The 465,740-nt window shown below is 44.0% G+C and overlaps 4 protein-coding genes and 1 non-coding gene across 10 annotated transcripts; 2 read left to right on the top strand and 3 right to left on the bottom strand.

Moving 5' to 3' along the window:
* Positions 1-15,216: 15,216 nt before the first annotated feature.
* On the bottom strand, positions 15,217-60,810 carry SLC7A5 (solute carrier family 7 member 5). The gene is made up of 10 exons (XM_033157021.1): positions 60,173-60,810; positions 45,192-45,317; positions 29,618-29,723; positions 28,366-28,410; positions 25,172-25,295; positions 24,116-24,219; positions 23,420-23,516; positions 19,711-19,860; positions 18,253-18,430; positions 15,217-16,121 (listed from the first exon to the last, which is right to left on the bottom strand). Exons 1-10 carry the CDS (start codon positions 60,768-60,770, stop codon positions 16,066-16,068), a joined length of 1,584 nt encoding a protein of 527 aa, XP_033012912.1. The 5' UTR covers positions 60,771-60,810; the 3' UTR covers positions 15,217-16,065.
* An 8,896-nt stretch (positions 60,811-69,706) lies between these two features.
* CA5A (carbonic anhydrase 5A) lies at positions 69,707-99,750 on the bottom strand. Of its 2 annotated transcripts, none has more exons than XM_033157018.1 (7): positions 99,539-99,750; positions 80,883-81,080; positions 74,219-74,337; positions 73,771-73,866; positions 72,523-72,585; positions 71,640-71,795; positions 69,707-69,940 (listed from the first exon to the last, which is right to left on the bottom strand). In XM_033157018.1, exons 1-7 carry the CDS (start codon positions 99,681-99,683, stop codon positions 69,731-69,733), a joined length of 987 nt encoding a protein of 328 aa, XP_033012909.1. In that variant the 5' UTR covers positions 99,684-99,750; the 3' UTR covers positions 69,707-69,730. The 2 variants fall into 2 exon arrangements, with proteins under 2 accessions (XP_033012909.1, XP_033012908.1); XM_033157017.1 differs by lacking the exon at positions 99,539-99,750 and adding an exon at positions 83,107-83,268.
* TRNAA-UGC lies at positions 72,142-72,212 on the bottom strand. The gene has a single exon. It is a non-coding gene; the product is annotated as a tRNA-Ala (tRNA).
* LOC117051007 (zinc finger protein RFP-like) lies at positions 84,402-89,418 on the top strand. 2 transcript variants are annotated; one of them, XM_033157019.1, is made up of 4 exons: positions 84,402-84,606; positions 85,262-85,684; positions 86,353-86,448; positions 88,602-89,418. In XM_033157019.1, exons 1-4 carry the CDS (start codon positions 84,553-84,555, stop codon positions 88,608-88,610), a joined length of 582 nt encoding a protein of 193 aa, XP_033012910.1. In that variant the 5' UTR covers positions 84,402-84,552; the 3' UTR covers positions 88,611-89,418. The 2 variants fall into 2 exon arrangements, with proteins under 2 accessions (XP_033012910.1, XP_033012911.1); XM_033157020.1 differs by lacking the exon at positions 84,402-84,606 and having other exon boundaries at positions 85,041-85,684.
* A 3,410-nt stretch (positions 99,751-103,160) lies between the features above and the next one.
* On the top strand, positions 103,161-255,933 carry BANP (BTG3 associated nuclear protein). 4 transcript variants are annotated; one of them, XM_033157013.1, is made up of 13 exons: positions 103,161-103,302; positions 117,100-117,228; positions 117,943-118,037; positions 120,300-120,499; positions 139,087-139,209; positions 141,072-141,247; positions 158,915-159,154; positions 173,770-173,937; positions 182,226-182,356; positions 186,499-186,561; positions 188,689-188,733; positions 245,656-245,802; positions 255,056-255,933. In XM_033157013.1, the coding sequence occupies exons 2-13, from the start codon at positions 117,159-117,161 to the stop codon at positions 255,125-255,127; spliced, it is 1,530 nt and encodes a 509-aa protein (XP_033012904.1). In that variant the 5' UTR covers positions 103,161-103,302; positions 117,100-117,158; the 3' UTR covers positions 255,128-255,933. The 4 variants fall into 4 exon arrangements, with proteins under 4 accessions (XP_033012904.1, XP_033012903.1, XP_033012905.1 ...); XM_033157012.1 differs by having other exon boundaries at positions 186,490-186,561; XM_033157014.1 differs by lacking the exon at positions 255,056-255,933 and adding an exon at positions 184,777-184,837 and having other exon boundaries at positions 245,656-245,751.
* The last annotated feature ends 209,807 nt before the right edge of the window (positions 255,934-465,740 follow it).

Genomic DNA, 465,740 nt, shown 5'->3' with positions numbered 1-465,740 from the left:
GTGTTCTTGCCGCTGAGTCTCTCTCACACCCTTGCCTTTGAGGATCAAGGGCTGCTCTTCCTCCTCCTTCTCATAAAACCAGCTTTCATCTGCCCTTTTATAGTGAGGGGGCAAAGGAGTCCCCCCCAGCTGTGTGTGGTTTCCCTTTCAGCTCCCTGACATGTTGTTGCCTTTCTACACCACTGTAATTAAAAGGCTGGTGGCCTGGCAGAGGTTTCTGATGCAATGCCACAGCCACAGAGATGGCTCAAGCAGTTTATTGTGTTCCCTGGCACAACTGGGCTCCAGTAATAACGAAAAGTCTTGCATCATTAGATCTTTGGCCTCAGTTTGCGATGGGGCAGCCGTCAGGATTGGGGCAAGGCTTTCATGTTGCCCCAGGGAGGCAACAACACACACACGGTCCTGAGAAAGGCACAGCAAAAGGTTTTTCAATTAGAGGCAACAAGCCTATCCATTCTTAAGGAAATCAGGCCTGAGTGCTCACTGGAAGGACAGGTCCTGAAGCTGAGCCTCCAATACTTTGGCCAACTCATGAGAAGAGGAGACTCCCTGGAAAAGACCCTGATGTTGGGAAAGATGGAGGGCACAAGGAGAAGGGGACGACAGAGGATGAGGTGGTTGGACAGTGTTCTCAAAGCGACTAACATGAGTTTGGCCAAACTGCAGGAGGCAGTGGAAGACAGGAGTGCCTGTCGTGCTCTGGTCCATGGGGTCATGAAGAGTTGGACACGAGTAAACGACTAAACAACCACAACACAAAACATCATCCCAACTTTTCTTATCCTAATCCAAATCCAGATTCACAGTTAAGTAATGCCTTTATTATAAACAGCCAAAATGTCATAAACATGTCACAAGCTTTTAAGTTCTCCAGAATTCTTCATCAGGCAAAATGTTACACAAAGCTGTTGGGGGTGGGGGAAGGAATACCCTCTGCCTCAAGAAAACTTCTAAAATATTGGCTCTAGTGGCCATAAAGTAAGACTGCGAGGATACAAGAAGAGCTCTGCTGGATCCGGCCAATGCTGTCTAGCATCCTGTTCTCACATTTGGTCAGCCAGGTGTGAATGGGAAACCAACAAGCAGGATCTGAGCACAACAGCAGCCCACCACTTGTGATTCCCCACAACTGGCATTCGGAGGCCTCCTGTCCCTGGAGGTGGAATCCTCCCAGGTGCTACAGATATCAGGGTATGTGCTGAAGATTCTGGGACAAGAAGCAATGGCTGCTCCCCATTTCTGAGAATGTCTGGCTAGTAACCCTGATCTTATCTAACCAGGATCCTGGAATCACAAGGCGCTCACCACCACCACCACCCCACACACTTACACAACTCTTTCCCTCTCTATTTCTGATGTTAGTGAACCTTTTGCGCTCTCTTTTTCTAAGAAAAGAAAACCAGAACCATTCACAATAGCAGCAGCAGCAGCAGCAGCAGTAATAATAATAATAATAATAATAATAATAATAATAATAATAATACGCCATCCATTCTCTGCAAGTAGGAGTTAGCTTGCTGAAATTCCTGGCTGTGCTTTAGTTATCACACACTGGCTCAAATGCATCTTTTGTGATTCAGCTGAAGTTGTAAGACTAGCACCAAGTTCCTTATTCTGGAAAGCAAAGAATTTTTTGAACCTGTGTGATGAATTTCCCTCCAGCCACAAAAAAGCTGCCCGCCCCCCTGCTTCCCTCTCCCCCACCCCTCGCTCAAACACAAATATCTATGGCACGGGTGGTGTCATAAAACTGAGGCACAGCTACCCAAAGGAGAGGGGGAATAAATAGGGAGATAAATGGGGAGAGGGGCTTCCTCATGTTCATACCCTACAATTCTCTGCGTCTACTGCGGGAATTGCGGAAGGTGTGAAATTCTGGGTATGCCAGCTGGGAATGAATTTCCTTCTGGCTTGGGATGACTGGGGGTACTCATTCAGCAAAACCCAAAGGGGAAAAGGCATCCTATGCAACCCATAACAAGCAAGACAAGACTATCTGTAAGCTAGAACAAACCATCAGCATGTCTTCTAAAGGCTTTTGGCTGGCTGCTGTGAGAACGACTACGTGGGTCGTGGCTTGATCCCACAGCCCAGGCTCTTCTTCTATACTTATGTTTATATATAAAAAGTACCTAATATAACATGCTAGGTCCATGCCTGTAAACCCACAGTCAAAAGGCCAAATTCCATGCGACATCAGAGACACACAATTGCATCCCGCAGCCTGCCTTCTTGAAGCTGCTGTTAGCAGTGGCATGCATCCCAATCTCCAAGCTGCGAAATACTGTAGGGGTCCCCAGTGTGTACCAGGATTTGGTTTCCTTGGAATGAAGGTCAGTGGAGACTGTGGTGTCCTTAGGATATATTGTTTTACTTACAAATATATACACAACCTGAGCACAGTATGGATGGGGTCCATAGCACTAGCACCCCCATAGATCTTGTTAGCCCTTTAGGTTCCAGAGGAGCCCCGAAGACCAGCACAGAGCAAGATATGTCTCTGTGTCCCGTCCCCCCACACCACAACTCTGGCTATTGTTCTTCCACATGGGATCATGCAGCCTCCAGTTGGACCTTCCCCTCTTCCTGGAGAGCACCATTGCTTAGCTTGGTGGTTTTCAACTAGTATTCCGTGGCACCCTGGGATGCCTTGAATGGTGGTCAGGGGCAACACTGGCCTCTGTCCCTCTTTCCTACCCTTCCTCCTCCGATGCCCTCTCGAGTCTCTGCCTCCCAAAGGCTTGCAAAGCTGTCTATTGCAGCAGCCCTGGCTATAAGCTCCACAGGTATATGCTTCTCTGGGAGGCATCTCTCTTGAGGGGGGTGGGGGCAGTTCAGAGACCAGGGGTGGCAGCTTCAGCTACCCAGAGGACTCCCAAGGAGAGGGGAGAGGAGAGGAGGCTGAGGGAACACTCCACACGGGAGGGTGTTCAAAAAAGGGTGAGAGGCTGCCAGCTCTGCAGGCAAGGGGTGATATAACTGGGCTCCTGAGCCCCACAGGGGTGCCACAGAAAGAATGCAGTTGGTTAAGGGAGCCGAAGACTCAAAAAGGTTGAAAACCTCTGGCTTAGCTCATCCTTTGAGACGCTGATGAGCACTTAACTGCGCAGCTTGACAAAGGGACTAGTCTGACTAGGCTCTCTCTGATACATTATAGCCCCACAGAATCAGGATCAATCTGAAGGGACCCGGAACGTCATCCAGACTGACCCCCCCCCCCTCAATTCACTTAAATAATACTTTCTTTTTAAAACATAGTGCAGCAAAGAGCACGAACTGGATGCACCCTCCCCCCACCCTAGGCAGCTGAAAGGGCATTTTCCTGGGAACAGGAATACTGTGCAGAAAGGAGACGTGGCTTTGGGAAGCAGGAGGAAGTCGACAGGACGGCATCTCCAGGGGGGTTACAGAAACATCTGGAGTCACAAGACTCAGGAAAATAAAGACTCCCTAAATATTTGTGATGCTTGTTCAATATAACAGCTGCAGGGGGTAGGAAATGCAGGATAAACAACCAAGGCTAATTGAGGAGGAGGAGGAAATGCCCCAAGATCCTAGTTCTGCCTTGCCTTGTTATCTAGATGCACTTTTTTGATGGATGGGGTTTTGATAACATGCACACAGTCCCTTTTATCTCCAACATTTGTGTTTTCCTTGGCTCCCAGAGAAAGGGACCGTTTGTGATGACAGCGGATGCAATTAACTGATCTGCGGGGAGCACAATATGCATGCGGGCCAAGCGAAACACACTCCCGGGACCTGGGCGACAAACAGTGGTGACCTCAAAGCTTGCCTCAGCCCTTGTCCAACAACAGGTTGCTGGGTTTTGAAAAATAAAATGTAATCTTATCTCTAAACTCAGACAATCATCTTTACGTGGGGAGATCCAGGTGAGTAAACAGAGTTCGAACTGGGCATGCAGAAGGACACAGAATCAAAGAGTCGTTTGGGGTCTGAAAGGCTTTCTAAGGTGGGCCCCAAGGGTAGCTGCCTACCAGCCATCTCCCACATTATTCCTGCTAATACCAAAGTCATATGGTTGAGTGACAACAAGACTGCAGCCCAAATGGAACTGCTGAGAAACAACTGGGAATTAGCAATATTCTCAGATGAACGCTGGGGTTTGCAAAAGCACAAAACACTGAAACGGAAAAAAACCCAAAGGAGTCGACTCTTACCCTGTGTTGCACTTAGTAGTTTTAAGCTCTGTACTTAAATGGGTGTGGGTGGGTGGGTGTGCTTGCTTTAGATGGCTCTCTGTGTTACCTGAAAAGATGGTCAGCAAAACCTGCTCATTCTACTGAGACTTCTTTCGGCACCGCGGGACCTCCAGGAAGGTGTGAGTGTGCTCTGTGGCCACCAGGAGCCATAGAATGTCAAGCATCTGGCTGTGCAGATGTTGCCGGCTTAAAACACAGCTAGGCGGTTCTTTTTCTCAGTTCAGATTGAAGCTGGTTTTGGGGAAAACACAGCAGAGTGCAGTAATTCAGAAGAAACAACAAGATATATATGGAGCTTGTCCACACTTCCTCTTATCTCGCTGCTTTCCGCTGAGGAAAACCGCTCTTTAGCACTCAATCCGAGTAAAAGGCAATTCTGGTTTTGCCTAATTTCCTAATGTATCACTAAAGAGCAGGTTTCCCCTTGGAATAGAGTGGGGCAAGGGGAAAACCTCTTGGAGTCATGCTTTCCAGGCACGGGACAAACAAGTGTGGATGAGTCCACGGATGGTGGTCAATGTAGTGTACGCACTGCTTCGCAAACAGCAATGGGAGCACATTGGACACAGAGTGAACAGGAACGTGCACACAGCCTCCAATGAAAAGAAAAACAGGACAAGGAGAGGGAACTTGCCTGTACAAGCAACTCTCAGCTCATAGCTTCCTGGAAGAGGTCGTGGCTGGCTGGATTGTTACTATTATGATAAAATTTATTACCTTACCATCAGGTCCTAGGGCAGGTTATGACAATTTAAAATTCAAAATTAAAACAGGAGCACTTATGTTCAGAGGTAATAGAAGAATCAGAGACCCAGCATGTACATTTTGATTTAATTATGTCTCATATATTAATGGCATTTAACCTTTAGAAAGATAGAACACATCACTGAATAGTTTTTATGCATGGTTGCTGTGCGCCTACATTTTAAAACATCTTATAACCCAGGTGCTCTATAGGCCATAAACAAGAAATCCTATCTAACTCTGAAAGTGGTGTCATCAGGGCATTGGTGAGTTTGAATCCCAAAATGCAGAATGACCTCCCCAGTGGCTTTGCATTAAATAGCATGGGGGATAAGACTGAACGCCAAGCGACACCATAGGCCAGAGTCCCCCGACCCCACAGGAGTTGTTAGAAAAAGGTAATCGATGACAAGGCAGACCCTCCCAGCTTCACCCAGCTGGGAGGGGAAAGTGGCATTCAGCGTCTTTTAAAGTGTGCAGCAGGTCCAGGCACTCCAAGCACAGTTTTTTGGCAGTTTCTTTGGAAATACTTTACTTCCACTCTCAACGCTACCTCGCCTTGTCCTCCTCTCCCTGAGGGCTTTTTAATAATAGGCAAACTGGGTCACGTATGCAGCCCCTAAGTGGGCACCACTCCCTTCCCCCAGTCAGCCACCCAAACATTGCTCCATCTCATCCATTTGCCAGCACCTGGGGCTTGGAAAAAAAGGGCAGAGTTGATTGTTTCGGTAAGCAAAGCGTGGGCTGGGATGGCAAAGAAACAAAGAGCACCTGTTCAAACCTGTGTCCATTCATCTTCCTCCACTCCTGGCAGCGGGATTGCATTAGCCCCATGCCCCCCCTCTCTCTTTCTCCCTCGATCTCCGCACAGCCACTTTTCCATTCCTCTGCTGCAAGTGCAAAGTGATATATGTTGGGGCAACCCCCGTCCCATCGTTTCACATATATGCTCCTGGGGTTTGAACTGATAGAACGAGACCTTGGGGTCCTAGTTGATAGCTGAAGAAAGACATTGACCCAGTGCGTGTGGCAGCTGTGAAAAAGGCAAGCTCCATACTAAGGATCGTTAGGAAAGGAACTGAAAGCATGGCTTCCAATATCATAGAATCTATGGTGTGACCACATTTGGAACGCTGCGTACGGTTCTAGTCACCTCAACTCAAAAAGGATATTGTGGAACTGGAGATGGTGAGTCCCCTATGAAGAAAGGTTGCAATGTTTGGGGCATTTTTGGTTAGAAAAAAAGAGAGTCAGAAGAAGAAGAGTTTGGATTTGATATCCCGCTTTTCACTACCCGAAGGAGTCTCAAAGCGGCTAACATTCTCCTTTCCCTTCCTCCCCCACAACAAACACTCTGTGAGGTGAGTGGGGCTGAGAGACTTCCAAGAAGTGTGACTAGCAGCTACATGTGGAGGAGCGGGGAAGCGAACCCGGTTCACCAGATTACGAGTCTACCGCTCTTAACCACTACACCACACTGGCTCTCAGGATCCAAGTTTGCAACATATGCATGGCACCGGGGGGGGGGGAGGGGGGAATTGTGCTTGGATGCTGCTTAAGGGCTTCTCATAAGCATCTTGGCCACTGTGAGAACATGGTGCTGGACCCAGTGGTTCCTCTTTGGCCCGATCCAGCAGGCTGTCATTATGTTCTTAGGAGAGGTGTTGCCTGGCATTATCTGAGCCTTTGCAGATCTGTCTGTCTAGGAAAGCAGAGCTGACTAGCAGCTACAAGTAATCCTAATAGAAATAACAACAGTAAACCACACAAAATCAACTCTTGGTGCTGGCTGCTCCATTCTGCCTAATGGTAGGACTGGGCCTGAATTGCAGGAGCTGCAGGGCCATTGGTCAGCTGGCGTCTTTTATAATGGCAGTCAGCTGTTCCAAGCCAACAAGGCTACAGGCCAATCTGTGTTCCTCTTCATCACTCCTCACATCCCTAAACAGCGAGGCTTCCACCTCACTGAAAGCCTTCTGCATCTTCCCTTGGCAGCACGTGCCAAGTCTCTGATGCCCATGGACCTGTTTCTTGTAAAAGAAGACTGTGGGCAAGGTGCTATTAGATTTAACATAATAATTAAGCTATTTGGAAGTGTACAGGCACAACTCTCTTAACAGCTTTGCTAAGACATGTCAGAAAGGTTCGGCCAAATATACCCTATTATGAGTAATAATAGCTGCTGTTCATTTGCTTCCATTCAAAAATATTTTGCCTGAAAGCATTTCCCTCACTAAAACAAATTATTTTAGAGCCAAAGCATTATTTTATGATTTACACACATACACACAAAAGTGTGAAAGAGCCCTTAAGATAATGGTACTCATTTCTGACTAAACTGAAGAGGGATCTGGCTGAGAAGCTCAGGGTTTGCTGTCTCAGGTTCTTGTTTTTTTCAGTGCCCCCGAATTCCCTCCCGTCTGGAGGGCTTGTCAAGAAGGCTGGTGGCAGCAGTGATTACTGGATAGTTAAGACACAGCCGGTCTATCCTACAAGGCAGTGGTGCAAAAGAAGGGCATAAGCTGGCTCTCCTAGCCTTTCTGTTCCGATACAAGAACAGAATCCTCTTGAGAAGTTTTAAGCTCGGCCCAGTTCCTGCCACATGTAAGCATGAGAGTCAAATCACTCGAACAGGTGGTGTGCATCTCCCCTGCTTCTTCCTTATGCAGTCAGTAACTTGCAGCGAGGAGCAAGAAAGGTGTGCTGATCTGAACAAGATCCCGATTTGTCACTGGCAGGTGGAGTCTCAAAACAGTGATTAAGGAGCAAATCCAGGATTTTGCGAATTGCCAAGTAAGCACAAGGCAGAATTAATTTCAGTTTTGAAATGTGTCAGAAACTATGTTCACCTGAAACTGCCTGGCCACTCTCCACCAACACAAAAAAAATAATCATGGTTTGATGCGAGAACTACTACTCTGGCTTAAACAAACAGCAAGTAGCTGGGGCTGTCAAGGGCTGTTTGCCATTGCAATTAAAGGAGACCATTACAGAGGGGAAACTAAGTGGCACTGACCTGCAAAAGAACAAATGGTTCGCTCTGGCTCACTTCTCTTGCTATTATGAAAGCCTTCAGTGTTTGAGGAGTCGTTTGTTCTCGCACCCACTTCTCCCCCCCTTGTTTAAAACTGGAATGTCCAGTATTTGGCCAGGAACACACCACAATCTTGAGAAAGGGCAAAGTGACACCGAAGTGAAATCTTCACAGTCTAATGGGAAAGGACACGTTTTCCTCACAACCCGTGCTACAAATTCTACCAGCTCAGCAAATTCACACACCATCTTTAGATTCAGGGAGAGGCCCCACCCACCCTGGGAAGAAAATGCTCCTCCCCACACCAGTTTCACATGATGAAAAGGAAGTCTCAGGCACAATTTTTTTTTCCTTCTTTCAATCAACATGGTCTTGCTTTTCAGCAGGGAAGTCAATAACACTTGAAGCAGCCTCCAGAGTCTGGAGCCCTTTCAGATTACACAGGAACACTGCTGGGTTTGCCTCTCCACGTAGCACAGAAGAGGTCCATAGAGTTCAGTATTGCCTCCACTGGCTGCTGCTCCCTGTAAAAATAAATGCAAGTTTCCAGTCCTCATGGTTCCGGAGGGATGATTTAAATAGGAACGTAGGGAGCTGCCTTACACAAAAAGTTCAGACCCTTGGACCCTCCAGCTCAGCATCATCTTTACTTTCACTCTTGCCTCTACTTTTTATTGACATATTGAATATTTTATTTTTATTGTAGTTTTTCACATTTCATACTGAAAAATTGGGACGAGGAGATGGCTCTCCAGTGTTTCAAGCAAGATCCTTAACCTGGAGATGCTGAACCAAGGAAACCTTTGCACACCGCATGGACAATCTTGCCTCTGACAAGTGTGCCTGTGGTGCACGTTTTTAAACATCAGTCATATTTTAAGGGACGTACATTTTTATTTTTATTTTGGTATGAAGCACCTGTGGTAATGGGATCCAGTGTTTTGATTTGCAGTTACCGGTACCTTAATGTCCTTGTTTGAAAGCCAAATCAGCAGCCCCCAAAGGCAAGAGTTGTAACCTTTTGAAAGAGGGTCACAGCAGTTTTGTATAGAGATGGAGGATGTGCATGCAAAAAGGTCCTTTCCACCAGCCCTTATGACCCAGCTGCTACCACCCAGTAGCACTGAGAGGAAAGCAGCAGCCAGTCACTTTGCAAGGAAGGTTTCTGGGATGGGCGGAGGGAAGAGAAACCTTCCATGATCTTTGCTTTATCAGTAGTTACCCTAGTCAGCTTGATTCTCCACTGCCCTGGTGGAAAAGTCACGTGGAATACAAATATAAATAATAAACTTAATCAGAAAAGCAAGACTTGCGTTGTGAAAGTGTTGGGATTTAAAAATATAAAATAAAGAGGCTCCAAGACAAAAGACCAGCAACAGCAGTGTTATAATTCAGAGCACTTCGTTCAATTTTAAAATGAAACACATTCAAAAGGTAACAGAAATTGCTAATTATGAACAGCAAAAAGAGACCCCAAAGGGGGAGGGGAGACACTCAACCAAGAGATTATACATCTTTTTACAAGGCGGAATTGACCGAGTTTACTACAGAACTGATAATAAAATAAGAAGGGAAAACCAACAGCACAAATATTGGAACAAAGATATACCGACAAATGCAAACGTCATAATAAAAACGGCACTTTTTGAATAAGATATTTATTATTTAAGCCATTTAAAATCTAGCATAATCACTAAATTAGTAAAAAATACTTTTCAAGTGTAACCAAAAAAAAAAAAAAAACTTTTAAAGTTAGGTTTACATTTTTCCTACTTTTAAAAAAAAAACTATGTTAAAAGAAAGAGGGGAAGATTTGTAAGGGAGTCAATATTATATACTCCGGGGGGGGGGGCATAAAGATAATCCCCTTGGCTGAGAGAGCCTCTGTGCAAGGTCCGTGCAATGGATTGCACTTCCCCATGTTGAGGATTAATTAGAAGGGGCAGCGGCAGAGAAAATACTGCTCCTTCCATGCTGAACTGCAGGAAAGAGGAAGGGCTTGCTCTCCTACTCCAGGGAAAGCTCATATAAGATGAAGACTCTTTGGAGTGGGACACACTCATGAAACGCCATGCGCACGGGGGCTTCATGCTCAAGACAGAAATGTTCTATCTGCACGTACGGGGATTCCAAACTACATGCGTGAGGCACCCTCGCTTCACAGAACAGGGCAGTTGTCATGCTCTGGTTAAGTCCCAGAGAAGCTAGCAGCCATACGGACTCCAATAAGGCTAAGCCAGCATGAAGAGCCATTCAGCAGCCTCTTCGCATAACGCCTTTGTCAGGGGCGATGCCAATTTCAAGACCCGGCATGTCTGCAAACTTCTATATAAGGTGAAACTGACATTTAATAAGATTCATTTTGCGAGGCACAACTCAGCTAGTTATGCACAAAGCGTTCCCACAAGCCCGATGTATTAATATTCTTCTGGAAAGTGATTTTAGTGGGAGTCTTCCTGTTTTTTGAAACCAGAAGCAGCTCTCAACCTACGCCATTCAGGGGCAGCCTATTTTAGACGAGCAGCAACAAAGTGCATTTCACCCACACTAGGAATAAATGGATATAAAGCCGCCCAGCTTTAATCATTAATTTGTTTGTGCCCCTTTAGAAGTCCTTAAAAATTAAGAAGATTACAGCAAAATTAACACAGGAGGCATGAAAGAGAGAGCTCTTTGGGGGGAAGCCATGACTGGCTTGTGCTATCGCTGTGCTTTAAATGTATGGTGGCCTTAGGTAGCATTACTCAATGAAAACAAAACAAAACAAAAACCAACATCATTAAAAGCAACCAATGGCTTTAGTCATCAACTTCAGCTCAGCTCTTTTGAGGAAAGTGTTTGGGTACATTCCTTTATTAAAACTTAAGGACCCAAAGAGACATTGCCCAATTAGGATGGCCCCACAATTTGTTAGCCATGTGTTTCATGCTTCGTGCAGAAAGAAAAGGGAGCCTCTTACCCAAGACCTTTCGTTAGGAACAATAATTTAAGAAACAAAGTTAAGGAACCACAAAACATTTCATTACAAGTCCAGAAACAGCTGTAGTGGTTTGCAAAATAAAATAGAGTACATTATGAGCGTCATTGGAATTATTGTTGTATTCTGCAATAAAAAGGGGGTGGGGGGTTCAGTCCAACTTAAAAAAAGAGAAAAGACATCCCAGTGGCATTTAATTACTGCTAGGGCAAATCTTGATCTGTTACCTTCTTTTTAAAATATATTCAAATACATATATTTTCAAACTGGGTATCTCTTACCTTCTTTCAAGTAAATACTTAAGAAAGATTTTAGCTGCCCACAAAAGGAATTGGAATATTTTGGATTCTACTTGCATGTGGCAGACGCAAGCAATGAACGGGACTAAAACTAGCACATTTTCTCAAATCTAAATTTCCAGTAAAGCATGAGGGGAAGCAAGAAAACCACAAAAGCATGCTAGTCTGCCTGCAACTTAACATCCTCAGATCTGGCTTCCCTGCATTCTTGGTTTTACACCACATCTTGCTCTCAAAACCAACTTTTCAACGAGGTGCTTGTATTAGGCTCTTGCCCAGTACAGTAGTTAGCAGAGTTCATCCAATATATACTTACGATAAACATGCCACGGGTCACAATAAACACTGTAAAAAGGTGACCTGTTCTCCGAAAAGGGTGATCATCCACAGGGCCCTTCATATCTTGTACATGACTTGCCCCATTCATAAAAAGTAACTTCAGTGTCAACTTACTTCCTTGAAGTTCGTATTTGGGGGGCAGGGGAATGCAAGCAGTTTTACAGCACAAAGCTCTGAAGACAGACAGCGTGTTTGGTACACAGCCACCCATAGAGCTCTAAAAACCATTCACAGCAGTCATGAAGACTTAGAAATGTATCCCTTGGTAATATTCTGAGCCCTCCAGTCATTTGCCTGCCATTCTTGGCACCACAACAGACGACAAAGTCAACCCTCAATTGCCTGCCTGTTCTGCTTTTACAAAACTACTTTGCCTATTTGGAAAGAACAGTTGCCACATTTCAACAATACATGTTAACAACAAACAGCAACTGCATTATTCTGGTACACATATGCAAAGAGAACAATAGGGAGGTTAAGGCCAACTTCTGTGTTGACAGGGTGGGGTGTTCTTAACTGCTAAGAAGTAGGGTTCGTTAGGCACTTTTTCCACAGAACCCAACTCTCAAAAAAGATAAGAGACACAAATATGCCTAACATACGCACATCTTGGTCACCTCTACTTTGGGCCACAGGAGGTAACTGACCCCAAAGAATTCTGGGAGCTCTAAGCTTGTTTGTTAAAGGTGTTGAGAGTTGTTAGGAGACCATGATTGCCCTCACAGGGCTACAATTCCCAGCAGAGGTGGATCTACTATGAAACAAATGAAGCTTAAGCTTCAGGGCCCCTCATCACGGATTATTATTAATTTTTTTGTATATATTTTTAAAATCCCAAAGTTTGAGAGTCAGGAGCACAGATGTTGAAACGGTGTGGAGATGTTGAAATGGTGTGGTGATCTGTCATGGAATAACTCCACTGAAGAAGATAACAGGGGCTACCCAGACTTCATTGCTGGTTGCAAAGGGGCCCCATAACAGGTCAAGATTCAGGGCCCCCAAAATGTAGGCTTGCCACTGATTCTCAGAGTGGATAAATACTTGACCCCTCTTTACACAGAGCTCTGGGAGAGGACTATAGGGGTCTCTTAACAACTCTCAGCACCCGCAACAAACTGCAGCTCCTAGAATTCTTTGGCAGAAGCCACAGCTGATTAAAGTGGTATCATGGTATTTTAAATGTATGGTGTGAATGTGGCCCCACAAGAGGCGGCATCTATGCTCCCTATTCCTGTTCTGACATATACATGTACCACTTAAAGCAGAAGAGGCTAACCTGCGGCCCCTCCAGCATTGCTGGACTAGGACTCCCATCACTCCTGAACCCCTGGGGGCCTTGCTAGCTGCTGGTTGGAGTTGGAAGCCTGATCTCTGAAGGGCCACAAGCCTCCCACATCTTCAAAACAATAAGTTGATCATATGCAAACTTAATTAATTGCTTCAAACTAATTTGATCAACCAATTAATATATATATTGATTAGTTGACTCCTGGGGGGGATTTCTACGATGCAAAAACAGGGTCTCCTAACTCATGTTCTCCAGGATTAGGATGACATCATTATTAAAAACATTTAACTGATGGCTAAATACATGCATATCATTAATTACTCAAATTGCTTGGTCCTCCTCTAAAAGGTCCCCTTGCACAAAGTGGGTAATCAACAGCAAAACCTGCAGCTTTAGCAGCACTGATACTGGTACATGGTGTCTTGGACATTGTAAATGCCACTATAAAAAGGCAGGCATTTTATTCCTCTTTTGTAACAAAAAGTGGGCCAAAACCATAAAGTAAGTCTCATCCAAGAGAAGTAATACATTCTTCCTTTTGGTTTCCCAGGGAAGGAATTGATTGTTGGTCCCCCTTTGCCTGCTGGTTTAGCTAAGAAAATTCAGTTTCTCAGCAAAAACGTTTGCACGGCTCCCCTGCTGGCTTTATACGTGAGGTATGCCTCTTGGATAGCACAAACTGCTGGGATCACGAGGAGGACAATTGTGCTCATGCCATGCTTGCGGACTCCCCACGTGGGCATCTGGTTGGCCACTGTAAGAAGAGGGGGTGGCTATGTTCCCCCTCCACTGTTGGAGGCAGTATATGCATCTAAATACCAGTTGCTGGGAATCGCAAGAGGAGAGAGAGCAGCACTGCTGTTGGACTCAGGTCCCACTTGCAGGCTTCCCATTGGGGCATCAGGTTGGCCACAGTGAGAACAGGATCCTGGACTAGGTCTTTGGCCTGATCCAGCAGCTAGGCTCTCCTTAAGTCTGTTTGTATTATGAAAGCATAGGGAGGGGAGGGATAATATCTGCTTCAATTGGTGCTAACATTCATGACTCTTAATCAAATGAATTAATGCAGCAGACTAATTTCGTGAAAGGAAACCTTGCCAACAGGCGTTGCGGTCCAAAAACACCTGGAGGGCACAGGACTGGGCTACGGTTGCTGTCAAAGCATTCCTGGTAACCCCTCCAAACGATGAATTTCTCAGGGTTTGTTTTCGAGTGTGAAAGGCACAACACTGGATTGAAATGGTTGAGGGCAGCTCAGACACAGGCAGCCCGACAGAAAACACAACTGCCATGCCTGAGTGGCTGTGCGGTTAAACGGCCTTTTGAAAAGGACAACCCCAACCCTCAAACACCCCAACTTCTTTAGGGTTGCCAGTGTGGTGCCCTCTGAATGATGCTGGACTCATCATCTCTCTCCATTGGCTTTGCTGCCTGGGGCTGATGAGAGTCCAACCAAAACTGGAAGGCAGCTACCCCTGTTGTAAAACATTTGCTACACTCCTCATATGCCTCAAAAATGGGCCTCTCAGCTTGGACCATAGCACTGCCCTAGTGTGACTGTACTACCTCCTGTGTTGACGGATGCTGGAAATTCTGTGGTGCTGGAAGGCGGGACTTCCAGGGGTCAAGTTTAATTCCCAACAATTAGCACAGGGAGAGAGGAGAAAACCTTTAAATAAAAATAAAAGAGGGCTTGCTTTGAAAGACATCCTGTTTCACCCAGGAACAACGGAAGCAAAACATTAACATTGAAATGTCCCTCTTGCCTGCTTGGTCCCCTAAGACGTGAAGTCACAAGACCACTGCCAGGGGGGCAGTGGATCAGATGGCAGCAGACACTCCAAGCTTGGCCAGTTACAAAGCCTCCACACAGGCTGAACTAGAGCCAGGCACACAAAACTGCTACAGGCCGTCGCTGCCCACCCAGAGCTTCTGCTGTTTGCAAACTTTTGTTCCAAGTCTTCCAGGTTCGGCATCACATGGAACTGTCATTCCCGCCCCTTCCCCCTACCAGCCCCAAGAAGAGCAAATGGATGTCACTGGAGCATATGACACTCTGTGCAGAATAGGAAAGCGGCAGGGATTGGTGTAACCGTCGGTGCAGCCAGAAGTCGCCGATCAATCCTGCAGAAGGTACCGAGTGAAGGCTGATCATGGAGAGCAAGCTGGATTTCTCCTGGCAGCGTTTCAATTCTGGCCGCAGAGATCGCCGCACCACATCATCACGGATTCAGAGGCCCCGGAGGGAGCTTTTAACTTGGGTGCCCAAGAGGTGTCAACTTAAGAGCTGCCCGGAAGGAACGTCGCAAGGGTGACCATATACAAAACGTTTATTGCAAGTCAAATACAAAGCGGAACTACATAGGAATCTTAAAAGGGAAAAAGGGGGAGAAAATAAAAAGCAGATCCCTAAAAAAAAAATAATTAACAACAATAATAATTAAAAAAAAAAAGAGTTCATGTTGGGGCAGCCAAGTCTTTTTGCGAGTGGAATTAAGTTGATATCTGTGCAAGTCCACAATTTCAGCGTCACAGTTTTCCTTGTTTTTGCCTGTGTGTGTGTGTCCATCTGTTTTAAGGAGTGTAAAGATCGGGGTGGGAGGGGCACAGACATTTTTTTGTACCCCAGGAAAACCCTCCGCCGGCAAGAGAATCAGTTGCGTTGGATTCTTTGTTCTTTCTGGACATGTGGAGGGGGCAGTTGTGGGCCTGCTGGTGATTCTTGGCAACTCTCATTTTCCTTTTGTAAAGGAACTCAGGGTGGAGAAACTTAGGCCGCTAATGAAAGAGAGGACCAAGCAAAGGACAGACCAAAGAGTCCAGCCCACAGCTGCACATGTAAACATTGCCATCCTGTTGGCTTCCCTGTTGGTGGGTCTACTGAGGCCTCTTGAGGTTCCCAGCAGAAGCTTCTCTTCCTGCATTAAATTTGCACCTGGGACTCTTTGCCTCCTGCCTCTGGTCAGCTGCCTGGCTTGGGGGGAAGGGGAGGGAGGGAGGGAAGAGGGGAGGGCCATGCAGGCAGCAGGGGTCTAGGGACTTGTCACTGTCAGGCCCCTGGCTTCGAGGTTTACTTTCTTGCTGAACGAAGAGTCCGACGTACTTGTGGTTTTCAAAATAATATTGTGCGTTGGTTTGGACCGAATGCCTTTCCTCTAGTTTTAAGATTCCTGTGGGACAACCTCCATCACCTTCTGGCACAGGACTGTCGTGGAATCTGTTTTGAGGTAGGGTGGGGTGGGGATGGACAAAAAACAAAAATTACCAAGCTGCATTGTGAAATGCTTGCAAACCGTAAACACTGAAGGGAGTTTTAAGGACACTCTAACAAATCGTCATTCTGCTCAGAATCAGCAGGAGTGTGTGGCTCTCTCGAATGTGCACCTGTCCCCTGCCCGATGCACAGTCTAGGTGTCGGTGTGTAGACAAGACCACAATAGGTTTGCTTGGTTGTAAGTTGCTTTGGGTTGCCTCGGATAAGATAAAGCGACCAGCAACGTTGTCGTCGTCATCATCATTAATAATAATAATAATAATAATAAACATATGAAAGGTGGTTTGAGCAAGGGATCATGGTGAGTGGTGTGTATGCTCGCATCGCTTTTGTGAAAGAGAAACACAGCTGCACCCTGAAGAATGTGAAGCCTTTCTCAAAATATTCCCCATCCAACTTCTGCCTGCTTCCAGCAAAAGGGCTGGACACTTGGCTTGCACCAACACTTTCTGGCTACAAGGAGATTTTCTTGGGCAGGAGGGTGGTAAACAACACAAGGCACTAAGAGCATTAGCTTTGTATTAAGACACTTGCAAGATATTCCTTCCATCCGCCCTGGAATATTCCATATGCCTCCCCCCTCCCTGGCCACCCCGCTATTCTCTGGAAGGAAGGAAGGAAGGCCTGCAGTGCAAAACCCAATTAATATGCTGATTTGTCACCCAACAGCTTTAAAAATTGGCTTCTCTAAGAGCAGAGATTGATACTTGGAAGAAGAAGAAAGTGGGTGTGTAAAGGGAGAGAGTCCAAGAGAGGAACCACTGAAAAGCTCTTGCGTTCTCCACCCGAAAGTGCAGCATTAAACCCTTGGCGCTTCTGCTAGTCTGCATTTCTAGGTCAGCCTGTTTGTTGTTGTCGTCTCGAGCCCCCAGAGAGACAGATGGCGGTGTTTAGTTACATGGACACCATCCAGTGAGACTTCTCATGATTCAGCTGTTCAAACAGAACTTTGTTTCTGGGGCTGAAAAAGAAGGAGAGCAGGCCAGGAGCACCAAATGGCCCCCAACACTTGCTCTGTGGAGTGGACATATACAAGCTGGCTGCCCTCAAGTTGTTGTTGTTGTTGTTGTTGTTGTTGTTGAATATATTTTTATATCCCACCTTTTTCCTCAAGTTGGAATTCAAGATGGCTTGCAGCATTTTTAAAACATCTTCATAAAATGCAAAATAGTGAAGATAAACTAGTTAAAAGCAATAGCTAAAAGACAACAAATCACATTTAGACACCAGCATGAAAATACTGATTGCCCTGAGAGCATCCCAGTGGTCAAAATCATTTGCACCTAGTTTTCAAAGGCCCATCTGAATAGGAAGGTCTTAGCCTGAAGGGAAAGATAACAACAGGGAGGGTATTTTTTCAGTTGCCATGATGCAACCTACCTGCAGAGTTCAGGCTTCCTGGTTACAAAGACTGGGGTGGGGTTGAGTGTGTGTGGAGGGTTAGGGTTGGAGGATGCAAAGAGGCAATGTAGCAGAAATACTAGTTCCTAGAACCTAGAATTCCAGCTGCTCCCACAAAACCTGACTGGTCCTTCTCAGTCAGGCAGGAAAAAAGTGTGCCTGGGGGTAGTATGCCAGTATTCTTCTTGGTGCTGCTTGGATAAATGCATGAATCTAACCTTTGGAACATTTTGTAAGTAAAGCATTTTAAACTTACTTAACAGTGTGTTGTCTGTTCATTGCAAGAGGAATAGAAAGAGGGGAACACTTTGCAAGCTGACTTAACAGGATACGCAAAAAGTTTAATGGTTTACATTCCTAATGCTGCTTGACTTTGTGAGTTCAAACTCTGCTACTAGTGACTCTCTCCTGCTGGAGAGTGAATTTAGTCCCACACTTTGAAACCAGGCATCCAGCTGATTCTTTTGTTATTTATCCCACACAAGTGGGTCAAAGGATAATATATTTTTCCTCCCATACTTTTAACAATTTATCGAAAGGGAATTAAAAAAACTCCCACACAGATCGATTTAATACCATTATGCTGAGATCAAGAGTATGGAGTACTGCTCTCGCACCCATTTCTAACGCACACAATGTCCCCAACACCCTGCAAGCCAGGAAAGGGACTCACATATGAGCTGGAGAAGCCACTTTGGTTTGTTTTTCCACCAAACCCCAAAGTAGTAAACGGGGACCCCGCTGAGAATGATGGTGAAGCCAATGCCACACTCCTTTGGGGTCATCCAGAAAGAGACAACAATCAGGAATATGCAGGCCAGGATGAAGAAGATGGGCAAAATGAGGTTCACCTGTACATGGGAAAGGGCCGGGGGGACGGGACACAAAAGAGCAGCGAAATCAGACAATTTCTATACTATAACAACAAAAACCCATTGGACTGGATTAACCACTCACAGCTTCAGTTTTGTTTAATTCAATTAAAAACATTTCTAGACCACTTGGAGATCAAGGTGGCACATGTAGTTCTCTCCCCCCCCCCCCCGCAACACCCTGTGAGGTTGGCAGGCTGAGAGGCAGTGACTGGCCCAAGGTCCATCCAGCGAGCTTCATGGGCAATTGAGGATCTGAACCCTGGTCTCCCAAATCAAAACACTCTAACTACCACGCCACACTGGCTCCCACACTTCCCCCCACATTTACAACCCCCAAGAAGTCCATTTAAAAAATAAAGCTAATTTATTATACGCTAGCGTGACAAGAGAGCTTCTCTCCACTTAACTATGTAAACTTAAAATTTCTGGTACGTGCTTAAATCCCTTCAAGAAGATTGGGGTAATGTGCAGGAACCTTTGAAGCAGGAACACAAGCAAGGGAAGATCAGTCTGTCCCCAGCTGAATGTAAAAGCCCTCTTGCAGCTCACTACTTGGTTCTGGCCTTGAAGTAATGGCCCAGCTGTCCTCTTTCCCTCCTCCCCCGCTTGCCTCGGGTGCCTTTTTTAGTTTGTAAATCTGAGGGTGAAGCTTCTCTCACTTTTTAATTGATATGAGTCAATTTAGGAAACAATAACTGACTGAAAAGCAGGATGGGAGTATAGTAAATTAATACAGTGGTGCCTCGCAAGACGAAATTAATTCTTTCCGCGAGTGTTGTCATATAGTGGAAATTTCGTCTTGCGAAGCACAGTCGGAGGAAGCCGCGGTTTTACGGAAAAAAACAACAACTGCAAAACGTTTTCATTTTGCGAGTCGCGGCCATAGGAAAATTCGTCTTGTGAGTCACCCTTTCGTTAGCGAATGCCTTTTGTCTAGCGAGTTTTTCGTCTAGCGAGGCATTCGTCTTGCGAGGGTACCACTGTAAACAGAGCCACAAAAAAGCCCCTGCTGGATCAAGCCAATGACCCATCTAGTCCAGCATCCTGTTCTCACAGTGGGCAACCAGTTGCCTGTCGGAATCTCAAAAGCGGGACCCTGAGCACAACATCAGAAGTCTGCCCAGCTGCAATTCCCAGCACCCGCCTCTGACCGTGGAGGCAGAGCATGGCCATCGCGCTGGCAGCCATTGACAGCCTTATCCCCCCATGAAAACTCCCACACTTCTGCTGCCACCGCCACCACATCCCACTCTCACCTTTATAGGCCTCTCCAGCTCTGGCTTCTTGTATCTCAACCACAACATGCCGATGATAGCCAGGGCCACGCAGAGCCAGTTGAAGAAGCTGAAGAAGTTGATGACCGAGAATATGTCGTTGGAGAAGGCGTAGAGCAAAGTCATGAGGCACTGCAGATTTGGAAGGGGGGGAACGGGGAGAGGAGAGGAAGCAGGTCGATAAAATTAAGGAGTGACCGAAATGACAATCATTGCCTTTTAATGCCTGCGCTTTTGCCATTTGAATGGCAGCCACTAGAAAACAAACGTGGCTCTTGCACTTTCGAGTTTTAAACCTTTGAAATGTGTGCAGTGGAGGTAGGCATAGAACCAGCAGACAGAAGCAGGGAATTCAGAGCGCAAGCTCAAACAAGCAAGGCGGTTAGTCCTTCTCAGTTTCCCCCAAAACTTAAAAAAAAAAAACAAACCTACGACGCCCCTCTCAGTTCTCCATTAAATGGAAGCTGCTCTCTGGAACAACTTACCAGACCTCAGCCAGGGGTCCAAACTCTAATCTCTCAAGCAAAAGATTTGCTCAACATGCAGTGGTGAGTTGGTCCCCCTCCAGATGTTGCTAGATTGTAAGTCCATCGCACACACACCTCTGCAACCATGAGCCATGCTGGCTGCTAGGGTGGATGGGGCTTGGAGTTCACAGTCCCTCCAAGTGTCCCCATTTCCCAGGGACAGTCCCGGATTTACAAAAGCCGTCCCAGCTTCTGATCTGATCCCAGAATGTCCTGCTTTTCCTTAGGATGTTCTGATTTTCATCAGAGAAATGTTGGAGGGTATAGAGTTATCTGACCTCCATCTGAAGGCAGCCCTGTATTTGGAGGGTTTTTTAAAAAAATGTTTTATTATGTTTTTATATGTGTTGGAAGCTGCCCAGAGTGGTTGAGGCAACCCAGTCAGATGGGTGGGGTATTATTAGGAGATTATTATTATTATTATTATTTGGGACGCCCCTATTTTCATCAGAGAAATGTTGGGAGGGTATGAGCCCAGTGACATCCGCAGGGCTACAGATGTTTCCTATCCATGGCTTAATCCCACACACACCCTTCCTGAGTGGTCAGTGGGAAGCCATCTCTGATGGACCAGAGTGTCACCCTCTCCGAAAATTGCCGCAGCCTTCTGCATTGCCAGGGGAAAGTGAATTCTGCCTAGACGCCGCCCGCCCTGGTCAAAACTGAGTGCAATTCAGCAGGGTGATCCAATCCAGTGTCCGTGACTGCTGTCCACACCACGCTCCCCACTGCCAGGCCAAACCCACTGGTGTTGATGACAATGCACTGCTGTTCTCAAGAGAAGCAGCTGGCTTAAGCTGGGTGAGAACAGCTTTGCTGTCCTTGTCACCACAGGCTCTGGCATGAAGATCCTGGCACACTCTCAGCCTGTGCCGCAGGGAGTTCTTCGAGCGGCGAGGCAGCCAGGAATGCTGCAGAGTGCCCCCCCCCCCGCCAAAGCTGGGACCTCTCTTCTGCTCTCTCTCTCTCTCTCTCAGTGAGGCAGCTGTCCGCGTTGCCTCTCCCGGCTCTATCTAACACTGCCTCGTCCACTGCTGCATCCCCAAAAGCTATAAAGAACGGTCCATGAGGAAAAGAGAATACAAGAGCAGCCCTGCTCCATCTGACCAAAGGCTCATCTATCTTAGCACCTGGCTTCTCTACGTGGAAGCTGGCAAGTGGGGGACAAAGCCACCCCTCTCTGACAGACTTCTCCTCCTGCTGCTACTGCTCCCCAGCAGCTGGTATTCTGTGACAAAACCTCCAGGTAGAGAGGCAGTGTGGGGCCATAGCTCAATGGCAGAGCATCTGCCTTGCAACCAGAGGGTTCTGGGTTCAATCCCTGGCATCTTCAGGTAGGGTTGGGAGAGACTCCTGCCTGAAACCCTGGAGAGACACAGGCATCCGATGCCCTTTTAAAATGTGTTGGGGAGGGGAGGGATTATTGGGTTGCTCTTGTTTTCGTTTTTATTACATATTTTGTGTTTTTATATCGTGATTTTATGCTGTGAGCCTCTGAGATCTGCTGGTATAGGGTGGTATACCAATTTAAATAGTAGTAGTCGTAGTGAAGGGACGCGGGTGGCACTGTGGTTTAAACCACAGAGCCTAGGGCTTGCTGATCAGAAGGTCTGCAGTTCAAATCCCTGCGATGGGATGAGCTCCCATTGTTCTGCCCCAGCTCCTGCCAACCTAGCAGTTCGAAAGCACGTCAAGTGCAAGTAGATAAATAGGTACCGCTCTGGTGGGAAGGTAAACGGCATTTCCATGCGCTGCTCTGGTTTGCCAGAAGTGGCTTAGTCATACTGGCTCCCTCAGCCAGTAAAGCAAGATGAGCGCCGCAACCCCAGTCGTCCACGACTGGACCTAATGGTCAGGGGTCCCTTTACCTTTACTAGTCGTAGTAGTTGTCATAATAATAATAATAATGATAATAATAATAATAATAAAAAAATAATAATCCAAACAGCAAGATGGACCAAATATAAGGAAGCATCCTATGTTCCTAAAGAAGGAGCATATTTAGCCATAATGACAGAAATTGCCACTGCCCATGAATTTGCTCAATCCACTTTTAAAGGTCATCTCAAAATTCCTGCAGGAGTGAACAAGCCCCAAACATTTTGGGGAAGCTGCTCTAATCCTCCTGATCGTTTTGGATGAACCTTTCTCCAGCTTCACAATGTCCTGCCCCCAGCCCTAGATGAGGCAAGGAGGAATATAGACCACTAGCCCAAAGGTGGTACAAAGTGCCACAGCATAAATCAGGGCAGATCTTCCCCTGCTTTAAGGGACCCAAGTGATGCAGCTGTAATAAGCAGACTGGAGAAGGTGGGCTGGAAGCAAGCAAGGATAGAGGCAGCCCTGGCTAGTTGCATATGTTCAACAGGTGCTGCTTGGGCACTGCAAACGAAAGGCACACCAATTCGAAAGCAAGACGCAGGCAGTCTTTTGCGAATGGCATCAGCCTCCTGCTGTGGCCTGGGATTCAAAAGGCGATGCCTGCAAGACTAACTCTTCCTAAACCATCTCCGCATGACGCGGTTGCTTCTCAATTCTGGACGGACGTCACTGCCTGTATAAACTTGGTCCTGAGAACAGATCAAAAATCCACCGACAAAACAGCACTGCTGCTGTTTAGGGAACTCTATTCCAAGGGCAGCGGAACTGGTTTGTAAGTCATGGCCTGCAGGTTGCCAAACCTATCATTTTACATCACTGGAAGAGTAAACACCATCCCAACAATCCAGCAGCAGACGGAAGAGCTGTCCTCACTCGCCAAACATAGCGATGTATCGTTGGGAACAGAAATTGGATGCTTACCAAGCTGCAAGGGAAGCGGACAGCTAGCTCTCTGCCTAATGAATGTAGAAGATAATTTTGCTTATAATACACGCCCCTCCAAACTGAAACTGAATGAGCAGAACTGTTGAAGGTGGACCTGCATCCTCCCCCCACATCCTGACACCACCAGCTGTTTTGTTATAATGGCTGTGCCAACAGAACTATCATTTTTTAAAAATAAAATAACAAATCCACTTAAGAAAGTAAGATGTAGCCATTGATATCCCTCTCCTCTATGAATTTGTCTAATCCTCTTGTAAAGCCATCTAGGCTGGTGGTCATCACTGCCTATACCGCCTCTCAAATGGAAAGGATCGGGGTTTTCCTGTGGGCATCCTTACTGTGAAGACGAGTGAAGGCACTGGCGTGAGGAGCCTGGGATGGATCATAGACAGAACAGAAGGCAAGTGTCCCTCACGAGCACCAACAAAGAACAGCCTAAGAGAGAGAGGAAAGAACAACACTGCGGTTAATTCACACTGCCTGAAATTACTTTAAGAGGGCCGTGCAGCTAGAAGGAGCTCCTTGTGAGGTTTGGGGAGCCAAATTACTGTGCCTCAGAGGATTCTGTCTGGAGCTGCACCAGTTTCATACAGACAAGGAGGAAGCTAATCCTCCAGGACTCACCAGGGTGCCTCTGTCCTATGCAGGCGTGAAAGGGAAGGGGCACTCAGATATTCTCCAATGGGATTGAGGGGTTGTAGGTCAGGGGCAGAACACTCGCCTGGCATGCAGAAGGCTCCCAGTTCAATCCCTGGCATCTCCAGCTACACATGAGGTGATGGGGAAAGACCCTGCTCTGCCTGAGACCCCAGGAAGCCACTGCCATCCAGAGATTGCAGTGCTGGACGCTAGATGCACAAGTCTGACCTGATACAAGGCACAGCCAATAAATACGGAAGAAGTGTGGAAGGTATTGTACAACAAAAAATGGAAAACGTGATGCAAGTTGTTTGGTCCCTGCACCAAGCTCCCATTTCCACCCTCCAGTCACCACAGGAGACTCTCCCACTCCACCAGAGGGGCAAGACACGTACCTGGATGAAGTAAAGAGTGACCCATTGACTGAGCCAAAGCACGACAGGCCAACAAAGACGGGGATGATCCAAGCCATGACGCCCAGGTGATAGTTCCCAAAATCCTAATGGCAAACAGGGAGGAGGAAAGAAGAGGAGAGTTAGAGTTTGCCCAGGAGGTGCCAACAGCTGAGCACGTGAAGAAGTGGGAAGGTGACATTGCCCAGGTGGGCTAAACTGGATTTGCAAGATCATATGATCCACAGACCGACTTGAACCCAGGAAACCCTCAGCCCAGTGAGGCACACGGGGGGTTGGTTCTCCTCTTCCTGCCAACTGAAAATTGATCTCTTTTGCAGGGTCGTTGCGCTGGCAATCGTTAAGAACAAGGAGCAAGTTACCGGTCACATTTCCCCCCTTCCTCTTCCTTCTAGGGGACTCAAGAGAACAGGCATGGTTCTTCCACACTGCCTTCCGTTTGAGCATCAACAACCAGCCTGTGAGATCGGGAAGGCTGAGAGACAGAGGCTTCCCCTACAGGGGCTTTATGGGCGAGCTCCCATTTGACCCAAGGTCTCCCCAACCCTCTAGCCAAGGCACCATCACGCTGGCTGCATGAATCAGTAGCAGATGCATGCTCTAAGCGTTTAAAATTACAAGCGACAAAACAACAGCTGGCGTCAAAAGAAAAAAGAAAAGAAAAAAAGAAGAGGACATTTCACGTCAGTACTGACACAGTACTTCCCCCTGTGAGCTGTCACTTTGGAAACTGATCACGAGACCACACAGGCTCTGATTTGCTCTTATAGCCAGTGGTGATGGTTTCTCAGACAGATGCATATCCTTGGCCACCGTTCCACTTATCCCAGCTCATCACCATGTGAGCCACGATGGCATCCTCCAACACAGAGCGGGTGGCAGTGGGGAAAGATCAGCGCTGGCTGAATGGCAAAGATGGAACTCCAAGATAGCACGAGGCAGCCAGGTCCAGATTGCACACAGGGAAATGTCAAAAAGCCAGAGAAGCGAGCTAGCTAAAAGCACAGCCATTTCCGGGTGAATCATTCCGTATTTTACCACAGCAACGGCTTCCGACACCAACATCTGATCCACAGACAACGTTGTGAAGTAAGCCAGGTTGGTCAAGACGTAAACCAAGGTGACGATGGGCAGGGAGATGATGATGGCCAGAGGCAGGTTTCTGAGGGGAAACGTTGGGAGAGGGTTAGAGTGCTTTGCAAGCGGTTCTAAGATCACCTCTTGGGGGATGACCCAGGGCACCAACGATGCCCGTCACAACTGCAGCATTAGCAGAAGAGACATTATTCTTTAGTCATGCACACATGTTGGATCACCAAGTTACAAAGGAGGGAAAAATCTGAATATAGCGGCAGAGCCCCACCATGTTTAGGATTAAAAGGCCATACGCAAGGCAGCAGAAAATCCATCTCCTCCCCTCTCCCCCAGGATCAGAGCAGCTTGCTACAAAAAGCTATTTTCTAAGCATCTATTGAAAGCAGCCTCCTGCTTATCGTAAGACCCTTAGGAGAGCCTGGATGGATCAAACCAAAGGCCAATCTAGCTCCACATCCTGTTTCCCACAGTGGTGAATCAGATGCCTGAGAGAAGCCCACTTGTTCTCCACACCACCCCCAGCCACACCAGAGTAGTAACTGCCCAGTTCAAAATCTTCCATTGCTTCCTGCGTTGCTCCTCGCAAAACTGGAGCCACATGCACCTTCTTGCTGGCTTAGTTAGCAGGGACCACGCTGACTAGGGCAGAGATTCACAGCTGCCTCCATGCCAGCTTGTGGAATTAAACCCCACAAAGCCACCTGGCTGTGGATTAGGAACATGTCCTAGTCTGGGCAGAAAACACTTTTTTAAACTCCAAGTGCATGGCCAGGCTGGGCTGTAGCAGGCAAGGGAGGAAATAAGGCAAACAAATCTAAGGAGATAGACCAGCCTATCCCCCAGTATCTGGTGCCCTCCAGGTATTTTGGACCTCAGCTCTCATTGGCCCCAGTCAGCCCTGACATCAAACAGCTGCGCTGGCTAGAGCTGATGGGAGTTGTAGTCCAAAACATCTGGAAAGCACCAGGCTGGGTTAGGCTGAGCTGGCCCACAGGCCTACCTGCCTCAGTCTAATCATTAGAAGAACCAAGGAAGTTTCTTAAAAATGAAGACCTCCTCGATGTTACATGTAACCAACCAGCAGACCAGAAAGCCAGGAGAGGCCAGTGGACATGCTGCGTTTGACAATCTAATTGCAGCCACGACAAACATACTTTAGAAGGTATAAAGCATCCAGGTCAGATGAACTGAGCCTCTACAAACCTTTGTAGTTTGAGCCAAGCATCGCAGGGAGTTGGGAGAGGGGGCTCAGCCTCCGGGAAAGAACAATAACACAGACCCCACCCCACACGCTGCAGGCGGTTTGTACCTTCTTAGGGCTGTGTGTGAATCTGAACAGGCATATCCCATTCCAACACACTTTGCTGCAAAATCCTGATTGCACATGTGAATTAGAAGATTTCATGGAAGACAAGGTTCTTGGTGGCTACTAGTCAGGATGGCAATGCTGTCCCTCACTGCTGGATGTTGCATGCCTATGAATACTGGGGGATGTGAGCAGGGAGAGATGCTGCTCTTGCACTCAGGTCCTGCTTGTGGGCTTCCTATTGGGGCACCAGGTTCAATGCTGCAGGCAACAGGATGCTTAGTTGGGTTCAGCAAAGCTTTTCTTCAAAAAAAAACACCAACACTCCACCAGATTTCTGATTACGAAGCCTGCTATCTGAATTCTCCCTGAACTGCCTGAATCATAAGGCTTCCATATTCGGTGTCTGGTGAAACAGGGCAGCTCCTCCCATGGTATATAACATGGTACAGAATGACTTGTGGGGAAAAGGGAGTTCATAACGGCATTGCCAAGCGACAGCGCTCTTCAACAGCTACATGACTGAGAAGCAAGAAGAGCTTTGCCAGCCAGGCTTCTCTGCATGCCACAAAGCTGTCAAGAGGCACAGGAGCACTGCCAGAAAAGAAAGCTGGTGACTCTTATTATGCTCATACCAAGAACAAACTTAGTTGGTCTCTAAGGTGCTACTGGAAGGAATTTTTTATTTTATTAAGTTCTGGAGAAACGCTGAAAATCTATAAATACAAGTCAATCACACCTCCCGCCCCAGATGAAGCCTGATTTTAGGATTCTGAAAGCAAGGCCTGCTACAAATCCTCCCTTAGCTTTATTTTGAACTTCTGCAAAATTTGGGGTCCCCCACCCAAGCTGCCTGATTTTCCTATAGTTTGTGTGGCTGCTTTGGCTTCATAAGGACAGGCATCTGGAGAACAGAGATCAATAAATATTGATCTATGAGAGCTGGGTAAGGACACTAAAAAAAACATTTTCAGGTTTAAATCATATTTTTAAACGGGCTTTCCAATTAAGGAATTAGTTTTAATTGTCTTGCGCTGCACTTTTTCTTGGAACTTGGGGATCTGTGTACAGGCACACAAACACACACCCAGCACAGGGTGTCCAAGGCTTAGGACAGCCATAGCAAGTACGGGTTGGTTTGTACAATTGCTGTAAACCGCTCTGGCGGTGTTGTTTTTATGAACAAGGGTATATAAAGATTTTTTTAATAATATATGAAACTGTTGACAGGAGGAGCTTTGCCTAGAGACAGTGATGGAGGAAGCTTTACCTGTTGAGTTTTCAACCTGCCATTCAGCTGTTGGAAGCCTCTTTCCTAGAACACCAAGAGGCAATCCAACCAACTGACGGCAGTAAAAGCATTGAAGTGGTGGCAAGTATCTGTACAGCAATATCTGATCACCAGGGAGGCTGTTTCACGGGCAAACGCAGCGCACAAAAGTGCAAGAAAGCTGTGCTGCAACCACCACCCACAAACGCCATATTGAACCCGATACCAACACCCCCTCCCAGCAGCCATTTTGTTGTTCTCTTTGCAAGGCACCTGGTGGGGCAGTTTGTGGCAGGCGAGTTAGGGGACTTTTGGCGAGCAAGGATAAGAGGCAAATGCTCAGCTCCTTCCTTCATCAATGAGTTGCCCAGAGGCAAAAGAAGAGCAAAAGAAACAGAACAGAACTAATAGCTCAGTTGCTAGAGCATGAGACTCTTCATCTCAGGGTCGGAGGTTCAAGTCCCACGTCGGGCTAGAAGAGTCCTGCATTGGAGGGAGTTGGAGTAGGTGACCCCCACAGTCCCTTCCAACCCTACAATTCTATGAAAAGAAACCCCTTACCTGTAAGGGTTGATCATCTCTTCCGTGACAAAATTCAAGTAATTCCTGCAAAGGACAAAGATTTAAAAAGTAATTCAGCTTGCTGAGGGAGAGAAGAGGCATCCTGCCCTTGATTATAGGGTTGTATCCAACTAAATCAAATTAGAGTAGACTCACTGAAATGAATAAGCCCAAGTTAGCCATGTTCATTGACTTCAGTGGGTCTACTCTAAGAGTAAGTCTAGATTTGATAAGAAGTAATAAAAAATAATAATAATTTATTATTTATACCCCGCCCATCTGGCTGAGTTTCCCCAGCCACTCTGGGCGGCTCCCAATCAAGTGTTAAAAACAATACAGCGTTAAATATTAAAAACTTCCCTAAGCAGGGCTGCCTTCCGATGTCTTTTAAAAATAGGATAGCTGCTTATTTCCTTGACATCTGATGGGAGGGTGTTCCACAGGGCGGGCGCCACTACCAAGAAGGCCCTCTGCCTGGTTCCCTGTAACCTCACCTCGCAATGAGGGAACCACCAGAAGGCCCTCAGCCCTGGATCTCAGTTTCCAGGCTGAAGTGTCAAGGTTGCAGCTTAGGAAAGATTTATCTCTCTCTCTCTCTCTCTCTCTCTCCCTCCCTCCCTCCCTCCCTCCCTCCCTCTCCCACACACTGGTCTCACTTGCGTGGCACAGGAAGCCACAGGTAATTGTTTTATCACGAATGCACAGATTGCTCCTCCCCTGGAGCATTACTCTCTATTCAAACCACAACTGAGGAAACAAGAGCAGAACATAGTCTTCTGATTGTGATTTGTTTGGAGCAAAACTGCAGTGCCCTTTTCAGATGAGGGGCTGAGCCACGGATTGTGATCTGCTGCTCCTGCTAGAAGAGGAGTTATGAGGGAGCTGTCCACAGTAACCCATTACCTGTGACTTACTGTGTCAGGCAAGCCTGCCATGCATGTGCCAAAAATCCACAAACCTCCGCGTTCATTAATATGTAGATGGGAGGCCCTGGTCTGAGTGCCAACCCATGCAGAAGGGATATTGAGAGCAACAGAAGGCAGGGCCTTTTCAGTAAATCTGTATTCCCAGGGAATTCTGGGAATTGTAGCTCTGCAAGGGAAACGGGGTCTCCTAGCAACTCTCAGCACCCATAGCAAACTACACTTCCCAGGATTCTTGGGGGGGGAAGCTGTTGCTGTTAAAGTGGTATAAGAGTGCTTCAAATGTCAAGTGCGGATGTGCGCTTAGGATGCTTGAACATAGAACTCACCAGCCTCCATATGCGAAGAGACCGCTATACAAGGCCAAGACAATGTTCCCAACCTCCAATTTCGTGCCATCAAAGGAGTGTTCAGGGCTCAGGATTCCAGGACCGTCTTCACAGGTAAAAACACGGGGGGGGGGGGAGAGACAAAAACCACAAGGTGTTCAAATACAGTGTCTCCAATTCAGTGAGCCCTTTTCATGGCTGAAGCTGTAAGAATACATTTCTTCTGAATGGGTGATCAGCTTTATGCTGGACGCTATACAAAAAAGGAAAGGGCCTTATACAGAATCATCACCTAGCTCAGTTTTATCTCTACACTGACTGCAGGCAGAGGGTTCAGGTAGGAGTTTATCCTAGCCTTACCTTCAGATACGAGGGACTGAACCAAGGATCTTCTGCTTGACTGCTTAGTGCTTTTGCTTGCCAGGATAGAGGGGGATGCTTGTGTGTGGAAACCAGCCTACTGTAGAAAGGTGAAGTTCACCATTGTTGCCCCACCCACTTTATCTCTGGCCCTGCCCACCACCGGCATGTGGCCCTCAGAAGGTTGTCAAAGAAGGGAATGTGGCCCTCAGGCTGAAAAATGATTCCCCAACCCTGGTCCACATCCAAGGAAGGAGGGGGTCCAAACAACAAGAAATTAGCTAGCAAGACGGTTTTGACCTAAAGCAGCCCTTCCGTTTCCTTTTTATGTTCTCTCCCCAATACAAAAAGGAACAAAGTTAGGCTACTGGTTCATCCAGCACAGTACTGCCCACACTGACCGGCAGCAGCTCTCCGACATTTTCAGACTGGCAACATTCCCAGTCCTGCCTGGAGATGCCTATGACTGAACCAAGGACATTCTGCATGCAAAGCAGATGCTCTACCCCTGAGCTCTGCCCTTCAGTGCTGGGATTTGCCGGAAAGGGAACCCGAGGCCTTCTGCATGCAAACTGGATCATGTCCGCAAAGGCGCCCCGAGCAACTGATCCCAAGTGCTCAAGCGTCCCGTGCCACCCAGAATGCCAGCTACAATCTTAGCCAAGCAGCAACTCTGTCGTTTCTTATCTTAAGCTCCTAGGAAGCAATTGCAAAGACGGCTTCTGGCAGAGTGACAGAGGCTACAGTGCAGCCCCAGAGGCCAGCCCCACAAGGATTTCCAAGGCTAGAGGAGCACAAAGTTTCAACCAAAGCGCCACAAAGCAACCCCCCCACCACCACCTTGGTGAGGACATAAAGGATTCCTCCGGTTCCTGAGGCGCCCAAGAAAACCCTCAATTGCTCACGTCCCTGTCAACTGTGGGAAGGGTCCAAGTATTTGGAGTTCCTGTTATTCATCCGTTCTTGAATAGAAACAGCCCAGGAAAAAATATATATAAGGGGAGGGGGTGGTCTTCAATTGTTGAAGACACTTCCAGCACGTTTGCTGCGTTTATTTTAGTTCTAAAGACGTCTCGGTGGGCGTTTCGCTTCATGCCTTTTGATCTGGAGGCCAAACCCAGGCTCCTCCAGGACAGGGAGGCTGAGAACACAGGAGTTCCCGTTTCCTGGCTCCCTTCTGAAGACGGAGCCCCCAGGTGCGCCTGGAGGGGTGGAAAAGGGATCCGGGAAGGTCACTGTTGGCCACCTGACCTCCCTGCTGCCTCACATGTGATTTGTCTTAGGGCGCTAAGAGCCCAGAGAGCCCAGTCACATGGGAACTTGGGGTTTAACTCTTTGCCCTTTTCTCAAACTCCACATTCCAGCGATTCACAATGAGGTGAGGGGGGAAAGGAGGGGAAGACAATTTTTGCAACAAAAGCAGCTTTCTTCCATGAACCACACAGAACAGTTCACTAGGCTTTTTACTTGCTGGGCGGCCTGCTGCCAGCATCACTAGCTAGAACAAGGCGGCAGAGGAGAGAGGCACGAGAGCCCAACAGAAGGGCAAGGCGAGTGCGTTTCCAAAGAAAGCTTTGTTGAGGGAGATCTCAGGGATCCTGCCCTCTGGAGGCTTTCCACCACAGGCCCTGCTAACTGCAGAGTTCTCAGGCTTGCTCATCCCCACGTGGCAACATGACTCACAGGTGCGGGGGAGAGACATGCCACCAATGACTCAACCGTGCACCGTGAGTTCAATCCTGTTGCATTTAGTCTGGATATGTCTTGATGAATTTTGCACATAAGGAGCTAAGAGCCTGCCTGGACCAGGGCAATGGCCCATCTAGTCCTGCATCCTGTCTTCACAGTGGCCAACCACTGTGGGGAACCAGCAAGCAGGATTCGAGCACAAGAGCCCTCTCACCTCCTGCAGTTTCCAGTAACACTTATTCAGAAGTATCGCTGCCTCCAGTGTGGAGGCAGGGCAGAGCCACCATGGCAAGTAGCCACCAATAGTCCTCTCCTCCACGAATAGGTCTGATGTTCTTTTAAAGCCATACAAGTTGGTGCCCAGCACTGCCTCTTGTGGGAGTGAGTTCCACAAATTGACTATGTGCTGCGTGCAGAAGTACTTTCTTTATCAGTCCTGAAAAGATCTCAGGACCAGCCCCTAATCTCCCCAAGTAGTAGGGCTAGTTTTTTTGTGTTTTTTGTGTTGTTGTTTTTAAAGCTTCTTCCTTCACCCTGGTATGGCTCCCCTTCATCACACACACAGCCCAACAAGACAATGTTGTTGTCTACCGGCAGCATACAAATCAATATGGCTAACCTGATCAAAAACACTCACCCACCCCACTCACAAAGGAAACCAAAGACCACCACAGCTAACCACAAATGAACAATCACACCCTACGCCAACCCCGACCTCTCTCACCACCAAAGGAGCACAAGCGAACGACAGAGAACCTGCACAAACAACGCTGACACCAAACCCTAAATATATTAAGTAAAATAGAAACATCATCACCCCACCCACCCATCCCCCATCCCCCCACCTCTTTCCCCCTTTTCTTCCTAACGTCTCAACAAACGAAACTGATTTGTAAAAATGTTACATGGAAAAAATACGAGAGAGACATTGCACTACCTTTGTAAATCCAGAATATATTAAGTATTAAATACTTTTAAAAAAAAACTTCTTCCTGATGCTCTCAAGGTTATAAGCTATGTAGCCATTTTGGCCCATGGGCACAACACAGGTCTTCTAACTGCAGGCAAACTATTAAATCATTGAAGGAGGATGGCAAGAGATAGGTGGTGCTTACATTACTATAAAATATGATGCCACCAGGTTGGTGCCACCCCCTTCTAAGCACCTGCTGCAGTCCAAAATGGCATCCTCCATTTACAGGCATCCTTGCTAGCCTTCCCTTCTTCCCCAGCAACCTCCAACCCCCTCTTCTTAATTCAACCGGTTAACCATATATGCCCTCGCAACACAGCAACAGCTGCTGGGACAAGCCAAGGTTCCCCCACCACGGCGCCAAGCTCAGATGCCTCTCCAACCACACTCAGCTCTAAAATTAACCAAATTAAAATTAACGAGCTCCAACAACAGCCTTCCATCCGCAGTTCTTAAAAGGGCAGAACTGCTGGAAATGGTGGCCTGTCCTTTTTAATTACCAGCCAAGGGCTCTTTTGTGAGAGGATGAGGGGAGAAAGAAAGAGAAAATTTGAGTTGTTTCATGCTCAGAATGCTTAATTTTCATGCCATGGATGCATAGTCCTAACAGGGCTGGATAGCTGGCATAAAGGGGCTATTAACTGCAATTATTTAAGATGAGTACAGGTAGGCCTAAATGGGGGAAGGAAGGAAAGTTGATATAATGGACAAGATAAAAGGCAAAGAAGGTGATACCTCAAAGGCCCCCACAATGGTCCGAAGGCACCTTAAGCCTTCTGATCTCCAACACTAGGTGGGTTTGAGATGGAGCCAAGAGTCCCATGGGTGCTGGTCTTGGGTCCTGGTGGAATGCTAATTATGTATGTAGACAAAATGCCCCAAGCTACCCCAACTTAAGAACTCAGTGTTGTATACACTGACTGGCAGTGGCTTCTCCAAAGTTTCTGACAGGGGACAATCCTGATCCTGCCAGTGAGTGAACCCAGGATCTTCTGCATGTTCTGTCACTGAGCTACACCCCTTCCTCTTGCGACTTGTGAAATGTCCAGTCGGAGAACTGAAATGAGCTTGCAGTCCAAGAGCCCTCTCCTTGTTAGCTGTTTTAATTTCAGCAGCCCACTTTAGATGAAAAGCATCCTTTGGTTGCTGCTCTTGTTAAACAAGGAGTCAACCACTTGTGACCAAGTGAAGATGCCTGGGTGCCAGGATGGTGCCTCACATTTCCACCACCTGGAGGTGCATGCCTGCGATCAATGGATCTGGACTGTTTTCACACGCTAATACCACCACATCCTGTAGAATTCCATCAGTTATATTTATCTGCCACAATCAGAATGAATTTCTGGAACCAAAATGCTTTTCTGTGCAGCCAGAGCAGGAGCAGAGTTACCATCAAGAAAGAGAGGTTGGATAGCCCAGATATGTGTGGACTATCCCTGGATCAAGTGACTTTTTATTCTTTAAGTTCTCAAAGCTCTTAACCTAGCTCAAGGTTGTCAGCTGAACTAGCCAGATGTCACAGTCAGTCCATCATTTGAAAAATAAGACTGTCTTGCCCACAAATGGCAACTAGATATTCCGTTTTGGTGACTGTAACCTTGGTTTAGGGAGCCATTGGCACCTAGCTTATATATCTGAGTTTCTAGCACTGGTTCAAAAACTCTTAGTCACGTCTAGTTCAAGTCTACCGATAGACTGGGCTCTACTTTCTGCCCAGCCCCTGCTCTGCATGGAGTGGTAGCAGCTCCCCAGATTTTGAGATCCTGGAATTCCAAGACCTTCTGTGTGTGAAGCATGTGCTATGAGCTGCAGAGCTTCAAAGAGGGTCCCCAACATCTACTTCACCCTGTGCTGTCCAAACTAAAAAAGTGGGGTGAGATTCGGGACCAAAATCCAAGAGTGCCCTAACCGCTAATGTGAATTCAGGGCAAAACAAGAGTGCACTTTCCTTCTCCTCTCCTTGTTACAAAAGGAAGACTTAATTCTTCTTTGCTGCACATTAGTAGTACAAAGTTTGTAGGCAAAACACTCATGAAGTGCTATTATTAAAATGTACTGAGACGAGCACACACACAAATGGGGCCTTGGCTGCCAGATTTCCTCCTCCCCTGCTGGGCTAAAAGCACATTATTAACTCAAGTTGAAGAGCCCCTGGTGTTCGCACAAGGCCAGCGTCTGGGAACGAACACCAGGCATCCTGTACCATCCTGCTCCCCACTTGTCTGGAAGGCTTCGCACAAACAAGGTGGGGCTCGTCCTGCCTGAGCCCAACCTCTTCAGCTGCCACATCAAACCCCCAAAGCGAGATTCTTCCTCATCTGATAACCTTTGCCCCAACAGGAGGCCCAAATCAGGGCATTCCCATCTCGACCAGACCCCGTTGCATCATTCTGCCTGCTTGCAAAACACAACAGCCTTTGCCTGTCTGCTGCCCTCCAGTTTTTTGGGATGCCAACTTCACAACGTGCCCCAGCCGGCATGGCTGTGTAATGCAGGGCTGATGGGAGCCTGGCCATGCTGGCTGAGGCCGACAGACAATGCTGTGGAAAGCAACTCCTGGGAAGTAAGAAGAGCTGCTGGATCAGGCCAATAGCCCATGTAGTCCAGCAGCCTGTTCTCACAGTGGCCAACCGATGCCTGCAGGAAACTCACAACAGCACTCTCCCCAGTTGTGATTTCCCAGCAATTGGTCTTCAGATGCATTACTGCTTCTACCTCTGGAGGCAGAGCATAGCCATCAGGGTAGTTGCCGTTGATAGCTCCTCCGTGAAGTTGTCCTCTTTTAAAGTTGTCCAAGTTGGCCATCACTGTCTTCTGTGGCAGCAAGTTCCGTAGTTTCACTATGTGCTGCATGAAGAAATACTTTCTTCTATCTGTCCTGAATCTTCCAACATTCATGTGCAAGAGTTCTAGTATTACGAGGGGGGGGGGGACTGTTCTCCACCCACTTTCTCCATGCCATGCACCATTTATAAACGTCCATCGTATCACTTCTTTCTTGTCTTTTCTCTAAACCAAAAGTCCCAAACACTGCAGCTTTTCTCATGGCACGTCCTCTTCCTGGCTTTCAAGACAGAATGCCCTGCAGTAGTCTGACTTGCTTCTCCCTAAGCCTATTTCCTCTGGCTTTTGAGCCGCTCAGAAGATTCGGATCAGAGGCCACAAAAGGATGAAGAAATAAGAAGCCGGCCAACTAGGCTTCCAGGCCAACGGAACACTAGCTAATTAAGGGTCTTTGCTTGGCTCACAACACAGCCAGGAACAAAACACCTTCATCTGTGGTGCAGATTTGCCCAAGGGAAGCTTGCTGGCTGTTCTTGGTTTCAGCAAGAGGCCACGAGAGATGGAGCAACTCAGAGTGCAGAGAATAGCAACTTTGCTGCAGACATGGAGAGGGGCAGCACCAGGGAGGGATTAAGACCTTTAAAGGTCCTAAGCACTGAGAAGATTATGATGCCCTCACATACAGTTAAATAAAAACAATACTGAACCGCAAAGTTTATTTCTGAAATGGCACAAAACTACATGCATGCTAAAACGTCCTGTGCAATTCATGGCCGGATCTGATTTTCCTCGCATTATTTCAGTCTATGTTTGTAGGGGATAAATAATAAAAAGAGAACAGAGAGATTCAGAGGGTGGCAAACACAAGAATGGGCCTTTTCTGTGGTGGCTCCCCATTTATGGAATGTTTCCCTGAGGAGGCTCACCTGGTGCCTTCATTACATATCTTTAGGCGCCAAGTGAAAACATTCCTCTTCACCCAGGACCTTGGCTGTTAAACAATCAACCGCCTTTTAAACAAGGGAGGGGGGTATTGTTTTGTTTGTTCTTATGTTACGTATTTTTGTGTTTTAAAATGTTAAACTGCCCTGTGATCCTCAGATGAAGGGCGGTATATTAACATTAACATTAATATATAATATTAATAATGATGATAGGTAAGAAAGTCTACAAAGTTATTATTTTCCCCATGATGACTACCTCAATGTTGTTGTTTTTTGAAAAGTCCAATTGTTTCCAACAAAATTCTCATTTTCGTTTTGTGCTCCTGCTTTACTGGTGCCTCAAGGATGTTCCTAGTCTGCCTACTGAGTAATCCAGCACAGGGCAGTGCCAGTTTGAAGGGGGGAGGACACGAGTATGTGCACATTTATGTAGAAAAGGAAATCATGTTAGATGTGATGTGATGCAAACTCTGCTTAATTCTCCCCCAAATGTAATTTCAGCTGCCACACTGAGCTTCTGGAAGAAACACCAAAGTTGCAAGTCTGGCTTTGTACTTCCGTTAAGACAGGTGCGTTTTCATCGCAAAAGACTTTACATGGCGGCAAGGCAAAAGTACTAGAGGAGAGGGTGTCTGGTGGGTGTCCCAAGGGTTAAGCAGAGAGGCCTAGAGGGGCTGCATTTGGCCCCCCGTTCTCACCCCTTGGTCTAAGGCCACAAGCTGCCTACACAGCCCTCAACACTGCCAGAGAAGCTGAACAGTAAAACTTAACCATGTCTTGCACTGTAGGGTCAGGAGCATAACTGCACAGGTAAGCGTGCACGTGTCATATGGCCTGCCTACTTTTTAATCCACAGGTTTCAAGCATCCTATCCAAGGTGAAAGAGGGCCCTGCGGGGCCAGGCGTGCCCAGCTGGCAAAGGCGGGTGCCCATGGTGCCTGAAGCCAGGCGGGCACAGCAGAGAGAGCGCGACGCAACATGTTGCCAGCTCAACTTTGCAAATCAGGAGTGATTTAGGGTTTGGGCATTGCCAACTCCACTTTGCCTTTTGCTCTGGGGCTTTTCATCACAAGCAGAATCTGGGATTTTAGCATCACCTAAATAGGTGAGCTTGAGTTTCCAAAAAGCTTTTCAATGCAAGTTCCTCCCCAAAGCCTCCCGAGTTTGCTTAGCAGTCATGGGAATGAGAGGAATGGACCTCTTCTGGATCAGAAAACTGGAAGCAGAGAGAGTTGGAACAAATGGGACAGTCCCACAATATGGAGGGATGTAAAGAAGTCCCTCCATTCTATGGGAAGGGCTGCAGCTCAGGGCTAGAGAATCTACCCTCCCAGGTTTAATCCTCGGCATCTCCAGATAAGAATGTGATTGTTCCCTGTCCAAAATCTGGGGAGCTGCTGCCTGTCATTGTAGACAATGATGGTCTAGAGGACCAATGATCGACTCTGTATATGGCAGCTTCCTATGTTCCGGGCTCCTCCCTAAAGACTTGTGCTAGAACTTTAATTAACTGGGATATCCCAAGTGGAACAGAACCCAGCGCAGCTTGCATCGGGTGCTGGATTTAAACAGCACTTACTACAAGCCACTTGCCAAGGAACCCACAGAAGTGCATTGTAAGGTTCCTGAATGATCACCTGATAATACTAATAAGATCACAGGGCAGATATGGATGAGCAACAAGCTCAAAAGCTTCAATTCTTTCTGGCAGCCCCGTCTACAAGCCCCATGTAATTCCTGAATGTTATTTCTGCTTTTGAAGATCACCACTGCTTTTCCTTGGGAAGGACCCAGAAGCAGAGCTCCGGTGCTTTCTAGTTTGCCCTTGCCATGTGTTTTGCTGCAGCATCATGTTCAGGCATAAATAGAGGTATACAATTTAGAAAAGCACCAGATTCTGCACTCTGGTGCCTGTGCTCAAGTCCATCCAGGAGGAGAAAAGAAGGCTGTTCTCATCTCTTTCAGGTCTGGTTCTAATAAGAAAATCTGAGACAATCCCCTCTTCCCCAACGTTGGTGCCAAGCCAAGGAATTAGTCGGATAAGCCTCGCTGGAAGAAGTGGGGAAGGGGCGATGTCCACCAATAAAGGGAATCTGAGTACAATAAAGATGCCAGCCTCCCCTGGAAGAAGCATCACAAGCCAAACGAATTAGACAAGGCACACTTTCTTCTGGAGGTAAATATTTCTCTCACAAGAGTGAACAAGGTAATAAGGTTCCTTAGACGGTCAAGAGTGGCCCAACTGCACAAGCTTCTGCTAGAAATTATATATATGATCTGCCTCGGAATCCTTTGCAAACACTGCAACAGATCCTTCTTACAAGTGTAAAGGGCACACTTTATTCCTAGTCCAATTTCCCACTCCCCAAAATTTATAAACCACTTAAATCCTCGAATTGTAGATATTATTACTATCATCGGCTTTTCTCTCTCTACCTCTCTTTGCTGATTTCCTGTGTGTGTCTTTTGTATTTGATTATACTAATATAATCTCTAATGGATGGGGTAAAGTAATTAAGTATGTAATCACACCTAATGAAATCTGTTATTTTTCTCCTCATTTACTTTCAACTTTTCATTATTTAGGCACCTCTCTCTCTCTCTCGCAAAAAAAGCAATGCTGAGATAATGCGAAGATGTCTGAACCACATGACAATTACAAAAGTGTTTATCCGGGCTTGAAAGAAAACTATCAAAGAGGTCGACATAAAACAGTGTAACACAGCTATCCAAAATAGGATAAAATCAAACTTTAAAACACAAGGGTGTGTACTGACTCCCAGCATCTCCAGCCAGCGACCCAAGGATGAAGGGAGTTGGTGAGGGCGACATGTGGAAGGCTGGCTACTTCCCCATCTGTGTGACAGATGTGTAAAACACCATTTTAAAAAATAAGACATTCAGCCAAAGTCACACACCTAAGCTTCCCATGAAGAGCGACCAAAGCTAAGCACACTTGCAGCGTCCTTAAATGACCCTGCATCTGTTTCAGCAGGAGCTCAGGAGAAGAGCCCCAGAAGACAGGGGGAAATGGCTTTACTGCAAAGCTGGGTCTGACAGCTGACCTGAAATATTATTTAGTTCAAAGACATGCAACAGCAGCCAGAACTTAATTTTTTTCTGTATTAACAATTTAAATACCTACAGTTGTCTCTAAGCAGTGTACAAAAAATACAACATAGAAAAGATAAAATTCATTGAAACTGTAACGTCAATTAAAATGCCAGTGCTGAATAAAACGTTTTCAGTTGATGCCAGAGGTTCAACAAGGAGCTGTCCTGTCTGAACTCAACTGGAAGAGAGATCCGCAAAATCAGGCCCATGATACTGAGCACACAGCTTCTGGTGGATATGAGCCGTACGTCTGAGCCATGGAGGACCACTAACAGACCTCAACGATCACACAGGGATGTAAGGGCTTGGGCTGCCCTTGAAATATCCAGGACTCAAGCTGTTAAGGGGCCTGTAGCTGAACAGAAGTACAATGAAGCTGGCTCAACAGCATGCAGACAGCCTGTGCAAGCTTTTGAGCACCAGAGTTATGTGCTGGCAAGAGTGCGTCCCCATCAACTGTCTGGCCAAAGCATTTTCCACCAGCTGGAACCTCTGGACCAGGCCCAAGCTTAGCCCCGCATATAGCACATTGAAGTTACCAATGCATGAACTGCTGTGGCCAGGCCATCCCTGTCCAAGCCAACTTAGTAGAAGAAGAGGTGGGTTTTTATGCATCTCTGCCATTACAAATTTTGATGCTAATGCTTCCTTTAGCGCTTACTCACTGGGCCACTGAAACACGAAGGGTGCACATTTTACTGGAAAGATCTCTGTTCCCAAAGGCAGATGGGAATAGGTTATTGCCCCCAGCCCCCCTACCCCAATCATCTAGAGCTGCACAAGGCCTTTGGGTACCCCTTCCCCTTCGTAAGTGGTGATCAGAGAAAAGAGTCCTGCTATGGAATGCTCCCCACAGAGCCAATTTCTGAACTTCAGCATCATTTTGTCAGCGGATCAAAGCTATTCCATTTACTGGGGTCAGGGCTAGGGAACTTGCAGCCCTCCCATTGTTTCTGGACTCCAGCTCCCATCAGCATGCAGAAGGGAGGGTGGAAATTGTAGCCCAGGGTCATGTGGCTCTTCTGGCTGGGGCTGATGGGAATTGTACTCCAAAGCATTTGGAGAGCACCAGGGTTGGCAAAGGCTGTTTTGCAAGCAGGAAAAATGGTGCAATGCAGATCCAGAGAAGATGGGAGTGCCCTGATATAGGGCTTCTGTTGAGGCACAGTGAGAGAAAAGCCATGAGGTGAGGAAGAATCTCATTTTGGGGGTTTGATGTGGTGGCTGAGAAAGCTGGGCTGGGGCAGGACAAACATCTGGAGGGAAGGAGGCTGGCAAAAGTTGGATTAGGATCTGCCTGCATACTGGTTTTTCTGTTCTCGCTACTTGGTTATTAATTTATAGCTCCTCTTTGATGCTGTATTATTATATCCGATAGTTTCAAGGTTGTTTTAATGGCTATTTTGTGCCATTAAAACCTGTGAACCACCTCACCAAAGGTTTTTTTTAATATAAAATGCATTAAATGCCCATTAAAAACAAAAAATCAAAACTGTGAATCGCTTCTGGGAACTGTGAAGTGCAGCATATTAAGGAGTGAGATTGTAAACCCAACAATCACACCAAAGGGTTCTTGACCAGACAACACAGTTTTCGCATCATTATCTATGCACAGCATGTGCAGGGTACATTTTTTGGGTTGCATCCTGTGCACAAAGCGAGAGTTCTGTGACGGCAGAGCACAAGAACGCAGAACCTGACATCACGTGCAGAATTCAGAAGCTGAGTGCCTCAGGGTGTTGATCTTGTTAGAAAAAAGGAACCAATTCCCTAGTTCTTATAGATGCACACAGGTAATGGTGTGGGGGGGGGGAGTGTGATAGAAACACAAATGTCAACTATTTCAAAATCTACAATCGGTTTACAGCTGTGAGTCTGCAGATTTCTTGCTTGCATAACCATGACCCTGAGATGCAGAGAAGACCTTTGAGGCAGATTCCTGTGGGTGAGAAAGGAATCTCTGGATTATATTAAAGGAGGGTTATTATTAGCATAGAGCCCAAAAGGTGATGCTGGCATCCCACGGCCATTAATGACAGCCCTCCTTAAAGGAGGAAATAAGTTGAGCAAAGCACCCTATGCAATATGGAAGGGGCAGGAAGAAGAAAAAAGTGTGTTTTGCAAGCACAGAGGCCCCCCAGCATGACTTGTGCATGGAGATCACCACTGAAAAACTGCCTAAAGGTCATAAGCAATTACAGGGGGAGGCAGTAACGGAGAAGAAGGAAAGGAGGAAATAATATCTTGCAAGTTCCGAAGAGGGCAAAGAGAAGTGGAGAATTCCTTCAGAATCCTTTGTTGTTAAACAAGTGCCCCTTATATTGCTCCAGAATGGAGGGGCTCCCCTCCCCCCAACAACCTTCTGTTTTGTTTTACAGAAGGAGGAATTCCTCCCTCAAAAGTTCCCATCCGCTTCTTATCCGTTTATCAAAAACACTGGAAAATGCTGAGCAGAGAGATCTGTGCTGACACCAACCAGGTCCGGGTTGCAAGACATTTTGAGAGTCTGTGTCACGAGGCTCTGCCATTTAGAAGGAAACAAACACAATTAACAAAGTTAGCTTTTATTCTTTTAAAATGCTGAGATGTAAGAAAGGAAGGAAGAAAATCTTTCAACTTAAGAGACGGGCTCTCGTGAGGAGTGAACGAATGTGCCGCCCACCTCTATCAAAAAATTTTTTTATCCCTTTGCGTCTTCATTGGATAGAACTGCTTCACTAAGCTCCATTTATTTGTTTGCATTTCTAGACCGTTTGTAAGCTGCAAGATGCTTGAAAGCAGCTTGTGAAGTTAAGCACGCACAAAAATGGAATGGAAATAAACAAGAGTGTGAAGATAGAGAGAGCAGCAAAACAAATCTCCATTTGTAAACACACACACACACCAAAAAACTTGAAGACCAGGGCTGTAACTAAAACAAAATCCATTTAGACCTTCCAGTCCCCAACAAAATAAAAACAGAACAGCCATGATTATGGCTACCAATGCCTACTAACCCCCCGGTTAGTGTGTGTGTGATCCAATTAAGCTGAAAGCCGGAAGATCCAGGAGACACAAAATGCAGGACTTCTTCAGATATAGGTCAGCTATGGCATTTGCTCCCACAAGATGTAGCAATGGCTACCAACTTGGGTGGCTTTAAGAAGACAAATTCATGGGAGGTGAGGCTATCCGCTAACCCTGATAGCTTCCGTCCCACCTCCACTGTCAGAGAAAAGAGAGCTCCTGAACACTAGTTGCTAGAAATCTTAAGCTGCACTCTGGGTCCCACTAGTGGATTCCCCATGGGGGTAATCTGGTTGGTTACTGTGAGATCAGGATGCTGGACTGCATGGGCCTCTCATCTGATCCAGCAGAGCTCTTCCAATGTTCGTTTTTGACAGGAAACATAAACACATGCACCATACAAGGTCATACAAGGGCCCGGGACTCACCTAGGCGTCAGTAGGGAAAAGTCGAAAGGTGGCAAGATATGAAGCAAGGCTTCTGCTGATGGCTACTGACAAGCTTCTAGGTTTGTACAGAAGAAAGAAAGCCCTTGAGATAACCCCAGGCGCAAACTGTGTGCCTGAATTCCTGGAAACCTACATAACTCCTATTTTACCCACACAGAAAGCTGCCTTGTACAGTGGTACCTCGCTAGACGAATGCCTCGCTAGACAAAAAACTCACTAGACAAAAGGCATTCGCTAGCGAAAGGATGCTTCACAAGATGAAGTTTCCTATGGCCGCAACTCGCAAAACGAAAACGTTTGCGGTTGTTGTTTTTTCCGTAAAGCCGTGGTTCCTCCGACCGTGCTTCGCAAGACAAAATTTCCGCTATACGACAGCACTCGCGGAACGAATTAATTTCGTCTTGCAAGGCACCACTGTATTGAGTCATACCATCAGTTCAGCTAGCCCAGCATAAACTTCTACATTGATTGACAGGAGCTTCCAGGATTTGGGCAGGAGGAGTTTCTTAGAACTTCCTGAAGACAGACACCAGCACTGAACATGTGCATGCAAAGCAAGAGTTGTTAAAATTACAAGCACCGATTTCCTGACTTCTAGCATCCTGTGACAATCAATCCTCTATATGTATCTCTTTGGATGGGGGTGTGGAGCGACAGCCCCCTGCTTGCTTTCTAGATTTCCCCAAAAGGACAGGAGGGGGCGCAGTTTCCTTGTGAAGACTATCCTGCACTGACAGCCCACAGATGTCATTCCTCTGCCTGCATCCCTCTTCTAGGAGTCAAATATCCAGCAAGTGGGAGTGGAAGGGGTGTGCGCGTGAGTGTGTGCTATTTGCACCAAGCAAGCCCCACCGGCTGGCGAAAACACACAGAAGGGAAACAACACCCCAGCATTTGATCTCCTCTCCTAGACAAGCAGTGAAAGCAGAAACAGGCTGCCACAAGCCATGTGACCAGCCTGCCTGGATCCCTGTTGAATGAGGGGTTGGCTCAGGTGCCCACCATGTCCTGCCATGCTAAAAACAACAGTGATACAGGGAGGAAGGGCAGAGGGTACATGCAGTCAAGAGGACAAGATCTGAGCCAGGGAAGGTCGGACAGGATCAAGGGGAAAACTTGTCTCTTCCCAAGCGACTCTTGAATCATAAAAGGCTGATTGTGGGGCAGAGACCACAGCAATGTGGAAGGAAGATAAAGGCTGTCAAGGGTCGCTCATTGTTAGGGATGCGGGAGACATTTGATGCCGTTTGCATTTTAATGAGCTAATACCTAATTTGCACACCTTGAACCAATATGCAAACCAGAACACACCACACTTTTGACATTTGTACTCTGAATTTTTTGCAGTGCAGTCCGGCAATCATAAAATGTGTACAAAAATGTGTGTGCCATGGGGAAATGTGAGTAAAAATGCATGCACTTTGTGAGTGTAACAGACAAGAATGCCTGATGTTAGAGGAAATTGCTTCCAAAAATCTGTATATTAGTCAAAACTGTATACAAAAATTGTCTCTATTCAGAGAAATCCGCACTAAAAATGCTAACTTTCCTGAGTGGTTTAACCGGGTTGGGGGGGGGGATGAAATCCACAAATGAAGGTGACAATACAGGGAACTTAATTTTAAGATTAGAAAAATGAGAAACAGAGACCAAATGTGCCATGGACATCTCTGTGCAAATGAAGCTTTCACTAGCACTTCATATCCATGAAGGCTAGGAATAGCTGTAGCTGCTGAAATTTTTCTTTCTGAAAGCTTGACCTGAGCATCTGGACAGATTTCAGAACTACCACATTGCCCAAGTGAAAGATGTGCTGTTACAAGGCGTTTTCTGGAACGTTTCTCCTATTTTTGCAAGTACCTGAGAAAATGCAGTTTTGTTTTCCCTGGACCATAATGAAGGCAATCAAGTCTAGTCTCAAATAGAAGAAACCGGGGGGCTGCCTGCAGTGGCAGGCCTAGGGGTCCCAAATTTCAGCAGTGCCGTACGTGACGCCAAAATCTGGTTCCCCCACCTCTTTGTCTTCCATTCTACATCATAGTTGCTCCATGCCAACTGCAACTAAAGTGGCTGCGCTCCCCTAAATCTGCCTCCCTTTCCTGGAGCGTTTGGAGCTGCGGACAGCGAAATCAGGTACAATATTTAAAGCTGTTCTGCCTCTGCTGCTAGAGCCAGAATTTGGGGGAAGCCCTCCCTAACCACCTTTTCATCCACCTCCATCCTGTTTTTTGAAGAAGCAAAACACACACACTCACGTTTTCCCAGCTGAACGAAGCCCAGGATGATGATCAAGGCAAGAGCCAAGAGCTTGGCGGCCGCGAAGCCGTCTTGGACACGGGTGGCGGCCTTCACACTGTAGCAGTTGACGGCTGTGAGCAGCACTGAAAAGGAACAGATCAAAGTGGGTTAGTTCACTGTTGGGCTTAAGAGCTTCGCAAGCCACCCTCTTTTTTTACAAACAGGAAAAGAAATACACCAATCTAAAGATTGAGGGCAAGGCACAGCTGTTTTCTTGCAGAGTTTGGCCCTTTAAGGAATGCCACATTCATCACAACTCTCCCCCCCCCCAATCATCTGCTGGAGTTGCACCTGCAAAGCACAGTGTAGGATCTGTGCAAATGGATCCAGGCCAATGAATATCCCCTTGCCCACACCAGGAAAAAAACCACACACATACAAAATAAATGAGACCTGCACTACTCTCGCCAATGCACTTCTGCGGCCAAACTTTTTGGAAGCTTGTGGTTGCTAGGACTCCACTTGGCAGACTGCTTCCTCTGAAACGGTCTCCACTATAAATGCATCCATGCCGCCGGCACCCGCACACAAACACACGGGCACGCTCCTTCCAATTCTATTTTCCTCTAGAGTGCAGTCTGGTGAGAGAGGGTGAGCTTCTCCACCTGAAGGCTGGAGCCAACCAGAGGTTAGCTCTTTTTCCCTCCCAAAGGGAAAGCCTAGAGAGCTCAGCCTCTTCTCCAGCTGGGGAGCTCTGGAGGGAGACTCTAGAGAAGCAGCAGACATTGCACTGGTTCCGTTTCAGAATATTCTGACTGAGGATGCAAGAAGAGCCTGGCTGCTAGATCAGCATCCCATCTAGCCCAGCATCCTGTTCTCACCAGGTGCCTCCGAGATGCCCACAAGCAGGACCAGAGCACAAGAGCACTCTCCCCACCTTATTTTTGGTTTCATTGTTTTGCACTGAAGTTAAGCTGGTAACTGTTTTAAAAACAACAACACACAAGGCAACTGAGAGCCACTTCGGGGGCTCTTCAGGGCTCATCCTGCAGCATATAAACGTGAGAAAGAAGACTGAGGACTTTTCTCCAAACTATGCCTGTATCTCTCTGCTGCCACCCATCTCCACCCCAGTCTCCCTCATATCACACCCTGGCCTCTAATACAGACTTGAAAACGCTCTCTGCAAGGACAGGGCCACATGGATGATCTATGAGCAGCGATGCCTAGCACAGTTCCGGGTACAAAAAAAACCCCTAACACTTCCCTACAAGCAGATGTTCACATCCTAAGGCAGAAGCAACTGTGTCACTCAAAACGTATGCTCACAGCTGCAGATTCTGAAACACAGGGGAAGATGCTACCTCCTTCCTAGCCGGGGTGTTTTCCCAGTCAAGTAAGGTTAGGAAGAAAACAGCATCTTTTTGATGCAGTAACACATGGTGAGTAGGGGAAACTCACGCAACACTCAAAATGCTTGCTATCCAGGAAGTCCTAGTGTGTGTGGGGGGGGGAGGGTTTCCCTAGTGAATGAATGAATGAATCAACTTCCTTGCAGATGATTCAAAGCTAGGACAAGCAAGAGAGGAGGACAGTTGCATCATTCACACACCTAACAGTTCCTTCGCCCATTTCAGTAGGTGCCACCTCCAGAGCCACCGATTGGCCCTGCAGCAAGGAAGAGGCAGCAACCCGAGAAGCCGGAAGCTCCTTTGCATAATCCCCTCTCCACCCCCATATTTTATTTGCCTGCAAAGCTGCTGTCGCCTCCTTCGGCAGGGTGGGGGCACCCAGCACCCCCTTGCAGAGAGTCAGTCACTGCCTTATCTAGAGGACGCTGGCTATCTTTGCATCACACTTTTATTAAAATGTTTGCACACTATGAGAATGCAAGCGCACAGGAGTGTGAGAAAGACCATCCCCCCTTGAGGCTAGAGCAGTGCGGTTTTAAAACGTACACTGCAATCCCGTCCAGTGGCACTCCTGCCTGAAAGTTTCATGCAACATCTGCGCAACCTCCTCCCTACAGAACACTCTACTGCCCTGTTTAACCTGCCCGTTAAAAAAACCTCCAGGGCTTAAGGCGCACCAAGGTATAGCCCTGGAACCTTTCCCAAGAACTCAGGGGGGGGGGAGAGGGCTTTAAGCAAGTCATTCTCTCTCGGCTTAGCCTCAGTGCTCCTATCTGCAAACTGGGCAATGCCAATACTGTCCCTGCTTTACAGGGCTGTTGGTGAGGACTGCAAGCGAGGCAACACACATCACTTTGAAACACTCATTGAGTGATACATCAGTGCCAAGAGGACCCTGGAGCATGTGCAGAGTGCATGTTTTCCTCGCCCCTGAATAAACACAGATTTGAACTGTGTGCTTCCACTTTTAACGTAGCATCCCTCCCAGGCTGGTCAGAACACCTGCACGTCTAAGTATAGAAATGAACCGCAGCCAGCCAGAAGCTCTCAAGGCTCATATACGCAGCAACAAGTAAACAGATACGTATGTCCAGCAGGAGCTGATCTCAAAACTCCCTACAAGACCACAGATGCAGGAAGCCAGATCTGCTGACTCAACATTTGAAGATGGCACTGCAAGATCCAGCAGGGCACCCGACACTTTGAACTCAGACGTGCTAAGCTGGCAACGCACCTTTATCACAGGCACCCTTGCCACTTTGGCACACTTTTAATGGCTAGCTGTGGCATGCGTAAAAGCAGCAGAAAGGAAGGGTGCCAAGAGGAGGCATCCTCAGCGGCTGCTTAAGCCTCCCCCCTATGGGAGCGGCAAGCAGCCCAAAGGTTTTTGCTTTGCTTCTCCAGCCTTCTCCAACCTGGTGCCCTCCAGATGTGTTGGACTACAACTCCCAGCAGCCACAGGATCACACACTCATGCTGGCTGGAGCTGGTGGGAAGCGTAGTCCCAACACATATGGAGGGTACTGGGTTGGGATGGCTGCACTACTCCATTTGTTTTGCAAGGTGACATTCATAGAACCACAGAACTGTAGAGTTGGAAGGGTCCCCAAGGGTCATCTAGATCAACCCCCTGCAATGCAGGAATCTCAACTAGATCATACATGACAGGTGCTTTAAAACCTCCAAGGAAGGAGAGTCCACTACCTCTCGTGGAAGTCTGTTCCACTGTCGAACAGCTCTTACTTGTCAGAAAGTCAAAGTTTGTTTGGACTTATCGGCAGGTAAATGTGCAAAGGAATGCAGCCTTAAAAGGTGCTCTTTGTGTAAGGAAGTGTCTCTGCACTTTGATAAATAATAAAAGTATATTTTATAAATAATCCTCGTTCTCCATGCTGTGCATTTCGAAAACAAACTTCTATTATGTCACCTAACGCAGCAACTTTTAAAAAGTTTACAGAACCTTACTGGGGCAGCGGGGGAGGTTTTAGTTACAAAACTTTGCTGATAATGAGTGGCTCCTTCATTCCCTAAATTTCAGAAGTTCCCACTATGAACAGATAAAGCGAGTCCAAGTCACTGTACACACAAGCCATTTAAGATGAGAGAGAGAGAGAGAGACTCGTTATCTTCCATAAACTGTAGTAACTTCTTTGTGTATCTCTCTTTCTAGGCCTGCACAGGACCCAAATTTGTCACTTTCAAGACACATAAGTAGTTTGTTTTTTTAAAAAAAGACTGCTTGGGAAGAAGAGAAGACGGTGGCACTATCAGAACTCACTAGCAGGATTCTGAGTGAAAGATAGGGGTTATCAGCACAGAACAAAGCAGTACCAAAAAACACGCGTCAAGGAAAGGAGTGTGTTTGTGTGCAATGCGTAAGTGACTTGACTCCACCTCCCTCCCTCAAATTAGCAAAACAGAAATCTTCCTACAGTCAGAAGTCCACTCAGAAACAGAGTTTCCCCCCTAAATACACAAAAGCATGATGTTGCCTTGCACGGAGTCAAAGAACATTGGTCCAAACAGCTTGGTATTGCCTACTCTGACGGGCAGCAGCTTCCCAAGGTTTCAGGCAGAGGGAGGTATTCGCCTGCCACACCACCCTCACATAACAGGCCAGGGGCAGAGCACAGCGTTATAAGAAAACAAGATCACATGTGCTTGCAAAGCAGGAACTCTGCAGGAGCCTCTGTTACAGCCCCTCCAGGAGGAAGGAAGCCACTCATTTCTTGCTTGCTTTCACACATGTGAGTAACATGTAAGCAAGCCAGAAGCTCACACAGCTCTTAGTTTCAGCAACCTCCCGTTAAAAAAATAAATAATTGTTTTGCCATATTCAGCACTGAGCATTTAACGATTGTTGGGCAAGGTGGCCAGTCCAGCGTAGTCAAACAATGCAAGAAACATGTTTCCTAAAACCACAAAAGGAACTGGGGGGGGGGGTATTAAGCCAAAGCAGCCCCCCCATCTGCCTCCCAAAGGATTTTTTTTTAAAAAAAAAAACAATAGAATAACTGCTTCCTACTGGTTATAGTCTTCTGCAATATGGCCGTTTGTAGATGGGACAGTGGAAGAATCTACCTTTGAATATGGTGGCCTCTCCTCCCTTAACTTTGATTCAACAGAAATTGGTCAGATCTGCAAGCTGTCAAACAACTGCTTCTTACACGTGATCCTCTTTCAGGAGCTTCCCCCACATAGGGACCCACATCCTTTCCAAGGCGCCACGAATGAAGAACCAAAACAGTACCAGAGCCGGGTGAAAGAAGTGATGCAATGCAGGGTTCTGAAACCAGGAACGTAAGCCAGAGATGAATCCCAACAGCCAGGAAACCAAGGAGTGGAAAATACGGCATACTAGATAGGTGTAAAAAAAAAAATCAAAATCAAATGGAAGAGCAAGCAAGGAGGCTGGTTGCAGTGATAGTACACCATAAAGTAAGGTGATGCTGCAGAATAGCAGAAAAGCTGAAGGCCTCAGCAAAAGATTAGCATACTAAGAGGATTTGCATCTACCACAACAGACAACAGGAAACTGAACTTGTGCAGTGGGTGCAGTTGCTGTTTTGGGGTCGTTGTTTTTTATGAAGACAGGTTGTCTGGCTTTCCAAGAAATGCAAGAACAGGTTTTGCAGGCAGTGGGTTCTGGAAGCCCACTCATTTATAGGTATTGATCAACGGTGGAAATCTGCATGGAAAAATGGAAATGAGAAAGCCCAATAGTTCTCCAGGAAAAATGTACGCCATGGCTCAGGGGTAGGGCATCTGCTTTGTACCCAGAAGGTCGCAGGATGAAGCCCTAGCATCTCAAAACGGGCCCGAGAATGTCACAGACCCTGCAGAACACTTTCCAGGCAGTGCCACTGATCCTAAGCTAGGTAGATTAATTGACTTGACTCTGCATGATGCACCTTCCTATGTTGCTTCTTTTCACGTAAGAGGCTTGATCCCTTTTGCATGGTCAACGTCAGGGGCCTCTCAACTCCCCCACCCCCAAGACCAGCAGAAAATGGCAGACCAACACGGCTACCTACCTGTAACTGGAGCTTACCGTAGTTTATGAACATCTTGGATTAAGAACGCTGCAAACCCAGAAGCAGGTGTTTTGGTTTGTGAACTTTGCCTTGGAAACAGAACATGTTCCGCTTCCTGTTGAGTGTGTTCCATTTGTAAACTGAGTCCCCCGCTGCTATGGGAAAGCACGCCTTGCTTTAAGAACGCTTTGGTTTAAGAACGGACTTCCGGAATGGATTAAGTTCGTAAACCAAGGTACCACTGTATAGTAACTGTAATGTGCTATGCTAAAATGCTGCCTGCTTTTTAACTGCATTTTTATACACGCCATATGAATGAAGCTCACGTGATGGTCCACGGATCACATTATGAGAATCGCTGGTCTGCACCATGTGGCAGAGAAGCAAACACTATGAGCTACCAGGAGGTGTCAGTTACTTCTGAAATTCGGTCAGACTTGCCACAGTCTTCACCACCTTTGTAGCACCTTATGGGTGTTTGCTCAGAGTACTGTTTACATCCCGGATATGGAGCTGGCTTCTGCTCTTAAATGGCTGCTGAACAGCTCTTACTGCTATGCTTCTTTTAAAATATGAACACATCCCTCTCTCGCAGGGCACAATATCAGAAGAGGTATTGATTCTCATCTCTCATACACATATGAGTGAATGCTTATTTGAAGCTGGCACATGCCATTTGGAGTTTTTAGTAAGTATTTCCATTTCCAAATAAAAATCTGCTGCCTTGTTTAGATTGCAGAGTAATCTTTTAGTTGGTTTAAAGTGTTTTGTTTTGTTTTTGAGCGATTTGAATTGATTTATGAACTAAACACTTCAGTTGTGGCGTTAGAGAGAAAACCTCCCAATGTCAGGAAGCACACCAGAGATTAAAAGGTTGGACTTTCCATCCCAGCAAATACAAGTTCCAGGAAGCTGCAAGACCCCACACTCTGCTTTGCTGTACAACTGTCTCAATATATTAAATTTGTTTTCATCCCTTGTGACCCAGTTTATAAATGAAGGAATATGCAGCTGTCCCATATGGGGATTGAACCTGCAACCTTGGCGTTATTGGCACCATGCTCTAACCAACTGAGCTATCAATGAAGGTGACTGAATCTCATTAGCCAGCTTGCCTTGCAAAGCTAAAACATCCGCATTGCACTTTGCTAGCCTCACCTTGGTAACTTTGCCAAAAGGAGAGGCTTCTTCATCCCAGGCCCAGCTTTATTCATTATCTATCATTTAGAATAGATAGCAAGGGATGCTTCCTACACTGTAAACATACCCAGGAAACAACTGGAGCAAAAGCATTCCCTACAGGCACCAGTGTTAGCGTCAGGTGATCCTGGAAACAGCAAATCTTTTCACAGCCACACAGTGAATGAGAGGAGCCTGTATCCCTATGATCTGAAGCTCCACTTCCGAAAGCACAAAAAAATAACCCACCAGGATGAGTAGTTATGGTGCTTTTGCAAACACAGTGCAGCTGTAATTGAGCGAGGGCACTGAACAATATCTGCAAGCCAGAAAACAAAGGCGATGAAGTATGATGACACTTCATCGCTTGGAGTAATTGCAACAGACAAATCTGGTTAAGTTTGGTGGCCAAAGGGATTAAGAAGCTTGAGCCAGACGCCTGAAGTTGAAAAAGCAAGGAGAGTTGAAAGCAGGTTATGCATTTCCACAAGATCCAGGCAGGAAGAAAAATGTGCTGCTACCAAGAGGCACTCAGTGAAACAGTAAACTAGACCCCTCTTGGGGCATGGAGCAAGATTATCTGACTTGCAGCTTGATGAGGAAGGTCTATCCTGCATCCCTACGCTCCACACATTACTGGGCTGCAGACTGAGGCACAACGGGGGTTCCCCAGATGACTGCAGCTTGGTTGATGCAGGGAGAGATGGTCCTTCAGGCAGCATAGTAACAAGCCAAAAAGATTGTGGCAAGGTAAGCTCTTCTAGGAGAGGAGGTGAGAAGCCAAGGCAGCATCACACAAAGAAAGATAAATGCAAGACAAACTTGAGTCAGGCACCTACAGCATCAAAAAGCATTCTTAGAGTGGAGGTCGGCAACTGGCAGACCTCAAAGCAAAACTGTTCTTGGACTGGAACCATTTGGCCCCCAAACCTCTAACTTTTATTTCTGGCCTGCTTAACCATATTTCTTGAAAGGGTAGGAAGAATCCACTTCTCACATGTTCCTCTCTTCCTCCCCGTTTGTGGCAAGAGGGTGGCAGGGAGACAACAAGGTGGTAGGAACTATGGCTAGACCAAACACACATAAATAACCTAGTTAAAAACCAGGACCCTGGGAGGTTACTGGCTTGCAGTGGGAAAGCTCACATCTTCAAGGCATCAGTAGCAAATGGGCACTGCTGCAGGTAGTTATGTTGATGCAAAACCTTTCAGGATCTGGAGGGCAGCTCTCAATCAGGGGACGCCTAGTCCGGCCAAGCAGCTAAAGGATCAATGCTCAGAGTCAACCGAGCCCCTAATATGGTCAAAGCAGCATCATTGCTTGCTCCCTGGAAACGCACAAATATTTATGATCCTCAGTGTAGCGGAGCAAGCACTGAGCCACCACACAAACCCTGAATTGTGCAAACCGGGGAGATTACGGGTGTAAATTGGATCCTGCTTTTGCAGAGAGGCATGAAAAGCACATTAAAAGAGTCAGATTGAAAAAGTACAAGAAAGGGGACTGTTTGAGGAGTTGCTCCCAAGCACAAACTTTGAATGCAGGTAGGCAATGCTGGGGAGGGGGAAAAGAGAGAAAAACAGAAAGAGCCCAGCTTACACTACATTTATTGGGGAGCCCAGGGCTTTCAAGAAACCAACGAACACAGAAGCACATAAGTTCTTTTGCAATAAAACTAAATGGTATCATCCCACCTTTCCTCCAAAGAGCTCAGGGGTATCCCATTTTATCCTCACAGCAACCCTGCAAAGTAGGCTAGGAGCTGAGGGAGACATACTCAAGGACATCCAGAGAGCTTCATGGGTGAATGGAGATTTGAACTCAGCTCTCCCCTGCTGAATCAACAGTTTTGAGAGCACTGAAAAACTTTAATAATAAATAACTCAAATCCAAATTCCATCCAAACTCCATCCACTGCCACTTGGTCAGATGTGTTCTGGTATTCAAGTTACAAGCTACTTCAGTCCACTCTCACTTTTGCACAGATATGATAAAGGCAATTAAACTCAAAATAACAACACTTAATTGTATGCCCCCCCCCACAAAAATTTGCAATTAAAACTATTTAGTTTAATTAATTCAATGAAATTGATGATGCGCTGATACAAGCTTTTCGATGTCTGATAGTCATTTGCACTTCCAGTGCCCCCTACCTTAGTGCTCCCCCCAGGTAATCCCATTGCCCCCCCAGGGAGCAGTTCCTAGCCACTGGTCTAGATCCCCTTTTTAAAGCCATCCAAGCTGGTGGCCACAGCTACATCTCAGGGGAGCGAGCTGCATGACTTAATTATGGCACTGTGTGATGAAGCTCCTCTTAACTTTGATTTAGAACCCTGAAGTCATTTCTGTTTTGCTCCTTGGAAAGGGAAGGTCTGGGCAAACGGACTTGTGACGGATGTATTTACCAGCATCGCCGAGAGCTCTGGAAGAATGTCCTGGACTTCGAAAGTATAAACAGTGCAATCTTTAGCGTTTGCCATTTATCACCGTCTGCTCATCCAATTGGAGCGAGGAAAAGATATACTGCAATTATAACGGAGCCAATTCTAAGCAAGCTGGAGCAAACATTTCTCAAGCGAGCCAAACCCTCTGGATCAAAACTGTTTCCCTCAAGCGCTTTGAACCCTTTGCCCTAGATTTGCTCCCACCCTGGGCAAAAAGCTGGCTTTGTTGCAGGCAAGGAAGCAGATTTCAAAGGTGCGTTCACACGAAATCATCCAGAGCACAGATCAAAACATTTCTGAAGCCCAGTTTTGCAAAATTCTCCTCTCCCTCCCGATGACATGTCAGAGCTGGGTCAGCAACTGGCAGCCCCTGGGCACAATCCTTCCCAAGTAAAAGCCACCAGCTAGCCTCCCTAAAGACATAAAACACTCTCATTCCTGTGTAGCCAGCGGTGAGCCAATTCTCCCACCCAGGCAGCTGTCTGCCATCTTTATTATTGTTCAGCCAAGCCACCAAGCGGCCAGGGGAGGGGGAGGGGGGAAGTGAAGTAAGCCTTGAACTGGAAAGGGGGGGGGGGGGGAACCGGAGAAGTCACGTGCCTAGTTGCTGGGCAACCACACAATTGTCTCCCATTGATTCCCGTTAGAATCCAGCAGCAATGTGGTACCATGAGAGGTTGCCTGGCAACAGCACGTGACACCCCTCCTCCCCTACGTGCGTCTCTCCCCCCACCCCACCCCGTCTCCATTTTCGCTTTAAGGCTTGCCGTGCTCAGCCATGCCTGCCTCCGAAGTACCTGATGCTAAAATGGCAGAAGTCAAAAGAGAGCCTCCGCCACCATGTCACATGGTCCAGTGCGAGGCTGGCCCCTGCTTCCAACATGGCAGGCAGCACCTGCAGAATCCCCAATGGAGGCAAGCTTCCCTGAATGAGACTTGGGAATGAGAAACAAGCTGATCGCTCCCACAAAGCTCTGTGCAGGCACAGAGTTTAGAAATGCCCGGCGAGAGATTGGGAATCTGATTGACCCCAGCGACAAAAGCTGGGGCTGCTGAAGAGGCCATCTTGGCTGAGAGTCCTGGAAGACTTGCTCCCTTCTCCTGTAGGCGTTTTCCACCTGGCCTGGGAGGGTGGGGCCAGGACTGACTCCAGCTACAAAAGCTGAGCCTGATGAACAGACTCTTGGGCTGGGGGGGTTGTTGCTGCTGGTTTTTACGTCTTTGTTTTAGATCTTGTGATTTATGTGGAGATGGTTCGGTTGTGCATTTTTAATGTTTTATTTACCTTTTATGATTCCTTTTGTTAGGTTGTAAGTTATGCATTTTTGCCATGCTGCAAGCTGCCTTGAGAATATTTTGAACAGCGGAAAGGCGGCACACAAATAAAACGATGTATGTAATTTTCTAGAGGGATTCAAATATTGCTTGCTGCCGCTTTGGACAGCGCTGACAGGTGTGGGTGGCTTTAAACGGAGAGAGAGCAGAACTCATGGCAGACAAAAGAAGCTATACATAGCTACTAGCTGGATTAGGACCTGAGAGACCACGGTTCAAATCCCCACTAGGCCATGAAGCTTGCTGGGTGTCTTAGGGCCAGTCACTGCCTCTCACCCTAACCTACCTTGCAGGGTTGTTGTGAGGACTAAATGAGGAGGATTAAAAGATGGTATATGAATGCAATAAATAAATAAATGCAAACGGGCATGTCTGGCCTCCACTTGTCGGAGTCAGTAGTCCCTGAACACCAGTCACTGCAGTTGCAATTTCTCCTGCAACGGAAAAGGTCATTGTTTGCCTGTTCGGATGAGCATGGCACAAGGTGGTGATCCAAAGCACACTTACATGGGGGAGAGTTACCCTCCCAAGTAACACTATCAGATCAAGGTGTTAGCACTGGCTCCAGGCCAGCACCTCCCCTCCTTCTAAAGCTCTTGGGAGGCCAGAGAGTGTGGCTGGAATCTCTGCCTTTCAAATTGTCAGTCTAGGAACAGGTAATGGTAGGGTTGAAACAATGCCTCTGAGCCACATCAGAGATTCCACAGTTAACTCAAGCATGCATATGGATGGGGAACAGGGAGGGAAGGAGGAGCACATCAAAAGGCACCAATTAGCAGGGATCTCCCAAAGCAAAAGGAAAGATATAGAAGGATTTAACCAAAAGCTCCAGACAAAAGCCAGGCAGCAGCTCACTCCAAGTACCCTAAACTCAGACACTGCAAAGTTAGAAAACAATTTTTACTTGACATGCATTAAAAGCTTCTGTACCAGGAAGAGGTTAAGTCAGGATAGCAACTAGATTCTAAATTGTGAGCCTATGTGTTGTTGCTACGTGAGATAATCCAGGCAGGTGTCAAACAAAAAACCTTGCATCCAAATACTGCACAACCTGATGCTGAGTTTGCTGCTTCCAGACAATCCAGGTATTTTCAGCTGTGCTCAAACCGAGAAGAGGCTCATCTGCATGCACTACTGACCCCCCCATGAAAGTGCCCCCAAGTTACCATTTTCTTTTCTCCCCCAGGTTACCACTGGGCCTCAAGGTGACAAGGGGAGTCAGTAACATCTAGAAGCCAAGCTACCCCACCTATCGGGAAGAGTGCCACAATCAAAACGAGCATCAAGCCAAGGGGAGGTTTGCTCTTGGCGAAACCAGTTGTGCAATTTTCAAATTCCAAAGCGCTCTTCCCCTTGGTTGCTCCAGACCAATTGCCCTGGGGCGAGAGGAGAGGAGAGAGACTCTACCCCAATGGAGCAAGTGCAACTTGAAACTAGAAGCCCCATGAATGTTTAATGCTTATTTAGCGCCGGCCAAGGCAAAGCGGGTGCCATACAGGGCCCATCGTCATCTGATGAAATTCTACTTGTGACATCACACCTTACAGAATATCACAGGGCTGTGACCCCAAAACGGTCGTATTTTTCACTGCCGCCCCGTACTTTGGGGTGTGAAGCCGCAACCGTCAGTTGACGTCTTGTAAAGACAGATCTTGTTGCCCAGACTTTCCCTAGGCCATAAAATTAGACTCTAGCTTTAATCTGACTCTTCTTTATATGTTTTTATACTACTGTTTTACTGGTTCTACCGGTATGTAGTATTTTTCTTTTCAGTGATATGGTTATTGTTTTGTACAGTGCTTAGATATTTTATAAACGCTTTGGAATTAAAATAAGTGACAAGTATAGCCTCCGCAGCCAGACACAGGCCATGAAGTATGCAAGGCAAAATGAATTGGGGAGAGGAGGAGAGGTTGCAAAATGACAGATGGCGGGAGCCAAGGGAATTAAATAGGGAGTGGCAATGTACACGCAAGGGGAGACTTTAAAGCACTGCTGACTCCTGCACAGAACACAATTTGCCCTGAGCTATCTATGCACGAGGTTAAGCCGGGAGGAGTGTAAACAATAACAGCCTGCATCCCTTGAATCCTACTGAAAATCCTCCATGGACGGAAAGGGAGAAACCAAAGTAAACCTAGTGAGGCACACTCTGGGCTCTGCCATCAGCCAGGTAATGTAGAGAGCCACTGGGAGGCTGCACTTTCTGCTTCCCAGGAAGAACATCAGGGCAAGAGGGAGACCAATTGGGCCCCATCCCTTGCCCAGTGAAGGAGCAGCTGGTTCAGTGCTTGCTTTCCTCTGCCCTACCCATTAATTTTCCCTTTTCTTTAATGTTTGCTAGGAATGTGTGCCTGCACAATCTTTTAATATATGCACATAGCAACATAAGAAGCTGCCTTATATCAAGTCACAGGATTGGCCGGTCTAGCTCAGCACTGTCTTTATATATTGGCTGGCATTGGCTCTCCCTGAAGTGTTAGGGATTGAACCCTTTGGGTGCAAAGCATGAACTCTGCTTCTGATCCACCAGTTTTAAAAATTTAGGTGCTGAATAAACTTATTATGCAATACTTCTAAAAACAATAAATTAACAAAACAGCAACAGAACTAAGAAAAAGTTCTTCACCAATAGGGAAAAGGCACATTTGCTAGGAAATGGAAATACACTAGCCATGGAGAACCTGGATCCTAGATATTGTTGGACACCAACTCCCATCAGCCCCAACCACACACAGCCAACAGTCAGGGATGATGGGAGTTGGAGTCTCCTAATAACTGGGAGGTCCACAGGTTCTTCATACTTCAGGTAAAGGATCCATTCAGAAAACAGCTACCCTAATCCACAAATCACGTCAAAACAGTTGCAACAAAATGCATCTGTAGCACATTTATACCACAGTCTCTCACAGAGCTGCTACTACAGCTCCCAGGATTCTCTAGAGGGAAGATGTGCTTTGAATGTACAGTGTTTAAATGACCCTTTAGATAAATAGTAATACCTACTTTGCTTGTGGAGGAGGCACCTACACCTCGTCCATGAAGGACAAGGGTATCGGCAGCTCCCAGCCACCACGAGCCACTGTGATAACAGGATGCTGGACTAGACAGACCCTTGGGCTTGATTCAGCATGGTGGTTCTTATCAGAGCCAGATACTGGGCAAGTGGAGAAACAGCAAAAAGAGTAAACAGAAAACTTCATAAACACACAAGTTACCCAAGGACTGATAAGATAAGAGCTACATTTCTGGATCAGAAATACACACACAAAACACAATTTTTAATATATTGATTTTTTTTCATGGCAAGGAGATCTCTTCTTTGGGGCCAAGTGGAACTGGGACCACAAGATGAAAGTGGAACCAGCTTTTGATAACTGTGGCTCTTCAGAAACACTACCTGTCAGGTTAAAAAAAAAAAAAGGTATGGTATGTTTTCCAGTCTTTTTGACAGAAACTAGGGGGGAGGGGGCACTAAGAGTCAAGGAAACATTATTTCCCTGAGAACAGTCCTCTAAAGCAGAGGGTGGGGATCTTGCTGTGCCCCCCCCCCAAGATGCTGTCTCTGCATTCCAGTCCCCACAATATTTGATCACTGGACATGCTGGCTGCTGCTATGGCAAATGGGAGTCCAACAACCCCTGGAGTCCAACAACACCTGGCAGGCCACAGCAGGATCTCCTGCCCCCTCCTCCAAAAGAAAAATGCCCCTCCATACCCCCTCTAAAAAGCAGACGACTTCATCTTGTTTTCCATAAAACCCTGAACTGCACAAAATGCAGCTTTCACAGTGGCTAATTCATTCTACTGAGTCTCCACCCACTCCCACCCCCCCTTGTTATTCCAGCTCCCCCTGAATCACAGGGCCGGCTCTACAAGTCAAACCTCACCTGACGGCGGCAACATGTGCTGAGGCTCCGACACACACACACACACACACACACACACTCCCGATTTCCAAGCACCCTCCATTACTACCGACGTCTTCCGATTACTGGTCTCGTTTAAGGAATTATTACTATTTGGTATACAGGATTGCATCTATCCGAGTTCTATTCAGATTAAATCGATGAACCAAAATTAGGCATATCCATTAACTTCAGTGGGTCTACTCCAAGTAGGACATCAGGGTAAACCACTTTGCTTATAAAACTTTGGCGTTTCGCACCATGTTTAACAAATTAAACGAATGCCTTAAGATTTACCAGCTCTCTCGCTTCGCCACCACAGCACCCAACCGAAGAGACCCACACGTCTCCCGTAATCCCAGGAGGCCATTTTTTTTATATACCGGGTCCTGCCTCGTTTTAGGAGGCCAGTCCTCCCCAGCGCCCCAACCGCGAAGGACACCCCTGGACCGGCAGCAACTGCGCCCCAGAAGCCCCTTCTCCCCCCCCCCCACGCTGAGTTAGGCACCTGGGCGGTGCCAGAAATGGCACCGGCCACGTGCTCAACCAACGTAGTCCGCTGCTCTAGCTCCCTCCCCCTGCCCCGCTTTCCTAAAGCGAGGCTCACTCAGCACTTCGGCCGGCGTGCCCCTGAGCGCGTACAGAGTGCCTCCGAGGACAGCGCGCGCCGAGCCCAAGATACTCACGAACGCAGAGGCAGGCGACGAGCTTGGCGGCGCCGATGGGGACGGGGCAGGCAGGGAAGATGGGCTTGAGGAGGTAGGTGGCGAAGACGAAGGCGACGATGTACTGCGAGGAGGGCCGGATGATGAGCAGCTCGATCCAGAGCTTGAGGAAGGCCGGCAGCGAGCCGTAGACCTCCAGCATGTAGGCGTAGTCGCCGCCCGACTTGGAGATGGTGGTGCCCAGCTCGGCGTAGCAGAGGGCGCCCACGATGGAGAAGACGCCGCAGGCCGCCCACACCACGAGCGACAGCCCCGGCGAGCCGGCCTCCTTCACTACCCCCGTGGGCGTCACGAAGATGCCCGAGCCGATGATGGTGCCCACGATGATGGCCACGCCGTTGAGCAGCGTGATGTTGCGCTTCAGGGCCACGCCGGGCGAACACGGGTCCCCGCCGCCGGCGCCCGGAGACGGCAGCGGTGCGCAGCCGTTCTCGTGAGCCTCCGGCCCCGCGCCGTCGCCCGCCGCCCCGGACAGCATCTGCTTTTTCTCCTCCTCCTCCGGCGGCCCCGACGAGGCGGCCGAGCCGCGCTTCTTCACCACGCCGCCGGCGCCGGACATGGCGAGGCCGGCTTGGCGGATAGCGAGGCTGCTACTGCTGCTGTGGGCGCTGCCGCCCGCGGAGAGCCGAGATGGCCGCTCCCCTGAGCCTGTTTGCGCCACCCGAAGCTCCTCGCTTGCTTGCTTGCTTGTTTGCTCGCTCGCTCGTCGGCCCGGCACGAGCAAGGCGCGCGACACGCCGGCTCCCTTCGCTGCCTTTAGCGCCCTGGACGGCGGCGCCCTCTTCGCGGGCCCTTTTTATGGTGCCGGCACCCCCTGCTGGGGGGTGGGCGGAATGAATGGGAGGCCGGCCCGGCCCCTCCCCAACACGTGCTGGCCGCGCCAGAAAGAGGGGAGACGCGAGATCACCCCCGTTTGGCCGGGAGGAGGAAGGGCGCCCACCGCCGCGCCTGACAGGAGCCCCAGAGAAGCAGCAGCGGGGCCGCGCGGGAAGGGACTGCGCATCCTGGCACCGGCTGCTTCAAGCCGGTTCTTGATCGCCCCGCAGAGCCATTGCAAGGAAAGAAGAGGTGTTGGCGGCGGGGCTCCTTTGATCGGATGCAAATAGCGTACTGCTCGGGGAAAGTGAGATCCCCACGGGTCAAGCCGAAGGCAAGAGAGCGCCTTCTCCTGCCCTTTCAGAGTCCCAAGGGTAGCTTTACGCATGCACTGGGCGGGAGCCAGCAGAAAGCAGCTTCCCAGCTGGCTGCTGCTTCTTACTGACACGTGGTCTTATATACATACGTTTCTTGCTGAGACGTGGCTAACACGTTTTGTATGCGACTCCCCGCCCCCCCCCCGGAAACTATGCAGACAAAGAAAGTGTAGCTAATGTAGATGTGCAAAGCCATTCTGACTGACCCAAAATGTAGAGTGTCCGGAGACGGTGCTGCTTGAATAGCATCATCATTACGATGCCATCATCTTTTTAATCTTTTTTGCAGTTTTAAAATAAATATTTTATTAAAGTTTTCTTGGTTTACAAAGGTATGCGCAATGTCTCTTTTTTCAAGTTACATTTTCCATAGGTCAGTTTCATTTGTTGATACATTAGGGTTGTTGTTGTTGTTCAGTCGTGTCCGACTCTTCGTGACCCCATGGACCAGAGCACGCCAGGCACCCCTATCCTCCACTGCCTCCCGCAGTTTGGCCAAACTCATGCTAATTGCTTCGAGAACACTGTCCAACCATCCCATCCTCTGTCGTCCCCTTCTCCTTGTGCCCTCCATCTTTCTCAACATCAGGGTCTTTTCTAGGGAGTCTTCTCTTCTCATGAGGTGGCCAAAGTACTGGAGCTTCAACTTCAGGATCTGCCCTTCCAGTGAGCACTCAGGGCTGATTTCTTTAAGGATGGATAGGTTTGATCTTCTTGCAGTCCATGGGACTCTCAAGAGTCTCCTGCAGACATTAGGGTTACCGTACATTAAGAAGAAAAAAGGGGGGAAGAGGTGGAGGGGGCCATGGGGGGTTAAGTCCTGGCCACCAGTTTCCTTTTTTCAAAGGTCATGTATGGGCAGGTCTCAGCAGCCTTTGGGTTTTGAATCTTTGTTTTTGATAGAAGGGCTTGCCTCACCTTTTAAAATTTGTACAGAACTGAGTGTGCGAAGAATAGCAGCAGTGGCTTGTACCCATTGGGACTGGCAGGATGGAAGACAGAGATGCCATCAGTTGGCAAAGCCAGGCCCTGTGGGAAGCGGAGACAGAGCCAATGAGGGACAGAGCCAATTCCAGTTTGAGTTCAGTCCCCATCCTCCTTTCTGCTGTATTCCACAGGGACAAAACGGAGGAGGAGAAGGAATCTGGCAGCCAGGGCAGGTCCGTGGGCTAGTAAACAAGAAGGCAGGCAAGTGGAGGCTGGCTCAGGACAGACAGAGGTTGGTAGGGCTGAGCCTCCTTTGCCCCAGTGGATCAGCCTCCCCCATTAATAATTCCTCTCACACATGCCCAGTTTACACCTGGCAACCTCCTGAAAATATTCACCATGTGACATGAGTAAAAGAAAGGTCTTCCATCTTGTGACCTGGATCCACAGGCCAGGTCATGTGCAGACCAACACAAATATACCAACACAAAGATCTTGTGGGGGGGGGGGCGGACTATATTTTGAAAAAAGAAATATGAACAAATTCCTATGCCCCACAAATAACCCAGAGATGCATTTTAAATAAAAGCACACATTCTACTCATGTAAAAACACCAGGCAGGCCCCACAAATAACCCAGAGATGCATTTTAAATAAAAGGACACATTCTACTCATATAAAAACACGCTGATTTCCGGACCGTCCACAGGCCCAATTTAGAAGGCGATTGGGCCGCATCCGGCCCCCAGGCCTTAGTTTGGGGACCCCTGGTCTACCGCCTTCCAAGAGAGTCAATTCCACTGTGAAATAGTTCTTTCTGGCAGAAAGTTCTTCCTGATGTTTAGTCAAAATCTCATTTCTTGTAAATTGAAAGCATTGGTTCGGGTCCTAGTTTCCAGAACAGGAGAAAACAAATTTTCTGCATCTTCCATATGACAGCTCTGTAGATATCTGGAAATATCTATCCTATATCCTCTCACTCTTCTTTTCCAGTTACAGGTAGGTAGCCATGTTGGTCTGCCAAAATAAAAAATAAAAAATTCCTTCCAGTAGCACCTTAGAGACCAACTAAGTTTGTTCTTGGTATGAGCTTTCATGTGCATGCCTGAAGAAGTGTGCATGCACACGAAAGCTCATACCAAGAACAAACTTAGTTGGTCTCTAAGGTGCTACTGGAAGGAATTATTTTATTTATTTTGTTTCTTCTTTTCCAGGCTAAACATACCCAACTCCTTCAATGGTTCCCCATAAGGCTTGGTTTTCAGACCCTTTATCATCTTGGTCACCTTCCCCTACACACGTTCCAACTTATCAATATGCTTCTTAAATTGTGGTGTCCAGAATTGGACACATTACTCCAAGTGCGGTCTGGCCAATACAGTGGGACTATGACTTCCCTTGATGAGGACACTAGACTTCTGTTGATGCAGCCTAGAGCAGCATTAGCTTCTTTTGCTGCTGCATCACATTGTTGACCCATGTTAAGCTTGTGGTCTATTAAGACCCCTAGATCCTTTTCACCTGGCAAGCCAGGTATCCCCCATCCTATATTTGTGCATCTGGTTCTTCCTGCCTAAGTGTAGAACCTTACATTTGTCCCTACTGAAATTCATTTTGTTAGTTTGGATCCAATCCATTAAGATAATCTTGAATACCGATGCTGTCTTCTGCGCCATTGCATATGCCTCCCAGTTTGGTGCCATCTGCAGATTTGATGAGCACCCCCTCAATACCTCCACATCCACTGCTTCACGCACTTCCGCCACTGGCCCTGCCACCATAGGCAAGCAGTCCCCAGAAGGATGTCCATGTCTGAATGCTGAAAAAGGTTACCCTCCCCTGATTTAAAATGTCAACTTGCATCATGTGAAGAAAGCTCACAAACGCCCCTGTTTTAAATAAAAGATTGTTGCATCAGAGAGCAATGTCAGCCTCCTTAGATCACCAGTATGGTGGCCTGGCTTGCTGCGGACTATGTTATACATGTTAAAGAACAACAACTTTGACAAACATTCAGAATTGTCTGCATAGATTCCCTATCTAGGCTCAAAGGTAGGTTACCATCTCAGTCCTTGTAAAAATAATCAGGCTGGGCTTCAGTTCTTAACACACAACATCCAGGCTACTGGAGTTCATCCGTACTGCACTCATTTTGGGGCTTTTCCATTATCACCTCCTGCCCCCTAGTGGACTCAATGCTCTAAGGACCATCATGTCCACACCACACATTTAAAGCACTTTGCTCCCTCCAAATAGCTCTAGATGGACATGGTCTCAAGGCACAGGCTCATTATGGAACCTCCAGCCTATTACCTAAGGGATGGAGAATCTGCAGAATCTAGAGTTTTTTTGGATTCCAACTCATAACACAGGATGAGCCTGCTAGATCAGCCCAATGGCCCATTTAGTCCAGAATCCTGTTCTCACAGTTGCTGACCAGATGCCTGTGGGAAACCAGAAAGCAGGACAAACAAGTGCACTTTACCATCCTGCCATGGGGGGAAAGCTGGAGCTAAGCAGAGACCTACTGCAGGATTTGACAGGCTGTCAGCCATTTTCAAAGCTTTCCTGGGAGAAAGCTCCCAACCTCCAGGCCTCCAGCCCTCTCAAGTGTCCTGCTTGCTTCCTATCAAGCACACATTTTCTTTTTTAGTTTGAATGACATCACAGCAAAGAGCAGACTGCAGCAGGGGTCATGCCAGACCCTCCTGAAGGGCAGAGATAACAGCTTATTCTGGATACACCAAGACACTCTGCACTATTCATTATTACTGCCTTTGCTTTTTTACACATATTTGAATGTACTTGTGTGATGTTTCTAGATCTCTCTAGTCAGTAAATACCGGTACATACATACATACAATGATTTTTTATTTTTTTACGATGTCTCTAGGAGGCAGCTGGTGGGAATGGCCTGATCCAAAAGGGCAACGTGGCCTTAGAAGCCAGTATCAAATTATGATGATTATTTATTACCAATCCTTCCCCAGCAGGTCCCAGGGCAGGTTACCAACAATTTAAGATGAAAAACAGTTAAAACAGGCTACAATCTCCAGAATAGGGTGGGCCCTGAAATTTATGTTGAGGCCAGTAACTTTTTTCTTTCTTTCCCAATTCAGTTCTTGCCTGGATTCAGCGAAGATTTGCAAGCAACCATCCACGTTCTGTTCAGTTCTAAGATCAAGCTGTTTTCCTGGGTTTTGGTTTCATTCAACTTACTCATTTCAGTTTTCCGGAAGCAGCTCAAATGAACTTCATCTATTTAAGTGAATGGCCTGCTATATCCCCAGTGGTTCAGGGTAGGCTCAAAGGCTTCCCATTCTCATTCCTCCTACTGCAAAGGCAATGGCAACCCCCGTTTTATGGATGGAGAAACATATATCCTGCTTGAAGGAGTAGAAATGTGCAGTATACACCCTCCAAATAGTCTGTGGCTGGCAACCATTTGAACTCGGGTCTAGAGCTCTTTCCACCCATTCACACGGTAAAATTAGATTATGTCCATTTCCAACCATTTCGAATATATGAAACTCGTCTCTTCTGCAAAAGGAAAGGGGATTATTTTGCACTCGGAGCTTTGAAGTTACCACGCAGAACACAGGAGTAACAGCTCTGAGTGCTTGCCCTATTATCACCACTCCGGTCCTTGCATTCAGCCATGGACCCTTTGAAGAAGATTCAATTATAGAATCAGTACTCCCATGTGCTAATACTCAGACAAGCGGTGTTTGTCACATCAAAGGGACTCCTTGCCCACATGGCATAATTACACCTGAAGCAAAAGTGGCCCCAAGGCCAGAGATAATGCACAGGTGACTTTCAACTATCAGGATAATTGCTTTGCTCCAAAATGTAAGCTATTTGCCATACACACGGTTTTACGTTCTAGCCAATATCTGGAGCCGGTCCTAGCATTCAATAGCTAATTGATTTAGATATCATCTTTATGACACAATCCTGCAGCAGACGATTTGTATAGAACAGGCATGTCCAACTCCCAAGAGACTGCGATCTATAAAAACACTGGCTGTAATTTACTCATTTTCATTGCCAGGCAAAGTTGCTGAACTTTTGGGGGGGGGGAGGCAAAGCTGTTGTTGAGTTTTGGCACAGTTACTTTTTTCTACTTCTTTAATTGGACGCAATCGGTCATTAACATCCCGCGACCGATCGGCAGATTGCGACCGACCTGTTGGACATGCCTGGTATAGAACAAAGAATCTCCACTCGTCCCAGAACTTGCTTCAGTTTAGACATGTTCTGTTCTTGGAACAGCATCAGCTTTATCACGGGGCAAGGATTTGATGGAGGGTCCCGCGCACCCAGAGGTTGCAAGGTGCTGCTACCAGAAGCCCTTTTGCTACTTCACGGGCATTATGATACTGGATGGTGTAGAAGTTTCTTTCCAGACATTGATTCATAGAAGCCAGGAGTCAGGCGGAAGATTGGAGAGGGGCATTTTTGTACAGTACAACTCAACGCTGAAAACGCAGGGAGAGAAGAGGCAGAGAATGTTTTCGCATAAGAATATGTGTCAAAAATAGGGGTCAAAATAGGAGGGAGTGGAAGAACGGGGTCAAATTATTAATATTGCTGAGGCCTAGTTACAAAATGAGTTTGATTCCTTGAAATGCATATAATGTGGTTCCCCCATTAAAAGCAAATGGTACAGACATTTATCAGCTTAAAGCACCTATCACATATTTCAGAGCCATTTTATATGCAACCAGTTCTTTCATTCTGAGATGCCGATGTACTTTTTTTTGTGCAAACGTGTCACAATTTCTTTATATAGGCTTGCCCCCAGAATAGCTTGCAAATCAGTGCTCTCTGCTTCTCTTAACTTGAGAGGTTCAAATGCTTCTGAGCCATTTCAGAAACCTCTGGCCTAGCATTCATGAAAAGCCCTGCTTGGCTCAGGGGTCCCACAACACTGTATTGTGCCAGCACGTTCATGCGCTGCTTCTGCATGCAACCTAGCCACTCCACTGGGAAGATGGAGGGAGGAGGCCAGGCAAACCATCCAGCCTCCATCCAGATCTCCCCTGGGAGGCCCCAGTGATTTACAGAATTTTTTTTAAAAAATGCCCAGTAGGCAGTTTGCTTGGTATTCTTTATGGTTACTGCTCAAGCGAACAGGCAAATACAATGGTATTCAAAGCACCCAGATTGCTTTTGGAGTGCATGTTTCATGCAGTCCAGGAGCATAATGAACCATTACGTTATTCTTCATCAAGTACTGCTCTCAACACAGTGTGTTATTGTTCTTCCGTTCCAAGTACAATGCAATTCAGTAGATTTTTTATCTAGTCAGAGGCGCTCTCCATACAATGAAACAGTTCATTTTTCCTCGCCAAAAGGAGGATAAAACTGAAATAACTTCTGGCAACACAGGAGGAGAGGTTTGTAAATACGCATTGTGTTTAACCAATTCACCAACTTAAGTGTCTAAGGTTTTTTGTTTTAGAAAACATGTGTTAAAAGCCTATAATAACTGTTTCTGCCTGGTATCCAAGCCACAAGGAGACACATTAATTAAATCAGAATCACCGCATCGCACTATTACTAATTTGAAAGCAATTCATTTAGCATATTTGGAACAAGGGGTATACTGTATATGATAGCAGATTTTATAAATACACAGGCATTAAGAACAGTCAGGAAAATAAACCATTTATCAAAAAGACAAGTCAAAAAGGCAACCCTGAAGTACAGAAGCCAATCCCATTTCCTAAAAGCTGTGTAAACTACCTGGCTGCTGTCCTCACCAGCCTAAGTGGAATTAAAGGATTGATCCAACTAAGTAGACCCACTGAAATTAATGGGCCCGAGTTAGTCATGTCCATTCATTTGAATGGGTCTTCTCTGAGTAGAACTAACACTGGCCATAACCCAAAGTTGCCACCTTCTGCAAGGATTAAAACAATTGTGCATGCCAAACTGAGCTCCTATCCTGAGGCCAAGTGTGGGGCCCCTCCAGATGTTGCTGAAGTACAACTCCCATCAGCCCCAGCAAGCTTGAGCAACGGCCAGGGATGATGGGAGTTGTAGTTCAGCAACATCTGGAGGGCCAAAGATTTTCCACACCTGCCCTATTTAGTTTCTGAGAATAGATTGGTCCAAATATATCCATATGGCTGATGACATATTCTAACTTTTGCTATACTCAAGTTATATTTGGCACACAAGACCCACCAGCCTATGATTGAAAAGGAGAGGACACCCTTGCAGAAAACAAGCCGTGTGCTGAAGACAGAGTCACTCCCTGTGGGCGAGTGGGAAACGTAAAATTAATCCCACTTTTGTATGAACCAAAATAAGGGCACACATGTAAACAAAACTGATGCTTGCAGAAGGTGGATTTCAGTTCACCCTGGAATTTAAGTAACATGGTTAATGAAGCTTGTTTTTCAAAACTGCTAGAACCATTTATTTCTACTTTTGACATGCACATGCTGAAACTGTAACAGAACACTCCCCAGTACTATTACGTGATATTTGGGGGGGGGGGGAATCTGACAAGGGCTGCAATGCTAAAAGCAATTGATTAATTCTGGCACATGATAGATCTCAAGATAGCTTTAGCAGAAGATGGATCCCGGATGAGGCTTGTTATCTATATTAGGTGTGCTCATGACGAAGTGTGCACATGGGAGTCCCAACCATGTCAGTAAATATATACTGATAAGTACGTACACATAAAGCCCAGTCCTATGCCCATTTCCTTGGAATCTTGGTCCCGCTGATCTTAACTGAGATCATTTCCAAGAAAATACACTTAGGATTTCATCCAGAATCCATTTAAATCCACTGGTTTGTGGAAAGGGCTCATTCCCTGGATCTAAGAGAACTAAAACAAACACCTCTGGTAGGCACAAAAGATACAGTGAAAAATTAGATAACTGTTATAAAGTTAAGAGCTCAGAGGTAGACAGAATTGGACCGTGTGTACCAATATAAGCACATGTCCATTCATTAAAAAAAGTCATTACTCTTGCAAACTCTACATTTCCTACAGCTATGCTTTAGTTATGTCTTTCCTTGAATGTGTCCACTTGGGGACATCTTTTGCAGCTTATGAAACTGAGAATCTCTCTCTCTCTCTCTGTGTGTGTGTGTGTGTGTGTATATATATATATATATATATATATATATGAGAAGTCTTGATGACAAAGCTTGGAATTCTACTTGATGCATACTCTGAATGGCTATTTGTGGGAGGGGTTTAAGTTAAAGCAGGTTATTGTGCTACAGAAAAAGCAGCTTGTTAGAAGAGGAAAGGACCCCAAAACCAACCCAATACCCTTTAAAGTAAGTGACCATGTATCAAGATACATTTGAAACATATAAAGTGCTAATAAACATTGTATATATATATATATTTCCCCCCCCCCTCTCCTTAAAGGCGCATGTGCCCCGTCTGGGGTGTTTGCTGCTGGGCATGGTGTATCTGTTCGTCTGATCTTGTTTCAATGTTCCGTTGGTGCTGGATTAGGAAAGAGGAACGGACGGTACGATCCATTATTGGCTGAAGTGGACGGAAATTGTCCACCATCCTTTGCTCTTCTTCTCCCGCAGGGGTGAAGAGCAACATCCGAAACATCTCAAGCTGGAAATGAGAAAGAGCAAAGTCCAGAAAGGGTTAGGGAAGAAACAAAATTGATCTCTCTCTCTCTCTCTCCCCCCCCCCTCTCACACACACACCTCCCTCTAACACCCAAGTTAATGGTTCGGCTCTCTTCCCGAGCTGCTTAAGTAGAGACTGGGCTGCCCTTTGCCACCTGGAGACAAAATCCATATCTTATCATTTGCAGCATGTCAGCCTTTGAGAACATTATCGAATCCTAGACATTCACAGGATGGCGGCATGCCATCTCTTAATCAAGCCTACATTCTTAAGCTGCCTCAGTTTCCAGAATTCAAACACCCAGAAGTTAGAGGCCCAGTGCAGTCATAACTATGGTTTGTTGCCTTGGCCCTGAAGATCCCAAATGTGCAACAAAAGCAACCACAGTTTATCGTAACTAGCTAAGCTCTGCACCCAGAGGCCATGCAAGGCCAGGCTGCTGTTAACAGGGAAGCTGTCTTAACCATGGTTTGCTCAACAACAGTTATTACTTTGTTGTTGTTCTGATTGTGTTATACATTTTAAAGTTAGCTTTTGTTTGTTTCAACCTGAATCCTATTGGCCACTACAGATCTCTTCTTCTGAAACAAAAATGGAATGCAAGTCTTTAAATGAAAGAAAACATTAATCACAAGTCACAATTTCACACTCAGGTTTGTGATCAATTTGTATTCATGACTCAGATGCAATGCTCAGCTTTGGCTAAAGGAAAGCAAACCATGGTTAAGCATTATGACTGTACCGAGTTAGTGAATCCTGGAAAAGGAATCTAAGGACAAAAGTGATAAGCCCGTTGCTAGGAAAAGAATTCAAACATAATTTGACCCACGGAAACTGGAAAGGCCCAATGCGTGCCACAAAAGCAGGTGTTTTAGAGATGGAAGGAACTGAGCTTAAAAAGAAGAAAATAGTTGAAATCCTCAGGACCCAGCCATGAAAGTAAATCCCACTAAGATAAGCAGGAATTGCTTCCAAATGAGAATCCGTACGTTTTTGCTTGTTTCAATAGTGATATTATTGTACTGCCACTGTTAGGAACAGGAAGCATTTCATTTTGTTTCTCATCATCTGTCTCTCTCTCTCTGCACCAGACGTTGTTTAAAATGCTCATACTTGGAGCCAAATTGGATGCAATGCTCAACATGCCATTTGCAATCATGTCAGTTTACAAAACAATTAACAAAGGAACTGGACAATTTTCACTGAGAGGGCTTAACCTCCCCCCACCCCACCATGATCCCAAAGTCACCCAAAAAAACCTGCAGCCCTATCTCCCTCGAAGCTGCAATTAGCATTGGGAGGGAAGCTTTAAGATACCAAATAAAAATTACAATTTTTTTACCCACATGATTGCAAGTTACATGTTCATGTCTACTAGTTTAACTTGCAAAAAACAAAAACAACCCACACAAATCCTCCACAATAAGAAGTTTTAAAGATTTGCCTTTCCACATATAAACTCAGCCTTACAGTGTTGGATACATCTGCAGGTATTATTCAGCAGTATGTGCCTTCTATACTGCACGTGCAGAGGTGAAAATGTTGCACTCACATTTTAGAAGACACCAAGTTCCTCCTAGAAAGCTTTTTCCCACCTGAGAATCTCATGCTTCCTTCTGCTTTCCCACATTCATCCCCAGCAATACACCAACTACATATGGCAAGTTTCCATTTGCTCTACCTGATCATCATCAACCTCTATCGCCTTCTTCTTGATGATCCAGGTGACGGACTCTGAAAGCGGCGGGGTGGTCAGAGATCCTGCGTACGTCCAATAATCAGGGCATGATGGCAACAAGCAGGACGGGTCAAATTCATCAAACTCAACGAGATCATCCTAGCAAATGCAAGCATCAGTGATTAGTCTGGGTTATTTGTGATGGGATCCTCAGCTTGACCAGCCTTCCTGGGTCCTCAGGCACCAAGCGTGGAGAGAGGAGCCACAATTCAATACAGTTCTCCACCACAGCATCCCCACCACATATAGCAGGCCTCAGCTCCTTTTGTACTGCTTCTGTCAGACTGTGAGCTTGTAGGCAGGGACGATCTTATCTTTTTATATATGTACCGGTACATAGGAAGCTATCCTATACGAAGTCAGACCACTGGCTCATCTTAACACAATATTGTCTACATGGACTGGCAGCAGCTCTCCATGGTTACAGGCTGGGTTCTCTCCCAGTCGATGCTGCCAGAGATCAAACCTGGGACCTTCTGCATGCAAGGCAGACGCTCTTCCACTGAGCTACAGCCCTTCCAGAAGCCACTGGGAGAATGGCACACACATCCTGGCTCCTCTGCTTGGAATCAGACTGCTCAACTCTGAACAAATGCCTGGCTCAAAGTGGGAGCAAGGCATTGTGAGGTTCCAGTGCTCTAGGCCACCTGTGGCATAACACAGGCACCATAAGGCCACCAGCATAAACACAACAGGCGCATGCATCATCCAGGAATGCTCATCGTCAGGTTGGCTTCAGCTTGACTTCAGGGCAAACCTATTGATTGCTCCTGTGCATTGTGTGAGATGGATACTGAATAGCAACTAAGGTTAAAATTATCTTTACCTTGTGTTTAATTGATGGCAAGGCATCTACTAACTTCTGAAGCCCACTGTGATTGGCTCCAAGCTGTGAAGGGAATGGGAGAAAGAGTATGTTTTTATTCATTGCATCCAGAGATCAAGTGGTTTAGTGCAAACTCCTATGACACTAGGCCAGCCTTCTCTAACTCGTTGCCCTGAAAATGTTTTGGACTACAACTCCCATCACCCCCTGTTGGCTGGGACTGATGGGAGTTGTAGTCCAAAAGTTCCACAGGGCAGCAGATTGGCTAAGGTTGCACTATGCCATTAGCCTTTGCCGGACACAGCTGAAATATTTTCTGGTATTTATTTGTTCCCACCAACTGCATCACACTATGCAAGGGAATGCTGGAAGTTCTAAATCAATACAATAATTGAACCGCTGCAGAGAGGACACATATGCAGTTTGGGTGCTGAAAAGTCCTCACTCTTCCCCCCCCCCTTTCTCTCTTCCCTCCTCCCTATAATTCATTTTTTCTCCATTTATTCCTTCTTCTTGCTCAGTATGATCCTTGGTTTCTGATTCTGTAACTGATCTAGTTAACCAACAGGATGTATGCTTGTACTACTGTGATATAAACAAAAAATTAAAAGGTTACTTGCAGCGCACTCCTATAGATGTCCATTCAGATTATTATTATTCATTTCATTTCTATACCGTTTTATATTTTAAATAAAAATCTTAAAGCGGTTTACAGCATATTAAAACATCAATAAAACAATCCAAAATTAAACATTACTGAAGAAAGTCAAATATAAAGTATACAGTATAAAGTATAAAGCAACATAATGAACTAAAAAAGATTTCAAAATAAAACATTACAAAGGAGGTCAAGTACAGAATACATATTTAACTAAAAAAAAATCTTAAGCACTCAGGTATAAGTGCTATTGAACCACAGAATCATAGAAATGTAGAGTTGGAAGTGACCCCAAGGGTGAAATAGTCCAACCACCCACAATGCAGGACTCACAGCTAAGGAATCCTTGACAGGTGGTCATCTGTTTAAAAATCTCAAAAGGAGAGTCCACCACCTTCCGAGGTAGCCCATTCCATGGCTGAGCAGCTCCTACCATTGAAAGGAAGAGTTCATTTGGACTTATTCCTAGGTAAATGTGCAAAGGAGTGCAGCCTTAAAGGTGCTCTTTGTGTAAGGAAGTGTCTCCAAACTTTTATAAATGACAGTTCAGAATGAACCACTGGAAGATTACAGGCTTCCCAGCATCATACCTTCAAAAAGACTCCAATCACAGCCAAACCATTTTCTTCCATCAAAGCTTCTTCAAAACTTTCATATTTGCAAGAATTCCAGTGTACCAAATGCAGCTGAAATTAAATTCAACCTGTATTTTAGAACCGTGGAAGAAATGAGATGGAACAATCTTTTTCTTCAGAAACCGCAGTGAATCGGGTATGATTCTCAAAAGACCTTGCAAGAGAGCTCTGAGCCTTCTACTCTTGGCTGCCCAAGAGCAACCCCACAACCACAACCCCACACACAAAAAAAGAGAAATGGCCGCATGGCTACTGGCCAAATCTGGCCACACGTTGACAGAGGAAATATCACTGGCCCAAAATGCTTTTGCGAACACTTCTGATTAAGACTCATTGGTGCACAACATTCTAGAATCTCACCAAAGTATTCTGTGAGTGGGAAGATCCTCCTTCTTCCTCTTACCTCTGCTGGGAAGACCTTACAGTCAATCGTGTGCTCCGAGCCCCATGCATTTATGGCCCCCCAGTGAAAGTGGAACTGCTTCAGCCGGTAGTTATTTTCTAAGGGGCCTCCTGTAATAACTTGGATAAGAGGAAAAATAATGTTAGGAGGCCAACACTTAAGCCCCAAGCCTATACAATTACCTGAGAGTAAGTTCCCATGAAATAAATGAGATTTCTTTCTGGAAACACATGGGAAAGATTGCACTGTTGTATCTCTCTCATCCTTCTCCCTCTTAATCTAGAGACACCTGGCAAGGAGGAAGTAGCGGCAGAGTCTGTCTGGTTCTCCTGAAAGTACGTGGATGGCATCAAACAGCAACAACACAGAAGCCAAAAGCAGAAGTGAAGCAGATTTGGCTTGGTGCACAAAGTGCATTGTGCTGGTAGGGAGAGAGGAGGGGTGTTGTGGGATTGGAAAGAATCTTACAGCCACGTCCTTCTAACTGTTCGCACTTCAGGGGGGGGGGATAAACCACAGCAGGGCTTGCAAAATCACAGTGAAGATGCACAGTGTGACTTCTCTGCTGCTGTAAATAGGAGTCTCTGAGCTGGCTCACTGAGATATTATAGGATGCTTACATCCACAGTATCCAAACATAGTCTCTGCATTGATCCCATGATCTGACAGGGATGCTTCTGGAAGCCTGACAAATATTGGTGACCACGAAAGACAGAGCTATTCCTGGAGTTCTAGCTGAGCCATCTGAATACAAGCATGGCATGTTTACCAGGAAGTTAGACTCAGTGGTTATGACCGACACCTTACATACATACAGGAAAGCACACTTGGGATCACAGATTAATTACATTTCTTATCCACACCGTAGCAGCAAGAGATTGCCCTTAACGTAATGCAAGAATTCTCACGACTTGCTTTGGCTTAGGAAAAGTAAAATTCTGGAAAACGTTTTCTGCAGTAACACTTTGGTAATCTAGCACCGATTGCAAGGACTGTTCTTCTGGGCTATGTTCCTTCTTTTTGATGGAAGCAAATGTCAAACACATCTGCTGGATACAGATCATCAAAGATGCAGAATCTTTGACACACCTAGCACATGATCTAAAAGGCTCCAGAAGAAGAGAATTGCCGTGTGTGACAGCACCTACAGGTATCCAATGTGGTCTGGTGTGCATGCATTATCTCTCCTGCTTCACTCCATATTATTTCTGTTTAATAGATGTAACCGTTGATGAAAAGAATGGATATTGAAACATAATTTTGAATTGTTACAATTATTTGCCTGTCTTCCCCAATCTAAACATCCTATGTTATTGCACATCATAATGCAATTGTAATTACTCTGGTGTTCATAGTCTCCCATAACTCTGTCTACAAGTTCAAAATGATATTATTTTGGACTGTTTTATTTTATTTTATTGTTGTAAGTTATATGTTGATATGCAACCAAATCTGTAAGCCTATGCAAATGTATTTATATATTTTTAAATTTTAAAAGAAAATCAATTTTAAAAGCCTAAGTTAGAATTGCCGTATGTGGATAATTTCTTACAGAAATAAAGAGTCCTACATTGTCCCCATTTAGATTTTTCACCACTAGGATGGCAGCTGGAACTTCCATTGGGCTCACATACGAGGACAACCTAATAAAAGTTATCTGTTGCTTAATGACGCCAAGTCCTTTGTAAGAGACTGAAAACGGTACGTTGTTATGCTGTGTTTAGTCTGTTACTTGCTAGTGGCTATTCCTTTGGCTGACTTTAAAAAGGGGTAATCTGCCTATGTGAGCCCAAACATAAGACAGTGCGCCCTGCACAACTAAAACCACTTTCCTCCAGGATGTACAGAGAAAAGGGTTTGTGAGCATCTGCAGAGAATTATGGAAGAATGTAGCAGAAAATTAGGCTGCATATGATTGCCCCCTTGTGGTGAAAATAAGTACTCGTGCTCTTAAGTCATGTGCTAGTACAACAAAACATTACCTCTAACTTACCGTACTCGGCTATTTCTATACATGCATGACTACAGAACATGTGTGATTTTGCAAAAAATGTACGTATGCAGACACTGAGCAAAATTCCTGAGATGCTTGCTGCCTTCTCATGCCATATGCACTTGATAGGAAGAGCAGACATTGAAGGGTCAAAAAGCGACGTCGCTACCACATGCTTGTTTTTCTACCACATGCTAAATAAATAGTTCCTGTGGGTGGCACTGCAGGTGGCACTGTGGGTTAGACCACAGAGCCTAGGGCTTGTCGATCAGAAGGTCGGCGGTTCGAATCCCCGTGACAGGGTGAGCTCCCGTTTCTCGGTCCCTGCTCCTGCCAACCTAAGCAATTCGAAAGCACGTCAAAGTGCAAGTAGATAAATAGGTACTGCTCTGGCGGGAAGGTAAATGGCATTTCCGTGCGCTGCTCTGGTTTGCCAGAAGCGGCTTAGTCATGCTGGCCACATGACCAGGAAGCTGTACACTAGCTCCCTCGGCCAATAAAGCGACATGAGAGCCACAACCCCTAATGGTCAGGGGTCCCTTTACCCTTACTTAAGGAGAAAGGGAGGAAATGCAATAGAATGTGGTCTCTTTTGTGCCACAGCCTGTATCTCTAGGTGCAGATCTGAAAGTCCTTGTATATTCTGACAGAACAATCCTAATTACAGAAAGCCAGCGTAAGTGACTCCTCCTTGCAGGAGGAATTTGACTGCTTGTCAGCTAAGTTCCCCCGGGTTGCCACTCACAGACCAAACTGAAGGAATAGGTTTGGAACAGGTGTAAGTCTCTCCTTGCCCCTTCATGAGCCAACACCCCCCCTCCCCGGAACACCACTTCTGGGGAATTTGCACTGACATATATTATGTCATCTTAAGTTCCACCAGCTGAGCCTAGCTGAGGGCCTTATGCCAGCATAACTCTGGCTCAGCTGGGATGGGGGGCTTACACTGGGCAAAGCCCCGGCTCAGCCGAGAAAGCTCAGGATCTGACGAATCCAAGTTCTCTCTTCCTGGTGGATCTTGGGCTTGGACTGCTCTGCTAAATAGTAACTGCAGGCAATCCCGCAACCCCTAACTGCACTTTGGAAGTTCTGCCTGCCACCAAAAACAGCGGACACCAACACCACAAAGCAACCACCAGAGGGCAACAGTGTGCACACAACCACCAGCACTTACCTGCGTTGTCTCATTTCCTTCGCTCTCTCCCCCTTTGCCTTCATTCTACTCCCAGTAGTGCAACTAGCCTCATCCTTGGAACAAATCTGATTTAGATCCCATCTCAGATGCCGCCTCTCTTAAAAGCAGGCTCCTCTATTCAGTTTACCGCCATTGTCTTCCTTCTTACTTTTTGACTCTAATCCACTCTTTTTCCTCTTCTGTATCTGTGCAGCTGCCTATTACTGTCAGACAGCAGAAGCAAGGAGAAAGAAAACAGAGGAAGAAGAGAGCATCAGGAGCAGGTGGGAAATAAGAGTAAGTTACATGTTTAGGAGTCAGAAAGAACCACAAAGAAGAAAAGCATTATAGAAAAGCAAGAACAAGCCTATAATTTAAGTCCCTTCCTAATGCCGCTCCCATTGGAATGAGCAGGGTTTGCAACAGGAGGACTGCAGCATAGGGAAGGCACGTTTATTGGCTTTGGGGCTTGAGTAATGTAAATGACACTTGGCTGGATGCTTATCATGCACACCAAGACATTTTTTTATGCTAGCAGCACAAATGTGTTTTATTTTATTGTAAGATGAGCCTCGCGGATCAGGCCAATGGCCCATCTAAACTTAGAATCCTGCTCTCACAGTGGCCAACTAGATACCCTAATGGGAAACCCAAAAGCAGAACCCGAGGGCAACGGCATTCTGCCCACCTGCAATTCCCAGCAACTGGTATTGAGGCAAAATGCCTCTCTGACAGCAGAGGTAACAGATAAGCATCACCACTAGCAGCTGACTCTGCTTAGATATTTAAAAGAGGTAGAAGTTATAGGCATATCATGATTAGATTTAAAAGAGTGACGTGGATCAGAATGACTTCAAAGCAAACCTAAAGAGTTTCAATGGAAACCGGCAGAGAACACCGAATGTTAGCAGCTGGAATTTATAGAGCAAAGGTTACCCTCGAGTAAGGCTAGGAAACTTGAGCAAGAAGGCAGAGATAGAGAATGCAGAGGAACAGGAAAGGAGGGTGGTGCCTGAAGTCAGCCACAGCTATGATAATCATCAAATTTGGAGGGGGTTGGGGGTTGGGGAGAGAGACCGCTGTGCAATTTCTCTTAGCAGAAACCAAGGGACAGTGTGCAGGACAACGGGAAAAGTGTGTCATATCAGGATGCTAAGATAGAAGAGAGGTCTTGGAAATGCAAAGCAAAGGTGCTGCTTTCTGCTAGTAAATCTATCAACCTTGCCTAGTATCTCTTTGCATAATGGCTACTCAGGTAACCGGACTTAATCCAAGTACTGTGTAACACACAACTTACTTAATGAGTGCTGCTAAGTGTTCTAACCACACACCACTAACAGCCACCACAATGTTAGTTATTGGCTAAACAGATTATCAATGCACGGCTTTTGAGGCTCTGTCTTATCTGTTTAAAATTAAAACAACCACTACAGCATTAAGCACAGAGCACTTGGTTCAAGTGAGCTAACAAAACCTGGCTTTTCTTTTCAGGAAGAATAAAAAGAGCTCTTCCAATGCCAGAGACGGCAGCTATATTCAGTTTCCTTCAATTTACTGGTTTCAATACAATTCCAAGGGGAACCAGAGAACAGGGTGCTTTGCTAGAACCAAGCACCTATCTTGCCTTCTAGATATTTTCCAAGTACATTATTCAAAAGCTTATCTGTGAAATGCAGCCAAAGTGATAAACAACCTTTTATTTCATTAATGTTTAATGCCAGTGTTATACTATTCATTTGGGAACGTGCACACATGAAACCTCCTCAAGGGCTTCCTCTGCAAAAATGGATGGGTAAAAGTTGAATGAAAAAGCATCCAAAAGAATTTTAAAAATGCGTCCAAATAAAGAATGTCAGCTGCTCCCCAAGTCTTGTATGGATTACAGTTGGAGTGAATTTTAGCCAAGAGACAAAATTCATGGAAATCATAGCAAAAAAGCAAAATTGCTGGACTAAGATTGCTTGACTAAGACCCTGACGGAAAAATGTGCTCGGCCGTAAAGTTCTCTGAGTTATTGTGTTGCACCCTAACCTACCTTACAGGCAGGGGCGTAGCTAGCCGCTGGGCTGCTGGGGGCAGCAAGCCAAGCAGCACCCATGGGGGCAGGGCGTCGCTCCGTGTGCATGACGTCATGACGCATGTGCACGGAGCGACGCCTCCGCCGGGGCCAGCTGGCCCACCCCTCTCCCGCTGCGCTCCGTGAGCGGAGCCGTCCCGGGGAAAGGAGAGGGGCTGGGCCAACGAGGGGGGTGTCATTCCCCTCGCTGGCCCGCCCCTCTCCTTTCCCCGCAGGCTCCGCTCCGGGAGCGGAGCGGTGAAAAAAGCCGCTGAAAGGGGGAAAGCCCCCTCTTTCAGCGGCTTTTTTCGCCACTGGCTGGAGGCAGGGATTGCAGGGGCGGGGCTCCGCCCCGAGTGTCACTCCCCCAGGGCGCTACGGGGGGCCCCACCGCCCCCCCTTGCTACGCCCCTGCTTACAGGGTTGCTGAGAATAAAAAAAACGAGGAAGTTTCCATCTATGCTGCCCTGAGCTCCATGGAGGAGGAATGTGTGTGGTTAAAATGTCATATATACATAACAGGAAACAGCCTTTGTTAAGGATTAGTTCCTACATTGAATGTACTATAAATATGCAGTTTCTCAAAAACCAGGGATGGGGAGACCTGTGACCTTCCCCCAACTACAACACACATCATCCCTGAACCATGCTGACTGTGACTGATGGGAGTTGTAGTTCAACAACATCTGCAGGGCCACAAGTCCGCCACGCCTGTAATACACTATTCCTGTATCCTCAATTATAATGATTCACAGAGTCTGGAAGTCAGTGCTAGATACTGTACTAATTATCTCAGAGAGAGCATTAGTTAAGAATTTCCACCCACAGACATCACTCATGAACATTGATATGGCCCTTTTCATGAATAAAACGCTATACAATTCTCGTATTATTTGGTAGGGCTCTGGGGGGTCAGGAGAGCCACGTGACCAAAGCCACGTAATCCAGACCAAACAACCAGCTTTTCCCTTAGCGAAAGGGCAATTGTCAATCTTAAATTTTAAAGATGTGGATCAACTCTCACAAGGGCATGGATGCGAGCATAAATGCAAGGATTCACATGACACATATTTGCCTGGATATTTAGGGAAATGAGAAATAACTTGCAGAAATTTATAGTGTGCCAAAGCACTTAGCTTTTGCCAACTGGAGGGGTGGCAAAAGGTGCCTGCTAGGCCAGAACTTAACAGCAGCACCAGTATGTCTTAGGAACATGGGAGTCTGCTCTACACCAAGCCAGATCATTGGTGCATCTAGCTCAGTATTGCCTACACTGACTGGCAGCAATGGTTCTTCAGGGTTTCAAGCAGGAGGCATTCTCGGCCCTAGCTGGAGAAGCCATCAGGGTTTGAACCTGGGACCTTCTGCATACAAAGCAAGTGCTCTACCACTGAGCTTCCCTTAAATATTGTAAGATCTCAGTCATCCCCTTAAGTCTTACTTGATTTGTCTGTGGTATCCTCAAACTCAACCAGGAACGAGTATCCGTTGTTCCACATATGGAGGCAAGTGGCTGGATCATAGCGTATTTCAAGGGGTTTAAGATGGGGGTCATAGACGCTGTCTCTCCACTGGATATTGATCGGAGACTGCCGGCTGCCCCCCGGAATTGTGATCGGGCTCTGCCACAGCGGATGTACTGGAAGAAGAGGACACAGGCAGTTTCTCATAAGCTGTATGGAACTCACAGTTATGTTTTAGGCTGATTGATCAATGGAAGTTGCTTGGAAGAGCAGGCCACACAGTGCAAACAATTCTCCAACTTGTTCTGCATGTCCAGGGGGCCTTTGGCTGCAAAACAACACTTGCCCAGTTCTGAAACGAAGGGGAGTTTCAAAAGCAGTTTACAATGTAGCACGAAGGGCCTGCTATTTGAAAATTCAAAACATCCCACCAAGCGATGGGAAGCAATTCAGCTCGCCTGAAGTAAGTACTTCTCTTGATCCTGGTGACAGCCTTCCAGCTGGCAACCATATTCCAAGCCAGCCTGCTTACAAAAGTTATCAATGAAAGGAATAAACAGTTGCAATTCAGATTCACACAGAGAAGCTGCAATTAGATTTGCACCTTAACACCGCCCTGAACCTGATGCTCCCTCACACTGTAATCAACACCTTTGCATTCTCCAATCATTCTTTTAGGTTTCTGCATTGATTTTAATGCAATTGCTTTCAGCAGTCAGATACGCTGTCCCACCATTCCCTAATCTGTGGTCTTTCCCGCCACTGCTAAATATCAGCACAATTCCCAAGAAAGCCTGGATGTCAGTGCAAAGGAAAGGAAAGCTGCCCTGGGGAGAAAAGTCTGACAACTGAGTACGGAGCAAGGTTGGGGGAGACTTCCAGCAAGTGGCAGACTTTTGGATCTCAAATTTTACCAGCGCCATGTGCAACGCCAACATTCAGCACTACACCCCAGCCCATCTCTTGCAATCCATTCTATATCATTGTTGCAGCACACACACCCCCGAGGTGCCAGCCAAACCAGTTCAGCCAAACCAGTTCCACTATCCTCATATCATATCGTACAACCCCATGACCAGGGGACTGTCCCCTATGAGATAAATCCAGGATCCATTTCTCCAATCAACTGTTGCATTCGCGCAATGCTGAAAAGTGTGTGGGGACCCCAGATGCGAACAACAAATAAGGAACTGTGGGTGTGCATTTGGGTCACCCCACATTATACATCCCCTCCCCCAGAAGAGTGTCCTCTGCAAGATGGCATCAGGACATACGACTCTGTGACATTTCCCTGCAAAGACCAGCTGAGACCAGAGGGGGCCACTTCTCAAAGGCCCTGCTATGCTTTTGCTAGGAAACTGTGGAGGAGTCAGGTTGGGACTTTGGGGGGCTTCTGCAGTGGGTGCAAACAGGTGAGGAAGAAACTGGGAAGGACAGTGCGAAGTGTGTTGCGATTTAATTTATCAAAAAGTTTTAACTCCTCCTTTACCTAATGAGAGCTGGTATGGTATAGTTGTTCATGGAGTGTTCAATTAGGGCCTGGGAAATACAAGGGTTCAAGTCCCAAATCAATAATGTAGCGATTGGGTCACGTTGAGCCCATCACTACCTCCAGTGCATCACTCCCAGGATGCAAGGATAAAATGAGGAGAACCATGTATGCTGCCTTGGAAACTCCTTAGAAGGAGAAAGGTATGGAATAAATGCTATAATAATGTACATGTACACAACAGCAAGGTATACAGAATACAAAACAAGCAGTCCACACAATACCTAATCCATCATACAATATAAGGATAGGGCATAACCACTGGGGTTCAAAAAAGCAGATCAGAAATGAAAAAGATTTAAGGTGGGGACAGGTGGGGAATGAACTGAGAGAGGTGTTTTGGGGAGGGGGGGGGAGATTGTAATAGTACATTAGGGTTGTACCTAACTAAGCAAAAAGCAAACCATACTGTACGTGTGGAAGGGCAATTAGAGAATGAGAAAAGAACATGGTGGGGGAAGATAATAAGCAGGGTGTGGACAGCTGGGAAAAGAGATGGGGAGGGGGGTGAAGGGGAAATATTGGGGCCTTATGGACCCCAGGTAGAGGCCATAATTTTTTTGGGGGGGGGGGATGTTCCTGCAGAGAGAAGAGGGGGAGGGGGAGTCTCTTTTCTGGCGGGGGTGGGGGTCGCCGCAGGGTGTGTCACTCACCACCGTCCCGGAGGCGGTAGGAGGCGCAGGCGCCCAAGCTGCACCGCCTCACCCCGCCGCCGCCACGGCGGACGGAGAAGGAGGCTGGACCCGGCCGAGGGTCCCTGCCGAGGCGGAGGAGCAGCGGCGTCAGGAGACGACGAGCCATGGCCGAGGCGTCAGGAGAAGGCAGCAGCGGCGTCGCCGTTGTTTGGAAGCGAAGGGCCCCCTCAGTCCTCGGCCGGCCCAGCCGAGCCAGCCCCTTCCGGGGCCTCGCCCACCATCCCCGCCCGGCAAAGCGCTGCGGCCGCGAGCGGGCGAAAGTATTCCGGGAGGGACGGCAGAGTCATTTCCCGGCTCGCCGCCTGCAGGCGCCAAAAACACTCCGCGCCGGAGTTGGCGAGCGAGAGAAACTTTCCCGGCTCGATCCGGGCGCAGGTTTCGGTGCAAGTGGCACTGGAGAAACCTAAAGGTCGAGAGCGGGGCACCTCCATCTCCTCGAGGCGCATTATATTAAGAGATTTGGCGAGGGAGATAACAAGGCGCTGCAAAGTTTTTAATCTGTCTGATGATCGGATGGCTTGGAGCGCTTTCAGGGAAGAAGCCCGGTTGGAGTCAGTATAGGGCTTACTCCTGAGTAGACTCCAATAAGGATTGAGGTGTTAACGTGGGAGGGAGGGAGAGGGCGGCCACTTAGGCATGGGGGGGGGGAGAGATTTGCATGAAATCATCACTTGCTAATATCAGATGTGTATCAGATGCAAATTTCTAAATGATTACAATACTACGATTTTAAAAGGCACGCTAGAGCTCTCACCCAAGTCGGGAAAGGGAGCTTCTCTGCGCCTCCTCAAGTCGCTGACTGACTGTTGATAGGCAGCTGTTTTATAGGCCTATAAAACGCTGTATTAACTGCCCCTTTTACTGTTTTATAGGCTATCGTCCAAACACCAAGTATTTCATTTCTGGGCTATTGAAAAACTTTGTACTGCGAATGAAGCATACAGATAATTTGACCCTCCCTTTCTTTCCTGGAAATGAGATTAAAAACACAATTCCTCAAAGAGTTAAATGAAGATTTACAGTGCAGTCCTACTCAGAAGTTGAATCCCGTAGGACTTACTCTTAGATGGGTGTACAGCCTAAATATGGAAAGGTCCTCTAATAAGCAAGAACTCTCTCATTAGTGAGCTAACTGGTTACAGGTGCTCCAAGAACCAGCTGTGGGAAAACTTTGGCTCGCTGGATGTTACGGAACTGCAACTCCCGTCAGCCCCAGAAAACATGCTCAATGGTCAGGGATGATGGGAGTTGTAGTTCGTCAACATCTAGAGGGCCAAAGGTTCCCCTTAACCTTCAGAATACTATAAAATCCAGGCAGGCTTCATGTTAAGGATGCTGATAATTGTAGCTCTATAAGGGACAAGCTAGTTCCCAGAATCCTTTACAGAAAGTAATGTGCTTTAAATGTGTGGATGTGATATTTGTCTGGATTCCAGTATTTCTTGGTGGTGTTTAACTGTAAGTAAACTACTGTATTAAGAAAGTAGTGTGGTTATTTATAGTGATCAAATTTAGTACTTGGCTGTTTAGAATGGTGGCTCTTTCTCTGGAGTAGTCACTCCTCATCAGAAGGTATTTGTTATACTGTGATCCTAGGTACTGTATCTTTACTTAGAAGTAAATTATGCTGAGTTCAATGGGACTTTCTGTTGGATAAGTGCACGGGGTTCGCTTACTATTTCTAAAAGAACACACATATAGGATTGGGTGGCCGTTTAACTTCAACTAAATTCTTGTTAAAAAGAATAATACTGTATGCAACATTTGTGTTTAGTTTGGCTTTTGATTTGTTTTCACCTTTTTTAGGTGGACTTTTAAAAATATATGTTGAAATTATGGTGTAAACTTGAAACATATGCTACTTATGAAATAGTAGTACAGTGCTCTCATCAAAAGACTTTGTCCCTTAAAATATGTTGAGTGTTGATAGTTAAGAAGGAATTTGTGCTCTGTAAGTTTTGAAGGCATTTGTGTTCTGTAAGTTTTGCAACAAAGTGGATTTGGACTTTATAATGAGTAAGACCTCTTTGTTTTGCCCACTACCACCATTTTTGTTGCTCTTGAACTATTTTAAATCGGAAATGAAACCCAACCTGTTTTTATTGCCCTCTAGGGAGAAGTAAGGATGGCAACTGAGGGACCTCTTCAGGAGCTTATTGATGCAATGACTTGTCCCATCTGCCTGGGATATTTCAAAGATCCTGTGATGTTGGACTGCGGGCATAATTTCTGCAAAGCTTGCACTGTCCAGTCTTGGCCTGAATCTGAGGGAGCCAATGCTTGTCCCGAGTGCAGGAGACTCTTTCAGCCAATGGACAGCAGGCCAAACTGGCAACTGGCCAAAGTGGTCCAGCTTGTCAAGCTGTGGGTGGAGAGACGACCAGAAAGGAGAAGGGAGGTGTGTAAAAGACATCGGAAGCCCCTGAAGTTCATTTGTAAAGATGATGAAGCCCCGCTCTGTATGGTGTGTAAACGGACCAAGGCACACAGTGGCCATAAGGTAGCCCTGTTGGAGGAAGTTGCCCGAGAGCTCAAGGTAAGCAAGGCAAACATGGGAATATGCCTTATACTGAGGTTATTTGGGGGAAAGGCCACAGCTTAGTGGTAGAGCATCTGCTTTGCAGGCAGAAGGTCTCAGGTTCAGTCTTCGTCCCTGTCTGTATCCCTAGAGAGCTGCTGCCAGTCAGTGTAGACAATACTGAGTTAGATGGACCAATGGCTTGACTCCTTATAAGGCAGTGTCCTGTGTCCATGTGGCTCAGAACTGCCTACACCAGTGATGGCCAAATTTGGCCCTCCAGCTGTTTTGGGACTACAACTCCCATCATCCCTAGCTAACAGGACCAGTGGTCAGGGATGATGGGAATTGTCCCAAAACAGCTGGAGAGCCAAGTTTGGCCATCACTGGTCTACACTGACTGGCAGCAGCTCTCCAGGGTTTCAGATGGAGAACATTCCCAGCCCTACCTGCAGATGCCTGTGACTGAACCAAGGACTTTCTGCATGCAAAACAAATGCTCCGCCCCTGAGCTCTGACCTTCATTGGTGGGATTTGCTGCCACCCTATAAAGATGTGGAGGTGGTCTCGGGTTGTTTTAACCAGGGGGTGGGGGAGGGGTAGAGGTTGGGCAAACAAATCAAGTAAAGGGGAAATCTTCCTGATAAAGCAAAAGAACATCAGCATTCTTTGTTGTTGTTGTTCAGGAGAAAACCAAAGCCCAGCTGAAGGCTATGGAGGAAGAGAGGAAGAACCTTGAAGGCTGCAAAATTACTCAAGAGCCGGGAAGATCAGAATGTCTGGTAAACGTTTTAATTTATATAGCTTGCAAATCCTCTCTCCTATTTTCCAGCTCCAGGCAGCAACATCACTGCAATGCCCCACTTCCACTTGGGAAGAGACATTTCTTCTTCCCAAGACTTCCTTCCACTTGGTGCTCACTGCTGTTTTGCTTCCCCTTCACTCCTGAAGCAGACTGAAAACAATTATGAAAACCCCAATGCTATGTGGTCTTCACTTTATAGCTTAAACTTGTCATGTTCGGTATTAAGTGGTTGAAACAAATGATCCCACCCCAGAAAATCTGCGGTAAGGAAAGTTACAGGATTTCAGCAAGGAGCTGCAGGATATGCACCGATTGGAAATGAAGCTGTGCCAACCCTGAAACTTCTGCAGGCACAAACGGTATTCATAATAGGATCCTGTAAAATCACCCTGACACCCGCAATCATGAATTCATGATATAAATAAAGGCTTTATGGAGGGGCCCTAAGTTAATTGCTGCCCTTCTCCTGATAAGAGTCTTGGAGGGGGGGAAAGGGCGTAAGTAAGGTAATTTCCTAGCTCTGGTCAAGGAAGTGTCTGGGAAGAGGAAACCACACTGCAGGTCTCTGGAGACCAGCTGATGCACACACCCCACCAAGCATAGCCCATCTGGTCACTCCTACTAGTGAATGCAGACAGAAATGAAGCAGCCCATGGACATTGCGAAATGAAAGGGAAGCACTGGTGTGCTCCGAGGACCCCTGAGTTGCTGAATCTTATATATTTAAAAGGCAGCAGCAAAGACGCCCCCAACAGCCAAGTGAGCCTGCTGTGGTAGCCACAGAATGCTGCAAGACAGCTGGAATACAGAAAATGGGAGGCAGGGGAGAGTTGGATGCCCTTCCATTTGCCCAGGGAGATGGCACTACCAATAGATCTTGTCCTGTCCAGCTCTGGGATTATGTCTCTTTTACTGGAGCTGTGAGAGCTAAATATATACAATGGTACCTTGGTTAATCCATTCCGGAACTCCATTCCAAAACCAAAGCGTTCCAAAACCAAGGCGCCCTTTCCCATAGAAAGTAATGCAAAATGAATTAATCTGTTCCAGACTTTTAAAAACAACCCCTAAAACAGCAATTTAACATGAATTTTACTATCTAATGAGACCATTGATCCATAAAATGAAAGCAATAATCAATGTACTGTACTATAGAATAAATAAGACAGTATTGTAGATGTTAAAAATTAAAATTATTTTTTTTCTGATGTCATAAGAAAAATAACTGCTTCTTTTCTTTTATGGGGTACCCAATAGCCCATATAGAGTCCTTATGTAGGTTTTCTATCAGTAGGAGAAAAATAACAGAGGCCAACCAGAGAATATTGAGAAGTAAAGCAGCTAGTAAGCCTGATCTTTATTAAACTGTTGCAACAGGGTGCCCACCCACCCCCAACGCAGGGAGGGAGGAGGAACCCAGAACAAAGGTGTGCAAGCCCTTATATAGACTTTGGAAATTGCCACCCTGTAGCTCAAGATCACCCCCCAATACATCATACATACATCACAGAAGGGACAGTCTATAGCAGAATCCTGTCTGGCAGGAAACCTGTTAATGGGTTTACCTGGTGAGCCTGGCCATTCTTTGATGATGATAAATACTTAATTCCTGAGTCCAGGTCACAGGCTCACCCTATTCATACACGGATACACCCTTAAGACAGGATTTGTGAGCAAAGAGACAATGGGGAGGCTTTCCCATTTCCTTCCTCCTTGCAGAGAAACATTTGAGGTCAATTCCGAAATGTTTGAAAACCAAGGCGCAGCTTCTGATTGGTGCAGGTGCCCCGGAAACAATAGCTGACAGCCTCATTGGACATTCGGCTTCCATAAAAAGTTCAAAAACCGGAACACTTCCGGGTTTTCAGCATTTGGGAACCAAGGCATTTGAGTAGCAAGGCGTTTGAGAAGCAAGGCACCACTGTATATCTTAATAACTAGCCACTACATTCTCTTTGTCCTTGGCTTGCCTCTACTTGAAGGGAGTATTTTCTGCTCTCTGCAAGGCTTCCTGACCAAATCCATGTGAAGTTTGAAGAGAGAATGTTTTGTGAACCTGTCTGCAACAGCAGGTGCTGATGCATCCCCTGATCTCACCCAGCCTTCTCCTTTTCTTTCTCTGTCCTGCAGAAAATGTGACTGGACCCAGGCATAGCACCCAATCCCCTGTCAATCTTTCTGAGGACCCTAAGGGTGTGAGACGCAAGGCGTAAAAGATTTGGAACCTGCCTGTCCACCCTGAGACGCTCTGATGTTGTACAAAAGAAAAACAAAAACACAAAGGAACCCCACTAGCATCACCCTGAAGACAGAGGGACCCACCGGGTTGTGAGTCCTGGGAATCTTTAGCCCCATCCCTTAATTCAATGTGCATGTTCAGTCATGGGTGGGGAGATGGCAGGCTCCACCTCCCCACCTGCAAACTTGCGTTTGAACTCCCATGTAAAATTCCCATGTAGAGGGATCTGTTCAGGAATTCAAATGCACATACTGAGTTACTAACCCTATGCTTCTGTTGAGGAAGCCTTAATACTTATCTTTACCTAGTTGATTCTAGGTTCTTAAATTCCTTCTAAACTAACACTTTTGCCCAGGGAGAAGACTGGGTTTTTTTCTGGACTTTGAGAGGATCTATTAGAAATTAAATTTTAGCCTTGCTTTGTGAGGTTTCGATTGATCCCTAAAATAAACTGTTGGGAACAATTCTTTAACATACCTCGGGCAGGGAGTAAATATACACCTGAGGTACCAGAGTCCTTTACTTACAATGGTTCCTTGAGTGAACTGATAAGTGTTATAATGGCATCTCATCCATCTTGCATTTTTATGTGCTCATCAGATATTCTGATCACGTGGCACCTCTTTGCTGAGGTTTGTTCTTATATATATTTTTGGGTGGGGTGGGGGTTGGTTACATATGAGCACTGGAAAAATAAAAACAAAGCTTTTAACAAAATAAGCAGAAATGTATCAAATTGCTGCATATTGATGAGAAGCTCTTCCATGATCACTCTGATGGCCCTTGCAAGAAGATTTATCTCCAGCACTCACTCATCTAGAGATGCTTGAGAGCCAGATGATGTTTGAGGGAGTTGTTTCCTCCAGGGGCATAGACCTCTCCTGATTGCAAGCAGAGGGAGAGACCTACTTCAAGTGGGAGGAGGGAGAAACACTTGGTCAAAACTCTGTGGATTAAACAAGCAAGGAAACCAGGGTCTTAGTGGGGGAATGTTCAGGGAGGCAGGAGAGAATATATTGTTTATTGATATCCTTCCTAACTTGTGTTAGCAAGTTCTATATCTTAGCAGAGTAACATTCCCCTTTAAACACACAGCGGTTTGCTTGTTGCAGGCTCGCCTGAGCCTCTCAATTTAAGATTCCTGGTAAGATCCCTTCTTGTTCCTCTTAAAAAGAATAGACACAACAATCTTATGAAAGTCAACATAAAAGTAGTTTACTCACAATACAGTATTTGAGTTCACAGTTAGATCCCTGAAGGCAGACTTAGGTTACAAAAGTACAGATCTACATGAACTATCCCATATGGGAGTTAGTCCCAAATGACTGCGACTGAGCAGTCACTTCTCCTAACACACAGGAAAACAAAATGGAGAAGAAGAGAGCAAGAGAAGAATGTGTGTTCCTTCTTGCCCAGATTGGGCCACACACACACACAGAGAGAGAGAGAGAGAAAGAGAGAGAGAGAGAGAGAGAGAGAGAGAGAGAGAGAGAGAGAGAGAGGCCTCTAGTCACATGCAGAGGAACTTTGTCACAGCTCAGGAGGAAACAGGAAGTTTTCTCCTGACTGCATACAAAGCATCCCCAAGCATGTTCATTTTAGGAATGTTGTACTTGACTGCTATGTGTTTCACATCCCACACTTAAAGGCAGCAGCAGCAGGAGATTTCTGTTGCCTTTGCGCTGCACTTGTGGGCTTCCAGTGGTAGAGCAATTGTTGCATGCAGAATGTCTCCCAGATTCAGTTACCAATGGGCCTCTCCAGGACTGGAAGAGACACCTTGGAAGAGACTCCTAGGGCCCTCAAATATTTTAGTAGGGGGTCTGAAGGGACCTCAGCCCCTAGGAGTTGGCTCCTATGGAGCAAATATTCATTCAGAGCATTTAAAACATGTTGGAACAGTTCCTTAGGATGGAAAGAACATGAAATGGGAGGGATTACATTGAAAGAAAAGCATGTAAGGTTAGGAAAGAGGAACCCGTTTGTTTTATTGCTGGAAAGATATGTTGCTTTAAAAGTTTGCCTAAGGATAAAAGTAAGGGAAAGGGCAGGATTGCACCATTAACTGATAAGAGCAGTTGTGTTCTATCTGCCTATGCCAGGGGTCAGCAACCTTTACTCATGTGAAAACACCAGGCAGGCCCCACAAATAACCCAGAGATGCATTTTAAATAAAAGGGCACATTCTACTCATGTGAAAACACGCTGATTCCTGGACCGTCCGTGGGCCGGATTGAGAGGGCGATTGTGCCGCATCCGGCCCCCGGGCCTTAGGTTGCCTACCCCTGGCCTACGCAAATACCTGAGGACAGATTATCACTCCTGGAATTCCCTTATGTGGATATACAGAAAACTGGTTTTTGTCTGCACTACTGAAATTAACAAGTTGTAGCAGTAGAGTGGTTCAAAACTACACACCTAGTAAAATGATCCATTTCATCGTCAGTTACAGGTAGGTAGCCGTGTTGGTCTGCCATAGTAAAAAAATAAATAAATTCCTTCCAGTTCTTCAGATACTTCTTCAGATTCATAGTCAGTGTGTGAAACAGTAACAAAAAGTCATGAGTAACAAACTTTCCTCTTCCTGCAGCAAGCAATGAATGTGCTGCTTTTCCTGGCTGCTTGCCATCTGACAGATTTCTGTGTTATCTGGCAGGCTGCTTACTGACAAGTACAAGCAGAAGAGGGTGGTCCAAAGAACAAAGTAAACAAAATAATTACTTTCTAAAAGCAGCAGGAGGTGTATCTGTTTCCCCCAAAAATCCAGAGGAGCAAATAGGTGGACTAAATGGGTTAAATAATAACAATGGACATAACAAATACAGACAGTGGGTATGTTGTAATATTCGTCTGGCCCAAAGTCCCCAAAAGTAGAAGTAGCACTTATTACAGTGAAGAGATGGTTCTTGTCCTTGAAGCTTGGCAAAGAATGCTGCACATAAAAAGGTGATTAAAGAAGAGTTTTTCTTGTGTCTCAGACAAATACTCCTGGAGAGTGAACACTTCTTGAAAGGGTTCTGAGCAGTTGACTGCCAGGCACCATTACGAATTCTGATATTCTAGGGTAGACATCTCCAGTCTGTTTCCTTCCAGTTGTTCTGGACCACAACTCCAGATGCAATCATCATCCGAGGTCCTTCTCTGTATACCCACTTCATGAGAGGTCTGGAGGGTGGTAACATAAGAACAGGCCATTTCAGTGGTGGCTCCCTACTTACGGAATGCCCTCCCCGGGGAGACTCGTCTGGTGCCATCATTACTTATCTTTAAGGCTCCAGACAAAAATGTTGCTGGGTGGGATATACTAGCCCTGCTTAAAAATATATATTAATGAGTTTTACATTCTTTTCTGTTTTATTCAATACTGGTTTTAATGTAAGTTGTTTTGAGTTACTTTTTGTAAAATACCGCATATACTCGAGTATAAGTCGACCCAAATATAAGCCGAGGCACCTAATTTCCCTACAAAAATGTGGGAAAGCTTATTGACTCAAGTATAAGCCGGTTCACCTTTGCCACTGTGGTAGAGGAGGAACGAGCAGTCCAAAAGCAGCCCTTTGGGCTGCTCCTTCCTCTTCCTCCTTTGCTGCTGTGGAGCTCACCCCGTCGCAGGGTTTCGAACCGCCATTCTTCTGATCAGCAAGCCCTAGGGCTCTGTGGTTTAACCCACAGCGCAATGTTCCCTTGTGTTATACAGAGAAGGCTGGGATCCTGTCCTGTTTAAGCAGGAGCCAGGGAAAGTGAGCACCTGTGGGGTTTTAATACTTCCTTAACTGATAGGCTTTCTGCCTTCTGGGGTCTAAAGTTTGCATTTATGGGAGCAGTTCAGGAATGGAACAAGCTGCCTGGGGAGAGTAAAGAACCGCCGTTCTTGTACACTCCTTAAGGAATGGTTGACTTGAGTATAAGTCGAGGGCAGCTTTTAAAGCACAAAAAGTGTGCTGAAAAACTAGGCTTATACTCAAGTATATAGGTAATTAAATTCCCATCATCTCTGTGCCCAGGTGCCCTGCAACTGCCCTTGGTTCCAATAGCATAAGGAGAAGTAGATATAAAGCTGACCCTAGTGGTGGTCTGTTACAAATTTCTTTTTTCTTATTGTGCATAAAGGAGCTGTGGCACTCACTGCCAGAGGAAGGCCAGACAGAATAATTTAGGGTTTTGTTTTGTTTTTCAAAAAAGACTGGCTATGTTTATGAGAGACTGCTCAATATGGTGATTAGGACAATGAATGCTCTTTCTGAGGGTCCCCCCCCCCATCTTAAACTTCAGTAGGCAAGAAACAACCTGGAGGGAACAGGGATTTCTGTTTGTAGCTTGCTTGTGCTATTGTAAGTTTCCATAAGGGGCTGTGTTTTGTCAGTGTCAACATTCAAGCATGACACACAATTATCTTGACTCGGTGAAGTTGTGTTTTAAGTTCTCTGTACTTTTCCATCTCAATGTGAATTCATATTTGCCTAATATTGTGGCTAGAAAATATCTGAAAGGGCATTCAATTAAATCTTCCGCTGGAGTAAGAACTCTGATCCAAATCACAATATTTGGGGGAGGTGAAGAAGAGGGGGAAACAAAGGCATTTAAAAATAAAAGAATACTTAAAAAAAAGATTTTGTACCAAAACAAACAAACCCCTGAATAGGATGTGGGCAGGGGAAATGGAAACTGTTATTTCTAACAAAGGAGCTAGTATACGGTAATTGCCATGGTGATACATTTCCAAACATAAAACAAAATTATATGGCTTAATATGTTGCTTCTTTGTTGTTTTGTCTCCTTCATATGCATGTCCAAACCAATATAGGTGGTTTTGTATCCCCAACATTTCCCCCCAGTGCCATCAATATTTCAAAACATCCCTATTCCTTACTACCCATCCAATCTGCCTCTTTAAAAACAAAACCCAAAAAACCTGTCGGTCTTGTAGACAGTCTTTCTGCACTAGGGTGCCACTTCAGCAGTGATCTTCAAATGGGTTGGAGAAACTGCTCTGCAGTCCCATCCCACCCCTTTGTTTAGATGGGATGAAGGGGTCTGCAATGGATTTTGACAAGGGAAAACCCACCTGTCAATCATGTGGTACCAGTGACATCATGTGATTGACAAGTGGATTGCTCCACCCACCTGTAAAAATTGGTATGCGAGGTAGTTCCCCAAAAAAGGTTCTCCGTCCCTGATTTGTATAATATGTGAAAAGCAAGAGTAACACTCCATCAGGACTGGTGCTAGGGCTTCTTGCGCCCTAAGCGAGACCACCTTCTGGCGCACCCCCCCCCCGCCAAAGCCTGCTTTAGCGGGAGCTGGGTGTGTGTGTGGAGAGGCAAGCAGCAGTTTCTCCGCTGTACAGAGAAGCTGCTGCTTGCCCGTCCTGCCGTGCCCCCCTGCCAAAGCCTGCTTTAGTGGGAGCCGGGGGTGGTGTAGGGGGCAAGCAGCACCTCTCCGCTACAGCAGATAAGCTGCTGCTAGCCCGTCCCGCCCAAGCCTGGCCAGTGCCCCCTCCATTTTGGCGCCCTAGGCAATTGCCTAGTTCGCCTTAATGGACGCGCCGGTCCTGCACTCCATGCATCTATTGAAGTGGGATCCAGTTCAGAAAGTGTCTGCCACAGGGACTCATCTATCGTGGGGCAAAGATGCTATAGTCCATCCACCCCAAATTATGTTATTCAATATGTAAACTCCTTAGAATGATTTCCATTCTTAAGGAAATCAGCCCTGAGTGCTCTACTGGAAGGACAGATCCTGAAGCTGAGGCTCCAATACTTTGGCCACCTCATGAGAAGAGAAGACTCCCTGGAAAGGACCCTGATGTTGGGAAAGATGGAGGGCACAAGGAGAAGGGGATGACAGAGGATGAGATGGTTGGACATTGTTATCAAAGCTACCAACATGAGTCTGACCAAACTGCGGGAGGCAGTGGAAGACAGGAGTGCCTGGCGTGCTCTGGTCCATGGGGTCACGAAGAATTGGACACGACTGAACGACTGAACAACAAACTCCTTGCAGGCAAGGACCTTTCTCTTTTTGCCTGTGAAGGCCAGGAGGGTGCTAGGTGCACTGTACAAAGAATAATAAGCACATTTTCTCGCTGAGACACATCTTGCCATAATCGGCATAATCTGTTTGCTTGGCAGAGTTCAGTTTGGGAGGATGTCACTCTTTTGAACCAGGAAATTGCCAGCTTCAGTTGACTAAGGCTTTAATCCTTTCAGGCCTCAACAAAGAATAAATACAGAAGGTATTTTCATCTCCCCTCCCCCCCCAAAAAAAACCCTATCTGAAGGTGCACTGGACCGTGTCTGAAACTTGTTATGTAGCATTGCCTGTGAAATACGAAAGAGGAGAGAGGACATAAACATCTGAAATCAGAAGTGGCATGAAGGATGACTCAGCGCTGATGCCATTCCTGACCCCACTCAGCATAGATAGGGGTGGTGTTAAGGAAAAGGGCAGCTTCTACAGGGCCTTTTTACATCCATGCGCAGCTGATATCCAAGTGATGTAATGATGTGATAAAGGAGATCTGAACAACCCATTTGCAATACAAGCCACTCTCTACCCCCATCTGCAAGCACCAAGTTTGCCTTTTCCCTCCTCCGCCTCCTTGCCAAATCCTTTTCTTTTTGTCTCATGTCTTTTAGAAGTGTGCATGCACATGAAAGCTCATACCAAGAACAAACACAGTTGGTCTCTAAGGTGCTACTGAAAAGAATTTTCTATTTTGTCTCATGTCTTTTAGATTGTAAGCCTGAGGGCAGGGACTGTCTTATCACTGACATCTGGAAACCACTCTGGAGGCCTTTCTTTGGCTGAAAAGCAGGTGGGGTTTTTTTTAAGCTTTAAAGAAGAAGTAAAGTTCCTATTAACATTGTGTGACCTCCAGACAGTGGAACTGAGGTCTCTAAGGTGCTACTGGAAGGAATTTTTTAATTTTTAATTTTGTTTTGAGAAGGGATTGACATACTTCTGGGAACCATGACAACAACCAGCACACTCACAGCACTTAGTGACCTTTTGTATTCCCATGATCTCAGTGTCTCTTTTATTAGGTCCAGCAGACCCAGGTGTGGCTAAGGACAGCCATTGGCAGCCTGGTGTCCTCTCCATATACTATGTACTAGAACTCCCATCAGTCCTAGCATCATATGGCTGCAATGTCTGGGGATGATGAGAGTTCTAGTCCAAAACATCTGGAGGGCTCTGTGCTGGGGAAGGCTGACTTCAGACAACAAACAACCAAGATGGGTGTGGTTGGCTGTGCAATATATCACATTGTCTGCTTGAAGGCACCTGACTGTCACTTGGTTGCCTGGAAACAGGGAAGGCAAAGCTGTTTTTTCCTGCCCAAAATGTGTTTGAAATAGAAGTGCCAGGTAGAGAGGATGCATGAACAGCAAGTTGTTCCCAAAGTGGGGATGATATATTGTGGATCTGGCTGAGCTGCTTGTTAGGTTGAAGTATTGGGAGAAACTGGATAAAATTCTAAACCATCTAGAGACCACCAGGTTGGAAAATACAATGACGGGTGGATCAAGTCAAACTTCTTGGATTAGTGTAAATGTGGCCTGCATTGGACATGCTGGTCTTTGGAGAGTGCTCAGAGAAAATCTGAGCACTCATGTGGGTGTAGGGAATTATCTGGCCTTGGATGCTATGGAAAAGGGAATACAGGGCACCGGGTTCAAATGGATTTATTTCAGAAGGCCTTTGCAACATGGATGCTGCTCTACTTTTTTACTCTTTTATATTTGGAACATAGGAAGTTAGGTTTGGAACATACAATGAGTCAGACCACCAGTGGTGCCTTTATGATCTGTGATTCCCTGTGTGCTAGTCCACTTTGTGGGGGGGGGGCTATTAGTTCACACAAATAAATTTGACTATGTCAAGTGTATTCACAACAGAAACAAAATACCCACTTGGCAACCCCTGTTCTGATGGACCAGCTTCCTCAGTTTCTCATCTATAAAATGGGAGTGGAATAGTGACCTACAGGGCATTGTGAAAGTGATCAAGATAAAGATTGTCATGGGCTTGGCTCAATGAGCCTACCACTCATTTGGGAGTAAATTTCATTGAAATCACTGAAATATAGTTCTGAGTAAACATGCAAAGGATCAGGCTGCAAAAATGTGTTGCTTTTAATCACCATTATAGCTAGCGATATACTGTATATATCACATAATAACATGCGCTTCTTGAATAAAACAGGCGCTTGGAGCAGGGCATGGAAAGTGAGGTTTTTGAGGCTGTTTGCATTGGTTTCAGAAAACATTCTGAAAGGCCAGAAAAGGGAACCTCCCTGTTACAGACACTTATGAGTCATTCCATGTACTAAGATGGGAATAAACGACTCGAAATTTCCTGTGAGTTTGCTTTAACATTAAAAATATCTGGCAATAATTGTGTCTCTGTGGGGGGAGGCTGAATGATGGAGAATAGAACAGAAATTATGAAATGCTGTGCCTTTTATGGTTAGAAATTGTATATTTTGCATCTTAAGTTGCAGGAATCCTTGAAAACTTTGATCTTGTTTTCTGTTCAAAAGTAGTTTTTGCAAATTAATATTTTCTAGGAAACATTCCAAACCCCACAGTCACCAGTACCTTTATTAGGAGCGATCAAAATGCCACAAACTTATTTTCACTATTTTGTCCCCAAACTAAAAAATGTCCTCCCTGATTTGTATCCAAAAGCTTAAAAGTTCATTTACTATTTTGTGAAGGTGCTGCCTGACTGGATTTTGGATTTTGTGGGGGGGGGGGGAATCATTCACACAGCTTCTTTTGGCTTTTGTGCTTCCAAGAAATGTGTTTTTCTTATGTGAATCATTAGTGCAATTTGTTCCACTTTATCAATTGACATTGTTCTGAATGGATTTAGTTCTGCTTTGATCTGTGTTTCAGTTTTCCCTGAAACACAATCCTGTCGATTTAAATTCTTTTTTAAAAAAATCTTCCATACATTAGTCAGAAAACACCCCAAAGTTTAAACAAACAAACAAACAAAAATTCCTTCCAGTAGCACCTGAAGAAGTGTGCATGCACACAAAAGCTCATACCAATAACAAACTTAGTTGGTCTCTAAGGTGCTACTGGAAGGAATTTTTATTTTATTTTATTTTGACTACGGCAGAGTCAGACCAACACGGCTACCTAACCTGTAACCCCAAAGTTTGTTGGCTTGGTTCCTTAAGTGAACAATGCATCAGCAAATTTTATACAAACTTGAATGAATCACTCTTAATATTATCCACAGTAGCATGGGATAGAGTTCCAAGTTCAAGGATATTAATTATTATAGGATTTACAATAATGTATATATCTGAATATCATTCCGTGTCACTGGCTTCTTGAAATGCTAGACAGGCAATGAATGGCAAAGGGTTTGTTTGCTCTCCACTTTCTTGGGCACATTTGGAAATCTAGGAAACAGTTGTGGGTATCATAAAATACCCATTACATTAAAAGAAATAAATAAAGGTGACCTTGGTGGGCACCAAGCTTGTTGTCTGAGAATTTCACATTGGGGATTTCAGCAAGGAACAGTACAGAAAAATTAAGCATAACTTTTCCTGCCACTTGTCAAAAAATACTAATTAATGTAGAGGAACAGAAGGATGGACATGTAGACAAAGTGTGACATTGCCCAAGTAATAATAATAACAATAATAATAATAATTTATTATTTATACCCCGCCCATCTGGCTGGGCCTCCCCAGCCACTCTGGGCAGCTTCCAACACAATATTAAAATTCAATAATTCATCAGACATTAAAAGCTTCCCTAAACAGGGCTGCTGTGGTATTACACCATCTCTCGTTCTCTAGAACAAACACCCCCAATTACTCTGCACACCTAATCCTTCTTCAAAAAGCAGTTATTTATTATGGAGCAAAATTCTTCACAAGTAATTAGCTCCCTCATTCTCATACTAAATCTTATGAGGTGGATTGTGCACATACCCATTTTAACGATGGAAAGCTGAGTCTGTGAAAAAATTATTCACCTGCGGTCAGGTTTCGTCTGAACCAGTACAAAATAACAGCTTAGAAAGCTGCAGAACAGGTGGACTAATCATAAAGATGGAAATTACTCTGAGCATGCACAGACCGCATTTTTGCTCCACTGATCAACCACAGCCTGCACTTGCATATTTAGAATTGGGGGACAGGTTTTTCTGTGTATTTTCCAGGCAGCTTCATCCCCAGCACCCATTTTTAGAAGTGCAGCCCTGCAGAGAGCTTCTGCTCCAGAGGCAGTTTCAACCCAGCTCTTGTTAAAATGCAAACAGTTCTCGACACTAGCATTTTCCTCCTCTCTGATATTTTGTAGAACCTCAGTATTTATGGCATTGGCATTCAGACTGACTGGCAATAATTTAAACTTTTTCCTATTCAGTTTGGCTCCTGTTAGATAGCTAATGACTTACATTCATTTTCATATCGTATAGCCGTTACAGCTGCTGCTTTCACCAAACTCACAATTTGTAGAATAATTACTAACTCAAATGCACCAGCAAACTCGTAAAGGGTAACATTTTATTCCTATGCAGCTGGCAAGGAGGAAAGTCCACTGAACATTGGCAATGAATCTTCAAATTATCCTTTATTCCTTCCTCTTACAAAATTATCTTTCTTTCCCCCCATTTCAATCGCAGTATAAAATCCCCCCTGGGTTCTTTCTCAATTGAAATAATGGCCACCATTTTTCTTAACTTTAATAAACGGCTTTCACCTCACAGTTTCTGCTATGTGATGCTGATGCCTCATCCTCACACAGGTGCCAGCGATGCACTTCTATCAAGAAGGATAACAAATATAGATACTTACATGAAGCGTATCTGTTTTTATAAGTACAAGTGGCCAAGCTGCATGCCCTGGCTGGTATCAGATGCTGCTGCTGCCCCCAGAGAATTGTCAGCTGCTTGCTGAAATGTGTCATGTTCATTACCTTCAGGTTGGTAAGAAAGACCATTTTGGACCAGCACCAAGGCCTCCTGCAGGGTCTATACAGCCAGAGGAACGAGTGTTCTCCCAGCACAAAGCTGGAATAATATGCTATGAGTGATCGGACTTAAATAAACCCAGTTCTGTTTATGAACTATTCTGATCACCCAGGGGCACACCCATTTGGTGTTGGGGGGAACCAAACAGATAGTTAAATTTCAACCCATCCCACAGCTGGATTCTTCATTGGTTCTAATCTTTGGTGGAGAGGCTGGACTCGCTGGCTGCTGCCTGTGAGTTTTGCATATAGAAATGGCCCAAATAAATTCCCTGCCTTGCGCAGGACATTCTTCTGCAGGGTCCTGTGTGATGCTTTAGTGATTTGCATACCTTACTTTTCTTTTGCTTCTTTTTAAAGATAGTGATGTTTGTTCAGTATCCATCCACACTGTTTACAGATGGCAAACAGGCAGATGAAGGACAAAGTGCTTGTGGAGAGAGGCAATGGTACGAATATTGTTACACACCACTGCAATCCCTGAGCAGTGAGAGACTCTGGGGGTTCCAAGCGCTTACCCAGGGTTCATTTTTTGGGGAATGAGTGTCAGTGGAGACTGGTGTCTTTAGGATATATGGTTTTATTTACCCATGTATACAACGTGAGCATAGGATGGTGGGGCTCACAGCATTAACATTGCCATAGATATTGCTTTTCCTTTAGGTCTCCAAGGGAGCCCCAGCACAGAGCAAGACCTTTCTCTCTGTTTGTAGCTACTGTTTTCATATATGTACATATCCATATCACACTCAGAGACTATATTTTTCTCCTATAGTCTGCTTCGGTGAAGGGGTGGAGGAAAGGCTCACCTATTTGTTCTGTGAGCAACTTTTTGGTTATGCTAAATTGTGGTATTTTACCTAGTCAGTACAAACCATTACCTTGAAAGAAGGAAATGGTTTGGTTGGTTTCCCCTTATACATTCTACCTTCACAGATACAGGATTGCAGATTCTGGAGGGAGACCCAAGGTGGTCCTGGTGGAGGAGAGAACTGTTGCAATGTTGCAATTGCAATGTTGGCAATTGAGAAAGGTGAAGACAAAGGTTGCTCCCTTCCACAGCAAACCCCTTTGGAGTCACTGTCACTGCTCTTCTGCAGTTAGTTGGGAACAGAACTCAAGGCCAAGATCCTTTTATAATGCTTACTCACAAGTGTTGGGGACTTTGCTTCACTAGAGTATTTCGGAATGGAACCAATTTCTCAAGAAATGCTTTTTGGGGTGTGGAGTGGGATTGCAGACTGAGTGTGGACTACAAAGAAAAATTAAGTACTCTGTTTCTACTGATTCCATAATAAAATGTTGTGTGAATGCAGCCTAAGAATGTCTTAAGAACTGGGGCCTCAATGTGCTTGTTTTCCTTCCCCACCTCACCTTCCTTTTCTCTCATGTATCTTTAGATTATAAACTTGATGGAAAAAACAATTTTGTTTTTTAACCTTTGTACAGCGCCTGGAAAACTTTGGCACCTTATAAATTATTACTAATTATACACATGCAATGCTTTGAACTGTCACAATCTGCTATACATTCATTCATGCTATATAAAAATTTTAACTGTTTATGACAAGATTTCTCATCTATCTTTTTCTGTTTTATAGTCTCTATCTGTAGATCTGCTATAGGTTACACAGGAAATTACTACATATTGTGAACATGTATGATTTTTTGACCTCTTTACATGGGGCAACCTTTGCAATGACCCTTTGCAAAACTGTGTGCACAGAGAGTTACCAGGTAATTTTTTACTTTAAATCAGTGCTTTTTTAAATGGGGGTACGCAGGGGTACGCATACCCCTAAACATTCTGTGAATCTGTGGGACAGTATTTCAATATGAGTAGGAAAATGAGAGTATCCCTAAACATTTTTTAAGAAAAAACAACCACTGCCTTAAATTATATACCAGGTATACATAATTTGTTTTGAATAATAATAATAATAATATTTAAAAATGCCTTGAACTGATAAATGAGGTTATGGACAGTGTTTGTCAAACACTGATTTGCTTGGGAAAAGCAGAGAAACCCAGGGCCCTGCCATGGTTAACAGAAACTTGAAACATCAACAAATCTACTATGGCATAATACATGTTGAGGAATACAATCTACATGAAGTGTTATTTGCAGTTATTAGGTGTATTGCAAAGGAAGTCAGAGGGACCTTATAAGTTTCTGTAGATGAGAGTTCCCATCAATAGATATGTGAACTGTTATTCTCATGAAGTGGACTGTAGCTCATGAAAGGTTATGCTGAATTGTTAGCCTTTTATGATGCCACATAGTTCCCCCTCTCTCCGAATTTGTAACCAGTGAGGCCAAAAGATAATGAAACACAATGGGAAGCTGTAGTTCAGTTACATTTGTATACATAATTCAACATACGCACCAGCTGTCCCAGTTTACCAGAAACAGTACCCTTTTCTTGCTACACTTGCCTTGCAAATTGCTATCCCTGTTCTGGCCATTTGCAGATGCCATTTCAATTATTATTAAGAAACTAGTTTCTTAAATGTGCTGGGGATTTAGTTGTGTGAGGGGTAAACCATAGTTCTCTGGAGTGTTTTTTTTTTTTTTTTAGGGGGGCAGCCACGTGCTTCAAATGAATGGCATTGGATGTGGTGCTTCTATCCTAGGGAGATTTACTTATAGAGTAAACATGAGTAAGAGTGTGCTGCATATAGAAACACAGGTAGACTTAATGCCTTAGAGATTTTTATGTATTTATTAAGTGGTCTATAAATATTGTTAAATAAGCAAATAAAAAATAGAATGGTATTTGTACAAAAGCTTACCTTGGATTAAATTTGTTCACCTTTAAGGTGCTACAAGATAAATTGTTTTGCTTTCTTACTGACCAGCACCAGGTTTCCAGGTTTTCACACAGGAGCCTTTCCCAGACCTGGGACCTTTTGCATGTAAAGTAGATGCTCTGCCACAGAGCTAGAACTTCTTCCACATTTCTGATTGGTTTTAACACCAAGCCAGTTCCTCCTTGTGAAGCTCACTCGTTGACCTAGGGAAAATAGCTGTTTCTCAGCCTCCCTGTATATGTAATGTCTGTCTGTGTGTTTGAGCCGCACACACACCATATATACAAAATCACGCTACACGCTTCTTGAGGCTTTGAGCAATATTTGGCGGGAATGACGATCATGAAATCTTCCTCCCTAACCATCGCTCTGCTTTATTTCTGCCGCCTGGTGGCCTCAAGCGTTCAAACTCTGAGCCCAAAGCATCATTAAGCTTTACAACTACACTCCCCAGCGTCCACTTCTTCTTTCCCTGGTTACTACAACTCCCAGCATGCCTCGGGAGAAGCGGGCTTTACGGGTGTCCCCCGCGCGCAAAGCCTTCCGGGACGCGTAGTCCAGCCGCTCGCCGCCTTGAGGCTCTGGCGTTGGGTTGGCCGCCGTGGACCAAAGGTGGGAGCCCTTCAGCGCGCGTGCGCGGCGCCTCGAGGCAGTCGAAGGGGAGCGGCGGGGCTTTGTGGCGCCTGCGCGGTGGCGACTCCGGAGGATCTCTCGCGAGGAAGGACGCCATTATCGCAGCCGCCCGACCAAACACCACGAGAATTCGGCAAGGCAAACGGTAACCTCGCTCTCCCCCGCTGCTGGGCGGCTGGCTCGGGCTGGAGCTCCTCGGCGGGGGCCTCGCGCGGCTCCCTCACGACGCCGGAAAACCCGCTCGGTTTCCCTCACAGCGCCTTGGCCGCTGGGCCGCAAGGGGGAGGCGGGAGGAGGGCGAGTGAGGGGCGGGGCTTCACTCTCAGCCTCTCGCTCCCCCCCCCCGCGCCGCCGCCGCGAGCCGCTTGGCCCCTCCCCTCCTGGAACGGGAGGCGGGATTTCCCTCCTTATCTCTCTTTCACCGCCCCACCGCCTTGCACGAATTTAGACGTTAAGACACCATTTATTTGGGATTATAAATGTTAAATATGTGTGCGTGTATCTGTCTGTTAGCTTCCTGATTTGCATATATTTGCATACCTCAATAATTAGCATTTTTTTTTTACACGGGTAAAATTTGTTGTTGTTCAGTCGTGTCCGACTCTTCGTGACCCCATGGACCAGAGCACGCCAGGCACGCCTATCCTTCACTGCCCCTCGCAGTTTGGCCAAACTCAAGTTAGTAGCTTCGAGAACACTGCCCAGCCATCTCAACCTCTGTCGTCCTCTTCGGGTAAAATTACTCGTTTAAAAACGTAGGGCTGCAACTTTTTGATTTTCTAAATAATGTTCTTTGATCCTTATGGCTTCATCAGCGCGTGTGCTGGTGCCTTTTTTAAAAAACAAAAACAAAAAACAAAATATAGATCCTTGCCCGGAAGGGCATGCATATCCACTGGACACAACACACAGATATAACCTTATCTAATTGCTTTCCCACAGAAGAACGGTGTTCAAGGTGGATTGTAGTATAGGAAGTGGAAAACCATGACAAGCACGACTATGTGTGATTGAGTAAAAGCAAATTTGAATATGTTGAAAATATGTTCTTAATTTGGTGGGAAGCCACTTAAATATATTTATTTACATATCAATGAGCTATTTTAGCCTGAAAGCCTGGTGTCAGTCCTGCCACCAAGGTTTTGCTCTGTTGCTGTACCTGGGCTCCGGAGTATCAGCTACCTCCCTGACAACACTTGAAGATTTCTCTGTTCTGAGAAGCACTTGGCTTGCTTGTTTTTGATTATTTTTTGATGATTTGCTGTTTCTGTTGTATTTCTTTTCTTTTTTCCAGTATGTGTACACACTCACTCACACTTACTTGGGATCTCCCAACCTTAGAACTTAATAATAATAATAGGATACTTAATTCATTCTTGTCATGATGGAGTTTGAGTGGATAATGTTTAGAAACACATTCAAACTACCTCTGTTTTGTAGTCATCTTATTAACTCCCAGATTTATCCTTTGCTACCAATGTTTCATTGCCAGTTTCATTTATTTTAACCTGATGAATTTTTTTTTACACTTGTTCAGTTATTGTCAAAAGGCTAATTGAACATTACAACTTCAGTAATGCACACATGTTGGAACAACCACGTGAAATTTTGATTGTGACATGATACAAAGAAAAATCCCATGAAAATATGTTTTAATATTTTGTAGCCATATTCATCCTTGGCTGGACTTGAAGTGAATGCACTCCTTTTGATTAAGCTTGACGTGAATACAATACATAATCTAGTTTTAGGACAAAGATAGGGAATCAGTGGCCCTCTGGATGTTCATTTGTGAGGATGGAAGTTGTAGTCCAACAAAATCTCTTGGATGGCCACAGGTTCCCTATGCTTGCTGTAGGACAAGCACATGTTTTCTAGTCTCTCCATTGTTGATACTGTATAAGCTAAACTTCAGTGATCTCCAGGCTACTTTACAATATTGCAAAGTTGTAACCGGCAAGCTTTGCATAGAACTGGGATATTCAACTTGTTTAGTGTTATTAGAAGGTGAGATGGGCCACAATGGAAGCTTGCTGCAAGTTTATTATAGGTAGCTCATTATTAATACACAATATTATTTAGATAATTTCCCACAACCTATTAAATGCTAGGTGTGGCATGTAAATGTTGTATTTCTGTCTTCTGTAATGCAGAACTTGTTTTGACTGTGCTCTCAGTATGCACGAGGATATGATAATGGAGAAAAAGGGAGCTTACAATTTATTCAGCCAGAGCAGGAGAACCAACAGAATGAGTCTGGAGATGGAATTGGCAGGTGTTGCAAACAGTAGCCCTTAAGGCATCCTCATGGGTCATAATATGGGATTAGAAGTGAATTGTTGCACCCTGTTTACATTTCTTAAGTGCCATAACATTTGCCTGCAAACTAAATGTTGTCAGGGAGAGAAGTCAGTTGCATGAAACAGTTTAAATTCCTAACCCTAAACACACCAACAATGAAATGGGATTTGAAAGCAAGAAAATTAGTTCAGCTGCCACTGCAAAACCTGCTTGGAACCAAGGTCTGTGGGAAATGCAAATACTATATACTGTACATATATTTATGGTCTAAAGGTACATGAAACTGCACCCCCCCCCCCCCGCTGGAGCCATGCAGGTCTGGGTCAGATCGGTACCTGCAAATCACACTTATGCCACTTGGGGTTCCATGATTGAAGAAAGACAAGCTATAAATATAAGAAAAAATAAATTGGGGGAAGGTGGCAGATTACTGTTCTTTGGATATTGATCAATTGGGAGGTATATAGAAGAATAGCTCAGAGGTAGTGTTTGCCTGCTTTGTGTGCAGAAGGGCCCAGGTTCAATCCCAGAGGCATCTTTGATTGAATCAGTGTCAGTGGGAAAGCTGGTGGGAAGGACTCTTCTGATTGCCTGAAACCACCCAGAGAGCTGCTGCTGGTCACAGAAGACCAGAGTGTACTAAATGGACAAATAAACTGTCCTGATAAAAGGCAACTTCCTACATTCCTGTGAAGACTAGACTGTCAATGTCCATCCTTGCTGAAATAATATTTCTTTTTTGCTAGGATCCATTCCTCCTTTTCACTGGTGTAGGGTCAAGATAATCTCCCTTATGTTGTTGCTTTTTATTCACTGCTTTCTGTTCACTCCATTATCCTGTCATCTTTACCATCTTAAACAGAAAAATGTAACAAAAAGAGTGCTATTTGGATTTGCAGCTGCATAGTTCACCTGTTTGGTTTTGCTGTTCAAGACACTTGTGATGCATTCTGCGAGGACATACTGGTTTTTCACCAGATGGCGCTCTTCCCTTGAAAATTATGAGCAGCCAATGTATTATATTCAGTGCTATTTTTCTAGAAAAAGAGGTTCTGGAACCATGAACACCTCCCTCGTTACCTTAGAATGGCAAATGGCACCCACATGAGAGGTGCCGGAACTGAGTTCCTGAGTTCCCCCTGAAAAAAATCCCTGATTATATTGATAAAACAATACAAATATTGATAAAACAATACAAATACTAGCCAATCATTGGCTCTAGCAATTGCTTTCAAATAGCTTCAGTCTTGTGGGTTCTTTTTTAAACTGTTGGAAACCTTCTGAAGGATATTTAAAGCACAACCTTCGTTAAAATAAATATTTATACTCCGAACTGTTATGCTGTGTAATTTGTTTTGATGATGTCAATCCAATCAGTTTGGCAAAGTTACTCCATAATCTGTGTTCAGATTCCCTGAAGTGGATTTACAAGTACAAGCAATTTCTGTTCTCCCTGCTCAGTGATCTGCATTGTTAAAATAACTATGCAGAATCCAAGTGTGACTTTTGCAATTGGATCTTGTCCTTGCTTGCTTATACGTAAATTACTGAGAAAAAAACTGCTCCCTATAGGTGTGTTAAGGATTACAGCCTTAGTTTCTCTTCTTTGTTCCTTCTTTTTGTTCTGTTCATTAACTTGGGGTGAAAAGGGGTTAGACATATGGTTTAAAGTGTTGAAACAGTATATTGGAAATGTGTGAGAGCACGCCCTTGGCAGCCTAAAACAGTAATGGCATATAGTGCTTGGGTTTGTTTTAGATGGCTGAAGGCTGTTAAGCAGGCTGAAGTACTGGAACTCAGTTCTCTCCCCATGTGGGGCAGAGTTCCAGTCCCACAAGATTCCCTACAGCTGTGTTTGCAGAACACTGCCCTACAGGATAGGAGCTCACCATCTCTGCTCTCCTCCCCACTAAAGGTGTATTGGGGGGGGGGGCTTTTGCTGTCTCCTGTCTAACTAGATACTGTGTGCTCCCAGCCCCATCTATATATGTGGGTCAGAGTTTGGAGTGTGCAAATACCATTGGGGAAAAGTTAAGCAGAGTTCCTTTGTGGGACTTGCTTCGTCATTCTCCCAGTCCATTGGTTTAATCTTCATAACACAGATGGACAGTGATACTCTTGAGTGCAGCAAACACAATACCATCATTTTCTTCTCGCTCCTATTAATTGATAAAGTGTGTCAGATGGTCACACTTTTTAGTAAATAACTAAAAAAGAGTATGCCAAATTCTATCTTAAATTGGCAATCTTCCTATATTTGTTTAAAATTTCTACAGTTCTCTCCCAAGCACTGCCCACCCCCACCCCATCCGCATATATGGCAAGCACCCATATCCCCCCAAAGTATTAGTTTTCTGCAGCATTCTAAAAAAAGACCCTTTATTTAAAGAGTTAGTCTAAATTCTTTGGATAATTTGAAGTAATATGTATCCAGGTTGTTTGCACTTCAATCAGCATGCACAAATATTTTGATTTACAGACAAGTTGACTACCAAGAAATGTTTCTTTCCCTTTGCTGTGAACATCTAAATGGTCAAGAACATTTGGTAAATACAAACCATTTGTCCACCACAACTCCTTCCATTTCTGCACCAGTCATACAATCTTATTTTCTGCTAATATTTTGTAGGCACTTCTGTTTGAAGGCTGTTCACATTAAAGGCTAATGTCGCAGCCTCTGTAAAGGGTTGAAATGGAGCAGGAATTTTGTTTGTGTTCTTCCTGTATACCTGTGACCCAGTGCCTGTGATGATACTGGGTGACGATGCCCTGTGTCAACGAGAGAGACAAATCAAACCACGAGGCCATGTACATTCACAGTATACCGTTTTTTTCTGTGTATAACAAGCCCCCATGTATAAGATTCCCCCTATTTTTGGGGACTCCAAATTAAGAAAATGGGAGATTGCACAGAGTTGTGGAGCTTTTTTTGGGGGGGGGCTCATACTTGTTGAGATTTTTTGTGGGGGGGGGGAATGCTGAAATTCACTCCCCTGACTGACCGCTGCCGCTCGCATTTGTTGCAAAAGCCGTCTATCGTCTGTCCCCTCGCCGGCCGAAGCCACCAGTCGCCCAACCAATTGCTGCAGCAACAGCCAATAAAAACTAGCCCTTGATGCAGCCACCAATAGCATGCCCAATAGCTGCTGACAATCTCTGGCTCGTGGCAGCAACCAATCCCAAGTCCCCCCATGCACATTCCGTGTATAAGACAACCCCCAATTTTTAAAATTTCTAAATAAACCTTGTCTTATTCACGGAAAAGTACGGTAATTTAAAATTGCAGATTGGGTTTTTAAAGAAAATTACAATGATGTTTGCCCTTTTAGGCCTCCCCAGTGCCAGAGAAGCACAAGTGACCTTACATAGACAGGGAACATAACAAGGAGTGGATAATGCACATTTCGATTTCTGCATAGGAGTGAAATAGCATTACACTTTGCGCAAATGAATGTATAGGGTAGATGTATTTTGCCCTTAAAGCAAAATGAGGTAATGGGTGCAAAGGCTATGGTTGTTGATAAATGGTTTCTTTTAATTGCCATTTATCAACTTGGAGAGGTTGAGGGTTCTTTACCACTCCAAAGGTCGCTCAGTAAGCTTTGTGGCTGAATGGGGAGCAGTGTTGAACATGTCTCTGAAACTGTTCAGTGCCTCAGTCTCCCCTAGTGCAGAGAGAAGAAATGCCTTGGTGCACCTTCAGCAGCGAAGCCAGATGCCTTCATCTACCCCACCTGAAAAACATACATGTTTCTCATATTGGTCTCCAGCCGCAGCAGATGCTGTAACTCCCAATGGTTTGACTTCACTCTTGAAGGCACACTCTTCCATAGTCTCCTGAGACAGACAGATTCCAACCATCCTGTACATATTGGGCAGCAGTCCTACAAACACTTACTTGGGAATAGGTTCTATTGAACTTTATGGGAATATATTCCATGTAGGCGGCATCTGTGTAAGCCAAAAGAGGCATTGGTTGCCTCTCGGTATCTTTTTGGCATATCAAGGCCTTTGCACTACCTGTAAATGGAAGCTTCCAAAAGCACAGCTGTAGTTTCACATAACAACCCTGTCAGATCAGACCAAGGCCCTTCCAGTATGGCATTCTGGTCTCGGACTAAATGCTGATTTATGTACTGTACTATGCAGGCTTTTGATGATTTTGCATATTTTTGATGATTATAGTTGTGATTAAAATTAGTAAGAATGCAAAGTAGGCAAATGGTGATTGGAAGAACACATTAAATTCTGAAGAGCCAACATTTAGGGGGAAATGCATCATGGAACTGAGAAAACACCAACATGAATGACTAGTTGCCTAGGGTTTTCCCGGTCCAGACGCAAGCAATTTGAAAAATAGCTTTATATGAAGGCAAGAAGGAAGGCAAAAACTAAGAAGAACTGCAGTTCTGTAATCTTGAGACTGGACACGTTTGGGTTCCCCTTTGTAGTTTTATGAGGGTGCCTGTGTAGCATGAAATCTCTCTTTCCAATGAGAATCCTTTTGAGGTTCTACATCTTAATTCTACCCTTAAAAGTCATGCAGAAAAGGCCCTCGGAGAATTGGCAGGGCTCCTGCTTGCAATGCGGTTGACCTTCTTTTACTAAAGGGCTGCTTTTTATTATGTTATGCCTATTAATCAATGTTACAATATGTTGACATATGATGTAATTGGTTAGGGAGCAATGGGCTAGCATGAGATGACTTAAGATCTAGCTGCCAACAGGTCTGCCGATAGGAGCCAAGTGTAAGGTTTATAAAGTTAGAACAAATCACAGAGGTGACTTAGTTTGTAAAAGAGTGTTCTTAGCTGTTTATGTCAGAGCTGGATGAAGGGCAAGTGGACTACTAAAGGAAGATTTGGCTGTCATTTGCTGCCTGAGAAAGGAAAAATTATGCATTGAATAACCATGACAGCTATGTGTTAGAATGTTCATAAATTCTCACTTCTCACTGGACTTATTTCATCTAAAGTTAAAAAAATAATAATACCAGAAAAGAATTTCTGTTTGTGCAGTAAATTACTACAGTACCACAAACATGCATGATAGAAGAAAATTGGTTCGGAAGGAAGTTATGTGACTAGAAAAGCCAAGAATTACGCTCCAATTAAATATCCTTTAAGTACTGGAAGAACCTTTGTATCTTGACACGTAGCTTCTTTTTATTAATTTTAGTTTATTTTGTATGTTTTAAAATACAGTAACTGTGACAGGTTTCAAATGCTGAGTATAGTTTTTTTTTATTAAGATGTTGACAGAATGTTATTATTGGACTTTTTAAGCTGTAAAAATGTTTGGGCAGTTCTATTTGTAAACTGTTAAGGCTTTTGATACCTAGTTTTATTTTGGAATAGGAAATAATTACAGATTCTTAGATGCCATTATCAAGTATTTATGTGCCCACACTGAAAAAGCAGAGGCCATTGTTCCTAGGTGCCCGGGATCTCTCTCTACTCATGTTTTTTACCCTTAAAACAGCAAAGGATGGCAGCTGTGAAGGATGTACAGGATTTATTAGACTTTTTTCTATATTTCTATTACTGTTATGGCTGTCACTTGGAACAAAAGTTAATAGACAGAGACATTGTTGTAAATATGGATCCCAACCCAGAGTTTTAAAGCCGCCAAAAGTATGACAGCATAAGTATTCATTGACCTTTTCTGCTTTTGTGAAATATTTTGTGGGCTTTAGCCCACATAAGTTTACACCATGCTAACTATGAAACCTTAAACATGCTTCTTCAGAAGTAAATCCCACAGAACAGACATACTGGTACTCCCTAGTTGCAGGGGTCAGCAAACTTTTTCAGCAGGAGACCAGTCCACTGTCCCTCACACCTTGTGGGGGGCCAGACTATATTTTGAAGAAGAAAAATGAACGAATTCCTATGCCCCGCAAATAACCCAGAGATGCATTTTAAATAAAAGGGCACATTCTACTCATGTAAAAACACCAGGCAGGCCCCACAAATAACGTAGAGATGCATTTTAAATAAAAGGACACATTCTACTCATGTAAAAACACGCTGATTCTCAGACCGTCCGTGGGCCGGATTTAGAAGGCGATTGGGCCGGCCCCTGGACCTTAGTTTGCCCACCCATGCCCTAGTGAATATATTGGGGATTGACGCTTACAATTCCTTAAACCTCAGTGGTGAAACAAGACCCTTTATTTCTCTGCAACAGACTTACATGACTGCCCCCTGGGCTCGCTGTTAGTGTTCTCTTACCTTGGGCTGAGGACTGCATTTCCTTGTGGGTAACCCCCAGGGTAGGGTGGGGTGGGGGGGCAGAACACGATACTGATAGGTGGGGCCAGAAGTGAAGTAAGGTGGACCGACAGATGCAACTCTCATCTTTGTACAATGGCAAACATTCTGGCCTTGTGAGGGCTCGTGGTTTCTACTGAGGGCATGACACCCAAAATTGGGATGTCACATTTTAACTGGGGCAGTTGAGGGGTATGGGACACATTCCAGTTTTGCAAAAGCACTTAAAAGCCTGGATAAGGGCTGGTGAGGGGGTGGCTTGTTGAAAGAGGCGTGGAGCCTGGGGTCCTTAGTGCCTGGTAGAGAGGCCTAGAGCATTTATTCTGCTCCTGGGCCAAACATTCTCCACCCCTCATATAAACTGTCATTTCAGTTTTACAAAATGTGGAGATGGCCAGAAGATGTAAATTGATAGAATTCTGTGTGATACATCCCAATGATGTCATTTGCCGAATACCTGTTGATTTTCATGGATTTTGATTTTTTCTTTAAACTGTGACCCAAAGCATGCTTGGTTGAAAGTTAGTTCAATTTAAGTCAATGGAGCTTATTTCCAAGTTGCATATGTTTTTAGGATTGAGGTTCCAGTAAGGAATGGATAACTGACAGCTCACAAATCAACTCAGGCCCAATTTTTCTTGGCCTTCGGACACTTAATGAAATTGAAATAATTTTCAGTTTTCATTAAAATGAAAAGCAAACACCTCAGTACTGCATAGAATAATAAGCTATTTTTGTGGCTTTGGAGCAAAGTGTGGAAAACACATCTGTGACAAAGCCCCAGGCAAGTTTTCTTGAACTGGGAAAAAGACTCAGCTGAGTGCTATCCGCATATGGTACCAAGTTGAATTTGAAATGATAAACCAATATTATGCATAAAAATCATCTTACCACGAAAAGGAGGGAAAATGCCTTTCTTATAACTAAACAAACAAAACTAAGCATGGGTAACAAAATAATGTAGTGTTTTCAAAATGTTTTGGGAAGTATCCCAAAGCAGTCCCATGCATTGCCCTCCTGGTGGGGGGCTGCCAGGAACTCATTGCCACATTCAGTCCTCTATGTTGGGAAGTTATACAGCTATTGGCAAGGCTGCTATGCGGCATTTCCTCCATATTCAAAGGCACTCTATCTTGTCTGTTGGTTTCCCGTGAGGCATTAGGTTGCATCTTATGGACCTTTGATCTGATCTAGCAAAGCTCTTATGTTCTTAAGTTCTGCTCAATATATGCTGGGCAAAATGAGAACCCAAATACTGGTATTCCCCAATTTGTTCCAAAAGTTGTGTATTCAGGCAGGAGACACTTTGAGTGCACCTATAAAGTTGCAAAAAGTACTTGACATGAAGAAGAGCATAAACTGAACAATAGAGCAGGACCAGCTGGTCTTAATGTGCAGTACTGTAATATGCTTTATATGATTCATACTTCCCGATTTTTTATTTTTTATTTTTTATTTTTAAGAAAAGTAGGGGATGTGGCTGATTTCTTCTCCCTTGGTAGGATGGAAAATTGATTCCTAAGCCTGATAATTACCCCGCATCGCTTGAGAACTGTCTGCCTATCTCTCTTCTCAGTGTGGATAATAACATACTAACCTCTGCATAATAAGCCATTACTAAAACATTTATTTTATTTTATTGCAGAGAAGGAACTTATTATAAAATACAAAACATATAGTGGTGTTTGTCACTGCAGAAAAGGCTTTTGATAGGCTGGAATGCAAGTAAGCAGGGAATGCAACTTATCCTAAATAATATCTTGATTATCTTTTAAACATAAATACAGTGGTACCTCGGGTTACATATGCTTCAGGTTACATATGCTTCAGGTTACAGACTCCGCTAACCCAGAAATAACGCTTCAGGTTAAGAACTTTGCTTCAGGATAAGAACAGAAATCGTGCTCTGGCGGCGCAGCGGCAGCAGGAGGTCCCATTAGCTAAAGTGGTGCTTCAGGTTAAGAACAGTTTCAGGTTAAGAACGGACCTCCAGAACGAATTAAGTACATAAACAGAGGTACCACTGTACCCAGGATGAACAGGACATTTTCAAATTGTAGCTTAAACTTCAAGCTAAAAACCCAAGGATAAAAGGACATTGTAAAAATTGGCGTGACCTCTTGGTGAAATGCTCTGCATGTGGAACACTGACTACAACTTTATATGATTTTGGACTCTCTTGTTGGTCACCAGAACCTGCAGTATGGTGATTGTAAAATACACATGCATGCATATGTCAATATTACTTTAAATTGCAGGACATGTGTTAATCTGTGTGAATTTTGATTTTCTTACAAGTAAAGGAAGATGAAAAGCAGAGGGTGGGGGATTTTGACTTGGTCTTTCCCTTTTCTTAATGCATGGATTGAAATATTCATTCCCTTCAAGTTCAGGGCAGGGCTTCCAATAGCTTGCAGTTAGTGACAATATGAAACAGTAATCCTAGCACAGCTGTTTTATTATGTTACGACTGGCTAGTTTCCAAGACTTCTGAGAAATGGCAAACTTAATTTGCCAAAATGATAGAAATGGCAGCCACATGCCCTGAATCTCTTGCTAGGTTACTTGGGCATGTTGCCACAGCGAATGCAATCACAATAGTTTTCACGGTGATCCGAATTTCAAATGAATCTCTTGGCAGCAGAAGTGTTTTGAGTAAATGCCTCCAATACCGTGTAGTGTCCTCATTTGGAAGAATTTAGAATGCATATATTTTTTGTAATGAGCAGCTGCTGCCTTGGCTGGTTCAGGAACCTGGGCGATGCTGTGGTGTTCTCCACCTGCCTGTTTTAATTGCATTCTTATATTTGAGCAGAAGAAGGGAAAAGTCGTTGTGTGCAGTTGGCTTTGATTCAGTGCTAGTGGTTAATGATAAATTGCCATTTCCACTGGCAAATGAAGTTTATTTCCCCAATATTTTTTTGCTTCAGGTATTGAAAAACCCCCTCAATCTGCCTGTTCTTCTCCCTCCCTCCCTCTCCCTCCCTCCCTCCCCCAAGTGTGGGAAATGCAGATGTAGATTGCTCCAGCGATTTTAATTCAGCTTTTGGAGGCTGGAGATTTCCTTTAATAAGACCTCTAACAATCCCTGACAGGGAACTCCAGGGGGACAGCGTTGAGAAAAATGTTTGGCTCTAGAACCAGAGCTGAATGCTGGGATTGGAACTGAATATTGCAGGAGCTGAATTGTGGAAACTCTGGAGACTGGAGAGAGAAAACTGATTTAATTCAAACCAAAGCAGCTTCCAAATCTCATTTTGTGCTGACAAAGGGAGCCTATGACAGCCTTCCTCAACCAGGTGCCCTTCAGATGTTTTGGATGCTGCTGCATGATGCTAGGGCTGATGGCAGTTGTAGTCCAAAAAGTCTGGAGAGCACCAGTTTGGAGAAGACTGGTTTATGAGAATGCCTCACTCTTTGGCATAATTCCTCGTGTGTATAGATGTACTGGATCAGTCCAGGACAAGGAAAGAGGACTTAGGGAAGGAAGTGGCAGAGTGCAAACCACTCTGTCACTTGATTGCAGTAAAGACTAGTCCCATCCTCTCCTCCTTCCTGCAATCCACCATGCTGCCCCAAATTGCTCTAGAGAGTTGGTGTATTCTCCAAGACAGTCCAGGGGTGGTGGTGGAGGGCTGTGGGTGGTGGGGGTGAGGAGAGGAAGGGAGAGTCCTATTGCAGAAGTGGAAGTATGCTTGTGCAACATTTGAGTTCACCTCTTACTTTAATTTTCAATCTTTTGTCTGCTTTGAGTATTATTGATTCGTTAGTCTCCCTCGAGGATAAGGTGGGGTAGAAGATTAATAAATAAATGGCCTCTTGCTTAGAAGAGAATAATAGAATCATAGAATTATGTCAATGTTTAGGGAAGTTTTTAATCTGACATTTTAATGTATTTAATATTAGTTGGAAGCTGCCCAGAGTGGCTGGGGGGGGGGACCCAGCCAGATGAGCGGGGTACAAATAAAATAATAATAATAATAATAATAATAATAATAATAATAATAATAATAGCAGGGGTCAGCAAACTTTTTTCAGCAGGGGGCCAATCCAATGTCCCTCAGAACTTGTGGGGGGCTGGACTATTTTTTTTGGGGGGTGAATGAATTCCTATGCCCCACAAATAACCCAGAGATGCATTTAAAATAAAAGCACACATTCTACTCATGTAAAAACACGCTGATTCCCAGACAGTCCTCAGGCTGGATTTAGAAGGCGATTGGACTGGATCTGGGCCCTGTGCCTTAGTTTGCCTACCCATGGTTAAGATTATGCATGTTACAGTGTCTGCATCATCTAAAAACAAAGTTCGTGCTTTAGAACTATTGCTTGCCTCCATATACACATTTAATTTTCTAGAACTCTGCTTCTCTGCTGACTTACTAGGGAGCAAGCACCATTGAACTTAGTGGGACGTAACTTCTGAGTAGACAAGTACAGTGGTACCTCAACTTACAAGCAACTCGAGTTCCGTATTTTTCGACTTTCGAATGACCCCCGGAAGCGAAAAAATGGCCGCCGCTTCAGAATTTTTTGACTTGCGAAGGGAAAGCGGCGGCACGATACCTCGACTTACGAAGTTTTGAGTGCGGTTTTTTCGACATACAATTTTTTTTGCCGTTTGGAGATGGCGCCTTTGACTTACGAAGATTTCGACTTACGAGGGCACCTTCGGAACATATTAACTTCGTAAGTCGAGGTACCACTGTATAGAATGTCACTGTTAAGCTAAAAAAATGAAGACGTAAGCTATCATTTCTTTAACTGTCCTAGAATCTTAATATATAAGCATGAAAATGGTGGGGAAAATATGTCTACCACTATTTATGCACCTCTTATGCACGTTAGAAGGCAAATTGTGCAAGTATGTTGTGGTAACTAATTTCAAGATGAAGTGCTTTTGAGACTGTCCTCACAATGAGTCATCCAAGGGTAAGAAAAGGGTAGGTTTTTCTTCCCTTTTCTTCCTTTTTCTTATGAGTGCAATGGGAAATCCTAACCTTAGCATTTAGTAATTGTGAATATTGAGTCTCTCTCTCTCTCTCTCTCTCTCTTTCTGTGTGTGTGTGTGCGTAGAGAGAGAGAGAGAGAAAGAGATTTCAGATTGCTATAGTAATATAATTATGTATATGCAGCATGAATTATCTGCCTATTGTTACTGTTGGAGACAGTGCTGTACTAAATGACCGATGGAAACCTGGTTCTTTATGAGGATCAACAGGATGTTTTCTAAAAAATAATAATGAATAAAAATCTTTTTGAAAAAGCTCATAAATATGATTTGAACATACTCCCCCCCCCCTTGTGACATATGGTGACTCTTGCATCCACTGTGTTTATTACAATTTCTTCTTAACAATGTTTTACAGGATCAGAGTTGCATGAACTGATACATCTCTTCAGGACCAGTGCTGCTGCCTGTTTCTGAATGATGACAGAACAGGATTTAGCTGAGGTGGTTCAAATTGCTGTTGAGGACTTGAATCCAGATCATCCAGGTATGCTGTTGGAGGGGACACACACTGGGAGATGTAACACAGAGAGGAGTAAATGCAAAGGCACCCCATATTTTGCTGTTGGTTGCATGTATGTTTTATTATGTCTTGTACAAATGAAGAATGATGAAGAACTGATCTATAGAATCTCATGTTTCTTTGAAACTAAATAAAATAGTGCTTTAGTAGAGACAGGCTACCACACACCCAGAGTTTATGTGCTCTTCTTCAAGTCCCTACTTCCTGTGTCTCATATTGTACTATGCCCTAAACATTTCTTATGATACTGAAGCATGGCAACTGAGACTGAGGTGCCGGCAGCCACCAGCAACATAATGCATGTTAGGATACAACATGATTGAAGATGGTTGGCAAGCCTGATGTAGACTGTGGCTTGGCCTGTTTGGAGGCATGAATCCAGAGCAGGGGTCAGCAAACTTTTTCAGCAGGGGGCCGGTCCACTGTCCCTCAGACCTTGTGGGGGGCCGGACTATATTTGGGGACCCCTGATCTAGAGCTTATCTCAGTCTGAATCAACCATTGAAACACCCTCAGATAGGAGGTAGCTTCAGCTGTTAAAATAGGATTGGAGAAAGCAATTCCCTTGCATGTACTCAAGTGGCAACTCCGCATTCCAAGACTGTATTTAATTTGTACTGGTTGTGCAGTGTCCTTTCTGGAAATTCTGGAAATAGCTTCTCTGCTTTTGTTTTGCAGTTGTGTTGGAAAATCATGATGTGACAGATGAAGATGTAGACCCACCTTTAAAGCGTCAACGGATTGAAATTAATTGCCAGGATCCCTCAATTAAGGTGCCTGTGGACATTTGTTGTTATTCACTAAATGTCGTCAAGTATTGGATGGACAAGGGTAGGTTCTTTTACTGCAGGGATGGGGACTTTGTGGCCCTCCAGATGTTGTAGAACTCCATTTCCCATCAGTCCCAGCCATCATAACCAATGGTGATGGGAATTGTAGTTAAGCAACATCTGGAGGACCACAGGTTCCCCATCCCTGTATTGTGGGCTAAAGACTTCTAAACTGTCTGCAGCTGCAGGTTTCTTGTTTGTTCTCCTTAAGAAAGACAGAGAAAGAGGCTTCAGAAGCTAACCCTATAATCTAGCCACAGCAGATTGACTCTGTATTCCTAGTACTAGGTACCGTATTTTTCGCTCCATAAGACACAATTTTTTCCTCCTAAAAAGTAAGGGGAAATATCTGTGCGTCTTATGGAGCGAATGGTGGTCCCTGGAGCTGAATTGCCCAGGGGCCAAAAGCAGATCGTGCTTTTTATTTTACAAAGAGAAAAGGGGGGGTTGAAAGGACCCCACTCAGCAGCTGATCAGCAAGAGATCGGGAGAGAGATAAGAGTCCCGGCTCCCTTTCGGCCCCGCCCCCTTGCCCAGGCCTCCTTTGTTGAATGTGCTGCAGAGGGAGGTTGTTTGTTTCCCCAGTGACATGTGACTGGCTGATTAGATTATCTGTCTGGAAACAGTAGAAACGGCTCCCTTTCCTTAAGATTTTTCAGAAATGTGAGTTGAACCCCATAGAAATGGGGCTTTTCCTCTTTGCTTTTCCCCCTTTGCAAAAGGAGCTTTGCTTTCCCCCTTTTGCAGAAAAAGCTGCAAAACGTTTAGCTGATCCTCAAAAAACCAGGGCTTTTCCCTTTGCAAAAAAGCTGCAAAACTTTTAGCTGATCCTCAAAAAAACAGGGCTTTTCCCTTTGCAAAAAAGCTGCAAAACGTTTAGCTGATCCTCAAAAAAACCCAGGGCTTTTCCCTTTGCAAAAAAAGCTGCAAAACCTTTAGCTGATCCTCAAAACAACAGGGCTTTTAGAGGAGGAAAACCAGAAAAATATTTTTTTTTCTTGTTTCCTCCTCTAAAAACGAGGTGCGCCCTATGGTCCAGTGCGCCCTATGGAGCAAAAAATCAGGTACTTGTTTATGGGGCTATTGAGCAGATAGTAGAGGCGGTTGCATCAAAAGCCCTTCAGGGGCTAGATTTTATTGTATGCTTTAGCTCCTTCTGTAGGAAAATTGCTTAAGATTTTGTTAACTAGTTAATTTAAGCATTGTATTTTTTCCAAGCTGTTTTTTCTATCTTGAATAGCTAGCTAACCTAACAGGCTCAATTTGCTTCTTCTGTGTAACTTTTAATTAAAGTCCACCAGGGGGCACAATACAAATTTCTTTAAGAAAATCGAAACAAAGTGAAAATCAAAACAAAAATATTTTGTAGTGTGGGCAAGGTTCTTCTTAATGCTGTTCTTTTGTTATTTCTTTAGGAAATTAATCACAGTAGTTGCACAAAGGGTGTGTGTGTGTGTATTTACCAAACTTGCTTCAGAACCCAAAACTTTGGGAATTGATTATAAAATATTTATATCCCTCCTTTGTTTCCAAAAACAACCAAAGTGCCGCTCAGTTTAAAACCTATTGAAGTCTAAAATAGTGAGTTGGAACATGAGATTAAAAATTCCTTTGGTGGAAGGTGTAGGATAACAGATCAGATATCAAGCCCTAGGGCCTGCTAGAGTAATATACCGTAGATCTTACCTGAGATTGAGGTATCATTAAGGAAAAATATTTCCACAGCCTACTACAGTGGAAATGGCCTCTCCGTATGTCCCCACACCAACTGTGTTTCTAGAAGTGGTGGACATGTGTTTTACAAAGACCTAAGTGATCTGCTAGGGTTTAATGTTTCATGTTAAAATGAAAAGATTTAATTAGGAGCAGAAATACCGGTAGGTATTATGACCACTTTCTGGAAACCATTGCATCTGATTTGATGACTGCATATCCTCAGAGACACCCATATTAAGGGTAAAGTAATGGCATTGAAAACAAGGTTCTGGAATTTGACCTCAAATTCAGAGCCTTCTAAACTGAGACTTGCAGGTAAGCCTCAATAATACTGTGATATTCCATCAACTTTGCGGATGATCGTACTTAGTGACCGGGTGGCCTGATAGTGCTCCTTTAGTATACGGGGCATTTAGCTGAATATTGATGTGAGTATGTTCTTTGAAGATATATATACCACTGTTTTATTTGGTTGCTTCTCTTCCCCAGTCGTTCCTGTATTCCATTAATCAGACAATATGCCTGCGATTGGATAGTATTGAAGCAAAGCTGCTAGCCCTAGAAGCTACTTGCAAATCACTGGAAGAGAAACTGGACCTTGTTATGAACAAGCAGCATAGTCCTATCCAAGTCCCCATGGTGGCAGGTTCCCCGCTTGGTGCTACACAGACATGCAACAAAGTGAGATGGTAAGACATTAATGTGTGAGGACAGCCTGTGCTGTCTCCAAAGCATCTTCTTGGCATGAACAAGCTGGGCAGCTTTCTGGATAACTGTCAGGAGCTTGGTATGCAGTTTAGAATGACAAATGAATTCATCTCAGGGGCTATTGCACTGTCAGGTTCACAGTGTTGCTTCCTGTGAGACAGAGACTGAACACGCCCCCTTACTTTGTGAATGACTTGGAAAGGCTGCCACATTTTGTCATAGCTTTTGCCTGGGTGTAGGATACATTACAGATGGAATGGCTTGGCTTCTGTTTTAGCATGGTGGCAGATTGCTCCTGGTCTATCCTGGGGCAATTGGCTGGGATTTCATTTTTATCCTTTCAATGAAGAATTCAGCATTCTGAGAATTTATTTATATAACATAAATACAAAGACTAGGGTGATATACAAAAATAAATACCAATAATAAAAGATTACAATCAGTTAAGAACAGTTAATTAACTACATGCTGTGGTCCAGACACATTATGCATCAAAGGCCTGATGAAAAATATGGTTTCACAATTTGAGCATTTGCTTTTTAAAGCAAACTTCTATCTCTTAGGGCTCGCTAATGCGTCTGTCAACATCCATGGCCTTTCAGATGTTGGACAACAGCTTGCATCATCCCTCACCAGGGCTGGAGGGACTTGGAGGACCAGATGTTCCTCATCCATAGTGTAATGCTAGCAATCTCTTGGAAGCCTGAGAAAGCCTGAGCAGGCAGTGGTTAGAAGGCATGACTTTGGGGCTCTACATAGATTCTGGCTACTCCACACTAACTTTGTATAAATAGCACAACTGGATTTGCATAATTAATTATGTCACAGAATTAGGCTTTCTTTGGTGCTGAATTTGGGATATATTGGTACTGATTTGGTATGTATTTTAGTGTGGTTCGCAGCCCCTGTACCTTTAGTCTCATAGATAGTATGGTCCAGTCAGAGGACAGGAAGCCAAAATGCATCAGACATATAAAATGAAGACATAATATGGGTTGAAGAGAGCATGCTTGCATCTGTAGAGCCAAATGTTCCCCACACCTGTGTTAAAGCAGCCAATGAATTTCTGTTATCATTTCTTTATTTGGAGGGTTTTTTTGTAGTATAATACCACTCTTTTGCTTTACCTTTTGTACTTCACTTGCTTATACTTTCCTTTGCTTTTACTGTCTTAAATAGCTGCATTTGAGCAGTTACTTCTTTCTACACCTGGGTGTATTTTCTGTCTGTATAAGCTATCTATCTATATCTATATCTATATCTATATATTTATATATATCTTTAAAATTCATTGGCGAACTCTGCAAGTTTCTGAATATTTTTTCTGGAATGTGATGCTAGAAAGTGATCTCAGTATTACAGGTGCCCTGGATACTCACAGAAAGAAGCTGTTCTCTTCTGGCTTCATAATGACAGGCTTGCACATCAGCAGCACAGAACATCTTTTGTTGACATACAAATCCTTTCCTATCTGATTTGGCATCAATGTTTAGCCCTAATCTTCTACTGGATGGCTTCTTCTCTGGTTTCTTTCCAACTCACGCTCCTCTCATACCCAGTTTTTTTTTTTAAAAAAACATTTCATTCCTTACAGATACTAGCAGTTATACTCAGTAGAGTCTATTTATTTCATGATTGTACAATTCATAGCTTTGCTACTTTTCAATGCACATGTTAAAATGATACTGCACTTTTTACAGTGCTGATCATCTCAGCCATCTCAGTCTATGATTCCATACCCCAAGTATTATATAAACATAATACTAGTAACCCTGTATCCCTCAGTGGAAGGATTATTGAGAGTGAGTCACTGGTGAAAGCATTCCCCTGCATCGGCAGCAAGACTAGTGTGTGCTGCGTTGTGGTCAAGCTGCTGCTGTGCCATAAACTTCAGTTTGTCTCTATCTGCTTACCTTCCTATAGAAAAGGATCTTTCCAAATATTTTGGATGTTTGTCAGGATGGTTTCACCCAAACCTAAGAAAGTCTGCTGCGTCCCCATTGGAGCCAGAACTGTGAACTTTGGTGTGCCTTCTTATCTTGCATGAAAAACAGAAATTAGGTTGCATTGACCCAGTTCTCACATAATGCTAAGCCAAACCATGGCTTAGTGCAAATGTACAGGTTCTGAAGAGATCACAGGCTTCCGTGCCCTGCTGCTGCATTGCTGTGACCTAATCCATGGTTTGTGTAGTATGTAGTCCAAACACAGGCTTGTGGTTTGACTCATTCCAGACAAACTGCAAACTGTAACCAAGGGTTGTTCTTAGTTTACAGCTTGTGGTTTGCCTGGAGAAGATTAACCACAAGCCTGGGTTTGGATGACACACTAAACTAAACTATTGCTCAGCATATCAGCAGCAGATCTGGAGGAGGAACAAAGTGGCTGCAATCTCCTCTCCAGGGATATGCATGCTTGCACTTTTGCGCTAAGCTATAGCTTGGGTTAGTTTTACAGGCAAACCCAGCCATTTCCTATCCATAATTTACTAGCAAGAAGCAGTTTTTAATGTGTTGTATTACTACCGGTGTGTATACCCATCCTTGTATAATCTTTCCTATTGCGTTGGCCTTTTTGCTGAAAATGCACGATGAAGGAGATTTCTTGAGGCGAATAACTTGGTTAGGAACCCAATAATGCACGTCCAGCGAATGTCACTCTTCACCAGCTTTTACTAATTAGACTCTCTGACAGATTTAGCATGTGCCCCGAGGCTGTGCTTTGCCTTCTGAAGACTTGGGGGCCTTTGATAGGCATTCTTATGGAGCTTCACAATTAATCTCTCACCTGGGGAAGTACTTTTATTGAAAATGTTTTCTTCCCAGGTGGAAAGAATACAGTTTTGTTAGTTGAGATATATGTTATATAGTGATGATATATGGTCTTGCTCTGCTTTCCATTGCCATTAAATGCCAGTGAAATGAGCCTTGCTGTTTTATGGGCTCATCATAAATATCAGCTTCCATAAAAGAAAGTAGAAATTTATGCTCTTCAAGACAGAAGCGGTGCTGTAGGTAGGGAAAGAGCAGGAGAGAGTTGTTATCACTTGCCTTATCTTTAAGAGTCTTTAATTAGATTTGTATGCTTTACTAAATTACTTTTTCCTTTGAGCTTAAAGGAAAACTGGTTCGGGATTTCCCCTTCTAAGAAGCATTTCTCTTTCTAGGTAGCAACCACATTGCTTTTGTTATCTATATTAATGAAATATGAATGAGAGGTGTAGCATAGAACCTCCTCCAGCCCCTTCCAACCTGGTGACTTTGACTGCAAGTTTTTTAAAAAAAGTTTTGTTGTCCCCAGGGTAAAAGAAAAGCAATGACAACATTTACTTCCTCTGTTCACCATAGAGGTGATGGGAAGACTGGTGAAAATGATAACTGCAGTCCCATGAGTTGGTGTGCATATGGGAGTTGATGTGGGAGCCATTGGTCTTTTCAGTCACTTTGATGGTGAGGGTGAATTCACTTGGGCATCTTTGGATCAGAACCTAGGACTGATACTGTTTAGAACCTGCAGTTCAGTTCTTGGTCTCAGTTTGATGGTTGCTGAAGCAGCATCAGAGCTCTGCTCTCCTGTAGTGTAGCCAGATGCCCAGCACCTAGCCTGAGTCTTGTTGTGACTTGCATCTAGCCCAGGGGTCAGCAAGGTTTACCTCACATGGGCCGGTTCACTCCAGCGGAGATCCGTCTGTGGGCCAGATCACGCGTGTGGTATGGTATTTTATTTCCACTGCTTGCAAACTTTGTTGGTGTTATATGTCAGTTAACTACTTACAGTGATATGACATGCATTTTTCATAATCAAGACCTGAGCCAGTTTTACTGCTTTAGGTTGCTCTTTTTTATTACATAATTTTAAAAAAAGTGATACTGTTTAAGCGTATTTCTTTTGGCATATTAATTTCCCAGTCAGTATTCTCAATCTCTGGTGGCAGAGCCCTTTTTTAGATGTTGCAATCTAGAAATTTGTGATTCTCAGGTCATAGTATTCTTTAAATTTGCATGAACACATCCCCTGGGCAGCACGGGACTGCTCACATGGATGAAAATGTATTATGTAAATTGTCCGTAGAATCATAGGGTTGGATCCAGTATTAGTTGTACTCGGAGTCGATCCATTGAAGTTCACAAGCAGAACATGAACACAACAGCACTCCCCTTTTAGTTTTCCATAACATCATTAATCTCAGCATTACACGGTCACATTCAAAAAAGTTCCTACTACGTTATCTCATTGGTTGAGATTTAGTCAAGGATAGCTGATCTCCTCATTCCTTTCTGCCCCTTACTGAAAGAAAAAGTTTTCACCAAAGCATGGCAGGAATTTGGTGGAGATTCTGTGCTTAGCGGTGTTTGTTGCCCAACAGATATCAGAGTAGTTGAAGTCCCAGATTGTTACTGACTATCTGAAACGTGTAATTTGAAACAAGAAAGCGTCATTGACATCCTTACCTTGGCTTTGCACACTATTGTAGAATGCGGCTACAATGTTGTTTTATTTCTATTTCCATTTATTTTACCCAAATGGGATATCTTGTTCACTCTCTTGAATTTCTGAGAAGGCATACACATTTGACATATAATGTTATTTTCTCTCCTTTTCTTTTGCATCTATATTTCATTTATTTATTGACCAACATGAGTCATCCCATCAAGTCTGTTATTCCTATAAAAAAATACTTACTGTCCTGAAGTAGTAGTTGCAGCTCACCCTGTTTTCCATACTTGTTATTGTATAGACACAGAAAGCACTGAATATTCTGCTCCGAGTTTCCCCTACTACGGTATCTTAATGTTGAGTTTGGCACCTACAACACCTCCTGGTTTTTGCTGTAGTGTCATAGTCCTTGTCTTTAGTGAAGTTACCTTCAGGCTGTTTTCTCTTTCCCTATAGGATTTAGTTTAAAGTCCTCTTGATCAGATTCATCATGCTTCTGACAATCATCTTCATGAGATGCTGCCTATCTCCTGACAAGTGGGAACGTATAGTCTGTGGTCCCAGAATCTAAACCTCTCTTATTGACATTTTCTTTGTGGGTGGTCATTTGCCTGAAGTACTCTTCTCTCTCTTTGTAGTCATCTACCTTTTACAAGAAGAATGGATGAGCACAAGGTCAGAGCTCAACCTCATCAGTTCTTCCTCAGATGATTATGTGTTGGGCATAAGGGTGATTCCTGTATATCTGTGTATGTTTGTTGTAGCAAAACCAGTAAAGAACCTGAGACAAAGCAAGAGCCCACTCTTTCAAATCCAAGAAAGAAAGGATAATGATACAATAATTATGTTGATATTTAAAGTGCCAAAGGACATTGATTTTTATTCCACTTTCCACTCCATCTTTCTGTGCCATCTTGGTGTTGCAGTGTGCTGGCTTTAGAAGAACAATTTAATTTACACATCCCAGCTTTTCATTCCTTTTGGATTGTGATATAGAATGTCTGGGTCTTCTGATGCTGTGCTTTGTAGTAGAATTTTCTTCCTTTTTGAAATTTTGATTGAGTAATTGTAGACTGTAGAAGCCCCTGCCTGAGAAATGCCCATCCTTTCCTGTATAGGCCTAGTGACAAGGGGCCCATGAGTTTCAAGGTTTTGTGTAGAAAATGAGTGGTGAATGAGTGGAATTGAAAGGGATCCATGTCAAGTTTTCCCTGCCTTATTGATCAGAAAGTGAGAAGGTGTTATACACAGAGACTATCTCCACTCTCATGCACGTTCTTTTAAAAAACAGTCACTTAATGGCCCATAACTAAGGAGAGTTGAAATAATGATTAAATAAATAGGTGGGAAATAAATATGTAGCTTTTAGTCTTATCTACCAAGCCAGGCCTGTGGGCCTCTAATACTATGTGAATGTTTTTATGTGCTCTATTTATTTTTGTTGCTAAATTAATGTACTAGAAAGGGAGCTGTTTTCAGATTTGTGTTTTACCATGGAGCCTTAAATCAGCCAAGAACTGTGTACTTTTTTCTCTGGGAAAGAGAGGAAGAGAGAGGTGTGTATCAATGAGAAATATGACTACTATGTTCATCTGCGGCAAAAAACAAAGAGTTTTACGGCACCTGAAAAACTTAATTTGTTGGTTGTGAGCTGAGCTTTTGTGGGCACATGCCTGCATCATTGAATGAAGTGCATGTTTTAAATATTTTAATATATTTGGAGTATTCCCAGCATCACTTAGCTATCTTCAGCTCTGTTCATCTTTTCATCCTGTCTGTTCCCGACATGCATTATCTGGCCTTGGGCCTCAGTCTCTTTAATTTCCTAAACGTCTGGCTCCAGAATTATCTTATCCTTCAAGGAAATACGCTGACCACAGCTTCCAACATGATAATTGACAGCCATGTTTTCTTTTTACTGCAGTATGACATCAGATTTCATCATATTGTAACCATCATGATTCTGTTAATGTGCTAGAAAATGTACAGTGGCACACAGAATCAAAGCTCTGATATACCAAGTCCAGTGTATTGGCCATGATCCATCCAGGTGGCACCAGTAGTTCTGCTTGCCCAGCAAGCTTTTATTTCTCAAACAGCAGTTTTATTTCTCAAACAGCAGTTCTCAAACAGCATGGCAAAAAGGCTTTGAATGTACCGTATATCGCGGCGTACAAGGCAACTGGGCGTATAAGACGACCCCCAACTTTTCAAGGTGGTGGTGGCGGCTGGAGCAGCGGGGAGAGCCTCCCCTCTCGCCACACAGGAGCCCTCTGCGCTTGCCGCCCACGCGCAGAACGGCCTCCATGGCAGCGGCGGCTGGAGCGGTGGGGAGAGCCTCCCCTCTCGCCGCACAGGAGCCCTCCGTGCTTGCCGCCCACACACAGAACGGCCTCCATGGCGGCAGCGGCTGCAGCGGCGGGGAGAGCCTCCCCTCTTGCCGCACAGGAACCCTCTGCATTTGTCGCCCACGCGCAGAACGGCCTCCATGGCGGTGGTCAGAGCCTCCCCTCTCGCTGCACAGGAGCCCTCCGTGCTTGCCGCCCACGCGCAAAACGGCCCCCATGGCGGCGGCGGCAGCTGGAGCGGCGAGGAGAGGCTCCCCTCTCACCACACAGGAGCCCTCTGCGCTTGCCGCCCACGCGCAGAACGGCCTCCATGGCGGCGGCTGGAGCGGCGGGGAGAGCCTCCCCTTTAGCCACACAGGAGCCCTCTGCACTTGCCGCCCACGCCCAGCCCGGGGTCCATGGCAGCTGAGGCAGCAGCTGCGGCTGGAGCAGCGGGGAGAGGCTCCATGGTGGCTGAGACGGCGCATGCACACACGCTGAGACGGCGCACGCAGCCAGCGGCGGGGCGGAACTCCGCGTCACGTCGCATGACGTTGCCGGCATACAAGACGACCCCCGACTTTAGAGAAGATTTTTCGGGATTAAAAAGCCGTCTTATACGCCGCAATATACGGTATTTTTATTAGCTGAGTTCATGTTCCAGCCATAACTTCTCACCATTTTCCTGCCCCTCATAGTCTGTTGTTGTCAATCTGCTCATGAATGAGGAATAAGGAAATTTTATTCCTTTTTTAGCTGAGGTAAGAAAGGCAAGACAGTTGCATTCATAATCTTTTAAGGCTTGCCAATGTTTTCTTTTTCAAATAAGGACTTCAGTTTCCCAATTAAAACTTTTAGCTCTTTTGGTGCTTAAAAGGTGGCTGGCAGAATGGATTCATTAGTGATCCTGTGTACTGCCATATTAAACAGCAGATCAGATTTAAATGTGGAACTAAACATCTAGCCTAACTGAGGTATCTTTACCATCTTCTACAAAGCAAGGAATATGAAATGAAGGTAAAGGAGCAATGTAAACTTTACACATTTTAGAGAGCATTCTGCAAGGTTTGTTAATTTGTTTTCTACCTTTCAGCACAAAGCTCTGTATTCTTACTTGGATGCAAGCCCCCACTGTATTAACTAAAACTTACACCTTAGTGTATATTTAGGATCTCAGGCTTCTTCATCTTCATCTTCCCCCCATCTCTCCAAACAAACAAACAAACAAACAAATCGAAATAATCACAAAACTGATATCAAATATTGAAGCAGAGACAAAAAGGGGGCCAGAGACATCAGTAATACATTCCAGACTTTTGATACAATAGAAATTATAACAAGTCTACAAAAATAAAACCGCCATTGCTATGGATATCCCTTTTTTCCCAGGGGGATGAGCTGCATTTCCAACATGCATTTCCTCATTCTTCTGTATTTCGAGACCAATCTAGCAATCACTCGATCTTTTTGAGTTTCACTAGCCAATGTACCAGAGCATTCTAGTCTGGCAAAATGTAGGTTAAGTGAACCTGCAGTTACCCAGCAAATACCCATGTATTTGGTGCGTCCTCCACAAACTCCATTCTAGAAGCTTTTGCTCTGTAGTGTAGATTCTTTATCTGTTTTAAAAATGGGTCTAAACTACAAAACACTTAGGAAATGTTGACTTGACTATTCTTAGTTAACTATAACTGAGATATTTATTAGGATGTTGTGTGTCTTGGATTTGTTTTCAGCACAGCAGCAAAGGAAAAGTTGCCTTCTCAGTTGCCAAATGTAACCAAGCATTTATCATGTGTGTTTCATAAAGGGAATCTGGTGACTGCCACTGTATGTAACCTTGGTATGTGTGCATTTTGTAGGTGTAGCAGTGTGATATGCGATGTGTCTTGCTCTCAGGATTCAGCAGATTTGGATGTGTTAGGTTTTGATTGATGGGATATATCTTGTGCCATATCTCTGGTATGCCAGCTGGAACGGTTTATTGGCTGGTGTACTGGTGTAATTCAATAATGCAGGATGAGGGAAGTTGCTGTGTATATTGCCCTTAGGAAAGTAATGTGCAAATATGAACAAGACTATATAGACTCAATAAATAAAATAAATGAAAGTTTAGAATCCTAAGGGGAAAGTAATTAACTTATACATATATACATTTGCATCAACACCAATACATTAGCCAGGCTATCTTCTGGCTGTCAGCAGCAAAGCTTGGTGCGTGTCCTTCCCCCCCCCCCCCTTCTTTATATTTGAATCGTAAAGATGTTCATTGATTGCAATAAACTATCCCACAGGCTTGGCCATGTGGTTTAAAAAAGGAAAATGGGTTGTAGTTTTAATCACAAAACTTTGATGGCTTAGTCTCTGGGGTGTGCACTAATCCTTCTTTTCCAGCACTTAAGAGTAGCAGATGTGGTAATTCATTGGATAATGTATTCAGCACTCAAAAATTTGGTTTACATATGAATTCTCTTCCTTTTACCCTTTTACTATTCTTCCTCACTCTAGAGCACCAAGCATGCAGATACAGGTTCTCTTCAACATTCAGGATTGGGACTTGTTCCTATCCTTGCTGAATCAATGTACTTGAAAATTCTTTGGATGTCTGTATGCTGCAATTTCTCATAATTCTAATCATTACTATTAGGACTAGCTGATGGTCAATTGATGACTGAGTAAGTAACAACTTAATTTATATAACACATAGACATTGCAAAATGCTTTACAGTTACCCTTATTGCAAGCATCCTTGCTCCATGATTAAGCATGCAAAAGGTATCTGGTTGAGTTATTGGCATCTACACGTTGTTTCCAGTTGTCACTGAAGTCATTTCTGAGCTAAATCGGTTATGGTTTGACTCTGTGAAAGGCAGCTTCCAATGCTCCTACAAGTACCATGGCTTGGGAAGTTACTATTCCTCCCATTTTATCTATGGAGAATTGAGTCTGAGAATGACCTGCCAAAGACTGTGCTCCAGATTCATGTGCTCAAGGGAGTGTGTGAGTGTCCCCTGAGAGAAGACTGTAAGCCTCAGACAAGAGGAGAGTTGCCCCCTTAAATTGGTTCAGCGCCTGTTCTGTCTGAAATCTCACATTCTTCCATTCTTGCACTTAAAGGTGAAGGAGCCAAGGATTCAATAGTTTGGTGCTGACATATTACAAGCCCTGGAAAAACATAGCCCTTTCCAATATGAGCATTGGTGTTGAGTTTCACAAGGTCAGTTTATAGAATTAAGAATTAAAGCCAATGCTGCTTATGGGACTGAGAGTGGAGTCCAATCATTCATGCGAACACATTGCAGAATTACATTTGTCAAACCTTCTTGAACTGACCGAGATCTGAACTGCATTTACTCCATGTTTTCTAAGCCAGCTGCTATTGTTTTCTAATAAGCCATTTATTTTAGGATTGTTGAAGGCTTCATGTAACAAGTCGAGCGCTTCAAGCAACTGATAGATAAATAATAAGATCAAATGCAACTTGCCAGGTTTTTATAATACATGGCTTGGGGGGGCGGACTAAAGGGATTGTATCTGAATTTTTAATCACGTATCTTAAGGCAAAGAACAATAACAAGCTTCATGTTGCAAACGATTACTGTAAAAAGATCTTGTAAAATCTTAACATCTCTGCAAGCCAGAAAACTTTATAAAAGATCTCAAAGAAGAACATAAATTAACAAGGTGATAACTATAACCAGAAAAGAAGAAATATGAAAGCAACAAAACCAGAGATATTTGAGTTCCGATGTTCCTTTAGAAGGATTGTGATCCATCCTGAACAGTCAGGAATAGCAAATAGTAAGGTGGAAGCAGAATTGATCTAGCTTTCATAAATCAGGAGAATTGGTTTTCAATTTGTGCGATTATCGAACTGTAATCCTATACACATTCCTTTGGAAGGACTGATTGCCACATTATACTCCTTATGAGGGAATGTGCGTATGTGGTGTGTGTGTTTGAACTCCCTTCTGTCTATTTTGAGGTCCCAAAGAAGGGAGCAGATGTTCACTAATTCAGGTTAAGGGGGTTGAAGACTGTTTCTAGAGAGGAGAAGTATGCAGTGCATTGTCATAGGTTGTGCACATGTTTATAGAAGTGTGACTTTTTGCAGTATGTGTGTGTGTGTGTGTGTGTGTGTGTATATATATACATATATATATAAGCAAGGAGGTCTAATCTCTGCTAAGTTGTCATCTCCTTTGTTTTAAAGAGATCTAACACTTTAGCCACTGACTCATGTTGGCTTCCACTTGCTGTGCCCTTTTAAAACAAAACACACCATTTTAGGGTACTCAGCAGCTTCACCACATGTTTGATTTTGGGGTATGATCTAGAAATTTCATGTGCAAGCCATATAATTCTTATGGAACTTGCATCCATATCAGTGAGGTCCATAGTGCAAAGTCAAGTGAAGATACCAGAAACCATAATTTAGGAATTGACCTCTATGATGGTAATTCTGGATATCTTAGTAAATGTTTGAAAGCATTGTTCTCAAATTCAAAGAGTTGCATGACATTTTTCTTGGTTTAGTTAATAGTAAACAGAAGGGGGCAGAAAAGTATTATATATAAAGCTGAACCTTTGGCACTTATGAGCTCAAAATACTTGGCATGTATAATTTTTGCATATGGGGATCAGGTTGAAAATGCAAGCTTTAAAAGCCACCTTGTAGTAAATTGGGGTGCATGACAGTAGGGGTCAAAACAAAATAAAATAAAAAATTCCTTCCAGTAGCACCTTAGAGACCAACTAAGTTTGTTCTTGGTATGAGCTTTCGTGTGCATGCACACTTCTTCAGATACACACAGTAGGGGTGTCCTTTAAGAATAAGACTGAGGAGAGTCTGTATGTAAATTATGACTGGAAAGGATGGATGTGGAGTGTTACCTGTATGTATGCACCCCCCCACACACACCCCCTCACACCCCACACCCCTACAGAGTGTTGAATAAGTGGTAAGTTGCTTTGGGTTGCCCTGGGCACAATAAATCAACTAACAAATGTTAAAAACGAAGAAATAAAAAAGCTGACTTACCACAACATGGACATTGTCCAGGTTTATTTCTCTTCTTTAACAGCTTCATGTTGTTGTTGTTCAGTCGTTCAGTTGTGTCCGACTCTTCGTGACCCCATGGACCAGAGCATGCCAGGCACGCCTATCCTTCACTGCCTCTCGCAGTTTGGCCAAACTCATGTTAGTAGCTTCGAGAACACTGTCCAACCATCTCATCCTCTGTCGTCCCCTTCTCCTTGTACCCTCCATCTTTCCCAACATCAGGGTCTTTTCTAGGGAGTCTTCTCTTCTCATGAGGTGGCCAAAGTACTGGAGCCTCAACTTCAGGATCTGTCCTTCTAGTGAGCACTCAGGGCTGATTTCTTTGAGAATGGATAGGTTTGATCTTCTTGCAGTCCATGGGACTCTCAAGAGTCTCCTCCAGCACCATAATTCAAAAGCATCAATTCTTCGGCAGTCAGCCTTCTTGATGGTCCAGCTCTCACTTCCGTACATTACTACTGGGAAAACCATAGCTTTAACTATACGGACCTTTGTCGGCAAGGTGATGTCTTTGCTTTTTAAGATGCTGTCTAGGTTTGTCATTGCTTTTCTCCCAAGAAGCAGGCGTCTTCTAATTTCGTGACTGCTGTCACCATCTGCAGTGATCATGGAACCCAAGGAAGTGAAATCTCTCACTGCCTCCATTTCTTCCCCTTCTATTTGCCAGGAGGTGATGGGACCAGTGGCCATGATCTTAGTTTTTTTTGATGTTGAGCTTCAGACCATATTTTGCGCTCTCCTCTTTCACCCTCATTAAAAGGTTCTTTAATTCCTCCTCACTTTCTGCCATCAAGGTAGTATCAACAGCTTCATAGCCTGCATTAAAAGCTGGGGCCAAAGGGTTATTTAGAGACCTTTACATTTAGGGATGGAAATTTCATTATCAAAGCTTTTTGGCCATGTTTAAAAATAACAGCTCATAACAGGGAATGTATGAGGAAGTTCTTTTTTTTACCAATGTTGAGGTATTGTAAAACAGCAGCAAGCTTCTCTTTCCCAATCTTGGGATCTGTGAGTCATAGAAGCATCAGCCGGACAATTGCTCCATAAATGAACCTTTTGCAATTTAATGCGGCATTTTTTTCATGAATGGTTACAGTGGGCAATGCCTCTGTGTTAAATGGCCTCCCCCAGAGGAAAACAAACCGCAACAGACTTTATTTAAACAGGCTTTCCGTATTGGTTGGTGAAGTTGGACTTGAAACCATTAAATCATCCCTATGTACTTGTCTGCCCATTCAAAGGGACTCTTTGTAGAGCTAGGGCTGAGGGGATAAACCCCGCATAAATGTCTTCTGTAGCTTAGAGAAAGCCACAGTTTTTTGTGCATAGCTGAACTGAAAGGTGCTTTTTTAGAAACATACTCGGAATGTTTTTGCTGTTTTAATAAATGCTGCTTTTTTGTCTGTTCGTTTTGCAAATTGACCACAACTTCATAAATCTTTCAAGTTCATGAGTCACATTGGGAGGATGGCTGGTATGTTTTGGCTTCTGACCATAAAGTGACTTTAATAATCACATAGGCTATCATTATAATGTCTGGCTTGTTGTGATGCTCCAGATACTTGGGATCCAAAGTGAAGTTTCAAGGTGTGAAATTAAGAGCTGGGTTTGGCAAACACAAACACTGTTTGCCCCACCTATTCAATCAGCTGCAACCAGGGAGACCAGTCATGCTAATGAAATCAAGCTCTGTGAATGTTTTTTTCCAGTGCAGTTGTCCTTCCACCACGACTTGTGCTGCCACTTAAAGGACCCCCTCATTTGTGTGGGGCTTGTATACTTGTGATCCTTTAGAAGGCAATTGTCTCCCTTGACTTCAGTTCCCCAAATCCATAGCCTGGGGATATCTGAAGCATTGCCTCTTTTCTCTGTCCTGTTGCAGCTTGAGGGCCATGGCCACATAATCTTAATAGATGTGCAACACCCCACACCCCATGTTGGAACATGAAAAGGACCTGCCTCTTAGGGCTGGTCTCTGTACGCAACAGAATGAGGTAGTAGAGAGGATTGTGTCTCTTCAGAATGCAGGTATGTGAGGGAAATCTGCCTATAAGTAGAAAGCTAGCTCTTCAAGCAGAGGGCAGTGGTAGAATCTTTTTCTCCTGAGGTGCTTAGCTTCTTGCTAATGGGGGCTTTTGGTTTGTTTTTACTTGTTTAATTAATGCAAGCTTTCAGAAATAGTATTGATTGAAAACTGTGTGGGCAGGTCATAAGAGCCCTGCTGCATCAGACAAAAGGTCTGTCTAGCTTAATATTCTGATTCCCTTAGTGGCCAGTCAGATTCCTCTGGGAAGCCCAAAGATGGACATGCAGGCTGTGGCTCTCTTCTGCTGTTGCCACTGCTACTCCCCACAAGTGGTATCTTTTCATTTATTTACATATATGTCAGGACAGTGGGATAAAAATATAATAAAATAAACCCCCAGCTCTTATGTTACCATCTCATTCTGATGCTAGTGTCAGCTAGAACTGTGGTCAGTATTTGAGCAAACAAAGCTGGTACTCTACAAGCCTAGTAGAAACAGTTGGATCAAATTATATTATCTAGTATTGCATACAAATATAGGCACTGACAACTGGTGCAGACACTGAGAAGCAATATAGCAAGCCAATTAATTTATGAGCGTGGTGTAAGTAATGAAACAGTTTCACTGGTCACCCTTGAAAATGTGTGTGTGTGTGTGTGTGTGTGTGTGTACAGTCTTGAAAATAGAGACAATGTATGTACTTTTGTAACCCAAGAAATAAAAACAATAGTAAAAAAAGGAAAACAGACTTTACTCGTAACTCTGTTTAAGGAAAGGCGTGTATCCACTGTACTGCATTTTTTATGTGAGTGCATCTAGGATTGTGTTTATAAAGAATGAACAAAGAATACATTTCAAGCCAGGTCCTGGAAATCTCGCTACCCCTCCTTCATCTCTTTCACCCGGTGAAGTATTTCTATAAATAGCCCATTGATCTGAGCGTGGAGAGGAATCCGCTCCTTGCCCAAAGTGTTCCTGTGTGAGTTTTCCCATAACACCAGTCTGACCCAACTCCTTTGATCATTTACCTTGAGGTAGGTGAAATGTCAGTTGGTTCCTTCTGGTTTCCTTCTGGTTTCCTTCTGCCCCACCCAATTCCTTCTCTTCCAGAGTAATGCAGTCTGGAGGGTGCCAAAAGTCCTCTTCTTTTACTGGCTGCCTCCTGGGTAAGTGACAGGTTGTTGGCCAAGAAAAGCTAAATGCTGATGGTGATGGATATGAGTCACACATGCTCTTTCCATGTTAAAACTTACCTCTGGCAGGAACTTATTTGTGAAGTACAAACACTTTTTCAAAACAGAGGCCAAAATATGAGAGCCTGAATAGCCAAGTCCCACAACTTTATTAATGGCATAAATAACTGGTTGAGGCATTTCTGCTTTTAATAAACCTGTGCTTTATTTTGTATTTTCCCTCATACTGAGACATAGAAAAATATCCCATATTGCGCAAACCCCTTCCCCTTCCTCTCTTCCCTATTGTAACCCTGTGCCCCCCCCCCATCAGATCTGTAGGGTCCTCCAACTCTCCTGAGCAGATTTAGGAAGTGCATAGAGCAGATGAGAGGAAGAAAAGTCATGTTGCCTGAGCAGAAGTCCATTCCACTTGCACCACTTGGATATCACCCATAAGTAATATAGCTTATTCTAAAAGTGTTTGTAGTTAGTATATTCAGAATAAGCAGATGTCTCAAATTTTTCAGTATATACTGAAGGACTGAACAATGTCCTCTGTCTGAATGCAATGTTGTGTGTCTTTCTCTTCCTCCATTCTGTAGTTTGCTTCCAAATGTTTCCAATTCCCAAGTTATTTTGGTGAAGCTATGCTGGCAGCTCTTCTAGGAAGAAACTTCTTACATTGGGTTTGTACAGACAGAAATGTTTTTAGTTGTGCTGATTAGCTCAGATGACAGGCCTTCTGGCTGACCTTCCTATGATCGGTGGAATCTTCTTCTTTTAACTGAGAAATGTTTTTTAAAGATCTGATACCACCTGCAATTAACCTTTATTCTGATTTGGGGGGAGGGTTTGTTTGTTTGTTTGTTTGTTTGTTGTAGTTTTATGCTCTGTTTTGTTAAAAGGTAGAATTGCTTTCACCACATCCTGCTCTATCTGATTTAGGTTGTTCCTTCTACCATGTGTGGCATGATATGTAATTAATTTTAATACTCTTAACTATCTACAGGATTTTTTAAAATCAATACATTTTTAGTTTTTTGCTCATGTGTGTTAACTATTTTGTTTGTAGTTTGTAGCTAATTGTGTTTGCCTTTTAATATCTGTTTTACAAAAAAAAAACTTTGAATGCGAATTGCTTCTTTGGGTCAAGTCTTTTGTGTCCATCAGATAGTACAATTATATGTACAGGAAAAAGAATCTTGGCAAAAGCTTGAGAACCCAGCTTAAGCAACTGATATGCATATGATGTAGACTTAAGCATTCCAGTCTTCTTAAAAATAATACCAAGCCGTGTGCAATTAGGATGTGCTTGCTTTCAGACACAATGTTGGCATCCGCCTTTCTCAAGAGACAGTGGAGTGCACCTCAGGGGATGCTGCTGCGTTAGCAGCACAGAAGTGGCCTCCGCAGGGCACAAGTGTGGATGGAGGTCCTGGACTGCCCAGATAACAAAAAGCTCTCTTGGTCTCTCTGATGTGGTTCAAAGGAAAGCAGAGCAATACATTTGGCACCAGCTTGGCTGCAGGGGCTGCCAGAAGTCCCAAACTCACTGCATGCAACATGTTTAGTTTTATGTCTGAACTACCAAATTGATTTGGTTGCCTACATCTTGGATAGTTCTGTCCCAAATGTTTTATGCATAGTCATATCTCTGGATTTTGCCTCTGACTAGAGAATGAAACCATCTCAAACTATCCTATCCTGAACACCTGACCCTGGTAAGTTGGGAGATAAACCTCCAAAGCCACAATGTCCATTTCTGATGGGCCTTTGGGAATATTTTTCATCAGATGTTACCAAAGAGCTCCTTAACCCAAGAAACAATGCTGGTCTCTTGTGCTAACCCTCTCCTCCTGCATGTGTCTTCTTGGCACCTGTGCATACCTGAAGCAACACAAACACTTGAACGCTCCCCCTCTGCATCCCAAGAGCTGCTTCTCAATAACTCCTGCAACTTCCCACTTGAATAGCACATTCAAGCACTGTACGTGAAGAGCCATTTCAGCTGAAAGAATTTTCCTCCTGATCTGTTAATGAATCCAGCACATGCAGTATCAATGGCTACATTTAGAAGTTCACCCGTTCACGGAACTTCCACACCAACTTGAATCTTGGCACCTCTGTTTGTACAAATGAAGCTGTGAGTAAATGCATCCTGCACGTAGCTCCAGTCGCTTGGAAGTTCTTTTTGCCAGAGATTTTACTGAGTAGAAGAAGGAAAAATGCAGCCTAATTCAGTGTCACTTTGGAAAAGGGCACAGCTAAAGACAGATGGGACTGGGGACAAGTGGTACTCAGTGAAACCACGTTCTCTGCAGTGCAGAGCACCCATAACCCTTTGTGCTCGTTAAATTAATTACTAATGGCTTATATCAGGGCATTTCTTCTCCTTTCATTTTTAAGTTGTTTTAAGTTAATTAAATGCCATCAGGCACACTTTAAAATGGTCTACAAAAATGAATTAGTTCTTTTCTTAAAAAAAGGACTTTCCCATTTTATATCAATTTTCATTTTAAAGATTTTTCTATTCAAAGGAAACTACAGAATGAGCAAAAGCCCGAGGTCTCCATAAATGGAAGCTTAATTTTATTGCATTTATCTCTATTGCTGCAATTAATTATTCAGAGTGTTCATTAAAAATTGCAGCCTTGGTAAGTGACACTTTTTAAACAGGCATTCTGAGTTTATTGAAATTGAGGGATGTGGGTGATAAAGAATTGGACACCCACAGGAATGGCAATAAAGTGTCTCAAAGAAGGTTCAGAATGTCATTTAAAACTCACAAGTCAAATGGTAGAATACCTGAAATGTTCTGGGGGAACATGAAATAGAGCAGATAAGCATGGTGTTTTGTTGTGACCCCTTTAAGCCAAAGGGCTTCCTTTGAGCATGCAAATGGATGCATGGTTGGAGTTGACCCTTTTGTTGGAATGAAATGGAGAAGACTGTTTGAGCAAGAGTATCATGTGTACAACAGCACATGTGGGTTCCTGGACACTGTATAGTGAATCCTTTAACATTACCTAAGCTAAAACTGGAAATGATTTATTCATCTTTTTCTCTCTGCCCCTTAACTTTTCCTACTTCTTTTAGTTAAAGGGTCCCACAACTGGAGTTCCTGTGTTGAGTTGAAAAGGAGAAAGGAGAACATCAATTATACTCACATAGGAACTTTAGCCATTCTTGGATTTGGGCATCTGCAGACTCCTTTTTTTTTCTTGTGTGTACTTTGAGTTGATAACAAAAATTGAATAATTTTGCTAGAGGTCAGAAAACATTACATAATTCCACAGAAGCAGTCAGCCCCTTGAAAGAATTATGAGTTCTAGGAATGGTACAGAGATCAAAATATGATGGATTACAAGCTTTAACAACTGATACATAGTAAACAGCCTTGAAACCAAAGAAGGGGAATAACCCAACACATCCGTGGAAGAACTCATTAAATACCAAGTGTGGCTTAATGAATGGCAGAAGAGCTTTTGACTTTCATTTTGTTTATTCTTCTTTCCTCTACATTTATTCTCTTTACAGTGTCGTCCCTCAGACCACAGTAATCCTCAACAATGATCGTCAGAATTCGATTGTAGCCAAGATGGTAGGACAGGAAGAGCCATTGACCAGGCCAGCGGATTCACTGGAAAACATCCTTAGCACGTTAGTAATTGCAACTAAGCAATGCTCTTCCCTTGGTGTACATAGGAAATTTCCTTATACTGAGGAAATTTGGTCCATCTGACTCAATATTGTCTACACTGACTGGCAGAGGCTCTCCAGGGTGAATTGTGAGGTTGATAGGAGTGGAAGGGACGTGAGGCAGACCCTTGCAATTTAGTGCCCTAGAATTATTTTAGCTCCCTCTATTGGAGTTCATTTGCTTGCTGTTTGTCTGTGGTTTTCAGGGCCATGGACATTACATGAATGTATTTATGTTTGCAGTATTGCAGAGAAAATGCTCTTTTGGATGAGTTGATATATGCATGTGACACACCATGGTATGGTATGTTGAATTATTGATGTATGTTTAAATTATTTCTATACTGTCCTTGAAATATGATTCCAGAGCGGTTTACAACAGTAGAGATACCCCTGTACAATAAAACTAGCATATTAAAATACAGTAATATTCTAACCATAGCAAACCTGTCAGATTTCTAACCATAAGCTCAGTATTAACAACCAACCAATATGGCCCAGATAAAGTGCTTTTCAGACTGAGCCTAAGACTGGTTTGCCTAAAGGGAAGTGAGTAAAAAGAGCACAGCAAAGGCAACAGAGCAGCTCACCTCTGGCACAGCTGCTCCTCTCTGCCCTTGGACAGTAAAAACACTTGCAGCCTTCAGGCAAAGGAGCAAGGATCACCCAGTCAGGCAATGGACCACCGGGTTGAAAGCTGAAGAGAATAGCTACAAAAATCTACTGAGAGCCAAGGTTTTGGGTGGGAACATAGGCCTTGGGTAGTCTTCAAGACTGAAAGGCAGGATAGAAATCTAACAAAATAAAATATATTCAGAGTTTGTATTTTGAGTTCTTTTATATAGTATGTTGTTGGCATCTGTCTGTCTCAGGAGACAATGGAGGATTGCACCTTTTGGGGTGAAGTCAAACTGTTGGAAGGTTGCAGTGCCTTCCGTGGCTGTAGAGACTGATATGGGATGTGCTGCTAACAGATGCACCACAGTGTTTCTTCTCTTTGTGTTCCTTCTGGTGGTCATTCCTCCTCTGGTCACTGCTATGGATACATGACCTGTCTCCAGGCACTGCAGTTGTCTGCAAGGGATTCCCACATGTGGTTGATGTTGCTAGCCGCCTTGCCACATTTGCAGGCATCTTTGTAACAGAGAGTTGCTAGTGGGCCTGGTGCCTGAAACCAGTTCCCTATAGAGCACATCCTTGGGGATCCTGCCATCTTCTGTTCTTTGTATATCACCAAGCCAGCGTAGACATCACTGAAACAGAAGTGTGAATGTGCTGGGAATGTAGGCTTGGGAGATAGCCTGGGATAGCTCAGTCGGTAGAGCATGAGACTCTTGAGGTTGTGTGTTTGAGCCCCATGTTGAGCAGAAGATTGCTGCATTGCAGAGGGTTGGACTAGATGACACTCATGGACCCTTCCAACTCTATGATTCTATGATCTTTGCTTGAAATTCTGTCCTGCCATGTGATACCCCAAATCATCCTGACACAGCACATGTGGAAGGCATTGAGGCGTACCTGCTTTTCACGCAGAAGGTCCAGATTCAATGCCTGGCATCTCTAGGTAGGGCTGGGAGAGATTCCCTGTCTGAAATCTTGGAGAGCTCTTGGCAGTCAGGGTAGGCAATCTTGTGTCAGATGGACCAATGATCTGATTTGTTATAAGGCAGCTTCCTATAGTCTTGTGTTCCTATATATGTTGCTGTCCTGATGCAGAGAAAGCTCACTTGATAAACTTAGTGTTCTGTAGCACCATGCTGAAATCAGTAAAGCTGTGCAAATATGATTTCCTCAAATTGTATGAATTTCTCCCACTTCCTCAGTGCTGTTCCTGGACGGAGGCAGAATACCATTGTTGTGAAGGTGCCGGGGCATGAAGACAGCCATAATGAGGACGGGGAGAGTGGTTCTGAAGCCAGTGACTCAGTTTCCAACAGTGGCCAGTTAGGAAACCAGAATATTGGGAACAATGTTACCCTTATTACACTGAATTCTGAAGGTAAGCAGATAATAGTTAAGTTCTTTGTCCAAATTAGGGTTTATTTGAATGTTGGAGCCATAATAATCTGGTACACTGCAATCTCTCTGTTCTCCTAGGAGAGGCATGCACAAAGTAGTTCTGCTGTTTCAAAAAAACTTTTTCTTAAACTGCCAGTTGGGGGATGTATTGCTTTGTTTTCTTCAAACTGCAGGTGATGGGCAGCTCCTAAAATGTCAGGGAAAATCGCCCCCTTCCACTAGGGTTTTATGTCACCTGTACTCTATGTTCTGTAGTTTTTAAAGTGGCAGATATTATAACAAACACTGCATACGAAGCAGTGTCAGACTTAAGCATCCAGCTTTCTTTCATTATTTGCTCTTATTGGTCCAAACAGGCATTGTGTTCCTGGGACATATCCAGAACAGAATCATTTTTTCAAGAGAATCTGGTAGTCTAACGGATCAAGAACACTTGATTTCAAAAAAACATTTAAGGCTTTCAGAACTGTGACTTAATTCTGTGGTTGTGCCTAGAGTTGAAACACAGTCCTATGAAAACAGCTTCATTTCTCTAAAAAGCAACATAATGTACCAGCATGCTGCCTCCTGTAACTCATTATGCCCTTCTGTTAATGTGGAACTCTTCTGAAAGTAAACAGTTACTTTGGCAACTCTAAACAATATTTTTAAAAACAGGAAATTCCCATCAAAAATGTATTGTTTATAGGATAGCCTTGTCAGCAATTTCTCAGTTTCCAAAACTTTGCTCTGGTCTTCAAACCTCTGAAAATCAACATTGCTGGAATGCAACCATTTGGAATATGTCTCTAATAATCCTTTTTTGCATTGTATATTGAGTCCATATATAATTCCAAATGAAAAATCGGTGCAGCAATCAATAGACGTGGCAAACAATACAGAGTGTGGCAACTGAGAGGAGCAGAAGCCTTGAGGCAGTCAGTCTGTGTCTGGGTTGGGGAGGGGGCCTTCCATGATACAGTGTTCCTTCTTCGTACACAAAGTGTTCCTTCATGGATAAAACTCTCATGTTGAGAAGAAGACTAGGCTTTTACTGTTCTCCCTACCATACCCATTTTCTGTATGGAGGAGCCCTTACTGGAGTGGTACAGCCTATAACAGTTGTGGCAGATGGGCAAGATACAGAGGTATCTCAAGTAACTGGAGAGCCAGCCAGTCATTAGGACTTAATGCAGTTGCTTCGTCCCTTGAAGTATTAAGAGGTTGCCAGGGATTGATGCATAGGTGATCTTGTTAGGACTATGATCAGAAGGTGACTCTTGTGGGATTCTAAAGTTAAGAGGTGTGGTGATAAATGACTGCAGCAAGATGTGTTGTGGGTGGCAGAGAGGAGGATGGTGGTGAATGAACTGGAGTGAAGAATTTGTCATTAAAGATGTTTCTGAATGGTGGTGTGCCCCCATGCCCATAATGAAGGTGTAACTACAGAAGCAAAATTCAAATTCTTCATTCCAGTCCATGGGAACTCAGGAATAAATAATACTTAAGAAAATTGGTGGAATGTTTTATGTCTTTTGAAAAAGCTCACATATGAACAGGATCTCCTCCCCCACTTCCTTATGAGAACTGGGATGTTTGTCACGTTGTAGTCAAATTTCCTAAGCAGTAGACTACAGTTAAAATTTTCTGCCCACAGTATATATTGGAAAAGGCAATAATTTTGAGTAATTCTCTCAGCTGTTTATTTAAGGGAAGCAATTTCTAATGGAGTAAAAAGAGGTTGTAGCAGTCTGACCTTTTCAACATGATTCTTTGGCACAGATTTTCATGCAGACAGATGTTGGACTTTTAATAGGAATCTTGTATATATAAATGCTGGTGAAACCGCCTTTGGGACATCCATCCAGTAAAGCTCGCACCAAGATTTATGAACGCTTTGAGAATGAAGATTAGTTATAGGAATTGCCCTCCAGGCCCCACCCTTGTGTCTCTTGCCTTAAAAGTCTAGAGGTGACTTTGCTTAGCTGTAGAGAAGGCTCAGAAGATAAATTCACTGCATGTCAAATTACTGGGCATAGCTTAACACAAATAATGTGCCATGTAGTTTACCGTGTCTATCATGACAGAAATGTGAGAGAAACACTACAACAGACCCATCTTTCAGAAGGAAAACTGAGACTGACCCAAACCAAATGGTTGCAGAGAAGTGTACAGTGAGGGGGGGAAAGTATTTGATCTCCTGCTAAATTTGCCTGTTTGCCCTCTGACAAAGAAATGGCCAGTCCATAATTTTAATGGTAGGTTTATTGTAGCTGTGAGAGACAGAATAACGACAGGAAACCCCCCAGAAACCCAAAAGACAAAAGTCAGAGATTGATGTGCATTATAATGAGTGAAATAAGTATTCGATCCCCTATCAACCAGCCAGATGTCAGGCTACGTGGTATCTTCACTGCATGTAACAAGCTGAGATTAGAAGTCCTGCTGTAAGGGAGAGGTCTTACCTGTAATCCCAGCTCGTTGCAGTACCTGTACAAAAGACACCTGCCGACAAAAGCAATAATCCAGCAGATTCCAAACTAGCCACCATGACCAAGACCAAAGAGCTGTCCAAGGATGTCAGGGACAAGATTGTAGACCTGCACAAGGCTACAAGACTATTGCGAAGCAGCTTGGTGAGAAAGTGACAACAGTTTGTGCAATAATTCGCAAATGGAAGAAACACAAAATAACTGTCAACCTCCCTCAGTCTGGGGCTCCATGCAAGTTCTCATCTCGTGGAGTTGCAATGATCAGGAGAACGGTGATGAAGCAGCCCAGGACTACACGGGGCGAACTTGTCAACTTTCCCCCCTCACTCTAGGTCGGGCCTATTCAGTTTCCTCATTCAGTATACAAGATTCCATTCTCCCTCCTGTCTGGTTTCCTGATTTACCTTTGCCAGCAGTCAGACAGCATTCTGGTCCCATGGAACGTGCTCAGTCCTCATTGTATTAGGGGTCTCTCTCTTCTAGGTCCCCCTCCCCATACACTTTTGTATACCTATGCAAACGTCTAGATTTCCCCAAGCCTGCCGGTACCTCCCTCTTGTGTGTTGGTAGTATGGTTTTAGGCTATAAAAGCCACACCACTTCTGCCTCAGCATTGGAGATAAAGGGAAAGGTATGACTAGCACGCTCTCTCTCCCCCCTCCCCTCCCCCTCCCAGTGTGGCCTCCAGTGCTGCATCATAAGTTGCTTTTAAATTTGGGATAGCTATTTGCAAAATGCACCAGGATATGCAAGGAAGAGTTGAGGTTAAAATGCCTGAAGAAAGTTTTGATTTGGTCACAAAATGTTAATTTCTTTGTTAATGAATAGAAAGATGTTGTGGTCCAAAAAAGCATGTAGGGACACAGAGCACAATCTGTCATGTCAAAGGAATCATGTGCATTTCAGTTGTGTCACATTAACAGAAAAACAATGTTTCAGATTGGTTTTAAGAAGATAAAACAGGTAAAGTCATTTACTAGCCTTGGATTGCTTATACCAGTGTTTTTCAACCACTGTTCCACAGCACACTAGTGTGCCGCGAGATGTTGCCTGGTGTGCCGTGGGAAAATTACTTTATATATAGTCAATATAGGCACAGAGTTAAATTTTTTAACATTTTCTAATGGTGGTGTGCCTCGTGATTTTTTTCATGAAACAAGTGTGCCTTTGCCCCAAAAAGGTCGAAAAACACTGGCTTATACTGTACTCTTCAAGTGGCCTGTTTATTTTATTTTGGGGGTCAATATCATTCAACAACTACTTATTAAAAAGCAGAGTAACACTTAACTGGGGTGCTGGAAGCAGATGAGAATCCCCCCCTTATTAATCAGTACGAAGCAGTGCTTTTAAAACCAACAGTTCTATAGCATTATTTTATACTGCAGGGGGAGCTCTATGTCAAGTGAACTTGAAAACATTCTCTGTGTGTGTGCGAGTTAGTGGTATTTTACAGATAAGGGGTCATTTTCTTTGCCACTTTGAAACCTGGAAAATGATGTCACTTTAAAAGTGTTTGTAAACCAACCCAATCAACCAATTTTTTATGATTTTTATAGGCATGATCCAGCTTAGTACCTGAAAATAGTTTATATCAGAGGTTTTCAACCGTTTTGAGTCCACTGTTTCCTTGACCAGCTACATTCTTTCTGTGGCACCCGTGGGGAGAAACATACTACGAGCCTCAGAAGGCCAGTTATGTCACCCCTTGACTGCAGAGGCAGCAGCCCCCCACCCCTTTCTGAACACCCTCCCTTGTGGAGTGTTCCCTCAGCCTCCTCTCCCCTCTCCTTGGCAGTCCCCCCACCTCAAAAAGAGGTGCCTCATCACGCCGCCACACAGGGGCCTGGGAAGAAGATGCCCGCAGCCTTAGTGGCCCAACAAGAGGAAGGGAAGGAAAGAGGGATGGAGGCCAGTATTGCCCACAGCACCCTTGACCATCATTCAAGTCACTCCAGGGTGCCACGGCACACTGGTTGAAAACCACTGGTTTATGTGTTTCTTTTGTAACCTTCATTTTTAAATTTATTCTTATTTTATGTATTTAATACATTTATCACTTATCTCAAGAAGATTTTCCAGTGAGGGCTCAGGGTTTTCTAATTTTAATATTAATACATACAAAGAGAAAATGATATATATGTCTCTTGAGAAGTGAATTCTATGAAGTTCACTGGGGTTCACTCCCAGGTAAGTGGCTACAAAATTGCAGCCTAAGAAACAAATAAAAAGACCCCCACTTTTTATCCCTCTTGGCAAAATGTCTGGACAACTGAAAATGCTGTGCATTGCTTCTGGCTGTTACTGAAGATTTGGTGAATTCCCAAATTTACAAGCCTCCATTTGTGCTTGGTGCATAAAAGGGATCATGCAGAATATTGAATTTTAGATTGTAACCTCTTCAGGACAGAGGCCTGAATTCTTGTCATTTTTCTATAAACCACCATGCACCCTGATAATTCTATATGAACAATAATTTAAGAAGCCACTCTGAACCCAAGTCACCTCTTGGATGTGTTGGGGCCAAGCTGGAAACTTGTACCTGTGCTTGCATTGCTGTGGCAGAAAGCCGCCAATGTAATATTCACATATTCTCACCTGAAGTGTTTTTAAGTAAGTGGCAATGTAATGGTTAGAATATTTTCCAAATTAACCATTAAGTGTTCTTTCAAAGCTATCCCTTCTGCTCTGAATAACAGTTTGTAGAAACTTGACAAATTATTCAACTATTTCCATGTGCATGGTGGGCTCCCATCTGCTTTGGTTGTCTTTTGGAAACTGCTCATTCTTTGATTATATAGACATTCTTAGTTTATATAAATATTTGCTTTTAAAAAATAATTCTTGCAAGTTATAGCATAACCTGTCAAATATTTAAACAAAGCATTTTGCCATTCCAGCATATATCTACGTGGACAGAGGCTGAGCTTCTCAAACGTTTTGGTGGATGAAAACAGAATAAACATTCAAACAAACCCATTTTTTGTTTTGCCTCTTTTCAGCCAGAGAACATTTTTCTTTACTCTAGAGAAATTAAAGTTCAAGACAGAGCATGGGGATATTTTTCTTCCTGTTGGCCACAATGAATATTACATTTTTAAAAACCAGTATGGATTTTGTGATTGTGATTGCAGACATTTGAAAAGAGGGGTGGTAGAATTAAGGGTATGTGTAATGTTGGCTTTGGAAGCCAGTTCATCCGTGTGACCTCAAGACCTGTTGGCTGTACTAAGTTCTATTCAGAGTAGATCCATTGAAATTAATGGGCCAAGGTTAGTCCATTAATTTCATGGAGTCTACTCTAAGTAGAACTAACATTGGTTGCAACCATGATATACAGTATTATATGTTGGAGATTGGCAACAGGTCAAATCCACTTCTTGTTGTACCATTTTTCATGGTGATGGTGGGGACAGCCGTGGTAGTGGTCTTGCAACTTCATAGCAGCCTAGTTTGGGAGCTGGACTTGGAGTATGGTCTACTGTAATCCACCCTGGACGGGGGTTATTTAGCTTTTGAGATTGAGCTGCTGGACAGGGTTATATGGCTTTTGATATACCGGCACAGCCCCAATAGGCAAATAGCTCTCAGTCTTATCCAATTACATTAATGTCTAGTTGCCTACAAGCTGGGATATTCAAACAGCAGGTGCTCTGGCCAGTCTGCTCTTATTTATTCCTAGTAGCCTTCGGAATATGGTCTGTGTTGAGCGACTGCAGATATCTTCTTTTATACTTTAGAGAGTTTGCTGCATGATGTAGAAATCAGATTGTGATGAGCATCACAGTTTTAAGTTGTAGTTCCATTTATAAAAATAAGTAAATGCTGATTGATCTAATACTTTTTAAAACAATTGAAACAAATAAAAAATATTAACCAAATAGGGAAAGTTATTAGTGTTTGTAGAAACAGACTTGGTGACCATTGTTCAGCTAATTAAACACTGCAGTTGGACTTTCTGATTGATTCCAGACATGCAGATGACAAACCTAACCATTATATAAGTATGCATTCTTGAAAGCAGAGCTGTGCAATTTAACAGCCTATCTGTGGAGAATTTTAATGTATTTGAAATAATTCCTCAGTTGCAAAGGGAGAAAATCTCACTTCTCGGTAATGCCGGCTTTTACATTTTGATGCTAATACAGCAAAGAATGAGACCAAGATCTCCGGAACTGGGAAGACAATAGCACAGTAACAGCAGACAATAGCAGAAATAAGGAACCAACTCAGTAAGCTGAACAAAACTACCCAATATTGTTCACATGAACATGATCTGAGACTTCAGTTTGCTAGGAAATGGGGAAAGATTTGGTGATTCTTGTGTGATTTGTGTTCATTTTACAGCTGCTATATTGAGTACCCTGGAGCAGCAGTGCGGTGAATGGGAGACTAGTACATTCCTGAAATTGATAGTTATGGGCTGCTCTTCTGAGTAGAGCTATACCAGTTTTCTGCACTCCTTAAAAAAACAAATTCCCTCAAGTTTCCATTCTATTTAGACTCTGAACACTGGCACTCCTGCATTGATAGATAATGGGAAGGATAGAGAATGAAGGTGGATTGGTGGAAGACTTTGTGAAGCAGAAGGTGGGGAGCTGGTCCCTGATCTTTTCTGCCATTGTGTGCACATGTTGGGATGGATGTATTATCTTTGTCCTGATGGAGAGACCCTCTCTGGCCTCTCATGGGATTGCATTGGAATTTCTTCCTCTTAACTGCTAAACTTGAATTCTTTTCCCGGAGCAAGTGACTGAGCTACAAGACAATAATTCCAAAAGTCTTCATTATCACCACTCTTATATAAATGAATAGTATGGTTGAAACTCTAGCCGGCAGGAAACTTCCTTATGTTTTTGATAGAGGTAAAAAGCACTGCCAAACAGAAGCCTGTTGCAACTGAACAACACTTGAAAAGTTTGTTATCTGAGAATTACTTACCTCACACTTCGTTTTCCTTGGATGCAGTTGTTCGGTGGAAACATAACACATTATCTTCAGGTGAATCTCTTATAGATAGTGAATTAGTATGAGTTAGTAAAATGGTATGTTGGGGAAAAACTTTTAACTATATCTTTATAAAACTGAGATCAGTTTTACTTGCCTCATGTTTGCATTTGCATTGAATTCAATCTCCCCCTATCCCCAGCTGTGTTCTATTTCATTTTCTGTCAGGTGAAACTTTTATAGGCATCAGGGGAACATAGGAAATGATTCTTGTGAGAGGATCTCTGGGCGCACTTGTGATTTTTTTTGGACCTTCTTATCCCCACATGTCCTCACGATGTTTACTGCAAATGAATTCAATGGTCCCAAGAGTGCCATGGTGCTTCTTCCAGTGGACCTTTGGTGGTAACTCATTCCATATGTTTAGAACCCTTTGGGTGATATTGTTTTGCCAAAATAATTTGCGTTCCCAGTTTCCTAAGGTTGAGATCATTTTCCTTGGATTTGTTTTCTTGATCATTTTTGAAGAGTTTGTCAGTTTCATAAATCTTCCCTACAATGTAAGGAAAAAAAACAATTAAGTCACCAGCAATCCATTTGTCTTGGCCAAAGATAATACATTGAACAGACGAGCAGTCAGTGTTACAGTAGAACTTGGAACCAGTGCTTGGTTGGAAATCACGGAAAGGCCTGTATGTGCTGCATTTGAGATGAGCATTTGGGCAAGTTAACTGAAGAACAAGACTTCGAAGTTAATTCTTTCACTAATAGTAGTGGTTTTGCTGGGGCCAGGAATTTAAAGTTGAACAAGTGGCTGAGATGGGCAACCATTAGTTTTTTTCAGATATGGAGTTGCTCTTATATCTGACAGGATATGTGTTAAATGAATCTAACAGTCCCAGATTTGTTTACAGCTAGGCTGTCTTTCATCTTGAACCTTCAGATTGTTTGCCACTGAATACCAGTTGCTAGGAACATAAAACCTTCATGCCCTGATTCCCTGAGGCACCCACTAGGAAGAAGGATGCAGGGCTGCTGTTATGTTTTTAAGCATGTATACATTGACGACAGTACCAATCAAGATAATTATGCATAAAGTACACAGATTAGATGAGGCAATCCAACAGAAATATGTTTTCAAGGTTTTCTTACTAATGGCCTTCAGAGAGAGTGAGAGTGTCAAGTGCTTGGAGCCACACCCAGGGCTAGAGCTACTTTCATGCAGTTTGTTTTCATGCCATCATCCTCCTGATAAGTGTTTTCATTTCCCAGTGTACCTGTCAACACCTTACAGGGGAAAGATGCAACATGTGAAGAGAGCTGGATTTTACTGCAATGAAAATAATTTTGGTCACTGTGTCAGGGGAAAGCTTGGGAATATCTCACTTATTTAGATTCTCCATTGAGGAATTCTTTTGGTGGAGGGGTTCTGTCCAAATTGCCTTACTGCTCTTAAAGCACCTGTTTTCCCCTGTCACAGGTATTTTGGTGAGCTTCCAGTCCCATGTTTCAGTGCTCTCAGCATACAAATTGGGCTGACTAGGTAGTGTTTATATCATCCCGGCTTCAAGTTATATGGATGACATCAGTGGGAGAAAACTGTTGGAAAAGGTTCATAGACTGTACTCAAAATGGCAACACTTGGCTGGCCTGCAAGCCCATAATGAATAGGCAGCACTTTTTGTTGAGGAGTCTCCATGGTCTTATGTCTGGCAGCATCTCACCTGCACCGGTTTCTCTGGACCTAGCCACAGGTCTGACCTTTCTGTTCCATGCTAGTGCCTTCATTCATCTGCCTTCCCAAGTTTGCAGCACCTGTTAGATTCTTTCTCCAATTAAGAAGGCAATTGTGGAACCCTCATATTTGTCACATCCCAATGGTTTGCCTAGCACCAGAGATACTTGTTGCTACAAAGCTTTCCTGTGTGGAACTTTGTTGTGTTGGGGGTTTGGCAATCAACAGCCATGGGGTTCTGGTTACAAGGCAGCAGCTGATGAATAGTAGGGATTTGTTAATGTCCAGTTCAAGCCTTTGGATATGAATCCTGGGGAAATAGACCGTAGCCGTATGCTGCTGAATTTCTTTGTGCCAAATGTCATATTGCTTAAACTTTTTTTATTACCTTAATAAGCATTGTGACATTTCTTTCCCACTTACTCTTCAGTGCTGACTCTTAAAATGAGTTCTATCAACCTGTTTGATAAAATGTTTAGGATGTTGGGATATGTGTACGGTTGACTTCATGCCTGGTCTATCCAAAGATAGTTCAACTATTTATTGTTAACATTTTGGCGAGTATTTAGCATGCTTTCTGCCTTTTATGTGCAGATCTTGATTTAAAACTTTATGAAGGGCAGTATGCAGGCAAAGAGGATAATCTGCACACTGAGGAACTGCACTGACTCTTCTTGCCAGTGCTAATGCAAGCATCTGAACTCAGGTGTACCTGAGTTCCAGCACAAGCCAATCAGCGAAGCAGTTATAGCACAGGAAACAACATATTGGCTAAGATTGTTTTATAGAACAGAATGTGTGCAGTTAAACTAGGACTTGTAGTCTGATAGACAAAGAGAGTTGTGCTTTCCTATGTGAGATGCATTATCGGTTCCATCATTCCTAATGCATAAGTAGTGAGGAGTGACTGCTGCTTATGGGAGGGTCAACACACCAAATAATCTGGGATATTGATTGCAGAGACAAAGGGCGCCTGTGCTGCTATAGCATTTACAGGCCCAGAATGTATGTGAGCAAATGTCTGTCCCATGGGTGTAGCTGGGGGGGGGGGGCAGCTGCCCCCCCATCAAGAAAAATCAATAAAAATACATAGCAAACTGAGGTTCTGCCCCCCCAAACAAAAATTCTGGCTACACCCATGGTCTGCCGCTCTGCCCCACTAAACATACTGCAATGGACCTTGAGCTTGTTTGGAGGTTCTAGCAGGGGAGCGCAGCTATCGTATACCCTTGACCGAAGAACGGTACACTCCTTCTATCAGGGATGGTCGTCCTCTTCCACCGAGCGCGCAGCTTCAGGAGGGACACACATGGAGCGGTGAGTGAGGGAGGGGACACCCGCCTAGCCAGCCAGATCAGCCGAATCAACCCTGGCGATCAATGGGGTGACAGATGTCGCAGCCAGATCGCCCTCACATCCAAACTAATGATCTCTCTTCCTAAGTCTGTACATAATGCTTATATAACCTGAAGGCGGGCTGTCAAAACTGTGTACTGTTTTATAATGAATTGTTGGGTCTCTGGACCGTAATAAAGATTTTATTATTATTATTATACTGCAATGTCTGGCTGTTAATACAAATTAGGAAATCAGAAACATCAGGAAGTTAAATGAAGAAAACTAAAAGAAGCACTGCATCTGGATTGCTATTGGATTGTGCTCTCTTTGTCGGTACCAGCTTTCTTTGTTTTGTGGAAATAATTTTGATTACCCGCCCCCCCCCACCCCCGATGAATTATCTGTTGGTCTACATCTACATATTTTTGCCATATCCACTGAAGTGTTTTCGCTGCAGTGTAAAATTTCATGAAACAGTAGTGCTGAATTTGATGCTCCTAAAAAGGTTAGAGTCCATCATGCCTTTTTTCAGAATCTATTTCAATGACAATAAATGGACTTCTTGTTCCCTTGTATATAAGGGATAAAAATCAGCACGACCTATCCCGTTTATACCACACGAGTGTCCCAAAGAAAAACATATCTCTGTTAGTTCTATTATGCTTGATTAAAAGCAGTTTTAAAAAAGTCTAAACAGATTTAAAAGAAGAAGAAGCTGAAAGGACTTTTACATTTCAAAGAAAGATGATATTGAACTAAAAATGTGTGTGCATGAATAAAGTGAAGGTGCTGTTTTATTTTTGAAAATCAGCACTATTTGTGTAGTTTAGCAGCTCAGGAAAAACCATAGGGAGTTTAACTTTCAGTTTTATGTGCTTTAAAAGGTTTTCAGAGTGAAACATATTGGAAATGAGCTTCTGAGAACAAAATAAGCTGGTTTTTTTTGGGGGGGGGGGGTAAAGTACTTTGTAAAGCATTTTTTATTTTGCGCATGTGTAAAAGGTTTGGCACAGATTTCAACCTGAAATAATCCTGTGTGACAAAGGCAGGCTTTGTGTGTGATCTCTTCATACAAATTCAAAATCGTGAATGCTTTGTATTCCTGTAGTATTGTAACTTCTGCTACATCAGAAAAAGCATCCTCTCCTGATTTCTTAAATATTGGCATGTTGGCTGTCTCTTGCTCCCCTCCCCCTTCAACTCCATCCCAAATTCTTGTGTCTCAGAAGTGAAGTTCAAGCTAAATCCTAGTTGACATTGGTTTGTGGAATGCAATAAGAACAGCGTTTGTTTTAACTCCTCAGTGACATACAAAAGCCAAATAAAACCAAAGAAACTGAATTCTTCCGGCCAAACTGTTCTCTTAAGATTCCTTTTTTGTTTTTAAATGCTTAAATGTTTGTTTTCAGATCAAGAGGAACATACAAATTGGTAATGGTTTTAAAGAGGGATTCCTTTCTGTTTGTTTATTTTTAATAACACCTGGAGTAGCAGCATGTGCAAAGGATGATTATCACTGTGCAGGTTAAGCTAGAGAGAGTGAGGTGCTTAGTAGTGGCTGTTCTAAACTTAATATTCTTGAGTGTAGAAAAGGCAGGGTAAATATAATTTAAATAAAATAAACCAACTCATACTTTTCTTTGGCTAACGTGCTTGTCTCACAATCTACCCTTCATACCTTTTAACTCTATCCTTCCCACCTACATGCCTTTCTGTCTGCAGAGTCAAGTTATAGACTTGGGAATTCTAGACTGGCAATCTTCACTGAAAATACCCATTAACTCTTTCAGTTCAGATTTCAGTTCAGGGGTTGAGGCGCTCATCTCGCTTTAGTGGCCGAGGGAGCCGACATTTGTCCACAGACAGTTTTTCCAGGTCATGTGGCCAGCATGACTAAGCTGCTTCTGGCGAACCAGAGCAGCGCAGGGAAACGCTGTATACCTTCCCACCGGAGTGGTACCTATTTATTTACTTGCACTTTGACGTGCTTTCGAACTGCTAGGTTGGCAGGATAGACATCCTTAATGATTGTTCCTCTCAAACAATAGTCAATGTTTTCAGCTTTCTCATTGGAAAAAAGAATGGCTGATGGCATTTTATGTTACGTTTAAAAAAGGGTCTACAATTTTGCCAAGAGATTATTTAATTGTGTGGTGTTTTATTTAATTGTGTGGTCTTTTATTTAATTGTGTGGTGATTATTTAATTGTGTGGTGTTTTTAGTGTTTTGTTTAAGATTATTTCTGTGTTCTGCCTTTCTGGTGCAACTACCAGCTTGATTGCTAGACTTGCACCCAGCTTTGGTTCATCAAATACCGGTAAATAAAAACTGTTTTGACAAATGGAACCAGTTAATTATCTAAATATTTACATGGGCAAGTGTTTAGCTGGCTTTCCCTTTGTTTTAAAGAGTTGATTGATGGCACTCCAAGTGAGAAAACAGCTCTGGAATTTTGCTTCTAGACCTTGGTGATGTTCATATGTCAGGCAAGTTAAGGGAATGTTTCCTGATGGATTAAAGCGAGTAGCAAGGACAGGTCAACAATCTCCTTAGGAGAGGAGAAAATGTGCACGTGCAGATGTAGGAAAAGCCTTCTAAAAAGGCTGTTTTTTGGGTGATGCAAGTCTTGCATCTATCCAGAATTTAGGTTGTCCCTGGTGGTTTGCTTCCACAGCAACAAATGTTTCTTTGACTACCCCCATTCCTCCCATCTTTGCAGACATGCATTGCAGCAGGTAGAGCCCCACACTTGTAAGTGAGAGCACAGTAAACTTAATGCCTCTTGGAAGAATCAGTTTTGTAAAGCAAATGATTTTCCTCTTTGTGCAGTGGAACAGGGTCAGAAATGAAACATCTGACCCAGGATTTAGATGGAGCGGAACCTGTGTGCATGCGCGGGGGTGTGTGGAAATCCTTTTCCGCCCCTTAGGAAGGAGGGGGAGTTGCGGGCATCACGAGCCCAGCACGTGCGCAGGGGATGATCGCATTCCCTGCCATCACTGGCCGAGCCCTGGGCGCGGTGCCCAGCGCACTGGCCAACCGGCTCAGCCATTGGGTGTGGCTGGCTCAATTTAAGCCAGCACGCGACCAGGGCTCAGCCTGCTCCTTTTCCTGGCCCCTTCTGCGCGGTTCCCCACCCTCCCACCCTCTAGGTAGCGCCCCTTAGTGTCCCATTAGGCAGGTGCTTTGACCTTGCTATGGACTACGGTTGGTCGCCGTTAAGGGGCCTGGTAGGACTTTTTCCATTTGGCAAATTGGCTTCCGCCTGGTGGTTTTCGCCTACCTCGTAGCAACTCGTCACAACTTTGGTTTGGCGGTTAGGCATTGGATTATCCCCAGTTAGCATCTCGGTGGGGGGGGGGAGGTTCGGCCATCACCTCCCCCCAGGCTCTGAAGGGTACTTCAGTAAATGAGTCCGGGGGGCGTGTCCCTGTCCGAAGCCACGGTGGGCGAGGGCCAAAGGCACGCCCCAGTCCGGTGATCACTGGGTGAGTCCCTAGCTGATGTGCAGCAGCAGGGTTCTCACCCATCGGTGGTTAACCCTTCTTGGACTGCCAGCACAACGTGCTGGAGTCGGATATTGTTAGTTAGTTCCAATGCCTAAGCCAATACCGCTCAACATCCGTAACCAATAAAGTTGTGGCCTTTTATGCCCATTAACCTTATTTTTGGTGTCCTGTGTCTTCATTTCACCACGGGAGGGATCGGGTATTGACACGCAATAGGCAAGCATTAAAATGATGCTTGCCTTTCCTCCCTCTTTAATGAAATGCTTTAAAGATAGTAGAGCCTGCTGGAATGCCTCATCTATCTCATGCTTTTCATGTATGCCTTGTGTCTTTTGTACATCCTGGGAGCTTGTGTACCCTAAGCCGAGGAGATCAAACAATGTGTTCCTTTTACAAAAAGGGAAGAAGTCTTCCCTCCTCTCCTATAATTTGAGCAGCGAGTTCCCATAGAAGTGACTGAGGGCTGGAAAAAAGAAAACCACTTTTATGTCAGGCTGCATTTTTTAACTCTAGGCATTTTCCAGCCCTGTCTGCTGTCAGGAAAGACTTCAATTTCGATTCCAGCTTTCTTGAGGTGGGGAAATTAAAGAGTGTGACATGTTCGAGCCAATCTTGTTTTAACTGAGCCAAAGAGAGGCTATTGAAAGTTTCAGGATAAAGTAGCAAAGAAATAGTGGCAGTGATAGTATATTATTGCAGTTATAACTACACTGCAAATGCACACAGGATTTAAACTGGTTTAACTATTATGCTTTCCTCTAGGGAGAAGGTAGGCAAAAGAAGCCAGTAGAAGCCACCTCCATCTCTGTGACCAGTCCAAGTGGTCTGGGGATTTCTTGACCAAGCTAGTAGTTTCAGTGCTGGTCATTTCTGGCTTGGGCTGGGGGGAGGGGGAAGCAAAGAACCAGTGGTGTAGATAGCACTCTCCTAGCCTAAAACACCAGTGATCAGTAATGGTTTTTAGAATAGTTTGAAGAACATTAGCAGATGTAACTCTCTTCCACTGAAATCAGTGGCTGGATGGTGCAATTTTTTTAATTCTTCACAACAACCCTCCAAGATAGGTTGTTAATATTCCAGTTATCCAGATGGAGAGATGAGATTAATAGATTTGAACACAGCACCCTTTCCAACATAGTCCAAATGTTGGCTTCCAAAGGTATTGAGGGGGAGAGGAATGCATTTTTTTTTTTTTAAAAAAACAATTCCTGCAAAAAAAATCTAGTGGAAGACTTCAAAAGCTGTTTAGCATTTCATGTTATCACAGTTCACCTGTGTTAAACTTGGATCCACTGATAGTTACATCATTGTGCCTTTGATGAGGTGTTGGACAAATGATCCTGAGCATCAGGCCTGCCTCTTGGGCTAGACGTTTATTGCTTTCTTCCTGGCATGCTATCTAACAGAATGCAGGCCATTTAACTCGAGCCAATGGCAGGAAATAAAGATCGTGCTTTTCAGGGGTCATGCATGTGCATTCAGCCTGGAAAAGGCTCTCCCATCTGAATTCTGCATGGCTTAAAGCCTTCAAATAGGATAGGCATGAAAAACAGGAATTTGTGACTTGGTGTTTATGGGGTGGTCTACCTATGTCCAACCAGATGAAGGCTGTTTTCCTCCCTGCTCCTGTTTGCCTCCCGCTACCGCCAGCAGCTGATATTTAGAGGGAAACTACTGGTACCTGTAAGCGGGGCGGGGGCGGCGGGGGGGGGAGGTTCCACTTTAGCTGTCAGGTCTGTTACCTGTAGAAAGACCTCTCCACTTCCTTAAATTTATCTGATCCTCCTTTAAAGCCATTGGCAGCCCAACATATTCTGTTGGCAGTGAATCACATAAGATAGTTCTGTAGCTTGAAGAAATACTTTTTTTTGTCCTGAATTCACTACTGCCAGTCAATTTAATTGGGTGACTCTAAATTTTAGTACTGTATTTTTAGAGAGGGAGAAAAGAACTTTGATCCTCTTTCCTCATACCATGCATTACTTCGCAAAAAACATGATCATGTCTCTTAATCATCTCTCCCCACCCCCTGTACAAACTTTAGGGGGAAAGACCCCTAAATACTTCAGCCGTTCATTACAAGGAGAACCTCCAGTCTCTTGAGCATTTTGAGCAAGCTTTTCTCATCATCAATTTATTGCAGTCAACTGCAATCAAATTTATTAAATAGGCATTGGACAGTGTCAGTGGTATGGAGGTGGCAGGAGAAAGAAGAAAGTAATAATAGCAGGAGCTGTAGGACGGAGAGAAAACAGTGTCCAAGGGGTGCATGCCTTGTGGCTTTTGGTCTTAGGAAGACTTTGTTATGTGGTAGTTATGCGAGTTTGGCTCTGCCATAGACCTTCATTCTGCATCTTGGTCTTGACAATATAAAGTTGGAGTAAAAAAACCAGATTTCCTATGTATACTCCTTTTGCAAAATTGTGACAAACAAAGTAAGCATATTTCTTCAGCTGAATTACTTATTATTATTATTATATTAAAATATTTTTAATTTATGAGTTTATGAGTGTGCAAAATAAGACATGGTCTTGAAATAAAAGCCAAGTTGCTGTGTCTGTAGCTTGAGAAGAAGCCTTCCTCTTCCTCTGCCCCTGCCACTTATAAGTATTATTTGCCATCATAATAAAATATGCTTCCTGCTCCTTTTGATGACCTCAGCCTTCAGATGCACTTGGGAGATGAACTATGGCGATTCATTTTCAGTGCTGGGGTCTGCTGATTTGGTAAATGACGTGTTTAGGAAATAATGCAGGCTCCCATTCAGTAAGTCTGAAAGAAAATGCAAATCCATTTCCATTTGGGAGCTTTGGTTCCAGTTGAGTGACTTCCTTTAATAAACCCTGCTAGTAATTAATCAAGTAAATTGCCACTTGCTGCTGCTCATATGCTGCGTTTTCCAAGTTGTTCCCAGCTCCTGCTGAGTCAACAGTCCTGTTCCCACAACTGTTGTGACTCATATCTTTACGTTTGCTGACTAAGATTCCATCAGTTTTTTGTAGACAGCTCTGAGCAGTGAGCGACTTCTGTTTATCTCTAAAGTGGTTTTCAGTAGTTGGGATGTTAGTGTATTGTAGACATGCTGTAAATCATTGAACTGGTTGAAGAATGTTTATAAAATGTCACTCTGCAAAGAGTTCAAATTTCTAATGTGTTATGCAGAATTCACCAAGTTTACTTCTGTCCCCGTGTGTCTTATTCTCACCGGTGATAATGATAATAAATAATAAAAAGTGGTTCCCTGAGTTAAGGCACTACAGAAAATACTTTTTAAAGTGAAAGTGGAAACTTTTAACCTCCTTGCAGCTGCAAGGAGAGAGAGGGGGAGCATGTAAGCTTGCTGTGGTTCTTTCATGTAGCACAGGGCTGGGGAACCTGTGCCCCTACATATGTTGTGGGACACAATATTTTTTAAAAATGTTTTAAAAATAATTTTACATGGAGTTTTTTGTTGTTGTTGCCCAGTTTGGGGATCTACAGTTGTGTGCAAAGGAAGGATAGAAATGCAAGAAACAAGAATAATAAATATTAATTAGTTCGCACAATATCATAGCTTCCCAAAAATTCTAGGGGGGGGAGTGGGAAATACCAAGAGTCTGGCTACTCTCTAAAAATGTAATATAAAATACCCTGTATGTGTTTTTTTTTAGAGGATTATCCCAGTGGGACGTGGCTGGGAGATGAAATCAACCCTGAGATGCGGGTGCGTTGCCCCATCACACCAGCGGACATGCTTCACATTAGCACCAACTGCCGCACCGCTGAGAAGATGGCGCTGACGCTGCTTGATTATCTCTTTCACCGGGAAATCCAGGCCATCTCCAACCTTTCAGGGCAGGGGAAGCATGGGAAGAAACAACTAGATCCTCTTATGATTTACGGCATCCGTTGTAAGTATACGTTCCCTTAGGAATTTGGAACTCTTGCCATTAGTACATACTTTACAATTTGTTCTTGGACAGTTCAGAGAGACAAGTGAAGTTAGATATGTAGCAAATATAGATTAGAATGTTTTCCTATTTCCTTCTGTTTGTGTGTGTGGTGTGTTCATGTGTGATTATTGTGTTGCTCAGTGGGTTCTTTCCAAGTATTTTGTACGGTCCAGGCTTACAGAGGACCTTTGCCAGTAGCCCTGTCATGATGGTACAGAGTGGCTGTTGTCTTCCAGAACCACTCTGACATTTCTGCACCAGTCCCACTGAAATTTGTTTGGAAGATGTATCAGACTTGACTGGGAGGAAGTTTGAGATGAACTCTGTCTTGCGGTGATGTGTGCTATGGGTTAGCAATTGTGTGGCTGACGTCTAGACCAAAGACTTCATCAGTCTGGGCATACATGACATATCAGTTTCCCACCTGCTGCTGTGGAAAGCATCAGAAGTTGGTGGCTATGCAGGGGGTTTGCTTTGTAATTTCTGAAATCAGTGAATCTCATTTAAAGGATTCAGCTGCCTCAGATGATCAGATTCCAGCTCTCCATTTTTGCAGATGTTGGAAACTGGTTTGTTTCCCCTTACCTCCAGGCAGATGTTTTGCTAGCTTCTTTTAAAGGCAAGTTCCTCAAGGACCAATTAGGATTGAAATGCACTCAATGGCTCCCCTGTAGCAACATCCCAACCCCTGTTTTGGTTTATGGTGTCACTCTGAATTCATTTTAGCTTGCAGTTAGAGAACATACCCAGGTGTAGCACACATTCCTGATGGAGGAGGTGATTGAAAAAATGGAACCTAGTAGTAATAATAGCTGCATCTCAAAACACAGATGTTGCTCAAGTATTCAGGATAGCCACAGATTGGAAACAGCAGCCAAAGCAGTCAAAGCAGATACATTCTCTGTTTTGAGCTGATCAGAAACAGAGATCCAAACAGGACAAGCTCATTTAATTCTTGTTTTCCACATGCATCATTTCAAAAGATTGAATGTTGCTCATGTTGAAATGCACAGAACTAGAGCAAATTTCACTGCTGCTCGTAAAACTATATATTCCTCTGCTTAAGGAAAAACTTAAACTGACATACAACTTCAATAAAACCCTCTTAAGAGCTGAAATCTGTGTTTTCTGTCCAACTAAGAATGAATACTTAGGAGGTGGTTAATCTCTGCTAGTTAAGAAGAATGCAAAGTCAGGTTTGGAAGGTAGGGTTCAGGTTTTTACAGGGGTGCCTAGAATGCCCCCAAGCAATCAAGAGAGGAGAAAGATTAACGCCTACAAGGAACAGTCTGTTACCTGATAAGGCAACACAGGGAGAGGGTGAATTTCAAGAGCACATAGCTCCCACTTCCACCCTGTAATTGTTGTGTGTATTTGTTGGCCCCATATCCACTGTAGTTCCTCAGTGTAGGTCGCCATGGCTCTTTTATTATCCTAGAACAGGGTGGGAAATGATAGGAGAAATTATGTGAGTTACAGTCCAGCAATATCTGTAGGGTCATAGGTTCCCCATTCTTGCCCCAGGGAAAAGGGAAACCACAAAGTAAATTTGCACATCACACCAAACCATGGTTAATGAAGATTTTTTTGTTTTGCTATGATGTCTGAATTGGTAAACAACAGTTTGTAATTGGGCAGCAAACTAGAATAAAAAAGCATGGTTTGAAGTGGGCTTGTTATCCATATATTAACTAATGTTTGGTGTGATGCTTCCATTGACAAACTATAATTTCAGCCATTACAGTGGTACCTCTAGCTACGAACTTAATTCGTTCTGGAGGGCCGTTCTTAATCTGAAACTGTTCTTAACAAGAGGCGTGCTTTCACTAATGGGACCTCTTGCTGCTGCTGCTGCACCGCCGGCACACGATTTCTGTTCTCATCCTGGGGCAAACTTCTCAACTCGAGGTAACTCTTCCAGGTTAGCGGAGTTTGTAGCCTGAAGCGTTTGTAACCTGAGGTGTTTGTAACTCGAAGTACCACTGTACTGAGTGCTGATAGAAGGGAAAATGAAAGCAGACTAGAAGCTCAAAACTATGGTTTGGGTTCTAAATCACGGTTAGCGCAAGCCATGGTTTGGTATGTGGACTCTATACTCCGCTGTTTCCATCAGACGTTTGAGTTTGCATGCACATTGGGTTTCGGAATAAGACAGCAGAGATCTGGCAACATGTGCTGGAAGATTTCTGGTTACAACTTTTGGTTCGAATACCATTTTCAAGGGCAGTGAGAGATCTACCAGCAACTCTGAAAATACCACTTGAATATTATGGAAGTCGAAGCATCCATAATTCCCAGGAATCTCTTTTGTACTGGTCCCCCTCTGGACCTCCTGACCCATAAGGGACATGTTCAAGTTTTATGTGGGTCAGTCTGGTCCTACTTCACACCTTTCTCTAGAACGGCACTCCCACCATGCTATTTTCAGCTTGGATGCTGAGTGAATGTCGTCACCAAATGCCAGCCACACAGTGTGATTGCCAAAGTCGCCTTTTACTCAAGTCTCTTCTTTCAGCTTGTCAGTGGAAAGATTTTTGTCCCTTTTCTTCTTCTGGGAAAAGAGCCCCCAACCAAATCTGTATTTAATAGAAAATATTTTGAAAAGTATATAGTACTCTGAAGCCACACTTTCCAAACTCAGGGAAATATGCTTATTAAAAATTCTTGATATACTGCATAAGCTTTCCCACAAAGCATTTATCTTCTTGAGGTATATGCTTTCATTTGGTTGCTTGCTGTAATGGCAGTGGAGGTTGCAGAGAGAAACTTTGGGGCAATTAATTGATGTCTGTATGATTCAGACAAACAGTATGGTTTTAGTAACTCGTTACATCAATGCTACTAAAATAAGGGGATTTGGGGATGGGGGTGAAATCTGATAGGCAGCAGTTAGGAGTATATGTGTAATTGAAAATATAGGCTTGGATATTTTGATATTTGACAAGAACCACTGCAAATTTGTGCCTTTAAAAATGTCCAGCCTCAATGTTTAAAGAAAATGATACATTCCCTATGCAACTTGGGGTTGGAGTATCTTAAGGACCACCTGCTCCCAAGTGTAGCTAACCATCCTCTAAGGCCTGTGTCAGTGGCTCTTTTCCAGGTGCTGGGCTGCCTTTGTGGAAGCACCCCCAATAGAGGCATGGTCTTTCTAGGAATGCTCACCCAGTGTTGACTTTTTATTAGCTTTCAGGCATCAGGTGAAGATATTTTTATTATCCTGACAGTTTATTATATATACTACTTTAATGTTCTTCTTGTTTTATTGCTATTTACAGCTATTCTGACTGCTGATTATTTTTGGTTTTTTTTTATTGCTTCCCTTTGGTGTATGTTACGTATTTTTGTACTGAAAGGTGGGACAGAAATGTTTTAAATTAAAATAAATAATGCTTAGATAAGTATTCCATATGCTAGTTAGAAAAGCAGATGTTGATAAGGAATTGTTGTTGCTTCTGATACAGGAGAAGTCGCTTAACAAATAATGCTGAGATTTTAAATTATCTCCTTGCCAATATAGAGGATTGATGGGCCATGGCAAAATGCCACAGCTTCCTCGGGATATAAAAGGTCACTCCTATTGTACATGGCATACATACTTCAGAGGTCTTCAAAACAAAAAGGGAAAGGGTGGGGGAGTTTGTGGAGGATCCTGAAATCACCAGTTGTAAGTTTTACCAAATTCTGAGTAGTTATCTCGTGGTGTTGCAGTTTTGCTTTCTTCAGCAATATAACAAAGGAGTAGGAAAGGGTATATTAAATGAGAGGTTGGGGTGTTACGGGGAGCATGACTTGAGGCACTAAGAGCAGGATAGCCATGCTTGGCATCCACCCCAGGGGACATTTACAAAAAGTTAAACTCCTTTGGCAAAGGTGCTGAAAAATTCCAGAAGTGGACACCAGAAGCACAGAACAGCTATTGTTAGCACAGCAGAAAAAAATAGCAAATTTTAAAATGCATCTTTATAAAATTATTATTAATAATAATCTGTATAATGTCAAACAGAGTGTAACAGCCTGGCCCTCTATATTGAACCTGTTATCGGCTTAATTCATCTGCTATTGGGTGTGTTTCATCTGGAACCCATCAGTGTTTAAAGTAGCCCAGACAGACTGCTGCAACCTAAAACTCAGATTACGCAACCCTATCAAAATAGAACAAGGAAAATAAGCTTCTACGTTCTTCCTGTTAAATCAGAATGAACTTCATCTAAGGGTGTATGATTTGCAGGTACTATAGAACTATTCCTTCTCATGTTGATCTTGTTTAAAACATCAGGATAGCATAAAAAAGAAGAGGGAAAATCTTGAAGGATCGAATTGTATAGTATAAAGCTGACAATAGAAAAGATAAGGCTTTCACAGATAGGCAAGCTGTCCTAGAGATATGAAAACAATGTCAAGTGGATTGGGAGTGAAGAGGTGTGAGCTGTTCCTGTGTGATGAAGTACCCTATTCCTTTTCTGCTAAGTCGCAGACCACCCAAATGGATTTAATGGGGAACACATTTGAATCCTGCTTGATTTTTGATAGAATATTCACTTCAGTGTTCTCTCCCATCTTGTGACATTGTCCATCTGTTTATTTGCCCACCATCCAGGTTTCTTCTGTACATTGTAATATAAGAAGCCAGTCAGTAGAAGTTTAGATAGCAAATATATGGTGAGCTGTATACTTCATTCAGTTGTTTTGTTGGAAGCCACCCAGAATGGCTGGGGTAATCTAGTCAGATGGATGGCTAATAATAATAATAATAATAATAATAATAATAATAATAATAATATTCATTTCACCCAAAACAGGGGCTGTTAGGTCAGAGTCCCTTGAGTGCATCACAGTTTCAGTTAGATTCATTTCCAATTACCCGAGTATCAGCCTCATTCTCTGCTCTGCACTTGATAGTAGTTTCTATTAAGTCCAAACATTTGTTGCATGTTCTGCTCAACTAGAGTTCTATTAATAAAAATCTATTTGTGCACATGCTGTAACTCATAATGTTCATATTTCTGCTATTAACCTGGGGAGTTGTTCCTACTCCCTTGCTTTCCACTAAGCATCCCTGGGCCAGGTGTTAAATCTGGAAACTGATGAGGTTCACCACAACAGCCTCTGCTTGATGAACTGTAATAAGAAGCCAAGCTGAGCCAGAGGAAACGGGCGTGCCTGCCATTTCTGAGCCTTACCACTAATAAAACTGTGCACGGAACACTTGGATTCCATCTGCAGAACAAAAAATGAAAGCTGTTCTCATATTGAACTTGCTATCTTGTTTTACTCAAATGCTCGTTAAGTATCCTTAACCAACTTGTTGAACAAATCTTTATTTTACTCACACCAGATGAGCTGTTGAAAGTTACTTTGGGGACTGCCTGCCCAACTTTCTTTAAATAACAGGAGTGTATGAAATTATACCTGAGTGCCCAGAAACATGAATGCTGAAAACATACCGGTACTTAAAATTAATTGTGATTTTTTTCATTGACATTCTAAATCTGGCAAGAGTGGGTTAGCTTCAACAAGGTTTGCTGGATGTGTGTGGAACCATTTCTAATATTACAGGCTTACCGGTAATAAATAATGTTTTCTCTACAATTCTCTATACATATTCTGAGGGATCTACAATTTTGCTTACCATGGTGAGTGCTCCACCACCTTTTTGCAAGCTTGCCATGCCCTATGTTTACTCCCATCTTTGGGGTTGGAAAGGGGGCGGGGGCAGGGGCAGGGATTTCTCTGTTATGCAGTTGGCTGTGTTTTAGAGGCACTGGGTGCAATTGTGGGGACATTCCTACCCCTTCCTGGAAACCTGGGGTTTGTATTGGCACTACACATCTCTGGTACTTGGAGGTCTGAGGTGGAGAGGGAGGTGGGTCTTGTTTTTTGCATCTCCACACAGCACAATTCCAGGAACAAACCAGTGCCACAACTCCCTGCTCTAAGCTTGGGGTTTGCAATGGTAGTAAGAGAGTGTCGCTGATTCTTTGCTGCATGTTTGGACAAGGTTTTCCCCTCGTGTATCAGGGTCAAGGTCTAGGTGACCACAGATTGGTGTTGGCCACTAAGGTCAGCCAAAATTTGTGAACTCTGCTTTTCTTGCAGTTAATTCTTTCAAATATGCAATGTCATAATGAGGCATAAAACAGCCCAAGTGTTTTGTGAATAGCATCTTTGGTGTGTTCAGAAGAGGAAGTCTCCAAGGCTTGCAGGAGTCAGCTGGTCCATATGTCCAGAACTGAAGCATCCAAACTCCTCCTCCAACATCTGTACAGCCAACTGCCCTGAAGTAGGAGCCTGGATTGCTGCTGTGGTGCTTCTCTGCAAACACTTTCTCCTCTTTATTGAAGCTGCCAGAACCTGGCTTCAGTTTCAAACAGCTCTTTGTAAATCAGTTCAGTCCTGCCATATGGAGGGAGGCAGTCACACATTTCAAGGCGAGGGGAAAAGATAGATGCAAATGATGAAGGCCGCAGCCCTCTGCATGCCAAAACCCCTTGGAATCCAGTGGGCTTTGCTTTTGAGTGAACGTGCTCAGGATCGCGCTGTATGTTCTCTCCAACTGTAGTTCTGAGGAAAACCATATGGACTGGCATCTTGATATAAACTCATGAAACGTTACTGCCTGGCATCTTCCCATTTTGCCCCCCTGTTCTTGCTTCCATATGGTGTCACTGGCTAGTTGCAGTTTGAAACAAGTGGAGCAGTATAAGGAAATGAATAACTGGCAGTGGTGCATTGCACCCTTGCCTCCCCCAGCACATTTACCACAGGCTGTCCATCATTCAAGAATGCAAAATAAATGAATTTAACTCTCTAGTTATTTCCTACTAGCAGTCTTCTTGGTTGTTGGTCACAAACAGAATATTGTTCCACTAAATCATGCAGAATATTATAGCAAGAAGCCACTCAGTTCCCAGAAAAACAAGAAATGGAAAGAAGTGGTCTTAAACATGGTTTGCTCCAAAACATTTATTATAATTTATATTCATAAAATTTGTATATCACGGGGGCAATGAAGGAGAGGGGGAAGGATTCCCGCCGTCCCCAGTTAAAGGGGTTGCTGGCCCCTCCCCTCAGCCGACCTAATTGGTCGGCCTTCGGGGAGAAGCAGCGGGAATCTGGCCAATCGTGCAGGGGCTGTGTATCATCCCCTGCGCGCGTGTTCGGATCGTGACGCCCGCAATGCCACCTCCTGCCCAAGGGCGGAAGTGGCTTTTTCACCAGCGACGTTGTCCCAAAGTGGCTTCATTTGCTCTTCAGTGCTCTGTCCCAGTTGGTTTTAAATTAGGTTCTCCTCTGTTCCAAGGAGGTAATCAATACAGGTTTAGTATAAGCACCACTGTGCTCTTAATAACTTAAAAAGTGCCCCTCTGAATCAGAGCAGAGTTCATCTAATCCTGTGTTCTCTTGGTAACCAGATTCCTCCAGGAAAAAACCCACCATGTAGACATGGGGGCAACAGCACTCTCTTGTTGCTCCCCAGCAGTTGTTTCCTAGAGATACTCTGCTTCTAAAAGGAAGGATCCATTTAACCATCATAAGTAAGAGCCATGAATCGACCATTCGACTTCCATGAAATTGTCTAAATGTGGCACTCAAATGGATAAGTTAAGTGTATGCTATGCAGCATTTTGTGTGTCCTTTCAATCAGCTTCATTGGATGACCCTGAGTTCTAGTATTTTAAGAGAGGAAGAAAAATACTTACCCAACTTCTATTTATTTCAGTGGTCCTTGTACTGGAGATCTTTTTAAGGGATTGAGCCCCATTAATACAGAACCTGACCAAAATCTAGGAAGCCATAACAGCATTGTTATGCTTTCCTGGATCTGTTCATCACCATCTCATATCTCTGCAGTTCTGTGAAAACTGCTTTGATGGTAAAGCAGCTACATCATGTGGATGTGTTCTGAGGGGTGTCTGTGTAATTTTGAGTCTCTTATTTTCTGCTTGTCCCACTAGTTGGACACCCACACCAACCTCTTTACAGTGGCTCATTAGCCCATCTTTTTTTTTACTGTTTGCACATCCTTTTCTCTGCATTTGCTGGGATTCTCATCCCTTCTCAATCTTCCCAGTGATGTGTGCTGGTCATCTTTTTTCATGGTGGTGTTTGCTAACATACAGTACAACAGTGTGTTCCTTTCAAGCTTTGGAAACCTACTATTTTTTCAGTTGTTTTTGCCATATTCAAAACTTTATCCAGCCACTAACTCTCTGCCTTTTAATTTACAATGAACGCTCGTACTGCCAAGTGGTGAAATGTCCTTGGCAGTGTAGACATAGTGATATCTTAAAAGACACTAAGCGGTTGATCATTGGTTCAGAACTATAGCTATTTCTTCCCTTGGAGAGGCAAGAGCCCCTCAAAATATGGGTCCTGGCCAAGAAGCCCATTTTTTTGCAGGTGGTAGGGGTCACTGTCAAATGCTTTGTGCATTTGAGATCCAAGTGGTTGTATTACAACTCCAGTTTTAATTGCCCAGTTTTCATTTTTGCATACCTATGAGCAGAACTTGGAGCATATGATTTATAGCAGGGGTGGCCAACTCCCAAGAGACTGTGATCTACTCACAGAGTTAAAAACTGGCAGTGATCTACCCCCCTTTTTGGGGTTCAGGTCAAAGTTGTTGAGCATTTTTTAGGAAGGAATGCCCTGTTTTGGGGGGTTCACGTAAAAGTTGTTGAGCTTCTTTAGGGAAGAGAAAAGCGATGTTGTGCTTTTTTGGGGGGATGGAAAGTCCTATTTTTGGTGGTTCAGGTCATTTTAGGGGTGCAGGGCAAAGATGTTGAGCTTTTTTTAGGGGAGCCAAAGTTTTTAGCTTCTTTGGAGGAAGCCACTAATCTACTGGTGATCTACCACAGACATCCAGTGATCTACCGGTAGATTTATAGCAAGCAGCGCTAGGTCCTTCATAGACTTTGTCATCCTCCTGCTTCTTCCTGTCTTGCCTTCTGTTGTAGCAGACGGACAGGGACTAAGATACTGGGTGCCTGACAGGATGGGTCTCTTCTTATTGCAATTCTTACCTTCCTCTGTGAATGAAAAAGCAGGTGGGAAAAGAGTGGTGGATGAATTTCTTTGCATCCTGGTTTGTGCCAGATCGTTATGGCTGTAGTGTCTGGCATGTGATTTTTCTCTTATAGGATTTAGAAGTCAGAAGGCATCCCTGGAATCACTTAATCCCTGTTGTCATTGAGAGAGGAAAAACAGTCTTGCCGCTGAATGCGAGCTGTTGCCTTGCGTGAGAATTAATGTACAGCTCATCTGGAAAATGCATTGCGTGATTCAAGGAAAGTGATGAGTTCATGAACACTCGTAAATTGAATTCCAGAAAGTTGCATTGCCCATTCTTTTCAGGCACACTTTCTTTGTCGCCCTGAAAGAGTTAAACCATCAAGAGTTGAAGCTGCTGGTACCATTGTTGGCAAAATGTAAATAATTTTACGTATCCATTGGTTTTCTGTCACGCTAGGGCTTTCCAAGGCCGCAAGCTCCTTTGGAAGGGGAGAAATTTGTGTTGTTGATTCCTAAGTTAGTTTTTCTTGGCGGCACATAGGGTGGCTTTTGCCATCCAGCTGGAATTCTGTGATGCTGTGGAAAAGAGCTTATGTAACAGGATGTCTCAAGAAGGCTTTTACATTTTTAAGATATATATTTATGGGGGGGGGAGCGAGAGCACACACAAATTAGTGGGGGGTGGAAATATCTTCCTCAGTTTTTTCCATCTACAAATTCTGAGATGCCAAAATTGAATTGTGTTTCCTTTAAAAATATAAACATTGTTTGTTTACTAATTTATTGCTACAGACTGGGAAGTCATAAACTTGACAATGTGCAAGTTGCTGGCACATTAGTGATAGGTTTGTTGAGGTACTTGTTTTGTTTTTAAAAGGTGTTTTATCTTGGTTGAGAATACCATAGAGTGCAGCTAGATGAGACAGCAGGAAATACATGGCAGGATCTCCTGCAATTTTTTCAAAAAGAGAAAATCAAGCTGTGGGAGACAGATTTGATAGGGAATGATAAACACACACACACACACACACACACACACACACACACACACGGCACAATAAATTTTGGCGCTCACCCCACTAGGGAAGAAGGGGTGAATATCAGAAATGGGGGGGAGGGGGAGATCAAATTAACCTTACTCAATGGCTGAAGTGGAAATCAAAGGCCATTTGGGGGGCAGGGGCTGCTTTGAATCACATTGGATGGGTGCAGTGCCCAGGAGACCCCAGAAGGCAGCCCCAACCATTTTTTTTCTTAGGGGTGGGAGGAGAGCAGTGGTGCCTTCTACTTGCCAAGAGGCTGTTCTAGAGGCGGCATTTGGGTGGGGGCTGCTGAGGAGGAGGCAGATCTGACCTCCAAGGAGGATGCTGCAGCCTTTGCTCCCACCATGGCTGCGGCAGCAGCAGTGGGCGATGCATTCCTTAGAGGCCAGATCTGCTGCCCCTGTGGATATTACTGCCTGAGATGATCACCCCACCTTGCCTCATGGGTGGAGTGGCCCTGCATACACACAACATTACTGGGTATCCTATGACTTTCAGTCTGTTTGGCTGTTTCACCTTTATGTGCAACATAAGTTCACTCGGCAAGCGCCTGTGCACAGATAGTCTTTAAAAGTGCCAGCTGCAGGTTCAAACAAAGTAAATAAGTTTTGCTAGTTTCATATTTCACTTTAGGTTTTGCCCATATTCATCCAGTTGCACTTAGGGATGGGAATGCACATTTATATGTACATTCCATTGAAAGTTAGGCAGTGTATTCACACAGCTGTGTATTCATGTACAGTCTGTGGTTTTTCTCCCTCTCTGCTTAGCTTGCACAAGAGTTTGCACACACACCTTCCAATGATTACTTCCCCTCACATTCCCCAGAAAGGAAATTTGGGTAGTATTGGACAGAAGGAAGGTCTGGTGCAATTATCCATATCCATAGAGCCACCAAGTGCACCTGATGGATCCCATGTCAGTGAAGAGCAGCATAGCTTTGGTCAGGTTGGGTACATAATAAAAGTTATATAAGCGCTTGAGAACACTTTCATCCTTCAGAATGATGGGTGGAAACAGGATTCCTTAGATAATTTGAGCTTTCCCTCCCATCTGCCACCTAAATCCCATTTTGAAACTACCAAACATAATATTCATTGGTTGTTGAAGGTCTTCCTTTTCTGTCTTCTGCTGTTGGACGTTCCTTCTGTTCTCCTTGGTTCAGTGATCCTATATGCATCTGGAATCTCTCTGGTTTTGCTGAAACTTCTGGTTCTTTCTCTTTGCCCTTATACTTGGGCTGATACTACATTTCTTCCCAAAATTTTAACACAAGTCTGCAAGACCACTAAATGTGGCCGATATGTGCCTTCAAATACTTAAGCACATACCAAGAAATCCCTGAAATCCCTGGTGGAGCTTACTTTTGAGTCGACATCCTTCTGAGTAAGATTGTACTGTTATGTTCTCTATCATATTCCACTATGACTCGGGGGGGGGGGGGGAGGATTACACAGGTAATCCATTTTGACACAGTGCCCACTGCTTTGAACTTATGGCATCATGTAGAAGAAGCATTCCTGTGAATGTCAAATAATTGCATGAACCTGCTTTTAGACAGCAGATGAGAAGGTTCCTCCCTAGTCTTGATAAGGTCAACAATGTCATGAAGCATAGGTTCGTGAGTTTTAGATGGCTATGTTGTTCAGATTCCTTGAAAGAGAATTATGTGCAAGCACACACACACCCCACACCAGTTTTGGTATAAACTAGGCAACAAATACTTGCAATGCACTAACAATTACACTCTTCAAAATGATTTCAATATGAGAGTGATGCATGACCAGCACGGAAGAATTGAAGCCTCCAGGCAAAGGACCAGCATCAGCCGTGTTTATGCCTCTCTTTGTTTTTTATTATTATTATCTACTGCTCTCTGAATTCTATTGTCAAATGTTATTAGTTTAATATAATAATTTGTTTTTGCCTTCTATGTTCCTTCTTACCGTAATTTTCTGTGTAACAGCTGTTGAGCCTGACCAACTGCTGCTTCTGGAAGGATTCTGAGTTTAAAAAAACATGAGAAAGGCCCTGCAGGATCAGGCCAATGGCACATCTAGTCCAGCATCCTGTTCTCACAGTGGCCAACCAGATGCCTGTGGGAAACCCTCAAGCAGAACCTGAGTGCAATAGCACTCTCCCCTCCTGTGGTTCCCAGCAAGTGGTCTTCAGAAGCATTACTGCCTCCAACTGTGGACAGAGCATGGCAATTGTGGCTAGTAGCCGCTGATAGCCTTATCTTCCACGAATTTGTCCAATCCTCTGATAAAGCCATTTGAGTTGGTGACCATACTGCCTCCTTTATGTTATCCACCCCAAATCTTCCACTATTCAGCGTCATTGGATGTCCATGAGTTGTAGTGTTACCTACCTCTATCTACTTTCTCCATGCCATGCATAATGTTAAAAACTTCTATCACTTGCCTTAATGCAGAATAGCATTAATAGGTACTATGGTTGTATTGTTCAAGGGAGCATTTTATATTTCATTCAGATGGACAGTATGCTCAATATGGGCATGAGGCCTGGATCTGTCAGCATTTTCTATCCTTTGGAAAGGGTTACCAAAGTGCTATGTAAGAATATTATGCCAGACCAGAATATTTATCTCTCTAGCCCATTATTGTTTACTCTGACTGGCAGCAGTGGGGCTCAGGCAGAGAGAGATTCCTTCCATTGCCTGCTATCTGATCCTTCTAACTGAAGTCTCGCTGGGCTTTGAACCAGAGACCTTCTGCTGATCCCTGATTCTGGCCTTGCCATCTGCGTATAAAGGATAACCTCTATGGAGCATATGCAGTCCTTTCCTGAAGGGAGGAAGCTCACTACTCTCCCTGTTGCCCTGGGAGTCTCATTCTAACCTCTCCTGATATCTAATTCTGCAGCAGAAACTGCACCCCAGTATTTCTCTGGCGGAAAGAAATAACAGAAGTATCTTTTAAAATATGCTTTGCATTCCCTGTGTATGGTGTGATGGTGGAATCCAATTCTTGGCCCCTCAGTTCCTGGTGTGATCCTGGCCATTCCAATGTGTAGCTCTGCCACATGTAGCTGAGACATGCCCTGCTGTAATTTCTAGCAAGAAATTGGCCCGCTTGTTGTGGGTACTGTGACATGATGCTTTAATTAAAATAGCAAGATGGGTTTTAACTGGGAACTTCTGAAATGCTGACTGTGTCTAATGCATTAGTTTTCCATTTATTTTTTTGATGGTGCTCTCCTGGAAGCTTAAGCCATGGGTTCCTTCCACATTTGCTGTGGTTGCTCTCTTTTCAGACTCAGCCTTTGTTTAAACTATTGTCAGCTCTGGTGGAGCTGGCTGCAGTCTTAGCTGAGGCAAGAACTGCCCAGTGTTGCTGTTCCTTCCTCCTTCCCCTCAGTTGCTAAGGACCCCTCAGCTGGTATCAGGATGTAAGACCTGCTTTTGAAAACAAGGAGCACTTCCTTGCATTTATCAGTTCTGCAACTGTTGCCTAGTGAGGGCAGTATATTTCTCTTTATACTGGGCTAGGATGGGATGGGTGATTAGTTTGCAGGGACATGGAGAGAATCCTTTCTTCTGCCATGTGGAGGCAGCTGCAGTGGAGGAAATGTCATGTGTGCCACTAGTGGTAGCTGCTTTATGTGCACCAGGTAAACTGTGGGAGTATTTTGTGTGGGGCAGTGTTTGGGTACAGGACCTTGCAAAGCTGTCAGAAGCTCCCTCATCCTCAGTCTGGCCCATTAGCCCATGCTCTGATTTGCATTTTCTCTCCAGGGTCTCCTTTAACTGGACTAGAGCCTGGGACATTATATATGCAAAACAAATGTTCTGTCACTGAGCTATGAAGTTGCCCAGAAGAGTTGTGAAATTTCCTTCCCTGGAAATTTTGAAGAAGAGACACTGTGTGCAGTTCTGACAGGCCTGGTGCTCATCTAAGGCACCCTGCTGTTGAGGGAAACTCGCTGTAGGCATCATCATGCTTAAACTGGTTTATCAAACATTCCAGAGAACTGTAGTTTAGTGAGGGGTGCTTGGCATTTCGTACATAGAATTCTCAGTGCCCTAACCAAACTGCATTTCCCATAATTCTTTGGAAGAAGCTGTGATTGCTAAACTTATAGAACATAAGTATGTTTTCATATGAGCTCTGAGTGCCTTTGTGCTGGGTATGCAGGTATGATCCATATACAGTGGTACCTCAGGTTACAGACGCTTCAGGTTACAGACTCCGCTAACCCAGAAATAGTACCTCGGATTAAGAACTTTAGGATGAGAACGTGGCGGTGGCGCTGTGGCAGCGGGAGGTCCCATTAGCTAAAGTGGCACCTCAGGTTAAGAACAGTTTCAGGTTAAGAACGGACCTCCAGAACGAATTAAGGTCTTAACCTGAGGTATCACTGTATGTACAAAATGGAAGTGGCAGAAGTTGGCTTAGGTGGCCATCACATGTTTCTAAATCTACAGCCCATTAATTGAAGCCCACAAACTGTAGAATATGGATTTTGGGATTGTGCATTTTCTTTGCTTTGCAGGTCACCTTTTCTATAAGTTTGGAATCACAGAGTCTGACTGGTACCGGATCAAGCAGAGCATAGATTCCAAGTGCCGGACAGCTTGGCGGCGAAAGCAGCGAGGCCAGAGTCTTGCGGTGAAAAGCTTTTCAAGACGGACACCTTCCTCATCCTCTTATAGCGGCTCAGGTAAAAAACATCCTCCTCTGCTGGAAATTAGCAAACTTCTGATCTTCCTTATTTAATTTTATTAGGGTTAACACTATTCTAAAAAAAAAATCCACTTTCCCTTCAAACAAAACTTACAGAGTGGGAAAATAATTAAGAACGCTGTCAAAACACAATACAGTGGTACCTCGGGTTACATACGCTTCAGGTTACATACTCCGCTAACCCAGAAATAACGCTTCAGGTTAAGAACTTTGCTTCAGGGTAAGAACAGAAATTGTGCTCTGGCGGCGTAGTGGCAGCAGGAGGTCCCATTAGCTAAAGTGGTGCTTCAGGTTAAGAACAGTTTCAGGTTATGAACGGCCCTCCAGAACGAATTAAGTACGTAACCAGAGGTACCACTGTAAAAGAGCACGTAAACAATAGCAGTAACAAGGCAGCTCCTTGCTGCTGATGTATCCACGGCTACTGTTCACTGCGACTGGTCACTATAGACCACCTTTCTCTTCCTGGAGAAAAGAAAAAAATATTGGGAAGCCACATCAGGAAGTGCATTTAGATATGTTTCATTTGCGTTTTCTTCACGCCAAATTTAGGAGCACATTTTTTGTGTGAACAGCCCCTGCTAATATACAGGGGAGGGGGAGCTATTATTACTAAAACCAGGATCTTGCAGTGTCTAGTAAATACAGCCTACTAGATAAAGGCTGTGAGTGAATAAAAGTTTTTATCCTAATCGTATGCGTATATTTTGTTAAATGTGCTGCTGCTGCTGCAGAATTACTCCTGTGGATGAGCCGATGGATGAGTGTGGTTGGTGGGGATATCTGAATAAAGGATCCTTTAATGTTGCATTCCAATCACAGAAGAGTTTCTATCATGTATTGTTATTTTGCCCCCTGATTATTCAGTGTCAAGTTTGTTTATACTATTTCTAACTTGCCCTTCTCCAACTCGTCCAAAGTTCTGCCGTCTGTCTCCGCTCTCTCCTTTCCACAATGTGTTTGTAGAGGGTATTGTGTGTGTTCCTTGTTTGCCCACATCTAGTTCATGGATGCTTCTGGCATGATAAATCTGTTAGAATTTGTGTTGCAGGTGTTTCATGGAACAGTTTATATTTATCAGTGGTTTCAGTTTATAATAGGAACTGAGTCAGGCACATTTTATTTATTAGGATATGCTTAATTTCATTCAGAAGAAAACTTTTTCCACTACCACCACCCCTCTAAGAAATGTACACATTCTCACAAATCTTGCGAGCTGCTCAGCTTTCTACATAGATTTAAGCATGAATGATAAATGGCAAAATATTGACCCAAGGAAAGTCCTCTCGGGACCCTTCTGGCTCATGCTTATATTAAAAGCAGGGCTGTGGGATGTTTGTATATCATATATTAAAAGCAGGGGTTTGGAATGGAGCCAAAAAGAGAGGAAATAAGTTTATTTGCCCACATGAAGGTTTGGGTTACATGTTAACACTAACCACTATATAGTAGGCAAGGAATGACAAAATCTGCTTTTGCTGGAAAATTCTGATATATGATCAACTTGATAGCTTTTACCCAAATGACAGCTAATTAGCACTAATTAGCACTAATTAGCACCCATCCAATGTGATTCAAAGCACCGACTATATCTATGGTGGGGATTTTTCTTCTAAGCTTCTACTTCTTTGCTTTGTGGATCCAATAGGCATGTACTTATTTGTCTGTGCATGCTGATGATACATACAATGGAAAGTCTTTTTATCTGTAGGATGATGTTGGAACCACACACCAGTATGGTCCCATTAGAAGTGTACCAAGAAGAAACTCACCTAGGCATGGCCCTCTCTCCAGCTACAAAAAAAGACACCACCACAAATGTGCCACTGAGACAGTTTGCAAATGGAGCATGTAGGTTTTTCATTTTCTCTTCCTGCTTTTATTTATTTAGTTAGTTAGGTGAAGGCATATTAGACAACTGATAAAAAATGGCAAAATGTGGGAATTAAAACAAAACAAAACAAAACAACAGCTGCAGGATTAATGCAGCAGCATTAATTTTAAAACAAAAATTTAAAAGGTATGCTTTGCATTTCCCCCTAAAAACTTAAAAGTGATGTGCACAGGCGTAGTGCCTCTGGGCGTTGGGGCTGTAGTGGGAAAGGCCCTGCTTCTTGCTTGAAGTCTTCTATGGCCTGGTCTAAGCATGTAGCAGAATGGAGTGGTAGAGTGCTGAGAAGAGAGAGTAGGCTCTCGGGGGGGGGGGGGGGGCGCGTTTAAAACACTGCACCTTCCCCATAACAAAAATGCCCTGTAAATAGAAAGCCCTCTTTCCATAGAAAATACTTACTACACAACTCACAGCTAACCCACGACATCTATTGCTACATGATGCGGGGATACCAACCAATCTGGATAACTTTAAGAGGGGATTCAACCAAATCCACGAAGCAGAATAAAACCCTTGATAGTCCATATGGAGCCTCCAGGTTCAGAGATGACATACCTCTGAATCAGTGGCTGGTGGACAACATGAAAGAAGGCCATTGTCCAGATTGTGATCTTCTCAGTTGCTGCTGTTTGTCTGCCATAGGAAGTAGGATGCTGGACAAGGTGGACCTTTGGTCTAACACAGCAGAGGTTCTTCCATTTATTAGGAATGTAGGGAGCTGCTTTCTACCAAGCCAGTCCATTGGTCCATCTAGATCAGTAAACAGTGTTGTCTACACTGTACTGGCAGCGGTTCTGCAGACAGGAATCCTTCCTAACCCTACCTGCAGATGCCATGGATTGAACCTGTGACCTACTGAATGCAAGGCAGGTGCTGTACCACTGAGCTACTTGAAGCAAGATATGGTTGCTTCTTGAAGAGCAGGCATCCGTTGCCATGTAGCAAACCACCTTTGAAACTACACAAGTAGCTTGTACTGTGTGTGTGTCTCTCTGTGTGTGTTTTCATGCTGCTTAAAGAGAAAAAGTAGAAAGTTCCACTGGGTCTGCCTATACCCTTGGGTGTACCTAAAATAGAACTGTAAAACCTAATTGCTCTTTATCAGGTCTCACAATTCACCAGTCAAGTTTGTACAGGGCTAAACCAATCTGATCAGAGCTGTCAACCTTCTTTTTTTTGCATTGGGAAATGGCCATAGCTGTCAACTTTCCCTTTTTTTGCAATGGGAAATGGCGCTGGAATGTATGAGGGCACCTGTGTAAGTGAAGCACACCTTTTTCAGGTGCAAAGTCCCAGATTCCATCCCTAGCCATTGCTGCTGGAGAATCCCAGGGTTGCATAAGACCTTGGAGAGCTGCTGCAGTCAGATTAGACAACACTGGGCTAGACATGCCAATGATCTGACTCAGTATAAAGCAGCTCCTTTTGTCACAGTGCCAGTGTTCTGTTATAGTCCACTTCAGATCAAAATTTGCCTGCCTTACTCAGTTGGTAAGGCTGCTGTTGACTCTCCTCTTTAGGGCCCATGCTTTTATCTTCCAGCCAACAAACTTGTCTTTCTGATGCTCACACAAGATAAGGAGGGGATGATGGCTGAGTATAGTAGTAGCAGTTACTTTTCTGTGACCAGTTTTGGTATGGAAAATAGTTGTTGAAACAAGAAATGTTTTGGAAATCTCACTCGACCCTGAAACGAGCTTGCAGGAGAACAAAAGAAATGGTAGCGATCCAGTTCACAGAACAATTTTAAATCCAATACATAAATAAAAGCAATAAATAAAAATAGTTATTCTGACTGTGTTTCTCTTGATGTGGAGGGATGGCTGGATTGGGCTCTAAACAAATGGGCCCCCTGCCATGATTTTAATGGTTTGCTGCTGCCCTATTGTGTAAAGGGGGCCTAGTTTGGTCTCTCATGGGACTCTTAAGTAATCTCTAGCTTGGAACAGCTCTATCCTGTTGACTGGCAGAAAGGAAGATAAATGTGAAAGGATGTACCTAAAGGGATGATGGCAAATCTGACAGCATGAAGCCTGATTCTCAGATCTATAAGAGTTTTCAGTACAGTACAGAATCCCCATGTTCTTTCATTCCAAAGGGACAGCCATGTTCACCTTTATGGTGCAGCAGGACTTGCTTTTTAAACCCTGGCATCAGGCCCTGGCACTAACCTGTAAGGCTGATAGACATGTGGCAGATTGAGTAATAATGTGTAGGACTGCTTCCATACACTTACACCAAGCTTAGTTTTGGCCATATTGGTCCCAATTGAACTAAATTGAAGAAAAGCTAATGTGCAATGCCAGGCAGAAAATGCCCAATGAAAATAATGCAACTCCCCACCCGCCTTGCAGTCATGTCCTTCCTCCACCCACCCCACAAGATGTTTATTAAGGTTGTTCTCTGTTTAACTGACTGAGCAAGTTTACAACTGTCACAAGATTTACTAGTTTATTCTCATAGTAACCAGAGCTGGGTTACCCCCTGCTCGCCCATTTCTTTTGGCACAGTTGCTCTGAAAATATTGCTTTTTGTGCTGGAGGTATTGATTACTGTGGTTTGGGCTGTGTTCCCCAGAATCAGGCTTCTAGCTTCTGCCTTTCTGTGTGTTTTAGTTTTGTGTTTTTCCTGATGGGGGTGGCAAGAGAGGCTGCTGGAATTATTTCACCAGGTACCCTTTCCAATAGCTCATTTTTAAGAGCATGGAACAGGGCTCGGATTTGGGGTGCTGCTTTCCTCCCCATCTTTTAAAATGTGCTGCTGCAGGCACCCCCAATCCCCCAGTTAGTGAGATGTGCTCCCCTCCCACCCAAATTAAAACTGGAGGTACTTTTACCTCCGTAAAAAAGTGAGGGAGTATAATAGATCCCCTCCCCTGGTGCCTATATGTGAGATCCTATGCTGGGAATGCTACCTTCAAGGGCTGATAATTCTGCAGCATGAAGAGTAATTGGATGACCCAGTCACACCAAATGCACCAGACCCCCCAAGTGTCCCTATTTTCCAGCGACAGTCTTAGATTTACAAAAGCCATCCCAGTTCCTGATTTGATCCCAGAATGACCCTCTTTCCCTTAGGCCATCCCTATTTTCATAAGAGAAATGTTGGAGGGTATGAATGCACAGATTCAGCATACAAACCCACTGACAGTGGAAGCTTCTTGAAAGGAGACAAGACTGGAGGAAGTACTTAGACTGAGTCACAGTGGGCAGCCCAGACTCAGAGTCTTTAGTGATTTTTCTAGCACACTTGTGTGCCTCTGTAGAAATGGTAGAAATAACTGCTAAAGGTCAAAGAAGACAGCAATGCCTTAGGGCAGGCTTGTATTTGAGCCATCACCTGGTCACTTTTCGTCAGCCTGAGGATCACAGAGTCAGGCTGTTGCTACAACTCTGTTTTCTTCTTTAACATAGAGGCAGGGTTACAAGGGAGCAGGATGAAGTGACATCAGTGAGTGGAGGAACCTGGGGCAGTGTGCAAGAAGGCAGATGAAGGGCAAGCTGGTGGTAGTTCTTTTGCTAAATCCATTTTTGTAAAACATCTGTGTGAATGGAGCTGAACTGCCAGCTAGGACTCATTTTTGCAGCTGAAGACACATAAGTCAGCTATGCACAAAGCTGCTCTTGGTCTAAGAAACCAACTTTACCCGTTTACTAAAATGAGATGTCTTTGAACAGATGTGGGGTTTGCCATGGTTTTGAGCAGCTGATTAATATCAGATGGTCTTGGGAAGACAACTTCTGACCTTTTAGATTTTATGGGGTTCTTTCAGCCCCTACATAAACCTTTAGAACGATTAGGCCTAGATTATTTTAAGAGGCAATGAAGAAATGGAAAAATGGAAAAAGCTATGTGGCAACAGCCAGAGGTTTCGTCTTTAGGGTGAAGAATGTTCATATTTTCACAGTTTGAAAGCTAAAAACACTCACTTTTGAAACAGTTACCAACTACTTTTGTCTGACAAATCTTCCTGTTCTGACTTTTGAAGGTGTACCTTTTGGAGACAGGCCACAGAAGTGTGTCTATGTCTATATTGAATATTTTTCCTAAATGTTTAAAACTAGCTTGATGAGTATCATTTTTTAAATGAAACAAAGTATCTTTACCCTGGCTTAGTTCTTCTAATTCATTGGGGCCCTGTTTTGAAATGAGAATATTTTAAAGAAATCTGACTATCGCAGTTTTTCTCTTTACTTTGTTATCCTCTATCTGTAGAAATTCAGGACCTAGTTTGCTGAAGGGCTGTTGGATTTTTGGCTGTCCCAACACTTTCCTGGAAAGAAAGATGCTGCAGATATAAAGCTTGTTACCTGCATTGCCACAACAGTGTTCAGTTGGTTTTTTTTTGACACTGGCCCAATGTTTTAAATACAACAGCTCAGCTGCAGAGTCTCCTCCAAGCCATGGATTTTTCAGTATATCAAAGCTGCAAAAGAGAGGCCATATTGCTTACATTTTGACAGTCCATAACTATGGATGCGTCCCTTCCATTCAAGCTGCCTGCAGTATTCATATTCTTTTTTATGTTGAAAATAGATAAATTTTACTTCTGCTTAGTCTCAGAGTTTTTTATGTGGTGGTGCATCCAGTAATTATGCATGACTGATGATTTTAGGGTTTAGATATGGATAAACCCTCTCTTTCCCTTTTCTATCTAGGACCATGACATTGCTGCCAGATGCTGAAATTCTGTTTATAAGCAAACTTGCTTCTTTAGAGATGTAGTTGTGAATGCATGACTTTTGTTTTAGTGTTATGTTTGCGGCATTCACCAGTACACTACTTTAACTCAAGGGATGTGAAAATAGTGTTGCAACATCTGTAGAGAAGCAGCTGGCCAGCAACAAATATGGGTCTCTTTGTGTTGTTCCATTACAAACAACTTTCAGTGCTGCTTTAATGTGCTGTAGGTCTTGTTACTCAAGCACATTCATGGATTAATGGGACATTTCTGGTCAGTAAGTAAACCTGTTGGGAGTCTCTTTTTTCCAGGAGCACAGCACCACCAAAAAATGCAGTTTGAACATGGGGAGGGATCTAGCTCAATGCTGAGGATAGCTCCATTGTCTGGCCCACACTCATCAAGATAAAAACAATGGCTTAAAATGGCATTATAAAACTCAAAACAGGCTATGCTGGTAAATCCAATTTAGAAATATACTGTACTTCTAAAATGTAGTCTCATGTCCTGCCACCAATATATGTTTGCCCAAACAGGAAATACCAGTACTTGCTTTTGGAAGATGCCTGCTGGAGCATTGCAGCTCCATTGCTTATTTTAATGGCATCTGTTTGGTGCATAAATAGCATGACTTAGTATGCTCTTCTGCATTGTTTTGATAGACTCCAGGTTGTGAGGAACTTACACATTTGTGTACATGCATACTGTACACACACACACACAACACACACACACACACAGAGAGAGAGAGAGAGAGAGAGAGAGAGAGAGATGCATGTAGTTATGGGACTTCCCAAAGTGCAATCCCATGCTGCTACAGAATGTAGTTCTGAGATAGTAGTAAGTGAATGTGACATGGAAACATATTCTTACATGGATTTAGAAACACAGGGGATCTGACCATCTCTTTTTATTTAGAACCCCATTTTAATAAAAATGAGGAGTCTAATAATATGTCCCAGAAGCTACCGTACTTGAAAGCATCTCCTGTTTTGCATGTAGATTATAGGTGATGCATTCCCTTCGCTTCTCCTTTTCCAACTCTGTACTGAAGCAATATTAAATAATTGGGTACTTCCAAACTGACAATCATTTTATGAGTGAGACACTTTTTAATGCTATCCTTCAGTTGTGTTGTGAGTTTGGTGCCTATTGGGAGGAGGGGAAAGTGGGAACATTTGAGATTATAGATTTGGACATGCAGACTGGCCAGCTGCTAAGTTGTAGGGTGGGTTTGAACGGCATATTGGAAACATGAAGTCACAACTGGATGGACTCAAAGTAATCAGTGCATTGAAAAGAAAAGGAGGGGGGGATAAAACTTATTTTCCAAATTGGAAACTATGTTAATTAATCTGGAACCATTCATAGGTTAATAAAGCAGAGCTGGTAGAAACGTGAACTTACGGAAAGTTTAAGTTTATGCAGCTGGAGAAAAGGTGCCTTATAATCTTTTATCTCCCCAGGAACTGTTTTACTCAATCAGTCAGTCTATCAGACATAATCGGCTCCACACATTTTGGTTAACCCTTTTCATTACAGATGAAGACTTAATCCCTTTCTTTTAACTGCGGTTCTAGAATGACCAACAGCAGCTTCCTCATTCTGCTTCCCTGCAGTTTCCAAGTGTTCTTAATGGCCACAAGCAGATGGATTCCTAATGAATAATGCTGAGTTTTGGTTTGTTTTCCAGAGAGTGCTCAGAGTACCACATCGGCACCAAATGAAATTCAGGCCAACCAGCCACAAGCGCTTCACTACGCCCTGGCCAATGCCCAGCAAGTCCAGATCCACCAGATAGGAGAAGATGGCCAAGTCCAAGTAGTATGTACTCATTCTTTACAATCTCTTCTCGTCTTCTGAGCAGCTTTCAGTTTTATGTACTTGCAGCTTAGCTTCAACTTTTCCTTGCTTCCCAAAATACGTTTTTTGTTTTGTTTTTAAATAAAGTATATTCTGCTGTTAGTTGTACACATGCAAAATATAGGTGCACCACTGATATGAATAACTAGTGATTTTGTGTGGATATATGAATTTGCATGCAAATGATCACCTACACTTTCCAGTTCTTCCTTCCGCATTCAGGGCACAATCACAGGGGATTATGCATTTGCACCCCCAGCCCCTGAAGTACTAGCAGTCTGGAAATCCATTTTAGATTCATTTAGCCTCATTTTTTCCAAAGTGTGTTCTGAAGCATTTTTCAACATCTGTTAGCTGAATTCCTTACATGTGTATCCATTTAAATTCATGTATATAAGCAAAGCTTATAAACATTGACATTAAATTCTTCTTTCAAAAAGTTTAAATAAAGTTAACACTTTGACCCCAAACCCACAGAAGACAGGAAGTTTAAAAGTTAAGTGTGACACTATTGCTATTACTCAAGCTTTTGTGTTTCTTTTTCTTTTTTCTTTTTTCTAAAAGATTGCGCTGGTGGGCCATGGAAAAGCTTGCATTGGCTTCTGTAGCTTTGCTTCATATCATTAAATCAAATGCAATGTTGCATGGAACTTAAATATGATCCCCACAGTTAGGTGGAGGGAATGCATACTTCTCCTACTGATATTTTCATAAGTTTCCAAGTAGTGAAGTTTTCTTCAGCAGTGGTGAATGTGATTGGCAGACAACTAGTTCATTGCCAGCAGGAAAGCTCTCAGTCCATGTCAATCCCACTTCAGTCTAAAGCTACCAGGCCAGTTCAGTAATCCCCTCACTCATCCACCCTGAATATGCAGACTGTGGGGTGGTTTATCCATTTGTGTGACTTGGGGCTTTATTGTTGTCCACTATATTCACACGTGAGGATTTTTTTAAAAAACAACAACAACAACAACAACACCTGGGTATATATGACTCACACTTTACTGATTTTCTGTTTTGAAGTTCATTCATGCTCAGACCTGTAATAGCAGCAGTGCTAGCATCTCCACTTAGAACCAGGATTGCCAACTTGCCCCCACAACCGTGGGTGCCAGGGATCATTGGTGCTATGCAGCGAGCATGACCCAGCACTGAAAATTGTGGGTGCCTGGCCCCTTCATGGGGAATTTTGTGGGTGCTCGGGCACCCAGGGTCCCAGGGAATTGGCACCTATGCTTAGAGCTGAGATGGCCACTTGTTTTCTGATGGCATAGAGACTGCTGCAACATCTGAACCTGGTGGGAAGGTATAGAATATGATTGGCTCACAGTGTTAGGAACATCCCTCAGGTGTGTAATTTATGTGCAGCCATTTTGAATGAGGCTGGCCTTATATGTACGATGAGCCACTTCAAAGGGCTGTACATTCTAGCCAGAAAATGTTCAAGTCAATCCAGTACAGTACTTGAAATTGCTTGTATATCACAACACTAAGAACTGGACTGGAGTATCTTCCCTCTGATTCTTTTACTTGTACAGAATATTTGAAGTTGTCCAAGATAACAACAAAATAGGTTTTGCACACATGAATGAACAAATGATTTGAATGAAGAAGACTTTTTTCATGCGTACCATGGAAAGCCCTTCTCCATGTCAATCATGATCCACTGAGAATGTCCTATTGATTATTCCAGTTCTGTGCCATGCTTGAGCATCCTTGGATGGAAAACTGGTGTATAAATTTACCATGTTGAATAACAAACAAACAATATGAAATGGTTGTGAAAAGGACCTCCCATTTGGTTTGTTATTTTTCATAGCAGCCTATTCAGCTCAGGACTATGGCACTGAGTGAGGATTTAAAACAAAGAACAGAAACACATTTTTCACCCTTGCTTGCTTCTCAGTGTAAACCACCCCTCAACATTGCTATTTGCCTGGGGTGAGTGGAGGAAGAAACATAAAGGCATGGAAACCTGCCTTTCCCCCACCTTCTTTGAAAGTTTTGTGTGACTTGCAAACACGTTAATGAGATTAAAAAACAAAACAAAAACAAAACAAAACAACCCAACCAAACGTTTTGAACATTTCTCCCTAGAAGCCAGTGGGAGCTTATCATTGTGAAGGGAAGGCAATTTAATCTTGACATGGATTGGATCTGTGGTCTAATTTTACATACAGTTCCTATTGTCGTTTTGATACTTTCGGCATGCTGCTTCTCCCTATAAATAGACAGTTTCCTTCCAAAGGAAATGAAACTGTTTGAAATAGAAGGGCCTGTGTTTCTTTGAAATTCATGTGCAATTGTTGGTACGTTATAATATAAGGAAGGCCTTTGACAAAATTCCACATGGATATCTTTAATCTTGGTTTCCTACACAGGCATGTGAAAATGAACACAAAAGACTTTTACAAACCAAAGTAGCAGCCAGTTTGCCAGCAGGTAAATTTCTCTTGCAAAGGGCCAGTCAGGATTTGGGAGGAAGTTTCTTTGCCTTCCTTGATCACCCCCCCTTTTTTAAATCAAGTGATATGCTTGATTTTATTGCCGAGGTAGTTGTACAGGTCAGTGATGTATGGTAGCGATTTCTTTAATATATTAAAACTCTTCAGGCTAGATTCTCTGCAATTGTTATCTGGCACAACTTCAATAGAGAATGATTGGACAACTGCCATTCTACACCAGTGGAAATGTTGTCCTTTAGTGTTTGTGGTGGTGGGGGGGTAGTGCTCTTCTCCTCTCCATTACTAATAATTGTGGCAGTAATTATTCAGTGATGGTGGCAGTGATCTTAAAGGGAAGCTTTCAAGTATACGTCTCACCCTGTGCCAAAGCCATGGTGTTCCTAGTGAGCATTGCTTTGTGATAATTCTTTGTGGGGTGGGAAATGCCTGGACGGTAACCAGTGTCATTTGCAACATAGGGTGGGAAATACAAAACGTGGCAAACATTTAATTAATTAATTTAAAAAAACATTAATATCTGGCTTTCAAAGAAATATCATGAGACTCTGCAGAACAATTGGACAATGGAAAAATGTGACAATAAAAACTATATCAATAAAACAGCAAAACATAACTCTTGATTACAGTAGCCAAGGATGCCAGGCCAAAGCATGGTTGCTGTGTATCAGTATCAGTATCAAACTTTATTTCGGTGACATACCAGCATAAGATAAAACGTACGGATAAACCAAACACATAAGACTTAAAACAGGTAAGGGATAAAAGCTAATAATTAAAAGGTGATTATACCATACATAACTTAAGAAGATAAAAACAAGGACAGATGGTTGAAAGCGACTTTAAGGGAGGGAACCATCTTTCTATCCCTTTAAATAATCTGTCCTGTTTCTCAGCATCCTGTTGCAATTAAAATGTTCATGAACATTCCATGGCACCTATGTAGCTCAGCAAATGTCCAGTGGGTCTTAACCACAGCTTTTATGTTTTATGCTTTCTATTTGTTTGGGAAGGTGGCTTTATTGAAACAATCCCCCTCCCTCCCTCCCTCCCTCCCCCACCCCCCCTCTCTCTGTGTGTTTTGTTGGGGCAGGGGTTGTTTCAGTATTGTCAAATCAACTGAGGGCCTGGGATCTATAACCTCTTGTTTTAATACAGTAATTGATACAGGATGACTGTGTGTTCAAGTGCTTGTCCAGTAGTCACATACTAGGAAAGGTCAGGATGTAGCTTATTCTCTCCTTATGGAGGGATGAAGCTTTCCTAAAGAGCTTGACCTTGCACTTCCCAAACAAGCCATGCCTCCGTGGATATTTTCCAGGCTCTATACCAGGGGGACAACTCTAAATTCTCTACAAGCATCTAAATTATACTCTTCCTGTCACCACCAGAGTCAGAAAATCTCTAGATACTGAGAAAATAAAACCGTGGATAATTTAGTCATGTACCACCCAGGGCTCAGCAATTCCATCTGTACTTGAAATGGAATGCTGTAAAAGTGTGGGTGCAGCAAGTATTCCGAAACAAGAGGCATTGACCTCTTCTGTGTCTGCTGAGTTGAGTTGCTTTGAGCCTATTGTATTCCTCTGATTTTGACTGATGCTTCTTGTGTTTCTTTCCCTCCGCTCATGGATCCCACAGGGTCACCTCCACATAGCCCAAGTGCCACAAGGAGAGCAGGTCCAGATCACACAAGACAGCGAGGTGAGTCACAGACCGAGTGGCCAGCTGGGCAAAACCTGTCCTGCAGTTGTAGTGACCATACAATTCTTAGCATGGCTAACACGTTGATAGAGGGAGGCAACAAGGATGAGGTTAAACTTATGGCATTGTAAAGGAAAGCAGCACATTCCAGTCCTAGGCATGCACCATTGAAATGAAGATATGTAGGACATTGCATATGCCCTTAGTTTATTCTCCCCACCCTTGGTTTCCAGCTGTATTAAAAACACAGCAGGATGAACCAAGGATCACATTCCACTTTATACATTTATATACACAGATGCACACTTCTTTATAATGTAATATATGAGCATTCATGCAGGGGTTTCCTTTTCAGCTCAGTACACATGACTAGAAGCTGATCTGTATTCGTGTCTTCAGCTATTTTTGCTTAAAAGGTGAAAGTAGGAAAGTAGTGCCAGAAGCTGCTCTAAAACTATGTGTATTCAGAACTAGTCTGAAGCCATGGATAGCCTAATGATAGTTACTCTGGATCTCATGTGGTGCTGAGGAAACTCCAGAGAGGCTTTGTCTCTTGCGATGTTAACAAATTACAGGAAGAGTCTGTTCCTGCACGCCCATATGACTTAAGAGGGAGTTGTCTTGGACATGAAGGAAAGCAGGATCAGGTCCTTCTTTCATCCATGTGGATAGAAAACATCTGGATTGGAGTTTATTCCAGTTTATCCTCCATTCCTTTGGATGGAAGCAGAATAGTTGCTGACAGCATGAAAAGGATGACAACTGACTACCCCCCTCTTAGAGGAATACTCATTTTGCCTCTTACATGTGAAAAATCTATGGGAAATTACCTTTCCCCCTTTCCCCTTGCCTTGTTTCAGGCAGATTCTAAGAGCGTAATTGCAGATTGCATAAATTGTCTTCCTGTGCTTCATTTCTTCCTTTATGATTCTAGACCCAGAGGCTTCTCCAAAAATCAGCTGCAGCATTTAGAATCTTTTGTAACTGATGTCTTTTGTGACTTCCATAATGGAGCCCCTGTTTGCCCGTGGAACTGAGTTTTGACAAAAAGAAGAGAAATAGCTGCTAGTAGTAGAAATGACAGTCCCAGTATAGCAGATATTGTATCCATTTAGGAGAGTTGCATTCTGTACCAGCCAAAGCTGTACCATATTATTCTACTAATTTTAGGCTGATAGACATTTTGATTTTATGTCTGCAAGTTTGCAAATCTGAACAAATAAACAAAGGATGCTATTGCTTAAAAGCTAAAAACAACCCCCCCCCCACTACCATATGTTGATCAGCCATGCTTTCCAGAGAATCATCAGCAGGGCTTTGCATAGTTTGCAATGCATGAACAGAGAATTTCCTGTTGGGTATAGTTTATAGCACCCTGAAGTTCTCGGCTTTTATTAAAAGCAACAATGAAGTTTCTAACCCTCATGGCTGCAAATTAAGTTCAAAAACATATGAGGAATGGTAGATAAAGCCTTTGAAAACAGAAGCAGTCTGAGAAGTTGTGATGTGAAGTTGCACTCCTTCTAACCTCCCCATAGCAGGTAGCAAAAACTGAACACTAAATTCAGGCAGTGACAAAAGGCTGGTGCCCCCACTTTGGGGGACATGCAGCTGTGTTTGGGAATAGTTGCTTAGAGCTGGGAGATTTGTGGTGGGTTTTTAAAAAAGTATTTTAATTTTCATTGACTACCAAATGGTTGGGAGGAGCGATGGGCTACGGCAGAATAGAGACCCGTAAGAGAATGAGCAGGATGGGAAGTTGAGAATTAAAAATTGCATTTAAAAATGTTGTATAATACCACTGTAGGGACCTGATAGTTGAAAAGTGAGTGGGACCTAAATAAATAAAACAGCTCATTTGCTTAGTTTATTTAAGTGCACCATTCTTGGTGCAGAATATAGACATTTATAGCCATTAGCCCTGTCCATGGGTAGGATAGCTTTGTGTATATAAAACAAGGGTTTTATATGGTTCTTACTACCAGGCACGATAATTCACTTCTAAAACTGAGTGAATTTCCTTAAGTAAAGTAATGAAGAACATTAATAAGGTACAGAAATGTGCCCTTTTGGCAGTTCTGCCTTCCTCTTAATCCCTGTCTTACATTTAATGTATTTTTTTTCCAGGGTAACTTGCAGATACATCAGGTTCATGTCGGACAAGATGGCCAGGTAGGGTTTCAGCTATTGAATGAACTTCTAAGAAGTATTTGTGATCTTGTTGGTGGGAAGCACACTTTTCCTGCATCCTCCTGAGACAAGGCAGTGGTTTTTTTATGTAAACAAATTTGAAATGTAATCCAGCTTGTAGCAAATGTGCCTGTCTGGCATCCTTCTGTCAGTATATCTTAAAACTTCCTTGAGTGCTGGTTGCCCTGGTGTTGTGCTGAATGGAAAGGATGTTCCTCCTTCCTTATCATCGGCTGTCAGCATGGCCAGATGTGATCAACAAACTCTCCAGACAAGAAGTTTGATGCTAAGATGATAACAGACACTTGACTTAATCACCATCGTGAGAAAGAGAAGCCTTTCCACATCTGCTTTCATTTATTTCAGTAACTGCAAACCTTTTCCTGCAATTCTCAGATGCTTGGGGATATGGTTAGGGATTCTGCACATGCTCAAACAGCTCTCTTCTTACTGTTTTATATGTCCCAGAGCAGTTCCGTGACTGTGGTGAGTCTTTTTACCAAGGGAACTTCCAGTCAATAGCCTGAAGTATGAACATAACCTCACAAGGACCTTTGAACCTAGTCCATCAAACTATAATGTGAAGAATTATGCAGATGTGTGGCACAAGGTGGTAGAAAATCTTACCTAGGAAATATTAACCCAGAGAAAAGATAGCCAAGCTCCAGTCTGCAGAAGTGCTTGTATCATCAGCTTCTCTGGTGTCACCAGTTGTGTGTCTTCCTCCATTCTCTCTCTCTCTCTCCTCTCCCTCCCCATGCCCCCCCACGCCCTTGTAATTTTTTTGTCCTGGTAGTTGCTTTGGATTTAGGTCTTGTTTTTCTGGCATGATAGTCCATGGAACCAACAAAATCCTGCCAAAAAGAACTCTCTCTACCTCCACATGTGTTCTATTAGCTCAATGTTTCATATTTCAGTGCACGTTTAATAGAAATACCAAACTGCAGAAATAATTAAACGTCGTATTTTAGCTAATGGAGTGTATACAAGTCTTCAGAACAATGGGAGGGTTCAGTTCTTGGCAACAGATATAGATTCTCCCAGAGGTTTCCTCATTGTCTGTCTTTGTTCTTGTTTGACCTCCATCTATTCTCCTGCTGCTGCCCAAACCTCCCCCTCCCCATTCTTCTTCCTAATGCTGAACTTCAGGGAGTGACCAGGCCCCACAGGTATTGGATGTGTCCATCCTACACAAGGCATGTGGAGATAAGCCAGGGGTCAGCAAACCTTTTCAGCAGGGGGCCGGTCCACTGTCCCTCAGACCTTGTGGGGGGCTGGACTATATTTTGAAAAAAATATATGAATGAATTCCTATGCCCCACAAATAACCCAGAGATGCATTTTAAATAAAAGCACACATTCTGCTCATGTAAAAACACCAGGCAGGCCCCACAAATAACCCAGAGATGCATTTTAAATAAAAGGACACTTTCTACTCATGTAAAAACACGCTGATTCCCGGACTGTCCATGGGCCGAATTTAGAAGGCGATTGGGCCACATCTGGCCCCCGGGCCTTAGTTTGGGGACCCCTGATATAAGCCCTCAATGTCCTGTGCAAGGAGGAGAGCAGAGCATGTTAATAAATGCCTCCCACTTATTTTCTCGGTGGTTTCCTTTGTGCAGCCCAGCAACAGCCCACCTCTTCTAATAACAGAAAAATTTAGCATGACTCTAGAAAAATAGAAGTTGGCTAAAGATATTAGATTTTCTAGCCTGCTCAGAGTTTGCTCACAAATTCTGGCTTTTCAGAAATTGCAAATCAGTGGTAGGGAGACTTCATCCCTGACGGAGCACTCTTCCATTGTCTCCTGAGACAGATGGATGCCAGCCAGCCAGCCAGCCAACCAACCAACCAAGCAGATTTAGTGAGCTCCACTTCTTCAATCTTGAGCAAGAGGTGGAACCTGCATAGAGCTTTCAAAAGGTTTCCTGAGAGCAGGGAGAACAGGGAAGAGAAAAACGTGTTGAAACTGTGTGTCTGGTGTTCCTAGATGGAAGCGCTGAGTGCTTTGAAAAAGATCCCATTTTGTGGTGTTTGAGGATGGATTGATGTGAGGTGTGTGAATGAGAGAGAGAGAGAGTGAGTGCGCAAAAGCAAAAGCAAGCATGTGAAGTGGTGATGCATCACCTCAGTTTCTCAGCACTTGCACTGTGGGGTGGGGATGAGCCAGAGCGAGAGAGCATGGAAAGGCTCTGTCTCATCTGCTTCCCTCATGCAGCTCCTAGCAGCATACAGCCTCTAAGGCAGAGCTTTGCAAACTTTTCATGTTGGTGACACACTTTTTAGACATACATCATTTTGTGACACAGTAATTCAGTTTTACTAGCAAACTGGAGGTTAAGCTAATCCCTTTCCAGCCCTGGGAGGAGTGTGGGGAGCGTTTGTGCGACACACCTACACACTGTAGCTGACACACTAACGTGTCGCAACACACAGTTTGGAAAGCTCTGCTCTACACTACAAAAATACACACTTGATTTGAGGTGGGGTGGGGAAATTTTCCCACCCTGCTGTAAACAGCCTGCTGTTAGCATGCAAATAAATGGGAAATCTGGTTGCAGAATCTGTCCTTCCTACTCTCCGAATGTAGACTCCTTTTCTTCAGAATTAGGAAATGATTTGGTAGAAGTTTCACAGGCCTTTGTTACCCTTGAAAGAAGGATAAAGTGTTAGCTTATATACCTATCCAGGGCAAAATGTATTGACAAGCCTTGCTAAAACAGCTGCTTGTGGTGCCATAACAGATGCATGCTCCTCTGCAACCTCTTGTTCATTTTAAGAAGGCTTCTGCAGGAGAAATGCCCAGATGATAATTGTCCCTGATGCTGTGAGGTCTGTGACATTTGGGTCTTCCTGCTGCACACAAGAGCTGAACTTACAGCATCTGTTCCCAACATGATCTGCCATAGGAAGCTGAACAGTTGCTATGTGAAGTGCAGTGTGGACGAGTTACTGTGTTCTAGTGACCTCACAGCCTTATCTGGAACATCCCAATGCAGTTATCTGTGGGAGGACAATCTGTACATCTTAGGGGAAGACTAAAGGGAAAAAACAAGGGGCCCACAAAGGATGTCTATTTTCTCTGCCAGTTGCTGCACTCTAGAAGCTGTTTATATGCAATTAGCTTATGCCATGAGGCAAATTTGTTTGTTCACAGAGAGATCCAACTATTTACAGAAAATTCTCAAACCAGCCCTGTTTTAACATTAGTTTTTCATGATAGGTGTCCCCTTCCTTCTGTTCAAATTATACTGATTGCATCTTGCATTTGATTCGTATCGAAGAGGCATCTCATTGGTTAGAGTTTGTTTAATATCTAGCTTTATCCTATAATAGCAAGCTTGTTGCAGATGTTGAAAAAAATAAATATACCAGCCTCACACTGTCATTTTTTAAAAATGAGACTTGCTTTGACTGACCAAGTTTAACATAACCAGTCCATGGGCTAGGAATATTTCCCTGGTTCAAAAAGAAAGCAAAAGCAAAACAGCCTTAATTTTATATGTTTTATTTTTCTGTTTGTGCAGTGGTATATGCCTGGCTTCCAGGATTAAATTCAATGTCCTACACAGGAATAAAAAACAACCAAAACCCCTGTGGCAAAACCATGTACAGTATTGGTCTTAACACTTTTCATGTGCTGATCAACTCTGCAGTTAACTATTGCTTACTCTGTTTACACTGTTCCTGCTTACCGGTAGTTCAGAGATCACCTTACTCCACCCCAAACTCCTTCAGCTACAGAGCTTCTGATTTAAAAATGCCTGTTGTGCTCCTTTTTATTTTAATATTTTAATTAATATTTTATTTTAATAAAAGGCTTTGTCTTTCTCTTTCCCCTGCCCCGGATGACAGAACTCTGTTATGTGTCCCATGCATAGTCAGGTTTGAATAGGACACAAATGTATTCTCCTTCAGAACCGTAAAGAGTTTTCAAATCCCTGGCAGCCAACATCACATTTTAGGTGCCAGTTCTACAAAGGGCTGAGCAGATATTTTTAACCTCTACATGCCAGACCCAAACCTCCAGGCACCAGGGTTTTTCCCCCCTTCCCTGTTCTCAGGTGTTGTTCTACAGCTGGGATATATCAAGATCTTTGCTACTTTAGTCAGTCAGTGATTTATATTGTTTTTCTGTAAACACTGGATTCAAAGCGGTTCACAGCAAAGCATGAAAACAAGAAACAAAAATAGAAATATAATGCATTATTATCTGTAATTTGCCCTTATGTAAGATGATTCAAAATGGTTTAATAATAAATATGCAATTAAAAAAACACCTCTATGTCAAAATAAATAATAAATGTTTAATTATTAGAAGGGAAACAATGAATATACCCTCTGACGTAGAAGCTTGTAGCCGCAAAGAGAGATCTTTTGAAGTTCTGCACAGGGACACAGGACCAATCCTCGGTCCCAAGTGATGCAGGTACAGGGAGTGACACTCAGTGGCCTACATGGTCAGAAGCTCTCCACTGACATGCCGGTCAGAGCTGGCTTCAGGTTTGCCAAGGCCTGAGCATCCTGCAAAACTGGTGCTAGAACTTTTTTATTTGGGCAAGAATTAGTGCCAGGAGATAAGAGAAGGCTTATATTTGTAGTATATTTTTCATTACATATTTGTATTTATTAGCACTTTTAGGCCACTCTTCTGTCCAAAGACCTTCAAAGTGGCTTACAGGATAAGAACAAAGAAACCAGGTAACTAAACAGTAACCAACACATCTACTTAAATATAAGCACAACAGAACAACCTGGAAAAAAACCAGTTGCAACAACTAGCTAGGGATGTTGCAAATCATTCAAAGATCCAACAGAACAGAGTTACATTTACAGAGCAGGAGATTGCCTGTAGTATGGGAGGCTCATACAGATCTTCAAGCGGGGGTGGGGGGGGAGTTCTACAACTGGGCACTGCTACTGAAAATGTTTTGTCCAATGCCCCTACTAGCAGCACATCTGGCAGTGGTGGGAAGAAGGCCTCTGTGTCCAAACCATACAGCTTGAAAGAGAGTGACCAACGTTTTGAGTTATGCTCAGAAATGAATTGGCAGAAACCCCACACTCGTTCACATAGTGTAGAGTGATGCCGAAACTATTGAGCTCTTGTTAGCTTCCAGACGTTGGCTGAAACATGTGTTCTGTTTTTGTGAAATGTGCATATCTGTTCAATGGAAAATTCTCCCTCGTCAAATGTGCAAATTTCTACATAAAAAGTGAAGCCTGTGAGAATTTGGTTCAGCTTGAAACACTGTATAGTTTCAACTTTAAAAGATTGCTGCTTGCTCTGATATCTTCTTGATCAGGCAGTTTAAATAAATGCATGCACAGCTTTCAAAGTTTTTTCTTCTTCAGATTATGAAACATAAGGTTGCTAAGCACCGAAATGTAATCCTTTTAATTCTCTTTTCTGACGGCTGAAGTTTGGTTTCTCTCGGGATGCAATTAGGTGGGTGCTTTAAATATAGGCCAGTTCAGTAATTTTTGTTTTGTAAATACTATCTTGACACTCACTCGTGGGGATAGTCTTTTATTATAATGTAGGAATGTTAATAATGTTTCTTGTGTTTTGGCCTTTGTGGCATCCATGCCAAAGAGCTGATTCTGCTGGAATCTCTCTTGCTCTCCTGGGCGCTTCTGTTATTTCCATGTGACCAACAGAGGGCAGTGCTAGTAAGATCTTTGTTGCACACTTTTCTAAAGGTTTGAAGAAACGGAGAGGAAACGGAGACACTGGACATCTCCTGCATCCTCTAACTCCGTGTTAGGGGGACATAGGCATTCAGAAGTTGGTTGTTCAGTTCCTCCAATGCCAGAGGCTCTTTTGCTCTTTTGTGTACACGAAAACTGTTTGCCTGTTTCAGCACATCTGCTTTGAATAATCAAGGCGGAGAAACAAACAAGATTGTTAGGAGAAAAACAACAAAATGAAAAACTAAACGCTGTGCAGCTGGAAACAAGAAACTGCTTGCCTTTTTAAAGAAAAAAAATTGAAAAGGAGAAAAATTAGCGTCATTACTGGCAATTCGTTGATAAATGATTGCAAACAGCTTTTCCTGGATTTGCCCTAGTTCTTAGAAACTAAAATATTAATTTGAAGTGAAGAGCTTTAAAACAGTGTTCATAGGAGCTTACAGACAATTATTTTTTTGATGAAATCTTTTGCAGTTTTCATTCTTGAAAACAGTTTCCACACAAACTTTAGTGGTTTTTAACTTTCCAAAATTGGGAGCTGTCTTATCCCTATGTTCCTGGGATAAAGTATTCCAAATGGGCATCTCCTTGGCACTCACTTTTTTCAGTGAATAATTTTGCAGTGTTTCCATGCACACTTGGAACTCTTTGTGCAGAGCAGCTTTTTGTTTATTTCTCCATTTCAGGAAGGTGGAGCTTGGAGCTCTAAGGGAGCACAGAGCTTATGGGTTCCATCCCTTCCTGACTCAGAAACGGGTCTTGATCCAGGCAGGTCCTTATGTGTGTTTTCCCCCAGCTCCTGCATAGCCCCACATCAGCTAGCCAGGAACTTCATCAATAGCCCTGATGTTCCTGCCACGGTTTGCTGTCATTGCTGCAACCCTGGGGTCGGTGAGAGTAAGAGCCAGCCAGAAACCCATGTGGCAGGAGTTGTGCCTCTAGGGTACAGGCCATAACTCAGTGGCAAAGCACCCACTTTGCATGCGGAAGGTCCCTGGTTCTGTCCTCAGTCTTTCCATGCAGGACTGGAACCCTGGAGAGCTGCTGCCAAACAGTGCAGACAGTCCTGCTCCCGATGGACCCAATGGTCAGATTCCATAGAAAGCAGCTTTCTGTGTTCCATGTTCTTTCCATCTGCTACTGGACTGGGTCTGCCACGTTCTTCTTATTGAAAATCTCCTAAATACAGATGCTAAGGAGTGTGTCCCTGAACACAGTAGAATTTACTTCACTGTTTATATGTATGGGATTGAACTGCATGTCTAAGATGTTATAACTCCATTGTAGTTAAGTAGTTTTGATTGATTATCAACCGGTCTTTTAACTGATTATTCAAATCAACACACAAATAAATTTGTATATCTCCAAAAATTCAGTTTTGGTGCCTTGCTGACATATTGAAGGTAATGCAGAATAACATAAGCAAAAGATTATTTCTCATTGTTAATGTGGGGTTTGTGCAGTAGTTAGTTAAGGGTGGATTGGTTCCTTGTTTCCCCAGCTTACTAGAACCTGAAGTTAATTGTTAAGTATATGATAAAGATATGCATCACTATCTGTATAGTCCCTTTTCATACTTCTAAATTGGGGAAAGACATTGCAGAAAGAGCAGCCATTTAGCATTTTACAAATCGCTGAAGCTATTTACAGTTTAGGTTTTAGCAGTTTCTGTTTGAGCATTAAAATAGAAGTATAACTGTGCCTCAACAGCGTAAGTTCTTTTTAAGTTTAAATTTCTTTTTTTTAAGGCAGATTATGAAGGCATATCAGATGTACATAACTTCTGTCCAATTTTGCAAGAGAAGGTTGTTGCCGTCTTCCTTTTACATGCTATTTGTCATGGCAGGGAAAGCAGCAAAAAACTCTATCCTCCAGTGAAGTTACTGCTTTGGAATAACAGCTCTGGGTGCTGTATAATGGCTTGTGATATTAAGTTGAATGTAAAATGTCTACTACAGGTTATAAAATTTGATGGCTGCTCTGCAAAATTGTTCATGCTTTAATGGGAAGGGTAAATGCTTAACACTGTGATTGTTATGAGTGTTCCAACACAAAAGAGTGAGTCACACTTCAGCAAATTAGGGCAGGTGCTGGTATTCAAGAGAATTTCAGCAGCTGGGCATACTATCAGCTCTCAGAAGTAAGCAGCAGGAATCGGTGTACTCTTCAGTCTGGAGTGTAGTTTGCTAAGTATGCTTAATGGCAGCTTCACCAGACACAATTCAAAGTAGGTTAAACACATTTAAAGTCCGTTGGAAATAAAATGAGGCTTTCAACCCTTAGGTAAAGGTAAAGGTACCCCTGACCGTTAGGTCCAGTCGCGGACAACTCTGGGGTTGCGGTGCTCATCTCGCTCTATAGGCTGAGGGAGCTGGCGTTTGTCTGGTCATGTGGCCAGCATGACTAAGCCGCTTCTGGCGAACCAGAGCAGCACACGGAAACGCCGTTTACCTTCCCGCCGGAGCGGTACCTATTTATCTACTTGCACTTTGCCGTGCTTTCAAACTGCTAAGTTGGCAGCCTTTCAGCCCTTAACTACGTGCTAAAGCCCTGTTGATTACAATGAGAACTAAATTTGGTTTGATATTTATTTATTTGTGGGGCTGTCACCTGATTAAAGAAATATTGGTATCTGAATCATATAAAGTTTAGTGAATCAGGTGCATAATTATATCTGCCTAACTTTGCATATGAGAAAACCATAGCTATGAAGAAAAAGCTTTCTACGTTTATTTTTAGGTAATGCATACGTGTGCCATAGCAGGCATCGTCTTAGATGTGTCTCCTTTTCTCTATCACATAAGGAGTCGATACCTTTTTGAAGATGGTGCATGTGCTGTGTTCATAAGTGTTTCTGTTAGAATCATTTTATAGATTTTTAAAATAGGCAGATTAATCAGTGGGCGCCTTTTCAGTCAACCAGAATGGTTTTTAACCAGCTAATCTAACTTGTTGCCATTAAGCATTATAGCCATATTTACTGATCGCTTGTCCCCTCCTGAAAGTGCAGAGTGGATTGCCATTTTAAAAGCATAAAGTCCATTAGGATACTGTCATGCAGTTGAGCCTTGCTTGCCGCCAACCAATCCACTCTCTGAATAGACATTCATGCTGCCTGACTGAGAAGATAAAAAAGTTCAGATTTATTACAGCCAGGACTGTATTGATAAGAAAGTGATACTTCCACACCCAATATGTGAAATATTTCAACCCATGCTGGTTGCTCTCTGGCTGCCTGTGATCAGTGCTGGGCCAGTGTATTACCTGCTGTAAGGGGCAAATATGAAAGTGTCATAAAGAGAAAAGCATCACCCCCCATAAAATAGATGCACTCTACGCTTTATGAGACTGCCCAGAGTACATAGGAAGCTGCCCTATACTGAGTCAGACCCTTGCTGCATATAGCTCGGTACTATCTACACTGACTAGCAGTGACTCTCCAGGGTTTCAGGCAGGGTTCTCTCCCAGCCCTACCTGGAGATGCCATGGATTGAATCTGGGACACCTTCTGCATACAAAGCAGATGCTCTGCCACTGAGCCATGGCCCTTCCCAAATTGTAGAGGAAACTTGTTGCTTCTACTGTTGTGGCAGCTAGTCGGAATAGATAAATGCCTTTTCTCTAAGAATATCAGCTTTCTTTTTATCCATCTTTTTATATCTCAAGTAGCAGCATTCCTAGATCAGGACTCCTGATTTTAACACCTCCAGTTTTATAATTAATACAATATTTTCCTAGATTTTATTCCCTCTGCAATCTCTTACAAGAACAGCAGACATTCTTAGAATTCATTTAAGTCTAATTCTTTATATTAGTCATTGTCACTTGAATGGTGATGTAATCTCACCCCACATCCCATTTATTGGATTTAAAAAGATCCCAAAGTTTCCATCTTAATTTTGTAACTGTTCCACACCATTAGTTTAACTGCACTTGTTAATTTAAGTTGTTGTTTTTAATCCCATTAATCTTTTAAACATGTACTGTATTTTAATGACAATGCCATCCTGCTTTTAAGGAAACTTGACAGATGGAAGGAACTATTTTAGGAAGGAAGGTATTGATCAAGAATTATTAACTTCACCTCCCCCAAAAAACTCTCTTATCCTTTCTTCCTCTATTATATCCTCATGTCCATCACTACTTTGTTTAGATTACAGGTAGGTAGCCGTGTTGGTCTGCCATAGTCAAAACAAAATAAAAAATAAAAAAAATCCTTCCAGTAGCACCTTAGTTTGGATTAGTGCTGTTATGGCTCAGTAGGTAAGATGTCTGAGTCAGGAAGCCCCCAGTTCAAATTTTGCCCCAGCTACAAATCCCCTAAAAGAATCAAGGCAAGACACCTGATTATTATTTTTTTAATGTTGTTTCTCTCCAAAATATCACTGTGATCCAAAGACTTACAAGTTGGCTCTGCTGGCTTTGGTTTCAGGTGTGCATGCACTAAGGGAAGTGTATAGGGGACAGCTTCTTCTTTTGAAATGAACAAGGGGTTCACTGGAGCTCCGCCATGCTCACTAGTTCCTATACCATTCATGGCACACATGGACAGTTTCATGGGACTGTACAGCTCATATCCTGCAGGTGCCTTCTTTGGGTGGGGTTTCTGAGTGTCAGAGTCCATGGACTAGTCTCTGGTGGAGCAGAATGAGCTTTCTGGAAAAGGATAATTCCTCTGTCATATTTTTGGCGTTCTCCTAAGAGGATGGGTTGCTCCATTAAAATTCCTCTCACGCAGCCTGGAGTATTTACAGTGCTTTAAAGGATCTGTTCTTTACTTGGAGTATATTATGTTCTTTATTCACCCAAATCTTGTTTTAATATTGCTGTAAACGTAATAAGGAGAGATATGATAAGACAGGGTAATCTTTTAAAATGAAGGGGAAATAATTTTCTTTGCTTTCAAAGGTGATGTCTGGGCCTAGACTTCATCTCATTACAATTTTTTTTGTAATAAAAACTGTCCTCTGTGTGGAATAGCAATGATTACAAAGCTATCTTTCTAGGGAAATCTATCCCTAATCTATGGAAATAATTCTCTCTCTCTCCTTTTAAAAAAGCATTCTTCATTTGTGATTCTCTGATTATCTGATGAGAACTCTCCCTTAACACTTTTGCACTTGGCCACATGCTACCTCATTTTACCCGTATAAAAATCTGAATTCCTGACCTTTCGCTTCTACTCCTCCTGATTCCAGCAACTTTTGTTGTCATTTCTATATCTTTCCATGCTGTGCCTGCTAGAGCCTATAGTCATGCTTCCTTTTATTTTCACATAAATGTGTACACTGTATTGTAATGCCCCAGTTTGGCTGGCTCTGAGCTGCTAGTAGCCTTTCAAAATGCAGAAACCCAGGGGTGGAGGGCTCCACCACCACCCCATTAATTAGTGCTCTCCTAAAGAACCTGATGCATTGGTTTTCTCAGGCCTGGGATATGCAGTGGGGTTGACCCAAAGGTTGCTTCTTTCCAGCATCCATCGCTGAACAGAAAACCCAGTTCCTTCCTTACAAGCAGAACTCTCAGTGAAAGGCAAGTCCTGCCTTTCATTGCTTTTACCAGGCTCAATTTGCTTTTCATTGAATGAGAGTGTGGCTCTGTGAGCATGAAAGCTTACAGCTGCATGATAGGTAGAGGATGCAGGAAGGGCAGCAGATGGTTGTGCAGAGTTGGCACATGGTTGGCTTCCAGATTGGGATCTATAGCCCAGTTCATAATCAGGCAGTCGGTGGACATCAGCTGGCTTGGCTGAGTCCCTCCAGTTGGCTATTGGGTCCTCTGCCATCTCCATTGCCCTACACTTCTCTTTTATACCTGATGACACTGCTGTCCCAACTACCGTGTCCCTTGTTTTCCTTACGTGAGTATCGTAAAGGAACCTGTAAAGTGTGTTGGCGGTTCGAATCCCCGCGACGGGGTGAGCTCCCGTTGCTCGGTCCCAGCTCCTGCCCAACTAGCAGTTCGAAAGCACATCAAAGTGCAAGTAGATAAATAGGTACCGCTCCGGTGGGAAAGTAAACGGCGTTTCTGTGCGTTGCTCTGGTTCACCAGAAGTGGCTTTGTCATGCTGGCCACATGACCCAGAAGCTATACACTGGCTCCTTCAGCCAGTAACACGTGATGAGCGCCGCAACCCCAGAGTCGGACACGACTGGACCTAATGGTCAGGGGTCCCTTTACCTTTATCCTAAAAGGAGGAAACAAATATATGTTTGCTTTTAGCCAGCTTGAATCTGTGTGATAATGAGTGTGCTACCCTGTGCACAAATACACCAAAATGTGTGCTTGTCTTGCTTGTTTACACAGCATCACATGTCTGAGTGTGTAAGAAGAAAGGGGTGTGGGGCTGGTTACAGGGCTTTGGGGTCCTTGTGAGATTTGGCTGTTAGGAGAGAGAAAACTTGAAGAACTGTATATTGATGAATTTAATTCACCTACTTAATTATTGAACTAGAAGATCCTGAAACTTACTTTGGTTTATGAGAAGCTCAAGTGGTATCCTAGCATCTGCATTCCTCACAGAATAATTGCTTTTTGGAGGAAAGTGGGGGTGAAGCACAGGAGGTTACATGAGGCACAGGAAATACTTTCTTGTTAATTAAAACATTCTACAAATGAATAACACACTTGTCTTGGGAGGAAAGGACTGGTTAGTGGGTGCCAATTTTTCAGCTCTTTGCCAAAGCAGGCATGTGAGGATCAAATTAATTGACTTTCTGTTGTTCATTTGCTTAATTCTTTCTATTACTGCTGGTGTGTGTGTATGCTTTAATTCAGTCAAAAGAGGGCAACATTCCTTCCCTTTCCATTGTCTTTTTGTCTCATCACTGCGTTGTGTATTCAATAATTAATTTTCATAAATCAATATAGCATTTGTGTCTTCGCCGCCTCCCAGTGCTTCTGAAACATAGCAAAATATTTGTGTTTAGAACAGCCACCGCAAAGTAGAACAAAGGGCTAGCTTAACCAAAAAGCTTCCCCCCCAACCCTTCCCCCCCTCCCAAGTTGGTGTGATGTTTTAGTTCAGTGTTTTGACAAACTCTGGCTTGAGCTGCAATGGAAGAGTGTGCCAGTCATGAAGAACCCAGACAAAAGCTGGTTTGTTTTCAGTACAGCTCATCTCTCCTGTTTTTTTTTTTTTAACCCTTCTAAGAGTTTGTGGGCTTTATTTAGTTGGTACAACCATATGGCTTGCCAAAAGTAGTGTATTCCTTGTTTAGTTGTTTAGTGGAAACCTTCAGTTGTTCGTTTGAGCCAAAAGCTTTGGTCTTTGGCAGTGGGGCATTGCTGCAAGGATGTAAATGACATTATTGCTGTGAATGTGAAACTCCGAATAAAGACCATGCCAGCTGCTCCTTTATTTCAAAGTAGCAAAATATCTGTAGTAATTATGGGGTGGAGTGTGTATATGTGTGGTAGGTAGGGTTGCCAGAGAATTTGGATGGGAAATGGAAATTGCTGCAGTTTGCATGTTCAACTGTGATCAGGAATAGAAATCAGTCAAATGAAAATGAGTGGGCTTGCTGGTCAGAAGGTTGGCGGTTCGAATCCCTGCAACAGGGTGAGCTCCTGTTGCTCTGTCCCAGCTCCTGCCAACCTAGCAGTTTGAAAGCATGCCAGTGCAAGTAGATAAATAGGTACCACTGTGACCGGAAGGAAAACAGTGTTTCCATGCGCTCTGGCACTTATCACGGTCCTCCGTGCACCAGTAGCGGTTTAGTCATGCTGGCCACATGACTCGGAAAACTGTCTGTACAAACACCAGCTCCCTCAGCCTGAAAGTGAGATGAGCACTGCAACCCCAGTCGCCTTTGACTGGACTTAACCATCCAGGGGTCTTTTACCTTTACCTTTAGTAGTAATAAATGACTTTTTAAACATTGTGTTGACATTTCCTTTACATTGAAATAATGTAAGTTATGTAAGTTACATAACTTACTTTAAATAGTGGACAGCAAGATGGATAATGAGGTGCTTGGTGGAAACGGAACTGCAGTGGAGCAGAAATCACTGCCTTCTTACATCCTTAGTGGCAAGGTTTGCATACAGCAGGGAACTGGGAAGCACCTCTGAGCTCTCTTGGTTTTACCCAAATGTTATGCAGGTGGAAGGCCACTCAAACAACCCCTCCCTCCCAATGCAGTCTGCATAACCCGCCCCACCTCTGTTGGGAGTTGTTAGTAATGAAGTGGGCAGGTTTGTGCTTGCTGAAAGTCTGAGCTTGGTGAGGCACTTCCCCTCTTGTCCCAAAAGTCCAGCCTCCATAAATAGGTTTTCAAATCCCATCAAAAAATGTGAAAAGAGGAAAGCCATTCAAGCCAGGGGCTATGCACAACATCTAGTAGTAGTGAATTCTGCAAATTCATTATGCTTTGTGTAAGGAAGGGACTTCAATGCAAGTTAGAGATGGAGAAGTCTAGGAGTTTAGTCTAAGGTATAAGTGGTACAACATACTATTGCATTGTAATTAAGGTTATGCAGTGCCTTACGGTCAACATAGTAACTGCTGCCTCCCTCATGAAGAAATGTATGAAGTTCACATTATACGGGGAAAGTGGTTTTGTGAAGACATTTACCACAGCAAAAGAGCCTGTAGGAGCCTTCACATGAGTGCCACAAGACAAGGCAGTTTGAATTTGAGGGTGAGCGTCACAGTGAGGAGTACGTAGTCCAGAAGAAATGTTAAAATGGGTGTTCTTCAACACTTTGTTGACACTGCTTGTGTTTCCATTGAAGAGCAATTTGAGCAGCTTGAATCTCACAGGAATACATGGGGATTCTTGTACAACCTTGAAAAGCTACCATAAGAGATGCTTACCTCTACTGCATGCATCCACATAGAGCTTTCACTGAATACAAGCACTCCCACAATGGAGATGCATATCTTTGTGTAGAGATCTTTGTCACATTCTGTCTCCTGGAAAAGGCTCACCGTGAGGTACATCCATGGTACCAAAATAACTGATGTCTTCCCACATGTTTGGGTAGCACTATTAATTCCCTCGGCATTTCCAGTTATAGTTGCCAGTGGCAAGCATAGGTTTCCAAAGTTAAAGCTCATCAAAGCGTGCTTGCAATCTTCCATGGTGGATGAGAGGTTCACATCGCTTGATAGCCTATCAATCGAGAGTAGCAGTGCTCAAAATACTGACCTCTCAACCACTTTGCTACAGTTTGCACAAGCCAGAGCTCAAAAAGCCACATTCTGAGTAGCGGCAGTGCACTAAGCAACACATAACTATCACAAGTTTTGCTTCATATATTTTTTGTTTTGTATGTAGCAATGCCTATCTTTTGCTAAGGTAAGCATTCTTTATTTTAAAATAAAAAATTCATTTTATCTTTATAAATAATAAAGAAGTTATAAATAAAAAGGTATCCAGCTGACCTCTTACAGCTTTTGCCTTAATTTTTTTTATAATTTATATAATGCTTATAATATTTGAAGTGCTCAGTAACATTGCCTCAAAGTAAAGCTGTGTTCCACTGATTTTTACCTAGCAAAAATGACATCTAACTGGAAATTGTAAAAGAAACATACTTTAAAGCTAATTGAATCTCAGGGTTTTAGCCCCATGTTGGGCAAATATTTTTGCATTGCAGGGGGTTTGACTAGATGACCCTTGTGGTCTCTTTCTACTCTATAATTCTGTGAAGGAAGATCCTTTTTGTAGCCAGTACCTAAACAACCTATAGGTAAAGGTAAAGGGATCCCTGACTGTTACGTCCAGTCATGGACGACTCTGGGGTTTATTGGCTGAGGGAGCCGGCGTACAGCTTCCGGGTCATGTGGCCAGCATGACTAAGCCGCTTCTGGCGAACCAGAGCAGCGCACGGAAACGCCGTTTACCTTCCTGCTGGAATAGTACCTATTTATCTACTTGCACTTTGACGTGCTTTCGAACTGCTAGGTTGGCAGGAGCAGGGACCGAGCAAGGGGAGCTCACCCCGTCATGGGGATTCGAACCGCTGACCTTCTGATCGGCAAGCCCTAGGCTCTGTGGTTTAGACCACAGTGCCACCCGTGTCCCTAAACAACCTATAGAACCTTGGAAAAAAGGTTACAGATATTTGCTTTTTCCCATCCTAGTTCACTGTAGACAATACATGCCATGAAACTCAACTTTGTGCCCCCCACTCAGTTTGGGACACCAGGTGACTGCCCAGTTCATCCAACCCTAAGGCTTACCCTGTATTCCAGGCTCAAAAGCTGTGTCACACCCCAGTTTCCAAGGTCAAAGTTATGTAGATAAAGGAAGTCTTCTGCTAAATGAAAATATTTTGTTTCAATGAACATGAAGTTTTACAGCCTAATAAAAAGAGCTCTAGGGCAAATATGGGTGGAGAGTCAAATTGGGGAGTTGGCATTTCTCTTTATTTCATTTAAAAGGTTCTGGCTGTGAAATTAATTTAGCTAACTATGAGCCATTGTTTCTATATGTTATTAAACAGTCATCTCTAGTCCAAAGTTGTATAACTTTTTGAACTTTAGGAGCAAGTTGACATTTAGGAAATATGGACATGCCACTTTTGGAAAAGCCAAATGAAGGACCAGTTTTGTCAACCTCTCCAGCGGTCTGCACAGATGACCTGAGGCTGCAAAGAGTATCAGGAAGGATGTGCTTAATAAATCTGCTTTTCTCTCTCATCCCCTTCCTCACTTTCCTTGAGCCTTATGTCTTTGAATTGCATGCACTTCTGGGGCTGATCTTCTTATTGTTTCCCCTTTAAAACAAATCCTGATATTACCTGTAATCCCTTTGACTGCGGCTAATAGGATTAGGCAAAACTGTGCCTCGGAAACTGCATGTAGTTCCCAGGCAGTTGAGTTACACCCCCAAACTGCGTGAAGGTAAGGAAAGTTAATGTAGGAGCACCAAGTGCAAATGTGTGGTGGAGCGTACTGAAGAGTTCCTTTCCTTTCGCATTGCCACATAAAGGGAAAAGTGGTGGTGGCTGTGGGACAGGACAAGGTCTTGCCCCAGAGCAAGAAAACCCTTGTTACTACTTCCATGTAGTTATTTAGGCAGAGCTGATTACAGTTGACAGGCCTGGGATAGAAAAGCTGATGGAGCATCAGATTTTTTCCCCATTTCCCATCTGTTCTTTTGGTAGTTCTGTGTGAAATGTAATCTGGGTTTGATTGCATTAATTTTGTCTTTTTCCATCCTCAACACACTCTGTGGGTGTTCCTATAAAGTGTTGGTTAGCCTTGTGCCATATGTTCATGCTTGACATTTGCTTGGAGACAGGGAACTCTCTGAGCCCTTCTGCTTTATGAGAGAATGAATGTAAGATGGCACAGGGCTCCCGACATAATTAGCTACCAGCTCATAAAGGAACTTGTTGTTTAATGATTTTCTACCATGAACACAGGTTTTTTGCGGGGGGGGGGGGTAAAATAAGCTTGAGACCCCTTCAGAAAGAGAAAGAGAGAGATTACTAATTAGTTTGCAGGCCCCACTACACTGGTATGCTTTAGGCACTCCTGTTTCTGGGGCCTGCGTTATTTGCATGCCAGTGAATCTGGTCCTAATATGTTAGTTCCTGATATATATGGTTGTATCCAGTGCTGTTGTTCTTCTTGCACCACAAACCTGGTCATTCTTCTTTGCACCACCCTGCACCTCCTCAAAATTTTATTCTCAAGAACAGATGGTGGAGTGGGCATGAGTGGAACTCCATGCACACAATGTTGGATACAACCTGTAATATCTACAGCATCTTTTTACTTTCACCTTGGAGTAAACTTTTCATTGCTTTTGTCCAGAGCTGGGCAGTCCAAATTTTCATACCAAGTGGGCTGTAAGAATACTTCAACATGGAACCCTCAGGCCACACACTGCCTTGTTGTGTGGAAGCAGGAAGCGAGCCCAAAATTTGACACACACCCTATCCCTCGTGCTGCCTTCCCAAAGCTGACTAAGCAAGGTACCAAGTTTGAGAAGGAGACACAAGGATCTAGCAGGGTCCTAGAGCCCTCCCATCTCCTTCCCAAAGTTGGGAAAGCACTAATTAGGCCTTTGGAAGGAGGATGGAGGACTCTAGTAGGACCCTATCAGAGCCCTCACACCTCTTTCCCATAGCCCAGCACTTTGCTTACCTGGCTTTAGGAAAGCAGTACAATGGCTGGGGCAGGGGGAGGTCTGGAGGGTCATGTGTTGGACTGCCCTGGTCCAAAGGATGTTGTTTGCTTATTTATTGTAAAATATGTATTCCACATTTCCTCCAACTCTGGCTAGCCTGTCTCAGTGAATTTCAAAATGAGGGGACAGTATCAAGAAGTGGATCTCTCAGAGTCAATTTCCCTTGGCCACTTCTACAGACCTCAATGTCTTATGCATTTTATGGACTGAAAGATTTGAAAGTTTACAGCTTCCTGTGCAGCCTTGAAAAACAACAACAAAAAACATCCAAGGCAAGAGCAATAAAAATATTTAAGTCCACACCCATTTCAGATGATGTAAATGAAGCAGTCCAATTTCTACCAACTAGCATTTAACTTAAAAATAGCAGTGTTCAGGATTGCATGCTGTGCCAGCCATGTTTTTTGAAAAAAGAGTCTTCATGTTATTAGCAAAAATTTCTAGAGTGGAGTAGAGGAGAGTAGTCTAGCAGCTTTAACTTGTATCTTTTGAATTTGAGTGGGTTACACCAGTAATTTATTTACTGAGTGTTGTCCTTCCCCAACCTTAGTGTTCCAGCCAGTCTCCAGCCAGTTATCTCTTTAGCAGATTTTATTCATTAAGTCACTCTAAGCTGCAGAGCTGATCGCAGCATACGAAGCCTTGCAAAACAGCATAAACAAAGACAACTCTGTGGTCACAACTATCTGATGTGTTCTCCCAACAAGGCTGGGAGTTATTGGATTCACGTTCTCATCATTATTGTGGCTTTTAATTCCCATTGCTTGCAGGCTAGCTGGAGCAATCGAACTCCATATGGAAGACACCATAAACATCTCAACATTTAAATGTTGGTGGGAGTGTTTGTGAATCATTTCTTTTTTCATCCCACTTATAAAGGAAAACAGGACCCAAGCCTGATGTGAAAAATGTGCAAGATCAGATTCTCTTCTTTTCTCTTTTCCCTCCCCTTTTCCCTATGGTTGCTGTTGTTTGAATCTGTTGTTCAATACATTGTTTGGTCATGTTGAGGAGGCTAGGATGTTTAAATTTCTATTTAACACCTGCAAAATTATATACTGGACTCTTATCTTTTTTTAAATAGAGTAACAAAGGAATATTTCACTAAGCGTGCTTCATAGACAGAATTGAAAGTTCATCCAAGATACAGTTGAAATGATTTAGTTCCTTGGATATATATTTTGCACAGGCAAACTGGCAAATGGTTGTTGGCCCAGTTTACAGCTTTAATGGTTGGGAAAGCATAAGACAGTTTTTTGACACTGTAGTGGGAGTCTTCCCCTTGTCTGTGTTTCCTGGGGCCAATGCAACATGTCAGCCATAAGTCGAAGAGCACAGATCATACCGAGATGGGATGAGCTTTAGGTGACACATCTTTTCTGTATTAAGCAAGTTGTGGTACAGGAAAACCCAGTCCCTGGCTTTGTGGTCCAGAAATGCAGCACTGGGGATAGTTTTCTCTCTGCTCATAGACTTCTAATTTTCTTCATAGAGAAAATTATGTATCACTGACAGACAAAAGCCCCTTCCCACCCTCCAATATCAAGATGAGAACCCCTATAATTCTGGTGGACCATGAAAGGGAGTGTCAGCAGGAACAGCTGAAAACATAAAGACATAGTAAACATGAATCCTCCTTGTGCCTGACACGCTTAAAAATTACATACACAGTTATCTTTTTATCTTTCATTTTCTGTTGCATCGAATATGGGACAACCATATTAGTGTGCAATATCAGCTATTTCAGAACCCTCTTGGAGTTGTACACAAGAAATACAATTTGAAAAATAGCACAGGGGGACTTTTTTTTAAATGCCTGCTCCAGAGAGTATGAAGAAATGTACATGTATGGGATGCAGAGGCAGGGAGAAGGAAGAGTTAAAAAAATAACCATAATAAAATGGGGGGGGTAACATCACCACTACTGTTGTCTGTCTTTTCATCTGTCTCTCTCTGTTAAATATCCATTAAATGAATGTTAGATGCGGTTCAAAAAACTGAAATGATGTGACCAGTTTCCAGAGAATTTAGGCTGCATTAGCTGGACATAAGGTATCTGAAGAAGTGTGCATGCACACGAAAGCTCATACCAAGAACAAACTCAGTTGGTCTCTAAGGTGCTACTGGAAAGAATTTTTGATTTTGTCTGGACATAAGGAACAGAGGGGGAAAGCTGGGGACTGAAGGATGGTGGAGTGGCAGGCAAGGCAGGGATAGAGTTGATGGTTCAGACATGGATGAAAAGTTGGTCTTGAGGGTGGGACATAGGAGGGAGTTGCACTGCATAACCTGTTAAATCTCTTACAGCCTTGCAGTTCCAGAGGAAGCTCCCTTATACCTGCTTAAGGCTCTCGTGCAAATCACCACTTAAAATGTTCTACCCTGTTTGCAGCCAGAGAAATTTGGGGAAGGGGGAAACCGTTTCAAATGATGAGAGCATCTTTTACATTTTTGCTGCTTGATCCTTTTTAACTGTCTATGCCATGGCCTGAACCTGGGACCTTCAGCATGCAAAGTTGGTATTCCGCCCACTGTGTTGTGGTCCTTTCCTCATTCTACCAGATTTTCCATGACTAGCCTGTGAGACGATTCTTTAAAAATGATAGCTGATTCACATTTGCAAACTTGGAGTTCTTACTATTTCTTTGTACAAAAACTAGTGCTAAGGTTTAGTTAGTTTCCAAATATGCATTAGAAGGTTTGTTTTGTTTTTGTCTTTTTAGTGCATAACTCACCCTCTTGTATTGTCTAGATTTTTGCATTGAGAAAATAAAACTGTTTTGGCTTGCGTTTGGCTTCTGCAACTTGGACGAGTTTCTGTGAGGGATTCTATTGGCAAACTTTGGAGGGAAGTGTGGGTCTTTTCTTGAGGTTATCTGTCACAATGTACAAAAGGTTAAAAGAGAATACAAAAATAGTATGTCTACAGGGCCAGAATTATTTCTGAGAGTAGACAGTTGGCTTCAGCAAGTCCTGAAAGGGATAAACTTTCAGCCTCTGATTGCAACATGTTGATTAGAAATGCTGTAACTCAGTGATGGGGAACATGTGGCCCACTAGATGCTGCTGGACTCCAGTTCCCATCAGCCCCAGACAGTGTTGCTAATGGTCAGGGCTTTTGGGAGTTACACTTCAGCTAAAACACCTGGAGTGCCACAGACTCCCTTTCAAGTAAATCAAACACTTATGTATGCTTCATTGTTCACATGATACTTCTTTGACATGTACTTGGGCATTTGAATCTGAGTACAGCAAGAAGCAGCCTCCAAATGTTACTCCAAATGTGTGAACCAGTTACAAATCTGCTACCACTGAAACATTCATCAGGAACTGTAGCTCCATCACCAGCAGTACGAGTTGACCTGGTGTGTGAGATTCTGTGTGTGTGTGTGTGTGTGTGTGTGTGTGTGTGTGTGTGTGTATATATATATATATATATATATATATATATATATATAGCTACATCTATCTCTCCATAGTTTGTTCAAACAATTTGATGTGGGACCCCCTGACCCTTGCTTCACTAGGACTTCACCCATCATTTTGCTAGGGGGAGCAACTGAGCATGTGTGGGCTACCCTTCCATTATATTTATTTCATCTCAAAAAATCCCTTAAAGCTTGTATGAGCCAATGAAGAGCAAGGTGAAACTAAGGAGGTGTTGGGCCTGATCAGTGCATGAGTGGTTGACCACTGGGAGCTCCATGTAAACCACTTTCAATAGAAGAGCAGGATATAAGTGTATCAAGTACACAAAAATATAATATAACCAAACCACATATAATATAATATAATTAGCACAGCATTTGAACCACAGTATCCAAAGCAAACCAGTGGTTATTCCAGTAGTACAGCAGCAGCAGCAGTAACTGCAGCACCCCAACCAATGAAACACCACCTTCAGTGGCAGCATTTTTTGAATGGAACCTACTCATGTGCACAGAAGTTCCATGTGCACATCAGAGTGTTCACTGGGCTGTGTATTAGGGCAGCTGTGTGAACCCCTACCATATTGTTGTTACTATTGTTGACTTTCCTTATCCAATGATGTGACAATAGAAAAAAGTCCCATTTCCTGTTTTTCCCCTCCACCAATACTGTGGTGTGATGATCATGTGCTCTTGAAATGAGTAGAAGTTGTATGTTGTCACCATTGGGACCAGCTGGGAGTAGCAAAAAGAAACTGGTCCTTTCTGTTGTCAATAGCTGCCTTGTTTGCACATCTACATTAGAACTTTTGACCTGCCTGTCGTGCTCTGGTCCATGGGGTCACAAAGAGTTGGACACGACTGAATGACTGAACAACAACAATTGAACCTACAATGCTTAAATTGCACTCAAATGTGTTAATGTTAAATACTGAATGTGCATGGACTTTTTTGGAATATTTACCTACACAATTGCTTGCATTGTTATTTTTTTAGCAAAATGAACTGTTGCTTTAAAACATTTGTGTGGTCTTTAATAAGAGCATCTTCTTTCTCCAGATTTTTTTATTTTATTTTTAAAAAGCTACTATCCATTGCAAAGGTCCTAAACAATTATTCTCCAGCGGCAAAGTCTTCATTTATTTTTAGACAATTGGCATCAAATACATGCTGGCCTTAGAATGCTTCTTTGATGACAGTCTGTGATCCAGCTGGGTTTACTGAACTCCTGAATAAACAAAGACAGGGAAGAAAATGGGGGAAAGAAACAGCTTATTTTTTATGTATTTGAAAAGTTGGCTTTTAGCAAGCTGCAGGTTTGATTTTTAAATGCCCAGCTTGAACAGCCTTATGACTGTCAAGTGGCCTTTGATTTATCATTGTGGAGTGCCAAGGGTTATAGAAAGGTTAGTCACACAGTCCAGAAGATCTACACAGGAATGGCACAAAGCCACACATTCTGTAATTCACAGACTGCCTAAATGCTTGTGCTTATACTTAAGCTAGTTTAGTCCCAACAACTGAATTTCAAGGATTGGTTTTAAGTGGCTTGTACACCATAAAGAGTTGAGATGAACACAGACAATGTGTATTATAAAATAGGGGTGGGCATGGTTTGGTTGCTTTTTTTCTGTTGAGAACCACATTCCCTTGGGGGTAATTTGGGCAGAGCCAGGGTCAAAACTCTTGTGGATTAACCAGCTATGACAAATGACTGCAGTGCTTAATTTTGCACCATAGCTAACTTAGATTAGAATTCCCAAGTCTACTTAGAAAGTAATCCCTCCCCTCCCACTGGGTCTGATGAATTGCTTTCAAATTAGCATACAGAATAATTGTATTTTAAAGCACACACCAATATAGCTACAGTACTGCTCTGGAAAGCAAGTAAAGTGATTTTGATTTCAGGGTTTACATTCTCTCTGTGTACAAACACACACACACAGTCTACCAATGGGGTAGCAGCTGGGGCGCTTAGAGCGTCTTTCCTCTAAGCCAGAAAACCAGAAAAAGTTCTGAAAAATCAATTTACTTTTATAATACAAAATACTGTTTCTTCAGTTCTGAAATTATATAGAAGGAAAGGAAAAGTCTGGAAAAATAAAGAGTAAATAAATAGAAAAGAAGGCTGGAGGAATGGGGCAGCTTCAGGAGGTGCGGGGGCTGCATAAAATGAGACTGCAGAATGCCCACCTAAGTTCCGTATAAAATGTGGGATGCTCAACAGTAAATTGAGACATGCTTGAATCTGGCTTGAGGGCTGCTCATGACACTGTAGCTGTCTTTGTTGCTTTCAGAGAATAGCAAAGGGAGGCTGTTACTCAGAGCCACGGAGTTACCCAGTGGCATTCTGCAGGGATCCATCTCCCTCCTCACCCCCTCTGCTGTTGTTTAACACCTATATAAAACTTTTGGAAGATGTCAACAGGAGATTTGGAGTGAGTTGTCACTAATATGAGGATGTTATAGATCAGTGCCTGGAGGCAATGATGAGCTGGTTGTTGGGCAGCAGATTAGAACAAGATGGAGGTGTTATGGGTCTGAGGGATGGGGAGAAATCTGCTCTGAACAGGGTTGCACTCTCATGCAAGGAGTGTGGGAGTACTATTGGATCCAGCTTGGTCACTGAAGCCTCAGCCTCTGTGGCTAGGAGTGCTTATTTCTAGCTATGGCTGGTTTACCAGCCAAGGCCCTTTTGGACGGAGATGACAAAAATCCCCATAAACCACTCTTTTCCACTGGCCCTACAGGAGGGATGTGGAACCTGTGGCCCTCCAGCATGGCCAGTGGTTAGGAGTGATGGTGCTGTAGTCCAAGAACATCTGGCAGGCCATTGGTTCTCCTTCCCTGACCTAGAGCCTTGTGTCCATCCATGTGCATGCTGTGTTCCTAGTTTATTTCAGTGAAGGAAGAAGATCTGTGCATGGAAGAATACACATATGCAGGGCTGAATGGGTAAAATCTTGAAGGTGGTAAAAAGTCTATATCTTTTGTTTAGTTTCTGTGCACTTTTCTATATAAACTCAGTGGTGATAGCAAAACCACATAACTGAGATGATGACAGAATCACAGCAGCCTTGCATATAAGAGAGACCATCTTGGCTGCAAGACCTAGAAGACCTTCTCCCTGCCTTACAGGCCTTTTCCCACCTGGCCTGGGAGGGCGGGGTCTTCACTGACTCCAGCTACAAAAGCTACAGCTGCTGAACAGATGCTTAGACTGGGGTGTTTGGGGTGACTTGTTGGGGCAGGGGTTATTGCTGGGTTTTTTAATAATATATTTTAGATCTTGTGATTTATGTGGAAAAGTTTCAGGTTGGTTGTGTATATCTTAATGTTTTATTTATTGTTTATGATGACTTTTGTTATGTTGCAGTTAGCTATTTTTTCATGTTGTAAGCTGCCCTTAGCATGGTTTGAACTGTGGAAAGGCAGCATACAAATAAAATTATGTAGGTATGTATGTAAGTCCACATACCTATTTTCTTTTTTCTTTTACTAATCAGTTTGTCCAAGGTATTCCAGTACATATGATCTGCAGCTTGGAAAAAATACACTTCTGCAAAAACATCTGTGACTGCTTCCCTGGAGACTATTTTTACTCCTCATTAGATGAGTGAATAAAAGCAACTCTATTCAGTAATTCATTTATTTCTAAACCACTTATTTTGTATCGTGCTTTTTGAGTGTTTTTGACCTTCCATTGTCTGGTTGTAAGTCTTAACAATATTCCTGTTACCGTAAGGTAAGCCAGCATTATCCCCATGCTGCAGATGGAAAGCTGAGAGAAAGTTGCTTGCTGAGGGTGAGATGCAAACTGGGGCCTTAATTAAAAACCTTAATTAGAAAGCATGATTTTGCCTTCTCTGTCTCTGCTTGTTTTCATGCAACCATGAAAAGATTAAGAAGGGAAATGTATGCAATTTAAAATAACAACAACAACAACAACAACAACAATATACTTATTATTCCCCTTATTATTCTCCTTTGGGAATTGGTAGCTTGTTTGCAACAGAGGCCTGCAGTAACTCCTGCTTTGAAGGCTTTAGTAGCAATTAGACCCATGGAAATTCAAACATTTTCACTATAAAAATATTTTTTCAGGTCAGAGTTGCAGCACAAAAGTTGTGCAAATATTTTTACTTTGCAAATAAGCTGGTTCTGCAAAGTATTTTATTAGTGATCTCTGGGTGTTCACATTAGAAGCCATTTTTAAATGTACCTAAAGTAGGTGGCGTGCTGGGATTCAGGGTTGAAGTCCAGCTGTCTTGTCAACATGAGAGGTTGTTTCTACCGTATGGAACAATTAAGGTGGCTGAAGAAAGCTCTGCAGGAACTTTCTTCTAATAATCATATTTATCTTGGATTAGCAGTTCTCAATCCGTTTATTTTGAATATTTTCTCTTTCCCTCTCATTTAAACACTGAGAATGGACTTTTGCAAAGCAAATGCTGTACTTGGTCTGAATATTGCCTCCCAAGTTACAGAAAGACTGAGGTCGCCACCAAATGTTTTTGTGCCATAAACTATTTATCTTGAATGTGTTTATTTAACTGACTTATCAAAATCAGCTCTTGCCAGATTGGGTAGATATAGAAGATTATTTGGCCTAGGAAAGAGTAGGAGTAAAGTCCCCTTGAGACTAGTTAAACCTGAAGACTTCTAAAGTAGTCAGATTTTCTCTGACCTTTTGTTAGAAAGACTTCATTCCTGGGCTAGCTGACTTCCCCTTAAGTTCCCTCCTTTTGACCCCACATCCCTCAAGATCCTTCTGGACTCTTTATAGGCTGGGATCGAGGTGTGTGTGTTGTGAAAACACGTGTCAGAAAGGGGGGGGGGATTGCATTGCTTTCCTGCACTGCAGTGCAGTTTCACTGGGGAACATGAGATGAAGTACTGTAAATGTGAGCGCACTATTTCGGTTAACGTGCGAGTCTGGCCACTGGAAATGGCTGCAGCTCAAAACCCATTGAAATGCAATAATTAAAAAGTACTTTTGTGGCTGTTTTTCATTCCAATGGGACTTGAGAAGAGACAGTTCCATCTTTGTAACAATAAATTATACTTAGTAAGAATAAGTTATAAATATTTAAAGAATGCTGTTGACTCTGGTAAAGCTTCTATGATTTAGATGGCAATAAGCTGGCCAGGCGAATGATAATTTGGGTCGGAGTGCTCCAGTTGCCAAAATGATTGCTCAGATTTTGTGCTTTCAAATTAATCTTGTTGAGTCCAAAATCCCCACCTGTTTCAGTTCCAAGGAAAACATCCGGTCATTTAGACCAAACAGTCAGCAAGGGTGTAGTTAATCAGGGCTGTCTATTATGTTAGCCCTAAACTTTCAGTTCAATGCCGGATATAAATGTCATACCCATTCATCTAGAATGCCCCAAACTTGATTTGAACAATAACCCCCCCTTTTATGATCATCAGATTACAAAACATTTCTCTAGCTGAGAAGACAACGTTTTTTAAAAAATAACTTTTCCCTAGAAGGAAAAAAAATCATTTGCATCACAATATACATTACTGGTGCTTTTTGTTCATCAGAATAAATTGCGTAAGCTTTACCTTTTGGATCAAAGAAATGGAATGACTGCTGCAGCAATGAATGGAGTATAATTTGTTTTTACTGGTTTGCTTGGGGGGGGGATCCTGAATCCTCTTAATCTTTGCCCAGAAAATTAAAAAAAACCCTGAAATGTCACCATGAATTGGATTATAGGTAAAGGGACCCCTGACAATTAAGTCCAGTCGCGAACGACTCTGGAGTTGCAGCGCTCATCTCACTTTACTGGCCGAGGGAGCCGGCATACAACTTCCAGGTCATGTGGCCAGCATGACTAAGCCGCTTCTGGCGAACCAGAGCACCGCACGGAAACGCCGTTTACCTTCCCGCCAGAGCAGTACCTTGCACTGCATGCTTTCGAACTGCTAGGTTGGCAGGCGCAGGGACCGAGCAACGGGAGCTCATCCTGTCATGGGGATTCGAACCGCCAACCTTCCGATCAGCAAGCCCTAGGCTCTGTGGTTTAACCCACAGCGCCACCCGCGTCCTATGAATTGGATTATCTTGCATTAAAGTAAATTGTGTTTGTAAAGTTCTAGCTGAGGATCTGGAATATATGACTAGTTCTTAGTAACTCTAAGAAACTCAGCAGCTGAAGGCTGAAGCATTTTTGTATGAATTAAGGCTTCATTTCTAAGCCTTTTCCAAGCCTTTGTGTTCAGGGTTAGGTTGCTGTGGTCCAAATACGTCCATGCTCAAGTCAGTGCTGGTTTTTACTTTTATTTTTTATGATTAGCTCACTAAAGATTTGGAGTAATGTTCTTGTACTTAAAAAAAAAAGTCTAGTAGCAGCCCATGAAAGTCTGAAAATGTTTCTTTCGAAGGGACAATTCTCATATGCATACCCGTGTTATTTTACATTGGATGACTGACTCTTGTACTTAAAGCTTTTATCTGTGGTGTTAGAAGTGTGAAAGCAAGTCATCATCACTGAATGTTGCACCCACTAAGTGTTGAAATGTATCCATGTGAACTAGCTATAACATACTGACTGAATGTTGTAGAAATGAATACTTTAGTATAGAAGTATCAGATGCAGGAGTTTGTTGCATTCCTGAACAGCAGCATAGCCCAGCAGTTCTGGCATATTTGAGACTCCACTCCTGCCCCTTCTGCCCTCTACTTTTGACTTCTCCCAAATTCAGTACACTTGGAAAGACCACATTAGTGCAGTAGGTGCTGCATCTGTATTTCAGTGTGTGCTACAGTGAGTGCTATCTCATAGTTTAGACTTGATTTGTGGCAAGTTTGCCAAAAGGGTTGGCTGTCTGTTCCTTATCTAGTTGGTGAAAACTGGACTGTGTGAAATTTGCCTGATCTCTACAAGCATGGGTGATCACTGTCTGCCTATCTCAATTTTGCAATAACTCCTACAGCCACCTCTCTTTGAAGAAGGGAAAATACAAATGGAATTACCTCTTGTTTTAAAAGAAGCATAATTCTGCAGAAATCTGGGCAGCTCTTCCAAGAGAGACTTCTTATTCTTTGCGTTCAGATCATTTTGAGCAGCCTTCCAACAATAGCACTGGCATCCTTAACCTTGTGTCCTTGCACTATTAAAAAAAACATTTTTCATAACTCTTTTAAAACAATCTTTCCCATTAAACAATTCCTTGGAAGCATAGAGGGGAATTTTTTTGGGACGAGTGGGAATAGCCAGTGATTTTTACATTTCAGTCAAGATATTCCATTTTTGTTGGCTTTGGGGCAGGGGCTTCCCCCCAAATGTTTTTTACCTCCTTTGGTAGCTTGTCACATCAGGGAAAATATACTTAATTTTACAGACAGCACAATGTGTCACTTTTTTCCTAATAAAAGTGTTCCTTTGTTGGATGCCAGAACAAAAACAGGAATCTTGGAGTGCCTAGGTAGCGGAGGGAATTGATCCCTTATGAAAAACCCTTTCCCTACCCAGAGAAATGGAAAATATATTTTAAGCCATAAAAGGGTGTAAGTGAGAGGGCTCTGAGGTTGATCAGTTCCAAGAAGCATCCCTGAGAAGTCGCAAAAAACAACAACAACTGCACATCAAATGTAGGTTGACTTGAAAAGGAAAGCCCATCCAAAAGAGGCCCAGGACGGAGTGAGCTTGACAAATAGACAAGGCTCACTGCTGCTTATTGTGCATTGTGTGGGCTCTCTCTCCTTTGAATAGGGAAGTGGAGAGAGTCTGCTTTCTGTTGGCTATGAAATCTGTGCAGGCTGATATGGCGCTGAGCATTTGAAAATATTGACATTTTCTTACAATCCACAAGTGAGGCAAAAGCTGCCTCTGATTTGAATGCCAGAGAGAAGCAGAGAAGCAGCCAAATGATTATGACATTCCAGAAGGCAGTTGGTACATCCTTCATTTAGCGCTGTCTCATATTCTCAACACCTTATCCCTGCTGCTTCACTCACTAGCACAGGGTCCGTGCAGGGGCAGCAGTTTTCAACCCTTGTCTTAAACTATTTCAGCCCCATTTGAAATCTCTCATTTTGCAGATTACAAAAGGAGCAGTTTTGAAAGGCTGAAATACCCATTTTTCTGTTTCTTAGTTCTGGGCTTCTGCTGCTGAACTGCATCTTTTCGTAATGCACAGAAATTACTCAATGGTGAAATGCAGCATCCAAGGCAGTGGAAGAGATACTGCACCTGTGACGTGGTATATCTCTCCCCCCCCCCCCCCCCGCTCCCGAAGCTGTAGGGTGATACATTGAAATAAGATTTTTCTTTACATGTTACACCCTGGGTGTTGTAAGTTAGTTATAAGAATGAGGTTTAACCTCGGCTTAAAGCAGTTTCTTATTTTCAAATGTAAATGATACCCACCGACCCCACAAATTCCTGGTCATTTGGAAGGGCACTGACTTTCTCATAAAGAAGGAAAAGCATCTTTATTCATTCATATTATATGTTAGATGTCTGTACTGCCTTTCAGTACAAAGATCAACCAAGGCAGTTTGGAGTAAGAAAAAAAACAGTGAATGACACTTTACATGTGTGTGTGTGTGTGTGTGTGTGTGTGTGTATGCACGCATGTGCGTGTCCATCCTGCCCCTTCCAGTTCCTCATTCCTGAGACTGTTGAAAACGTGTGGACATGCCTTGACAGCTATGTTAAAATATTCGCTGCATGTGGCTGTTTAGGTAGCCTCAGCGATTTTTAGGTATGCTTTGGCAGCTTTCCAAGAGTTTGCCGTTTGATAAATGGTGAACGTGAGCAGGGTTTTTAACAGGCTTTCATCTGTTGCATGAGCGTGTGTGGCTTAAGAGCCTTTGGCATTCTCCTCTTAAACCTTGAGAAGATATATTATACTTTAGATTATGATAAAGTCATGGGACAATTGAGAACAGAGTGCTTAATATTGTGTTACTGAAATATATTGATGCATGCATCTATCTCTTTGCGGAAATTTAAAGGCTCTGCTCTCAATAGCTAAACTCAGCACCTATTAGTAATGCAATGCGTTCAGACTCATGGATATTGTTAGAATAAGGGGCATGGGCTGGTTAATCCCAGAGTACAGTTGCAGTGGAAACCCACCAACGTAAAATTACACACAAGTTTGATGGCTTCTTCCTTACCAAGGGACCCTTTGTCTGATGTTGCTATGAAGCTAAAGCACCTCTTTAATGACAGTACATTAAAAAATTTAAAAAATTGTCCAGTAGCACCTTAGAGACCAACTAAGTTTGTTCTGGGCATAAGCTTTCATGTGCATGCACACAAAAGCTTATACCCAGAACAAACTTAGTTGGTCTCTTAGGAGCTACTGGACAATTTTTAAATTTATTTTGACTGCATCAGACCAACACGGCTGCCTACCTGAATCTTTAATTACAGTTAACCATAATATAATTTTATATTCTCAAATACTCATATGGGACAGGTCTGGCTCCTGTGTACCTCTGCAGAATGACTGTCATTTCTGTCAGATTGGAATCCCATTCTGCAGTATTAATGTCAAGAATTGGAGAGCAAATGGTTCATTTTCCCACCAGTGCTGCAAATCTCCAAGGAAGTAGCCATGCCACCCACCATATCTGCACAGCTGCAGTTTCAAATGTTACAAAAGTGCAAACTATTCCAGAGGTGTATGCATGAATCAGTCCATAGAATTTCTTATTCATTTATGTGTAAAGGTATTTTCCACTCTCTTGAGTACAGGCGCCTGCCCACTTATGTGCATCCCACTCATGCACAGCCACATTTATGTGGGTTGGTGCAAAATAAATAGATTGGCTGCCTCTCGTTTGGGGCTGCTTTTATCAACCAGTGGAGCGGGTGGGAGGTGCCTTCTCTTTGACTTCATTGCTCCATTGCATGTCCACTCTCCCATCCTGGCACCAGTTCTGCTTGGCTCCCTTCTCAGCCCTTGCCCTCCGTGGCCAGCTGCTGCACACACTGACTCCCCTCAGGCAAGCAGGCAGGCTCAGGAAAGGCTAGGCAGCGTCTCCCGTGATCTTCCAAATAACAATGTCTTCACATCAGAGAAGTAAGAGAGTGAAAGAGAACACGCTCTTCAGGTACCCCTGGCAAACAAGGAGTGGAAGCATTATTGTGAGGCACAAATGCAAAAGAAGAAACCCCTCCAGATGGAAGATGAGCTTCACATAAATTGTTAGGAACCAACATTCTTTTCACTCATCTTGAGGACAGAAGAAAATATTTAACATGTAGCCGATACCATTGTCACAACAAGATTGTTCTTTTCAACGTGTTGCCAAGAGTTTGTCCAATTCATTTTTCAGCACATGGTGGCGGTGGCTTTGTTTCAGCCATAATGTATTCATTTCTGGCAGCAGTTAGCGTGTACAAAGAAACAGTGTGGGAAGAATGCAGAGAGACTTCCTTGGATGGAGATAGCAACACACATAGGGTGATTGGACAGCCTAGTGCCAAATCTGAGAAGCTTATAATGGATAGTTGGGCTATTAGTGAGGAAAAGAATGTAACTTAGGAGCCAGTTGGCGCCTGTAAAAATCATGCACAAGCATGCATATTGCAGGGCATGATCCATTAGGAAAGCCTTTACTGAAGCCCCACAGAAATGAAAGGACTTTGTGCAGGAGCACAAAAAATATATATGCCACTTTGCTTTTAAAATTAAACAATCCCATCTACACAATTAGCCCCGTTTTGTGTTGGCCTCTGTTACTCTAGTGTGGACCTAACATTGGAATCCTTGCAGTCTAGTGTGGAATATATAGAAATCTCCATTAAAGCTGGCTCCAAATGATATCAGAGAGAAAATGGAGCAGAGCATGAGAACTGGCTTTTACAAGTCATGAAGATGTGGGAAAGTGTTTTCAGAGGCCAGCTAGAATGAGGGAACAGTAAGAAAGAAATGGGATTTGGAGTAGCTCATATATTAAAATGAGCAAGGGATTACATGAAAGAGTTATTTGCTTTATGAATAAAGACTGTACCTTATAGTCGCCATCCCATCCCTGGCCATGTGTGAAAGATCTAAGTTTCCTCTTTAAAAACAACAGCAACAAAACACTCCTATAGCCCAAAGTCCATGTAAAAAGTCCCCAGTCAAACCCAACAACAACAGCACTGTTATTCAGATGATGCTGATAACTGGCTTTTAGTATATAATGATCTATCTTGCATATGCAGTTAATAAACAATCATGCATGTGAGTGAGACCAGCATTTCTCTGGCCAGACTTCTGTGGGGTTTATGAGTATATTTTGATTTATACAGCATTCATTTTACAGCTGTAATTGTAACCAGCGCACCGGTGCTGCCAGCTTTTCACCAAATACATTGGGTCAGTATAACTCGTCTTGCAACGGTCAAGTAGCTTTGCAAAATTTCTTATGCCTGTTTTAACAGAATGATGAATAATCCCTGAGATTCAGTGGAAGCAATATCATACCTGCGGTTTTCATACTCAAGTTCTCTAGTGTTTAACTGCCCTTGATTTAAAAGCCACTGACAAGTCTGCTATAATTCTGCCAGCAACTGCTTTCACACTTTTCTTAGCAACTGTCTAATAACACAAGATGTTGCCATCTAATAGGCCCAATGCATAAAGGAACAAAAAAAGCTGTGCATGTAGGTGGTTTCAAGTGGCATCTCTTCTTACACTCCACGGATGAACAGAGGCTGATCTTATAACTAAAAGTATGTTATGTAAGAATTTGCTGCTCTTAGGTTCTCTTGAGGACTGTCCTTTCAACTGAATTTTGTGGGATTGATTCCTAGCTTTGGTTCTGTTTGTAGTGCCTTTTGCACATGCGTAAATTCTTGAGTAGCAAACATCTGAGATTGGAGTCAGGGTGAATTTCACAGGAGGGACTGAGCTATCATTTCCCTATATTTTTTCCTAAGGACATGTCCTGGCAAGAGCTCTCCCCTCCCAAACCTTGGTTGTGTGTTGTATAGCTCCCAACTGGAGTTTGCAGGAAATGGTCTAGGAGAGGGGAGGAACTTATTTTTATTTCTGCCCTTATTATGTTGTCATAATACATGGGCCGCACAATCTGCACTGTGGAGCTAGGAGTAAATACTATGAGGGATATTTGTGTAGTTTGGTGGTTCAAACACAACATAGTAAACAGACATTTCTGGAATGGGAAGCCTGTGCCAACCCCCCCAACCCCCATTTGCTGGCTATGACTCCCATAATCCCTGATTGTTTGCTGTTGCTTAAGGGACAGCCATGGGTTCCCTGTCCCTTCTCTGATTATTGTTGTGTTTAACTTGTCAGTAATGTGTGTTACTATTTTGGATTTTAAAAGTAGAGGGTTGTACGTATAATAAACCACTTCCTCCTACTTGCTTTATCGCTTTTTTTTTTTTTTTTTTTTTGAAATGGGAATCATCATCACACTCCAGAATCAGACAATTTTGCCTTTTCACATTCATGGGTAGTGTAAAATTTTGGTAGTACCAACTCGGTGACTTTGGAGTTGGACGGTTGTTGCCTTGGCTTGGCTTGCAAAGAGTTGGGATTTGGTGGGCTGCCTTGCCTGCTTTCTTCTTTTCTTTCTTTTGCTCTGATCTTCCTGTTTAACTTCTTGACTTTATTTCTTCTTTGAATTTCATAGTCATAGCTAAGAAATAGAAACCAGCCATGAAGCATTTCTCAGGCATTCCATTTTGTTCTCTCAGAATGAGTAAATGTGGAGAAATGTACAGCTTTGTTTCTTTGCCTTGGCACTTTGGTGGTCCACTCTGGGTGTTATCTAACAGAATTCCAAACAAAACCAACTTTTTAAAAAATGCATCTCCCATTCCATATCAAGCTTGTTTTGGTTACTCCTAATATCATGTGCTTTTTTTGAGACTGGTGGATATAATCAACTGGAAAAACATAATTTATGTAACTTCTTTAAAAGCCAACACTCCAGATATTTCCCCTCTTTCTTTCTTTCTTTCTTTCACCCTGATCCTTTATATCTCAGCTATGCCTAATTCATAGTTTCTGAGAAAGTTTAGGACTGTCACACCCATTGGATGTCTGTTTAATAGCACATAATTTAGCATGAGCTTCATCCTTCATTACCCAGACTGGAACCCTCTCTCACTCCTTTAGTTTAATGGGTCAGTTTCATTGCTGTGTTTCCCTTGGCTGGAAGCCTCATGCTGCAATCAAATCTGGGAATAAACAAAGATTCATCTTTAAAAATGAACCTCAAAAGACTTCCCTACCCTCTTGGGCAATAAACTGTTGTTTGCAGATTATAGAAGAAGGCATAAGCCTGACAATAATAAGATAACACTTGGCCATTCTCTCCACTCCACTTGCCTACAGACCAATAGGCATTACTGTATCTTTAAAGTACAGGTGTAAAGCAAATAGCTACAAATGAATTCTCTCAAGAAACTCTGCAATATATTTATTTGTAATATATGCATACAGAATTACTGATTTCAGCATATGCACCCAAACAAGTGATAACTTGTTTTAGTGTTGGCATTGACCTTGTAGCTAGTACACCAGGGCCTTGCATGCCCTAGTTGAAACTGAGGTTTTGCAATGGACTTTTGGAATAGACTTGAGCAAAAAACTGCATTCTAGGTTTGCTATTAATTGTAATGAGTCTGTCCCATAAAACAGTTGGGGGGATGGAATAGTGAGAATACTAGCACGTTGTGATATAGCTATAATGTAGCCTTTGGCTAATTAAACAGTTGCTGGCCTTCTAAGTTGTAAGCAGGTATTGTTTTTATTTGTTACTATGTTAAGTCTTTTTGTGTTTTTATATTGTAAACCATGTGTGTGTTTGTGTTTTTTAAATCCACATATTAGGGTGTTGAAGCCGATCCAGGACTCTCTCCCTGACTGATTTATTTGCATGGTCCAGTTTATGTAGTGGGTTCAATATCTCTGCTTAATGGTACAGTGTGGTACCATTAAAGTCTCTGGATGCAGGATCTTGGTTGTAATGTAGAGTTAAGGGTACCTTCTTCACCCTACTGAAATGCATTACAGTGTGTGAAAACATTTTTCTCACATGTGTTTATATTTCTCTCTAGAAGTAGCATATAAAACTCCCATGAGAGTGTCCCAGTGAATATTGTTTTTACCCAACATGCTGGAGGGAAGGCCTTTGTTTGTGAGAAGCACCCAAACCATCTTAAAATGTGTGTTACATTGCCCCACCAGCTGCTGCTAGCAATGGTTAACCCATCCATAGTTCCCTTATGGCTGCTGAGCTACCTGTTGCACATTCCTCTAGCCTTCTAGTACCCCTCCATTCACCCCAGTTCACATGGACTTTGCATCACATTTTCTGCATGTCTTGATAGGCCAGTCGTGAATCCTTGAATGTCAGAGGCAAGGGTCCTGCTCTTGCATTGTGAATCCCCACTGATTTGTAATCATTTCAAGAAGGGCATCAATCTCTGTGGAACTTGGCACTGCAATCAAAAGAATTCTTTGTAAATAAAGCATGTAATGAGTGTAGCACAGGCCTGTGTGGGCCCCTGAAAAGAACAGAGTAAATGTCATTAGGAGCAAAGCACAATTATCTGCACAGAATGACAGTATGTTTGTACATCAGTGGAAATTAACACTGTTGCAAATTTTGAACCCAGTACAGAAATACCAAGGGTCATCAAAGGTTCATTCCATAGTATGTCCCTTGTAAACATTACTCATAGCTAGTTTTTTCCAGACAAAGGCATACATTTCTTAGCAAAAGTGATGGCACACATTCCCCAACTTTCCGTCGAAGAAAATAGGTGCCCTTATTCTATATTATGACTGCATCCAGTGATGCATGCTGGTTCCAGTAACTTCAGTAATATTGTGCCAGCCAAATAAGTCCAAAAGTCAGGTGGGGATCCTTGCACTGTACCATTTCACTGGCAGAGAAAACATTTGGAAGAGTACTGTCAGTGTCTGGGAAAAGGTTAGGTGATCAGCTAGTGAAGTTCTCCTTGTATCCTTGCCTCATGGCCTCTGGCTGCATTCCCCTGTTCCAAAACCCTCCTGATTTCCCTCAGGCACACTGCCTCCTTCTGTCGCCATACTGGCCCTTGCCAAAACAAAAAATCCAATTTTGGCAAACTAATATCTGATTCATTGTAAAACAGGAAAATTACATCAGCTCATACGTTTCTCTAATTTGCCAAATTTATTTAAAACAATCACTTTTCTTTTTTATATATATATTTATTAAATTTTTATTAAAGATACATGCCAGGAGGTTCATGTGCTGAATTTGGTGGAGGGGATGACAGAGTATGAACGTAAGGGGAAAGAAGCCAGAGGGCAGCCATCAATCCATGTAGAGAATTCAAGGCAGAAGCCAGGGTTGAAGCAGATGAAACGTATTATAAAAATATCAAAATCTCATAGAAAGTCCCATATGTCAAATACTCATAAAAATGTGAGCAGCCTTACTAATGACACAGCTGACTGGAGAGCGAGAGCGAGAGCGAGCTTTCATAAACTGCGAATTTCCTAGAGAGTTATATATTTGATTACTACCATACACAATTCCTACAGCCGTTTATGATGTGCTTGCCCTAACAACCCTGTGAGGTGGATCACTATTATTCCTTACCAGCTGTCAACTAAGAATATTAGTTGATTAATTATCTACTCTTAGACTGCTGAGCAAATTAAATGTGCATAAAACAACACTTCAGTATAGGCACTTTTTGAGATATGGAAGGATTGTGAAATGATTTACCATTTAATAATTATTTATTTGAAAGAAAAGCTCTCCCATGATGCTGTATTCTTCAGTCCCTATTACGTAACTCAAGAAAATGATCTCAAACCTATCAAGATTAAATTTCTGACCTATCAATTAATATTTGCTCACTGAGTTATAAATTAAGTTTTAAACTGATGGATTAAACAATTTGAGACTGCAACTCTATTATTCTCCTATACAGATGAGGAGCTGAGGCCACGAGATCTGATGTGACAATCAGGCCTGCCAGTTCCAAATCAACCCCTCTCTTTCCTCTGGGTCATGTGAGCTCCCATTTTTTCATATCCTCTGGCTGGTGCACAATGGAGATTTTAAAAGATGCTTCACCTAAAGCCAATTTGAAGGGGAGCCATCAACTGAGCACCCCTCTACATTATTATTTTTTAAAATAGTTATTAAATCCCCATACTACTTCACAGCAATGATTTCTGAGCACTTTACAGTACAGGCTAAACAATAAAACACACACACACACACACACACACACAGCATGTGATAAAATTTCACCCAAGACCAGAATGAACTCTGCGCTCTCTCTCTCTCTCTCATATCAATTTTTGTGCAAGGAGCTTGGTGGTAGATTATGCCCCTGTTAGTTTCCTTTGGAAAACTTAGAAAATTGGTATGCTGTAATAACCGGTCAAAACAAGTTGTTCTTCCTCTCCTTCAGGATAGGCTAGGGATTCACTACTTGTGATCAACTGTCAATGCTGCGTGCAAGTACTGCAAATAAGAGCTGGATTTTGAGCAGGTCACATAGCATGAAATTTTGAGATCTCTTTCCATGGATGCCATGATTTATAGCAAGACATAACCAGAAGAAGAATTTCTTCACAAGAAGGCTTGGGACACTGGGGACAGATTTGTTTCTGGGAATTCCATCTTTATTTGGAAGGGAAGGGAAATATAGTTGGAATGATACCTAAATGTCTCTTCTGTGCATTAACTGCAAACGTATGGCTAGATTCTTCCCGTCTTATCTACCCAGATGGGCTTTTTTTTCTTTTTTAGCCCTCTTAAGTTAGCACAACTACTAGAGTGGGGCAAGTAGTCCAGCACAGGTGAGAGCATGAAGACCTTCATCATTGCTTAGCTTGGAAACAGAAATGGATTGTGGTTTTTCCACACATCTGTACCATGTTCTCACCTGCATACGGAGGACCGTTTTTTGGTCCCAAGGCAGTTGCAGGAACTATACAATAGCTGCAAATCTAATTGCATTGTAATCTGTACGAAAACCAGATTTTATCCACTCCAAATGGGCTCCTCCTTCATTTTAAAAACTTAATCTATTTTAAGGAGTTCAGCAATACTAGCTGTATGGGTCTGCATTGAAAGCTTACATTTAGTAGATTACATGAAATTGTCTTTTGAGGTTACAGACCTACATTAGAGTACATTTAAACTGCAGCTGGAAAGGGGAGTATAAACTATACCAGCTGCAGTGTTCTTGAACTTCTATAGTTTTGTGTGTTTCTTAAATATGGCTCTTGGTTTCTTCTTATTTTAAAGCTTATGGATTTTAAGAGGAAAACGGGGAGATGGTGAAGCCCCAAATCCTGGATTTTGTATATGTAAAATGAAAGAAGGGTTGCAACCTCTGTAGCATTAATTAGTTTCTCAGACTTTTAACATGCTCAAGTTGCAACCTGTCAGTGTTGATTGCTGGCGATTTGTTTTCCCTGCAAATAAAGTAAAACTTTCTGGCAGGCGAAAGAAAATTTTGTTCAGCAAGCAGGGGACAATTGGTACTACATGCTTATGTTATATTCATTTATAATATAGGGCCTTTTGTTTTCTAATTGTGAGAAAACTAGCTTTCTCCAAGTCTTCTTTTTGTGTACAAAAGAAAATATACCTTTCTGCATCTTCAAAGCTCCGTTTCTGCATTTTATGCTTTTATACAAAAGTAGCATTTCTCATTAGTAAGTATTAGTTGGTTAGTTCAGCTAATTACAAGTGTTGCTTGAACCCAAATTAGTGCTTCTTGCCTTTATTTTTGGTTCCATGCTAGTTTTATATTCTCCCAGTTGGGTATTCAACTGAGTTACAGAACTGGCAGTATATTGGGGAAAGCCAGATGTGTACACTAAGAAAACAACAGTTTTGGGTCCAGAACTTTCATAGAATCTGCTTCAAATTCACACCCCATATTGCTCTCTCTGCTTCCCATAAAGAAACTGTGAGACATTAAAAAAAAATTCTTTAAAAGACAATCATCTGCCGATTGGAAAACTTAACCATGCATGCTGGACGCTATTCGGATAAGGCATCAGACAGGACTTTGGCTGGCCCAGTGGGTCAGGTGATAGCAAAATATATTTTTGTATTGTGAGGGGGCTGTCTCAAGGTCAGCCACAGGCCAGGAATAGCTGGCTGGGACTGTCATTTGGGCCAGTGCAAAGCCCTACAGCAAAGCAAGGTGGAGTTGTACACTTTTCAACACTTGTGATGGGCCACAAAGGAACTAGAGATGCTGGCTGGTCTGCTGCAGCTGCACATAAAGAGTATAAAAAGTTGCCTTTAGCAAAGTCCTGGTCTACCCAGCCCAGTTACTTGGCAGCAGACCTTCTCAGGACTCTCTTGGAGATTGGTTTTGTTCAGTTTTGATAACTGAGCACCCTTCAGTACAACTTAAGCTATTGGACCAACGGAAGCAAATATTCTTTCACATAGGGATTTGCAAAGGCTAGTGGGTGATGCAAATAAATATTTATATTTTCCACAGAGGAATGCTCATTTCATAAGCTTCTGGGAAGTCTTTTTGTAAGTAAGCTCTTTTATTAATGCACAAATATCTTTACATCAATACCTGAGCTTCATGTCTGATTTATAGTATATTCACTTGAGCTCAGATAAAGGTATACTATCCTGGTTTTCACCAACTGTTAATAGCTGCTGTGCACATGAAACATTTTTTGTAAGTAACACCACTGAGTGGGCACTCCTCAGTAGCAACTAAGTAATTAGGAATAAAGTTTAAGAGAGAGAGCACATGGCTCTGAGATAACACATTGTCACAGCCAGGATTATCCTGCTGTTTATGATATGGATACTTTTGTTCATTAGTGACAGCAGGATAAAAATGTTATATAAACCGTTGATGAAGCTTACATTTCAGGGATAGTTGCCATGTTGGGACTTGAAGTCCAGAATACCTTGGAAAATAACCTAGCATTAACAAGTTTTGGGTTTGTCTAGGATCCAACATGTGACAGTTAGCCCAATACCAGGAATCCACCTGAACTGTTTTGGATCCAATTTGTCTCATGCAATCAACCCATTGAACATTGAAGTTTAACTGAATCCCAATTCACTTTTTAAAGGAGTTATATAGTGTTAACATGTCAGATTATTGGCATTAAGTTAAATAACCTTGATTGGGGAAGAGGGAGATAATGTCTTCAACTACAGAGCCTTGCATAAATGGGAAGCCACCATCTGTGTAACGTTAACATTTAGAACAAGACATAGCCGCCAAACAATCTGATAGCCTTCTAGGATTCATTCTCTCCTTAAAGCTTTAAAATAAGAAATAGCCTAATATGTTTGGATCATTAGGCTGGTGTGAAAGAAACATCCATTCATCCTTCATCAGGGGATAATCAACATTTGTCCAGTCTTTGCTGCAATGAAAGAGAAAGTAGATGTGTGGTGCATTTATGGCAGGCTCTTCCCTGTTCTGTGCTGTGAAAGTTGGATGAAAATAATGGGGTTTGCCTACTTAGGGGGTCTAAAATACGAGCCTCAAGCTGGCATTCCAAAGAGAAAGCACTTTCCCCCTGTAAAGCAGATATTATATCAATAGTCAACTGAGTTTCAATAAAGACCATCCTTCTGAACGGACAAAAAAAATTCCTGCTGCTCCTTCCTTTAACTATCTGATCAGTTGAATCAATTGATTAGAAAGCCATTAAAGTGAGCAAAAACTGCTCATGGCAGGCACCATCTTAGAAAAAGCATTCTTGCTGCACACAAGGGAATGTCATTTTTATTTATAATGGTGGCTGCATTTAAAAACAAACCAAAATAAGTTTTTTTAAATTTTTTTAGTCATATGCAGATTTAATCAGTCCATGGATGAACTGAAATTCCTTCAAGTAATGAGACTATTTATTTAAGCATCACCCCTTCTTAGGACAAAGGGCCACTGGGAGACTGCACCCCTTCCCTCCCAGGAAGAACATCATGGCTAGTTGGGAGACCAACTGGACCCAATCAGCTAGCCAGAGAAGCAGCAGCATCTGGGAACTTGCTGTGCCCCCCCCCAAAAAAAAAACCTGGCAGAAAGAATGCTTGGCTCCAGATGCTAGTTGCCCTAGGGCTGAAGAAGCAGTTGTAAGGGAATCTTGCAAAAAACAACAACAACACAATAGAGACACTGAATGGGAACACAAAAACAGTAGCCTTGAAGGGCTGATCTTCCTTTTTCTTTTCTCTTCCACTTCTCTTCCCTTGTGTGTTTATTCTTTCTAGTGTGTAAGCCTGATGACAGGGCCCATGTCACACTCTTTTCATTGAGGTGAACCACTTTGGGAGACTGAATACTGGGATAAAAATATGGTAAATGGTAACTACTAAAATTCTTTCTCAAGGCCTGCCTAGAACCTTTCTTAATGGACTTTATGAGGCTGATAGCACTGAATGCACACCTGCCATCATTGCCCTCTATGATTTTATTAAGATGGATATTTCTTCATCTTAGATGTAAAGGTAAAGGTAAAGGGACCCCTGACCATTAGATCCAGTCGGGTCCGACTCTGGGGTTGCGGCGCTCATCTTGCGTTACTGGCCGAGGGAGCCGGCGTGCAGCTTCCAGGTCATGTGGCCAGCATAACTAAGCCGCTTCTGGTGAACCAGAGCAGCGCACGGAAATGCCGTTTACCTTCCCGCCAGAACGGTACCTATTTATCTACTTGCGCTTTTGATGTGCTTTTGAACTGCTAGGTGGGCAGGAGCTGGGACCTATTGTTGTTCAGTCGTTCAGTCGTGTCCGACTCTTCGTGACCCCATGGACCAGAGCACGCCAGGCACGCCTATCCTCCACTGCCTCCCGCAGTTTGGCCAAACTCATGCCAGTCGCTTCGAGAACACTGTCCAACCATCTCATCCTCTGTCGTCCCCTTCTCCTTGTGCCCTCCATCTTTCCCAACATCAGGGTCTTTTCTAGGGAGTCTTCTCTTCTCATGAGGTGGCCAAAGTACTGGAGCCTCAACTTCAGGATCTGTCCTTCTAGTGAGCACTCAGGGCTGATTTCTTTGAGAATGGATAGGTTTGATCTTCTTGCAGTCCATGGGACTCTCAAGAGTCTCCTCCAGCACCATAATTCAAAAGCATCAATTCTTCGGCGATCAGCCTTCTTGATGGTCCAGCTCTCACTTCCGTACATTACTACTGGGAAAACCATAGCTTTAACTATACAGACCTTTGTCGGCAAGGTGATGTCTTTGCTTTTTAAGATGCTGTCTAGGTTTGTCATTGCTTTTCTCCCAAGAAGCAGGCGTCTTCTAATTTCGTGACTGCTGTCACCATCTGCAGTGATCATGGAACCCAAGAAAGTGAAATCTCTCACTGCCTCCATTTCTTCCCCTTCTATTTGCCAGGAGGTGATGGGACCAGTGGCCATGATCTTAGTTTTTTTGATGTTGAGCTTCAGACCATATTTTGCGCTCTCCTCTTTCACCCTCATTAAAAGGTTCTTTAATTCCTCCTCACTTTCTGCCATCAAGGTAGTATCATCAGCGTATCTGAGGTTGTTGATATTTTTTCCGGCAATCTTAATTCCGGTTTGGGATTCATCCAGTCCAGCCTTTCGCATGATGAATTCTGCATATAAGTTAAATAAGCAGGGAGACAATATACAGCCTTGTCGTACTCCTTTCCCAATTTTGAACCAATCAGTTGTTCCATATCCAGTTCTAACTGTAGCTTCTTGTCCCACATAGAGATTTCTCAGGAGACAAATGAGGTGATCCGGCACTCCCATTTCTTTAAGAACTTTCCATAGTTTGCTGTGGTCGACACAGTCAAATGCTTTGGCATAGTCAATGAAGCAGAAGTAGATGTTTTTCTGGAACTCTCTAGCTTTCTCCATAATCCAGCGCATGTTTGCAATTTGGTCTCTGGTTCCTCTGCCCCTTCGAAATCCAGCTTGCACTTCTGGTAGTTCTCGGTCCACATACTGCTTAAGCCTGCCTTGTAGAATTTTAAGCATAACCTTGCTAGCGTGTGAAATGAGTGCAATTGTGCGGTAGTTGGAGCATTCTTTGGCACTGCCCTTCTTTGGGATTGGGATGTAGACTGATCTTCTCCAATCCTCTGGCCACTGCTGAGTTTTCCAAACTTGCTGGCATATTGAGTGTAGCACCTTAACAGCATCATCTTTTAAAATTTTAAATAGTTCAGCTGGAATATCATCACTTCCACTGGCCTTGTTGTTAGCAAGGCTTTCTAAGGCCCATTTGACTTCACTCTCCAGGATGTCTGGCTCAAGGTCAGCAACCACATTACCTGGGATGTATGAGACCTCCATATCTTTCTGGTATAATTCCTCTGTGTATTCTTGCCACCTCTTCTTGATGTCTTCTGCTTCTGTTAGGTCCTTTCCACTTTTGTCCTTAATTGTGGTAATCTTTGTACGAAATGTTCCTTTCATATCTCCAATTTTCTTGAACAAATCTCTGGTTTTTCCCATTCTGTTATTTTCCTCTATTTCTTTGCATTGCTCGTTTAGAAAGGCCCTCTTGTCTCTCCTTGCTATTCTTTGGAAATCTGCATTCAATTTCCTGTATCTTTCACGATCTCCCTCACATTTTGCTTGCCTTCTCTCCCCCGCTATTTGTAAGGCCTCATTGGACAGCCACTTTGCTTTCTTGCAATTCTTTTTCATTGGGATGGTTTTTGTTGCTGTCTCCTGTATAATGTTACGAGCCTCCATCCACAGTTCTTCAGGCACTCTATCCACCAAATCTAAATCCTTAAACCTGTTCTTCACTTCAAGTGTGTATTCATAAGGAATTTGATTTAGATTGTATCTTACTGGCCCAGTGGTTTTTCCTACTTTCTTCAGCTGGGACCTATATTGCCCTATAAATCTTAGAAAACATGCAGAGAGAGAGAGAGAGAGAGAGAGAGAAAGAGAGAATGGGTGAAGAACTTTCCTCTGAGAGCGAAGTTCTGAGTTGGATTTGGGATTTAGGCACTAGATGAGAACACACTTAACAACCAAAAAGGAAAATATCTGACTTTTAAAGGCACAATAGAATAATCCCAATTCATTTTTTCCATCAGTGCAAAGGGGTTGTGATTGGCAGCAATCATGCCCTGCACTTTTTGTTGGGTGGCACCAATCTTTCCTCCTTCCCTCCTTCTTGGCTGGCTAGGTGAGCAAGTGGTGTTGTGGTGCTTATTGGCTCATGTTGCAAAGGCCCTGGGCTGCCTGGGATCCTGAACCTGTGCCCAGTGGTCCAACTTTCATGACATCCTTTGTTGGCAAAGATATGTGAAGCATCTGCCTGTTGGTTTAATTAAAGCAACTTCTGTGTGCTTTTCATTATTTTTCTAATTGCTGATTCTCTTCTCATACAGCAACCAGAGTGGCAAATGTGTGTATTTTGTGAAATGCTGGGGCCTTTTTGGCTCTTCCTTGTGACCAGTACAAAGGACACTTTAGTTTCTGATTTCAGATCCAAGTTGGGCCAATTTGCATAATTACTCAGGTAAAGCTCAGGAGATGCTGCATTTATTTCCTTCTCTTGAACTTGCAAGGGAAACACAGCTGTCCTGTGCTTTTGCTCACATGAGATTTGAACCACTGTCAGCTCTTTCTTCAAATTTCTACCAGCTTTGTGCTGCTCTGTAACATGCTGTTGGAACAATGTTTTGTTACCCTGACAACAAAAGCCATATTTTATATGCTGTTTTGCTTGTAGTTCTCTTTTGAAAACTCGTCCTGCCAGTTATGATGTAAATTAAAACATTTGTAAAGTTTACTTACTTTTACTACTTGTTTATGCTTTTTTCCCCTAGTGGAATTTGGCATAGCCCTGATGTTTTGAATGTAAACCAAAGGGCTACTTTAGTTTTTCTAAGACTAGGATACTGTGCCCAAGTAATGCTAGTGAACTTTGGAAGATCAGCACAGTTTTGCAGTGTAAAATTATTAGTGGATTCCAAGTACCTTCAACAAACTACAGTTACCATAATTCCTTGGCAGGAGCAATGGTAATTACCTAGTTAAAAGTGAGTTTATTTTGACGCGATTTTAATGATAAATATGGACAGAACACAAACATGATTTGATTTGCTTGCCTTTCGAGGTTGACAAAAGGCAGCACTGAACCAGATTCACATTCAGTGGTTAGATGGCAAACAAATAATTCTTGTGGAAGTTCATTCCACAAGAATTTACACCACCTTGCCATTGTCATCTTACTACTTGCTTGTCTGAACACAAAACACACTATACTTGCCAGCTGTCTTTTCCTGGCCCCCTCAGTTCCAGCTTGTAGCTATAAGATAATGGATAGCTGGTCTTTTTCTTGAGCAACCTTAGGACCACTTCTGAACTATGTGGGACTTGGATGTGGGCTCCCACACCATGCTGAAACTTTCTTAAGAAATATTTACTTGCCTAAATCCACCTAGTGAGTTTTGTAGGCTGGTAAGGATTTAAACCAAGATCCCAAATAAGAAATCCCAGTAAAAGACACAGGTCTACTACCCTATAGCTAGTCCACTACTGTACTGAGCTATGAAGTTGCAAGTTGTAACCTTTTACTGTTACTTCTCCAGATAATAGTTCATGTCTAGGTACCAGCAGTTCCTGGTTGAAAGCCAAAGACCCCTGGCTGTGAATTTTTTCCCCTATCCATTCTTTTCATCAGAGTGTATAATCGGTTTTTGCTGATAAGATGCTGCACAAAAAATGGTTAGGATGTTATTTCCTCTTGAACTTTGTGCAGACTTTGGCAGACATCCATATTTCTTGCCTTTAAGCCCTTTAACTGAGCTCTTGCACTCTGATGAAACTAATTCCATAAGGAATTTCTCAAGGGGCAAATCAGACATGACTTAGACCCCTTGTTCACATTTATTGGTCTAGAAGGCACTTTTGTGTAAATTTATACAAAGGGAATAAGCCCTCCTTGACCTTGAAGTATATTTGGCAATCATTTTCCACTTTGGCTACATCGTGTTGCAACCGGATGTTTCCCACTAGCCAGCCAGTTTGGCAAGTCACCTACTTATTAGTCACTGCAGAGCCCTTATTGGGGAGAAGTGGGGGAAGGAATTGGGCCGTTGCCATTTAGCTTGGTCCTTACCCTTCTGTTGGTTTATTCACTTCCATGAGAAGTCAGTTTCTTTAGCAAGGCTTTATTGTAGGTTTGTACAACCCCACCCCCCAAAGTAACAATTCGTAGACAAACATTTAAGCATGTCTTCTGTATGTTTCTCAGAACAGAGACTAATTATAGAATCTGGCTCAGGTTGTACTTCAAAAGGAAAGGTTTGGGGGATATTTGTGCATGGGTTTTTTATTTTTTATTTTTAAACAGCCTCAGATTTTTGGCTGCTTTTGTTAGAAGCCTTTGGCCAGTCAATATATCAGCTCACTTTCAAACACTGTAGTTTGGCTCATTTTTGGTAATGGTCTGAGAGTTCAGTAAAAGAGCCTCTTGGGGCAAGAAGTAGTCCATTAAACATCTGTTACTGTTGGTGTATGAGCAAGTCTGCCAGTCTACTGAAGCCAGTATATGCAAAGTCTTCCTTAACTGCTTAAGCCAACTTGAGCCTGAACTATGACCAGCCAATTAGCTTTTGGCAGTGGCTCCAAAGAAAACAACTTAACAGAAGAAGTAGAGGCTTTGCAACACACATTCTCCAGGATCTACAATGGCTTGTAGCTTTGTATATTGATGTAGAATTTGTCTTCACTGACCAGGAAAGCTTTTCTTCTTGTTGCCTCATCCTCCATTTCCAACCCATGTGGAATGTTTACTGTAATAAGGGATACCCCATAGTGAATCTACGTAAAACTGCACTTGATCTTCACACGCAAAGCTAATAATTACAGGTTCAGTTAAGTTTGGCAGGTGCAAGAGTAGTTCCCAATGGGATTGTTTGCTTTTGTTATTAGGTACCCAGTATTCTGCTAGAACTTTGACATTCAAAATTAAATAATCTTCCTATAAGTATAAACCTGAACAATTTTGGAACAGGGATTATATTCGCTCTGGAGTAATGGTCTTTGACAACACTGTAGTACAGAGCCCACACATGCTCACATTTTTAAAAGGCATAATAGGGTCTGGAACAGTATGTAAAATTCTCAAATTCCAAATTTTGGAATATAGAGTCTATCTTTATAAAGCAACACAGAGAGGAGGAGTTTTTCTTGGAATATTTCACATTCTAGAACACAGCATTAAATGTTTTTTGTCTGCCTAGACAAACAGGCACCTGGTATTTTCCCATTCGGGACCTTAAATATAGGGATGGCAATAAATGTGTTACCTTTAAAGAAGAAAAGAAAAAGAAAGTCAGAGGTATTGGACATTTAGGACAAGAATTGATTTTCAAAATGAAATCCCTGTAACATAATCCAGAAATTGTCTTTGCTATACAGTGATGCTGTAAATCCTCACCAGAATCACACACATTAAGAGCTTCTGAACAAATTATCCAGTTGCATAATTGGAGAAAATAAAACTTTCTTGAAACCATGATGCATAATTAAATCCCAACTTTCCTGGTGATGAATCTGACACTGCTAGCATAACTTGGATTCAGATCTCTTCCCCCTAGAATAGCCTCTGTAATGGTTTACAGACAAGGGACCTAGATGAGCTAACTTTTCCTCCAGCAACAAGATAATATCCTGAAATTGCGTTCCCACTTTAATCAATGATTCATTAGAAAGCGTACCTTTGTATGAATGCCAGTTTTCCAATCTGATTTCCACCATGAAATGTTTGCTTTGTCTTATTGTTTAGTGCATCATAACTGCTTGTTGTCTTTTCTTTTTAACTGTTGTAGGGCCCTGATGGTTCCTGGTTAAGCAGTGTGTGTGTGTGTGTGTGTGTGTGGAGAGAGAGAGAGAGAGAGAGAGAGATTTTTTGATTTCAGCAGTAAATGGATCCTGTCCTAAACTGCCTGTGATGAGGTGGGAAATGTGCTTTTATCCTTTATTTAGCACATCTCACTTGCTTAGACTCCACTGTGCAAAATTAACCATTTTTACTTGGAAGTAGTTCTCATTGTATTCAGTGGGGCTTATTCCCAAATACCGGTAAGTGTGCACAACATTGCCACCTTGGTGTAGCATCTTGCCATATCCTCCAGTATTCTCCCTTCCAGGAGCAATGCACTGTTTCTAAAGTTTACGTTTTAAGGGTAATTCTGCTTTCTAGTAAAATTGCAAAAGAATGCAAAGCCGAGCATGTTATCTGGGTAGGGGAGGTAGCTACATCAAGCTCAATTTACCCTTCAGATTTATAGGTCATAAAGAAAAACTGCCCCCAACTGTGAGCAAAGGTGGTCTCTGCCTAAAAGCCCATTAGCAGTATCGTTTTAAAAAGACCCTACTATGTTATTATGTACTAGCAAATACACACTAAGTCTTTACTCTCACTGCAGCAAGGTCCCAAGAACAGTACTTTCCGCCACAGGATTGAATGGGAACCATTTCTAATATGGGCAAAAGTAAAAGGAGCACATCACTTTGAAAACCAAACCAATTTTATGTCCTTGAAGTCTCCAAGCCACTTTGAAATTATTTCTTTATTTATTGCATTTATATCCCACCTTTTACTCAAAGGAGTGCAAAGTGGCACAGATACCCCTCCTCATTTAATCCCAGTGACAAACCTGTGAAGTATGTTAAGCTGGGGGGGGGGCAATGACTGGCCCAAAGTCACCCAGTGAGCTTCATGACTGAGTGGGAGGATTTGAACCCTGGTCTCTCAGGTCCTAGTCCAGCACTCTGTCTACTACATCACACAGACCTTTGGTGGAAAGCTGGGAACTGTTATAAATAAAGAGCAAATCAGAGAAGTTTGCATTTTAACACAAAAACACAAGAAACACAGAATCCAAGTTTGTAACATCGTCAGCTTAGAGGTGCATTTAAAACATGAAAGTTAAGGAGGAGTTGGACATGCAGAAGCCAGTACATTCTCTGCATTGGAATCCATTGATAGCACAGCCTGTCAGTTGATGTGCCATTGCAGCTTTGAAACCCTTTCAGCTGAGCTAATAGTTCACAGATTGGTTTTTAATTACTGTGATTATTCTTGTTCCTCAAGAGCCCAGGATTTGTCTTTGCTTTTGGTTATTATGCCGCGGCTGTTGCTCCTGCTGCTGAACATACATTGCATTTTTTGGCTTGCTGGTGTTCTCCAAACAGGCCTGGGAAACATCATTTGGTTGCTCCTTTATGGCCTTTGCATATAGGTTTGCCCTAACAACTAGGCGTAATATGCAGAAGAGAAGTAAAATGTTTTGGTACATGGGGCAGGAGGCCTTAATGTAATGATTTGTTTGTTTAAAGGTGCATGTCTTCCATACATTTTGTATATCATGTTTGAAGCATTAGAATACATATTCTGTCCAGCTAACTGAGCCCATGGGCTGCTTTCAAGAAGCACAGAGCCAAACATGGTTTTAAAGAGCTGCCATTGCTCTTTGGCTCCATGGTAGGCTCTTGCTGGCTCTGCATCCTAGCAGTGGTGGGAGAAAAGGTCCACAGAGTATCTAGATTTCCAGCATATATTTTCTGGGTCATAGATCCAGTGTGATCTCTGAAATGAGTATGATATGCTTGTATGGTGGTATCAGTGCTATTTTTTGAGCTGCCAGAATTCACCATGAACACCTCCCTTGTCCTCTTATAATGGCAATGGCATTCCTGTAAGTTCCGGCTGAAAAAAAACCCTGGGTGGTATGTTGTTATTCATAAAGTAGCAAATCCAAAAATGTGCCAGCTGTTGGATCACAGCAGAGCACAAAGGCAAGTCCTGGGCTTGTTGGTAGCCCACTAGAGTTGCCAGCTCCTGCCCCTGAAATGGTTTCTGTTCCTTTTCAGAACTCCAGAGTCCTCATGCTAGGACAGTAAGAGAACAACTCTTATCTGAAGGCTGCACGTGGTTCCAATATAATAAGCCATGGCATGCCAGTTGTTGTCTATCTCAGGTCAGTCATGTTTGCCCCAAATAGGCATTTCACATTAGTTTTGTGCAAGGCTATTTTTCTTTAAAAAAAAAGAAAAAGAGGTGCCCGGACTCACCATGAACTCCTAAGTAGTTCTCTTATAATGGCAATGACACCCACCTGAGAGGTGCCAGAACTGAGTTCCAGCTGGAAAAAACCCTGGTTTTGTATCATTAACCGTAACGTAATGAATTTCTTGTTTCTTGGACATACTGATAGCAATATAGAGCAAAACTTTACCAAATCAATTGCTACTGATGATATGTGAAAACTAAAAGCAGATGATAATCTTGAGGGTCAGGTGGTAATATTTATTACACCAGGAAAGAGTCAAGATAATGAATAATATCTGCACAATTATTGGTTTCCCTTTCTACCCCCTGCTAGAGTTAAAATAGGTTTCAGTTTTCATAGTATGTTGGCTAAGGAATGCAGGAAAGGAAAACTAAACTAGATTAGTGGAAGTTAAGCAAATTGCATCTTGACAGATTTAGAGCCTATGCAGAATTGGCTTGATGATAGCACACTTTAAACTACTTAACCATCACTTTGATGGCAGGTATTAGTCCAAATTTCAGTACAGTATATCCAAACTTAAATATATGTAAGAACTACTTCTCACGTTAGTTATAAAAGCAAGGATTCTCTCTTGGAGGGGTTCATCCTTGTGAAAATGTAAGATCAGATGAGTTAACAGGTATGTTTCTTTTGGAAAAATGCAGAAGCACCCCAAATACTCTTTGGAAATAATGGATCCATTCTAGAACATATATTTTTCTCTCCTGTTTTATTGTTCAGCTACTTCTATTTCCTTGCAATTTCTCCAGAAGAAGGAACCTTAGTCCTGAAATTATATTAGAGGTCAATCAGAGCAGGCTTTACAGGATCCAAAGGTCTACCAGCAGCCCTGAATTTCTTCAGCCATAGCAGACTTGCAGTCTTTAAAAGGGTTGCTTTGCAGTCCACAAAACCTGGTCCATGACACTAAGGTATATTTCTTCTGTCCCCTCCCTGCACTTTAAAAAAAGTTCATGCAGAAATTCTTGAAGCTGTTATTTGCATTGTTGAATATTTCAGTTATGAATGTTTTATAAATAGCTGTACACAAAATAATTAGAATCTTGTGTGTAAAATGAACAATTTCTTTTATTGCACCATAATCTAGGAGACAGGAAGGAATAATGAGAAGATAAAATGAGAGCAGTCCTGTTGTGCATTTCTGAGTTTCTCATTTTAAAAAAAGGAAACAGATTTGGGATTTGCACAACCTAATTAAAAACAACAACACACCACTCAAAGCAGCAGTAACAAAAATGTATAGCCAATATAGCTTTGGCTGCAGAGAGACTGAAGAACTTGTCCATTTGAGAAAACAGGTTTTTGTTCCTTAGAACTATCCTCCTGCATGGAAATACTTAAAGTTAAAAATGAACATATATATGGTGGCTCCCTGAAGAATAATCGTGAGCAGTAAATATTAATGAACCAAATATGTGACCTGAGCAGTTACTAGGGTTTGGAAGCTTTGCCTTCAGAGAGAACTAGGGAGGCAGGGGAAAGAAGAAGGAAAATGTATTACCTTTTAATACTTTTTTCCTGGTCTGATAGTTAAATGCTAATTGGGAGCTATTTGTTGCAGATGGAAACTATTTTTAAATGGAATGAAGGGTGGGGGCAGAGAAAGATGTGCATTCTGGCTCAGGCCATTTTTTCTCTAATTTTACTATTTCTCTAGAATTCGTAATGCAACCGCCTTCATAGTGCCATTGTGGTGAGAATGTGCAAAAAGTCAGGAGTTGATCCACCCCTCAGAATAATTGACATTGGGTTGTATCTAATGCTGGTCCTATTCAGAATAGACCAATTGAAATTGATGAACGTGACCAACTGAAATCCCATAATTCCCGTGGGCTGATAGTCAAATATAGCTGGATACAACCCATTGTGCAGCAGTTGTCTATGCTCCAACAATATGTGGAATATGCAGAAGAGGGATGGAGAACCTTACCTTTCTTCATAGAATCCAGCATGTTCTAAACGACTGTAGGGAAATGGCTGTAGTTCTATGGTGGAACGCATTCTTTGCATACAAGAGGTTCCAGGTTCAATCTCTGGCATTTCCAGGCTGGGAAATATTCTTGTATCAACCTCAAAGAGTCGTTGCCATTTAGTGTAGTTTGGGGTGGGAGACCTGTGGCCTTCCATATGTTGTTGGACTGCAAGTGCAACAACAAAAGTAAATGGAAAGCAAAATGATTTTGTTCCAGAAAGTCACAGCATATCTCTTCTTTGACATTCTAAAACTGATTTTTTCTCTCTTCAAATCTGGGCCTAAAGTGTTGAACTCCTTTCCTGCTCTTAAGCTGGGGGGCGGGGCAGGGGAGAGAGGAGCATCTTCACAGCATTTTCTCCCTCCCCACTTTTCCATTTGTCTATAAATATCTTGTTAAACTGGAAGGGCACTTCTATTTTCTTTGGTTTTATTGACCGTCTTATATTACCTATTTTGTATCAGTGTGAAAGGATGTCTAAGAAGCCCTCTGGAATTGCAAAAGAAAGTTCAGCCGTGGGGCAAGCTGTTTGTTTAGGGTTTTTCATAGAAGAGTTCCTTTTGTATTTTAAGGTCAGCAGCAGGTAAGGAATACAGAACTGAACTGGTGGTCTAGAGATCCTATGAACGGCCGGACAAAGGCAGTATTCTTGCTCAAGAACAACTTGCCAAAGTTCTCACATAGATCTCCTGGCTTTTTTTGCTATGCAAGAACAAAGGCTTCCTTGCATTTGTAGCCTCAGCATAATTGTGCCACGATTATTAGTATTTATCTGTTATCCTTTCCTGTCTTCTTTAAATGTTTTTGGAAACTTCTGAGCAGGAATGTATTTTTTTTAAAAAGCTCATAAACTTCCATAGGCAAGTACAGTGGGCGCTCCCTCTTCAGTTCCCAGTCTCACACTGTGCACTCTTCCATCCAGATCTAGAGTCCCTTTCCAAAGACAGAGAAAATCTGCTTTCTCCATTGAAGCTAAACAGGGCAAGACTTTGCAAGCAAGTAGCATATTGCGCTCACTTGAGCTTCTGCACCTGGCAGAACTATCTAAGTGGTTGCTTGGGGCACCAATGAAGCAAGATCTTATTTTCCAGGATTCCTTGCACTGTGATTGGATTGTTCACAGCATCCAGTTAGCCCCCAGGAACTTTGGCAACATTGGAAAGGGCCCTGGGGCAAATCTCTCAGGCTGGGCAATGCAGCCACTTGCAAGAAATAGTTGCACCAGGGCAACCTGTGTAAACACTCCTGCCATAACCTGGCAGTGTCAGCCTGAAGAAGGATGGAATGAGCACTGTGAATCACACTTTCCCCTCTAATCATGCTCATTGATTTGTCAGGGGTGATGCAACAGATCCCTAGTGAATTTTGGCTAACCAGTCATATCAGAACTTATTTCCCCATCATGCAAAACAGCAAAACAAAACAAAACAAAACAAAACTTTGCTGACTTTTTAAGCTACATTTTAGCTACCACAGCTCTGTAGTTTGAGTCCAAAAATCCCTGAAAGAATTCTTAGTACTGTAACTGTATGAGACCCCATATTTGCAGAAACACAGTCTCGCATTATCTGTGATAATGGTTGTTCTCTGAAAGTGGCCTGCCAGCATCCAGTACCCATTAAAGAAGCATTTAAAAGATTTAGGGATTCAGCACAGCTGTGTTAATATTTTATTGCTTGTAAAAGCACATCTCTAAATATTCTCTGAAGTCCTGATGAGAAATGGGGGATGTTTGAATGTGTTTCTTTGTAGAGCTTGGTGGTTATTTGCATTGTCTGCTGAAGACAGTGTGGTTGGTGGGAGTAGTGGTGCTTTTGGACTATACAATAGGTCCTCTTTGTCATTTGATAACAAAAAGGAGATCCTGAGCCAACTGGAGAGGAGTGAAATGTACTGAGCTGTGACTGAGTCTGGACTGGCCCACACTTTGGCTCAGCAAATTCAAAAATAATACACTGCAATGCTATACCGGCTTCCTTTTCAAATTCTTCGGTAAAAGGACGAGCTAGGGGGGAAAGAAGTCTCTTTTCTTTAACCAGTGTTCTTATCTGCCTCAGTAATAATTCCACAGTAGTTTTGAACAGCTGTAAAATAAATTAGATTAGAATTTCTACACTCTGCTTGCTCTCTGGTCCTCTAACTTCATCATAGTCAGATGGTTTAATTAAGAAGCATCTCCTTCCCGTCCATCTCAGTATGTCTAGGGGCTGTTGCTTTGCATGCTCTTTTTTAAATCTCTTTAGAAACAAGGGACTTTAAAAAAACAAAAACAAAGCATAATACATATTATTCAGGGATTTGTGTGGAGGAGGAACCCATCATTTATTCTCAGCATTCCACTTGTGTCTACAGTTTACTTACAAACAAGTCTGGTATTTTTTACTGTTAGCAAAATATTTAACCAGTTACTTATGCCAATTCATACAAATTTACAAAGCGGGAGTACTGTAGTGTTGGAAGCCCTGTAATTAAATGTGTTATTACAACACATGAAAATGATCCATTGCTGTGAAAGAATTGGTCCATCTTCAGAATAATACAAATATTTAAGGAATAAGGTACAGGTAAATGGACCCCTGACTGTTAGGTCCAGTCGCAGACGACTCTGGGGTTGCCACTGGCGTAGGAAGGGTGGGGCGTAGGGGGTGGGGCAGCCCGGGCAGCAGGATCCCGATAGTGTTCCACCTCGGCGTGCCATGCCCCCAGAACGGGCGGCGCGCCCTGCCCCAGAACGCATGCCATGCCCCTGCAGGCGGCGTGCCCTGCCCCAGAACGCATGGCCCGCCCCTGCGGGCGGCACACCACACCCCCAGAATGTGTGCCAGCCCCGCCCCCGCCTGCATCCCTTCCCCGGTGCCGGAGCATGAAGCTCCACCACGGGGTTGCAGCACTCATCTTGCTTTACTGGCCAAGGGAGCCAGCATACAGCTTCCGGGTCATGTGGCCAGCATGATTAAAAGTTTGCTCTGCCAGCTGTGACACCAGATCCTCTCATCTGTTTTCCTTTTGTGCCTCAAACAGAAAATATCAATTTGATCTTTTTGTTGCAAATACCAGGCTAAGGAGGTTCTAGGGGTTGGGTATCACAATGGTATTTTTCATAGTTTAGTACATTTGTGTTCTTTTTGCATTAAAAAAAGCCACAAAAGAAATCAAACCTCTCATTTCTTGTTCTGATCTAAAGGAGGTAGAGCTGGGTACCACCCACATACTTGTGAACATCGAACCCAAACTCCCTGATTACCTCTCCCAGCGGCTTCATATAGAAGTTGAAAAGCATGGGGGAGAGGACAGATCCCTGTGGCATCCAACAAGTGAGAGTCCAGGGGTCTGAACACTCATCCCCCAACACCACTTTCTGGACACAGCACAGGAGGAAGGAACGGAACCATTGCACAACAGTTCTCCCAGCTCCCAACTCCTCTGGACAGTCCAGAAAGATACCATGGGCAATGGCATCAAAAGCTGCAGAGAGATCCAGCAGAACCAGGAAACAGCTTTTCCCTCTGTCCCTAGCCCACCAGAGTTCATCAACCAGCACGACCAAAGCAGTTTCAGTCCCATGATGGGCCTTAATCCTGATTGGAAGGGATCCAAATGATCCCTTCAATGACCACCCACTCAGTCACCTTGCCCAGGAATGGAAGATTTGCAAGACCTTGGAAACAAACAGTGTTTTCAGCACAATTTTTTTATCTAACTAGAGGAACTATTTTATTGGGTTAACAGGAAAATCTGGTAAAATTAATATAATACATAGTCCAGGATTACAAATGCATTATCTTTAAAAATGAGTATATACTTCTCCACCTATTTCCCCCCAGGTCCAGTTAGTTCACAAGATATTGCTTTTGTCCATATGAGCAGTCCAGATATTTTGCTGGAAAGCTCTCACTTGGCCAAAGCTTGTCATGCCCACCAGGTGACTGTGGAAGTGGCCCCAGCAAGTTCCGTGGAAGTGCTTATTAAAAGAGTTGTTGAGACCATGAGGATTTAATCTTGAATATTTCCATGCCTGAAAAAAGTATTGCGTGAATGAATTATTCATCAATTAAAATAGGACTTGAAGAGCACTAATTTTGTTAAATCTGCTATGAATGGTTCTTATGAGAAGCTGGTGAAATTATCAGAGTGGTGATGGAAAATGTGATGTGCTTATTGCCAAGAGCAGGATTTCAACAGTTTGAGGGAAATTTGTTCCCTGTTGTTCCTAAAATATTGCCACCTTACTGGTTGCAAAGAAATGTCTAGCTAGATTTGTATAAATAAAAGATAAAACTTGCACAATTTTAACTTCATTATCTTAACACAATGGACTTCGTTGTTATATTAATCATGAAATCAAGATATATATTTTTTCCCCCCAATGGAAAAAGTTTTGGATTTTAGACAATAAGAGAGACTAAGCATTAAATGCCTATTGAGCTAGGGGGGAAATATTTTTTCATCAAGTCTTTCAGACAAGGACAATATTTTCCTCTCCTTCTGGCAACTCTTGTAGTCTAACTTAATAGTTACTGACTAAAGGGTTGGTTGAGCTTTTGGGGGGCTTGCATCTGTTCTTGGTCTTCCAGCTGTTTCATGATACCTTTGTGATGATGTCTGCTTACAGGATCTCTCTCTTGGTTTGTCTGCAGGTGCTGCCGGGCGCTCGATTGATTGCTGTTGCCTCACCAGCTGATCCTGCAGCTGGTGGCGTTGATGGATCTCCACTCCAAGGGAGTGATATCCAAGTCCAGTATGTCCAGCTGGCGCCTGTGACGGACCACTCAGCTGCTAATCAAGTACGTAGATCTTTTCTCTGTTTGAAAAGAAATGGTGGGCATTTGTCTCCCACTGGGCTTGTAATTCTCAGTTTTTGTAAAAGTGTTGCCTATAGCAAGTGCAATCTTTTGTATTTAATGATAAGTATATCTCCCCTGCCTCAGTTTCCAGTTTAGTGGATTTGCCCTATAATGGCATCTGGAATCTATGCCTTGGATACCATTTGTATACATTTGTTTATTTTGCACAGTTTGTCCTGTTTTTCATAGCATCAGAGTGGGGGAAAGCCCTGTAGTCTCATCCCTTGTTTCTAAGGTTTTAATCAGGCACTTCCCTTATGTTTTTAATCTTGTCTTTGCTATCATAACCCTTGCAATTGCACAGTATTTGAATCAGAAGTTGTATTTTGTGCTCAGTATGATTGCTGGTGTTTTTGAATAGATAGAACATAAGAATCTCAGGCCCATATCGTCTCACATCCTGTTCTCAGCCCACAAGTTGGATCTTGAATGCACAGAAGTAGCTTCACCCCCAACACACCCAATCACTAATCACCAGGTGGCTTTAAATTCTTGAGGTTATCAGTGGCAACTAGCTATTATGGCTATGTTCTGCCTTCAGTGTTGGAGGTAGTAAGCCTCTGAATACAGTATCAGTTCCTTGGAAACACAAGTGAGGAGAGTGCTGTTGTGCTGTTGTTCTGCTTGTGGGCTTCCCATTGGGGCATTGGTTGGCCATTGTGAGAACAGGATGCTAGACTAGATGGAACTTTGGCCTGCTCCAACAGGGTCATTTTTATCTTATTGTGGTCTTGCTGTAGGTAGAAGGAGCACATATGCTGAAATATTTCCACCAGCCCTGAGTGAGGAAGCCCATGAGTTCTACTTAGAATCTGAGGCTCCCTTTCGAAAAATAAAATAAAAGTATGATGATTATTTAAAGGGTCTCACTTAAGAGTTTTATGTCATTTCACTCTACCATGTTCGGACCATGAAAGACTGAGCTGTTGATCCAGGAGTTTCCCAAAGTTTCTTAAGCTGAACTTCATTCTTGGTGCACATGCCAAGGCTGGCTACTGCTGGTTAAGTGAAGTGTGCCCCAGCATCTTTGGCACTGTATCTTAATAGTGTCCTTGGAAGCAATGTGCAAATTAAGCCAGGGTTCCAAGTCAAGCTGGTTTCAGGCCAAGTCCCGCAAAGCAAGAGGCAAATCCAGGCAGGCTCAAGAGCTACTTGCTACCCAAGGGTGAGCTGGAGGCAAGTTCAAGAGTGCCGGGGGTCAGAGCCAGGAAATCAAGTCAGTCCAAGGTGAGTCACTTGGCAGTTCCCAGAGCCAAGAACATTCTGTACTCTTTCCATAGCCAAGTGGGGGAAGCAAACTTTGGCCTCAGAACCAAAAGGATATGACCCCAGACTCTAAATCAGCATGTGTAGGCCTCTAGCTTTTTCTTGGATTGTGATGTGGCCTGAATGAGCTCCCTAGTCCTGATGCAGATGAAGTGACCGGGGAGAACACAATGACGAGTTGTGGTTGCATCTCTTTTACACACTGCCAAGCCATAATACTACTGATACAGTATTGCCGCTTATGGTGCTTCCATTCCTAGCGTTCAGATTGTCAGCTTTTCCATTCCCAGCCCCTGTTTTGTAGCTATTTCTAACCTGGCTGCAACCATTGGCTCAGAATAGTGTGTTCCATGATTTAAGTTAGAATGGTACTCTTCTACTTGACATGCTTCTACACTTTTTTTGCCAGCTTGAGGTGCCTTTCTCTATATAAATTATAGCTCTGCAGTGGTTCTCCCCCCCCTTTTTTTTTTGCAAGCCAAAGGCCCGGTGTTTCAGGTGCCTCCTTTTGGAAGCAACTCCATTAAGGGGCAGTAGAGTGGTTTGGAATTTCCAAAAGACAGTTGTCTCGCACCTCCTTTTTTGGATAGAGACAGAGCAGGTAGAGCAACCTGGAGCACGCAAAGCCGTTTTTTTTCATTAGGCAGAATAAAAATGTATAGAATTCTTGGTGAAAGAAGGAGCAGGGTGGCTGGTTGTGTGATAAAAATATGTATAGACAACTTGGGTGCTTTATACTCTTCATTGCAAAACATTTGACACTATAATCATAGGTAAACATAGGTTTAAAGCCTGAAAAATTGAGACTGCGTCTTGCATAACACTTTATATCTGTCCACAAATATTTAAACTGTTTTGTGGAAACCTGGGGTTCCCTGTTGTAAAGATCAGGAATGATGAACCCGCTCCCCCTGAAAGATAGATTGCCTACCATTGCCCATTCCCGCCTGTAGCTCCAGGGAGTTTGAGATGTACTTGAGGTTAGGAGTGGGTGAATCTGTCCTCCCCCCCCCCAGTTTCTAATTTTTCCACGCTTAAGTTCAATTCTCCACATTTCCACATCAGTCTGATTTTTTTTAAGTCCTCATGACAATTCTTCAGCAAATTTCTAATATCACAATTTTTCCTACTAGACACATATTTAAAGCAGTTTTCCGCAACACAGCACATTTATGTATGTTATTTCCACTAATACATACATTTATGTGCACACTTTACTTTAACATATGCATATTTGTACACATTGCTTGGCTGGAGAATTGCATTGCAAAATTCGGAGAATGGTGAATTTCAAATTGTCACTTGCTGGTACTGTTTGTTTCCAAGAGTGTGTATCAAACATAGAACAACCCCTTCTCAAACCCCTAATTCTTTATTTCTGGAAGCTGAATGGCACTGTATGGCCCTAGCACTGTTGATAATACACAGGATGTATGCAGTATTGTAGGCCTGGAAATAGTTAAAGGAGTACAACTAAACACATTTCTCAATGAAGATGGAATATATGGGCTGGCCAATTACTTAAAGCTGGTGTGTAGTTCCAATCAGTCACCACCCACAACTGGTAGTAAACAAAACTACCCTTATTAATAATAAAAGTCCCCCTCCTCTTCAATCCCTTCCCAGTCTGAAATGTGCTTTTAGAGATGATCAGGCTGTTGTGGAATATTATATAACCTTTGGTGTTGATGCCTTCTGGGTGGGGGATCACAAGCAACAAGAGGGAAGGCAGCATGAACTCAAGAGTGTCTGCAGGTCATCTATTGAACAACATGTGCCATATCTTGCCAAGCCTCTCTTGTCATCTGTACAGTGTCAAGTTCAAACTTGTTATGTTGGCAAACCCTTTTCAACATCAGCTTGTCTGCAGAAAAGCCCTGCTCATTGCAGAGAACTCACATCTATATAGCATGCTGCTCAGGCCCCACAGGTCACTCTGCATGAATTGAGAGCATATACTCAAAAATGCCCAGTGCTGCAGGGAAAGATCAGTTGTTGAACTTCCCCTATCAAACTATCTTTCATTGGGAGTTGGTTCGCCTTAAGAATCAGTGTGTTGAGGAGCCCTAGATTCCCTGGAAAAAGTGGAACATAGTTCATGTATTCATTTAGGCACCTTAGCTCTGGAACTCCCTTCCAAGGAATGTTAGACTGGCCCCAAAAGTAGGAGCAGGAGGGTCTTGAAATACATTGGTGGACCCCCCTCCCCCAGCACATGCAACACAGGAGCGTGGGTTTCTCAAGAACTTCCCACTTAGCTCTTGAATCCTGCTCAGCTGTGGGAGGAGAAGCATTTGCATAAGGCAGTGAGTGATTTCACCCAGTGAAAATATTTTAATGCTACCATTCTGTGGGATTATAAGAGAAAAAAAGTGAGCGTCACCATGAAAGTGTTACTTATTGGGACAATTCCAAATGGATCTCAGATTTTCTGTGTGTGCCAAACCATTGGTGCTAAATAAAGCAGCTATGGCAATAGCCCATCGTTTCTCTAAGGCACTAGGACTCCTTCCAAATGTCCCTCAGACATACGGAAGGCAAAAACCTTCACTGTCATCTGAGTTGATGCCCTAGACTGTTGTCTTCACAGCAGGAGAGTCCTGCTTTCTTAAGTTTGCTTTTTGACCTAGAAAGTGTTCTGCAGACATCTATTGCTGCTGGAGTGATGAAGGGTTCACGCATCATATAATCAGAAGTGTTCTCTTTTAGCAAACTGCCCTCCTGGTTCCTGGCCTCTGAATTTTCCCATAAATTACCTTCCAACCGGGTGAGAGGCATTGCTCACAACTTCATCCTCCCCTTTTGCTGCTCAGATTTCGACAGGAGTCGGCCGTTTTGAATCCAGCGATAAATCTTTACATCTGTCTCCCACACCATTGGCAGCGACAGCGGAATTGCTCTCTTTCAGACACTTTGCGCCGTGTTAGCTTTTAATATTGTGGTTAACCACAGAGATTATACCATGCTGAAGATAAACTGAAAGGAATGTTGAAACTTAAATGATGGAGTGGGGTATGTTAAAATGCAGACAAGGGTAGAAATGGCTTTGCTGGAGCTGGCAGGGCTGTCTGCAGAGCCCACTGATGCAAGGGAGACAAATCAATATGGGCAGCCCATGAAAACAGTTTGATTTCTGAATAAAAAGAGAGGGTGTTGAGGGGTTGGTGCTGCAGTAAAGCTGATGCAGGAAACCTTCCTTTGGGGAGTTTTTCTTCCTGGATTTCCTGCTTAGCACTATAGCCACAACCCGAGAAGCACAGGAAAGGGTCATCAAATGCACACTTTTGGTACAGCTTCAGTTGCTGTAAGAATATATGTTTTTTTGAGTTGCACAGAATTCTTCACCAGTGAGAAAACCTTGCCTAACTCCAGCACTTGCATGCTTCCACCCCGATGAAGGCTTGCTGACTTACAGTTTGTATCTTTTACTCAGTGTCAACAAAGCTACAGTTAGCGTTGTTTAACGTGCTCCACAGCAGTTTTGGTCTCAGCAGGCACCATTTAGCGCTTTCCAGATTCAACGCAAAACACAGATATTAATAACCGCCCACCTGAGGACCTGTGGCCCACAAATTAGGTGCTTAGCTGGCTAATGGGTAACATTCTTGTGGCGGAGTATGAACAAGGCAGCTTCAGGCGTGAACAGATGCCAGCTTGCAACCCATGTCACGTCCAGGCTCCTTGTTTATTTTCACGCGCTGATTAAGTTCTTTCCTTACAGAAGTTCTAATGGTTCCTGACATGTTAAATTACAGAAATAACATTGGGAGTACCACACAAGAATTGTTTTTCCTTCCCTCTGCTGAAATTGGTGCAAAGGGAAATGGCTTCCACTTTAAAGCCAGCCCTTCGAAAGCCTTTCACATCTGGCTAAATTTTGGATAATTAAGCCTGGGTTTGCAAAGAAGCTGTTAGAGAGTTCTTTCTTCCAGGTGTTTGGGTGGCCACTTCAGCTGCAGACAAACTGTTGTTGTGAATGTTATTATTGGTAACTTAAAAAAATAAAGAAGAAAGTGAGCATTACCCAAATAGCCTGTAAAATTGAAGGCGGGTGGGGGAAGGTGTTGGGAAGTCTGTAGCTGGCAGGAGAACAAACAGAAGTAGGCAGTAATTCATTTTAACGTGTGTGACCTTAATTTGAGAACAAAGTGTTGCCATTTTGGACTTCACAGGCTCTCCCTATTAATAAGCAAATCATTCACCACACAAGGGAGGAAAATCATTAGTTGGACTTTTGTTCACTGGCCAGTGAACCCTTTTCAGCTAGGACTCCCCACCCCCATTTCTAGAGATTGCAAAGAGGTGATGGAAGAGTTGGACTATTAAATTTAAAAACAGATAGCCACTATGCATTGGTTAGAACAGGGGTCTGCAACCTTTAAGACAAAAAGAGCCACTTGGACCCGTTTCCGAAGAGGAAAAAAAACTGGGAGCCGCAAAACCATTGCTGCCCACAAAAATATAAACACCCAGAAGCTCATAGCACAATTTAGACAGGTAATGAAGAGCAGGTAATGAAGGCAAAATGGCAAAATATCACGAAACGCTCCCCCCCCCCCCGCAGCCAAACAACAAGCACTGTATTAAAGGAACCGTCCGAACGCCTGACACTGCAGGGGCAAATCTAGAAGGGGAAATCCAACCCCCCAGAATACTTCCGCCCCATGAACAGCACAAATGCAACCCTAAAAGTTTAGCAAACTTATGCAAAAGCACACAGCATGCACACTGCCCCAAATCACTATTGGCCAGCAGAGGGGCTGGGCAAGGCAGCTGAGAGGGGCTGAAGCAGGGGGCTGATCACGTCCCCCCTGCAGGCGCGGGAAAACATTCCTTCAGAATGGATAAAACCCTTCTTTCAGTCCATGGGACTCCCGCTTCTAGGGGGGCAGGGGGCTTCTAGGGGGGGCGCTGCCCCCTCCTGCCCCCGTCAGTACGCCCATGCTCGGGCCCCTTTCGCCACGCTGCTTAAGGGAAGTCTCCTGCGCGCCCCCGAAACAGAGCCTGGGACCGGTCGTCCCCTGAGCTTTTTTCCGCGCCCATCTCATCCCGTTGGGCCGCCCTTAGCTGAACAGCCGGGCTTCCTTTTCCTTCCCAGACTGCCACATGTCCTGGAGCCGGGCCCTTCCACTTTTATAAAAGAGGGCTTCCCCCTTGCCCGCCACGCGCCGCCCCTGGCCCAGCCCACAGCTGCCTCCTTACCGCGTCGAGTCGTCGCGCCTCGTCTAATCGCAGCAGCCAGCAGCTCCACCAGCAGCAGCCAAACGCAAGCACCGGGACAGGCGCTAAGGAGGGAAGCTGCTGCGGTCTGCTGCTGCGCCTGCGCTGGCTCGAAACGAGGCATGCATGAGCAGCACAGCCGCCGGCAAGGTAGAGAAGTGGGTGGGCGCAGGCGGGCCAGCAGCGCGGCGCAGCGCCCCCTACATTTCGGCGCTAAGCGCACCGGCCCTGCCCGGAGCTGCAGCAAAGGTGCAAAAGAGCTGCATGCGGCTCTGGAGTCGCGGGTTGCAGATCCCCGGGTTAGAACATAACTCCTACTGGCTTAACACTTGGCCACACAAAACCTGGTATTGTAAAACCTAAAGCTTCTATGTTGCCTCTGAAAATGCTGGTGTTTTGGTGTGGGCTTCATGGGAAAATAATTTCTGGGGGACAGCAGGGAAATTGACAGAGACTGATTTCTGTACGTGGGGTGCAAGTGAAAAAGCTAAAATCTGTCTTCTTTGCCTGTACTCATAGTCACAATGGAATGTAGCAAAGAAGGTGTCATCTTAAGCCAGGGGTGAGCAGACTTCACACTTGCCAAATTTACCTAGTTTTTTTTTTAATGGAACCCCCCAAGATCTACCAACTGGAGACAGTTGGAAAAGACATACAGTACAAATTAAAGAACAGGGTGCCTCTGAGCACTGTGAAGTTGTTTTTCGTACCAGTCCTTTCACACAACGGTCCACTCCAGGTTAACTCTGAGCATTCTTGATTTTAGCACCCTAATTTAGGTGGGAAAAGTCATTTCCTTAATGGCTTTTTTCAACAGTCACAAGTCAGAAACACTTGCTGAACTGCTGCAGATCACCCAGAAATATACCTGTAAATCCTGATCTATCTTCTGCTCATCTCTGCCTTAAGCTATGCAGCATTAAGACAGGGGTGGGAACCTGGATGTGGCAGGTGGGCCAAATTGTTATTTCCCCGACCCTTTGTGTGGGGGGCCAGTCACCTGGCATTGCAGTGATATCAAGTGACTTGCTTGCAGAGCTCCTTTCAAAGCACTATCATGTGGAGTGCTTAGAAAGGGACCTAGTGATTGGTGGGTCTTACTAAGCCCCACTCAAAGTGTTTTGCAGGCACTGCCGACCAGCTGCTTTCAGCTGAACCATACTGTATATGATTTCAGTGCAGAACAAGTGGGCATAGCTTGGCTGAAATAACCCTTGTGGGTCAAATGGGGAGAGCAGGGGTTGGGGCTAATTAGGCCTATGAAGATAGCATCAACTCTGTGTGTCTTCTTTTTCACATAGCAGAAATTCCTTCTCAGATTAACTTCATCAATACTTTTGTACTGTTTGGTAAGCAGCCCAAGGAATATTTATTGATTATTTATTGAATATTTATTGACCCTCTAAATCTAATAAATTTGTGGTGGTGGGGATGATGATAATAGTGGCTATCCCAGTATGTTGCCTTCGATTGAATAAGAGAGTGAAGAGGATGCTGCTTCTGAAAAGAAATAGCTCTTTCTGTTCAAGAAGGTTACATTCAGCTCCTGAATTATTTGCCTCTGTCTGTCTGCACTGCTGCTTGAAAGAGGCAAAGCAAAATAATTCAGGAGTGGAATGTAACTATTTCAGCTAATAAGAGCCAGCTACTCTTAAATCTCCTACAAGTGGTTGTGTTTGATCCAAATAGTGCTGAAAGCACTCGTGGGGCCTTTTCTGGAACTTCCAAAAGCGTCTCACTGTATCACGTTATAGCAAAACATGTATTTCCCCAATCTCTGGCAACCTTACTACTTGTTTTCTAGAAGTAATACAGTAAGGTGGCAGTGAGGTCTCTGGGGTCCTTTGGAGTGTTCTTACCTTGGCACCCCAGGGAGTTTCAAGGCAAACAAAAATACATGGGTATCTCGTTGCTCCAGTTTTATTACTCAGATTAGTTCCACCACCTGTTGGGTTTAAGAGGAGTAGAACTCTTCTTTATTACAAGGAGGCAGTCTAAATGGGGTACCAACTCTGCCAGCTTCCGGTCTCCAGCTGCTTAAACTCTCCTAGAAGATTGGCATACATTTTCTGACACTGTTGGCAGAATCAGATACCTTATGTCTTCATGCGACTACAGAGGTGTTCTAGCAGACAGTTGTGGATTTGAGTCAGGAACCAAATGCATAGCTGCTCCAAGGCACAGAGCTTCTGCTGACTCCAGACCTGAAGACCCTTAATCAAAGATTTCGATGTGGAAACATGCCTGTGAAAAGAGGGTATCCTCTGCTTTATGAACGGTTTTCTGATGTAGGATCTAGGGCAGAGTGAGCCTGGGATTTCCTGGTCCATTGCACAAGATTATATTGGCTGATTCAGCAGAATTAGTCAGAGCCCAGGTGGTCCATTTAAATATAGATTTACAAAGGATTGCCAGTAACGCCAAAATTAATGGCCACCAGAGCCTGAGGATAGGCAACCAAGGATGAGATTGTCCCAGACAGTTTGTCTTAGAGTCAGATGGTTGGACCTAAACGGGCCTTGGTTTTGACACAGCACAGGAATTATTCCATTGAATGTCAAGAGCTTCTAGGATTTCTTGTTGTTGGCAGCAGTTGCTTGGACAGGATAGAAGTTCTTAACCACCCTTGAACTGAGTGGCGAAGCCTACTAATAATGGTAAACATGTGGCATGTTTGTCTCTCTCTCTCTCTCTCTCTCTTGTGCAGAGCACAGATTCTCTTCAGTCAGCCATCCAGCCGGAAATGCAGATAGACCATGGAGCCATTCAGATTCAGTGAAATGGAGTCAGTGAGAAGCAGAAGCACCACCACCACCAAACTCCACTCCAGCCACCTTGTCTGGCAGCTGAAGATCTTCTCAGCTTGGAGGATATTCTCCCTACCCTCTCCTGTACATAAGAGTGTGAGCCAGCTCCATTGAACTGATTGTTTGGAACCCCCTCCCACAGGTCCTCATATGAAGGACCTCCCTAGAATCTGATGTGCAGATGAAGAGAACTGCCATCATTTTCACTCCAGTACAAAAGACTCCTAATAGACGTGGTTTAGCCATACCTGAAAGAAAAAGATTTTTTTGCAGAAGACGAAAGCTAGCTAACATTAATTAATCAAAAGATTACAAGTGAATTGATGTGCCACCTTTCATCTCCGTGACTCATCGTTGTAAACGTCTCTAGATACCTTATCAGACTCTTGCCTGTCTTGCAGTACATACCTTACCACACAGAAAGAATCAAGAGTGCAAATATATTTTGCTGTTGAAAGAAGAATTTTTTAATTTGCTATGTTTATAACGAGAGAGAGAGAGAGAGAGAGAGAGAGAGAGAGAGAGAGATGTATTTAATAAAGAAAATGGGGGGAAGCCCATTATCACAATTGTTAGCTTTTTGCTGCTGTTTTTTCTGTTTTGTTTCAGTGTAACCGAAATTAATTTTTTTAAAAAGGAAAAGAAAATTTTCCCATACACATACAACCCTTGCCTTTTTTGTTGATATTGTTGCTTAACTACTTTTCTAAAGAGGGGTTAACTACTATCCAACACTTGTAATTATGCATTTCTAAAGAAATAAATGTGTATTTATGAAGAGCATCCTTCTCTTGCCTGTCTATAACTCTTCTGAAAGACTTGCCTTTTCACATAGCAGTGCTTTACTCCCACATTAATTTTACTCAGAGAGGAGGGCATTCTTCATCCAGGATGAAAAGCCCCTCACTCTCATTGCCACCTGCCTCAGTGACAGGGCCCCCTGGAATAGAGCTTCTGAAGATGTTCACATCCAAGGCTGATGTGAAGACAAGTGATCCTTTAGCTCTTTATAAGTAGGTCTCTGAACTCTGAGTTGAGATTGAAGCCAGTGTTAGTGTTTAAACAGAGAGGTGATATGACCCCAAAGCAAAGATACACTTAGCACCCTAGCAGCTATGTTTTGGATTAAATACAGTCATAATGCATCACCTCCTACAGTCCCAGTAATATGTAAGGATAGATTCCAGCATTTCTCTTCCAAGTAAAAAATAAAATAAAATTGGGGCTTTGGAACATGGATACTTGGATTAGGGCTTTACACTGAAAAAAATTCCTTGCTGGGATGGATAGGGGTTCCCCCAGCTCACTGCTGCAGAATTAGATCATGTCACACCTCAGATTTGAAGCACTTCAGGTTGCTTTGCCTCTTCTTCCAAAACCTTGGCTTGTGTGTGTCAATAAATGTATGCAATTGTCAGAATTGGATTAAATTTGCAGGCATAGGAATCCCTATTGTATGCATGAACATGGCATATGACTTAAAGGTGTTCCTAGGCACTGCTTCTGATATGCTACTTCTGCATCCCTTCCAAAAACACTGAAAATTGGAAGTAAAGAGAGAGCCCTGCTATAGTTGCTGAAAGCTAGACCTGCCAGTCACAGAACTACACTCCCCTCCCTGGCGTCTCCCCTCCCCTCTGCCAGGCATTTTCCAGTTTTGGTGAGGTTGGAGGAGTGTACAAAAGAGTATCAAACTAGTAAACTAAACAAAAAAATAGAAGTCCCCCCAACTCTAAGTTGGTTCTAAAGCTTCAGAGCCAGCGTGCTTTCTCTCATACTACCTCAGACCCAAATATCTCTGAAATGAGCCTCAGACTCATGCTTCATCTGAAGTGAATACATAGTCATAACAGGGTTGGGCCCAGCTGCACCCCTATCTCGACAGGGATAATCTATAACTTCTGCAATGTGTTATATGTGGGTCTGTCTCTGGAGATGATTCGGAAATCAGCTGGTGCAGAATTCAGCAGCCAGGTTGCTCACCAGGGCAAGATGGTTTGAGCATATTACACTGATCCTGGCCTGCCTGCACTGGCTGCCAGTTAGTTTCCTGGCCCAATTCAAAGTGCTGGTTTTGACCTATAAAGCCTCAAATGGCTCAGACCTGCAGTACGTGAAGGAATGCTTCTCCCCATATGAACTGACACGAACCCTGCGATCTGAGGCCCTTCTTTGTGTACCCCTTTCATGAGAGGGCTGGAGAGTGGCAACGTGAGAATGGACCTATTTGTGGGATGCTCTCCCCTGGAATGCTCTCACCAGCAACTTAATGACTTCTTTAGTGATCACTCGTAGCCAAGTAAGATTTCTGATGCCAGGCAAAAACATTTCTCTTCTCCTAGGTCTTTGGATAATTAAACCATATATGACCCTTTAAATTGTGTGGGGATGGTTTATTGTTTTGTTTGTTCCTATGTTATGTATTTTTGTGTTTTTATATTGTTAACCGCCCTGTGATCCTCAGATGAAGAGCAATATAGAAACAACAACAACAACAACAACAACAATTTCACTAAAGGGGTGCCAGGCCATTTCAAGCCATGTATGTCATGGGTTAGCCTATGAGTTGCACCCTGGCATCTAAATGCATCCTAGTTCATTGCATGCCTCAAGGCCCACCTCTTCCTGGAGACAGGTCATTAGGAAATACAAAGCAGTACATTCCATTTTGAAAATGATTGCAGACTGATTTTACCCATATATCTCTTGGCAATCAAATATTTCCTCTTCCTCCACTTTCCCCCTCTCTTTTGGTTACATGGCTCCTGAAAACTGGCTTTGGCTTCCCATCATTTGCAACATGAGAAACAACCATTGCACACTTGTGGGATGTCTTTCTTCCAAATAGATCTCAAAGCAGTTAGTTGCTATTTCTTTTTTGTGAATGCAAGGACGTGTGTTCGTGCATGCATACACGAAGATCATTCCTGGAAAATGATGCTTTGAATTTTGGTTGGGAGGGGTGCATTTGTAGTATGCTAGAATGAGCAAGGAGATGCAATTGCACTGAGCCAATTGGGATTATCTGGTAGCACAGTTAATTAGTGTTACTTGATACATGTAAAGGGCAACAGTGGAGAATCCAGCAAGGAGAATTTTGCACGGTGGAATTCAATTAGCCATTTACAACATGGCAAGAAATCCAAGGTTGACACCCTTGTTCTTGTAAAATAGCATTTTGGGAATTTTCAATAATGTTCGCTCCTGCAGTATGATGAATTAGGCTGGAAGAGAATTTTACAAAGGAACACTTTGCTCTAAGGCAGGGGAAATTGCAATTGGGGGGAAATATTTTGACTTGAAGCAAAAATGTGTTCTGGGCTTGACAATTCTTTTGTGGTAGTATATTTCCTCCCCCCCCAAAAAAAAATAAATAAATTAAAGGGTAGTTAAATAGAAAGCTAGGCTGAGCAAATTTGACAAATTGATACGTACCCTAATCTAGGAGAAGGAAGATTAAGAGTTTTGGTTTGCCAAGTCTTTCCCAGACATCCTGCCTGACCTTGGACTTCATCACTTACCTCTGGGACTGTGTAAAATGGAAGAAAAAAATGGCTTTTGAAATTCCATATCCCATGCCAAGAACAGCCATATTCCTGAACCAGATTAAATTACCGGTATGTGATTTAAAACTTTGCCTACATTTGCTGATTTGGTGAAATTACAGGAGGAAAATTCTCCCATTTCAAGGCAAGCAGGGAAAAAAGTATTATTTGCATGTCCAGCAAGATTATACAGTTCTGTGGTGGGACAGAATAGACATTATCTAGAAATGACAACATTTCAAAAACCCAACTTTTCTAGATTCTATCAATGAAAAACAACTGCTTTCAAGTGGAATCAATCAGACAACCATCTTTAAAGTAGGCTCCTTGCAAAACAAGGTAAGAAAAGCCAACACTTTTCTTTTTTTCTGATGTAGTCTGGATCCCTATATTTACCGGTAATTTGTTTTAGGAGGGGAAGAATGGGTTTGTCCTGTTTTCAAGCAATGCTAACATATGCTTGCCTTTATTTCCCTGAGACATCGTTCATTTGATTACGACATTTGTATACAGTCGTACCTTGGTTTTCAAACAGTTCTCGAACGTTTTGGCTCCCGAACGCCACAAACCCAGAAGTGACTGTTCCAGTTTGTGAACTATTTTTGGAAGTTGAATGTCCGACAGGGCTGCCACAGCTTCCGATTAGCTGCAGGAGCTTCCTGCAGCCAATCAGAAGCCGCGCTTTGGTTTTCAAACGTTTTGGAAGTCGAACGGACTTCCAGAACGGATTCTGTTTGACTTCCAAGGTATGGCTGTACTGCTTTTCCAGAAGCTCAAAGTGGTTTACACTGCAAAGGAACAACAAACATAGGGAGAGGGAGGTGATTACACCTTGTAATGCTGTTCGAAAGGGACACAATTGGATTAAACCCAAGAAGCCAAACTATTATGAATCACAATTTAAAAACCACATCTAAAACAGTGCAGCCTTGGAAAACTTAAAAGGCTTGACAAAATGCAAAAGGTGTTTGAAGCGCCTTTGAAAATATGGCAGTCCTGGAACCTTCCTAATTATTACTATTTATTTATTACATTTGTTAGTCACAACCCAAAGTGACTTAAAACAACAACATTCCTTCTGGAATGAGGTTCCAAGTGGATCCGGGGGCTCCTGCTGTGAAAAAGCCTGATACACACCAAGCCAACACTCTTTAAACCTGTTGTAGGGATGGGATGGACAACAAGGACAGCTGACTGGGACTCAAATAAGGAAAGGTGGTCCTTAAGCCATTGCTAAAATCAAGCAGTCAAAAGTCATTGGCTGTGAGATGATACATTTCAGGAAGCAAATCATCGAAATGTATGGAGTAACTCAGCAAGGAAAAATGCACCCTGAACATAGAATCCTAGAATTGTGTAGTTGGAAGCGACCCCAAGTGTCATTTGGTCCAATGCTCAGCAACATTCCCTATTTATTTTTGTGTGTGTTCTTTTGTATCCTGCCATTCTCTAGATAACAAGATAACTACCACAATGGTAATAAGATAATAATAAAATAACCCCCCCCCCCGTCACATTCCATGGCTTAATTTGAAGTTCATGTGGGGTCATGAGTCTCAAGACGTCTTTTGAATTGCTGAGGGATCAGCCCTTGAGTGTAGAAAGGTACCGTAATAAAAGAAAGAGTGCCTCAAAGCTGGATTGTGGAGTATGCACAGAAAAGCCGGCAGGTCTGGAAACAATCTCCACTGGGGCATTTAGACCAAGGGGGTGGAACGGCTCCCCTATGAAGGAAGATTGCAGCATTTGGGACTTTTTAGGTTAGAGAAGAGGCAATGTAACAGAATTGTATAAAATTATAAATGGCATAGAGAAAGTGGACAGAGAAAAGTTTTTCTCCCTTCTTTTGCAACATTAGATCTCGTGGACATCCAATGAAGCTGAATGTCGGAAGATTTGGGACAGGTGATAGAAAGTACTTATTCATGCAGGGCATAGTTAAGCCACGGAACCGCCTCCCACAGGAGGCAGAGATGTTCACCAAGTTAGATGGCTTTAAAAGGGGATTAGACAAATTCATAGAGGAGAGGGCTATTGATGTCTACTAGCCTTGAGGCCTACGTTGTGCCTCCACGGGCGGAGGCATACTGTCAGAGGTAGTATTCCTCTGAAAAGAAGTTGCTGAGAGGTGCAGGTGGGCAGAGTGCCGCTGTGCTCATGTCACATTCGAAAGCTTCCCACAGGCATCTGGTTAGTTACTATGAAAACAGGATCCTGAGCTAGATGGGTCATCTGATCCAACAGGTTCTTCTTATATTATTACAGCAGAATATTTTGTGTTTTTATTTTGTGTGTTTATGTTGAGAACCTCCCTGAGATTTTAGATGAAGGGTGGTATACAAAATTAATAAATAAGTTTAAAAAATGAATAAAGTTCTCTTGTGCTTGGAACCTGCTTGTGCGTTTCCCACAGGTATTCATAGCTGTCATCCTTTCCCTTTTCTTGCGAGGAATCCTATTCGGAATAAGGGAATTTCCCTTAAAGAAAGGGAAAAGTTGACAGCTATGCAGTATCTTAAGTATCTGATTGGCCACTGTGAGTACAGGATGCTAGGCTAGATGAGCCCCCAGTCTGATTCAGCATGCTCTTCTTAAGTTCTAAGTCAGTCAGGGGTCAGCAAACTTTTTCAGCAGGGGGCCAGCCGGTCCACTGTCCCCCAGACCTTGTGGGGGGCCAGACTATATTTTGAAAAAAAAATAAGAACGAATTCCTGTGCCCCACAAATAACCAACAGATGCATTTTAAATAAAAGGACACATTCTACTCATGTAAAAACACACTGATTCCCGGACCATCCGTGGGCCATATATAGAAGGCGATTGGGCCGCATCTGGCCCCCGGGCCTTAGTTTGGGGATCCCTGTTCTAAGTGCTGTGTGACTTTAGCTTTAATTGGTATTGACTCCTGTTAAGTCCCCTTGAAAGAGGGGGGGGGGAGATAAGCTCCTCTTCTCCCTCTAAAAAAGGGGGGGGGTGGATTCAGCATCAACCATGCAATAGCAATCTTATTTAAGATATATACCAGTACTAAAATGTGTGATAGGCTTGTTGGAGAAGTAGAGAGAAGCTGGATGCAGGACCATCAGAGGCAGTCACTGCTGGACCAGGCCTGGATTCTGAGCTTTCATTAAAGAAAAGTAAGTAAGTAGACCTTTTGGAATGAAAGTTATGAAGCAAAAAGTGCAGGCACCATTCCAAGCAATTGCTTTGTGATAGATGAGCCTGCTCCTTGCTTTCAATGTCTTTAGCCAGTTTTGAAATGGAAACATAGGAAGCTGCCTTATACTGGGAGTCAAACCATTGTCTATCCAGCGCAATGTTGTCTACACTGACTGGCAGTGTTTCTCTAGGATTTCAGGTAAGGGACATCCTGAGTTCTACCTGGAAACACTGGGAATTGAACCAGGAACCTGCACGCAAAGCAAGTGCCATGTCACTGTGCTGTGGCTCTTCCCCTATGTAACGTAATATCGACAAAACTACAACAGCTGAATTAAACTGCGGGTTCTTTATGTGTATGTGTGTGTAACAGAGCTGAGCTGGAAAAGCAGAAATGTCTTAATGCTTTCTCCCAACATTGCACACTCCTCGTCATTCTCCTGTTGCCTTTGGGAATCTGCAGAGAGTATCTTTCCTGATTGTGTCCAGGAGGAGGAGGGTTAAGAATGCACAGAGGAGGGTGGGAAGGGAATCCCTCGCTTGGAACTTGAGACTTTCCAGCTGAGAGGGGGATGCAGACGTCACTCTCCTCACTGCTGCGCTCAGCTCCCATGTCAAAGGAAGTCCAGGGAAAGAGCATCAAGGAATCCAGCACCACTGAGAATACAGATATGTAATGCCATCACTTCCGACTTCGGTGAGTAGAGAGAAAAGTGTCAGTCTGTGAAATAGCTTTGCAAAGGTTTTGAAACTTTCTCTTCGGAGACGGCCTCAGGACCGGATACAGGAATCAGTTTAAGAACAGAAGCCTGCTTTGCTACCAGGGGCTCAAGAACAGTCTAATACAGCTTATGCAAATGCTGTTACAATCTGGTGAAATCAAGTCAAAGAAATGTCCTGGGATGGTTATCTGTGATACATGCACACCTGCCAAGAACCCAGAACAAGAGAGAGAGAGAGAGAGAGAGAGAGAGAGAGGAGAGAGAGAGAGAGAGAGAGAGAGAGAGAAATACACAGGGCTCTTAATCTGTGAATGTTCAGGCAGCTTCTGGAAAAGGCTCGTTTCTTTTTGGTTTGGGTAGCTGCCTGCTTTGGTCATCCCATGCATTGAGACTGTTTGATGCTGTGCTTATTACGCTTGTGACCTTTAAGCATTAGGGGTTTCCTCAGATGGTGGGGGGATGTCAAGTCATCCACTTTAACCCATTGTGGGGATGCATTGGAAAGAGGATGGCATGTGCCTTGAAAAGAAGTAACAGAGGGGGCATTGCCCATCTGTAGGTCCCTTTGCCCTGCCTCAAAAAAGTAAAGTGTGGCCATGAATCTCCTCCCAACACAGAGAGCATGGATTTATCATAAATGAAATGTCTAGACAATCTATGGCCTTTTAAACCGAGAGGAGGGGAGGTTGTTTGTTTTGTTTTACTACGGTATGTATTTTTGTGTGTTTATATTATTAAACCCTCCCTGTGATGAAGGGTGGTATAGAAATTTAATACATTATTTAATAAATAATAATGATAATGTTACTTCTGAATGGTTTTCTCAATGAACAATAGTGCTGTGGTGGGTCAAAGTTTCTGCATTAGTGTTTGTCCCACAGAATGAGAAAGGCAGCCAATATCTTTCCTTTGGATCAAGCAAGATGCAAGCTTTCAAGCTGCACAGGAGTCTTCAGGCTGCATCTTTTTAGAGTGTGGGTGTTCGTGTGTGAAAGACACATTTTTTTGTGTCTGGTCATGATACTTACTCACCCTATGTCTAATTATTCAAAAGGACTCTTCTGTGGATTCTGCTTTGCATTGCACAACAAATTGGCTTGGGGAAAAATACCAGCATACTTCTTTCTTTAAATGTAAAGGAAAGAGAAAGAAATGCCTGATGAAATTTTGGAAACTGGGGGAAGAGGGGCAGTTAGAGAAGGGAATAATGGAAATATGTGTATTTTTCATGCTACTTATGAACAGAGGAAGCAGAATAGATTATGAGAAATGAACAAGCTTATGTATATTTGCATTTGCTACTTAGGCTTTCAGTTTTATTTTGTTTTTAGTCACAGGGTGGTGATGGGGTTGGGAGGTAGTGCAGGCCAAGACATAGGCTTTGACACCCTCTTCCTTAAATTGGTTAAGAAAGGGTTCTCAGCTGAACCTGCAATAGTCCAGATGAATTGCCCTACCTCTCTTCCCTCTCTTGGCTCCAGTCATATCCCTCTGATATCTAAAATGGTCAAAGATCAAATGCAGTCGCTATCAAATATAGATCAAATACAAGTATCTTCCTGCTAAAAGCACAACATCACCTGGTGCTAAGGGCTTCACTAGCTACATATTCGAGCCCTTAAGTATGTTTTTTTAAAATAATAAACAAATTAAAATTAAAAAACCAACTGCCAGCATGGGGTCCCTGATCCAAATTGAGACCCTAGTGAGTGGGTCCTTGGGTGGAGCCTGACTCAGTTTTCTGGGAAGCCTGCAAGCAGGGCCTTGGGATAACTTGGGGTGCTAGCCTGTTTAGGGATTTAAAGGTCAAACATTTAAAAGCTGCCAACCAACCAGGAAAAAATAAGAAACTTCATCTGCCTGGTGGTTTGCATTTTGGTCCACTTGCAAGGAAATAAAAATGACCAGTGGGGCCAGGAGCAAAAGAAGAAAAGTGAGCGGTGGATGGGATGAACACATGGCAGAACATTCTACGAGCGTGGAGTGGAGGAAGTGAAGTCCCCGTCCCCGTCCCCCCCGATTCCCATGGAAAAGCAATTTCACACTAACCTTTAACTATCCCCTGGTCCTCTGCTATACACTGTAGTGCAGGGGTAGGCAACATAAGGCCCGTGGGCCTGATGCGGCCCCAATCGCCTTCTCAATACGGCCCGCGGAAGGTCCGGGAATCAACATGTTTTTACATGAGTAGAACGTGTGCTTTTATTTAAAATGCATCTGTGGGTTATTTGTGGGCACAGGAATTCATTCATTCCCCCCCCAAAAAATATAGTCTGGCCCACCACATGGTCTGAGGAATGGTGGACCGGCCCACGGCTGAAAAAGGTTGCTGACCCCTGCTGCAGTGGATTCAGCAGGTTTTGTATCAGGCTCCTCCCCCAATTTGATGGGCGCCTCACAACACTGGATTCCACCCCACTGGGCCCCACCCCCTTGCTCAACTCCCAGACCTACTCTTGACCCTGACCTCAAAGGCTCCACCTTCGTCCCGCCCAGATATGACAATCATTATTTTCTATTTTGAGGTTTGGCAACGCTCTCCGGGTGGTCTCTGTTTTTGATTTCCGCTCTTGTCTCTTCCCCATGCTGCTTTTGTTAAGTGCATGTTTTCCATTACAAAGCTTTGAGACAGGCTAATGGGACAGCCACATTTTCCTAGTATAAATGTACCCCCTCCCCATTCCTTAGAAACCATAAATTCCAGCTGTGCATCTCAGAAGGAGCCATATTTGAGGCAGGTAGATTTATGAGTGTGGCAGGCTTCTCTCAGTGAGGTCTCCCTTGCATGGAGAGGAGAGGCCTCTGGGGAGTCAAGTGAGACTATTTGTTGTGGCTATGGTGGTGGTCATGTGGGAGACATGAGACCTCTCCAGATGGTTTTAACGGCTCTTGATTTTGTGTGCATTAAGCTGGATTCAGTGGGAGTTTTGGGGAGAGATGCTTTGAGTGGAAATGCATCACCAGAAGGAAGGAAGCAAATTTGCAATAAATTTTTTAAAGTAAGTATAGATGCCTGCTGGATCAGGCCAATGGCCCATGTAGTCCAGTGTCCCCTTCCACAGTGGCCAACCAGATGCCTGTTGGAAACCCTTAAGCAAGACCTGAGCACAAGAGCACTCCCTCCAGCAACTGGTATTCAGAAGCATTATTGCCTCAGACTGTGAAGGCAGAACAATAGCCACCCTGGCTAGTAGCCTTTGATAGCCTTCTCCTTCGTGAATTTGTCTAATCCTCTTTTAAAACCAAAGCCATCTAAGGTGATGGTTAAGGGACCCAGGTGGCGCTGTGGGTTAAACCACAGAGTCTAGGGCTTGCTGATCAGAAGGTCGGCGGTTCGAATCCCTGCCACGGGGTGAGCTCCCGTTGCTCGGTCCCAGCTCCTGCCCACCTAGCAGTTCGAAAGCACATCAAAGTGCAAGTAGATAAATAGGGACCGCTCCAGCGGGAAGGTAAACGGCGTTTCCGTGCGCTGCTCTGGTTCGCCAGAAGCGGCTTTGTCGTGCTGGCCACATGACCCGGAAGCTGTCTGCGGACAAACGCCGGCTCTCTTGGCCTATAAAGCGAGATGAGCGCCGCAACCCCAGAGTCGGACACGACTGGACCTGATGGTCAGGGGTCCCTTACCCCTTTAAGGTGATGGTTATCACTGCCTCCTGTGGAGTGAGTTCCTTAGTTTAACTATGCATTGCCGGTAGAAGTATTTTGTCTGTTTTATCTGTCCTGAATCTTCCAACATTCAGCTTCGCTGTACACCCATGAGTTCTAGTGTTACAAGAGAGAAAAACGTTTCTCTATCCACTTTCTCTGTGGCATGCATTAATTTTATACATTTCTATCATGTCACTGCTTACTTGCCTTTTCTCTAAACTAAAAAGTCCCAAACGCTGCAACCTTTCTTCATAGGAGAGCTGCTCCACCCCCTGGTCCTTTTGGTTTCCAACTCGACAATATCCTTCTCAGGTGAGATGACCAGAACTGTACACGGCTTTCCAAATGTGGTCACACCATTTGTATAATGGCATTATGATACTGACAGATTTATTTCTGATTTCTTTCCTAATGATTCCTAGTATGGAATTTGTTTAGATATGTATGTTGGGTCTATACTGGTTTTATCTTTTATGTCCATTTGTGGTTGTTTTGTGTTGATTGTTTGTTCTTGTTGTCAGACGCTTTGGGTTTCCTTTCAGACGAAAAAAGCAGAGTACAAATATGAAGTGAAATGAATTGGTTGGTGGGGAGATTGGGTGGCAGGGTGAAGGAAACAGTGCATGTTGGATATGCACAGGAAAAGCCTTTTAATATGGTTGGCTCCAGTTCATGGCCTATCTCCTGTCCCACACACAGAATTTCGCACTAGTTAGGAGCCTAGTTTTTCTATTGCTTCTCTACGTGCCCTCTAAGCTGCATCCTCTGCCTAGTGGTGGAGAATGCACAGATGGCTTGCAGTGGGCTAGGGAGAGTTATCACATCACATGGAGCAACTGTCACATGTCCAGTGATTGTACAACAGGCCCTGGCAGAGGAGGATTTAGGGGAGTGCAACCAGTTTGGTTACACTGGATGCGAAGCTTCGGGGGGTGCCACCTCGGGGGTGCCACAAGTATGATTTAAAATGGGCATAAGGTTTAGGTGTTGCACAGGGTGCTGCTGAAATTTGAGACCCCCAAGATCCACCACTGACCCTGAAGTTGTACTCAAAGAGCCACAATGCAGCACAAAATTTGGTGGGTCTACTTAAGTCACCTAGTTTAAACATGCTTAACTCTGTTTTTGAGTTTGGAGTGCAAGATGAAGCAGAGCTCTTTGACATGTTGGTTACTGATTGTTTTCCAGGTTCTGTTCAAGGTTTTGACCTTTAAGGCCTTAATGGCTTGCGATCTGGTCTCTGTCTTGTTATGAGCCTGCTTGGGTGAGATCTGCAGGAGAGGCTCTGTTGAGACTGTTACCCTTACAAAGGAGAGAGGAATAGCAACGCCGCTGCTCTCAGCGAATCATCAGCTGCATATGTTTTGCTAGCATAACACCTCCACCTGCAGAAGCCAGCTTAATGGGCTTGCATGGAGAGGGTTTTCTCCAGGGCCGCTCCACAAGTGGAATGAGCACCTCCCCTGTAGTTTGTGCCGGTTCTCTCTGCTTTCACACTTTTTAATTTGGCCAGTCCAATTGCTTTTAGTACGCTGCTTTGGTGGTATACAGAAAGGCACTGTGATAATAAAGTCTATTCACTCCATTTTTTCTATCCTTAATCAGTATATATATATATATATATATAATATTATATATTATAATATATTATATATATATATAATATAGTTCCTAACTTTGCACACTGAGGAAACAAGGTGCAGGAACACCAGAGCATATATTTAAGTAGGCTGCCTTTTTCACCCATTCACCTGCAGTGCTGGACTCAGAGGCATTTGATCCGAAGTGCAGTCTAAGATTTGCAGTGGCCGAAGAACGAGCCTTTTCCAGTTATTCTTGCAAACCTTCAGAAAGTTTGTTTAGATTTCTGCTTTTTATTTCCTTTTCCTTTTTGCATGGGCACCCCAGGCCTGTGTACATGTGGAGAGGGCAAAATGAATCCATTTCATGGTTTAGTCATGGTGGAAATTTCATCAGATTTTACGGTTTCTCATGAATGCGGGGGCAGCGAATTACATTATAGTGCATACCTAATGATTATGTAGCATGCAAAAGATTTTCAATGGTTGCATATTAAAAAACAAAGATGACAGTTGTGTTGTGATAATGGTTTTTTGGACAGACGATGAAACGATGTGTGGAGTGAGCAGAGTCTTATTTGTCAATGCATCATAGCTGGTTGCTGTACCTCTGCGCCTATATAATCCTTTCCAGAAATGACAACTGGTCTGAGAAATTACCTTTTCCCTCTCTGAATGGCTTTGTGCCTCTCTAGGCTAAGAACTGTTGTTTTAAGAAAAGTTGAAGATATTAATTACCGGTGGGCTGGGCAGGCTGTGGTGAGCACATGTAATAATGATGGTTCCTGGCTTAATCCCAAGTAAAGGTAGCACTGAAGTGGTTCAGTTCCTTCCTTCCTTCCTTCCTTCCTTCCTTCCTTCCTTCCTTCCTTCCTTCCTAGTATTTATAACCAGCTCTTTCCTAAAACTATGGAATATGCTCCCACAGGATGTACAGTAGTGATGGCCACCAACTTGAATGCCTTTCAAAGAGGATTAGGCAAACGGTGTCCACAAGGCACCAGTGGGTGCTTCTGAACCTGTGGCTAGGCTCTGTCCCTTCCTTCTGGTGCCACCCACATGTGCTGTTCCTGCTGAACCTCCAAGGCTGCAGAACCAGCCTGCCTGAGCATTCTTTCTACCAGCTTGGCCCCACAGGCCAATCCATGTGTGATGGCCTGGGAGTCAGACTCTGATGCTGAACCTGAGGGATCCCAGCCTGCACAGGATTCCCCGCCTCCAGAACCAGCTGAGCCGGGGCCAGGGCTTGAGCCTGAAGGATCCCCACCTGTGCTGGATCCCCAGGTGCAGGCATCAGCAGAGTCTGCTCTGGCTCCTGATGGGAGGGAGGACCCATTGCCTGCAGGTGCTCCACTCCAAGCCGCTTCAGAGGAACTGAGGCATCCCCTGGGTCCAGTAACCCACCAGCCTCTCCTGAGCTACAGAGGCTCAGGGCAGGAGGCGAAGGGAGTTAAGTGTCTGCAGGAGGAGTGCTCGCCTCCAGGCCCGGAGGAGAGGCGAGTATCCAGAGGATCGGGGCGGCCCTAAGCATAGGGCCAGATAAAAGCCAGCCAGACCCAGCCCAAGTTGCGTGAGCAACTTAGTTGCAAGCGTGTGCTCAACCTGCAACCTTGTGCCTGAACCTGCCTTGGACCTTGACCTGCTCCCTGCCTTGCTCCCCGCCGGACTGACCTCCTTTGGACCCCTAGACCCAGGACTGGACTTGGACCTCGCTTCATGGACAAACCCTTGGGGCCAGCACAGTTTGCTCACGCCACACCCGCACTCCCCCTTCGCTGGGGTGCGTTCGGGAGGAACTACTAGCCATGGCTGACCGGCGGCTGCGCTGGTGGCATTGGCCCAGGAGAACCAGGCCTTGACCCACACCGTGCAGCAGCTAAGCAATGTGGTTACGGCGCTTCAGCAGCGTTTGGATGCCTTACCGGCTCCTGGGGCCGCCGCCCCAGCTCCTGGCAAGTACCCAGTGGCCCTGCCAGAGAAATTTGATGGGTCCCCAGCCAGCTTTCCCATGTTTCTCGCCCAGGCCAAGCTGTATATTCAGGGGCGAGCTCGGGATTTCCCCGACGACCGCACCAAGGTGCACTTCCTGATCAGCTTGCTGAAGGACCAGGCGGCCAAGTGGGCGCTGCCGCTGATCCGGCAAGACTCCCCCTTGCTGACAGACTATATGGGGTTTTGCAAACATCTGGAAACCACGTTTGCCAACCCTCAGAAGGGGAGTCAAGCCAATCGGGCAATTCGGCGGTTGAAACAGGGCAAGTCCACAGTGGCCACTTACGCCACAGAATTTCGGCTGCTGGCGCAGGACTTGACCTGGAACGACTCTGCACTGCGGGACCAGTATCTCGAGGGACTTTCAGACGAGATACTGGATCAGCTGGCCACGTTGGATCGCCCTGCCACACTGGATGCCCTCATCCAACGGAGTCTGCAGATAGATGATCGGTTGGAGGACCGTCGCCAGGCCAGGGGCCGCCGGCACTCCGGGCTCCCAGCGCCGGTGCTTCCCTGCAGTTCCGTGGCCAGAGCTGAGTCATTGGAGGAGCCGATGCAGCTCAGGGCAGCGCGGCCTCGCCTTTCCCCCTCGGAAAGACTCGGCGTCGGGAGGGGAACCTGTGCTCTACTGCGGTGGGAGTGGACACTACGCCCGAACCTGCCCTGAGAAACGCCAGCCGCAGGTGAAACGGCCAACCCCAGTAGCCGATGGCCCAGGCTACCTGGGGCCCCAAGCATCGCATGATGGGCCCTCACCAGTGGAATTGCAACACCTCATGATACCGGTGCGTTTATACCCCCCCGGTGGGCCCTGGATTCTCACTCACGCTCTGGTGGATTCGGGGGCAACCCGCTCCTATATGGACTCTGCCTTCGCCACTCAGCATCAGGTGCCGCTTCAGAACAAGCCAGAACCAGTACAGGTGGAGGCAATTGACGGACGGCTCCTACACTCGGGCGCGGTTACTCGGGAGACCCAGCCCTTGGTCCTGTGCTACCAGCAGCACCGGGAGGTGCGAACCCTGGACATTGCCACCATGCCCCGGTTTCCCCTGGTGCTTGGGATGGACTGGCTGGAGTCGCACAATGTTCAGATCGACTGGGTCAATCGGACTGTACGCTTCCCAGACCCGGGTCCCCATGCTCAGTCCGAGTTAGTAGCAGCTGCCCCCATGGGGCAGGCTGTGTCAACGCTCCCTGCCGTGTACCAGGATTATTTAGACGTGTTCGAGGAACAGGAGCAGACCAGCTGCCACCTCATCGGTCCTTCGACTGCGGCATAGACCTCCAGCCTGGGGCGCCCCTGCCTGTAAGCCGCCTATATTCTCTTTCGGAGCCAGAGCGTGAAGCCTTGCAGGACTTCCTTCGCAAGAACCTGGAACGCGGGTTCATTAGGCCCTCTACCTCACCCACTGCCGCTCCTGTACTCTTCGTTAAGAAGAAGTGTGGGGAGCTTCGCCTCTGCCATGACTACCGGGCCCTGAATAAGATCACCATCCCAGACCGGTACCCTTGCCCCTTATTGCAGAATTGCTGGAGCGGGTGCAGGGGGCGCAGATGTTCACCAAACTGGACCTCCGAGGGGCCTACAACTTGATTCGGATCCGTGCCGGGGACGAGTGGAAGACGGCATTCGGGACCCGGTATGGGCAGTTTGAATACCTGGTTATGCCGTTCGGATTATGCAACGCGCCGCCGTGTTTCAACGGTACATCAACCATGTGTTCCAGGACTTGCTAGACAAATTAGTGGTGGGTACCTAGATGAATTCTGATTATTTCCCGTGACCCAGCCCGTCACGAGAGTCATGTTCGTCCGTGTTGCAGCGCTTGCGGGAGCACCGCCTGTATGCCAAGCTCAGCAACTGCGAGTTCCACCAGCGGTCAGTGACTTCCTTGGACACACCGACTCTCCCCTGACGGGGTGCAGATGGACCCTGGGAAGGTGGCTGCGGTTCGAGAGTGGGCAGCGCCCCGGAACCGCAAGGACTTACAGCGGTTCCTAGGGTTCGCCAACTATTACCGGACCTTCATTGCAGATTATGCTCATCGCACCACCCCATTAACCCGACTGCTGCGCCCCAAGACGCCCTTCTCCTGGGATGAGGAGGCTGAAGTGGCATTTCAGGGTTGAAAGCCTGTTTCCAGAGGGCGCCGATTTTACAGCATCCTGATCCCTCTCGTCCCTTCGTGGTGGAGACTGATGCCTCCAGTACGGCTCTCGGTGCCATCCTGTCTCAGCAACGCGGACCCGATGCGCCGCTGTTACCCTGCGCCTACTACCGGCAGCTTCTTCCGGCGGAGCGTAACTATACCGTGTGGAGCGGGAACTACTGGCCATCAAGGTGGCCTTTGAGGTCTGGCGCCATCATCTTGAGGGGGCACGACACCCGGTGGAAGTGAGAACGGACCACCGGAATCTGGAGTACCTCCAGACCACCCGCAAGTTGAACCAAAGGCAGATCCGGTGGGCGCTGTTTTTCTCCGGTTCCAGTTCCGGATCCGCTACATCCCTAGCTCCCAAAACCGGAAAGCGGATGCCCTGTCCCGGAAACCCGAGGACGTCGCAGACACTGTACAGCAGGCAGTACCGACGACTATCTTACCACCAGCCACCTTCCTGGCCACTCAGGAGGCCAAGCCACTGCAGGCTCGGGTGCGAGAACAGCAACGGGTCGACGCTTGGGCTCAGGAACGGCTCCGGGAACTGTCTGACGGGTCATGCCCTCGATATCCAGGGCTGGCCCTGCACCAGGGCCTACTGCTGCACCAGGGTCGTCTATACATCCCACCAGGACCATTGCGGGCTGAGGTTCTCCAGATGTCCCACGACGCCCCAGCAGCAGGGCACTTTGGGCGGTACCGGACCACTCATCTGGTAAGCCGGGAGTTCTGGTGGCCCCGCCTGAAGGCTGATGTGGCACGCTATGTTGCTGGTTGCGATGTCTGCCGGCGGGCCAAGGGTCCTACTGGGCGACCCCCGGTCTGCTCCAGCCATTACCAGTCCCACCATCCCTGGCACACGGTCTCACTGGACTTTGTGGTCGACTTGCCCCCATCTCGTCACTGTACCTGCCTCCTGGTTTTCACGGACCATTTCACTAAGATGGTGCACTGTGCCCCCTGCCCGTCCATACCCACAGCTAAGGAGACGGCTCAACTGTACTTGCAGCACATCTTCCGCCTGCATGGCCTTCCCGAGCGTGTGGTTTCTGACCGCGGCGTCCAGTTCACATCCCACTTCTGGCGAGCCCTGCACCAGACCCTTGGGACGGAGGTCTGTCTATCTTCGGCCCACCACCCGCAGACCGATGGCCAGACGGAACGGGCAAATGCGGTGCTGGAGCAGTACCTCCGGTGTTACTGCAGCTTCCAGCAGGATGACTGGGTCGATCACTTGCCATTGGCGGAGTTCGCCTACAACAACGCAGTGAACGCCTCCACCCAGCAGACCCCGTTCCAGGCCTCCTACGGCTACCATCCACGTTTGTTCCCGGACGTGCTGCCAGCTTCCGCGGTCCCCGCAGTGACAGACTGGCTTCAGGAGCTTCAGTCCCAGCAACAATTATTGATGGAGCAACTGCGCCAGGCCAAGGACGCATACAAGGCCCAGGCTGACCAACATCGTCAGGAGGGGCCAGAACTCCATGTTGGTGATCGGGTGTGGCTCTCTACCCGTCACCTGCATCCTTCTCGGCCCTCACGAAAGCTGGATGCACGGTTTGCCGGCCCATTCACCATCACTGCGCAGGTGTCACCGGTGGCGTTTCGCCTCCAGTTACCTCCATCACTCAAGGTTCACCCAGTATTCCACCGGTCCCTACTTAGTCCTGTCGCCCCGCCCGACGAGTTCCACCCAGACAATCCACGACCGCAGCCAGTTTTGGTTGAGGGGGAGCCTGAGTACGAGGTGGAGCGCATTCTCGACTCACAATACCGCAGGGGGAAGCTCCAATACCTCATCGACTGGAAGGGGTATGGGCCTGAGGATCGTTCATGGGAACCAGCGGAAAACGTCCACGCACCTGCCTGCCTCCGTGATTTCCATGCAGCTTACCCAGTAAGCCTGGTCCGGCCCCTCGGTTGAGGGGGAGGCCTGGGAGGGGGGATGGTGTGATGGCCTGGGAGTCAGACTCTGATGCTGAACCTGAGGGATCCCAGCCTGCACAGGATTCCCCGCCTCCAGAACCAGCTGAGCCGGGGCCAGGGCTTGAGCCTGAAGGATCCCCACCTGTGCTGGATCCCCAGGTGCAGGCATCAGCAGAGTCTGCTCTGGCTCCTGATGGGAGGGAGGACCCATTGCCTGCAGGTGCTCCACTCCAAGCCGCTTCAGAGGAAGCTGAGGCATCCCCTGGGTCCAGTAACCCACCAGCCTCTCCTGAGCTACAGAGGCTCAGGGCAGAGAGGCGAAGGGAGTTAAGTGTCTGCAGGAGGAGTGCTCGCCTCCAGGCCCGGAGGAGAGGCGAGTATCCAGAGGATCGGGGCGGCCCTAAGCATAGGGCCAGATAAAAGCCAGCCAGACCCAGCCCAAGTTGCGTGAGCAACTTAGTTGCAAGCGTGTGCTCAACCTGCAACCTTGTGCCTGAACCTGCCTTGGACCTTGACCTGCTCCCTGCCTTGCTCCCCGCCGGACTGACCTCCTTTGGACCCTAGACCCAGGACTGGACTTGGACCTCGCTTCATGGACAAACCCTTGGGGCCAGCACACCATGCTCACCAAGCTCTAGACATACCTACCACTGGCCCCTCTGTCCCTTGCTTGCTGCTCTAGAATTTGGCTTCTGCCTCTTTTGGACCATGCATCTGCTTGTGTACCACTTTGACTGCCTGCCCCTTCTCCCAGACCCTGCAACTTGATAGGGTCATAGAATTATGGTCATTCTTAGGCAACATGATGGATTATGGGGACTATGGAATAAGTCATTTCCAGTCAATTTTGGAAGGCTGCTGTCTTGATACATTTTTTTTATGTTCAAAAGACACTGGTTCCTGTTTTCCCATCCACTTGGGTTGGCTGTGTTCTCTGGCTCTGTGCTAAGGGCTTATAAAGGGGTCAGTGTAAACAGAGCCGAGGAGGACTTAATTATGTGAGCTTGTTGGGATATTTACCAGTACCTTTTTCACTCTCTCTCTTTTTTTAAAGTCCAAACTCTTGATTGGTTTGGATGCACAATGTACTGGGACTGAAGGAAGTCAAACTTGCAGCCCCAAAGTCCTTTGGTTGGTTTTGAGCCATGTGCCCCCCCCCTTTTTTGCCAGGTTGCCCCATGTGGCTGGTTTTTCTAACTAGCTTCCTGTTTCCTGGGAAATAAAGTTGACATGCTTGGATGGTCCTGCCGCAAAACTTCTTCCTTCCCCCCCTTTCTCTTGCTTTAATGCTGACCCAGACTTTGCAGAGAGACCTGCCTAGCTCTGCTTGCTCTTTAGAATGTTAGATCTTTTTTCCCAGGACCTAGTGCTCACATTGAGGCTCAGATCACATTATTGATTATTACAGACCACAGAGTGCTAAGCAGTACTGAAGAAGAAAGTGCTTTTGAGCATGTGCAAATTGACGGTTTGGGGGTGGGGGGCTTCATAGATCAGAGGTTCTAGACCAGATGTTGGGCAGATTTTAGGCTTTCAGGGTACACTTTGTTTTTTACTGGATCCTCAACAGCCCCCCACCCCCAGTCAGCTAGAACGGGTTGCAAAATAATGTCCCATTCAAGATAGATTCAGAACGAATAATTTTTTGAGCTGGAAGGGACTCCTTGCAATGCAGGAATCTCAGCCTGATCATATATGACAGGTGGCCATTCAACCTCTGCTTAAAAACCTCCAGGGAAGGAGAGTCCACCACCTTCTGTGAGAATTCATTCCACTGTTGAACAGCTCTTACTGTCAGAAAGTCCTGATGTTTAGTCAAAATCTGTTGTCTTGTAACTTGAATCCATTGGTTCAGGTCCTAGCCTTCCATGTGACAGCCCTTTAGGTATTTGAAGATGCCTATCATATCTCCTTCAGTCTCATCTTATCCAGACTTAACATACCCAACTCCCTCAACCATTCCTCATAAGGCTTGGTTTCCAGACCCTTTGTCATCTTGGTTGCCCTTCTCTGTACATGTTCCAGCTTGTCAATATCCTTCTTAAATTGTGCTGGCCAGAACTGGACGCAGTACTCCAGGTGTGGTCTGACCAAGGCAGAATTGAGTGTGACTATTTCTTCTCTTGATCTGGACACTAAACTTCTGTTGATGCAGTCTATAATAGCATTAGCCCCCCCCCCCTCCGCTGCACCACACTGTTGGTTCAGGCTAAGCTTGTGGTCTACCAGACCCCTAGATCCTTTTCACATGTATTACTGGCAAACCAGATGCCCCCATCTTATATTGGTGCAGTTGGTTCTTCTTCTTCTTGTGTAGAACCTGACAATGAAATGGTTGAATCTGTAATTTTGCAGTTTTCTGATTCTTTCAAGTCTGATTGAGCCCTTGAATATGCAAGCATCTTGGAAACCAACATGAGTTTACGGGTTGTTTTCCCACAATAATGTACACTTGGCATGTAAAAGCTGAAAATTAATAAAAGGGGGAGGGCACAGGGCCATAACCCCCGGGAAATGTCTCCGCTGAAGCCTTGTTTGGTGGGAACTCTGCAGGAGCATTTGCTGGCTAGCCTTGCACCTTCAAGAGCCTGCAAAATTCCCACCACCCATGACTGGTGTGTGGCGATTGCAATTCTAGTTTAGGTATCTGAAGTGAGACATAAATCTGAATGTGTTTGAGCATGGTGCTGTCTTCAGGATGCGCTATTTGCAAAGCTGAGTCCATTCTCTTAGCTGAGTTTCTGTTGCGGACACCCATTAGTCATGAAGCAGGTGATGGATGAGTTTGTTTATGGGCTTTTAAGTTTTCACACAGTTGCGTCAGCACCTTCCAAAGGGACTTGAGAGATGGCTACAGGATTTTAAAGGGAATGACATCTAAATGCACTAAATGTTAATCAGAGACAGCTGTGAGCGGCTCCCCCTCCCCCCTTCAGATTAGAAAGCGTTAATAGCAGTTTAATGTTGCTGCAGCAGCCATGGCAGTCAGTCCTTGCCTTGCCATCTTGGCCAGCCTTTCCTGATCTGATAATGTGCTGCTTGGAGGAGATTTGAGCAAAGGGCAGGGCCTCCTTGTGACCCCCCAGCTCAGGGGCTGCATCCAGATGTGAGTCAGCATCAGTCCTGAGGGTGGGTTTGGGTTGGGTGTGCAAGAGCCTCTCATTCTTGTCAAGAAAAGAACTTCAACCCAAACATGACAAGCTGGGCGCGAGAAGCAGTGTCTTGGCGCTGGGTGTGTTTGCTTGCAGAGCAATCTGGGTCTTGACAACAACGGCTGGCAAGGAAACAGGCACTCCCCCACCCCACCATCAGCTTTTGACATCAGCCTCCCTCTGTGCTCTTCCAAACCTGAGAGCAGAAAAGGTTTTATTTGCTCTCCTTTCCAAGCGTTCCCCGGGGGGCCCTTTCTGACTGCCCGTGCTCTGCACGCAAGATCCCCACCTGCTGCTCTTGCTGCTGCTGCTGCTGCTGCCTGGAATGGAGTGGCCTGAGAGGAGACAGATGGCTGCGGTTACCTCTCTGCCCTTTCCTGAAGAGGAAGCTGAATGCTCCAAAGGAATGGATGGGAATGAATAGGAAGAGGCAAAGCCACCTGCTTGATGGGTCCCTTTTGCAAAAAAGGAATCTCCTTTCCCAGAGCAAGGAGTTGCTTGGGGATCTGATGGGGGGAAGAAAATTCACATGGCCTCGGTGCGGATGATGTGAAATTTTCACATCTTTCGTGGGGGATTCAGCTGGCTTGTGGTGGGGTTTGCGTTAGCATACAAAGCCCGGCGTCACTCGTGTGAGCCTCCTTCCAGAGGAAAGAAAAACATGGAAGGCTTGTGCTGCCCTTCCTAAGAATTTTGCATTAAAATAGTGAGCCTCCACCTAAATCATAAGAGCATAAGAGTCAGTGCTAGATTTAAGGCAGTGCAGGTGGTTTCCCCTGCACAGGGCGCAGAATCATAATCATGATAAACAACTTATATTTATAGGGGGGTGTGTGTCAAATTTTGTCTTCGCTCAGGGCACCATATTACCAAAGTCCCCAGAAGAGTCTTGAAGCTGGATCAGGCTAAAAGGGGCTCATCTAGTCCAGCATCCAGTGGCCAGCCTAATACCCTAATGGGAAGCCTGCAAGCAGGACCTGCCATCAGCCTGATTACTCAGCCATTGTCTGTTGTGGCCAGGAGGGGCTTTCTGAGGACCCGGGAGAGAGGCATCATTTCCAGCCAGGTTACCTGAGAGTCTTTAACTGGAGGTGCCAGGGGTTGGATCTAGGAGCCATGGCATCTGCCACTGAGTTGTGGGTGCTTCCCATGCTCAGGAGAGACCCATATGGACAGCTTGTGGATATTCTAATCATTTTAGAAGATGGTTGCATCTGAAGCTATTGTCCAGGGCATGGAGCACCTACCATCAAATGCTGCTTTCCCTCCTGGCTTATACTGGGCAGCTTGACTGTTGTTCAGCCTCCGCCCTTCTGTAGACTCCCAGCCGTGAGAACAGTTGCACAGAAAGGCCAAGAGGGAAAAGGTAATGCAGTTGCTTGCATTTGGGTTCCCCTTTGCTTGCTGCTGTAAGGGGATGGGGAGTGCAAATGAGGAGGGATGGAGGAAGAAATTCATTTTGGTTCACATTCAAAGGTGAACGTACCCAATTTGCACTTTCTGAAACAATGCACAAACTGAAACACAGCCATCTGTCAGAATTCGCAACTCCTCCGAATTCTGCAACCCACTTCTCCATCCAAATGTATATGCTAGAGTAATGTGTGCATCAAAATGTATGCATCGGTGAAAATAACATTCAAAAACTGCATTATATAAGGGGAAGTTGCTTTGCAAAAATGTCTGTGCTAGGCAAAACGGCATGCAAAAATGTGTTTATTAAGAGAACTTGGCACTGAAATACTGCTGAATTTTTATGAGGGCTTTTTTAAGATCTGCAACTGATGTGGAAATGTGGACAACTAAACTTTAGAGTGGAAAAGTAGGAAATGGGGATAAACTAAATTTGAAAATAATTGCCCATCCCTACTGAAGTGGAATCTTGGTGTTCAAAACACAGGCCTCTGCATTGCCCCCACTCTCTTGCCCTCCTCCTGGCTGGTGAGAGCAAAACACATCGGATCAGGAGGGAGAAAGAGCAAAGCTGCGTAATGTGCACAATTTATTCAGTGGGCTGGCCCTGAATCTCCTTGGGGCCAAAGCAGAACATGCTTGGAGCCCCTCCCCTCCCGAGCATTGCACGCAGGTTCCTCCAGAGAGCCCTGGCTTCCATTAACCCTTCTGTTTCCTTGGTTTGGCCCTCACCCCTTTCCCCATCCCAACAGCAGGTGACCATGTGTTTGGCATCAGGCAGCTGCCCAGCCCTCACATGTTTGCCTCTTGGCGGTGGCGGCTCCTCCTGCCATCTGGAACGGCCTCCGCCTTTATCTCTCTTCAAATCTCGGTTGAAAACATGTCTGTTCTTCTTTGCCTGAGATGCCTAATGTGTCTCTCCTCCTGCTACTATTTATGACTTAGCTCCATCCCTTTTCGCTCTCAATGAAGCTGAGGGCTGCACAGCTTCATTTCTATGGGCAGCGGGGGGAGCAGTAAACTTTTGCTCTGTGCTTCATGGCTTGCAGAAGGGGTGCTTTGATGCCAAGCTACCAGGTGCAACGTACACATTTTAAAATTAAAATTTCCCCAAACCCCGCATCTTATGTGGTACAAGCAGCCTGTACAGGTGTTGTTTTGTTTAAACTGTGCAGACAGAGCAGGAGACGCTCCAGCATTGAAAGGACCGCAAGATGAAGCATCTTAAATGTTGTTTTATGCAGTATGCACAAAAGGATGGATGACTCCAAATGTTGACACAACACACACACACACACACAGAGAGAGAGAGAGAGAGAGAGAGAGAGAGAGAGAGTGAGGCAAATATTTGAGCCTTCAACAATTGTGTTCTCCACCCAGAGCCAGGCATACACTGTTTTACTGGTGTGTTGTAATTTGCTGATTTCATTCTCTCCATATGCTGCTGCCTGCTGCCTGCTGTAGTAAGGCCAAAGCTTCGCTCACACAACCAACCCAAACACTCTTCCTCCTCCTCTGAAATCTCCATTGTATGGAAGTCAAAACAAAGGAACTGGAAACATTCACTCTCTAGAAGTCTTGGGTATTAATCCCACTGCTATTGCTGTGATGTTGCTTGCCTGTTAGGAAAGCTTATTTACATAAGTGCACTGAGCCTTTGAAGCCCCTGGGGCTATGTTGTGTAAGAAAGAGGGGGCAGACAAGTGTGCTAAACTGCAGGAGTGTGTTGTGTTAAATGATGGAACTCACTTCCACATGAGGCAGTGATGGGCGACCAACCTAGACGGCTTTAAAAGAGTATTTAACAAATTCATGGGGGAAAGGGCTATTGACTGGCTGTGCTCTGCCTCCACAGTCAGAAGCTGTAATGCTTCTGAACACCAATTGCTGGAAACTACAGGAGGAGAGAGTGCTCTATTGCTCAGATTCTGCTGGTTCCCCAGAGGCATCTGGTTGGTCACTGTGAGAACAGGATGCTGTACTAGATGGGCCCTTGACCTGATCCAGCAGGTTCTTCTTATGCTCTTACTGCATATGTATTTTATTTTATTTTATTTTATTTTATTTTATTTACCTTGAGGAAGTATCCTTGAAGTCTCTGAGAGAAACGTCAGACAGTTATCTGTTATTTTTGTCCCCCTGTCTCCTTTGGCCAACTTCATGTGTTGGGTCTGGAGACCTGATCACCAGACATGATCAGCCACTAATAGCTTGAGATGATCACCCTCCTAAGGTTGCAAAATACTAGCTCCTCTGCTGACCTACAAGTTTCCTCCAGCTTGTCTCTATGTGACAGAAAGAGGCTTTAAGGTTGTGGTAGAAACTGGCAAGCAGACTTGGGCTTCCCCTGAAAAGCACTGCTGGCCCTGAAGAGTTAAAGCTAGAATGCCAGCAGAGCATTATTGGTTGTCATGGCAGGGCTCTTCAAGCCTTTGGTCAAAGAGCAGGAATGCCACCCCTTCTGCAACCCACTTCCCTGAAAATAACCCTGACACCTTGAGGAAAGGGGACAAGGTAACAGCCACAGCCCACCTAACCTGACCTATTTGACCCTTGGGGGTTGGGAGCAGGGAGATATTAATCCAGTCACCAGGCCGGATCCAGTCCCCCCAACCCTAACATATTAGTTGGAGGTAAGGCTCATACGAATTGTTAAGTATGTTAATGTTGATATTGAGCTGAGGAAACGCAGTGCAATCAAGTCAAGCTTAGGGGATGGAAACAAAGCACGTAAAAACATGCTATTTCCATTGGCTTATCTGTGATTGGAAGCCTCTGGTCTTGTTTTGGAATTGGCTCAGCTTGCTGGTTAAAAACCTGGATTATGTGGCCAGCAGGACACCCCCCTCAGTTAGGTTGAGTGTCGGGAACTTTTGACCCTCCAGAACCTCTGAAATGCAACTCCCATCATCCCTGGCCATTGGGATTTATAGTTCAGCAACATCTGGAAGGCCAAAGGTTTACCACACCTAGACTACAGAGAAAGGAGGGGTCTGGGTAAGAGGTGAGCAAGGAATGAGCTGCTGGTACCTTGGAGAGGCAGAATGGCCAGATTATGGCCAGATATGAGCAGAGTGAAAGTAAGGTCCATTTTGAATTCCCCAGCCTGTGATTAGCACCCCCAGAGTTAATATGAAAAGCTTGTATAAAGTTCAGTGAAGCAAGAAGACTGTTCTCTCCCCACCCTTCATTATTTCATTATCTTATTTCATTATCTTGGGCTGATTTCTGTTGAAAGAGTTATTTAGAGTTTGAACCTGTTATTAATGAATGTTTATACTTTTGATTCCATTCCCAGTATGGTTCAAGGGTTGATATGTTCCCGAAATTTGAGTTTTCTCTGCTATCTCATTGTACAGGCTGAAGTTCAGGCTCTCAACCTTGAAATCAAAATAATTATTATTTTTAAACATCCATGTACACTTGAGGGTACACTAGTTACTGAGAAATGGTGGCTATGTTTGCAGGGTTGTTGTTGCTCTTTATTCTACTTGGCTGTGCCATCTTTGCTTCTCTCTCCACCTTCACAAGTCTTGGACCCTCTAAAGTTTGTTTTTCTATAGCCTAATCTGTTAGCGGCATGAATGGGAATAAGCCCATTTGTTTCTCCTGATGGACCAGTGAAATCTGACTGTGTGCCCTCTGGGGGATGAGCGGTTGACAATGAACGATCTGCTTAATTTCTTGTGCATTTCATTAGCCGCCTGTTAAGTGGCTCATTGACTGTTGAGTAATGATAAGTGGCAGGCTCAAAGGCTCAGGGGCAAGTGTATCAACAAGGGGCACCAGCTGAATGCAAGAATGGTTTGGAGTAAGGCAGACCACGATAGCCAGCCTTGCATCTCAAGTGCCCTAAAAGTGGCACAGGCAGTGGGAGCTTGCTGCACACCTGCGTATCAGCAGGAGGCACTGATTGGCCAGTGGGGAAACAGGATGCTGGAATAGGGTGAACCCACCTTCTTCTGGTCCAGTGGGGCTCTTCTACTTAGGCTCCCCTTGCTTCTATCTAGTACTGCTTCTCCCCTGTTTGGGAACTGCCACCACTGGCCCAGGTTCAGAGGAGGCATGTGAGTCTTACAAATCATTTGGAATACTGTGTGCACTTCTGGCCGCCTCACCTCAAAAAGGATAATGTTCAGGAAATGGCAATCTAAATCAGTGTTTTTCAACCTTTTTTTGGGCAAAGGCCACACTTGTTTCATGAAAAAAATCACGAGGCACACCACCATTAGAAAATGTTAAAAAAATTAACTCTGTGCCTATATTGACTATATATAAAGTAATTATCTTGAATTTTTTAATTTTTCCCACGGCACACCAGGCAACATCTCGCGGCACACTAGTGTGCCACGGAACAGTGGTTGAAAAACACTGATCTAAATGACCAAGGGGATGGAGCGACTCCCCTACAAGGAAAGGTTGCAGTGTTTGGGACTTTTAGTTTAGTGAAAAGGTAAGTAAGAAGCAACCTGATAAAAGTGCATTAAGATTATTCATAGCGTGGAGAAAGTGGACATAACACTGGAACTCATGGATATCCAATGCATCATAATGCTGGAGGATTCATGATAGGCAAAAGAAAATAATTCATGCAGTGCATAGCTAAACTATGGAACTCACTCCCCAGGAGGCAGTGATGGCCACTAACCTTAAAGGGGGATGGGACAAATTCATGGAGGAGAGACCTATTGACAGCTACTAGTGAGCATTGTTGGAGGCAAAACAAGGTGAGGCCTCCCCATTTTCTCTTTCTGCCACCCCTTCTCGCTCTCTGCACCCCTTTCTCTCTCCCTCCCTCTCTCTCTGCTACCTGTGGGTGACTAGGCTGAGGGCCCACTGGTTACTCACTCCTGGCAAGACTGGAAAGTAGTTTGCCTGGGTGTACACATGGAAGCATGTTCTGCTCCTTTGCTTGTGATTCAAGAGACCTGAGGGTTGGACTCAGCTGAGGTCTTTGGGCTGCTGAGCCCCAAAGTTCTGGCCGCAGCTTTCCCCTTTGCTCTGGCTTTGGATCTGGCCTTTGCCGTCTCCGTCCTTTCTCCCGGACTGCCGAACAGATGCTCCGCAGGCCCTCTGTCGATTTGCCTACTCCATGTGCAATGTGACCTCTGTTAACAAATAGCCGCAGTAATCGCCCTCCAGATCTTCCGCTCACTTTGATCAGCTTAAGTATCGGTTATCTTATGATATAAATATGTAAAATATCCCACTTGTTTTTCCTTGCTGGATGCAAATAAATCATTGCCTCAATTTATATACACCAGTGGGGGAGTGCAGAAGGGTGGGTGGGTGGGGCGGTCAGAGAGGGCCCATAACTCATGAGAGGTGGAGACTTGAAGGTCAATACTTCATGAATGTTGATGGGTCTCTTTCCAGCACGTCCCCACTCAGCGTTATTTAACGGTGCTACTCTCCATCATAGGCTCTGACTGCAGCAGCAATTGCAAAAGGCGTGTTACCAAGAGGCATCTGCTGGGTTCACTTTGACTTTTTGCATTGAGTTTGCTTGCAGCGTTGCTGTGATGGATTGCAGCACCTTGATGAGTCGCTGCAATGCCTGGCTGGATGGCAGACTTGGCCCCAGCACGGGCCCATCCTGAAGCAATTCTCTTTGTTAACTCTTTCCAGAGGGGCAGCTGTGTGAGACTCTTGCAGCAAAAACGCAGGGAGTCTGGTGGCAATCAGAAAGATAGAATGCCAGGGTGCCTGTGTTATCACCAGCAACTGTTTTGTGGATGACTACGGTTAATAATGTAATTATCACTTTGCTTTCTGCATTGCATTTTGCTCTGACCTCACCATTTGCAATGCCCTTCCAACAATTTATACTCAGGATCATACTTTTGCATCTGCTAATGTGAACTGTGGTCCACCCACGGTTTCATATTTAAGGTGCTACAAAACCTCTTTTTGCTTATCTTTTTCAATGTGAGTGCGAGCCTGTGCCACCACTGAAAAGGAGGAACAACCTTCCTTTGTTGTTAAATATGGCTGACAAAAACAAACTGATGCCAATTTTTGTGTGTGTGTGTGTGTACAGACTTTTTCGTACTGCCAGTTTTTTTCCATTATTTGCACTAGAAATGTTAAGGGCAATAGAAATCCAGCATTGTGTGTCCATGCCTGCCTGTACTGGTGGGGCAATCTTGTGATACTTTGCACATGCCCAGATGCATCTTCTTCTTTGGAATTACTTCTCTTGTTCCGAGGCTGAAACTTAAGCATTCAAGAGAAGCCTTGACCAGTTCCTGCTGCCTCTGTGAGTAGCAAAGGTGCTATGCAGAGTGGCCCTCTAGGAAGACACTAGGCTGCCTGTTTCTTTAATAGTGGCATAGAAGGAATTCTTGCACATGCATCTGGTCTCACTCTGATTTCAGCCTCACCACCGCAATTCCATTTTTGTCACAGACACCCAGATGCTCTCCTTTGCAGTGGCTCAGCTGAAGGCAGTCCGTTGTTTCATATAACAACCATGTTCCTTAAATGTACAGTGTGTGTGTGTGTGTGTGTGTGTGTGTGTGTAGTCAAGGCTTCTCCAAAATAATCACAGGAACTGTAGTTTGTCAAGGGGGTTGGGAATTGTAACACAGTGAGGTGTAAATGGCAGTTCCGAGGATTTGTTTTGGGGGGTGGGGGTGGGGATGGGGAGGAAGTCGTGCTATTAAATGTACGGTGATCTGAGCTTAATGGCTGCTGCAACAAGAGTTCCCTTTAGATTTCCCAGTACCAATGAAATTGATCTCGGGGAATGGGCACCATTCCAATACTGGCCAGCCGGTGAGATCTGTTGCCAAAAGCACCACATTCTCCATACCTCCGTTGCTTTGCCTCTGAGGTTGGCAGCTAGGGGAACCCAGGGACATCTCTCAAGGGCCCAGGCTGACAGAGCGGTGATGGCTGTGTTTTCAAAAACCGAACGAGGAGAGAAACGGCGACTCCCCTGAAAGGAGTTGGATATTGAAAACAGGTGGGGGCTTGATTATATGATCATTTCCCCATGTTTATTTTAACAGGGGATTGCCGATGATTTGTGGCCTAACAGTTTATAATAATTATCGCAGTGTTTTGACAGTTTGAATTGCACACTCTCCTGTCAGTAAAATAATACAATATAAAAGTGGGAAGTAAAACACAGCAAAGATAACAGACTCCGTTTTTGTGAGTGTTATTGCACATGCGCTTAATTGCTGCCCAAATTAAGGGGGGTCCCCAAAATGGCTGGAAATCCATATATTTTGTCTTCCACTTGTAAAGCCTGGGTTTGTTCAATACTTTCTTTCAGAATGCTAATTTGGCCATACACCACCACCACCACCCACACCCCCTTAGAAGATTCAGTTTCTTGCATAAGTTTTTCTGGTTCCTTTGAAAATCTTGGAAGGAACGTGCACCCCGTGGTAACAGCCATCCCACAATTGTCTTTTGGGAATTCCCGCTTGCGCCATTTGACCAGTTGTGCTTGACAAGCTCATGAAAACCTTTCATTGGGGGGGGGGAACCAGATTTTGCACCTCAGCTTCAAGTCATCTGTATTTATTTTATGAATTATCTGAGTTGTGAAGGCCAGGGAAAATTGCAGATGCAAATGTATTGGTAATTTCTGGGAATGGTTGCTAGAATATGGTTACCAGACGTCCCCGTTTCCCAGGGACAGTCCCTGGATTTACAAATCTGTCCCCGGACAAAACCCGTCCCCATAATTTCCCTGGATTTCATTTACAGTGGTGCCCCACTAGACGAAAATAATTCGTTCTGCAAAAATTTTAGTCTAGCGGGTTTTTCGTCTAGCGAAGCGGCAATGACAGCTGCACTTTCGCTGGACGGAAAAAAAAGACGAAAAATTTTCGTCTTGCGAGGCAGCCCCATAGACTTTTTCGTCTTGCGGGACAGCCTCCCGCTAGATGAATGCCTTCGTCTAGCGAGTTTTTCGTCTTGCGAGGCATTCGTCTAGCGGGGCACCACTGTAATGTCCCCAGATTTATATTTTAAGTGTTGTAGATTTATTAGTAGGGAATGAATGTTGCGTGACTGGTTCAACAGCACAAGACACATCATATGGGGACTTCCAGCGAGGCAAAATGGTGGGTGCCATGGCAGCAAGCAGCTCCTGAAGCCAGCCAGAGCCAACTGCGCTACCAGACTGGCTCTGGGCTGCTGAGACTGCCACTGCCTAGAGGGAACCAGGGACACCTGGTGCGTCAACTGGGAGAACCACTAACGCCCTCCCACGACCCAAATTGAGCCGGGAGCGAGAGCGCCCAGCCACCCAGCTGACTGCTCAGCGGTGCTTCGGGGCCAGGAAAACCCCGGAGCCAACGCAGGGAGGAGGAGAGGAGAAGGAAGAGAGAGAAAGAGGAAGGAGAAAAAAGAGGGGAGTCCCGAACTTGCTGTGCTGCTGCCACCGCCACAGAAAAGGAGAGGTAGGAGAGCACCAGGAGGGCAAGGACACGCGGCTGAGCCCACACCCAACCTGAGCCTACTCCACAGCGGCTAGCGCTCCAAGAGAGCAGGCCAGGGCCCAGAGGAAGGCCGCATGACAGAGGAGACCACAGAAGAAAAGAAATAACTTTTCTCTCTCTCTCTCTCTCTTTTTTTTTAAAAAAAGTGTCCCCGGATTCTTTGGAAAAAAATCTGGTAACCTTCTGCTAGAATGGTGATGGAGGCTTGAGTTTGCAGCAACTTCTGATGCTCTTAGTTTGATATTTTTGATAAATTGCTCTGCTGGACAGGAAACCTCAAGGACCTCAGGCTGGGGATGTTTCTGTGCCCAAAACCTGAGAACCATTTTTTTAAAAAATTGGAAATTGCAAGGATTGGACTTTGGATGCAATGCATGTGTTCTAAGTACTGATATAAGCTCCCCTGGGCAGCACAGGTGGGATTGGGGAGTGCGTTCTGACATGCACCTGTATTTGGAACTGAGTAGATTGTGGCATAAATTGAATTTTCGTGAAGTTTTATATCCATCAATCTCTCTCTGTGTGTATGTATGTATGTACCCAGCCACCAATCTGTCCTTTAATCCATTTGCATCCATTTATCCACCCATCTGTCCATCATACAGCACTTAGGACACGTTTGCTCTGGATCCTGGTAGCATGCAGTGAATCACAGAAATCATACATTGGTTACACTGACCAACAAACCAGAGATCAATTCTTCATGGCAAAATGTTTGGGCTTCTGCAAGTGCTCTGATGTACAGGACCTGCTCTTATACACATGTGTGCGCAATTTATTTATATAATTTCTATACCACTCCTCATCATAAGTTATCCTGGGGCAGATCACAACAATATAAAAGCTACCTAATGATAAAAGTACAATTAAAATATTCCGGCAGAAATACATCCACCTGTCACATCTCTTCCAAATATTCAAAAACAAAACAAAACAGCGATCCATATTTTGGGTACCACAGGTAGAATTGGGGTGGGGGTGAGTGCCTCTGTCCTAAACTGAGCAAAATTCCAGCAGAAATCCAACCCCCTAGGAACATGCTCTGGGTCCATCAGTTAAATATTAATAATGCTTAATCCATATTTTATTGCTGTAACTGTAGCTTTGTGATGTCCTATGGAGTGAGCTCAGGAGTGATCCCAAGATAAGATATCCTGCATAAAAGGGCATGGGAAGATTAATGAAACATGTTTGCCCTGGTGAGTGAGATATCGCAGGCAGTGTCAACAATATTTATATTGTGTTTTAAATATTCTTCTTATTCCAAATAGTATTTTGCTATCTCTCGGTGCTCAAGGACAGATGGAAAAGCTGATGAGAGCAATGTCAAAAATTTGAAATCTTCCCTGGCTTAATTTTATTCTTTGATCAGAAAGATTCATTCCCCTGTTGCGTGGTTTTGTGTCTCTTGTAGCTTAGTCTTTGCCTATTGCAAAAGTATGGTCAGTTTCGCAAATGAGGCCTTTGCTCTTTCCAGGATTTTTAAGATATTGGAAGCAGGAGTGGCCATCACTTATATCTCTTTTAAAGAACCATGAGCTGCCATAGCAGCTGCTTGCAAAACTGTTTTCTTCTCTGCTTTTCTGAGAGGCCGCCATTCTCTACAGTCGCTTGTCGACATCTGCCCCCCACCCCTGCCAGCACTACCATTACCTGCACTGGACAAATGGGGGGGGGCTGAGCACCCAAAGGAGTGGCCTCAGTGCAGCATCGTGGAGGATATGGGAATGGTAATCCTTATCCATTTGTAAGAAACATTGAGGTGATATATACACAAAAAGTATATAAGTTAAGGTAGCCTTGCTGGCCCAGAATCAAAATCCCAAACCCCATATTACAAAATAACCAGCAAGCATTAGAGTTCTCCAGAATTCTTCACCTGGCTAGATCATAAACTGAGCTAGGAAGATGATGAAGAGTTCTGGAGAGCTTGAAGCTTGCACACGATTTTGTGATATTTTGGTAGAATTGTAGTTTGCAAGTTGAAATAGCCGAGCAGCCTAGCATGATGGGAATTGTAGTCTGCAGTGAACTCTGCTGAAAATGGTGTCAAGTCAGTTTCACCAAACTTTTTTTTGTGTGAGGGGGTGGAAAGGCGGTCTCTGTCCATGTAAATCTGAAGAATTCGCCAAAAGATTTTCATAGGGTTGCATTAAACAAACAAGTGAAACTCAAGCAAAAATGATTCTGCAACTTGTTAGACTGATTTGTTCACTTTCAGCTATGAAGAGGGATTTAAAAGTAATTAGTTACAATTTATTTAATTGCCATTTAATTAAGCCACCTTTAATTGGGCTCTCATTTAATTAACCTAAATTGCACAATGCAACACTGTGCTCCCTGTAAGATGTCTGCTAATTGCATTGGCCCGGGTAGGATAAAACTCAAAACATTCCTGGCAATTAAAAACAGTGCTCATCTATGATTTGTAGCTTCTATTAAGCCAGCACTGGGCCTCTTTCCCCCCCTCACTCTCCCTCTCTCTTCTCACTACCCCCAAGATGTAAACAGTGGCAGGAAACATCTCAGCTGACACATGGGCATTCACTTGCTTTCTTTCCAAAGATCAGCTTGCACAGCCTGAAAGCTGAAATGAAATACTCTGTTGCAATACTGGCGGGTTGACCTTTTCCTGCTTCTCTGGATATTGTGTTTTATACCCCTTTAACACCCACACCTCTCCTCTGGCTCCTTAGCAGTGGCTTGACAGATCCTTGTGTTAGTGCAAGCCAAGCCTGGAGAGCATTGTTTTTTTAAAAAAAATAAAATTGTGCTTTCCATCTCCCCATCTGCTCTTCACATCAATCTTGAAGGCCTGCCTGCCTTGTGGCGTTTGGATGTTTCCATATATGCCGAAAAGTGCAAAGCAGACAGCACACAGGTAGCAGGTTTTATGGGATCCCCTCTTCCCTGCTAGGGAAGTGTTTTGTCCCAGTTCTCAGAAAATATACGTTTCATTGATGCTATTTAAATCACCGAGGATGGTGAGTGAGTCTTCACAGCGAGTGCTCTTGGCTGGATGTGCAGACCATAGACATGGCACTAAGCCAGTGCCTCCCTCCCCAAAGCAGGCTTGCTGCTAGTCCTGCCTGTTTTCTGAATCTGGTTAAATGAGGCTGTCAGGTCACCTGCAAGGTTTAGCAGATGGGCGCATAGAGGCACACAATGAAACATAAGGATTTCTTTCAGACCAGGCTTTGGAGTTTGACTCCGTGTGTAGTGGGGACAAGGGAGGGCTCCAGCTAGACGGCTCTCTGAGGTAGGTATGGCCCTTGCTGCTGCACCACATCTCTGGATACATAGTGGGAAGAGCGTTGTCTGCTCACCCACTTACCCTGCAGATGTTTTCCTGACTGCAGACCCTTTTCTTTGGTCCATAAATGAATGGAGTATAAGGAAGGGTCTGCAAGTGGGAGAGATCCTGGTAGGGGGGAACCCTCTTGAGCGTGTTGTTGTTGTTGTTGTTGTTGTTGTTAATTAACATTTTAATCCCAAGCTTTCGCCAAGGACCTCAGAACTAGTACAGCCAGTGAACTTCAGGGCTGAGTGGGGATTTGGCATGACTCTAGCGTTCTAACCCAGTGTTGACTGGTGCCCATTGGGACTGGTAGGGTGGAAAGCAGGGAGGCTAACAGTAGGTGGGGCCAGGACAGGCGGAACCAACACATTCTAGCTTAGGCCCCATTTGCCTTCTCCCTGCTGAGTTCCACAAGGGCAATTCTGAGAGTAAAGAGGAGGCAGCTGAGAGGCAGGGCTGCCCCCTTGACTGATTGTAAGAAGGCAGATAGGCTAGCTGAGGTCCTGCTGAGGTTGGCAGGGCAATGCCCCTTTTGCCCTGATGGGCTGGCCTGCTCTAACCATTACACTACACTGGCTCTTCCCAAAGGAGCCCAAAGCCTCCTGAATTCTGATACTTGAGGCATCAGAATATTGCCCATTGGGTCCTAGCCGGTGTTTTTTTTTCCCCAGCTGGAACTCACTGGAATTCAGTTCCCGCATCTCTCCAGTGGCTGTCATTGCCATTACAAGTGTGATTTCATGAAGAGTTTCAACACCAGTTTTTCTAGAAAAATAGCAAGAGTCCTAGCAATTATGGTTTAATTTTTGTTTTTAATGACAAAGGTCATATTTGCACAACCACTGTGTTTTTTGTTGATGTTGCACTTGTAAAAAGCTCTGCTTGTGGTGAAATTGTCATTGGACCAGCCTGTTACAGTGGCATGATTCAGTATAGTGGTGCCTCTGGTTATGTACTTAATTTGTTCTGGAGGTCCGTTCTTAACCTGAAACTGTTCTTAACCTGAAGCACCACTTTAGCTAATGGGACCTCCTGCTGCTGCTGCACCGCCAGAGCATGATTTCTGTTCTTATCCTGAAGCAAAGTTCTTAACCTGAAGCGTTATTTCTGGGTTAGCGGAGTATGTAACCTGAAACGTATGTAACCCGAGGTACCACTGTAATTACTCCCTAAAACAGGACTATTGGAAGTGGCCTTCTACTGTGTCAGACACTTGGTCGCACTAGCTGATTATTGTTGACACTGAATGGCAGCAGCTCTCTAGGGTTTCATGCAAGCGTCTCTCAGAGCCCCACCTGGAGATGCTGGGGATTAAACCTGGGACCTTCTGCATGCCAGGCATGTGCTCTACTCCTGAGCCACAGTCTTTTCCTATCCTGTTGTTGATACAGCTGTTTTAAGTGACTGCTTTATTTGGCACTTCTGTAACCTCCAAGAACGTTCTGCTCTGGATGGTGGGTTAGGACGGGCAGCCACAGTATGTTGAGCTTGTTGCCTTTTCACATGGAAAGTTCTAGTTCCTTCCAGCTTCCTCCTTATCTTTTAGGCAACGGAAGCCAATCTCTTATTGTGACCAGGCCGCCAGTCCTCCCTGCTTCCTTTCCCACAAGCACGAGCCCAGACCTATGCCAAGAAACAGAATATTGTTGCCCAGCTCTTTCCTCTGCCAGGGCTTTGTCCCTCAAATTGCTCGTCCAAGAATGTCCTCCAATTTCCCAGTGGACAAATTGGCTTGGCTGCTTTGGCTGTGAATGCCTTTTGGATTTGCCAAAGGTTTGGCTTGGAGTGCCTGTTTCAGCCTTGATGTGCCACTAAGCTCACTTGGCCCGTGGGCTGCCATTTCAAACAGCAGGAGGCGTGGAGGTTATGGAGCCCTTGCTGGGTAATTTTCCCTCTAAAGGATGTCTTCTTGTAGACATCCAAGACGCAGAGGTGGAACTGCAAGCCAGCAATCCTCGCCGTAACTCTTGTGTTTGAGCAGAGGGTAGAAAAAGAGAGCTTCATTGCATAAGTGCATCTAAACAAAAACAGGTGATGAGTATTAATAAATATAAATCTTTTATTCTTTGGTACGTTATTACATAATCGGTCATGTGTCAGAGAAGGAGCCAAAAACAAAGAGCTCCAAATAACACTTAAATATGGAGATATTCTGCTGTCCAGAGTTAAATTAAACACAAAGGGCTGAAGCTAACTGAGCCTTACTCAGAGTAAACCCACTGAAATAAATGGACTTAAGATTAGTTGCGCCATGAAATTCAGTGGGTTTACTCCGAACAAATCAGTGGATTGGATCCTAGTAGAATCATAGAATAGTAGAATTGGAAGGGTCCTTGAGGATCATCTATTCCAACCCCCTGCAATGCAGAAATATGCAGCTGCTCCATATGGTGATTGAACCTGCAACCTTGCCGTTATCAGCACCATGCTCTAACCAACTGAGCTATCATTCTTAGCGATACACTGATTTCACTGGACCTATTTTAAACATACCAAGGCCCCATTTGCACTACACATTTAAAGCAATATGATTGCAATTTAACAGTCATGGCTTTTCCCAAAGAATCCTGGCAACTATAGTTTCTTAAGGTGCTGGGAGTTGTCAAAAGACCCCGTATTACGTTCCCAGAGTTCCCTGGGAAGGGAGAGTGATCATTAAACCACTCTGGGAACTGCAGCTCTGGGAGAGGAATGTGGGGTCTCCTAACAACTCTCAGTGCTCCTAATGAACTCCAGTTCCCAGGATTCTTTGGGAGAAGCCATGACAGTTAATTTGCAAGTGTTTAAAGTGGAATGATACTGCTTTTAATGTATAGTGCAGACAGGGCCTGAGGCTGGATTCCATGCATCACATCCAACCCCCTCATTGCACAACTTGCCTATTGAGAAGGGCAGCTACCCAAATGCCTTGGAAAGTGATCATGACTGGTCTGTAGACCAGGGTAGGGGACCTGCAGCCCCCCCCCCCCAGATGCTGTTGGCTCCTAAGACCCCCAGTCATCATGGCCAATAATCAGTTATATAACACTGCCTCATGGGAAGTGATTCATAAGTGAAATGATAAGAATAAGAATAAGAATAAGAATGATGAAGATGTCCGTATCAGTGAACAGGGTCTTCTTGGGCACACACTGGCACCACCATTGGATGGGAATGCTCCCGCTCTCGCTTCTTTTCTTGTGGTGCCGTCTTCACAGTTGGCCTCCCTTGGTGGCGCACTTTGCGTCCCTTTCCCCGTTGTTGTTGTTGTTGTTGTTCTTGTTCTTCTTGTTCTTCTTCTTCTTCTTCTTCTTCTTCTTCTTCTTCTTCTTCTTCTTCTTCTTCTTCTTCTTCTAATGTGTGGGTTTTTCACACACTGCATTCCTTGAGTTTGTGGTCTGTGTATTCAAAGAGTTGAGATCTCGTACCTGGCAGCAGCTCTGTGTGCTCAAAAGTGCTAATTTTTATGGACGCTGATTTACGGCCCTATGAAATTGGCTTTTCGTCTTGGAAAAATAATGCCTATGTGGTGTGGATCCCGGGATTAGCGCTGCTCGCTTTCCATCACTCGCTCCAGCATTCCGAAAGATCTGCTCCGGAGGGGTGTCATCACAGCTGCTTCCTTCGCAACTGTCTGAATAAAAAAGAGAAGAAACAACCCCCCAAAACATTGTGCTGGGAAAGCAAGACTTTTCGCAGATTCCAATTCTTTTGTTTCATCTCCGAAGGCAGAATCGTTATTCTAAATACTGTATGCTGTGAGTGAACTTGCTGCTAGGAGCTGCCCTCTGGGTGTGTGTTTTAAATATATTTTTTTAATATCGCAATTTTAACAGTACAAAATAATCCCCTCCTCATTTTGTACAAGGAGAGTGTAAAGTAAAACAAAAATAAAAACAAAAAACCAACAAAACTGTTAATCTTGTCAGTACATCCTACCAGAAAGTATAACAATTAAAGACCACCATGTTCATAGCAGCCAGAAAGTTTTGTTTGCTCATGGAATATGTCTCTGATTCACTTTTGGTTGCACAAACCTCAAAAGAGCACTAATATGCTAATTAGACTCTTCATCTTTTGTTCCTTTAGCCAAACTTTGATTATTTGTTAATTCCTCCACCAAAGCAACTCACCAAGTCGTCTTATACCAATTAGCTAATGTAGTGCCATTTATGTCCTTCCTTCTTTTTTTTGTAAATAAATTTCTATTAGTTTTTCACAGTTAAATTTTTACAAATAAAAACAAATACCTTTTCACAAACCTTCTCTTTGAGATTCTTTAAATCTCTGGACTTCCCTCCTTACCCTCTTCTGGTTCCTTATATTAACCAATTTCTTCTGCATATCCATTCTTAAACCTTTTCCATTATTATTTCCCTTAATTTTATCTAATTCTCTACTAGTTGCAAGCATTTACTTAAAAGCCTGCCAAAGTATCAACTTGTTTACAGTATTTTTGCACATAAACAATCTCCACTCTTTTTTAAATTTCTCATTTTTGTAGTCTCTGAGCTTTGCCGTTTATTTTGCCGTTTCTGCATAGTCCATTAACTTGATCTGCCATTCTTCTTTCGTCAGTGTCTTTTCGCTAACAGTATTCAGGCAGCTGTTGTAGCATACATAAATATTTTATTCTGTTCTTTAGGTAGTTCAGTTCCTATCAGTCCTAATAAGAAAGCTTCTAGTGTTTTTTTTTTAAACAAAAGTCATTTTAAACATTTTCTTCGGCTCTTTATAGATCATTTCCCACAAACCTCAAAAGAGAGCCAATATGCTAATTAGACTCTTCATATTTTGTTCCTTCAGCCAAACGTAGGTTATTTGCTAATTCCTCCACCAAAGCAACTCATCAAGTCGTCTTATACCAATTAGCTAATTTAGTTCCATTTAGGTCCTTCCAATATTGAGCAACAAACTGGCTGGGCAGCTGCAAGAATATAACGAAGTAGAGGTTTGAAATGGCAAACCCTGTTGTCGGTTTGAAAAACGCTTAATCTGGAGATTACAATAGTTGCTGTCCAGTCATTTTAGTAATTTTTGCAAAGACCACAGTCCAAAACTTTTTGATGAGTCTGCCATATATAGGAGCTGCTCCTTTTAAGAGATGTAACACCGGAAAAGGGCTGTCGACTTCAGCATTTTAAGGCTGCAACTGATAATCAGTTTCATTGGGCAGTTTTATCTCGACACTATAGCTTTGGGAGAGCTAATAACCTCTTTAATACCTTTTTGCTGTTGCTTTATTTCCACCTTCCTTCTTCTGTTCTTGAACAGTTTGGGGGGTATGCGTGTGTCTGATGAACTTTCTTTCTCCTTCCTAGAGCGTTCAAAGCCAATCAGAGATCACTTAGTGAATGTGAGAAATGCCATGCTGTGATGTAGCTCATCAGATCTGGCTAAGTGAGGACATTCCTGATGGCAAAGGTGATTGAGAATGAATCTTCACCTAGGTGATTCCAGCCAATCACATCACCAATCCCTCCCCCCATGTCACGTGGCAAATATTACGGCTACCAGTAGTTTTTGTCAAAGATTTTAACTTTTGACTTAACTCCCCCCCCACATTTTTTTATGAGAAGCACAGTTGAGGGAGAGTCTAGATGAAAGTTTATAACTTCTTGTTTCTGAAATTATTCAGTTCTTGGAAAGTGAAAAATATCCCAGGAAAGTGCCTTTTTATCCAGGGGGCTGTTTTGGCAGGAACGCTTTGTTCTGCAGTTAAAAGGTACTTACAGTAACTTACTGTGTGGGGGGAGGAGGAGAGAACTCCTCAGTGCAAACCAATATGTAGAAAGAAATGCAAAGTGACAAATGATGTCAAAGGTTGCCTCTCACCAGCACGTGGCTTAATTTTGTGTGTGTCTACAGATGTGTCCAATTTAGTTTCACAAGCCTCTTTTGGGGAATCCAGATGGCCTTTGAATAGGGTGACTACAGACCTTATCCAGCCAGGGAGACGTGTCTGGACAGGTGCCTGGATGCAAAATATCAGTTTTAAAATTCAGAGAGTTTTGTGACCAGCTCTTTCAACTTTTCACTGCATTATCTATTGTCTACTGCTCAATTGAAAAGTGCAGTTCTGCATATCCCTCTCTACTTGTTCACTCCCCCTGGAACCTAAATAGTGGTGTGTTTTTGGAGGGGGGAGATATAGCTGAATGTTAGAGCACCCTTTTTGCATACAAAAGATTCCAGGTTCAGTCCTCAGCATCTTCAGACAGGACTGGGAAAGATAACTTCCTCTTGCCTAAAACCCCAGACAGCCACTGCCAGTCAGTGTAGACAATACTGAGCCTATATAGAGCAATAAAATATCTCAGTTTGAAGCAGTTTCCAATGTTCCTATGAAATGTTTCTCACACAAGCTGCTGTTGAAATCCAAACAACTGCATCTAAATGGTTTAACCTCAAGGTTTTGTTTAATGCTCTGCTCTTACGCTTTCCTTTAAAACCCTGTTCAAATGTCAGCCTTGCAGCTGTGAAGTCTCCACAGGTAGCCAGTTCTGAGTGAAAGATCTACTGTTTTTCCACTGTCCTCTTCCAGGAGGGTCTTCTTATCCAAAACGACACTAAAGGTGTCTGCAAATATTTCCTCTCCTCTCCAAGGGGGCTCTCTTTATCACTTCCTGATCCTGGCAGGTGGATTTGGTAAAGCTCTTACCATTTATGGCTGCCACATGTTAGCAGTGCACTCCTTTGGTCCCCCTTCTGGTGTCCTTCTGAGTAATGGCTTTTCTTTTTACTCTTCTCAAAAAGGACAGCAGTCCACTTAAAATTAAGCAGCTATTATTGCAGCATTCTTTTATGAACTGCTCTTTCAGTTTCCTCACTCGTTGGGTTGCAAAGATGTGACTCACAGCCCTTCACCCATGAGATTCTCTGCCTTCGAATACAGTTTGTATTCTGTTGGCCCAGAATGTGGCTACTAGGATGTCAGCTGGAGCTGGCAGATTAGAAGAATGTAACACCAGAAATTTAGGACGATGCCTTACACCAAGAAGACCATTGGCCCACTTAGCTCAGTGTTGTCTACACTGACTGGCAGCAGGTATTCAGGACTTCAGGCTAGGGAGGTTTTCCAGCTCCACCTAGAGATACCAGGGTTGGAACCTGGGACCTTCTGCATGCAGAGCAGATGTTCTACCACAGAGCTACAGCCTTCCCCAACCACGTCATTGATCAATCTAGACTAGCGTTGCCCTCTCTGACTGGCAGTGATTCTCTAGGACTCTCCTGCACTTTGAACCTTTTCTGAACTGTAAATGCCAGGGATTGAACCTGGGACGTTCTGCCTGCAAAGCAGGTGCTCCATCCAGTGAGTTGTGGTCTTCCTCTCCTCTTTGGAATAAATAGCACTGGTATCCATATCATCTGCATTAGCTTCCAGTTTGTGGCAGACTAATTCCAAAGTTTTGAGTTTATTTATTTTGTTCCTAAATTTCTCTCCCACCCTTCCTCCCAATGCATCCCAGAGCAGTAAACATGAAAAGGTTAAAATAATACAATTAAAGGTGTGTTTTTAAATCACATATTCAAAACATTTGAAAACCATGTCAAAACAGTTTAGATTTAGAACATCTGAAAAGATTTAAAGGTAATCCCATTCCCTTATAGTTGCTAATGTCCAGTGTCTTTCAGCTATCAAATGTTTTTTAAATGTCTCCTGAAAGTCAATAATGAGCAAGACAGTCACCCAACCAGTGGGTGCATTTCACAAATGGGGAGTCATCACTGAGAAGGCCACCAAAGCAGGCAGCAGCTAGAGGGAGCACCTTTAATAACCCTTAAGTGGCCTGGGATCAGCTGATCTCCTGATGTACTAATCATTGTGGTCTAGCTCTAGGATCTTCCCCTGATCCCCTCCTGCCATTGGAAGTGCAATCGGTGCAAGGAAAAGACAGTGTAGTGCGTCCTGGAGCTGCTCCAGGCTTTGTGTTTTATCCGGTGGCCACTAGGCCTGGCATGGACCTCTGTGAGCTGCTCTAGGCCTTGTGTTACCTCTGGCGGCTGCCAGGCCTGGCACAGCCTTTTCAGGGCCGCTTAGGCTCACATTCTCTGGAGACGCATCGCCTCGTGAGCAGGAGGCTGAAGATAGCAGAGGTAAGGGGGGGGGGGGAGAGCGACGGAGATGCGGGATTGTTGGGGGTTGAATTTTCCTCACAAAATGTTGAAGGGTAGGCTATGTCATTCTCATTTTTAATTGCCATTATTAAATATTTCAATACACCTTTTACACTATTACTACTATTCATTGTGAAACCTCTCTGAGAATTGCCACTCTGTGAGGGGAAAAAGGGCCTCCTAACATAGGGTTGCCGTATTTCAAAAAGTAAAAACCAGGACACCCCAAAATTGATGAGCTTTTTAAAGATAAACCCCAAAGTTGTTAGGCCAAAAAACACGACTGACTTGCCTTAGAAGATCCAGGACAAAGTGCCGCCTTTTGGAAATTCCCCTCGGATGTCAATTCTGCCTTTGAAATCCTGGTAATGTCCAGGAAAATCTGAATATATTGCAGCCGTATCCTAACAGTGCTTGACCCCTTTAACCAACTACAGGGGGAAGCCATGGCTATTTAAAATGGTCCCACAGTGCTTTGAATGTGTGGTGTGAATGTGCCCCCCCTCTCTGTACATAGATAAAGATATTCTCAACCAAGAGTCACCACTTTCCAGCCTCAGGCTTTGATTGTGACTGTACTCACTCACTGGCACCTTCCCCCCCCCCTTTAGCTGCCTGGGGCAGCCATTTTGTGCTGGCAGCCATGACACTTTTATCAGTGTTTGAGCATTGGCACCTCATGTTTTTGTAGCTCAAAATGCTACCTATCAATGACCATTTTGATATGCGGTTTTATTTTGATGCATTTGTTTTACGCTTTGGAGACAATAGGATAGATAAGATAAAAACATCATAAATAGAGCTATTAGTCAGAGACCTAGTGTGGTGTAGTGGTTCGAGTGCTGGACTAGGACCTGGGGGACCAGAGTTTAATCCCCACACAGCCATGAAGCTCACTGGGTGACCTTGGGCCAGTCACTGCCTCTTATCCACCTCACAGGTTTGTTGTGGGGGGTGGGAACCACCTTGAGCTGTGTCCTTGAGCTCTTTGGAGGAAAGCTAGAATATACATGTAGACATATTCAGTTATTCTTTTTATTGCACTTTGTATACAAGGAAACGTCTTGGATAGCCACAGGCAGCCTTTCTGGCCCGCACCCTGCCCCACACCCGCTTAGAGCAAACACTGAGCAGGCATTCAGTGCTTCTTGCCCTATGCAATTGTAGGCTACTCTGCAAACAAATTATTCTGTGACATTAGTTTGATATTCTCAAATCCAGTAAGTGTTGAGTGAAAGCTGAATCGGCACAGGAAGCAGGTAAAATGATTATATTGTGGAGCTAATGCTCAGCCTATTTAACGTCTTGTTCTCAAAAGGAGATCGCTGCCATGTTGATTATCGGAAAGATTCACTCTAATGGAGTCTGTACAATAAAAGGAAAAATAAGATGAAAACCAGGCGGGATTCAGTACGTGTGATTGAATCCTGGTCTGTTTGTGATCAGAGTTCCTTTGTTGCTGATGAAGCAGGATTGGTGAATAGCCAACCCTGATGGAGGAACCAGCTAAGGTGTCATTAGGCTCTTTATTCAGTCCAAGCTCAGCCTCCCCTCCTTTCAAGAGGGAAGAGAGCATCCTCTTTGTTGATGAGCACAATTTGAACATTTGATACTTTAAACTCACTTTTCTTTGCTGATGAGCTATTTATACCAGAGCAAAATCAATGGAAAGGGAGGATCCCTGCCTTGGTGCAATGCCAAGATTTTTTTTGGGGGGGGCGCTGAGGTTCAAGTTAGATTTTACTCATTTCTTAATTTCAAGCATTTGGTATTTTAGCAGTGCAGTTTTTACCATTGTGTGTACGCGGACCCCCACCCTGAGTTGCTCATTATTTGGGTTTGGGATTCATTAGCTAATAGCAACATGATTGCAATCTCAGAGCCTCTGGAAAAAATACTTGGGAACAGAAACAAATGAATCATTTAAAAGAAAAAAGAAAAAAATCTAGATACAAATAGCAAAAGAGCAGGGTCAAACCGCTTGGAATCAGATGTGGATGTTTAATTATCCACTTTTGCATGGCAGATTCTTCTGTTGCTGAGTTGTTTCAAATGAACCTGCTGAAGGCTGCCTGCTCTTCATTATTTTATGTCTCTATTTCTCTTAGGGGGACAAAAAACCAAACACTTCCAGATATATAATCCCAAGAATTTCCAAAGCAGTTTAGAACAAATATATAGAATCATAGAGCTGGAAGTGACCCTGAGGATCACATAGTCCAAACCTCTGCAAGGCTGGAATATGCAGCTGTCCCATATGGGGATCAAACATGCAACCTTTGCGTTATCTGCACCTACACTTGTAACTCTCTTTGTTGTTGTTGTTGATCAGTGTGTAAGTTTTATTAAATAAGACAAACAAATTAATAAAACAGCATTTTCCCTTTAAAAAACCTCTCTAAAACAATAAAAGTAGTAGCTAAGCAGTAAATAGCATATATAAAATATTAATTGTGTTTAATATATGCTTTTTATTGTGCCCTTCCCTGAAATCCCAATATAAGAAGTGACCTGTAAATTATTTAAATATAATAAAGCTCGCAGGAAAAGCATAAAATGCACATCAGGTTATACACTTTAAAATCCTGAGCAATTTTGCCATCAAGGTGTGGTTGGTTTCACCTGTGCTGCTCTACCCTCCCGCCCTTGAAGCCTTCAGAAGGGAGTTGTTTAATGGATACTTTGACTTGGTCTGTTGGTAAGGTGTATGCTTACTTAAACGTTTATGTGGTTTAAATGAAGTGTTCGTTGTTCATTTTTAGTTTTTTCGAGGATTATGTTCCTGTGATATTATATGTCTTAGTATTTATTGTTATTGTATTACTGGAATAGATACTAGATACTAGAAACTGCTTCTGGGTTTTGTTTGTGGGGCAGCAGATTGTACTATAAGTACACAACTAAGGGATTTCAGCAAATGAGGGGAGAAGTTCTGCAACTGAGAGGTGCAGTTTGGTCCCAGTACATTTTGAACTGTGGTGGTTTCTTTATAACGGGGAAACCTCTTTATCCTTTCTTTGCTTTGGTGTGCGGGTTTTTTTTAATCATCACTTTATAATAATACAACTACAGCATAATAATAAGCATTTCAGAAAATCATCTAATGCATTCTTCTTCGTACTCAAAATTTTCAGAAATATAATACATGAGTTATATTTTTCTGAAAATATAGATTCAATAATAATAATAATAATAATAATAATAATAATTTATTTATTTATACCCCGCCCTTCCCTGCCAAACCAGGCTCAGGGCGGCTAACACCAATAAAATCACAACAAAAACCTAAAAAAATTCATTAAAAATACAGATTAAAATACAATTTAAAATTTAATTTAGACTGCAGCCTCATTTTTAAGTAGCCCACCAATCACACCAAAAGAATGAAACATCAGGGTTTAAACTGAAACCAACCCAAAGGCCAGGTGGAACAGCTCCATCTTGCAGGCCCTGCGGAAAGATGCCAAATCCCGCAGGGCCCTGGTCTCTTGTGGCAGACCTTTCCACCAAGTTGGGGCCAGTACCGAGAAGGCCCTGGCCCTAGTTGAAGCCAACCTAGCATCCTTGTGGCTTGGGACCTCCAAAAAGTTATTATTTGAGGACCTTAAGGTCCTACCCAGGACATACCAGGAGAGGCGGTTCCTGGAAAAACAAATTCCAGCAATAAATTCCATCTTACAGCTCAGTGGTGGATATAATTTTCTGATTTAGAAGAGGGGGGTATAACATTCATTTTGAAGATAAATATTGGTAGCTATTCAGAAATTCCCTCCCCCATGTTTAATGCTTTTAAAAAATCGTATTCACACTGAAGTCCTATACATGTATTTTGTTGTATTTTTTCTATTCAAGGTTGGTTCTGGAAGCAGCAGGGATGATTCCTTCTCAACAAAACCACTTCTTCAAGAATCCTGAAATGGCATGCCCTCATTATGAGGAAAAGTAAGCCACATTTCTCTCTCTCTTACCTCTGCTATACGGAAGGGAATATACTCTACCTTACTCTCACATAATTATGTATACGGAGACGAAACCTCTAAAAGCTTTCAATTTTGTGCTCTCCCTCTTACCCTTGGATGAGTAAAATCTTGTTCGTTTTAAAAGAATTGTGTAAAACAACCTGGTTTTTAGTTTTTCTCAGTTGATCTAATCTTGGTGCCTGAATGCCGTTGTACCTAAGCAGGAAGGAGAGTTCTCAGTGATGCTGTTATTAAGCTGAAGGGAAAACATTATTTCCACAGGATTGCGTGCAAATGTTACATGCACCTCATTCAGCAGTTAGGGAACAAAGGGGTCTTGGTGCATACCTTGGCTTTGCTTTTGTTGGAAAGAAGGTTGCTGGAGGCTTGTCTTTGTGATGTGTGGTTTTATTTGCTCTTATATACAGGCAGAACGTAAGAGAGACGGTTCATAGTATTAACACTGCCCAGCAGATCTTGGCTTTCCCCCAGTCAATTAGGCATAGCTTTGGGTTCTCACAGAGAACAAAATCCAACCCTCATTGTGCTTTCTAGCTCCCACTGACAAAACTGTGTGGTCAGTTCCACTTTTCTCTTACAGTCACTGACTTCTGCAGCCAGAGAGGAGAGGCCTTCTCCTCTGCAACTTACCTTCTAGAAATCTCTCCAGCTATTTAGTTCCTACACAACACTTTTGCCCAAGCTTTACATAACAAAGCCAACATTTAGCAAACTTGGCTAGGTCCATTAACATAACAAAGTGACTGCTTTGACCTACTTTAGCAGTTTCTATTACTTTACAGAAATCCCATCTTACAGATATACAATTTCAGGCTTGGAGGGAACCCCAAAGATGACATCTAGAGGAAGCCCTCAAAGTTACAAGGCAGAAGCATTAGCAGGACCATGCTATAAAAGCGTAAAAACCAATGGCCCATCTAGTCCAGCATCCTGTTCTCACAGTGGCCAGCCAGGTGCCTATAGGAAACCTGCAAGCAGGACCTGAACACAAGAGTGTGGTATCTTCCTCTCCAGCGGTTTCCAGCAACTGATATTCAGAAGCATTGCTGCTTCCAATAGTAGAGGCAGAGAACATAGCTGTGGTAGCTAGTAGCTATTGATAGCAATGCCATCCAGGAATTTATCGAATCCTCTTTTAAAGCCATCCGAGTTGGTGGCCATCACTGCCTCCTATGGGAGCCAGTTTCATAGTTTAACGATGCTCCACATGAAGTACTTCCTTTTATCTGTCCCGAGCTTTTCAACATTCAGCTTCACTGCATGCCCACCACTTCTAGTATATCATGAGAGAGGGATGTGTTTTCCATAAATGTGAATGATTTTTGCATGATCCACACATGCAACAAGTCATGCTAGCTGGAGCAGATCACACGAGCTTCTGATTCTGCACCATTTTCTGAATGGCTTGGAATCTGATCTATGGCTTGATGGAATGGGAAGCTGCTGGATGCGGTTTTGAAGGAAGAGCAGTGTGGCAGCAACTTATAAATCCATTGCAATGTGTCAGAGAGAGAGAGAGAGAGAGAGAGAGAGAGAGAGAGAGAGAGAGAAAGAAACATCTGTTGTAGGCATACCATCATTTTTCACTACAAGCCTGTAATGTTTCATGGCTTCCCCCTTGAGGATGGACTCGTGACTTCTCAGAGCTCCATTCATTTCCCAGCTGCTCTATATCCTCACACACTAAACATGTGTAAGAAGAAAAAGCCTCCCCTCCCCCCTCTAAGAGATCCTGAATTTCTGACATGCTTGCGATGCTTTCTCAGCCCTTGGAATCCCAGCCCCTGGTCCATCCCTGCTTGCATTAATGGCCCACAGCTGCATCACATTCACAAGTGACCGCAACACTCCTGGGATAAGAGAGAGGTTTTGGCTATGCCACCGAAGGAGGCTCAAGTGTTCCCCTTGCTTATGTGAAATGCGCCATGTCCCTGGCTGGCTGTTTATGGCCTTGAATGTTATTTACAATTTGGAGAGGCAAAATTATTCTTTGAGAAAGCAGCCAACATTTTAAAAGTGTCTTGAGTGAAGCCACTTCCCTGGAGAAGGGGAGAGAGAGCCAGCACACGACGTGTTTGTCAGAGTCTCCCATCCTTGGGTGAAACCAAAGCAACACAAAGGCCCCATATTGGCACTAAGGCAGTGGCTGAATTGTTTCCAAATAGTACTCACTGTTTGTTTCATCGTTGTTTGTGTTTATTATCCAGCTCGCTCTGGAAGCTTTCAGTGGCAGAAATAATTGTGAAAAGTGGAATTAATGCACATGGCGAGGTTAGGATGCCAGAGAGACAACTGGCCTTTGACCCCCACTCGGAGTATATAAGATAAAAAGGCCTGCAACATTTAATTCATGAATCAGTGAGACCAGATGGTTAAAAATGAAAATGTAGTTGACTTAGCTGAAATTTTTAGAATCTGTCAATCTTCTGTTTCATCAGTGTCCTTTGTGAGGTTGATGGGCAAAATGCTGTTTTTAAAACAATTGTCCTTCTTTGTTTGCTTTTTCTCAAATCACTAAATCTTACTCAATTATGTTGGGACTTGCAAGAAATGGATGGTGGCACTTGCCCTTTCCTTGGCAACCCAGTGTGAATTTGGAAGACAGAACTGTTGCATTCTTCTGAGGATGCTTCTCTGTGCGTGGTTTTTGGTGTGTATGTGTGTGCGTGCGTGTGTGTGCGTGTGTGCTCATGCACACGAACCAGAGGTGCCATGTTCAGTTCCACTTCCAATAATACCAGTGTTGGATCAGTGCCTCAGTCCATAGACACCCGCAGCTGCCTGCCTGCCTGCCTGCACATGCACCCAAGGGAAGTCAGGATAGACATTTCATAAATAGTTAGAGGAGCATCCGCACCTGTGGAACAGTTGCCTGGCTTTGGATCAACAGATGCCCAAGAGACAAGACTTTTAGAAAGGGTTCCAAGGGCGGGAGGGAAAATCTGTCAGTTTGGGTGTCTCTCAGTTTCTCATTGTCCCAATCTTAAATTCAGTTCTCCACATTTCCACAGGAAATCATGATGATGGTTTTTTTTTTTAAAAAAAAAACCTCTTGAAACTTTCCCAGCATTTAAAATATTAATTAAGAAAAAACAAAAAATGCACCAAGCAACACCAGCAAGGAGCCATACACAACACAGAGAGAGAGAGAGAGAGAGAGAGAGAGAGAAGACTGAGCAGCCAAAGGTTGTGATCCATATCAGATTCTGTTGCTCTGATGAGGTGAGAGCCCAGGCGGAAGGCAAAACTGTGAGTCGGAGTTGACCTGAAGCCAAGGGACACCCAAAAATATTGAAGGTAGTAGTCTAGAGACCAGTGCCTAAGTTTCAGAACCATGGCTAGTGATCCTGCAGCGAAGGCAAGAAGTTTGGGACACAATCCTCCCTTGTTTGAGCACCCAGTTTATAAAGTCGCACAATCTTACCTCTCTTGCAGTTTGTTGGCAAATTGCTTGTCAGTTTGTGGGTACCAACCACAAAGCACAATCTGGGCTTGGATTTGGCTACATAAAAGTGTCCTGGGCACTTAGCCACGTGTGGTGTGGAAATGGCATCTCATCTGCCAATTAATATCACCCTGTACTTCCATCATTGGTTGGAAATCATTTATATCCATCTGTTCCTGCGTTTGGTCTTGGAAGAAAGAGAATAATATAAAATATATACCGTAATTCTGTGGGCCTCCCCCCCCCCCAGCCCCAGCCATTAAATGTAAACAGATGTTTGAGACATCCTTATGATATATACACATGGTTGAATAACAACTCTGTGGTAATCACTTTAAAGCGGCGGCCAGGGAGATATGAATCTTCCGGTTGATGTGGAATGCAGTGCTGAACTTCTTATTTGTAATCTTGGAAGGGAACATGACATTCACGGGCCGCTTAAGGACAGCGGACGTCCATGGTATGTCCTTATTGACATGCAAAGTTTTATGGGGCTGAAAATTGGTTCAGGCTAATTATCCTGGATTGATCTATGCCAATGATGCAGTGGGACACAGGGTGGGGGGCATTTAAGCTGAGACGAAGCTCTGCTCTTATGGATTTAGTCGGAAGTTTTCTGCTGGCTTTCAGGGCTAAAAAGCAGCAGCTCAGAATGGCATCATATAGTGATATATATATGTATATATTCAAACAGCAGCATAGATATTGCAGTCTAAGCCAGAGAATGGAAAAAACTAACAAGAGTTTTGGGAACTCCAGCCCGGCATCATCAATTAAAAGCAGATCAGAACAAAAATATGTTTAAGGCCCCTTGAAACTCATATAATAAAAGAGCCAAATGTGCATCCAAGTGGGAAGCAGTTCCACAAGGATGGGCCTGTGCCACTGAAAAACAACAACAACAACAACAACAAATGTCAGGATTCAGCCTGGCTCAGATTTGGGACCTGGGGTCTCCTTGGAGAAGGAACAGCAGAAGATCCTAGGTTATCTCCACACTTCCAGTGACCCTGAGGAGCCACCAGATGCTGGCATCCCCGCCTCTGGATCAGAGATCTCCACACCAGTTGTCTGGATGATTTCCTGACTGGTGGTTGTTCCTCCCCATCACCTGCAGGAGGTCTACAGGCAGTGGCGGACTTTCAGCTGTAAAATTTCAGCAGCACCCTGTGTGACTCTAAAATTTGGCACCCCCACCTCTCGTGCTCCGCTCAACAGCATTGTTGTGGTGCCCCCTGCAGCGTGCTGCCCAGTGCTACCATAACAGGGTATAGATGAGATGGCATAATAGGCAGGATCCAGGAAAGGGCAAAGTCTCCAGCCCATATACCATCTCTGAGTCTGATTAGCTTCACTGCTAAAGCAACAGTTAATTTAGAGCTCTGCCTTCCTGAGCTGGGGAAATGGAAAAAGGCCCCATTGTTTCAGCATACCTCAAAAAATCCAATGTTCTCTCTGCACTGTTTCCAACGTATTTTGGAATTCTTTGCTTCTGAAATCTATGCAGTCAAACTGGGGTTAGATACTAGCAACTTATATAAATGTATACTATGTCTCTTAGAGACACCAGGACCTGAACCTTCTGCATGAAAAACACATGCTCTACCACTGAGCTTGATATTTTCCCCTTTTAAAATGGGTCTAAAAGAAGAAAATAAATGCTTCATACAGAAAGCAGAGCAGATCCTGGGGAAGGGCTGTAGCTCAGTGGAAGAGTATCAGCTCTGCATGCAAAGTCCCAGGTTCAGACCCCAATGGTATCCCCAGCTAGGGCTGCAGATCAACACTGTCTGAAACCCTGGAGAGCTACTGCCAGTCAGCGTAGATGGTGCTGAGCTAGATGGACTCATGGCATGACTCTGTGTAAGGAAGCTTCCTGTGTTCCTAATCTTCAGCAATGTGCAATTACGGTGTGTGTGGTGGTTCAGGAGCTGGGATGTGACAAGACTGTCCTTATTTTTATTTATTGGAGAAGATCATATCCTCACTGGCCATCCTTTCCCTTTCCCTGGCCTCCTGCGTCATGTTGCTTTTGTAATAAAACAAAACAAACTATTCCAAACCCACAGAATATCACATAATGTAAGCATGTAAATTGAGCAATTTCAATCTGATTTTATATACCAGGCGGATATCCACATAATTTATTTGGAGGGCTGGATGTCAGTACAAGATATGGGGTTCCTTGGGAGGGAGAGAGGGGAAAGTTACACATCCATTAAAATATTTTTATATGTTATATGCTCTTAATTTTTGCACAGCCACAAAATGTCAGCTGAGGACAAATCTGACACTGCTTGGGGGAGACACCTGTTTTTCTCAGTCTTTCCCTTTCTCCTGCCATTCGTGTAGCACTTCTGCGTCAGCCTTGAATCTGACCCAAGGCACTTTGGTTAAGGTTCAAATAATCCCCGAAGCTTTTGGCTGCTTTTCCAAAGTGCAGTCAAATCTTGAAACTTTTCTTTAAAAAGAGAGAGAGAGAAAAGACACCTACCCCAAAGCGACATTTTCAGTGTCTTGGACGGATCCTTTTGCCTCTGAATTCTGGATTTTCAGCATTCTCTAGCAAAGAACCTGCAATGCTGGCCTGTAATTGCTGAGTGTCAAGTTTGTTACACAGAGACTAATGATTAAACACTGAGAAAAACTGATAAAAGTGGTGAGATAAGGGCGATTTGGCTTTTCAGATGGAAATGCCTTTGGGGAGGCTGGCTGTTTGAAGTGGAGGATAATCATCTAAGACACGAGACTGTGGGAGCTGTTGGCTGTTTTGCTCTGGATCACGTCTAATGACTTGGGGCTAGCCAAGCACAGGAGAGGAGTGGGCTATTTGGATTATGGGTAACTGAAGCACTTTCTCTCTCTAACTCTCTCCTACTGAGCTAAAGTACACTGCCCTCTGGTGTAAGTACGAATGGTAAGGTTTTGTGCAATCTAGTATTTTTCTTCTACTCTGCTGATTAAGATAACCACTTTGGAGGAAAATGGGGCTCCTCTTCATTTAATTGTTGCATAGAAAATTGGGATCTGTTTTTTCTACTCACAAGCCCAGTCTCACCTGCCGAAATCCCACCTTCTGCCCACCTGGAGAGCTCTACACCATGGGTAGGCAAACTAAGGCCCGGGGGCCAGATCTGGCCCAATCGCCCGCGGACGGTCCGGGAATCAGTATGTTTTTACATGAGTAGAATGTGTCCTTTAATTTCAAATGCACATCAGGGTTATTTGTGGGGCCTGCCTGGTGTTTTTACATGAGCAGAATGTGGGGCATAGGAATTCATTCATTTCCCCCCACAAAATATAGTCCAGCCCCGCACAAGGTCTGAGGGACAGTGGACTGGCCCCCTGCTGAAAAAGTTTGCTGACCCCTGCTCTACACAGTCTCCTTCCTATCTCTTGGTCTTAGGGGTCCCGCTATAGACCTAGTAATTTTTATTGTATTGCTTATATTTGTTGTTTTAGATTGTCCATCCTTTGGTGTGGAATTCCTCACTTTAATTCTATGTACATCAGAGACACCATATGAATAAATGCTAACAACAACAACAGCAGCAGCAGCAGCAGCTTGTCAAAGGCACCACAGCCTTGTCCTCTCAGACCCAGATCTTGGTGGGTAGGTGCATTAAAAAGTGTCCTGGCTCTCACTCTCAGACACAGTTCTCAGCCTGAGATTCCTGGAAGCTTTACTCCAAAGTCAGCACATAGTTAAGGTGTAAATGAAGATGCAGGTTGCACACAGTCATTACATCAGATGCAGACCTCTAAGATGCACAGTGAGGTGCAAGCTAAAACATCTCAACCCCTGACATGCCCCCTTTGTTCTCTTTGTGAAGAGAAGAGTGGGCACAGTAATTTGCACATTTGGTTCTTGTTCCAAGCAAGTGGGCACTCCTGGGAGTAGGCTGGGTCTGCCAGTGGAACCTCAAAGATGGGACTTGGGTCTCCTTGACCAGCAAACCATACTTACTTTGTGGCGGTAGGGATGGGTGAACCAGTCCATTTCGGTTTCTTCGCTTCTCGTTTTTACAATCTTAAATTCAAAATAGGAAACAAAATAGGAAATTCTTTCCAGTAGCACCTTAGAGACCAACTGAGAAGTGTGCATGCACACGAAAGCTCATACCAAGAACAAACTCAGTTGGTCTCTAAGGTGCTACTGGAAAGAATTTCCTATTTTGTTTCCTATTTTGTTTCGACTATGGCAGACCAACACGGCTACCCACCTGTAACTGAATCTTAAATTCAGTTCTCTACATTTCAGCAGGAATTCGTGAATTCTTTTTTTTTTAAAAAAAACCCTCTTGAAAAATCGTCAACATTTTAGTACAAATAGCTCCTAATACTCACATTTTTGCAAAGCAGTACAACCCCAAATACAATGTAGTTTTGTATGTTATTTCCCCTAATGTAATGCATTTTAATGCACACTTTACACTGACATGGTCCAAAGGAAAGCAGAGCAATACATTTGGCACCAGCTTGGCTGCAGCAGGAGTTGACGGAAGGAGGTGTGCAAGGCATCATCCAACCATCTTAGGTACTCTCCAGTGGCACAATGCATCTGGCTGTTAAACAGAAGGTTTGTTGTTCAAGCCCACCCAGGGACTGCTGTGGACAGGATTCTTACATTTCTGGGGGATGGACTAGATGAACCTTGGGTTCCCTTCCAACTCTACAATTCTATGATTCTAGGGTTTACTCCTTAGCTGCCTCTTCTCTCAAATATGTGCCGCAAGGCAGTGAGTACAGATTTTTTCTTGGGACTTCCTGGTGCACATCTCCCCAGGGGTTTTGCTAGGTACTCAAAGCACACAGTGGGCAGGGTGACAGACCCATAACACCAGTTTGCATAAATGTATAGCAAATTAAGACTGAGTGGCTGTGAGAGGAGTCTCACCAGCACTGCACTTTGCAAGGTACCTATATTGCAAAGTGAAAAGTTTGGAACCCACTCAGCAGGAATACTGTTGGAATCAGCAGAACCATAGAGTCAGAAGGGACCTAAAGAGTCATATTGTCCAACCCTCTGCAGTGCAACCACTGTTCCAAACGTTTCTTTGGTCTTTCTTTCCTTTCCTTTTAAATCAATCAGAGAAGCCAACCTGGAAGTTTTCCACTGAAAAAGAGTATAAAAACTATTTGAGAGAGGGGGGGAGAGAGAGAGAGAGAGACAGAGAGGGAGGGAGAGATGCTACTAGTACATTTTGGAAAGATCTAATGGAAGGCATCACAAATGAAAACGAAGAATTATTTTTTGGAAATTTGCAGTGCCAGGGTTTAGGCAAAGGAAAGCAGTGATGGAGGGACAAAGTCCAATGTCAAAATTGTTCTTATGTTTTGAAAATACGGCTTTGTTCAAGAGGCTCCAACAACGCCTATTGTGGCGAGGACAACTTTTGAGATGTTATCGCATTGGCCTCTGGTTAGCAAAGCAGAAGCAAAGTGCCTTTTTGAGAGGCTGCTCCCCAAGGCCACCTACTGTTCCCCAAAGCCCTGCAGAGGTCTGCTACACCATGCTGATTTATGACTAGTGACACACAAACGTACAGAACTGCTGAACTTTTCAGGACCCTCAGAAATGCAGACTTGGTGTGCTTTTTTATTCTTTAAGGAATGCTGATGTGCACATGAATTGGTAATATCATAGTGGACTTTGGCTGGTCCTGATATGAACATCCTTCTAGTTCTATGTGTTTTGGGCCAGAAGAACTCTGAGACCACCGGGTTTCAGCTATGCTCTTAGTTACACCTCGGTGCAATGTACAGATGACTCACTTGTGAGCTGGGTGGGCTCCCTCCTTTGCAATCAGAATTGAGAATAATAATTCAAGGACAGAGAATTGGAAAGGGCTGGTGAGAATATCCTTGTTTGGGGAGAAGGAGGGCCAACTTTGGCAGTTCCGGAAGGGGAGATGGACAAGCCCTTTAGTTTTTGGAATGGGGTTTTCGGAGGCTTTAGTAGATTGGCTTATGTCCATTGTGTTTCAGGGATGCTTAAAAAACCAAGCTCAAGTAAACATGTAGCCAATAAAGTGTTCAGGCATTATTTCCCTGAACAAAAAGAAATAAGACAGAAAAATGATTATTGTTAATTAGTGCAATACAATTTGAGCTGACTGTTGCTCAAGCTGAGATTGATCTCTATGGTTCTTGGTGTTGAGGTTTCTTTTGTATGGGCAGACTTGTCATCAGCATTACACAGTGGGGCATTTCTGCACTGTGTGCCACTTTCCTGGATGTTTATAAGTCAATTCCACTACATTTTTGCATTAATTTGCATGTTTTAACTGCCCCCCCATCCTTATTTAAACATGCATATCTAGATAGGCATTTTATCTCAATGTATACATTTCTAAAATAGCACATTTTGAATACGTTTTCTGAGCCAAGAACTATATTGCAAAATTCTGAGAAGTGCAAAATCTTTGGGGTAATTACATTCTGATCCAGAAGCTGCAGTTAGCACAGAATGCTGCAGAATAGTTGCTGACAGGTGTGAGATCCTGTCAGCATATACTACCACTTTTCAGAGTTCTGCATCAGCTACTGATTTGTTACTGGGCCAAGTTCAATCATGTTCATTCCACACTTATAAGGATCTCCTAGTGTGGCAGCTTCTACACTTTGGAACTCCCTGCCTGCTGACATTAGACAAGTATGTTCGCTGTTGTCTTTGCAATGCATACTAAAAAATGTATGCATTTAGGCAAGCCTACCCAGCTGTATAATTTAGACATATATTAGCTTATATTGAATATACTTGCAGATTTTTTCTTTTTTATAAACTTATTTTCAATGTTGATTTTTTAAATCAACAATTTAATATTATTTGTAAATCGCTTAGAGGTTTTATTCACAGTTAAACAGTATTAACATTTTAACCCAGGGGTCAGCAAACTAAGCCCGGGGGCTGGATGTGGCTCCCCGGGCTCATGAATCTGGCCCGCGGACCCTGCCACCCGCTTGGTCAGTCCCCACACGCTGCAGACGCCTCACCGCATGGAGACTGACTTCCATGACGCTGGCACGGCTTTTGGACGGGTGGCAATGCTGGTGCATCTTAGGATTGGCTGCAGGAAGCTTCTGCAGCCAATCCAAAGTGCACACACCTCTGGGCAGGCGACGGCGCTGGCACGGTTGAGGTAAACTCGGTGCAGCCATGGACGGAGAGGCTGGCAGGTGGGTGCCGGGTCTGGGCCGTGCCATGGTGGGCATTGTGATGGGTGCATTGTGGGGTTTCAGCTGGAGCTTGCCATGCCTGCTGGCCCCACACCTGGTGCCCGGCTCGGTGCTGCTGCTGCTGGTGCGCTAGGCAGCCGTGCTGGAGCAGCTGGAGGGCGAGCTGCATGCTATCTGCCCGGCGCTCTGCATGTGCCACCTGCCCGCTGACCTGGCGTTGGACGATGGGCTGCAGCACGTGGTGCACGTCACCTGGGAACTCTGCGGGGACAAGCCGATGGAGCGCCTGCTGCTCGTCAACAACACCAGTGAGTGGGCGCTGCCAAGATGCGCTCCTGAGCATGTGCAGAGTGCGTTCCTCCTCCAGGTCCGGAGGCAGCTGCGGGACCAGCTTGCAGGATATTTATATTTTTCTAAATATAGTCTGGCCCCCCACAAGATCTGAGGGACAGTGGACCGGCCCCTGATGAAAAAGTTTGCTGACCCCTGTTTTAACCAACCAAAGATGTGAATTAGGCCAGTTCATTTCAATGTGGGTCAGTTTGCATTCTCCCCCATCACTAGGTGGGAGCCATTTGTTAAAAAAGTCAAATACTTAATATGTAGCTAGAAAATAGTGAAATGACTGGAATCCCCCTCATCAGTCTTGAGTTTCCTTGATAGGTTTTTTTCCCTGTTTGTACAATGGCTACATTATTTTATTAAAATATTCCTTCAAATGAATAATGTGAATATATTTTAAAAATCTAAAACACTTTTAAAAAGACAATTAAAAAACAGTTTAGACATTAGGCTGATATTGTGTATTTTCTGCCTCTTTTTGGACAACATTGAGTAACACCAGATTTGTACTTATTTAGATAAATGTAATCATCAAGACAGGATCCTTCAACTCAGATACAAATCTCTTTAACAAATGAGCACATGCTGGATATTAAGAGGGTGTTGCTGGTTACTAAAACTTTTTAACTGCTGGGGGAAAAAACCAACTCCTGTCTTTTTGCAAATTAGACTAAATTGAATTTTATTTCCATTCATGTGAGGGCTTACTTACTAGTAAATTGCATTAGACGCTCACAACCTCCCTTTCTCTTGCTCAAAGGCTTATTTGAGGCCTGTTGGATTTCAGCTTGGAAAATGAGCTGCAAATTAAGTTCAGGGGTTGGGGGTTCGAGACGGCAAGCTGAACGCATCCAAACGGTGGTTTGTAAACACAGTTTAGAGTTTAACAAGAGTTTAATTCCAGACTGTACACATTTCTAACATCTGTGCAATTGGAACCAGACATGGGTGCTTTATTAATAGAGATCTATAGGGAGAGTTTTGTAAAAGGAAAAAAAAATCCATGGTTAATTTGCTTGTTTTCAAATGTGGGTTTGGGGCCTCTTTTTGTTTTGGAATAAATTTCTGCGTTGGACTCCAAAATTTATCTTTAATAGTGCAAGGGAAGAACTGATCTTGAAAATAGAACATCTCAGGGCACCAAGCCATTGAATTCAATATAAGATTGTGGAAAGGCCCCAAAGCCAGCTAGGCAAGCTTCTCTGAAGTTTTCTGGGCTGTTGAATCTCAGCACTTCAGCACTGGCGATGGGATAAGATGGCACCTGAGGACTACAGGAAAGTGTCAGGAGTGCATGGCAGGCCTTGTGGGATGCACAGTTAGCTGTCTTCCAAAAGAGGGGAACGGATGGGGGGACCCCAGAGGAATGGCGGGGGCCGGGGGGGTCCTGCCACTACTGCCCCCACAGTTTTTGCTGCTTGAAGCAGTTGACGCACTGCAAATCTGCAGTTTTGACTAACGTACTGTTTTTGTAAGCAATTTCCCCTGATATTTTTGTGGATATATTCCTTTTTAGGTATACATTTCTCTAATAAGTGCATTTTCATTGTTTGGAGAACTCATTGCAAAATTTTGGATAAGTGTGAATTTCAGAGGAGGGCTGCGTTTCAATTCTCGTATTGTTTTGGAAAGTGTGAATGTAATAGATACAGCATTGGGCACAGCACTCAACTGTGCATGTTTCCTGCTCACTATGCATGGTCCCCTTTGCCTTTTCTCCAGCCCCAGTGTGGAATCCAGCCATTTGTCAGTATGGAAATTGGTTTTAAATGCATCTAACACAGGGGCAGTGTTGGCAGAGAGGAGCGTGTTGGAAAACTGGGCACCTTGAAACTTTATTATATGCAAAGGGAAGCCATATGCAGAGTGTGAAATGAAATCCTCTGAACCAGTAACTAGCGATTACGATTCATGTGATGGGGTGTTAAAAGAGAGGATTGTTCCTTTCGGCATCATCAAACCAGTGTTGTTTCTGGTTTCAGCTTGCTTGAACTAAACAATGCTTTGGAAATGTGAGTCTCTTTCAATTCTGTTATCAGGCTGCAAAAGAGCAAGGGCTGGCGATATCCAAATTCAGGGCACGAGACTAGCCATCTTCAACTTAGAGGTCTCTTACTTAGCATCATGCCTCTGATTGTGGGCAGCATCTCACGACATAGAAGATTCTGTGGTCTGAGGAGAAGGAATGTAGATCAGTGACAGAACGTCCCCTGTTTGATACCTGACATCTCTAAATTAAAAAAAAAAAAGACCAGGGAGCAGGTGGTGGAGAAGAGGCTGCCAGTCAGAGTAGACAATGCTGGCGTACAAGAACAACTTAAAGCTGCTTCTTAGACTCCCATAGTAAATAACAAGGTGTGACTAGTGACCAGTATTTGTCATATTCATTAAAAGCCTGTTAATGTCGTCTTCTCTGTTTTAGCATTCTCATATTCTGTATTTCAAAATCCTCACTCAGGTCCCCAGGCTCTGAGCTTGCATGGAGATTTAGAAAGTCTAAAGATCTCAAACACCTGGATTTTGAAAGTGATATTTGGGTTCTATGAGCCTATTGCCAGTTTTGGGGATTGACTATCGTTCTTGATAAACCTCAATGCTTGTGGTCAAGTCTTTGGGAGAAGATCCTGCTAGCAAGGGAAGTTTGTCCCCCATCATAGGCTGTGTGTGAGAGATAACTGCTCGGCCCCACTTGCTCTGAGGACCTCAATGGGCTTCTGCCTGGTAGGTGGAAGGCAAAGGGCAACACCAAGGAAGAGGGCAGGAAATGCCACCTGAACAATCCTGGCATCATATGGGCACCATTATATTTCTATTCGTTTTACCACACTTGAATGGGATTTTGTATTCTGAGAATCTTTTGTAAGCCAGTATGAGAAGCTCAAGGGAAAGAAATACTCAGAAGCAATAGTTTGTCAAACAAGGTATTTCTCTTCCCCAAAACACCATGTCATCCCAGGACACAGACACGGAATAGCAGTAACCCATCATGCTGACAAAGAACACAAACTCTGTGATCTTCTAGTCCTTGCATGGTCTCTCTTTGCACATTGGCACCACTGTCATAGTGACGCATCCAACACAGTGGAAGATCTCTATGCAGGCGTTCTCTCCCCGTGCTCCCGTTCTGAAGTGTCTCCTTTCTCTAAGTTGGTTTTCCATTCCTCTTCTCCCACAGTTAACAAGTGTGCTTACGGAATCCATGAGTTCATTGGAATCCTGTTGTTAGATCCATTTCCAGGAAGTCCTCCCCCCCCCCCACAATGCACCAGGCTGTCTCCATTACCCTCTGGAACGAACAGCGTTAGTGGATGCTGCGAGGTTTAGCCCTTTAGGCGAAGGTGGTTTAGTGTATGTGTTTTGCAAAGGGGGCAGGGGTCGGGAATGAAGCCAGAAATGTAGTCAGCTGCTTTGGCCTCTGCCTTCTGCTGTTTATCCCCAGACCGCCTCATGGTTTGAGTAACCACCAACAGCCACAATCGCAGCGCACACAAAAGCCGTCTGAGAACAGCCCACCAAGAAAGCATCTGGAAGCAGCAGTGAGCAAATCACATGCTTTCCACCACCAGGGCTTGAATCTTAGAACCACAAGACATGTGAGTGGACAGCCAGCCAGGAGTTGGGTTTCTTTGTTTCTTGAATACAGATTTGGGGAGATAGTGTCTATATGTGTGTGATTAGCCATCCCTCTGCAGCCAGTAACAAGGGGATGTTGTTTAGCTTTCCCTGGTGGCTGGAAACAAGAGGTGAAGCTTGGAAAGCATCCTGACTACTACCTTTGGTCGAAAATCTCTGACTCTTGGCCTGGGAAACCCCAAAAGCCTTATTGATAAAAGTGACACATGGTCTCAGCATTAGCTCCAAATGCAGGATACAGGATACAAGCAGAGTTCTGGCATAAGCAAAGATTTTGTCCCAACATCTGACCAATTATTTCCATTGCTTTGAAAGAGCAAAGTGAATCCTCCTACAGGGGGCGCTGCTGGGTCTGTTCATGCCATCACAGACTATAGCACATCCTTGGTGATGGGATGTGACTTCAACCCTCCATCTCTCCCTCTGCCTCCATCTCAGCCAGCTCCACTGATTGGCCACTTGCCTCTTTGGCTTCTCTGGGATCTCTGTTCTCAGGAGGCACAACAGGGACTGGCCCAGCCAATGCTTTACCTAAGAACATATGAACATGCTGGATCAGGCCATGTCCATGAATTCTAGTGTGAAAAAAGAGGGAGAAAAACTGTTCTCTATCCACTTTCTGCATGCCATGCATAATTTTTTATAAACTTCTACCTGAACCAAGTACAGAGTATTGTACAGAACCAAGCCTCAGAGGATTGTGAGCTCGTAATTTAAGGGGTCTGAGTCACAGGAACATCTATGAACTCAAATATGTGCTCTGGAGTACTGGAGGTTATGGAAATCATCCTCAAGCTGCTGGCATGAATGGTACATTGTTCCAAGAATGGGTGGTTTCCGGTGTAAGATGTGAAAGTGCTCTTCATCCATGTTTGTCCAAGTGAGGTCAATCACCTGAAGCGTTTTCTTGTTGAGGTTCAGGGTGGCCGCCTTTATAGGAGATGGGAGCAGAGAACCATGATATGAGTGTGTCAGCAGCCTGGGAAAGTGGGGCTTCAGATTTCCTGGATGGCTTTCACCGGTCATTGCTGTGGACCGTGTAACAGCCTATGCTGTAGATCTGATGAGCACTGCATTTTGCTCCAAAACGGAGCAGCTTCTGAAGTGTCTCACTGTCACTCTGGAAAACTGGATCCCTGCTTAAGTGAAGCAATGCAAAAGCAGCCGACTGTAATATTTTTTGCTTGTTAAAGTTACAGAGTTTCCACTTTGGGGGCTGGCAAGGAAATCTTTGAGAATCTCAGGGCCTGGAGTGTGCGCCTCTGCCCCTTTCCAAAAGAAACCTCAGTATGCGCCAGTTCTCATTATTTATAATGTTCAAAGCATCCGAGCCTTTTAAAAAAAGGTATTATTGAGAGAACCGGGCTTAACAAATAGATCATTTTCATGGGATTAAGCTGTTTGAAGCAAAGCAGGGTCCCTTTGCACAGAGAGAATGTGTCCCATTGCCTGGATTGCATGCTGAAGCTTACTGGAAACTTCCTGGCTTAAAAAGAAAAATGCAAAGGAGTTTATACCAGTAATTTTCAAGAAAATAATATCCAGATATCTAACCTCAAGCCACAGTGGAGAAAAAAATCTGACTGAACTATTTGATTCGTCACCTGATTATATTTAGTCATTGAGTGTTGTGTGGTTTTTTTTAATTCAAGGGTTTTTTTGCAGATAGCTGGGAAGAATTTGGGATGACCTAGGAGATGGGATTAGGATTAACAAACAGGACCAGTAATAAAAATGTTGCCATATGAAGTGCTCCTGTTCAGGGTTCCAGCCAGCCAGCCAGGACTCTTTTTACGATGCTTCATTCCACTCCCACCCCAGTTTTCGTCCCTCCTCCCAAAAAGAAATTGATCAGAATTCAGTGCCCATTGATTATGCTGAGTCCTCATTGGACTGTTCTGGGTCCCCCGCTCAATATTTTAAAGAGGCTTTTTGTGCTTTTTCAAACCTTGAGGCTCCCCCAAGACGTTGGTGCTTCCTGCTTTTGTATGTATATGGTGCTGATTTGCTACATATGGATAGGCAGTTGAAGAATAGCCATCCTCAGGTGCTGGGGTGAGGTTTAGTACTGTGAAGAGTTTCAGGGTAGTGGCAGCTGGTGCCCCTTGGGACTGGTATTGCAGAAGGCAGGGAGGTCAATAGTAGGTAGAGCCAGAGCCAATGACAGGCAGAGTCAACCGGTTCTCATTTTGTCTCCTTCCTCTTCCCTGCTGAGTTCTGCAAGGCCAGCACTTGAGAATGAGGAGGAAGCTGACATCCTGTGCTGGTTTTAAGTAAGAAGGCAGACAGGCGATGGGTTGACCAATGGCAGAAAGAGGTTGGAAAGGCAGCATCCCGTTTCCCTTTATGGACTTGGAAGGGTGGGCACATAAGTCTGTCCGCCAAAACCCACACATGTGGAGACTTCTTTCAGACCTTTGTGCATTGAGCGTGAACATCCTGAGGTGGTGCCTGTGCATAATTCATTTTGCTGAGTGCACACAGAGAAACCTCTGTGATGGGGAACCTGGATGAGGCAAGGTTCCCGATTGCATTGAGGCTCCTAAGCAGATTCAGCTAATTGCAGACAGAACCCCCCCCCCTCAGACCTCCATGCTAAACACACAAAGGTCTGAGAGGAGCGGCCCATACATGGGACATTGGTGGAGGCCTGTCGGCCATACCCCACTACCCCCTGCACATTTTTAACCTATGCATGTGTCAGCGAAAACCTGAAGAGAGCTTACAAGTTCTCTGTTCTTATTTGTGATTTGATTACTCTTCTGTGGATGGAAGTGTGTGTGTGTGTGTGTGTGTGTGAGAGAGAGAGAGAGAGAGAGAGAGAGAGAGAGAGAGAGAGAGAGAATTGTAGGTGTTTACGGGAATTTGGAAGATCGTCCCTGGTTCCAGCTGAGGGATGCGCAGTTGCAAAATCTCAGGAATACCTTGGAAGGACTAAAGAGAATGCTCAAGCCTGTGGGTGGGAACCACTTGAAGGAGATAAGCTACTGACACAGAGAGATAAGAGGCTGATAAACAGGAAAGTTAATTAAGAAGAGCCTTGCTGGATCCAGGCCAGTGGCACATCTAGACCAGCATCCTGTTCTCACAGTGGACAGCCTTATGCCTATGGGAATCCTGCAAACAGGACCGGAGTGCAACAGCACTCTGCCCACCTGCGTTCCCAATAACTGATATTCAGAGACCTAATGCCTCTGACAGTGGCTCATAGCCATTGTTGTTAGTAGCTGTTGTTAGCTGTTGACTTGATTTTAACTGAGCCCATTTCTATGTGGACAGACCCCTTAAAGTTTGGTGTGTGCCACTTATACTGCAGCTGCACAGTGACAAACTCCCCCCACCCGTGTAGTTTTTTTTTTAACTATAAGGAGCAACAGCGCTCCAGAGAGGCTGCCTCCTGGCATCTGCCATTTTCTCCCTGCCCCTTCCCAGTGCAATGGACTGGTGCAAAGTCTGGTGCATTGTGGGAGAAAGCAATATGGTGGCTTGCAGCTCAATTGTATCTGCTGCCTGGATCTCCATCCTTGAGATCGTGAAGACAGGCAGCATGGAGGGATCTCCCAGAGTATAGTGGGCTCTGTCTGACAGGTTCCCACGGATGCTATCCAGTAAACCCTGGGCTCAGTTTCTCCCTAGAGGTGTGTGATGTGTGCTGGTATATAGTTGACTAATTATTTTGTGTAAAAAAATAAAACCCTGATCATTTGAATGGTCATCATTTTTGTCATCTGATAGCCCTATTTGCAAGCTGCTTGGAGAACCTTCATCCCTGCAGATAGTGGTGTCTTTGTAGCCTTTAGATGGGAGGGTTTTGATCGGAGCTGCCTTCTGTCTCCACCTTAAAATGTCTTATTTTGTTTATGGAGGAATTGGAGAGAGGGACGGCGTGAGAAGTTGGGAAAACATCCCTCACTTTGGACAGCTTCTTCGATGATATAAAACACAGATAAGGCCAATTGCCCTGTAACTCGTACATGGAGGATGGAGGCAGCTTTCTCTCCATTTTCCAATTGTGAATTCTCCTGTGAGCCTGCAGATTCATAACATGCATTCCAGCCAAAGGGGCTTGGAGTGTGTGGGACCATTTTGAGCCTGAGAAGCAGAGCATCTTAAAAGTTTTAATGGAGTCACAAGCAGAGGCTCTGATGATGTAACAGGAGTTGGTTCCAACAGCTGACAGAGTACGTTTTGCTGTCATTTATTTTGTTATTCACACATTATCTCTCATTTCTTGTAGGGTTTTCTAGTAACCCATCTCTTTCCACTCCTTCCTTCCTCTTTTTATATCTCACCGTTCACATAAGCAGTAATCATGAAATGGTATGTTGTGAACTGACTTCACCTACTGATTAATTTTTACATATTTCACACTCTAACCCTGTAACCAATTAAAATATAGTTTGCCCTGCCGACAGCCCAGTAATTAGCACCTCAGTTTCCAAAGGCCTGTCTGAAGAGGAAGGTCTTAGCCTGTTGGCAGATGGATAACAGAGAGGAAACCAATCTAACCTCTCTTGGGAGGGAATTTTGCAGTATGGGAGCAGCCACAGAAAAGGCTCTTTCTCATTGTCACCACCAACCATGCTTCTGAGGTTGATGGGAATGAGATAAAGTTGCTCACTCAAATACCTTAGTACCCATGATTTTCCCCCCGATGACTACTTGGAAATGTGTTGGAAATATCAAATTATTTCCACCACCCCCACCTCTTTCTCCTTTTCTTTTGGTGCTCTTCTCTGCTGTTGCCCTAAGCATGTGCTTAGTCTGCCTGTTGGCTGATCCAACTTGCTCAATATTATCCACACTAATGAAAAGCAACTGCCCAGGGTTTCTTCTTTTGCTACCCTAGCTGGTGATGTTGAGGGTTGGCCCTGAGACCTTCTGTGTACTATGGATGTGCTGCACCACCAACTTATGGCCCCTGCTGACTCCAACCTGTGTGACATATGAGGGGGAAACCCATCCATCAGGCCTCCAGGACGAGATTTATTGTGGCCCCTTAACCTCAAGCACAGCCCACCCACTAGCCCACCTCCACTTGTGGCTCTTTCTCCAGGATCCTCTTTTAATTCCCTTGTGAGGTTCTGTCCAAAGAAAATGGACAACTGGTTTGTTTGGTCTGAAAGAGATATCAAATGGTCATTCAAGGAAATGGTGATTAGCAGGCATCAAGGGTATGAATGAGGAAGGCAGGAGTGTCAATTGGGGAAAAGTCAGCATTAGGAAGAACCTTCTGACAGTAAGAGCTGTTTAACAGTGGAGTGGACTACCTTGGAAGGTGGTGGACTCTCCTTCATTGAACATTTTTAAACAGAGCCTGGATGGCCATTTCTCTTGAGCTGCGATTCCTGCATTGCAGGTGATTGAACTAGACGACCCTTGGGGTGCCACCCAACTCAACAGTTGTATGATTCAATGAATGTACTACCTCCTTGTTAATAATCCAGCAAAAACATTTGCTGACTTTTTCATCTGATCACATCAGTTCTAGAATTGCCATTTTTGGAGCAATGGAGCAGTTTGGAAATCGTAGTTGGAAAAAAAAAACATGGGCAAACCCTCTCAACAGCAGACATATCTCTGGCTTGGCCACAAGTCAACCAGACACTTGAGTACATGAGGCTCTCAAGCCAACCCAGTCAACAGTGAGGCTGTCCAGATGAATTTCCCATAAGTTGCCGCCTGGCCGAGAAACGTTTGTGGTCTCCTCAATGGGTAGCTGTTCTGTCAGGTGAACTTGAAGGAAGGAATCCTCCTGCCAAATAGTGTGTGGAATGTTGCTCTGTGTGGGATGTTACCCTGCATACCTCTCCAGGGAAGGGCTGCAAGAGCTCAATGTTACGATATCATAATGCCGTTATACAAATTTATGGTGCAACCACATTTGGAATACTGTACAGTTCTGATTGCCTCACCTTGAAAGGGATGTTATAGAGTGGGAAAAGATTCAGAAACGAGTAAGCAAAATGATCAGGGAGATGGAATGGCTTCCTTATGCAGCGTTTGGGACTTTTTAGTTTAGAGTAAAGGCAACTGATGACACGTTTATAAAATTGTGCATGGCATGGCAAAAGTGGAACACAGGAATTTGTGGGCATCCAGAGAAGCTGAGTGGTGTCTGTTGGCTGAGTGGCCAACTTCTAAAGGCAAGGCAAGGGACCACATCAGGACAGCCACAGATGTCTTTCCCAGGTGGTTCATCTACCACCTGGGAGACCAGGGTTTACTGGTTGACCTTGGGCCAGATATTGCCTCTCAGCCTAACCTCATAGGACTGTTGTGGGGATCAAATGAGGATTGGGGTGAAACCATGTATGCCACCTTGAGCTCCTTCAATAAAAAGGTGGGATATTAATCAGTTAGTCAATCAGTGGCCTCACCTCAAAAAAATGGCAGGGGAGTCAAAATAAAAGTATTCCCGGCTTCTATTTTTATTTTTCCTTGACTTTGTGGTCTTAAACAAGCAACGCCCCCCCAATCGCATCATCTTTCATATAACCATTTTGTTTTGCTCTGCTTTTTACTCTCCTCTGTGGAAAAATCCTCTCTCTGTTAGACCAGATTATCAATGGGGAAAACCGAGGCAGCTTCCAGAGCAGGGCTGTTGCCTCTTCCCCCTCATCTCTTGCCAGTTGGCGTCCAATGCGGAGGGCTGCCAGGGCTGCTGCAGCAGCAGCATATTTTGGGGGATGCTCTGAGGTTTCTCCTGTTCCCTGAGGTTTGCTGCTCTATACTTGAATTTCAATGCAAATCTTGAGCGCACACACACACACACACACACACACACACAGGCGCATAGACAGCCGCCTTTAATTGGGCCAGCAACTGGGAATGAGCTGATACGGTGCCACCGAACCACCTCTGATCCTCTTTTCCTGTCCTCCCCGCATTGTTGCTGAGGAAAGCATCCTTTCCCCCATTTGGTGGTTGGTTTGCTGCTATCCTCCTTTGATAAGGCAGCCGATGTTTTGTCTCTCCAATAGCAGCAGACAATGCTGTTTTGTTTAGATTCCTGTGTTTTTATCTGTGTACCGAATACCGTACATGGAGAGCACAAAGGGACCCCAGCACGGTATTAATATTCTTCATATTCTTATTTTTCTTCCTTCATTTCCTGACCCAGCTGTGGTTTTGTTCCCGATCGTTTGGGACGCCAGATGTGCTCAGAAGTGAAGTGTCAGCTGAATTAAAATGAAAATGAGGGCCCTTTTATGTGACCACTCTTTGTAGCAATGATGGAAATTATTATGGCTCTGGTGACTGAAGGCTCCTTTGTTTGTGTCCACAGGATCTGGACCATCAGGCCACCTTGCTCTGCTGCTCTCTCTCTCTCTCTCTCTCTCTCTCTCTCTCTCTCTCTCTCTTTCCTCTCCCATTGCTTTGGCCTTGAACTTTCTTGCCAGGCCTGTGGATCAGCATGTTTGTCATTTTCCATTATCGCCATGTATATGGAGACTCCAGGTTCAGGAATAAACTAGCTCTGATTTACCAGTTACTGGGAACTAAACAGAGAGAGGGCTCTCTTGCCTTCATTTCCTGCTTCTGGGTTTCCACTGGCCATCATGACAAGCTAGATGTGTTGGATCTTACATTCTCTCTCTCTCCTTCTCTGTTAAAAAAACCCAACAACCATCAAACTCGATGAACACCTAATTTAAGGAAGGAGAGTAAATGATGCAAATTTGCAGAAATGTATTTAATTTTTATCATTGGGATTTCCTAAGTTCAAGAGTTGGCCTTTTGTTTGATGCAAGAAAAAGCCCTGAACCTTTGGGGAGCAGCAGGAGGACAATTGGGTAACAAGGAAGTTTCCACAGGAGTCAGATTCAAGAAATTGCTCTGGTGGAGTGGCTGTGAGCAATACATGGGCCCAGCTTGCGCACACGTTAAGTTTAACAGAGCAGGAATGAATAGCTGGAACTTGCCACATGGGCTTTGGAAGTACAGCTGATGGCTCTCTGAACCCCTATTACATTACTTTCTGCAGATCAAGAACAGATTCACTTTAAAATAACACTGCTACACCATACTGGTGTCATTTTTCTTGTAAGGTGTCTGAATTAATAAATATTTATTCATAACATACTGATCATCACATGGTGATAATTACATTTGGTTTAACTGGGAAAGCTGAGAACTTCGGAAAGAGCTGCCAGCCACCATGTGGTTTTTTGTTTTGTTTTTTATTTGTGAGTGTTTGTGCCCCATGGGTTTCGTACACTAAGGAAGCTCTGAAGAGTTTTCAGTGTTCAGTTTCAGCATCTCCTCTCTTGGTGAGGAAGATGTAGCTTCTCGCCTTAAATGGGGAGGGGGTTTGTGAAAGGATCTTGAACCTTCAGATCTCTAAATCAGAGGGGGCTAAGCTCTGGCCCCCAACATCCCTTCTCACAGGCTGTGTACATGCCATACTTTTACAATGCCCCCATTCAAGAATCCAGGGAACTGTAGCTTCCCCCCTCACAGAGCTACAATTCCCATCTCCCTTAACAAACTACAGTTCCTATGATTCTTTGCAGGGGAAGGGAATGTGCTTTGAATGTGCACCTGTCATTTGAAGGTGCATTGTCAGCCTGGATAGATCAGTTGGTTAGAGTGTGGTGCCAATGTTGCAGGCTGCATATTCCTAAATTGCAGGGGTTGAACTAGATCAGGGGTCAGCAAACTTTTTCAGCAGGGGGCCGGTCCACTGTCCCTCAGACCATGTGGGGGCCCGGACTATATTGTGAAAAAAAAATGAACAAATTCCTATGCCCCACAAATAACCCAGAGATGCATTTTAAATAAAAGCACACATTCTACTCATGTAAAAACACCAGGCAGGCCCCACAAATAACCCAGAGATGCATTTTAAATAAAAGGACACATTCTACTCATGTAAAAACATGCTGATTCCTGGACTGTCCGCAGGCCGCATTTAGAAGGTGATTGGGCCACATCCGGCCCCCGGGCCTTAGTTTGGGGACCCCTGAACTAGATGATTCTCAGGGTCCCTTCCAACTCTACAGTTCTATGATTCTGTGATCTGTACCTGCCTGCCCACCTGCCCCTACTCCTTGTTCACGAAAGGCTCCTTTGGGTGAATCTAACCCACAAACAAGGTGCAGCCGTGCCTGTAAAATCGTATCCCTGCTTTTCTGACACAAAGGGATGGGCAAAAGTTCAGCAGTCACTGCACAGCCACACACCTTAGCGTTGCAGTCTTCCAGCAGAAATGGCAGTGGTAAGTTTTTTTAAGTGGGGTTGGAGGGGAAGAGATTCACACTCTCTTGAACAGTCAGTCCACTTTGCTCAAGGAACAGTTTTCAAATAAACTTCTAATTCCCAGCAATAAAAAGAGATGGGTTTTGGAAAGTACAAACAAATTAAGATTACGTGCTGCTGACTTCTTCCAAATAGTATGTTTGTGAAATGAATTCCCAAGTTTTGCTGAAGAAACAACATCCTTGCAGATGTTGTGAATAATTTGAATTTTGAACAAATTATCCTCTTGATCTGTTTTGTTGATCATTCTTTTTTTTCTGAAAGATGGGAACACTTACCTTAAAGGAATGTCCATGACAGATACTATCTGAAGAGTGATACTCACAGCTAGGTCATTTTAGACCTATCCCCACCCCCCACCCCTTTAGATTGCCCTAGTATGTATTATTGCAATTAACATTTTGTTTCACTTACCAGGCTTGCAACCTTTGTTCCATGCTTTATAACTGCTTCTACATCTGCTATATGTTTTGGGAAGTGGTTTCTTCACTATGGATTTGGACACATCTTAACCAAATTTTGCATGGTGGTTCCCAATATTAAGGAGCAGGTTTTTTTTTTTTAGGCAGGTCTTATTACTAACCAGACTGTACCTTTAGACCCTAAGCTTGCTTTTTTTGTTCTTTGACTCCAATGCTCTGGGTCTGTCTCAAAAGGACCTTATTTTTCATCTTACAATGGTGTCGTGGCTCACCATTTTGAATCATTGACAGACTCTCAGAAGTGTGAAGTCTGGCTGACAAAATTATCAATAGATAAGTTGACAGATAAGGGTATGTAGGGGAAGTAATCAAACCAACACTTTTGCTACTACATGGTTCAGTTTTATTTTTTATAACCCTGGCTGGTTGATAATAATCAATTTAATGCAGGTACGGTCACATCTTGATCATACACTTAAAGTACATGACTTCCTCCAAAGAATCCTGGAAACTGAGCTTTGTTAAGGGTGCAGGAGATTGCAGCTCTGTGTGGGCCCAGGATTCTTTGGGGAAAACCCTACAAGTCCCAGGATTCTTTGGGGGAAAACCACACGCTTTAAATGTATTTTGTGGGTGTGACAAGTTAAATGTTAATGCTGTCCCTTTTCATTTCATTAATGCCCTAACTTCTCAATTAGAGCTATGCTAAATATGCTTTTGAATAGAAGTGAACAATTTTAGTGTGGGATATACTTCCCACACTAAATATGTGTGGGATATACATAAAAACGTGCCTCAAATTGTGTAAGTACTGTACCAGTATTCACATTTTCCTCTCTTGTTCAGCACCATTCTCCACCCCTACCCCCATGGCTGTGAGTTTCTGGATGGGCCACTGTTGCGATCCTTCCCAAGCGGGATTGTGATGCAATGAATATGAGGACGTTACAACACTGTATAGTCTGTCTGATGAGTTCACTAGGTTCATGCGGGGGGCAATATATATGGCTAAGTGAACATTTTCACAAGGATTGCCAAAAAATCTGTCGAAAGGGTAGGCTCCCTCCCCTCTTTTGCCCTGCCAAAAATGTTCCCTAAATTTGTATGCGGTTTTGGCTTGGCTCTAATCTAACGCAGGAGTCATTAAAAAAATATATCTCTGTGGCGGATATTAGACCTAAGATAGCAGCCAGAGGTGCTTCCAAGAAACCCTCTGAACTTACATGGAGCCCTAATCATCTGACATTAGCAGTGTTTGTAATGTTAGTGAGGTATTTTATTGTGTAAAATACAGTGGGAGTGCAAGAACAGTTTTTCACTTCCTCTGAGCCTAATCCAGAATGAGCCTGCTAAAACAAAGATTTGCATTTAGCTGGATAGTCCCTAAGAGGCCTAGTGCTTAATGCGTGTGCTGTGCTCTCTGTGTGTGTCTGTGTAAAGGCACAAACTTTGCCTCAGGTGGTTTGCGGATGTGCAAGTAAAGCTGCCTTTTCCTGACAGCCCAATCCTAGGATCTGCTATAAATAGCACAATCCTCTATGTGTCTGCTCAGGATAAACTCCCATTGAGCGCCTGCCTTCCCCCTAGGTGAGTGAGTATGGGAGTGAGCATCCCACCCGTACAAGCTCCCTGGGGCTCACTCCAGGACACATACCACTAGCTGCTCCTGCTCCTGCTCTCTTCATCTGCTTTTGCTTGGTTGGAAAGTGATGACCCCTCTTCCATGCCCGGATGGAGTATAGAGAGATGAGGGTGTAGAGTCTGCTGACTTTTGCATGGCTGGAATAAGTGGCACGCCCATTGCTCCACGCACCCCTGACATGCAGCCCCAAGAAGTTTGCTTATGAAATGATGTGGCCTGCAGGCTCAAAAGCTTCTCCATTGCTACAGGGTGCAGTGTAGGGTTGACATGTGAATGTGGGTCCTGCCCAGACCATGACAACAGAGGCTCGAACTTGAGAGTAAAGAAGAAATATTGACTGAGGTGGAGAATACAGATAGGCTCAGCAATGGTAATGAATGGCAGCAGCCACTACAGTCAAGCTAGGGGACCAGAAAGCTGAGAGGCTAGCCAGCCTAGAAGCAGCGGCTCAAGCTTACAGAGTCCAAGATCAGGGAAAGGAGTTTGGAACTGCAAAGAATGAATGTTGTTCCAATAGGTTTGCAAGCCCACCCACCACACTTTTAAAGACGGAGCAAGGCTAGCTCACTTGTGAGGCTCTCATGGCTTGTGAGATGGTTGAGTGTGCAGATGCTCACTGGGAGGAATTACTTGTTCTCAGTGAAGGGAGCACTGTGGAGTCCTTGCTAACCAAGTTGTGCCTTCCCCTTCTTACTCTGGTTCATCCACCCCAGTGGTTGGTTGACACCCTTCCAGGGTCCCTAGAAGAGAAGAAAGGAAATGGTAGTCCTGCTTCCCCTTCCTTTGTTATTCTTCTGTTCTCTCTCTTCATCTGCCTCAGGACTCCTGACAGGAGGCACCATCTCCACCTGCATATATGCATCACTCTAGCCTTTGGCGTTTTATCAGTGCATTATGGCGTAGAGCAGCTGTCTTAAACCTTTTCAGACGCAGGACCCACTTTTAACCCAAAGACGTATTTGGGGACCCATTTCTTAATCTTTTATCATGTATTTGCATAGAATTAGTGTTCCTGTTGCGACCCACCTTGGATCACGTTGTGACACGCTAGCGGCTAGTGGGTCAGGACACACCAGTTGAAGACTAGAGGTGTAGAGCATTGATGAGCATAGAAATTCTGCCTCAGCTTTGTTGGGGGAAATAACACCTGCAATGAGGAGTCATTGCTCCCCCCCCCTGTCATAATTTGGAACGTGGCACTCTAGCTACAGCCTGTCTCCAGTGCTTGCTGTCTGGAAGGGACATTTAAACCATGCTTCAATTTTATGCCTTTTGATGTATGTTTTAACTGGAGCTGCTTAGAAAATATTGAAGAAAAGAGAGGAGTTTCCTGGAAAATAAAATTTCCCAGCAATGGTTCCACTTTCCATTTAGCTTTACTCTTAGCCTTAAAAAAAACACAAACCCACAGGAGCTGATCCTCCCTCCGCACTTCACCTATTCCATCTTCTTTCTGGAATGGAGGAGCATCCTTCACAGAGGACAGCTGTGTCCATGTGTGTGGTTTTGTTTTTGTTTTTTGGTGTGTGTGTGTGTGTGTGTGTGTGGTTGGTTGGTTACTGGCCTTTGAAGATATTATTGTTTTCCAAGAAGGCTTCCTTTCCTTTGTAAGATTTTAGAGGAGCCAGCAGTCCTGGCTGCTTACCCTCTGCACCCACAGATGAAGCCGTCGCAAGCCATCCGTGGCTGTAATTAAATCTGTTTTCCAATCAGATAAGAGCAGAGACGATTAGGCCTTTCATTTGCTGTAACTAGTGGGGCAGGGGGGAGTTTACAAGGAATAAACAAAGGGGGCTGCGTTGAAAATCTATTAATACATTTTCATCCTTTCCAGAAGATACAGGCGATAAAGATGTAGGCCCAGATGTGCAAAACCGTATGGCGATTAGCATTCCTCTGGCGCTGGGGGCTGGGGGCAGAAGTTGCATTGCAAAATATAGCCCTGTTGCCACCCAACATTAATCTCTCTGTATATAATGCAATGCATGGAAAAAGTGGATAGAGAAAGTATTTCTCCCCCTCTCATAACACTAGAACTTGTGGACATCCAATGAAGCTGAATGTTGGAAGATTTAAGACAGGTAAAAGAAAGTACTTCTTCATGCACTGCACAGTTAAACTAAGAAGGCAGTGATGCCACCAACCTGTAAAGGTAAAGGGCCCCTGACAGTTAAGTCCAGTCGCGAACGACTATGGGGTTGTGGTGCTCATCTCATTTTACTGGCCAAGGAAGCCAACATTTGTCCGCAGAAGTTTTTCCGGGTCATGTGGCCAGCATGACTAAGCCACATCTGGCAAAACCAGAGCTGTGCACAGAAACACTGTTTACCTTCCCTCCACAGCGGTACCTATTTATCTACTTGCACTGGCATGGTTTCGAACTGCTAGGTTGGCAGGAGCTGGGACCGAGCAACGGGAACTCATCCCGTTGTGGGGTTTAGACCACAGCACCACCCGCGTCCCATGAGGCCACCAACCTAGATGGCTTTAAAAGAGGGTTGGACAAATTCATGGAGGAGAGAGCATGATCAATGGCTACTTACGGTTGCCATTTGTCTTCTTTTTCCAGGACATGTCCTCTTTCTCATGGGTATGTAAACTGAGAGTCGTCATAGCAATCCATAGTTAAAAGTAGAAGTCGGAAAATGTGTCCTCTTTTTTGCTCTTCAAAACATGGCAACCCTATGATGACTATGCTGTGTTTCTATGATAAGAAGCGGTAATGCTTCTGAATGCGAGTTGCTGGAAACCACATGAGGGTAAGGTGTTCTCCTTGAGAGTTTCCCACAAGCATTTGAGAACAGGATGCTGGACCAGATGGTACCGGGTATATTTGAACAGTGGTAGCCATGGCAGCAGCTGTAGATGGGCCAATTGATTTTCATGCATGAGCAATGCAGCCGAAGAGCCTGGCTTTTGTTGAGGAAGCAGCTTCCCTACATCCTTCCCTTCTTCCTCTGTGTCTAGCATCCCACCCTGTCCTCTGAAACCCTGGGAGCAGAGGCAGCCCTGCCAAGGGTCATGGCTCTCCTTGTTGCAGCCAGCACAATCTACAAGCCTGGTCCAAAGGGAGAAGAACATGAGTGGGAGACTTGAGAAAATTTGGCAGCTTCCTGGAATTGTCCCCCCACCCCCTTCCAAAGTTGTCTTAATTATTTTTCACTCTGCTCTGTGAGCTGGGCGTTTGCCTATAGTATTTTGGTGGTCTGACTTTCCTCCTTCCTTTCTTGTCATTGAATCAAGAGGCATTTTGTTTTCTCACAACACACTGCAAAACTGCAAATGAGCACAGTTGTTTACAGCAGGCATGAGGGACATCTACGGCCCTCCAGGAAATGATGCTGGACTCCAGCTCCCAGCAGCCCCTGCAGCCAACATGCCCAATGGTCAGGGAAGATGAGTGTAGTAGTTCTCCCAATCCTTTTTCTGAAGTCTGCACACTGCCTGCTTTGATTTTCTGATTCACCCAGATTAGGTTTGATGTTCCTTTCACATTTACCTTGAAAAACTAACCTTTTCTTTAAAACAATAATAGATCAACAGAAAAGAAGTTTAAAACAGATTTTGTCACTCCCTCCATTGAGAATGGTCTCCCCTGCCAAATAGCAGGAATGCCACTGCAGCCTAGAGAGCCCCCTGGCAGATCTTAACATTGTCTTGTTGCATTTAGTGGGATTTCTCACCTACACTGATTTTTTCTGCACAAAGAGTTTGCAAGTTCTTGGTCTCAATTTTTGGTTTTGTTTCAAGGTGCAAAAGGAGATTGATTTAGAGAGAGACTTAGCAAAATTCTATTCAATGTTATGGGGAAATAGAGTTTTCTTGGGAGCTGAGAGAAGATAAGTTTCCTTGTAGTCTCGGCCATTTACTACCGTAGTCTTGGTAGTTTACTGGGGAGCATAGTGCATGATAGTTGAAGTTCAGTTCAATCACTAGGCGTTTCTTGTTCTGATGAATAAGATTTGAATCAAAGCATTTTTTTTTAAAAAAAGTAACTTCCCCAAAAGCTGCCCTTGGGACTTTCTGACCAATCTGACCTCCAGGAATGACTAAGAGCCATTTCTTAATGGAGATGAGCAAGATGGACCATTGATTCTGGCGCAACAGATTCTGTTCTGGTCTCACATGAATCATTCAGGCCTTTGTTAGTTAGCTCATTGTCTCTTTCTCTTATTACATGAAGGAGATCTGCTGAGTGTTCCTGGAGAGGTCAAGACAGAATGGTGCAAGCCCCTTGAGGAATGTGATCGCAGGGTGACTAGACACAGCTGGAGTCATGTAAACAAACCAGAGTGTATCTGATGTTGTCTTGTTCCAGGCAGGACTTGAACCCCATTCATATAAAAGGGTGATGGAATGACACAGATGTTGCCTAGCACAGGAAGTGGCTTGTACACAATTGCTAGCCTTGCAAATCAGGGGGTCACCACTACAAGCCACCTCCAAAGTCTGACTTGGCTTAGACCAAGACTGCAAAGCTGCATTGAGCTGGAGGGCCCAATCCTTATTTCACCCACCCACCCACCTCTGTAGGCAGGTGGTTCCATGCACCTGTCAATCACCTGATGTCACAATGACATCAGGTAGCCTGGTATTACTAGTGCTTCGCAAGCCCTCTGTCTGCCAGATGAACAAATGAGCTGACCTGTTAGAGCCAAGGGCATAGCAGGGGGGCGGGGGCAGGGAGAGGCAGCCGCCCCCCTAAATAAATAAAAATCAATAAAAATACATAGCTGACTGAGGTTCTGCCACCTCCCAACAAAAATCCTGGCTACGCCCATTGAACTTAGAGCTGCTTAGCAGTTGCAGTGTTAAACCTAGGATATCAGGGAGGGAGGGAATGGGGGAGGGGAGGAAAGCAGGATGGAAGGAGGGAGGGAGTGAAGGATGTGCATGCTGGAGGGATCCTCTTCTTCCCTAGAACTTCACTGTACACTGCTAGGTGTCTTGCTTCACCCCCCCCCCGGGGGCTTCCCTCCCAGCTTGAGAACCACAGTGCTATCTATGTGTTTAGCAAGATGTCATGACTGTTCCTTGTGTTGCTCAACAATAAAATCCAGATTTTTTTTAAAGTAACAAAACACTACAATGCTCCTAAACAAGCACCACTTTGTAACACGATTTCTTCAGAAACCCAAGGAGTGGGAAGAGGCATTCTGCTGGGTTGTGCTTCTTGAGAAATGTGTTTCTAGCTATGATTTGTTATAATACACCCTGCTTTTGTTTTTTTGGACAAAACAAAGCTTTATTCCTGAGGTTTTTAGTTCTGGCCACCTTGGCGAACAGTGACGTGATTTTGCAAAACTGGCAGGGGTGACATGGCTCCCCCCCCCTGGCTTATGAGATCATAAACCAATTTCTATTTGGCTTCATCCTTTTTCTGTAAGACAAGATGTTAAACTGTTGTGTGCTTACAAACTTTATTTTTTTAAAAAAATTAGGGGCCGGATTATGACGAAATAGCTGAGTTCTTTATTCCCTGGTTGAGTCTCACCCATAGAAAAGGCTTTGGGCACATTCTGCTTCTGGTGCTGAAACTGGGGAACATTGCGGAAAGCATTGTGTACATGTGGGTGTACACACTTCTGCACCACAACTATTTGGACCGGAATGGTTGAAGGCCCACTTTCTGACACAAGCAAAAATGAAAGTCTGGTTTGCAGCCTTCTCTTTAATATAGGACTTGGGTGATAAATTCATTTCTTTAACTCAGCATGACCTCGCTTTCTGTGCAAGGAACAAGGCAGTTGGGAGAAATGGAGGGTGGCAGCAGCAGCTGCAAGCCAGGCAATGGGAGTCTGAAAGCCAGTCAATGAGAATGGCCATGTGCCCTATTTTTTCAGAGGGTGGTCCTCAATTAGAATATGTTCTCTATTTGAGGACTTTTCCATCCTGAGTGTAGTTTAGAGATAAAGAACCCTAAGGAAGAAGACCGGGAGTTTTGAAAGTGTCCATCAATAGTTAGTGCTTGCTAGCATGGCCATGCACCAATGTTGCCTCTATAGCCTGATGTAACTGTAGAGACCTCTAGGCTTCATAGGAAAATAAGAAGTTCCTTGTACCTCCTGATGTATATTTCTGAGTGTTGTCTACTTATCTGCATGGTTTCAGGCAGAGGTCTCTTTCCCAGCCTTGTCTGAGACCTTCTGCATGCAGAGCAGGTGCTCTGCCATAGATTGACTACATTACCCAGTCTTCCGCTACATCTTCCCCCCAAAAAGTATATATTAAAATAAACAGGTGAAGGAATATTCATGGAGATATTCATTTGTCCCATGTCTTGTGAAACTGTGGCGAGAGAAAGATGTAACTGTTCCTTGTTGATATTTTCAATAAAGTTCCACCAGACCACAATAAATGAGTCTGGCTTCATTTCCCCATTCAAAAATCTGATATGCCAGGCAAGGTTATCTTTAATATAAATATTTTTATTGGTTTCTCAGAAGAAACATAAGAACATAACACCCCCCCCCCCACAATCAAACAGTTTCCCCTACCCACCCACTTCTCCAGAACACAGATTCCTATGGGGAAACATTATTCCTAAGTTTCAAATGTGAGTCTGGTGGCTGCCACTGTAATTGATGTTCGGTCAAATTTGTGATGAAAGGGTATCATGTCTCTATAAAATCATCCTTGCCTCTCTTTTCAGCTAAGGCTTTAACTTCCTTGGTCAATTTTTCTGAAAGTGCTATAGTTCCAAATTTTTGGTTCCATTGCATCATTTGCAAATGCTCCAAAGATTTCCAATTTGGGGCAACATGCTGTCGGGCTACTAAAGTGAAAGTAAACAATCTGTTGTATCTCAGATTGACATTTTCATTTTAAAAGCCAGGTAAGTTTTTTTTGAAGGGATAAATTTCACACATTATTCCACCAGTGTGTAATGTTGATATCAAAAAAGTTTTCCATTTTTGAACTATTGTGCAATTAATAGCTATTAATAAAAACATTAATAGATCCTTTGCCTTAATTTATTCATTTACTCCCTCAAACGAAGAAAGCAAAACCAACTTGGGTGAGAACTGAATCTGATAATCTTCTGTATTTCTGCAAAAACCAAGATAGTTGCACCGCTGGGCACTTCCACCACAAATGGAAATAGGGATCCTTGTTCCCGCATCCCCTCCAGCACAAAGAAGAGCTGGAAGCAATGCAGGAACACTTTATGGAAGTATAATACCATCTGTGGTACATTTTAAAGCCAATTTGCATGTATCAGCAGAGACAGTCTTAAAGGGACACCCTCTCCATGCTCTCCCCCATTTTCCTTCATCAGTACTCTTCTCCAGGTCTGTCCTGTCATCTCTTGACATATGCCCCGTCTGTCTGTCATTGCTATGGTGTGAGAATCACAGCAGTCTAGCTTTGAAATGATCAGTACAACAAATGAATGGGCCACTCAACTCATTAGGAGCATCACTTTCCTGGGGTCTATCTGCTTTATACATCAGTGAGTTTAATTGTTTGTGGCATTTGTTGTTGTAGTAGTTGTCATTTTAAGAACCATGCTTTAATTCCCTGTTAAAAAGTAAGAAAAGTGTGTGTTGGATTATTTCCTCTTTGTTTACGCAAAGTAATTATGAGCATATTCTGGGAATGTCTCTGGAGCAAAGATCTGGAAATAGTGGAAGCGGAGCAGGAATGTGCAGGCTTTGAAACTGGCATCCTCAAACAAGTTTTTAAAAGGACAGGAATAAAAATAAATGTGCAGTTCCAAACTACAACATGTGGTTGCTCTTCTGTCTTTTTCTCTGCTGTCAGGTGAGTGATTTACACAGGATCAGAGTCATTCCAGAAATTGAATGCAGATTAGCATGTCTTTTGGAGATGCTTGAAGCTCTAATATGTTTTTCTAAAGGTGTGGCATGCCTACGGTGCTGTGATTGACAGTTTCCCATAGAGAGCACATTCTTGCCCCCAACTCTGGGATTTGTGGCCACATGGACATGCCTGCTTATATCCACAATGAGATAGCACAGGGGCACAGGAGGCTGCCTTACACTGAGATAGATCATTGGTCTGTCTAGCTCAGTATTGCTTACACTGACTGGCAGTGGCTTTCCAGGGTTTCAGATAAGGGGACATTCCTAGCCCTGCCTGGAGATGCCCACGACTGAACCTGAGACCTTCTGCATGCAGAGCAACTGCATGCAGTTCCACCATTCAGCAATAGCCCTTCAGTAACCTCTTGTGTTAAGTGGGCAGGGGTGCAGTTTGGTAATGTTGACCTCCTGTCTTAGGCTGAAGTCCTAACCCTCTGATCATAGAATCATAAAATTGTAGAGCTGGAAGGGACCACGAGGACCGCCTAGTCCAACCCCCTGCAGTGCTGCAATCTTTTTGTCAAACATGGGGCTCAAACCCGTGACCCTGAGGTTAAGAAGAGTTTTTTGCTCTACCGACTGAGCTATCCCTCCTGGAAGTCGTTGAGGGTAACCTGAATGGGCAGGGAACTGGGAAGTGTTTTTCTAAATAATATTTTATCCTAAAATACACATTGGAAACACATTTTGTTAAATTTTTTGAACTGTAAACTGTCTCACAAAATCTAGAGAACTGCAGAATCTGATGGATAATTGTGTTCTGATCTGCACATTAGTCCAATATTATTATTACTCACCTACCATTTTCTAAGCACATGTACTTAAAGATAAGACAGTCCTTGCCTGAAAGCTCACAATCAAATAGACATGATTCAAAAGGAAAAATGAATGGGGAGGGGAGAGGAAAGCAAGTGTTGGAGCAGCTATACCTTTACTGGGCGAAGGATGGGCAAGGTTGGTCTCCCCCTGTCCCTTGCCAGGATGACATTAAGAAATGACCTCTTCATTTTGGAGCCATCTACCTTTGATCTCTGGGGCAGAGATGACATAGGAAAAAGAATGAAAAGGGGGATTGAAGGACTACAGTGAAGAAACTGTAGCTACACATATGTAAGCTTTGTTACAGTTGGAGATTAGGTCTGCTAGATTAATGGATTTAGATTCTAGGAGAATTGCAATCCAGCACTTGACTAATGTGGAATTGCTGGAGGGTTAATAATTGAAGCCAACCTATATATGCCCCCCTCTTTCTTAAAGCAGCCTCCTCCCTAAACAATAGTTTGGAGAGCTACATGTTGATAAATAACCAGATACCCTCTCATAAGCCAGTCCCCTGAACAACTCTGCAAAAATGGCTTCATTGCTTGAGACTCATGCTGCTTTACAGTTTAATCTCATAAAGACAAGACTGTGGAAGTTAAATGGGTGAGGCTTGGGTATTTGTTCACAGTTCTAGCTAAAATAGGATTGAACACCTGGTTGGCATCTATATACCAGTATTTTATTTCTGTGCTTTAAAAGAGAGGAATCGTTCTGCACAGGCCCCATTGAAATGAAATGGGCTCTATGCAAGATGAGAGGCAGAGTGCACTGAAATATCACTGCCCTTCAGGGAGCAAAGACCAGAGCTCTGTTGTCCCACTTATAGACTCTTAAAAAACTCAGACACAGGCCTATAATTTTTAATTTGGAGGATTTTTAATCATTATTAGCCAAAGCAGGCCTACATCGCGGCTGGAAGATCACTAAGTAAATAATATTTACACAGCAGCTTACAGATCACTAATAAAAAATATGTTGCTCTGATGCTTGCCATCTAAGAAGTCATAGCATGAAAGGAAAATGGATGGGGAGGGAAGCGGAGGTGTTATGCAAACTTGGGTACAAGTTTTTAGTTTTGATGACCAGTCGAAGGAAAGGAGGTGCTAAAAGTTGCTGGCCTCTCAGCTGCACTAGTGGAGTGACCCTGTTTCCTTCCTCTGCTGCAGCTTGATGTAATGGCTGCTGCCAGGTGACCACTGATGGAGGCAGGAATTATCATATGTGTGTAAAAATGTTGCATCAGTTTGTATGGTTATTGTTGACTGCAGCCCATTTTTCTGCTTGTGTAACATTTCCCCCACCCCACTCTGCAAGATAAAAGTCTTCCAGCTTGCTTGTGTCCTGACAATTTTGGTCAAACCTTGAAAGAGCTGCAAATCAGAAGCAGCCAATGCACAGCGGGTTACCTGGCTGAGGGCTGCCCACATTCCAGCTATAAAAACACACCACTTGTTCCGTTCACACAAAATGCGCAGATGCACGGCGAGTGACTGCCAAGTGGGGTTGGGAGGAAGTGCCATTTGGATATGAAAGGAGAGCAACTGTGCATCTCATCCCAAAAGGGGGAAGAATACTATTTTGCAATGCAGTCAAAAAATGCTGCTGGCAAGAAGAGGCAAAGGATGGGGAGCACATTAAGATATTTCCTTGGTTTGGCCCACGTCAATATTATTGTGTCCACTGATTCTGGCAATGCTCTGTTGCCATAACTCACTGTGACTTTCATGGAGCCCAGCTCTGGATGGAGCATAAAATTGTATTTCCACTGATTTCAATTCCTGCAGACAGGACTGAGGATGAGACTCGACACATCCACCTAATCCCAGGAGCAGGATTTTGATCACGAGTCTATAAAATTCTAGATGTGGAACAGAATCAAAATCACAGCTCTTTAGCTCACTAGAAGCCCAGCACCAGATGGAAGCGAGAGCTCAGCTGCACTCTGCCTCTCCAAGCCCAATAAAATGTTCCATATGAGCCACCCGCAACCATAGAATTGTAGAGTTGGAAGGGACCCTGAGGGTCATCTAGTCCAACCCCCTGCAATGCAGGAATCTGTCAGGGGCTGGGCAGAGGAGGGGGAGTGGTGGAGACTGCCTCCCTATCCTGATCCTTCCAGGGAGGAGGAAGAGGAAGACAGTATAGATTTACAACAGTGGTTTGCAGGAGGTCACAGCTCAGAGGCAGATGAAGGGTAAAGTTGGGAAATAATGGGAGAGGAGGAGCAGGCAGAGCTGGAGCAGCAGCTGACTAACACGTTGTCACTAGAAAACATTCCAGACCCACCATCTCCCAGAACCCTGCAAGCCTTAAAAGAAGGCACTTAGCGGCACCCGTAGAGGAGATGATGATGATGATGAATGAGGAAGTGGGAGAGAAGTGGGGCTGGAGATTCACTCTGGAAAATGCCGTTATCCAAGAGGCTGGTTTCTATAGCCTCTCTCTGTAAAGTTTGAAATAAAAAAGGACTGTAAGAAACTTTTCCTTGTCTTTATAATTTCCTGGGCAACCAGCCGGGAGCTGCTGGCAGCACCCTAACAGAATCTCATCTAAAGCACCAATGACAGATGGCTATCCTAGCTCTCGTAGGAAGTCTTCAGGTCCAAATCAGCTTGGTGTTCTGAAATGTACACTGTGTGAAAAAGTCTCCCTTTTGTAGATTGGGAATAACGCAAATCAGATCAGCAGTTATGAAGAAGCTTGCAGAGTTCTGGTCCCGGTGACACACGCAAAGACTCAGAGGCAGTTTCCTGATTTTTTGAGAGTGGGTGGGGAGATGGCCTGTTCTGGATGGGGTTGCACTCCCCTGGAAGGAGCATAACATTGGGGGTACACCTGGATCACTGGAGGCTCAGAAACCCAAAATGATAGATTCACACATCCAACCTAGACTTGGGCTAGCTTCAAAATGGCTAGTGGACAGCTTACCAAGTGACCACAATGCATCACTGGGAAGCTCACACTTTGGAAAATAGACATCTGTATCAACCCACAGGAAATTTACGGAGCGAGGGACTTAGGAAGCTAGGAGACTTTTTGTACAATTGAGCAATCCTCTCATCCAACACTTTGCAAGACAGTGGAAAACAGAGAAGCCAAGTCTCTGACCTCTAATGATGCAGCCTCCAAGTTATATTGCATTAAATTGCCATCCGTCATGCGAGGTCATGTGGTGTACCATCCAAAAAGGCCTGCAGCTCCAGACACAACATGTTATTCCACCTGCCTCTAGTTACAGGAGGGAGCATCCAGCTTGGCGCGTCAATTGACTCCATCCTGAAATTCCCTGAGAACAATCAAGCGACCCTCTGTGGGATACTGAGTTGTGTTTGTGTTGGATAGTCTACCTGCACAGCAGCTTGTCTTGGTTCCTGGTGGTATCTCACTGTGAAGTGACCGGGGCGGGGGTGGGTGGGAATCAGCTTGCAGTGAGAGGGAAATGGTTGTATGAATCTATCCAAGGGTCAAAGGCCAAGAATCCACAGTGCAATTCTTTGATTTCTTTCTCTCCTTATTCCCTATTAATCTTTGGAGAGAGGGAGATTTTTCAATTTCAGTACAGCAGAAGTAACTGTTCATCTATATTAGTTCTAAGAAATCCATAGCATCACCCTGAACCCATGAGCACTTTGTGGAATAACATCAACCTGAGGACAGATTCCTGCTCCAGGAATATTTCAATTAGGCCTGGAATACAGGGAGAAGGGTCTAATAATGCTAACTACATTTTATAATATTAAATCATCAAGTCATCAAACAAATAAAGGTGATGATCAAGGGGGATGGAGCAACTCCCCTATGAGGAAAGTTTACAGCATTTGAACTTTTCAGTTTCTAGAAAAGGTGAGGAAGAGGTGATGTGAAAGAGGTATATAAAATTGTGCATGGTGTGGAAAGTGGATAGAGTAAAGGTTTTCTCCCTCTCTCATAACACTAGAAGTAAGGGACACCCAATGAAGCTGAATGTTGAGACATTTGGGACAGACAAAAGGAAGTAATTCATGCAGCTTATAGTTAAACTAGCAAATTCACTCTCACCAGGAGGCAGTGATGGTGATTATAAAAGAGGATTAGACAAATTCATAGAAGAGGAGGCTGTCAATGGCTACTAGCCACAATGGCTATGTTCTGCCCAGTGGCGTAGCGTGGGGAGGGGGCCACAGGGGTGGTTCCCCTGGGTGCAAAATTGTTAGGGGCACAAAATTTCAACACCCAGTGCTGCCTCAATACAGCTGTGCACTTCCGTCATTGGGTTGCATTGAAAATGAGTTCTCCATGCAAACCAGGAAATTATCTCTCCAGACAACAGAATAATTCTCCTTTTCTTACCTCTGTGGCTGTGATCTTCTGGGTGCTGTTGGGCAGTTGAATGTGCATATGTACTCTGTCCATTTTCTTCTCTCCGTGTGGCTCCAGGCACGGGCAACCTACGCTATACCACTGGTTCTACCCCTACCATCAGAGGCAGTAATGCTTCAGAATACCAGTTGCTTGGAACTGCAGGAGAGGAAAGTGCAGCTGGGCTCAGGTCCCAGTTTCAAGCTTCTCATAGGCATCTGGTTGGCTGGACTAGGTGGGCCAATAGCCTGATCCAGCAGGCTCCTCTTATGTTCTCACACAATCTAAAGTTAGCCAATGTTCTAATCAGAGAGTATCTTCAAACATAAATCATGCACTATACTCATTCTCTCAAGCAATTTCCCTTTCCTGACTTGGGCTGTGGCAAAGTCATAAATTTCTCCAAGTGGCTCAAGCCCTGGGGGTTACTCCACGGCTTGAGGTCAAAAGGCTGCCTAGGTAGAGGCTACAGCACAAGTGGGGGAACATTTGACCCTCCATATCTTGCTGAACTACAACTACCATCTGCCCTAATAAGTAGCCATGGATGATGGGAGTTGTTTTTCAGTGACATCAGGAGGTTCAAAGGTTCTTCACCCTTGGGCTACAGCAGACAGTTAAGTGGCTTAGCATAAGGGGGCACCTATGCACAGGCCCAAAGTTTCCAGGTTCAAGTCCAGACAGCTTCTGAATCATCTCATCTTTCTTTTCCCTCCTTGGTTCATTTCCCATCATGCCATTCTAGATTGTAAATGATTATTGTAAACTGTAAACTGTAAACTGCGTGAAATGCATGGGGAGAAATGTGGTATACAAATGCACAGAAATACATGGATAATGTTTGATTTCCAGTGGGGTAGCTTGGTCTAGTCCAAAAATCAGCACCCACCTGGACAGAATAGGGAAGGATGCAGGAGGGATCCCTTGGATGGCTATGACTGCCTGGAAGAATGTTTCTGGGGCTGTGCAAATTTGCTCTTGGCTCAGATCAGGGGCAAGATAGTTGCTGCAGGGTGAGGCAAGGGAGCAATATATACATTTTCTTCCCATAAAAGATTGAAAGCTAAGTATGAAGTGAACAGTCTTAGGAATAACACAAATCCCAATGAACTCTGACCCTTTGCTTGATGCGCTTCCAAAGCAAACTGTCTTGATGTCATATCATTTGTTCATTGCCACAACTGGAGGCCACACAGCCTCACACAAAAAGTGTGGGAACTGTCTAGAGATGGGGCCGGCTTGGTTTGTTAAATTGAAAGGGTGCCAGTCTTCTTCTGGTTCGGTCATGGGCAGTGCGATTTATTGACCCTGCTCCAAAAAGAAAAGAAAAACACACACCATATTTTGTGCCCCAGAATAAATGTATGCATTTGGAGTAAATTAATGCACAAACGCTTATCTTGCATGTGTAATTTGAGTTCCAAAATGAAGGTTTTCTAAGAATTTAGGGTTGTTTCTAGTGTTATTTCTACCCAAAGTGGAACTGTTGAAGTTTGTGGACCCAAACTTGTTTATTTTTTTACATATGTATTTATCTTCCACACTTTTCTAAAGCATCTTTCAAGACAAATAACAACATAGGAGAATAAAAACAGCATAGAAATTCATTAAAAACATAAATAAATACTGATTGGTTAAAAAATAAAATTCATGTTACAAAGCCCTGTCTAAATAGTATACACTTTATTGTTTCAGAGGCCTGCCCCAAACTTTGTTTTGTTTTGACCAGCTTGCCTTGATAAACAATTTAGTTTCTTATATTCGGTTTGAAAATTGTATTGATTTTTATGCATGTGTTAATGATGATGGTTTTATGTACATTTGCTGCTTAGCAAATGAAACAGTTATTTTATCTACAAAACTGTATTTCATCTACAGTTTTATTTGTGCACTGCTTGCAGAGCTATTTTTTTTATCAAGCAGTTTATAAATCTTCTAAATAAGTATTCAACTAACTAGCCAGTTTGATGGACCTTAGGTGTGATCTGAGATTATCGCACTGGGGATGAAAATGGCCATACTGTTGTCTGCCCCTTGCAAACTGCAGAATCATTGTTTTCTTTTCATTTTAAAACCAGTTTCAAGATATCTAGATGGATAAACGTCTTGTTTTGGCATGCCAAGTCATTTTGTTTTGGTCTGAGTTTCTGACATTTGTCTTTTTCCACAAGAGCTTTCAGCACTTCCAGCTCAAGGGAGAAACGGATATTTGAAATGTCGTCATTTTTGCAACGCAAATCTGAAAACATTTGGCTGATCCATACAAAAAGCAACAATGTGAGGCTGCTGACACCTTTGGGTGCCAAGGGCGGAGTCTGACTTTGTGACTTGGATTGTTTTGCACAGGAGGTTTTTGAGGGGAGGTGGTTGCTTTCTAGGTGTGTATTTGAATAATTCTGCACCTTCTCTCCCAGCATCTCACTGCCTGGACTTTGAGTGTTCAAGCCAAGCTCTGATCTGTGTTCATTCCTTGCACTTGAAGGAAAACACACAGCAGTCACTAGAATAGCCATAGACCAGGGTTTCGTTCCTTCACCATGGCTTTGGTAGTTCTTGATTTGTCAGAGTCCAACATCTCAACTCGTAATCTTAGCTTGTGACCCAAACATTCTCTTGCAATCACAAACGTCAAAACTCGGCTTCAGATTCTTTGTTTCAGTTATCGTGTTAGTCTGATGAATCATATCACTAAAGTTGAGCAAATGATTAAAGCAAAGAACTCCCCCCACCCTGATCTGTCTCCCTTTAAACAAACCTCAGAGAGATACCAAACTATATTAAGAAACTTTGGATACCAAACTATATTATAAATCAGTCATCCATCTGTCATGTATTTTCCCCCCACAAAGCAAACAAAGGCACAGCTTTGCAACTTGACTATCTAATGAAATCATAGTAATATTTATTACATTTTCTTGCTTACTTTGAGAAAGCAAGGCTGGACTTGCTTGTGTTACGATCCCTCCCCCTATTCAGGAGGAATTGATTAATTTCCTCCTCCCTTTCTTGGTGACATGAAACATTCATGCAGATACCAAACTTGTTACACTCAACAGAGGACGTACATTCATCCTGTATGGTAATTAATTTGAGGCTTCATCAACTTATAGAAGGGGTTTTCCAGGAAGAAATCCCACCGCCCCACTACTGCTAGTCTTTTGTGAACATAAATGCACCTATATTTTCCTGTATGTTCATTCATTTGATCTCTTTGGGTATGGTTTCTAATTAAGAGAAACTTCAGTCGTGTGCCCAGCCCTGAACACTTACTTAGACAAAGACCATATGGAATCAGGATCAGAGGCAGTCTGAGGCAGTGGCTAGAGTGTTGTGCTAGGATTTAGGATAGCCAGGCTCAGATCCTGAGTCAGCTATGAAGGTCACAGGTTGATTTGTTTCAGTCAGTATCTCTCAGTCTAACTGACCTCACAGGGTTGTTGTGGGGATAAAATGAGAAGTGAAGGACCACGTGTGCTACCCGGAGCTCCTTGAAGAGAGGCAGGATATAGATATAATAAATAAGTAAATACATGTCTGTATAATCCAAAGGTTGTGGTACTTCCATTTGAAAAGGAAAAAATAGCAGTCCTCAGTACAGAAGACGACAGACCCACATCTTAAGCTCGAATTCAGACAATCTGAGTGACCAACGCAAGCTCTCATGTGACTTGACCTATTCAATGCCTAAACCTCCTGCAGATCTTTTCCTAAGACACCAGCAGGACCTACTTTAAACCTAGTGAGGGCAGAATGCAATTTACAAGAAAAAATAAAAGAATATTAAAAAATTAAAAGCAGCCATTTAAAACCTTCAAAACTATTTAAAATCAACAGTAAGATTGAAAAACATGTCAACATTCTAGATATCTGGGTAGACTTGTGTTAAACAAAAACTTATTTAACAGGTACCAAAAAGAATACAGCAAAGGCACCTTGCCTGGTGTTTATAGGCAGAGAGTTCCAAAGTGTGGGGGCTGTCACACTAAAAGTTTGATTCCTTACAACTGGTGCCAGGTAGGGGAGGGAAGAGTGGTTTTTACCTCCCCTCCCACCCCATCACCATGTTCCTAAACAAAATTACCTTTGCCTGGCTGCTGCTTGCCTTTGGCAGGTGGAGGGAGGAGGGCAGTTCTGCTCTAGTAAAAGGGAATCTCTCCCCCCCCCCTGCTGTTCCAGATTGGCAGCGTTCCCCTATGGCTGTACTTTAGCAAAAACAAACAAGACCTCACACATAACTCATCTTGGTCCTCATCAGAGCCATCCTTTTTGGCTCTTGGAGCTGTCCAGGGTCTGGCAGATCCCCTCTGCGACCTGAGACTCTTCCCTGTGATTCTGCTTTTCAAGCTGACCACTGTTTGTCCCTCCTTCCAGTGGGTTCTTTCTTTCTTTCTTTCTTTCTTTCTTTCTTTCTTTCTTTCTTTCTTTCTTTCTTTCTTTCTTTCTTTCTTTCTTCTTTCTTTCTTCTTCTTTCTTTCTTTTCTTTCTTTCTTTCCCCTACCCCATCTCTCTTTCTAAAGAGACCAAGGTGACTAACACAGATTCAAAAGAAACATAAAACCCTTTAAAAAACTCCAAACATACACTCAGATTAACAAGACCCTCAACTAATAATTGTGTCTTTGATTGTCTACAAAGTCAATGGCTGAAAATGAACAACCAGAAATTTATGCGGGCTTGAATGTATTTTTCCGCTTCTTCAATCAGGCTCTTTTGGCTGCCCGTCTCTCACCTGCCTGCATGCTGAACTAGGCTTGCCAGGTCAAGAGCACCTCAGACCCTGATATTCCAAGGCCCACATCTTAGACCTAGGGGCAGCCCCTGGTGATGTCCTGGAAGAGGGAGCTAATTTTTTTAAAATTAAGAAGACTATGCATTCAGCTTGCAAGCTTCAGCCCGGCAGGAGCTGGCTGTGAATTATAGCATATACACTCTGTGGGAGCTCCCACAGAGTGTATATGCTATAATTCACAGCCAGCTCCTGCCGGGCTGAAGCTTGCAAGCTGAATGCATAGTCTTCTTAATTTTTTTAAAAATTAAAAGCACACTCATCCAGCTGGAGATTTAAGCTGTTCACTTGTCACCTGGAGAGGGCCAGGCCTGCTCCTTTTAAGTAATTGATGTAGCTTTTATACTGCATGCTGCTGCCTTTTTCTAATACGTATCTTCTTTTCTCTGATGTCTTGTAAATGCCAGTCAGCAGCTGGATAAGTCTTTCTTCCACCACCTTCTCTGTCCCAGCCCTCTGACCCCGGTGCCTGGGACCCAGCTGGTTTTCCTTGGCCCAGGGAAGTGTTGCAGTTAAGGAAGTCAGAGGTGGACCAGATTATCCCAACCTTGTAAAGAAGGCAGTGCTGTGCACACTAAAGACCTGCAGGGTTTTGGCAAGTGAGAAGGTACATGAAGCTCCTCTGCAGGCCCGTTCCCCTGCAAGATGTGCAGATTTCCTGATGCAGCTGTCTTTCGGATGCATTGTGGTAGATTGACACAAAGTCTCAGCGCTCCGCAGCTCTGAGGTGGCCTGTGATTAAGGGATGATGACAGCATGACGCCGACTCTTGGCAGCCAGAAGAATTAGCCTTGCGGACTTTTGCTGTGTGTGCATCATAATAAGATCTTACATTAATTTCTCTGAAAGAGCATCTCAGAGCCAGGAGCTGGTGGGGAGGAACCACACCAACCCCCCCTTCCTTTTGGCCCTATTCAATCTGCCTTATTAATTTGCCTCCCAAGGTACATGAATGTGGGAGGCAAGCATGTGAGTGCAGGTCCTGGGGGTTTTGTGACTGAGAGAGAAGCCCGTTTTCAGCCTATTGAATCCCTCAGTTGTCTCATGACTTTGTATATTGCAGTAGAGTAGGTAAGGAACCGAGCAAGTAAATGGCACGAAGGCAACAGCCAATTCATTGAACAGGGAATGACTGTGTGTTTTTCAGTGGGATCTGTGGCTAAGGCTGAATTGAGCTGAAGGGACTGCTGGTGGGGCCAGAGTTTGAAGTGCAAGGTGCCAGCTTACAAGAAGTCAAGTACTAGGCACTAGAAAGTAGAGGAAGGAAGCAAACAGGCTTCCCCTAGGACCAGGTCAACACTAAGCAATGACCAAGGAGGGGAAGAGGCATCTAGTGACCTTAGGAGGCCAAATAACACCCCCATTTTCTAGCTGCATAAGCCATTATGGGCCTCTGAACGGGACACTGTGGCACTTGCAATATGCTTCCGACACCATGGAGGCTGATGCAGTGATCTCTCTCTCTCTCTCTCTCTCTCTCTCTCTCTCTCTCTCTCTCATAGCCAGTGGTGGCTGGTGTGCCCATTGGGACTAGTGTGGCGGAAGGCAGGGAGGTGGAGCCAGAGCCAATGATTGGCTGAGCCAGAGCCAATGACAAGCAGAGCCAACAAATATTCTAGTTGGCATCCTTCTGCCTTGAGAGACAATGGAGTGTACCAACAGGGGTGAAGTCAAGCAGCTGTGTTAGCAGCACCGAAGTGACCTCCCTAGGACGCAAGCCTGGGCAGTATGTATGGAACTGCCCAAATAACATGACCCCACACTTGACCTCATTGATGTGTTCCAAAGGAAAACAGAGCAATACATCGCCACCAGCTTGGTTGCAGGAGTTGCTGGAAGGAGGCGTACAAGACCCCATCCAACCATCTTAGGGATTCCACTCTGGATTTGTGTAGCATTTACTCCTTAGCCTTTTCTTGCAGAATAACTGAAGGTCTGAGTCACTGTTGCATGCAAGTGACTTAATTGCCCAACAGCTTGTAGATCCAGTTGCTGCCTTTCATTTTGCAAATCTGACGACCAGGATTCTCAAACCCTGTTGCTTGTTCAGGAAACATTTCCAGAAGAGTAGATAGCTGGTTTTCACATTGGAAGAAAAAAAAAATCACCTATATAGCATTCCCTATATGGCATTGTCCAAAGAAACGTCTGATTGGGGATTTTATCTGGAGGTCACACACAGCTTAGGAATGCAACGTAAGCTCCAAGCCAAGCCTCAGAGCCTCTTAGGTTGCTTCTCTGTGCAGGTTTTCCATAGAATTTGGCAGCTGTTTGAAAGCTTTGAGAATGAGCAAGGAAGACAAAGGCTGCCTTCCTCTTGAGCTTAGTTGCTGGCTCCTGTTTTACTCTGCCTGGAGGTCAGAAAGGAAAGGAATGATGTCACCAGAGGCTGCAGGGCGGGGAGTAGCTCCTTTCCTTGGTCCCAGCATGCATTTCTCTTTTAGAACTCTCACCCACTTAAAAAAAAAGCCTCCACACACCATACATTTAAAGCACATGACTCCCCCCAGAGAATTCTGGGAACTGTAGTTTACACCTTACAAAGCTATAATTCCCAGCAACCTTAACAAACTACAGTTCCCAGCATCTTTGGTTTTTTATGGTGCTCCCTCAAAGCATCCTGGGAACTGTAGTTTGTTAAGGATGCAGGGAATTGTAGCCCTGTAAGTGGTAAACTGCAGTTCCTTGGATTCTAAGGGTTGTTGTGTGATTTAAATGCATGGTGTGTATGCAGTAATGGAGCTAAGTCGTGAATGTGTCCAGTTGATGGGTGAAACAGTTTTATTTTTTATTACATGCCTGCCCTCATTGGGCTGTTGCCATTGACATTACAAGCTTTACTTTTGAAAAGGAGTCTTTAAAAATGCTTCAGATTCTACCATCCCATTAATAACTCAGACAGACATTACAGCTCATTATTAGTTTTGTCATATCGCTAATAAAAACAGATGGGAGCAGCCAGGAGGGAAACTTGGGGTGATGAGCTGGGGAGGGAAAACAATGAAAGGCAGTGGTTCTTCAAGGTTTGAGAGAGGATTTCAGTTATGGAATGGACTGGATTTCACCTAACACAAACTGGCAGGTTCTGGCATTTGGGGAGTCACTGCTGGGCTTATGATGGAGAGAAGGGCCTCCTCTCCTCTCCAGCTCCAAAGATCATTTCCATAACCATAGTGTCTCAGGTTTGGAAGTGCTTTTTCCATGGTGGATCCTTTATGTGGAACACCCTCCCTCCTGAGGTGCACCTGGCCCCATCTCTCCCTATATACAGGTGCTTAGCTAAGGCACATCTTTTTCAGGTGGCATCTGGTGGAGGAGAGTTCAGTCCCTGATATTTCCAGACAGGGCTGGGAGAGACCCCTGTCTGAAACCCTAGACAGCCACTGCCAGTCGGTCTACTGAGCCTAATTGCCCAATGGTCTGACTCATTGTAAGCAGCACCCTATGTTCCTCCTATAAGCAGTGTGTGCTGGTTCTGAGAGCCGGCTGGCAACCAGCACAGGAATAGGAGGGTCATCACCATGTGGTCAAAACTATGAAAGAAGGACATGAACTAGGCCACCTAGTTAGTATTCAGTAGAGGTGAGGAGATGATCTAAGACAACAGAAGACCTGAGAGGAGGAGATTGCATCGTCTAGGCAAGAAATGACCAGGTGGCATCCAAGAGTTTTTGTCAAGGGAGAACAAGGGAAGGGTTGTTGTAGAAGGGAGAAGACATGATTTGGAGTGTGTTTATTAGTCCTGTACAGAAAATTCACTTCTGTGTTCAAGCATCCGACATCAATTATTGAGGAAAGAAATGGCACCCCATAATTATCAAAGGAAGAGAAGATTATGGTGAAATCCTCATGGGGTGGGGTCAGTGATGGGCTTTCGTTGTGTTTCTTTTATTTTCATAGGGTTTCGTGACTGCCTTTTCTTTTCATTCTTCAAAACATCACTGCAGCAGGCTCTGTTCTGCAGTCTTGCTGGGTGTCTGCTCTCCCTGGAAATTTCATGGTATCCTTTGCTGGGCTTTCCTGTAAGTGGGGGGAAATCCAATGGCTGGTTTTCTTTTTTCACCAGTTTATGAAATTGGATGTCATTCCAGCAAACTCACCAAACTGTGTTTAGAGGGGTGTGTGTATACACAGCACAATCACACAACCTGCCGCTTTTATGGAGCAGACCTTTCTGTAACATCAGTGACTAATGGTATTAGGAATGCTTGGCATCCCCTTTCTTGTAACGCTAGACCCCCATTTGGAGTTCCTTTTCACTATTCATCCAGCAAGACAGCCAGGGGAAGTAGGGGAAAGTGAAAACAAAACAGCACATTAGCAACCAGGGCAATTTCCCAAGCATGTGTGAGGTTCCTGCTGCTTGAGAGATGTGTGAGAAGTAGTAGAAGAAGGGTTGAACAGTGTCCCCACATGGGTAGAACATGAAGGAATTTATTCATAGACCTTTCATTCTTGGGAGTCTCTTCTGCCATTCTCAGAGAATCACTGGACCTTCACACACACACACACACACACACACACACACCCGGTGTTAAGCTGAAAACTATTAGAAGTTTGGGTGCATCTCAGCTTGCCAAGAGAAGTTACGACAGGTAGAGTAAGGGACTTCCAGATTCCCAGAAGCCCCTGTAACTTTATGCTGATTTCTATCTGTTTGATGTTTAGGCTGATAAGTCTTAGGTTGCATCCTGTTCACAGCTTCCTGTTCCTTCTCTCAAACTTTCTCTGGACCTCAAAACAAGAGCCATCTTGGATAGATCTTCTGATTACAAAGGTGCAGGCCAAATGTGAATGCGGCCCTCAGGCCAAAAAAGGTTACCCCCTACTTGCTCTCATTTTGCCCCTTTATTGAATTGTTTTTCCCATTCACCCTGAATTCCAATTTAACCAGGGTGATTTTTAAATAAATAAATAAATTACATCCTTTATTAAAGGTAAAAGTACTACAATGACATGATATGAGATGCAGTTTAGAATAACAGAGCATCTAAATGAGCAAACTAGCATCCAGGCAATAAATCAGAATAATTAGGAATAGTAAAAGGTACAGCAAAGTTTTACCTTGATGTTTGTAGAAAATAATTCAGCAAAATGCATAACATCTCATTGGACTGCTAATGTAGTGTCGAATAATATCCGAGTGGCCTTTTGGATTTCCAGTCAACCACTCCAAAGACGTTTTGAACCAGGCAGCATTACCCAATAAAATGTTTTTGGAATTTGGGACTAGCTCAAGCGGGACCCTTTAATTGATGCGTGAGAGTATCAATAGTTAATATTTCCCACATCTTGTGATACAATCCTTGAATAGTAGGATCCACCCCCCACCCATTTTGCTGCAGTTTGGAATCAGAGGTGGATTTAAGGGAGCACAACTGATTTGGTTGTACTGGGCTGGGTGCAGAGCCTTGGGGGCACTGCAACTATGATGTGGAATGGAAGTGGAGAGAGCAGGGCCCCCCTGAATTTTGGTGTTGCACAGGGTGCGACAGAAAATTGAGACCACCCAGGTCCGCCACTGTTGGAATGTTGCTGTTAAAGGAAGGGCAACCGGGTCTCTCTTAATTCCGTTCAGCTCCCTTTTAACTCAGCCTGACTATTTGTAGGAATCAAAGAAACACCCTTTGCACTTCTTAATGTGGTTAAGAATCCTTTCCCAGTTACTAGGACCATTGAAGTGAATGGGGTAGGATAACGAACCAACAATGCAATTTATGTAACTTATGCAAGTTACATAATTAGCTACGCTCATTTCACAAGTTACATAATTTCACCACAGACTGCAGTGACACACGTTATGTTATTTTTTGTGGAAGATAAACTGCAGCAGAATGGAAACATTGGAGCATGTCACAAATAGAAGGCAGAATGAAAAATGGTGCTTTGTTTCCTGTTGAGCTCCCCGCCATCCAGGTTGTCAATCCCAATGGTCACCAGCCACCACTGCTTGGGTGTTATTCCTGCTGGGTTCCCCCTAACTCACAAGACAATGCCTGTTCTTTATGATAGCCAAAACCTGGGGTTCTGCAGATTCAAGAGGTAGCAGCCAGAATAGGGTAGATGGATTTTGTCTCTAGTATATTGTGACTCTGGAGGGCCTTTAAAATAGCACCAGCCCAAATTTCCCAATGAATCAAAACTTTTATCTGACTGAGTGCATTGTTTTGTTTTTATGTGTACTACTGGATGTTGTACAATCAGGTTATTCTAAGCTGGAGCTCCTGGCCGGTTGAGGCTTTGGAAAGATCCTTGTCTGGAAATGGAGAACTTGCACATGGACTGGAAATGCTTTCTTCCAACTCAACCTTGTTACGGCTGGCCCCGATAGGGTTTTCTGTACTTCTTTTAATGCATCCATTTTGATTTCTCCGGACTCATTCCCGACGCTCAGAAGGTTCCTGACTTTCCTTTTCTCCTTTGCCCTCTCCTTGCTGCGTGTTTCAGGACCATAAACATGATTGATCGCCATTCTCTATGACCTGCTGAATTATTTACGGATCTGCTGGGACCTTGGGGCTGCCAATGAACAGGCGTGCTTGGCCAGGGGAGCAAGGGGGCCAAGGGTTGAAAGGAAAACCTCGATGCGTCCTGTAACCTGCTTGGAGCAGAGTTGAGATGCAGTGCCAGTGACCTCCCAAAGAGCTTTTATCTTGCACTTACTCGAAAGGGTTGTTTTGCTCAGGGAATCTCTGAACAGTATCGGCTTGGATGCCTTTATGCCTGGACTGTGGGGTGCGCATATCAAGGGGATTATTTTTATTCTTATTTTAGTGTTGTGCAAATTTACTCCAGGCTGAGAACTAAAAATGGCTTCACCTCCCTATTAACTCTCTTGCCCAATTGCTCAGAAGCCGCATGCAAGACTGAGCTGGCCACGGTTGCATATGTGGTTAGGGTATCTGGGGAGCAAAGTACCATCAAGCCGGGATCATATGCCCTATTTCTCTATGTGGCGCAGCTTCTCTAACTGGTGGGGATGAGTCCATGTTGAACGCTGACACAGCATTCTGCTGTCCACATAATTTTTATTATGGGGTGCTTCCTTCCAGGAAGAGCTGCAAGAAAATTATACCACAGCTGTGGCATGCAGAAAAGTGGCTGGAAAGCTGGTAAAGAGAGGAAGACAAATGCTAAATGGGAGGTACTACTTCACCTTCTTTCTTCCTCCTCATTGAATTAACAGAGGCCCCTCTGGAAAGGAGGAGGAGAAATGGAATGAGGGAGCAGGGCTGCCACTTAGTTTTTGAGGGCTGGGATGATACAGAATGTCCCAGTAATTAAATAAATCAAAGTGACAACATTGTTTTCTATTGTAAAGAGTTTTTTCCCCTTTCATTTTATAACAAATAAACAAAGAAAACAATTCAAACAGCAGATAAAGATTAAAACAGGGGGGGGGGAACCATAAGACAAGCAAAGTTACATATGTGTTAAGTAATAAAGTCCAGGACATAAAAGAAAAAAAGAAGAGAATAAAAGTTGTCTTCACATAAAGAAAGGATATGACTGTCATTTGACAAAATTCTATACAATTTTGTTCCTGGATATTAGCAGCTTTGCATTGTTTAATCAATAAGTAATTGGTTACAGCCATCAGTTAAAATTCAGCTAAGGTTCAACAAAAAGGACACCCCTGCTGACCTAGGCAGCAGATTTTGCTGAGGATGTCGGTGTTCCCTGCTCAGAAACCAACCTGCCTTTATCTGTGCCCCTAAAAACCCTGCTGCCCTGAGGGATGAATTAGGGTTCCCAGAGCAAATGCCCTTCTTCCCCACTTTCCCCCACTTTCTGTGCAGTCAATTGCCATGCAATTAAATTGGGAAAATGAGATTTGCCACAAAGAAGCTGTGAGTGATTAACAGCATTGGTGGGCAGGCTTCTGCTGAGCCGTTAAAACCCATAGAGCTAATGACTGCTTTGGGAAAGCAGTGAAAGTCATGCCTTCTTCCTAGCAGCAAAGATAGGTCACTACAGTCATACCTTCAGTTACGGCCGCTTCAGGTTGTGCGATTTCGGGTTGTGCACCACGCAGAACCCAGAAGTACCGGAACAGGTTACTTCCAGGTTTCGGCACTCATGCATGCGCAGAAGTGCTGAATCGCGACCCACACATGTGCCGATGCAGCGCTGTGGGTTGCGAATGTACCCCCCTCACGGATCACGTTTGCAACCCAAGCATCCACTGTACTAGAATTTAGTATCTCCGAAGACAAATGGCAGGGAGGGAAAAGGAGGCTCCAGAGGGATGTACCTGGGTACAAAGTGTGGGAGAAATTTGATTCAGTTTGCATTTACCTCATTTCACTTTTGAATACAAAAGTGACCCAAAACTCAGCCATCTGAATTTTGCAGTTCTTTAAATTTTGCAATGCAGTTCTCCAGCCAAGCGATGTTTACAAAAATGCATATACTAGAGGAAAGTGTGCGTGAATACATATTTTTAAAAGTGTGGCGGGTCAGTCTGGATGATATATTTGGGTGCCTTCCAGGCCTGTGGTCCTATATCCAGTGAGGTTTAGAATCTATTAGAAGAGGCCACTGAACTGGCAGACAAGTTTCTTTGTAAAATAATGGCCTTAACTGGTTGGTTAAGTACTGCCATTTACGTGTCCACAAGACATGTTGCCATAGAGATGAATGGTGGGATCTTTCCCCATCTGATTTGGCTGGAGGCCATGTCATCCTAGGCTGGAGAGCAAAAGACCAAGGAGGCACTGTGTCTGAGAGTTTGGGCCGATGCTGGAAGCTGGAGACACAGGTGCTTATCTTGCTCTGTGCTGTACCCAGAGTGCCAGCTTCTGAAAAAGGTTTGTGGGAGCACAATGCAATGTCCTTATGTTATATGTGAGGAGTCATGGAACAGAGGTGAACACAGCAGCAGCACAGCCCCCCAACCACTGAGCCACACCTCTATCTATCTATCTATCTATCTATCTATCTGCAGTGACATGGAAATGTGGAACACAGAGCTCAGCATTGAAGAATGTGAAATTGTGAGATACTGAAATTGACAGGCTTGCTCATCCATAGCTCAGTAGTGGCCGAGACTGAAGATGAACTAATGCTTTCCTCTGCAACTTACACCATCAAAGAAAGGTGTGTGGGGTTGCCTCAGTTAGGGCATAACTACTCAACAGAACCCATTCCCTCCTTGCTCCAGGGAACCCTCAGAGCTGTGAAGGAAGTGGCTGTGGATCTTGGACAGAGAACCCTTCACACCCTTCTTTTGGGTGAAGCCGCAACAGTGAAACTGGAGTAAGCCTAACCCATTTTGTACAAAACCTCATTTTCTCCAGGAGCAGCTGCAACTTTGGATGCCTCCCTTGGAGATGAAAGATGTGAGGAGCATCTGGAAGCTTCTACGACTCTGGGTGCTCTGGTTGAAGATTTATGGAGGGCAAACAATTGAAAGGCAGATTTCCACCATATCTAGCCAGGAGGCTGATTAAGCTAGCAGGGGAAAATCTTTGTAGTTGCTTCAGAAATAAGGCTGCTTTTAAAAAAATAATAATGCTTGCATGATTTGTTTGTTGGTCCATGTTTTTAAAATTATTTTTAAGAGTATCTCATTGTTAGGAACATAGAAATCTGCCTTATATCAAGTCAGACCAGTGGTCTATCTAAACTAGATTTTACTTAAATCATAATTTGAGTAGGGACTTGTGGACCTCTGTCTCCCCAGCCCACGAGCTGAGCCAAAAGAAGATTCCAGAGCAATCTGAAAGACATAACACAAAAAGAAAAGGGGCAGGAGGAGATGAAGGAAACAAACAAACAAACTCAGGCACTGGTTCTTAGTTACATAACCCTTATAATAATTAGCTGAAATTGACAGAACCATGTGAAAGCACAACTCTCCTGTGTGACATCAGCAGTATGGAAAGAGGAAGGAAAGCTGTGAAATGATCCAATTTTAATTGTGATTTCCTTTGTAAAGCTGAGAAGAGATACTAGGGGTTGCTGTTGTTTCCCTGCTGATCTCCTTCAAAATAATGGGGCTGAGCTTGTAATTGTTAAGTCTGATTGCATCCCTGCTAGGCTATGTAGGTGGGATCAAAGTGCTCCCCCTCCCTCCCCCCTTCCCCAATTTTCTTTTGCTGGGCTCAAGTGTTGCCAGCTGATCTGAGGCCAGTTCCCAATGGCTGCCATTAACCTTAAAACAGTCTCATATTGTTGGCTTAATGAGTCACCCTTGTATCAACAGAGAGGCCAGCCAAAGATACCATTTCTTCAAGGGGAAATTACTGGAAAAGACAATCCCTTCTTAAAATCCAGCCTCACCTCCCGCACTGGCACCCAGTAGCCAACCTCGGCCCTGACTTGGCAGAGCGCTATGAGGTTGGACGGGTGTTGTATGAGGGAAGAGGAATGAAGCTGCATGCAAAGGAAAATGGAGATTGCCCCCCTCCGTCTTTCTTAAAATATACTCTGATGTCACCCACTCCTTGGGTGAGGAGCATGTTTTGTGTCTTGAAAGGGAAGGGGGAAGTAAATGAAGATTGCAGGGTGTTCCCCTTTGATTAGGGCTTTGCAGGAGAGAATGTCTGCCTCTCCTTTAAGAGCCAGTGTGGTGTAGCGGTCAGAGTAGACCAGAATGCAAATCTGTACTCGGCCATGAAACTCACTGGGGTGACCTAGCGCCAGTCACTGCCTCTGGGCCTAACTTACCTCACAAGTTTGTTGTGAGGATCAGATGAGGATAGGGAACACTGTGTACACCACCTTGAGTGGGATATTAATGCAAATAAATAAGTAAAAGCATAAGAAAAATAACACAGTTGGATCAGTCCAATGACCTATCTAGTCCAGCATCCTGTTCTCACAGTGGCTAAACAGATGCCTGTGGGAAAATGGCAAGCAGGACACAAACACAACAGTACTCCATGCCCCCTGCCCATGGCTTCCAGCAACTGGTGTTCAGAAGCATTGCTGCCTCTGACAGTGGAGGTAGAACATAGCCATTATGGCTAGTAGCCACAGGAAGCCTCCTCTTTCATTAATGTGTCCAATCCTCTTTAAAAGTCATCCAAGTTGGTGGCCATCACTGCCTCCTCAGGAAGGGAGTTCCATAGTTTAGCTATGTGCTGAGTGAAGAAATCCTTCTTTTTACCTGTCCTGAGTCTTCCAACATTCATCTTCATTGGATGCCCATGAGTTCTGGTGTTATGAGAGAGGGAGAAAAACTTTTCTCTAGCCACTTTAGAGAGAGAAAAAAGTTTCTCTTCTCTACGTTTCAAGGCTGAGCTAGCAAGCTGAAGCTGCTGCCCAATTAACAAAACCCCCAAGCCCCCTAGCTTCTCCCATAGCTTTGTCAAAATGTGTATTTTAGGAAAAAATGTATTCACTCAGTTGATTTGGATTCTGAACAAAGGACTAATAAGAGTGAGCACCATCAATTTATGTTCCTGGTTTACAATTCTCTGACATCCTTATTGACAACATAGCATAGGACAATTATATTTTCCCACCAAACCATATGTTTAGCCTGGAGAAGAGAAGACTTAAAAGTGATAAGCTAACCATCTTCAAATACGAAAGACTGTTACATGGAAGAAGAAGCAAGCTTGTTTTCTGCTGCTCCAGAGGGTAGGACCCAAACCAATGCGTTTAAATTACAAGGAAGGAGATTCTCAGTCAACATTAGGAAGACCTTTCTGGCCATAAGATCTGTTCAGAAGTGGAATGGACTACCTCAGAAGATGGTAGACCCCCCTTTGTTGGAAGTATTTAAACAGAGGCTGAATGGCTAGGGAGTCTTTAGCTGTGATTCCTGCATTGCAGGGGACTGGACTAGACCACACTTGAGAGAGATCCCCTCCAACTCTACAATTCTATGATTCTGAAAATTGCCTCTTTGCCTTTTACATCAGTGGACGACAACTCATGACAGAATGAGTGGATGAATGCAGCATCATAATCAGGGTAAAAGACTGACAGTAGGGCCATTCAGGCAGGACTATGCGGCAGAGATCCAAAGCATCCTACTCAGTAGAATGAACAGGAGAACTCCCAAGCATTGTAGGACTGGCACACCACACAAGGAAGCAAATGAAGTAATACACATGGCTGTCTAAACAGACCCACCCCCAAGACCATTAAGTCCAGGATTCAAAGTTACCAAACAGCGCCACTGAGGAATGGTGGGGCATGCTGATCAAGATGTGTCCTGAAGGCTTGTGGTATAAGGGAAGTGAAGGTGGCTGTGAAGAGAAAGTGCAAAGAAATGGACTCCACAGGGGAAATCCCCTCAGAGATGCTGATGCATCGTTCCAGAGTTTCTTCCTCCTGGCATCTGGTTGGTGTTAAAAGTGGGTCACGGTGTGTGCGCATGGGTTAGAGGACATCAGCAGTGGTGCACTGGGGACATACCAGAGGTCCCTTTAATCCGGCATCCTGCCTCTGATGTTGCCGGTGTTGTATGTTTAAGAAGAACATGTAAACCCTCCATAATGCACCTAATTGTGCAATATTCCCCTATGGGAGAGGCTACTTCCTAGACCCAGCTGGCGCATCTGTGCTCCGTGCGTGAGCCTCATCTTGATCTAATATTCACTCCTTGGCTCTTCCAATAATGAACTCAGAGCAATTTCCCTCATGCTTTCACCTTTTAAACATGCTCTCGTGTCTTTGAGTGCACTTTCCGTCCGTCCGTCTCCAGAAGCTTTAACTTGTCCAAGAAGTAAAACACACTCCCTGGAGGTCCCATGCTCTCTAGCAAAGAGAGCAACAAGGAAAGGAAAGGCGATTTTGAAGGTTGAGAGATGGGCTTCCTGGACACGGAAAGATTCCTCTCTCTTCCTCTGCGCAGCCTTGGCTTTCAAAAGAAGTCAATAACTCTGTTTGAAGGGCTGCTGCAAGATGTTTCCATAATTGGGGTTTGGGGGGTGGGAGGGAGAAAGAACAGGCTGGGTAACTCAAAAGAGCATTTGTAGCAGGACAAGGGGTCAGAACAAGGTCACTTCTTTAGTTGCATCTACAGTGCAAAAGGCAAGACACCCAAGGCCTGATCTGGATGTTGAGGATGCTTTCTGTTCTGTTGTGGCCACAATTAAAAATAGCTAAACAGACCCCCACCCTCATGGGGATCTTATCTGATGTCTTTGTGGGGAGTTTTTCCTCTCTGGTGCAATCTCCGACCCCGACCCCTATCTCCTTCCGCTGCACCTGGTTGAACTTAGGGTAATTCCCCAGTGGAGCTGTCCATGCTTCAGCTTCCTGCCTTCTGCTGCTTCTTTCATTGGCTCTTGGGCAATATACAGTATCAGGAGCACTGGAGGAGACTGGAAGTATCTACTCTTCAGTTACCCCTTCTGCTTTAAATTATGACCCTGAAGCATCTACTTGTCTACACATGTCACAAGATTTCATCAGGTTAATTCTATCACCAAATAGTCTCACAGTTCATTCTGTTGTCCTGCAAACTGCAGTTAAAACATGTACCTGCCTGCTAATGAAGCGGATTTCTCCCTGCCCTCAGTTTCTTCCCCCTGCCATGTATTAATATTAGCAATTTTTGCAGTTAATTCTCTTTCAGTTTAGAAAAGTGCAGACACGAGCTGAATCTGGGAGTTGGGGTTGCCATTCTCTTTAGTGTTAGGGAAACCTTTAATGGAAGGGAAACTGCTGGCATTCTGCCTAGCACACCATCCTTCGAGAGCAAGAGCAACATTTCTCCCACTTTTTCTTTCTCATATATATTTTCTTTCTCCCCCTCTTATAACACTAGACCTCATGAGCAACTGATGAAGCTAAATGTTGAAAGAATTCAAGACAGAGAAAACAAAGTGTTCCTTAACACAGCACACAGTTAAACTCTGGACCCTACTCCCATATGAGTCAGTGATGGACACCAATGTGAATGGCTTTAAAAGAAAATTAGACAAATTCATGGAAGATAATGCTGTCAAAGCACATAGAGCCACAATGACTATATGTCTACCTCCATTCTCAGAGGCAGAATGCTTCTGAATGCCAGTTGCCAGAAACCACAGGAGGGGAGAGTTGCTGTTGCGCTCAGGTCCTGCTTTTGGGCATCTGCTCTCACTGGGAGAGCAGGATGCTGGACCCCCTGTGACCAGGCTCTTCTTACATTTTTATGTTCTTAATTCAGTGGAACTTTCCCATATTAAACTTGGTGTCAGTGCAACAGACCTAGTCAATGAGGTGGCACTGGATTATTGCAAGGAACAGAACTTCTGCACGTCTCTGCTGGGTGACTCATCATTGTTTATAGCAGGCTGTTTGGAGGACACTAATGGAGTGCAGAATTCTCTTACTGCAGTCTGGTTATTATTATTGCACCAATGTTGGGGGGCGTTACTGAGATCCCTAATCTTGGTTTATTTATGGAGTTGGCTTTAGTTGCTTAAAAAACCCCATTTCATCTGTGATTATGGCTGTCCTTTGTCAAGAGAAAGACTTTGGCACCGTCTTGCTTCCCTTTTGGATATTACAGTCCTGGCTGTTTTGATATCTCTGACTTGAAGCCTCATCTTAAGGGATGGACAGTGCTCATCAATTCCAGGCAGCCATCAGGGGAGACCGGCTAAATTCCAAAAATGATTTGTAAATGTTCTCCTCATGTTTTCTCAATAGCCTAAGCATATTCTGAGGGAATGCAGTGTACCAAGGTAGTGTTCTTGGTTTTTTTTTTAGCTTGATAAAGAGGGGGCCATTTCTTAGTGGGGCAGCCCCTCCTTCACATACAGAAGACCCCAGACTCATTTCCTGGAATCACCAAGTAAAAACAAAATCAAAAATCAGGTAGGACATGATGGGGTAACACTCTGCTGGTCAATCTAGAGAGCTGCTGCCAGTCAGAGTACACCTTGGGATCAAAAGGGACCTAGGAATAGAAAAGGCATTTTAAAGGTACAGTGGTACCTCGGAAGTCTAACGGAATTGGTTCCAAAAGTCCGTTTGACTTCCAAAACGTTTGGAAACCAAGGCGGGGCTTCCAATTGACTGCAGGAAGCTGCTGCAGCCAATCAAAAACTGTGTAAGCTGCGTTGGATGTTTGGGTTCCAAAGGACGTTTGCAAAATGGAACACTCACTTGTGGGTTTGCGGCGTTCAGGAGCCAAAACGTTCGAGTCGCAAGGTGTTCGTCAACCAAGATACGACTGTATAGTACAAAAAAGTCTGAGCCACAGAAACAAAACATATGGGCATGTACAAAGTGCACATTCCTTGCCAATGAGGAATCTTTGTATTTAAAAAGATAATTCCACAACACAGCGGTATTCCTTATTTTTTCTTTACATTGTATGGTTCCTAGTAATGGCAACTGGTGATTAATAACTGTTGATTATGTATTGATATTTCTTGACTTCACACTCTTACAAATTTGGTTTGGGGCTGATGGCAACTTTATAAGCTCATCAAGGCATCAATGAACTAAGAGGTTTGGGAAGCCTAGTGTGTGAAGATGGAAGAAAGTTTCAGAGACCTTTCCACCTGGAACCCTGATGTATAAGGGGTCAATCTGTGTTGGTGTCTGTTAGGCTGTTGAATATGTGGGGGACACTTTGACAAAGCTTGAGGCTTAGGAGAGCAGGGGAAAGCTATTGAGCTCTAATATTGCGGGTATCCAGGGTCCGTGCTTACAAATTCCAAGGTGTACCTTTAAGTGGAGAGTATTCCACTGGTGTCGCTTTAACCAGAGTTTGCTGCTCTGCTCCTTAACTCTTATTGAAAACTCTCACGCAGCACCTCTTTCGTTTCCACTTTTATTATTTTCAATTATAATTCAAAGCAGAAGCCTTCAGCATACTTAGTGGTGTGGAGTACGCAAAATAAACACATTCACTTTCTTGTGACACTTACAATATCATAATTTTTAAATATGAATTATTCGATAGTTTATTTTGGACAGTATCTTGGCTGCATCTGCCCTTGTAGGAGATTTATGCCAAATGCAATCTTTTTGATATCAAATATTACTAAGCAACTGAAACTCCAGATGGGCTTGGACAGGAGTGGCTGAGTAGGATTATATTGTTATCACGTTCCCTACATTAGTAGGTGAGGAATGCTAAAAACAACAACACAAAAACCTCCTCATATGTGTTAGTGCAGTTTAAATCAATTGGGGGGGAGGGAGTAGAATCTGGTATCGTTCAGATACCTTTCAGTCTTCCATTAGTCCTGCCTGAAATAATGTTCTGTGTGATCTAAAAGCTTGCCGATGGATCTTACTAAAAACAGTTGGCACATTATAGAATAATTTTGCACCCTCTATGTTTTTCTAAGAAGCATGAACATTGCAATAACCTGTGTGTAGCTGTTGTGAAACCCATAGAATTGTAAAGTAGAGATGGACACCTGAGTCCTAGACAGGTTAAGTGGAAGTGAACCCCATGGAAGCCAGAGGCACCTTTCTGGTGTGTACATGTGGGCGCCAGTGCACACAAATAGAATCCCTGAGCACAGGTAATTTGTAGCCCCAGAACATGTGCAGTGCACTTTGTGGATCTGTGTAGTGAGCAGGATTATGTCTATGATAAGGACCAGGAGTTTAGGGTCAAGACTGTAGCTCAGAAGACAACCAACAAAAATGGATTTCATAAGTCGTTAAGGTTGTTTAGAGACTGCAAGCCTGCAAGGATAAATACACACTATCTGTTAGACAGGGGTTTGAAGACCTTAACACCCTGGCTGCATTTGAACATGCTTTTTTAAAAAAATTAAAATTAAAATTAAACACCAACTTTCTTTGGATACCTGTTTGGACATTTGGATGGCATATATTGGTACTCAGCTAGACTGGCAAAGAAAAAGTGATATTTATGTGTTGTATATGTGATTCTGTATCCGGGGCAGCTGTCTACCAGCTCCATCTGGTACACAGGCTGAGACCCTACCTGCCCGCGGACTGTCTTGCCAGAGTGGTGCATGCTCTGGTTATCTCCCACTTGGATTACTGCAATGCACTCTATGTGGGGCTACCTTTGAAGGTGACCCGGAAACTACAACTAATCCAGAATGCGGCAGCAAGACTGGTAACTGGGGGCAGCCGCCGAGACCATATAACTCCGGTCCTGAAAGATCTCCATTGGCTCCCAGTACGTTTCCGAGCACAATTCAAAGTGTTGGTGTTGACCTTTAAAGCCCTAAACGGCCGCGGTCCAGTATACCTGAAAGAGCGTCTCCGCCCCCATTGTTCTGCCCGGACACTGAGATCCAGTGCCGAGGGCCTTCTGGCGGTTCCCTCACTGCGAGAAGCAAAACTACAGGGAACCAGGCAGAGGGCCTTCTCGGTAGTGGCGCCCACCCTGTGGAACTCTCTCCCTTCAGATGTCAAAGAGATAGACAACTACCAGACTTTTAGAGGACATCTGAAGGCAGCCCTGTTTAGGGAAGCTTTTAATGTGTGATATTTTAATGTATTTTGATTTCTGTTGGAAGCCACCCAGAGTGGCTGGGGAAATCCAGCCAGATGGTCGGGGTATTAATAATAATAATAATAATAATAATAATAATAATAATAATAATAATAATATAACATTGGGCCACCAGATGGCGATGTAGAATCCCGTTTTTCTCTACCTGTTTCCCCTGTTTAAATTTACGCTTGAAACTGAAACGCTTCTTTGATGTGTCTAGATCCAGCCTTGATTTGTATGTGTAAACTTTAGAAGAATGTGCTGGTGCTTATTGTATTGGTAATGGGAGCTCACCGCACCCTTGTGTTCTCTCTCTCTCCCTCTCTCCCACTCTCTCCGTTCATTTTGTTTTCTTCTTTAATAACTTTGCATTGGAAAAAAACTATCTCAGAGCACATGCTTTGCTCATGAAGAAGGTTGTCTCTCGTTTTGATCAGCATAATGAATTGAAGATGGAGCTGTCTTTGAAGATGATCCAGAAATTGCAGTTAGCACAGGATATGGCTCCTTGACTAGAAACTGGTTCTAGTTGTTTGGGTCATATTATATATGTCTGTACTTTCTCATTCTCACTGGCTCCCAATATGTTTCTAGTCCAATTGTGAAAGAATCAGGAGTGCCAACTTGGCCCCATGACAGTGGATGCCTGGGGTCATGGGTGCCACGCAGTGGGCATAGCCCTGGCACCAAAATTTGTGGGTGCCCAGCCCCTTCATGGGGAATTTTGTGGGCACCCAGGGCCCCAGGGGGTTGGCATCTATGCTCTGAATAGTCACTTATTTCCATACATACCAACCCAGTGCCTTGAGATCACCACTGGAGGCTCAACTCTGTGTACCTCACAAGCTGAGATATGAAAGGTGACTATCAGTGAGGTGGGCAAAAGTTACATCCAGATTTACTCTGGCTGATTTGCAACAGATTGGCAAGGATTCCGGTTTAAGAAATAGCAGCAACAATATGACAACCCCCCCCCCCAAATGTATGCTCTGAAATGAAGAGAGATTGGGGTAACCAGGAGTGGGTTTTTGTCTGGAAGTTCTGCTCAGATCTGGGACTCAGAACAAATTCCTGGGCTCAGAATTCTCAAATTCTAAATTTATGTCTTGTGCTGCCTGAAATCCAGGAGAGCCGTTGCCACTTGCCAGGTTGTGTTGCCAGTACAGAGCTAGGTGAACCCAATAGTCTAGCATGGTCTGAAGCAGCTTCTCACAATATGAGCATGAATGGGCAAAAAATGCTAGAAAATTGCCCCGGAATTGTCACTGCAGCTCAAACTTTAAGAACCTTTGAAAGATAAAAATGCAGAAACTGCATTTTCTTCCTCCTGCCCATTCCCATCTGCTTTCTCTGAATCAGTTTCCAGCTTGTAAATCTTATTCCCAGTAGGCTCTATACTAATTAGGTAACTAATAAAATTTCGCAAACGCCAGGCATATTATGAGAGTGATTGCGTGATTGCTGAAATATGCCTCATTAACACCCGGCAGGCACATCCCTTTGCTACAAAAACAAGCAATCACAGCAAAGGCCTCGCAAGTGGCGGTGAGGATAATTGTCCTGCCTGCAAACAAACTTCAGAGGCCTGTTCAGCAAATGGATTCTTTGGCGATGTTGCGTTTGGAGAGGTGTTTCAAAACGTGGCATCCTGGTCATGCACAGTCCCTACATGTGAGCAGGTGCTCATATTTGGCCTTTCGGTTCAGACAACCATGGGCCACACATTGTTTAAGGAAGGAGGTGCGACGTTAGAGGTGAAGCTAGGAGCATGGCCTCACCCCCATGTAAACATGGCAGTGCCTTACATGCGAGTAATGTGTGAATGGGGCTTGCGTTGCCATGCAACTGCCAGTCCATTACAGTGAGTTTAAGGAAACTTAATCTGCCCCCAGCTAGCCCCTACCAACCTGCTTCCTTACTTGTAACCAGCTGAAAGGGGGAACTCCTGAGTGTCAGAATTGCCACCATAGAACTTTGCAGAGAGGAGGATAAGGCAAAACAAGAATTACCGGTAGCTGGCTCTGCCTGTCGTTGGCTCTGCTTCTATCTACTGTGAACTCTCTGCCTCCTGTTGTACCAGTTCTAATAGGCAACAGCCACCACTGTCATGCAGACTTTCTAGGGGTACTGTTAAGATCTTACTTAAGAAGAGCCTGCTAGATGAGGCCAGTGGCTCATCTGATCTCACAGTGGCCAAGCAGATGCACTCTCCCCTCCTGTGGTTTTTAGCAAACTGGCATTCAGAAGCATTGCTGCCTCCAACCTTGGAGTCAGAGCATAGCCACCATGGATAATAGCCATTGATAGCCTTCTCCATAAATTTGTGTAATCCTCTTTTAAAATTGATGGCCATCACTGCCTTCTGTGGGTGCAAGTTCCGCAGTTTAACTGGATAGCTTTGCTTTCCAGCTCAAGTATACTTCCAGGGCTGCTTAGCTCTGCCTGATCAACAGGTTCCCACATAGCCGCGGCAGGGGGAGGCGGGGGGCAACAACCCACAAATGAACAGATAAATCACAGTTTGTGTATTTTCCACCTACCTCTTTAGTTTATGCATTTCCTTTCATCATTTTAACTGCCTTTCAGCTTAAAATACACTGCTCAACATGCCAGGGTATTGAGAAACAGCTGATCTTTTTGACACATATATGTTTTGGAATTATTATTATTGTTTAAATCTTTCTGTGTATGCCAGAATTTGTACTTTGTGTTGTGGTGAAGAATCAGAAACCTCAAATGGTGAAAAAAATCGTTTTGTGTCAAGTGCTTGTCCTTGAGTTTAGTAGTGAAACTTTCAGACTTCCATCATCGTGGCTCTAAATAAAATTAATTTTTCTTTTGGGGGGAAATACTCAACAATTTGTTTAGCAGCTCCACTTAAACTAATAGCCATAATTGGGAAGTTGCCTCCTCCCCCAATCCAGTTCTCTGATTACTAATAAGAAAATGACAGATCTGTAATTTTCCTGTGTGTTCTTTTGCTTCTGAATTCTATTGGTTGAAATGTCAGCTGCCCTGCTGGGTCAGAATAAAGATCCATTTAGTTGTCAGGATTCAGTCCTGCCAAAACTTAGAATCTGGAATCTCCTCAAGAAGAGGAGCTAAGGGGAAAGGACCTTTCAGCATATTTCTGCACCACCAGCAACACTGAGGAGTTGGTCAAATCCAGGCATTCCTGGCCCAGGCCCAGATTAAGACCTTTAGACGCCCTTAAGCACTAGAAAGATTATGGTGTCTCCCATATGCGATTCAAAATAAAAACAATATTAAACCATACAATAAAAATGTAACAAACAAAACATAAATTTACTGAAACACATGACAAGATCAGATTTCCTCACATTATTTGTCTATGTCAGTAGGATGCCACTGTGGTTTAGGTGGGGTTACTTAATAAAAAGGAAAACAGGAAAAATGTGGAGAGGAGTGTGGAGTAGTGCGTAAAGAAGGCTAATGTGGAGTAGGCTAATGTGAAGGCTAATGTGGAGTAGTGCGTAAAGAAGACTAATGAAGGCTAATTAAGTTCTGATTTTCCTGATGGTGACTACTTTGATGTTGAGTTTTTAATATATATATATATATATTGTCCCTGCTTTGCCAGGGCTCTAACCATGAGCTTAGTCTGCCTATTGGGGGATCTAATGCAGTCATTCTTCCTCTCTCTCTCTATCTCTCTCTCCACACACACCAGCTTTTGCCAACCTGGTACCCTCTAGACTTTTTAGACTGCAACTCCCATCAGCCCCAGCCAGCTGGTTGTCAATTCCTTGTTTCGGAAAGCCACGCTGACATGATGTTTGTGAACCTTCTTGCAGTAGTAGTAGTTGTAGTAGTAATAGAGATCTCAGCTGAATGAGCTTATATTGTGACTCAGATTTCATGCAGCTGTTCCTACCTTTTCTGCCAGGGAAACTTGACAGAGAGTGACAGACAACCTGTCTTTCACTTTGACTTTCCCGATAAAGCACATGGCTAGTGAAGCAAAAACCCCACATCTTGTTTTGGGCCCACATCTTGCAGTCTTTGGACATGCTCCAATTTGAGAAGAAAGGGGGTGGCTATTGAATGCATGAGCCAAGCATGCAGAGTCTGTGTTTCAGAAGATAACAGGTCATTGCCAGGGTGGCTCTTTGCTTGGAGGAGGCAGTCTCCCAGCACCAGGCAAATTCCTTGGCCAGCAGTGGCCTTGGTTTCTCCCATTCCTTTGGCTAGTGCTCTGCCTTTCCAGATGTGAGGTGATGAGTGACTCATTAGCCGTCATTGTCCCACCTTCTCCAAACTCTTCTGAAGCCTTCTCTGTCTGCCCTCTAGGGTCCATGTAACACCTTCCTACAGATGCAACTGGAATGGGGGGAAAGCAGGGGGAAAATTTGGTCCTGGCTCATTCTAAACCAAAAGCAGCTGGTGTGTGTGTGTGTGTGTGTGTGTGTGTGTGTGTGGAATCCAGAGAATGTTCTCTAGAAGCAATATCAATGATGATAAGATTAATTATTGGGGGTGGGAAGAACTTACTGTGAGTAGCTTTTCATCTTTTTTTCCCTGCTTTGTTGAGCTGGCTGGTGGCTGCTTTCAGATGAGGAGGCGATTTGGTTTGCCAGGACCACTGACTGTCACTTTGCCCTTGTGGAGACCTTGTAGGGCTGCATCTTCATTGCCAAGGCTAGGGAGATAGTAGACTTGCGGAAGTGGGTAGAGAGCAGTAGTGGAACTCTACCCAGGCCAAATCCATCTATGGCCCTTGCTTCATACTTCAAGTGTTTTTGTCTAACTGGAATGTGTCTTTGAACTCTGATCTTGCCTCTCAGGAACATAAGAAGCTGCCTTATACCAAGTCAGGTCCATCTAGCTCAATATCCTCTACACTGGCTGGCAGCAGCAGCTCTCCATGATTTCAGGCAGAAGTCTCTCCAAGCCCTACATGGAGATGCCATTGGGGATTGAACCTGGGACCTTCTGCTTGCAAGACAGATGCTCTACCACTGAGTTATGCTTATGGCCTTTAAATCATGCCTCTTGCTTACCCAGATGCAAGATAGAGAGCGGTGTGTCAAGTGTGTGTAGGAACTAGCCTTCTGTAAAAAGGTGATTTGAGGAGGGATAACCAGCCACAAATAAACAACACGCTTAAGCCTAATTAATGTGTGAAGGGGTTAATGCCATAGAGTAAGATTCCTGCCTCCTCTCTCACCTTGGGTAATCAATCCTATTGCTCCCCTTCTGTCTACCTGAAAAGCTCAGTGTGTAAAGAGGTCTGAGCTGGTTGCTCTAAGCTCATTCCACATGGCTCTTACAAGATTCTCTTGTGTTCCTATACCAATAATTTGGGAACTTTCTGTTGTGATATCAGTACAAGCCGAGCTGCGAAGACGCTGAAGCAGCAAGGTCACTTGACTTGACTAAGAGTCATATTTCACTCTGTGAGAAACACACTGGGCATACCAGCTCCCACACATGTGATGTCATTGTATTTTACTATTGTATTTTCTTCTTTCTGTTTTGCATCAGGAGATGCAAGACGCATTAAGACACAGCTCTGAATTATGAGCTGCTACGCAGAGACATTCTGCTCTAATTCTACAATAAAGTAGATCTTAGCCAAATGGCTTGTGTATGTTGTTTTCAAGCTGGGAACAACTGCATATTACATTGTGCCCCTGGACTCTAGGAGCCAGAGGGCACGGAAGCTTCGTCCGTCTTGGGGGTCAGTCTCTCAACTTGCCCCCGCGGGAAGTTATCATAACATTGGTAGCAGAGGATGGTTTCCGAACATCGGACCTCTGATTGACTTCTGCCTGATGTTTATCTGCCGGCAAAGAAAGCAGCCTTAAACTGTGTGCTTCGTTCCGGGGGAGTTTTTTCGTGCTGAAGACGGCCGTTTCCCACTGTAAGAAGACGCGTTAATTGACTGTGAGTAGCCGGACTGATTTACGAGGCAATAAACCTCAGAAGGCTAGGTTTGTTTGCTTAAATTGCTTTCTGAAAACAGAGAGTGAAAAGCCTGCTTTTTCGCCAATATGGCAAAGGATAGCAAGCAGAGCAGCAGCTCCCTTTGTCCACTTCTCACTGATGAAAATTATCAGACATGGCGTATTAAAATGGAAGCTGTGCTTACCAGGCAGAATTTGCTTGATGTGGTCACTAATGCCCCTCCACTGCTCCCTGGCCCTCGATGGCTGAACAGGGATAATCAGGCGAAGGCGACCATTGTTTTGCATCTTGACCAATCCCAGTTAATACACGTCAGGGGTTTGGTTCACGCAAATGACTATTGGGTTGTTTTGCAAAATGAACATTTAAGGATTGCGGCAGGAAGTTCCATGCTGCATTTCCAACGTCTCACCAACCTAAGGTTAAAGGAGGGAGACAATTTGCGTTCGCATCTTAACCATATGAAAGAATTAAGAAGTGAACTCGCACAACGCAACGTTCAATTGAACGAAGATGTGTTTTGTTTCATGGTTTTGAATAGCCTCCATGCCGGTTATAGTGCTATTGCATCACAGCTAGGTGCCCTGGATGCTCAAAACTTAACCGTTGCCCGAGTCTTCTCAACTTTGCTAAATGAGCAAGATCGTTGTGCTGCTCAAAATGAGGCTAATGGAAGGGGGAGTGAAGCAAGAGCGTCCTCAACCCCACCTAGTGGTCAAACTGAGCACGTGCAAGCTCTTAAAGTCATACGCTGCACAAACTGTGGAATGAGAGGACACAGTTTCCAGACCTGCAGAAAGCCCAAGAAAGGATCTAACCAACAAGCCGGTGGATCTACAGGCAAGGCACAAGCCAAAGTCTCCAAAGGGCACACATTTGCATTGCTTACACAAGGCGTGCAGGAGCAGGATGACATTGACATTGACCTGGCTTTTGTTATTGACTCAGCTGCCAGTCACCACATGACCGCAAACAAGCGTTTATTTAAGACTTTTAAGAGGCTGGACTCCACCGTGTCGCAGGTGAGTGGAACACACCTGAAATCGACTGGAGTTGGAACTGTTTATCTTCAGAGTCTCCAGCTATCTATAAGCAACGTTCTCTATGTGCCAGAAATTGCCTACAATCTGCTAAGTGCATCGCAGCTTACCGAGAAGGGATGCGAGCTCAGACTGCGCAAAGGACTGTGCACAATTTATAAGGATGGAGAAGTTATCCTTACAGCTCAGAAGAACAAAGATGGACTGTTTTTACTGTCTTTTGATTCAAATGACTGTTGTTATGATGTTGTTGACTCTTATTTTGCAGGTGCTGCTAAGTCCAAGGAGACTACCAAACAGCCACGCAGAGAAAAGGTCACAAGATGTTTCCAGCAGGTTTCTGCTGATGTAATAGGACTTCTGCCAAAATCTAGAGGCGGAGCTACCTGTTATTTATTGCTGTGTGATCAATTCTCTAAATTCTCATGGATTTACACTATGAAAAGTCCGCAGCAAGTCTTGGCCAAGTTCACTGAATTTTGTGCTAAGATAGATTTCATGCATGATGGCAAAATTGAATGTTTGTATACTAATCAATTACCAGTGTTTGATTCACAGGAGTTCAAGGAGTTCCTAAGTCAACATTGCATTCGGCACAAAGTTGCCGTCAGCCAATCATCATGGAACAAAGATTTGTGTGTTAAAATTAACACAATACTACGTGAGGGTATGCAGGCGCAATTGCTAAGTGCAAAGCTGTCTGAACAGAATTGGGCTGAAAGCCTATCTGCCTTCACATATGCTTGGGTCAGGAGTGTTCCAAAAGGAATGGAATGCTCACCTTATGAGATACTGTTTAACAGAAAACCTTCTGTTAAGCATCTTAAGGTTTTTGGTTCTCAGATGTGGGTGGAATCACTAGAAGGTGCAACCATCCAAGGCATCTTTATGGGCTATGAGAAAGGTCAATACAGAATTCTATTGCCTTCCTCAAACACAGTAATTCTTACTCAGGAGGTAGAACCTACTGTAAAGCCGGAGACACAGATTCTCCAAAGCTTTCCCATTGATGTCAATACATATGAGGATTCTGACACCAGCAGTAGCAGTGCAAGCTCAACCACGGCTAGTTCCGACACAGGTGAAACTGTCATTGAGAGAACTCATGCTATGACCAGGCCATCTACAGATGATGATGTGCTAGAATCTTTAGAGCCACTGTTTACAATTGGTAAAGCTTCTCCAAAAAGTCCTGTTCAGGAGAAACTCAGCAAAGAAGATCTACATCTTGTGCGTAGATCTGAGAGAGTAACAAAGGGTCAGGCGCCCAAACGCTACTCCAAAGAGTTTGCAATCTCAGCTGTTGCAAATGTAGCTGTAGTTTGCACTCAAGACAGAGACACTCAGGCTCATTTCACAGGTGTGAAAAAGCCACCACAACAGGTTGCAAAGTTCAACACTGTTTCTGCCAACACACACAGAGCAAGTGCTCTGGTCCCCTGGAGAGTTGGTTATCAAAGGCTTCAACTGGTAGAACCAGTCTCAGAGAGTTCCAAGGGTGGAACAAAGACATCAGATTCATACTGTGTATATGATAACTGTTTGTTTACTTCTGTTAATAATGCCTTAACTTTCGCCGCTCTCACATTGTCTAATATCGGGGGAGGATGTTGTGATATCAGTACAAGCCGAGCTGCGAAGACGCTGAAGCAGCAAGGTCACTTGACTTGACTAAGAGTCATATTTCACTCTGTGAGAAACACACTGGGCATACCAGCTCCCACACATGTGATGTCATTGTATTTTACTATTGTATTTTCTTCTTTCTGTTTTGCATCAGGAGATGCAAGACGCATTAAGACACAGCTCTGAATTATGAGCTGCTACGCAGAGACATTCTGCTCTAATTCTACAATAAAGTAGATCTTAGCCAAATGGCTTGTGTATGTTGTTTTCAAGCTGGGAACAACTGCATATTACATTGTGCCCCTGGACTCTAGGAGCCAGAGGGCACGGAAGCTTCGTCCGTCTTGGGGGTCAGTCTCTCAACTTGCCCCCGCGGGAAGTTATCATAACACTTTCACCCCTGTAACTAAGCCAAGTTTTACTGCCTGTGCAACTTTTTCTGAATATTGTGTGGAAAAAGCACATGATTCTGATGTTTGGAGAGTTTGTAAGTAAAACATTTTAAACTTACCAAACATTTAGTCATTTTCTACGCTATGTAAGGGGGAAGCTTTGGAACTCACAAGGGCATATTTTAAAGGTCTAACTTTACTTTGCTGCATATTGTGATTTTTAATCTCTGCTGGAGCTTTCTCGCCAAAGAGTACTTGCCCCAAACCTAGATCTTGGAATCCTCCTTTTTCTATTTTGCCACCAACAAAATCTGCATTTTTTGCTCTGCCCTCTTTTACTTCTGGTCCTGCCCACCATGGGCATGTGGCCCTTGGAAGATTGCCCATAACGGAAAGTGTCCCTCAGGCTTGAAATGGCATTGCTCTGATGTCAGTGTTGCAGTACAATTGCATTGATTGGGTGTCCTTACCTGGGCTGCTTGGCAGCATTGACCTGTAAGCATAAAGCTCTCCCTGTTGGCAGCTGCCTGATGGTGGAGGCCAGAAAGTGTAGTATAGGCCACTTAAGTAAAACACTGATCTCAAGAAGAATTGACTTGGAAGCCAGTGTTCAAGAGCATGTGCTACGAAATGGTCTTCAACCAGAGCTCTCTCATCTAGGGACTGGGAGGGACCAGGCGATTTTTACACTCCAAGAAAGGCCTTGGCAAGGATATTTATAAGCCTTGTGTATTCAGCAGCTCTTGGAAGAGATTGGAGAGGCATGGCTGAGTCCTGGATCTAATATTTTTTGTGGCATCCCAAGTGCTTCCTTCTTCATCTTCCTTATCCACAACTTTTCATGAACAACGTGCCCTAGCTGTGAAGCCTGGAATGGGATCCAGGACTCATCGGATGTTTAGAAGTCTGATTTTGGCTTGGGAGACCAGTCAGCCTTTGTCAATAACTTCCATTCTCAAAGTTTACAAAGCAGCGGGAGTTTGTTGTTGGCTGTGCCAGTTAGGCCTGGCAGCCTCAACTGTTCCCGCTGCTGCTTATCACTTCTAGACTTCATTCAGTCCTGGCAGTCTCAGATCCTCCATCTGGACACCAGATTTGGCTGGGACCCTTTGGTGGATGATGCATGAGGCGGAACAGAGTATGAGAGCCCTCCTAGCTCCCTCCTTCTCCAGCCTTGTTGGCTTCTGACAAGAGTGAAATCTGCAAAGTATTAGCAGATAGGGATAGGGACCCAAGGGGGACATGTAAGGACAACAGCTGGGACATCAGTTAAAAGTCACAGCCAACTTTATCTTTGGGAGGATCCCAATGAGAAACCTTGAATGTGGGACCTAAGCAGATTTCGCAGGTTTTGTTTCCCATATGATTTCTTCCACTGCCACCCAGTTGGGACTCCCAAGTTCTGGGGGGCCCTTGGGCAAGGAGCTTCCAGTTGGTCCTTCCCCTTTGTGAGTGGACCAGTATCCTCCTTGCCCATTTGCTTGCCCCTTTCCTCTGGGCCCAATCCACACAACCACATGGAAGGAGAGTGCAAGAGAAGGAGATGAGGAGAGCTGCTGCCAGTCAGTGTAGGCAATACTGGTCTGCCTCTGTACTGCAGCTCCCTATGTTCCTAGGTAGGTGGAAGAGAAGCAGCAGCAGAGTGTGGGGGTCAGTCATGGCCCCTCTGCAGGGTTGTGGGCATTGCTGATGCTTGCCCTGTCTTGGGATCTGCTGCATGAAAGTTGTCCTGCAACCTCTAGCCTGCTGAGGGCTAGTCTGCTGCCATTTGAGGATGTTGAGGTAAGGTTCAACAACCTCAAGGTGGCATACTGCCCTTTGTTTGACTCATGCAGCAAAATGCTTTGGGCCAGCCCAGGGTTAAACTGAGTCAGATCAGTGGACTGTTTAGACTGTGGCTATTCTCTGTGACTAATACTGGCTGATGCTGAAGGTCTTGCAGGTTTACATTTATTTATTAAAAAAATACTTTTATACTGCCTATTAGTCCCAACAAGGACCCCCAAAGCTGTTTACACAAAATAACCAAGCCAAACACCATCAAGGAACATGAATTGAAACCCATGAATCAAAAGGAGCAGCGTTAAAACCTTCACTGAACGCTTAAAATGCCGGATAGGATAGGCATCTTTTCAGTGCTCGCCTAAAGGCCTTCAGGGATGGGGCTGATCTCATAGCTGGGTGTTGCCACAGAAAAGGTCCCATCTTATGTTCTCTCCAGCTGAATCTGTTTTGGCATTGGGACTTCTAACCAGGCTTTTGAAGGTTATCTTAGCCCATGAGGAGGTTCATGGTTTTTGAAGCAATGCAAAACCCTGCAAGTTCTGTTTAACAGAGCTGAAAATGTGATGGCTGCCCACCATGCAGTGATTTGCTCTCAAAATGCCTTCAAGTCTCTTCAACAACCCATTGCCTGTTTGCAGAACTATTGTTTATCAAAACATCTTTTTGTGTCCAGAGAACTATACATTTCCTATCTTTTAAAACATTCTTCTTCTTCTTCTTTTCACAGATGTCCCAGCACACATGCAAATCCAGGCATTTAAACATTTCTTGCTAGCTGCTGACAACGTTTAAAGGTAAGCACAAAACATCACTATGTGAATCATTTCTATTAACTACACTGTTTCAGTTATTTATTTCACTTGGGAGTGAAGATCAAGTGTGAAAGGGGGTAAAAACACCAGTTCTCTGGTCATACCTATTAGATAAAATTATTTGGTTGCAGAAATAAATATATTCAGAGCCAAAGGCAATATGCAAATTGTGTTAATGGAGTGATAGAGATGGAAGCTGTCTATGACATTCATGGTATTCAGAACTGACTGGAGACATGAGACTCAGATTTTCGAATTCAGTATGTCTCATGGCCTCTGATCCTGTGTGCGATTTGTGCTTCAGCTCAGATATGGGAGTTGTGAACCTGACTTCCAGCAGTGTACATCAGGCTGTGCTGTTAATAAAGCCTCAGGATGAGGTGTCATTGTGGTATGTAAATGTGGATAGGCAGGAAGGTGCCTTGAAGGTAGGAAAGGTGGGGAGGCAGGGGGAGAGAAATTAATTCAGTTCACATCTTAATGCAAACCTACGCAATTCACAGTTCCTGAACCAATACAAGAACCAAATGCAGTTATCCTTCAAAATTCACACTTCTCTGAATTTTGCAATGCAGTTCTTCAACCAAAAACCGCCTATGAAAAAGGTGTACGTTGGAGGGAAGTGCACACAACAATGTGTGTATTGGCATACTGTATTTGGGAAAATTATTTGCAGAAATGCATATATTACAAAAATGGATATGTTAAGAAAAATGCCTATGAAAATGCATAGGAATGCATAGACTTTAGAATGGAGAAATTAAAAACTGAGCAAATCTTAAATTGTCAACTTTGTCCCTTCCTCCTTGAAGGCACTGAGCAGTGGGTTGGCTGCCATAGCTTTGGTATTCTGTTTCATGGCATTGCCTTGTTTTGTGCATCATCCACCCAGCTTGGGCAGTTGGCAGCAGGAGTTAGGATTGTCGGTTGTGGACCAGCGTTAGCAGCTATCTCTTTTTCTGTCATCTGCTGAAGGTTCTGTTATCTCCCTACTACTTTGTATAGTGTTGAACCAGAGGAATTAAATATTTGTGGATTGCTTATGAACAGGGTTTATGTGCACCTCCCAGACTAGTGTGCAGATCAGAACTTAAACTATTAACCAGCATTTGTACATCCTGATGGTTCCAGCATAGTTGTTGGTTCAACAACAACAACAAAATCAATATGCATTTTAAAAAGCACAAGTTTTAGCATGTATTTGCATGGAAGCTCATTTCAGATATTGGAAGGAGCACACACTTTGGAATGTATATTTGTATACAGAATCTAATAAAAAATAACCTTTTGAAATAAAATTTGTTCTGAAACCTATTTCAAGAGAACATGTCTGTATGCATTTAAATGTGAATCTTTACAATGATTTTTTTTGTAAAGAAGCTGATAAATGCAGAAAAATGGGACAGAAGAGATTGATGGATGCATGCATGTAAAAGAGATGCAGATTGAGAATAGGCTGGTCAATCCATCTCAGGCTTCAGAGAACATATGGGCTCTGCCTGCTGCTTGTTCGCCTTGGCCCTTGATGGACCAAGATCACTGTTTCTACTACACCATCTTTTTGCCACCTCCAGGCATTTGGTACTTTTTAGTTTAGGGAAAAGGCGAGTAAGAGGTGACATGATAGAAGTTTGTAAAATTATACATGGCATGAAGAAAGCGTACAGATAATTTATTTTCTCTATCACTCATAACACTAGAACTTGTGGACATCCAATGAAGCTGAATGTTGGAATATTAGAATGTTAGAAGGACAGATGAAAGAAAGTCCTTCTTCACACAGCACATAGTTAAACTATGGAACTCACTCCCACAGGAGGCAGTGATGGCTACCAATTTGAATGGCTTTAAGAGGATTAGATAAATTCATGGAGAAGAAGGCTATCAATGGCTACTAGTCATGATGACTATGCTCTGCCTGCACAGTTGGAGGCAGCAATGCTTCTAAATACCAGTTGCTGGAAACCACGGGAAGGGGGAGTGCTCTTGTGTTCAGTTCCTGCTTGCAGGTTTCCCATGAGCATCTGGTTTTCTACTGTGAGAACAGGTTGCTGAGCTAGATGGGCCTCCCTTCCGACCTGTACCATCTCCCAAGTGCTACAGCAGCTGCCTGTGGGGACTGTACTTGTTTGCTTAATTCCCACCATTTGTGCTCAGGTTAGATTCAATTCATTGATTTCCTGTTCAATGAAGCCATCATCCGTGCATATGCTGTTGCTCCCGCATGTGCAACAGATGTCAGAACTGTAACAAACCCCAGCTTGACTCTTGTGATTTCAAATCTGGAGGAAGATGGTGTGAGGGAAAACTCTTCAGAAGTATTTCTCAAGAAACTATAGGGATACCTATGGATTGTGGCTAACACCATGTGTACTTGGTTTCACATACCAGCGGTGGGTGTGCAATACAGCCAGAGTAAAGGGTAATATATACACAGCTTCTATCTGCAGTTCCAAGGCTTACTAATTACATGGGGCAGCTCCACTCACAGATCCTGGCATCTCCTGCCAACTTCTAACTCCTGCAATTTATTTATTCCATTTAACTGTACCAGCTCAAGCACACCATGATGCATTTTTTAAAAAATGCTATGGAAAAGCAATATGTGCCACTTAAGAAGGGCAAAATACAGGAAGCCATCAGCCAACTAAAATAGTCTTGCAAAAGGATCCAGTAAATTTTACAATGTCTAGCTGCCATTTTTAGAATCTGAAACCAAAAACTATAACATAATACTAAGCCAGGCAGACTGTAATGGGTGGATTTTTGGAATGTGTTCCTCAGGTTCAATGTTTATTACCATTTCATTTTTGCATTGTTTTTCAATTTGAATTTTGCGGTAAATTAGAATAATGAAGTATTTTGTTTTTTAAAATTAATAATCCTATTTTTAGCTAGAATCAGCCAGCTATTGTGCTGAAAGTGTCCTGGATTTTGTAGCTTCTATACCCCAAAGGCAGTTGACCTGGAGGGAATGTATGTATTTGCAGTGGGGTGTATGTGTGTTTGTGATCATGTTCATCATGTGTAAAAGTAGACAGGAAGGCTGAGGCACCGGTGTGTACATTGAAATAAGTTTCTTTGGTTTCTACCCTGCTTTACAGTCAGGATTGATTCCCTAAGCAAATTATAAAGGAAACCCACACAAATTCATATCAGCGCATCTTGTGTGTTTGTGTATAGGGGAGAATAGTTCTGACCCCCTAGCATTTGGTGATGCTATCCAGGTTCCAGTGCTGAGTGAAGCTGATGGAAGTCAGGTGTCCAAAACAGCTGAAGGGCTAGAGGAATTTGCTCTAGAGAAATAATAATAATAATAATAATAATAATAATAATAATAATAATAATAATAATAATCCTACCCAGAGAAGCATCTGGGTTGAGTGCTGTCAGGTGGGAAGAGGACTATTGCATTCATGTCCTGCTTGAACAGGACTTTGGACTAGATGGGCCACTGGCCTGATTCAACTGCAGGATCATGTACCTTCAGACCATTATTATTGTTCTTTATTAAGCACTTTAGTTCTTTTTTGCCAATGCAACCCAGAATCATTAAAATCATCATAAAACAAAGTATAGCAAAATACAAAACACATTCATATTTTTTAAAGGGCAGAATTAAAAGATTCCACCTGCTAAAGTTGGTGTTATATGCTCAAACCATCTTGCCCGGTGAGCAATCTGGCTGCTGAGTTCTGCACCAACTGTGTAACTGTCTTCAAAGGCAGCCCTGTGTATAATGTGTTGCGGCAATTAACCTACAGGTTACTAGTATAGTAACAGGTTACTAGAGTGTAGCAACCAAAAGTGGCAGTGAAGGGTCTGTCCCTCAACTGCTTCCTGGGACCATTTCAGGCTTGAACTTTGAACTCAGGACTTCCTCATGCAAGCCGTGTGCTCTACCGCTGAGCCAAAAAGACAGGAAGGCGCGTGGGGCTGTCATTGGAGCCAAAGGGGTTTCCAATATCTTTATTTCATTATTATACAAGATATATGTGTGTGCATATGTGTCTCAGATTGCTTTTTGGTTTGGTGCTGCTTGTTTTAAAGCCATTCAAGGATGGTGTGCCGGCAAGGCTGGGTGCCAGCCAGGAAATTCCATGAAACTAAAGATGGACCCTGTACAAACAGCCTAACACGCCTCAGATGTCTTTTTAATATCGGAAAATGGAGGGTAATAAGGAGCACATGGGTGCTGTAAATAATGAGATTATTAACAAATATACTGAAATGAAGACATTTGACTGCACCATTTAAGCAACAACAAGAGCAACACCCTGCCAGGCTCCCCCCTCCCACCACAAGTTTCATCTGGGGTTACTTTCCCTTCCTCTCTGCTCCTCTCTTTAATGGGGATTCTCACAGTTTATAGCTCCATAATCGCTTGTAGACATATATATTTAGATGCTCCCTCCCTTGCAGACAGAAGAAAGCTGAGTCTAGCAGAGAGAATTGCATAAAGATGGAGTGGTTGGAAGTGACTCTAGTAAAAAAGAGAGTGGAAAACGAGCCCTGGGTCTGAAATGGAGAAGAGGGTCTTCTGGAAGGAAACAAGTGAACCAAGAGAAAAGGAAAACATAAAGGATGGGTGACAGTTCAGCAACAAGCCCATGGCTGGAGGCTGCAATGCTTCTGAATGCCAGTTGCTGGAAACCACAGGAGGGGACAGTGCTCTTGTGCTCAGGTCCGGCTTGCGGGTTTCCCTACAGCATCTGCTTGGTCACTGTGAGAACAGGATGTGGGACTAGATGGGCCGTTGGCCTGATCCAGCAAGATCTCCTTATGTTGTTGAGATATTATTATACAGGAATGAACTTTATTGTGTTCTCAGTCATCTAGAAGTGAGGGCAATTGAGGCAAGAGTTTCCAACCATAAAAAACCTACATAGGATGAGATGTTACATAAGACAAAATCCATATTACACTTTCTGTAAAAATTGAAAGAGAGACCCAAGTCTATTAAAGAGTCCTGCCCCTTTACCAGGCGAGTTTAAAAATGTTCCCATCAGTGTCTCTGTAGCAATTAAAATGGCTTCATCTTCACCTTATGGCTTTCATTGGCTTCATTCTGCTGCTTTTATGGAGCAACTGCTTTCTCTTATTCTGGTTCTTTTGTTTTTTCCATTGTCAGTTTTTTGTTGTTGTTGTAAGCATCCTTGAGGATCTTTATAATGGAAAGGTGAGGTTCTAACAACAGTGATAAGCAAACCAATGGTACCTTCACATTGTCAGTCTGTGACCTCCTTTTCTAGTCAGCAGTGGGTGTCCAACCTAAGATTCAGGGAACAAGTGAGACCGTTCCAAAGTGGCTTATAAAATCTTCTTGAAACCACCTAATCAAGCCAGTATGAAGCTGGTTTGAGTCAGTGGATCTTGATCGGGGAACTATAAGTAGCCTTAAAACAAAGATCTGTGGGAATTCTGTCCTGAAATGTCAGTGGTGTGTTTCACAAATGACATCATTCTTCTGACAAGGGTCACAAATGACATTTGTTTGTTTGTTTGTTTGTTTGTTTGTTTGTTTGTTTGTTTTATTTAACAAGACATACATGGTTGCTTAATAATTTTTTTTAAAACCCCTCTAAAAGAGCAATCCTAATCGTGTCTACTCAGAAGTCAGCCCTATTGAATACAATGGGACTTACTCCTACAGTGGCAGGTTTAGGGCGGCATTCAAAGTGGTTTGCATAAAATAATATAAAATGTTCACAAGAAAATGTTGATAAAATCAACTGGCATTTAAAAGCAAGGAGACGTAATAACACTGTCAAAGCACAGATATAACCAACAGTTCTACAGAACAAATATGCTTTGTAAAGTTACATGTCTAAGTAGGCTTGCCTGAACAGAAAAGTTTTTAGCAGGCATCGAATACAGCACAATGAAGTTGGCTACCTCATATTAATGGGCAGGGAGTTCCAGAGAATAGCTGCAACCATAAGAAAAGACTGATTCCTTGCAAGTGCAGAAGGAATGTTATACAGCACTTGTCCATAATGCTGGTATTAGTGTTATTTCTAGGGAATTAGAAAGGCTATTTCTGAAAAGCACCTTGTCACCAGGTTTTCATGCCCTGAATCTGAGCCCTGAATCACGGGAACTAAGTTGGAATTGGAGAGGACGAGAAACATGATTTTAGCATTACCTCGCTGGCCTTGAGTAAGTTTTTTATGGAGCAATTTTGCTTTGGACAGCACACTTGTAAGGATCATCATTACATCTGCTTGCTCCAGATTGTCCCGGAGAATTTAGTTCTTCCTTTTGATAAACTAATAGTTTTCACGTTGCATTAGTATTGGGGTTTTGGAAAGGGGTACGGAAACGGCAGATGTGCCAAAGGAAAATAAAAGAATAGATTTGTTGGAAAGAGGCCACCTTTGTTTGACAGAGAGACCTACAGATGCTGCAAGCCATCACATGGGCTTGCCTATTCTGAGTCCTTTCCCAGCAGAAAGGATGAGTAGTTTTGCAAGAGAGGTCATGATGATCCTGCCTCCCATATATACTTTCAGGCCCCACTACTTTGTAAAGACACAAAATTTCAAGAGGTGTACCCTTTAACTGATTGATGACTTCAATTAATCTCTTGATAATTGAGAGCCAGTTTGGTGTAGTGGTTAGGAGCGGCAGACTCGTAATCTGGGGGACCGGGTTCGTGTCTGCACTCCTCCACATACAGCTGCTGGGTGACCTTGGGCTAGTCACACTTCTCTGAAGTCTCTCAGCCCCACTCACCTCACAGAGTGTTTGTTGTGGGGGAGGAAGGGAAAGGAGAATGTTAGCCGCTTTGAGACTCCTTCGGGTAGTAAAAAGTGGGATATCAAATCCAAACTCTTCTTCTTCTTCTCTTCTTCTTGATAGCCATTTTAAACAATGAAAGAGGTGCATCTGACTAATCAGGCGACATATCTTTTTTTTAATGCTTATTTTAAAAAGAAGCACTTACATGCTTAAAAAAAACTATTACTATTACTATTTATTACCTGCCCTTCACCCGAAGGTCCTGGGGAAGGTTACAGTGATTAAAAACAACATTCATATTAAAATTCAATATTAGACAAATTAAGAACAGTGGACAACAACTCCGTTGTGGATGCATCATCCCTATATTCATTTTTTCCCTTTCTTCAGCAACAATAGTTTCTCAACCTGCTGAATTCTCTATCAGCTCCTATGGATGCATAGAATAAATGCAGCCTCCTGGCTTGAGTTTCCAGTCCTTATTGTGATATCTGGATATAGGTTCTGCTGGTGCAAATACCAAGATTTTGAACAGCATAGAGTGCAGAAAAGGATGACTACTAATCAACCATTGCTACTTCTAGTAACATTTCCATCTCCACCGAGCAATTTCCCTTTGTCTGGTCTGCTGGAGCCTGCATTGCAGTCATGTCATTAAGCTCAGGTACTAAAAATATCTCCAGGCATCGGGGAGGAAACTGTTGCTAGTGCAGGTAACCAGATCTGCACATTCTTGGCTTTGTTTCCTGAAAGGAAAGGACATAGGAAGGAGAGAGAGAGCAGGGAAGGGGCCCTGTTACAGATTTGATTTATCAAGCCCAATACTGCCTTGACAAATAGGTTTTCAATTGAGCCTCTGTTTGAAATGAGGAGTTTCGAAATCAAGGTGGAAACCAGCAGGCCATGCATGTGATGTGAGTGCCTTCGCGGGACACCTGTTACATATATTTGCTGTGATGTCATCCCACTAGCCCAGTTGTGCTAGCTAGGATGTGCCACAGCCTCAGGAGGTTCATGAAATGGAATTGTTGGTGGATGGCTCCAGATAGTCTAGTAGTGTGTTTGCAAAGCATCCTCTGATTTCACTGGAAATGGTGCAGGGATGCTCCCATATGAACACAAGAAGGGCCTACTGGCTGGATCAGACTAATGGCTCATCTAGTCCAGCATCCTGTTCTCACAGTGACCTCCCAGATGCCCCATTAGTAGGTTCTGAGTTGTGATTATAGTATTCAGAGGCACACTGCATCCAACAATAGACGCAGAACACAGGCATCATGGCTAGTAGCCACTGATTTCTGATCTTCTCACTGGGAGGACCCCTGGCAGCCCTTCCAAGACTTCTGAAACAATACTGATCTTTGACCTTAAACGACTCTCCCCCTGGTGATAGCATGCAGTTGCTCCCATGTGCAGGATGGTTGTTTTCTGTATTAGTACCACAAAAACACCATAAATATGAGTTAATGGTGATGTGCTAAACTGCAGTGCTGTCCCTGGTGGTGGCTGCACCAAACTGGCTCTGTGCAGCAAAAGTGCCAATGCAAACTCTGATTTTAAACAGCCATCCATAGTGTTCCCAGATAGTTGTGCAACTTGCAGCCCAAATTAAGTAACATCACGCAATTTGCATGATTTAGTCTACCCTTGATGAACTGGAATAAGAAGTCAGGCTTTGAGCAGTGAATTTTATGCTTTTTGGTTTGCATTAAACATGGCTGCACATGTTTATTCCTGGAGAGCTGGGATCAGGTACCACCTTCCTATAAAATGTAGGCTCTGTTCTCCAAACTCCTTGTAGCTGAAGGGGAGTAATTCTCAGAAATAAACAAAATTAGCCCTGCATGCTTTGCTCAAAACAATACAGCTCTCCCATTCCCCAAACACTTTATCTTATACAGACATTCCCCTCACCCTTCTGTGACATAAGAGCCATTTTTGTATTCCTGTTAAGCAAGAATGGAATTACAGGGGCTTTCCTTTTCAATGGAGCCACGTGGATTTGCTTATGGAGGGCAGCTCTGGGAAGGGCCAGAGATCCTTCAGCCTGAGTCTCAAGAGCTTGCAGTCAATAAAGTCATTGACATGCTCCTCAGTATATAAACAAACACTCTTCTTTCTTTCTTTCTTTCTTTCTTTCTTTCTTTCTTTTATTTTTATTTTTTAGACAGACAGGAAGGATGGAAAATGATTCATAGGAAAATGGAGTATAAAATATACGCTAGCATTAGGTATTACATGTGCTGAGTTTTTGTTGGCTGCCCAAGAATGCTGAGGTTTCTCTCAAAGGCTGATGCCATTCTGGAACAATGTCATTGTGGAGAGTTTGGTCAAGATGAGACAATCGTGTCTGGCCAGTGCTCACCAGCGAGAGGACTAATGTGTTATTTGGCATTTGGAAACTCTTTGGCAGGCAAGATTTCTTGAGTGTCTACTCATCCAGTCGGCTGTGGCATTTTGCGAAGAGAGTTGGCCACTGTACTGAGAATGCCCCACCCCCACCTTGGCGGCCTGGCTTATTTTCTTTCCTCCCTCCACAGTAGCCACAGAACCAGCCCCGAGTCACCATGTAACATTCTTGGGCAGTTGACAGGGGCCCTGGTGCCCCAAAGAGCTGGGCAGCTGCTATTTAAATTTCCCACAATGCCTCAGAACAATAGTACATCAGGGTGACTATCTCTTGAAGCAAGCATGGAGGACCTGTGGCTCTCCAGGGGATGCTGTTGGACTACATTTCCCATCATCCCTGATGCTTGGCCATACTGCTGGGAATTGGAGTCCAACACCATCTGGAGGGCCACAGGTCAAACCTCACCCCCCCCTATTTTGTGATAGGTTTTCTACACCAGCTGCCTCAGCAGAAGTTTGAGCATCCACCCCACAATCTTAACCCCCAAACTAAAATTGGTTGTGGGGATATTGCAGCATGTCTGCTGTCTCTGTATCTGCACAGGGTTCTGAGTACACAGAGAAAAGTCAAAATTTGCAAGTGGGGCCCACTGTTGAATGCATTTTACGGTATGTGCACACACTTCTTTATAAATGACTTGGATGAAGGAATTGAGGGCATACTCATCAAATTTGCAGATGACACCAAACTGGGAAGGGTGGGTAATGCTGCAGAAGACAGAATTGGAATTCAAGATTACCTTAACTGATTGGAGAACTGGGCCCACACCAACAACATGTATTTCAATAGGGACAAATGTCAGGTTCTATTCTTAGAACCAGCTGCACCAGTATAAGATGGGGGACACCTGGCTTGCCAATAGTACACATAAAAAGGATCTATAGCAGAGCCAGGCAGAGGCCCGTGCCAGGTAGATAATGTACCCCCCCCCTTTTTTTTACCCTGGGGATTTCAAGGCTTGAACCGTATCTGCATATAAAGACAAAATGGAAAATATATACAATGGTGCTTTTTAAAATACACAGGGAAAATGATTATTTTAAGTATTTACATTTAAATAATGGTGAGCGATTGTGAATATGCTGACTGAGGCCCCCTTTGGAATCGGAGGCCTGTGCCCCCTCTGTTTGGGCCTGTCTAGGGGTCTTAGTAGACCACAAGCTTAACAAGAGGCAACAGTGTGATGCAGTGGCAAAAAAACTGTAGGCTGCATCTACAGTATAGTGCCTCAACCAAGGAAAGCCATAGCACTACTCTATTCTGCCTTGGTCAGGCCACACCAGGAGTACTGTGTCCTGTTCTGGGCACCATAATTTTAGAAGGATATTGACAAGCTGGAATGTGTGCAAAGGAGGGTGTCCAAGGTGATCCGGAAACCAAGCCTTATGAGGAACGGTTGAGGAAGTGAGGTATCTGTAGCCTGGAAAAGAAGAGATTGAGAGGATATACAATAGATATCTTCAAATATCAAAAGAGCTGTCACATGGAAGATGCAGAAAGCTTGTTTCCTTCTGATCTGGAAACTAGGACATGAACCAATGGCTTCAAGTTACAAGAAAGGAGATTCCAATTAAACATCACCAAGAACTTTCTGACAGTAAGAGCTGTTTGGCAGTGGAACGGACTTCCTCGGAAGGTGGTAGATTCTCCTTCTTTCAAAGTTTCCAGGCAGAGGTTGGATGGTCGTTTGTCATGGATGCTTTAGTTGAGATTCCTGCATAGCAAGGAGTTAGACTAGGTGACTCTCAGGGTCTCTTCCAACTCTACTATTCTATGATTCCACATCATCTGTTTAACATTTCGTAATCCTGTGTTGGTAGTCCACTGTAAATCACTATTCCTAGCCCTGCCAAATCCTTTGCAAACTGTTGGACAGCTGCCCTTTTGCCTCTACTCTCTCTCGCTGTCTCCCAAAAAGTTAATTCATACCCTTTGGGGCATAAACCTTCATTAGCATGATTAGTTCCCATTTAAGTGAACTCAACGGCAGCTCGGCATATGGCGTTTGGCAGCACCGAGACCTCGACTAGCAGCCAGACCAATGGCAGCCGTCGAGTGAAGTCACTGGCGGATCTTTTGGAGAAGGGGGGCTCCATTTGTTTGCTTTGGCAAGGTGAGCACCTGCCTGAAGGGAGCCGAATATGAAAGAGTGACATTAATTGTTTTATTCTTAAAGGGCCAGGCCAAGCCTTTGGCAGTGGCCAGAGAGCCTTAATTAATCCCCTTTGTATTCTGACTGACGTGCATTGAAATGGCTCTGGAAAAGTCTGATCCATGCTGAAGCAGCATTAAGTGCTTGAAAGGGAGATGGCGGGAAAAGACAGGCAAGGTGGAGAAGGGGATGGGGAGCAGATCAGAATCGAGAAGAACAAGATTTCTGGAATTTTCCGCCGTTTTCCTTCCAAATCCTTCAGGTTGCCTGTTTATGGGAAGATGTCAGAGCACCATTTGCATACATCCTTCTCCCAGCTACATGTGGCAGAGTGGCCCATGCCCATCTCAGGGGCAGGGTATCTGGAGGGAGGGGTGTAGAAGAATTTCAGTGAAAGCAGAAACGGGAGGAAATTGCCGACATTGACTAATTTGCCCCATGCCCGATACAGATATCAATCCAGTGAATATGATCAGTATTCGTTCTTGTTGCTTTCATTTCATGAATGATACATAATGGACCATGCCCCCCCATTTGCACTGTGTTTCCTTTGCATTGAAACAAATGGGGCAGAATAACATAATTTATGCATTTAATTACATACATCCTGTAAGTTACATGATTTTGTCACAGCAGAGAGTGCAACAAGCAACGTAGTTTTGAGTGGAAGATGAACTGCAGGAATGATCGCTCCCCACATCAAATGGGGGGCGATGTTTGCGTGGTCGCGCGCAGCCTTCAGCGTCCAAAGCATGTAGCCCCACCACTGAGCTGTAGTCTTGTCTGCTCTGAAACAAACCTAAAAGTGGAAGGAGCAGGAGAGATGAAGAGAAGCCCAGCATCAACAGTTGGCATGACTGAGCATGTCAAGGGCCCACAGCCCAGTTGGGGGCCCACTGAGCAGGGCCCCTGACCTGCTGCAGGGAAGAGGTAGACACAGTGAGAGAGCCAGGGTGTGTGTCCTCAATGAATGTCTTGTTCATGGGCCCTTCAGAACCTGGAGCTGACACAGGCTGAAGGATTGGCTTGGAGGAGTGAAAGTGGTCTGATGCTGATCTCAGCTTCAGCCCTTCAAGCAAGTCCTTAATAGAAGGCTTCCCAGCCCAATCACAGAGGCAGAATTGCTGGAAAATTCTAACTCACAGCTCAGTGACAACAGTGCAGAGGACCACACCAGGCCCCTTAATTTATGGCTCAGGAACAGACCAGGTGGAGAACAGCAGCATCAGGACTCCAGCTCACTGCCCAGCTGCACCACTGAAATAACTCTCTTGTCTTCCATCTCGGGATGTAAGAAAGCATCATCTCTCATTCTGCCCTGTAGCTGCCGCATGCAGCACTGTTTCTGTTTTGCGTGGACAGGCGGAGTCCCCCAACCCCCAGGCGACCCCTGAGTGGAATGACACCAGACAACGTGCTATGGGATTAAAATTGGCCACAGTTTTATTAAGATTCAGATGTAGGGAGACCTTGCCTGAGGCACTAGGCGTTTATCCTTCCCAGACCCCAGCCGGGGATCTGGGAAACTTCGGGGTTATCCAGAATGTGAGGGGATTGGGCTAGCTCTGAAGAACATATGTTCAAGCAGATAGCCCCCCGCCCCGGTTTACCGCCACTGGTGGGGGAGAGCAATGACAACTTCTTGGAAACCACAGGAGGAGAGGAGAGTGTCATTGTGCATGGGTCCTGCCTGCAGACTTCCCAGAGGCATCTCTTTGGCCATTGTGAGAATGGGGTCCTGGAGCAGGTGGGCCATCAACCTGACCCAGCAGGCTCTTCTTATTTTCTTATGGCAGCCAGAAAACTGTAAGTGGGACCCACCATGGATCTTATTTACATTTTCCCATTCACATCATCTATTGAACTTCATGGAGGTTTGAATTAACATATTTTGAAATTAATGTCAGACACATGAGCACATGCCACATGTTCTGCAAGAATGTGACTCATTGAACACACATTCTGGATCCATGAGAATCCTTGTTCCCCTGGCTGTTTCTGTTAGCACATGCCTCAAAAGTTCCCTAACAAAATGCTGATTTAATACAGCTATGCTTTTCTCCCCGAAAACAGCATTGTTGGGGGGGGGGATCTATTATATGCTTTTGTGTTTAGGACCCCAGAAAGTGGTGAGTGTTTCTTTTTAAGCTATAGAGAACTTCATCACTTAATCTATGGCCTCAACCTTAAAATTTGTTTTCAGTGCATGGGCTCAGCCCCGGAAGAAGTTAATAAATAAGTAAAAAAAGAGGGCCTCTAAACATGTACATAATACAGTTCTCTTATGGATAATGACAGCCTGTTGCATATGAGCTAGAAGCAAAATCTTTCAGGTGCTAGGGATTCCAGACAGATTTGAACAGAGAACCATTAAGTAGAAAAAAAACTGAATAGGGACCCCCCCCCCCAAAAAAAATTGTCTGCAGTAATGGAGTGGCTGGAGAGAACTTGCTGGGTTTGCTTGGACCCCAATCACTATCTTGCAGCCAAATCTACATTACAGGGTTGTTGTCATGATAAAACAGAGCAGGACACACCATGTACATAACATTGAGCTCTTTGGAGAAGAAGCCAGATACAAATGGAATAAGAAGAGGTCTACAGAGAGCTTCTCCAAAGGCAAAAGTTCAGTAGGCAAAAGTAAGGGGAGAAATTTGGGGATGTTTGGGACAGAGCAGGATGAAGGTCCTTGTGAGGTTTGGGTTAGGAAGGTTCTAGTGCATATTATTTCCTGGGGTGACCGGAAGCATTGGTCGCTTTACACTTTTTCCTTACTGTTGAAAGGGAGCTGCAGTTTGGGGTCATAGGGCCCTGCAGTGTGGCTACCCTATGCTTGGGAACTGGGGTCACTTAAACTCCTGTCAACCGTAATATATGCTGCCATGATATTGCATGGGGAACTGGCTGTCCTCACCATGGCCAGCCCTTGGACCACCTTGTCAAAGAGTTAGTAAATACTACAATCTCCTCCAATGTGGATTTACCCTCCCCCCTGCCTCCTCAATAAACCTTGACTTTGCAAACAATTTACAAAAGCCTGTGGAAACATTTGCACACCAATGTTTTGCAAATTCCTAGTTACTTCCTCTCCATCTAATTGTCTAAGTGCTTGGGAAAACACTGAGATTCACACAGTGTATAGTTAAAACTGTGGTATTTGCTCCTACAAGAGGAAGTGATGGGCACCAACATGGATGGTTTTAAAAAGAGGATTAGACAAATTCATGGAGGCTATGTTTTACCTCCATTGTCTGAGGAGTCAGTATATCCTTCTGAATACCAGTTGTTGGAAACTGCAGGAATGGAAGTGCCATTGTGCTTGTGGGCTTCCCATAATAGGCATCTGGTTGGCCACTGTGAGAACAGGATACTGAACTAGATAACCCCCCTCTGTCTCTTCTTATGTTCTTACATTGTGCTGAATTCAGCAGTAAGACTGGGGTGGGGACTGGTCCTTTCCTCCTGCATGGGAAGGCAAAACAGAGTCAAGGGCCAGCATCCCTTTCTGATGAGTAACAACCCAGGTGAGTAATGGAGCAATTGCAGGAAAGTTTTTAACTCTGAAGCCAGCTTTGTTTGATCTGCATCTGGGTGAGTACAGAGAGTCATGAGAATTGCCACCCCCCCCTTCCCTTCATTTTGGATATGTTTGTTAATCAAATGTGACACATCCTCTGCTTTGAAAACAAACATGAATGAACGAACGCAGCAATTAGAAGATGAGAAAGAAAGCCATTGGAAGAAAGTTGCGGTTCTAAGCCCTTTGTTAATGATACTTGCCAATGGTCCAAATTACTCTGTGGCTTTAATTGGTTGTTTGCTGTGACTGATCCTTGCAAGCTTTGCCAATACAGTCTCCCGCATTCAGAATGGTCTCGGAACTCTGGTCGTGCATGAGGCAGATTTATGGTTCCGATGCATTAATGTATGTGAAGGATCTTTCGGAGAGCAAAGGATTAGCTTGTGGTTTGAGCGCTTTGTGAGTCATACATGCTTATATGGCTGTTTACATGATTATGGATTAACTTTAATGATACTGGAATCAAATCTTGCTTATTTGAGACAAACATGATTATAGAGGCCTTAATACTCCCTTTTACACACACGTGCAGTTTGAGACAGCAAAGTTAACAATTTATGCACATTTCAGACTCAGATTTGTCAAAAAGTGATTTGGTATAGTGCATGGATGGGCGAACATCAGACTTGGGAACCAGATGTGGCCCTCTAAGACTCTCTGTCTGGCCCCCCAGGAAGCTCCTTGGGCTACACCTCCTGCTCAGCCACCGGACTCTCTTTGCACCCTCCTTGGGTATTTTGTCTGGTTGGAATGTGGCTTGGAACTCTGATAATGGTGCTTCTTATCCTGGTTTCTTAATGCTGGTCATTGAGTGTAATAATAAAGTTTTGATTTGCTGCCTGCAACAAATACAGGGCTGAACGGAAAACGATGCCTTCTTACATCACAACCTGTACCACAGACTTATTATATGGACACCATCAGATTGCTCTTTCTCTGTCTTGGTTTCCTCTGCATAACACAAGATAAATAATGGCCTTCATTAGAAGATGGCTTCTGTGGGATGCATAGTAAAGATTTCAACTGTTCAATCCTCTATGTGTCTACTCAAAAGTAAAATTCCAGTGAGGCTTACTCTCTGGTAAGTGGATATAGGATTGCAGAATTATCGCAAGCATGCCATCAGGAATATACACTGTGTGTAGCACAATTATATCTTTAATGGGATATATATATAATATATAATATAATATATAATATAATTATATAATATATAATATAATATATATATAATATAATATATATAATAATATTGCTTTCCTTAATCAGAATAAACTCCAAGAAGTGGATGTAAAGTTTAATTAAAACAACAACACTTTAACAGCACTTTAACTATAAGCACAGTTACACAACGGCAGATGAGTTATGAAACTATTGACCTGTGATTTGAACTTGCTGCAGACCATAGCATTCAAAGAATCCTAAATCTCTGTTTGCTGTGAATAGATTGGAAGATGCAACCCTGCTCTTGTCCAAATGAATGCTTGAGATGGACTGAATTCTGCAGCCCCCACCTCCCACCTACAAACTCTGCCTTGTGGGCTTTTCTTAATTGAAAAAGTCATCACGAATCACCTGTAGGCTCTATTAAGGAACCCATTTTTGGTTGATTGGAGATGCCTTCCTATTAGCCATGACAGAATGTGTGCCCAGTGGTCTGGAAACAAACTCTTGGCTGTCAAAAGAATTGAGACTCCTCTCCCTCAGTTTCAGCCTGAACATTCATCCCTGTCTGGTTACTGCCATAACCAGAGGGAAAATCCATTCTACTGCTCCATCCATTATGGCATCATCTTCCTTCTTGACTTCTGACTGGGGAGGGGGAATGTGCATGGACTCTGCAAGATACTTTGTCAAATTGTAATGAAGCTGCAGACCTTTCGGATCTGTATCATCAGAGCAACAGAGCTAGGAAATTGCAATGGCTTGTTCATGATCTCTTATCCTTGGATTGCAATCCTCAACTCAGTTCAAACTGTGATTTAATATGCTCCTCGCAGAGGGGGAATTGGAGACCCAAAGCGACACAGGATCAGAATCTTTTGATACACTCTTCTTCTTCTTCTTCTTCTTCTTCTTCTTCTTCTTCTTCGGATAAGCAATCATGTAGACAGGTCCTTGGTTCAGTGGTAAAGCACACACTTGAATCCAGAATGTCCTGGGTCCAATTCCTGGCATCTCCAGAGAGCACGGCTGGGTGGGTGGGGGGACATTTTCTCTACCTCTGAGACCTTGGAGAGTCCCTGCCAATCAGGGGAGACAGTACTGAGTTAGATGGACCAATGACCTCACATATTATAAGGGAGCTTCATGTGTTCAAATGCCTGGAGTGTTGCTGGTGTGATGTGGTTTGTAGCCTGTGATGTGTCAGCCATAGGCTTAGTTCACACATCCATCTGGCTTGAATAGAACTGGCTCAAAATGTCTGGGGAGAAACTCACACCATAAGTAGAGTGACTACATCTCCTCCTCCACAAAAGACAGTCCCCTGTTTGAAAGCATCCCCTGTCAGAAAAGCTATCTGGGCTAAACCTGTTTTCTAGATAAAGAACCCCAAGATCCACAGGCGAGGTGTGTGTGTGTGTGTGTGTGTGTACGTATGTGCGCATGCACACACACATACACTGGTGGGCCAATTGTCATGGGCCTATGATTTTGAGGGGGGCTACTCTGATTCCCCCTGGTAATAGGGGAGTCTTTGGTAAAGATTATTGAAATTGAGCCTACATTTCCCATCTGGTCTTGGCCTATTACCACATACCTTCCAACATCCAGGTGATCCAAATCAGGATGCTTGCTTTTTTGCTCCTGAGCTTTTGCAGGAACCAGCTGACTTGGGCTAGAGTGCCAGACCAAAGAGCAGGACATTCCAGGATCAAATCAGCAGCCAGGAATGGTTTCTGTAATTCCAAGATGTCCCACTTAAATCGGGGCAGTTGAACAGAATGTTACCGGCTTTGCACAGCCCTGAAGATGGGAGAGCAGGAGAGGTGGTGTGTGTGTGTGTGTGTGTGTGTGTGTGTGTCTATAGTGAACACCTGGACAGAAGACTGCAGGCACATTGTTCACTTGGCCACAGTAAACCCCCTCTCTCTTCTCTCCACTGTCCTTGCCAACTGAGTCTTGCAGTGTGTATCATCATTGATCAGGCTATTACAGGATGCACCTCTTAACACCTCCAAGTAGCAAAGGGCAGTGGTGCTGGTGTTCATGCAGCCTTAAAATCCATCACCCTGCAGGGAACTTAAGAGGCATAACTGAAGAAATCTGAGAGAAGGCCATACCCCAAAAGTGATCCCTGAGCCCCTCCCTGCCACCTGCAGACTTTCTCTACAGCAACTTGGTTCATAACCCCTCGTAAAATCTTGCCAAAGACAAATCATTAGACAGCCATGAAACCCTAGACTTCCTTCCCATCTGTCTCTCTTAGACTCTTGGAGCACGTTTATGGCTTGCTGCTATTTCAAAACATTTTGCCCCCCCCATTCTTTCCCACCTCCCAATGATCTTTCTGATATATCTATCAACAGTTGCAAGCTTTTATTTCATTCAAGGGACTGGGGGGGGGGAGAAGTCCTCAGTGTAAATCCAGTACTACCAGTCCACCTATTGCAGCTTGCAAGTTCTGAGGCCAGCCTTAGGCAGATTGCTGGAGTTTACTCTGTGGTGTGTTCAGTGCTGGATTACCCAGTAGCCAGACTAAGCATGTGCCTAGGGCACAAGCAAAGCAGGGGTCCCAAAAGTAAGTAAGTAAGTAAGCAAGCAAGTAAGTACAAATTTAAAAATGATATATGTATATATTAGAATTTTGACATTCGATTTTTTTTTTAAAGGCATCAAAGTAATCATTGTGGAGGGAAATCAAAACTTTGTTAGAATTTCTTGCACACCACTGCAACTCTCCCCCATTTTTCTCTTATCTTTTTATTACTGATCTGCCCCCAAACCAGGGAGCATCCTACTAACATACATCAAAATAATGCAAATGTGATATGAAAGCTAGCAGCATTAATCCCGCTGTATGGGAATCCCTTGCAGACAACCACAGTGGCTGGAGACACTCAGGTTGTGTATCCATAGCAGTGACCAGAGGATGAATGACCGCTGGGAGGAGCGCAAGGAGAAGAAATGCCATGGTACATCTGCAGCAGCAAAACGGGACGCCTTCATCCGCCCCTCCTGTAGTAAAACAGATCTCTCTTCTATTGGTCTCTACAGCCACAGCAGGCGCTGTAACTCTCCAACGGTTTGACTTCACCCCTGAATGTGCACTCTTCTTCTTCCATTGTCTCCTGAGACAGACGGGTGCCAACAACAATTAAAAGCAACAAACATTATGTTACCCATTTTATTTCAAATTTGGTGGTTAAGTCGCATGCCCTTCAGTCATTGACATCATTTGAAAACTTAATTTTGAAAACAACTGAATGATCAAAGAAAAATATGCCGATACCTTATAAAATAATTAATGAGCTGATTATTGGACAATGCTCATCAGTCAAACAATAATGGGAAACAGACCTAGGTACTGAAATTGAAGCAGTAGACTGGAATAATTCATGGGCAAAAAACCCCTCTTAAGATCGGTGTCAACCTGCATAAGAGAAAATTATTTTAAGTTAATATACAGAAGGCATTTAACTCCATTAAGATGCAGCTGCATTAACAAAACATCCTAACCAATATTCTGGAGAAGGTGTAACACAGTTGGTATGACATTCCATATGTGATGGTCATGCAAACATGTGCAGCCATTCTGGGAGAGAGCATTTGTGGAAATATGCAATATTACAAATCAGCATGTACAATATAATCTGAGTCTGAGCTCAAAGAAGACCAGCGCAATTTACAGTCCAAGGAACTACTTTTCTTTTGGTGGTGGCATGACTCCTCATATCACAGAACTGGAAAGTACTTGAATATCTACATATCACAATGCAGAGAATGTATGGACAACTGCTTTATCAGGAAAATTGACGCAAAGGATGTACACCTTGAACACAACACATGATACATGTGACTTAATTGAAATATGGTGCTTTTTTAATATTTTCTAACAAACATTGACTGGCATCCATTGAGTTCACAAACACAAATGTTGACAAGGCATGTTTGGCACTGTCTCATGTTGCTCCCTCCCTCACTTGCCTCCTCAGGAGGGTTTTCCACCTTCAAGTCTTATTTGCTCCTTCCTTTATTTTTTTGGCCTCTTCTCCTTCTTATCTGATTGACTTTGTCTGCACTGTTGTTTGTTTTGGTAGCAAAAGCTTCATTTTTAATTTGGAGAAGTTCATTTCCGCCTTTAGGCAATCTCACAGTTTGTTCCTGTAAGTGAGAAGAGGGCTGCTCCTTCCAAGAGTATTTTGCCTTAGTTCCTGAAATTCTTCCGCTCTTGGCTTAGGGGAATCAGGATTTCTATTTCTACCCTTTAAAATCTACTTCTGAACACTTTTTACCAGAGGGTTCCCACTCTGCAAGAAAGGCTTTGTGTGTGGTGAGGGGCACTGTTTTGGGTGGAGTGGGATGGGGGGGAAGATGAGCCAAACACATTGTAATGATGGGTTTGTTTTTGGTACGAGAAGCAGATCACTGCACAGTGTGACCAAATGCAGAAATATTTTGATTGGGGTTCTTTGTGTTCTGTTTTGGTTCTGCAGAAGTGCAAAGTGCATCTTGAGGTGATCATCTTTAATGCAATACTGCATTTGTGTTTGATTGCAAATAAATACTTTCCCCCGCCACAGATGTAGCTTAAAAACAGACAGGATGATGGCACGGAAAATACCACTGTGCAACAATTTGATGCTGTCTGAATTCTCTGAGTGAACAATGAATACCTATTCCAGATAAACTGGGTAGCAGACACGACCAGTTGGAGAAGCAGGGAGAGAAGGAGAAAGTAGCAACTATCATTAGCAGAGAAGCCTATAAAAGCAGAAGGGAGGATAGGGTGAAGCTTGCATGCCAAACCCCTCCACCCACCTCGCCAGACCTTTTAACTGGCCTCTCACTTTCTTTGTTGGACCAACCTCATTGACGTCCTCTTCCTTCTGTCTCCATCGAGTTGTCTAGAGAGACAGGAAGAAAAAAGGGAAACAAGGGAAGCCTCCCAAATCAGGTGTGAATTGGATTCCTCGATGCTGTTCCTATGTTATCCTAGCAACCAAGCCGCTTTAGTTGTGTTCCAGACAGACTGGCCCAAAATAGAAGACTGGGGAGTACCCAAATGCAGGTGGTTGTCACGGCAACTGGACTGTTTGGGTCATGAGCTTTAAGACATTTTGGAAATGAACAGATTAATGAGAGAAGCTGGCCAAATGTTCTGGCTAGGGTTTGCCCGGGTGCGGCCTTTTTGCTGATAGATGATGAAGCTCTCAGTATTAACAGCAGTTCAGTTTGCTGCTCCGCAATCCCATCCTACCTCTTGAGAAGATAGCCCGAATTTTCATTTCACTTCACTTTTAATCTGTATACCACCTTTCTGTATTGCTGTACACAAGGCAGTTTTCAAGCCATAGAAACAATGAATATGCACATCCTAAAATAACCCAATCTAGTGCAAATAAATCATAATAAAAATATGACTTTATGAATTAAGAGACTCCCCCACCCACATCTTTTTGTGAATGTATGCTAAAAATATATTGCCTCATTATTGTGATTTAATATACTATATGATAACAGCTGCACAGAGTTAGGTCAGGTTTTGGACAGTGTCATAAGCATTGTCAGTGACTAATTGGGTGGAAAATTATATGATATATTTATAAATGATATTTGGCTAAATAAATATAATAACTTTATTCAAAATCTACTCGCTGATCACTGAAGGACTAGAACACACTTACCGGAATCTAATGAAGTTGCATTTGCTTTGAATTTATTGTGATACTAAGGAGATAGGGGTGTGTGTGTTAGAATACTAGAGTAAGTATTGATTAAGGCTTGCATGTTCATTAGTTGTACATTTTTATAGGCATCTATATCTTTAAATTGGATAATGCTTGTGTTAGGGATTGGATGAAACTAGCAATTTTGCTTTCTAACAGTTTCTCCTTTTTCCAGTCTTAAGTTCAGTTCAGTTCACCTCAGTCCCACAGCACTTTCCTTCCTTCCTTCCTTCTTTTTAAAAAAAGCTTACATGAAAATTCATTAGCATTTTAATTCACCTTTCTCCTAAAATGATATGCATGTTTTAAATGCATTTCTGCGTAATAAAATGTTTTTGCACGTGAGGTATTTTAATAGGATGTACCTATATAAACATTATTTGCAGTAATAGATGTAATTTTTGGCACATCCTCCTCCCAATACAGTGCATTTTTGTATATTTTTTTGGTTGGAGAACTGCACCTCAACATTCAGATAAGTGTGAATTCCAAAGAATTGCTGCGTTTTAGTTTACATATTGCTTTGGGAAAGGGCAAATTATGTATGTCTTCATTAAGATTCAAAGTGAGCCAAATCTCCTTACCCCTAGCCACTGTGCCTTAGCAATTATGTCCTTCAGTTTTCTCCCCATTGTGTTTGGTGTATTTGCCTGCAGTGATAAAATGCAAGAAAGCAGGTTTCTCAATATCATCTTATGAATGCATAAGATTATTTTTCTGTGGAGACTTACTGATGTGCCCCTGTGCATGGCTACACCACCACATTAAAGGAGTCTTGACTGGGACTTGGGGAGTAGCAGTGATATGGCCAAAATGTTGTGAAATTGCCCAGTAATTATTTTTTTAAAAAACAGTTTCATTAATTTGTCTTGCCCCAACTTTATTTCACTAAATTCTCCAGCAGGTTTAGTTAGCAGAGTCATACCATATAACTAAATTTTATTTATTTGTTGCATTTCTATCCCACCTTTTCTCCAAGTAACTCAAGTGCCTTTTTATTTCTAACAAAGCTTGCTTCGGTCACTGCCTTTTCTTTGGAGGGGACCCATATTGAATTCCCCAGAAGTCAAAAAGCACCTCAGAATGCATATTTAGGTGAGAAAAAAGGCAGCTGTTCCAGTTCCCTTCCCACCAAAGAATTTTACCTCAGCTCTGAAATATGGTTGGCACAAAACAGCTGATTTCAAGGTGGTGGAAATGACTACAAAATGGTCCTTGCCACGAGCCCTGACCTGGACTTGATATAACTATACATGCAATGGAATTGAGTTTGGTTAGATACCGGTAATTTTGGTCATGTTTTATCAGTGCACATAGGCAGCTATGGTAAACTACACCCTGACAAAATTCAGAAGAAGAAAATCTGCAATGGAGAAGCAGCAGGCCTCTATGTGTCCATTCCACTTTGGAAAGGGGATGAGATAATCTGGAACTCCAAAGATCTAGAGAAAATGAAGAGAAGAATTTAAGAAGCAACCCAAGTTTCGAAATGATTTGCCTCTGAAGTGTGCAAAAAAAAAAAAAAAAGCCATCCATCACACAAGCACAGTGTCTGTTCTCTGGATTGCTCCACTGTCTAAAAATAAGCTGCTTGTCAAAATTAGAAAGGTTTAGAAAACTGACAGCTTTGCAGAGCAGTCAGGTGAAATCTGTCAGCCGCTTCTTGTATCTTGCTGTTTATGGTGATGACAGGCTAGATAACAGCTGTGTCTAACTGGCGAAATTCTCGTCTTCCCCTTTAAACAGTTCGCCAAAAGGTCAGTGCAGGCAAGATTGGATTCTTCTTCTCCCTTGCCCTTCCCAATTTTAACAGAAAAAAGATTCTTCCATTTACTCTTATCCCGGAATCAAAATTGGCAATAATGTCCAGTCAGCTTCCCTTGGCCCCAAGATAAGCCTGGATCCATATGCGCATGTCAAGGTGTGGCAGCCATGCTTAATGGACATCAGACATGACAACTCAGGTTTTAGCAAGGCTGTCACCTGAAGGTGTTTTATTTCAGCAAAGGAATTAAGGCATCTCAAGAAGAACTTCCAAAAAGTGTGCCAACGTGCCTCTGGAAACCATCTCCCTTTGGCCTCCATGTAGCACAAAGGTTTGTCAGCAACTAACATGATTTGGAAAGTGCAAAAAGCTGGTTTCTGCAGCCAAAACTCAAAGCCAAGGATAAATCATTCTTGGAGTCATCATGCTCCCAAAGCACTCTAGGGAGCCATAACATAAAGTCGTCTATGAATTGCACTGCTGGCTTGTTATTCCATACTACAAAGTTGATTTATGTTTATTTGATATAGCTATATCTATCTATAAGAACATAAGAAGAGCCTGTTGTATCAGACCAATGGCTTATCTAGACTAGCATTTCCCACAGGCCTCTGGTTGGCCACTGTGAGAACAGGATGCTGGACTAGATTCAGCAGGCTCTTCCTGTGTTCTTATCCTGTTCTCACAGTGGCCAACCAGAGGCCTATGGGAAACTGGCAAGCAGGACCCAGCCACAAGATCACTCTCCCCTTCTGTGCCTTCCAGCAACTAGTATTCAAAATTATTATTGCTTCTGACTATGGCGTAATCAACAGTAATATTGATGATTATTTGAATTCAGGACTCTTCGTGCTAAGGATTTCTTCATTAAATTCATCCCCCTTCCAATTCTGCAACATCCCTTCCTGTAATGTAAACAAAAATTCAGTTTATGAGAATTTCTTCCAAAATGCTTCCTCTCAGGCATTTCAACTGTATTAATAAAAACCTGCTAGAATGCTTGGGCAACCCAGTCAGATGGGTGGGGTACAAATAGATTACTTGTACCTTGGATCCCAAACGCCTTGGTGCTTGAACGGTTTGGCTCCCAAACACCCCAAACCCGGAAGTGAGTGTTCCGGTTTGAGAATGTTCTTTGGAACCCGAACATCCGACAGAACATCCGTGGCTTCTGATTGGCTGCAGGAGCTTCCTGGAGCCAAATCAGAAGCCACGCTTTGGTTTCTGAACGTTTTGGAAGTTGAACAGACTTCTGGAACGGATTCCATTCGACCTCCAAGGTATGACATTATTATTATTATTAGCTAGAAAATCATATTTTTAAGAAGAGAGGAGTGCCTTTCCTTTCTTTTCCTTTTCCTTTTCCTTTCCTTTCTGAAAGTCCTTGTGACCCCTCTAAGCAAAAGACTAATGGATACATGAGATCATCATGGATCCACTGAGCACCATACTGCTGAAGTGTTATTTGTATGGCAGCTGCTCTGGCTACTTTTTGCACTGAAGAAGAAGCAGTGATGAGAGGTAGCCTCTCACCCTCCCACACCTCCCACTTTCCCACTGAAGTTCCTACTCCACAGTTATCTTCCCCAGCATAGGATCCCAGACATACACTTATCATTTGGGGAGGGAGGAGAGTATCTTTGGGGTGATAGTGGAGGTGTGGTAGAAAAGCAGTGGTTGGGTAGAGGATTACGCATGGCATCTCCACTGAAAATTACACACATGCAACTGCCCAAGGCAACTTGCTCTCAGCAGCTTGCTCTCTAAGTAAATTGGCTCATTGGGACTTAGCAATGCATATGGTTGTTTGTGGTGTGTAGTATGGCCCTGAGCACTGACAGGGAGCAGAGGGGTTGAGCTTTTGAAGCAGTGTGCCCATCAGACCGGCAGCCTCCTCAAGCCCAGGTGCTGTTGGAGTCAATTTATGGAAGCTGCGCTCCAACACATTTTGGCACTCATTAGGTTCCCAGTCACTCTTCATCAGCTGCAGAAAATGAGAGAAAGCGTTCATGTTATCACTGTGATCAGGAAGATGATTGACGGGTCTCCAGTTCACTATTGCGCAACACCTGCAGGGAGCAGATGTTTCCCAAATGCCAAGAGATTCTCTAATGAGCAAATGCAGATCTCGCCTGCTGCCTCTTTCCCAGTTTTGCGGCTGTGGCTTCTGATGAAGCAGAGGGGAAGCAAACACCTCAGATAAGCCTGCTCCTTTGCCAGCAGTTGGGCTTGATGGGCAGGGTTACTCATCTGTGTTGTCTCTAAAATGCATCCCAATGAAGCCCCCATGCAAGTACCAGTTATGGGGGATTTTTCTGTCAAGTTTTACCAAGCCCTCCTTATTACAATGTTGGTTGACAGCTGTGTCTCAGTCTTCCCATTTTCTCTCTCTGCCTTTTTCATGTGGCTGCTGGTTTCTGACCTGTTTGCTTTTACAGTTGTTTATGGGGATTATGCATGTGTTTTGCTTTATTGTATATTAGAAACTCCTTTTCTAAGCTGATTTGTATATTTTCAAATGGAAAAGTGATAGTAACACTCCTTCTATACTTATACTAATACAAAAAACCATGTAAATAATAATACAAATTATTAATTAGTTGTATTAATTAGCACCAGTTTCTAATGATATGAAAGCTTTATCATATTCTCATACCATAGAAACCTTGTTGAATATGAGACCGCCTGCTCCTTTAATTTCCATGCCAATTGTGGGTGTGGCCAAAAGTAGACACAGCCACCTCACATTCTCATGCAAACACTATCATGCACGCACAATATATATTTATTTATAAACCTATTTGTATACCAAAAACAAACAAACAAACAAATCCCTGCAGATCAGCTAAAGGGGGGGGGTGTTATCGCTCCCTCTGTGCTAACCAAAACCGTTAATCAGGTTATTTGTGGGGAGGGGGAGGGGGGTGATTCACATCCTAATCAGGGCACTGGCCACCAAAATCAGTGACCTCCATTTCTCCCAGTCCAGTTGTCCACATTTCCTTCCTTGGCTGGAGAACTGCATTGCAACATTTGAAAGAGCAAAATTGTGCCAGCTGGATGAATAGCACCCACGTTCACATGCAACGAGTGAATGCTGCTCAGGAACGATCCTGGACTGGCTGCTGCTCCCTGTCCAGGGCCAAACTAGGGTGGACTGAATGGCATTGCAATGTCTGGAGCACTTCTCGAGCCTGCCAAAGCCTTTATACTTCTTCTTGACTCTGCTAGTTGACAGCTTTAGATTATTAGCAGCTTTTGAATCTTTTCCTTGTTCTTAAATCACACAAATGAAGCTTTTGAAAAGCCTCGTTGATAAGATCTCGGCTTCCCTTGGTGAAGTCATTAATTCAATATACTTGGAATGCCATTCCAATTAGCTCGCAGAATCGCCCCAAGAGCCGAGATGATCGTTTTATGTTTTGGGATTATTACGTAACTCACACGCTGCATATAATTCTGCCCTTTATTTCCCTGAGCCCTGCTCTATATCATGGGCAACAAATGTGCGGCCTCCTCTTACTCTCTCCTTTGGGGATCAAGTAAATTGTCCCAGCTTAAATACATTAAAACAACACTGTCACTGTTAAGTCACCCCCCCAAAAAAAGGCCAGGAAAAAGCAGGCTTAAGGCTTAGCTACAAGGCTTAGCTCTGGAACTCATGAAGAGGATGCTCTGTAGCACTGTGCATGAATGCCCTGGAGCATTTACAGAGGGCACGAGCACCTAGTTTTGTTGTTAGGGTAGGGGACTGCTGGATCAGATGGTGTGCCTTCCTGGTGGAGAGTTGCACCCCAATATCTTTCTTTTTTCAGTTCATATTGATGGATGTAGTGCAGGGGAGCCAATGTGGTGACTTGCAGACCTACAGCATAAAACTCACTTCTAAAACAAATGGAGTTATAAGCCTCTTAATGTGTGTGTAATGGGATTCATCCTAATTTTCTGATCTGACATAGTGCAAATACTTTATTACATAGTGTGGCCTCTTTCCAACCATAGAGTGAAATGAGGGTGGGGGGATGCCTCTCTGAACTGTTCCCCACCTCCTTCTCCAAATGGGCTGATGGCTTTCTTTCCAATTACTGGGGAATGAAAAGCGTATGGGAGCTGCCATTGGGGCATTGCAAAGTGATGAGGTTAGTTAGAAACTAAGGCACACAAAGCAGAGTAATCCCTCATAGCCAGTGCTGAAAAGATGGTATCTCCCTCCAAGCCTATCTGTTCTGATGCTCAGCTGTCAGCTCAGGATCTTGGCTCCAGCCTTCAAAGCATACTTGCTTTAATTGTTGCTGCTCTCTTTCTGCCAAATGAGAAGCCACAGAGAGGTTTCTTCTCCTTGCTGTAAACTGGGAAGTTATTAGGAACTGAGCCCAAACTGTGTTTGCTTCTTACTGTGGGCATTATCCCTTGCAAATCTCTCCACTTAAGATCTTTGCTTCTGCTTGCTGCCCATCTTTTCTTTAATCTTGCAACAGTATCTGTTTAATCTTGATAATACGCTTTCAGCCCACTTCCTCCTTTTTCCTTAATGGCTTCTGTTTGCAGTTTCTCAGGATGAGGCTCGGTGCTAGTGCCCAAAATGAGCACAACTCATCTAAGCCCCTTCTTTCATTTAAGTGGCTTGGAGAGTTATTTTGCAAACCTGTCTGTGCCCCATAAGATGCAATACAGAGAGTAGGCATGGGTTTCTTGAAGAAACTCTTTATGTGGGATGTCCATATTGGTGGCTATCCAGAGGCATGAGAATGGGGTTGCTACTGGATTGAAAGAGGAGGGAATGTGTGAGGATGTCTCACACCAAGCCCCATTTTCGGTCTGTCTAGCTCAGTATTTTCTGTGTTAGGGGTGGAGGTCATGTGTCCCTCCAGATGCTCTTGGACTGACTCCAACTCCCATCAGCTCTAGCCACCATGGCCCAGTGGTCAGGGATGGTAGAAGTTGTAGCCCAGCAATATCTGGGAGACCACAGGTTCATCACTTCTAGTCTACACAGACTGGAAGGCTTCCAAGCAGGGATCTTTCACAGCCCTACTTGAAGATGCCAGAGATATTTCTTATAACTTTTTTTGCATGTGCTCTACCACTAAGCTACAGTCCTTCTCCAAAAGTTACCACCACTCTATCAACCTCGACAGGAAGTGAGGATCATAGGCCCCTCCCCAACAAACCAGATCAAGAATAAGATTGGGATTTAAAGGGGCAAATTCGCTAAAATTTCTGAGACCACCCTTTTTCTTTAATTCATCCAAATTCATATCATTTTTGTTAAGGGCCATAGGTCAGTGGCAGAGCAGGTTCCCAGGTTCAATCCCTGGAATTCTTAGGTAAGGCAGGAAGAGACTTCTGTCTGAAACCTTGGGGAAATGCTGCCAGTTAGTGTTGACAAGACTGAGCTAGATGGACCAGTGGTCTGAGTTGGTGTGAGACTGATTCCTATGCTTCTCAGTTGCATGCAAGTGGTGATTTCAGCACCACAGCAGCAAATTAGAGCATAAGGAGAGCAGGTCAATGGCCTATCTAGTCTGGCATCCTGTTCTAACAATGGCCAGCCAGATGCCTGTTGGAAACCCTCAAACACAACAGCACTCTTCCCTCCTGTGATTTCTAGCAACTGGTATTCAGAAGCATACTCATGCAGTATTCATGCAACCTCTGACCATGCAGGGAGAGGATACCTTTCCTGGCTAGCAGCCATTGATAGCCTTTCTCATCATGAAATTGTCTAACTTTTTAAAGCCATACAAGTTGGTAGCCATCACTGCCTCCTGTGAACATGAAATCAATAGTTTAACTAGGCACTGTGTGAAGAAGTACAGTGGTACCACTGGTTACGAACTTAATTCGTTCCGGAGGTCTGTTCTTAACCTGAAACCGTTCTTAACCTGAGGTACCACTTTAGCTAATGGGGCCTCCTGCTGCTGCAGCTGCGCCGCCGCCGCCACGTGATTTCTGTTCTCATCCTGAGGTAAATTTCTTAACCCGAGGAACTACTTCTGGGTTAGCGGAGTCTGTAACCCGAGGTACCACTGTACTTTCTTTTATCTATCCCAAATCCTCCAACATTCAGCTTCCCTGGATGGTTACAAGTTGTAATATCATGAGAGAGGGATTAGAAACTTTTTCTATCCACTTCCTCCATGCTGTACATTATGTTATACGATTCTCCTATGTCACCTCTTACTTGCATTTTCTTTAAACTTAATAAGCTGCAAATCCTGCAACCTTTCGTCATAGGGGATAACTTCCACAGAGGGGATAATTAGCATTCTTATGATCTCGCTCCCTTTTCAATAGTCCAGAGTAACCCTTCTAATCCAATTCATCTTTGTGATACCATATTTCCAGTGCTTTTATTCTTAAAAAATGTTTAGGGGTACTCTCATTTTCCTACTCATACTGAAATACTGCCCCTCAATGAGGCCAAACTTAGATTCACAAAGTGTTTAGGGGTATGCGTACCCCTGCGTCCCCCCAGAAAAAACACTGCATATTCCCATCCCAACATCAGTTTAAAATTGTGAACTATTCCAAGAGGACATTATGGTACTTTAAGACGACAACCCTATAACATAGTGTGACCTTGAATGAAATATACATTTGTGAGACGTAGAAGCCAATGTAGAACCATCAGAATTGTATTCATTGAACCATGAAAAATGTCTCCTGAGATCCCCAGACACCTTCTTTCCTACACCCACTGACAGGAAGCACACCAGAATAATGATGAATCCATTACTCACTGCACAGTTAATACCAATGCAGGAGACTGGAGGGATATCTAGTGAGACATTCTTTTTAAATAAAAACTATTTTCCCTGTGCTTGGGAGGCAATATTTTATACAAGGAGCTCTGCACTTGTTTTGCTTGCTGTAAGAAAATGCAATAAAGGAGAGTGCTCTGTTTTTATCCTTATTTTATGGGTGGATATATGGCTGCAGAGTGTGCAAGGAATGGATTTTTTTTAAAAAATGTTTCTGTGGTTAGCAAGCCAGGCAGCAAATTCCATAGCTGAGGCCTACTTACACCTTGACCACAGTCATGACTAACACTGACGAGGTGTTTGAAAACAAAGAGGCGTCCTTCCCTGCCCTTTCCTTCCTTTCCTCTCCTGCCCACTCCACAACCAGGAGTTAACTTTAGAACGCACAGCTGTTGGACTCCATTCATGAATCAGTGTTTCCTTTCAGAGCTCACTTGAATAGCTGAGGAATGTTTCCTGAAACATCGGAAGCAGAGCACTAGAGCTGCCTGCTTCTGAGGAGGATAGGGTGGGGAAGTAAGCAAAAGGGTGGAACGCCCATGCCAAAAGGTAAACTCTATAATACCGTTTCACAGAATCTTGCGGTCACTAGCCTGTTGGAATGCAAAATTTTTGATCATTTTGCAAAGGAGGTATTGTATTCAAGAGTCCGTCTGTGCCAACCTTGTGTGTATGATCTTTTCCCTCCCACTGGAAATTGGGTTAGAGAGCCCAGCAACCTGGCCCTTTCACTCACACCTCCAGGTTCCACCTTGGCTGGTCCTTTGCCTGTCTCTGTCCATCTGTGTAACCCCTCTAAAGCCACCACACTTTAAAAACAGCAGTATTTTCACACAACTGGGTATTGCTGCTTACTTACACCAAGACAGGCCATTTGTCTAGCTAGCTTGGAATTGTTTGACACTGATCATTTAGTCAGATTTGGGGGATGGGTACCTTGCATCATCAGCTAACAAGCAGCATGTAGCACAACATAAGGACATAAGGAGATCAGGCCCATCTAGGCCCATCTTCTCCAGCATCCTCTTTCTGACAGTGGCCAATGTCTTAGAAACTAAAAAGCCAGACATGAGCATGACAGCAGCCTCCCACTGGAGCTCACCAGCAACTGGTATTCATAGGCATTCCACCACCGAAATGGGGTAACCATTGACATCTTTATCTTCCACCAGGTGAATGTGTGTAATACCTTTGTTTGGATGCATGCAATATTTTGTGGGTAGACATTATTAGTCTTAATATGCCTGAAGAGTGCTCATCTCCCATCCTCCCTTGAGAATCTACCTTTTTGCTTCAGGCCACACCTGGTAAGAAATGCAAGTTGCTTGAAGGTGTGTGTGGAGGTGAGTTATTTCTTAATCTTTTGGGATCCTCTGCTCATTCTGCCCCCGCCCCCCGTATTTCCATAATATGTAAAGGTGAGAAATGAGGTTTGCTTATGCAACAAGTTGTTTTGTTTCATTTCATCTTACTGCTGGTTTGCTATTTAATTTTCCTTGTGATATTACAAGAGCTCAATAAAAATACATTTTAAAAGACATGCTGTAGTTTCAATGTAGGAAGTAGATTATCCTTTACAAGTGGCATCCTTCCCCTCTCCTCACTCTGGCACCCAATAAATCTGTAATCAACCTGTGAAAACTGACTTAAAAGAATATGAAAGCCAACAGTTGCACTGGCACATCCAGGCTTGAGCTAATATAATGCCCCCCCCACCTTTATTACAAGGGAACTTCAGTAGGTTGTATATAGGTTTCACATGTAGAAGGGTGTGATTTTTCTTTGACAGGGAGTTTATGCAATGAACTTAATGCACTTGTAGCTGAGGGAGCCAGAAGTGCTCTTAGTGACACGAGAGAGGTTTGCATGGAGTTAGGATCAGACTTTATGTTGACATTATGAGCTGTGTTGCTGGTGGACATTACCTTTCATGCTAGACTTGGAGATAGTCGTATCGAGCCTGAGCAGAGTTACTGCACAAATAAAGTTATGGATTAAATATATTTGTGACCCACCCTGACCCTTTGGGGAATGATGGTAATGAGACCATCAGTCAGCAACTAAAATTTCAACAGAAGCCATATCTTCAGCTGAGCTGAGCCTCAGTGGTCAGCAAAATTGGCTCTGGCCCTTGATCTGACTCCCCCATGAGCAAGGACAAAAGGCTTGTACAGACATTGCACTGAACGCAGGTGCAAGCTGCCTCTACACAAGTATTTTTGTGAAAGAGTGTACACATGTAGATTTATGCAGCTCAGCTGTTGCATACACTAAATTCACACTTGTTTGACATTGCATGTGAATAACTATACGTGTGTACAGCTCAACTGGGAACAAAAGATCGTACACTTGTTGCAGGCATTCAGCATCACTGGTCCCATGCTGTGGAACACTCTTCCAGCAGAGAGTCAGCAGGCATTCTCGCTTTTGACTTTCAGGCGTCTCCCCCCAAAAAACGTTCAAGTGCCACTTGAGTACACTTAAAAGCCCTGGAACAGAAATGTATTTGTGTGTGTGTGTGTGGGGGGGGTGTTTTAGCAGAACTCTTGTGAGTTGTGGCTGCTTTCCCAGTCCACTGCTAATTTTACTATCATGTGGTGTCACCCGTCCTATTTATAGGCCTGCCTTAGGACGCTGCAGCACAGCGAGCGATTGTGCTGTTTTGTGCTTTTGTCATCAGGACTTTCTGTTATTATGTTTTGTGCCAAAGTTACAGAGAAGCAATTATTGGCAGGACTTTGGAGGACTGAAGAGGAGGTGGAGGATGAAGAAGGAGGAGGAGGAGGAGAGTACTTCTTTATGCAGTACACAGTGAAACTCAGTCCTGCAGATGGCAATGATGGCCACCAACTTGGATGACTTAAAAACTAATGAAAGAGAGGGTTATCAATGACTACTAGCCACACTGTCTATGCTCTGCCTCCACAGTTGGAGGCAGTAATGCTTCTGAATACCAGCTGCTGGAAACCTCAGGAGTGGGGAGTGCTCTGGTGCTCAGGTCCTGCTTGAGGGTTTCCTACAGGCACCTCGTTGGCTACTGTGAAAACGGGATGCTGGACTACATGGACAATTGGCCTGATCCTGCAGGCTCTGCTCATGTTCTTAAAAGAGGGACACACAAAACATAATCAAGAAGCAGAGAGAAGAAATTGCCACTCCCTGTAAAAGCAAGAGAGAAAGAGCTCTGCTGAATTTGGACACTTTGACATCCCAAATGTGAAAATTGTTAAGTTCTTTTCCAGCATCCCAGCCTCAAGGGCCAAGCCCAGCATCAGCATGTAACACCCTCAGGTGTCTCCTGGAGCCCACCATTGCTGCCTGCCTTGGGACACTTGTTAAAATATTAATTTCATGTGGGTTTGGATTCTAGCCAAATCACAGAAAGTGTAACTCAATCTGCTACTGCTTTTCAGTTGCATTATTATTATTGGGTTGCTTCCAATTAAGTTCTACTCAGAGTAGGCCCATTGAAATTAATGAGGCCAGGCTGGTCATGTCTATTACTGTCAATGGATCTACTCTGAGAAGTAGTATTTTTTCTTTTCTTTTATGAGCTCACCTTCACATGACTCTCAAGGACATCTACAACCATACAATAAAAGCAACTAAAATAGATTTTTTAAAAACAATACAAAAAAACAACAACCCTACCATCTCCTGCTAAATTTTGTGGCAACAGAGCCTAGGTCTTGCTAGGTCTGCCTGTGAGAATTCGGATGGGGATGGAGAACCTATGGTCCTCCAGATGTTGCTGGACTCCCAGCATAGCCAACCTGGAATGAGGGAAGTTGTCATCCAACAACATCTGGAGAGCCACAGTTTCCGCATCCCTGCTTTACACCTTTGCATATAACACCTTGGGTTTAGCATAGTTTATCTTAACACATTGGGTTTAGCATAGTTTATCTTAATTGCTTTGCTGAAAAAGCAAGACTTTACAAATCTTTGATCAGGATTCTGCTTTGTATAGCTGATATGGTGTGTGTGCATGCGTGCAACTGTAATAAAGTGTGTAGAACAATAAGCACATTTAGATCCAATTCTACAAATTATTGTGCTTTTATTGCTTTGAAATTTGTCACTTGGGAAGTGGCTGAACATAAGAGAAGCTGTCGACTGCAGAGGCTTGGGTGGTGGCAGCTCAGCGCTTGATCATACAGCCCCATCTGTTTGCCCCGCCATCTCTTTCCCGTCATTCCTGTTCTGTACATTAATGAGGTCCCGTGCCAGAGAGTGATCTGAAGGTTCCACTATTTCTGCTTTTCCTTCTTCATTTTTTAAATAAATATGAACAATCTTTACTTGCTCGTTAATATAGTATCATCATAATAGCCTGGCAAAAGGGAGATGCTGGAAGTAAGTCAGGAAAGTTCCCTTTTCAATCTGTTTCCATTATTCTTGGAAAGACACAAGAGTGTAGAAGGCAAGCCTTGCAGTGTATGTCTCTCTGTGTGATGGAACCTACTTTGCAGCCTCTTGGCTTGTCTTGGGCCTAGGATTAGTATGTGGGAGCACAAGGAGAGACTTATTATTGACAGACCCCCTTTTTTGACACAAATGAAGTATTTACACTGGCAGCCTCCAGGGGCAGAATCAAGACAGTTGTTTGTTGGGTTGAAACCGTGGTGGCTTTGCCTCTTGGATGCAATAGCTTTGTGTTCCACCAGTGTCCATGGGCACCAACCACCATATCTCAAATGGTTCCTACACCTTCTTGACGTGCACCATGTATGCTGCAATAGTTGCTGCTGCACTGAATTCCTGCACTGAATTTCAGCTGTCACATTAAGAACCTAAGAAAAACAACAACAAAAAGAACATCTGATCCAGCATCGTGTTCTCACAGTGGCCAACTACCTACTGGTGGGAAACTCGTAAGCAGGACCTGAGCACAAGAGTACTCTCTCTTCCCTCCTGCAGCTTCAGAAACTGGTACTCAGAAGTGTTGCTGCCTCCAGCTATGTGTCTGGAGCATAGCTATTGTGTCATTAAGTGCTAGGCAAAAACATCAGGTCTTGGGCTTTTACCGGTAATTGTCTGTGACGTTTTTGAGTGGACTGTTTTAATCTTTTTATATTATTTTAATCCAGAATAATATTTTAGGTTAGATAGTGGCCATCGCTGCCTGGGGAAGCAAATTCCATAATTTAACTACAGTATGTGCTATGTGAAGAAGTCCTTTATTTTACTTGTACTGAATCTTCTAACATTCAGCTTCATTGGATACCCATGAGTTCTAGTGTTAGGGCATCTGGTTGGCCACTGTGAGAACAGGATGTTGGACTGGGTGGGCCACTGGCCTGATACAGCAGGCTCTTGCTATGTTCTTGTCATCTAGTTCTTTTGCGGGGACTCACAGCCTTGCCAACCTTTGGTCCTCCAGATGTTGTTAGTTCACATCAGCCCCAGCATCATATAGCAGTGCTGGCTGGGGCTGAAAGAGTTGTAGTCCACCAAAAGCGGGATGGTCCCAAGCTGGCAAAGGCTAATTTCGTATGGTCTAATTTTATTCATCCTTGGTTTGCTTTTCACCTGTAGAAGGCAGCTAATTCCTTTGTGCGTGGAACTCTCTCCAGATGGCTTTTCTATCAACAGTCCCAGGTTTTCGGGGGGGGGCACTTTTGTGACCCCAAGTTTATTGCTGCCCCTTCTTGTTTTTTATTTTGAAAATAAAGATTTTAAAAATTCATTTTTAAATCATTTCTTTGGTTTGGCATGTGTCAAGCGGCTGAAATCCTTGCAGGCCCTAACGCGCCAGGGGAGCCTTCTGGGCAGGAGGAGCTTAGAGCAGGTGTGATTGGAAACAATGGCCCACGCTGGAGAGGTTCAAATGAAAATCTATAGCCACAGGCCGTTAGAATGTTTGCTGCTATGCAGACTAGAAAGGTGCAGGGTTTGGCAGGGAGCCACTGGTGACAGCCGCTCACTCTCTAGGGGGAATCACCTGCCCTTTCTGAGCCAAAGCTTCTGAGCAGTTTCATCTGCCTCCCTGCGAAAGCCCACCCCTTCCCCCCCTGCAGCAGCCGCTCTCGAGGAAGAGCTGAGTCCTGACCTGCCTTAGCGGAAGCATTGGAGAATCCTGTGCGTGTCAATGTGATAAATAAATAGCAATAAACTCATCCAGATCCCCTGCAGAAACCTGTGGAGCTGAATGAAAATGTCCTTCTCACAGCACCAGATGCATGCTGGTTGAATTTTGGCTGGTTTTGGTGGGGCAAAATTCACAAAAAAGGGATGCCATTACAAAGCTTGGCTCCTAGGGGCTGTTGATAAAGGAAGGTGGCGGATACCAGTGGCAGCTGTCATGAAACATTCAGGAAGCTGCAGTGACATACTCTCCAATATTTATCTCATGAAAATAGGGACGTCCCATTTCATAATGATAATTTTACTATTTATACCCCACACATCTTACTAGGTTGCCCCAACCACCCTGGGCAGCTTCCAACATATATACAGTGGTACCTCGGGTTACATACGCTTCAGGTTACATACGCTTCAGGTTACATACTCCGCTAACCCAGAAATAACGCTTCAGGTTAAGAACTTTACTTCCGGATAAGAACAGAAATTGTGCTCTGGCGGTGCAGCAGCAGTGGGAAGTCCCATTAGCTAAAGTGGTGCTTCAGGTTAAGAACAGTTTCAGGTTAAGAACGGACCTCTGGAACGAATTAAGTAAATAACCAGAGGTACCACTGTAAAAATATAATAAAACATTAAACATTAAAAAGAAAACTTCCCTATACAGGATTGCCTTCAGTCAGGTCAGGGGTTGGATAACGCCATACCCTCAAATGAAAATAGGAACATCCTAAGGAAAAGTGGGACATTCCAGGATCAAAACAGAAACTGGGACGACTTCACTAAATCAGGGATGTCCTTGGACACTTGGAGGTCTTGCAGTGAGTTTTGCCCTCAAATGACTTGCAATCTCCTGTTCCTGAAAATTGAGCTGGGGGCGGAGAGGAGAGATATTGGTCTCTGTTTCTCTTCCTGCACCCCTTCCCCCCAAAGCAAGCTGAAAACGTTTCCAATACTTATGATTCACACTGTCTCCCCACAATCTGTTCTTTATTGCCCTTTTCCCTTCCTGTCAGCAAGTGCCACCCACTGCCCCATGTGGTGAGTCTGGTAACTACAGCCTCTTATGGAATAACTTTCCAGATCTGGCCTGGCTCCATCCACCTAAACTGGCTACTCACGCTCTGGACAGGAAGGAGTATAAAGTACTTCCTGTCCAAGCAAAGCATTGGTGCAGCGATAAGGTCTACTGGTGTATTATGTTGGCTAGCCTAATACAGTGGACCCAACCCCCAGCTTGTACTTGTTTGCCCTCTGCTCCTGATTGCTATTTGGGCTCAACTCCTGGCTTGTTTCCAGATCCTACTTCCAATCTCAACAGCCCTTCAGTCCTGGCTGCAAGGGAGGCATTCATGGTGAGCTCCGGCACCTCTTTTTCTAGAAAAATAGCACTGCTTTTGTCTGTCCAGAATCTTCCAACATTCTGGTTCATTAAAAGGCCTTGAGCTGTAGTATCATGAAACAGGGAGAAAAACCTCTCCCTATCAACTTACTCCACACCTTGCATTATCATTTTTTAAGCCTCTGCCATGTCCCCACTTGCCTTTTCTGTAAATCAAAACCTCACAAGTGTGGATTGAGTGGTGTGTGTGCAGCTTGGGAGCCTAGCCAGGCTGGCACCTTCAGTAGCTACAGCACAAATGTTATGACACCCTGCAAGTTGCCAGTTGATTCAGAGACCTGATTGGTGATGTGTCTTGCGTCATGTTTATTTATGGACTGAAGGCATCATCCCCCCTCCCCGGCCTCCTTTCACAAAGGAGTTCAGGAATCCCCCTGGAATCTGTTGCTTTTTGGACCACGCTAGCTCATTTGAGACTATGGGCTTGTGGCAGGATGGCTGAGCCAATTAGGAATATAATAAGCAGACAGCCCAGAGTGCCTGAGAGCTGGCCTAGGCTGCAAACAAAAGCTTTGAACCAAATTAAGCTTGACTCTCTGTAAAGAGCTTTTTTGGAGACATTGGGCCTTGTTTACATCAAACGCTATCATGAGACAATTGTCTGTTTTCTGAGAGACTCTCTGTAGCCAGGGTCGCATCATGCAAGTGTGAGATTTGGCACCAGATGCTGGGTCCAGCATCCTGAGAATCTTGAAATGAGCTTCTAGCGCTTAGCAGCCACAGAGATAAGGCTGGGAATGACTGGGAACTGCCTGGTGGAATTCCTGAAGCCAGACTGGGACTGAGCTTGGCTGGCGGAGGCCAGTAGACTGTATCCGACCTCTCCCTGCTCCAGTGTGGCTCACAGGAGCAGAAGAACAAAAAATGTTGAGATATTCAGGATGTATAATTCAACTTTTTGGTGTGGAGCAGCAGGTAGCCCTTTAGATGTTACTAGATTCCAGTTCCTATCATATCTGACCACTGGCCAATCTGGCTGGGGTTGATGGGAGCTGAGCAACCTCTGGAATGTAGGAGTTTGGCTACCCTGGTGAAGAGTCTGGATTATTTTTTTTGTCAGTGTCTGTCCATGACTGAGGCTAATTTTGTGATAAAGTGAGTGTGTGTTTACTTTCAGGTCAAGGTTGCTTGGCTCTTTCATTGTTTTACGGTTACAAGTTCTCTCTCTATATTTTCATCCTGCAAAAGCATCCTCCCACTCAAGCGCTGCTAGGAGCCGCCCCTACCATCAGGCAAAGTGAGGCCACAGTCTCAGGCAGCTGGTTTTGGGTGTTATGAAAGAGCAGGAAGTTGTTAGCTATTTCATTTTTCATTTTTGTATTTTAACTGCTGAGGAGATAAAGAGCAGTACTGTCTCAGGTATGAAGATAAAGTGGTTGGCCTTGGGTGCTTTGTGCCATGAAGAATGGAGTGAGTGACAGTTCAGGCAGCAGAATGACTAGTGATAGCCCTCTCCAGGAGTGTGTCAAATATTTATTGTGGGGTTGAAGGCTCACCACATTCTTTCTCCTCTCTCTAAATTTAAGGCCAAAAGTGGATAGATCAGCCTAGTATCAGTGCCCTTAAGTGCAAGGTGGCTTTTTTTTTAAGAACTCAAATCACCAGTGTGCTCAATGCATATTGGGACCCAAATATCGTGGGATAAATTCTGTTGTGTGGCCCCAGTGTGGATACCACCACCATCATTAATCTGCATAGAAGCTCCTCACCCTCATGGAAGCTCCTCACCCCCCATCCATGCAAATTGCTGCGGCGATTTGCCCCTGATGTGGACTGAGACCCTAGCAGTGTTAAGAGGTGCAAAAAGTTAACCCTCCTACCCCTATGCTATACTCATGATCCAGATTACATCATTCCCACATTGGCAATTTGTATCCAAACCCCCTGCACTTAAGTGTATAGGAATAGAGCTAAAGTATTGTCTAAAGTTTGGCTCTCAGTTCATAAGAATGCAAGGAGAGTTTGAATGCTAGACCAGGCCAAAGGGGACCCATCTAGTCCATCAGGCTTTTCTCACAGTGATCAACCAGATGCCCATGGGAAACCTGCAAGCAGGAACTAAAAGTACTTGTGACTCCCAGCAACTGGTATTCAGAGCCTTACTACCTCTGACAGTGGAGGGAGAACATAGTCATTGTGGCCTTCTCCTCCATGAATTTGTCCAATCCTCTTTTAAAGCTGTACAAGTTGGCGGCCCTCACTACATCATCTGGGAGCAAATTCCACAAATTAACTATGTGCTCTGTAAAGAAGGACCTCCTTTTGTCTGTCCTGAACCTTCCAGGTTGTAATTTGGAATTCCAATGTATAAGTTATTTATCTTGTTCAAGATAGATGGAGGGATACCTAGTGAGGAATGTACCAGCTGATTCAGTGTGTTTCCTCTCCCAACCCACTCCAGGCTTTCATTTTCTAACTCCTTGACAAAGCTACCATGATGCCCACTGCAGAGGGGCTCAAAACAGGGTTGAGCCAACATTTCTCAGAAGACTTTTTTTCTGAAAAGCATCTGACGTTTGTCTTTTCTCCCCTTGAAAAAGAAGACCACTTTGCAGAATTTTCTCTGTGTAGTCTCCATTATGATATCCTGGAACAATGTTAGATTCAGGGTATTTGTGAAGGATGCAGACTGGTGCCTAGGCTTCCAGTACAATTGCTGCTGCTCAATATTGTAATAGTGTCACCCTGCTCCCCTAAAAAAAGACTTGGGGAGAAAAAAAGAAGATTCTGCTGCTGCCACTGCTAATGGTGAGCCCCACAAGGAAACCAGAGAAGGAGAAGAACCATAGTTCAGTGGTGGAGCATCTGCTTTGCATGCAGAAGGTCCCAGGTTCAATCCCCAGCATCTCCAGGTAGGGCTGGGAATTCATTCTAGTCTGAAACCGTGCAGAGCTGCTGCCAGTCATTGTAGCCAGTACTGAGTTAGATTTGGCAAAGTTCCTATACTTGGAATAAGACAGCTTCACATGTTCCTAGTGGAGAATTTTTCTGCCTCCTGGATAAATTCAGTGTAATGGACACACTATTTCCCCATGTGTCTTTGCCTCCAAATAGGGAGGAGGATTTCTAGAGCCGCCTTGCTGCACCACTCTATTTGCAGAGTTTGGCTGCAGGGATGGAATTGCCACAGGTTGGTTGATAAGCTGTGGATGACTCACCCTTTGGCAGCAAGTGTGTTATGAGTATGAATGTCAGTTTGTCAGAGCCTTTAAAGCTGTTTTAACATATGAGTGAAGGGTTTGTTTGTTTTTTACAAAAAACAAACAAACCCCAATTCCTCTGTTTTTAACAGTAGTGTGCTCCAAAAAAAGGGAAAGTGCCAAGGGGCAGATGGATGGGAGGGAGGGAGGGAGGGAGACTGAAGCTGTGCCCAGTTTCAAAAGGAAGTTGTGGCCATTCTCCAACTAGGCTGCCAAGTAGTTCAGATAGGAGCCCAAACTGTTGGGAGGTAGGGAGAAAAAAACACGGAGTTTTCTTCAAAGGAATTTTGCCCATCAGGAATGCTTGGCTTATGTGGCTGGAAGGGCAAACATTTGCCCCTGGAGCATCAAGGAACTGCAGAAATACAGTGAATAGGCCAGCACAGATAAAGCTACTGGCCATGATGGCTAGGCTCTGCCTCCACAGTTGGAGGCAGTAATGCTTCCAAATGCCAGTTGCTGGAAGCCACAGAAGATGAGAGTGGTTTTGTGCTTGAATCCTGCATGTGGGTTTCTTGCAGAAATCTGGTTGGCCACTGTGAGAACAGGGTGCTAGACTACATGGGCCACAGGCCTGATCCAGCAGGCTCTTCGTAAGTTCTTAACACCAGAGAGAGTTTCTTCCATGCTAGACTTTTGGGGCTGACCAGTGAGACTCCAGTATCTGTCACTTGCCTTCCACACCTTCAGTTTTTATCATTCTCACCCCTACCTTTCCAGCTCTTCTGGCAAAGAGATAGAAAATGTTCCACTTGTTCAGATGGGCTTTCGTTGGTTGATTGCTTTCTGGCAGGTTTTTAATTTCATCTGCTGATCCTCTTTGTCTCTTTTTATAGCCCGAATTCCCTCTCTCCAGCCCTGTTCCATCACTCCTGCAAAGCCAAGAGCATGTTCCTTGCATTTGTTGGCCCAGCCTGGCTCTGGAGTCACGCTTCATTGCGTGCACACAATTTCATGACAGCATCTTGCTTGGCTCTCTTGCACACCAGCCCTCATGTGACCTGCAGCAGCAGCAGCACTGGTGTGGAGGGCGCCCAGCTCTGGTGAGACACGTGACCATCACTTCAGCATTGTCCTTTGCTGAAATGGAGGGGGACAGGCGGACTCGCCCGCCCCGTGCTGCTGCTGCAAGTCTCCTTTTGGATGTAAATTTGGAAGCAAACAAACCCAGGGTGGAATCTTGCCGTCTGTTGTGAATTTTTCAAATAACGCTCGGTAAATGACTGAGAAAGCTCTCAGAGTAGACTGAGAAATCAGTACAATATGTCCATGAAACCCAGACTTGCCTGGGAATATCCTCCATGGTGCACTCTCTCTCTCTCTCTCTCTCTCTCTCTCTCTCTCTCACACACACACACACACATGACGTGCTGTCCTTAATTAAGTACAGCCTCTAGCGATTCTTTGATCAATTTTTAATTAATGGTCTCCCCACTTCCTTGCAGCTATGCTGCATGGAATGTATACAGCACATTCCCATCTCCTGGCCACTTCCTGGTAAGGAATATCCACCTCATAACTAAATGTGCCACCCTTGCAGTGGAACAGGTAAATCTGTCATTGTCATACCCTTCACCATAGGGTTCCGTGGTGGGTTACAATAATATCATAATACAATACTAAAATCAGTTAAAATAATTTGCAACCAGGATGCAACCCAGTCCGGAGAGACAGAGTGGATGGGTGCACAGCAGAAAGCTGTTTCTGTCCCCACACCCACAATAGACTCCGGCAAGTGAGCTAAGCCTCACATTATGTTTGGGTCAGTTTAACTCATTCTGTTGCCTTCATCCAGTAGGTTGGGGCCATCAGGTGGATCATGAGGTCATCCCAGTTGAGTTGTGGCAAAGCGGTTGCTGCCATATTGGACTCCAGCTAAGGCTGACCAGACTAAAGGAGCACTACATGTGGTGCCTGGGTAAAATGCCTTCTCCTGATGACACACACATTTGATTGATTTCCATGAGTGCTGCAAAGTGGCAGGAGAGAGGCAACAGCATTTTTCAGTAAGAAAGATATTTTTGGCCAGCTGTATGCAAGGAAGCTCTCTATGGAGCAGGGACATTCTGTTCACTTTCTAGTCTGTTTCTTTGGTTTTCTAGATTGCTCCCAGAAGTGTCTACTGCTCTGGGTAGCTTGGCTGTGCAGTGCTTGCCATCATTAAAAAAAAACAAACTACTGGTTTTCAATAGTTTCTCAGTCTTTCAGCTACGAACAAGTGTAAAAATCACCAATTTTCATTTAGTAGCAATCCTAAGGCAACACTTTGTCTATTGTCATTTTAGGATTAATAATGTTCTATTAAGTATAACTCAACAGTGAATATGAGAAAGTGGATCCCATGTTGCAGGCTGTCATTGGGCAACAAACTGGCTGCACATTACACACCATACACCCAAAGAATCGAGGAAACCGTTGTTTACCCCTCCCAGTACTACAGTTCTCATCACAAATTACAGTTCCCGTGATTCTTGGGGGGAAGTGATGTGCCTTAAATGCAGTGCTATTTTTCTAGATAAAGAGGTGCTGGAACTCACCATGTACGCCTTCCTCGTTCTCTTAGAATGGCAATGGTGCCCACCTGAGAAGTGCCAGAACTGAGTTCCTGTGAGTTGCAGCTGAAAAAAGCCCAGTTTAAATGTATGGTGTGCATGCAGCCACTATGGCATTTGGACAGTCTATTAAGTCTGCCTGCAAGTCTGGCACACTCTTGCCTGATACAGCATGGTTTATTTGCAAGCACTATTTTGTGGATACCATGTTTTAACTCATACCCCCCCTAACACCACCTAGTCTTTTGTAGTCTTTAAAATAGAATGTGTTGGCCCGGCTCTCTCCTATGTATTTATTCTAAAGTTGCCTTTGTTGCAAGTGAAGGAAGGAAGAGAAGATTTCTTTGCTAGTTTCTGCAAGGACAAAAAGTGGAGAGGTGTGAGGGAGGGAGCTACTGTACCTTGACCCACTCATCATATTCCGCTGACTCCATCACTTTCTGTATTTTCTCAAAGAGTTTAGAAGGAAGAGGTAGCACCTATCTACTGCCACATTCACACCATGCATTTAAAGCACTACAAAGCCCACTTTAAACAGTCCTGGCTTCCTTCTAACAATTATGGAGGCTGGTTTGTTATGGGTATTGAGAGGTGTTAGGAGATGCCCTATTCCTTTCAGAAAGCAACAGTTTCCAGAGTGGTTTAACAATTGATCCCTCTTCACAGGGAACTCTGGGGATTGTAGCTCTGTGAGGGGAATGGGGGTCTCCCAACAACTCTCAGCACCCTTTAGAAAATGCAGCTCCCATAATTCTTTGGGGAAGACCATGACTTTAAAGTGGTATCGTAGTGTTTTACATGTATTATGTTGCTTGAGTTGTACTTAGGCAGACCCACTGAAATTAATGGGCCTATGTTAGTCGGGGGCATTATTTACTTTGAGTAGGAATAGCATTGCATGCAATCCACAGTCTTTGCGGTTAACTGTGCTGGCTGTGTTTGCTTTTGGGGCAGGTGGTCATTCTCCAGAGTGCGTTGTTGGTGAGATACCTGCCACATAATTATCCCAGAGATACCCACTCTATTGCTGCAGATTTGTTGCAGTGATGCAGATTTGATGGTTAGCTCAGGGCTTTTTCCATTCTTGATTTGCCTTCCTTCTGCTTTCACAAGTTATGCAAGATTGGCTGGAAGCAGGAGACAGGGCAAAGGAAACTGAACTGTCGGCTCCAGCTGAGGAACGGTATCTGAATGCCAGTTGCTGTGAATCACCCCTGGAGGGAGCTGCTGCAGTTGTGTTCAGGTCCTGCTTGTGGGCATTCCAGAGGAGGGATCTGAATGGCCACTGTGGGAACAGGATGGTATACTAGAGAGGCCTCCTTTGGCCTGATGCTGCTGTAGGGCTCTTCTTCTGGTCCTAGGCGTCACGAGCTTCAAGGCTATTTCCTTCCCATCCACTGTAGCATCAGGAATAGGAGGAGGCTGAGCAGTGCCACCCAATTCTTGGTGATGCAATGGTTGTGTTGTACTCATGCTGGTCAATAAACAAAGCAATTAGGCTGGTGATTCTCTGTGGCTTTTTGCTTCTCCTATACTTACTGGCTTTGTGACTGCTGCGTGTTTTGTTTTGTTTTTAAAAAAACAAATAGCCCACTCCTTTTTCTGCTAAAGGCACTTGGCTTAGTCATAATTAATAAACCCCAGTCAGTCAGATATCATCAATAAAGTGTGAATGCAGTAAAGAGAAATATATTATATTGCTGCATTTGCCATAGTAAAACTACATACCCTCCAACATGGCGTCCTATTCAATAATAATAATAATACCCCACCCATCTGGCTGGGTTGCTTCAGTCATTCTGGGTGGCTTCCAACATGTATAAAAACATTAAACATTCAAAAACTTCCCTATACAGGACTGCCTTCAGATGGCTCAGGGGTCGTATAACTTCATACCCTCTAACATTTCTCCAATGAAATAGGGACATCCTACCATACCCTCCAATATTTCTCTGATGAAAATAGGGACATTCTAAGGCAAAATGGGACATTTTGGGAACAGATAAGGAAGTGGAACGGCTTCTGTAAATCCAGAACTGTCCCTGGAAAATAGGGACACTTGGAGGTTCTGAAACTGTTGTTAAATGCCTGCCCAGATCAGTATGTTTTCGTAGTACTTTTGAAGCTATAAAATAGTTTGTGGGGGTTGAAGGGGGTCTCAAAGTAGGTAACTCTGTGACTTTCTTTGTAGCACTGCATAGGGAAAGAACTGCAATTCAGTTGTAAGGCATCTGCTTTGCTTGCCAAAGGGTCCAAGGTTCAATCCCTGGTGCTTCCATGCGGTGGTGTAGGAAGGGGGAGCGGAGGGGGCGGAGCACTCCAGGTGCCACTCTGGGAGGGGCGACAAAATGGCACCTGCCTCCCCCCAGCTGTAGAGTGGCCGAGGGTGCTGCGTCTGTATGGGCTGCCGCTCTCTCTCGCTGTCCGTATGGGCGTCTGTACGGTTGCCGTGCAAGCAGCAGCCCATATGGATGCCATGCAAGCAGCAGCCCGTACGGAGTGTGCACATGAGGCATTCCATATGCCGCCCCGGGTGCTGGAGAGGGTTCCTCTGCCACTGCTTCCACGTAGGAATCAAAAAGACACACAGTGCAGCTGCCTGAAACCCTGGAGAGCTCTCTGGAGTTGCTTCTCCCTGCAATAAAAGGAAGAAGTTCAGCCATCTTTTTTTAAACACACGCACACAAAACCCACAAAAATCATCAAGCTTCTAGTCCCTAGTTAGGAATGTGGGCTCCACCCCATAGCTAAGCCTAGTTCAAAGTAAGGCTTATCCATACTTCCTCTGCTCTTTAGCTCTCAATAGAGCAAAAGGCAATTTGAGTTATCTCCACGTTGACATATGCTCCAATTTAGCACTGAAAAGTGGGTTTTCCCTGGGAAAGGAGCAGGACAAGGGGGAAACTGCTTGAACCCATGCTTTCTAGGCATGGGATAAGCAGAAGTGTGGATGAGCCCTAAGCCTATTTGTATTGCATCCTCCTGTGGGTCAGAATGGACAGCCCTCCTGACAGCTCCTTGTCTCTTTGTGTACCCCAGGATGCCGGATCATGGACAGAATACCAAACCCCACCCTTGTGTGATAATCCTGCAGGCATGCAGAATACTCCCTTAAGAGCTCGCTGCATGCTGGAATGGATTCCCCCTCCTTTACATACCAGGGCTGCACTTACACCAGGTGCAAAGCTGACAGGTCCTTCAACTGCATTGGATTTCTTGGGAACTGAGGAAGCTTTGCTGCACCCCAGGATGTTTGGGCTGGCGTCCATGAAATGCAGCTGGAAAACTTGCAAGAGAACTCTTGTGGCAACCTGCTGAGAAACCCGGGTGTGAGGGAAGGATGTCCTCACTGACACACTCTGTAAAATATGTGACCTGCACAGGCAGACTGCTATGGACAACACAGCCAGCCCATGGCTCCATCTTCAAAAGAAAGGCAAAATATTTGAGATGAAGGGTCTGTTGGGCTGAGTGTTCTGCCAGTGCAGAATGTAATCCTGGGCACAGAATCCAGCACCCCAAACATTTCAGCTTCAAATAAAGAAAAGAAAGAAAGTTCAAGTTTCTAGTCCCTGACGAGCAGCAGGTTGGGCTAGAAGCCTCTAATCCCGTTGCTCCTCCTCCCCTCTATTCATACCTCACTGTGGTAGATCATGCATCCATATTCTTTTTCTTTTACTTCTTGGTTTGCAGCTGGTGGGGGGGAGGGGGGAGGCAGTCAGGGGCTGCATTTGGTGTAAGGAGCTTCAGTTGCTGATTCATATTCCATTCTTTTTTATGCCTTTAAATATAAACCTGAAAGTATGTGTGATGCCTTCTGGCTCCCAGGGTCACAGTCATCATATATCTGCTGTGCAATGCCTTTATATAATAACTGAACTTTGGGGGCAGGAAGGGAGAGTGCTGTTGCACTCCGGATCTGCTTTGGAGCTTCCCATAGGTGTCTGGTTGGTCACTTTGAGAATAGGATGCTGGACCAATCGCCTTCTAAATGCGGCCCATGGATGGTCTGGGAATCAGTGTGTTTTTACATGAGTACAATGTGTCCTTTTATTTAAAATGAATCTTTGGCTTATTTGTGGGGCCTGCCTGGTGTTTTTGCATGAGTAGAATATGTGCTATTATTTAAAATGCATCTCTGGGTTATTTGTGGGGCATAGGAATGCGTTCATTTTTTTTTTCCAAAATGTAGGCAGGCCCCCCACAAGGTCTGAGGGACAGTGGACTGACCCCCTGCTGAAAAAGTTTGCTGACCCCTGTATTAGTGCATCTAGCTCAGTTTTGTGTACAACTTGGTGTTTGGGGCTGTAGTTCCACATCAGTCCTAGTCGGAACAACGATGGTTTGATTCAAAGTCAAAACAAAATCGAAAATTCTTTCTAGTAGCACCTTAGAGACCAACTGAGTTTGTTCCTGGTATGAGCTTTCGTGTGCATGCACACTTCTTCAGATACACTGAAACAGAAGTCACCAGATCCTTAAATATAGTGGGGGAGTGGGGAGGGGTATTACTCAGAAGGGTGGTGGGAATGGGTGATAGGCTGATAAGTGTGGAAAACCTGTTGACGACTCTAAACGGCTGCAGTTAGTCTTGCAGGGAAATGCAAGGGGTGAGATGGCTAAAGATGGCTTTGTTATGTATAATGAGATAAGAATCCAATGTCTTTGTTCAAACCAGGTTTCTCCATGGTTTTAAGTTTGGTGATTAGTTGCAATTCAGCCACTTCTCTTTCCAGTCTATTTCTGAAATTTCTTTGTATTAAGACAGCTACTTTGAGATCTTTTATAGAATGTCCTGGGAGATTGAAGTGTTCTCCTACTGTTTTCTCTGTCTTGTGATTCCTGATATCAGATTTATGTCCATTTATCCTTTGGCGTAGGGTTTGGCCTGTTTGTCCAATATAGAGAGCTGAAGGGCACTGTTGGCATTTGATTGCATACACAATGTTGGAAGATGAGCAATTAAATAGTCCTGAGATGGTGTGTTTGATGTTGTTGGGACCAGTAATGGTGTTATCCGGGTTTATGTGGCAGCAAAGTTGGCATCTGGGTTTATTGCAGGCTCTGGTACCAGTGTCCATGTTGAGTCCTGTTTTTGTTTTATTGTGGGTGAGGAGCTGTTTGAGATTGGGTGCCACCTCACCCACAATAAAACAAAAACAGGACTCAACATGGACACTGGTACCAGAGCCTGCAATAAACCCAGATGCCAACTTTGCTGCCACATAAACCCGGATAACACCATTACTGGTCCCAACAACATCAAACACACCATCTCAGGACTATTTAATTGCTCATCTTCCAACATTGTGTATGCAATCAAATGCCAACAGTGCCCTTCAGCTCTCTATATTGGACAAACAGGCCAAACCCTACGCCAAAGGATAAATGGACATAAATCTGATATCAGGAATCACAAGACAGAGAAAACAGTAGGAGAACACTTCAATCTCCCAGGACATTCTATAAAAGATCTCAAAGTAGCTGTCTTAATACAAAGAAATTTCAGAAATAGACTGGAAAGAGAAGTGGCTGAATTGCAACTAATCACCAAACTTAAAACCATGGAGAAACCTGGTTTGAACAAAGACATTGGATTCTTATCTCATTATACATAACAAAGCCATCTTTAGCCATCTCACCCCTTGCATTTCCCTGCAAGACTAACTGCAGCCGTTTAGAGTCGTCAACAGGTTTTCCACACTTATCAGCCTATCACCCATTCCCACCACCCTTCTGAGTAATACCCCTCCCCACTCCCCCACTATATTTAAGGATCTGGTGACTTCTGTTTCAGTGTATCTGAAGAAGTGTGCATGCACACGAAAGCTCATACCAGGAACAAACTCAGTTGGTCTCTAAGGTGCTACTAGAAAGAATTTTCGATTTTGTTTTGACTATGGCAGACCAACACGGCTACCCACCTGTAATTGATTCAAAGCATGAGTGCTTTGAGCTATGTTCCTTCCCTGCACTAAGTTTCTTCTTTCCCATGGCTAGCAGAAGACAAAATTAATTTTATGCATGTTTGCACATGTTATAGAGGCTGAAAAATTAAGATTTCTGGTGCACAGAATCAGTATTGTGTTTTTTGCACGGAGTATACACAAAGTGGTAGAAAGATGGAAGCTGGGAGTCCCAAAAATGTATTGTTCCTCAGGAATCAGGAATGGGGTCCTGTAGTAAGAGTGGAGTGTTTGGGTGGGTCATGATGTACTGTGAGCTTCCCATAGATGACAGCACACAGTCAGGGTGCCATAGCGCTGGTTCGTACAACTTTGATCTGTCTTGAATCTCCCGTGTGGCACTACGGACCTCCTTCCCCTGCTCTTGCCTTCAACCTATCATTCTAGTGGGAAAAATACCTGGATGGTTTTGTTCCCATATCATGACCTACCTCACAGGATTGTTGTGAGGATTAAATGAACTGTGTATGCCACCTTGAGCTCACTGGAGAAAAGGTTGAGATATAAACCCAATAGATAATAATAGGTACTATTATAAGAGATAACAGTAACAACTACTACTTCCAAATCTTAAGCTTGCCACTTTTTATTTATTTATTTATTTATATTTCAATTATTTGAAAACATTCATATACCATTTAATATTTTTTAATAAAAAAATTCAAATGTTGTACAATAAGGAGCAGTGATACCAGTAAAAGTGAAAGTACAACTTAAAACCAATATAATATCAGCATAAAAATAAGAATTCAGATGATTCAAATGCATGAATATGTAAAACAGAATCCAGTAGTCTTATGAGTCATTTCATCAGACTTAATGTCTTTTTAGTACCTGTGCAAAGGATAGAAATTCAACAGGCAGAGTGTTCGCCAGTGTAGCATGACCATGACAGTGAAAGCGTCATCTGTTGAACTATGTCACACTTATGCTGCCAGGGGAGGAAGTAAAAGGAATGCTTGTGAACTCTGCAGGTGAGGTTTACTAAACGTCAGGCCTGTAGTTTAACACAGGCTGCATTTCCTGCCAGAGAAATCCTCAGCAAGCCTGAGGTGGGGGGCAGGGGGGGGTGGGAGCACTCCATGCGTTAGGAGTAAAACACTTTAGACTCTCCAGGTTTCCATTCCAGAGGGAGCCCCACATCTCCCTAACCTTGGATTCCTCTCAGCCTCTCAGAGCATCTCAGCACACAGCTGAGGCTGTGAATCAGTTGTCAAATATGTGGGTCATCTCCTGTTCAGTGAAATGGATGTCCAAGAGAGCCTTGCTTCCCTGAGGTCATTCCTGTTCCGTCCGAACACGGCCTCCAGTATTGCCGGGTCCCGCAGCTGTTCTTCTCACCATTGCGCCTTTATGCGCTCTCACCGCTCCTGCACATGAGGCCTCGATTAGGTTTCAAAGTTTCCCGGGGGCCAGTTTTTGTTTTGTTTTGGGTAGGGTTTTTTTGTAGCATTTGTAGCGGAGGGGTGCTAATTGAATAAGAGTGTGGGAGGGATTGTGTTTTTGTTGTAATGCTAATCGGGTGACATTAATGCTTCCAGGGTTGATGGTGTTGGCCGAAAGCTGTGATAGTTCTGGGCAGATTGCCCAGTGCCACATGTGTGGAAGAGGGTGCATATGAGCACACACACACATGCCAGTTGTGTGGTGCATTTGAGTCATGCTGGCAGTATGTGACGGTTGTAAGTTGATGACACTGATTTAGAGCTGGAAGAAACTCAAAGGCAGATTTATTATAAGTATTATACCTACTAATTAAAATTGAATTATTAATTAAATTATTGATTAATATTAATATTATTTAATATTGTTGAAGGAATTTTCTCTTGGTGTCATTTGGGTCAGCAACAGAGTGCCCCGAAGACTGAAATATTCTCCCACTTCTTTTTGGAAGTTGCCATATTAATGTTCTGTAACAGGGTTGCTTGAGAGGATGTAGGGATAGAGTTTGCCATCTGGGTTTCTTCGCAGGGCCTGGTCCTTTTTGTTGACCTCTTTTTGTTGACCTTTCATAGCTGCTGTGTGTTCTTAAAAAAAAGAAAAAAGATTAGGGGGATGTTGAATCAGATTTAGAGCTAGAAATTGCAACTTGTGGAAAACGTGATTTGACCACTGTTCTCTAACCAGGTGGGGGAGAAATCAAAATGTATCAAATCCACATGATGCAAATAAAAGCGAACAACATGTGATACTCCTGGAGGGGATGTTTCAAGAGGGCATTCCATACATCTGTACTGTTTACACACAATTTAAAAGCTGGAGTGCTGAGTGCCGTCTTGGATCACATTCAAGGACATTTTAACTGTTGCAGCCATGTGGTGTGACACATGGCCTTAATGCTGTGGCATGGCTGTCACGTTTAAATGTCTGCAACCGCACAGCATTGGATCATTGCGCCCCCCCACCCGTTACTGGGATAGGCAACACTTTCATGTTAATGGTGCATGTTTCTATTGATTTATTATTGATTAAATTTTTATTCCACCCTTCCTTTCCAAAGGAGCTCAGCAAACAAAAGTAGCAAAATAATTAAACATAAAATGGAAACACTTTTAAAACATCAAAGGGCATCTCAAAACATTTAAAAACAGTCTCTCTTGCAGCTAATAATTTGCAGGTTATCAGCAGTGGTATGTTTCAGCCATCAAATGCCTGGGTGAACGGGAATGTTTTTAAATTCCTCCTGAATGTTAATAACAAGGGAGGCAGGCACACTTCGCCAAGGAGGGCATTCCACAAATGGGAGAGCCACCAACAAGAAGGCCCTGTTGTGAGTCAATGCCAACTGTGCAACATTGGTCATGGCCTTTCAGTTCCAAGCTTTTGAATGTTACAGCCCTGTGGGTGGGTGGGTGGGGCAGAATCCACAGGAAGCTGGCCCTCACAGCAGCATCTGTTTAAAGAGCACTTTGCTGATGTAATGTTGGGATATCCTGTAATTTTCCTGAGTTCTACTTCCTGAAGCATAAGGACCATAGGTGGACAAAGACACCCTGAAAAAGGGAAGAGGGATCTGTATTTCTGCGGCATTCAGGAGCCAAAATCTTTTCCATTCTAGTCTCCTAGAGGTTAATATCATTCTTCAATTGATTCCTCTCTCCAGGGTTGATTAAAATATTCAGAAGGTTCCTCTGGCCTCTCATGGGATGTGTCATCTCATTAGAAATTGCTCCTTTGGAAGTCAGGAAACCCTCTGTATTGACCAGTGACATGTCAAGTTAGGATGAGGAGGATATGCAGAGGCATTCAGACTATTATTTGTCAGCTGGAGCTGTGGGCAGAGGGCTGGGAACAGAGGAAACTGCCTTATCCAGAGCCAGACCATTGTACCATCTAGCAAAGCTTTTCCTGGGATCAGGGCCAACCCTTCCTTTAGACAGAATGGGGTGACTGCCTCCCGGCTGTTTCTCCTGAGCACCTTGGCTATACCCTTCTATTAGAGGGCAGGGCTGTGTGTGCCACATTATCTGTCCTGCTGCCTTTGGGTATTGGACTGAGATTGAACTACCAGCCAGTTGGCTTCTGCACATGGAATGATGCAGGTACCATCTTGTCCTTCACCTCAGCGTAGCAAAATGTTTTGGGCTAGACTTGCCAGGGTTTCAAGTGGTGTGGTGATGGTGTCTTTCCCAGCCCTGCCTGAGATGTTGGTAATTGAACCTGAGAACTTCTGTGTGCAAAGTTACTTTGACATGTCCCTCCTTGAATTTGGGGGAACCCCACCAGCAAGAGCTGGATTAGTGACAAGGCTACTATAGAACGGATGATAAGGCTATCAATGGGTACTTGTCACAATGTCTATGTTCTACCTCCATGACTGGTTTTCAGTGGCCACAGGGCCGACTATGAACATTCAAAAGCCTGATTGGCCTGCCGGGAAGGGGCTGTTTTTGGCATCTTCAGAAATGCAGTAAGAGACTGTACGGGTCAAAGAGTTACGACGCAAGGTCCCAGAACATAGTCTAGCACTAGTCTGCCCCTGTCTCATTTCAGCCACCTTTGGGTTAGGAATATGTTTCCAGGCGATGAGCCATGGACATTGATAGGATTTATTGCTCTTGGCCCATGTGCTGGAGTTCGAGCTCTCACTCTTGTGTTCTTCTCCCCACCTTCACCCAGTGCTCTCTTCTGCTCACCTCACTGGAATTTTGCCTCTCCTCTCAGAGTGAGGAAATGGTTAAGCACTCCAGAATTTTGATTAGTAGAGAGCCTTAAAGTCAGTTTAAAAAAAGAAAGCAGAAAAGACAGTCTGAGGGAACTATCAGAAGCATGCTAATGAGGTGAAGTCATCAGCAGACACCAGAGAGGCTTTTTCGTGCCTCTTCCTCTGAGGACGAGGACGATGGTCACACTTTAGGACCTGTGGAAGGATGGCTGCAGGTGGGCTGCCCTGCAGAAGAGCGATGGGCAGAAGCCTGCCATGGGGAGAGACTCCCTGCCTTCTCGGAAACCTGGATTCCGTGCTTTTTAACCCAGTGATCTCTCTCTCTCCAGAATCTGAGTGCTTTCCCCCAGTCCTGAAGGCTGTCGCAGGGAGGGAATAGCACCAGGCAAAAAGGGAGAACGTGGGTCTGCAAAACAGAGGGAAGTGGGAGCATTGTTTTGGAAGGAAGAGCTCCTCACCGCTGCTGGGTGGATTGTGGAACGGCCTGGGGTGAGCGCTTGCTGCTCCGAATGTTTTTGTATATTTTTTAAAATAAAAAGTAAAAATCTGCAAACGGCAAGGCTCCCCATAAGCTGTGCACCTGGAAATCTACCCCTGCTACAAAAGAAGCCCCGTGGGTTCTGTAAGGCAACACCAGGCAAAGGAGCACCGCTCACTGATGTTATCCGCTAAGCCTGAGCAGGTAGGGGAATTAACTCCCATGCCAGAAAGTCAGGGGGGAATCCCCACTCTGCACTTCAGAAGGGAGCGCATCAAGGAAATACACCAGAAAGGTAATTAAAATCTGGTTTGTATGTTGCAGATTTGGAAATTAGCTTGTGTTACCTCTTGGGAATAAATACCAGGAATTTAACACGTCCTCGGAAATAAGCATTTGTATCCCGTCTGAGGTTTTGTTTTTTTAAACAGACTTTCCTGTTAATGTGCACTGCATGTATGAAATGGAGAACTGTAAAATCACTTCTCTCTTCCCGTTTTCTCCCCCCCCCCTTCCTTTCTTAAAAAGTGCTGCAAGGTTAATAGTTCAGTTTAGGGGTTAAAAGCCAAAGAAAATGTTTTCATTCAAGCCAAGGGGGCCAATCCCTCAGGGACCTTTTCCTCTGCAAACTCTGTTGCAATTAATGGGCTAGAGCACAGCAGGAGTGCCATTCATTCCCATGGGCAGGAGAAGTTATTGATGGACGGATTGGGCTTGATGGGTGCAGGTCAATTTAGTTGCACTTAGTTCCTACTGAAATCAAGGGGACTTGAGTTGCAGCTAACTTTTGCCCCATGGGTTTCAACGGGGCTTTAAGTTCAACTGACTGTGTCTGGATCCAGCCCACTGTTTGCATGCTAAAGCTGCACAGATGCTTTCAAAGAAAACTGCAGCATTTTTCAGTTCCTAGATTACCGTACCTCACTAGACATTCCCTTTCTGCAGGCGTGCATTTTCTGCTGCTTAAGCTTGTGAAGCAAAAATGTACCAACAAGAAACGTGCCATTTAACCCACGCCTATGTGTCAGTTAAATGGATATGCTTAAGTTCACCAGGCATGTGTAACTGTAGCCTGGACGGCTGCCAAGGATTCCACTTTTCAATTAGCTTGCATTAACCCTTTGGGGAACCCTGTGCATTTTGAATTTATTTATTAGAATTCCTTGTTTTATTATTTTTCAAGGTTCCCATAACTTTGTTAGTTCTTAGGAGAAAATTAAAACAACCCCTTTTGAAATCAAACTAGCATCTCTTCAGGGCAGCAAGTAAATATCTTTTAGGAAACGATTTGCAATATTGCTATTCAAAATGACAAGGAATTGTTAAACACTTACAATGAAAAACAAACTATTTTGCTTTTTATAGATCATATCAAACAGGCTATTTTCTTATAGTTGCCATAAAGCATACAAATCATTTTATTTCCAAACAGTTTGCAATGGTGCATTGGGCAGACAGTGTTTAGATATTAACATTCCTTAAAAAGAACATGTGCTTGTAAGAGTTATGAGCTGATATCTGATTTTTGTATACAGGAAAACTTTTGTTTTTAATAAAAGTGTTACTCAGTTGCAGGGTCTAAACACGCTATGGAAACTTTTGTTTGCTTTGAAGAGAGAGACGATCAGACTCCACCACCTGCAATTGATGAGGCTACATCTGATGTGTCGTTGCTAGTAAAGGCATTTCAAATATAAACTTTTAATAATATAGCATTGCCAGTTACTTAGGAGGGATTTTGGAGGTGGTGACTGGAATTAATATTTTTCTATTAAAAAAATGGAAGTTACTTGCCATTCCTATGGCAGCAGGATTTGACACATGATCCAGTGGGGAGAAAATGGGAAATATGCACGATATAACCATATTAATGCAACTTCCAAAGAGGTGGACACACTTGTTGTTTCTACTGCAACAGATTAAGGGTGGTTCCAGGAGACCTGTTTATTGAGCATTTTTTCTGGCTTCTTTACATGGAGAATAAGTGATGTTGACTATTTAGTGAGCATTCACTCTTGGTTGTTGTTGTTGTTTTGGCGGGAAGCATAGATAACATTGTATTATTGCACATTTCCCGAGGCCTTTTTCTGTCACTTTCCTTATTGCAAAACAAACAACAAAAACAGCCACTTTGGGGAAAGTGGGTTTCATTGTGGAAGACTTCCCAATCAACCATAATTCTGCAACCTGAATTTTCCAGTACGTGATTGAATCTCAGCCCCAAATAGTGACCGTTTGGAAGTATTATTAAGAGCCCTACAGCACTTCAAGACTACCATATTTATTCCATCATAAGCTTTTGTCAACCTGGGTTCAGTTTCTTTGAACCCGGAAGCTGCCTCTGATCCATACGCTGGATTGCAATCCATCAGGATGTTTCTTTTCATCCCCACCTAAACTGCACCTTTGGACACTTCCAAATCATTACCGTGCAGTTCCTGTAGGAGTAACTCTACCTGCTGCCCAACTCCCTCCTATGTGGGCTGCCCTCATTGCCACATTAAAAAGCTCCCATCCAAAATGCCATTGCTTGCTACCAAACATCAAGCTGAGTTCGATTAACGATGGGAGGTGGGCTTTTACGCTGCATACAGATCCTAAAAAGTGAAATTTGCACAAAGGGTTGTATCCAGCTAAGCCCCACTCAGAGCAAACCCACTGAAATGATTGGATTTAAGTTAGATGTATCCATCAACTTCAGTGGGTCTACTCTGAGCAGGAACTAGCATTGGATGTTCCAAACTTTTCATTGTGGTGAGGAAGGTTTGATGGTTTCTGTCCTCAGAGCAAAAGCGAACCGTGCTGGATGACTTTAAGCAAATTTCTGTTTATAAGGCAGGAGAATGGACTTTTGGGGGGTCTTCTTCATCAATAAAAGTAATATTTAGGAATGAGGATTATGGAGGCTTTTGACAAAGGAGAGTTTGGTTATAAGTCTTGCTTATGGCAGAGTTTTAACCTGTGGAATCTGATCCAGGGCAAGCGTCTAAGATCCTGTCGGGGGAAATGCCGCCAGTTTGGTACCTAGCAAGTTTTGCTCAGTAAACAACCACTGTTAATTAATTCACAAGGTCAAAATAGTCACAGGGCCATATCCAACTAACCTCTACACAGAGTAGACCCAGTGAAACTAATGACATTAAGTTAGCCATGTCTATTAATTTCAGTGGATCTAACTCTGAGTAGGACTAGCATTTGCTCCAACCCACAGTCTCAAGGATCTCCCATGTAAGATTTGTCCGATCTATTTCAGAGAGTTGACTTGATTCACAAGTGAGCTCCATATCAAAATGCTCCAGCATGCGTGGAGCATCACACATGGGGCAGCTGCCACATTACTTTTCACAGATCACGTCAAATCCCTCCATGTGCACTGCGGAGATTTCTTGCACTGTGTTGTAGATGAAGAATTTCTTTGCCTAGGAGAGAACTAGACAAGCGCTCTGTCCGTGCATCAGAATCTCGTAGGAATGTTCCAAAGCTATTGCGGTTTTCATGGCTGCTGAGTTTGCCATTGTTATTTTGCTCTGTTATTATTATCCTTCTGTAGCCATTTTTATTAACTTAATTTTTATTGAGTTTGTTTTTATGGATGTTTGCGCCCACTGTGTAGGATTTATCCTTTTATTCGAAAGCTGGCAGAAAACAAGGTGTTCTTTTTTACGGACCTGGTTAATAATAGTTTAATAGTTTTTAAAACAACAGCAACAAATGGATTTTTTTTGTTTTTATATTTGTAAGGGGCTTTGGGAGCCAGATGGTCCCAAAGCAGGGTATGCCTTTTTAAATGAAATAAATAAAACCAACCACAAATAAATTCAGATATTTCACCACTGCAACAGATGTTGAGAGTGAGCACATTGCCACGGTTAAGTTTACATTCTCTGGGGGGAAGGCCCTGGTTCCAAAATTGCCTATTTAGGTTTAGCAAGGCTGTCTTCTCCCAGCCTCAGTCTTCTCTGTCTGTAATATGGGGATACTGGCCCAACAGAAGTGGCAAGTTTGAAGATTACTGTGATGATGTGTGTGAAATGTGTTGAGAACTCTGAAACCTTCTATATAAATGCTAGTTTATGTATTTAAGAAATGTTTTAGGCTGCAGGGCATAACAGTGATAAAACAGCAGTGTGTAAAACTGCAATTAAAACAGATGTGGTTCAATCGAGACAGCAATAAAATAAAATAAACAAAGCAGATAAAACAGTGTTAACACCCACTCCCATTACATGCTGGAATGCATAGGCAAATAAAAATGTCCTTCCTGGAATAAAACCACAGTTGCGCCAAGGAAGCCTCTCTGAAGAGGGCATTCCATAGGGCAAGAAATGCTATGGCTAATTTCCGGTAGATGGGGGACCCAAAAGAGGGCCCCTTCAGATAATGAATGCAGGGTCCCTCCCAAATGTTCATGTTTCCCCCACCCAGCAAAATGCAGCCTTGCTTTCTTTCTAGAGGCATGCATAGGGATGGGCGAATCTGTCAATTTCAGTTTCTCTCAGTTGCTTTAAGTTCAGTTCTTTACATCTCCACATCTGTTTGTGTATTTGTTTTTTTTTGGGGGGGGTGTCCTCATGAATATTTGTAAGCATTGTAGTGTGAATGGAGCCTAATGTGCACATTTTTTGCAAGGCAGTTTCTTTTAATGTAATGCTTTTTTGTATGTGCTTTTCACTAATAAATTAGTAATATGCACTAATATGTATTTTTATGCACATTGAACCTTAATGTGTGCCTTTCTGTACACATTATTTGGCTGGAGAACTGTGTTGCAAAATACAGGAAAGTGAATTTTTAGGGAAATTCACAGTAAAATTCTGACAAATTTTCATGAGGATTTTTTTCTAAAATAAATTTTTAAAAAGAATCTACAACCTGCTGTGGGAATGTGAAGAACTGAACTTAAGATCGGAAAAATGAGAAACAAAGGAACTGAAACTGACAGATTCAGCCATCCTTAGAACACAGGTTCATTTTCGGGTTGCAGTCAAGCTCGTGGCCAACATGTTTTATGGCAGAACTGCCAAGGCAACAAAAGAGTGGTTGACTTGTTGGAGAGGAAACAAATGCATCATTATGTTTTGATGTTGAAGCAGCAGTGGAAGGTGGGAGCTGAGCTCTTTGAGAGGAGGCATCTCCTCCAATGAATTATGTCGGGAAGCTGGAGGCTGGGATCTTCCAGTGGATTTTGGCACACCTGCCTTGCGTTCATTCTATCTAGAGCACAATGTCTTTAAGTTGAAATAATGCCAATTAGTTATAGCTCTGCTGAAGCAACAGGCCCTTTTGCGCATAAGGGGATGCCTATCCCAAGCCTTCTGGGAAGCCTGGCAGAAATCTGCTAGGGTTGTAGTAAGTGGGAGGGTCACTTCTCCCTCCCCAAATACAGTGGATTTGTGGAGGCAAACATCCTAACAGATAACTCATGAGATTTATTTTCTTGGGACAATCTCATGAGGAGGAATTGGAATCTGGTGTCCTCCTATGCATGAGTGGATCCTGTCTGGTGAGGGATGGGATGGATGCGGCCAGTTTTAATATATTTTTGTAATGTGAAGGCCTCATTGCAGAATTTTTAATTATGCCAATAGCATACTATACGAATTCTGTGTTTTCTCTATACGTGCAGAGTTGGTTCACCCAACTTTCATGATTCTACAAGTGGAAGTTTCATCTTCTTTGATTTTCAGGCCAACCTGAGGATCAGAAAGAATCCATATTGCAGCCTCCACCTCCATATTTGTATGCAAGTAACCAAACAAGTCATCTTCCTTCACAATATCTGTACCTTTGGTACTGTAGACAAACATGGTTCTGGGCTTTCCTTGCAGATGTGATCCTCTCATGTGCCACTTGCAAAACTGTGGCATGCTGAATCCAGTGATTCTTTCTTGCGTTCCAAAGGAGGCAGGGAAGGTTTTTCAGAACAGGAATGTACCTCTCCTCTCTAAGGGCTGAGTTTTTATATGCAAACTAGAGTATGATTTCAGATGCAGTGCAGTTGTAATTGACTATTTGCATTATTCCCATCCAGAATTAAATTTGCCAGGAAATGGCTTTTTATTCTTGTTAGCTGGTTTGCTGTCTCTGTCTGTCCATCTGTTTCTCTCTCTTTCTCTCTCTTTCCCGGAAAATAAAAGGACACAATGGCTCTGAATGCAAGGTTGTATCATCCTGGCATCTTGAATGGCCTCTGGGTAAAACTGACTGTGGATTCTGAACATCTGCCCAGCTTGCCTTAGGGTTGGTAGAGGAATGAGAGGTCTGGGGGATGGTGCCTGGCCCTCCTCTAAGCAACAGTTACCAACAACCTCAAGCAAATAAAAATATGTGTGATTGTGAAAGCAGTGGAACACTCCATGCTTTCTCCCAGCACCACTTCAATATGAGCTAGTATCTTTCTGCTTTGCTGGCAGAAAGTGATTGAAGTATCGGATCCATAAATGCTCCTAGCAGATTCAAAATTCCTGGTGTTATGAAAGTTCCCAGGATCATTCTCTTTGCAAGCAGCTTCAAGTAACACGAGTAAGAAGAAGTTAACTTGCTTCTCTCTCTCTCTCTCTCTCTCTCTCTCTCTCTCTCTCTCTCTCTCTCTCTCTCTCTCTCTCTCTTTCTCGTAAAATTCTTGAGTCAGATGTGGGATTTTTTTCCTTTTCTCTTAACAATGCCAACTCTAACAATCCAATGAAGCCCAGAATGATCAGGAACAGAGGATTGGGCCACTGAATATGAATTGCAGATTTGGATAACAGAAGGATGTCTTGTGGATTATAAACAGGAGCGTTTTTTGGTTAGTCCCCCCTGGGTATATAACACTATAGGGGATGTGCCCAGGAATGCATGCAAAGAAAGGACTTTTAACAGCTGCTCTCGGAAAAATCCTGAATCCAAGGGAATTGTTCCAAGTGTAGTTTTCAAGGGACAGCTAGAGCAAAGTGTCTTGTAGAAGTTGAGAGTCCAGAAGTGGACTCAGTAAAACTCAATCTGATTGGGGGTGGGGAGTCTGGCTCCGTGGTAGAGCATTTGCTTTGCACACAGAAGGTCCTAGGTTCAAATCCTGGCATCTCCAGATAGGATTAGGAATGGCTCTTCTCTGACACCTCAGAGAGAGCCATTGCCACTCAGTATAGACAGCATGGAACTAGATGGATAAGGGTCTGACTTGAGATAAGGCAACTTTATATGTGCCTCAGTGAAGAGGCCCCAAATTGTGATGCACAAGGTCTGAGGGACAGTGGACTGGCTCCCTGCTGAAAAAGTTTGCTGACCCCTGGTGTACAGCTTGGCTCCCAGGCCTTTCCTCCCTCATCCCCATTTACAAGTGCCTCCTGAAGTGTAGTCCTTTTCCCTTTTAACCATATCTGTGTTTCTGATTTCTGCATATACCATACCATCTTGCTATCTGCTTCTCCACCGCCAAATCCACTTCAAAGCCCAATAACTTCAAGCAAAGCTGTTCCTTAACCACCCAGACTTCCTTGCATTGGTTGTCTGTCTTCCTGGTGGTTTGCTGTGTATGTTAATTCATTAATTAAGGACACAACCCACTGGGAAGATGGCCAGCCTCTCTGGCACCAGCAAGTTCCTTGGGTGGCTCTGGATTGCACATACTGTTTTGTAACATCTCCTCCAGGTTTAAAACATAAAAATGAAAATGGAGGATTCCTTCCTTGCAGTGCTGGAGCAGATGGGATTTTTGCTGTCAGTTCCTGCTGAGAGGAGGCTTCAGGCGGTAACTGCAAACAGAACCTAGGGCATGTGGCTATGGTGAGATCAAGCAGGGAATAATTGCATCAAACGAATTGCTGGAAGAGGTTCTGAGCTCCACCGAAGATGAAGCAAAGGCAGAGTTTGGGGGCTGAGTTAACCCTGCAGGCAAAACACAGCACAGCCTCAGTTCCCTGTGTGGGCCAAAGGAGAGTATAGGGGTACCCAGCTTTGATTCCACTCCTTGCTTGCAGTAATTGTGGGTGGGGGGAAAACCCTTCTGCCTCCTGCTTCTAATCTGGACTAAGAAGGCCCACAGCATCTGCCTTAGACCCAAGTAAACCTTACACTGCATAGAGGAGAGTCTTTAATCCTAATTGTCCCTGTATTCTGGCTGAAGCCAAATACAGTGGTGCCTCGCTAGACGAAAATAATTCGTTCTGCGAGTGTCTTCGTAGAGCGATGTTTTCGTCTTGCGAAGCACCAATGCAAAACTGCTATTTTCGCGACGAAAATTTTTCCCCCCCGTCTTGCGAGGCAGCCCCATTGACATTTTCGTCTTGCGGGGCAGCCTTCCGCTAGCGAATGCTGTTCGTCTAGCGAGGCATTCGTGTAGCGGGGCACCACTGTAACTCATTCCTGAATAGGCGTTGCTTTAGATCTGAAAGTCAGAAAATATTATAATGCAGGTGAGAATGCCTCCGTGCATGTTCAGTGTGCAAGTGTGCACCTATAGCTGAATAACCCAGGCAGCCTCTTTGTATGCAGGCAATGGCCACAAGCTTTCGCACTGGAGACTGTAGCTGTTCAACCCTGTCTTACAAACAAAGCACTTTGCAGACCTGGTTAGAAAATGAGTCCAGCTGCTTGCAGGCCTTGAAATATGTTCTAAGGTATTAGGCCAGGGTTCATTTGATTTGTCGAAATTATGCAGATAAAGCTGAAGGAAATGGATTTAGCCTCAGGTGTGCCTTATTTGTTGAACTTTCTCCATTTAATTTTGGAACAATTGAGTGAAATCCTGCACCACTTGTAGATGGTTACCATATGCATGACAATAATGATTATGTGTCACGGTGGACATTAATGCAAACCAACACAAGGATGGGATGTTATAGCTATGGTTGTTTTTTGTTGCTGTTGTTGATTTTCCATTTTTGTTTATGTGTGATTGGAACTTTTTGATGGTGATCTTCACTACCCTAAAGAACTTTTTGTTTTCCCAGGCTTCCCCTCTCTAATCTGACACCTGCCAAATAGTTTCTGCTGCTTTTATATTTCTCCATAAATTCATCCTGGGAACTTTCTATAAATGCTTATAAATGCTTAGAATAAACCAGCACATATCTAATGAATGGCCCAATCCTATGCATGTGTACTCAGAAGTAAGTCCTTGGTGAATTCAGTGGAATTTACTCTCAGGAAACTAGGATTGCAGCCACAGGAGCCAGTGTGGTGTAGTGGTTAAGAGTGGTAGACTCGTAATCTGGTGAACCAGGTTCGCGTCTCCACTCCTTCACATGCATTTGCTGGGTGACCTTGGGCTAGTCACACTTCTCTGAAGTCTCTCAGCCCTACTCACCTCGTAGAGTGTTTATTGTGGGGGAGGAAGGGAAAGGAGAATTTTAGCCGCTTTGAGACTCCTTCAGGTAGTGATAAAGTGGGATATCAAATCCAAACTCCTCCTCCTCCTCCTCCTCCTCCTCCTCCTCCTCCTCCTCCTCCTTCTTCTTCTTCTTCTTCTTCTTCTTCTTCTTCTTCTTCTTCTTCTTCTTCTTCTTCTTCTTCTTCTTCTTCTTCTTCTTCTTCTTCTTCTTCTTCTTCTTCTTCTTCTTTTCTTCTTCTTCTTCTTCATCATCATCATCTAATTTTACTAACCTAGAAATAAGTTCCACTTATTTTACTAACCTAGAAATAAGTTCCACTGACGTCAACAGGGCTTACTTCTGAGAAGACGTTGCACAGGCTGGCTTGTTGCAAATGTGTTAAAGAGAGTGATAGAGATGCTTTAAATAAATAAAGGTTTCCTCTTCCCCAAGCCCAAGTATCACTGGGGTCCTAGACACTGAGCAGCCATATAATCTAGGGTTTCCCAAACCTCTGAACTCATGGAACCCTTGATGAGCATATAAAGTTACTGACCACAACCCAAATTCCTAGGAATGTAAATGAAACAAAGTCATGAAATATATCATCAATGTTTAATAATAATCAATCACCATTACTTTAGGAATCATGAAATGTAAAAAAGAATAAGAATGTATAACAATAAAGAAGCATGGACTGAGAATACAGTGGTAGTGTGGAATTATCTTATTAAATGCAGAGGAAACTCTCCATTTAAAAGCTTGGCAGGGGGGAGATGTCTCAGGACATCTCTGTATCTTCTGTTTGGCTATGAATATCTTGCCTTGTTCAAGTACAGGTACCTTTGAATCTTGACTTCTGGACCTCATGCTTGCTGCTGAGCCTGTTCTGCAAGTAGACTTAATAAATATATCTTCCTTGCTTTCAAGTAAGAATCACTGTCATTGTGTTTTGGGGTGGGAGCCTGACACACATACCCCTACACACACACACATCCTGTATATCGTAGTTCTGTATCCTGTCTAATATTAGTTCTGGTTAAAGGTGAGTTAGAAACAGATTGCATGAATAAACAAATAAATGCAAATATTGATGCTTAAAACCCTAAGGTTAACTGGGTTTTAAGGTTAAGTCTAAATAATGTGTGGTTTATCTTGCAAGCAAACTTCTAGTCTGCTTTTACACAAGGTCCCCGGTTCAGTCATCATGTGTGCTGGTCCCGAGGGTTACCCAAGAGACGAAGTCCTAGTCCGGTCCGTGGTTTGTAGGTTCAGGGTAGAGAAAGTCCGAAGTAGCCGAAGCTGGGAGTAGGGCAGGGCGTCGGGTGAGGTCAGGAACAGGTTACGTAGGTCGGGAACTGAGGCAAGTCAGGAGCGCAGGCAGGGAAAACAAGGCAGGAACACTGGCAGGGTCTAGCAACCAACAATGTTGCTCCCGCAACCTGGGGCGGGGTCTGGCTGCCTTTTATCTAGAACGGGGTAACGGACGGCCCCGATCCCCTGGCAACTCATTCCATCGCCTCGCCTGTAGGCGAGCACTCATCTTGAGAGTACTCAGGTCTCTCCTTCTATCAGCCTTGAGTCTCTGCAGCTCGGGAGATGCCGGTGGGTTACAGGACCCAGGAGCCGCCTCAGCCCCAGCTGGCAGTGGGCCAGCTGCTGGTGACAACCCGGCTGATGGCAACGAAGTATCCCCTGCATTTGGAACCAAGGTAGACTCAGGCCCTAGACTCGTCTCAGCTGAGTTTTGTTGCAGGGGAGGCTGAGCAGACTGAGGCTCCTCAGGACCAGGCCCCAGACTTGGTTCAGCCGATGTCCCAGGCAGAGGGTCAGGTGCAGGCTGCGACTCCTCCGGCTCCAAGTCCGAGCCCGAGTCCCAGGCCATCACATCATGCAGGGCTGGGAATGTCTCCTGCCTGAAATCTTGGAGAGCCGCTGCCCGTTTGTGTAGAAAGTTCTGAGCTAAGATGGATCATTGGGTCTGTGTTGGTGTAAAACAACTTTCTAGGTTCTTCCTACCTTGGTCTGATTTCATACTTCAGCCTAGAGTATGCTATGAGCAAAATGGGACTGAATTCTGAATAAACACTCATAGGTTTGCACCATTAGAAATTGGCCGTCTGGATATGCAAGGAATATGAAATGCTTTTCAGTTCAAGGGTCACATTCCCTTCTGGGGGCCACATGGCAGTGTCAGGTGGGGCCTGGGGTAATGGTAGCTGGAACAATAAGGGCACATTTTTACCTTTGTGCAGCAAGCAGGTTTCTACACATACACTTCTCTGTCTCCCATCCAGGCAAGCAGCAATACTATCAGATGTCAGGGACCTATTTCTGCCAGGCAAAAGCACACAAGGAGAGTGCAGAACAGGGCTGGTGAGGGGTGTGGCTGGAGAAAGTCTCAAGGGCTAGATAAAAAGGCTTGGTGGGCCAATATTTTACCTCTGGAGGCACCTTATGTTTACCATGCTTAGAACCAGCTGTACTTTCTTCCACCGCTTCGCTCTCATGCAGATAAATGTCTTCTCTATCTGTACGAGAGATTCCATCCAAAAGGGATCTTTTACTGCATGTATTCTGACATGGTCAAATGGTCTCCTGGAGGTTTTTACACCATCCTGACATGACGGGTGAATCTGTCTTCCTTGCTTGGGTCAGCCTCTGGCTCGAGGTGGCCTGTGAGTTGAGCTAGAAACCAAGACCATTTCAAGCGCTCCATGGTGGGCCATCCTGCGTGCCTCTTCTAGGCACTCACTGTATGTGCCCCATAACTCATCTGTCCTTCATTGACAGCATTCACTCCTCTTAGCTTCCCGCCCCTGGGCCGTTCACCCCCGCAGCTTCTATTTCAGTCTCTTGTTGCATCTTGGTGCCAATGAAACCCAAGGCTCCTTTGGCTGGGTCCTTCATACTGCTGTTCAACTTGGCCTGTGCACCTGCGCTCGGATCCTGCCAGCCAAAAGCACGCTGGCAGAAACCTTCTGACACCTTCTGGCAGGGCCTGACTTGTTAGACAAAGCGATTGCAAGAGAAGCCGCTGCAACGGCAGGCCAGGAAGAAACTCTGTCCCTGGCAGAGCTGCGCCAAACCTTCCTTGGCATCGCCAAGTTTCGGCAATTTGGGGGGTGGGGGGAAATTGTCTGAATTTGGGGGGGGGGGGTTCTTGGAAAATCTCAGGGCATTTGGAAGTTATCTCAGTGTAAAATGAGGTGGCCAAGAGTTCCGCTCCCACCTCTTTTGACAGTTTGTAAAGAGCACAGCCAGATCTGCTTGTAGCGGGTGATAGGCAATGGTGTTTGGGGTCCAGAGCAATCAGAGGAGGGGTGTCAAAGACCTATTTCTATTTCTGAAGCAGGGTCCCTGTCTCTAGCATCCTAGAGCTGCCCAATCAGCATTAAAGGGGAGCATTTAGCCAAACTGCGCTTCAGAGCTAAGCATTTAGGAACTCAGAAAACACAGGGTTATTCATTTCCAAGAGAAGGGTGCGCAGGTTCTGTTACATACCGTGGAACTTCATGGCAAACACAATTAATTCACTCCAGAAGAAGAATCCAAATCTTTTGCCCACATACGTGCACAGAAAATATTAGATCTAACTGAAAGGCAACACATGGAGATCTGCATTAATCATTGCAATGTATCACTAATTATTATTACTGCATAATTATAAGATCATTGTATCATATTTGAAGGTGTGTGGCTGTGAGGGGCTATGGCTGTGATAATCATGATGGGGCTCTGCACTTCTGAATTTTCAACTACGCTTCTGGTGATGAGTCTGTAGCATCATTCATTTCCTGATGACTGGGCTTCAGTAACGCCTGGGAACACAATTCTAGCGGAGTCTTGGGTCGCCTTATAATCAAACAGAGTTATTAGTTATTAGAGTCCCTTTTGTCAGATGCGTGAAGTGTCAGACTGCAGCAGGTATATATACACAGAGAAGTTTAACGAGAGGAAATGTAACCACATAGGGTCTTGTGAACATTACATGTAAAAAGCAACAGTGCTGTGTAACTCTTCAAGGGAGCAAACTGACTGTTCATACAGCAAGAATTGGTACTAATAACATAGCCACCCCAGTTTTCTGATGTGAATTAACACCTGTGTTGAAAAACAGGAAATCATGTTCTTGATTTCAGCTGGATCAAATAAAATTCAAGGGAGCAAACTGACTGTTCATACAGCAAGAATTGGTACTAATAACATAGCCACCCCAGTTTTCTGATGTGAAATAACACCTGTGTTGAAAAACAGGAAATCATGTTCTTGATTTCAGCTGGATCAAATAAAATCAAACTTCCTGATGATAGATTCTAACTGCAATTTCACACTGGAGCCTCCCTTTATAATTATGAGTTCACATTGCTGAGGACAACCCTAGTCCTCATGGACTTCCAAGGGGCATCTGTCTGGTTGGCTGGATCTTTAGCCTGATATAGCAGGGCAATTCCTTTGCTCTTCCAATGTCACTGTGGGGTACATGGGTGCACTTCTTGAATCTGTTTTAACTGGTGCTTCTGTATCATTGGCAGCTTGTGACTGTGTTGTCATTCCGTGTGCATCATTGTGAGTTAGGGAAGGGCCGTAGCTCAGTAGTAGGACACTTTGCATGCAGAAGGTCCCAAGCAGAACCCCCAGCTTCTTTAGGTAGGATGGGGAAAAGACTCTTACCCGGAAAGCAGCTGACATTCAGTGTAGAATAATAATGAACAAGATGGCCCAAAGGTCTGACATGGTATAAAAAAAGCTTCTCAGGTTCTTAGGAGAAGCCAAAAAAGCTAAATTGAGAGTGTAATTATGGAAAGAGAAGATAGAAATGTTTCCAATCAATCAATCAATCAATCAATCACATGCAGACTGATAACTGATTTATGCTGTTGTGGTCTCCCATCCTACTCCACATGAAACTTCCAGGTATCACAGTTCCATTGACTGTGGAGAAAGTCAGGAGTCAGGACTACATACATTCAACATATATTGCATTTGCATGCAGGCACAGATGTGGGAATGTCTTCTACCTGGGCAAAAATGGTGAGACATTTGAACCAGGAGCCTGATAAATCTGGTCGTGTCCGTGAATCAAGAGGGCTGTGACACCGTAAACATGACTGGCCATCTTATGTGATCTGCCTACCCTGCTTTTTTCACTTCTTCAAAGGATTGCACAAATCCTGTTGGCTCTCATTTGCTGTTCTTATGCAGCCCATGGGCCGTGGGGCTGATGTTGTGAGCACAAACCACAAGTCTGCACGCTGCCATGCTATGGATTGCAAAATGTCTGCGGCTGCTTACAGCAAATCATTACATTTGGATTTAATTTGCCCTGAGCCTAGCCCAATATGAGTGTGTGAGAGAGATCGGAGCAGTCCAATCCTGTCTATCAGATCGTTGGTCAGAGCGCAACAATCTCCCAGCTTAATTTTTGCAACTGCATCATTGTGCTTGTGAAACAGCCATTGCATTTCTTGAAAGTTTTCTTTAAAAAAAAACACCACTTTTTCCAAAATCTCTCCCTTCTCCCTGCAGCACAGATAGATGGCTGAGACCTTTCTAAGGGACAAATATCTTGGAACCAGTTGTTTTAATCTGCCTAGGAGGGACAGCAAATAGGTTAACATTCCAAGGGGAAGAATAGACTGCTCTTTATGGGGGGGGGGACCGGGACCACTGTGAAGATTGCAGAGGTCTAGAGGTGCTCCTGGAGGTAGATAGCTAAATAGCTAATAGCTTATTTTTCCCTTACAGAGCAATAAAATTCTGGAGAGCAACACCGCCACCTGTTAGGCACAACAGAATGTGCAGCTGTGAAAAGCAGCTCAGTCAGCGAGGCGAGGGATGGAGAGGCAAGGTGCCTCTGCAGAAGCCCGTAATCAGCGTAATCCAGTGGAGGGCAAGCTAGGCTGTATACTGAAAGCTTTGGTTTCAGGTCCTCCTCCTACTCACTTGAATCCATGCTAAGTATGCATGCTAATGATAGAAAGAGTCGAGACTGAAGGATCAAAAAAGTGACATTGCTATGAATGCCTGGTGTCTGGAGGCAGTTGGAGGATAGATGGCAGCTAACAGATTGGGGTTGAATCCTGACAAGACAGAAGTACTTTTTGGGTGGGACGGGGGTCGGGCAGATGTGGAGGACTCCCTGGTTCTGAATGGGGTAACTGTGCCCCTGAAGGACCAGGTGTGCACAGGGGCGTAGCTAGGGAATTTGGTACCCGGGGGCAAATAAATTTTTGTCCCCCCCCCATTGAAATTATTAAAAGAAGGAACAATAATATACAGTTAAAAATGTTATTTTCTGGTTTATTTACCTACATTGGTTTATTTACATTGTGAGCAGGGGGAATGAAGGCAGGCAAGGGAGATTCCTCAAACCCTGCCTCGCTTCTCGGGCAGGGGAAGGCACCTGAAGGTGGTAGGGGAAGAGGGCTATTTGGTGACCCCTGCAATGAATTACCCTAGAGGGATATGGGTGTTTCCCCCAAATGTTGGCACTGGACTCCTGCACTGCAGAGGGTTGGGCTGGATGACCCTTGGGGGTCCCACACAACACTACAATTCTGTGGCTCAAAGCATATTTTTTGGTTCCCTGGGCCTGCCCCATGGGGAACCCCACTTTTGGCCCTAGGTGGGAACCTGCAGCACCCCTGTGGAGTTTTATTTATTGCACACACACACAAACATGCACAAAACCAAACAAACCTGAGAGCAATTGGTGAAGAGAGTCAGTCAATAAATCTATTGGTAAAAGCAACTCATCAGAACAATCAAAGAATAAAGCCAGCAATAAACTAAAAAAAAGATTAAGACATTGGCTTTCTAAGCATCTTGTCAGGCCTTAGAATCACAGAGTTGGAAGGGACCCCGAGGATCATCTAGTCCAACCCCCTGCAATGCAGGAATAGGCAACTATGCCATACAGGGATGGAACCTGCAACCTTGGCGTTATCAGCACCATGGTCCAAGTCCAACCAGGCAGGCACACATTACCTCCACAGTCTTCGGCTGCTGGAAGGCTCAGGGGAAAGTGAAAGGGATGTGAGGATCGCTTGCTCGGCCATCGATTTGTTATTCCTGCACGGCACGGCCTAATTTTTTTAAAAAAAAAAAGTAAAAAAAAATTTTTTAAAGCCCCCGGTGTGTCGCCCCAGCAGGGGTGCTGCCCGGGCCCCCCCGCCCCCCCGCCCCTCCCCTGCGACGCCCCTGGGTGTGCAGCCTGGGAGTCATTCTGAACTCACAGCTGTCCATGGAGGCACAGGTCAATTCTGTGTCCAGGGCAGCTATCTACCAGCTCCATCTGCTACGCAGGCTGAGACCCTACCTGCCCCGCGGACTGTTTCACCAGGCTGGTGCATGCTCTGGTTATCTCCCGCTTGGACTACTGCAATGTGCTTTACATGTGTCTACCTTTGAAGGTGACTCAGAAACTACAACTAATCCAGAATGCGGCAGCTAGACTGGTGACCGGGAATCACCGCCAGGACCATATAACACCAGTTCTAAAGGATCTTCATTGGCTCCCAGTGCATTTCTGAGCACAATTCAAAGTGTTGGTGCTAACCTTTAAAGCCCTAAATGGCCTCGGCCCAGTATACCTGAAGGAGTGTCTCCACCCCCATCGCTTAGCTCAGACACTAAGGTCCTCCTCCAAGTGTCTTCTGCTGGTTGCCTCACTGCAGGAAGCGAGGTTACAGGGAACCAGGCAGAGGGCCTTCTCAGTAGTGGCACCCTCCCTGTGGAACACCTTCCATTCAGATGTCAAGGAGATAAAGAACTATACAACTTTTAGAAGACATCTGAAGACATCAGGCAGTTTTTAATGTTTGATCAAAATAGAAAATTCTTTCCAGTAGCACCTTAGAGACCAACTGAGTTTGTTCTTGGTATGAGCTTTCGTGTGCACGAAAGCTCATACCAAGAACAAACTCAGTTGGTCTCTAAGGTGCTACTGGAAAGAATTTTCTATTTTGTTTCGACTATGGCAGACCAGCACGGCTACCCACCTGTAACTTTAATGTTTGATGTTTTACTATGTTTTATATATTCTGTGGCCAAGGGGGAGCAGAAGGGCAGCTGCCCCCCTAAATCAAGTAAATAAATAAAAATACTTAACTTGCGTGTCGAGGTCCTCAAGCCACCCCCAAAGAATTGACACTGGAGACATTAATTTTGTTTGGGTTTTTGGCAATAATTTAGGCCACAACTTTATTGAAATACAAATTCGGTGAGTGGTTGCGTAGGCATTGGTTCAGACTAGCTGTCCGCCGGGACAGAGCTGACATCCAGTCAGCGTCGGGAGAATGCCAACTGGGGAGAGTTAAGGAGGCTGGGGGCAAAGCCTCCCTCTCCACAGAGGTCCCGGGGGCTCTGGCTACGGCCCTATCCCCTACCGGGGGTTCGGGCAAAGCATAAAGAGCCGCCGGATTCCTTTAACAGAATTCCCTGTACCCTCATCACCATGATTCTGGAGGTGGGCACCACCCATCCAGAAATCAACACAATAACCAACGCCTAACCGCCAACCTTACAAGTTGTGACAAGTTGCTACTGCAGTAGGCGAAAACCAGATGGCAACAGCCAATCAGCCAAATGGAAAAATTCCTACTGGGCCCCTGCCCCAAAAGCAGACGACCCCATGACAGGCAGTTGCAATGTCAAAAGCAGAAGCCTAAGAAAAGAGCGGGGGGGGGGGGTGATCCGAAGCTCGCAGCCAAGAGGAAGATCACCCTGCATGCAGAGCAATATAAAGGACACTGGGCTGTCCATCACAAGTTGCTACATTTCCCTTTTCCCAGCAACACCTCCTGACCCTATTGCAGCTAAGGCCGGCTAGCAGCCCCACCCCACTGGACAGGGAGGTGTCTTGCCAGGGCCAACCGCAACACGTGCTCTTACTCAAGGTAGAACCCGATTTGCTGACCAATCACATCACAGATATTTCGGTTCTGCCCCCCCCAACATAAAGCCTGCCCCCTAACATAAATCCTGGCTGTGCCCATGCCCTGTGGTCACTTTCCTGACACCTTCAGCTTGGAAGCACCACTTCTCCATTTGCAAAATGTGATCCATTTTACAGGGTTCAATTCGCTTCAGTTTAGCCATGCTGTAGAAATGACAGAATTTGTTAATTTAGAACAGGCAGCGGTCTCTAGCCAAAGCGGCCTGGGAGCAGAGCTCTCCTCCTGCTGTCAAGAGGAAGAAGAGTGCAAGGCAGGCAGGCCAGAGAATGTCAGGGCCTGCTCCAGTCAGATGGCCTCTCCACCCTCCACACGCCAACCCCAGCTAACTTAGAATGGAACATTTTAATCCTTTAAAATTGTAAACTGGCTTGGGCAGAAAGGTGGAAAATAAATGCAATGCAAAAATAATAAATAATAATAGTACCTGATAGATGCCAGTGCACTGAAGAATTGGTCTTCAGCAGCTGAAAGGAATCATTGCAAGAGGCAGTTGCTCTGCAGAGATCAAGGAAGAAAAGATCAGAGGAGGAGAAGGCCTCTCTTGAGCTAATGTGACCTTTGGGTGTTTGAGGAAAAGACAGGTTTATGGGGTGAGTTTAGCGCTCCGTTCCGTTCCTCCTGTGGTGGTGTATTTCGGTAGCACCATCTTTCTTTTTTATGTTTTTTATTACCGACTCCAGAGATGTGCACTACACACGCCCCATATTGAGCTTCTTCTCAGCAGCTGCTTAGCCACTGTGAGAGCAGAATGCTGGGCTAGACAAGCCTTCTTGGGCCCAGTTCCATCAGCCAGACTCTTATGCTCTTGTGGGCTTGCCTTCATTAACAACCCTTAGTTCTGTGCATCAGTTTAGGTTATTATGGCACACTTCTATAGAACAACTTTTTTTCATTTTCATCCCATGATCAGCCATGTCAATTTTTCAACTTTAACTTACCGGTACACACACACACACACACACTTCTCAAACCTCACTATCTACATCTCTCTCTGGCAGTTGCTATTTAGCAGTTCTGTGGTAACAAAATGCATCATTTACTAAACATTCCAATTATGAAGCTGTATGTTAATTCCTTTTTTTCTTTGCAATGGCAATTCATCCTATTTGAATATGAATTATTGTCTCTGTTATATGTTACGATAGGCATCAAACAATAATGATGGGGTTTTTTGTGAACTCAGATGACATTTTGATTTGAGGGGAGTGGGGTAGAGAAACTCAACCCAACAATTTAGAACCTCCAAAAGAAGGACTGTGGGAAGATAGTGATCCACCCCTGCAAACAATCCATGCCCCCACCCCTGTGCCTCTTTCCAGCTGGAACTTGAGCATTGAGTTCCTGGTTTATTTATAATCGGTTCTCTCTCTCTCTCTCTCTCTCTCTCTCTCTCTCTCTCTCTCTCACACACACACACACACACACACATATACATATGCACTTGTGTTCTGGGCCCAAAGCTACAATTTTTAGAGTAGCAAAAAAAAATTACAGGGTTCCGTTTTGTTTGCTCGTCTCTTTTCAGACAGCTGTAACTTCAAAGCAAAAATTGGTTTAACTCTTAGGTTCTGAAGAGCCTTGTCATTATGAAACATATATTTGGGGTCAAGGTTGACCTGGGATATGACTCTATGGCATTAGTGCTACATACTTGAGCCCTGGCAACATTGCTAAAGAGAGAAGGAAATCATCTTGACCCCTTGTTCTTTTTGCTAGTCCAGATTTAGGGAAGGGGTAGGGAATGTGGTGCCCTCCAAATAGGAAGGGGATGTAGCTCCATGGTAGAGCATCTGCTTTGCATGCAGAAGGTCCTGTGTTCGATCCCCAGGTAGGGCTGGGAGAGACCCTTTGTCTGAAACCCTGGAAAACCACTGCCTGTCAGTGTAGATTAGACTGAGCAAGATGGACTCTTGGTCTGACTTGGTATAAGGCAGCTTTGCATGTTCTTATGTTGTTGGACTACAGCTCCCATCAGCCACAGCCAGCATGGCCAATAGTCTGCTCCAACCACCACCTTCAGTGGTGAGTCTGTTGGGGACCAGAAAGAGGACTTACTCAGTGGCAGTAGTACCTGGGTTTGGAAATCCTCTCCCCAGTGACAGGGAGCTGGCATGTACCACTAATTGTTTTGGAAGGAAATGATGCAAGCTTCCTTTATCTGAGCTTTTAATGGATGGCAGATTATCTCCTTCCCATTTCTCTGCTTTTATTGCTGTTGTGCTTTGTTTATTTTGTCGCTGAATGTTGATTGTTGAATTTTTGTGTTTGTACCACTGGTTGCTTTGGAAAGCAATTGCTGAAAGTCAGTAGAGGGATCTTTCAGACAAATGCATAAATATCCCAGGCTTCTGGGCTTGCCCAAATTCCGGCATCGTGCTATGCAACAGTGACTCTACAATAGTCCTAGCAGTGCCATAAATGTCACTTTGCACACATATAAAGAAACTCCCACACTGTTTTAAACTGCAGGCCACAGGCACATGCACATGGTCCAAAGATCCTTGGATATGATGGATTTTAGAGCATTCCTTCACTTGAAAGTCTTGGAAGTGGGAAGGGGTAAATTAAGTTTGTTTGTTTGTTTGCAAGCTGGCAAAGACCAGTGATTAGGGTTGACTTTTCTTTTTCTTTTGAGTCACAGTGATTCTCCTGGCTAGAAAGGAAAAAAGAAGGGAGTTACATGATGCTTGACTTTTACTTCTCTCCCCCTCAAGGAAATAGTCACAACAACCTTGAGACCAGACAGTAAAATTGTGGCTCAGCAAAGTAGCAGGACTAAACATGCCATTCTGACAGAATTGATCGATCTTTTTTTTTTTTGGATGGTGTGGGGAAGGACACAGAAAGGGGGCTGAGCGCAAATGTGCTACAGGAAGATGAGAGGGTTAGAAATTGTAATCAGAAGAGATGGCAAAGGCTGAGGGCAGCAGCATTGCCCACCTCCCAGGACTTGCTGCTGTACAAGGCAACGCAGCAAACAAACCAAAAGTGAGCATTACCATGGCAATAGCTTAATGGCAGAGTGCACTGCAATCAACTTGAGGTCCCTAAGCAGGCACTTCGCCATGCTGGCCGTAACTGTATGACACCATCTGCTACTTGCTGATGTTCTCCAGCCAGAGAACCTGCCCTACTCACTACACTTGCTCCCTCACCCAGAAATCCAGCTGGAAATCCAGTCCCTGCTTCTGGCTGACTTCATCCTTGATTCGGGGTGAGGTGGCTTGCATCCTGGGAATGCCCTTCCCAATGTTGCTTTCTTGCCTCCTCTCAGTTTTATGAACTCCTTCCTCTTGGTTCCTTATGCAGACAACTCACTGAGGTCCCTTGTTATGGTAAAGTCAAACAAACCTCAGCCCCTCATCTTCCCTCCTGCTTTTTACACGTAAGCCTTCGTAGCACAGTTTCCAAACCAGAGTGGTTGGAGCCCCCACCCTACCCCAGGGGAGTGGGGAAGCAAACACCCTCAATAAATGCTTGATTGTCTTGGCTGTTATCAAGCCCATGGCAGTTATTTGCTGAGTCTTTGATGGGCGACCCTGATGCAACCCAACACCTGAAGCCACGTTGATATCCATCTGTAATGCATCACTTCAGCGGCATCGAACTCGGTCACATGTGATAGAGCAGCGATGCCAAGGAGTGCCTTCTCCTGTTGCACCAGACAAAGTATTGGCAGGAGGTGGGATGTCAAACGTGACATTCCTGGCATAGCTGTACGCAGTAAACATGTCCTTCTGGGCACCTCGGCAAGCGGCAGGCTGCTGGCCTGCGTGTTATGTCATCCTTTAGATTCCATTGCTGAAATCTCTCCTGTGAAGAAAGTTTGCAACGTTTGGGACATTGGGGTTTAGAGAAAAGGCAAGTAAAAGGTAAAGGTAAATGTACCCCTGACCGTTCGGTCCCATTCGCAGACGACTCTGGGGTTGCGGCGCTCATCTTGCTCTATAGGCCGAGGGAGCCGGCGTTTGTTCACAGACAGCTTCCGGGTCATGTGGCCAACATGACTAAGCCGCTTCTGGCGAACCAGAGCAGCACACGGAAATGCCGTTTACCTTCCCGCTGGAGCGGTACCTATTTATCTACTTGCACTTTGACGTGCTTTCGAACTGCTAAGTGGGCAGGAGCTGGGACCGAACAACGGGAGCTCACCCTGTCGCGGGGATTCGAACCGCCAACCTTCTGATCGGCAAGCCCAAGAGGCTCAGTGTCATTATGGAAGTTTATATAATTATGCATGGCATGGAGAAGGTGGTTAGAGAATGCTTTTCTCCCTCATAACACTAGAGCTCTGGGACATCCGACGAAGCCGAATGTTGAAAGACTCAGGCCAGATAAAAGAAAGCTTCTTCCTGCAGTGCATAGTTAAACACTGGAACTTGTCCCCCACAGGAGGCAGTGATGGCCACCAACTTGGGTGGCTTTTAAAAAGGGTTAGACAAATACGTGGAGGAGAGGGCTATCAATGGTCACTAGCCATGATGGCTATGCTCTGCCTCCATAGTTGGAGGCAACAATGCTTCTGAATGCCAGTTGCTGGTAACCACAGGAGGGGAGAGGGCTCTGCTGCTGAAATCCTGTTCGTAGGTTTCCCAGAGGCATCTGGCTGGCCACTGTGAGAACAGGATGGTGGGCTAAACAGGTCATGGGCCTGATCTAGCACGCTCTTCTTATGTTCTTATGTATTTTTCTGGGTCTTTGTCTCTGAAAATAGCCAATTCTTGTACTCCCAGCAAGGAGCAACAGGTTTGGGATGGTCCATAACTATATTTATACATATGAATAGTGTCATTTTTTGTCCCCAACAATTTAAATTAGTGAGTTGGTTGTCGAAATACAAATATATTGCCTGGAAGGTAGAAGTTTTGTCACATTAAGTTGCCTAAGAGGAGGGGGTTCTCCATGGTTAGCTCCAGGGAGTAGGTATAACTGCCTCTGAACATGGAGGTTTTATTTTGCCAGTGGGGAAAGGGTGAGTAGATTCAGGACTATCTTTAGATCTTCTGAGATGCCCATCGGAACCCTGGGAAATTCAGGAAAGAAAAAAAGAAGTACTTTTTCACACAGTTCATAAGCTATGGAATTGGCTCACAGAAGAGGTAGTGATGGCCATCAACTAGGATGGCTTTAAAAGGGGTTAGACAAATTCATGGAAAAGGCTATACAAAGGAGGAACAAGGCAGGGTGGGGTGGGTAATAAAGATCTATATTGGGATCTGCTTTCCCTGTGAATCGTGCCACTTGAGGCAGTTACCTCATGAGGGTGTAAGTTTGTTGATTTGTGCAACTCAGCTATTGTGGGCCACTCATTGGCTGTAATGTGTGAACCTCGCTACTGAGTCAGACCTTTGATTCATCTAGCCCAGTACAGTGGTACCTCAGGTTACAGATGCTTCAGGTTACAGACTCCGCTAACCCAGAAGTAGTACCTTGGGTTAAGAACTTTGCTTCAGGATGAGAACAGAAATTGTGCAGTGGTGGCGCGGCGGCAGTGGGAGGCCCTGTTAGCTAAAGTGGTACCTCAGGTTAAGAACAGTTTCAGGTTAAGAACGGACCTCCAGAACAAATTAAGTTCTTAACCCGAGGTACCACTGTACTGTCTGATTGGCAGTTGCTCTCAAGGGTCTTATAATGGGGGTCTCTTCCAGACCTGCATGGAAATGCCAGGGGTTGAATGTAAAACAGATGCTCTGCCACTGAGCTATAGCCCTTCCTCATCTTCAGACCCTTCATGATCACATCTCCCTAATTCACCAGTCTCTCTGCTCTTATTCTGGATAGTTCAAACTTTTAGTCCATCTAACTATTGTCTACTCTGACTGACAGCAGCTCTCCCAGATTTCAGAAGGAAGCACTTCCCATCACCTGCTTAACTGGAGATGCTGCCAGTGATTGGACCTGTTGCTCTGCCACTGAGCTCTGTATGGCCTCTCCCGGCTCTGCATGGCTGGGTGTGGTCATCTATCCTTGTTGTCTCTGGCATCTGATGTGCCAAAGGATTTTCTGTTCCATTTCCTCAAACTGGCACCTTTCAGTTTGTTTAGAGTCTAAACTTTAGACTCTGGCACACTTCCTCTTGGTAAAAATGTGCCTGGCATGTGCCATCTTTCCGTCCCACTCCGCAGCATCTTGGTAGACTGTTGTCTCTTTCGCCTCCGCAATGCATTTTGTTACAAAGTCAGTCTGAAAAACCTGCCTGCAATTTCCCTCCCACCCCCGCCTGCCCGTTTACTTGAAAGTGCCAGAGTTTAGCATCTCCTTGCACTGCGTCAGAAGGAGAAAGCTGACATTGTTCCATCCTGAACACCCGCCAGCGTCACTGCGCCCTGAATTCTGGAACTGGTTCAGTCATGCATGTTTGCATATGTTAAAAATATTTAGTCCAGTGCTTAAAAAAATATTATGCCCCAAGATCTGGGCCAGCTAAACATAATGCCATCTATGTGTCTAGCTGAACTGGAAATCGTGCAGCACAAAGCAACACTATCTTCATGCAAGGTTTGACATGGCCGGGTATTTAACTATTGAGTGTGAATGAAAGATATTCCCCTTTAGGATTTCTAGCATGCTGACTCCAAAAGGTTTCAAGAATTACCTTCTCCTCCCCCCCCCCCCGCTCCCCTGTGTTTTATTTAAACAACCTACAAGCTTGTTGTCTCTGAGAAAAAAGACGGCACGCTTCTCAAGAGGTCAAAGATCGCTCAGAGTTTCTACCCTATTGACCTCCGTCTGCTAAAACTGGTGTTAAATTGGTGCTCTGGAGCAAAGCTTTAAGCGATGAATGACAGGAACAATTTCAGAGCCCTCTCGCTCTGTTGCGTCCCTCCTGCCACATGCAGTTTGGGTGGTAATGACTTTTCTCCATCCAAGTTTAGCTTTTGCGATTTCTTATGTCCTCCTTTGAACAGCCCTCTATAGATTGTGAGATTGCAGCCCAGAATCTTTCATTGACAGCCTGATAGTGGCATTTGAAATGCAAGGCTATGTGGGTGGGTCCACAGTTCAAGGACTCTTGTGCCAGTGTTTGTGATGTTGTACCTTGTGATTTTGCACCAGTGGAGTTAAACTCCAAATATACTAGTTGCTGTATGTGCTAATTTACAATATCCATCAAAGTTGTTACAGAAGTCACTGAAAACTTAACTCACAAGCTTTGTGTACTCAAAGGCAAAGAACCTGAGGAAAACTTTTTGGTGACTTGGTGGGACTTTACATCATATGCATCAACTAACAATTTGCATGACTCCTTACCTGCATCTAGAAAAGAAATATGGACTTCCTGATGAATGTGTCTGCTTAAATTAGAATAATAGAATTGTACTTACCTATAATGTATGAGCATCTCCTCAATGACTTCACAGGTTTTGGGGTTGGATTTTCTTTGTTTCATTTTTGTTATCTACAGGGGAAAAGTGGTGTAAGATAACGTTTTTGTAAATGCAATAAAAAGGGTATTTATATATATAGAAAGATCATTACACAAGTCAGATGTGAATAGAGGAGGAGTGTGACCCACACAAAGTGGGAAGGTGGAGTTCACATTTGCAACTTTAGTCACCATCTCATCCACAGGAAGCAGAACCATGGAAGCCTCCATTGCACTGGCACAAGTTTGTGATCAAAAGCATCGGAATATTGCATTTGTCATCTGGGCTCCTTCTCTGTGTGCTCCCTCCAAAGGAGGTGCAGAGGGTGGCAACACGAGAACACACCTTCCCAGTAGTGGCTCCCCGTTTGTGGCATGCTGTCCTCAGGGAGGCTCACCTGGCACCGTTACTTTCTGTTTTTAAGCACCTGGCAAAATCATATTTATACACCTATGCCTTTGGACCTTAACTCTCTGTTTCTCTTTCAGTGGAGTGGGTTGAGTTGAGTTGGATCTGCTCTTTCATACATGTGATTAGTGAGCATTTTAGACTGTTTCTACACTTGTTTTTAATGTTTGCTTAAGTTGCTTTTAGTTTACATTTTTAAAAGAAAAAAGACCACTAAATAATAGCAGTAGAAATAGTACTTATTAACTAAAAAATGTGGGTGCTGATGTGGAACAGGATGCTGCCCTGAGCCACTAGGGTGAATGCCACTACAGTGGTACCTTGGTTCCTGAACAAATCGCCTCCCGAACGCTGCAAACCCAGAAGTAAGTGTTCGGGTTTGTGAACATTTTGGAAGTCGAACAGACTTCCAGAATGGATTGAGTTCGGGAACCAAGGTACCACTGTACTGAATAATTATTAATTGTGCTAAGCGCACCCTATGTCAGAACCTCAGTACTTTTACAATAGAATCAACACTCCCCCTGGGCTCACTAATATTCATCTTCCCAACAATAACAAACCATCCTTCAGATCTTAATTGTTCATTTCGAAGGTGTGATGAATGAATGAAATGTATCAACTAACAGCGGTGGAAGGTTCTGTCAGTTTAAGTTCTCTCTATTTCTTATTTTTCTATTCTTAAATCCAGTGCTCTCCATTTTGCAGCAATTTGTGTGGGTTTTGTTTTGTTTTTTCAAAATTTGGATAAGGGCAAATTTCAAAGAATGGCTGTGTATTGGTTAGCATAGCAAAGTATGGATTTGATAGAGTTGACTTTAAATGCACACCGAATCAAATTTCCCCTCCACCCCTTCCAACTAATCAGGTAATGTTTTCAGCCCAGCTTTGGTACAGTGGTCATGCTACTGATTTTCCAGGAACCATTTTCCTTGGAAATGAAAAACAGGAAGAAGTCAATTTTGCCTGCACTGCAATGACAACATTGGATGGGTTACAATTTATTTCTGTACAAGCGTATTGAGAAATAATACTAATACTAATACTAATACTAATACTAATACTAATACTAATAATAATAATAATAATAATGTATAAAAATCAGAGAGAGGGAGACACTGAAGGGATCTTTATTCCTTCCTCCGCACACCCCCTTTCCTGCAGGCATTTTGAGAACAACTGTAAAGGTCTATCCGGTACACTGTAGCTATTCATGTCTCAGTTGGGGGCCAAAGTGTGTCTGAAGTATATATAGAAAGGAAAAGGGTGAAAAATGTGTGTGTGTTGTTTATATATACTGTATATATAAAAGGTGCACACGGACAGGCATGGCTAAGAGAATGACTTGTTCACAATGTGACTAAGGGGCATAATGAGTCAGTTGTTTTAACAGCGCAGTATATGTAGAGGCTGGCATTGAGAAGCAGAGAGGCTGCTTGCTAAGGAGGCTGTTAAATCAGCTGGACGGAACTGGCAGGAAAGTAACTGTTAAGTTATCCCTTGGAGACAGAATTATAGAAGGGGAGGAGGAGGAAGATGGATGATAGCTTTGCTTTGCCCATTTAGAAATGGGGGAGCTTTTCCTTTTCATCAAAGCAATATAGAAGCATATGTCACCCCGTTCTTCACCATCAGAATGTCAGATCTTGAGAAATGTTGCAAGCAAATGCTGAATTTTGAAAACATTTGTCTTAAATATAGACATGCTTGCCGGGTGATATGAGTGTAGCTTGGTGGCAGAGCACCTACTTTGCATTGAAGTAGGTCCCAAGACTGAGCCATCACCACTGATTGGTATTTCCAGGCACCTGCCAGGGCCCCCAACACTTCAGGGGCCCGCCGCTGACTCCAGATTCCCCAAGCCCTTATGCTGTTGCTACCTAGGAAACTGCATCATGCTTAGGCAGACCACTGGTCCATTGAGCTCAGTATTGGCCACACTGACTGGCAGACATTTCCCCCAATCCTACTTGGAGATACTATTGGGGATTGAACCTGAGGTCTTCTGCATGCAGTTGCTGCCTATTCACCTCCCACCCAGAGACCAGAGTGAAGAAAGGGAGCATTTTTGTCCCCTTCTCTTTCACTCTCCTGGGTAGTTGTGTGGATTGGGGCCAGAGGAAGACAGAAAGCAGATGGGTTGCAGTGATGGTGGCAAAGGGGAGACTGGCCTGCTCATTGGATGGGGAAGGACCTGCTGGGAGCATCTTGCTTGAGGCCCCTCCAAAACCTGGAGTCTACACTGTCCCAAGCTCAGTCCTTAGTGAAAAGGAATCTCTGTGAGCACTGGAGACCCATCACAGCAAATAGCCATGATCTAACTGGACACAGGGCTGGCTGAAGACATTTTGACCAAATTGGAAGTTGAATCTTACTTCAGCATCCTACGCTGCACCTGAGGGCAGAAGGCTATCTTAGGGGGTGCAGGACATGGATCTCTCTCTGCCTCTCTGTCCCTGTTGCATGAGACGGCTGCCTCACTCTGTCTCTAGATAGGACCATCCCTACATAAGTCTTGTACATATATCATAAGGGAACTTTGAATGTTCAGACAGTCACATACAGCTCTGATGCTTCCTCATTCATTACAATAGAAGGAGGAATGGCTCTGCTTGAAATGGGCAAGCTGGAGACACCTGTGCGGACAGCTGAAATGGAATTGCTCCCTGAAAGGCTTCTCTGATTCCCCAATTGCAAATTCATAAGATGGATATTCTTCTAATATTTTCTGGAAATTCTACAAACATGTGCTGGTCAATTTCAATATTCCATGTCTGGATGTATCTTGATACGTGGCAATACAGGATGGTACTGATGGTATTTGACAGAATGTTGCGTTTACATTTTGCCTTTCCTCTGAGACACTCAGGACAACGTCCTCTGAGACACTTCACCCCTCCTACCAATTTCTGTCCTCACAACAACCCTGCGAGGTAGGTTAAAAAGTGACCAAGGTCACATAGAGAACATAATTTGGCTGAGTGCAGATTTGAATTGGTCTCCTCAGTTCTAGTCTGATGCCCTAGCCACTACAGCACTGTGCATCTCTTTAATAAGTAGAAAGGTCTTCCTTAAGCAGATAGGGTTGTATATAAGCTGTGATCTGGCAAGTCCCCTCCCTGGAGTCTTACCTTGGCCTCAACATCTCTAGGTGGGTATAATAATGCCAGTCAACTTCACAAAGCTGTTGTAAGGAGTGACACAGACATAAAAAGTAGAGCATAGGTAGGCAAACTAAGGCCTGGGGGCCGGATCCAGCCCAATTGCCCACAAGGTCTGAAAAAGTTTGCTGACCCCTGGAGTAGAGGAACTGCAAACAGTGGAAAGAGGCATACAAATGCCACAGATTGTAGCTCAGTAGTAGAGCATCTGCCTTGCATCCAGAACATCCCAGGTTCAGTCCCTGGTTGGACTTGGATTATCCACTGCCTGAAACCCTGGAGAGCTGCTTTCAGTCAGTACAGAAAAGACTGAGCTCAACTGACAAAAGAAGCAGGGGTAAATGGCAAGGGACTCCCTTACAGGGAGCAAAGCACACATAAAGGGGGGGGGGAGGCAAATTGACCCCTAAGCATGATTCATATGCAACCTTTCATCTTCCCAGTGTTGCATTTTCGGTGGAAGAGAGGTGGGCAATGCATGCAGATTATCTTCCTGGGGTCCTTCCCAAAGATCTGAAAACTGCCCTGCGTCCACCTCCTCCTTAACCTTCTTCCATGGCAAAGTAATTCCTCCTTTTCCTTTGGCATTTCCCCCCTAGACTCAGCCTTCAACAATCATTTTCGTAGTCCTCCCCCCATACAACTCCTTTCCAATTTGTCAACATTTTTGTCAACTTGTCAACAGATATCTGTGCTGCACCCTTTCATCTCCCATGACAGCACTGTTTGTTTGCGGGTGCTGAGAGGAGCATGGCCTGCCCCCCCCTCCTACCACAAGAGGCTGAGCCTGCTAATTAAAGGAAAGTTCTGTCTCCTTATTCCTGGAGTGTTAATGGATTCTGCTGCCCGGTTTGGATGTACAGGAGTCTTTGAATTCCACAAGCTTGTGTGCCACCGGCTTTCTCTGGACCACAGTGAAAGCTTCCATTCATGCCGCCAGCCCGGCCTTCTTAAATTACCACACCCCAGGCCTCTGCTCCTCAGCCTCGCACTGTTTTCCTTTCATTAACAGGATTCCCAGATTGAATGTCTATGAGAAGCTGGGAAGAGATGCTGTTGCTGTATTTGCTCTCATGGGCTGTTCAAAAGGGCTCTCCATTGGAGAGAGTCTGGCTGCTGCTTATCAGGTGGTGGAAAGAGAGCAAGACATTTTTATTTTTATTTAATCCAGCTCCATCTTAGCTTTATGCATATTTTTTTCTTTAAATGTGGATTTAAAATGGGATGTATCGTTTAGAACAGTGGCTGTATGGGATGAAAGGGAGGAGAGGAAGAAACACCAGGTCTTGGGTCAAACTTTGCAAGTCCTCCTGGCTGAGAACTTGATATGATGGTCCCATTTTTGTTATGAAGCTGTGTTGTAGGAAGGCAGACGACTCCCCTTTTAACTCAGTATAGTCTACTGTGACTTGGTGTAGGCAGCTCCTCTGAGAGGCAGATACAGGAGCTACTGATGAACCAGATCCAGAACTAGCAGATGGCACAGGTGTTGACCTTTCTTTTTCTTCTTTTTTAAAGTATAAAAAGCCCTCCTAGAAAGAAAGTTATGAAGCAAAATGTGTAGGTACCCTTCTTGGCGATTTCTGGGGGATGAGTTTGCCTGATTGCTCCCACCTCTCAGTATGGCAAGGCTACCGTGGAGGCCTTGTGAACTTCTAAATCAGACTCCTATAATGCATTCTGTGTGGGGCTGCCCACAAGGGACGAAGGTTTAAACATTTCCGCTGGCGCGAGCTGCTGCTACCCGACCAGGGACTAGCGTAGGTCAGCCAAGCCCCATTACACCTGCAGAAATGACAGCATTGGTTACCTGTGAGTTTCCATGTCCCATTTGAGTCACTGTCTTTGAAGTGTGCCTCTGGATACCAGTTGTTGGGACACCTGAGTGGAAGGAGCCACTGCCCTAAGTCCCTGCTTGTCTCTTCCCCACAAGAGAAATCTGGTTGGCCGCTGTCGGAACAGAATGCTGGACTAGAGAGAGGCCTTTGGTCTGATCCAGCTGTGGTGTTCTTCTGATGTTCCCTCCACGGTTGGAGGCAGGAAGCCTCTGAATGCCAGTTGCTAGGAATCACAAGTGGGGAAGAGCACTGTGGTCTCCAATTAGGAGGGTCAGGGACTAGTTGATAGGAAAGCTCAGAAATGTTTTCTTTTAGAATAAATGAAGCCCATGCTTTGCCTCAATGGACACCCCAGTGCTGATGAGCAATGCGAAGTCTGCATTGCTCATCAGCACTGGGGTGTCCATTGAGGAAACCATCTATCTGCTGTGAGCTTCGGCATCCTCTCCAAAAGGCATGGCAGCAGTGCTATGCGCTGGTCTCATATAGTCTTGCTCCAGCAGTTTTCTTTTTATCTGCTCAGGGTTCGCTCCCAAGGGTGGCAAAGCTGGGCATTTGGAGGGGATCCAACACCAGCCAAGAGCTCCTGCCCAAACAGTACCTTCATTGTAGTAGCCCCAAAAGGCCCAAGGCAGAATTCTCAGTTTGCACACCTCTTACTTTCCAGATTGAGAGGGCCCATTGGCTTTTGCAGTCGGAATCAAGTGCATTCCGCAATTTAAGGGTTGCACAATTAAAATGGACTTCCGGCGGCGACGCCATTGCGGGTGGTCGTGGGCTGCTTCGGCTGCGAAGCGCCCAGTCCATCCCGGGGGTTTGGAGCCCCGCTACCGCAAAGTGGGGCTCCGGTGGGGTGCGGGAAGAGCGTCCCGCACCCTGGGCTCCCCGGCTGTGCCCGTTGTGGCTCCGAACCCTTCCCTCGCTCCCCCTGTAAAGGGGGAGTGGGGGTGAAGGGACGACGGAGCCGGGCTTTAGGGGACATGCCCCAACCGGGATGTAAATGCGGCGACAAATCCTGTGATGAGCGTCTAAGTTCTACCTTTGATGCATGGATCTAAAGAAACCCGGTGGTCGTGAGTACTTGATTGGACTAGATATTATGCTTTTTGGACGATCCGGGGGAAGGAGAAAGGCAGCCTGCCTCCCTCCCTTCGAGTGAAAGAAGTTAACCAATTTGAGTGACTGCTGCTACAGAACTGGCTACAAAGTATTTGAACTTTGATACATGAGACTGTTAAAATTTTCTTTGGGGGAGTAAATTCGTGGAAAATATCTCCGTTTAAAGCTGCGGTATTTACGCTCCGGCTCAGGAAAAATGGCGACGGAAAGTTTAAATTGAGGTGAAAAACAACTCTTACAAAAGGAAGAACATAGAGACAGGAACTGTAATTTGACACTCACTCCTTCCCCCTCTACCATCATGTTGGACTTTGTCTTTGAACTTGTTTTGAACTCTGGACTAACGGATGAACAAAGGCTCAATGCTTTGAGGCTGGAACTGCTTTATCGGAAAGTGAAAGTCTTGTGTGGGGATTTGAAAAGAAACCTACTTCCCACAGAGGAGGCTTTTAAAAACTTTGACACTTTGGAAGAAAACCTTGGCAAGGAGCTGAGAGGGTTGCTGGAAGGATGGAGAGAAATGACAGGGCGACTCCGGGAAAAAGATTCGTTCTTTGGGGGTAGCAGCCCCAGGACGACGATAAGATTTGCTATATCCAGACCCCGAGGTGTGAGCTCGGGGGCAAGGGACAAAGAATTAAGATATTTACAAGAAGAAGAGGAATGGTATAAAGAAACGGAGCAGCTGAAAGAAGATGAGATGGATACCCTGAGGCTCGTTGCAAGGAGTGTTCTGAACTGTGCCTGGATCTGTGGACATTTGGAAAAAGAAGGCAATTGGAAGTTTGGTTCTGGCGTCACTAGGAGAAGGACAATGGATAGAGGGGGAGTGGGGTGAAGTATTAAGTAAAATCTGAAACGGTCTGTTATGGCATTCTGAAATCGGAGGGTGAAGACTGTTAGCTATACTTAGTTTTTCCTAATAAGAAAGGAGATATTTGAAGTTTTTATGTTATTAGCAGCAGATTAAAGGACAGAGGAGATAGTGTAGATTTGATAAGAATGATTTGTGAAGATTTATGATGATGTATTACTAGTAAATCTAGTACAAGATGATTAAGTTTTTAGATTAAGATGATTAAGATGATTGTTTTATTTTATATATATAATTGTGTTTAATTTTCAGAAGAAGAGGTTAAAAAGTAGATTATGGGTATAAAACCGAAGGTGAAAAGGTAGGGGAAGTCAACCGTCAAGATTAAGAAATAGATTTATTTTTTTTTTATGAGATGTTTAAATAAGAAGAATAATCCTGGCAATGTTTGTATTTGGTTTATAATTGTATTTGTTTTGTATGTGTATAAATGTAGGTGTGGATATGGGTGTATGTTGTTATAAGGAAAAAATGTCAATAAATTCTTATAAAAAAAATATAAAAAAATGGATTAAACTGGGATTAAAATGGATTAAACTGGATCATTTGCGGTTTAAAATGTGACAAGAAAACACACTGCAAATCCAGGACAAATGATGACTGGAAATATGTATAATGCTAGTCAAACAAATTAGGATGACTGCTTGTTGTCCTGCAAACAACAAAAGTTCTGGTACGAAAGCTCAATGAAAGCACCAGGAAGGTTGTCAGCAAGGAGAAGAAATGAAGGATAAAGTTAAGATGCAATGAAGTCAAACTCCATTATATATGGGTTTTAAAAGCAAATAATTTTACAAGTTTTCTAAACCAGAAAACTTAAGACTATTTATTTAACTAATGGCATTCAAGCATCTTGAAGCATTTAAGATTACCTTATGGGTTTTATAGCCTATTATTATTTACGGCAAATACCATGAACAAAATAGGAAATTGGCATGGATAGATGTTTACTTTGTGATGATTTGAAATTCAGTCTCAAACCTACTTAACATGTTAGCAGTCTTACTTGTCAGTTTTATCTTTCATTAATCATTTTATTTCTCTTTCATTTATTTTTCTTTCTTCCTATCTAGGCAAGCTATATGAAGTGTGAGATTCATTCAGGCTGAATTTATTGACAGCATTTGGTGATTTGGGATACATTGTATACATTATTTTGATTTTCAATAAATACAATTTTAAAAGAAAAGGCGGGGAGGCAGTGAATGAAAGCTCAATAAAGACTGGACACAGCCTAGCCTCCACCTATTTTATGCAAGCAAATCAACAAACTGGCCATCTGGAGAAGCCCTAGGTGAACACTGCTTGACCCCAGCCCACTTCGATGTGGATCTTCTTACCTCTAGGCTGAGGACAGGAGTGCATGCATTGCCAAGTGAATGGTCTACCTTCAAAGTCATGTTCATGTCCATCTGTGGACATCTTGCACACTGCATGAGACCTTTAGAGTCAGGGTGGTTTAGTGACTGGAGTGGAAGGCAGTGCCTAGCATGTTGGATTAGGATGGGCGAGACCCAAGTTCAACCCCCACCCCTGCACAGTGAAGCTCGTTGCCTGACCTTGGGCTGCTACCATCTCAGTCTAACCTACTTCACAGGGCTGTTGTGAAGATAAAATAGAGAAGTAGGGAGTCATGTATGCAATTGTAATAAAAAGTTCTTTGGTTCCTTGGAGGAAAGGCAAGGTATAAATGTAATAATTAAAATAATGCACAGGATTTGCATTTCAGTGAATGGTGGAAGCAGTGGCCACCAAATGTCTTTGGCAGACAACCGGGAGAAGGACTGGTTGTCAAAATGCACCTCCTAATTTGGGAAAAATTCTACAGAGGTTTTAAGATGAGACCCCCTTGCTTTTCTTCTCTCTTCCCTCCCCAGCATGCCTGTAAAATGTAAATATTTTTTGTTAAACAATTAAAGTGTTCCACTGGCTGGTCTTAACAATGTGCAGTTTGTGTTTATGTGTGTGTGTGTGTGTGTGTGTGTGCGCGCGCGCATGCGCATACACAGAGAATTCTGTATACTGAAGAGAATGATGATCCAGGGTGAGACGGAAGTATATATTAGACACTTCTTGAACTTGGCTCAGTAGCACATAGGCTGCCAGCGCAGGGCTTTCAGAATACGTGAAGTGCAATTCCAGCATGCTGCCCCACTTCATAGCTGGGCCATAACTTTCTGCACCAGCTGCAGCTTCCAAACCTTCTTCAGGGGTAGCCCTACATAAAATGCATTGCAGTAGTGCAGCCACAAGGTTATCTGAGCATGGGTTCCTGATGCCTAGCTGCCCCTGTCATCCAGGGATGTCTGCAGATAGTGTACTGACCTCTCCTTCTGCTTAGAGAGGTTTCTTTCTGTGTTTCTTGATATAAAAAGCAGTCTGAAGCAGTACAGTTGGTTTACCTCCTCTGACTGCTTCCAGTGAGAAAAAGCCTTTGAGCCAAGATGTGCAGGGTTAATGTATAGCTGGCTTGGGAAGAGATCAGTGAGTGGTCAGAAGTGAGGGTCTTTTAACAGACGGGTTTGCACAATGTGTGTGTTTCTTGGTTGCCTGTTGAGATGACACTACAACTCAGCAATGTTTGGTTGCTTCTGAGGCCGCCTAAACTGGAAGATAAATGTGAGCTATTAGAAACCACACATGTTTTATTACAAACAAAGCTAAAAGTCACCCCAGCCCTGAATATTACAAACGACAAAACCCAAGCCCTCGTCACTCACTCCCGAATCATATTGCAGTTATCTCTGGTAATAAACATATAGACACAGAGGGGAAGCCTTTCCCCTTGGAAGAGCTGGTTGGCTGGGCTCTTTATCCTGTCTAAGACTTTTATTGAAATTCCAACTTGATTGTCAAGATTAGATGGCAAATAACTGTCTGCATTTATGGGGCTACATAAATAACTAGCATCTGAGAAGGAATTTGATCGCATCCTATGGAGATTTGTATTGCCCCATGTGGGGGTTTCAAACGATCAGCATCTCTCCTTCCACTAGGAAGTGGGTACCTTCAGTCTGCTAATATTCTTCCTGCTTTTCACAGCGGAAAACCCAGAGCAGGGTTTTGTTTCAGCCAGGCAAACACACTGTGTGGTTTGTCCAAAGGAGGCCAGCCTGTGTCTGTCCCTCCCACCTTCTTTATTTTGGTGTAAATTGAGAAGAGGTGATTGCTCCTTTTAAAATGTGAAGCACTAAAGGTGAAACCTGCCTTGTCACCTGGAAAATGAACTTCCTTATCCTGGGTCTATGGAAAATTGTCTGTGTTTACTTGTCAGTGATGGGAAATGAATTCTGCATATGCCCAGAGACACTTTCCTTTATCATTGCATTTCATATTCCTGGGCTCAATCCTGAATTAAAAAACAAACAAAACAGATTCTGGGACACTACTTTACTGAGCCAAGAGAGGAACAGTGCCCAAACCCTGGGGGAGGGGGTACAATCCTGATTAATCCTCCATGCTAGGACAGTTATAGTACAGGTGAAATTGCATCCTTTACAGAGGCAACTTGATTATTCAAAACACTGAATGCTTTCTAACCAGACGTATTCTTTGTTGGCCACCAATGTTCATTGTGCACACAAAATAGAGTTGTTTGTGCTGTGTTCGTTTTGAGGA

This window comes from Lacerta agilis, chromosome 8 (genome assembly GCF_009819535.1).
Source record: "Lacerta agilis isolate rLacAgi1 chromosome 8, rLacAgi1.pri, whole genome shotgun sequence".
Classification (NCBI taxonomy): domain Eukaryota; kingdom Metazoa; phylum Chordata; class Lepidosauria; order Squamata; family Lacertidae; genus Lacerta; species Lacerta agilis.
The sequence above is the reverse complement of the archived record's forward strand: the minus strand, read 5'-3'. Positions and strand labels throughout refer to the sequence as shown.

What these genes read in the sequence shown, in the direction of transcription:
- SLC7A5 (XM_033157021.1), bottom strand. Translation starts at nt 60,770, where the DNA reads ATGTCCGGCGCCGGCGGCGTGGTGAAGAAGCGCGGCTCGGCCGCCTCG. An exon ending in AGCTGGAGAGGCCTATAAAG is followed by an intron (nt 18,431 to 19,710) that starts GTGAGAGTGGGA and finishes TCCCATGTACAG; the next exon opens with GTGAACCTCATTTTGCCCAT. An exon ending in GTGGCTTCTCCAGCTCATAT is followed by an intron (nt 16,122 to 18,252) that starts GTGAGTCCCTTT and finishes ACCTCAAAACAG; the next exon opens with ATTCCACGACAGTCCTGTGC.
- CA5A (XM_033157017.1), bottom strand. Translation starts at nt 83,254, where the DNA reads ATGGCTCGTCGTCTCCTGACGCCGCTGCTCCTCCGCCTCGGCAGGGAC. An exon ending in TGCCATCAATTAAACACAAG is followed by an intron (nt 71,796 to 72,522) that starts GTAAAGATAATT and finishes TGCATTTGCTAG; the next exon opens with GATGATCTCGTTGAGTTTGA. An exon ending in TAGAGGTTGATGATGATCAG is followed by an intron (nt 69,941 to 71,639) that starts GTAGAGCAAATG and finishes TCTCATTTCCAG; the next exon opens with CTTGAGATGTTTCGGATGTT.
- LOC117051007 (XM_033157019.1), top strand. Translation starts at nt 84,553, where the DNA reads ATGTGTGGATGTGATATTTGTCTGGATTCCAGTATTTCTTGGTGGTGT. An exon ending in TTTCTTGGTGGTGTTTAACT is followed by an intron (nt 84,607 to 85,261) that starts GTAAGTAAACTA and finishes ATTGCCCTCTAG; the next exon opens with GGAGAAGTAAGGATGGCAAC. An exon ending in AAGTTGCCCGAGAGCTCAAG is followed by an intron (nt 85,685 to 86,352) that starts GTAAGCAAGGCA and finishes GTTGTTGTTCAG; the next exon opens with GAGAAAACCAAAGCCCAGCT.
- BANP (XM_033157012.1), top strand. Translation starts at nt 117,159, where the DNA reads ATGATGACAGAACAGGATTTAGCTGAGGTGGTTCAAATTGCTGTTGAG. An exon ending in TATTACACTGAATTCTGAAG is followed by an intron (nt 141,248 to 158,914) that starts GTAAGCAGATAA and finishes GTTTTTTTTTAG; the next exon opens with AGGATTATCCCAGTGGGACG. An exon ending in AGATCACACAAGACAGCGAG is followed by an intron (nt 186,562 to 188,688) that starts GTGAGTCACAGA and finishes TTTTTTTTCCAG; the next exon opens with GGTAACTTGCAGATACATCA.